We start from the raw sequence: 557,040 nt of genomic DNA, 5'->3' as shown, positions 1-557,040 counted from the left end.
GCTTGCAATCAATGCTCCTGAGAAAAAACAACATGTCATGGAAAAATCATTGCAGGAGACCCTGGGAGAATTCCACTAACTCCTCCCCGTAGCTGGCAGCTGGAGGTGAGCTCAAGGGAGGAGAGTGCAGCACTGAGTGGGATCTGAGTGGGATCCCTTTTGCTGGATGCCCAGACCATTCAGAAATGGCTACAGGGAGAGGCCAAACCATGTGCTTGGTGGGCACTTAACGCAGACATGGCTGTTGGAGTGAGACTTCTCATGGATGCCTTTGATAGGCACCAGGAAGATATCTGCCTGCCATAGAGGCTGAGCCAAAGAGTCAGCCCTCAGTGCACAACTTCTCCTAACACAAGGAAAACTTGCAGGAATGGGCAATCCAGTTCCCGGGTCTCACTGCTCTCAGGCTGCTGGCTTACCAACTGGCACTGCAAGTTGATATTAACCAGGCCTCTTCCTAAAACCAATACCAGGTAGTGTAGTGGAGGTCTCTGTGCCAATCACAGAAGACCAGCCACATCTGCTTGTTGTCGGTAGGTGCACAAGTCTTAGCACCTGCATGGTCCCTGCTGGTGGATGTCACCACATAGGTCATCTGCAGCCAGTTCACCTAGGTCAGTGATGGCGAATCTTTTGAGCTCGGCGTGTCAGCATTTTGAAAAACCCTAACTTAACTCTGGTGCCGTGTCACATATAGAAATTTTTTGATATTTGCAACCATAGTAAAACAAATACTTATATTTTTGATATTTATTTTATATATTTAATGCCATTTAACAAAGAAAAATCAACCCAAAAAATGAGTTCACGTGTCACCTCTGACACGCGTGTCATAGGTTCGCCATCACTAACCTAGGCATTTCTAATGTTTTCCTGGGCAGAGATTTAGGGCCTATGCTGACATAAGGATCTGTCTAGATTCCACATGGGGAGCAGAGGAGAAATTTCTTTGGATGAGACTCACTTTGGTGCTAAGATGACCCAGTTGCTGACAGGTCATGGCGTCCCTATCAGTTGCAGGAAGACCCAAGAGGTCAAACCCCCTGCTCCAAGTCCTGCATCTGACCCAGAGACCTGTAGGTCAATCTGACCTCTTTTAGAAATTCTGACATTGGACACAATTTCAGTCTTCCCTTCCTTGTGCAGAAAAAGTGCTTTCAAATAGAAATTAAAAGATTTCATCTCATCTGTGACACCTTTTTAAACACATCATTATTTTAAGTCCCACTAAGGAAGAAAAATATCTGCCATTTAAACTAGGACAAAACATTCTATCACTTAGCATTTTTGCTGTATTGAGATACCTTTTAAGGATTATGTAGATATAGAATTTTAAATCATATACCATACTTGTACACATAAAAAAGGGAAAGAGAAGAAAAATAAATTTTATTCCACTTCTGAGTCCTGCTCTTCTATTGACCACTCAGAGTGAGTGTCTTCATTCCCCCACACGACAGGCCTTCAGTGCCACCGGGAATTCCAGGATACGGGTGTCTCTCATAGAGGGAAACCAATAGACACTATTTGATTATTGGAATTAATAATTTGGATAATTATTGACTTTGAAAAATAGCTTAAATGTGTCTTCTAATGGAATTTAAAAATTATGTGTAAATTCCAATACATAAAGAGCATACAAATAAGAAAGAAAAAAATCTAAAAAAGTCAGCAGAATGGCTATTATTAATAAATCAACAAACAACAAATGCTGGTGAGGATATAGAGAAAAGGGTACCCTTGTACACTCCTGGTAAGAATGCAAACTGGTACAACCACCATGGAAAACAGTGTGGAATTTCCTCAAAAAATTAAATATGGATCTGCCACTTGACCCAGTGGTACTTCTAGGAATATAGCCTAAGAATCCTGAAACACCAATCAGAAAGAATATATGCACTCCCGTGTTCATAGCAGTGTTATTTATAAGTAGAGGCTAGTGCACGGATTCATGCACAGGTGGGGTCCCTCGGCTTGGCCTGCAAAGATTGGGCCAAAACTCGCTCTCTGACATCCCCTGAGGGGTCCCAGATTGTGAGAGGGTGGTTCTTGGGTGACAAACCCCGGAATCAGGCTCCCTCCTCTCTGGTTCCAGGTGCATCACCCGAGAACCGCAGCTGCCAAATTACTACAGCTCAGCAGCTCCTGCATTGAATGTCTGCCCCCTGGTGGTCATTGCGCATCATAGCTACCGGCCAGTCGGCAGGTCAGTCGGTCACTTAGGCTTTTATATATATAGATAGCCAAGACCTGGAAACAGCCCAAGGGAACATCAGTAGATGAATGGATAAAAAAGTTATGGGACATTAACACAACGAAATACTATGCAGCTATAAAAAAGAAGGGTCTCTTACCATTTGAGACAGTATAAAGGGACCTAGAGAGTATTATGCTAAGTGAAATAAGCCAGACAAAGACAAGTATCTCATGATCTAACTTATATGTGGAAGCTAATGAACAAAACCAACTGATGAACAAAATAGAACCAGAGACATTGAAGCATGCAACAGGCTGATGTATTTCAGAGAGAAGGAGGGAGGGGGGTGGTTCAAGAAGAGATTAACCAAAGAACTTATATGCATACTAGAGGCCCTCAGCCTGGCCTGCGGGATCTGGCCAAAACCAGCTCTCTGACATCCCCCAAGGGGTCCCAGATTGCGAGAGGGCAGAAACCAGGCCAGGGGACCCCACTGGTGCACAATCAAGGCCGGGGAGGGACTTGGGAGGTTGGCCAGCCAGGAAGGGACTGCGGGAGGGCTCCAGGGCATATCCGGCCTGTCTCACTCAGTCCCGATTGGCCAGACCCCAGCTGCAAGCTAACCTACCAGTGCACATCATAGCGACTGATCGACTGGTCAACTGTCTGCCCCCTGGTGGTCAGTGCATGTCATAGCGAGCAGTTGGGTGGCCTTAGCATATCATTAGCATATTATGCTTTGATTGGTTGAACCGGACACTTAGCATATTAGGCTTTTATCATATAAGATATGCATAACCCATGGAAACAGACAATAGGGAGGTGAAAGCCTTGTGAGGGGGCACAAGCAGCGTGGAGGGAGTCAATATGGGAAAAAGGGAGGACATCTGTAATACTTTCAATAATAAATATAAATTAAAAAAATAAAAGAAATAATTATCATTTAAAAGAGAGTAATTATACAATAGTAGAGGCCCAATGCATGAAGATTTGTGCAAGAATAGGCCTTCCTTCCCCTGGCTACCAGCACCACCTTCGCTCTGGCCCAGAGCCAAGGCTTCCACCTTTGTGCACTGCCCAGAGGCCTGGAGCGGCCAGGTCAGGGCAGAACACCTGTGTCATCACCATGGCAACGATTCAAGCGTCCCAGCCCGGCTGCCGCCATCTTTGTTACGTCAATTTGCATATTCCCTCCTTATTGGCTGTGGGCACCGCCATCTTTGTTGAGAAGTGATGGTCAATTTGCATATTCCGTCTTTATTAGATAGGATAATAGGATGATACAGTAGAATAGAAAAGATCACACATACAAGAAATAAGCAAAAAAATAAATATGTTTATCTTTCTTAAAGACTCTCAAATTTAATACAAATAAATAAAATCCAACTATCAGCTTCATATCCTAAATGATATATCAAAAAGGCTAAAAACAGCCCTAACCGGTTTGGCTCAGTGGATAGAGCGTCGGCCTGTGGACTGAAGGGTCCCAGGTTCGATTCTGGTCAAGGGCATGTACCTTAGTTGCAGGCACATACCCAGTGGGGAGTGTGCAGGAGGCAGCTGAATCGATGTTTCTCTCTCATCGATGTTTCTAACTCTATCCCTCTCCCTTCCCTCTCTGTAAAAAATCAATAAAATATATTTAAAAGAAAAAGGCTAAACACAAAACAATAAACAAAAATATATAGAAATATTCAAACAAAAGAATAGAGTTGGCAATATTATTCAAAGTATCAGACTAAAAGAATTAGGAAGGATGGGAGAATATCATTTCACATTTATAAAATATATATAGGCACAATATAACTATAATAATAATAGAGCTTTATGTAACCAAATAGCATGGTATTGACATAAATAATACAAGCATTGTTTGAAATATAAGGAGTGAGTCACAGAAAGTCAATTTTCTTAGGAAACAGCTCACCTATATCACCATCTTTGACAGATTAAATATAGTAGAATCAGACTACATAACAAAATGGATTTAATAGGCACAATAGTGCTCGCCCATAGAGAATACAGCCTGTTTTAAAAATCCATAGTTTATAAAAACAAGTTATATATTAGATAACTCAGTAAATTATTAAATGTAGAAATATAAATATCACATTTATATTATAATATAATAAAACTAACATTATTTACAAAGATAGGGTGTCCCACAAAAAATGTATACACCCTTTGAATAATTATTCATTCCAATGGGTTAAATCTGAAAAGAAAGAAACATCAAGTGAGCTATCAGAAAAAAGTGTATATACATTTTTTTGGTACACCTTGTATATAAACAATAACATCAAAAACCTTACTCATGGAAAAGACAATTCTTCTAAATAAAGCAGGTCAAAATAAAAAATGAAATTGTAAACTCTAACAAAAGAGACATTGAGAATTCAACATAAAATGTATTTTATGCCGATCAAGCAGTATTCAGAGGTAGGTTTATACCTATAAATAGATTTATTAATAAGTAAGAAAAATGAAAGTTTACATTCTACTCAAGAAGTTAGAAACTGCCAAAATAACTAAAGGAAAGCATAAAGAAGAAATTAACAAAGAAAAGCAGGGAAGTAAATAACAGCTGAGGCACTAGAGTCAGAGAGAAAGGAGCTGAATCTCAGTTTCTCCACTTACTAGTGGAGGGATCATTACCAAGCCTCCTGAAGAATCTACTTTCTCAATATGTAACATGAAGATTATTAAAGGAATCTACTCCTGAGGGTTGTAGCAAGGAAATAAGATCCTGTGTATTAATAGCTAAGCACAGTAACTGGCTGAGCACTTTTTGGTAAACACTTAATCAAGTGTTAGACATAATTTTGGGAGAAGAGAAAAACAGGTCAGCTGATAAACTCAAGTGCTGTTTGTTGCTATTGTTAAAAAGAAAAAATGTCAAAGGATAAAATATACACAAATGTATAATGAGCAAGAGACCTATGGGTACAACTTTGGAGAAGAATGCTCTTTAAAACTAGACTAGTAAGTTATTAAATTCCAATGAAATGTATCAATTTCTAGTAAAACATAAATTACTAAAATTAAGACAAGAAATGGAACACCTGATAAACTCTAATACTTCAGAATAAAACACAAAGATTGTCAAAGAATTAGCTCCAAAGGGGCATCAACTGAAAGAATTTTTTTCTAGGTGGCTTCTTTTAAACTTTCAAAGAAAAGATAACCATTGTATTTAAGCTATGGCTGAACAGAGCAAAATAAAACACTTTCTTTCCCCTCCTCAGTTATTCTGTGAAACTAGCATAAACTCAACAGGAAAATATGACAGACTATAAAAATTGGAAAGTACAAATCACTTTCTTGTATTAAAAAATATGTTAAAAATCCAAAATAAAGTACTTTATTTATTTTATCAATACAGTCAACTTTATCAATATCTATAATAATAAAAGGGTAATATGCTCATTAGACCGTATGTCTTCTGGATGTCATTCCGGACGTCCTTCCTGACAAAGCCGAGGCCGGAGGGAAGCCAGCCTGGGTCCTGGGTGCCGGAGGGAAGCCGGTGCCAGCAGCCGAGGGAAGGAAGGCCTATTCTTGCATGAATTTTCATGCATTGGGCCTCTAGTAGTCAAATAATAATCCACCAGGAAATATAATTAATAACATTGAGTGGTAATTAATAATTAATAATTACTCATAATTGTTTGAATATTTGTAATTGTACAGAATACTTGTTGAAGAATACATAAGAAACTGATAAGACTTGACACTGGAGAGAAAAATGAGATTAATAAAGGACAAGTATGTGAGAGATTTACTTTTTACCATATATCAGTAATAATTACTCAAAAACAATATTTTAAAAATTAAATAAATTAAAAAACTGCTTGCCTGCTAGACTATTTAATTACTAACTCATGTTTGAAGTGACATTTATTGTGAAGGTCATCCTATATAATAAAAGCGTAATATGCAAATTGACCAAATGGCTGAACAGCAGAACAACTGACCATCTAGATGACCATCTGTACAATTATCCAGGACCACGCTATGACACCCACTGGCACCAGGCCAGCCAAGGCGGGTGCGATGCAATTGGTCAGGGGCGCGGCCATTGCCCCATGATCACCCCACAGACGGAGGCCCAGGCCACTGACCAGCGGGCTGGGGCGGTGGGCAGGGCCTCCCTCTGCAAGGGAAGCCCAGGTTCTGGGTGCCAGAGGGAAACTGGTGCCGACAGCTGGGGGAAGGAAGGCCTACTCTTGCATGAATTTTGTGCATTGGGCCTCTAGTATGTAATAAACTTTAAAAAGTTTTATAAAACACTCAAAACTAAGCAAATGAAATATCACTATTAAAAAAAAAAGTTGAACCCATCACACACCTACTGATAAGTTTAGTTTTATTTCATTTTGGTTATTTAAAAAACATGAGCTTTTTTTTTAAACTTATGATTCCTGGGTGAAAGAAAGTGATAAAGAAGAGAAATGTTGGGTTGGATTCACCACTAGAGCCCTGCATATTTATTTTCTGAAACTCTGGAATGACAATTCTAACCTTAATAGGTTCTGGGTGTGTTTTTTTCCTGGGCTGAATAAAACTCAGAATTGATATTATGCATAGTAGGATGGGTTAATTATAATAATGAATTAAGTTAGTGTGAACCCATGCATTCATTACAAGTGCAGTATGTTTTTTTGCCCCTTTAAACACAAAATCCAAATAGGATGTTGTAGTAATTTTCCATTAGTGCATAATAAATTATCACAAACTTGTCAGCTTAAAACAATACAACTTATCTCAGTTTCCATGAGTTGAGAATATAGACATAGCTTATCTGGGTTCTTTGCTCAGGGTTTCATAACATTGCAGTCACGATAAGACTGCGACTGTGGTCTCACCTGAGGCTCAGGGTCCTCTTCTAAGCTCATGTGATTTTGGTAAAATTCATTTCCCTGCAACTTGGTAGCTTGCTTCTTCAAGGCCAGCAGGAGAGAAAACCTCTTACCTCTAGACCAGTGGTTCTCAACCTTGGCTGCACATTAGAATCACCTGGAAATCTTTTTAAAATCCTGATTTCTGGGCCTCATCCTCCAGAAATTCTGTTTCTTTTTTTTCTAATGTTGTGGCCCCATCCTTAACAGAGTGACAACACGACCTACAGGAAGCAGAGAGCTACAGGAGAGGGCAGGGAACAATTTGTTATGGGGTGAGGCCACAAAATTAGTAACAAAGAAACAGAATTTCCAGAGGATGAGGCCCAGAAATCAGGATTTTAAAAAGATTCCCAGGTGATTCTAATGTGCAGCCAAGGTTGAGAACCACTGCTCTAGATGCTCTTTTAAAGGGCTTGCCTGATTAAATCCGGCCCACCTGGGTTGGTCTCCCTTTTCATTGGCTTAATGTCAACTGATTAGAGACTTTAATTACATATTCAAAATCCTTTCACTTCTGCCAAACATATAAGGCAGTGGTTCTGAACCTTCTGGCCCTTTAAAACAGTTCCTCATCTTGTGACCCCCAACCATAAAATTATTTTCGTTGCTACTTCATAACTGTAATTTTGCTACTGTTATGAATCGTAATGTACATATCTGATATGCAGGATGGTCTTAGGAAACCCCTGTGAAAGGGTTGTTCGACCGCCAAGGGGGTTGCGACCCACAGGTTGAGAACCGCTGATATAAGGTAACCAGCCTAATCACTATAGTGGCATCCTATCATACTCAATAGGCCCTTCCCAGACTCAGGGGAGGAGGTTATGCAAAGTATGAACAGGATGGGGGCAGGAAGCATGGGGACCATCTTAGAATTCGGCCTCCCACAAATGCTATCTAACATTTCTGAAGATCATATCTCAGCTACTTAAGTCAAGCTGGGACTCAGATAGTAAGTTACAAATGGCTTGTGAAGTACCCAAGTAAATGCTCCACTTGTATGCGCAATGTATCATGCCCATTTTTTTCTGGAAATCTACAACCATAAAAATAAGCTGAAAAGGACCTCAAAGATCCTCTACTACTAAAGCAGGGTCTTCCAACAGAATATTTATACACAATTCTGTTCACATGGTTTCCCAGTTATTATTTTCCAGCATGTTAAATGAGCAGTAACCAGCAATAAATGACAGCAGGGATGATGCAGCAAAACATCACAAAAAAACATTTTTAAAAAGCAAATACAAGCTTCAAAAACATGTTAGTCTGCAGTCATAAGTGTCGGAGGCACAGACCCTACATATCTCACTAGAGCCTGAGGACATCATCACTTTGTAAGAGGACAGCCTACTGGCATAAAAGTTCAATTTTGTTCCATCACTCTAGTTAAGAAAGCAAGAATATGTGCAGTTCATCGTCAGAAAGTCTCACTCATTTGGTTGACATCGCAGGATGGCCAAGCTTCAGTTATCTGGAAAATTAATTTACATGGAAGGACTGCGGGGAAGCAGCCTGTATGGCACTCTTGCATAACACTTAACTAATGTATTTTCAGCTTGTGTAGTTCAAGATGAGGAATGCGGAAGAACTCAAAGTTTGAGGTCAAGATCCGGGTAATTAATGTCCTTGCTTCAGAGAGGGTGATAAGCAATGACATCTGGAGCAAGGAAACTGCCTTCTTTATCAGACTGGACTATCTCTCAGCAGAAGGTGGTTGGGGCCAAAGCTAAGCAGTCAACTTTTTAGAGAACAACATGAGTAACTACCAAGCTGTGGACTCAGCTGCAGAGCTGTGGGGCCAGAGCACAGGCCTCTGTTCTGATGGAGCTCTTTCTCCAAAGTTGGAGGCTCACCTGAGCTTCTGAATGCAGTTCATCTGCTTTTAGATGACCAAGAGATGAGGAAACAGATATTTCACATACAGACTTCTCAGTTTTTCTTCCAAATCAATTATGTACTTGCATTTTCTAATATCCCTTTTGTACTTCTTCAACAAAGAAGTGGTAGAAATATTCTCAGGAAGGTGAGGTCAGAGAAGCAAGCAATATCAAAGATGTTAAACTACTCCAGTTGCTAATGCAACCAGCACATTGCTGATATGATCAGCAGTTCTATTATTTCCTAATGCTCACAGGTACATTTATAATATGAATTCTATTTTATTTATTTTTTATTGATTTTTAGAGAGAAGGAGAGAGAGAGAAACATCGGTCTGAGAGGGAAACATGGATCAGCCGCTTTCAGAACGCCCTTCACCGGGGATGGAACTTGAAACCAGGCATGTAGGTGCCCTGATCAGGAATAGAACCTGCAACTTTGGTGCATGGGATGATGTCCAACCAACTCAGCCATATCAGCCAGGGTGAATTCTATTTTAAAAAACATATTTCTGTGGACTTTGGACTTTATGTGTCCAAAACTGAGCTCTCGATTTTCTTTCCCACAGCAGCTTTTCTAAAGCTCAGTAAATGGCAACCCCATCCTTGCCTTAAATCTTGGAATCATCTTTGACTCCTTTCCCTCACCTCACATCTGACCCATCAGCAAATCCTATTGGCTGGAGAATATATCCAGAATCTAATCACATTTCACCATCTCCACTGCTACCTCCCTGATCTGTGCTACGACCATCATTTCTCACCTGGATCACTGCCTTCTGTCTCATTTCAGCATTCTTTTAAATGAAGTAAAATCTATTTAAATGAAATAGAGTGAGTGTGTTCTTCCTCTTATTAAAATCTTCCAATGGCTTCCCATCTCACTCAGGGGAAAAGCTGCTGCCCTTACAAAAAGTTTACAAGGCCCTACAACTGCAACCTGCTCATGCTCTGCATCTGTGACCTCATCTCCTACAATTGGGGCCCCCCCCCTCCCCGCCCCCCCCCCCCAATCACTCTGATTAGGCCACATCAGACTTCTTACAGGTTTGTGCCTCAGGACCTGAGTGCTTGCTGTGCCCTCTGCCTGGGATGCCTTTCCCCCAGATATCACTCCCTTCAAGTTTGGTTAAACACCTCCTGCTCTCCCATTACACTCGGCAGATAGCGTATTCTCACTGAGGCCTTCCCTCGGCCACTCTCTGTAAATCACAAGCTTACATTCCATGTCTCACTCTTCTGTTTTGCTTTTTCCTTAACATTCAGCACTATTTTCATAACTTCTATTTACTGTCAGACTTATTTTTGTCTGGTCTTTTCCCTGCTATGTCCCCAAAGTCTAGACAGGAGTCCAGCACATGGAATGCATTCAACAAATATGTGTTAAAAGGATGGATAACTCAGGACACTGGGGGAATAAGAGGTATAAAGATAACCTTCTCTGAGGCAGGTCTCTGACTCTCTGTGGCGCTTCACCCAACCAGCTCAGCCCACATTCCACACACACCTCTATGTGTCTCTGAACATGTGAGTCCTCCTGTCTGGGATTTTTTACTCTTTCCTGTTTATCTCACTGTAATTTTTACTCTCATTTATTTCGTTACCAATGAGGTAATTACTAGACAATTTCTCAAGAGTTTATTTGGCATCTGGTATTGCCTCTTTTGTCAATTCAATAAAAATGTGCCAGGCTCTAAAGATATGATACATTGTTCTAAGCTCTCAAGATATTAATTAGACAACCATGTTCCCTGCCCTCAAAAAGTTTATTCTCTAGCACTAGCTGGTTTGGCTCAGTAGATAGAATGTCGGCTTGCGGTCTGAAGGGTCCTGAGTTCCATTCCAGTCAAGGGCACATGCCTGGGCAGCGGGCTGGATCCCCAGTAGGGGGCCTGCAGGAGGCAGCCGGTCAATGATTCTCTCTCATCATTGATATTTCTATCTCTTTCTCCCTCTCTGAAATCAATAAAAAATACGTATTTTTTAAAAAGTTTATGCTCTAGACCAGTGGTTCTCAACCTTCTGGCCCTTTAAATACAGTTTCTCATGTTGTGATCCAACCATAAAATTATTTTCGTTGCTACTTCATAACTGTAATGTTGCTACTGTTATGAATCATAATGTAAATATCTGATATGCAGGATGGTCTTAGGCAACCACTGCGAAAGGGTCGTTTGACCACCAAAGGGCTCACGACCCACAGGTTGAGAACCGCTGCTCTAGACTGATGAGCAAACAAGTACACAAAATAATGATGGATTATGAAAAATACTGTAAAGGAAATAAAGAGGAAACAATGACAGAGAGTAATGGAAAGGGAAGTATTTAGGGTATTCAGGGACGGTATCTATGAAAAGATATTTGATAAGAAGATCCTGTCAATCATGCACCTTAATTGAGCTCTATGTTCTTAGAAAAGAGTGATAGTCAGGAAATCTCACCAGCCTTTCTTTTTCCCCCCAACTCCCCACCCTTTTGTGTTCTAGAAAACAGCTAATTGCAATGACCACCATTCCCCACATGGCTTACATAAGAGCTGCTGTCCACTCTTTCTCATGATTCCATGTCTACCTGTGACAAAAACCAAACCCAGACGGGTTCCTTCTGGCCTGAATCTGTTGCCTCATGAATTATTAACAGAGAATTGAATTATTTGTTCCCTGAAACTAGCTAGACACAGAAACAAACATTTCCTGTTTCACTGAAACTTCTTTCCATTGAAAAATGATCCTGACTGTAAATAACCTCACCTATAACTTGCCTACTCCTGCCTATAATAACCTAAGGCAAATCCACCCTGCTGAGGTACCCAGTAGTAGACTGAATAAAGGTCCCTAAAAGATTTTCAGGCCCTAATCCCTGGAATTTATGAATGTTACTGTATATGGAAAAGGGGCTTTTGGAAATGAGATTGAAAAGCTTGAGATGTAATTATCCTGGATTATCTGGGTGGACTCCAAATATAATTATAATTATCCTTGTAAGGGGGAAGCAGAAGGAGACTTGACTACAGAGAGAAGGCAGCCATGGAATGGAAGCAGAGCCAGAGAGAAGACGCTATACCATGGGTTCTGAAGGTGGAGGAAGGGATCATAAGACAAGGAATTCAACTCTAGATGTGGGAAAAAGCAAAAAACACAGATTGTCCCATAGACCCTCCAGAGGCAGTGCAACCCATTACAACTTGTTTTGGACTCCAGAACTATAAGATAATAATTTTCCATTGTTTAAACCACTCATTTTGTGGTTATTTGTTACAGCAACCATAGAAAACGGAACTATACTCTAATCTTGAGGTCTGGGGTGCTTTTCCTATTGCAACAGCCTGAATAAAATCGATCTCCTTACCCATTTGGTTTTGTCTTTGACAGTGTCCACCAAGTGAAGAGCAGGGAGAAATGTCAGACAGAGTGAACACCATGGATAAAGGCCCTCAGGCAAGAGAGACCTTGGTGTGTGCTAGAACCTAGGAGATGAGTATGCCTAAAGATGATGAAGTGGAATGGTAAGAGCCTGATCATATAGGGCAGTGATGGCGAACCTATGACACCCGTGTCAGAGGTGACACACGAACTCATTTTTTTGGTTGATTTTTCTTTGTTAAATGGCATTTAAGTATATAAAATCAATACCAAAAATATAAGTCTCTGTTTTACTATGGTTGCAAATATCAAAAAATTTCTATGTGACACGGCACCAGAGTTAAGTTAGGGTTTTTCAAAATGCTGACACGCCGAGCTCAAAAGGTTTGCCATCACTGATATAGGGCCTTGGGCCATTGTAGGGAATTTGAATCTTATTATAATTATTATGAGTAATCTTTAGGAGATTTTAAGCCATAAAGAGTAGAAGCAAGGAGATCACTTGTTAGTCCTGGTATGATGTGGCCCCAGAATGTGGGAAGAATTTAGATACAGGACTAAATGAATCAGATTGTGTTTCTGGAAGGGTTGTAATATGAAACAACAACACAGTCCAATTAGGATAACTGGAGGAAGGTTTACTAAAGAGAGTCTTTATACAGGGGTGGACAAAGTTTGGGAAGCCAAAGAGAGTGCACTACTCTGAAGCTTAGAGCAGTGCTAGGCCTGAAGGGAAAGGGGAGAAAGTAGTGTCCAGGGCCTGGAAGAAAGGCCACATTGACAAGAGCAGCGGTATTCAGCAGAGGGGCGTGGCTATGCAGAGGGGGCCCTGACCTTTCCCTCCCGTCTCCCTCTGACCTCCTGCTGGGGCTCTCTACTGTCAAACCCAAATGCAAACCAGAGGACAAAAGCAATCATTGGTGAGGTCCACACAGGTCAGCCTCCTTGGCAGAGAGCAGGGTAGACAGGGACAGAGTGGGCCTGGAAGGAGAAAAGAAAGATATGTTGTAAAGATGTTCCAGTTAATCCAATTTATTAAAAGGAAATGTAGTGACTCGAATTTTCTACATTAGTTCCTTAACTCAATTTCATTTAGCCAGAACCTACAGGCACAGAAACACTGGCCTTTCACCTTCCTGACTTTTCTTTGAACATTTATAACTGCTCTTTTGTCCTAAAGGCAGTCAAAAAAGACACTGATTAAAACATTATAAGGACTAATAATGCTATCTTCAAAGTTCAGTGAAAAACCTCTCTTGTTAAAAAGGTAAAATTTGAAGAAATGTTGCTACATGAAAAATGGATAATATCTACTTTAGACCGAAGAGGACTGAGTTTGTGCAGCCTAGTAAGTAAGGGGTATCTGACAGAGGCAGAATATTGAATCACAATCAGCCACAGCAAGCCTAATTAATACATCTCTCTGCATGGGTACCCATATTTTACCAGTTTCGGTTTCCATTTTTTCTTTTGTTTTGTGTTTTGTCATTACTCTGGAAGATAATTCAGTCAGCATCGTGCATCTCCTCATGGAAATTTTGAATCTTATGAATATGAAAATCATGAACGTGGCCCAATTTGATTTTAATTAGTTTTTCTGTTTCCTAATGCAGGATTAACTTCCCAGTATATATGCAGAGATTTAGTAGCAACAGCAACAATGTGCACATTAAAATATGGCGAGTTTCGGCAGCAATTTGAGTTATGTTAATTACTGCGTTTGTTTACGCAGACATAGATGAAAAGCATAACCTTTTAGTTCCTGGTTTGTTTTTTCCCCTTAATTTGGAAAAATTGTGTGCTACCAACAGTAAAACCATACAACAGTTGTTCAATGTCGTGGAGAAAATCGGGTGCAACCAAGGAGACTGAGAAACAAAGAGATCAAAACTGTCTGAGGTAGTATCTTCAAGCATCCTTTCTCCTGGCGCCTTCCTTGATGATACTGAAAGACCCTCGTGCTCATATTTTGCTCGGAATGACTGCCACCACGTCCATTTCACTCTTAACTATCCAGCGGGTCTCCGCTCACATATAGATTCCAGTGTGGCCCCACATCTCCTTCTGTTTTCACAGTCATTCTCCATACCCTGCTCCCTGGTCCCATTTGCGCCATCCAGGAAGTGGGCCTGAGTAAGTGGGGGCCCATATGAGAAAAGAGGAGGAGAAAATGGCAGATGGTCCCAACAACGGGGAGCCAGCAGGAGAGGCACCGGTGCTCACAGGGAAGGTGAGAAAAGAGGCCCATCCCTGAAAACACGAACAGACCAGGCCTGCTTATTAAGGCTTGTTGATCCTAGATCTAGATGCATCACCAAGATATTTATTGTTTCGTGACTTCCAGGATTTTCCTCTTAAAGACAGCAGACAGACAGATCTTCACATGTCTTAGAATGGAAGAAATGGGTGAAATCACCCAAATTTCTAATGCTTGATTTCAATATCTTCTTCCACCTCTTTCACCCACATGAAAATACCAAATTGACTTAATGGCCATCAACCCAGCTATTGATTGCTTAAAATATCTGCTCTAGTAGTTTATGTTAGACATAGTAATGGCACCCAAGACATCATGGAACCTGCAAATATATTACCTTACAAAGCAAAAGGGACTTGCAGGTGTGATTAAGATTACTGACCTTGAGAGAGATGATCCTGGATTATCTGGGTGGACCCAACCTAATTACATGAGTCCTTAAAGGGGGAGAACCTTTCCCAACTGTGATCAGAGAACCAGAGAGATGGCAGCATAAGAAGGAAGGACTCAACTTGCTGTTGCTCTCTTTGAAGATGGAGGGTGGAGGTCACAAGCAGAGAATGTGGTCAGCCTCCAGAAGCTGCAAAAAGCAAGGAAATGGCTTTTCTCTTAGAGACTCTAGAAAGAATTGAAGTCTTGACAACACCTTGATATTAGCCCAGTGAGATCTGTGTCAGAGTTTTGACCCAAAGAACTGTAAGATAAATTTGTATTGTTTAAGCCACTAAGGTGATTTGATGTGATCGTATGTTACAGCAGCAATACAAAACTTAGTCTTCATCACCTCAAACTTGGATTAACACCATAGAAAATTTCCAATTTCTTCAGCCTCTCTAGTCTCTGGGTCATTTTAGAAATTCTTATTTCACACACTTTGTCAAATATTACTCTACTCATTTGACTTTTCTGTTCAAGAGCCTACAAATGGCATAGTTTTTTAAACTAAGGTCCTCTGAATATCAGAAGATCTGGGGTGCCTCCTCTGGACCTGCCAAAGTTCAGGCTGGAAGGTTAGTGAATACTGCTGAAAGTGACCTGAAAAGATTCCTGGGAGAGATAGGCCAACAGAATTTTCCAAGAGTTTCATAGCCAAATATGTTTAACAATAGGCATATACTGGACAGTTTACAAAGACTCACAGTGTTTGCTAGTTACACTGCCCTACAGATAAAAAACAGTCAGCGTGCTGAAGTAAAACCAGTTCTGCCACTCTGTCCAAAGTTGGTCATACAATTAACCTCTGAACTAGGGACTAGCCAGTATAATGGTTACATTAAAACACATTATATGGCTAATTTTCCAGTCCAACCAGATGCTTTTCAAAGATGGAAGAAAGAGACATGATTTTAAGGAGATCATATAAGCCCAAAGAGACAGCAGAATTCTAGCTCTTAGTTCCTGAACAGCTTTTGTTTTAGATTTCAGACACTTATGAGTTAAGCATGAATGTTTTAATTTATCTAAATTAACAACAGAATCAGAGAGTAAAACTTCTAAATCAGTATAGGAAAAAATAGTTCAAGTAAAATTAATAATAAAAGGCAAGAATGGGTTAAAAAACACACACATAGAACATCTGAAAAGAACCCAAGTTTTAAGCTAGTTTAAGTCCATCACAGAGCTTACATGCTAGTGGAGGAAACATACAACTAACAGGTGAAATAAATAAATGTCATTTAGATACATGCTATGAATAAAAATAAAATAGGGTAAAGCATTAGGAGGAGACTTTTTTTAGATAAGGGAAGATCTGAGAGAAAGGGGGAGAAGAAGCAAGACTTCCAGACTCTTTATCTTAGGCAGGAAGAGAGGTTGAGAAGAGAAGCCATAAAGGAGACTGAGAAGAGGCAGCCAGTGAGGCAGGCAGAGGTGTGTGGCCCAGTGAGGAACTGTTTCAAAAAGAAGGGCATGATCAACTGTGAAACTGAGAATGCCTGGTTACTTAACTACACATCTTTCCCAGACTTGAGGAACACAGCCAACAGCAGGCTTAGCATTGATAAGAGTAATCACAGAGTGCATAAACAACACAGCCAGCTGCTAACTGCATGAACTTTGAACCCAGACTACATGAAATTGAATCCTGGATCCAAGGGGGGGGGGGGGGGGGGGGAATCCTCTCTGTGCTTCAGTTTCCCATCCATGAAATGGGGATAATAATAGCACTTGTTTCTTCTAGTTGTGATTAAATGAGTTAATATTTATACAACACTTAGAATAAAACTGGCATAAGTTGTCATCATGCAAGTCTTTGTTAAAAAATAGAGAAAAATCCCATATAGTTGTTCTCCCTTATCAGAGGAGGATATGTTCCAAGACCCCAGTGGACACTTACAGTAAACCACAGATAGTTCTGAACCCTATATATACTATGTTCCTTTCCTATTCATATATATATATATATATATATATATATATATATATATATAAATAATGTTATAATTTAGGTACAATAAGAGGTGAACAATAACATATAAAACAGAATAATTATAACAATATACAGTAATAAAATCATGAGAATGTGGTCTCTCTCAATATCTTACCCTACTCACCCTTCTTGTGATGGATGTAATGGTGGAATCATTCCATAAATAAGGTGGCTGCCACCCATGCTTTCTCGTTATGTTGCCAGAACACAGGCAGATAATTTTTGTTTCTGAGAGTGTGTTCTTTGCTCTATTCACTATGCCTGGCTTTATCATATGCCCCGCAGCATTGCCACAAAGTACCAGAGTTAATCTGTCCTTCCATGTTTTATGCCCTGATGCCTCCTTTGCACTTTTATGAATGTAGGTTCTATTGGGCATCTTCTTCCAGAAGAGTCTGGTTTTCATTGCAATTAAAAACTTGCTTTGGATGAAATCTTTTCCCCGTCAACTCTGCTGGGAATGTGGCTGTAGCTCCTTCATCGGCAGATGCCACCTCTCCAGTCATTTTTATATTATTCAGTCCAAACCTACTCCTGAATCTGTAAAACCATCCCTTATTTTGCAGCACATGGCTCGGTATCACTAGTTTCAGGGGCTCCCTAGCTGAAGTTTTCCTACAGGCTCAATGCTTTTTGATGCAACATGCTGACGTCAACTGGAACATGTTTTCTGTTCATGTCTTCCGCTCACAAATTTAATGCCTTCTCCATCTTAGCTAAGCCCTTATCACTGTGGCGGTAACTTTTGCAGTTTGAGGTGCAACAGAAAAACTTGCACGAATTTTTCTTCTTCACAGTTTCATGATAGCAGATTCATTCTTACTGTAGAGCTTAGCAACCTCAGCATAAGCTTTTTTTTTCATTCTTTAGTAAGTAAAAAACTTTCACCTTTCACTTAGCAGTGGTTCTCGACCTTCTGGCCCTTTAAATACAGTTCCTTATGTTGTGACCCAACCATAAAATTATTTTCATTGCTACTTCATAACTGTAATGTTGCTACTGTTATGAATCATAATGTAAATATCTGATATGCAGTATGGTCTTAGGCGACCCCTGTGAAAGGGTCGTTCGACCGCCAAAGGGGTCGCGCCCCACAGGTTGAGAACCTCTGACTTAAAGGAAGCACTTTACAGCTTCTCTTTGGCATATCCCTACTCTTGGGCTTTGGAGCCATCAGTAAGTAAAATAAAGATTACTTGTGCTCGGCTAGTGTTGCTCAGTGGTTGAGCATCGACCTATGAACTAAGAGGTCATAGTTCGATTCCCGGTCAGGGCACATGCCTGGGTTGTGGGCTCGATCCCCAGGAGGTAGTTGATCGATGATTCTCTCTCATCATTGCTGTTTCTATCCCTCTCTTCCTCTCCCTTCCTCTCTGAAATCAATAAAAATATATATTTTTTAAAAAGATTACTTGAACACAAGCATTGTGATACCACAACAATCTCTCTGATAACCAAGATGGCTACTAAGTGACTACCAGGCAGTGAGCATATACAGCATGGATACACTGGACAAGGGGATGATTCAAGACAGGGGCAGGACGGTGCATAACAGCATGAGATAGCATCATGCTACTTAGAATGGTGTCTAATTCCAAACTTATGAATTGTTTATCTCTGGAATTTTCCATTTAATATTTTCAGACCACGTTGACATGGGTAACTGAAATAGCTGAAGGCTAAATCACAGATAAGACAGGACTAACTATAATGGCAGAGGTAGGAAGAACAACTTTGTAATGATGTGCATTCTCAACAGGTTCCAGTTGACACTAGACTTATGTAATTGAATTAATTAACATGACTGATAGAATAAGTATATTCTGATTAAAAGAAAGCATGAAATTGACAATGGGTAGGATATAGTTAGTTCTTATTTGTCATAAGGAATGTCTTATTAAATACTGACTGATTCAGAACTCTATCCTGTTACTCCTTTCCCGTTGTATTAAGCTCTTTTCAATTTAAAATAATCTCAAATGAAAAGTAACAATAAGTAAACACTTTCTGTATCCATATTTTCTGTAACGGAAGAAATAGCTGAATATTTTCTTGGTGCTAGGTATCATAAGGAGCCAAACAAATAAATTTTATGTAATACACTGAAGTAGGTGCTTTGAAGAGTTCATAAAACTGTATGATATTAATGTGAAAGATAAAGTTCATATACATGGGACAATTACACAAGTATGAGTATATTGGTAATGAATTTTATAGTGTTATAAGAGATAAGATAATGCAGAGTTCACTACTGGCTGTAAAGATATTTCATGAATGAAGTGTGATTTTTATCTGTATCTGGGTAATATTACAATCATTGTAAGATATACAAGGACTCAAATGATTTCTCTCACTTGTGAACTTCCTTAGAAAGATCCTAGAGAAAGTACTTCAGCAAAATGGCACGTAAACTAAGAGCAAGATAACTAGATCCATAAAACCAGGGCTCCAATACAAATGTGGGGCAAGACCCAGGAAGTCTCAGGATGACAGCTATTCAACAGGACTACAGGGTCACCTCCACACATTAGAGCAACAAAATAGAGGAGTACGAGAAGAGAAATAGAACTAATGAGGATTTTATGTATTTAGTTTCATTTGCTGTGATATATATTTAAGGTATTGGATCCACTGAAGCATTTGATAAAAACATGCAACAGATGAATTAAACACAGCACCACTAACAAAGACAAATAGAAAACAAAATAATTAACTTGAGGGGAACAGGTGAAAAAAATATAATCACATCACATTATTTGTCTCAGCAGTGCATGATACAGTGGGGCCTTGACTTACGAGTGTCCTAACTAACGAGTTTTTTGAGATACCAGCTGTCTCTCAGCCGATTTTTTGCATTGAGTTGATATAGTAATTTGAGTTAACGAGCTCCTTAATGAGCTCGGTCTCGGAACGAATTAAACTCATAAGTCAAGGCCCCCCTGTACTTACATAGTCTCCATAAAGTAAATACTAACTGCTGACTTATTCAAAAATTGCTTCAAAACTATTGGAAGAATGGGGTGGAGAAGGGGGCGATAGACTGAATCTCAACAACCCTAATTCAGAAGATAATTTCTATGCCATTAAACTTTGCAGGCTAGAAGCGAGTAGCAAGAAATATTCAGTGATAAAAAGCAAGGACCTACAACCTAGATTACTCTACCCAGCAAAGCTATCATTTAGAATTGAAGGTCAGATAAAGAGCTTCACAGATAAAAGCTAAAGGAGTTCATCACCATCAAATCAGTATTATATGAAATGTTAAAGGGTCTTCTTTAAGAAGAAGAAGGAGGGGGGGGGAGATTAAAAATATGAATGAAATGGCAATAAATTCATATCTATCAACAATTGAATCTAATAATCAGAAGAAAGGAACAAGGAAACTAATGAACTGATGAATAAAATGGAACCAGAGGCATGGAAACATGAAACAGATTGACAATCTCAGAGGGAAGGTGGAAGGGGAGGCAGGAAGAGATTAACCAAAGAACTTTTAGGCATATATGTATTACCTATATGCACAGACAAGAGGATGGCAAAGACCTGGTGTGGTGTGGAAACTGGATGGAGAGGGGCAATGGGGGGAGATATCTCAACAATAAAGATTTCTAAAAACCCCAAAAAAACAAACAACAAAAAAAGAGATAGCAAAATATAAATTATAAATAGGGAGGTAAATTCCAGTAGAAAGCCCCCAAAAGTTGAAGGGTTGCCTCTGAAAAGTGAGATTGAGGGAGGGTATTTGTGGAGAGGGGCGGCAGGAATGGATGGTTTTCATCATAGGCCTTTGTAAAAGCATTATATGGAAAAAAATCCTTGGACTAAAAATTAAAGGAGTAAATAGGAACATCAAAAGACTTTGAGAAGTGATCATATACAGGAGCCCAATGGAATAAACAATGAGATCTCTGTCATTCATTCATACAACAAATATTTATCCAGCACCGTCCTCCTGAGTTAGGCACTAAGCTAGGCCTACAATGGTGAAGACATGTGTGGTCCCAGCACTCATAAAGCTTATGTCTACTACAGCAAATAGTAAACAGGAAAATCCTATATAATAAAAGGCTAGTATGCAAATAGACCGAATGGTGGAACAACTGAACACTATGACATGCGTTGACCACCAGGGGGCATGCGTGGGACATGGCGGGCATCAGCTGTGGTGGGATGGTGGAGCAGGTGAGTGGGGGGTGGGGGGGGGCACACCAAGGTGGGGCACTGGCCACTGTCATCGGGGGAAGCCTCTGGTGGTTACTGAAAATTCTTTTTTTTTTTTAATATATTTTATTGATTTTTTACAGAGAGGAAGGGAGAGAGAGAGTTAGAAACATCGATGAGAGAGAAACAACGATCAGCTGCCTCCTGCACATCTCCTACTGGGGATGTGCCCGCAACCCCAGGTACATGCCCTTTACCGGAATCGAACCTGGGACCCTTCAGTCCGCAGGCCGACGCTCTATCCGCTGAGCCAAACCGGTTTTGGCCTGAAAATTCTTTGTTCCAGTGCATCCCGGTCCCACCCAGTGCTCTCACCTGCTGCCAGCACCAGCCCCACTTGTATCTGCTGCTGGCACTGGAGCCACAACTTGCACCTGCTACCGGTGCCGGGCGCCTGGCGCTGGCCCCAATTGCTCCTCAGGGCTTCTCTACCTCCCCCTGCCAGCGCCAGAGTCACTGCTCACACTCACTGCCAGCATCCGGTGCCAGTCCCTATCACTCAGCACCATGAGTGGGTGCGAGTGGTGGCTCCCGGCCCCAATTGCCCAAGGGCTTCTCCACCTTCCCCTGCTCCTGAGGGGCGATCGGGGCAGCAGCTGCAGCTTGCACCTGCTGCTGGCGCTGGCCCCAGTCATTCTGCGCCATCAGTGGGTGTGAGTGTGGCCAGCACCTTCAAGGTGTGGGAGCAGGGGTGTCGGGAGTGGGGCTGCCGGCAGACAGGGGACTGGAGCCACGGTGGCAGGGCCCACTCGGGGGTGCAGAGGCTGGGCCGAGACCTGCCCCTGTGCCTACCGCAGCCACCTCGAGGCCCACAGTTCAAGGTACATGAATTCATGCACTGGGCCCCTAGTAAATATGTAAAATAAGTACAGATTGCAGTAAAAAGAGGTATGTTTAGAACAAAAAACTAATTACTGTGATAGAAAACGGTGATATGGAGAAGAATGGGCAGCTATTCCAGTTGGTAAGTTTGTCAGGGAAGGCCTTTTTGAGATGATTTGAGACTTGAGACCCATGAAGCTCAGACTATGGATGGATGCATATGGATTCCCAAGCAGGAAAGTCTGGTGCATCTAGAAACTGTTCAAAAGCCAGGTGGCCTGAGCACCACCACAGGTGAGCGGGATGATGGCTTTGGATGAGGCCGAAGCAGCATGGCCCAGGTCATATTGCTGCAGGTATACATCTGGGGAGTCCGCAGGGTAGAGGCAATATTTAAAGCCACGTGAAGAGAGAGCACACAGTCACTCTAACCCATAACCTCACCCAGAGGAATTCCAACGTTTAGGAGGAGCCTGAAAAGGTGGGGACCACCATTAAGGAAAGGCACACCAAGGAAATCTCAAACCCTCCCCAACAAGGCTCTAACACTGTTGCCATTTTTCTAAAATTGCTCCTGCCGGGTCACTATAATTTGTGTTTATTTTGACGAAGTGCATTATAATTAGGTATTCAGATTTCTGCGCTGGTTCCGGAGATAACTGGAGATATCTGTAACCGAGAAAAATCAATTTACTATTACATAGAAAGCGATCTGCTCATTCCCACTGTAAGTTACCCCAGGTGGCCCAGATCTCTGGATCACAGCCACGGGTTGGGGGCTGGGGGAGGGCCCTCCACGCAGCTGTGGGCTCATCAGGACGGTGCGAGGATTCCAACCGACTTGTCCTTGCGGCGATCCTGGAGCCTCTGCCCCGACCCCCTCTAAAGAGTAACAATACCCCCGCGCACTCGGTACAGTGAGGGAATCGAACACCCTCCTTTCCGCACGGCCTGGGGCGCGGTACTGAGCGCAGAGGCTCGCACCCGCCACGTGAGGCGGTTCCGCGGCTTTCGCGGCCCCTGGGAAGTCATGGCCTCGGGCGGCGCCGCCCCAGGTGAGTCAACAGCCGGGCAGGGGACTCCAGGATAGTCTCAGAAAAAGGGGGCCGGGAAAAACCCCACACAAAACAAACAAACAAACCAAACAAAAGAAAAAAAAAATGAGACTAGGAGGGAGGCGGAGGCAGCCGGATTCCGGACACAGTGAGCGCCACGTTCCCAAGGCCCAGGCCGGGCCGATTGCGGCGACGCACCACCTCCGTGCGCCCCTCGCCGTTACTGCTTCCGAGTCACTTCCCCGACGGCCCTGAGGGTGCGGGCCCGGCGGCGCCGCGGGAGCGGAAGAGCCAACCAGCGCCTGTGCCTGGGCCAATGACTCCCCTCCGCCCGCGCCCCAGGCTCGGCTACAATTTCCTTCACTCTTTGCTCCGCTCCGCGTTTAAAGACGCGCACAGCCCACGGCCGAGCGCCGAGACGGCGGGACTCCGCGGGCCCAGCCGGCCCCTCCGCCCCGCCCCGGCGAGCGCCGCGCCGCCCGGGACCTCCGGGTCGCTGTCCAGCTCTCGCAGGCTGAGCCGAGGATGTCGCGGCGCCAGTAATGTCGGGGCCGGGCTTCCTAAGGCGTGGGGAGGAGGGGGCCCCGCCCCGGAGCCTGGGTGGAGGGCGGCGAGCGGAGCCGGGGAAGTTCCGGGACTTGGCGCGTTCCGGCAGGGCGCGCAGCCCCCGGGCGCGGGAGCGAGGCCATTCGGGCCACCCCGGGGGTGGCGTGGTTCCAAGTGTGTGCGGGGGAGGCCACCGAAGCTGCCCCCTGCACTGGACACGTGTGCTACGTTCGGAAAGTTTAAAAATGATCAGTAGTTTGCGATCCCAAATCTGTTTTCGGAGAAGCGTTCCCAGCCCCTCCCTGCTCCCCTCTCAGCCCCTTGGTGCGCTCGTCCAGGAGGAGGGGGGTGTGGCGGGGCGTTTCGGGCGGGAAATTTCAGAATTTGGGCGGGTGGCCGGGCTCATTCTCTCACTCTTGTTCCCCTGCGCCGCCGCCCGCCGTCTACCCCGCTATGCCGTGCTCCGAAGACACGCTCGCCGTCTCCCCCAGCAAGCGGCCCCGGCCCGCGGAGGAGGGCGGCCTGCGGCTCCGCTTCGTGCGGCTCTCGGAGCACGCCACCGCCCCCACCAAGGGGTCCGCGCGCGCCGCGGGCTACGACCTGCACAGGTGAGCGCCGGCCGCCAGGGCGGAGGGCCCGGGGAGGCCGCCTTCCGTCCCCTCCATCCCTGCCCCCGACAGAGAAGGCCGATTCCCGAACTTTAAATGTATTTCTTTATTGGTTTCAGAGAGGAAGGGAGAAGGAGAGAGAGAGAGAAACATCAATGATGAGAGAGAATGATTGATCGGCTGCCTCCTACACACCCCCCACTGGGGATCGAGCCCGCAACCCAGGCTTGTGCCCTTGGCCGGAATCGAACCTGGGACCCTTCAGTCTGCAGGCTGACGCTCTATCCACTGAGCCAAGCCCGCCAGGACTAATTCCCGAACTTGAGAGCTTTTTGTCGCGTTAGCTTACCTTCTGCTGCCACGGCTTGAAACTTCCATTTAAAAGATTACAGAGGCAGACGTTTTTTGCATATATGTACAGTTTCCGCCTTTTTTTTTATATATTGGAAAATTTTAGCTTTCCTCTTTAACCTGAATTTAACAGCCATTTGGGCAAAGAGTGTAGAATAGCAAACAAATATTCATAACTGTGCCTTGAAGCGTTATTTTGCAACATGGAATGTTCTCTGCGGCCTTGTTCTGCAACATTGATTGCATCCTCTCCGCGTGGAAGGTAGAGATGCTTAAGGCAAGCCTTGAGCATGGCGCTGTGCATAATAGAAGGAAAAGCCAGGGTGGAGCCTAGGTGCTTAGTGTGAAGGTACCTAGGCAGGATTAATGAAGGCTGCTTTTGTTTAAAGTGTGAATAAAATTTCTCCGTAGGTTCATGTTTAAGTTTGCCGCAAGGACTGGAAATTTCACAAAGGGCTTGAATAGGAAAAGCAGAAATGTTAGTAATACTCCCCCCCTTTTCACTTCTATACTTTTCACCTATACTAAAAACTTTAATGTATATATTTTTAAATCCTCACAACAGTCTGAATAGGTGAGTGTTACCTTTTACAGGTGAGGGGTTTGTAAGGAGCTGAATTGATTAATCCAAAGGCTTGAATGTAGGAGAATTTTTGACCCTGAATTAAGTGCCTTTTTTCACTGGACTCCTGTGCCCACTTCTTAGGGCCGTTAAGGTAAGTGAAAAGCGATATTGGAGATAGGGAGTGGTCTGAGCCTTAGGATGTATTTTAAAGCATTCCAGGTAATTCTAACCTGAGAACTATGGTCTAAGTCATAAGTGAGTACAGGAGAAGAGGAGAAAGAACTGTGATGATAGTAAGGGAGAAGAGAAAGAAAAAGAGAAGTGAGGTATAGACTGTTGTAGCTGAAAGGGACTATAGTTCAGCCCCTTAGTTTCATAAGTAGAAATAGTATAACACGTAGTTTGACTGTACCATGTCTGGGCACTGTTCTGATCTAAGAAGAGATGGATTTAAGGTACTTTCAGCATCTTTATATACTGAAATAGACATGGATCTCTTTAATAAATTAGTGTGTAACTATTTGAAGAGAGCAAATTTCATTGAAGAAAGATACACTACCGCTTTACCAGTCTTAATGAAGGTCTTCCAAGTGACTTCCACTTCTGCTTATTTTTAAATTTCTATCAAAGAGGGGGCGACAGTAAAAACAGCAGCAGCAGCACTAGCTGGGTGGACCTTGGAGCATCAGTTCCTCAGCAGTGTGCATCTCCAGGGCTGGTCACAGTGGTCCGCTCTCCCCGCAGCCCGTGTGAAAGGTCATGGCCGCAGCTGGGTGTGCTTGCCAATCCACCAACACCAGCAGAACAGATGCAACCCAGCTGTCCCCAGTTAGGTGGCCCACCTATTGTCCCCTTTCCTTCTCTGCATGTTTTTCATGATCCCTTGCAGTGGTTCTCAACTTTCCTAATGCCGTGACCCTTTAATACAGTTTCTCATGTTGTGGTGACTCCCAACCATAAAATTATTTTCATTGCTACTTAATAACTGTAATTTTGCTACTGTTTTGAATCGTAATGTAAATATCTGATATGCAGGACGTATTTTCATCGTTCGTGACCCACAGGTTGAGAACCGCTGCTTTAGAGGATTGTTGTGAGACTAACATGAGTTATAAAAACAGAACTGTGCCTGGGGCATAGTAAGGGCTTTATAAATGTTAGCTATTATTTACCCTCCTTCCTTGGTTCTCTCTTTATCTTCCTCTTTTCATACCACGTTAGAGAAGCACATGCTTTTTAAAAGTTCATCTTTTCTGTCCCCTCCTGCTAAATTATTACCTCAGTTTCCCAACCAAATTTTGTTCAGGGGAGAAAGCATTTATATATTGTCACCTCTTTCACCACAAAAAAGTCACTACATCTAAATGCCAGTGTTTTGTTTTTTCAATATCTTTCCAGTGCCTATGATTACACAATACCACCCATGGAGAAAACCCTTGTGAAAACCGACATTCAGATAGCTCTTCCTTCTGGGTGCTATGGAAGAGTAGGTAAGTGATTCAAGATGTTTTTGTGATACGTTTCTTCATCTTAGTTTTATCTGGGGTATAAAAGAGGGAAGGGATATTTCTTGGCCTGAGTCCTAAAATAAGGAAGTGCCAACTGTGATGGCAAATGGAGCCATTTGAAAACTTTTATTTACATAATTATACTTTGGAGATATTCCAGTTCCATTTCAAAGCACTGCAATGAAGTAAATATCGCAATAAAGCAAGTCACGTGATTTTTGGGGTTTTCTAGTTCATATAAAAGTTAATGTTTACACTCTTGTAGTCTATTAAGTATACAATAGCATTATGTCTAAAAATGTACATATCTTAATTTAAAAATATTTTAGTGCTTAAAAAATGCTAATCATCTAAGCCTTCAGCAAGTTGTAATCTCTCTGCTAATGGTAGGTCTTCAATTTGTAAAAAATGTATTATCTGCGAAGCACAATAAACAAGGTATGCCTATATCTGCTTTTGCCTCTTATCTCTGCTATTTTTCCGGTTCCTTACTTTAGCTCTTAGAAGGCTCACATTGGCTCAAGAGGTTCTCGCTGTGAGAAAAACTGAAAATATAGGTGACTTTTAACTGTCACTTTTTCCAGTGTTACCACCAACTTGCCCTTCAAAAACCAGACTGCATATGAAGTCAAGATTTCTTTGTGAAGATGGTGATGAGAATGGCTAATATTTGTTATTTAAGAAAATAGAGGCCTGCTCAGGATAATGACACATGGCATTTTATATCACGAGAGTGAAACTTCTAAAACCTGTTAGTCCCAGAGTATATCCGGCCACGCAGCCTTTTCCCTTTTGGGTTTGCCCCCTTGAAGTGTGTTAGGGAAACACCTCACAGTGCAGGAGCTGAGACAAAATGGAGTGTAAGTTCTCAGATTCGACTTTCCTAGAGTGATGCAGTTGTCCCTGGAGAGAGAGTTTAAAACTTCTTTTCAAGAGCATAATTACTTCCTGACTACCTTCAAAGTAAACCTAAGGAGCAAGTGGAACTGTGACCCACCCTCCTGTCCCAGGGTTGGGTGGGAGGTGATAGGTGAGTATCATTATCTTGTTGGCCATGAGAGCTGCTGATGCCCCACTCCAGGCACTTACCACCTTATTGTCTGTGTCCATGGGTTATGCATACATGCATACAAGTTCTTTGGTTGATCTCTTCCCACCCACCCCTGCTTTTTATATTTTCTTTTTAAGAATGAAAGGCATAATAAGAATAAAAAGCATAGTAAATTGAGTTTCTAAGGTTTAGTTTTTGGCATTTTTTTTCAACTGACATTAAGCCTTTTACTCTGGTTCACTTGTTACATACAGACATGTCTTTTGACATCTGTATCATGAGTTGGAGCCCCAAGTTCTAGACTGGGCTCTGCTACTCTTTGATAAGGTTTATGACTCTTCTCCCCCTCTCCCTCTCTCCCTCTCCCTCTCCCATATCCCCTTCTTCCCGTCTACATTACAACATGTTCAGAACTCTCATTTTAAAACAAAGTCCTTTTCCTCAGTTCTGTGCCCCTGCCAGCTACAGTCCTCCCATTGTGGCCCTGCTTCACAGAGTTGTCTACGGTTGTCCCACTTGCTCACCTTTCAGTTCATTCTAGTAGTCCATGGCTACACCACCCTAGTCTTCCACTGACTGAACTTGGATGGACTGGCTTAAGTTGGCTTCAAATTAAACCTTGTCAGATTTTTCTAAACTATTCTTTTCTACTTTAGTAATACAGAGTAGTAAGTAAAGTGAAGATGAAGATATCAATGATAGGAAATAAGAGTAATAACATGCTTAAATTGTGTCAGTTATATCAAGTAATTGCCCTTCCCCCTTAAAATAGCCAATTTCTCCTTTTTTTTTTTAGCTCCACGTTCCGGCTTGGCTGCAAAACATTTTATAGATGTAGGAGGTATTGTATTTACATTCTTATTCTGTAAATATTTCTAAGTATTTACTTTGTATTTGCTTATTAAGAGGAAGTAATCTAATGCCAAATTTTATTCTTATTTTATTTCAAGAAAAGGAAATGGTTTCTGTTGTGTCTTGCCTTTTAGAAATTTCAGTCTCTGAATAACAGAGAATCATGATAGTTATAAATGCTTATTTGAATATGTTTAATTTTTAAATGACCATTATGTGAAATGTATGTTATTTTACTACTAGGCTAACTAGACACTATAGGGTTTTTGCCTTGGTTTAGTGTTAATCTGCATTTAGTCCAAACATGACTCCATTTATAGAAGAAATTTTATTATTATAAGAGAAGGAAGAGCTTTTATGTCACTTAAGCAAAAGGTTCTAGAAAATGCAGGTGTATATTATAGTAAGATTTTTCTTACCTTCTTAAGAGAGGTATCCATGTTTGTCAAAAGATAAAAGGAGAATCTTTCCCTAAAGTCAAGAGAGAAGACACTGTCCTTTCCTGTCTCGATTTCTTTTTTTTTTTAAAAATAATATATTTTTATTGATTTCACAGAGGGAGAGAGATAGAAACATCAGTGATGAGAGAGAATCATTGATCGGCTGCCTCCTTCATGCCCCACACTGGGGGTCGAGCCCACAGCCCAGGCATGTGCCCTGGCAGGGAATCAAACCCTGACCTTCTGGTTCATAGGTTGATGCTCAACCACTGAGTCACACCAGCTGGGCCTGTTTCAATTTCTTGCTGAGCAAGTCTTCCATGGCTCCTATTCCCTTATAACAAAGCCTTACTTAGTGTCTCCCAAAGTCAACAACTTCCTCACCAGGCCCCTTTCATGAGGGAACCTTAGTCACCTCTGCTGGCCATCCTTGTACGACCTTACTGAACGGAAATTCTCACCTTCCTGATATGCCTCCCTTACTTGGATCTCATTATTGGTGACAGACCCCATTGACAAGGTTATGTCCTGACCCTTCCTTATCCCCATTGATAATGGCGAGTGCTTCACTAACATGCTGTAGCTACTTTGGACAGATGAGAAAACTGGCTCAAAGATGAGTCCAAATAGACAATTAAAAGCCTGGAACCTCATCCGTATGATTTCACTCCACTTGTTCTTTCCACCACCATTTAATGCTGTTGATCCCCCTGCCCACCCACCACCAGCCATAGTCTGTCCTGAGTTAGCTCATTGTCACATGCACTGCATAGGTTGTAAGCACGATTGAGACCTGTCCTTGAACTATCTCCTGCCTGCCCCTTAGTCTCCCCATGGTGTCACTAGGTGGTGCTGTGGGACCAGACAAGAGCCCAAAAGCAGTTCCTAAGAGAAGCTGAGTTTGACACAACAGGGATGGACCACCCCCTGGGATTGAAGATTAATTACCTGGGCTCAGTTATGTGTGATCTTCAAAAATACTTGTATACAAGGTCAAGTATGGTAATTTAGGACTGTAATTTAAGGATATAAAAAATTGTGTATATTTAAAAAAATTTCAAAGGGCTGGGAAAAGCACATGGGCTTTGGAGAAACAACAATGAAAATTAGTGTGCACTCCTGTGAAGGGTTGGAGGATTAAATGCTGATGTATGTAACTCTAATACTATTTAACTCATATTAAATCCTGGAAGTTCTATTTCCTGTGCCCTAGGGACTTCACAGACTTTTTTTTTTTTTTTTAATGTGGAAACTTTATTACTAATTTTTGCTCTGTTGAAGCAAACCCTCTGAAAAAAATTCATGTAAAGGAAATGGAAAGTTAGTTTGCCTGGTGATTGGTTTGGTATTTATAAAATCACATTGTGGTGTGTTCTTGGATGCAGAGTATCTTAAAAATGTCTCTTAGGCACAGGTCTATCACAGTTGGCCACCGTTTTTATTTCAGAGGAAAGATGTTGTTAGAAATCCTGGGCTGTAAATAAGGGTCAAAGGGAAAAGTTGAGTATGCAGGATTCTGTTCAGAACTCACATCTGGTAGGTGTGGATAGTTTTCACTAAAGGTTTCCAACAAACGACATGCCAAAGTCTTGACAGAGTAAAACATTGCCTGAAGTCAGTTAATCACTCTGCCAGTTCCAATGCATGATTTTTCCAGTGATAACTTCAAAACACTTGCTGCTTTCTCATGAAGAGAAATATCCCTGGTGTAACTTATGTCCCTTACTATGTGGGTTTTTCTTGAAGGTCACGTTGCCTTTGAGTGATAAGTGAACTTGGAACTGTTTTTGTTTTGTTTTGTTTTGTTTTTTTTTTTTTTTTTTTTTTTAAATATACTTTATTGATCCTTCACAGAGAGGAAGGGAGAGGGACAGAGAGCCAGAAACATCGATGAGAGAGAAACATCGATCAGCTGCCTCCCGCACACCCCCCACTGGGGATGTGCCCGCAACCCAGGCACATGCCCTTGACCGGAATCGAACCCGGGACTCCCCAGTCCGCAGGCCGACGCTCCATCCACTGAGCCAAACCGGTCAGGGCTGTTTTGTTTTTTTAATACTTTTGGCATACATGCTAAAAAGTAAATTTAATTGAGAGCTTTTTTTCCCTGCCAAACAACTTCATTTCTTTTAGTTAGTTGAAGGTTTTCCCATGTCTGTGTGCTGCGCATAAAATCTTGGTGGATCACCTGGCATTGCAGAATTCAAAATTCAAAACCCAACCATTTGAGTTTGATAAAACAACTTTATAGATAGATAGTAAAGGCCTTTACACAAAGGGAGTGTTTTTGTATCTTAGGAGATAGCATAGACTAAAAAAATAAATACTTAAGTCATATGCAAAAGAGTTAAATACCCAAAGAGATTAGAAAAAAATCTGAACAAAATATAGAAGAGAACATGCAAGTACGCAGCAATCATATGGAGGAGGAAAAGTCCAGCCTCCCTAGTCACCAGGGAAATGCAAAGTAATGCAATGAAATACCATTTCATTACTTTGGCTGGAATTAAAAAGATTGCTACCTCTGGTATTGCAAAGACTTTGGAAATGGGCCTTCTTAAATACCGTTGATGGAAGTTTGAAGTGCTACACCTTTTTTTGCAAATTGTCCACTAAAATTTAAAATGTACACACCCTTTGACCCAGAAAAGTGCTTTTTGGAAACTATTTGATGAGGATAAAAAGCAGTAATACACAAAGACATATGTACAGGGCTGCTCTGTGTGTTATAGCAAAGTGTGAAAATAACTTGAATGTGTGATAATATTTAAGAAATACATACAATAATGGTCCTGTATATCTTAGATTTAAAAAGAATGACTAAGACATGCATATTAGTCTCAAAGAATGTCTATGTGGCAAAAAAGAAAGTAATGTATAAAATATACTAGAGGCCTGGTACACGAATTCGTGCACAGGTGGTGTCCCTCAGCCTGGCCAGCAATCAGGGCCTATCAGAGCGGGCCAGCCAGGGGCAGAGACTGTGGGAGGTTGGCTGTGGGAGTGTAGTAACCACCAGGGGGCAGCTCCTGCGTTGAGCATCTGCCACCTGGTGGTCAGTGTGTTGTCATAGTAACTGGTGGAGACCAGTGGTAATGGTTGCTTAGGCTTTTATATTATACTAGTGGCCCGGTGCACGAAACTCGTGCACGGCGGGGGGTGGGGGTGTGTCCCTCAGCCTGGCCTGCACCCTCTCCCATCTGGGACCCCTCGAAGGATGTCCTACTGCCGGTTTACAGGGATTAGGCCTAAACTGGCAGTCAGACATCCCTCTCACAATCCAGGACTGCTGGCTCCTAACCACTCACCTGCCTGCCTGACTGCCTGCCTGATTGCCCCTGTGCCAGTGTGCTCGCCCTCAACTGCCCCCCCTGCTGGCCTGCTCACCCCACTTTCCCTCCCCACTGGCCTGCTCGTCCCCAACTGCCCCCCTGCTGGCCTGCTCACTCCAAATTGCCCCCCCTCACTGTCCTAAACACCTCCAACTGACTCCCACTGATGGCCTGCTCACCCCCAACTGGCCCCCCTGCTGGTCTGCTTACCCCCAACAGCCCCACCCCCAATCAGCCTGATCACCCACAACTGTTGTCCCATCTTGGCCTGATCACCCACAACTGCCCTCCCCTCTTGGCCTCTAACTGCCTCTACCTTGGCCCCGCCACCATGGCTTTGTCCAGAAGAATGTCCGGAAGGTCTCCCAGTCTAATTAGCATATTACCCTTTTATTAGTGTAGATAGAAGCCTGGTGCACGGGTGGGGCCCAGCTGGTTTGCCCTGAAGGGTGTCCCGGATCAGGGTGGGGGTCCCGCTGGGGTGCCTGGCCAGCCTGGATGAGGGGCTGAGGGCCGTTTTCAGGCTGACCACACCCCCTTCAGGGTGGGGGTCCCCACTGGGGTGCGTGGCCAGCCTGGGTGAGGGGCTGATGACCTTTTGCAGGCTGGCCACGCCCCCTGGTGACCCAACCTCCCAGCCTCTCTTTTTTTTTCAGAGCCTCCTTGAGTGGAGGCCATGGTGGGCTGGAAGCAGGTATATGGGATTTATTTATCTTCTATAATTAAAACTTTGTAGCCTTGAGCGGAGCCCAAGCTTGGCTTCCTCCATCACCAGGGGCAACCCAAGCCTCCTGCTCGCTCCAGCTCCATGGCCACGGCCATTTTAGTTGGGTTTATTTGCATACTCGCTCCTGATTGGCTGGTGGGTGTAGCAGAGTGATGGTTAATTTGCATGTTTCTCTTTTATTAGTGTAGATAGATTACTGTAATATTGGCTGCCTGAGGGATGGTAGGGGAACATTATTAGCTTTTACTTTATATGTATCTGTACTATTTGGGTAATCTAAAAATGTTCTGGTAAAATAGAAACAAAAGAATTTAGAAGTCAATCCACATTGTCTTATCTCACACATTCTAGATAAATGAGTCCTAGTCTGTACTCCAAGCCTTGCAGTATGGGATTCCATTGCCTTCAGTGGTCATCTGTGCAGGCCATGGATAGCATGTCCTCCTGAGGGCTTTCTGCATTAAATCTCATCTACATTATTCCTGCAGCCAAAATTCTCTGCACATAGATCTAAAGGAAAGAGTTGGTCCCATCTTTGTCTTAATTGTATCAATAAATATTAAGGACAAATTTAATGGTCAGCTGGTAATGGGGAAAGAAATCAGGCTTCAGTATTCTTTGAATTGGTCATTGCTTTTTAAGGAGAAAGGAAGACTGTTTTAAGAAATACTTAAATTCAATTTCACATCCCTAGTAATTCGTTCATAAAGCACAGGGGTTAAATTAAACTTCTCCTGGGATCTGCTGGAAAAATCTAAAATGTTGATTTTTCTGAGTTTTGTTTTTTTTCCTATGGTGGAACTTTTTTTTTTTTTTAATTTACTTTCTCCCCTTCCCCCTATATGAGAAAATTGAAAGGAAATGCTTACCCTTGTTCTAAAAAAAAAAAAAAAAAAGGTGTTTTCAGTTGACCTTTAAATAATGAAGCCTGCCAACCGCATTGGTACCCATGGAACTAAGTTCCTGATTACTTTTATTTCCTTTTTTCCTTTGATAAGAGGGTGTTTTTTTTTTGTTTTAGCTTTGTGTTTTGTTTTGTTTTTGTTTTGTTTTTTTTAGAAGGTAGGTGTTACTAGATAGACATTACATGGACCTGCATTGAATTAGGTTTGTATGAATTCTATCCAGCATTTTACAAAACAAGGGAAAAGAATTAGCAGGTATAAAGGAAATTGGTAGGAGTGGAGGGGAGATTGGAGAGTGACTGCTAGTAGATAGGGGGTTTCTTTTGGGCTAATGAAAATATTCTGAAATTGATTATGGCGATGGTTGTACAATTCTGAATACACTAAAAATTGTTGAATTGTAAATTAAGTTTCAATGTTAAAAAAACGGAAATGAAAAGGCCTTGGTGCCACCTATATTATCTGTGCTTGTATTTATGGAAACATTTAAATTCCTGGCTCAAAGATAAGTGCTAACAAGTCTGGTAAATGTACTTCTCTGGGCCAAAGCTGGGCTCTGGCTTACATTTCTCTTGCTCTTGTGTTTATAGTCTCAAACAGGTACTGATTATACAGGATTCTAAGTAAAAGTGTGCTCATTATTAAGCTAATGTGTTAATGTCTTCTAAGAGATCACTGTCTAAGAAAAGGTGGTGGCTTAAATTAAAAGGTTCAGCTCCATTTTTATTATAGAAATGAAATGTGCTGATATTTGGTAGATGGCTGCTTAACGATGTCAGCGTTGACTTACTCCACTGCCGATCTTCAGGCTTTCAGACATTTTTATTTATGACTCAATCATATTTCAATGTGGAGATTAGTAGGAAGCTGCCACCAGGAAAAGCCTTTAAAAATCCAAATCATAATTTTCTCCTGGTCTTTTTTGGCAGGTGTGCAGTGGATAGACAGTGAGTTTGGAGAGCAATTCAGGACCACCTGTCTGAGTTGCGAAGTGCCTGCTCACAGTTTAGAGTAGGAAACTGTCACCATTTATAAGGGTAACCGGTTGGAAAATAAGGACTACCTTCTAAATTCTTATTTGCATATTAGTAAGATTTCTTAGTTTTGATGCTTTACGTAGTTACCAGATGCTTACTCAGTTGTATAAAAATCGCAGAGTCATGCCCAGCTGGTAAGGCCCAGCTGGTCAAGCGTTGACCCATGCATCAAGAGAGGTCGCTGGTTCGATTTGCAGTCAGGGTAAAAGCCCAGGCTGCAGGCTCAATACCCCACCAGGGGGCTGTGCAGGAACAACTGATCAATATTTCCATCTCATCAATGTTTCTTATCTCCCTCTCCCTATCTCTCTAAATATTAATTTTTAAAAATCTCAGAGCCACATAAGAGTGATTTTTGAGGTAATTGCACACTCTTAGTGTTTTGGTAGCATAAAACAAATTAACATTATTTTTCTTTTCTCCAGCTGGTGTTATAGATGAAGATTATAGAGGAAATCTTGGTGTTGTACTGTTTAATTTTGGCAAAGAAAAATTTGAAGGTATGTTAAATACATATGGTCACATAGATGCAGCGAGTCTTCCAAGTTATGTACTTCTAAATGGCACATGCTATAGTTCTCGTTGTATAAGGCAGAGAGTACAGAGAATGCATTAATAAAAGATCAGTAACACACTTTTGTGGTTTTTTTTCTCTTTGAAGTAAAAAAGGGTGACCGAATTGCACAGCTCATTTGTGAAAGGATTTTTTATCCAGAAATAGAGGAAGTTCAAGTAAGTATCATAAAAACTGAGTAGGAAATGAATGATCAGTGAAGGAAATTAAAATTGTGAGATTTAATATGCTATCTGTAACTAAATAGCATATATGACTAGTCCCATTTTTAAGCAAAATTAAAATCTTAGCTGTAGAATTTCTTGATGATTTTCATGGCTATCATATAGCATTATAATGGGTAATAAATCATTTAAATGTACTGTGAAATTCTATTTCCTTAGCTTTTTTGAAAATTATTCAATATTTAAATTTATGGAACTAAAATTTAGTTTTGTTTTCTGTAATCTTTTTTAAAGATGGATTAGCAGGAATGAAAGTCTTATTAATGAGGAGCTGGGGGGAACTGAGAGGATCTGAAATTAACCAGATGGCTTACCACCTTTTATCTTTTCAGGCTTTGGATGACACTGAAAGGGGCTCAGGAGGTTTTGGTTCTACTGGAAAAAATTAAAATTTATGCCAAGAATAGAAAATGAGAAATAAAGAGTTTTTGTTCGGTGTTGTGCACTTCTGTAAACTTAACAGCTTTAGATTCTAAAAATATTTGGTTCTCTTATGATCGAGGAAAAAGGTAATCTATTGGGATCACATTGAACTTTTTTGTGTTTTTCTACATTTGTTGTTGTATAAATATTCATGGTAACCTAATTGTTTGTTTTTTTTTGTTTTTTTCAATCAAATGTACTTACATCAGTTATAGATCCCCAGAACTGTATTATTTAACTCACTAAATGCCACTCATTCAACAACTTATTCTTTGGTTTGTTTTATAGATCATAAGCAAAGCCTTTTATTCAATAAATTTGAATTCTTTCACAGATACAAATTACTATGTAAACTGAACAAACAGGTGATATATAAAAAAAGTTATTCCTTGTTCTCTTTATTGGTATAAAAACTGTGTGTGTGTGTGTGTGTGTGTGTGTGTGTGTGTGTGTGTGTGTGTAGAGAGAGAGAGAGAGGTGGGGTTAGAGTCTAAACTTTTAAGCTTAGGATTTCTTGGTGATAGTGGGAAGAAGGGAATCATCAGTTTATTTTTCTATTTTAAGTGTTTTTTTTTAATCTTCCTTTGGTAGACCCCAGATTGACTGGGTAGAGTATGTTTGTGAAAGGAAATATAACTTGGAAATTTCCAGTTGGTTTATTTCTCCAGATTTTGTTTCATTAAGTAAATTGTACGAGTTGTAGTTAGTATATTGGTTTCCCTCACTGCAATAGCAATAATAGGCTGTATCCAAGGAAATACTGAATTTAATCAGGATAAACTAAATATAATGATGTATGCTTAGTCCACTGAGTTTGTCCAACCCATGTACTTTTGCTTAAATATGTTTAAGCAGCATTTCATTTCTGTGGATTTGTTTGATTAACATCGGCAAACTTCTAGGTGTGCTTTCTATACTCATTTCCCAGACCCCTTTGCACCAGGCTGTCAGTCAGATACACTAGTGTGGGACTCAAACGCATCATTTTTGTATGTGGGGTCACACAGCAGACTGCCGGAGCTGGCTGCCCAGGTTCTAGAAGCACAGGCTAGAGTTTGTTGCTGCCCATTCAGTGGTTCTCTAGGCCGTTTAATACCCTACAATGTAGTGGGTTGCTATTCATTAGTGAGTCATGACAGCACAGTGGGTCATAACTAGCATTTAAAGAAACTGAATAGAAAAACAGAGAATGACACTTGTCAGGTGGGTAAATACTATGAAGATTGAATTACATATTTATGTGTGTACTGAGTCGTGGTATAAATTATTTCTGCTAAACTAGCCAGAGTAGGTTCTGTTCTCAACATAGTAACAGTTGAGTAAGAACAAATAGTATGACTACTAAGAGATATGATCTTATACTGTTAAATTAGTTACTCCTTACTGAAGTCTACTATATTAAGCACTTACAAACTCTTATAGCATACCTGTGGGAGAGTAGATAAAACACTCTTTATAGATGACAAAAACAGGCTCAGAGCGCCCTGGCCAGTGTGGCCCAGTTGTTTGGAGCATCATCCTGTGCACCAAAAGGTTATGGGTTCAGTTTCTGTTCAGGGCACGTACCTAGGTTATGGGTTTGATCCCTAGCTGGTGAATGTACAGGAAGCAACAGATTGATGTCTCTCCTCTGAACTTCCTCTCTCTAATATCTTTTTTTTTTTTTTTTTTTTAAAGTCCCAGAGGTATTTAATAACTTGCTTAACATTTCAGCCAATATGACCACTAATAAAATTTGGGCCCTATGTTTCAAAGCCCAAGTTCTTTATAGTACTTTAACCTTTCAGGTGGTAGAATATAGAATGGAAGAGGTAGTTAATGAAAGCCCTTATCTGTTTCATACCTGGAATATTTTTCCATCTAGGCACCATACTTAAAGGAAGATGCTCAGATCTATAGCTACTCTGAAAGAGACAACCATATCCATGGGGGATAGATGAAAGACTTGGCTCTTTGGAGAAGTGTGTGTGCTGTGAATGGGGGCAGGGGAAATAGTTGGTGAACTTATAGAGGTGCTGGGAGAATGGTGTGTTCAGACAGGGCATGGAGGCTCCATCCCCATCCTACATACCTTGCCCTGTGTTTCTCTTTCATCTGGGTTTTCATCTGTGTCCTTTATCACACCTTTTAGTAAACAGCATAAGTGTTTCCTCAGGTTGTGTGAGCCGCTCTAGGAAATTAAACCCAAGGAGGGTGGGTCTTTGGAACCTCTAATCCAGTGGTCGCTAACCTTTTAGACCTCATGGGCCACCAATAGTCAGTTGGCGACCGCTGCTAGTCAGTTGGTCAGAAGCAGAGGTGCTAACCTGGGCTTGTGACCAGCTTCTGAAGTGTGTGTGGGAGGTGGGTGAGGGGAGGAGACATTCTTGTGGGACTGAGTGCTTGGCCTGTGGCCTCTGACACTGTCTTCATGTCGACAGTGTCAGAACTGAATTAAATTGTAGGACACCCAGCTGGTGTCATAGAGAACTGTTTGGTGTAGAGCAGTGGTTCTCAACCTTCCTAATGCCGCGACTCTTTAATACAGTGCTTCATGTTGTGGTGACCCCCAATTTCATTGTTAAAAATTGAACAAAGCATAGTGATTAATCACAAAAACAATATATGTGTGTGTGTGTGTGTTTTCGGATGGTTTTAGGCGACCCCTGTGAAAGGGTCGTTCAACCCCCAAAGGGGTTGCGACCCACAGGTTGGGAACCGCTGGTCTAGAGGAAAGCCTCTAAGCTTCTGGTGACCAGAAGTGAAATGCATGTGAGTAGTAAAGGACACTCACAGGGAGAAATGACAGAGTCGAGAAGAACTGGATTTTAACAGTTTGGTAACTTCCCAGCCAGAACCAGGCATTTTTCCTCATCCTTCACAGTTCTGTCTCACTAATGACCCCTTGTCCACTCCTGTCCTTGGTACTGTAACATCAGAAGAGGAACAACCAGGGTGACTCCTACAGACTAATCTGATGCTCCAGTTCACCTTGGTGGCTACGCAGTGGGAGCCACGTACCAGTACTTCAGCAGTTGGCCTGGGTGGATGGGGGGCCGAGGCCCAGAGCACCTTCTCTGCACAGAACTTCCTGCCACATGACTATCTTTACCCCACCTGGGAGGAGCTATCAAATGATTATTTCCTCAGATTCATTTTTCATCTCATCAGTGGAAGAATGGTGGAAGGCTACAGGGCTGGGATACACAGGCACCTGGAGTTTTATGACATGAAGGTATCAGAGTTTGGGATTAATGGGCCTCAGAAACATTGACAATTTAATTACATAAGTATTGAGTCCAAGTTGTCATACAGACCATTCTTAGCAGGGCTTCTACCCTAATCCTCTTGCTTGACTATTCCCAAATCACCCTAAGTCCTCTCTCATCTGCCTTCCTCTTCCCCCACATCTTTAACTCCGACAGTGGTCCCCATTAAGAGAGTACTAATAGTTGGCACTTATCTCTGCCCTTCCCCCCCCCCCCCCAAACTTCTTTTCCTCCTGCTCACCTCTACAGCATACCCATAAGGCAAAGGTGATAGACTGTTAAGAACAGCAGATACAGAGGATAGAAATCACATGCGCCAAAATTTCCTAATAGTGGTAGTAATATTTATAGATTCAGAGAGCATCCCTGTATAGAGAAAAAGCTTGACAGAGCCCACCATAAGAGGCATGTAATCATTCTAGTAAAGACAATGTGATTGACCTTTGTCAGGCATTTAAAGACAACTTATCATACACTCATTAGTGTAAAATATACTATTTTATGTAACTGACCTGGTCCTTTCAGCTGAGAAATATGCTCTGGTATTGTATCATCATCCTAAGAAGACAGGTGAGGTGGGAAGAAATAACATTTCAAAAGTGAAAAAGAAATGCCTTTTGCAAAAAAGCTACATCTCTACTTGGAGATGGATTGGGTACACAGGGTTTTGACATTCCTCTTTCCCTTACTGAAAAGAAAATGAAGAAGAAGGAAAATATAAATGAAACTGAAATTTTTCCCGAGAATCTTCTCAAGAAGTATATGAAGAAGAAAATAGTACATTAAAAATGGTCTCCCCTTATTAGTAAACATGGTTAAATTGGGAGAATTGTAAAAGATCCAGAAGTCCAGCCGGTGTGGCTCAGTGGCTGAGCACCAAGCCATGAACCAGAAGGTCACTGTCTCAATTTCCTGTCAGAGCACATGCCCAGGTTGTGAGCTTGATCCCCAGTAGGGATGTGCAGGAGGTAGCCAATTGATGATTCTCTCTCATCATTGATGTTTCTATCTCTCCCTTTCCCACCCTCTCTCTGAAATCAATAAAAACATATTTAAAAAATAAAATAAAAAGATCCAGGTGGTTCCCTAAAGAAAATGTCTATTTATAAAAGTAAGATTATAGAGAAAATTTAAGATTAATTTGATTAACAAGTTATTACATTATGTCTTGGTTTGTATCTAATTTTTAAAATATGAGTAAAGAAAAATGTCTAATCTATATATACTAGTGGCCCAGTGCACGAAATTCGTGCATGGGGGCGGGGGTGTGGGAGTGGGGGGGGGCTGGTGTCCCTCAGCCTGGCCTGCACCCTCTCCAATCTGGGACCCCTCAGTGAATGTCCCTACAGGGATCGGGCCTAAACCGGCAGTCAGACATCCCTCTTGCAATCCAGGACCACTGGCTCCTAACTGCTCACCTGCCTGCTTGATCGCCCCAACCACTCTGCCTGCCAGCCTGCTCGTTCCCAACTGCCCCCCACTGCCAGCCTGCTCACCCACAACTGCCTCCGCCCCCGCTGGTCTGATCACCCACAACTGCCCTCCCCTCCTGGCCTGATCGCCCCTAACCTCCTCTGCCTCAGCCCCGCCACCATGCTTTGTCTGGAAGGATGTCCAGAAGGTCTCCCAGTCTAATTAGCATATTGCCCTTTTATTAGTATAGACTAGAGGCCCGGTGCACAAAAATTTGTGCACTCGGGGGGAGGGGGGGCCCCTCAGCCTGGCCTGTGCCCTCTCGCTGTCTGGGACCCCCCAGGAGATAACGACCTGCTGGCTTAGGCCTGCTCCCAGGTGGCAGAGGGCAGGCCCAATCCCTAGGTGCAGCCCCTGGTCAGGCTCAGAGCAGGGCTGATTGGGGAGTTGGGGCGCCGCCCCGTCATGCACAGAGCAGGGCGGATCGGGAGGTTGCAATGCCACCCTCAGTCACGCTCAGGATAGACTGATTGGGGGGTTGGGGCACCGCCCCCTGTTACACTCAAGGCAGGGTCAATGGGGAGGTTGCGGCGCCACCCCCTGTCACGCACAAAGCAGGGCCAATCAGGGGGTTGGGGATGCCCCCTGTCACTAACAGAGCAGGATCCATCAGGGGGGTTGGGGCGCTGCCCCCTGTCACGCACAGAGCAGGGCCCATCAGGGGGTTGAGGAGCTCCCCGCTGTCACTCACAGAGTAGGGCTGATAGGGGAGCTGGGACACCGCCCCCTGTCACACACAGAGCAGGACCGATCAAGGGGTTGGGGTGCTGCACCCTGTCACACTCAGGGCAGGGCCAATGGGGAGGTTATGGCTCTACCCTGTCACACACAGAGCAAGGCCCATGGAGGGGGATTGGGGCGCCACCCTCTATTACCCACAGAACAGGGCCGATCAGGGGGTTGGGGTGCCACCACTGTCACACTCAGGGCAGGGCCGATGGAGAGGTTATGGTTCTACCCTGTCACACACAGAGCAGGGCCCGTGGGGGCGGGGGGTTGGGGCGCCTCACCCTGTCACACACAGAGCCGCAGGGCAATCGGGGAATTGGGGAGCTCCCCCCCTATCAGGCACAGAGCAGGGCTGATCAGGAGGTTTGGGCGCTGCCCCCTGTCACGCTGATCCCGGTGCTGGGAGGCATATTACCCTTTTACTATATAGGATAGAGGCCTGGTGCATGGGTGGGGGCCGACTGGTTTGCCCTGAAGGGTGTCCTGGATCAGGATGGGGGTCTCCACTGGGGTGCCTGGCCAGGCTGGCTGAGGGGCTGAGGGCTGTTTTCCCCGCTGGCAGTTGACTAAAAGCTCCCAATCGCTCCTTGTTTTCTTTCTTTTTTTTTTTTTTATTCTGGGCCAGCTTTAGCTCTGAGGCTTCGCTGCTGAAAACATGGATACAATGTTGCAGTCCGGGGCTGACTGAAAGCCGGTTTTGTTTAGCTTCTTATTTGCAACATAGTAATAGTTGCTTAGAGTTGCAGTTGAGAGGCCGGCAAGTGAGGCAGGGAACGTTGGAGTCTGCAGTTCCTGGAGGAAGCGAGCAGCTTCAGTGCATGGCTGCCGGCCGCCATCTTGGCTGACAGTTAATTTGCATAAGGATACGCTGATTAGCCAATGGGAAGGGTAGCGGTCGTATGCCAATTACCATGTTTCTCTTTTATTAGTGTAGATAGAGGCCTGGTGCATGGGTGGGGGCCGGCTGGTCTGCCCTGAAAGGGGTCCCGGATCAAGGGTGGGTGTCCTCGCTGGGGGATGTGGCCGGCCTGGGCAAGGGGCTGAGAGCCATTTATAGGCTGGCCATGCCCCCATCAGGGTGAGGGTCCCTGCTGGGGGGCGTGGCCGGCCTGGGTGAGGGGCTGAGGGCCGTTTGGGGGCAGTTTGCAGGCCGGCCAAGCCCCCAGCTTTGCCTGGAAGGATGTCCAGAAGGTCTCCTAGTCTAATCAGCATATTACTCTTTTATTAGTATAGATAAAAGCCCAGCGACTGAAGGGTGGAACAACCAGAATGACTGGTCAACCAGTCACTATGATGTGCACTGACCATCAGGGGGCAGACGCTCAACACAGGAGTTGCCTCCTGGTGGTCAGTGCGCTCCCACAGGGGGAGCAGCCACTCAGAGGGTGGGTCCACAGCTGCTCGACTGACCAGAGTGAGCGGCGCTCCCACAGCAGGCTGATCCCTGCAGGCCATGCCCACCACCAGTGCATGAATCTGGGTACCAGGCCTCTAGTTTTAAAATGAAAATTATGTCCAATTTTTTAAAATGGCTTTTACAGATGAGTAAAAAAAGCCTTTGGGAAAATATATACCCAATAATAATTATCTCTAGTTGTTGGAAATGTAATTTTTTCCTTTTTTGCATTATCTATATTTTAACATGTTTTTTTTACACAAAAGCCACATTACTTGTTTTGAAATGCTTAGATTTTTATAATAAATTTTTTGTTTAATTTTGATCACATTTGCTATTTTAATGAATATTTTAATATTGAAAATATGGGGAAGTTATAACTATAAATTGTAAGTTTTGAAGAAAAAAAAATATACAAGTGTGTATAATGAAGAAATACTAGCTTTGGGAGTTTTAGGCCCACGTTTAAGTTTTGCTCTTTGACTAACTAAAAGATCTGAATAATTTGAATAGCCTTACAGATTCTCAGTGTTCTTATCATAAAATAAGGAGAGTGCATCAAATAATTTCCCCTGACCTTTCCTGCTCTCCTATTCCGTTTTTTTTGTAAATCTTGAGACCAGACTTTATGGCTGTAGCGAACCACTGCCACCTGGTGGCAGTTATCTAAAGTGACGGGGCTGCATTTAAGGTATAAAAACATCATTTTACATTCATTCATGTTTAAATTTGCCCAGCTACATTTGCTGGGCAAGTGCCAGCATCATGAGTCATTCACTTTAGTGTTTTTATGTTTTTTAAATTTTTTTTAGTTAGAGTTGACATTAAATATTAGTATATAGTAGCTTCAAATGTACAGCATAGTGGTTAGACATTTATATAATTTCCAAAGTGATCCCCCATAAGTCCAGTACCCACCTAGCACTGTGCATAGGTATTACAATATTATTGACTACTATTCCATTTAGTGTTCTTCTAGATGATACAGGTCAAACAACTAAGATGTGAGTGGTCACATGCTTGCTGTGTTGCTTGAGGACATCATTTAACCACTTTTGAGTCTATGACTTCCCATCTGAATAATACAGATAATACTATCCACCTAACATTATTAGAAAATCTAGAGATGATGAATGTAAAATGTCTCACACAGTCCATGGGAAAAAATATTTGGTCAATAAATGCTAGCAACTATCCTTGGAAAAGTTATTATCTAGAAGGTCGCCATCTAAATTCTAGACAAATATAGAAATCTGTGTAGTATGTGATATGCCTTGAAAATACAAAGAAGGCACATTCAGAAACTGTCAAAACCAAAGTTCAAATAGACTAGAGTATAACGGATGTGTAGGAAATTGCTAACTATTTGGAATGGTACATTGCAAGTCCACTTTGGAGTTAAACACCAGGGAAGCAATGGCCAGCCATAGAATAACTTGGAGCAAAAAGTAAGATTAGCCCAGCTGGTGTGGCACAGTGGTTGAGTGTCGACCTATGAACCAGAAGGTCATGGTCAGGGCACATGCCTGGGTGGTGGGCTCAATCCCCAGTGTGGGGCATGCAGGAGGCAGCTGATCAATGACTCTCTCATCATTGATGTTTCTATCTCTCCTCTTTTTTCCTCTCTGAAAAACAAAACAAAACATCCGAGCTGAGTTTTGACAAGATTGCTATTAAACTAAATGTCGCCCTAGCTGGTTTGGCTCAGTGGATAGAGCATTAGCCTGTGGACTGAAGGGTCCCAGGTTCGATTCCAGCCAAGGGCACATGCCTGGGTTGCGGGCTTTATCCCCAGTGGGGGATGTGCAGGAGGCAGCCAATCAATGATTCTCTCTCATCATTGATGTTTCTATCTCTCTTTCCCTCTCCCTTCCTCTCTGAAATCAATAAAGATATATATATATTTAAAAAACAAACAAACAAACAAAAAAACTAAATGTCTGTGACAAAGAAGTTCAAGAAGCCATTGTCAAAACACCAGGTAGTGAGCACAGAGGATGGCAAAGGAAAGATGGATGGAAATGACAGCAAGAAAATGCAATGGTGAAGTTGTAAATAATCTTTCTAGGGTGATTTAAGACATTGTAAGACTACCTGGGACAAAGGGAGGCTAAGATGTGCTTGATGTCATGGGAACTACTAAACTACAGCAGTTGTAGGACTAGACTCCAGAGTTCCTGATTTGGGTCTAATACCCCTTTTCCACCCAGGAAAGATATTAACCCACTTCCCCCTCAGGGATGAACACTGAACCAAACATGAGGTCAGCCTTCTCATACACCGCACAAGTATGTAGGAAAGAAACACATTTTTTTTGTGACGATTTTCTAATGGGCCAGGGGCTGTGGGGACATATTATGACAGTGTACTCATCTACAAGTCCATTGACTTAGTATTAGGAAGGGCATTATTCTTAGGGGAAAATAAAATCCCAAGTGTGCCCCGTTTTGTAACCCCAGTGGGATTTATAATGGCTTAACTTGTATTTGACATGAAATATATTTTTCTGGCATCTTAGAGAAGCAGGCAATTTCAGAGGTGATGTTTTGATAAATAGTAGCATAGATCAGGACAAATGACAGGAAGCTCCCATAAAATACTTTGACTAGAGCAAAGGCAAATAATGATATAATCCCCTGCAGCTGTATGTTTGGAATGGAGACGTTTTATTGTGGGGGATGATAGGAAAAATAATATTAGAAAGAGACTAATGCTGAATGGCAGTCCTGGGAGATGGGGACTGTGGGATAATTCTATTATATGTGGAATAATATGGCTCAGAAAAAAAGGCTACCGTTAACTGAGACTATTTGATTATCATAGAAGAGATGAAACACTTTTTCATCGTCAGAAAAAAATCAATATACAGCCACAGAAGAGAAGCCGTTTGATGATAAGGCAATAAAAGCTTCAAAGAGCAACTTGAAAATGTTTCCTAATTCATTTCAGCCTAAACTTATCCCGTGCCTTCTCTCGCCGCCCGCCAGCGCTGTCACGGGAACATGTTGTTAGCCAGTCTCCTTGGAATCATTACCGGGTCTCCTTGGAATGGAAACTGTGTCAGACTCCGGGGGTGAGTGGGAGGAAGAATGGTCCTGGCAGAAAGAGAGGAAGTGTTTTTGCAATTTAGAGCCAGAAGTAAGTGCTGACATTGTCTCACATGTGCTTGGGGACAATGGCACATGCCAACCGTAACACGTCCACTTTTCCCAGTCCCTTGATCGGAGGCGTTTGGCAAGTGGCTGCAGAAGCCACAGCTCCCGCTCCCTCCCTCCCCGAAAAGCTCAGTCCCCGTCCTCCCTCCAGGAAATGTTGAAGGGGACAGCCTGCTGCGTGGCTCAGCGGTTGAGCATCGACCTATGAACCAGGAGGTCATGGTTAGGGCACGTGCCTGGGTTGTGGGCTGATCCCCAGTGGGAGGCGTGCAGGAGGCAGCCAATCGATGATTCTCTCTCATCACTGATGTTTCTCTCTCTCCCTCTCCCTTCCTCTCTGAATCAATAAAAATATATTTAAAAAAGGGGGGGAATAGCAGACACAAGTCCCACCTTTACATTATTAGTGTAATCCAGAGTGACTCTCCCCGTCTGCCCCCGCATGTGTTTGAAGTGAAACACTGTTTTCCGTACATAACTTCTCTGCCTCTCTTTAAGAAGCACACCTTTGGGGTGGCGGAGGGGGTGGTGGTGAACATTCACCTCAGCTGAATTGAGGGCTGCAAAGCTTGCATTTTTTTAGGCCAAAGTAGACAAAGTTAAGTTAAAGGAGCAGCTGCCAGTTGATGCTAAGATAGGAGAAAGGTTGGTTAATCGGGCTGGGCCGCCTGCCCTTGGGCCTCTCTCCCGTCTCACGGAAATGCATGGGGGTTCAGGGCACCTCGGATGGGCTGGCTGTGCTAGCTGCCTGCCGCTGGGCTACTGCAGTAGAGATGAGTAGCTGAGGGAAAGTTATATGGTTTATTTTAAGATAGCTTTATTTATGTATGACACAATGTCTTTTTTTAAATAAATGTTTTCATTGATTTTAGAGAGAGTGGAAGGGAGAGACAGAGAAGAAAACATCGATCAGTTGCCTCCCGTAAGGACCCCAACCACGGTCCAAACCTGCACCCCTGCATGTGCCCTGACCTGGAATCAAGCAGGCCACCATTCTGAGCAAGGGCTGCTCACACCAGGCAGGGCTGCCTTGCATATCTTTTATTTAGAATGCAAAATAACCACCTATTTGCCACATCTGACTTGTGCTTTCTCCCCAAGACTAACCTACTTGGTCCTGTTATAATTCCCTGAGTCAACTCTTGTTAGACAATTATCAGTTAGAATACAAATAGGAGAAGGAAGAGAACTAACCTGAAATGCTGTCTATGCTAGCGTGTTGCTTTTACCTGAATGGGGTGTTTTGTAAAGCTGGGGCAGAATTCCTTTTAGGGTGAAAACTGATTTCTTTATTTTTAGGGAGTCAGCACACCATTCTCATGGGTTACCCAGGTATTAAAGTGGGTCCCAGAGCCCAGGGCAGCCTGGGAAGGAGGAGAGGCAGGGAGAGGTCCCCAAATGCGGTAGGAGGCTAATGGGAGAAGGGGTGGGAGCCAGTGGGAAAGCTCCTGCATCACGGATCACCAGGGAACTTATTCTTTTAAATATTTATTATGCAAATTTCAATCAGGTACAAAAGTAGAATGCATAGTACGGTGAACCCCATGCATTCAGCACTCACTTTCAGCAATTAGCAACTCACCACTGATTTTATTTATTCCACATCCCTACGTACTCCCTCATTCCCAACCCCCAATAAATTATTTTTTTAATGTTGAAATTAAATTTATTGAGGTAACATTGGTTAATGACATTATATACATTTCAGGTACACAGCATTATCACTCAGAATATCTGTATACTCTATTGCATGCTTACCACCCAAAGTCTAGTTTTCTTCTGTCTTTACCCAATTTGCCCTTCCACTCACCTCCCCCTTTGGTAACCGCCATTGTGTTATCTGAAATCTGAGTTAGCTTTTGTTTGTTTTGTTAGTTAGAGAAATCATTTTTTTGTCCTTTTCCTTCTGCCTTACTTCATTTAGCATAACACCGTCAAGATCCACCCATGTTGGTGCAAATGGCTATATTTCATCTTTTTTTTTATGGCTGAGTAGTATTCCCACAATGAATTGTTCTGAAACAAATCCAAGACGTTGTATCACTGCATGGATTGCGCTTTAATCTGTTTGCTGAGCCATGATGTCTCTTCCCTCCTATTACCCAAACTTCAATAAAGATGGCCCCGTACACTGCTCTAGTGCCAGCGGTCTTCGGAGGAGGAGGAGGGCTTAGGGCAACCATGCCCGCATTCCAGCTAAAGTGGGCAGAGAGCAAGACGGTCCTACGAAGCTTGATGCAGAGCTGAGACTAAGAACGAGCAGAGCTTCCGTGAATTCTTGGGAAGGAGGGGATGCTAGTTTCTATAGGAAATTAGAGGAGGGCTGCATGCAGGGCCGTGTGTGTGTGTGTGTGTGTGTGTGTGTGTGTGTGTGTGTGTGTGAGATTACTGAAATGAAGACTAACTCTAAAAGACTGGAAGACTTGGGGACAGCCAGACAGCTGACATCTGGGTTACATATTCCAAGTTTCCTTTCCTTGAAAGAAAATACTAAATTTAAACACCATCTTTCAATTTTTCACTCAACAATTTCCCTTTCTGTCTCTTCCGCAAATGCAGTCTCTAGACATCAACGCAAGGCATTTATTCTCCACAAAGCCTTCCAGGCACATGCAGTTGCCGGAGAGGAATTGTTAAACAGTCCCAACCCCAATTAAGTTTTCAGCTGCTTTCTGTAACCCTGGGTAAGTTACTTTTCTTTAATAACTTGTGGTGAACCAGCAAACATTACCAGAAGTTATGGAAAGTGGACCTAGATACTCACATAATTCTCCCCAGCATTCTCAAGGGGGAAATGACAACTAAAACAAACAACAATGGAAAATGGGGACAAGAGTTGGATTAAAGATAGATTTGCCAGATTAGTAATTATCTTTAACTTTATAAACAGAGAAACTTGGTACTTGATATTTCATTATCTAAGAACCGTCTACATAGTTGATAATGGCCCAAATGTGTCCCATGTTGAATACACCTTTTTTGCACACTTGTAGCATGTGTTACAGGTGAGTTATTTCCAGAATATTTTATCTTGAGACTTGTTATTCATATGCTAATGGAAGAGAATATTTTTTTTCTTCCACCAAAGAAAATGACATCTTTTCTATCTGATAATCTGCCTTTCTGTTTTAGGAAAAGACAGAGACTCCGAGAAACAAAAATTATAAGCAATATTAAGACAATCTATTGCTGAGAATATTGCTAGAGGCTTTAGAAAATAATAGAGACATCCACTAGATGTCACTTGATGTTTGCTTCTTTGTCAATATGGTACATAAAGTCCTTTTTTAAAAAAACAAACAGTTTTATCTGCAATTATGAGTCCATGGCTCCCAGAGGGTCCAGACTGGCAGAAAACAAGCTGCAGTCACATTTGAGTGAAAGCAGGCAGCAGCCATTACAGGAGAACAATGATTATAACTTTAAGGAAAACCGGGGTGGTTGTGGGGCTTTGCACAATCCCTCCTGGCATCTGGGAGGACGAAGAGAAGCCAGCAGCTTTGCCCTCCTGCTGTGTTTAAACAAAAAAAATGGAAAATTGTAATGAACCGCTACATTTTTCCTATCTTCCATTTTCTTTTTTCTTTCTCCCCATTTTTAGGAGAATGTACCGTTTGAAAGTCTTGCCCTGTCCTGAAATTATTTTGTAGCACTTTTAAGGCCAATTTTTGTTTGGGTTCATATTTCTACTCACGAAATTAAAACTGTTTTAATCCACATTATCTCAGGGAAAGGCATGTGACAGAAGTAAATGGGGAAGATGGCTAGGAATTCTGTGAGGGCTCCCTGGGGTTATCCACTTCCTGTATTTGCTCAAAATCTAATAATCAGCTCCAGTAGAGACCATGTATCCTGGGGTTTTGTTTTGTGTAACAGCTATTTGTTTATTTTTTTTAACTGTCATTGTATTTTGGCTTCAGGATGGTTAAATAAGTCTCAGTATTAAGTAAACTTCGCTGACCCTGCCTATTTCCTGTCTTGTCAAACCTTTCCTTGTAAGAATAACAGTGTTCTTTTATTTGGTAGTGTGTGCTGTGATGTTTTTGGCATGCTCACCATTTTTGACTTGCAAAAATTTGTGACCTCAAGTGTGAGAGAGTGAATGCTTGCTTTAGTACCTCATAGGGTCCCAAGCCTAAAACCGGGCCTGCTGCATGCATGCGAGAGTTGCGAAAGAATTATCAGCACATTCATTCCCCAAACATCACAAATAAGAAACAGGGATAGATTTTTTAACCGACTTACTAAAATTATTAAACCGATGAATGCTTGAACGTCTTGCTGCTACTAAACTTACATAATTCCTCAACTTGACCTAGCTGAGCAAAGACATTTTATTTACTGTGTTCTAACACATTCACATTTTTAAAAAGCTATTTTCAAACCAACATACATTATGTGGCAATACTAACTGTTAGAAGAGAAGAAATATCTTTCTGGCTCAATCTTTACATCGAAATTTTGGTCAAATGGATTCTATAATGTAAAAACCACCAAAATCAAAAGTCTCAACCAAGGGTCCCCCCCCCCCCCCCCCCCCCGCCCCGCCACCTTTTTGGAAGTGTGGCTATTTGATAGCATTCGCTCTGTCTTTTGACTTGTCTTCCATTTTATCACAGTGTAGACATTATGAGCCTAAAAACCATGTTGAACTTCTCTTACTTTTAAAGATTGACAACTGCTAAATATTTATCTTGAAATGTTGAGAACTAAAGGGAACATGAAGAAAGCAGATTGGGTTGATTTGAGGATGATTTTCTGAAAATTTCAGCTAACAATTTCTTTCTAAATATCTGAAGCAGGTAGAAATTGATAAAAAAAATATCACCAGGTCTCTGTTTTTTCTTTTTAGTCTAGAAATAGTGTTGTAATAAAGAGCCTATCATAGGTAGTAACAAGTAAAAAATCGAGGACTGAAAAGACCCGTTTATCATTCTGGTCTGAAGTGCTTTTCCTCTAAAGGTCTGACACACAGACTATAAACTCAATTTAATATTGTTTTAAACTTGCCATCACACTTCCCTCTATTGTTCATTGTCATAAAGTATGTCTTCTTTTTCAGAGCTGCACTGAGAATTAAATATTATCAAGATTTATTCCATTTATACCACATACCTATGCTTTCCTATTCTATAGTACAAAACACTATTTTATTATCTTCCTTTTATAGAAATAAAAATGAAGTACTGTAATACTAGAAATTAATTTATCGCCTTTTTTACTTTTCAATGTAAAGCTAGAATATGACATAATCGAAATGAAAAGTATTTTAAAAATTAAAAACCAGAATGTTTTTTAAAAAAAACCCTTCAAATAAAGAATATGAAAACCCAGAATAAAACCCATGAGTTACTGGCAGTCTTAGCTCCACTGTGGAGTCATTGTGGGTATGGGCCTTGAATTCAGACTGCCTGGGTTCAAACCTTACCTCCGCCACTTACAAACTGTGGATTTGACCAAGTTAATTCTCCTCTTTGTGTTTCAGTATCCCCTTCTGGTAAAGTAGGGGAAATCATATTTTTCAAACCCTATTTTTTAAAATGTCTAGCACAGGGCTTAGTCCTGGTAAGAGTTCAGTAGAATCTATTATCATTATCTTTATTATGAAGCCAGACAATTATGTCCTAACTGACTTTGGCCATTTTTATAATATCTGCCCTGTTTGCCTGATGAAAACTTTGCGAAGAGTTGAGTGTTTGGGGTCAAAGTTGTGTCACTAAAGCATGTGAAGTACATTTTGAATTTGGTTTGTGATTAATTCTACCACCTTAATACAAACACAAAAATAAAATTGTTATAAATTATTCATGTTTGTAATAAATAGAAAAATATTTCAAAAAAGTTTGTTACATATATACAATAAAATATTAGTTGGCCATATAAAAGAATGAAATCTTACCAGCTGTGACAGCATGGGTGGACCTGGACGGTATTATGCTGAGTGAAATAAGTCAGTCGGAGGAAAACAAATACCATATGATTTCACTTATATGTAGAATCTACAGAACAAAATAAATGAACAAAATATAAACAGACTCAGGCACAGAGAGTAAAGTGGTTGTTGCCAGAGGGAGGGGGACTGGAGGACTAGGTGAAGGGATTAAGAAGCACAAATTGGTAGTTACAAAATAGTCATGGGGATGTAAAGTACAGAATAGGGAATGTAGCCAATAATCTATATATATTAAACCCTAATATGCACATAGACTGAACAGTAGAACAACAGAATAACCAAACAACCGGTCACTAGGATGTGCGCTGACCACCAGGGGGTGCGCGTGGAACATGGCGGGTGTCGGCAGCAGGTGGCAAAGCATGGAACATGGCAGGCATTGGTCATGGTGGGATGGTGAAGCAGGTTAGCAGGGGCACCAGACCAAGGCAGGGCACCAGTCGCTGTCATCAGGGAGAGCCACTGGTGGTTACTAAAAATTCTTTGCTCCCGTGCGTCGTGGTCCTGCCCGGCGCTCACACCTGCTGCTGGCGTCAGAGCTGCCACTCACGCCCACAACTGGTGCCCAGCGCTGGCCCCGATCGTTAGGCACCATCAGCGGATGCGAGCAGCGCCTGCCAGCCCCCATCACCCCTCAGGGCTTCTCCACCTCCCTCTGCTCCTGAGGGGCGATCGGGGTGGCAGCCTCCTCTTGCATCTGCTGCCCTCAACGGTCCTGCTCGCACCCACAGCCAGCGCCAGCCCTGCTCCCACCCGCTGCTGGAGCCGGTCCTATTCACTCTGCACCATTAACAGGTGTGAGTGGGGCTGGTGCCATCAGTGCATGGGAATGGCATTGGCAGGAGCGGAGCTGCCGGCAGACAGGTGACCAGGGGCTGCAGCTGGAGAAGCCGGGTGGGGGCATGGAGGATGGGCCGAGACCCATCCCTGTGCCCACCGCAGCCTCGCAGCCCACAGTTCCTTTCAAGGTGCACGAATTTGTGCACTGGGCCCCTAGTAATAACTGTATGGTCAGGTGGGTTCTGGAAATATTGGAGGGAACACTTTGTAAAGTATATGATTGTCTAACTACTATGCTGTACACATGAAACTGATATACATAACATTGAATGTAAAGTGCTGTTGAAAAGTAGAAAAAAATTGCTTTAGAATATCTATTAATCTAGAGATATTTTGCAAAACTATTGTTAAATATTTGCCCATTTTAGAGAGAGTGAAGTGAGATAGTGGGCAAAGTAAATTATATCCACTTGCCATTCATTCTTTCTTTTTTCAAAATTAGTCTAGCCCAGTGGTTGGCAAACTGCAGCCCCTTGAGGTGGGTCTTCCACAAAATACCACGTGTGGGCATGCACATACAGTGTGATTGAAACTTTGTGGCCACACTCAAGGGGCCAAAGAGCCGCATGTGGCTCGTGAGCCGCAGTTTGCCAACCACTGGTTTAGACCGGCTGGAGTGGTTCAGTGATTGAATATCGACCTATGAACCAGGAGATCATGGTTCATTTCCTGGTCAGGGCACATGCCTGGGGTTTTGGGCTTGATCCCCAGTAGGGGGAGTGCAGGAGGCAGCCGATCAGTGATTCTCTTTCACCATTGATGTTTCTATTTCTCTCTCCCTCTCTCTCCCTCTCTGAAATCAATAAAAATACATGTTAAAAATCAGTCTAAAATATCACCCGTATTTGTAAATCATTGACTTGTGATAAACACAAAAATATTCCCATAACAGTCTTACTACCATATGTAAGATTGTTTAGCAATCTTAATGCCAATGAATTAAAAGGTCATATGATTAGATAAATCATCTGATTAAGAGTAGAGCAAATTAAGTACTATGGTTCTACTGGCAGCAGTTTGGTCTAAACAAGAGGGCTCATGAAATATGCAGCTGCAGTATTTACAGCAAACATATTGAGCAAACTAATACAAATGGAATACAAATGATGAAATTCAGACATCTTAAAGTGATCACTCAGTCTGTCTTCAATCCAGATGCACACCAGAATATATTTTTTTAAGTTTGTTGAGATTATGGAATTCCTCTGTGTTTTTCTTTCACTATGTGACATTTTCCACCACCATTTGATTTGAGTTTGCAAGGCCAGCATCAGAGATGTGCTTTCTTTCCTCCTGGGACCAGGGTTGCAAGTCCAGTGGACCTCCGGTAGATGCAATGGTGCCCCTTGAAATCACATGTCCGTGTCCACACAGGCAGGCGGCCTCAGGAGTGATAAAAAGAGTCAAAGGTTGTATAATTTTTCCCTCAATTACACAATTTTATATGTTAAGTGCCTTATACTTAGAGATAAGTGCAACATTTATCAGACTTCCTACTATCTCAGAATAGAAAAAGATCTTAAATTTTGAACTTAGGCAGCCTTTTCAATCTTCCACAGTTATTCATATTCTCCTCATACTTACTCCTCATACATATGTAGTTAAAAAAATAATCTGTTTTGATTCTTATGACCATTAAGTGAGATGGAACATTATTTTCCCCTTTTTAATATAAATGACTTAAACTAGGACTCTCAGGGGAATCCTACATCTTTTGACCTTTTAAACAAATTCTTTTGATTCTACCATCACCATGCTTACAGTGTGATACCCTATGATGTGCCCCCAGGGTTAATTTGATTTAGGGACTTTCTTAGGGTTTGCCTATCTTTAGATCAAATAAAAAACAAAAAGCCTTTGTTTCACCAAAGCATTACATTATCCTAGTCTTCATTCCATTAGGAGAGACATGCTATTTCCTACATAGAGCTTATCATGGCAAAGGCCCTATTTGCACTTCCAAAAATACCACTCTTTTTGACTTTTTCAAGTTTCGACAGGAATTTTAAAAAATGAGAATTTTGAGGTAGCAATAGCATGACAATCTTAAGATGGTGCATTTGCAAATACCAGCATATTCAGAGCTTCTTCCCTTTTTAAGTACCTTTGGGGACATTTATAATTGTTTCTCCATCTGTCTCCCTGCCTCCTCTCCCAACAGCTCTTACTTCCCATTTAGGCATCAGTGTGGATCTAGGAAGGTTGTGTCCACTAGGGGTTCTAGTGCATTCCTCTTCTGGCCAATGATTGGTTCAATAGTAGGCATGTGACCTAAGCCTGTCCAATGGGAAAAATTTGGGACTTTTGCTGGGCATCATCAGTCACAAATGCCCACTCTTTCCCAATGGACTTGAATGAGGAAAGATTAGCCCCAACAGACAGTACCAGCATCTTAACATGAAGAGAGGTGCCAGCTGCAGGATGGAGCCAACACTGTGGTGTGTGAAGCAGAAAGCAACAGAAGGGCTTGGATACTTGGTGACCTCTTTGATGCAGTCTTGTCTGGAATCTCTCTACCTCTAAGCATTTCAGAGGAAAGAAATACATTCTCTTTTTTATTCTTTAAGCCACACTGAGTTGAGGTTTTTGATTCCCTACAATTTTTGCATCTTAACAAGTATAATACCTATTTTTTTCCACATTATGGCTCTACTAAGCCTGCAGAAATTGCAGGACTAGCCTCTTCTAGGTACAGGGTGCCTCGTTTTAATGGGACCATGCTCCTTTTAATGGAACCTAATTTTTTAAAGGCACATTTAAATTGCACAATCAGGACTTAAAATCATGACAAAAAGTGATTACATCTAAAATATTCTAAACCCTGGTACAATATCATCATGCTATTAGCTGTGATGGAGCTGAGAATCAAAATGTGCTTTGGAATGAGTTATTTTATTTTATTTTAAACTGGAGGCACAGTGCACAAAATTTGTGCATGGGTAGGGTCCCTGGGCCTGGCCGGCGATCAGGGCCAATCTATGGGGTGACCGGTGGGGCGATCAAGGGGGGCTGGCCCTGCTGGCACCCGCCTTGGCTGGCCTGGGGCCTGCGGGCTGGGGGAAGTTCCTGTATCGAGCGTCTGCCCCCTCGTGGTCAGTGCGTCATAGTGACTGGTCGTTCCACCTGTCATTCTGCCATTGGGTCGATTTGCATATTAGGCTTTTATTATATAGAATGTCTTGCAGTTTTCTGAGACATGTTTTAATTGCTTCAGCAAGGTGCTGAAATACTTTATGTGTGTAGTTTTAGAAGCCAATAAAGAATAGCAGTCCTCTGTCTTCTTCATTTTGAGTCACAACACTTTCAACTGTTTATTTTCTTTGCTTTCTGTTTCTAAATCATTTGCATGTGCAGCTATTTCCTTATCTTTTTTTAAATGTAGGCACTCTACAGCTGTTCTTCTGCAGCTGATGATAATTCAGATTTCTTACCATACATACCCCTTTGCCACACACTTGCCCACTCTACCTTCCTACTTCCTGTCCTCCCAATATAATTGTATAACAAGATTTTGGCTAAATGTAAGCTCAGCCATATAGTATACTATGGTAATGTGTTTATGTAACTTTTTTTCATTAATGATAGCCTCTTTTTTTTGGTTGTTGTTTAGTTTTTCATGTGTTTATCATTAATTCCTCCCCAAATTCTTCTATTGAATGCTGATGTTCTCTCAAATAGAGTCGAACACTGAGATAATCTATCAGTTTCTTTTTCCTTTCCCTTTTTTCTAGATGCTTCTCTCTCTGATCTCTGCCTTTGCCTCCCACCATGACTGACTGCAACCCAACCTGCTGTACAGCTGCCATCCTGGGAATCGCCACCCGCCATTGTCTTAGAAATCTCCTTTATCTCTGACCCTCGGGGGATTGCCTGTCACCTGGATCCCATGCATTCCTGCTTTTGGCTTTATGCCCTCATTTTGGTGGACCCAGTCTCTTCTATTTTCTTTAAGAAATTATTTTAGATGAGGTACAACAAACATAGTAAAGTGTAATAAATGTAAGTGTCCAGTCCAATAACTATTTTGTAATTATTCTTGTAACTACCATCCAGATCAAGAGATTGAGTATCTCCAGCACTCTATGGGGATTTCCCCTGTCACTTCCCAATAATACCTACACCACCACCCCCAACAAGGCCATCGCTAGTCTGACTTCTATCACCATCAGTAGTTTGCCTGTTCTTGAACTTCATATAAAAGAATCATAAGGTATGTAGTCTTATATCTGGCTTTCTTTTACTCTTCATTAAGTTTAGAGAGTCATCCATGGTGTTGCATGTACCAGTAATTTATTCTTTTGTTTGCTTTTTACTATGGTATATAGTATAAATGTAAAGTGTTTGGATATTATGGTATATAACTAGTGGCCTGGTGCATGAAATTTGTGCGGAAGGGGGTTGTCCCTCAGCCCGGCCTGCACCCTTTCCAATTTGGGACCCCTTGAGGGATGTCCGACTGCCGGTTTAGGCCCGATCCTAAACCGGCAGTCGGACATCTCTCTCACAATCTGGGACCCCTGGCTCTTAACCGCTCACCTACCTGCCTGTATGATTGCCCCTAACTACTCTGCCTGCTGGCCTGCTCACCCCCAACTCCCCTCCCCTCCTGGCCTGATCACCCCTAACTGCCTCTGCCTCTGCCCTGCCACCATGGCTTTGTTTAGAAGGATATCCGGAAGGTCTCCTGGGAGGTCTCCTGGTCTAATTAGCATATTACTCTTTTATTAGTATAGATTACAGCTGCTACAAATAGTCTAGTACCCGTCTTTTGTTGAACACATGTGCTCATTTCTTTTGGGTGTATCACCTAGGAGTGGAATTGCTGGGTCACAGGGTAGCCACTAACTTTTTGAGAAATGATGCAGTTAGAATTATTTTTGGTAGGTTATGTATTGGTTAGGCCAGACTATGCTACAAATAAGCATCACAACTTATGGTGTCATTTCTCAAGTCTCTTCCGACTCAGACAAGTCTGCTGGAGGTCAGGTAACCCTGCAGGGCAGCTGTCTCTCCTCTGGCCTTCCAGTGATCCAAATTGCTTCCATCCTCTGGCTCTACCATCTCAACATGAGGCCTCTTCAGAAAGCGTGGCACTCACATCTCTCTCTTTAATGCTTTGGCCAGCTTGTGGCACACGTCACTTCTGCTCACAGAACACGTGGCCTCGCCTAACTGGGAAGTGCAGCCTTCTGGGTTCCAGGAAGGAAAAGGGAAACAAATATTGGTGTGAGTAGTGTCTGCCACACTTCACATACCTGGCAATACCTCTGTTCTAATGTCATATAGAAATGAAAGTTTGTCCAGGTGCTAAATGCTAGGTAGAAAATAATTACTTTCTTTGGAGTCATTTCTCCATTGTCTTTTAGTTTCCAGTACTACTTTTAAGAAATCCACCACCCCTGTGATTCTTTATGTTTTTCTCTTTGGAAGTATTTAGGGTTTCCTCTATCCCTCATATTTGGACATTTCACAATGATATGCCTTGGTGGGGATATTTTACGTTTTTATTTTTTATTATTGTATTTTTGTACTACTTTCTGGAAGATTTTCTCAATTTTACCTCTCAATTATTTTATATTAATTTAAAAAATTGTTTCTACTTATATATTTGTAATTTGCATATTTTTCTTGTTTACTTACTATTCTCTTTTTATTGCATCCTATTGTTTAATGCATGCAATAACTGTTAATTAATGAAAGTTTCTTTAAAGTTTTCTTTTCTTGCATTGCTTCTTTTTTCTCCATGGTTTATTCTTTCCCCACCCCCCACTTTTATTTGTAGTTGCTTTTGATTTTTAAATCTTTTCTATTAGAGGATTTTCTTATACACCTGGAGATATTTGGCTGTCTGTTTACATCTAGGTGTCCAGGACTAAAAAGTTGACTGGAAGCCCTTTGTACTTGGGAAGGACTTACCATCTAGTGAGGTTCTCTGTTGAGTGATGAGGTGGGACCCAGGCATTCTTTGGGTGACTTCCATGTATTGGTAGGGACTGTACCTAATTGTATTGTCAGTATTGGTAGTTTTTTTTCTATTGGGGCGGGTCACTTTCTTCAAAGAAGAACTTGCCAGTCTCCTCCATGGGGAGTATAAGCTTAGAGTACATTCATGGAGCTAAGGGAAAGTTTCTAACTCTCACCCTTCAGAATGTGGCTGTCATTGAATCCCATTTCTTTTAGCTCCCTGGTGTCACTGAGTCCAGAACCCTGCTGGTTCAGCATCTCCAGAGAGCGACCATCTTGTTTTCTCCAAGGACAGGGGAGAGATACTCACCTGGCTGTGGGGCAAAGGGAAGGGTCCATAACTTATGCAGGCTTTTGACGAATTCTTTGTTTTCTTGCTCCACCCATTCCTTCATCTTCGTAAGCACCAGGGACCATAAATTCCTGACCTTCCCAAAGCTCTTTAGAGCAACTAATCTTGTTTCTTCTTGGCTTCCTCTTTTTAGGTTTTATTAGGCTTTTAGGTTTTATTAGCTTTCTCTGTTCTGCTCATTCAGCTATTCCTCTTCTCTCAGCTTCCCATCTTCCAAAATATAGCTTATAGTTCTTGTCTAATGTCTCCGCTCCCATACTTTTTATCATTGGAGTTTATACCTTTATTAATTTCCTCACTGTCATTTCCACTAAGTTGTAGAGAAATTTTACATAAATGCTTTCTAAAAAATTTTCCATGTATAATTTGAATCAATTATTTTCTAAAGCTAAAATATAATCATATCACTCCTCTTTTTAAAATCTGTTCATCTGCAACATTAATTCTAGCCTTATGTTAGCACACAAAATTTTTTATGATGTGACTCTTAGTCACTTTTCTAATCTTAACCCCACAATCCAGCATACAGGATTATTAGCTATTTTTCAAACATGTCTGCCCTTTCTTATTTTCAAAGCCATGCGTAGACTGTCCCTATCACTTGGAATCTACTTTTCTTCTTCCCATGAACATCTACTGATACTTCACCTCCCCTCTGAGGCATACTTTGACTCCTCCAGACCAAAGTCATTCTTTTCCTATGTGTTCACATAACAGTGAATCTATGTGTATAAAATCAGCTCTATTTTCCCAATCTACCATGGAGAATTTAGATGTAGTATTTCCCAGGCTCACAGAGGAGGATTGCTGCACATATCAGCCATCAAGGACTAAAATTGTTGCTTCTTTGAAATTTTTAGCATTTGGTAAAGTGCCTTTGATATCTCATACATATATGTCTATATATCTATATATCTATCCTATATAATAAAACTCTAACACGCAAATCGACCTAACAGGGGAATGACCGGTCACTATGACATGCATTGACCACCACGGGGCAGACACTCAATGCAGGAGCTGCCCCCTGATGGTCAGTGTGCTCCCACAGAGGGAGCGCCACTCAGCCAGAAGCTGGGCTCACAGTTGGTGAGCACAGCAGTGGAGGCGGTAGCCTCTCCCACCTCAGCGTCACCACTAAGGACCCCTCGGGGGATGTCCACCTGCAGGGAGTGGGCCTAAGCCAGCAGGCGGACATCCCCCAAGGGGTCCCGGACTGTGAGAGGGCACAGGCCGGGCTGAGGGACCACCCCCCCTCAGTGCATGAATGTCACGTACTCGGCCTCTAGTATATCTATATCTATATCTATATCTATATCTATATTTATATCTATATCTATTTCTACTAGTATATCTCTATCTCTATCTCTATCTCTATCTCTATATTTATCTATACCTATATCTATTTATATCTATTTGTAACCAATGAATGAAAAAGGAAAAGATGGTACAAGACCCCTTGGGTGTTGTAAACAAGGGCACCAAAATGCAAACCCCTCACCTGGGAAGTTGGACTTTCAGGTCCCAATTTTTGCCTGCCTTGGGGTGCAGTAAATACTCTGGCATAACTCACTCTTGTCTTCCTGCTCTCAGTGTGCTCCCTTGCCAAAGAGGGAGAGGGATACCTCACAGAATGCCATCATATTTTGGAGAGGGATTAAAAAACTGCTTTGCGCTTCCAAACCTTTCGGGCCAGCTGTGTTTCAAACTCTGCACCTGAATTGTTTTTGTTATTGTGCCAGATAAGTCCTTCCTTACCAATGCCTGGACAGCACCATTGGGGAATGTCCTGCCTCCAGGCATTGTAAGCTACCCACCACTGAGGCTGTGCTGTTCACATTGGCAGCCACATCCTTTGGTAAATATCACCAAGGCTTTTTACAAGATGTGCCTGATCTCGTTTGCTCAATACTGACCTCAGATGAGGCTACATGCAAGTTCCACCCCACAGCTGTCTCACTTGGTAACCATGTCTCAGGCCAGGCTTTGTTTTGTAAAAGAGCCAGCTGTATGGAAAGTCCCAACAACTGCAAACACTCAATAGAGTAGAATCCTCAGTTTTTGTTGCTGAGGCGTTCAGGTGGGAAAGCCTGCTGGAGATCGCTCCCTCTCAGGGCTCCCATCTCAAGGCCCACGAGCCTTTTCTGACAGCTGCCTGACTGGAGACTTCACACCCATTGTTCCTTCAGAGTGTTCCTGCCCAGCATCATTTTGCAGCCAGTCAGACATGGCATTTTGTTCTCTTTTGCTTTCCCACTTTGGCAGGTTATTTCCCTGTTTTAGTTTGCGCTCCTATAAAATAGGGCTGGTTGTGAGAATCCAACAAGATAATGTGTATAAAGCAGCTGGCATATAGAAGGCATCCTCTTCTGGCATTTCTCTTCTCAGAAAAAGCACTGAAGTTCTCCCTAGGATTTATTTATTTATTTATTTATTTATTTTATTTATTTATTTTTTTACCATTTGTTCTTTTAAAAAATTTCAGTCTTTTCCTATTCTGTTCACTGTGTTGTCCTCTTTTAATCTTCCTTTTGTCAGGGTGTACATTTTTTAGTTTAAATTGTTACTTTAAGAGCTTAGATTTAACAAATTTAGTTGAATTTTTTTAAAAGTTTTTTTTTATTGATTTCAGAGAGGAAGGGAGAGGTAGAGAGAGATAGAAACATCAATGATGAGAGAGAATCACTGATCGGCTGCCTCCTGCATGCTCCCTACTGGGGATCAAGCCCAAAATCCAGGCATGTGCCCTGACCAGGAACCAAACCATGATCTCCTGGTTCATTGGTTGATGCTCAACCACTGAGCCACACTGGCCAGGCAAATTTAGTTACATTTTGATCAGATCTTTTATATTTAGTTTGTTATTATTTCCTTGTTTTTCGTTTTTCTTTTTTAAAAATCCTCACCTGAGGATTTTTTCCCCCATTGATTTCCAGAGTGAAAGGGAGATACGAGGAGGGGAGAGAGAGAGAAACATTGATGTGAGAGACATACATCGACTAGTTGCCTCCCACAAGCACTCTTACAGGGAACTGGGAGCGAACCCACAACCAAGGTACATGCCCTTGACCAGAAATTGAACCCATGACCCTTGGGTGGTGGATGATGCTCTAACCATTGACCAAAACGAGCCAGGGCTATTTCCTTGTTTTTTACTTATATTTTCTGTCTTCTTTTTGGCACTTTTATTTCTCTTTGTTTGGCAGCTTTAAAGATAGTCCCAAATAGTGAGAAAGATTTTTTTTTCAGGCATTATCTTCATGGCTAGAAGGATTAGAGCGCCAGGCAAGCCCAGATGTGGAGGTGCTGGTATTTTGGAAGGGGAGTTTTTGGGAGTGGTGGCAGGGAGGTGTAATGGCTGGGAATCAGAGTCACAGGAATTTAAAGACAAGAAATAAAGTACAGTGGGGCTTTGACTTACGAGTGTCCCGACTAACGAGTTTTTTGAGATACCAGCTGTCTCTCGGCAGATTTTTTGCATTGAGTTGATAGAGTAATTTGAGTTAACGAGCTCCTTAATGAGCTCTTTAATGAGCTCTGTCTCGAAACGAATTAAACTCGTAAGTCAAGGCCCCACTGTACCATATGGACTCTTGAAGCCTGAAATATTCCAGAAACCAAAACTACTCTCTAGGGCAGCGGTTCTCAACCTGTGGGTCGCGACCCCTTTGGCGGTAGAACGACCCTTTCACAGGTGTCGCCTAAGACCATCCTGCATGTTAGATATTTACATTACAATTCATAACAGTAGCAACATTACAGTTATGAAGTAGCAACGAAAATAATTTTATGGTTGGGTCACAACATGAGGAACTGCATTTAAAGGGCCAGAAGGTTGAGAACCACTGCTCTAGGGTACTTTCCTCAGCTCCCTTTTCGCTGCTCTTCCTCTTCTCTGGATCTGTTCTGTTCTCTTCCCATTTCGAACCCATTCCATGGTGGCCACCCCAGCCCCCAGTCCACATGCTCTTTTTACAGCTAAAAAGCCAATCTCTCAGTTTCCAAGTCCAAAAATGTCAAGAAAGGAATCTAATTGGACCGATTCCGCTCTTCTCACCAGGCCACAGGTCACTGGCCTGCTGATGGTTGAGCTGCGGTTAACCAGAGTCCACTCAGGCCCAATGCGCCATTGTCAGGCAGCACACTGAGAGCTCCGTGGCTTCCTGGGCCCGCCCCTTCCAGCTGATGGTCAGCCCTTAGGACACAGTGGGGACAGAGTTACAGCTCCAAACATAGCAAGCAGTGCACTGGATTTGATAAAAAGACATAAAAATGTTGGGAGGCCGATTTTAAATGCGAAATTTCTAAAAATACAATGAATATATCAGAAAAAGACACTAGCCTATGATATAACTTGTTTTTGGAAATTTCCTCTAGTAAAAATTTGGATATCTGGGTTGAACACACTCCTTCCTTTAGAAACTTTTCTTTATGTGAAAACCGTTGGCAAATAATTCTGCAGTGATAGCTCCCCAGTTTTAAAAGCTTACCCGTGGAAGCTCCTAAGACACGGCGTCACAGGTCGCATCCCTAGCTCCCTGAGGAGGGAGAGGCCGAGGGGCTCAGGCCACAGCTGGGCCAGCTTACCCGTCCTTAGGGTCTGATGGGAAACAAGCCCTCAGCTGCGTCTCCTGCACACATCCCACACGGAGGCCCCACGTGCTTGACACAAACATTAAACGTTACCTGTAATTCTCTTTTCTCAGATTGCATGTGTCAGGTTTCCAAGCGTGCCTCAAGTTCTCCCACATCTCTCTAGGGGAGATACAATCAAACCTTCTGAGCTTTTCTGAGTTCTTCCCCTCCTGTCCTAGTTTGCTTAGCTATTGTCTTTCCCTCCTAGTCTCCTCCCTTCTCTTCTCCTCTTCCCCAAGCTCTCACTTGCACCTGGTCATGGTAAATCGTGTTCTCCAACTCCCCCAACACAGCTTTAGAAGTAACTCTTGATCAGGGAGTCCAGCCCCATATATCATCAGAATCCTCACGGAGAACGTGGGACTATGGCTCCGAAGGCCCAAACTGACAATGCTGCTGCCACTGGATGTGACATCTAATTTTTCCTTTTTCTTTTCTTCCTACGTATCTACAACAAGTCCCTCAGGTTGAATAATAAAGATGTTCTACTCGGCTTCTTCTCTTTTATTTCTATTTTCTCAAAGCCTGCTGTTGTAAAGGGGGGATGACAAGGCACAAGGAATTTACTTCTTAATACAACCCTGAAAACCGGGAGTTAAATCCTCATTACTTTTCCCCACTCATTTTCATTAATTAAATCTGAAATGTTACACATTGACGTCCTATTCAGTTTAGTGGGTTCTTTAAGAAACAAGCGTTTAAGGTACCTCCATCGACAATAAAAAATTATTTCACTACATTTTAATTTATAAAAAAATGTAACTGACCCAAAAGAACAGTATTTCAACAAACTAGGTGACAAATGTCAGACCAAGAAAGGAATTATTTATTGCTTTTAGCAAATTTTCTTCTTTTTGGCAAGAATCCTTTGAAAGAAATGGGTCAGTTTCATGCTATTATTGAAAATAAATTCCAAGGACGGAGTGAGTTAGTGCTTTAGGCTGTTTTTTTACGTAGCGAGTGTTTCATGAAAGACACACCCGAACAGCACAAGGCCAGGGCTTGGGGACCTCAGTCTGTTCCAGAAAACAGAGTTCCCACAAAACAGCATAATGTGCTGCTATCAGGTTACGGGACTTGCCGCAATTGCCTAATATAACAGTGAGTTTGGGGCGCTGCTGTGGGGACACGGAGTCACCAGGGTGATGGCTTAGGCTGAGTGGTTATAGCAACCCAGGGCACAGCTCACCGACAGGCCAGAGCTCCACCTCTATGTTCAACCCAGGCCAAGGATACCCAGCAGTAAGCTGTCCAAGGCCTTGCCTCCTCTCCGAGGTAATCTTGTATATCAGCTGCTGCTTCTTTGATGCCAGGGTCAGGGAAAGGAGAGCATTTAATGACGCTGCTGTTCTTGAGTTCATGCCTCTGGTCGCCTTTTCTTCAGAATCACAAAATGATTTCTGACAAGGTCTCTGATTTTTTTTTCCCCTATACAGGGGAAAAAAAATGGTTTGTTGACTTTCTACAGCAGGTTCAGGATGGTGATGATGGTGGCTTAGGATTAAATTTAGTTATTTTATATCAAGTTTCAATCGGTATCCATTCTTGTTCCTAATTCTTGACCCAGTCCAGATCCTGACCTGAAAGGAGCCAGGCTTACTAGTAGAATTTATGGAGTTCAGTGATTACAGCCAGATGACAGGGTTGAATGCTGATTTCACACATTTATGAAAGTGACAGAATGCTTAGAAGACAAGACCCACTTCTCTTCAATGTGGTTGGTGGTGTTTTCAGCTGAACTTAGCTCGTGAAGGTTCCTGGGCGTGAAGCCCAGCCTGGATCACTGGAAACTAGGAGAACTCTGGTGTAAGTGTGAGAAAAACCTGGAATTTGATCTATACATTCATTTCTCAGTTCCTGTTCATCCACACCTTCCCTGAAGTGTCCTGCTCAGCGCAGAGTTCCTGCCATCACAGTGGGCCCCTCCTCTGACCCCAGGTGACCATGTCCCTGTGGCTTCTAATCCTGTGTCTTAAGCCTGATTATTACTCTAGCTCCAAGCTCCTTCTGAGTCACTTTACTAGTAGGTCATGGTTCACCTCTTTCAGGGGCAACCATGGCTGAAAATTACCCAGCTGTCCAAGAGAACTATATGGGCAGGAGGTTAAATAGTCCTATATAATGATGATTATTTTTTTTCTTGTTTTATTTTTATTTCTTCCATTTATTTTATTTTATTTTTCCCTATCACCACTTAATCCCCTCTATACCCTCTTCCACCTCTCTCCCCCTTACCTCCCCACCCCGCAATTACCACACTGTTAAGTAGCAGAATGTTTTTTCTTAAAATTAAATTGTATACAGTTGCTCAATATCTAAAGCTGATGAATGTGGCACTGTGAAGGTGTTCTGCCACAGTGTCCTGTTAACCCTGAGGAATCTCCACAAACTCAAAGGCTCCTCAGGACATGGTTTGGAAACCACTAACATACAGGATTCTGAAAGGGAAGAGGAAGCCAAAACGTTTGCGGCTCATTTCAACAGCTGTTTCACTCAGTAATTATAGCTTTATTCCTATGACCTGCCTCTGAACCCCAGCTCCCTGGATCCTATTCAGAGCAAGGGATGGAGGTGACCTAGAGTAAAGCTAGCTGCCCATCCCCTTACTCAATTTCTTGTCCAAGTTTTTCACCAACTTCCTGCTCTTGTAAATTCCGTGGGCCTCCTGTCAAACAATCTAGATTCCAGCTCCAGTTCTGCTTCTTTCCAGCTGTGTGTGAAGATCATTTGAATTCCCTAAGACTGGATTTCTTCCTGGGTTGATAGAAATAATAATACCTACTTTAGTTGTGAGGATGAAAATAAAATTAAGTGAATTGCATAAATGAATTGTGTAAACTATGCATTCTGTATACCTTTTAAGTAATTATGAATACATACACTAGTGTGCTAGAGACATGAGACCTATAACCAAAGATGTTTGGTTAGACTGCAATCATCATTTGAAAGCCTTTACTGGCTCTGGAGGCACACATAAGAGGGTACAAATTTCGGAAGAAAATTATCTGCTTTTTTGTTTTCAGCATCCTCCCAGTGCTATGGATGTAGAGTTGGCCTTTAACCTATGGTCATGAATCTCAGCTTGTGCCAGAAGGAAATTTAAGGAAGATGGACATCTCCAATGGTAATGTGCCAAAGAGCAGAAGATAGTCACCGAACACAGGTCATTAGAAGCACTGGGAAAACAGTGAATTTCTGAACAACCAGTCCAGCATGTTTAACCAAGCACCTATGTGAGGTTTCAGACAGAGCAAGGCAAGTTTCATCATTCCTCCTGGGTCAACAATGTGGAAGTTGTCATAGAGTCCATGACTGGATCAGTGCATTTAAGCAGGAGCTCGTAAGACCCTGGAGAGAAGGATGATGAACACAGGAAGTGGCAAAAGGGACACCTGCTAGGACAGTGACTTAAGGCAGATCACTGCCAGAATCACTGATATGTTATTCGAGTATTCAAAGAAAACAAAAGAATTGAGAGATTACTTGGTGCAGAAGTCAGAAACCATGGCCTCTATGCTGCCTCTGACCTTTCTCAAGATTATAGCAGACACCAACAATCGGGACTCTCTTTGATTATCCTTATCTATAAAATGGGATAACAATGAGATAATCCATGTAAATCACTTAGAACAGTGACTTTCACAGAATACTCAAAAAATGCCTTTGTTCCCACTGAGCCCTATTAGCACTTTCTCACTTAGCCATGATACAGTCTCAGAATTTCTTTCACCACAGCATTACAGGGAAATATTTCCAAGATGTGAGAAGAAATTCATGAACCATTTCTGACCCAATTCAACCCCCACTCCCATTCTTGCCTCACCATCATTCTGGGACTGAGGAGACTGAAACGGAGGGAGGAGAGGCTGCCTGCCCTGTACTGTGCTGCCTCTGAAGACTCATCACCACAGGGAACAGTGGTCATAATATCTGCTTCTGCGCAGTTATGGATGCTATTTCACTGCCCTTTTATATAGTCACTCAATGGCAGAGATAATGCCTCCTAAGATTTTGCTAAACTTACTCCTAATGCTAACATCACTGACCACTTAGTCAAATTACTGTGAGGTGGGGTGAAGGGAGGCTCTGGTTCCACAAAGAGCAACATCAAGAAAAGGCAACCAGAGGGATTTGGAGGTGAAGAAAAGCAGAAAGGCTCAACAGACCCTGTGAGTAGTCAACGACAAGATGGACTCGGGAAAGCTGAGCAGTGACTATTATAACATTAATCATTTAAATTGGCAACAATAGCTGGCTCTGTCCTTAATATTGTTCACTTCTTAATTTGCTAAGCTTCTTGATGATTCCAAGTAGTGGTACAGCCCTGGGACCTCAGCAAGTCTCCTGCATGCGAGATCATGAGTCAATGCTCAGAGGTTCCCTGTGTGAGGCTACCTGGACTTGGGCCATCCTTGCTTCTCTCCCAACCTCTCTCCTCTTCCCAACCACTAACCCCCAGATGGGTTGTTAATTCCTTTTGCTGGGTCTCCTCCCTGCCTGTCTCCACTCCTGTGATTGCTTCATCTTCCCCAGGCTGCCATTATCAGCCTGGACTCGCCCTTTGGGCATCTCCTCCCCTCCCCACCCAAGCAAGTCTTTCTACTCATGAGCCTCTTTCTTCCTCGCAGTCCCACTTCCCTCCTCCTAATCCCTTTCTTTCCATTCTCTTTGTTCATTTCCTGAATTCTACCCTTCCTTATTCATCCCAGTTTTCATCTTTTATATTTATTCCTCTATCCACTCTTCTCTTTTTCAATACCACCATGCTGAGATTTACACCCAAAGCAAAGTGTCTTTTTTCCCTATTGAGAGAATCTTCTCAAGGGTTGGCATTTCTCTTCATGCTCTACATTCAAACGACTCATTCTCTCATCCACTGTTAGCCTTTCTTCAATATCATGTGGCTATGAAGTCCAATCTATTTTTTTCTCTGATTGACTGGAAGGGGGCAGGAGGATGGAAGGGCAAAGAGCACGTGAATCTAGGAAGTGCTCCACTGGATGATCTCCTATCCCCATAGCTTTGCAGTTCTGGAAGCTGCGTTTGGCATCATCATTTGAGTGCACAGCTCTGTAGTATTTCTAAGAATATCCTCATTCCTTTACACCAGAAAACCTGGTTGGGAGTAGGGAGAGACTGGTTTCCCTAACAAAAATGTCAGGCAAATTACTTTTTGTTTATTAAATGGAAGGAAGTAAAGGGATAGGGGTTGAAGGGATTGGAATAGCCTCTCCCCCAGCCCCGCACTTCTCCTATTTCTCCTGTCAATCTGCAAAACGAGGAGTTGGAAGCTGAACCATGGGAGTTGGACCAGCTTAATCTGGTTTTCAAAATTGAGTCACATTGGGCCTCTTGGTGGCATACTGCTCTTACCAGGGAGGGCCCTTCAAAATTTCTGAAGTGGCAGTTAGTTTTCTCTTTCTTTTTTTTTTTTTTTTAAATATATATTTTATTGATTTTTTTACAGAGAAGAAGGGAGAGGGATAGAGAGTTAGAAACATCGATGAGAGAGATCGATCAGCTGTCTCCTGCACGCCCCCTACTGGGGATGTGCCCACAACCAAGGTACATGCCCTTGACCGGAATCGAACCTGGGACCCTTCAGTCCGCAGGCCGACGCTCTATCCACTGAGCCAAACCGGTTGGGCAGTTTTCTCTTTCTTATCAGCTTGACTTCATAGGTCTCCCTGGGTGCAGGCACAGAGCTGGGCTAATTGTGATGGTTCATATTTCAAGGACCTGTGCCCGTGGACACGAAGGGGGACCTCAGCCTCCCCTGGGTATTTCAGGCATCTCCGGGCCACCTTACATGTGCTCACACTTAGTTCTAATGGTAGTCCATTCCAGCCCCCTCACAGGTAGTATTTGCCACTGAAACAGGTACCTTGCCACATCCCCAGTCCCTGTGAGAATCCCTCCGTGAGCACCGGTTCCCTCTGCTCTGTGGAGTGCTGTTTCCTGGGCTCCCAAAGCTAGAACCTGAAGGTGCTGATATGACAGCAGGTTCCTCGGGGTCCCGGCTGCACGGGGGCACTCTGTGTTCCCTGAAGCTGAGTAGAAGCCTCTGGTATGTATCCGGTCTGTCATCCAGGCTGGAGCCTCTCCGTTTGTGTATGGCCTGCTCTGTGGGGCACAGAGGAACAGAAGTACTCCAGCTTCTCAATCCCCTTGCCTGCTCCGAGTCACCCTCATACAAACAGGGCTCTGCTGAGCCCTCCCCCCCTCTCACTGAATCCTCCTTCTGAAAACCAGCATGTTCATGGCCTTGACGTTGGTCATGGTTTCATGGGTGTATATTTACCCCCAAACTCATTGTACTTTAAATATGTACAGCTTGTACGTGTCACTCATATGTCAATAAATTGATTTTTAAAATATTAGCCCAATTAACTAACAGATAGGCCACAGCTGCTTTCCTTCTGAATCCTATATAATAAAAGGGTAATATGCAAATCAACCAAACTGCGGCACGACCGGTTGTTATGATGTGCACTGACCACCAGGGGGCACACACTCAACACAGGAGCTGCCCCCTGGTGGTCAGTGCACTCTCAGAGCAGGCCTAAGCTGTCAGTCGGACATTCCCCAAGGGCTCCCAGACTGCAAGAGGGCACAGGTCAGGCTGAGGGACCCCTCCCTGCTGAGTGTATGAATTTTGTGCACTAGGCCTCTAATATTGTTATAATTCTCTCTGAATAGTGACTTTAATGTGTTATTTAAATTTGTAAAAGTAGCTAATAGAAGAACTGAAAGAATTAATTAACTATTATGTTATACTAATAGGAGAATAGCCCTATTGTTATAATCCTGTACGATAAGAAGAATAAGGGGGAGGGAAAACACATTCCTCCTGTATATTCCTCTCTTCCTCCCGGGCTCTTCTCACACTCCCAGGGCCACCTCTCTGTCTCTGGCCCTCACCAGCTTAATCTTGTTTTCAAAATTGGCTCCTTTTCCTTGCTTCCCTTCTTCTCTCCCATCCCAGTCAAAATGCTCAATCAAGTGTTTGCTGGAAACACCTGTGCATCCCAAGACAACACAATGGTTTTGAGGTTGGTCACTACCCTTAGGCCCGCAGACCAAAAAGAGCTTGTTAGATGAAGCAGGCTTCTGTGATCTTGGAGAGATCTGTTTCCATGAATGGTCAGGGGCAGAAGTCAGAATTGTGAGGAGAGGAGGGGTTTTTTTTTAATTGCATCTTTTCATTTGTGATGAAACTTTGGGGAAATATGCTTATGAAAGTGTACGCATAACTCTATGAAAATAGTTTTGAGGCTGAATATGAGGTTGGGGATTTTGAATCTTGAATTCAGACAAACTATCCAGTAAGTGTGAGGTCAAAATCAAGATCTTGCTTGACACTATTTAAGAATGCGTTTTAGGTGGAAAAATGAAAAAGAAAACTAAGGAAAGGAGACACGGGATTTGGGAAACAGAGGCCTCACCCCACGAGTGCAGTAAAAGGGGATCTTGGATGTGCGCCGTGAAACCAGAGGATGAACAGCTTGGAGAGGCAGCCTTGCAGTCAACGGCATGACTGAGGGATAAAAAAAGAAGAAGAAAACAAACTTTAAGAAGTCATAAAAGCACGTTATTCTTTTGCCAATAAAAAAGGCAAAGGCCATTAGAAATTCCAGAAAAAAAATCCACATAAGGAAGTCTTGCCCAAACATGATGAGAATAATACAAAGTTATGATTTTAAGCAATTGATAATGTGTAAGGAAAGAGAATCCTTTTGGCTTTGAATGCTGCAAGAATTTCCCCCTACATAGCCCAGATGACTTGTTGAGGAGAAAACGCATGCCTAGTACACCACTTAGATCAGCGGTGCATGATACTCACTCATGTATGCTGTGTATTCACGTTTATCTTTTAAAATTAAGCAATAGACAAAGCACAGGCACCTGGCACCAGAGGCATAAATAAATGCAAACCGCTTTGGTAATGCAAAGATTGCATCGATAGTTGTAGCTTATTCTAAGAGAAAAGCATTGAAATGTTGACTAAAGGATGAAATAGTGATATAAATGTGGTATATAATGTCCCAAAGGATGCCAGTGGGAGAACTGAAAAGAGTAATCGAATTATTAAAGATCAGGAGGATAAAGCGGAGGGAAGCTGAAAGATAATATAAAAGAGCTAAATTGTCATTGTAAGAGCAAATTGGTATCATTTAGAGTTGATAGATCAAGAAATAGCAATGTATACTTATTACCCAGGATGATGGCTGTTGGAGTGGTTGCCTCCAGGACATGGCATAGGGTAGGGTTTAGGTTGGAAAAAGTGTAGAGAAAGATTGCTTTATTTATTTTTTAAAAATATATTTTTATTGATTTCAGAGAGAAAGGGAGAGGGAGAGAGAGATAGAAACATCAATGATAAGAGAGAATCATTGATTGGCTGCCTCCTGCATGCCCCATGCTGGGGATTGAGCTCACAACACGGGCATGTGCCCCTGGCCAGAATTGAACCTGGGACCCCTCAGTCCACAGGCTGATGTTGTATACACTGAGCCAAACCGGCTAGGTTGAGAAAGATTGCTTTAAAACACTTCTCTATTTAAAACAGAACAAATGAAACAAAACATTCTTATTCCTATTTTAATTAAATATGAAATTACTCCACTTTATGTATTTGTGCCTATTCAGGACAGAGAACTCAGCAGCCACCAGCGATTAGCAGTTTTGTGTACATCTACCACATACTGCACGTTCATTTTTTCTCTTTTGCCACCATTTCTCTCATAATGAAATGGCTGAGGTAGTGACTATTGGCACTAGAATTTCATTCCTTAGAATATAAGCGTGACCATTTCCAAGCTGGGATGCTATGACCAGCTAGCAGCGCAATGCATTTACTGTGCCCAGTGCGTCCAGAGTTGGACACGAGGACCGGGAAGCATCCTCCCAAAGCCCACAGGCCTCCGTTTTGTTTTCTTGGGTGATGACAATGAGGATGTTGTTTTCACAGGTGGCCTTCTTGCTGAAATGTGGAAGGAAAACTGTAAGTAGCAATTGCAACAGTCCCCCGTGTTTTCCTGTGCCACAGCCTTGCGACAGCTCCGTCCACCTGGAGGAGGATACAGGAGCCAACGGTGATGGCTTCCCTCTTCTCACTCCCAAGGACCCTCTTGGAAGGGTGTGAGGTTAGACTCTCACCCTGGCTAGTGAGTGCCCGCCTCAGTTCAGGTGCCCAGAGACCACCAAGGAGCATCAGAGAACCTGGCAGCCCTCCCAGGCTACTGAAGTTCATATAGGACCACAATGGGTAACAACCCCCCGTTGGTATGTCCACAACCCATGTGCTGACAGCCATCTAGTCCATTCAGTCAACGCAGTAAGGTGAACTGTGGGCACAGACACAGCCTTTGGAAGCCAAAGGATGGGAAGAGGGCAGACAGTTCCTTCCCAAAACTCTGAAATAAAGATTTAGTCATTAATACCTTGTAGCTCTACAGTGTTAACATTGCTTCCACAAGTCCTTAATTTCCCTTAAAGGAATCATTTCTCTACTTCGCTCAATATTTCACAAACCACAGAATGAGAAATGCAGGGTTAAGTAAACTGATTTTATATCCTTTCAAGCTACCACAAACTTCTGGGTCACCTCTTGTTGACGTACACCTGTTGACCAAAGAACTTAGAACACCTTAGACTGCATTTTATAACAAATGATGTCAGGTCTTTATAGTTAAACCCATTCTTAGAGGAGAGGAGAAATGAGAAACAACATATTTAAAAGACTGGATTAAAACAAATTGAGGAAAACAACTACAGAGTCATAGACACAAGTAGGAATCCAGTTTCTGAAAATTAAATAGAATTGGAGCCAAAAATAAAATAGTATGTGATTGTGGACCTCCTAGGGGCAGGGGGAAATGTCATCCATCTCCTGCGGGTCCAGACCCACTGGGAGAAAAGCAGCCGGGGCTGGAGCGTGGGCAGAGAGCAGGGCATGCCTGCACAGCGAGAGGTGGGGGCAACTCTGCTGTCCCTGCTCCTCCTCAGCCAGGGGGCAGTCTGGCCAAGACACTGGAGTCCTCCCAATTTAGTTTGCAAGTGTAATTTATGTTTCCCTGGAGAATGCACTCTAGGGTACCACGGGGCACTCTACGATGTATTTAGATTCCAGAAAAGACCCCCCCCCCCCCCCCCCCCCCCCCGCCAGCATTTCTGGGAAATGTCTTGAACGGCTCCCACTAAGTGACAAGATTCTCTCCTTGTCACTGACTACATGTCAGGGCCTGTCCTCCAGCCGTGTCCCATCACCACGGAGCCTGTGGTGCCCCTGCACCCCCAGGATCTCCGTGTCTCGGGTTATGAGCTTTGTTATTGAAACCCACAGAGGCTGCTTTCTCTGCCACCACCAGTGTGGGAGCTGGCCTTGTGTTTTAATCCTTTTGGCTGCAATAACAGAATACCATAGACTGGGTGGTTTACAAGCAACAAACATTTGTTTCTCACAGCTCTGGAGGCTGGGAAGTTCAGGATCAAGGCACTGGCAGATTCATTGTCTGGTGGGGGCCAGCTGCCTAGTCCTAGATGTCCATCGGTTTGCTGTGTCCTCACATGGGCAAAGGGGCAAGGCAGCTCTCTGAGGTCTCCTTTATAAAGTCACTAATCCATTCATGAGGGCTCTGTTCTCATGACCCAATTACCCCAAATGTCCACCTCCACATACCATCACATTGGGGATTAGGTTTTCACACATGAATTTGGGTGGGGAGGGACACAAACATTCAGCTATAGGATCTTGAATGTGACTACTTCCCCTTGTCATTCTGTGGCTGCACTGTGATAAGATACACTGTCCTAGACTTGCCCCCTTACAGTGCTGTCTGCTGTTCCAAGCATTTCATAGGTACTTTATGCTTAGATTCCCCTGGTCTCTGTTGACTAAGGCAGAACTGTGTGCATGGCTCTGTCCTCTTTTCTCACGGTTCTTTCCTGGAAGATTCCTCCTGCCAGGCTTCCATCCAGCAGCGAACCTGACTTAGGTTCCAATGAAAACCACCTTGAGGATTTTGTTAATTATGGGCTGGTGTGCGCCCAGAACAGTACCTGGTTCTGTGGCAGAAAATTAGTGGGTTACCTTGCTATTGGCCTTGAGAAGCTTAAGAACATTGGGAAAATAAGATATGCACATAAAATAGCTAAGTAAAAAAGCCAAGCAAGATAGAGGTAAATGCTCAATGAGCAATATAGAAATTAGAAGAATAAAAGATTATGAATTGTCATATTATGTATTATGTCATACTAGAGGCCCGGTGCACGGATTTGTGCACCAGTGGGTTCCCTCAGCCTTGCCTGTGGGGATCTGGCAAAAACTGACTCTCCAACATCCCCAAGGGGTCCTGGATTGTGAGAGGGTGGTTCTCAGGTGATGGACCCCGGAATAGGGCTCCCTCTTCTCTGGTTCCGGGTGCATCACCCAAGAACCACAGCTGCCAAGTCACTGCAGCTCAGCAGCTCCTGCATTGAGTATCTGCCCCCTGGTGGCCATTACATGTCCTAGCTACTGGTTGGATGGTCGAACGGTCAGATGGTCACTTAGGCTTTTATATATATTATGTTGGGAAAGCTTATAGAGAAAACATGTGAGCTTGATCCTAACTAATGTTGCATTAGTCAGATGTCCTAGTTGTAAGTGACAAAAACCCAGTTAAAATTCCCTTAAAGAAGGAACTGCACATCCAGAGATCACCTATTTCTGGGCATAGCTAGATGCAGTCATCAGAATTTAGTCTTCACTTTTGTTTTATGTTTAGAGGGAAGCAAACTAGTGAAGGTTTCCATTTACATGACCCAGGCAGCGTGTTAGTACATTTTCCTTGTGGACAGGATATTGAATAACAATGACTATGATTTATTTAGCCTTTTCTAGGTGTCAGGCACATTCATTTTATAGATGAAGACACTGAGCTAGCAAGTGGCAGGATTGATAGTGAAACCTAATACTATAGTTGTCTAACTCCTGAGCCCATGCCCATAACAATTGTGCTCTTTTGAGCAAATTCACTGTTGTGTCTTGTCTGTCTATATAGTCTCACAATGCCAGGAATGACCATCTGAGAGCTACATAACTACTGATTGGACCCCTGATTGCCCTACCCTGTTCTGAGACTCTCCAAACAGATAGCTCAGAGAGCCTCTGCGGCATGTGAACTGGTCAATAAAAACCTGTATTGCTGTTGTACGCCATCTTCCTCCATCAGGCACCAGAGTAGCACATCCCACGTAGCAACAACCCAGTGACAGCACCAGTGGAATGCAGAAAGGGCAGCATTGTTCCTTTGCTGTGAATGGATGGAGACTAATGTGCATTGCACCATGGTTACTACCTACCACCCAATTTCTTGGATTCTCTGAATGTCAGAGTCCAGGGATAAAAGACCATGTGATACAAAGCAGATGACATGTTGAGCCCAGAATGGAAGTGATATGGTCTTGAATTGGAGGAATAACGGGAAAATGAACCTATCTAACATGGTTCTTATAGTGCCCCACAAAGTAGGTTCTTATACCTGTAAGACAGCATTTCTCATTGTTCCTCCTCCTTTACTACTACTCTAACTACTATTCTTCTCCTACTATCACTACTGCTTCTGCTGCTACTAATAAAGTTACTACTGCTACTACTAGTCCACAATACTGTAATACAAGAAATATATGATATGATATGACCTAGTTCTTCCCAGCCAGGCTATCTGTGTTTGTTTTTGTCTTCATGTGTATCCTCTAATGGTGAGAGATGACTGAGGCAGCTCTCAGCATTATAGTCTCACTTGTGCATATTTACAGCTGCTGGAGAGAACCCTCCTTCCCCATGTCCCTTTGTAAGTGTGAGAACAAATTCCCCCGAAACTTCTCTTCAGCCTTCATCTTTATATCGTAGTGGCCAGAATTGTATTACATGACCCTTCCCAAACCAAGGACTGGCAAAGGAAAATATAATTCAGATAACTGGTCCTGGGGATGGGACCTATACTTCCTAAAGCTCATTTATTGCTGATACCTGAACAAAGGCAGGATTTGGTTAACATGAAAGAAACTGGGGATTGACCATCGAGTGCACAGCCAGCAGTGTCAGCCCCAGTGATATTTCTGGAGCTGTCTCTCCATGCAAGCAAGCTGATTTCAGCCTAAATTTTTCATAAGTCTATGCTTCAGACACCTTGCGAATAGTAGTCGAGTGTTATGTATCATTACATTCCTCTAAGAGCGCTCAAAATGGAATGATTTTGTAGCTGAATAAAGTGAGGTAATCATGTTTTCCCATTGTTATGTCTTGTTTTAATTAGAGGAACTGAGATTTCATTGAGCTAATGAAAACAAGATCTCCAGCAGTTACAGGTCCCCCAGTGATTGTTTTTCTACTTCTACACTGAGGCTGGAACTATCTTTATTACTTCATTAGGGTTAAATATTACTATGAGAATAGAAGATGGGGAACTAAGAAAAGTATGTCATTACAAATGTCTCCTTTCCAGTCTTTAAATACAGGGGATGGAGGGAAAGAGGGGGAAAGTAGGTTTACAGTTGTGAGTACGCAAAACAGAGTTTATCCCTAGCCAGTGTGACTCAGTGATTAGAGCATTGCCCGTGAACTCTTGAAGGGGTGTGGGTTTGATTCCTGGTCAAAGGCACATACCTGGGTTGCAGGTTTGATTCCTAACCCGGTCAGGTGCGTGCAGAAGGCAACAAATTGATGTGTCTGTCTCACATCCATGTTTTTTTCTCTCTCTCTTTCTCCCTTCTGCTCTCTCAAAAAATCAATGGAAAAAATATCCTTGGGTGAAGATTTTTAAAATTATTTTAAAAATATTTTTAAAAACAGTTTATTCTTATATTATTATTCATTAATTTTTGTATTATTTTTCATATTTATTAAATTTTGTAAAACTACTTTTGCCTCACCTTGTATATTCTTATCAATATTTCAAGTATAAAGGAGGAGGTAGGAAGAGTGAATATGTACCTTTGATGGAACAAAATCCAAAAAAAAAGTTTTTAATTCAACTGGCCATTGAATTAAAATGATTAAAACTAAGTATCATGAGAAAAAATGAAAAAACACATAAGTTCCTAACTCACACTCCAAAACCAATTATTATAGTATAAAAAGATGGTGTAAGGGGATGTGTGGAGTGGTAAATCTAATTCTACTTATGCAAAAGACTTATAAATTAAGTCAGAACGTTTAGTCTATATTGCAATAACAAACCACCCCAAAATCTTGTCATAATGCAACAAAAGTTTATTTTATCCCTCAAGCAAATTGTGCTGTATGTCTAGGCAATCTGCCAGGGCATCTGTCCTCTGTGTGTTGGTTCAGCATCGCAGCTTGATTCAATCCATGACACTTCCTAATCAACACATGTGTTGACAATTGCTGTAATGGGGGAAAAATGGGCTGGAAAGCTGAGAATGAGTACTAAAATGTCTCAAGCCTGAATTGACATATGAGACCTTTGACCATTGGCCAAAACTGGTCACATAACCACAACTAACTTCAAGGGGTGGGGACATGTACACCGCCCATGTGCTTGGGGAGTAGAGCAGAATTGGTCATTGATGACCAGAAGCATCATTAATTTGCCTAACACACAAATTTAAGTGAAGTAAATTAATTGTAAATATCAAAATGCATTAGGCTGTTAGAAACATGTAAATATGAGGCAATATTAACGGAAGTAAAATCTCAGAATGATAGAGCTATTAGTGATTCTACTTCCCTCCCCTGGACAGAATATTCTTTGAGTGTTGTGAGCATACTTCAAGAGGGTATTGTTAAAGCAAGGGACCATACTTTAAGATCTCTTCAAAGGAAAAGAGCCAAATGAAGAATGATCAAGAACTCTTTATGTTTAGATTGGAGAAGCCTGAGGACAAAATAGCCATTTATTCTCAAATCTATGAATATTTGACTTGCTTTAAGGAGCTGTGAGTGGTAATTTATAGGGAGAAAGATTTCTTTAGCAGTTAAAGCTATATGGATTGCCCCAAAGTGAGGGGAGTTCCTTCTCGAGGGTGAGGTCTGAGCATGGGCTGAACTACCTCTTCAGCACAAAGGTTGGGGAAAAAGGGGAATTTAAGCCTCATATGACTCATTGGATTCAATGACCCTTAAAGATGCTTTCAGTCCCACATTTGATAACTGGATAGTTCCCAAGTTGCCCATAACTCCCATCTGAGTCATTGCCCCAGGACCTCCAAAACCACTGCCCTTGCTTGGACTTCCTTCCAGGGCCCTGGAGCCATCCATTCCTGAGACCTGGCTACACAAATAAGAAACAGATGACTTACTAGTATATCCCAAAGGTGAAGAGCATGGGGTGTGGTTCTGAGCCCTGGCTTGCTGTACTTTATCCAGAATTGTGTTCACACGGCGGCTCCAAGTCATTCCAGAGCTAACTGTGGAAATACACGAGAAGTCACACACCCCATTGTCTTCCTGTAATGAATCTATGCTGAACTAATGCAAACCAAATTTGATTTACCCCCACCCCCAACCCCACCCCCCAGAAAAAGTCAAGAAATTCTTGTAAGGCAGAGCCTTTTTATATCGTTTTATCCTTGAGTGAATTTCTTTTCAGCTGAGTTAGATACTCTATCAAATAGGAATTAGAATATTGCCAATTCCTTATGTGCATCTTAGCCAGGGTGTGTACAAGGCCAATCCAGAGCTGCCCTGCTTAACTTCTAGGGGTTAACTGCATTCTTCACTCAGTAACCATTTTCTGATATCCGCCTGGTCTCTCTCTCTCTCTCTCTCTCTCTCTCTCTCTCTCATTTCTTCTTCTTTTTTTTTCAATTCATGAATTGCACTTTCTTGGTTACTATGGCTGCACATTGTTGATACTGGATTCATAGTCAGGTTTTTATTCCTTTTTGTCATTTTTTCCCATGAACTAATAAGCCACAGTGGAGTTAAAAGTGTGAGTAAATGTGAACCCTACACAAAGCATTTTTATATTCTATTGCCACCCCCTTCCTACCCTTAATCATTTAGAGTTGTTAACATAAGAAAATGAAAATGCTCAGCCTCCTCCTCTGCCCCCCTCCCCTTCCCTCTCATTTGCCAAGCTTCAGAGGGGAGGGACCATCAGCCATTTCCCATCAGGACTGTTTGCAGAGAAACACATGTCCTCAATTACTGGGATGAGAAACTGAAGACACCTTTTGGGTTGGTGATGGATGACTGGTTGGCCCCTGATTTTTGTTGGCTATGCACCATGGATGCCACGGTGGGAATGGTTTAGCAGAGTAACATTTTTCTCTCCTCTGATTCAGGCGGCTTTTGTTCTGGGCCATAGACCCAGTGAATGTGGGCCCAGTCTCAGTTGGTGTGTGAGCCATTCCACAGGAGGATCCAAGTTCACAGCTCATCTCATGAGGAAAAGGTCTCAAACTGAATCAAGAGGAGAAGTGCATAAAGAGTAACCCTTTATATGGCAAGAGAGTAGGCTCTAGGCCAGTGATGGAGAACCTATGACACGCGTGTCAGAGGTGACACGAGAACTCATTTTTTTGGTTGATTTTTCTTTGTTAAATGGCATTTAAATATATAAAATAAATATCAAAAATATAAATCTTTGTTTTACTCTGGTTTCAAATATCAAAAAATTTCTATATGTGACACGGCACCAGAGTTAAGTTAGGGTTTTTCAAAATGCTGACACGCTGAGCTCAAAAGGTTCGCCATCACTGCTCTAGGCAGTGGTTCTCAACCTTCCTAATGCCACGACCCTTTAATACAGTTCCTCATGTTGTGGTGACCCCCAACCATAAAATTATTTTCGTTTCTACTTCATAACTGTAATTTTGCTACTGTTATGAATCGTAATGTAAATATCTGATATGTAGGATGTATTTTCATTGTTCGCGACTCACAGATTGAGAACTGCTGCTAGAGTAAGACTGCCTGGGTGTGAAATTTGCATTTGTTACTTACCAGTTGCATGGCTTCTTTCCAAACCATGTAACATCTCTCAGACTCCCATTTTTCATCTGCGAAAAAATATTTAGAAAAAGAGTCCTGTCTCATGGAACTGTCATGGAGAAGGACTTAGCTCACTGTATGGCACTGAGTAAGGGCTCAATAAGAGTTAGCAATTGTACTAGTCAAGAACCTTTTGGTAGCAATGGGCCAAAAAACAGCTCAAAACAACTTAAGTACAGAAAGGCATTTATTGATTCATATAAGACATAGATGTTCCAGGGGCTCAAGCAGTATCAGTAAGACTCATCCCCCACCTCCTTCTCTTGATTCTGCTGTTGTGCTAGCCAATCTCTCAGATGGCTCCTAGTGATTCCTGCCTTCTGGTCATATATCCTTGTATCTTCCTCTCACACTGTACTGGAGTTGGTTTGTGTGACCAGTAGAATATGGCAGAAGAGATAGTAAATTGGTTCTAAGTTTAGGTTATAGAAGACACTGTGGCTTCCCTCTTAGCCTCTCTCTCTCTCTCTCTCCTCCCACCCCCACCCTGCCTTCCTCCCATCACTCACTCTGGGGGAATCCAGCTACTATGAGTGGACAGCACTAGGGAGATGCCCACACTGTAATGAATTGAAGTCTCCAGACAATAACTGCATGAGTGCACCATTTTGGAAGTGAAGCCTCCAGCCCTCGTCCAGCCTTCAGACGACTGTAGCCCCCGATGACAATTTGAGTGCAACTTCACGAGAGATCCTGAGCCAACACTACCCATCTATGCCACCCCCAGATGCCTAGCCCTCAGAAACTGGTGTGAAATAATACTTGTGTTAAGTTGCTAAGGTTGGGGGTAGTTTTTTTATGTGGCAATAGAGTCATAATGTAACTGTCACTTTGATAGCTTCACTTGTAGGAGCTCTTCCCACAATGCAATAGCCTTGTTCACGGCACAGGTGGATCCTTGTGAGAGCTCTTGATGTCTCTGTGAGCCTCTATCAGGACCATCTCTGTCATCGAGATGCTTTCATTCTGCTGCACTCCACAGGGTCTCAGTGGTTCTGAGGCTGGAGTGTAACACAACCTTCTCCCTGGAGAATGCCGACTCTGCTTGACAGATATTCCAGTGTTACAGCGAAACATCAAGGATGACCTGTCCCAGGGTGACTTTCTGCATCTCCCAGGCACAAAACTGGTGGCAGCTTTTCTTGTTAAAGATGTGTTCAGGTTAGGCTTTACTGGACGTTTTGCTAGAGAAACATCTTGCTAGGTTCTCAGGGTATCAGAACCTTCAGTAGACTCTCAGATGAAGCCAGTTTTTCAGCCCCAACAAGATCAATTTAATTAGAGAAGTGGAGAGAGAGGCAGTTCCCCAAAGAGAGGGAGGGCATTGCTATCCCAGAAAAAGAGAGAGAGCTGCTGGGCAGACAGATGAAAGGTGACCAAAAGTGTGTCTGTGATTGATTGGTTCTGAGCTTGCAAGACAGGGAAAAAAAAATCATCTTTTCAACTCAATTGGTCCTGTTTTCACTATAGAAAATTAGCTATTGCCCACCATGGATGACATTTTTATAGAAAAGTTAATTTTGAGCCAAATAAAATTTGAGACAACTACATAGATTCAGAGTTAGGAGGAAGATAGGGAGTTACTAAGCAAATTGGTGTCATTGACTCAAGATCTAAAAACTCTCAAATACTCAGTCTCTACACTGAATTTCATTGGGAATAGAGGGCGTCAGTTCCATTGGTTAAGAATATGTAGGTAATTTACATCACTGGCAGTGTCATCTCAGAAGTAAGAGGGCATCAAATGAAGCTCCAAGAAATGCCAAAAACTTGGGATGGCCAGAGCTGAAAGGAAAGAACTCACCGCCTCTTCTGTCCTCTTTGCCCTCCCCACTTCCCTTCTTTGAGTAAACAAGTTGCTAAGGATTAAGAATGTTTGGCAAAAGCATTTCCCTTTGGAGGAAGAGGAAATTAATTTGGGGCTGGGATGAGGGGATTGTGGGACTCGTGAGCATGAAGCCAGGTGTTGATGATTTCCCGGCAAATATGAGAATTTATAATTAAAAACTGGCAGCTGCACTAAACAGCTTGCACCCTGTGGGAAAGCAAGGATGGAAGGTTGGGTGGGATGAGAAGGCCTGATGTAACCACATTCTTTTGAATGAAAACCCTTTCCTGTAGGTGAATATCGTCCTGGGATACGGTGTTCCGTTCCTAATAAATTCCAACAAGCAAAGGCACACACATATCACCCAGAGAAGGTCTTCAGATGACAGTTGTTCCTGCAAGTCAGGAAATAGAGCTGATTTTCAATTCAAGTAGGTCTGTCTGTTCAGCAGGGTTCCCAGGTCCCTGTCATGGGGAAGTTATTTGCTGATTCATCTAGAAATTGGAGACTTTTCAATTTTCCATTGTACAGAGTTCTGCCTCTTTCTTGAGGAGTCTTTTTTTTTTTTTTTTTAAATTCTGACCTATGTTTCACTGCTTTAAAATCTAACAAGAAATGTTACTTGTTCCTAATTCCAATAAAGGGGGATGTTTTACCCTCTCAAATCAGAATGTAGAAAAGCACAAGCCATAGACAGGTTTAGTGGCCTAGTTTTTTGAGACGGACTCCTAAAACAGGCATCCTTTTTAAAAGCCTTGCCAAATTTTAGTAATACTTCTTAGTTTTACACTTTGAAAGTGTAGATTCTGTTTTTGCCACTCCCTCAAAGCTCACTTACCTGTGCACTTTTTTTTTCACATTTTTCAACATTTCTCCCCTTTTTTTTGGTAAGAAAGAAAATAGCTTCTAATACTCTTCAGTTACTTTTAAACAATTTCTTTCTGTTCATACATGGGGTTCCACTCTTCCAGTCCTGAGTCCTGGCTCTGGCCAGGTAACAAATGCCAGGATTTGGGGAGTGGAGAGGACCTTAGACACCGCTAGTCCAAATCACAACTGGTGAAGGAATTCCTTCCACACCCTTGTCCCTCCCATTTGGTCCTCTGCTTAGACACCCAGTGGTGTTTCTGTTTTGTAATAGAGATGAGCAGGATAGAATAGATAGAGTCATCTGTTCATTCGTGCACTCACTCATCCATTTGAGAGTTTTATTTAGCATCTTATTCGTGCCAGGCAGGCTTTGGGTTGACTCTGAGGATAGAGTTCCGCAGAGTAGATATGGTCTCTGCCCTCATGGAGCTCCCAGTATGAGAGAGAGACAAGTAAGTGCATGGAAACTTTAACTTTTCATTTTTTAAAGGATGGGTTAGATGGTACATACTCTATACTAGTATAATGAAATATTACTTGATCATAAAATACTAAAATCTTTTTGTTGTTGTTGTTAATCCTCACCTGAGGATATATTTCCATTGCTTTTCAGAGCGAATGGAAGAGAGAAAAGGGAAGAGAGAGAGAGAAACACCAATGTGAGAGAGAGACACATCAACCCATTACCTCTTGTATGCATCCAAACTGGGGGTGGGGAGGAAAACCCCAACCCAGGTACCTGCCCTTGACCGGGAATCAAACCTGGGACCCTTCAGTGTGCAGACTGATGCTTTAACTACTGAACAACACAGGCCAGGGCAAAAGAGTCAAATCTTGCCATCTGCAACAACATGGATGGACCTAGACCAGTGATGGCGAACCTATGACACGCGTGTCAGAGGTGACACGCGAACTCATTTTTTTGGTTGATTTTTCTTTGTTAAATGGCATTTAAATATCCTATCTAGCCGAAACCGGTTTAGCTCAGTGGATAGAGCATCGGCCTGCGGACTGAAAGGTCCCAGGTTCGATTCTGGTCAAGGGCAGGTACCTGGGTTGCAGGCACATCCCCAGTAGGAGATGTGCAGGAGGCAGCTGATTGATGTTTCTCTCTCATCGATGTTTCTAACTCTCTATCCCTCTCCCTTCCTCTCTGTAAAAAATCAATAAAATATATTTTTAAAAATCCTATCTAATAAAAGAGAAGCATGGTAATTAGCCATACATCCGCTACCCTTCCCATTGGCTAATCAGGGTGATATGCAAATTAACTGCCAACCAAGATGGCGGCTGGCAGCCAAGCACTGAAGCGACCAGGAAGGCTTGCTTGCTTCAGTGACTGCGGACTCCAACATTCCCCGCCTGACTTGCTGGCCTCACAGCTGCAACTCTAAGCAACTATGTTGCAAATATAGAAGCTAAACAAAACCCCAGAAACCTGCGTTAGTCAGCGGGGCTTCAGCCAGCGGACCGCAACATTGTATCAAATACAGAAGGTAAACAAAGGCCAGAAATCTGCTTTCAGCAGCCGAGGCCTCAGAGCTAAAGCTGGCCCAGAATAAAAAAGAAAAAAGCAAAAAAGGAGCGGTTGGGAGCTTCAGTCACCCGCCATCCTGAAAATGGTCCTCAGCCCCTCAGCGAGACTGGCCAGGCACCCCAGTGGGGACCCCCACCCTGATCTAGGACACCCTTCAGGGAAAACCAGCCAGCCCCCACCCGTGCACCAGGCCTCTATTCTATATAGTAAAAGGGTAATATGCCTCCCAGCACCGGGATCAGCATGACAGGGGGCAGTGCCCAAACCCCCTGATCGCCATGCGGCTCTGTGTGTGACAGGGGGCGGGGCCACAACCTCCCTATCCACCATGTTCTGTTCATGATAGGGGAAGGTGCCCCAACCCCCTGATCAGCCCTGCTCTGTGCCTGATAGGGGGGAGCTCCCCAACCCCCTGATCACCCTGCAGCTCTGTGTGTGACAGGGTGCAGTGCCCCAACCTCCCCCCCCCACGGGCCCTGCTCTGTGTGTGACGGGGTAGAGCCATAACCTCCCCATCGGCCCTGCCCTGAGTGTGACAGTGGCGGCACCCCAACCCCCTGATCAGCCCTGCTCTGTGGGTGATAGAGGGTGGCACCCCAACCCCCTGATCCACCCTGCTCTGTGTGTGACAGGGGCGGTGCCCCAACTCCCCTATCGGCCCTACTCTGTGAGTGACAGGGAGGAGCTCCTCAACCCCCTGATGGGCCCTGCTCTGTGCATGACAGGGGGGAGCTCCTCAACCCCCCTGATGGGCCCTGCTCTGTGCGTGACAGGGGGTGACGCCACAACTTCCCTATCGACCCTGCCTTGAGTGTGACAGGGGGCGGTGCCCCAACCCCCCAATCGGCTGTACCCTGAGCGTGACTAGGGGTGGCATCACAACCTCCCGATCTGCCTTGCTCTGTGCATGACAGGGGGCAGCACCCCAACTCCCCAATCTGCCCTGCTCTGAACCCGACCAGGGGCTGCACCTAGGGATTGGGCCTGCCCTCTGCCACCCGGGAGCAGGCCTAAGCCAGCAGGTATTATCTCCTGAGGGGTCCCAGACTGCGAGAGGGCACAGGATGGGCTGAGGGACCCCCCTCCCCCCCGAGTGCACAAATTTTTGTGCACCGGGCCTCTAGTATAAAATAAATATCAAAAATATAAGTCTTTGTTTTACTATGGTTGCAAATATCAAAAAATTTCTATATGTGACATGGCACCAGAGTTAAGTTAAGGTTTTTCAAAATGCTGACAGGCCGAGCTCAAAAGGTTCGCCATCACTGACCTAGACAGTATTATGCTAAATGAAATAAGTCAGACAGAGAAAGACAAATATCATATGATTTCACTTCTATGTGGAATTTAAAGAACAAAATAAATGAACAAACAAACAGAAATAGACTCATAAATACAGAGAACATACTGATGGTTGCCAGATGGGAGTTGGGTTGGGGGATGGGTGAAAGAGGTGAAGGGATGAAAAAGTACAAATTGGAAGTTATAAAATAGTCAAGGGGATCTAAAGTACAGTATAGGGAAAATAGTCAATAATATTGCAATAAGTATGTATGGTGCCAGGTGAGTACTGGAAATATCAGGGGGAACACTTTGTAAAGTATATGACTGCCTAACCACTATGTTATAAACCTTAAACTAATATAAAGTAATATTGAATGTAAACTAATACAAAATAATCCTATATAATAAAAGAGAAACATGTACATTGACCGTCCCTCTGCTAAGCTCACCAACCAATTAGGAGTGAGTATGCAAATTAACCAGACAAAGATGGCGGGTTAATTTGCATACACAGGCGCCAGGCATAGAGCAGAGTGGGAGAGCTGGCAGCTTGGGGGGACGTGGCTCCCTTGGTTGCTCCCAGTGTGGGGAGCACCAGGAATTCTATGAATAGTAGTTCTGGTGGCAGCCCCAGGACTGGAAGCAGAATCCCAGAGCGCAGGGAGCACCAGGAATGCTGGGAATGATAGTTCTGGTGGCAGTGGATCTCCTAGACACTAGAGCAAAGTGAACCTGGAGCAAGTTACTGTTGTGATGGGCGATGGAGGGAAAGCAAAGGTGAGAGACATAAGTAAAATCAGAGTGTCTAGGACAGGGGTGGGCAAACTTTTTGACTCGAGGGCCACAATGGGTTCTTAAACTGGACCGGAGGGCCGGAACAAAAGCATGGATGGAGTGTTTGTGTGAACTAATATAAATTCAAAGTAAACATCATTACATAAAAGGGTACGGTCTTTTTATTTTATTTCAATAGTTTTATTCATTTCAAACATTTTAACAAGAATGTAAACACTAATTATTATAATTTGAAACTTCAAAAAATGGAGGAATCATAGCACAATAACATACCTTATATTGAAGATGGCAAAGGCAAAATAAAATTGCCTAACAAAGGAAAGGTACAAAAGCCTTTCAAATTAAACTTAAATATAATAAAATAATTTAAAACTAAAACAAATAGAAAAGAACAAAATGTGTAAACAGTAAATTAAACATTTTCTTTAGTGCAACTTCCAAATTATGCCCGGGACGTAGATGTAGATGGCAATGTAGACTGGGTTGAAAGGTTTTTGGTCTTTAAAACATCAACTTCAGTGGGAACAGTGTTGTTGGTCTCCTTTTTTAGCTAATGCATCAGAGTCTGGAGTTAGTTTTGTTGTGGCTATTCTCAGGATAGATCTGAGGTGTTCGTCAGTTAAGCTGGATCTGTGAGGGGCTTTGTTGATGTTCACGATGCTAAATGTCTGCTCACAAACATAGGTTGGCCCAAGCAGCACCAGTATCTTCTGTGCCATCCTCCGGATGTTTGGAAAAGTGGCTTCATTAAGTGAAGCATAAAAGTCTCTTAGTTCAGGAGAGCTGAATTTCTCCTTTAGGACAAAGTCAGACTGAAGATCGATGAGTTCCAGTTGCACCTCTTCTGGTGCTGTTTCAGGGTTTTGTGACAAAGGATAGGCCACCAGTTGAAGTGACTGGTCAATTTTTTCAACATCAGAAAACCGACGACAGAATTCTGCATGCAGGTCATGCAGTGATTTGCTGTATTTCTTCACGTTTTGGATGGTCTCCTTCTGTGTGGCTAGTGTGGCAAAATGAGTGAAGACTTTGTCTGAAATTTGTCTGGAAAAGAAAATCAGCTTCGATTTAAAGGCTTTCACATTAGTGTACATGTCATGTACATACTGATCTTTTCCCTGTAGCTTCACATTTAGCTCATTCAAATGTGAAAATATATCTACAGCAAATGCAAAGTCACACAGTCAATTCTTGTCACTCAGCTCAGTAAATTCGTCAGACTTCCCCTTTAATTTAAAAAATGCACCAATCTCTTCTTTGAGCTCCCACACTCGTTGGAAAACTTTGCCCAAACTCAACCACCGGACACGAGAGTGGGAAAGTAAGTCGTGGTGATCCGCATCAGTTTCCTCCAGAAACTTAATAAACTGACGGTGCTGAAGTCCCTTTGCTCGAATGAAATTAACAAGCTTTACAACTGGATTAACAACATGATTAAGTTGTAATATAGACTTGTACAATGATTCCTGGTGAATAATACAGTGAAGAAAAATAACATCTTGGTTAGGGTTCTCCTCTTTCACTTTATCCTGAATTCTTTTTAGCAGTCCAATATTTTTTCCAGTTAAATTTGGAGATCCATCTGTTGTGACATTAGCAAGTTTACTCCATGGTAGCTTCATTTTCTCTATGACAGTAGACACCCGGTCATACAAGTCCTCTCCCCATGTTTTTCCTTTCAGTGGCTCCATGGCTAAAAACTCTTCCGTAATTTCAAAATTGTCACTAATCTCTCGGATAAAAATTAAAAGCTGAGCAGTGTCCTTTACGTCATTACTTTCATCCAATGCTAGTGAATAAAACTTAAAGAACTCTGCCTTACTATTTAACTTGCTGGCCAAGTCTTCATCAATCAGTTCCACTCGACAAGTCACTGTCCTGCGCGATAAGCTGAGTTTTTCAAACTTGCCTTTGCTCTCTGGACACAAGAGACCTGCTGTCTCTATCATACATTCTTTCAAAAACTCGCCTTCAGAGAGAGGTTTGCTAGCTTTTGCTAATTTGAATGATAGCATAAAACTTGCTTTGGTAGTTGTCTCTTGAATTGCAGTTTGTCTGTGAAAGACATTTTGCTGAGCCTGTAATTTAGCCATCAACCTCTGTGCAGTAGCCTCCCGTTCTTGAGGTGACTGCTTGCAAGCATAGTTGCCATGCTTTGTGGCAAAGTGACAGCTGAGATTGTACTCTTTGAAGACTGCAAGTGTTTCCTGGCATATCAGACATACCGGCATTGATCGGACTTCGGTGAAAAAATATTTTGTTGTCCACTCCCTCTTAAACACTCGGCATTCACTGTCCACTTTCCTTTTCTTTGGTCCACTCATGTTTAATATTGGGCTAAAACCAACAGTACAGTTCTCTTATTAAATTCTTTACTAAAATAAGACAATAAAGTATAAAAACAAGTGATTAAATTTGTTCTACTATAACATCTTTGGTCTTCTAAAAAATATATATATAACAAAATCATCTGAAAAAGTTAAGACATGGGACAGAGGCACACCCTGACCATAGAGAACAACCCCTTTCCTCCATAGGAAACCTGTGTGTCTTTCACACAGGCCCTTTGTTTATGGTAACACACATAGCTGCACATTGCTGTGTCTTCCAGACACACTTGTATGGGAGGTGCTAGGGCAGTGCAAAACATGGGTAACCAGTAGTTACCACTAGCACTTCCGTTACTGGCAAAAAACAGCCGCAGTGCACATAGTGTGAAAGAGCCCATTATCAATGTCAGATTGCATCCACTGGACTCTATAAAAACAACCAAGTGCCACTTTTAAATGCCCATTGCAACAGTTTTTCTTATTAAAAGCTGGAAATGGCAGAATATTTATATATATACCCCTACTATGACAGCCTGGCAGAGCATTACAAAGGAGAAAACCCAGCATCTGGTGATGTCCATAAGTACAAGACTTCAGGCTGTCATTACCAGGAAAGGGTTTCATCCAAGTATTAGATATGAACATTTGATTTTCAGTTTTTCATTTGTCCAATGACTTCTGAAACCCTGAAATTAAGCGATTTTGTAATGAAATCTTTAGTTCATCACATTTCTATACAATCTTTTTGTTCAACCCACTGAATTAGGGTTCGTTCACACTAGCCGTGCTGCCGTTGCAGTGTGGTGCAGTACTGCAATGCAGCGCAGCTAGGGTTAATGCAGGGTACACAGGTTTCCATCATGTTTGTGTTGATGCTAATGTGCAGTGGTGCATGTTAACACAAATGCCCTGTAGCACGCATTTTTACAGGCGCAAGGGGGAGAAGCAAACGCAGTGCAAAATGCATTTGTTTTGCCGCTAACACATGCGGTTAGTGGCCACGGTAGCGTTACTGATACTGCATCTGTATCAGCAAAAAAATGCAGCCGCAGCATGGCTAGTGTGACATGTCCTCTGTGTGTCTTTTTCCCTGCTGCGCGTGTCCGCAGTGGGAAAAAAACTGCAGTGGATACAAGCCCTAAAAGCTGAAAGTCTTTGTTGTTTTATTAACAAGTCATTGTGATGTACAGAATGTGGAAACAGGAAAAAATTGTGTTTGAGTAGAGCTCTTAATCTTACCTCAGAAAGGCTCTGATACTGTGCTCTCCAGGGGCGTGTCTCCCTACATCACCATGATAACGTGTCTACGCATTCCCAGGGTGATGTCCGGAGATGCGTCCTCGGGCATTACAAGGAGCCTCTGGAAGATTGAGAGGTTGTTCCTTCTACTGAATGGGCCGATATAAATCTGCCCACTCAGAAGAAGGAGCTGCAGCCGTGTTTCCCAACGTTGCCATGTTAACACTGCGGCTGGTGAAGGAGCGGAGGGGAGAGCAAGAGAACCCTCGGCTCTTTCGGCTCCGCGGGCCGATAGAACAGCCGAAGGGGCCGGATCTGGCCCGAGGGCTGTAGTTTGCCCACCCGAATACCCAGCACCTGCTTTGGGAGGCGCCTATTGAGACCGCATCTCGCACCACCTTCCCCTCTCCTCCACCTCCGTGGCTCCCTCTGGATGAGGAGGGAGCGCACAGCACAGGGAGACCACTGAGGGCCGGCTTATCTGCTCCTGTTTGGTGGCTGATGCGGTGGCCCAGGAGGTTGGCCGATACCAGCCTGAGCTAGTCAGGCTCAGCCAGGGCGATCCTAGGGGCGCCATCTCAGCACCCGGGCCCCTCCCCGCCCAGGCTGGCGTCCCTCTCCTCTGAGCAGGGTCCTCTGGGCGGCCTGCCAGGCCTTGAAGACGCTGGAGCCTTCGTGTGGCCCCAACCTCTGCCCCTGTGCTCATAACAACGCAGACACAGGCCCTTGGTCTCCTCACAGGTGACCTCGCCCAGGGCGCAGGATGCCTCCATTGGCTGAAGCCGGTTGCTGAGGGTTGGAAATACACAGACATTTTTAATGGAAGCAAAATGGGGGAAAGGGCGTCACCGCCATCCGGGATTGAGCTCAGGTAAGGCAGGGAAGCCACAGCAGCCTGGAGGCAGGGGAAGGCCTGGCCATGGGGGGCCTGGGAGGAGCCCAGGCTGCCAGCTTCATCCCTGGGCAGGAGCACAGGCTCTGGCCCAGCTGGTTCTGCAAACACCCCAAGGGTGGGCACCTAGCAGCTCCCACAGCCTCCTCAGCTTACTTACTTAATCACACACCACGAGTACTCAATCTATGCAATAACCCCGGCAGTATTTAACCAAGCCCGGCCCGGGGAGCTGGGCGACCCGGGGAGGCTTGGGGGCGGTGTGGGGAGGCGTGGGGAGGCTTGGGGGTGGCGTGGGGAGGCTTGGGGGCGGCGTGGGGAGGCTGAGATAGGGAGAGAGAAAGAAGAAGGAGGAGGAGGAGAAGAAGAAGAAAAGAGAAAGCCAGTTTTAAAATATTTCAAACACCTTAGCATAGACCTAACCAAAGAAAATATACACTTGGCAAATAACACATGGAAAGACGCTCCACATCATGTGTCATCAGGGAACTGCAAATTTAAACAACAAAGAATTACCTCCACGCACCTGATAGAATGGCCATAAACCAGAACACGGACACCAAGTGCTATCGAGGCTGTGGGGAACAGGATCGCTTGCTCATTGCTGGTGGGAATGCAAAATGGCACAGCCACTCTGGAACACAGTTTGGTGGTTTCTTACAAAACTAGACACGCTCTTAACAAATGATCTAGCAATCATGTTCCTCGGTATTTACCCAAAGGTGTTGAAAATCATGTCCACACAAAAGCCTGCACAAGGATGTTTGTAGCAGCTTTAGTCACAATTGCCAAAATTTGGAAGCAACCAAAATGTCCTTCAGTGGGTGAGTGGAAAAACTGTGGTACATCTGGGCCATGGAATAACTCAATGCTAAAAAAAGAAGTGAGCTATCGGGCCATAAAAAGACATGGAGAAATCTTCAGTGCATGTGAGTAAGTAAAAGAAGTTGTTCTCAAGAGTCTACCTACTGCATGATTGCAACTATATGACCTGGAAAAGGTAAAAGTATGGAGACAGTAAAAAGACCAAAGGTTGCCAGGGATTGGGGGAAGAGAGGGGATTTGTGGGTAGGCAGAGCAAAGAGGATTTTTAGGCAGTGAAACTACTATCTGATGTTATAATGGTGGGTTCATCTTTTTTTTTTTTTAAATATATTTTATTGATTTTTTTACAGAGAGGAAGGGAGAGAGAGATAGAAAGCTAGAAACATCGATGAGAGAGAAACATCGACCAGCTGCCTCCTGCACATCTCCCACTGGGGATGTGCCCGCAACCCAGGTACATGCCCTTGACCGGAATCGAACCTGGGACCCTTCAGTCCGCAGGCCGACGCTCTATCCACTGAGCCAAACCGGTTTCGGCATGGTGGGTTCATCTTAGTATAAATGTGTCCAGACTCCTAGAAATTACAGCACCAAGAGTGAACCCTAGTGTAAACTCTGACCTCTGGGTGATGTGTTTTTAGTGTAGGTTCATCAATTGTAGCAAATGTAACAGCACTGTGGTGAGGAATGTTAATAATGGGGGAGTTTATGTATGTGTGAGAGTCAGGGAGCATATAGGAAATACATATTATATATGTATTTATTATACACACACACACTTTTGACTAGTGCGTGAATGTGTGTGTGTGTGTGTGTGTGTGTGTATAATAAACACATACATAAATATGTAATACAGACTATATCCGCATCCTATCTAATAAAAGAGAAGCATGGTAATTAGCCATACAGTCTCTACCCTTCCCACTGGCTAATCACTGAGATATGCAAATTAACTGCCAACCAAGATGGCGGCCAGCAGCCAGGCAGCTGACGCGAACAGGGAGGCTTGCTTGCTCCAGTGACGGAGGAAGCCAGGTTCCCCGCCTGCCTTGCTGGCCTCTTAGCTGCTCTCTAAGAAACATTGTAACAAATATAGAAGCTAAACAAAACCCCAGAAACCTGCTTTCAGTCAGCCAGGCTTCAGCCAGCAGGACCACAACATTGTTTCAAATACAGAAGGTAAACAAAGGCCAGAAACCTGCTTTAAGCAGTCAAGGCCTCAGAGCTGGAGCCAAGCCTCAGAGCTAAAGCTGGCCCAGAATAAAAAAAAAAAAGGAAAAAAAGGACAAGTTGGGAGCTTCAGTCACCCGCCACCCTGAAAATGGCCCTCAGCCCCTCACCCAGACTGGCCAGGCATCCCAGTGGGGACCCCCACCCTGAAGGGGGTGTGACCAGATGCAAACAGCCATCATCCCCTCATCCAGGCTGGCCAGTCACCCGAGTGGGGACCCCCACCCTGATCCAGGACACCCTTCAGGGCAAACCAGCCGGCCCCCACCTGTGCACCAGGTCTCTATCCTATATAGTAAAAGGGTAATATGCCTCCCAGCACCGGGATCAGTGGAGCCTCGAGGCCTCCCCGCACTGGGATCAGCATGACAGGGGGCAGTGACAAAACCCCCTGATCGCCCTGCAGCTCTGTGTGTGACAGGGGGTGGGGCCACAACCTCCCTATCCGCCCTGCTCTGTTCATGACAGGGGAAGGTGCCCCAACCCCCTGATCAGCCCTGCTCTGTGCCTGATAGGGGGGAGCTCCCCAACCCCCTGATTGCCCCGCGGCTCTGTGTGTGACAGGGTACGGCACCCCCCCTCCCACGGGCCCTGCTCTGTGTGTGACGGGGTAGAGCCATAACCTCCCCATTGGCCTTGCCCTGAGTGTGAAAGTGGCGGTGCCCCAACCCCCTGATCGGCCCTGCTCTGTGGGTGATAGAGGGCGGCACCCCAACCCCCTGATCTGACCTGCTCTGTGTGTGACAGGGTAGAGCCATAACCTCCCCATCAGCCCTGCCCTGAGTGTGAAAGTGGCGGCGCCCCAACCCCCTGATCCGCCCTGCTCTGTGGGTGATAGAGGGTGGCGCCCCAACCCCCTGATCTGCCCTGCTTTGTGTGTGACAGGGGGCGGTGCCCCAACCCCCTATCGGCCCTGCTCTGTGAGTGACAGGAGGGAGCTCCTCAACCCCCTGATCGGCCCTGCGGCTGTGTGTGACAGGGTGCGGCACCCCAACCCCCCCCCCATTGGCCCTGCCCTGAGTGTCACAGTGGCGGCGCCCCAACCCCCTGATCCGCCCTGCTCTGTGGGTGATAGAGGGCAGTGCCCTAACTCCCCTATCGGCCCTGCTCTGTGCATGACAGGGGGCAGCGCCCCAACCCCCTGATCGGCCCTACCCTGAGCGTGACTAGGAGTGGCATCGCAACCTCCCGATCCACCCTGCTCTGTGCATTACGGGGGCAGCACCCCAACTCCCCAATCGGCCCTGCTCTGAGCCTGACCAGGGGCTGTACCTAGGGATTGGGCCTGCCCTCTGCCACCCGGAAGCGTGCCTAAGCCAGCAGGTCGTTATCTCCTGAGGGGTCCCAGACTGCGAGAGGGCACAGGCCGGGCTGAGAGACCCCCCCTCCTCCCCCCCCCCCCCCCCGGAGTGCACAAATTTTTGTGCACTGGGCCTCTAGTCTCTTATAAAAGCATAATAGGTTTCAAAATTTTTATTTACCTCATTCCTCACCTGTAAAGTGAAGCTAATAATAGCAAGTACCTCAAAGGATTGCAGGAAGGATTGAATGAGTTAAGTTTGGAGGACAGTGCCTGCCACGTGAAAAGTGCCACATAAGTGTTAGCTCCTGTAATTAATGAATGATAGTTATACTTTGTGCTGTTGAAAAAGTAAGCTCAAGCACCAAATTGGTAATAGGACTGATGTAAATTTGTAATTACTATGGAAAGTTATATCACTGCACAAATAAAATGCAAAACCAAAATTATGCCTTTAGCTGCTATAATTGGGTAGTAGCTGCAACATCAGCGTTTGTATGTTGAAACGCCCACTGGAAGGTTGTGCAAGTTAGTTTAAACTAAGCAGTAAAATAATGTTTTGGAATCATTTTATACAAAAATAGTACAATACTTTTCCAATAAAGTTCTAGATTTCACTGCAAAAAAAAATAATAATAATAAGAGCAAGCTAATAGAGATTAAATCCAAACAAATTCTAAGAAAAACTCTGTGCTGAGAGAAGATGATACCACCTGCTTCTGGGTAGACACTCACAGGCCCCGGAATCCTCTGACCATGAACAGTCTGCTTGGATAACAAGATTGTCACCGTGACCTCGTCTTGGCTCAAAGCCTCTTGTTTATTTCTGGTTTTCAGTCTTGCTCTCTGCATAGCTCAAATGCTCAAGAACGTGGATCATCGCTGTTCATGTTTCCAAAGAGGATGGGATTTTCTGTTCCCAGCCATGACATGGGAGCATGGCCCGAGGACACCTGCTGTCCTTCCCAGGCGAGGGAGGGGTGGCTAATGCGATCAGGGAAGGCCTGGCATTCCTTGGGCCAGGCTTTGCTAGAAGATAGGATTGTGTGTCTCAGGCTCCAGGTCGCCGGTGCCTCTCTTGGGCCTGCTGGCCATCAGACAGCCACCACCTCCCTTTCACTTCCTGTCCCCAGTGCATAAAGTACTCCTCATCCCTCCTTTCTCCTCTCCCTTCGGGGAATTGGGAAGATGGGCCAGCCTGAGGTTCGCTGTGGCTGCTCTGTATGTGCGTAGAGTGGGCTGCAAATGTCTGGATCTCAGGAGGGAGCAGAAGACCCCGACAGACTGCAGCACCAAGCTTCATTCTCAAACATGGTTTCCTGGAAACCCTGCTCAGCCATTCATCAATATAAAACCATTCACTCCATGCCCGGTATGGCTCAGTGGTTGAGCACCGACCTATGAACCAGGAGCTCACGATTTGATTCCCAGTCGGGGCACATGCCCAGGTTGCAGGTTCGATCCCCAGTGTGGGGCATGCAGGAGGCAACCAATCAATGATTCTCTCTCATCACTGATGTTTCTCTCTCTCGCTCCCTCTCCCTTCTTCTCTGAGATCAATAAAAATATATTTAAGATCATTCACTCCATATTAAACCGTTAATATAAACGTTATGCTCGGATCCACATCTGACTGTCTTATATCAAGCCTTTCTATTTGTGAAGGCCCTAGAGCAGTGGTCGGCAAACTCATTAGTCAAAAGAGCCAAATATCAACATTACACGATTGAAATTTCTTTTGAGAGCCAAATTTTTTAAAATTAAACTATATAGGTAGGTACATTGTTATTGACCTACCTATATAGTTTAAGTATTGTTGATATTTGGCACCTCCCCCGCACTGTGTATCCCGCGGCCCCCCTGCGCCGTGTCTCCTGTCGCCCGACCAACCGACACCCCCCACTTCTTCTAACGCCACTTCTTCAAAATAGACTCGCCCAGGCCGAAAACCAACTTCTGCGCATGGGCCACGAAGTTTCAATCGCACTGTACGTGCACGCCCGCATGTGGTATTTTGTGGAAGAGCCACACTCAAGGGGCCAAAGAGCCGCATGTGGCTGGCGAGCCGCTTGCCGACCACTGTCCTAGAGGGAAAGAGGAATGAATAGTAAGAGTTCAAAGCCAACTGCTCCACGTGTCTAACACTTCATTTGAGTAAACCTTATGGAACACATTTGTAGAACAAGCCTAAGCACCTAGGTAGCTACACACACACACACACAACACAAATTGTTTTCATCTGTTAGTTTCATATATGAATTAGTAATGTGATTATAAATTTTCTCACAATATTCCCAGGATGACAGGCTGATGTGGAAGTATGGAGGCAGCCCCAGATCCTAATTCTGTTTGCCACCTATTAGGTATATGACCTCAGGCAAGTTACCAGTCATCTTAGGCCTCAGTTCCTTGATCTAACAGAGGTATGAAATCTTACATATGTCATCAGGTTCAATGAACCAATATGTAAGGGATCTAGTGGCAGATATGGCAAAGAAGGGCGCCCAAGCATTCAATTCATGTCCACAGCTCCCTTCCAGGTGCAGGCAGTGGTTCTACAGGCAATGCCCGCTCGGAGAATTCTGTGCCACTACCTAGTACTTCAGACGCTCTGTCTGCTCTATAGTAACCTTAATTCAATTTTGTGTCTCCAGGCTAATCAAAGATCAATCCGTTGACATTGTGGGCTCACTATTTTGTAGGAAGACTGGGGACCTGCCCTATTTAGAAAGTCTTTGAGATAGTGATGACCTCTTAGTAAAATGGTTATAGCTTTATAACTACACTCCATCACCTCTGACAAGATCTGCCACTGCTGAGACCTGGCCTGGTGTATGTATTAGATTACATGCCAAGAAAACTACCTAAACACTGGCCCATGAATCTGTCAGTAAAGACCCCAGGAATATCTCAAAACAGGAGACAGGAATCCATATGACTAGGTTGGCCCAGCAGACTGACTTCAAAGGCAGCCAATCTATACATCTATTTCAAATTGGGTGAAAGCATGAAAGCTACGTGAGGCCATAATCTTCTCAAATTAAATAATAAAGTAGACCTCTTATGTCAGCCAAATCACAATTAACAGCTATTATTTACTGTCAGAGTAGGATAATGTTGCACATGTAAATCTTGTATTAAGAATGCATGAACAGCCCTGGCCAGTTTGGCTCAGTGGATGGAGCATTGGCCTGTGGACTGAAGAGTCCTGGACACATGCCCAGGTTGCGGGCTCGATCCCCAGTGTGGGGTGTGCAGGAGGCAGCCAATCAATTATTCTCTCTCATCACTGATGTTTCTATTTCTCTCTCCCTCTCCCTTTCTCTCTGAAAAAAAAAAATGCATGAAAATAACAGAGTTGTCCTATGATGGCTTAGAGTACCTTTGAGATTTCATTCTGTTATTCAGGTTCTCTGGGACAATGCTATCTTAGAATTCCATTCATAGGGAATTAGTTTTAAAGGAGCTAGTTTATCTCTGCTGATGAGCAAAGTGAGGTCACTAGGAGCTGTCAACACTGAAAAGGGGGCCCCAACACAAGAGCTGCTAAGATTCAGGGATCAGGGAGAGTGTAGACACGAGGCCAAAACCTGGCCTGAAATGCAAGCAAGTTGGAGATAGACTGGGTCAGAAACAATACCTTTTAGGACTTATTTTAATGGCCAAATATATTTTTTTAAATATATTTTTATTGATTTCAGAGAGGAACGGAGAGGGAGGGAGAAATAGAAACATCAATGACAAGAGTGAATCATTGACCAGCTGCTTCCTGTATACCCCACACTGGGGATGAAGCCCACAACCCAGGCTTGTGCTCTGACCGGGAATCAAACAGTAACCTCCGGATTCATAGGTTGACCAAATGGCCATACATTTTAACACCATGCTGCTCACCAGTAGATAATTTTTTCCTTAATGGTTTCTACATCCATAGTGAGCTACCACTAGCATCTGCTTAGAACATTTTTCCAGACCACAACTATTTCTGCCTTATTTTAGAAACTCAGGATCTCAGGTGACACGTACAGTATGTAAGTACTAAGGTGGACCCAAAGCTGCTCCTGAGAAAAATCTCTGTCTGTGTGCCCACCCGCTTTGCGAATGTGGGATAACCTTCTGTTCTTCTGGCAGAAACACAGTCGGCTCCACAACCGTCCTGATTGAATATCATCTTCACAATGTCCTCTGTTGCTTTCCTAAAGGAAGCGACTGGAATCAGAAATAGAAGACCAGTGCCTCAGCCCGTGCCAGGCAGCAAATAATTAAACTGTTTGCCACCCAACTCTAACAAAGAGCCTTGCAGAGGGGAGTAATTGGGAGATGTCATAAGGACGAAGTATTTAGAATTTGGCAATTCGAGGCTCTCTAAATTCTACCTTCATGCAAGTGAGTCCACTGAACCCCATCTCTTGGACCCCAATCACTCAGTGCTTAATGCTAGACTCATCTCCACTGAGTTATACTTAAATGGGTAGCATTCACATTTTACTGAAGAGGGCTATAAGAACCTCTCATATAAAATCTGGTTTTACACTTGTTGCAAAAAAAAGAAAATCCTGTTGAGGACATTATTCATTTCAGTGCTATCTCATCATACATGATTTTAATTTACATGAAGCAACCATTTATGCTTGGGAAGTAGGTAGGACAAGGGAAATTATTTAAATGATGTAATTTAAAATAAGTAAAAACTTTCCTTTTGCATATGTTCTACTTATTACATATCTCAGGGTTCTACATATGCTGTATACAAGGTGGGGCAAAGTAGGTTTACAGTTGTTCGTATGGAAAAATAGCACTATAATTAATAATAATACAAGAATAAACTCTGTAATTTGTGTACTCAGAACTGTAAACCTACTTTTGCCCCACCCTGTATATGTACTTTATTTTATGGACAATATAAGGAATTTTACAAGAGTAATTTTGATGAAATGTAATTTTTTCTTATACCCTAATCTGGAACCTAACTCATGTGAAAGACAAGTCACCGTGGACACCATCACTTAGGGTGCCCTCTCTGACATGGGGGAGCTCCTGTCAGGCCAGACCCTGGATTCTGTGAGCTGAAAAGCTCACCTTACTGAAAGGTACATTTTCCTGCCCCCATCCAACCAGCTCGGCATTTCCCACTCAACGGTCAGACAATGCTCACATCTACAGCCCTTGACTCTGCCCACCTGTCAGAGAGCCAGCCTCTCAGGAGCAGGCTCTCTCTTCCTCTCTCTTCCACCAGCACTTTGCAGAGTTTCTGGCACTTGGCAAATGGCAAATACATATTTGTTGTACAGAACTTACCTCTGTTTGTTTATCATCACTCCTGTTACTGCATTTCTGAGAGCAGAGCCCCTGATGACAACCTTCCGCTCAGCAAACATCTCAGTCTGTGCCCAGCCTTGCTAGCACCTGAGGAGGAAGCCTGGGCAGACCACTTATGAAAAACAATCTGTAGTGTCTAGTGATAGAAAACTATTTCTCCTAAGGAATAGTACACGTTCACTCTTCTAATAGCAGCCATATAAATGATTCTCTCTCTCTCTCTCTCTCTCTCTCTCTCTCTCTCTCTCTCTCTCTCCAAGAATTGCTCAAAACCTCAAAATAAATTTAGGCAATGTTAGAGACATTGCATTGACCCTTTCAGGAACCATTTTTATAGGTTTTCTTCTCTTTGATCCTGATTTTCAGTTTTGGGATTCTATTGAAAATTTTCTCAAAGTGTGATCTGGGAACCACCTGCATCAGAATCACTGGAGGTGTCTATTAAAAATGCTGATACCTGGCTGGTGTGGCTCAGTAGTTGAGCATCAACCTATAACAGGAGGTCATGGTTTGATTCCCAGTCAGGGCAGATGCCTGGGTTTCAGGCTCAATCCCCAATAGGGGGCTTGCAGGAGGCAGCCAATCAACGATTCTCTCTCATCATTGATGTTTCTATCTCTCTCCTTCCCTTCCTCTCTGAAATCAATAAAGATATTTTTTTTAATGCTGATTCCTGGACACCTCTGCAGACCTGTTAATCAGAATCTGTAGAAGTGAGACTCAAGAATTTGCATTTTACCAAACACCGTAGGTATTCTAATGCTCAATTAAGTTTGAGAATTCCTTGTCCATTTTTATATGTTACTTATTATAAAATACCCCATATGCTTCTTGAAAAAAGGGAATTTATAATCTATCTATATATCAAGAGGTAATATGCAAATTAACCAGGATGCCATAACAGTCACGACCGGCTCAAGAGGAGGTTGCACAAGCAGATGGGCGGGAGGGGACTGGTTGCACTGTGAGGCAAGCCACAGATGGCACAGCCCCTGAGCGGAGGTAGGGGGCCGTGCCCAAGCTGCCACCACCCGGCCCCAGCAAGCCCGCCTCTGCACCTGAGCTGCAGAGGAAACACCTTTTCTGACCGCTCATTGACTAAGCTTGTGGTATGCCACTCACAGTGTTCTTGATAACTTGGGTAATAAGAATCCAAGAAGGTGATCTAGGGTTTTTCCACCTCACTCCTGGAGGAAAAACAAAGGCCCGCTGCTGAAGGGGCTAAGAAATGTCATATCCTGCCCTAGCCAGTTTGGCTCAGTGGATAGAGCCTCAGCCTGCAGACCGCAGGGTCCGGGTTTGATTCTGATCAAAGGCATGTACCTGGGTTGTAGGCTCCTCCCTGGCCGGGGCCCAGATGAGGGCTCATCCAGGAGGCAACCAATTGAAGTGTCCCTCTCACAGTGACGTTTCTCTCTGTCTTTCCCTTCTCTTCCATGGTCTCTAAAAATCAATGGAAAAATATCCTCAGGTGAGGATAAAAAAAAAAGAAAGAACTGTCATATCCTATGAAAGAGACATCTTGAAAATGCCTAAAGAAAGTTGTCATTTTTTCATGGTGAAGGGACTGGAGTCCATGTTGATGAAAACACCTTGGCGGCTGGCAGTGGCAGCAGCAGAGGGGTGATGGGGGTGGCACCTTCCCCTGATCAGCCTGGTCACCTCCTGCAGAGGGAGGCCAGACTGCGGCTTAGGCCCGCTCCTCTTGGGGAACAGGCCTAAGCCATCAGTAGGACATCCCCTGAGGGCTCCCAGACTGTGAGAGGGGGCAGGCTGGGCTGAGGGATTCCCCCCCTCCCCCAAGTGCATGAATTTCATGCACCGGGCCTCTAGTATAATACAATACAATATAATATAATATCCTACATAATATGATGATAATAGCCTTAGGTAATGCTAACAGCATTACTTAAAAATAATTAATGTATAATCATTATTATTTGACCTTTGTACAATGTATGAAAATCATTCTCTATCAATATTTATGTTCATAATGTTCTACAATAAATACCTATTACTTTCTCTTTAGGAATTAAGATAGTATTAAGTGGCGTGTTAAGCAGTGCCTAAGAGCTGGAAATAAACTGAATAATATATTCATTCAACTAAATATTTACTGAGGGCTCCAGGAAGTGTGCTTTGTCTGGGAGACACTCTAATGAAGAAGACTCAGTTCTAGCTCTCAGCCACATAGAGCCCAGAAAATCACACAAAAGCAAATCTGGACTCTTCCCAGGGAAATGGGTCCCTTTCAGTCCACACAGGAGGGCTCTCAAAGAACCCCATGAGTCTCTGGGCTTCTGTGTCCTCTCTTCTCCGCACTTCAACATACTTTCCTCCCCCCAGCCTTCCCAGGGTCCTGGCTCCTTGCAAGAGAAGGGGCCTGCCTGCTCCTTCCTGCCTTTTGCAGAGATTGGATTTCTTTCCCAGCCGAGCATCTGAAAGACCAGCAAACTGCCCTCCCAGGATCAGATGACTCACACGAAGTCTCTGCTTTAGCTAAGTCCCCCCTCTGCACCGTGCCCCGGGATGATGCGGACTGAGGGGAGAGCCAGGAAAGTGCACCCCACCCTGCCATCCAGGCAACATCAGTACCGCAAGCCAAGGATCTGGCTTCTGCAGCCAGCAGCCCAGGGGGCTAGAGGGGGGGAGGAGGAATGAGTGTTCAGCGTGGAGGGGACCACACATGCAAATACCTGAAGACAAAAGAGCACTGAGTAGTGAGGGAACTTCAAGCCACTCTAAATCCCTGGAGAAGTAATTTTAAATCCTACTCATATTTCAAGGTTCCATTTCAATCACAACTTATCTCTGATGTTTTGGGATTATACTGCTCTCATTCATCTCCCTCTTTTCTAAGCATCTAGTATCTGTCATCATATTGCATGACTTGACATGTCATTCTATGTGACTTCTGTTGTTCATTTGTTTCACATGGCAAAACTGGTTTCCTTCACTAGACCATAAACTACAGTAGGGCAGGGACCTTTTTTATAGTTCTGTTTTTTTAATAACAGATGTATTGAGATATAATTCACATACCATACAATTCACCTATTTAAAGTGTACAATTTATTAGTTTTTGTATATCTGTAGTTGAACAACCACCATCACAATCAATTTTAGCATCCCATCATCCCCAAAAGACATGCTATACCCATCAGCAGTCACTCCCCTTTTCTGCATGCTGTGGGTTGACTTATGTCCCCCAAGATATGTTCAAGTCCTAACACCAGAACCTGTGAATGTGACCTAAAATGGAAACAGATATTTTTGCAGGTGTATTCAAGTGAAAATGAGATCATTCTTAATTAGAGTGGGCCCAAACCCAATATGACTGACATCCTTATGAGAAGAGAGAAATTTGGACACAGATACACACACAGAGAGAAGACTGAGACCGAGACTGAGACCGAGATTGGAATGATGCTCCTACAAGCCAAGGAAAGCAGACACCAGAAGCTAGAAATGAGGAAGGATTCTTCCCTAGGTCCCTAGAACCTTCTTCCTAGGTCTTTCAGCACTCATTTAAACTTCTAGCTTCCAGAACTGTGAGAGAATACATTTCTGTTCTAAGTCACCAAATTTGTGATTGTTATGGCAGCCTAGGAAATTAATTCACTGCGCAACAACCCCCTCAATCCCACCATAGGCAATCGCTAATCTACTTTTTTTTTTAAAATGAATTGCTTTTGTCTGATTTGTATACTGTTTCCTGTCCATTTCTTCTTCTTCTTTTTTTTTGAATTATTTTTTTTATTGCTTAAAGTATTACAAAGAGTATTACATATGTCTCCTTTTTTTCCCCCCGCCCTTGACAATCCCCTGGCCTCCCCTACCCCCCAGTGTCTTATGTCCATTGGTTATGCTTATATGCATGCATACAAGTCCTTCGGTTGATCTCTTTGACCCCCCCCCCCCACGTCCTGCCCCCCAACCGTCCCCGGCCTTTTTGCTGTAGTTTGGCAGTCTGTTTGAGGCAGCTCTGCCTCTGTATCTATTTTTGTTCATAAGTTTATAATGGTCTTTATTATCCAGAAATGAGTGAGATCATGTGGTATTTTTCCTTCATTGACTGGCTTATTTCACTTAGCATAATGCTCTCCAGTTCCATCCATGCTGTTGCAAATGGTAAGAGTTCCTTCTTTTTTACAGCAGCATAGTATTCCATCGTGTAGATGTACCACAGTTTTCGAATCCATTCATCTACTGATGGGCACTTAGGCTGTTTCCAGATATTAGCTATGGTGAATTGTGCTGCTATGAACATACGGGTGCATATATCCTTTCTGATTGGTGTTTCTGGTTTCTTGGGATATATTCCTAGAAGTGGGATCACAGGGTCAAATGGGAGTTCCATTCTTAGTTTTTTGAGGAAACTCCATACTGTCATCCATAGTGGCTGCACCAGTCTGCATTCCCACCAGCAGTGCCGAATGTTCCCTTTTCTCCACATCCTCTCCAGCACTTGTCGTTTGTTGATTTGTTGATGATAGCCATTCAGACAGGTGTGAGATGGTACCTCATTGTTGTTTTGATTTGCATCTCTTGGATGATTAGTGACTTTGAGGATGTTTTCATATGTCTCTTGGCTTTCTGAATGTCCTCTTTTGAAAGGTGTCTATTTAGGTCCTTTGCCCATTTTTTGATTGGATTGTTTATCTTCCTTTTGTTGAGTTGTATGAGTTCCCTATAAATGTTGGAGATTAAACCCTTATCAGTGATAACATTGGCAAATATGTTCTCCCATGTAGTGGGCTTTCTTGTTGTTTTGTTGATGGTTTCTTTTGCTGTGCAGAAGCTTTTTATTTTGATGTAGTCCCATTTGTTTATTTTCTCTTTAGTTTCCAGTGCCCTAGGATCTGTATCGGTGAAGAAGTTGCTTCGGCATATGTCTGAGATTTTGTTGCCTTTGGATTCTTCTAGTATTTTTATGGTTTCCCGTCATATATTTAAGTCCTTTATCCATTTTGAGTTTATTTTTTTGTATGGTGTAAGTTGGTGGTCTAGTTTCATTTTCTTGCATGTATCTGTCCAATTTTCCCAACACCATTTATTGAAGAGACTATCTTGACTCCATTGTATGTTCTTGCCTCCTTTGTCAAATATTCATTGAGCGTATTGGTTCGGGCCAATTTCTGGGCTCTCTATTCTATTCCATTGATCTATATGTCTGTTCTTGTGCCAGTACCAGGCAGTTTTGAGAACAGTGGCTTTGTAATACAGCTTGATATCTGGTATTGAGATCCAACCTACTTTGTTCTTTCTCAGGATCACTGCAGTTATTCGGAGTCTTTTTTTATTCCAGATGAATTTTTGGAGAGTTCGTTCTAGGTCTGTGAAATATGCCGTTGGTATTTTAATGGGAAGTGCGTTAAATTTATAGATTGCTTTGGGTAGTATGGACATTTTAATGATGTTGATTCTACCAATCCAAGAACATGGTATGTTCTTCCATCTCTTTATGTCTTCCTCTATCTCTTTTTCCAACGTCCTGTAGTTTTCTGAGTAGAGGTCTTTTACCTCTTTAGTTAAGTTTATTCCTAGGTAGCTTAATTTTTTTGGTGCGATGGTAAATGGGATTGTTTTTATAATCTCTCTTTCTGCAAGTTCACTATTGGTGTATAGAAATGCCATAGATTTCTTGGTATTAATTTTGTATCCTGCTACATTGCCGAATTCTTTTATTAAGTCTAAAAGTTTTTTGATGGAGTCTTTAGGGTATTCTATGTACAGTATCATGTCATCTGTGAATAAGGACAGTTTTACTTCTTCTTTTCCAATTTGTATGCCTTTTATTTCTTCTTCTTGTCTAATTGCAATGGCTAATACTTCCAATACTATGTCGAACAGGAGTGGTGAGAGTGGGCATCCCTGTCTTGTTCCTGTTCTTAGGGGAAATGGTGTTAGTTTTTGTCCATTGAGTATGATGTTGGCTGTCGGTTTGTCATATATGGCTTTTATTATGTTGAGGTATGATCCTTCTATTCCCACCTTGCTGAGAGTTTTTATCAAAAATGGGTGTTGAATTTTGTCAAATGCTTTTTGTGCATGAATTGATATGACTATGTGGTTTTTTTCTTTCAATTTGTTTATGTGATGTATCACGTTTATTGATTTTCAAATATTGTACCATTTTTGCATCCCTGGGATAAATCCTACTTGGTCATGGTGTATGATCTGTCTGATGTACTTCTGGATCTGATTTGCTAAGATTTTGTTGAGGATTTTGGCATCTATGTTCATGAGGGATATTGGCCTGTAATTCTCTTTCATTGTGTTGTCTTTACCTGGTTTTGGTATTAGGGTGATGCTGGCTTCATAGAATGAGCTTGGGAGCATTCCATCCTCTTGGATTTTTTGTAGTAGTCTGAGGAGGATAGGTTTTAAGTCTTCCTTGAATGTTTGATAAAACTCCCCTGTGAATCCATCTGGTTCTGGGCTTTTGTTTGCTGGAAGCTTTTTGATGACTGCTTCAATTTCTTCCATAGTTATTGGCCTGTTGAGATTTTTAGATTCTTCCTGACTAAGTTTTGGAATGTTGTATTTTTCTAGGAATTTGTCCATTTCCTCCAGGTTGTCTAGTTTGTTGGAGTAGAGCTGTCCATAGTATTTTTTAACAATCATTTGTATTTCTGTGGGATCTGTTGTTGTTTCACCTCTATCATTTCTGATTTTGTTTATTTGGGTCCTCTCTCTTTGCTTCTTGGTGAGCCTGGCTAGAGGTTCATCAATCTTGTTTACGCTTTCAAAGAACCAGCTCTTGATTTCATTGATTTTCTGTATTGTTTTTTTGGTCTCTATGTCATTTATTTCTGCTCTAATCTTTATTATCTCCTTCCTTCTGCTCACTCTGGGCTTTTCTTGTTGCTCTCTTTCTAATTCTTTCAGATGTAGATTTAGATGATTTACTACCATTTTTTCTTGTTCGTTGAGATAGGCCTGTAGAGCTATAAACTTCCCTCTCAGGACTGCTTTCATTGTGTCCCAAAGGTTTTGGATTGTTGTGTTTTCATTGTCATTAGTTTCCAGGATGTTTTTAATTTCTTCTTTGATGTCATTGGTAACCCAATCAATATTTAATAACATGCTATTCAGCTTCCAAGTGTTTGAGTATTTTGAGTTGTTTTTTTTTTTTTTTTTTTTTTACTTTGAAATGGTCCTTTATTTATGTTTTTTTTTTTAATTTTTCGCTTAAAGTATTACAAAGGGTATTACATAAGTGTCCTTTTTTCCCCCCCACCCTTGACAAACCCCTACCCTCCCTTACCCCCCAGTGTCTTATGTCCATTAGTTATGCTTATATGCATGCATACAAGTCCTTCGGTTGATCTCTTACTCCCCTCCCTCCTGCCCCCCAACTCTCTCTGGCCTTCCCACTGCAGTTTGACAATCAGTTTGAGGCAGCTCTGCCTCTGTATCTATTATTGTTCAAAAGTTTGTAATGGTCTTTATTATCCATGAATGAGTGAGATCATGTGGTATTTTTCCTTCATTGACTGGCTTGTTTCACTTAGCATAATGCTCTCCAGTTCCATCCATAATGTTGCAAATGGTAGGAGTTCCTTCTTTTTAACAGCAGCATAGTATTCCATCGTGTAGATGTACCACAGTTTTCGAATCCATTCATCTACTGATGGGCACTTAGGCTGTTTCCAGATCTTAGCTATGGTGAATTGTGCTGCTATGAACATCTGGGTGCATATATCCTTTCTGATTGGTGTTTCTGGTTTCTTGGGATATATTCCTAGAAGTGGGATCACAGGGTCAAATGGGAGTTCCATTTCCAATTTTTTGAGGAACCTCCATACTGCCTTCCATAGTGGCTGCACCAGTCTGCATTCCCACCAGCAGTGCACAAGTGTTCCTTTTTCTCCACATCCTCTCCAGCACTTGTCGTTTGTTGATTTGTTGATGATAGCCATTCTGACAGGTGTGAGATGGTACCTCATTGTTGTTTTGATTTGCATCTCTCGGATGATTAGTGACTTTGAGCATGTTTTCATATGTCTCTTGGCTTTCTGAATGTCCTCTTTTGAAAGGTGTCTATTTAGATCCTTTGCCCATTTTTTGATTGGATTGTTTATCTTCTTTTTGTTAAGTTGTATGAGTTCCCTATAAATTTTGGAGATTAAGCCCTTATCAGATATGACGTTGGCAAATATGTTTTCCCACGAGGTGGGCTTTCTTGTTGTTTTGTTGATGGTTTCTTTTGCTGTGCAGAAGCTTTTTATTTTGATGTAGTCCCATTTGTTCATTTTCTCTTTAGTTTCAACTGCCCTAGGAGCTGTATCAGTGAAGAAATTGTTTTGGCATATGTCTGAGATTTTGTTGCCTTTGTATTCTTCTAGAGTTTTTATGGTTTCCTGTCGTACATTTAAGTCCTTTATCCATTTTGAGTTTATTCTTGTGTATGGTGTAAGTTGGTGCTCTAGTTTCATTTTCTTGCATATGTCTGTCCAATTTTCCCAACACCATTTATTGAAGAGACTATCTTGGCTCCATTGTATGTTCATGCCTCCTTTGTCAAAAATTAATTGAGCATATTGGTTCGGGCTAATTTCTGGACTCTCTATTCTATTCCACTGATCTATATGTCTGTTCTTGTGCCAGTACCAGGCAGTTTTGAGAACAGTGGCTTTGTAATACAGCTTGATATCTGGCATTGAGATCCCACCTACTTTGTTCTTTCTCAGGATCGTTGCAGCTATTCGGGGTCTTTTTTTATTCCAGATGAATTTTTGGAGAGTTCGTTCTAGATCTTTGAAGAAGGCCATTGGTATTTTAATGGGAAGTGCGTTGAATGTATAGATTGCTTTGGGTAGTATGGACATTTTAATGATGTTGATTCTACCAATCCAAGAACATGGTATGTTCTTCCATCTGTTTATGTCTTCCTCTATCTCTTTTTTCAACGTCCTGTAGTTTTCTGAGTAGAGGTCTTTAACCTCTTTAGTTAAGTTTATTCCTAGGTATCTTAATTTTTTTGGTGCGATGGTAAATGGGATTGTTTTTCTGATCTCCCTTTCTGAAAGTTCACTATTGGTGTATAGAAATGCCTCAGATTTCTTGGGGTTAATTTTGTATCCTGCTACATTGCCAAATTCATGTATTAAGTCTAGTAGCTTTTTGATGGAGTCTCTAGGGTTTTGTATGTATAATATCATGTCATCTGCAAATAAGGACAGTTTTACTTCCTCTTTTCCAATTTGGATGCCTTTTATTTCTTCTTCTTGCCTAATTGCAATGGCTAATACTTCCAGTACTATGTTGAACAGGAGTGGTGAGAGTGGGCATCCCTGTCTTGTTCCTGTTCTTAGGGGAAATGGTGTTAGTTTTTGTCCATTGAGTATGATGTTGGCTGTCGGTTTGTCATATATGGCTTTTATTATGTTGAGGTATGATCCTTCTATTCCCACCTTTCTGAGAGTTTTTATCAAAAATGGGTGTTGGATTTTGTCGAATGCTTTTTCTGCATCAATTGATATGACCATGTGGTTTTTTTCTTTCAATTTGTTTATGTGATGTATCACATTTATTGATTTACGGATGTTGTACCATCCTTGCATCTCTGGGATGAATCCTACTTGGTCATGGTGTATGATCCTTCTGATGTACTGCTGGATCCGATTTGCTAAGATTTTGTTGAGGATTTTGGCATCTATGTTCATGAGGGATATTGGCCTGTAATTCTCTTTCATTGTGATGTCTTTACCTGGTTTTGGTATTAGGGTGATGCTGGCTTCATAGAATGAGCTTGGAAGTGTTCCTTCCTCTTGAATTTTTTGTAGTAGTCTGAGGAGGGTAGGTTTTAGTTCTTCCTTGAATGTTTGGTAGAACTCCCCTGTGAAGCCGTCTGGCCCTGGGCTTTTGTTTGCTGGAAGCTTTCTGATGACTGCTTCAATTTCTTCCATAGTTATTGGCCTATTGAGGTTTTTAGATTCTTCCTGATTGAGTTTTGGAATGTTGTATTTTTCTAGGAATTTGTCCATTTCCTCCAGGTTGTCTAGTTTGTTGGAGTAGAGTTGCCCATAGTATTGTTTAACAATCATTTGTATTTCTGTGGGGTCTGTTGTTATTTTGCCTCTATCATTTCTGATTTGGTTTATTTGGGACCTCTCTCTTTGCTTCTTGGTGAGCCTGGCTAGGGGTTTGTCAATTTTGTTTATCCTTTCAAAGAACCAGCTCTTGGTTTCATTGATTTTCTGTATTGTTTTTTTTGGTCTCTATTTCATTGATTTGTGCTCTAATCTTTATTATCTCCTTCCTTCTACTCACTCTGGGGTTTTCTTGTTGCTCTCTTTCTAATTCTTTGAGTTGTAGAGTTAGATGATTAACTACCATTTTTTCTTGTTTTTTGAGATAGGCCTGTAGAGCTATAAACTTTCCTCTCAGGACTGCTTTCATTGTGTCCCAGAGGTTTTGGATTGTTGTGTTTTCATTGTCATTAGTGTCCAGGATGTTTTTAATTTCTTCTTTGATGTCATCGGTAACCCAATGAATATTTAATAACATGCTATTCAGCTTCCAAGTGTTTGAGTATTTTGGGTTGTTTTTATTGTAGTTTATTTCTAACATTATGCCATCGTGGTCTGTGAAGAAGCTTTTTATGATTTCAATCTTCTTGAATTTGTGGAGACTTTGCTTGTGACCCAATATGTGGTCTATTTTTGAATATGTCCCATGAGCCCCTGAGAGGAATGTAATTCCTCAGCTGTGGGGTGAAGTGTTCTGAAGATGTCAATTAAGTCCATCTGATCTAGTGAGTCATTTAGGATTGCTGTTTCTTTGCTGAGTTTTTGTCTAGCGGATTTATCCAGTGATGTCAGTGGTGTATTAAAGTCCCCTAATATGATTGTATTGTTGTCGATCTCTCCCCTGATATCTTCCAGAAGTTTTCTTATGTATGTGGGTGCTCCTGCATTGGGTGCATATATGTTTACCAGGGTTATATCTTCTTGTTGTATTGATCCCTTTAGTATTATGAAGTGGCCTTCCTTATCTCTGGTTATGGCCTTCACTTTGAGATGTATTTTGTCAGATATAAGTATTGCTACCCCAGCTTTCTTTTCCTTTCCATTTGCGTGAAAGATATTTTTCCATCCCTTCACTTTCAGTCTGTGTGAGTCCCTTCTAATGAGGTGGGTCTCTTGTAGACGGCAGATGTATGGGTCATGTTTTTTTATCCATTCAGCCACTCGATGTCTTTTGGTTGGAGCATTTAGTCCATTTACATTTAAAGTTATTATTGAAAGGTACTTGTTTGTAGCCATTTCTTTTTGTGTGTGTGTGTGTGGCTGTTTTCTTTCTGAGCTTGATATTTCTTCTTTTTACACCAGTCCCTTTAGCATTTCTTGCATGGCTGGCTTGGTGGTGATAAACTCCCTTAGCCCTTTTTTGTCTGTGAAGCTTCTTATTTCCCCTTCAATTTTGAATGATAGCCTTGCTGGATAGAGTATTCTTGGATTCAGTCCTTTGCTTTGCATCACTTTGTAGATTTCCGTCCATTCTTTTCTGGCCTGATGTGTTTCTGTTGAGAAATCATTTGATAATCTAATGGGAGATCCCTTGTATGTTACTTTCCGTCTCTCTCTTGCAGCCTGTAAGATTCTCTCTTTATCCTGAACATTTGCCATGGTAATTATGATGTGTCTTGGTGTGGGTCTTTTCGGGTTCACCTTGTTTGGGACTCTCTGGGCTTGTGTGACTTTTTTCTTCCCCACCTCAGGGAAGTTTTCTGATATTATTTCTTCGAATAGGTTTTCTAATCCATGTTCATCTTTCTGTTGTTCTGGCACCCCTATTATTCGTATGTTGTTTCGTTTCATGTTGTCCCAAAGCTCCCTTAGGCTCTCCTCCTGTCTTTTAAGTTTTTTCTCCATTTGCCGTACAGTTTGAGTGTGTTTTGCTTCCTTGTCTTCTAATTCACTAATTCGGTCCTCCACTTCTCCCAGTCTACTGTTGATACTTTCAATGGAGTTTTTTATTGAAGCTATGTCACTCTTCATTTCTTCTTGGGACTTACTTAAGTTGTTGATTTTTTCATCTGTTTCTTCTAGCTTCTTGCATAAGTAGTTGAGTTTTTCATCTGTTTCTTCTTGCTTCTTGAACATGTGGTGCATGTACTCTAGGAACCTTATTCTGAATTCTTTTTCCGTCATGTTGCATATCTCTGTCTCACTTAGCTGCTTTTCTGGCGAGTCCTCCTTTTCTTTCCTTTGGGGGTTTCTTTGCCTACCCATGTTTGATCTCGCTGACATATGTAGATGTTGAGATGTTCAGTGGCTGCTCCCTGGGTGGCTGGGGCTCCTTGGGTTGTGGTTGCTGCTCAGACGGTTGCGGTAGCAGCTGCTTTCCAGTTGGCAGCAGCTCCTCTGGTGGGTGTTGTTCACAGCTGTGTTGGCTCTTCTGGCTGGTGGGGGGAGGCTTCACGTACAGCTGCTGTTCCACAGACAGAGGGTGTGGTGATCAGGAGGCTGTGGTGATCAGGAGGCTGCGGTGATCAGGGGGCTGCTGTTGCTTGGATCTGCTGCGTTGATTTAAAGGCACAAAATACAACAGAGCAAGGCACAACGTACCAGGCACTGAACACAAGTATATTCACAATATTAATAACCCCAAATAAAGGTGACCACCCGAATTAAGAGAATTAGGGGATAAGGGAGAAAGAAGAGAAGAAGATAAAAGAGAGAACAGAAAAGAAAAATAAGAAAAAAACAAACAAAAAAGGAGTGCAAAAATAGAATTGGGAAAAAAGAGGGGGGAAAAAAAGAGAGCGAAAAAAGAGAATGAAGTAGAAGCGGGGAAGAGACTATTGGTATGAGGAGCAAACTCCAATAGAACTCTTGAGTTGTTTTTATTGTAGTTTATTTCTAATATTATGCCCTTGTGGTCTGAGAAGATGCTTGGTATGATTTCAATCTTCTTGAATTTGGGGAGACTTTGTTTGTGACCAAATATGTGGTCTATTTTTTAATATGTCCCATGAGCACTTGAGAAGAACGTATATTTTGTGGCTTTGGGGTGAAGTGTTTTGAAGATGTCAATTAAGTCCATCTGATCTAGTGAGTCATTTAGGATTGCTGTTTCTTTGCTGATTTTTTGTCTAGAGGATTTATCCAGTAATGTCAGTGGTGTATTAAAGTCCCCTACTATGACTGTATTGTTGTCGATCACTCCCTTGATATCTTCCAGGAGTTCTCTTATGTATTTGGGTGCTCCTGCATTGGGTGCATATATGTTTATCAGGGTTATATCCTCTTGTTGTATTGATCCCTTTAGTATTATGAAGTGGCCTTCCTTATCTCTTGTTATGGCCTTCACTTTGAGGTCTATTTTGTCTGATATAAGTATTGCTACCCCACCTTTTTTTTCATTTCCATTTGCCTGAAATATATTTTTCCATCCCTTCACTTTCAGTCTGTGTGAGTCCCTTCTTCTGAGTTGGGTCTCTTGTAGACAGCAAATGTATGGGTCATGTTTTTTTATCCATTCAGCCACTTGATGTCTTTTGATTGGACCATTTAGTCCATTTACGTTTAAAGTTATTATTGAAAGGTACTTGTTTGTAGCCATTTCTATTTTTTGTGGCTGTTTTCTTACTGAGCTTTTTATTTCTTCTTTTTACACCAGTCCCTTTAGCATTTCTTGCATTGCTGGCTTGGTGGTGATAAACTCCCTTAGCCTTTTTTTGTCTGTGAAGCTTCTTATTTCCCCTTCAATTTTGAATGATAGCCTTGCTGGATAGAGTATTCTTGGATTCAGTCCTTTGCTTTGCATCACTTTGTAAATTTCTGTCCATTCTTTTCTGGCCTGATGTGTTTCTGTTGAGAAATCATTTGATAATCTGATGGGGGATCCTTTGTAGGTAACTCTCTGTTCCTCTCTTGCAGCCCTTAAGATTCTCTCTTTGTCTTGTACATTTGCCATCGTTATTATGACGTGTCTTGGTGTGGGTCTTTGGGGGTTCATCTTGCTTGGGACTCTCTGTACTTGTGTAACTTTTTTCTTCCCCATATCTGGGAAGTTTTCTGTCATTATTTCTTCAAATAGATTTTCTAATCCTTGCTGCTCTTCTTGTCCTTCTTGCAACCCTATTATGCATATGTTACTTCGTTTCATGCTGTCCCAAAGTTCCCTTAGACTCTCCTCCTGCTTTTTAATTTTTTTCTCCAGTTGCTGTTCAGATTGAGCTTGTTTCTCTGCCTTATCTTCTAACTCACTAATTCGGTCTTCTGCTTCTTTTAGTCTTATGTTGAAACTTTCCCTGGTGTTTTTGATTGTAGCTATATCACTTTTCATTTCTTCCTGACTCTTGCATAAGTTGTTGATTTTCTCATCCATCCGGTGAATGAATTGTATAACCATTATTCTGAATTCTTTTTCTGTCATGTTGCATGCTTCAACTTCATTAATTTCCTTTCTTGGCGACTCCTCATTGTCTTTCCTCTGGGTGTTGTGTCGTCTCTTCATTCTGATTATCTCCCGATGGTTCAAACGTCAAGTTGCATGGGCCTGGGCCGTGTGCAGTGGGAGCCTCCCACCACCCTAGTGTCACTGAAGAGCTCTGACACTAAGATGTGTGGTTGTCGTGGGTTGGTGGGAACCAGGCTTGCTCAGAGTCAGTGTTGCCAGCGCTCAATGTGGTCTCGTGCGAGCCCTTAGAATCAGGGACCCTGCCTGCACTGGGCAGAAACAGAGACCCCCCTGGAGCGTGTTGATAGTCAGCGCCCCCTAGCATGCGCCAGGAGTCAGAGTTCCCCAAGAATCCAGTATCAGAGTCTCTGTTGCTTCGGGAGACCTTGCCTCTAGAATCAGGGTCCCTGTGTGTCCTTGCACCAGGAATTGGAACCACTGGCTCTTAGTATGAATGCACTGGGAATCAGGATCTCAGGCGCATGTGATAAGAAACACAGTCAAGTCACTGGTGCTTGGTGCTGCCTCCTGCCCAGAGAATCAGGGTCCCTGAGCCTGGGCTATGCAGGATAAATTCCCGATGTTCACGCGATTGCTCCCAGCCCAGGGCTCTGCAGCCAGCAGTGCGCATAGGATCAGTTCCCGGTGTTCGCAGGCGTTTGCTCCCAGCCAAGGACTCCTGAACCTGGCCCTAAGCGGGACCAGGTCCCAGGTGCTCCCGCACTTCCAGGCTAAAGTTCCTGTGGCAGCACTGAGGCCCCGGCAAGGGGTGGGTCTATTAGTTACTAAGGCGCTGCAGCGAGCCTGCTGGAAGGGGGGATGGGCTCTGTTACTCACGGATCTGCCGCGGGGATTTCTGAACTTTTGGTGTCCTCAGGTCTGATGCTGTGGTCACAGGTCTCTGTCCCCAGTGGCTGCAGGGTCCTGGTATGCGTCTGAGATCAGACTGGGTGGTGCTGAGGCCAGGATCCTAGTCTCAAGCAGCTCTGTTTCCCAAGATGGCGTGGTCGCTGTGCCTGTGCTGGCCGCCCAGGAGTGTCCGTGCAGGGAGCGGGCCTCCGCCGCCTAAGACTGCCCGGTTTAGCAGCCCCTTAGAAGACCTGCAGAATCTAACTGTCCCTAACTTATACACACACACACCACACATGTCCACACACTCCTCACTCACTTCCTTGCACTCTCATACTCTCTCCCTCCCTACCTTCCTGCCGGTCGCCATCTTCTCAACCTCCCCATTTTTTCTTCCTTAAAAAATATTTTTAAAATTGATTTTAGTGAGGAGGGGAGAGGGAGAGAGAGATAGAAACATCAATGATGAGAAAGAATCATTGGTTGGCTGCCTCCTGCATGCCCCACACTGGGGATTGAGTCCACAACCCGGGTATGTGCCCTGATTGGGAATCAAACCTTTGATAGGTTGATGCTCAACCACTGAGCTATACCGGCTGGGTACCACTAACCTACTTTCAGTCTCTACATGTTAATGTATTCTGGGCATTTTATGTAATGGAATTATACAATATGTAATCTTTCTTTCACTTAGCATGTTTCACTTAGGATAAGTTTCATCCATGTGGTAGCATGTATTAGTACTTCATTCCTTTATATTGCTAAATAATATTCCATTGTATGAGTATACCACTTTTGGGTTGCTTCCACTTTGGATTATTATGAATAATGCTGCTATGAAGATTCATGTCGAGTTTTTATGTGGACATGTTTTTCATTCTCTTGAGTATACAGCTAGGAGTGGGACTGCTATGTCATGTGGTAACTCTATAATTTACATTTTGAGGAAATGTCATACTGTTTTACAAAGCAGCTGTGCCACATAACACTCCTATTGGCAGTATGAAGGGTACCAGTGTATCCACATCCTTTCCAACACTTACCTTTTAAAAAAACTAGCCAATCTAGTGGATGTGAAGTAGTAGCTCACTGTGATTTTGGTTTGCATTTCCCTGGTGAACAGTGAAGCCTCATGTGGTTGTTGGCCATCTTCTTTGGGGGAAAAAAAGTATATTCAAATCTTTAGACCCCTTTTTAAATTGGGTTGTTTGTCTTTTCATTGTTGAGTTGTGATAATTCTTTACATACTCTTGATAATTCAGCTGTTTTTCGCTTATTGAATGGTGCTATTTACATATTTCATAGTTTGAAAATATTCCTCAGTGCACCTAACAGTACTGAGCACATGATGGGGACTGTTTGTGCTCCTGTGTGTTTCTGGTGTTCAAAAAGGACCATTTGGTTTTCACTTTATATTTAGCGAATAGGCTGGAATAACATTTTCCAGAGCTGTTGGGTCAAACTTTGGGGCAAAGAAGGGAAACTACTATTTACTGACTGCCCACCATAGGCCAGGTGTTGTTACTGGGAGCCTCTCAAAACCACCTAAGGAGATTGCATGTTTGTCCTCAATAAGCAGGTGGGCACAAAGAAATTACTTACCAGACATCACACAGTTAATAAGCAGTAGAACTACTTTTGTCTCTAAAGTCAGTGCTTTCATTAATCTTCACCCGAGGATATTTTTTCCATTAATTTTCAGACAGAGTGGAAGGGAGGAGGAGAGACAGAAAGAATTATTGATGTGTGAGAAATACATCGATTGGTTGTCTTCCACAGGCAACCAGGGCCAGGGATTGAGCCCACAACCAAGGTATGTGCCTTTGACCAGAATCTAACCCGGGACCTTTTAGTCCTCGGACCAATGCTCCATCCAGTGATGGAGCCAAGCCAGTCAGCGCTAAAGCCAGTGCTTTGTAAACATCCTGCCCCTTCCCTTCACCCCTTCATTAGGTGGTAAAACAAAGAGATATCAAAACCAAAGGACCCGCTCCTCAGTCCTCTGATGCAGGTAAAATGTCACTTCTGGACTTCATGTGTCACCCATAAACAGTTCATTTGGTTTTCCAGCTCATAAATTGATAAAACCCATGTACCTGTTTCTCTTGCAGTGAAGTGTAGGAATATCAGTATGGTGCCAATTCTTCTGCTAAAAAACAAAGCGCAGAAATGGGAAAATGCCTTACATTCACGGAGTAGGAAAAGAAAGGACATGTGGTGCTGAAGTTCAAGTGGAAAGGACACGAGCCTGCAGAGGTGACCTGTGTGTGCATGCTTCCCACCCCCCGCTCTTTTGGCTCCGCGGGCCGGATAGAACAGTTGAACGGGCCGGATCTGGCCCGCGGGCCGTAGTTTGCCCACGGCTGGTCTAGGAAAAATTAAAGGGAAGATATCCTAAAACTTCCAGGAAATCTCCACCAATGAAGCAAAGAAAAAAAAATGCCTCTGTTATTCTGTGAGCAACAATCCAAACTGGGTTGGGGCGTCTCAGACAATTGCAAAGACAGACAGAAACTCCCGATTGGAGAGGGCTCCCCTGAGGGCTCCCAGATTGGAGAGGGTGCAGGTTGGGCTGAGGGAACCCCCCACCCCCCTACCCACTACCCCCACCTCCCTTATCCTCCACCCCCACCCCTCACCCCACCCCCTACCCCCATTCACGAATCTTTGGGCACCAGGCCCCTAGTATTGAATATAATTGAAAAAGAAAATTTAAATTGAAAAAGAAGAAAGTATGGGTTAAACTTTTTAAAAATAACTACTCATTAAAAGAGGAAAGAAGTGTCATAAAGGTGAAAGTATTTTTACAACCTAGATGTTTCCAGTAGGGAATAGTCAAGTACTTATAATATATACTATTTGGCAATATGATATAGCCTTAAAACTAACTTGGAAAGGGTTTTTATTGATTTCAGAAAACCTTTATTTCTAAGGTTAAATAAAAAAGTTGCAAATGCAGAAATGATGTTGAATACACACTCACTCTATATATGCATATGTCTAGAAAACATGTGAAAATTATATTAAAATGTTTTTATACTTTTATTAGATATATTATAAATATGCAGATAAAATATACTTTTAGTATCTATAATAATAAAAGCATAATATTCTAATTAGACCAGACAGCCGAACAACCTTCCAGACGTCAAAAGGACAAGGATGAAGCCGCCATGGCAGGAGTCGAGGCAGAGTGGTTAGGGGCGATCAGGCAGGCAGGCAGGCAGAGTGGTTAGGGGTGGTGAGGTAGGCAGGTGAGTGGTTAGGGGCAATGAAGCAGGCAGGTGAGTGATTAGGGGTGATGAGGCAGGCAGGCAGAGTGGTTAGAGGCGATCAGGCAGGTGAGCTGTTAGGAGCCAGTGGTCCCAGATTGTGAGAGGGGTAGGCTGGGCTGAGGGACACCCCCTCCTATGCAGGAATTTCATGCACTGGGCCTCTAATAATGTATATAAAGCCAACATCTGTGTAATCACAGCCACATCAAGGAGTAGAACACTTCCCAAATGCCCACTCCCTTACCCCTTCCCTTATACAGCATGTACCATAATCTGCTTTCTCTCTTCCTCAGAGGGAAGCACTATCCTGCTTTTTATGATCATCATTTTGTTGTTATTTTTTAATATATAGTTTTATCACTGTATGTATTGCTAAGCAATTTAAGTTAGTTATGCCCAACTTTGAACTTTATATATGTGGAATCATATGTTCCCTGTTTCTTTTGCTTAGCATATGTTTCTGGAATTTATCCTTGCCATTTTGTCCAGTTGTATGAATTCGTTTCATTGCTTTAGTGTTCCTTTATATGAATGACTACAGCACAACTTATTTCTTCACTCTATGATGGGTGGGTGTTTGAGTAGTCTCTGGTTTGGGTCTATTAGAGAGAATGAGGCCACCACTAGTCTTGCACACATACCTTGAATATGGTGTATTGAGCTTGTTTATTGTGTAAACCTCTGAGTGCACTTACTAGGTCATGGGAGATACTGGCTTTTTCTACCCTCCCAGTCCATTCTTCATTTTTCTCTGCCTTGCTCTGTATTCCTTTATGAACGATAGCACCAACCTGCTTTGCCTCCAGATGTAGTTAAGTTTGGCAAAGCAGGGGCGGGGGTGGGGGCGCACAGCATAAGCTTGGAGGCTGGGCAAGGATAGTATCTGGAGTATGAAACCCCTCACGTCCTCGCTGCTGCCCACAGTGCTGGCTGCAGGGGCACTGCATTTCTTCTCAGCTCTCACAGTGTCTGGTAGGACTCTTCCTTCCTCTGGTTGCTTCAGGCTTTGCAGTGAGAAAAGTCTCCATGGTTAGTTAGTCCCCAGTGGTTTACCATTTCTCTCGTTCTTTTAATGCTGCCCACGCCTTTGTAAACAATCCCTTTATTAAACTCTCTTCACTCACGCTCTTTTGAACATGCCATGTCTTTTTAAGGTATACAATTCAATGACTTCTAATATACTCACAAAGGTGGGCATCCATTGCCACAACCAATTTTAGAACATGTTCATTACCCCATAAGAAACCCTGTAGCACTTAGCTATCACCCCTAATTACCCAACACTCCCCCAGATGTAGCCAATCACAAATCTCCTTTCTATCTATAGATTTTCCTATTCTGTATATTTCATACAAAAGGAATCATACAATATGTGGTTCTTTGCCACTGGCTTCTTTCACTTAGCATAATGTTTTTATGGTTCATCCATACTATAGCCTGTTTTAGTATTTCATGTCCTTTTATTGTCAAATAATATTTCTTTATGTGGACATATCACATTTTATTAATCCATTCATCAGTCAATGGACATTTGGGTTGTTTTCACTTTTTGTGAAAAGTGAAATACTGCAATCAACAATGATGTACACAGTTTTATGTGGACCTAAATGTTCCTTTCTTCTGTCTTTCTTTTTCTTATTGGTTCATAGTTATTTATATATTCTGGTTATTAGTTCTTTGTCTGTCATATATGTTGCACATTTTCTCTGACCATTGGCTTATCTTTTTAGCCTCTATACATTGTCTTTTCAAAAACATATATTCCTGAGAAACCAAGATGGCCGCATAGGTTAATGCCGGAGTTTGCTGCCTCAAACAACCACTTCAAAAATACAACTAAGAGACGGAACGGACATCATCCAGAACCACAGGAAGGCTGGCTGAGTGGAAGTTCTACAACTAGGAGGAACCGAGAATCAGAGGAGGCGCAGTGCTGAAGTAAAATACTAAGGTGTGGAGTGCGCGAGGTGCGGGCTGGTGGCTGAGGGCGCAGTTGTCTGTTTCAATCTGGAGAGAGCCTCAGACTCTGTGCTCCAGATCTGGGCGAGTCTCTAGGGACCCAGACTCAAACGGGAGAAGCGGGGCTGTCTGGCTTCAGTTGGAACTTGAAGGCAGCTTTCTCTTCGAGATTTGCAGCAGTTACGGGGACTCTGAGAGGCAGAGCCCCTGGGGACGGACTGAGAGAAGCCATAATTGCTCCCTCCATCTGCCCTGTTGATCCCTTGGGACCCGCCCCTCCCAAGCCCTGCACAGAGCCATTTGCCGGATAGCCTCAGGCAAAGGCTAGATTAGCACCTCCCTAGAGGACAGAAGTTCTCCCACTGCAGACACAGCTGATTCTCACAGCCAGTTGGCCTGGAGGTCAAGTAGTAATTACCTACAACAATCAAGGCTTAACTACAACAAGATTGCGCACAAAGACCACAAGGGGGTGCACCAAGAGTGTCTACCTCAGGTAATTGGGACACTTAACACAGAAAGCCACTCTATCGACACAGTGAAGCATAAAAAAATGCCGAGACAAAGAAACAGGCCACAAAGGACAGAACCGGATGAAAGCAGGCTGCTGGATATAGAATTCAAAACCACACTTTTGAGGTCTCTCAAGAGGCTTCTCGAGTCTGTCGATAAACTTGATGAGATGTACAAGAATTCTAATGAGACCCTCAATGGTGTGATAAAGGACCAACTGGAAAGTAAGCATACACTAACTGAAATAAAGAATATTATACAGACTCCCAACAGCAGACCAGAGGAGCGCAAGAATCAAGTCAAAGATTTGAAATTCGAAGAAGCAAAAAACACCCAACTGGAAAAGCAAAATGAAAAAAGAATCCGAAAATACGAAGATAGTGTAAGGAGCCTCTGGGACAGCTTCAAGCGTACCAACATCAGAATTATAGGGGTGCCAGAAGATGAGAGAGAGCAAGATATTGAAAACCTATTTGAAGAAATAATGACAGAAAACTTCCCCTACCTGGTGAAAGAAATAGACTTACAAGTCCAGGAAGCACAGAGAACCCCAAACAAAAGGAATCCAAAGAGGACCACACCAGACACATCATAATTAAAATGCCAAGAGCAAAAGACAAAGAGAGAATCTTAAAAGCAGCAAGACAAAGAAAGTCAGTTACCTACAAGGGGGTACCCATACGACTGTCAGCGATTTCTCAACAGAAACTTTGCAGGCCAGAAGGGAGTGGCAAGAAATATTCAAAGTGATGAATGCCAAGAACCTACAACCAAGATTACTTTATCCAGCAAAGCTATCATTCAGAATTGAAGGTCAGATAAAGAGCTTCACAGATAAGGAAAAGCTAAAGGAGTTCATCACCACCAAACCAGTATTATATGAAATGCTGAAAGGTATCCTTTAAGAAGAGGAAGAAGAAGAAAAAGGTAAAGATACAAATTATGAACAACAAATACACATCTATCAACAAGTGAATCTAAGAATCAAGTGAATAAACAATCTTATGAACAGAATGAACTGGTGATTATAACAGAATCAGGGACATAGAAAGGGAATGGACTGACTATTCTTGGGGGGGAAAAGGGGTGTGGGAGATGCGGGAAGAGACTGGACAAAAATTGTGCACCTATGAATGAGGACAGTGGGTGGGGAGTGAGGGCGGAGGGTGGGGTGGGAACTGGGAGGAGGGGAGTTATGGGGGGAAAAAGAGGAACCAATGTAATAATCTGAACAATAAAGATTTAATAAAAAAAAAACATATATTCCTTATTGATTTCAGAGAGGAAGGGAGAGGTAGAGAGAGATGGAAATATCAGTGATGAGAGAATCATTGATTGGCTGCCTCCTGCACACCCCACACTGGGGATTGAGCCTGAAACCCAGGCATGTGCCCCGAATGGGAATCAAACTGTAACCTCCTGGTTCATGGGTTGACACTCATCCACTGAGCAAAACCGGCCAGGCTATATTGTCTTTTGATGAATATAATTTCTTAACTATAAAGTAGTTGAATTTGTCAATCTTTTTCATCCTAATTAATGTTTTTGGTGCCTATTTAAGAAATTTTTCCTACTCCAAGCAAATCAAGATATTCTTCTACATGTTTTCTATAAGTTATGTAGCTTACATTTAGATTTTTAGCCCACTTAGATTTTTTATGATGATGGTGATGAATAATAGAGTTGTTCCAAAAGAAAAGCTTACATTTCTTTTGCCAAATTGACATCTAATTATACCATCATCAATTTATTGAAAAACTTGCATTTCCTCATTGATCTATAGTGTAACTTTTATTATACTAGTAAGACTACTTTGCATGGGGCTAATATAACAGAATACTGTTATGCATGGGTCTAATAGAATACTAAGTTGATCCCTGAGTGATTGTCATTTTCTACTTTATACCTTTCTGCATTTTCCAACTTTTCCACAGTAAAGATATAACACCTATACAACTGGGAAAAATGTTTCTAGAAACAAGTTAGAAGTTGAAGATCAGAGACAACAAAGGACACTTAGAGATCTTTAGACTCTTGACAAAGATTCATCTTCTGCTGCTTTTCCTACCTTTGTCCTATTATTCCCATTACCAGTGTCAAGTAGCCAAGAACCTCCTTGTGTATGTATCTACAGCATAGAGCAGAGACAGCCTCCTGCCCAGTCCTTATCTGAATTCTCATAGCCGGTTTCTCTAGGTTCAGGCTGAGGTTACCTCTCCTGTCCATAAGAGTTGCATTTCTTTCTGAACTTTGCTGTAATTCAGGTCCAAATGTATGGCTCTAGGGGAAAATTAGCCTCTTTCTGAAATGGATTATTCTCTCTCAGTGTCCAGATTCTATTGACCATTTAATAATCCCTCAGGTGCTCTATTTTCCCTTCCATTTCCCTTCCTCCCATATTCTGCTTCTCATACACATGGTCCAGTTTCTGCTATAGTTGTTCTTCATTCTCTCTAGTGATATTGGGCTCTAGATAGAGGCTCTAGATAGGCTCCAGGTGAGTAAAGGTCAGACTGTCTGGGCTCAAATCTTAGTCCTGTTATGTATTAGCTCTCTCCCCTTGGAGAAGTTACTTTACCACTCAATATCTTAATAAATTTCCTAGCCTGTGAAATGGTGATAGTTGTTATGATAAAATGAATTACTCCATTTAAATGTCTTAATAGTGCCTGGCATGTGTACATTCTCAATAAATGTGAGCTGTATTTATGGATATTATCTAACCTACACTAATAAAAGAGAAACATGGTAATTAGCGTACGACTGCTACCCTTTTCATTGGCTAATCAGTGAGTATATGCAAATTAACTGTCAGCCAAGATGGCGGCCGGCAGCCAGGGAGCTGGAAGCAAACATGAGGCTTGCTTGCTCCAGGGACTGCAGACTCCAACGTTCCCGCCTGACTTGCCGGCTTCTGAGCTGGCAGTTTGAAACATTCTAACAAATATAGAAGCTAAACAAAGTTATACATTGTTTTGTTTTGATTATAGAATGGCAAACAAACCAGATACGAAGCCTCAGAGCTAGAGCCAGAGCTAAAGCTGGCCCAGAATAAAATTTTAAAAAGAGGAAAAAAAAGGAGCGATTGGGAGCTTCAGTCAACAACTGCCAGCCTGAAAGCAGCCCTCAGCCCCTCACCCAGACTGGCCAGGCACCCCAGTGGGGACCCCCACCCTGAAGGGTGTGTGACCAGCTGCAAACAGCCATCATCCCCTCATCCAGGCTGGCCAGGCATCCCAGTGGGGACCCCCACCCTGATCCAGGACACCCTTCAGGGCAAACCAGCTGGCCCCCAGGCCTCTATCCTATATAGTAAAAGGGTAATATGCCTCCCAGCACCGGGATCAGCGGAGCCACGAGGCCTCCTGGCACCAGATCAGCATGACAGGGGGCAGCGCCCAAACCCCCTGATTGCCCTGCGGCTCTGTGTGTGACAGGGTGTGGCGTCCCAACCCCCTGATTGGCCCTGCTCTGTGTGTGACAGGGTGCGGCGCCCCAACCGCACCCCCCCCCCCACACACACACAGGCCCTGCTCTGTGTGTGATGGGGTAGAGCCATAACCTCCCCATCGGCCCTGCCCTGAGTGTGACAGTGGCGGCGCCCCAACCACCTGATCGGCCCTGCTCTGTGGGTGATAGAGGGCGGCGCCCCAACCCCCTGATCCGCCCTGCTCTGTGTGTGACAGGGGGGAGCTCCCCAACCCCCTGATGGGCCCTGCTCTGTGCATGACAGGGGGGAGCTCCCCAACCCCCTGATGGGCCCTGCTCTGTGCATGACAGGGGGGAGCTCCCCAACCCCCTGATGGGCCCTGCTCTGTGTGTGACAGGGGTGGTGCTGCAACCTCCCTATTGACCCTGCCTTGAGTGTGACAGGGGGCAGTGCCCCAACTCCCCAATCGGCCCCACCCTGAGCGTGACTGAGGGTGGCATCGCAACCTCCCGATCTGCCCTGTTCTGTGCATGACAGGGGGCAGCGCCCCAACTCCCCAATCAGCCCTGCTCTGAGCCCGACCAGGGGCTGCACCTAGGGATTGGGCCTGCCCTCTGCCACCCGGGAGCAGGCCTAAGCCAGCAGGTCGTTATCTCCTGAGGGGTCCCAGACTGCGAGAGGGCACAGGCCGGGCTGAGGGACCCCCCCTCCACCCCCTCAAGTGCACAAATTTTTGTGCACCGGGCCTCTAGTCCTATATAATAAAACTCTAATATGCAAATCTACCTAATGGTGGAATGACCGGTCACTATGATGTGCACTGACCACCAGGGGGCAGACGTTCAATGCAGGAGCTGCCTTCTGGTGGTTAGTGCACTCCCACAGGGGGAGCGCCATTCAGCCAGAAGCCGGGTTCACAGCTGGCAAGTGCATCAGCAGTGGCGGGAGCCTCTCCTGCCTCTGCGGCAGCACTAAGGACCCCTTGACTGCCGTGGGGAGTGGGCTTAAGCTGGCAGGTGGACATTCCCTGAGGGGTTCCTGACTGTGAGAGGGTGCAGGCCGGGCTGAGGGACTCCCCCTCTCCCCCAGTGCACAAATGTCATGCACCAGGCCTCTAGTGCTTATATAAAAACCCACGTGCCTACTCTCAGGAAGCAGATATCATATATTTGAGCACATGTAGTAGCAAAGTATTCACCCTTTGAAAAAGTTCAAAGCAAGCAGATGTAATAAGGTAGAACATTGCCATCTGTATCAATTGCTTTACATCACCATGAGGAATCTTCTGCTCCAGCTCCCCTTAAGCTAAACTCCTTCAAAGGCTACTTTAGAAGGCAGTAGGGCAGAGGTGTTTAGAAATTTGAGGGAGAGCACTGTGTTTGATATGTGGGTCAATATGGCACACAACAGGCACAACATGCTGGAAAGTAGAAGCTTAAGTGGCAGAGGAGATGGTGATAATATAAACCTTCAGGATTTCAAAGAAATCCTAGGGACAGCATTTAATTTCAATCTAGGGTTGGGGATGGAGATAGGATTTGAGCCTCTTGTACCCAGATCTAAGGGGCAGAAACACCCCATCTGAGTTACTCAAGAGGTAGAGCCCAGAATGCCCTGCTGGCGCCACCTCAGCCAGTTGTTGGCTGCTAAGCAAGGTGCCGTGAATCTTCCATTCTCTACTCCCTGCTGTGCTCTCTCTTGGCAATGTTCCTTATGGATAGACCATATGGGCAGCTTTGGATCTTGTATTTGCTTTGGCTTGGTGGTTCCCAGCTTACTTCCTGCTAACATTCCTCTGCCGTCACCCCAGAATATGAGTCTCCCTCAGAGCCACCTGCTCCTTCTCTTCTCTGTACCCATAGCCTCTGCTCTCTGATTTCTCCATCAGCTACTTGGCTCTTGCCTGAGACTCAAGTCTAACTTCTGTTCAAATATTTTCCACCTGAACTTCTTTGGAGCAGATAGTGTTTCATCAAGGTGGGCCTTTGTTGGGATAGAAGGAGATTCAGGATGGTACTGGAAAAGTCAAGTTCATTTAACCAAATGACTTTTAAGTGAGACCAGATACAATCTTTATTCCCATGTGTTTCTGTTCAAAAAGTATCAGACCCAGAGTAGAGACAATTATGGCCAAGGTGACTAGTGCTGAGTTTGAGGCAAAAAGAAAACATCAACAACAACAAAACCAAACCAGCTTAGGAATGGACACAGGCTCATAGCTGGCACACAAGCCTTTAGATTCTCTCACATTTACCCTCTGGGTATTCTTAACTCAGACTATTGGCCTAGCAAGAGAGTCAGGCCAGGCCACAGTCCAACACCAGCACATGTGCAAAACTGCCACACCCTACATGTGGTATGACATGCCCTAGCTACTCACCAACTACTCGCTGTTCATCTCCTCCAATGCAGCTTAGGTGGGGGCTTTCAGCTTCACTGGCTCCCCATGTTTTTCCTCATTTTACCCAGGTCTAGGGCTCCACAAAGAAACACATTTACCTACTTAAGGAGCCTCTTCCCTGGACTTTATCTTCGATGGACACCCCAACCACAAATGCTTTAGTGAGATGGAGATGTGGGTTTAAATCCCAGTCCTACCATTTATTTGCTGTGTGATCTTGAGTGATGCCTTTTATATCATTTAACTATTTTCTCAATTGTGAAATGAAGCTAATAATACAAAGGGGTGTGAGAATTTAAAAAGATAACCCACAAATAAGGTGGGTGATTCCCTGAAAAGCATGCTTGGTCATACTGAGACAGGAAATGGAATTGTTGTTATGTATGGAGAGATGGTCCCTTCTACACCATTGTCAGGCATAGGAAGCATGGTGGTTAGCTGAACTGGGAAAAATAACTGTGTGAACTCAGAGCGCTGTGTAATAAGAGCCGAGCCCTAACCCTTGGTGTTTGTCTAAGGGCCCTTGCCTTTGGTGACATGGACAGAGGACAGTGGAGCATAGCAGGTGCACTTCTGACATCCACAGTGCTTTGGACTTGTTGCCATGGCTGGAAATGCCTGTTTGGAAGGGTCTAGTTCCTGGAATGGGCAGAGGCCACCGCAGACACCAGGTCATTGATTTCATCGAGGGACTGTCTCTAGGCAGGTTTTGGGGAATCCCAACAGTGACCACTGACAGTGGCGACCACAGCCAAAAAGGATGAGGCTCCTTGGCTGACTAGGTGACGTTTGGGTTTTATGCCTTAAGGCTGTACTCACCTAAACTGACCCTTTGGACAGACGAAGCCTTCCCGGGGCCTTGGGGCTCTTACATAGACATAACACGATGCACAGGCATTTACTGTTCATTTGCTCGAATGTGAGCTCATTTCACATCCTGAGCTGGTGAATCGGATACATTTGCAAAGTGGTTAGCACGCTGCCTGGCACATTCCAAGGGCCCCATAAACAATGCTCATTACTATGGAGCACACGTGCCACAGCAGCCAGAGGGCAGAGCAGCGCTCCTTGGCAGCTGACGCTCCCTATGGGGAGGGCGGTGGCTTAGGAGCTGGGAAAGGAGAGTGGAATCTTTTAGCAGCTGACACATACCCAGTCACTCCAAGGAATCTCCCATCCCAGCAAAGAAGTCTGACCCAATTTGCTTGGCCCTTCTCCTGAGACTCTGGTTCCAGCCTCGGATCCGAGCTGGGAGCATCTCTCCTCTGAGCTGGCTGTGGTCGGGAGGCAGAGGAGGTGGCCTGGGGCTTGCCCAGACTTGGGAGCCTTGAGCACTAGCTCATCTTCTCCAGCACTCCCTGGGGGTCTGGTGGTTGTGAGAAAGGGAGGGATACAGGGTGTGGGGCACCTCGAGTGGTCAGGGAGGCCTCCCCTCCCTTGGAACATGCAGCAGCCAGACCTGGGGCTCATCGGGTTGTTTATCGCCTTCACTGGAGGGGAGAACATGCCCACGTAACAACACTTTGCAAGCTGGAAAGATCTTTCCAAATGTGCAAGACCTCGGCCTGGGATTTAGCTGTAGGACTTCTTGAATCTTAGAGCACAGAGTCCTTCGTCAGTTCTCTCAAAAAGGGATTCACATTGGGGTGGAGATGCCCCATTAGCAAACCTTGGGTTCCATATTTTTACCAGGAGCCTTTCTGTGTCCCTTAAAGAAACCAGAAGAATGGAGAGTGACGTGGGGTGGGCCATCTAAGTCATTGATTCCCATGGAATCTGATGGCTGGAAGCACAGGGGATGGGCTCGGAGGAGGGAGAAGGGGGGCAGGTGGACGTGGGAGGTCACCCAGGGCAGCTTTGAGGCAGAACCTTACCACTTCCTTTCCCAGCTGTGCCAGCTGAAGCACAGAAGCCTCACCAACTTGCCCAGATCCACCGCCCTTCCTGACGCCGCCTTTGGTCCTGGTGGTCTTTTATAAGCTTAAAAGATGTTACTTTTCTTCTATGTTATTATTCTCAGCCACCAAGGCAAAACTGCATTGTATAATTGCTAATTTCACACTCACCCAATTCATTCAGCTGTTTATTTTTACTTCTCCCACCTTCCCACAGGGTCCTGCATCCCACGGCCACTGAGGCCTTAAGACGTCACCCATCCCAGGGACTTTGAGTCCCAGTCACACTTGCTTCACCTTTCCCTCCTTTCCCCAAGGTCTTACACAGGTCCTCTTCCTGTTCGTCTTCCCAAACTTCTATAACCCTGTCTTCTCAGTGTCCATACACAGCAGACCGCGTAAAGGTGGGAAATGGAGCTGAGGAGAGAGGAGACTTTCCTTAGATCACTCAGCAGAACTGCAGGGAACAGGACGCTCCCCTCACTGTGTCTTGAATCCACTCCCTCCCTCCCCCTGGCTGAGGCCTGGCACCTGCACTCCCGCAGGAGCTCATTCTTTCAACAAGTGCCTGAGACAGAAGCTTCTGGCGCAAATGCCCATGGAGATCAGGGGCCTTGGCCAAATGGCCAAGTAGTAGTAAACGAGGACGGAAAAGGGCCTGATCTGTCCCACCACCTGAGACAATCCTGTGCACTCCTGCTGGGTTAGCACTCCGCAAACAGCCCTTGTATTCAAACTGGTCTGGGCAGGTATTTAGCCCCTCTGTGACCACAGCCTCATGACCCTGCTCCTCACTTTCCAAGCCGTACCTGCCATCTGGCCCTACTGCCCACTCTGTGCTTGCCCACGTCGGTGCCCTTAATAAGTTATTCTCTCTATAAAACAGCCCAGCATGGCTGTCACAGCTCCAAGAAGCTTTCACCCGCGTCCCTGACGGAAATGCTTTCACTACCTCCGCTATATACGCCCTTCCCAAGTTTTAGGCTTCTTTTGTGGAAAAGATACAAGTTACAAGAGTCAAGGACTTTATAAAAGCCCCATGGTTGACAATGAAACTGGAAGGCCTTGGATACCCCCCTCTTGGTGCATTTTTCAAAAGCCCACCCTTGTCCATAGAACATACACAACTCATCATTTCTGAGCCATTGCTAAGTTCTGGGTGCTGAATAGCAAAACACAGCATGCAAAACATGGTCCCTGGCCTGTGTGAGTTTACATTTTGAGCAGTCCCTGGGAAGCATACAGCCTGCATCAGCTAAAAAGTAATTACGAGCCCTACTTTTTTTTTTTATTGATTTAAAAGGAGAGTAAGAGAGATATCAATTTGTTGTTCCACTTATTTATGCATTCATTGGTTGATTCTTGTACGTGCTCTGATCGGTGATAGAACCCGCAACCTTGGTGTATTAGGACACCATTGTAACCAACTGAGCTTATAGGGCTTACTGCCAGGGCAACTATAAGCTCTACTTTTCTCAGAGCTGCCCTCCCCTGGCAGCTTAGATGCCACTGCATGTGGTTCACCTTGTAGCTAGGTCCCGTAGCATGGCCGTGATGCATCCTTACCTTCCCAGCTTTGCATGTTTGCTCTGGTTCTTCTCAGCCAGAATGTCTTCCTCACCCACTTTCAGCACCTACTCAGGTTCCCTTCCTTCCGCTCCAAACCTCCAAACGTCTGCCCTCCCACTCCTCTGAACTTTTTTCAGAAACTGTAATGTAGCGCCACATAATTTAGCTCTCCCTCATATGGCCCAGAAGTGTGACACTTAGTGGCTTTGGGGTTTGTGGCAGGGAGAGAGATAGGTGGCAGCCAAAGGTATTTTCTCTCCTTCCACCAGGGCAGGTTGTTTCTGGGACACAGCTACCCAGTCACTCCATTTCCCAAGAAAACTATGGTCCATGAAGGGAAAGTGATCTGTAATGCGCCTGGAGGGGGTTGTTACAGTATCTCCCGTGCCATCATCACTCACCTCCCTCTTCATCCACAAGCTTGGAAGCCAGGCATTGGGATAGCACAGCTTCAGGGGGAAGGGGCCTTGATTCCCGAGTTTTCACCTGGACAATAACCTCCCGGGAGAGCCAACCAGGAACACCTGTAGACTTCAGGCAGGAAATAAACTTTTATTAGACTGAACTACTGAGATCTTCCCTGATGAAAACAGAGTTAGATAATTTAGGACTGAATCCATCTCTGCCACTTGTTAGCTGTGCGATGTTGGGATGATCACACCCTCCCTGGGCCTCCGACTCTCCATTGATGAGAAGGGGTTAACAGTACCTAACTCTGCAGAATGGTTATGAGACATAAGATACGTCTGAAGTTCGTGGGACATTGTAGAAACCACGTTTTCTCTGTAGTGTGTGTGTGTGTGTGTGTGTGTGTGTGTGTGTACAAGCACTCTCATGCAGTGGCTTCATGTGTGTTCATCTTGTCACTAGATTTTAAATCCCTTGCATAGTGCTTTAATGTCGCAGACCCCTTCTGCATTTGCCATAAAGCTTAGCACAGTGCAAAACACAGAGAAGGTCTCAATAAATACTTACTAAAAGCCTAACTATCTTGGTTTAAAACAAGCAAAACTAACTTCCTTTGCCACCTGTTTGATGATTTCCCCTCTTGGGCCACCACCACCCACCCCATCACACAGCTCCCTTCATTCTCTTCCTCCAAGACCCTCTCCTGCTGGTCCAGTTTCCTCTGCTTCCCACCCCCCTACCTTGTAAAATGTATTTTTGTGTAAACTTGTTACTCAGTCAGTGAGTAAATGGGCGTATCTATTTGGATCAAAGTCCTTTTGTGGTTTGTAACCAATGGAGCAGAAGCCAGACAGGGAAGGGAGGGGCGGGTTATTGAGGTCTTTGGGAACAGACTGTGAGGGAACCATGCTGGAGGTGGCCTTGCTTCATATTTTATAAACAAGCTATAGACACGAGGTGTATGATGAAATCTCTAAGTTGGGAGGTGTTGCTAAAGCATTTCGGCCCAGGATAAAATATTAAGTTGATGAGGATCAACCATCTCATCAGGTTGGTATGTTGAGTCTTTGGGAATTATGTCAATGTGTTTTTAAAAAGTGGACACATTTTTAAAGTATAAGAGCAACGAAGGAATAATGGATTATCTCAAGTCAGTTTAGCTTATTTAAAAAATATCACACAGAATCTGTTCTCCACTATTGAAGAGGCAGTTGAAGTTCCTTTCAAGTCTGATAGTGTTTGACATGCTTTTTACATATAAATGTAATTCCTAACCTCTTCTGACAAATATTCTGATGATATTAGATAAAGAATAAATACCCATTAGGAGGCAAACATTTTTTGAGGCCCCATTTGATTGAAATGGATGTCTTTCTTTATATTTCGCATAGGATATTTATTACATACATTGAATGTAATAAAACACTAAACTTATTTGGAATTGGAATTATTTTTTTATGTCACATCCTTTTTGTCCTCTGTAATCAGATAGTCCTTCACACATGAAGTACGTGGAAATGCAGTTGAGCATGCTTATTCAAAATATATTTTAAAGTTCCTTTTTCTGACTCTCATATTGGCAACAACATCCCACTTTTCTGTAGTTCTTGTTTCAACTTCAGCTTTTCTTTTGTGGTTTTCTGAACAACAACAAAAAAACTCCTTGGAAGGCATATTAGAGGCTTAAATTTTAGGTAACAGAGCGCAGCGCCATTCCTGGCAAATGCACTATATCATTCCAGTGTCACAAGGCCCAGTGACAGAACCTGGAGTCAGGTTAGGGGCTGGGTGGTGGCCTGGACCCGTATCCCACCGTATTAACTTGCACACTCTTAGCAGAAACTGATACTTTCTGGAAAAGTTAATTTCCATTTTTACTCCGGAGAACTATCACTTCAGAAGAACGAATTTACCTTTTCCAGTTTTGTAAGGTTGTATGGGGAAATTTGAGTTAACTGGACCATAGTTCTGTTTTAGATATTTTTAGGGGGCTTCCACAATGTTTTCCTATAAACAGACTTCACATTAGAGATGTTGGTTCCCTGAGACTGAGAACTACCCAATCTGGAGGCAAAAATTACAGTCTTGACGAAAGGCTAGCATGCATGACAGTGATAGGGTAGGTCAATGAATCTAGGCAACCACCTGGCGACATCCACACCTCACTGCAGCTTGATTGCTCCCTACTGATGCTGCACCCCATACCCCAATGAAAAGACACAGTTTGCAGAGTCAGAAAATGTCAAGGTTCATGTGATAATCCAATAACATATAGACCAGCAGTGTTAGCAGCGGTGGAATGCATCTCAGAACTATGGGGTGAATTTCCCCAAGCGGCTGTTCACAACAGGCCTGAGACTAAGAGCAGGGGTTTCAGCCTTGGCTGCAAACTGGAGTCCCCTGGAGAGCTCTCAACACCAACCGTGGCTGGGCCTCAACTCCAGAGATTCTAAATCAATGAGTCAGAGGAGCAGCCCAGACACCAGGGTTTTCAAAAGTTCCCTGAGTCATTCTAATGTGGTGCTAAGGTTCATGTGAAGTCTTTGTAGTGAAAAAAGTGGCTCTATATAAACTACCCTAATACAATGACTCTAGACAGCCTGGACAAATATGCGTATGTATAAATCCTATCTAATAGAAGAGTAATATGCAAATTAACCATCACTTCAGGATAAAGATGGAGGTGCCCACAGCCAATAAGGAGGGAATATGCAAATTGATGTGACAAGGTGAGAGGCGGAAGGCGGCTCTAGGCAGAGCCAAGGCGGTGCTGGCAGACAGGGGAAGGAAGACCTATTCTTACACAAATCTTCATGCATCAGGCCTCTAGTATACATATAAATGTATAAATATAACAGATATATAACAAATAATTTTAAAATATCAGTGGCTAATGCAATAATGTTTATTCCTTGTGAGTGTGGATGATTGACTTGAGAGAGAGAGACAGAGAAACATTGATTTGTTGGCCCATCCATTTATGCATTCATGGTTGATTTCTACATGCGCCCTGACTGGGGATCAAACAGGAAACCTTGGCATATGGGGGCAACACTCTATCCAGCTGAGCTACCTGGCCAGGGCAATGTATTTTTTTGCTAGACCTGGAAATGGCGTATAGCACTTCTCCTGACATATCAATGGTTAGAATCCATTACCAGACCACAGCCTAACTGCAGAGGAAGTTAGGGAATGTCCTTTTATGGACCTGAGAGTGAAAAGTAGGGTCAGTGAGCATCTAGTCAGTTTCTGCCTTATGTTAATACTATGAAAATATTTATAACTTCATCATTTGGCATGTGTTTATAACACCCTTATTTAAGAACCATGGGCTTAGGGTTTGTGTCAACATTTAAAATTAACTTTATACATTATATTTGTCTTACATTTGTAGAATCAATGAAACTCTAAAGGACCTTTCAGTTGTAATTTCAATAAAAATTGTTTCGGAGGCAGTGAGTAGAGACCCCAGGCTCTCCAGCTCTGCTTTAACCCAAGCAGCTCTGCTTATAGTTTATATGTTAGATTTAATTAGGGTAAGTTTCATTTAAACACAGGAATCTAACTCTAAAAGTGCATTCACCACTGAAAATTGCCATGTTTCAGCACTATGTGCGGTAGAAGGCTGATTCTAATTTTGATGACTCATAAAGATCTAGACATGGGTCTTTTAGATGTCAAAGGTGAATCTACTCCAGAGCCATATCTTGCCCCTGTCTCCTAGGATGGTGGGATGTGAGGACACCTACCCTGCCTTCTCCTTCAGAAGCCTGCCAAGTCTAATCATGTTCCCACCAAACATACAACTGGGAGAGACTGCTCGGCACCCCCTTGTTTTAAAGTTCCTGTAGGGTAGAAACCTGGCTTCTTTCACCTTTGTCCTTAGTGCTTCATGCAGGTGGCACAAGGAAAGTGCGCAAAAAATATTTGTTGAGGAAAACAAAGAAACGGGAGGAGAGGAAGAGGTCACACAACAGAGAGAAGAAATGACTTGCTCTTCTGTATGGGTTTTTCCTATTTTCACTTGTATTTTTACTTCTTCCAATCTCAATCGTAGATCCATTCAACACATAGTCAGTGCCAACTGTGTGCCAGGCCCTGAGCAGGGCAATGGAGCTATGAGGACAAAGCAGATTCTTGTCACCTGAGCTCTCAAATGACACCGAGGAGGCAGCAGTGACAAGCATTTACTGGGGGAAGAAAGGGGCTGAGCAAGGTGCGACCCAATTCTTTCCTTCGTGTTCATTCTGTAGCTGGAAGAGCAGAGAGGAGCCTGGATCTTAACTCACAAGTGTAATTGTAGCTTTACAGGTCCTTTTCCCTCTCTCATATATTGTATCTTATTTGTTCTTTGGACATGCACAGTGAAATGAGTAAGTGCTATGTCATCAGAAGTTCTGGGGCTTTTAGTCTCAGTCATACCTCTTTAAGGAGAGAGACCTTTGGCAAGACACCTGCACTCATGCACAATGCAGATTATAATTACCGAGGATTGAGGTGAGATTCAGAAGAACACTGTTCACAGTGCTTTTTAAACTAGAGGTGTTAGATGTTTAAATATCTATGTATCTACCATCTACCTATCGCAGGCAATACTGATCCCTGGGAGCATCTAGGGAAGGTGCTATCATTAACCCTAAAATACTGATGAGGAAAACAAGACTCAGAAACATCCAGTTGCCCTGGCTGAATAATTTAGGGAATACGCCCTGGACAGAGCTATCTGACCTCAGATTCCCTGCAGAGTCGGGACTCTGGACCAAGAGCGCCTGGGGACCTCAGGACCCGACTGAACTCTCAGAAAACCTTCTTCTAAGACAAGAAGTCAAAATTCTGTGAACCAGGAATCGCAGACCCTGAGGAAATAAAAACTTGAGACAGAGAGCATCAGCCTTTAAGAATGGTGGCCCCACTTCCATGCCCTTTTCCAGGGGATGTGGGGCCAGTATGGGTGGGGTTGGACCCACTGGGCACGATTGGGAGCCATGTGCTCCTGGGAAGCTGGCTCTGCAGTGGACGGACTCTTGGGTTCACTGATGACTGTGAAGGACCCACAGGTGAGCCTGCTGTGGTCAATCTACAAACGTGCAGGAAGCAGCGGGCCCTGGAGGAGCTTGTTCCCCTACCTGGGATCACTGGAGTTGGATCACAGGACTGGCCCGGAGAGGTTCAGTGAACATGCTGAAGGGATTAAATGAGGAGCAACTGAAGACAGAAAGGCTGAACAACACATGACCGTGATTTCATGCAGCAATAAAAATACAGAGACACCAACCCAATCCAGCCTGCCAGGCTTTGAAATCCTGACATGTGAGGGTCCCATTAATCTTTCGGGACAGGTCTGGCCTTTTACCTGGCAGAGCTGTTGGGAGCACCCAGAGCGGGCTTACCACGCAGACACAACAACACAGGCCTGTGCCCTCTTTCTCTCAATAGCTGGTGGGCTCCCCGGGATCAGTGATTACCATCAGGATGTTTTCAAATGTCTCTATTTCCAGGAGAGGCAAAAGCGGAATCATTTAGGTTTGATTTCAGTCTTCCCCCAGAGAGAATTTTAAAAAGGAACCAGACCTATTCTGATTTCTACAACTCGCCGCGCAGCTGCAAAGCCCGCATCAGGTGGGGTATGGACATGACTCAGAACCTGCTGAACAGAGCAGCTGCTTTCTGCTAACCTTTTCTATCTCGGTGCTGCTTAACTTCGAACCTGAGCTAGGATTTCAGAAATACGCTAGCTGACACTATACCCAACCCTTAAGAGGCCAAAGGGAGCAGAGAGAGGTTACTGCTGCATTTATTCATGAAATAGGAAAAGTCACGGGGATCAAAAATAACAATGAGTATTACTTTACATGGAACGAAAATGACAATGGACAGAGAGCATGGAGTTGAGCTGCACTGAGTTCCCTCAGTTAAAAAGGATGCACCTTCCACTGTCCAAGGGTAAAAATGAAACTGACATCCATTTGCAGAGGTCATAATTCAGGCTTAAATCAAGGATGCAAAACAGCCCGTGTCCTAAAAGGAGGTTTCTGATTTTGTTTGCCAAAAAAGCCATTTTGGAATCATTAGCAGTTAGTTGAAATAACAGATTCTGTGATATTGCCAGGACCTGCCAAATGTATGTCGGATGTCAAATGCACAAGACCCTCATGTTTACACAGACATTTGTGAGAACGTCAGAACCTTTCATTGAGACCCAACCCTGTAAGTGAACCCAGTCATGGATACACGGAAATTTGCAAAATCAAATTCACAGCCTTCTTGTTTCTAATTCTCAGAAGAATACTGAGAATCCTTTCTTAACAATACATAGTTAGGCTCACATTGGGTCTCACAAGTTTAATGAAGTAAATTAGTCACCCCGTCCCCCCTTTTTAAAAACAAAGCATTATTTAAAATTGGCAAGCATTGATCAGACCATCAAACCTCGGAGGGAAGGTAGGGGAGGGTGGGGGTAAGGGGGAGAGATCAACCAAAGGACTTGTATGCATGCATATAAGCCTAACCAATGGACACAGACAACGGGGGGGTGGGGGGGGTGGGAGGGGAGGAGGAGGGCACGAGTGGGGGGGGCAATGGGAGGATAAGGACACATATGTAATACCTTAATCAATAAAAAAAAATTGGCAAGAGGGAAATAACTGTCATCAGCTATGTATGTGAAAACAAATCTCTCTCCCAGTAATAATCTGCTAGCATTTAAAAACAATGTCCTTAAACAATTTAATAATCACATTTCTAATATATCTCTAAGAATTATAGCTAAATCAGAAAAAAGTACATTCTATGGACAAAGCTGAGGGTGATTTTAAAATCTCTAAGAGTTTATAGGTATATGACTTTTAAGTATATAATATGGTATCAACTTAATTGTCCTTTATTTTGGCTCATCTAATTTACAAACATGATTTCTGAAGGGTAACAGTATTTGTAATGGCAATGTCCAAAGCAATTTTGGCTGAGTAAAGTGCTATTTGTTGAATAAAAATGTAGTTGTTTGTGCAAGTTTAACATTTCACAAGGCCAGCTGAGTTCACTTCAACCCTACTTACAAAGTAATTATTGGCAAATGAAATGGGCTGGGGGTAGAGAAAAGACGTTTTCAAGCTTCTGAGCGATTTACAAAACCAAGTTCTTCAATCATTGAAAGTAAAATTGAAAGGTCACAAACAATTAAAAGGTACAGGTTTAAGTCTCGGGATTAAGATGGTTCCAACAAGAGGAATATTTACAATGGAACAATGAGGAAAATGTTTTGTTACAGTCAGAAACATGGAAAATATGCCGTTGAAAATTGTTGGCTCTGAAATAAATAAAATCCAGACTGAGACTATTAAAAATATCAAAGTGATCTACTATGTGCCAACTCTATTTTCTTCTGTTGTTTGTTAGAAAGAAAATCCGTTATTGAATATAATGCAGTTCTGGTTAAATTACCAAAGACATTTTCCGTATATGCAAACTGTCGTTTACCATATGCTATATATTCTTCCCTAATAATTTTAGCACACTTCCATCACAGAGCCATAGGCGCAGAGTTAGAAGGAAATTTTGAGTCATAAATTTAACTTCCTAACCAAGATACAAGTCCTTTTCAAAATAGTTATTCAACTCATCTCTATTGAGCACCTATTCTGAGCAAGGATTTTTGGATGGCAAAATAAGAGATATGAAAAATACTTTAAAATGTTCAGGTAGCCCTAGATAGTTTGGCTCAGTAGATAGAGCATTGGCCTGTGGACTAAAGGGTCCCAGGTTCGATTCTGGTGGGGCATGCAGGAGGCAGCCGGTCAATGATTCTCTCATCATTGATGCTTCTATCTCTCTCCCTCTCCCTTCCTCTTTGAAATCAATAAAAATATATTAAAAAAATAAATATATATTTTAAAAAATGTTCAGATAGAAGAAAGCATTCTCGTCCATTGGCCAACATTATGCCTAGACTGAAACCATCCAGCTAGTGACAGGGATGTCACCACATTGCAAGGAAACCCATTGTCTGAGGGAAGCTCCAGAACAAGGCAGGTAAGTGCTAAACTGAATGGCACTCCCAGTGATCCTGGTTTTGTCTCCTGAGACATGCCTGTTTCATCTTCTTTAGCTGTCCACAGATTTTGAGAGGATTTGTTTGAGTCCTGTTCGGTTTCTCCTCCCTTCTTGTGGCAAGCTCATTCACCTTATTCTCACTACCATTCACCTTCCTGGTATTTTAAAAATCATTTCATATCATTTGAATGAGCTTAATTGTCAACGATTCCATATTGCACTTAAAACAAAACTTCGTTTTCAAATTATGACATTCAGAAAACAAGATTAATAGCCTTCAATTGGATTCAATTTGGAATTATCCCTTTGTAATTAGACTAGTACTAACAACAGATGTTTAGGGGGAAAAGAGTGATGGAACACCTAAGGTTTGCCAATACTGTGTATATATTTGAGGAAAGGGGGCATGATAAATCTTTTGTAATGAAATGCATGTGCTCTAAGACAATGACTAAACTTGAGATTTTTAAAGCACTTAAATCTAGTAGTTTAAGTCACTGGAGTAATTAGGTCATGCTTTAGAAATGATGCTCCCATCTAAATCTCTCACTGGTGAGAAATAACGCTGCTGTCTTTAATGAATTATGAAACAAGAGACTGACTCAAATATGTTAAGTATGCTCATAGTGGTTATACATTTGGCACCTTTAGAAGCTGTAAGTAACAGACCCAGGATAATTCAAATTCAGGAGACTTTATTTAGCCTCCAGAATGGCCCCTCCAATCCCACATCCATGCAAGAACACAAAATCAAGGGGTACACTAAAAAAAAGAAGAGACTGTTTTATTGTGACATTTATGACATGGACCCCTTGTGGACATGAATGACCAAGGGTCATCTTGGCAGACGGCACAGGTGTGATGAAGGATGCACTGGTGATGTTCTGGCTGCTGAGGCTGTTTCTTGGTCCTCCTAGACCTCCATGCACGTGCGGGCCAGTCACAGAAATTTCAATACCACTTGGTGTACACATTTAACAAGTCTTTGGTCTTAATAAGCACCATTACAAACCCTCACGTTAAGGGTATTATTATTCTAGTTTATAAATGTTTCAATGATAAAAATAGCACGATTACAGTATACACACACTTAATTTACATGTAATGTATTATACTCATAACTGAGAGAAGCTACTGAACTAACTTTGGTTGATTGAAATTAATGAAGTATTTGAGCTGAATAGTTGGAATTTGGTTTCTAAGTTGTGTAAATATTACAGTGCATTTATGAATCTAGTCTGAGAATTTACTAGCACCAAGTAGATATTAGAAATGGCCAACCTAGTACTTTTATTTGGAGAAGCAAAGTTTTAAAGTCTGAAAAAAAACAGAAGTCCAACAATTGAAAGCACATTCCCGTATGTCTGCTGGAAGGATGGCACGTGAGCGTGGATGGCCAGCCCCCAGTGGAAATACACATCTCAGTTTTCAAGAATCAACACATATGTCAGGGTAGCTTCGCTACACACATGAGAAGCCTGAGAAAGTGGTTGTTTTGAACTAGGGTAGTCTCCTGTACCTTGCTTTGGTAATACAAGAATAGTGCTTATTTATAGAAATTGATGTGGTGAAAGATTGTACCTATGATATAAAATTCTGATTGGGGGGAAAATTCAGTTCTACCTATCTATCTTTGGTTTTTAATTATTGGGTCTCTGGATGGTGAATTAATGAAGCAAAATCTGAATTTTCATCTTCAGATTATCACCCAGTTCACCACTGAGGTAGTCTTTGTCATATTTGTCTTCTAGCTGGTTCAGTTCTTTCTTCTTATAAAGTGGAGTGCTGCTGATTTGTAATGAATAGGTTCCAGCCACTGGCTTCTTCTTTGCGAAGTGGAGGTAGCTGATCCCTTCCTTTTGGTTGATTTTAAAGAAACCGTTTTCATTCCCAGATTCAATCAAGTATCTGTTGTGATTCGTTAGCGTTGTAAGAGCCGGAAGGAGTTCTAGGATTCGGACCTTGTTGCTGATATGGGAAATATTGAAAGTAAACATGGCTATCTTCTCAGCGTCCCAACTTGCAAGACTCACATTGGCTTCTTTCTCTGGCTGATCCTGAAAAGACACATGCAGTGTGTTAAATAAACTGTAGAAAGGCACTTGTTTCCCATTATAAAGGAAAATTGATGTGATTCTCACACTGATACAACTTTCTTCTCAGATTGTATAAACTATATTGAAAAAGCATATTCATAAAGCACATTTTTAAAACCACAGGTGTTAAGTTGGCACATATTTATAATATTAAAAATATTACACTTAGGTCAAGAAGAAGGTCAGGTTGAAATCACTTGTATTTGTAGGTCTTTTAAGGGGGTGGGCCTCCAAGTGTGGGCCCTGGACCAGCAGCCTCAGCATTACCTGGGAATCTGTTAGGAAGGCAAATTCTTGGTGCCACCCCAGGGGGACGGAATCAGAAGCCCCGGGGGGTGTCTCCCAGAAATCCATTTTAACAAGCCTTCAAGATAATTCAGATGCACACTCAAATCTGAGAACCACTGTTTTAATAGAGTATTTTCTTTCTAAAGATTATCTCATTTCCTAAACCACAGCGGATGCATTACAGCACTGATGCTTAAGAAAGAACCAGTCTATTTCAATTTTGTTCACGGATGCAAAACCGTTCCCTCCGAAGGACACACCTATGAACCTACTTCCTGACTCTGATGATCTGCTAATATTCAATGCTTTGCACCTGGCTTCTTGCTTGCCTCTCTGGGACCAGATGTGCTAGATTCTCAGGGCCGGGAGCCAGAGGTCTGGGTGAATATCTGTGCATTTCTGAGTTGACTGAAAGGCTGCGGCAGCCGTAGGCAAAGAAAACCAGGATGCCTGAGCTCCATGTTGTTCTTGTCTAGAATCCAAGTTCCCTCACACTCCACATGGCTCTTTTCAGGAGAGCAGCCTCTAGCTTCAGAACTTGGCGTCCCTGTGTAGGAAGCACTATGTCACTTCACTATTCTGCCCACTGGCTGTCCTGGTTCAGACCTTGTCCTTTCAGCAGACTCTGGGTGGGTGTTTGACTTTCTTTTTGGCGAGACAGAGGAAATGAGCAAGTATGTGAAAACCTTCGAATGGCCACTCCCTAAAGGCAGCAAGAAAGCCCAGAGAGCCCCACAGACTCTTGTAAAATGCAGCCTAGAGCTCGGGGAATGTCTGGATTTTTTCCCTGGGGAGCCTTTGCTCACTGTGGAGCATCCTTAGAGGAAACCACAGGAACCTGGAAGGCCCTTCTGCACTAGGAGACATCAGGAGCCACCACTCTGTACCCACCTCGATGTGGGAGGCATCTGTTTCATTGGCGCTTCTCCGTTTCCTGCCCCGTTTCGGGTAACCGTTGATCTTACACTCATAACAAGCCTCTGGGGAGAGGGAATTGTCATCCATTTCTCCGCTGGCAGGTGGCTCTGGGCCTCCTCGGCCCATGCCCATTCCAGATACACAGTGCCTGTGGGAGAACGCAAAGGGAGCACAGACATTTGTTATTAGAAGTGGGTCACAGGGAGGTGATATGAGAATTCTGGTGAAACCTGGAGACATTCAGCCCTTGACTATATGTCCATTGGGTGATTGGACGGTTCTGAGAATCATATTGAAGTCCTCTGTGGTTGCCCTCTTACTCCCAGCTGCTTGGTTTATTGATTTTTCTCCATTCTCTTAGGGCTCTATTTTGAATATTGATTTGCCCCTTTGTTCCCTAAGCCTAATGTGGCAGGCGATTTGCTGTACTTACATGGGGAAGGGACATGGAGTGTTGTTTTCCTCCTGTCTTGGAAAGACCATGCGATTTGGGAGGTTAAATAAAAGTCTTGTTTTTATGAAAGTGGTTCCACGGGAGTGAGACAAGTATAAGACATCACTGTTCAGTTCCTTGCCCTCTTCCCAACTAATGCATGCCATCACTGCCACCTCCACTTCCATCACCACCACCATCCACCCTTCATAGCTCCAGCTTTTTAGCAATCTCTCCTATTATTTGACCTCTGACTTTGGCTGAAGCTACTGAAAATAGGAAGAAAGCTCTTAGGTGATACTTGAGGTTGACTTTGGAATAAATTGGGAAGATATGCAACGTATAAAACACATGTATCAGAGCTTGCTCAACTGTGGGAAATTGTTTCAAGTCATTCAAAACCACTAGGGCCATTGGCTCTGACTCATGTGAGGCTGGACAAACAAACCCATTGCCCAAGAGAGAACTAGTTCAGCTGTTTTTCTTTGCCTTTTAGTTATCAAAGCCAGATTATGATCGGAGGCTTGCATGTTTCACAAGTACCTTGTTTTCTTATTCTGCTATTTCATAGGCCACTTGGAATGTACTTAGTGGGCTCCCCTTTCAAAATGTGTTGAAATATCTGAATGACTCAAACAGAATCTTTATTTTGGGGGCCTGGTCTTATCCCTCTAGTGATTCATAGAGAAGCCAAAACTGTATATAAATGGGCACAATGGGTCAAAATGCAGACCATATATTATTTATCTCTTTTTCTGTATTAGCTGGCCTACTCCTTATAACCCATCTTCCTTTATGCCGTTAAGATTCAATATAGGCCTTGGCCAGGCAGCTCAGTTGGTTAGAGTATCATCCCGATACCCTAATGTTGCAGGTTCAATCCCTAGTCAGGGCACATACAAGAATCAACCAGTGAATGCAAAAATAAGTGGAACAACAAATCAATGTTTCTCTCTCTTGCTCTCAATCAATAAAAGAAGATTCAATATACAGATTCCTACCATTTTTTGCAATGCTGCCAGAGCCCTTTTCTTCTTTCTTTATCTTGCAAACATGAAATGTGTAGAAATAATAATAATGAATGAAATGATAAATGCTCATCGTGTGTATGTGTGTGTGTGTGTGTGTGTGTACATTCACACAATGATTCCATTATTGACAGGCAAACCCCAAATTTGCAGGCTTTGGTTCCTTTCTCAGGACTCTTTCCCAGGATTTTCATATCCCTGCAACACCACTTACAAGAAGTGTGACTATGAAACCCCAGTGGCCAGAAGCCAGTGTGGAGTGTCACAATTTTTTGCTAGGAAAATGGCTCTGGCATTAAACTTAAAAAGAATGAGTTTCCTGAGAGCCGACACAGACATGTGGGAATTTGTGTCCTGTGGCTGGCATTCTGTGTGCTTCCCGTCAAGCATTCTTTTGCCATTTGTGTCAAGAAATCAAAGGCCACTAAGTTAATAACTTGACAAATACATGTATGTGTATGTTGGGAAATATGTAACTAACTTTGTGTGGGGGGTGTATATGTGTGTGTGCAGGGGCATATGTGTGTTTGCACATTTAATGTCTGTGTGTTCCCAATTAAAAAATTAAAGCTTGAGATCCTTCACAGGATAGCCAAAAACTTGACAGACATCCAAGGCTAGATGAACTCGGCAGGGAAAAAGACCTAAACTTTGAAAACTTGCCACCCAATTTAAAACACTGAGTAAAATAAAAAGAGGTCCTCCCTGTCCCAACTCACATACATTCAATGCAGTGAAATATTTTACCTGGAAAATGTAATAACTATTTCAGCTCTCATTTTAATACTCATTTTGGTCATTTTAATGTAAATTTAAGTCTAAAATGTGAAATATACTTTAAAACCACACAAAAGGTGTCTTTTGGATTTATCCTACTGGGCGTTGGGCAAGATGGCATTTTAAGTTAAGACAGAATACTACTTGCCCAAGAAGAGAGGGAATCAACAATGTGCTACGTGAGCCCAGCTTTGTCACGGGTCAGCCCCCGTATTTCCTGAGAAATGAATCACTTTCCAACAAGATGTGTAGATCAAGCTGGAGAATGAGATAGACTATTTTGTTTGACTTCTATAAATTTTCAGAACTATAGATGCCCCCTTTCAAATAAAATAACCTACAGCCTCTATGGAGCTAACTGGAATTAACTCAAGGGTTATAAAATGTATAACTCTGCTCTCTGAGAACAGTTAAATATGCTGGATTACACTATAAATAAGAGAGCTTCCAACCAGGACTGCAAGTAGCAGTAATTACCCTTGGCCGATCCGGAAGTAACCTGGTGGACAGCCACACAGGTAGCCGCCCTCAGTGTTGGAACAGCCATAGCTGCAGGGAGCCTGGGAAGAGCCACATTCGTTGATGTCCTGGCATCCTCCGCTGAACTGCTCGTACTGGAAGCCGGTGGGACACATGCACTTGTAGCTCCCCAGGGTGTTGTGACAGGAGGCGCCTCCGCAGATGTGAGCGCTCAGGCATTCGTTTTCATCTGCAGGAAGAACCAGAAGACAAGGCATATGTGACATCGGCCAGAGGCTTCTATCAAAAAGTCTGGGTCAAGTCACTGGTGCTGGCCAGCTGGCCCTCAGCCAGACTCTCAGGAAGCTGAAGCAGGTAGAGGTGTCTGGGATGAGAAAAGGAAAACAAGAGAAAGATATGGAAATGGATGTGGGCTTTTGCCATGTGGTGAACAAATGTGTTCGACAAGGTCAAATGCACCAGGTGGAGGGCAATAGAGCACGGCATTCTGAGGACCGACAGACTCTAATTTCCACTGGAAGCCTACAGTAGTATGTGCAGCCCCATGAAGATCGTGGGGCTGGTTTATAGCTAAGGTTCAGGGTTGAGGGTGAGAGGGAAGGAATCATGCAGTTCTCTGTGCAACAGTATGACTGTCTCTAAAGCAAAGACCGAGCACATTCCTGGAGGTTGCTTTTCCATCTCCTTTTTTCAGGATGTACAGGGCTGGCAAGGGCTGATACCTGCAAAAACTGTCTTCCCCCCTTGGCCTTCCTTTTCAAAAATCTGCATTGGCCCCCCCCAGCATTTGTGCTGGGGATGAATAGTACCTTTTGGTATGTCCACTCCCATCTCTGAATGGGTTCCCCCTTATCCAAACCAGACTCCCCCCCGAGAGTCTGGGCCGTGTTAACGCTAAGTATGGCTGGAAGAGATGCGTGCAAACTTCTTGAGAAATAATTCTGGAAAACCCACAAGAGAGACAGATGGTGCAGACCGGCTGCCCACAGGGACCTGCCAAGTCTGATAGTAATAAGCAGAGGGAAAATCTAACTTAAGTCAACAGGAAGGGAGAAAACCTTGAATTTCTCATTATTTCTAATTTATATTTTTTGAAACCTCCAGTATATTTTTGTAGACCTGCTTCTGTAGGACAGGTTGGAAGCTTTCTGGCAAGACAGTTGTTAATTGCTACAGCTCATGTTTAGATGGATGCTCATCTCAATGCAGGTAGACCGGCCTTCTCCTCACTTAGCAAACACTTCCAATAAAAGGGAGGAGGGAGAAGGTAATTGGCATTTATTAGATGCCTGCTGCATGACATATGGGAGACTAGGTGCTTCACATTCATTTACTTCACCTTCCTAACAATCATGGGAGGGAGGTATTATCATCCCTGTTGATGAAGAGAGTGAGGCTCACAAAGCCCCCTGTGATCCCCACAGCCGCGGTGGGCGGAGCTAGCACCCAGGTCTGTCTGACTGCAGCAACCACGTGCTTTCCTTTATGCCACAATGTTTCTCCAGAGACTCACCTCCATCTAAACTCATACTTCCTTTCTTCTTTAATTACTTTTGCTTTATTTGGATCATGTAGAAAACTTAATTCTTAGAAATGTCTTTTCACTCATTTTTAAAGAACAATATTGTTTCTAAGAAAATATCTGTTCTTCAATTTAGGAAAATAGATGGGTAAAAATACTGGGGGCAACATGTTTGCATACATACATAATACTCATATTTCTGTCCTCCCTTCCTTCTTTCCTACCGCCCTCTCTCCTTACCTCCCTCCTTTCTTTTCCTCTCTTTCTCTTCTCTGTCTCTCCTTTGTGTGATTGCAGGGAGAGGGAGTCAATACATAATAAGAAAGCCAGGCACTGAGCTGCCTGTGATGACTCAGTGCCTAGCTCTGAGTCTGTTTGAGGGTCTTTAGTATCCAAGGACTCTCAAGCACCCATCTAAGGTCACTTAAGCTCCAAGATTCCTAGAACAGAAATAATAAAGTATGCCATTGTCGGTGTTCTTCCCCCCATATTTTAAATTAGAGATGAGGTGTGGAGACCAATAGAGACCAATGGAGACCCTGGGCACCAAAGAGTGAATGAAGAACCGAGGGTGTTTACTTTGATGGAGAGAATATTCCTGGACTGGATGTCTTCTTGCCCCTCCACGTCTGTCTGCAGACTTCCCACCTGCTCTCGGTCCCAGGAGGCTCACCTGTATAGATTATCAACAGGCTCCTCTCCCTTGCCCTGTGCTTTTGGTTGGGCTCAGCCATTTGTTTCCTGCTGGGACCATCTATATATCCTATCTAATAAAAGACAAAAAGAGTAATTAACTGTACCTCCGCTACGCTTCCCATTGGCAAATCAGCGAGATATGCAAATTAACTGCCAACAAAGATGGCGGCCAGCAGCCATGCAGCTGAAGCGAGCAGGAGGCTTGCTTGCTCCAGTGGTGGAGGAAGCCAAGGTTCCCCGCCTGCCGCGGCCCAGCTCTAAGCTCCGAAAGCAACAGCTCCAAAAGCAACAAAGTTTCAATTATAGAAGCTAAACAAACCCCAGATACCTGCTTTCAGCCAGCCGCGGCCTCAGAGCTGGGAGCGCCAGTGACGGCAACAGAGTTTCAATTATAAAAGGTAAATAAATCCCAGAATAAAAAAAAAAAGGAGAGGCTGGGAGCTTCAGTCACAGGCCAGCCTGAAAATGACGCTCAGCTCCTCACCCAGACTGACTAGGCGCCCCAGTGGGGACCCCCACCCTGAAGGGGGTGTGGCCAGCCTGAAAACAGCCATAAGCCCCTCATCCAGGTTGGCCAGGCACCCCAGTGGGGACCCCACCCTGAAGGGGGTGTGACCAGCTGCAAACAGCCATCAGCCCCTTACCTAGGCTGGCCAGGCACCCCAGCGGGAACCCCACCCTGATCCGGGACACCCTTCAGGGCAAACCAGCCGGCCCCCACCCATGCACCATGCCTCTATCCTATATAGTAAAAGGGTAATATACAAACTGACCCTAACAGCAGAAAGACTGGGAATGACTGGTCACTAGGACACACACTGACCACCAGGGGGAAGATGCTCAATGCAGGAGCTGCTCTCTGGTGGTCAATGAGCTCCCACATGGGGGAGCTCTGCTCAGCCACAAGCCAGGCTGATGGCTGCCAGCACAGCGGTGGTGGCGGGAGCCTCTCCTGCCTCCTCAGCAGCGCTAAGGATGTCTGACTGCAGCTTAGGTCTGCTCCCTGCTGGCAAATGGACATCCCCCGAGGGCTGCCAGGCTGCCAGAGGGATGTCTGATTGCCAGCTTAGGCCCAATCCCCCGGGGAGCAGGCCTAAGCCAGCAGGTGGTCATCCCCTGAGGGGTCCCAGACTGCAAGAGGGCACAGGCTGGGCTGAGGGACACCCCCTGCCCCCGTGCACAAATTTTTGTGCACCGGGCCTCTAGTATATATATAAAAGCCTAAGCGACTGTCTGACCATTCAACCGTCCAACTGGTAGCTGTGACGTGCAATGACCACCAGGGGGCAGATGCTCAACACAGGACCTGGCAAGCTGCAGTGACTTGGCAGCTGCGGTTCTCAGGTGACCCACCAGAATTAGAGAGGAGGGAGTCTGATTCCGGGGTGCCTCTTGCAATCTGGGACCCCTCAGGGGATGTCAGAGACCTGGTTTCGGCCCAATCCCTGCAGGCCAGGCTGAGGGACCCCACTGGTGCACGAATCTGTGCACCGGGCCTCTAGTGACTGATAAAATCCCTAAGGCATAGGTATATGTGGGAAAAGACCTGTCATGGTGTGTTTTTCCCTAAGATACAGAAATAGGAGCAATGGTTAGAAGTTAGAGGGAGGAAAAGTTCATTCTCTATGAAAAAGACATTTCTAAGAATTAATGTTTTCTATATAGAGATTGGCCTATGTTGGGAGAAAGTGCCCTTCAAGGTGGCATTTATATCAAACGTGGATGACCAGGGAGGTAGGAATAGGGTTTGTATATTAGGAGTAAGGTCAGACTAGATAACCTCTAAAGTCCTTTTGCACTTTGAGCATCAATTTAGTTGAACTCCCCGCCACTTTCATATCCTTTCCTATTTATTTTATATTTTTTCCGTCCCAGAGAATCTAGTAAAGTTTAAATTAAACTTGTTTATCGGGGTTGGAGAGGTGGGGTAGAGTGGAGCACAAATTAAGATAAGAAGTTGGCAAATGTTCAGTATTTACAGCTTGACAATACTCAGTGCACTCACCCTTTTTTATCAATATACAAACACCACAATTTGTTTAACATGCTTTGCACTTTTCCTGACCTTTTCGCCTTGTGCACCTGGAGCAAAGGGCTCCACAAGGAATTTTTCTACACTCTCAAATCTTTGTTTTATTCTTTCTGTTGGTTCTTAAATTGGTGAGGGTTTTGTTCTTTTTATTAAAAAAGGACAATTCTAATTTTATTGAAACAGCCTTAGGGTCTCCAAAAAAATACTTTAAGCAGATTGAGACCTACCCACCCTGTCCTCGAAAATAAAAGTTGTCAGCCTTTGGTGTGCATAGTGTTAGCTGTGGCATGAAGAACCACTGGGAGAATTCCAAAATGTAGGATGGGCTTTCTTTTACTCATTTTCTCTAGGTCAAAATGGGCCAACTCCAATCGCAAGCTGTAAGTTTGATATTTCTTAGAAAACAATGAAATCCAGTGGCTTCTGGTCCCAAACCCATCCATCCTCTGAGAGTGATCTTCAGGCTGGGCTGGTCTAAGAGATCTGCTCTGGTCTGCATGGCGCTGGGGAAGCCATTCTGACCCAAGGCAACCCTCACTCTGGATAACTATAATTCTCAAGAATTATGAGCTACGTTTGGACTGGTATCTTTTGGGCATCAAAAACTCCCAAACCTATTTTTGCTTCTTTTTAAAAAAATATGTTTTTTTAAAATTGATTTTAGAGAGAGAGGGGAAGGGACACACAGGGAGAGAAACATCAATGTGAGAGAGGAACATCAATTGGTTGCCTACTGCACACACCCTGACTGGGATCAACCCCAGGTATGCACCTTGGCCAGGAATCAAACTGGCAACCTTTTGGTGCATGGGACAATGTTCAACCAACTGCCACACTGACAAGGGCTCTTCTTGCTTCTTAATCAATGTATTTATCTATAACTTCAGCCAGGAGATGATCTTCATGGGGCCAAGGTTGAATCCCCAGACAACTAGGGCACGACCTGGACATCTCTACTATCCCTGGACTGAAGGGAGGGAGAGGAGGGAGGGAAAGAAGGGCAAAAGCTCAACCGTGGTGGATCTCACCTCTCTTATCCTCCCTGCCCACCCACCCGCCCCCCACCCCCCGCACCCAGGTCTAATTTAATTCAAGGAACCTACATAACGAGGACAACTCACTCTGAAAGTCTGTGGAAAGTGTCAGAATTTGGTAACTAAAATCCAAGACCTTCCTGAGCCCATAACAGTGAAGGCATTTTTATTAAAACCAGACAGCTGGTCAGCAACACGTGCGGTCCCAACTCCTCTAGCACTGGGGTCATTTTAGCCAATCCTACGCACTTCTGCAAAACTGTCTTGTAATAAATCAAACCAGATGAGAGAGACACAATTTTGACAAATGAAAACACTGAATGACGTGTCTGTTTGGAGTAAAGTGAAGCAAGGCAATGTGGAGCAGCCGCTCCCACTTCCCTAACAAAAGACAAGGAATTCTCTTCCCTTTGCTAAGGAGGGCTCCCCTACAGTGTGGCAGCTGGGACAAGTCACAGATGCTTCTGGAGTGAAAACAGGAGTGATGCTTAAAGTTAAGAGCCTTGGGCTCTACCTCTAGACATATCACAAGAGAACCCGGGTAAAGACAACTTCCCTCTCCTCCTTGAGCTTCCAGGTCCTCAACAGGAAATCAAAGAGCTCAGGCTGCTAGGTGGATCAGGGGTCCCTCTAAACTCACCATGTTTGAATTCTCTGATGTGCATTAAGAATTAGCCCTGGCCGATGTGCTTAGTGGTTAGAGCAGTGGTCGGCAAACTGTGACTCGAGAGCCACATGTGGCTCTTTGGCCCCTTGAGTGTGGCTCTTTCACAAAATACCGACTTCTGCGCATGGGCCACAAAGTTTCAATTGCACTGTACGTGTGCGCCCACACGTGGTATTTTGTGGAAGAGCCACACTCAAGGGGCCAAAGAGCCGCATGTGGCTCATGAGCCGAAGTTTGCTGACCACTGGGTTAGAGTGCCGCCTGTGGACCAAGGGAATTCGGGTTCGATTCCTGATCAAGTGCCTTATAGGTTTAATCCCCAGCGTGTGGGAGGCAGCCAGTAGCTGTGTCTCTCTCTCACATCTATGTTTCTCTCCCCGCCACCTCCCTTCCGGTGACCTGTCCTAGCTTCCACTTTCTCTAAAAATCAATGGGAAAAATATCCTCGGGTGAAGATTAACAACAACAACAAAGAGTTATTTTCCCATGACATTGTGCAATCAAAAATGACATAATTTCAATTTAATGAGAGAGCCTGTGGGTCTCCTTAATTTTCAAAAGAATTAAGCAATTCTGAAAAAAAAATCGCTGTGTCTGCTACTTGCTCTCTGCCCCAAAGATGTGCAGAGCTGAATGGAACCACTTTTGCATCTTCAGACCAACAGTTGCTCATAATGGCCTCTAGCTGGCTGACATTTTTTAGTCAGAAGTAGGATTTTGTCAGCTCCTAATGTTTACAGAAGTCAAGTGTGGGCCAAGTAGACTAGCAAGGCAACAGAAGGGCAGGGGGATATTGGGAGTCCATAAACTGACTTAAACTTTTTCATTTCAAATGCTTTGAAGTGTCCTCTATCATTTTTTTTCTTAGTTTGCTATTTTGTGAAGGCTGTATCTTCCCTCTGGTTTCAACTAAGTTAGGGAAGTTTTATTTTATTTTATTTTATTACTAGAGGCCCGGTGCAAGACATTCGTGCCCTGGGGGGACGGTCCCCTCAGCCTGGGCCTGCGCCCTCTCGCAGTTCAGGACCCCTCAGGGGTTGTCTGCCTGCCGTGGGGAGTAGGCCTAAGCCGACAGGCGGACAACCCCCAAGGGGTCCTTAGCGCTGCCACAGAGGTGGGAGAGGCTCCTGCCACCATCCCTGCACCCACCAGCCATGAGCCTGGCTTCTGGCTGAGCAGCACTCCCTCATGGGAGCGCACTGACCACCAGGGGGAAGTGCGTCTCATAACAACGAGTTGTTCCACTCTTAGGTCGATTTGCTTATTAGGCTTTTATTATATCAGATTTATTTATCTACTTATACTTATTTATTGTTAATCATCACCTGAGGATATTTGTCCATCCATTTTTAGAGAGAGAATGGGAGGGAAAGTGAGAAAGATAGAGAGAACTATTGATGTGAGAAAGACACCTCAAGTGGTTGCTTCCAACATGCATTCTGACCAGGACCAGGGAGTGAACCTGCAACCCAGGTACAGGCACTTGACCAGGCATCAAACCCGCTAAACACTGAGCCACACTGGCCATGGCTTAGGGCAGTTTTAAATGAGTATTTGTTGCTTCCGTGACAAGAGTAAGTTTCCAGAGAGAAAGCAGCATTTTGACTCTAAGGAGCTTAGAGCAATTCCTCTTGCTCAGAAGGAAAAGTACTTGCCAACACACTGGTTCCACTGGTAGTGCTGGAGGTAGCCCTGCGGGCAGCTGCACCGGTAGCCCCCGATGATGTTCTGGCAGCCGTGCTGGCAGCGGTGGTTTCCTTCACACTCGTCCACGTCTGAAAAAAGGAGGTGCAGTCGCCTTTAAGCCACATTCCTACTTGTCTCAGAGGCATTCTCTGAAGCAACATTTATATGTGTGCTAAAGTGAAAGCCATTTTCAAAGGAAATCTGACCCTGAAAAAAATTATTCCACGGTTGTTGATTTTTGTTTGTTTGTTTTCTGAGCTAGATTTTTTAAAATGTAGTTTTCCATTACAGTTGACATACAATATTACATATTGTACAACACAGTGATTAGACACTTATATAACTCATGAAGTGATCACTCTGATTAGTACCCATTGTAGTTATCACTATATTATTGACTATATTCCCTATGCTGTACTTTACATCCCATAACTGTTTTTATTTTTAAAAATTATTTCACCATCCAAACCTTTAAGAATATCTACTCTGGAGGTTTATTAAGTTTAAGGAGAAAAATATTCAGATATCCCTGGTAAAATCTAAAAATAAAAAATGATGAAGAAATTAATGCAAAGCACACAGGCACTTTATGGGTTAGCTGTGTAAATTATTTATATTTGCTTACTTGTACCAGAATTAGAAACCAAAAAATGTCAATACAAAGGTAAATTGCTAAAAAAAAAATGGTTTAAACTTTTAATTATACATTATCAGAAGGGCTTTCCTCATATGTTTAATCCACATTGGGGGAATCCTTTCATGACTCTGAATCCAATGACCAGAAAATTAATGAATAAAATTTGGGAATCTAGTTATTTTTCTTGACTCTTCTTATTCAATTAAATAAATAACTGGGCAGAAATACCTAGGAAAGGCATGGCTATCGACACAATCAAGCATGAGAACAAAAGACGGGATTGCTAAGGTATGGGACCTGTGCAAATCAGGTAAACCTTTCCTGTCTTCAGGTGCTCAGGTGTGATATCATATAGAGGACGATGATGAAGGTGTTGACAGTCACACAGGCCCCCCAGAGGGACCTACCAGCTGGATGGAGCTGAGGGCCCTACCCACCTTCACAGCTGGCGCCACTCTGATCCAGTGAGAATCCCCGCTGGCATTCACAGGTGAAGCTCCCAGGAGTATTCTGGCAAATGCCCTTGGACCCACACAGGTTGATGTCTGAGGTGCACTCATTGTTATCTGTAAGAGAGAGGGTAGGTAAAGGCAGGGGGGAAAAATTCCCCGAAGCTCTCTTTCTGTTATTTAAAAGGAAGAGAGATGGATGATTCACTTAGAAAAGACCCCAAAAGGCCTGTAACTGCTCACATGTACTTGTTCACAAGCACATACACACATATATGTACCCCCGTATTTTCCCGAGTTTTTATCTTCTTACTCCAACAACAAAAGAACTTAAAGGAATAGTTATCTCCCACAGAGGGACCTTTCCTCCCCACTTACCAATGCAGGCAGTGTGGTGCTGGGTAAAGCCAGGAGGACATTTACAAGCGAAGCTGCCAATGGTGTTAACACACAGGAACTGACAGTTGTGCTGCTTAGTTGCACACTCATCAAGATCTACAAGAAAGTGCAAGACGGGCATTGGAGTAGAGCTGACAGCAAGCGTACCTAGAAGCTGCCTTAGGAGGAAGCTCTGAGTTTTCATCTCTCTGACTCAAGTGTGCCTGGCCAGAACAGAGCCAAGCAAATGGCTGGGAGCACCCAGGAGAGAAGAGTTTGAAAGATAAAACGTGGTCTCTATTTAGGTTAAAAATGTAGCTCTTTGGGGGAATCCAAGGAAAACCCAATTCTCTTTAGTTAGGGGAAAGTGGGAATCCCTCAAGAAAGAAATTTCAGGTCAGTTATAAAATTTTAAATAAACTTTAAATGAGGTAAGAGACTAGGGATTCTCAAAAGATTTCCAGAATGTTGAAAAGATCTATTTAAGCTGAAACGTAAAAAAAATGTTGAGGCTGAAAATTTGTTCACTTCATTCTTTGCTGTTTTTTATTCTGCTCAAAGGAGTTGGTCAACCAAACCAAACCAAACAAAACAAAACTTTTTGTTTAGAGATCCTCCTTGGGATAAAAAAAAATTGAGCAATCAGGAAGGGAAAAAAGGAAAGAAAAATACTCATTCCGATAAAACTGCCTACAGATTATTCCTCACGTCTCAATAAAATCCTCCGCTTTGACCAGGCTTCTTTCCTCACTGCCAGAAAGTTAAGGTTCATTCTCAACTCCATTGCTATAAATAACATCGGGAAATACCAAGTGGGTTCCAAATTTAAGTAGAATTTCAATTTTAAAAAAATCACTGCAAATGCAGGACCCTTCCTCTCTTCTTCCCTCCTTCTCTCCCTCCTTCCCTCTGCTCCCCACTTCCACTCCATCCCACCATTTAACTTCTTTATTTCCCTCTTTCTCCTTCAAGACTTCATGGCAGAATACGCTAACTCTCGTTCTGCCATCTGGTCTACCTTCTCCAAATCCCTCATTTTCCAAATTATCCTTAAGCATGACTCACTAGTGCATTCACTCAATATATGGAGTCCTTAATGTTGAGGAAGTTGTTCACAGGAGTATGTTTACACCAACAGAATTTTGCAAAAATCCTGGGTCGATAAGGGATTTTTGTTGAAGCTTTGGCTGCTTCTTAATTCATTGTGACATTTATGTCTCAGATAAGCTCCTGCAGGGCAGGACCTTGTAGAACTGGTCCTGCTGCCTCTGAGAGGCTCAGGGAAGGCCCCTATGGATGCCCAAGGGGCACACAGTAAGGATAGTTGCTGCCACTGGTCCTCTGCCATCTCCCTTCCCTCCCGCATAGGGAGCCTCCATCCAGGCTCTAACACCAGGGGAGCACCTCTTGTGTGTAGAGAGGGTCTTTCGGCAACCTTGTGCCCTTGAGGCAGGTGAGTGGGTGAAGGCACATTTTACTTTACCTTTGCAGCTCCTTCCATCATCCTGCAGAATGTAACCTTTCGGGCAGGAACACTGGTAACTCCCTTCTGTGTTTTTGCAGATAAAATTGCAGGGTTTGGGAGCCTGGTTGCATTCGTTTAGGTCTATGATCAAAGAGATACAGTGTGACTACCTATCTGAAAAGATGCATAAATATCAATACCCACAAGGTCGAACAAAGAATTTTTGTTTTGAGAAAAAGTAAACTCTGTGAAGTGTTTGATCCTTGTCTTATGTTTTCTTATGAATTTACACAGGCTTTTTAGATTTTTTTAGTTTGAGGATTTTTTTTGCCATAATCTACTATTTTATCTAGAGTTAATAAACCAGAAGAAACAGAATACTTACCTACGCAGGAAGTCCCAGTGATGTCGGGAGTGTAGCCGGTTTTACAAATGCAGTGATATGATCCTCTGTCATTGACACATTCCCCATTTTTGCAAACGTCATGGATAACCCTGCACTCATCAATATCTGTAATTTAATAAACAGAAATTAAAAAAAAGAAAGGCATTAAAGTGGACAACAATAATATGTAAGGATCACTTCAGTGTAAGTACTAATGAACTATGATACTAAATTATGGACCTAAGAAATTAAACCAAAGGAATGACAGCATACATTTCACATGTAATGCTAACTATTTTGAAAGGCAAAGAATAACTTTATCAGACTGTAGTGGTAAACTAATCAGGCTAGGAGAAAAATTTAAAAATAATTTCTTTCTAAATTTATACTGTTTTCCTCCCATGGGTCATAGAACATCTACCTCATCTAGACATATTTAGCTCCTTGCGCCATCTCACGCCATCAAGCTCGCCTCAGGCTGATGTTCCATACGTGAATCGCAGCAGTGGATCCTTCTGACAAGGAAATCCCACTTTTTACTAATATTGCATGTCCAAAATAAGGAGAAAGGTTTTCTTCTATTCTTTTTGTTGTGTTTAAAGTTAATCCTAAAGAATATCAAATCACATAGTTGGGGGAAATTGGACTAAACTTCACTTCTTTGGTGAGGGAGGCCCAGGGCTCTGGGGTGGATTCCTGGGCTGCGCCTTTGTGGCCTGCTAAGGAAGAGAGAACCCCACTCACAGCTCCACCAAAGAAGATTTGCTCAATATGCACTGCTGAGCATTAAAGCCACTGTCTACCCCATCTTGACCCACCTATCCACTTACTGCTCGGTGGGGGCCAATACCAGCGATTTCTTCACCTTGGATTGCCAAATAACCATTTTGTACCAACAGCTAATATTTTTCCTGAAATTTTTCAAGTTTACTCTGAAATGCACTTTAGCCTACCCTCATTGGTCTCAAGAAATGAGTGTTTTCCACCATTTCAATTTTTCCTCCAAAAAATCATAAATTTGTTTTGGTCACCCCATCCAATCTACCCAGTTCTGTTATTCTACCATTAATCACATCTTTCTAACATGAACATAAATCCAGCATACTTTTATACAGTATATTTCAGTCAATTTCAAGAGTTGAAATACATATTGGTGCACTACTTTAGGAATTTAATGTACATTTATTTTAAGATTTATCTAAAAATTATATTCTGAGTAACCAATAACACTTATAACAAACTTTTCTTTAAAAAGTTGAAGACTCCTGCCCTGTCCAGGTAGCTCAGCTGATTGGACGAGCATCATCATCCCACACATCAAAAGGTTGTGGGTTCAATCCCCAGTCAGGGTGCATGTGGGAGGCAACCAATCAATATTTCTAATCTCTCTCTCTCTCTCTCTCTTTCTCCCTCTCCCTCTCTTGCTAAAAATCAATAAAAACATATCCTCGGGTGAGGATTTATAAATAAATAAATAAATAATAAATAGTTGAAGACTCCTTATAAAGCAGAGGCAGGAACCCTAGCACACACAACTTATTCAGGACACTTTGGCAACATGGCCTTGAATATCTAAAATATTGTAATGAAAATTTTTTGTCAACCTCCACTATGTAACTCAGCCTAGGTTCATATCGCAGATTCCATATCCTCTGTTTCTCATAGAACAAATAAACAAATTCCCTGAAAGTATTTTTGGACCAAATGAATTACCTGCTCCATTGGTAATAAACCAGAACAAAGGGAAGTACCTGTTCCATTGGTCATGAATCCTCGGCCATGGGGGCAGAGTTTTTTGAAAGCCACAGTCCCCTGGAAAGGGCAGATCTCGCACTGGGGACCCCAGCCTCTCCCTCCGTCACAGCAGCACTCCGACTTGGTGACCGGGTTCCTGTTGCTCGAGCCAATCTGGCACATGTTCTGGAGCACCTCGGTGAAGCAGTACCCTTCCCGCTTGTCTGGAAGGGACATTATATTAAAAGGAAGATTTTAGGAAATGTTCTAAGCACAGCAAGCTATCAAAAATTTGGTCAGATATGAAACCCACAAGAGATATAACACTTTACCCTGGTGAGAAGGAGCGAGAAGGGAAAGCTGGAAACTGCAGTGAGAGAGAAAGGATGACATCTGAGGAGACAAATAAGAAATTCAGTAAGCAGGCAGAAAAGCATTGGTCTGGACAAGGTTGTGACTCTATCTGCTCCCAGAACTATAGTCATGCTATGGAAGCAGAGAAACATATGGGAGCATCCCGAGCACCAAGGGTTTAAAAAGGCAGAAGGAAATTTCAAACAAGTGATTCAGTGATACAATTAGTAAAGGAAGAACTGAGCTGCAGGGTGGTGCTAAGTCCAATGGACAATCAGTCACTGACTCCTTTCCCAAATATGAACATTTTTAACCTTTCCTGAAATTCTGACAGTCTCTATTATTTCAAAGAAGAGATCTGGGTTCTAAGCACCCCAGTGTGGAGTCCAGGTTACAAAGGCATCCCGCTGCACGTACTCACCGAGGCACTCATCCTGGGCGGGGCTGGCTGTGAAGCCGTCATTGCACTCGCAGGTGTAGCTCCCCCGGGTGTTGAGGCAGCGCCCGTTCTCACAGATGCCTGGCTTGGTCTGGCATTCATTCTCATCTGTGCGGTTTCATTGAAGGACCGAAAACAAGAGGAGTCATCTGACCACTTTGTACAAGAATGGCCTCTTTCTTTCTTTTTTTAAATTTAGTTTGTGAATATTAGGTAAGCTATTCACATGGTCCCAAATACAAAAAGTATAAGAACATAATTCAGCCAAATTTCCCCTTTCTCCCTATCTCCCAGCCACCAAATTCCCCTCCAAGGAGTCACTGCGTTACTAACGTGCCTTCCCCCAGATGAATTGCACACATACAAGCAAATACATACATCTGTGTGTGTACCTCCACCCTTTAAAAAAACATAATTGATGGCATTTTCATATACTTAAAACATAGATGATAGTATTTTATGTACACTTCCAGTTTTTCACTTCATAAAATTTAAAATTTTCCATATCTGTACATAAAGGGGATTCTCAAAGGATCATTTCAAATGAAGGGAAAAAAATTTAATTTTAAAATCAACATATTATAGAAATATTGCAATACTTCAGTAGAATAATATCTGCAATAGTCAGCTACAACCTAAGGAAGTTATCTAGACTAACCTTCCAGTTCAATATAGATTATGTTTATTATAATACTTCAACAATGTTCTTAAGAAAGAATAGATCATAGTTCAATCTCCCAGGTTCAGAGAAAAGCATTCAAATAGCTTGAGATTCTTAGAAGTGTCTGATGAAATAATTTGACTAGGTGCATCCCATTTGAAAGAATAGTTCCAAACCCCCGAGGCACAGATCTCAAAAAGAGAGGCAGAGAGTTGGAAGGTGACACCTAGAGAGGGCTCGAACAGGTTAAAGACCCCAGTGGCAGACCCAGTGATTCAGAATCTCTGGCGTGGAACCCAAGCTCTGATGTGTTGCTGAGAGTCAGCAGCACAGATCCCAGAAGACCCAGAATGGGATCATCAGTCCACACCCTTTTCCTGTGCTTTTAAAGTCTGCTCTTTAATGACTATTTAATTCTGTTTCTTACAGAGGAAGAGGGTGGTGAGGTCCTTAAGATTCTTGATTGACAACATAAAATATGTTTTCTAATGTCACTGATTATTAAAAAGGAAAGGGATGCATGTGGGAGTTTTCTAGTAATTTTCTCCTGTATTTCTTGTCTAAAGCAGTGGTCAGCAAACTTTCTGTAGGTAATACTAATACTACAGTATGACTATAAATATATAGTAAATTTTAGGCTTTGCAGGCCATATAGTCTCTGTTGCAAGTGCTCTACTCTGCTCTGCCATTGTGGCAGGAAAGCAAGCATGGACAATAAGTAAATGATTAGAGCTATATTCCCATACAACTCCATTTAAATAAACAGGTGGTGGGCTGGCAGGCTGGATTTGAACCTCACACTTTGGTGTGCCAACCCCTAGTCTAAAGCTGTGGTTTTTAATGCTGGATCCACATGAAAGGAACTTGGGGGAGCCTTAAAATACCATTGCCTGGGACCCACTCTGCACAATACCATTCTCTGGAGGTGGATCCCACTGGTTTAGTGATGGTTTAGTGATGCTCCTTGTTCAGGACCTGGCATCAGAACTCAATGTCAGGGTACTGGTAGCAAAGTTGGGTCAACAGGGAGACATTCCAATGCAGTAAGTGGAACTGACCCCAAAACAAAGGAGTACAAAAATGTGAAGGAAGGAAATAGAGGAAACACCCAATATTCCAATCCTGGAAGCAAAATGGGCTGAGAAAGTAGGCAAAGGCCAGCTCAGAGGGAGAAAATCACAGAGCTCATGGGATTCACAGATCATCAAGAGACAAGGGGGCCTCCACTGGAAGTTACGGCATAAGAGGGGCAAAATGGCTCTGGCCAAGAAGAACATAGCACCCATAAGGATTCAGCCCAAGTCCCTTTTGTCCTTTGTCACTTCTGACTCAGAGCTCCTGCAGGGATTCTCTTACCTACGCAGGCTTCCCCGTCAGGTGTGCGCTGATACCCAGGTCCGCAGATGCATATATACGTGCCGATGAGGTTCTTGCATTCCATTTGCTTTTCAGCACAGTCATGCTTCAACTCTTCACACTCATCCAGGTCTGGAAAGAATGCGCAACCACAAATTTATAAGAGAAGCTGCATTAATTTCTTGCCTTTCACACATAAAACAGTATTAAGTAACCTATTTCCTTTTGCATTGTTGCACTCTGTGGCCTCCCAAGAATGAGAAGAGGTCTTCTAACCACTTATGAACTTGAAGAAATTGCTCCCTAACTAACTGGTGACCTCTTCAAAAAGCAGGAAGCATTTTTTTAATACTTTTTGATTAACTGAATATCTCCTTCTCAACCTCTTCATATAGAACTTCCTGAATGTGGGGAAATGTCTTTTCTTTCTGTCTTCACATTTGTGGCATGGCTGGCATGCAACGCAGAGTGAACTAAAAGGGATCTGCAGTGCAGCCCTCGACTCAGCTTGAAGCCTCAAGCAACAATTTACTAGGAAAGGTAGCAGTGACAACCCTCATAATGTCCATGAGCTACAGCAGTGTTCCCTAATTCCCAGCCCTCTATGATTGGAAGCTTTGGAGGGACATCTCCCATCATCGTGTTAGAGCTCTCTGGCTTGGATAACCTTGAACATGAATGTCTCACCTTTGCACATCCTCCTGTCTTCTCTTAGGACATAGCCAGCAGGACATTTGCATTCATACGACCCATAAGTGTTTACACATCGGAAAGCACAGAGCAGAGGATTCTGGGCACACTCGTTTACATCTGCAGCAAAAGTAGTAAGTAAATAATGGGTCATGGACATCAACCAAAAGAAAAAAGGAATCTACTTTTACCAAAAGCTGAAATGCTTCATTGTTATAAACATGAGTGGACCAAGCAGTCTGGTTTTCAGGGAGTTATAAAATGATCTGGTTATTTTATAATTGGTATCAGTAGGGTGGCCATGCATCCTGATGCTCCCAGCACAGTCAAGTTTATGGTTGTTACTCCTGTGTAATTATGAATTGTTATTTAGATGGATGAGGTCACCTGTATAGAGGGAGCTGTTCTAAAATTCTTGCTTTGAAGCCTCAAGATGATCACTTGCCACCCCCAAAGTCACATGGAGTGGCGATCAGTTTTAACCCATTCAGCCCAAACAAGTGCCAAGTCAATTGCTGTCAGGACAGAAGCAGACCCCTCCATGACTGCTAAACACCTCCCTTTCCCCATATAGAAGAGGCTTCTGTTAAATAACAGTATTCCTTATACCCAAGCAAATAGTATTCCGAATTATTATACACTTACAGAGATACCTAGTTCCCACTGATGCCCAGGTTAGAGCCTTCAATAGGTGGGAATGACTTTACTGTTAGTGAGTCAAAGTGATTTCTGTAGATTTCATAATTTGAAAACATCAGAATGTGTTTTGGAAAATCAGGGTTAAAACAGACCATCTTGATGATCATGTTTCTCCCTAAGGCCACTGATGCCAACTGAGATCATCAGTGAGACCCCAGATGAAGACTAGTTACAGCCTTGGAAGATCCACTCACAACTTCAACAATGGGTACCGATGGGCCATATTTCTCATACAGAGCTCATTTTAATACCAACTTTACTCCTTGCCTTCATTTCCCCTTCATGCTTTTCTTAGACCAGAGATTCTCAACTAGAGAACACATCAGAATCACCTGGAGGGCTGATTCAGGAGGTCTGGGATGAGGCCTAAAAATTTGAAGCCCTAAAAAGTTCACAGGTGATGCTGATGTAGCTGGTCCAGGGACCATCCGTTGAGAACCACTCCTCTAGACACTCTCTCTCTTTGCTTTCTTTCCATACAGTCTTCCAGCCACACTGGCAGACACGTATACCATATAGGCAATCTTTTTTGCTGTGACGGCTGTTGGTGGTTACCTCAATGGGTAGATGTTTCTATGAATAGAAAAGAAAAAGCAGAGAAGAAAAAGAAAGGGAGCATGGAAGATGAAAATAAAGACAGAAGGGGAATATGGAAAGTACGAAAGAAGGTAATAAACAAAACCGGAGTTGTATACAAATATCAGTAGCAGGGAGACACCACCAAGAACTCTGCATGATCTGCAGCATAACTTGTGCAATGAGCCATCTGTATCTTTTTCAGATACTCCCTACAGAGAGGAGGCCACACAGAGAAGAAAAGATGGAATGGCCCATCCGGCCCAGATATTTTTTATTCTATACATCCTGAGTGGTATTTCATATTAAGAATTATAATTAACCAACTGTTGCTTCCAAGATGAGAACATGTAACCAACTATTATGAACTTAAGAGTCTTACCTTCACAAGTCATCATTGGACCAGGCTCAAATCCTTCCTCACAGGTGCATTCAAACCCTCCAATCACATTCTTGCAAGTTCCGTTTCCACAAGGATTGCCCACAGAACATTCATCAATATCTGTAGGTGACCAGGAGAATATTCGAAACGCAATGAATTGAGAGAAAACGGGCTTGGACTCAGATAATACCTTTCATTCTATCAGAATACTTTGATCTGTAATGTCTTATTTTATTCTCATTCTGTCCTTGCAGAGAAGGAATGCACATGTCCTATTGCCACAGGTTTGTAACTGTGAAATCCAACTTGCTAAGTGGCAGTGGCAGTGACAATGACAGTGACAGTAGCTGGGATTCTAGCTCTCATAGTGCTCTGTGAGTTTCTCCAGCCTCCCACACTATAAAGAAGTATATCTTCTAGTGGGAATAGATGTTCAAAGGGTTAAAGCAATGCTTCTCTCACAAGTCAAAAGTTTTCACTTACTTAAAGCTAGAAATACATCTCCAGCTTGGTCTTACATTACATCACTCTCCAAGAAGCCTTAAACATGATGGAGCTTTGCCAGATATAAAATACAAGACTAAACTGACGCAAAATAAGAGACCAGAGGTTAAGCAAAATTAATACACTGGATAAAATCAAGACCCAAGTAGATTTTGTTGATTCTGTTGAAGCCAGATGGTTTACATTAGGCAGAAGAAAGTCTAGAAAGAAATATATTTAGGGTCCGATCTCTCTAAATAACTATAGAGAACAAGTTTTACCAAGGAGGTCCAAAAAATAGACACGCCTCCAAACATCCATCTAGAATCCTCATTCTAAAACGTCTTCCTTTGGGGGGGCGGGAGAATGAAAAATAACATTGTATTTTAGCTATGTAGGGCACAGAAAAGTAGTAGACTAGCATCAAGCGTTCTGTCTTCTGTTGGGCCCTGAATTCAGCAAGTGAAGACAAGAGACTGCGGTAGAGAGACTCTGGGTGAGGAGGCTCATGTCTCACATCCATAGTAGCACTAACTAAAGATGCCAGAGACTTTGCTTTCGTTCTGCTATGAACTTCCATTTCACTGTAAGGAATGTCATATCTCCTTCAAGTTAATAATCACAATATCATTGATTTTTAGAGTTATAAGGTAATTAGAAATAACTTGATCCATCTGCATAATATTACATTCTAAGGCCTAAAGAACTTGCTTCAGATCCCAGAGGTATCACTGCAGCTGAAATCCTCACACCCCGATTCCCAGTGTGGAAAGAACACTTTCTAATGTACACAGACTCTTAGCATTTATTCCATTATTAATTCAGGTTTGGATTTCTTAGATAAATAGACATAATAGTTGGATTCCATGTGGAGTTAGTGTGAATTAAGAGGTCAAAGGTCAGCCATAGAAGCCATTCTTTGAAATTTTAATAAGAAGGTTAAAACAAGGGAAAATACACTGGGTACATAGCATTTCATATTACTATGTGCAATAAAATCTGGGCAAATTTTGTATTTTATATTTTGAGAGTAAAATTATGACCATTAATATATTTTTTTTAATTTCAGAAAGACTTTCATTATAATATTGTTCTTTCCACTATGTTTTCAAATGTGTCCAGCATCTGTCTTTCCCATTAGATTTAAGGTCTATGCAAGGAAGGACAATGTTGTCTTGATTCACTGCTGTAGTCATAGAGCCAAACAAAGTGCCTGGCACATAGTAGGGCCTTAGCAAGTATTGCTAGATGAATGATACATAAACGAATAAACAAAATTTATTTCTGTTCCATCTTGGTACTTGTACTTCCTGGTGTGAATGCTGTAGAGCAAGCATGTCAAACTTGCGGCCCAGCCAATATAATGCTTTGTAAGAAATGTTTTAATAAAAATTTTGTAACTTAATTTTTACAATATCCTGTTATACATAATTATGAATAAGGAACTACAACATTCCCTAATGACTGATTACTATAATCGTGTTGCATTCATTTCCCTTACGTGCCTCAGGCACACCATTTCTTTCCACTAATACTAGCAGCGAATATTTTAGCAGCCAATTACCACGCCATTAGTGTTGAACTTAGTTGTTTGGTGTGTGCAACAGGAAATATTTGCTTTCGAAGAATAAGAAAAATAGGTTTATTTGAGTTATGCTTATTAATTTGTGCAGTTATTCAGTGTCTGGTAAGTTAATGTTCAAGAAAAAATATTAATTTTTATTAAAATATTCTATTTTGTTATGTTAACGATTACTCATTTCAGCCCTTTGTATTCAGCATGTCTCTATTGAAATAAATGTACGTTTCTATGAAAATTGAAGCTTTTGTTTTTTTGTGGCTCATGTAAGCTTAAACCTTGTTTATTTGGCCCGTGCTAGCCTTTGAGTTTGATATGCTTGCTGTAGAACTTAATTTTTAACTTGCAAAACTCCAGTGGAAGAAACCGATTTATCACTCACCTACACACTCATTCCCTTCCAGAATGTAACCAAAGGGACACTCGCAGCGGTAGGAGCCATCCGTGTTGATGCACTGCCCGTGTTTACAGACATCAGGTTCTTTGCATTCATCCATATCTTAAGCACAGGAGAGGGAAAAAGTAAATGACAAGGTATGTTTTTTAATCACAGAGGTAAATTATAATCATTTCAGTGTTTAATCCATGGAATAGTTATTACAATACAATATCGCAAACACAATACAAAATACAATGGCTACCTAAATGAGAAGACAAAGAAATAGAGCTTAATTTTTGAGAACAGATGGGAATAAGAACAACTGCAAATGAGCAAGGAAGAGGCTAGTTGATACTAGAAATGCTGAGAATCTAGCACAGGCCACTCACCAACTGCTGAATCATCAGGTCCAACAATGATCCCACTTCCATAGGGACAGATCTGGCGGAAGGCCTCTGTGGTGGAGACATACTCGTTAATAGATAGACCAGTGGCACCAGCCACAGGCTCCTCCCCAAGCATTATGTGGCGGCCAAACTGCCACATGCTGCACATATTGGGAAATAATGAATGGGACAAGCCCAGAAACCAGAGACAGTTAACGAGGTCCCAGAGCTGCCGTGCCTACTACTTGGGCAGCTCCAATTCATAACATAGTTTAGAAGAAAAGAACTACCTAGCTCCTGAGGAAAAATAATTTTAAAGAATATTTTAGTTAGACTTACAATTAAATTAAGGTCTTGCTTATTTTGTGGCCAGTGTGCACCCTGAATAGGCCAAAGAGAAACACAGAAGTAAACGTACCATCGGGCTCAGTGGGACACAGCTCACAGGGGTCTCCCCAGCCTTCTCCCTTCAAGGCGCAACAGCATTCCTGCTTGGAGTGGTTCCTGGATTTGGGTGATGAACACTTTCCTCCTTCAAACTTCGCATAACAGTAGCTCATTCGCAAATCTGCAGCATAAATTCAAGAGGCCCTTCAGTTGCTTTCTTACTAAATCGCTAAATCGTTAATGTACAATAGTGAATAAGAAATAAGCCATCCCTGCCCTCACTGATGTTGCTCAGTGGTCAGAGCATCGGCCTTGTGTATTGAAGGGTTGAGGCCTCAATTCTGGTCAGGGGCAGGTACCTGGGTTGCAAGCTCAATCCCCGGCCCTGGTTGGGGCGCATGCGGGAGGCAACCAATTGATGTGTCTCTCTTAAGTAGATGTTTCTCTCTCTCTCTCTTCTCTCTCTCTCTCTCTCTGCCCCCTTCTATCCTTTCCTTCCACTCTCTCTAAAAATCAATGGAAAAAATATCCTCAGGTGAAGATTATATATATAAAAAGAAAGAAACAAGCCATCCTGTTAAATGCGTTCTCTTCTCATAACTATAGTAACACCCCTCAAGTGATTATAATAATAACTGAGCTGAGTCTTCATAGTCATAGGTAACTTTTGTATTGAGATATGGACAAATCTATGTGACTTTCACCATATTATTTCTCATTTTTGCCAGTTTTCCCAAATAACCTGATGTAAATAATAAAAATGTAGATTGTCACATTTCAAACCTAATATCATCAGTGACTTCAGGATGGGGACATCCAGAGATAGAATCATTCATGAGTACCTTTCACTGGGAGCTCTGCTTACAGATGTTTGGGATAACACTTAGCAAGCACACTAGGTGAAGGGAGACCTCCCAGTTCTAGTACTTACTGTGGCAACACACTTTGCTGTTTATTCTGTGTCCCCTAGCCCTGGAGCCAAAATAAAATCCCAGATTCCAGGCATAGAGCAGATAAAAACATGGCAATTTTGTGGACTGGGAAGAACACAATACAATGGTCATCTGCTGCAGCAGCTACTCATGCAGTTGCTGTCTGCAAAGTAGATGCGGAGCTTTCTGCAGATTTTACACATGAACATGCACATAAACATGCACACCAACAGAAGCTTGTTTAGCTTAACAGGGGAGAGGGAAGGTAAAGAGGAGGGCAGGGAGAGGGGAGACTGAGAGGGAGAATACTCTCTCTTTCAAAGAATATATTTCTTTAATATTGATTATTTCTTAGTGACTCCAACATGGAATATGGGATCTAGTTCCTACAAAATTCTCCAACATAGTGCGACATAATTTTGGCAACTGACTTTTCCATTTCTTACAGTGCAAATTGAGTGACTCTAAAAAGTGAGCTCATCCAAGAGCCGGGAGTGTGTTTTCCCTCAAACTTGACTTCCAGAACCTTGCAAACTCCTCTCAAGTTACACAGAGGCAAAATCTGCAGGTTTTAACGAAATGCTTTCATATCCATTCTGCACAATTCCCTTTTATATTTTTGATCAGGTCTGCTCTCTCCTGTTAGTTTTCCAATCTCGGGTAGCATACTATTATAGTCACCTATGCATTTCTGTTAAGACATTTTTTCTTGCTTTTATTTCATGACCAATGAGACAATGTAAGAATAACTGAGTTGTCAAAGATCATATCAGAAAAATTTTCATGAATTAAAGTAAAAATATCTGTCTGCCTGTTTATCTGATTTATGAGGCTCTGTTAAGTCAAATTCTATTGGCATCCCCTATGAACTTGTTCAACTTTTTCAACCAACTTTTCCAGATAAACTATCTCCCTAGTTTCTACTTCACTTCCATATTTGCTATAGACAGGACCTCATAGGCACCCTTCAGTCAACTACTCTTCGAAAGGTTAAGAGCAATTAAAAGGCAGTCCTCATCCTATAGCATGTCTGCCAACCAAATGTTTGCTTTGCTGCTGGGAAGCTTCAAGATTTAACAAATGATAGTTCCCTGAATGACACATTTAAATCTATATATTGGTTGAGAGAGAGAAAGAGAGAGAGAAACAGAGATTAGTTGCCAGGGATTGAACCCAACATCTGGGTATGTGTCCTGACAGGGAATTGAACATGCCACCTTTTGGTGTACAGAATGATGCTCCAACCAGCTGAGCCACACAGCCATGGCAAGGACATCTTTTGACTTGCTTTACTCTTCAAGTTCATTGTCACTTTCTCAAAGTTTTGAGTTTATCGGCCCTGTTTTTATAATTTATGCCTACAAATGTCTTAAGATATCCTTTAGCGACTACTCGCCAATATGTCTCAACAAATACATTAAAGATTAATTCCTTCCTTTGTCTTCCAGCTTGTAATGTTTCTTTGAAACCTAGACACGTGCATGTTCTATTACTAGTCTGTTAACATTTTCATTCTCGCTTCCTTTTATCATTGACCCTGTTCCTCAGCCCAGTCTCCCCAACCCTACTCAATCACCCCACCCACCCTGGAAAAAAAAATCCAGGCTTTACACAGAGGCTCAAACACAGGACATTTAGGGTGAGCCTAAATGACAAATTATCTTCACTGAACTTTGCAAGTGGGAGTGGCTCATTTACATCTGTGACCTCCAGGTGCCAGGATCCATCACATTTGTTCCTTCATAGCATTATCAGTAGTTCTGTGGCTTTTCCTCATTTCATGGGCAATAGAAGCCTGACTCCTAATCTTATAAGAAAAACCTGGGTCTTTGCTCCCTGGCTCCAGTGAAATCTGTGCTCTGTGGGAGATTTCCATTTGCTTGTGGTGATTCTCTAGAATTGGTTTATTAATCAAAGGTGCCTTGCATTGGGAAAGAGAACTGTGGCTTGCCCACACACTTGAACTAGGGCTCCCTGGGATGCCTGTTCACCAGTCCATCTGCAAAGAGCCCTTAATGACCTTTGAAATTGCATCAGAACTACAATAGTCGCTTTCCCTGCTTGCATTCCTCAATTCTGGTGCTGCCTCTTGGAGCTGAGAGTGTGGCAGGGCTGCTCACAAGCTGGGCTGATTCTTCCTGCAGCTTTAGCTTGCTCTGTGACGGGCCAGTGCAAATTGAATTAATAGCCTCTGAGTTTCCTCTGGCTTGCCACAAAGGCAGATTCACACCTGGTTTCTCACTACTTTCTTTCCAAACTCAGGCCAACCCAAAGGCACACAAAAACCAGGGAGAAGTTAGAATTTATCGGGCTGGTCTATACCATCCAGACCAAGTATCTGCTTGAATCAAGCACCACCCAACCCACAACCTCAAAATCAACCCACAGCCTCCAGTAACTACCTGTAAGACCAAACCAACCAGAGAATTCTCAACTCTTCCCTTTCTCACTTTTACATACTAGGTAGCTAAGTGACCAGCTGTACAGTAAAAAGTGAATAGATTAGAATAACAAGAATACGGTGGGGCCTTGACTTACCAGTTTAATCTGTTCTGAGACCGAGCTCGTTAAGGAGCTCATTAACTCAAATTACTCTATCAACTCAATGCAAAAAATCGGCCGAGAGACAGCTGGTATCTCAAAAAACTCGTTAGTCGGGACACTCGTAAGTCAAGGCCCCACTATATATGTAGGACTCAGAAAGTAAAAAAGCTCTGTCACATGTTCAATAAGATTGGTTGGGCAGGTATTATTGTTGTTCAAAATGAGAAAATGGAGGTTACAAATGATTAAATACCTTGCCATAGGCGAAACATGGCCGCGCTGAGACTTTAAACACAATTTTTAGAATCTTATGTGATATCCATTGCCTCTCATTTGGTAATATGAAAGGAAAACAAACACATATACACACAAAACCACACAACAAACACACACACACAAAACAAACAAAAAAAAAACGCACAAGAAAAAACAGAACAACAAAAAAAACAAAAAGGCACTGGAGCAGGGCCAGGGTGTGGGGGAGGAGAATTATGTGTGTTTGCGGTTTTTTTTTCTTCTTGAATTCATTAAACTAATTTGTGAAAATAGACAGACTCACACCATTGCATTGGTAAGTAAAATGTAAACAGTTTTCTGGGACACAATACACTGTGTTATGCTTAAGTTCAGGCTCCCTTTTGATTTTTTAAAAAAGTGCACATGTATTATTCCTGCAAACAGACTATGGCCTAGCAAGAATCTTGGTCGGTTCAAATTTATTTTTCTGTTTTCTTAGAAAACTTGTGATGTAAGGGATGGGCACTATATCCTGGGGACATGTGGGTTAATCACATTTTTCTGTCTGAAAGCCTAGGTTTTGGCCCATATTTATCTAGGTTACCTCTTCAGGGCCAGAGACTGTGTGGCTGATGGCTGATGGTGCCAGGCTTTGCCACATTCAGTGGCTATTGGCTGATCCCACTCACAGGCCTACCAGCATCTGTGTTCTTAGGGGAGTCTGGGTCTCAGTGCCAGGACAGTTGTTGCACAAGCAACCATAACTTGATGGATGAGTGTTTAACCTTGAAAGTAAAAATGAACTTTCTGACATATGGTAGTCATTAGACCTCTGGGTGAATAAAAACTCTCCATCTTCTTTTTCACAAAGAATCAAAGCTTTGCCATGTTTTAAAAATAAAACCACAACAAATAAACACAGGGTAATGAAAGCCTAAGGCCTTCAAAGGCACTTACCTTGGCACCTCCTTCCAGTAGAGGACAAAGAGAACCCGTCTGGGCACAGGCATCTGAAGCTGCCTTCAGTGTTACTGCATGTGCCCAAGGCACAGATTTCTGGCTCTTCAACGCACTCATCAATATCTAAAAGAAGTACACATGTCAAACAAAGTCAAACCATCAGGTACCAGATGCACAGTGTGGAAATATGAAGTGTGACTGACTTTCAAAATTCTCCCAGTCATGAGGATACTTTCCTATATCATGTGCTATGGGTAGACGTATAGGCTGTGATGACTTTAAAAATTAGCCTTTGACAGTTCTTGCAAAAATGGAATCGGCAAGTACCCTCTAAGGGACTCAACCAGAAACATCTCTTATCCAGACTGCGTTGCTTGGTTAGTTAGAAAAGTTGGAGTAATTCCAACCTCCGTTAAGCTAGGAAAGATGCAACACACCCCAGTCTGGCTTCACCACTGCACACTGAACAGAAGCCCTGAAATTTTAAGTGAGCTGACAATGAGTTACTCAGTGAGAGATCTAGCTTTGAACCAAATTTATTTCCTCCCACTCACCCACATCACTTTTCTCAGTACCTCATGCTATAGCCCTAACTGGGAATTTCACAAAGATACTAACACTCATGGAAATAACCCTATGCAGGACAAACTAATGATATCACAGAGGATGAGGCTCTGAACTCTCACTTGCAGGTTAATTTTTCTGAAAACGCAAAATATCTTCCTGTAATAATTCTCTCATCTTCCAGATAATAAGAATCTGATATACTTATAATTGTATCATGTTTCCTTCTGCATCTTAGTTATTCTGAAGGAGTGATTAAGGCTGGTCCAAGGTAAAGTTTGAATGGCTTGGGTAACCATAGTCCTAGATTCCCTAAGAGAGTCCCAGCCCATGCCTGTTGGCCTGGCCTCGTTATTAATGGTGCTCATCCTAAAATTGTGTTGGTTTGGTCATAAAAATTACATGACCATCCTACTTATGGAAAATGTATAGCCACTCTTTCCAACAGATTTGCCCATTGTTTCCCCTTTCAGCAGACATTTGTCGTGAAAAAGAGGTCACTCTTGATTCTGAGCTATAATATTTTTATGGAAATACCTTTCTCCCCTTTAAAACACATATCTCTTGGATCTTGGGGCTCTTTATTGTGATGTTTGTACAAAGAGTTCTACCCACACCAAAATTTATTTGCCTCACACAGCTTTATTCCCACAAGGTCCAACTAAAGGGAAACTAGAAACTTAACTTCTTTATCTTGACTTAACATTATAAATACCACACGAAAAATGTGGTATTTAGTAATGTGCACTGTGAAGTGATTATCTTCCTGTAAAATTCAAAGCCAGCCTCTTCACCACTCCATTTTATTACATGGCATTTATAATTGCATCACGTTTCCTGTGGTTTATTAACAAATCTGAACTGCTGCTGCTGATTTACTCCATTCCCACACTCCCTCCACCGCAACATCCAACCTTTTCTTAAGAGAAAAGCCAACTTTTGTAAAAATGTAAAACATTTCTTTTTGGTTACTGTTTTCGTCACTGTTGTTATGATTTGTTCTCTTATAGTAGAAATTAACCTGTAAATGTTGACTTCCTAAGAGGGGGGACAAAGACTTTGGAATGGGCACATATATTGACTATTCAGGAAGTTGTTTTTCTTTCTATACATTTCTATTCTGTTCATTCTAGAGGAAGTTTGCAGTAACCATGGGGTGAAAAAAGCCGGTCTTTAAGAGTAAAATAACATGTTTAATAATTTGCATTTTGGCCTAATTTTGATTATATGTTTCCATGTGTAATATTTGCACTTGATTGCAATTTAAATTGGATATATAATAAAATTGCTCATTGATGATACTTAAAGTAGAGACATTTCTTCCTCATTATGGATTAGATGCAGTTCTGCTCAAAGCAGGAGCATGGGCTAGGTGACTTCTTAAGAATCCTTTCAACCCTAGTTATTTATGAAGTTCTGGCAACTAATGTCTTTCATTTAATGCAATGGCGTATGTACTGAGGAAGGCAGTACTATAAAATTTGCAGAGAATTTATTTGTAGTAACACATTTCCACCTCTCTATAGGTCAAAACAACATAGACAAATTACATAGCCACGTGCATCCAACCTTGAATGCGGTCACAAATATTTTAACTGGAATCAGGAAGCTAATTTTAGTTGCAAACTATTGGCACTTAAAAACAGGTAATTTAAGATATTTTATAAGCTGCATAAAAGCACACTGGAAAAGAGTCAGGGTCATATGACCACCCTTATGTACAGAGCAAATAACTTCATCAGGGATTAGCATGAGAATTAGATGTCCTTGTCTCACCATCTGAGGCCAAAAGTCACACTCTCTGCTCTTGGATTTGTTTTTGCTAAAGCATTCCAAAATGAAGACACCGTCACACCATCAGAAAAGCTTTGACTTTGATAATGCCAGTGCAGTAACCAATACTACTTATTTCCAAATGCCCTCCTACCTTCACACTTGTCATTTTGTAGACTGTATCCAGGTGGACAAATACACCTGTAGGACCCATCTAAGTTCTGACAGGTGCCTGGTGCACATTTTCCGGGTTCTAGAACACATTCATTGATATCTGCAAAGGAAAGAGAAAAAGAAGGAAGAGGTTTCAACTGGCATGCTTTCCAACAAGCAATTAAAACTCAAAGAAACTGGGATCAAATCAAAGAAACACACATAAAACTAAATAAAATTAGTCCATGAAACTACCATGGAAAAAAATTAATGACTCAATAAAAATAAGCTTTAACAGCTTTCAGAAGTGTGCAATATGGCAACCGCATTTTATTTAACCTACTATAAATGAAGTATTTCCAGAAAAGTGTAGCATGTAAAAAGTCAATGGATATGAAGATTTTGAGACCAGCCAAAAAATTCATATAAGAATTTACTACAAAGTTATTTTGAAGAAAATAAATATAAGAAAGGGAATTACAATTGTTTTTAGAATGATTTAATTGTCTAATTCTCTACCAGGTTAACCATTACCTGTGAGTATAATTTAATTTTAAAAGATGAGGGGGGAAAGTGGTATATGTGTTCGTGTGTGTGTGTGTGTGTGTGTAGAATTACTGTCATTCTACTCTGCTTTTTTTCCCTGTGAGCTTCCAGAAGGATGCATGGTGGTAGAGCCGGCATGATTCTTTGGTCTCTGGGATGTTCTTTGGAGGGTCTCGCTGAGAATGGACTCACCCACACAAGTTCTGCCATCTGGAGCCACCTCGTAGCCTTCGTTACACTCACACTGGAAGGACCCCACAGTATTGATGCACTGGCCATTTCTGCAAAGGTTCCCGTTTCCAGTTGCACATTCATCAACATCTGCCAAAAAAATATCCTTTGATATATTCCAAAGAAAATGTCATAATCCCAGCAATGAACAAAACCTTTAAAGGGAAAAATACTTGTTCTGAATTTCAGTGGCCTTTGCTGGCTCAGCCAAACATAAGAAATTCCAATGAAAATCTAGACCTGGCTATAAGTACCTATCAAAACCTAAAAAGATTACACCATTCTATTAATTAGTGATTGATCATTTATATTATAATCTTATATGAGTTTATCTTAATCTCCCTTTAGGTTTAATTTTAAAGGCTAAAACTGAGTTACTAATACAAAACACCACGGAGGGTATTATTAAGTATTCCCATAATTGGAATTATATTAAATTCACCTCAAGAACAATATATAGTTGGTTCATTACACTCACTTATGAATAATGGTGCATGTTTTATGAGGAGGTTTTAATAGATTCAATAATTTACTTCTTTCAAAACAGGCTAGAGGGAAACATGTAGACAAACAGGTCCACATTATTCATAAATTATGTAATTTTTATACAGAGCATCACTTGCATATGTTTTAAAATGTAAGCATTTCAATTATTTTAAAATTTATTCAATTCACAGCATAGCAGGCATAAAAATATTGTTGCTAATAAGCATTTTAATAAAAGTAATGGATGTTATTACATATGACATTTAATTATCATATTCTACTTGACAAATCTTTTAAACAATTGCCATGCATATGACAGCGTATGTTAAAAAAAAAGACAGCTGGCACACTGGGAATGATGCTAATTCCAAAGAGCACATATGAACTTGACCCCTTGGTGACGGTTTTGCACACGCACCTATGCAGTCATTGTTGTGAGAGAGGATGAAACCGTGATTGCAGCGGCAGTTGAAGGAGCCAATTGTATTTCTGCAAGTTCCGTTTCCACAGGCGTCTCTTTCACACTCATTTATGTCTAGTAGGAACGAAGAACATAGAAAACATGATTATTAACAGAAGGGGAGGTTGCATGGTTACCTGGGGGTAAAGGGCATTTTAGAGTTCATAAAGTGCCATCCGGGGGGCTGAGAAGTCCTTGGTGTTGGTACGGGTTCCAGCAGTGGCAGCTCCCTGTAAGAACCCAGCAAAAGGCGGGGTTCTAACGCTGGGGAGTAAATCATTTCCTTGGTCGGCCTGTGAAAGGAGGCAAGCTAAGGACATGAGAACTGGACAAGAATTATTTTATTCTATTTACTTCTAGAATCCTCCACCCTTGCCACTTTTTTCAATTTCTTTTTCACTTGCAAATGGAAAACTGTGTGAGCATCTGGGTCTTGATTTGCTGCCACCTTTGGCAAACGTCAGCCTGTAAGATTCTCACTCCAGTTTCCCAAAAAGCAGTGAGTCACCCGATATTACCCTGCAATCAGCAACAACATAAATTAGCTTTCCAACTCACCTGACATTTTAGACATTGTTTCCCCCTTTCCCCCAGTCCGCCCCTAAAACCCTCCACTACTCCCACCGAGAGTGACTTATCTCTCCCTCCTAAACGATCTCAAGGTGGTGTTGGCACTTAGCTCCTCTCACACACTCATGCGTTATTGTTTGTCTTTTCCTTGGCCTATGACTTTTCTCTTGGACTATTTTGAAAAGCTATCTGGACATCTTATAATATATCTCACCTCAGCAGCTGACATCTTTCTTATGAAGAGCAGGTGCACATTAAGGGGGAAATAAGACATTTCCATGAAAGAAAGCTGATACTGCTGGTTTGCAAGAGTGGGGCAGAAAGAGGAAGAGAAGGACAAAGAGAGGGAGAGGGACTGAGAGGCAACACCTCAGGTTGGCAAAGTGTGGTGTCAGGATTAGGGTTTCCTGTCCTTTCCAATTTTGCACATGAAGATACATAATCTGTGATCCTAAAGCAAGAAGCTATTGCTGACTCCAGGGTGACTCCAACGAGTGTGTGTGTGTGTGTTTGCAGATGGCATCCAGGTAAGTCACCCTGCCAGCAAGCAAGAGCTTCTGCTGAGAGTGATTAGTGTTTAGCCGGGCTTTGGTAGGGTAGGTTCTTTGGTAGCGGGTTACAGATAATTCAGATGAAAGAGACAGAAAGGAATCTGGGCAGGGTCCCATTAATATGCAGAGGTTAGCTCCCCAGTGATGAGCAGGGCTGGTTATACTCCTTTCATTTAAAACGTATCTGCTCTGAAGAAGACAAAACTCTATGAGAATGTTTCCTAACAGGTGACTTCAATCATAGCCAAAGGCAAGCACTTTAAACATTACTATATTGATTGTTTTTTTTCCAGCTGTGAAACTGATTCATGTTCATGAAGTCCCCACAAGACCTAATGGATGTTGCTTTAAAGTAGATAAAGAAAGGAGATAAAGAGAGAAAATGATTACATATTTGAAGTTTATTCTAAATCAAGATCCTGATTCAGTACTAATACCTGGGAAGAGATTTAAAATCTTGAGCTCTTTTCTCCTCAGAAAAGGTTTCTTTACTTTTTATGCCTTTGTAGCATCTGTAAATTTGTTTTTGAGGATCTGGTAAAAACTATAAACTCATCTTAAAGAATGTTCATATTCAAACACTCAAAAGTTGCACTCTGTTCCAATCAGCCAAACCCCCATAAATATTATAAAAGAATAATAACAGGCTATTAACATTAATAAGAGGTAATTTTTATCTAAATATCTTTCTAAATTTATACCTTAGTCAGAAGTTTTTTAAACTAACAAACAGCCAAATGAATATCAAGGGAGAAGTTTATGATGTTCAGATGGCCAGAGATTCAATACCAAAGGATGTTAATGCCACACACCTGCTTGTGCTTTTATTTTATAAATAGCAAGACAACTGCTGAAAAGTTTAGTATTGACTATTATATATATTCAGATGCAAATGAATTTTTCAATAGGATATGAAGGAAGAATGAAATAATAATCACATACTCACCCAAACACATGGTCTGATCAGCATTTGTTTTAAAACCAGTGTGACAAAGGCAATAAAAGCTTCCGACTGTGTCAATACACTGTCCATGGCTGCATATGTTGGGGATTTCTTGACATTCATTGCGATCTGTAGGTAAAAGGCATCTTTAGCATCTTACATAGAAACTTCAAAATCAAATTGAATAACTTACTTCTAGGTATTGCTTCCATGGTTGATTTATAAACTTAGACAGTAAAACAGGCACAGGCATTATGTTTCTTTTTGCCTCAATACTGGTTAAAACTTATTTCCACTTATTGGGCACATTCAGAGTATGTTAATAATACATGAAAAAAAAAGAAAACAAAGGCAATATTCAAAAAAATGTTCTGAAAGATGAGAGAACTTAAAAGTAGAATGGGGAAGAAGAATCCAAGCTGGGAGATAACTCATTTGATTATTTTCCTAAAACATCATCACAGGCTGTGGAATTAATTGAAGTATTTTGTCTAGTCAAGAATTGGGGCCTCAAATCATTTGACCCTTCACAGCTTCCTTTGGAAATTTATACCAAAGTCAAACAAATCCCTTTGCTAGGATAGGTTTTCATGATGGACAACCTGCCTTGTCCCTTGTTCAAGTTTCACCTCATTGTTTTGTCTTATTCCTATAACCTTTAGTTCCATTTTAACCAAGTCTTCATGTCTACACATGGCTCTTTTCAACACTTGACAATCCTAATGATATTTCTTTCTTTTTATTCACATTTCATTCAAAGGAAAGCTCTGTCATCTTGCTCAGTCTTTAAGCTCTAAGCTGTATTTTTCATCAACTGAGTCTTGGTTGCTCTCCTGAAATCTCATCATCTGCAGGGCAGAATTGACTGCACAAATCCACATGTGACATAATTACATGCTTACTTATGTCTCTAATTTAATTTTTTAAAGCTTCTAGGACATGTTTAGGTCAAATATAATTTTAAGAGCACCGATTCATCCTGATTTTCCCATTATCACAGAAGAAAGCAAAAAGCAGACCGCCCCCTTGGGTGTAGATGCTGTGGGGCACAGCAGCACCTTGCTCTCAGCCAAATAATCCACACTTGCTCCTTTTCTGCCCTGCCTCCTGAGCAGACAGCAGCTGGGAATGGGCACTTTCCACCACACAGAGCAGTGGTGCCCAGAAGAGATGGTATCCCCTCCATTACATGGGCTCCTGCTGCCATTTTTACAAGCACTTCCTTCCAATACACAGAACATGTAGAGTTGTGATCAATCACCATACTGTTTAAAAGTAGGGTTGAATATTTCATTAAGAGAGGAAATTGGTATAGAGCAGCTCAGGAGCTACCACTAGCCTATGCAGAAATGCTAGTTAACAAATTATGTATGATTCTTCCCACTGGAGAAAATGGATTTAAAATGAGCAAACTGTTCTCTGGGATAGACAGAGGAAACTGATTTCCATTGCCAAGCTCTGGGAAGGAAGCTGATTTGAGGGTGTGTCTTTGGGCCTACCATAGTTGACCCAAACCTTGAGTGCCCTCAAGGTAGTGCCAGACCTGGAAGTGTGCAGGGGACTAGGTCTGTCTTATCTCTGGAGTCCCCAGGAAATATAGAACATTAAGGGTCTTCTTAGAAATGGCTCCCCAATCAGGAATTTTCTTCCCTACCTTGCCTATCTCATGATGATTTAAAAAAATGAAACATAGAGTACTTTGAGAGTCTACTGGTGAAATGGAAAGTTACAATCCTATAGAACTTAATGGTGCAGTTCACTTTGTTTTGAGACTAGAAAACAAGGTTTCTCAAGCATCAGGATGCGAACTCCCAGGAGATTATGTCTGAGGTTGAGATAAGAGGTTTAAACGTGGTATTTGGGGGAGAAAAACTCACATAGTCAGTGGAAAGAGGAGAGACCATGAGACAGTGGTTGGGAAGAACCTGCCTCTTGTCTTTAGCTGGGGGAGAGATTGCAGAAGGGGGCTACATTTGTGTAACTATACGACTCCTTAAGTCCCGCCAGCATCCTGGTCTTAGGTAACTAATTATTCTCTCAGATCTCTCAGCAACTATGTGGGCACTATGGCCACCAGCTATGATTTTGCTTTGAAATTATGTACTGTACTGATGAATTCAAATGAAAATCTCATGATGGAAAGAAAATTTTAGTTCTTTTCATTTGAAACACAGGAAAAGAGCAGGATTTTGCATTATGCCTAAAAAATTCCATATATAGGACAGCATTGAAAGACATTAAAAATATTTTTAAAGTAAGATGTATATGAAGTCATTACCAGAATGAAGTCTTCAACCCTGAAGACTGAATAATTCCAAAATGTATGTACATTCCCTTTCTTCTGAGGATTTCAATGAAGGAGGGAAATAGAGCTTTGGCTACAAACAACACTCTCACAGCCCTCATGGTTGGTTAATGCCTGGAGAGTTTTATTTATGTCAACTCTATGAGAAAACATGACAGGGCTTGAGCCCAGCAGGCCTGGCTGGACATGCTATCTTAATGTATAAAGAACTTCTTGCCTGAGCGCGAAATGGTGTGAAAGGGCACATTCTATATTATCAGCAACTCTTTATTTGGATTGGAATTATTTCATTCAGTTTCAAAGAAATATAAATTAAGAGCAAAATGCAGGGAAGTGGTCTCAATGCCAAGTTTCACAAGGGCATTGTGGCTCATATCAGAGACGTCCTCACTTTTCCTGTCATTTTTAAAAAATACATGGATAACAACAGCTCTGTTGACAAAATGTTAAACACTTGCACATGCTCCTCTAAACTCAACAAAGCAAGTCTTGATTCTCAAATTGAGTTTCTGTTCTGCTATTACACCCTCTTCCCACCGAGCTCTCATGAAACAATGCAAAATACCCTGAGAGCCGTGTACTTCCTACCACTTACTCACTGGTGGGCAAGGAAATCCAAGGGGAATCTGACCATGTTCCCTTGTGTTGTTTCATTCACAAATGCATAAAATATCCAGGCAACTCCCTGTGAAATGAACCATAAGCAAAATAGCACACTCTCCCTGGCCTTTTTGCTAAATATATAATGATTTATAATTACTCTAAAACTTATCTGAAAATCATTATGAAGTATTATTTTGCTTCTGGGCTGAAATACCAGTGGTTTAATTTGATACCACTGTCTACAAGGTACCATCAGATACTTTAATACCTTTACCATCAATTTAAGTTGGCAACACACTCATTCTCCGTACTTCTACCACATCCCTGATACAAGTGAACAACCAAAAAACTAACCTCTGGGAGATAGTTTCTCATTTTACTATAGGTGACTCACAGCTAATAAAAGGCTGTTAATGTTTGCTGCCCTCAGTGAGTGATCTTACATCTGTACAATGTTTAGGAGGAAGAGATATACTGGGTTCTTTTTTGTTCATTTTTTGCAGGTTAATGTGCAGCTCAGGAGAGCTTCGCTGTCTAGATTTGGGGAGTGTGGCTGAGATGGTGACAACCTCAACTCTCCAAGGGGGATTATGTGGAATTAAAAAGATAAGTATTTGGCCCTGAATACTGGTTAGGGAAGTGTGTGTGTGTGTGTGTGTGTGTGTGTGTGTGTGTGTGTGTGTCTATGTGTATGTATTTTGGGTGTGGCTGTTTGTGGCAGGGTAGCAGATGGGTAAATATGAAATCTATGCATGTACATGATTTATTTATTGTTTTGAAAACATCTCATCTATAACGAGGGGAAAAAAGGTAAGTGTTTAGACATTGCAACAGTTTTGCCTTTTCCGGTTTAGTTGCTAGAACTCAGCAGTCTAAATGAAGATAATCTCCTGGCCAGCGTGGCTCAGTGGTCACAGTTCAATTCCCTGGGTTGTGGGTTAGAACCCCAGTGTGGGGCATGCAGGAGGCAACCAATCAATGATTTTCTCTCATCATTGCTGTTTCTATCTCTCCCTCTCCCTTCCTCTCTGAAATAAAAATATTTCTATATATACATAAATGGAGACAACCCCCTGGGAAGGCACGTCCAGCTAACGGGGCACACTTACCGTTGCACTGCCCCGTGGAAGTGAAGCGGTAGCCGGGCTTGCACTCGCAGCGGTAACTGCCGGCAGTGTTAATGCACTCGGCATTGCGCTGGCACACCGGGCCGTTCTGACACTCATCGATATCTGCAGGCAGAAGAGAAGTTAATTAGGAGGAGAACGGAATCTGGTACCCAGTCAAGGAAGCCTCGCACACAAAACAAATTTATATTTTCTCATTTTGATCAGTTTTATGAAACAGACAATGGAGGACTGAAAACGATTTTCTAATTTTCCCACCTTACTAGTATTTTTCATAAATGTTAGTATTTGATTTAGGACACATGTGGACTCTAATGTTACTCATGTCTTTTTAAAAAGACATGAAACTCAACTGCTACAGTCAGGACTTTATGTGAGTCCAGACAATGACCCCAGGGAATCTTGTATTTGCTTAAAGCCCCAGGGTTTTATGATTCAATCTGGTTTCTCTTGTCTGAAGATCTGGCGGGCAGAACATCTCAAACCTCAGGGTACATATGAATTGCATGGAATCTGGAAAGGCAGATTCTGACCAGCATGTCTGGGGGTGGCCTGGGAGTCTGCATTTCCCATAAGCTCCCGGGAGAAGCTGGTGCTCCTGGTCCACAGATGCACTTGGAGGGCAGGGCTGCAGAGGCTGCTGCTCAAATTACTGCCACATGGCAGTCAAGCCAAGGAAGCTGAACATGTTGCACATAAAACTACTGCAAACAACCCAATTCACATTATCAAAGAAAAGAATAAAATGGATGTTGTGTAATTCAAAGCTTTGACTATGCTCAGGGGGTTGTTTGCATATAGATGTATAGATATAGATATATTTAAACAGTTTAAAGTCACTTACATGTAATTATGTACTTCAAATTATGTAGTAAATGGAATTAAAATGTAGTTCAAATTCATGGCATCGCAAAAGTTACTGCACATTCCCGTCTATTCCATGCGGCAAAATACGTGTTCCCTGCCCCTGCTCCAATGAAATAATCTAATTCAGGCCTAAGACCACTAAAGGAAGAGCCTGTACCGCAGGTGGGAGTCAGCCCTCAGCCCTAGCACTGCGGTTTCACACAGAGTAGGCTCAGCTGAAGTTCCCACAAGGGGGCGGCAAATACATCAAACGGTGCCTCTCAGGCCTGTGCTTTGTGGCGGGAAAATGTCAGGACTGCTGTCAGTGGGAGTTTCTGTCCTGTGTGTGTGTGTGGGGGGGGGGGGGGGCGGTGGCGGGGGGGGGGGGAGGAAGGGGGAAGGGGGGAGGCCGGTGGGGATGCTTCTTTGTGCAGTAGATACAGGAGCAGAAGTCTGTTTGCCAGCACCACCTCACCCACCATGTGTGCACTGCTCTTAGTAAGGGTGTTCAGAAACACCGAGGGTAGCTTGTATCCTTGGAGAATTGTATCCTTGGAGAAGCCAAACGGTGTCACAGACAAGCATTTCTGTGGTGCATTAGACCCCTAACATCTGATTGTGTGCATACTTGGGAAGAGCAGATGCATAGTAGCTCCCTCTAAATCACTTCTGGAATTCATTCCAACTTCAGCGTTGCTGAGGCATGTACTAAATCAACCTTCATTTTCTGATTCTGAGAGCTAGGATCGTGCTGGGAAGCGGCTGACCCTGGATTAAACACTCACCCTGCAGATGGATATCCTATGAAAGGGAACCCAAAAGTTGGAGCACTTCGTAATCTCAATATCCACTGAATGCTGCCCTGACAGCTAAGTGGCTTACACACTGGCACAGCTGTGGGTTTCTGATCTCATGTGGGTATCAACCTCTAGGTTGACTTGGTGGTCATGGGTGTCCTTCCCTGCGGGTTCTGGCCAAGGGCTGCTGTTTCAGCAAATATGAATAGGAAAGAGGCATCTGGATAAAGGAACCATCTAAGGGATCTCTGAATGAAAGCAGAGGGGAGATGCCACAAGGAGGCGGCAGCCATCTGAGGCCTGTATGGAGGGGAGAAGACTGTAGTTTTGAAGAAGGTCAACCCTAGCACTGTATGATCATCCGCGGTGGGCTTCCTCTCTCCCCAGCATCACGCCTCCCCCTCAGACACCTGTTCCTGGATTGCCTCCAAATACAGGGCCGGCCCAGGTCTGAAATGACTATCTCCTTAGCAAGGCTCTGAGTGGCTATCACCCCACTCCCACTCTCTCACCCAGCAGGCAGAGGAAAGGCCATGTGCCGACTTGGCCGTAGTAACTAAAAGCCGGGTGAGGATAAAGTAACAAACATGTGCTTAGAGCTATAACATGGTCTATAATTGTCCCCAGTTTAGGAGAAAAGTATTTTTTTAACATTAAAATGTTGACATATGTGCTCTAATCCATGCTCTAAGGGATACTAACACTTTCTAACATGAACAAAAACGCTGCTAGGGGCTCCAAGTTTACATATTAAATAGAAACTTATTCCAGCTATCCCAGGGCACACGGTATATTTAATAACCAGTAACGTTGTCCCTTTTACTAAAATGTAAAGGGACACTATCTTCCCCAGACGTAGGAAAAAGATGAAGTGCTGCAAGGAATGTGCAGAATCACAGCACATACACATGGCAAGGGAAGGTCATTTGAAAATGAAAAAAGTACCATTTTCATGCATGCCAACATTCTTCCTATAAAATTGAATTTGCCGTTCCTGTCATTTGGAATTCTCTCATGCATTTGGAATATTTGCATTAGCCTTGTTTTCACTTGGGAGTAGCAAAGGCTCCATTTGGAAGAGAACGCTGATTTTGAGATTCAATTCAAGATGACTGCCCACCACTCACGCTCACTTTCGAGCAATGAGAAACAAAAGCAATCTATCGGACACACCCAGGAACTCAAGGCTCTTTCATATCAGCTGGGAAATCTAATACATTGTGTGTGTAGGGGGAGGGGGCTGGGGAACGTACGTCCTGCTTTTTCCACTGGGAGTTAGTGAATGTTTTTTGCATGAGGTTTCATGCTGCTCCCCACGGTGCCCTTCTCTGTGCTAGAGCTTGACGAATTTATGAAATTCCGATGTTGTGAAATTGGCCAAGTGTGTGGGTAAGTAGCTCACCAGTTAGCTCACTTCTGGACACGACAGAGTGACATCATCACTTACCTTCACAAACCAGCAGCTTGTCATTATAGAAGAAGCCCACTGGGCATTCACATCGGAAGCTGCCAACCATGTTGATGCACACTCCATTTTCACAGACCCCCGGGATCTCCCGGCATTCATCAATATCTAGAAACAGAGCAGCCAGGCATGAGTGACAGCACAGAACATGGCCCCTGGGCAGGCTCGATCGGGAGGGAAAGTCACTCGATGTTCAACGAAAGTCTAAAACCAAAGAAGAGAAAGTGCGTACGCACGTGTGCGGCCATGTGCATGTGTGTACATGTGTGTGGGTGTATGTTGGGGTGCTGCGGTTGATGGAAGGGGGAGGGAACATCAATGAATGGCAAACTGAAATAACTAAACCACTTTCCAGACAATCATGTATCTATCTGGATTTAGTGTCTGTCTTTTTTATGTTGTTTCAGAACATCCACACTGTCCAGCTGGAAGCCATCTTTGCATCCCCTGGACACTGGGCAGAGGAGAAGGAAAAAGTGACTGCTGAGAGTAGACAGCCTCTCTACCCAACGTGTGTGGCAATGTTTGGCTAGAATGGGAAAGGGGAGCTGGTAAAGAAAAGAGGAGGAGCCTAAGGTCAAAGCCAATTCTGGCGTTTCAAATTCAACCTCAGTGCCCCTCCTCTTTCACTATGTTTTTGGTCAGGTCTGGGGGTACTCTGGGCCCCAGCTGATGGCGAAGATGGAGTCAGCACTAAGGAAGGATTGTCAGAATTTGGAATAGACTGTGGCTTCCTAAGCCCATGGCTGGGCCTAGCTGCTACACCACTGTTACAGGCCCCTAGCATGCTGTCTGACAAATATTAAGTGTCAATTAAAATTTGTTAAACTAAGAACCAGTATTTGGAAGTGGAGTTGGTGAGCATTTGAACAGGACACAGGCTGGCCAGTTGGTGAGGGAACCTTGTAGGCAGGTCACTCTCCACCAGCCTGGTTGGTCCACTCTCTGTCTAACCTGCTCCGATCTCCCATTCATTCAGTTCCCTCTAGGATAATAATGTTAATAATGTCTATATACCAAGTTTGTCATGCAGTCAACCTGGATTTACTCACTGAATCATCAGTCTCCCTACGAGGTGGTCTCTATGTGGGTGATGGAACTGAGGCCAAGTCAGGGGATGGAACTTGCCAAAGACCACACAGCCAATAAGAAGCAGAGTCCGATTTGATACCAGGGATCCTCTAACCAGCTGTCCTGCCTCCCTTGTATTTTTTCACATCACAGTCATACAAATTTCAGAAAACCTTTATCAAAGCACTTGTTATTCTCAGGGCCCCTCCATCAGCCCCTTGGTAGTTTCACGAAACACTCCAGAAGCTGGGAGGGGATATAAAGCTTTGGTCTACCTACATCACACGTCTTTCCAAATCTCCAGGTTTCTATGACTGTTGTTGAGATCCTTTCATTTACTAGTGTAGTCCGGAGGCTCTGCAAGGCGTTTTGCCTAAGTTGTAAGAAGTTGGCCATAGACGTAAGTGGAGCCAACAAAAGATGCTATAATTTCAGAAGACTCACCTCTGAAACCAGCCTGTTTTAAAGGAGAAATTTGACAGGCTATCCATTTATTTTAGACTATTTTCTAAAGGGCTTGATTTTGTGTGAAGGCAAATGGATCTTTTTAAAAATTTCAAAAGTTTTATTGCTATTTTGAATACAGGTAATTATGTTTTTAGATTTTTCACACATTTATCATTCATGTTGTTAAAAGCTTATGCAAATAAGACTACAGCTGTGTCTGATCATCAAACAAAAAACAACAACCCTATCCAACAATAGGATGGGTTAAAACATGAAATAGCATATTTATTTGTTTTAAATATAAGTGATATATTATCATGTTTAACAATAATAGACTGGGTCAAATTTCTAGCCATTGTTCGGCATAAAACAGCCAAAGGATATAATAAAAATTTATATTTTCTTTTCCTGTCTGGATTTCATTTGAACTTCAACATGGAAAAGTTTATATTTTAAGACAAGATTAATAAACTTGCTATAGTTTTAACCCCATACGAATGGGCTCTATATGCCAACAATCTTAGGGCCTTTCAGAAGAAGAGTATAAAGCTTAAATAAAACAAAGTTTCCCAGTCATCTAAATATTTTGTCATGGTGGAATTTGGTACAGTAAGTATACTTACTGCTCACTATCACATTTCCAGTTTTCAAGAGCTAGAGTCAAAGCAAGCTGTGAGTCAGGACTGGGTTCTGGTCCTAGCTCTGTTATTAATTAGCTAGGTGACCTCGGCCTAGTCCCTTCCCTTCTCTGGGACTCTGTCCCCTATACTGCAAAGCAAGGCATTTGGACTAGATGCTGTCTGGGACCTTTCCAGCTCGACTAGTGGGTGGTGCTAATGCTGTTTCAAGTCTGACTACTGCCAGCCTTACAGGGAAGGCCTTTCTGGGTGCACTCCTGGTCCTACCATGGAGACTCATCACTACTAAAGACCACTTATCTTCGGATCAGAGATTCTAGGGAGATGAAAAGATCTGTTTTGGGAAGGGGAAAAGCAAAGCAGCTGGGGCCAGGTGTTTTATGCCAGTGTCATTTAGCAGTTTCCTTTTCCAAACCATGAAGTTTCTTTGGACGTTGACTAGACTGTGGAGCCATATGGATTTGGCACTAAGGGAGCCGGGCTGATTGCTGGACCAGACCCTTGTTTTCTTAAACACGGTCATTGGAAAGGCTGATGTGGATTTCAGCTTACTTATTAGGAATAAGGTGGAACAAAGCAAGTGGTGATGTTTGCTACTCCACTCGATCGCTCAGACTGAGGAGGGGCATCTAAGGATGCATATAAATCACACAGGGGAGAAGCTCTGAGACTGCAATAGCTTTCTACTTTTATGTTATTTGGTTTTAAACCACAGCAGCATTGCCTCGTTGGCTGACCGCTGTGCAATACTTCTGACTCTTGCACAAGCATCTCTAGCACTATAATGGTCTCTGCTTCAGTTACCAGATTGGAAGGATTTTTTTTTTTTAAATTTCATATCTGAAATTCCCAAAGCAGATAACCTGGGGAGATTCCATGAAAGACAAAATTGATCCACAAGAAGGAATTTAGGTGAACAACCCACACGTGAGGATTGGTATGAAAGGTCATATTAAACACATGTCTTAGTCAGAAGGCAGGATTGGGAATTACAGTCAAATCAAACGTCAACTGGCCCTGCTCCCAGAATCTCTCTCTTTGTTGATGCTTAGGGTTGGTTTAACTAAGCTTGATTGTAATTTTGTGAAAAGCCTTCCAGTCCCCTTAATCATGAGCAACAAATGCTGCTGCCAATTAGGTGGAGCTACCCGGGGTGTTTGCACAGTTCGTTTCAAACTAAGAATCAGTGTTTCAATAAATTGAAATGACACTGTTTAATGAATTTTCCTTCTAAGAAAAAAAAAAAGCAAATTGAGAAAATAACGTGTAACCCTGTTCTTAACACAAAGGCAAAAGCAGAAAGTTCCAACAATGGCATCATAACTCACCAACAGGTAAGCCGGTGTAAATGTCAATGACGAAGCCTGGCCTTTGACTTCCACAGAGTGTAGCAAATTCGTCTGCAGTGATTAGACAAAGGTGGGGTGAGGGGCATAGGAACAGGGGTCAGTAAAGAGCAATGATTGGGCTGAAAGAATTTACTTTGTAAACATTCTGGAAACATATTTATCTATATTTTGAAGTATTTAAAATAAAAAATAAATTTGAAATTCCTACAGATATTATAATCTTGCCCTTAAGATGAATGTTGCAGGAAGTGACCTCATGTTGACACCATGAGGGACAAGCAGTGGTCTTCCCACCATCTGACACTCATTTGTATGAACTTGCCTGTAGGGATTTGGGCTTTTATAAGGGTATTGTTCACCTCTGAACCCAAGGACTGGCAGGAGTGTCTCTTTCCGCTCTGCATTAAGGGGAATGCCTACAAAAGCCATTTCCTCAGTAGATTGGGGAAGACCATAGTAAGTCTAGCCAAGTTCTTGACATCAGGTCTATTAATCACTAATTCCTGCCAAACCACCAACTTATACCATTACTTCAATTTTTGGAGCTGGATTTCTTTTGGTGCTGCACTCTTGCTTTTTCTCTCTCTCCTGACCCTCTATCTTTCTCTCATGCCTGAATTCAGCAAAGTTGATAATAAAGAATGAACTAAATGTCATCTGCTGTCCCTTCTAACTGATATTTTGTCATTCCAGATCATGACTGTAACTATTACGGCATGATATAAATTTAAGTTCAAGGTGGCCATTGCCTTATTGGTCAAACCCACTGAAAATTAGTCAACAGTTTCTAGAAGTAAATGTAGCATGTTCTTCTTGTAGTGATTTATGTCTTACTCTATGAGTGTCCACTTCCAATAAGTGTCATGCCAACAGACACTGGTCATCCAGGTAAATTTCAGGGACTCCTCAAATGTGTGTAGATTGTATAGGTAATGAAAAACCATGATTGGATTTGGTCAATATTCAATATGAAGAAGACATCTTACATTTTAGTAAGAGTATGCAGATGCCTAAACCTCAGACAGACAGTTCTGAAAGCAAATGATAATCTTTATCAGGGGTCTCCAAGGGAATATACAAATATCCATTAAGATAAAAAAAAAATACTAGAACTTCTATATAGCTTTGAAAAATCTAATTTAAAAATATTTTTGTGTAAATTTTATAATAGAACATTTTATAAAAATAAATTTATTTTCCAAAATAATTAAAAACAAATATATAGAGACATATACACATATACTTTTATATGTGAATACACACACCAAGTGAGTGTAACCCACAGGTATTTTTTTGAAAGGTATGTATCATCAAAGACAATCAGACAAAGGGTCAGCAATTTTTTTTCTTAAAGGGGTAAAGAGTAAATATTTTAGGTTTTTCAGGCTGTGCAGTCTCAACTATCTCATTAAAGCAGCCATAGACAATGTAAAGAAATTACTGTGGCTGTGTTCTAACAAAATTTTATTTATAGACACCAAAATTTGAAGTTCATATCATTTTCAGGTCATGAAATATTATTTTAAAAAGTCTGTTCTTCCCTGGCAGGGTGGCTCGGTTAGTTAGAGCATCATTCCATGCTTCAGAAGGTCGCAGGTTCAATTCCCTGTCAGGGCACATACCTAGGTTGTGGCTTCAATCCCCAGTTGGAACATTTATAGGAGGTAACTAATCGATGTTTCTTTCTCTCTCCCTCTCTCTCTCTCCCCCTCCCTCCCTTCCTCCTCCTCCTCCTCCTCCTCCTCCTCCTCCACCTCCTCCTCCTCCTCCTCCTCCTTCTCCTCCCCCTCCTCCTTCTCATCCCCCTTCTTCTTCTCTCTCAAATTGATAATAATAAAAAACACACCCACATCCTTGGGCGAGGATTAAAAAAATTATTTTTGGTGATTTAAAAAATTAACAATTTTTTTCAGCCATTTAAAAATGTAAAATTCATTCTTAGCTTGTGGTCCATACACAGATAGGTGGTGGGTTAGATTTTGCCCAGGGGCTATATGTAGTTTATCAAACCTGGTTTGGCGTTATCTTGCCGAGTAAGGTAATTTACAATTCTAAGTGACAGATACTACATTATTTCTGCAGTAAACAATGGATGCAATGGTATATTTTACTCAAATAAAATGTTTCATGTGTTGTCAGGTAGCACTAGACATAGATTTGCTGTATTACGGGTCACTGGAGAATGGAGTAGGTTCTATAGGATACACAATAGTTCACTCAATCTAAATCATCACATTAGTAAGTGATGTCATCATGGCATACATGAAATATATCATCTAGCATATGCTATAATAACAGCGCACCAAAGTTCTCAGTACATTTGCTCCAAGGATATAAATTATCCTTTTTACAAAACAGGTAACATTATATAGATCTTTCTCTATGAGGATAGAAAAAGGAATTTCTCTCAGGTCTCAATATCAAAAAGAGTTGAGCTTCCCTTTAGTGCTGAGTTTGCTCCATGGTCATTGAGATTCTTAGACTTGCTCATGTCTCCCTTTTTCATGTGAGCTGCTGGGAAGTTTGGAGCCAAAGTTACTGCTCATCTCTGGCGAGTGTTTGGAAATTCCTGGCTGGAATTCTGTGGATTAGCCTCGCTAACTTGCTCCAAGTTTCTTGCCCTTGTTTGCCATTTGCCTTAGGCCATCTTGTTTTACATTTGATTCTTTGTGGGCTGCCTTAAATTCTATTTTGGAACAGGACTAGTTATAAATAAGTTAAAATAATGGGAATATGGTTTGCTTATTTGTCATATTGCTTTGCATGATGTTTCCAGTCCCTTAGTTAGACTGATAACAGTATGTATATCTGTGATATGCTGAGTCTGTAAGTCTGGTAAATGAACTAATATAAAAATTAGAAAGCATATTCTGTAACTTAAATTTTCAGCTGGAAGGACCAGGATCAACTGCAAATTTAAATATTTGCCTTTGTGAGCTCATTTTGTTCTAATGAAGATTAACGATGCACCCATCCCTTCCCTGGCTGAGACTCATTTCCCCATCAATCTATGAGGAATTGATTTACCTGTAGTTTTGGTGATGGTGAAGCTAAAACTCACCTGTGCTGGGGATGGGACACTGTTCACAGGGCTTATTCCAGGCTCGGCCAATATTGTAGGAACAGCAGCACATCTTCTTGGTCATATTGAACAACAGTTCTCCGTCACAGGTCTGGTTGTCAGCATAATAGTTTCTGTAGCACAAACTCCTTCTCATATCTAGAAAAAAGGAAGAAGGAAGGGATTGGCGATGCCATGGGGATTTCTAAGGGGATATTTAAGCAGTGAGCTTCTTTTGAACGGACTTTGATAAGAGCAAAGCCTGTTTGTACACAACTTTCCATCTACCTATAGTGCCATAAGAAAAACAACAACTGAGAAATATAGTCCCTGATACTTGGTGCCACAAAACTAGGTCATTATGCAGCTGTAGCATTAATAAACTTTACATGACTCTCCACCCCGTCTCCTAGTAACAACTCTCCACTGCTATTTGGCAGTAATTTTCTCATTTCCGACTCATGATGTTTTAATACTGCCGGTCAGTGCTGTAAATATAATTGTATAAAGATACACCCAAAGTCAAACAAAAGAAGTACTATTAAACCATTGTTTGGGATTTTCCAACATTACAGTTTAAAGAAAACTCCCAACCACCCACACGAGGTGGTGGTGAGAAAAGGCCAAGCTCATGGTTTAAAGGGGAGGTGGTTCTCACAAAGACAGTGAAAGGAGCAAATAACATAAGGACTAATTGCTGGACCTGTAAGCTCTTTTTCTCTTTGCAGATGAGGACCAACCATGCACTATTAACAAAAGCTTGGACTTACCCATGCAATTATTGCCCCCATTCACTTGCATGTAGTCTGGAGGGCAAATGCAGGTGTAGTTGCCAACGGTGTTGTAACATGTCCCTGGACCACAGATTCCTGGAGTTTCACATTCATTCACATCTGTAATCCAAAGAGAAAGTGGTGTGGGAAGATGGACACTTCACTCTTGGGAATAGCCTGGTACTCAGAATCACTATAAATGTTGACAAGGAAGGAGAAAGACTACAGAGCACTTTGAAATCCAGACAAGAGAAACAGATGTTTAGTTCACCAGTGTCCTTTATCTGTGCTAATGTGGATGTGCATTTTCCAAAAAGGAGGTTTTAGCAAGGGAAGTTTTGCTTTCTGGTATGAGTTCCTAATAACTGAGTCCATAACATCCTCGAAGGCACGCAGAGATGGAAATGTGGAGAAAATATAATTCTCAAGCATCCTTCAGAAAGACAACTGTGTATAGTACTTCGTATGTTCACAAAATCCATGGAACGATATGATGTATCCTGAAGCTATCGACAGCTGGATTCATGAATCCGCGTTGATAAGGGAGCATGGAAACAGGTATTTCACACCTCCTTCCCTATTTTCAAGCACAGGAGTTGATTCCAACTTTTGTTAACTCCATGGATCTTAGAGCTGTGTTGTACACACTGGATGCTCAACTAACACTCAACAAGGTTGTCACTGAGTCACCCAATAAGCCTCTTGGATAACCAGAGGGCTACTTTTCCTCCAGGAGGCAAGGAAGTCTCTTCTCTAACTAGTCCTGTGACTCCTGCATGTAAATGAAATCCATCTCTCTCAGCCTGGTCTGTAGCCCAAGTCCTACAGCTAAAAGTGGTGAATATTCTCCATCTTTCCAGGATGAACAGGTGTCATCACATCAGGAAACCAAAGGGGCCACCTTTAAGAGAAGCTAATTTAAATGCATTGGTACCCATGCTAAGTGGTGAAGGGCAGGAAGAAGAGCCCAGAACTGCCCAGCATATAGAAGTCACTGAAATGGGACCTGTGCTGCTCTAATAAAAAATGGCTTTTCTGAAAAGCATGGAAAACTCTTGTATGCATAAGTGTAAGATAATAAAACTATACTTCCCACAGGAAAAAAGGGAGTTTTGTGGCAATTTGGCATTATGACAATGACATTATATCAGTCATGTTAGTGCACACTGCCACCTGTCATTATACCTGACTATGTTCCTATTTAGACCATTGTGTTATTTTGCTAAATTTCAGCTTTCCTGGCCTTTGAGGTCAGTTCTCAATATTGGAAAGAACTTATCAACCTGTTGGGGCCACTTACCATCACACACTCGGGTATCTTCATTCAGGAAGTAGCCCGTGGGACAGCGGCACTGGAAACTACCGAAGGTGTTGATGCATTTGCCGCCTTGGCACAGCCCTGGAAGCTCCTGGCACTCGTCAATGTCTGTCAAAATGAAGACAGCAGTGTTTCTTCAGCATTGTCAGTAAACCCAAGGAAGTTCAAAATGTATGCTCTTTCTGAGAAAGGAAACAGAATTACCTTCCAGTATAACAGTGATGGGGTTGGGTCGAAAACCTTCTCCTCCAGGACAAAGAATTTTGTACTCAGCTATGGAAACAAAAAAATCAAATTGAGTTCTTTTGAGGATAAAATTTCTAGCAATGGTATCCTCGAGAGAAATACTGACATATCCAACTACACATATTCCTTTGCAGGAATCTCTAACAGTGACCCCCACCCATCTGAAGCAAGTTAATATCTCTATCTATGCTCATCATTTTCAAAAGGCTTTTACTATGGCCACTGTCCTCAGTCTCTGAACCCTGTACACACTCCCCTGGCCTTAGGTTCTTGTGAACTATTTTATTCCCTCATCTCCATCCTTCTTTCTTTTTAAAGATTTTCTTTTCTTTTTTATTTTCTCACAGGCTCCTCCATTATTATGTTTGGTTCAGACTTACTTCCTGGAAATCACAGCTTCCATAATAATGTTAATCAGCCTGTTTCCAAAACCCTTTCCAGACAGCGCCCTAGGAAGAGCTGCTCTTTCTTGGTTCCCACCCCACTTCTCTCCATAATGACGAGAGATCTTTCTTGCCCTCTGTTTAACTGACAGTAATACTGATGCCTCTGACCAAGTTTTTACAGTGTTCTTTGATTTCCCCCATTAATTCTCTGATCCAACTACTTCATTCAAAAACATTTATTTCAGTTCCATGCACCAGCAGTGTGATACATACAGGAACACATGAATAAGAATGACCCTAACCTGCTGGAAAGCCCTGGTGAGTATCTATATGAAGCAATTCTTTCATGTCCTTCATGTTCTTCCCTAATTTGATAATCCCTTTCTTGGATTTCTGAAATGTTATATGTATATATATAACTTTAAATATGTATATATTCCAGTTTTAGCTCCAATCTAGTTTGGTGTAAGGTGGACTTTTATTTGCTAATCATTATTAATCAACAGAGCTGACTCCCCCACTTAAACATCTTGGTTGGATTCTTTCAATATCAATGAAATTAACTACCCTCCTCTTCCTCTTTTACTTTTTTCTCTCCTCCTATTTCTGCTGTCCACTACTCCTTTTAAGTCTTTACTTTCACATCACACCCTCCCTTCAAGGCCCAGTTAAAAAATGCACAGTCATGCTCTGGCCAGTGTGGCTCAGATGGTTGGGCATCATCCCATGCACTAAAAGATTGCCGGTTTCATTCCTGGTCAGGACATTTGCCTGGGTTGCAGCATGCAGGAGGCAGTTGATAGATGTCTGGCTCTCACATCAGTGTTTCTCTCTCTCTCTTTCTCTCTCCCCCTATCTCTATCTTTATCCCTATCCCTATCCCTATCCCTATCCCTATCCCTATCCCTATCCCTATCTCTATCTCTATCTCCCTCCCTCTCCCTCTAAAAAAATAAATCTTTTTTTTAAAAAGCAGTCATCACCACTGTATGCCAGACTGACTTCCCTTTCTGAAGAGAAGGGAGAAGGAGATGCATGCTGAACATTCATCCCTGTGCCGAGTGCTTTACTCAAGTCATTTCATTTAATCCTATGAGGCATTTTATGAATGAGGAAACTCAGGCTTGCTAAGCAACTTGCCCAAAGTTCCATGAGTGGCATGAGATGGAGTCCTAATTAGAACCAGGTGGGCTGCTCCTCTCACTCATGTCACAGTCTGCCCTTTTTCTCCCTTATTGAGGCCTACATTGAATTATTGCCTATATGCTTGGGCCTTATTATATTAGACAGTATACTCTCGGAGGGCAGAATCTAGTGAAATTCATCTTTGCACACTCAAGGTACATACTTTAGGTGCTCTAAGTACTTTTAGAAAAACTGAATAAATGGCCTTTTATCAAGGAAAGAATCAATGCCTGTCCCAATATACCGCATAAGTAGATACCATTGACCTTTGCCAAAGAAACTACATCTGACTCTGAATCATCCTGGGGACACACTTAGAAAAATGGGAAGCCTTTTATTCTTTTTGGGATATATTATTTATGGCCTTAAAATCATCCTAGAACTTTCTTTAAAGTCACACCATAAGAATGGAATAATCTACCAATAGACACAGACAACAGGGGGGTGACGGCATGAGTGGGGGGGATGCGAAGGTAATGTGGGTATAAGGACACATATGTAATAACTTAATCAATAAAGAAATTTTAAAAAAGAATGGAATAATTTCCCATTTCATGTTTGCTTAACTAATTGCTTCTTTTTCGAAAGCTCAGGGACACTCAAATCTGTCCTAGAGCTTCTGAAACAAGTCAATAAATGACAAAGGAAAGACCAATCAATGTGTCCCTGGAAAGGAAGCACTATAAGTGACTTAGCCTGGAAGGTGTTCTTTAACATAATGGGATCTGCTTATCACGCAGGTAGAAGGGAACTGTAACCTGCTCCATCTGACCTCTTAGTGCAAGCCAACTGGTGACACATTCTGACCACCAAATTGGGAGCAGGGTCCCCTCAACAAAGCAGAGAGAATTGATCTCCTTTCCTGATGGAAGAGTAGAGACTGGTGGCAGCTCCCTCCCACTGGGGCTTCTATTCTGTGTATCTAGCGAGGAGAATTGGCCTAAGCTGGAATAATGATAATAAATAAAAGGATGTCCACTTACAGGTGTTCACAGCAGGGCACAGCTCACAAGGAGTACCCCAGGCTTTCCCCAGAGAACAGCAGCAGGAAGCTTTGGAAACACCAACTCCAATTTCATTGCTACAGGCAGTATCTCCATTGTCTCCTCGAGGTCGAACATCCAAATAGCAATTTCCAGAGCGGGTATCTATTTACCATACACAAACAAAAAAGTATCAGGCAGATTCTTTCTACGTGGAGGCTGAAAATTTAAATCCATTTCAGAAACTGTTTCAGAAACTATTTAAAAACACAAAATTTATTTTTACAGAGAAACTAAATGGGGAATTTTCTACAGAAAAGGAATCTGAAAGTATTTCACAAATTTAGGAAATGTTTACATTTTCATATTATTACTTTTTTTTTAAAAAAATTGAGAATGTAATGTTCAATGCTGCTTTAAAAATAACAAACAGTATGCTTCTCTGAAAAGTTTTAAGATCTTACCGACACAGCCAACTCGAGTCGGATTCAGCTCAAAATCAGGTGGACAATCACAGGTATAGCTGCCTGGAGTGTTGATACAGTTCCCACTGATACACGTGGTTGGATCCAGACATTCATTAACATCTAAAATCAAACAGCAAGGGGCAGAGTTGTCACAAGAGCCAATGTGGGGAAGACATTACCATTAAATAGTAGCACCCAAATCTAGGGCTCCCAGTGAGAATTTTCTAAGAATTACTCATTATAATTACACCTAGAAATACAGTCTTCTACTTGTGAAATACAACCCCTCAGGAAGGAAATCTGTCATAGTTTTTGGTCTTTTTTCCTCTGGAACACATTTAGCATTCAAATTTGTCATCAGGAGAAAATATGACTTTGGAACTCGGAAAAATATTCCAGTCAAGGTAACGGAAAGCAAAACACGACTGTGACCTCGGTCAACCAGAAATTCAGACACAGGTTTTAAGAAAATGTATGTAATATGGGTGGCTTGTTATTTCATCAAATTAGAGTAAGATGTCCCAGGGAACCCTCAGGAGCAGGCACTTCTGCTGCTTCCTCCACTGGCTGTGCTTGCCTCGATGCAGCCCAGAGTGAGCACGCTCATGCACGAGGCTCAGCGTTTCCGAAGGCTGCTAAGAGTCTCTCTCCTGTCACTGATGCTGGTTTGAGGATTTCCCTTTCAGTTTCTAGTCTGAAAATATGTACAAAATTCCAGATACTTAGGACATGGGTTTTGGCAAATTCCAACTTTGTATAATTCTTTAGTTTGTGTTGAACACTCACAAAATACTCAAGATCAGATAAACAGGGATTCAGAGAGGAGAGGTTGAAGAATGAGGATGGTCCCTTCTCCTTGGGACCTCCCCCTTGGACCTGGAACCTGTAGCAGAAAATGATTTTGCTCAAATTTCATGGGAACTTGGAGGGCCTGGGCAGACTAACAGAAATGAGGTTGGACAGAATGATGCTGATGGCGATTTGGGGCACTGAGGAGAGGCTACGGTATGTGGAGAGGCAACTTCCTGTGTTATGCTAGAAGCTCAGCTCGGTGTCCTAACTGTCTTTAGGAAAACCAAGAGAAGAATGTGCCTAGTGCAGAGCAATCTGGGGACGAGCCAAGGGTGGATATGCAGTTTATGGTCATAATATGGAGAGCCACTGAGTCATGACTTGTGAAGGTTGCTGGGAAAATCTCTTTCTTCCTGATATCCTGAGCCCATACAGAATGGGACTGTTTCCTCAATATCCGTGAACAAAGGGTAGACTAGGATGGAGAAGTGCAAATGGCTTTCAAAGTCCTAACTCAGTGCCAAAGCGAACAGAGTAACAGTCTACAGGCGTGCTCATAGCTTTTCTCATGTATTTCATGTGTTCCCAGAGAGTCCTTTGCTTTACATGAAGATGATCGACACACTACAAATGGGTGGCTGAGTACCACATTCTCTGGTGACCACTGGCAGGCCAGGGCCGAGAAGGAGTGAGCAGGGCTTTGGAAAAGACAAGGAGAAAACCCATGATCCCGTGGCCTTCAGAAGGAAACTCTGAAACTGCACCCAAGGAGAAAAGGAATGGCTGGGAAGCCTTACAGCTGGAGCACCCCTGGCACATTCTCTGTATCACAGCTTGATTCTGAGGTTATAAACTCTGCTCCTTCAGCTGCCTTCAACTCTCTCTTCTGGATCCTCATGTCCAATCAGTTCTAAGTCTCAGAAAATATGTGATCCCTAATGTTTCATGCCAGCTTTTTGTTTGTGACTCTGAATATCCTTGTGGAATCCCAGCAGGGCCCCAACAGCCAAGTCCCCTGGCACCCCTGGAAGCAAATTTTGCTGCCAATGGACACCTTACCTGTGCAGTTCCCGCCACTTCTGTCCAGTTCATAGCCAATCTCACACTCACAACGGAACAGGCCAGGAAGATTGTGACAAGTTCCAAAAACACAGATGTTTGGAAGGGAGCACTCATCAATATCTTGGAAAAAGGTAAAAAAAAATTAATTAAATTAATTTTTTACTAAAGAAACTGCCTACTATAATTCATCAACTAATGTTCTTAGGAAAATCAGGACTATCAGACATAAATGTAGGCACTTCTATTGACTTTTAGATGACTTGCTATGAGTAGGGATGTCTTTTAGGTGAGAACTTACTTTTTCTCAGCCTCTATTACATGCCAAGTAGTGCGCTAAGCATTTTACATATATTATCTCACTTATGGTGTTTCACACAGGTCCACTTAACTTTTGTAAAGAGCCAAAAAGACCACATTAGCCTAAATTATTATTATTTTTAATCTATTCATTTACAGTTTTCATTGTAGGTTAAAATTTTGAGAATCACAAAGGCTTCGTGGTAACTTTGATAATCAGTTTTCTAACCCTCTGTATCCCCATGTCGTGTGTTTGTTATTGTTGATGGAGATCTAAAAACTGCAGACGCTTCTTCTAGGCCTCTGCCCCGGCCTCAGATTAACATTCTGCTGGTGTAATTGACACACGGGCACATTTTCAGCCTTGAGACTGGTTTTAAATAGCCATGACCACTCTGCTAGGGATGATTTATATTAAGAACAAACAAACAAACAAAACCTTCCCTTGTAGCATTAAGAGAAGCAAAACTTTGAATGCAACTATTTATGTTACCAGAGGTGGCACAGTACCTGTTTTCCTTGGATGTTTGGAATAACAAAACTAAACAAGGCATTAGGCACATAACCAAGAGCATAATCTAGTTTCTTGACTCAGAGGAATTTTATATCAAACTTTGCATATTAATATAAACTGTATAAAGAACACCCAATGATTCCATAACAAATTATTTATAGAACTATATGAGGGAATTAGTATACATGTCATAGCTCAAGATTGATTTTGAGTTAATGTCCTATTAACAAGCAACAACTATTAGTTAAGAACATTAGTCAGGGTCTTGTTTAAATTTCTATTGTCAATCGTTATCATTTGTTTATTTCTCTTGAAATCTTTTTAGTTCACTGTAGCGACTAATTCTTCTCAATAAGGGACAATGCGCTTAAATTTCACATGTGTAGGCAAAGAGAAGAATCCCGTGTCTCCTAGTGGGATCCATCCTTAGCCAACAGGCTCCCAGGGCTCTTCCTGTCTGACCAACACTTATCAGAAAGACAGAGCCTTGTGCTGAGACATATCATGACCTATGGCATTATCCCAAAGGGTCTCCTACTGGACAGATTTGCAAAAGACATTTAGAGACCATGTGAGACATATGTACCCAAGACATTATTCTATGTGGAAAAGACTATCTGCTCGCTGTTATTTTACAGCTTCTATTTCCAGAAACCAAACCATAGCAGAGACTCAAAACTGTGTTTCTATATCTAAAGAGAATCCTCCAATAGGCCATTCCCAGGGACCAGCACTTTGAGTTCTTTTCCCCAGCAATGGGGACAAATAGATTGCATTGAGTTAAACACACGTGGTGATCTCTTCTCACCTATGACCAACAAGTGTACTGTTGCAGACTATCTGGCCAAGGTTCTGGATATGAAGCTTATGGCCAGAGAAGATTTTCTCTGCATAAAGAAAAATGATCTGGCTGGAGACCTAATCCCTCCACAAACTGAGTTGATGAGGTTGAAGCCGAAACACATTTCAGCTAAAAAATAAAATCAGGAATGTGTAAATAACCTAATCTCATCAGGCCTGCAAGGCCCCCAGCAGCCTCCCCAGCAGTTACCTTCGCAGGCTTTCCCGTCAGCACTGGGCACAAAGCCCATGTCGCATTCACAGCGGTATCCTCCCGGGGCGTTCAGGCACTGGCCATTGCCGCACAAGTTCAGATTCTCAGAGCACTCATCCAGATCTGCAGCCAGAAAGAAACACAAGTTACTCTTTCTCCATTAGTTTTCCCACTCCTCAGGTTCGACAATTTTTATAATTGTCAGCTTCCTGAGTGTGGTGGTGTTTGGTCACACTTTGTCCTTGACACATTTAAACTCACTTTTGAATGCTGATATTGAATATTCTGTGAACCTGGTGTTCAGATGCTAAAGCATCACTAATGACGTAAAATGAGTAAGTTAAACAAATCATTCCAACCAAGGCTTTTTCTAGCAGAATCCTCCACATGAAGACACATCCATGGTAGGAAATAACAGCATGGTTTGTGCCTACAGTGGGGCCTTGACTTATGAGTGTCCCGACTAACGAGTTTTTTGAGATACCAGCTGTCTCTCGGCCGATTTTTTGCATTGAGTTGATAGAGTAATTTGAGTTAACGAGCTCCTTAACGAGCTCGGTCTCAGAACGAATTAAACTCATAAGTCAAGGCCCCACTGTATTTTTCAAATTTCAGGTTCAGCTCAGAGGGGAAGCAAACGAGCTAGAACAACGATAGAGGACACCAAAGATTCCCATCTGCTTAATGTTACCGGGTGTTGTTAATAATCATGGGCATTAAATATCAAACACAAGAATCATACGTGCCTAATACATGAAGCACTCAATATTTTCTAAAAAGTAATGAGAGGTTTATGCTGACAAAACTTCACCGGGTTAGGCAAAAACAATTTCAAGTATGATACAACTTGCAGAGAGTTACAAAGAGCTCAGGTAGATCACTTCCTGGGCCCTTGCCTCTTTTTTGTTTGAATGACTTCTTCTGAGAAAAGTGCTCAGGATAAATTAACACTTCAAGTCATGTGAGCAGCTATGCTACATAGTGGTCAATGAGAAATGGATCTCGGTATCTTATTTAATACCAAAGCCCTGACATAAAAAGTGTTACCTGTTTTTACATGTTCATGGAAGTATATGTATCATACAGGGTGAGCCCATATAGGTTTACAACTGGAGTACTTGGAACAGTTTACTCTTGTACTATTATTTATTAATTAATTCTTATATTATTTATTATTATTAACCTACTTTTGCCCACCACTATATTTACACAATCACATTTCTTATCATCTGTATTGAAAAAAATGTAGCAATTCATGTTAATTCCATGACTATTAATTATAACTGAAGAAAAATGTCATTGATATATTGTAAAACTGGAAGTGAATGAATTCCTTACAAAGCAGTTGGGAAATTCTTGCTTATACCAATGTGGGGTGATAATGATGACAGCCTGTGGGAGAAAAACATATACAGTGGGGCCTTGACTTACGAGTGTCCCTACTAACGAGTTTTTTGAGATACCAGCTGTCTCTTGGCTGATTTTTTGCATTGAATTGATAGAGTAATTTGAGTTAACGAGCTCCTTAACGAGCTCGGTCTCCGAACGAATTAAACTCGTAAGTCAAGGCCCCGCTGTACTGCCAACATGATCCAGAACATAGCTTCCTACAGCAAGCTCACTCTCAAGTATGGCATGAAAAACAAGTCAACAGGGAGAAATGGGCACAAAAATATAAAAACTAAGGTTGCCGAAACCGGTTTGGCTCAGTGGATAGAGCGTCGGCCTGCGGACTGAAGGGTCCCAGGTTCGATTCCGGTCGAGGGCATGTACCTGGGTTGCGGGCACATCCCCAGTGGGAGATGTGCAGGAGGCAGCTGATCGATGTCTCTCTCATCGATGTTTCTGACTCTCTATCTCTCTCCCTTCCTCTCTGTAAAAAATCAATAAAATATATTTTAAAAAAAACAAAAAACAAACAAACAAAAAAAACACTAAGGTTTATAAAAGGAAGTGTGACTTGTTTTAAATTAATGACATCATTAGATACAATGAGATATATAGAGCACTAATAACTATATACATATATAATGAGCTTCTGAGGTTTTCCTAACTGACCTAGCTCCAAATTTCCATCCCACAAGGATCTAGTTTCAAAGAACTAATCTTTTATGTTGAAGACATCCATAACCGACACAGCCTTCAGAAAAGAATTGGTCTGAAAGACCTTGCTTCTCTGACTGCTATTTATACAGTTGTTTCCATCGCAAACCTACCTGTGCAAGTGAAGCCATCGCCTGTGTACCCTTCCTTACAGAGGCAGCGGTAGGAGCCCATGGTATTCTTGCAGTCTGCATGCTGGCTGCACATGTGGGTTCCATTGGAGCATTCATCCAGATCTGAAGGAAACAGAACATTTCATTATGAAATAACGTGTGTCATTGAACATCAGTAATGCACACATTAGATTTTTCTTTACAGAATTCATATAATCTCTGCAGTTCATGGGAAAACGTCTGTTATTTTCCAACGCACCAGTGCACTTAATGCCATCTCCGATCCATCCGGGGCTGCAGCTGCATTTGAAGCTTCCTGCTGTGTTGGTACATACGGCGTGTCTGTCGCAATTGTGTGCTCCGATTTCACATTCATTGATGTCTGAAAAAAGAAGCAGCGGTTTAAAAAAAAGTTTATAGCACAGATGCCTTTTTGGCCTTTTAAGTTGTAGCGATAGGAACTTAGTAACATCAAAAGTGGACTTACTTTCACACTTCCCACAGTAAAATATATATTGGTTTAACATCCACCTAAATACTCTACAAAGATTGAACAACTTTAAATTTCAATTTATAAAAAAACAACACGATACTACTTGCTATTATTGACTCTAATTATTTTCCATTATACTATGTAAGTGTCTAGTCACTGCAAAACAAAAGGAAACATTTCCCAGTTGACCTTAAAAAGTAAGTTGCCTCATGTTCTGTAATATTAACACTTATGGTCAGGCGTTTCTATATCCAATATTTTTATTAAGTCAATCATACAGACAAAGGAATGCAATGTGTTGGCATATTGGAAATATTCTATATATTGAACATATTTTCTATATTCATATTCTATGTTTTCTATATTCATATTCTATATATTGAATATATTTTATTCTTAAATGTAAAACACTATTAGTTAATTATGCTTTATTTTTATAACAGTTTTACTTGAGGTATTGCTAATTTAAGCATTTGCAGAGAATTTTCCTTAAGGCTGTGTGTGAACCTTCTTTTCTCTAGCTTCTCAGAGTCCTAGCACGTTGGAGACCCAAGTCTTCTTGCATGGTTCATGTAAAACTCAAATCAATCCAATGGAGATGTCTCTGAAAAAGGAGTACCAGATTAGGGTCACTTTACTAAGACTCCCAATTCTTGAAAGTTCTCCATTCTCCAAATTTTCCTTTCCAAATTTCCTGTGAAATTTTAATTTATTGTAAGATTTATACATTTGGTCTTTGTCTCCATTTCTGCCACAGAGCTCCTACCTTGGAATTTCCTAAGTGATGAGAGTGAGGAAGGTGTCTTTTATTATGGATAATGAGGTGACTGTAGGCAGGAGGGCTGGTTGGAAGGAGAACCATCCCTCTGATTAGAGGCTTAGAACTTTCAGTCCCACTCCCCTGACTTTAGGACAAGGTATGGGGACAGGGGTTGGAGGGTGAATCAATCCAAGGCCACTCATGCCTATGGAAAGAAGCCTCCATAAAATTCCAAAAGAACAGGATTCGAAGAACTTCCCGGTTCGTGAACACTTGGAGATTCAGCAAGAGCGTGCCCTCTGGGACAGAGTTCCACATCCCTTCCCCATGTCTTGCCCTATGCACCTCTTCCGTCTGGCTGTTCCCGAGTTACATCCTCGTATAACAAACTGGTAATCTAGAGAATAAACTGGTTTCCTGAGTTCTGTGAGCTTCTCTGGGAAACTAATCAAACCCAAGGAAGAGGTGTGGGAACCTCTGATTTACAGGATTTGTAGCCAATCTGTCAGAAGCACAGGTAACAAACCTAGACTTGCGATTGGCACTTGAATTGGGACAGTCTTGTGGTACTGAGCCCTTAACTTGTGGACTCTGACACTATCTACCTGAAGCCAGTGTCCGAATTTCATTGAATTATAGGACACCTTGTTAATGACGAGAGTTGGAATTGGTACCATAATCTTACTTCCTAAAATTAATCCATTAGATAAGGAAAGCCAGGCATCTAACCTCATAATCAACTTTTTTATTAACTAAGAACAAGAGCTCATAGGTATGGATGACTCTATAGAGAAACCAGTGCCTAACACAAAATTTGGGTCAAGGAGGATAATTTTGGCCTACAAAATGTTGCAAGAATTTTCAGTGCTCGCTTGAATAGTGGCATGAATAGGAAACTGGGCAAGCAACTTATGTGTACCCTTTTGTTTACTTAAGAAGCCCAATTAAATTATTTGAAAGTGTTTGCAAACCCGCTGTTTGCCAAATATTTCATCTGAAACTCTGACATGGTCCTAGGCTCTTTGGCTTCTTCAGAACTTCTAGAAGAAACACAAAATAAAATAATAAAATTTCCCTACCAAGTTATTTTGCAGTGTCACTAATCATCATAAGGTGAAAACACACCTGAAAGTTCTTACAATTACAACGTATTCCATAGGTGACTTTAATGTAACCTTGGCAACCACATGAACCTATTGAGTTATTAACAGGTCAAGGGAGGCACATACCAGGCAGCTTTAGACATGTGATTGGGAGCTTTAACCAACTGGATAAGTGAGCCGGGCACATTCCAAGGCCTGCCCAGGTATAATAGTGCTAAGTAGGCACAGGAATTCAAGAAAGTAAGCCTGACCTAAAGGGCCCCCAACCAGAGCCATGGACATGTCTCTCTTCCTCAGATAATCACGCCCCTCAGAGGAGTTAATGATGCAAACCAGCGCTTCTTGCAGAGTCCTCATAATTTCCCTCCTTTATTTGTCATGATCTCTGAATTAGGTAGAAACAATGAGCTTCAATTGCCTAAGTATTGAAGCCTCCAAATGTTACAAAATCAAGAGATTTTCTAAGTGGAAAGAATTTAGAATTCTACTTTCCTTATCCTCAGTTTCCAAGAGGAAGAGACAGAGGTCCCCAAAGGCATGGGGGCTTTTGAGGGTCTCACAGCCAGTGAGGGGCGGAGCCAGGACCACCAGGAACTCACTTTCCCGTCCACTGCTTAGTGCTCTACCCCTTAGGCCCCGGCTGCCTAATTGGGCTGATTTCTTTAGGTACACCCCGACTTTATTCTAAGTCCTGCTTTATGGAGTTTTCAAAATCTTGGTGAGTTTAACACGTTCACAGAAGTCTTCACTAATCTTTTCTACTAAATGTAATTTTCAGAGATTATCATAGCCTGTCAATCTAGTCATTCTGTAATCCTTTTCTTTCCAGTTTTCTAATGACCAAAGTTACCTTTATTTTCATATGGATTATTTTTAACTTTCCATATTTAGTGTTGCAATTAAGAAAACGACAATTTCTTTTAAAATGAGAGGCGCCCTGGCTGGTGGGCTCAGTGGTTAGAGTATCGGCCCGCACATCAAAAGTTCTCGGGTTCAATTCCCAGTCAAAGGACAATACCTGGGTTGCAGGTTAGATCCCTGGCCTAGTGGGGGCGTGTGCAGGAGGCAGCAAATCAATGTGTGTCTCTCTCTTTCCCTCCCACTTCCTCTCTCTAGGAAGCAATGGAAAGAATACCCATGCATGAAGATTAACAACAACAAAATTAAAAATAAAAGGAGATTCTCCCTCCTTTTTAAATTATTAATAATATGCTAATATAAATTTCTAATTCAAGAAAAGATGTGCAATTTCACCACACATTTTCAAGGTGAAAAGAAATTATATTTGCAAGAAGCCATGTATCATGGGCTTTAGGATATGAGGAGAGAGTAACTCAGGAGCCAATATTCAATTCCCCATTTTGTGAATATCTGTATACCATCATTTCAATGTCTTATACTCTCAGTATGTGACACATGAATTAGAAAGACTTGGTCATAATATAAAGGCATCTCTGAATAAAAAGTTACTGCATGTATGTATGTGCACACATGTGCCATCTATTATTCCTTAATCGGTTTTGTGGCAGACTTGGGCCTAAGACTGCACCTCATTATAAAAACAAACAGAAGGGGAAACTGAGCCCTAAGAAAAACAAGCAAACAAAAATGCTGCATTCTAATTACAACACTCTAGTCTTCAGTAATGTGAAGGAAACATAGCACTCGTTTGCCAAGAACATCTCTTTCTGTACAAATGTTCTCTTTCCCCCACAAGTTTGCTCCAGACAGAAAATTCCTTTTTAAGATTAAGAATAAAGCATAAGCCAAGGAAAGCAAGGGAATTCAAACTTAGGGCTGACACTGCAGCCTCCGTAACCCCAGAGCTGCCTCACAGACTCAAAGGTCCTATTTGCAGGGCTCCCTGGAAGGGCAAGGGTGTGGCCTGAGCAGACCCCAGGCGCAGGCTTGGGTGTGTTCCACTGCCATTCGAACAAGGGCTGTGCTCTGAGCTGCTTGGCCGCCTCTGGCCCTCAGACAGGGAGAGGCTGTATCGCCCACACAAACACCTGCATTCCCACCATCTGGGCATCAGTCACGTGGAGCCTAATCCAGCAGAGCTGACACACTGTGGCATCTCCTTGATTAGGCATTGGGGAAGAGGACGTTTGAGTGAATGGAGAGGCCAAATGTGAAGGCTACTTGGATTTCTTCATTTGAATTCAAATTTGGAGCCAAGACAATTTAAGTGAACACCCACCAAGTTTCCACAGGCTGACAGCCAGTGGAGAACAATTAGCGGCGATAAGAAGCTGGAAGAAAGTGGGTGCAAATTGTCACTGAGTGCTGGTGGTTTTGAAGTATATGATTCTCTCTCATGGACCCACTAGCAACATTTCTCAGGTAAAAAGAAGCACACAGTTTGAGAAATGGCATTACCAAGAAATCCCGCTATTTTAACTCAAAACAACTGATGTTAATGGTATACCTTGCTAACTGATTGAGTAAGCACATGAGGGTAGAAGGTTCTTGCAAATTAGCTTGTGAAAGCCAGGACCCACGAAGGGTGGCACCTAGCAGCAACCTAGTTCCTCTCTTTCTGATTGGTTGTCTAATGATAATTAGGCAAAATGAGCAGCAGAAGCCTTGCATGGGGCCACAGAAACACTAACCCAGCAAGCTCCCTCAAGCCAGGGACAGAGAGCTGTGTTCTAGATTCAAACAAATGTACTTTCTTCCTCCATTAAATCAAACATTCTCCTCAAACCAGGATTTGGACAACGCTTACGGAGAAAAAAGAAACCCTAACATCTGTGTAGGCTGGGAATGTAAGTCAGTGGGTGGATTCTGAACACTGCTGAAGTGATGGGGGGGGGGGGGGGGACATGTTTATTTGTTAAAATGGAAACAATCAGTAATGACAAGGGAGCTGAAATATTTAGACAAAGCTGTAATGGAACCCAGAGGACATTTTTCTCGTTCTCGTGAAACAAAGTTCCTCCCTATGAAACAGTACACATACTTTTATAATTCCTTTACAGGCTCTTATTTTAAAAATATATATTATGTATATTATACATATTATGCTTGTATAGAAATATATATAAGATATTCATCAAAAACATAGTTCCAGGTCTGCTCTTCATTGTTATTTGTTGTGTGGCTTGCTTATCCCATTAGGCGAGAACATATCTGTATTTATATTAGTTGCCTGGGACATTATAAACACTTGTGTTTAACATGGCTATCACCAAGGTAACCTGCTAGTATTCTAAGTTGGGAGTGACACTAATTTTAAACTAAAAGCAGGCTAAAAGAGCCCTAGTTACATGGGATTAAAAACTATTTTGGCTCAGATTTTTTAAAACTTGTTTTTAAGTATACCAGACGTGCTGCCAATTCCTGTTTGTGTAAGTCATTTTCAATCAGATGTGATACCCTTGGTTGTTAATAACAGTACTTACAGAGGCCCTCTTTTTCTTTCCCCCCGAATGCACCCCCTCCTTCCCTACTTCACTACAGGGTGTTCACCCAAGGGGAATGCTTATCTGATTTCTTCAAGCTCATGAACCAATGGGAGAACTAGGAATAAAATCCGGAGTTCTTCTGCCTCACAGGAGAAGAGCATAGGCCACACTGGTATGATATCAAAGGGGCCATGAGACTGGAGTCTTCTCCCTACAGTGCTATCTGGGTTTTACGAAATTAAAATTCATCTTAGGCTACAATTTAAAAGTAGATGGATGTTGACACTTGGGAAGAGAGAGAGTAATTTCTTGGACTTCAAATCTATGTTTCTGTTCACACAATTTACTGAAAGATTGCTGTTCGTACAGTAAAACTGGTGTCATCTTATCTCATATGATGTACACAGCTCTTCTCACCATAGTCTCAGTATCTGTGCAAACTCACTTAACAACAAGCCTTTTAATATAAAGGGGGAAGATTTTTCTTTCTTAAAACTGACTTCAAGTGTGTGTCAGTAAATAGTAGTAAAGAATTTTGCTAGACTACAAGTTATGTCTTCAATTAAATGGCTTCTAGACACTGTCTTCGTCTCATTTTACAATAACAACAGGAGCTACCATTTATTGACTGGCTACTGAATGTCAAGCACTGTGCCAAGGGCATTATATCTCACTTACCTAAAATAAAATTAACATCGCATGAAAATGTAAGCTGTCTCCATGGTGAAAGGCCTAAAATAATTGGCCTCTGCACATGGCCCTCTTAGCTGGAATTCGGAGCATACAATTCTCGAAATCTCTTTTTCTTATAGCTGAAGAACATCCCATTAGATTAACTTCCCCCTTCTTAAACATCCCTATTACCTGGGGTGAATTTCAGTGAGTTCAACTGAGCCAAACATTGTCATTAGCCTCTATTAAGTAAAATGCAATATGAAACTGTACTACCTTTCCCTTCATTACTGCCAGACCCCTCCCCGCTTATCCCAAATTCTGTATTTATATTGGAAACTAAAAATAAAGCTTACACCATAGATGTAGTGAGCTAAGCATCATTTGTACCCCAGAGACCACATGAGGAGTTGAGATTTTAAACACTGTGCTATTAGAATGGACCCCCTAGCCATGCTTCATATGAAGAGTAATATAGTGAGGATGAAAAGCATTCCAACTTCATGCTTATTTTTACAATTTGGCTAGAATCTGCCTTTTTTGAACCAATAGTAATATTATTGGTGTTATTTTGTATATCTATAACTTTGAAACTTGGTATTATTGCACAGCTTAAAATGATAATATATTTGGGGGTTTTCTTGGAAAATGTTGCTATAATTTAGAAAAGGATCTGTACACTTACCACGTTGCCAATCTGAAAATATTTTAATGTTCATTCTAAGTCACAGGGGCTTGCCAAACTGGCATTTGGAATTAAAGTCTGTTATTTGTAAAGAAATTATGCAGTTACCTAATTCAAGCTCACCATGGTCTCTATTATGTTTTAAATTATGTTATATGCCATAATCTATTATATAAATAATTACTGAAAAATGTTGCTCATTATTCTACATACTTAACACATCATTGTCTCAAGTTTGAAAATAACAACTAAATACTCCAAAACAAAATCACTCACAGAGAATTACCTCTTTCATTTGACATTTAATAGAATAATCTAGAAATACTGTGAAAAGATTTTCTTGGTTCCTGGGTCGATGCTCAACCACTGAGCAACCCTGGCTGGGTGTAGAAAGATTTTTCTTATTGGTATTATTGTGCTATTAGTATTAGACAACCAAAATTACAAAATGGCTTAATTAGCACTACATAAGATTTGTTAAGTCCCAGGAATAAAGACCTATGTGGGCTAATGCCACTTACTACATCAAAAGCACACTAATTTAAGGAACTAGAAGACTGATGAGAATTGATGAAATATTTGAATTATAGGATATGCTTCTTTAAAAAGTTATGACCTTAAATAAAAGGTTGGCAGTGGAGGTTATTGAGAAAGGCTTGCTTTAATACAATCACGTGCCAGTTAATGACGGGATATGTTCTGAGAAATGCATAGTCAGGCAACTTTGTTGTTGTGGGAACACCAGGGTGCACTTACACAAACCTAGGTGGTGCAGCCTCCTACTGTAACTGGATGTGCTGTACCGCTATGTGACTGGCTGTGCAGTAGATTTGTTCACACGAGCATCACCACAAGAACATTGAGCTATGACATTACCACAGCAACAGCATTTCTAGGTAATGGGAATTTTTCAGCTCCATTATCATCTTATGGGACCACTGTTGTACATGTGGTCTGGCGACCTAAACGTGATATGTGGTGCACAACTGTAAAGGGATATGACTGTCCGGTAACTAGCATGTTAATTACTTTGATATAAAATGTGATTTTAATTTCATAAAAATGCGATACTTATAGTATTAGTTATAGTGGTAATTTATCCAATATGCCTTGTTTAACAGGTAAAGAAAAAAACTTGCAGCTTAGATCCAATCTACAGTAAGACAAATTTCAAAGAAGTACAGGATAAGTTAATAAAAAATATTATACAAAATGCTTTGTAATGTAATTAAAATGTTAGTAGATCTAAAATTTGTATTAATGTATAATTATGGTAGCAGTCTCTTAACCACTTAATGTTTTATTGTCTGATTTAAAAAACATACCTGTACAGCCAGTTTTTCCTTTTTTGCCTGAATATCCCATGTCACAGTGGCAGATAAATGAGCCTTTCGTGTTTTCACAGGTCCCACTTAGACAGATATTTGGATTCAAGTCGCATTCATTAACATCTGTAAAACATAGATATCATTAATACATATAACCATTTATTTGATATCAGTGAGTACTTTTCCCCCTAGATAATGCAACTGTGCTAAATAAATCAGAAAGGGTGAAATACTTCCACTCAAAAAAATGCATCAGATCTGTGGAGCTCAATTCACATGTCCTTTCTACATTGCAGGCTAGCCAGCACACGGGCAATTTATCCGGGCCATAGGCAGGAGGTTAAGCAAGCAAAGAAACTGATTGACTCTAGGCTAAGTATAGGGCCTGTTTATGTGACAGTCTAGAAAACTTTTCAAAACAGCATATGATGTTGCAAGATGAAACTTTTAATTCAGTTTGCATGATGCCAACAAGTTAGTTAACATATTTTTAAAGGTAGGACAGATAAACTAGTAGTCTTAGTGTAGGTAGTTACAAACTTCACTTTTCCCCCAAATTTAAAGTTATTTACTTTGTTATGACATTCACTTTCACTTCTGGGACTTCACAAATATTCAGTAAGGGTTTTCTGAAGCTATAAATGTGATACAATTTAAATATGTTCAATTTTCAATTCCTGCTTCTGGCCAAGATGGAGTAACTGGCACAGAATTTACCTTCCCACCTGAAGCAACAAAAGGACAATAAAGGCAACAAAAGACAGTGATCTCAAAGAAAGAAAACAAACTAGATGAGTTCTATGAAGCCCCAGATTACTATGTAGTGAGCGTTTTAAGTCCCTGGCATAGAGAAGGGATGACAGCTGGAACCAGGTAGTGTCCCTGGGTCAAGGAGGTGAAGCTGGAAGTCCTGAAAGGCCCAGGTCACTAGAGTTCACAGGACAGGGCAAGGGACAGATGGAAACTGCACAGTAAGAAAGCATCCAAATACCTGCAAGGGGCCCAGTCAAGTATTCAGATGAGTACTGATCAATGGATTCATGAAAGGAAACTACTCAAAGCTGGGGGAAGTACCACCCACAGGAATTAGAGGAAACAATCATCAGCGTTCACGGAAGGCCTGGACTTGTGCCTCTTCCTACCAGTTTGGAATATCCCAGAATTCACAGGGGTTTAGGTAGAGAGTCCAGAAGGATCTTGCCACAGTAATGGAGCAAAATTAGCCCAAGACTAACTTTTCTTAAAAGCATAATAGCAAGATTTTGAAAGGATCAATCTGTTTCCACATAACTTAACGGAGTTACATAATAAAGCTCAAGAATATTTCTAGGAATTCAAAAATATCTAGCACCTAGTAAGTAAAAATTTATAATGTCTGGCATCCAATCAAAAATTACCAGGCATTCTGTGAAGTGGGAAAATATGAACCATAATAAAAAGTCAATTTACTGAAATGACTCAGAACTGACACAGATGACAGAATTAGTGGAACAGGACATTAAAACAGTTATTATAACTGTATCCCATATGTTCAAAAGCTAGAGGAATGACTGAACATATCGAATAGAGACACAGAAGTATGAAAAACACCTAAATAAAATTTTAGAGATGAAAATGATGTCTGAGATAAAAAAAATATACTGAACAGGATTAAAGGCAGGTTAGATATTGCAGAAAAGTTTAACAAATTTTAATACATAGCAATAGAAATTCTAAAACAAATGCAATCAATTCTGGAGTTATTGCATTTTGTCAGAAATAAATTTTGCTTGCTTTTAGTTAAACATTTTAAAAGCCTAAACTCTAATTATAGCAGGAGGGCTAAGTGGACAGAAATAATGCATAGACAAAATCAACTCTATCTGGAATTGACCAATGGTAGCTCATCCACATAGTGTATCTGACAAGAGCATCATATCACAGTCACAAGGAAGTTGCTTTTTGAAATGCCAGTTCTGGAATATTAGCATTATACCCATAAATATCCTTACTTTTCATATAGGATCTATAAGCTCCCCAAACTAATCTTTATGTAATTTAACAGTACTTGTGAATAATCAGAGAAAATGGAAAATTCTGTTTCTTTGCTTACCTACACAAGTCTTCATGTCTTCAGATGCCATGAATCCATCATAACACAAGCACCTGTACTCTCCAGGTATGTTGGTACACTGACCACCATCACAGATATTGGGGTTATCTTCACACTCATCAATGTCTGCAGAGAATAAAACCAACAATGACCTGTTGTTGATATTGGTTTTCTTAGTTCAGTGACCCAAGTTGAATGGACTCAGCCTGCTTGCATTAGAGAATTAGTTCTCAAATCCAAATGAAGCTTTCCACAGAACATGCTATCAGGAGAGAACCATTTTCAAGATTCCAACATACTATTCAAGGTCAAGGTTCACATCCACTTAAAAGTCCATCATTTAATTAGCAATTTTATCTCTGATATGAATTTGTCATTCAAAAATGATTATGAATCCTATTTTTTCATGAAATTTAAATGCCTAAAGTCTATCATCTTCTGTTTTATTGATATGTTTAAAGTGAAAACTAGTCAATAAGCATATCTATTCAGATGTAATTTTAGTAAAAACATTTCCAACATTTAATTTTTATAGCAAAATATATATATATTTAGGGCTTTTCAGAGAGTTTTTTGAGGTCAGATAAGATATTTTTGGTCTCTACACCTAAGTTATCTTCTTAACCCAAGCCAAAATCAGTTCCTATACTACCCACCTTATTTTCCACCTCTAGATGCCTACATGGCTCTTCTAGCCCAGGATGATACATCAAGAAGTGTAAATTAGACCAGCATTTCTCACATCCAAATCACTTGGAGAGCTTGTGAAAACAGATTACTGTGCTCCACCCCCAGGAGTTTCCGATTCAGTGGGTCTGGGGTGGGGCCCAAGATTTGTTATTTCTAAGACATGCTCAGGTGAGGCTGATGCTGCTGGTCCAGGCAACACACCCTGAAGAGCACTGAAGTCAGTCAAGAGATCAGATTCTTCAAAATTCTGATCAATGGAGACACTATTTTAGACTCCACTTGTTGAGCATGTGCCAGATACTACACTAAGTGCTGTATATACTCTTCCACATAGGCAATCTGAGCCCCATTTTATAGATGAGAAATCTTATGCTAAGGATCTTTATCAAGGACACACAGCGAAAATATGTAACAAACCAAAGATCTGGACTCAGAACTATTAATTCCACAGTCCAGGCACTGAACTACTCTACAAAGGGACATGTTATTTCCCAGGAGGCTAAAACCTACTTACCAGTACATGACCTCTGGTCGGGCATTAGTGCAAATCCCGGCTGACAGCTACATTCATAGCTACCTTCAGAGTTTGTACAGAAGGTCTCACAACCACCATTCATTATGCTGCATTCGTCAATGTCTAAAAACAATAAAAATAATATTACCTTTTTCTGTGTTTATGATCATGGCATGTATTTATAATTTCTAGGCATGGGTCAAGGAAAACAAACAAACAAACAAAAAAGAACATCCTAGGGCAACTGGAAGTCACCACATTGCTTGATTCCTTCAAAAAATATGAACTACACACCTACTATGTGCTAGAGATGTGAAACTAATGGTGAATGTGATAGACACAGGACCTACCCTCAAAATGCTGAACTGCAGCTGGAGAATTAGATGAACAATTAATTACACAATACACAGTGTGCCACCTGCAACGTAGGAGAAATGCTAGGGGCTATGAGAACATATATGACAATGACCACATGGGTGAAATTCTCTGGGTCACAGATTCAGTTATAAACTTGACATTCGGTTTGACTGGCTGAAGTTCTAAACCTTTCAAGAACTTGAGTTAGAGTTCTGAGGTTGTCCTGGGCCATATTTCAGGAGAATTTTTGGGCTGATTTATGACTTTGGGTAGAAACCATGTGAGACTTGGCAGTTCCACATGATGTACACCCCAAACCAGGCAAAAACTGGCAGTTTGCACAAAGTTTCACTTTGACTTTGGGCATAATAGAGCCACAGGGTTCTCTGAGCCACTCTCTCCAGCACGGCTAAGCCTACAGAGGGCCAGCCACAAAGCAGAAGGCTTGTCCCCCAAAGTCCCCTCTTTAAGGAGAGCCACACCTGGCCTTTTTCTGGGTAAGATATCATAGTCTTCTTTCGAATAATTATTCTTTGAAATCTCTCAGCTGATCTAAACCACCTAAGGGCAGAGATTACACCCTATGTTTTTTTGGCTTTTTCACAGCACTCACCATGCTTCATTATTTCAGGGGGTTAGTAATCATGTGCTGATTTGCCTGGTTATGCATCTGTGTAAACAGAGCATGTGCTACCATTCACCGTTAAAGCAGCATGGGTCAAACTATACTTGTTAGAGCTAAAACATCCCATAGCTCTCACTTAGTTGCTCTCAAAACACACAAGGAGCTGATATCTGAACATTGTGAGCCATAAGGAAAGAATTTTACTCACAGGGAAACAAGGAAGATTAAGTAAAGGTAGCTAGTGATGGGAGCAGAACTCCGAGAACATGGCTTGAGTGCTTTAGAAAGAGACTAATAAAATAAAATATAAAACAATATATTGTATAGGACTTACCCACACAAAACAGCCTGTCGGGAGTTGAATGATACCCAGGGTTGCAGGCACACTGATATTTCCCTATGAGGTTCACACACCGGCCATTAGGACAGAGGTTCGCACTCAGTTCACACTCGTTGATGTCTGTGCAGAAAATAGGAATAGCAAACATCCAGCCATCAGCTTCGGACTCTGGCAGAGACGTGGCTTGAATGACTGACCACCAGTAAGTGGTCTGAAGTCTTCCTCCTTACCAATACATGCTGAGATGTTGGGGGACAGCTGATGACCAGGAGGACATTCACAGCGGTAACTTCCCTCGGTGTTCAGGCAAGCGCCTCCTCGGCACAGGAGGGGATCTCGCAGACACTCGTCAATATCTGCAAAATGGAAACGACCCTGTTGAAGATGTTGGTGGTGTCCGGCCCAGGTCCCCATGTTCACACCAGTGTACTCATCACCCCGTTTCTAGGTGTCCTGGCCACTAATGGCTCACAGATTCCTTCTTGAAGAACTGCTGTGCATTTCATTCAGAAATATCTGGGAGGTGAGATATTGTATTTCCTTCCCATTTTGGGGGCCACACATGGCCAATAGTTGACTGAACAATGTGGAAACAGAACATCTTGGCCTCCTTGTCTCAAGGTAGGACAATTCTCCAATGCCATTCCCACTCCCGAGTCACCTGTGGAAGCCTGGTAAGGCTGAAGTCTGCTTCTCTTCTCCTTCCCTCACCTGCCTCCCTCACTTCTTTAGGCTCTTCCTGAGAGCACTCCATCAAAACAATCTCCATCTCAGGCTTGTTTCTAGGGGCCCTGATTTAATGCAACCAGCTTAATTAATCTCCTCTTCTAGGAATATCGGGCAGAGACACTATAATGTGATCTTGAATATAGCTTATATTTGAATTGTTCTCTCTTCCCTGGGGTGTCTATTCTAGGTTTTACACTCACTTGTCTGGGACCCATAACTGGTGTCTGAGGCCACCCACCACCCCACAGCATGAATTCCCTCAGCTCTCCCACATGTCAGTCTCCCGCTGCCACAGACTGATTCTGGACTCACTGGTCAGGAGAGCAGGGCACTGGGGGAACAGGAAGCCAGGCCATGGGCCATGAGTCCTCAAAGCTGCTGGGAATCCTTTCTTTCCTGTGCTGATCAAACGGGCACACACTTACCCATGCAGTTCTTCATCATCATGAATCCACTTTCATAGCCTTCGTCGCACTTGCATTCAAAGTCCCCTGGGGTGTTTATACACTGGCCACGGCCACAGAGGTCAGGAGATATGCGGCACTCATCAATGTCTGCACAGAAGCAGCAAGTGGCAGCAAGTGAGTCTCAGGATAGCCTTCATTCTTGTGGAATGAAGATGAAGAGGCTAAAGGGTGTCCCTCCAAGGTGAGTCCCCTCACTGACCTGTGCAGTTCCGTTCTTCAGAGTCAAGAGCAAAGCCACTGTCGCACCTGCACTTAAAACTGCCAATGGTGTTTCTGCACTTGCCGTGGGTGCAGAGGCTGGGAATCATCTTGCATTCATTGATATCTTCAAGAAAAATAAAATGTGTGAAAAGTTGTGAGTAACCAATAGGTCTCAATCCCACCGTGTTAAACCCGGGAGATTGGAGGGTCTTGATATAAGGTCTTGGCAATATTCATTTTAAGGACTGTGTGATGATCCATGAGAAATATGGCTATGTACACATTTCTAGTCTCTTAAACTTCTGTTTTAGAAAGCATTATCAGAGAAGTAAGGAGTGTGTTTATTTGGACCTCTAGAATCCAGCCTGAGATACACTGAACATTTAACTATTTGCTGAATGAATGGTCTAAACCACTAGTGTTTATACTTAAAGCATATAGAAGATTATTAGAATATATTGCCCCACAACAACCAATTGAGTGTATAGAGCAAAGATTTTCATCCTTTTTCATCTCATGGCATGTATAAAGTAATTATACTAAAATTCTATGGTAAACTGAAAAAATATATTACATTTTTGGCTGATCTGACTAAAAACAAATAGGTATAATTTTATAGGTATAATTTTGATTCATTCACACCAGATGGCTATTATTGTGCTGGCTCCTGTCATTTTTTAATTTGATAATCTCAGGGAAAATAGGTTAGTGCCCCTGACTTAGTAGTCAGATATTGTATATTTTAAGAATCCTTGAGGCACACTGGTTGAACATCACTGGTGTAGAGAAATAAGATATTCATTTATGCTTTTTGATGTGTTTTAGATATGCCCAACATACAAGAATTTCAAAGAAGACATCATTTCTACTTTAAATTATTTGGAAATAATGTATACTATTTAAAAATATTTTATCAATGTTATAGAGCCATAGAGTATCATTAATATAGGCAGAAGAGTTTTTTTTGTATACTAGGAGATGACTTCTGTAACGTGTAATCTGAGTTTACCCTTTTAGGAACCTTTCCAGAGTAAGACCTAAAGCTCAAGAAATACAAGTTAATTTTTGCGTAGTGTCATGAGAGACAGAACGGGCAGATTAAATCTCAAGAACATCAAGTCCTTCTGTGGCAATGGATTCCCACAGCCTTTGGAAGCAAATCACTCGAGTTCCTTTAAATTTACTTAAGAGACATTTAAGAGGGCCATCTAGAAACCGTCTTTCTAGACACAACAATTTTAAACCTCAGAGCCTCTTGGACAAAATGCTCAGTAGGAAAAAAAAAGTCTACACATTTTTCTATAAAGATAGTTAACTGATATTTATACACTCATTTCCCATCTGATTCAATTATGAAGCATAATAACTAGGACCAGACACAATGGGCAACCAACACAAAACTCTATACTGGGAACACAAGTTGAGCCTCCCTGAATAGTCGGAATTCTAAGTAACCAATTGTGATTTTTTCCATATGCTAAAGTAAACAAGCTCTGTTTCATTGTGTGTAAAAACTTAAATCAAATTGGAATTAGATTAAATCTGCGACTTCTTGTTTTTTTTTGCATGGATTTTAGATTATAGTATAATAAACTGAAATAATATTTGAAATATCCTGTCCCTGGAGTGTGTCTGCCACAGAAATGAGTTTCACTACATTTGGACAAAGAGGATCTGCTGCTGGGTTGCTCATGCCATTCACCCTCCATTATCTATACTCAGGTGGACTGCAGAGATATGGATGCTCAAATCAGCAGATAAAAGGTCTTCTCATATGGCTTTAGCAGATGGCATACAATTTTCCCATTTCCTTTCATTCATGTTTGGCTTCAGGCAGCATTAAAATCTACTTTAACACTTAATAATGGCTAGATGGGTGAGGCAAGCAACCTCAGGAAATCCTGAGATATAGAAAAAAAGAAAACCCATTACAGAGTGAACGTTTGGTTACAGATCATTCAGGAAGCAAAGAATGTATGCTGAGATGATCAAGGATGACCACTCATTGTAATCCCATTGGGAGAACTCTGGGCTCATGCAAATGCATCCTGTTGGTCTAAAGGGCAACCAACCACTGACACCATTGTACCTTTGAAGAAAGGTTTTCCGTTTGTAATTTCTTTTGTGGCAAATCCGGGTCCTCTGGGGCAGAGCTCCTCATATTCAGGCGTGTTTCTCATGGGACACTCCTCACATTCCTCCGTACCCCAGGCTGCCCCCACAGAGCAGCAGCAGGCGTCCATGCGGTGGCGGCCGGCAATGGGCAGCGTGCACTCCTCGTCATCGTACCTCAGGAAGCAGGTTTCCATGCGGATATCTGCCAGAGAACAGAGGGAGCCTGAGGAGAGCTACTCTGTGTTCCCTTTTTCTGATAATTCTATGAAAGGAGCAGTATTCTAAGAAATCCTGCAATGCGCTTGGGGGGTAAGGGGCGGGGGGAGATGTTTTCACAGACGTTCCAGTGACCAATGCATATTGGCCATGAGGTCTTGCCATCTCTTCTCAGGCTAAAATCAAACTATACTCTCTATCTTTGGAGAACATCTGAGCTGGCCCCAGCCCCTTTTCCTCTGATCCACTTCATTTTGGAGAGATGGAATGGTAAACTCCAAAATGAGGAAAAACAGCCAAGAAAAGCCATTCACTCCTCTTCTCAAGTACTCCTTTCACTTCAACATGTGTTCATGTACACATCCTTCTGGATACACGTGGGGTACATCTAGCTCCAACCCCAAATTCATGGGATTATGAGGAAGAATAGAAAGAGTAGCAGACCAGAGGTCAAAAGACCTGGAATTTGGTCCTATTCTGTGACTAAGAAGTTTGCTTGTCTTAGACAATGAGACAAATGAGATTATGCATCTGAAAATTGTAAAGTGTAATTAAAACATAAGGAATGATATTCCCTCTCTTTCCTGATACCCACAAGAGTTTCCTGCAAGCACTTGTCCTCCTGGCCAATAGGAGGACATGCCTGGCAGGTATGAGTTATAGTTTTTTAATTGAAAGTATTCTCTCCACCATTCATCTCATATCTTAGAGCCCATGACATATGGGGGTGGATTTAAGAGCTCTGGAATAATAACTATGGTGATAATGATTGAAGGAACAATTACATACAATTCACTTCACTAACACATTCTCTACTCTTTTTATAAAGAATAAACAAAGAGCTTCAGTAGGGAAGGCTCTTTTTCCAAAAAAACCACCATGGATCCTAACGGAAATGCTGAATTTGGGATGCGTGTATCTGTACTTGGAACCAAATATTCAGCTCTATCTTATTAACTGAAGTGTTAATAATCTTTAAGAAATGATCACCAGAAAAGTAATAAGTTCTGTGTTACCCAGGCAGATCCTCCCGGTGGAATCCAAACTCATCCCATTGGGACACTGGCACTTAAAGGATCCCCTGGTGTTCACACATTCGCCATTTTTGCAGACTCCTGGGAACACCTCACATTCATTGATATCTATGCAGGAAAAAAAGCATGAAGTTAATATATCTGTAACATCATTCTACCTTATTCCATTCATGAAGTCATAATTATTCTCATAAGAGAAAAGGCCATTTGAACTTGATAAGATCAGAAAATTATTTTGCTTCCAAAGAGTGTAGGTAGAATTTCTGGGGTGTCTGTATAGCAACAAATAGAGCTCACCTGCTGCTAAAGATATGAGTTTCTCCATTGGTCTCAGGAGTAATTTCTGAGTTGAAGAGACAGGGAGCTGGTGTGAGGTCTTGGAGACAGCTCTGGGTACTGTGACTATCTCAGGTAAGGCTCCCAGGAACCATATAATTAGCTTTATGAGACTAGATGTTTGGAAGTAAGTAGAGAAACAGAAACCTGGTCTTTCAAATTGGCAAAGAATAAAGAGCTTGTACGTGGGCATAGAAGAAAATCCTACTAAGGAATATGTGGAGCCGGTAAAAAGATTCCCTTTTGAGAAGTGCTGAGAAGTCCCCAGGAGTGTATTACTGGTTCTACCTTAGCTACGGTCTCACTGTTCTGTCAAACCCTTGGTGGTCCCAGTTTGAATTGGGGAGACTCAAAAGATGCTCGCGTTCATCCATTTATCATTCACTGACTCTCAAATGTGCCCTTCTGTCCCACTTTGCTTAATGCAAAGCAGTATGTTCTCTGCACTTAATTTGGAAAAATATTCACCACCAAATTAATCCAAAGAAAGGCACTTACTTGCCAATGTCGAAAACATGGAGCATTGGTTAAGAAATTCACACACAGTGTCTCTGTTTAGAAGAAATATTTCCCAAACTAGGGACGCTAAAAAAAAAAATGTTCCTGATCTCTCCTTGTAAGAGAGATAAATGGGAAGGGGGAAATTAACCTTTTTGGGTTCTTTTTTTTGTTGTTGTTCTGGCCACTTGTATACAAAAATGTGCTGCTGAGGTCAGAGAAGTTATTAACAGTGGGTCTGGACCAAAGAAAGGCCAAAGAATTCAGTCATTATTTGGAAAGCAAGACCTTGGGTGGGGGTTATAGTGTTCCTCTTTATTTCAGCAGGGAAGAAATTGCATTTCATCCCACATATGGGACTAATTGCTGTTTTTAAAATTGTTCAGCTGCTGTGTCATGTCAGGTTGTGTTAGTCACCCTGACCTATGTCTATCTGGAACTCCAGGAGAAAGAATCACGGCAAACTGGAGATTAATCTATGTATATTTTCAAAAATAATGCAGCTAAGTGTGTCTTTCTAAATCATCTGTGATGAAACAAACAAACAAACAACAAAAAATAGGACAAACCAAGAAAAAGGCAAATTTTACAGCCCTATTAAAAACCTGTTTTATCTTCTTGATAAACAGCATTTTGAAAGGGCAGTCAATTCAAAGTATGGTCAGCCTACATTTTCAGCCATCCTGTACTCTGGCCATACTAGTTTGAATCTGGCAAGAGCATATATATGCTTGTGAAATTAACATCTGTTGTGCTCTGCAGTTCTCATTATTTTATTTCTCTGCGGCATATTTCTCATTGTGAAGTTACATGACATCTTCATCCAGTCCAAGTTAACACAAGCATTCTTCAAGCACACAGAAATTTATGGTTTATAAATAATCATAAATACCTTCACATTGTGTTCCTTTTATTCTTGAATAGCCTTTACCACATATGGGATCTGTAAAAAAAAAAAACAAAAAACCACAAACAAACAAAAACAAAAAACAAATTTGAGATAACAATATCCAGACTTTGTAGCTATGACCTAGTATAAGAAACACGAAAGAGGACCGGGAACATGAATTACATTTTGTTTCTATAAATAAGTCTAAGATAACAAAGTGTTTTTGAAACTGCATAAGAGAAAAAGAATAATAATGAAATGTATCCTTAAATAAAGCTCAGTTCCTGTGAGATATCCAAAAAGACATCAAGGTGCCCTAAATATCATGCTATATTGATGACCAAGAAGGAAACTGACTAGATTTCTCTGTTGCTATTAGCCCTAAAATAGGAATCAAACTATAGGATTACTGTAACATGAATTTTAAAACCAAAGTCTAGAACTTGAATATCTCATGCCCTGTAGCATTCATACCATGTAAATTCATGCATTTATATACCCAAACATTGAATCAACAAAATCATCAGCAAGTCTCCCAGACCTTAGCTTTGCAACAGACTTAAAAATTTAGTCATGAATACTGATTTCTTTATGTTACTCAATTTTTTTGGAAGAAAATGTGCACCTATACAAGGCTCAGAACCCAGAGAGCCAATAGGAATTGCTGGTCTAGGAAAGCAACACCAGGTAACTGGTGATAGAAAACAATAAATTGACAAATTTATCTGAAATTATTGTCTTTGATACTTCTCTTAGTTTCCTATTCAGTAATATGTTTTATTGAAGTCATCAGAATTAAATCTTCTAAAATCCTCATGTGAGCCCAAATGCACAAAGTACTAGGCCTCCCCTTTCTAAGCAAAGTGACCAGTGAGATGGGCACAGGAGTCACAGCGCCCATTTTCACTTACCAACTTGGCATATGGTACAGGGGCTCCCCCAGGCAGCACCAAGGGAGGAACAGCACTCAGACTTTAAGGTGGCTCCATTGATGTTGATCTCACACCGCCCATCGATGACAGTCTGCCAGCAAGTGCCCTTGATGGTTTCTGTGGGGGGTAGGGAAGGATAATATTTAATAGGTATTTCAATACAGCAGCATTGGTAACCACCAGGAAATCATTCTCAGGAAGATAAATACCTATGCAGATGGTTTTTGTTGGATCCAAAGTACTTTCAGGAGAACATTCACAGATGAAAGAGCCTTGGCTGTTTTTGCAGACTCCATTAATGCAAGGATTGGATTCACATTCATCGATATCTGAAACAAAAACAGCTCTATATCACTGCTAAACACTAATCTTGAGCATGAATGGATATGGACACTTTGGCCTCAATGGCTATCATAAATTCTTCATTGGATAGTAAAGCTGGCCTAAACAGATTTTTTCTAGACTAGATGGAATGCCAAAAATAATAATTAAACAAGTATCTATAGTACAGAATATGGAGCAAATGTAAGTGTGATTTCTGAATAATGAACTCAAACAACATATATGTAATGTCTTCTGCATCTATTAAATGATAGCTAATAAAATTCTAATTGCAGGGAAATGCAAAATGAATGCTTTTAAAAGGTACTTAAACTAAGAATAAAGGACAAATAATATGCCAATTGCAGGTAAGTACCACCAATAGCTTGCAAAGTGTATACAAGTGCCATTTAGGACCACAGATTCTCAACTAAAGGGGCATAATTATCTAAAATAGAAGTGACTCTAATTTATTTCCATGGCTTTCTAGTGGCAATACAAAAGAAAGCAAAGTATGTAGTATAGGAACAAAAAAAATGTAGTTTACCTTCACAGGTTTTTAGATCAGGTTTGTATATAAATCCCTTGGGGCAGGTACAGACAAAACTTCCAGGAGTGTTCCTACATTGTCCATTGTCACAAAGTAGACTGTTCAATACACATTCATTAATATCTGGAAAACCAATGAAAATGAACTTTTAAAAGAGCCCATCCCTTTCATGCAACTTCTTTGCTCTTTTAGTTGGGTTTACAAAATCACAATGATATGATTAATTCAAAGAGGCAAAACTTCTGTCCCATTGGTCTTTGCCTAAACCACCCAATTTTAGGAAAATAGGGGCTTGACCTGATTATCTGTACTTGGTATGTAGGAAGTATAAAGTCACCACACACTGTTCATTCACTTCTCTCTTGAGCAGGAAGAAAATCTGGATTTATTGGCAATTACTAATCTTTATATAATTGTCTCATTGTACCAGAATTCAAAGGACTAATCTATTGATTTAAGAAACTAAATAAACATTTAGAAGGTATGGTCCATTTTTTATATGTGTTGGTTCCAGGATGAGTGTTTCTTCTTTAGAATAATTTAAAAGGTCTCTGGTTATGTTTATCAAGTCTGAGGCAATCTGCGGAGTTTATAATTGTCATGGGGAATTAGACTGGAGATTTAGAGAGCTGCAGAAAACTCCTTGCTTTCAGCTGAATAGTTGGCTTATCTGATGCAAATTCTAACTTTTGATATGTATGACTTAGATTAGGAAGTGTAGAAATCACATGGCTTTTTAAAGTATCCCTTTGGGCTATAACATCAGACAGCCCACAGAAAAAGCTACATATTCACAAGGAATTTTTTAGACATGGAGAGGTTCTGCTTAGATCATCATTTGACAAGCTAGTAACCCTGACATAAAGGATACAGAAATTCAGCACTGGAGAGCCGCATGGGTTCACAGCATTAAATACACAATTCAGCAACATATTTTTAAAGTTTTTAATATGGGAAAATCGAGTGTAAAGTCATGTTATCAGCTGAGTGAAGTAGCATACTGAGAATTCTGTCAAAATAATATATGGAATGCTAATACTTTCCAAAAGGGTCATATTGCAATTCTTAAACTTTGATGATGTCTGAAAACTTAAACTGAGGAATTGATGATAAACATTAAAAACTAGCCAGGCCCTGGAGTCCTGTGTGGTTAATGGCTCGAATGGACCTTTGAGTCCTAACTTCAAACTTCTGAACATAATCTGAAATCTGAAGATACTTCTGACTTGATAGTATATACAACTTTGAAGTATATACTAAAGCATTGAAGGAAGAATCCCTACAGCCTCTCAAACTCCCTCTTGCTTCCCATCGGGTGATTTCTGGATGGAGCTAAACATCCCTGTGTCTTTCTGGCCTGCCCAAATAAATAATGATTTTTCACGTCTGCCAATAAAGAGAGGCTCTCATAGAAAAACGAAATAGTGAAACTTGTTTTCAGTGGAATCTAGTTTAAAAGCACCATGTGTAGCCTACAAAAGGGCCGTACAATTAAGGGTGTGCGAGACAAAGAATTCATTTCTCCAAAGTCAATGTAGACCACAGAGAAGGAAGGGCCAAGTTTGGGCCAGCAATAAAAGAGAGGGAGGGAGAAAGAATCCTGTAGTTCAAAGAGGAGGTTTTGGTGTGTAGCCCCCCGTGACCTGCTTCCATCCTCCATGTTTTCTAGATACAGATTTTGCCTGAAACCCAGATGAAAGCTGATTTAAATGGGAGCAGATGCTTTGTTCTACTGTTAGCTCTTTTTCCACGTGTGCAGATGCCACATATTAAGAAGGCAAGCAGGTGAAAAATAAGTAAGATTTCAAAGTAAGATTTCTGCATTTCCCAAAATAACAAGTTTCTATCTTGGTCACAATGACAATCGTCAGCAGCCCTAACAACAGAGGGATCTATTAGGTACAGCACTCTGCTTCCACCTGCAAAATTGGACAACTGTACATTGTATGAGAGGGGCAGTAAGCACGCCCGCTATGTTCCATTCTGTAAGTAGTTAAATAGAAGATAAAGTAAAAATTACTCATGAAAAACAGTGAAAGTATAGGAAAGAAGAAGAGCATAGTAGAGGGTGTGAGGACAGGAGACCTACAAAAATAACTCAGAGATACAGAGAGAGTGGGAGGGGGCAAAGTGATTGAAGCTTGTTTTAGAGCACCTGCAGTTAGCGCTTTCTCCCCCCCCCCCCCCATTCCCTTTTCTTAATTTAGATAAGAGCTATAGAGTCCAGACCTTCATCATGTATTGCTGTGTAAAAGTACCCACATTGTTTTAATACTGATATCAATACTGTGTCAACATAAACACAGAATTTTGTAGGAGTAGGAGCTATGAAAAAAAGAAGAAATGGCCAACTATAAAAAAAGTCACATTTGAATGAAGGTCTTTGTAACAGATTAAAAGTGCTGTAGAGAACCAAAGTACCTTGGCACTAGGAGACAGAAATAACAATTAGGCTGAATGAGCTTTGGAAAAAATGTTTATAATAACAAGAGGTCAGGGGACAAGTTATGGATATTTCAGAGATGGTCAATATTAAAATAGTCCTATATAGCATCTATACTAAAAAAAGGATAATATGCTAATTAGACTGGACGTCTTCCGGACAGTCATAGTGGCGGGGGCCGAGGCAGAGATGGTTAGGGGTGATCAGGCCAGCAGGGAGGGCAGTTAGGGGCAACCAGGCCAGCAGGGGAGGGCAGGTAGGAGCGATCAGGCTGGCAGGGGAGGGCAGTTGGGGGCGATCAGGCCAGCATGGAGGGCAGTTAGGGGTAATCAGGCTGGCAGGGGAGCAGTTAGGGGGCGATCAGGCCAGCAGGGGAGTAATTAGGGGGCAATCAGGTCGGGAGGGGAGCAGTTAGGAGTGATCAGGCTGGCAGGGGAGCAGTTAGGGAGAAATCAGGTTGGCAGGGGAGCAGATAGGGAGCGATCAGGCCTGCTGGCAGAGGCGGTTAGGGGAGATCAGGCCAGCAGGCAGAGGTGGTTAGGGGCTATCAGGCAGGCAGTGGAGCATTTAGGGGCATCAGGCTGGCAAGTAGAGGTGGTTAGGGGCAATCAGACAGGCAGGCGAGCGGTTAGGAGCCAGTGGTCTCAGATTGTGAGAGGGATGTCTGACTGCCAGTTTAGGTGGGATTGGGTCTAAACCAGCAGTCGGACATCTCCTGAGGGGTCCCAGATTGGAGAGGGTGCAGGCTGGGCTGAGGGATCCCCCTGTGCATGAATTTCGTGCACCAGGTCTCTAGTCCTATATAATAAAAGGCTAATATGCAAATCCACTGAACTACAGAATCACCGGTTGCTATGACGTGCACTGACCACCAGGGGGCAGATGCTCAATGCTGGAGCTACCCCCTGGTGGCCAGTGTGTTCCCACAGGGGAGTGCTGCTCAGCCAGAAGCCGGGCTCACGGCTGGCAAGCGCAGCAGTGGTGGTGGGAGCCTCTCTTGCCTCTGTGGCAATGCTAAGGATGTCTGACTGATGGCTTAGACAGGGAGTGGGCCTAAGCTGACAGTTGGACCTCCTCTGAGGGCTCCCGGACTGCAAAAGGGTGCCTCTAGTAATAAATAAAAAAACTTAATTGGCATGACCATTGTTCCTTGTTCAAGGGAGTAAAGTTCTATGTGATATAATTTAATCCCATTCCTCTTATAAATTAAAGCACTATTTGTCTACTCAAAGGCAACAAGTTTCTTGGGAGGGGTCCCAGTATTTCATCAAGCTCTCCAACACCAGAGGACTCCAATGGTAAAGGGAGAAACATGACAAATAAAACAGCTGACACCCAAGGACACATGGGAGAAACTTTTTTTCCCTAGGGTCAGAACATATGGTGATTCCCTAATGGCTGGATGGGAGATAGTTGAGTCCGTTATTCAATAAGTAGTTGATACTTGCTAGATTGTGTGTTAAAAGAATGAACAGGACATTTGTTTATTTCAATCTGTAGCATCTCTGAATTATTACATTTCCAACAACTGACTGACCACCTTAGAACAGTACATTTCAAACCCTACCCCTAAAATACCACTAATAAACCTGGTTGGCTTAGTTGGTTGAAGTGTGGTCTCATACACCACAAGGTTGTGGGTCCCATCCTCCTTCATCAGGATGCACATGGGAGGCAACCATTAATCTCTCTCTCTGTCTCTTTCTCTAAAAATTAGTTTAAAAAATATCCTCAGGTGGGGATAAAAATACATACATACATACATACACACATAATCCTAAAGGCAGAAAAGAGTAAACACCTACTTCTAAGTCCCAAATGGCTTTCAGAAAGTAAAAAATATACTTTAGGTCTCCTGTTTATCTTAAAGACTACTAATCTTAGTCCCACTTCATGAAAGTATGTTTGCTTTGAGGTAAAATGTGTTTTGCTTCCAAATAAAAAAGGCTCACCATCTTACATTTGGGTTTGGGTATGCTTTGGCATATTTTCACAAGTCTGAATATTCTGGTTTTAGAAGTCGAACTTCAGGAAACCGGAGGCAGTATGTCACTACACTATGGAACGGACACTACACATTTCAGAAGATACTAGTCTAGGCAACTGGAGAAGCTGAAGAAGAAAACAATGGTGTCTCTGTCGACCATTTTCTTCTCAACCAAAGGATTTATTGAGTTACTGGCTGGAACCTTCATTAGGATTGTTAGAGCATAAAAATGACATTTGTTAAATTTAACAGAGAGCAGTTATTACTGAAAATAAGCTGGGTTTTCTCTGAGTAATCCTAAAATGTGGTTGGGAGAAGAGCTGCTTCATGATAAAAATTAGGGATGCCGTTGTAGCCATCCAAGAATGGTTCAGTGTTTGCATTTTATGTATCTAAGGAGCTCCTCTTTTATGGATTGAATCTGATACATGTTTATTCATAAATTATCAAGATTCAGCTACATACATTTTTGTCCACCAAGACATGGACGGGCCATGCTGTCACCCAAAGTGTAGAACATCCACCTGCTCAGTCCCTGAAGTCCTTCATGAGTGGTTTCCCCCAAAGCATCGAAAGGAGGAAAGCAATGTGCACGGAACATCTTAGAAAACAGGGGAAACTCCTCACCAACACAGTTTTTCCCAGTTGAATCCACTTCGTATCCTGAGTTGCAGATACATTTGTAGGTCCCACGGAGGTTTTCACAAATTCCATTCGGACAAATGTCAGGATCTAATGCACATTCGTTTATATCTGCACCACAAAAGAGTTCAAAATCAATAACATGCTAAATACCAAATTACTGTCAAAAGATAGCATTACAATAAACGTAATGACCTTAGGATCTTGTGAAGAGGAAAAAAAAAAGGTGACAGTTTGATTGAAAAAACCTTGATCCCTTTTTCTCAGTACAAGATATCCTGAGTCAAATCTTCCTTCCCTTAGTCTATGAGAGGAACTGGCTTCTGACCTGGACTTAAAAGATTTCCAATCCTTAATCAACTGAAGGAGACCTCCTGGCTTCTGATTCAAAAGCCAGATGAAAAAGTGAATCAAAAGCAGAGCCCAAGTCCCTACAACTGGTCTCTCTGCCACCTGCTGTCTGTCTCCCATCCACCTTCCACACTTCCACCAGACTTAACCTCAAAACTAGGTGACTGTGTCATTCTCATGGCTCAAACTCTTGTAATAATATCCTCAAGCTCAAATTAAAATACGAACCCTGCTTATTGACTTTAAGCTTTTCATTCTTCCATGAACATAAAACACCCTCTTCACTCTGTGTCCAGAAGGCTTGAGGCAGACCTGTGCTCCCGGCCAAAGCCCCCTCAGACAACACCTGTGCTGGGAGACCTCTGTGGCTCTGCCCAGAGGATGCTAGGTTCCCCTCTGCTGTGCCCTCCCAGACTGAGGAGAGCTCTAACAGTCAAAGGCGATGCAGAATGACAGTCAATGAATGACAGTCTCAAATCTTGGTGCCTGACTCTTCTATACATCAGAGCTGACCTTTTTGACTTCTGCAGGTCCCTAACACAACTTAGTTACTCCACACTAACTCCTTATTCATTATAAATTACCTAAATTCTCCTCTCCTGTCCTCCAAATATCCTCTCCCACCTTCATCCACTCAAAGTGATGAAATCAATCAAGTTGAGTGAACTGACAAACAATTCAGCCAGTCCACTTTTTTCAGAACTCCCCTGAATCAAATAGTTTCATTTTATGTTAACAAAATAATCCTTTCGGCTTTCTTATCACCCATCTTATACTTATTCCAACTCTCCCTTTTAATTGTAATTCCTTTTATAGCACTGATATTTCTCTAGTTCTTACTCATACACTTAAATAGTTCATTCTCATCCAACTGAGTTAATTGCTGTCATTGCCTGCTACAAAAGATGAAAAATATAAAATATAAGATGGCTCCCAATTGCCATCTTATAATGACCGAGCACTGGACAATTATGATATAACAATTCAATTGAGCCCATAGCCCTCAATTGTAGTTGATAATGGAAGATACAAAAGAAGGCCAGGCTGCCCCTTCTTGTAAATGAGCAACCACAGTCTTTGTATCTCACCCACCGTCCTCTAACCGCGCCCTCTAAGGAGGGCACCCAATTGTCATTTCCACGCCCCACACCCACACCCAGCAATCCCAGGACCCACTGTGCCCTGGTTGCCCTGCCACTGGGGGCTTCTCGGTGACCCAGGTACATCATGCAGTGATGGCCAACGAGGGAGTCAGACCAGACTGGTGTAAAGGGGCCAACTGGAAACCCACAGGAAGGCCTGACCCGCCTCTGCACATGCCCAAGGTAGTAAATTTCGAAACCAGTCCTTACCGCTGCCTGCTGAGGTCATTCCTGGCCCACTGCTGCAGAGTGCCTGATACTCCGCTGCAATAAATTAACAGACAGTAAATGATCCCTTTGTTTGCAGAACAGGTCGATCCTGCTTTTGGTTTTGCACACATCATTTCCTCCAAAGTGAGTGGAACTGAAATAAGTGGCAACGGAAAGGAGGCATCTCCCGGGGGCGTCACCATTACACGGAGCTCCCATTTAAAGGCTCCGCATCACTGAGGAAAACAAGTTTTAAGGCAACAGGCAAGTTCCAGCAATTCCCCGTGCAGAGCACTTTCGGAAAAGGTGTTTTTCCTATAACTTGATTTTGTTCACCAGGGAACAGTTTACACTTACAGTGAAATGTGCCTGTTAAAGTGTGGTTTCTTAACTGTTAATAAAACTTTCTCCCACCATCTTGGGAATAATTTCGTTTCTCGGTGCGAGCTGTTTTCTCAGTACCCAGTTCTTAACATTTTCTTATGTCTCTTTGCAAAGTCTCTAGCCTCCACTCACAAGAACAACAGGGTATCTGTGTTTGCATTAAAGTATATTTTTTAAAAAAGTGAATATTTTTCAGGGTGCTAGACTCATTTTTTGTAAGTCCATAGGAGAAGTATTGCATGATGTTAAAACTGTGAGATCTTATTGAAGAAATAGAAGTTTGTGGACTATGTTCTAAGATTGTGATGGATCAGATTTCTATTTCTTTTTTTAAAATTAAACTTATTGGGGTAATGTTGGTTAAAATCGATAGAATGTTTTGCATACAATTCCAACAATATTTGATGGACAGAAGAGTTTCATGGTTAAATGCAAATCATTTGCACTGAAGGGGCAGGATAACTGGATCCTAGAGATGAGCATCTTTACAGGGGCTCCTGCAGCTCACTGCTGAAGCCAACAGTCCTTACAGTCTTACTAGAAAATCGTGTTCCTGATGACAGTGAAGCCAATGAGTTAGGCCATACATAGAAAGAAAACTAAGGTTGGATCTCTCAGAACCTGTGCCTTCTAGCAAATGTAAATTTGAGAAAAGTAGGAAAATCCCCTAATTTTTAAATCACCTTAAAGGGGGGTGGGAAAGGGGAACAAATGAAAGGTGCCTGCCATTGTGTGTTTGAAAGACAGGAACTGGGAGCAAAAGGAAACACATCCTTTTTATTCTCTCACACTAGCAATTAATTGAGACATCTAACCAAAAGGTGGAGAAATACTCTATGTAATAAAAACAGGAAAAGCAAAACCTGACCAGTTTTGTAAAAAGTACTTTTAACATTAGTGCTAAAATTAGCTGATGCTTGGACTAAATGCGGGTAAATTATTGTTCTTTTCCATTTGGGCAAGCTCTGGTACTAAAGTATTTTCCTGTGGTGAATTCAGGTCCGCATGGGCTTGAATGCTGATGGCCATACTTATTGCTGGGGATCTTGGGAGCAAGGCTTTTCCCTCTGTTAGTTTCATCTTCTATAAATTGGAGACAATGATACCCAACTCACACTATAGTTCTATGGATTTAATGAGAGAACGTGGAATGGGCTCAGCATAACACCTGGAACAGCTCAAGCACTTAGATGACAGGTGTTGCTGAGCTAACTCAGTGTTGTGCCATGAAGGCTGCGGTATGGGGACAGATGAAAAAAATTCCTAATAATGACACTTCTGTGTATTTAACTGACTGATCTCTGTGAGAGGAAACGCTCAGCCAGTGCGAAATATCTTCACATACAGCCCACTTGACCTCCAGAGCACAAAGATGGGCTTTAGATGCTGTGTGGTTGGGGTTTCTCAGTAGATTAACTAAAGCTCTTCCTTCGGGATATTTTCAGTACCTTTGGAAATCCTTCTTCTCTCCGGAAATGAGGGATGCCTACATTCAGATCCTTCATAATTTGGCATTTTCATTTACCAAAGAGGTAGAGAAACACACTGAATGAAATCACTTCCACATGTGGGCCTCTGCTGTGCAAATCCATTCAAATATAAATAGAGGCTAGTCGAACTGGGCTTCAAATGTCACTCTAAGCTTTCTAAAGAAATCTGGTCTCCTTAGTCATCTTTTTATAAGCCCACTTATTTTCCTACAGCTCAAGTTCTTTGGAGATGTACTCAGTCCAGAGGAAAAAGGTGAGAACTATATGCACCAAGGGTCCTGGATTCTAAGTTTGGCTCTTCCACTCATTTACTATATGAACAAATCACCTATAGTCTCGTGCACCAGTTTTCAAGATACTTATCTATCTTCTAAATTCAAAGCATGCAACAAAAGTACTCTGAAAAGTTAAAGTAACATACAAAAGGCTGACAGTAATAATGTATGACTATAAAGTTATATGAAAGTATCTTTGTTGGATAAAATTATATTTGTACATTACATAATTGAAGTATTATAAACAAGTATTTAATGGATTGATAATCATATATAAAATGATAATTTGTATATTAGTCACTGGGTAACGTAACCAGACAGAATAAAGCTTTTCTTCTTTCATTGGATTCCCCATTTTCTAGAAGTCTCCATTTAACTTTCTCTAACTTCTTATATTTTAATTTCTAGGTCAGAAATGAACTAACGGAACCTATCAATGTGTACCAACCAATCAGAGCTACATGTTTTCAATATTAGATCTAACTCTAGAACATTAGAAGCCAATGGCCAAGCCACCTTAAAATTCTGTTCAAATGCGAACAGTCTATTGTTTTAATTTCAATACACTTTTTTTGTCTTACAAATAAACATAATTTACAAGTGGAGAGGCTCCTCTGGATTACCTAAAACAAGTCATTTTAGAGATGAGAAAACTAAGAATCCCTTTTCCGTATCATTCTAGTTTATAATTATGTTTACTAATGTAAGCCATCTCAAACCTTTTTGAAAATAGGTGAGAAAAATTCCTAAATAAACGAAAATCCACAAAAAACTAACTCCACTCCTTTCTCCCCATCTCCCACCCCCCAGTTGAGTACTTTGTCTGCCTGTGACCAGGGAGCAGAATTCTGACTTGCGGACCAGTTTTCTCTCCACTGTGCCATGTCGCTTCAAATAGTGGAAAGTACTTTTTCCCTAGGCTTGAATAAAATCATTTAGGAGTAGCACACTAAAATCAACACAATGGATTTGAACAAAATTCACAAGGCCTTTTGGAGAAAAGTTGGAAATATTCAGGTAACCTGAAAATTATTTACTCTTACGCTGGGTAAAATTCTGCTTTATCAGTCGTCCCTACAAAATGCAAATACCGTGAAACTACTTTAGAAAACAAAGTTACCTGTATCCCAAATAGCATGACTATATTGAGGTGGGGGAGTTCTGAGGGGAGGCACAAATGCGCTGCCTATTCCAAACGGTTGTTAGAATCGGGTGAGGAATGTGGATCAAGACTCCTGCCAAGACCCCAGGAACGTACGTGATGTACCTGGAGAGCATATGTAATCTTTCCCTAGGACTTGCATAAATGCAAGACTGCACATGGTGGCACAAGGGTAGCAGTGCAAGGAAGGCATCTGCGTGACAGCACATACCTGAGTTCTGTGCAGGACACGGCTGGCAAGGTTCCCCAAATGCATACTCGGTGTTGGCACAGCAGCATTCGGATTTAGTAACAGCACCAAACAAGGGCTTGACACACTGGCCTCTCTTGTATCCACCGTAGCATGTGCTCCGCATGTGTGTGTCTAAACGGGAAGACACATCTGTCATCACACCATTGCTTCAAACAGATGAGAGCCCCCAGGTCAAAGTTGAAGCTAGCTTTATTTATCCATCATCCCAGTTCTTACTCACAAATAATGCCTCTGGTGTTTGGTCTCAATAAAAAATAATAAAACAAAAAAAAACTGCATTCAGTTTCCAAGCACTGGAAACCAGTGGCCAGATTCCTTCAGTGTTCTAGGGACTATCCTGGTTTCCCTAACTGGGAGGCACTTAGGCACTGGAATTATACTTCATTCATTTCTGTCTGCCCCAGGCCTGTACAAAGCAGACACTTCATAATGAATGATGGCTGATGGTTGATTACAATCCCATGATAAATAAGATCTTTATGAATTGTGGCCTACCTCTAAATAGACATGTAATTATTGAATGTCTGAATTAGATGTACTTTCAAAAAAGGGAAGTTTGATCTGTCAAGATTCATTATATAAATCTGTAAAAGTTGGCCAATAAATAGTGTCATCTTTAGCATCAGGGAGGGGGTTTCCAGCTATGCCCAATCCCCTCCCAATTCAAAGGGTTCACTAACTATCTTTCTTAAAAATAATTTGAATAAAATTCATATCTATTTCTCAAGAAATCTCAAACTTCTTATAAAGCCACATAAAGCTATTATCATGTAAGTTTCTTGGTTATGCATATCCTCCTCCGCTGCATTCTATATTTCCCTTTGGACATTAGTACTCGATGAACATGTTGCCAAGAGATAATGAGCATACACAGGCCAATTTCAAAAACCATTATCAATCAAGGAGGATTGGAGAAAACTGAGGACAGCTATGTGATTAGGAAAGAAAAGGGGTAAGAAGAGAGGAGGATTCCCTTCCTTTTCATTTACTGCAGCTGATCTTTCTATCGCTTAAATTAATATCCAATTTATCCAAGAAGAGAACTGACTGTTGGTTTGTTGCTCCATAAATATTAATTATATCATATCTGCTGCAGTTGATTGCATTTGCTATTGGTGGGTTTTATTGATTGACAGAGCGTGGATCGCTATCCTATATCCAGTTATGGCTTAACCTACCAACACACACTCGCCCGTCCAGCCCCACGGCCAGTCCTGGAAAGCATTCGCATTTGTAGGAGCCATCCGTGTTGACACAACGCCCGTTCATGCAGATCCCCGGTGTTTCACACTCGTTAATATCTGGGGTGTAGAAAAGCACTTATTAAAAAAGAAGTAACTTTCATCTACAGCCATAACATGTTTATAGTTCTATTACAACATTTGGAAATGGGGAAGATGGGACATAATATGCAGGATCAGCAATCAAAGCTCAATAAAATGCATTTTCAGTGTCCTTTGAGAGAATAGCAAGACAAACCAAGAGAAATAACCTGGCTGAGTTTATTTCTTTTCCGTAGAAAGCTATTTTAATAACATTCTCCTGAGGTATGTATATGTGTGTGTGTATATAAATATATATATATATATATATTCCAAAATAAGAATCGCAAAGGCAAAAATAGAACTGGAAGCAGAAGAAAAGTGACGGCTAAAATACAAAGGATCTGGTGCAATGTTTCACACAGCAATTCTTCCGGGACTGCCAGGAATCTAGCTTGATAATAAACTGCACCTTTGACCTGGGCAGAAAGCTTTTCCTTTGGGCATCCAATACCTAGATGGGTATTCATTCTAGTATGCCCCAGGCCTTAGTTCTCTGGGACATTTAGCATGGCATTAAGAGACACAGAACTAAAGCCTCGATGACACACCATAGGACAGGAATAGAAAAAGAATGCAGATGATTTTGATGACCATTCCTGGCCAACAACAGCACTGTAAGTAATTGGAACCCAGCAAAGAAAAACATTTCACAGGCATAACAAACACTTTATAGTATCGTGTGTGCATACTTAGGTGAACCTGATAAATGTCTTTACTGGATACATACTGATAATAGTAGTGATTCCCGCCCCCCCTTAATATAGGGAAATAAAGATTATACCAAAATTGTGTTTTGGAAAACATATAATACTTAGAATCAAGTCATTTTATAACAACTCCTTTTATAATATACATCTGGTGTATGCAACTCTTTCCATTCTTTTGACCTTAAAAAGGCAAATTGAGACTGAAAACACCTCTGCCTTTTACTTAGCTTATGTTGTTTGGCACAAAATATATACAGATGGCCCAAGATTCTGTGTACAGATTTGTATGTAAAATGGCAGTTATATTTAAATACATGAACTCAAATTGGTTCAGTTATTTGAGTCACCTATTGTTCAAGATGAGACCTACAGTAAAACAGTGGCAACTGCAACATGAAAAGTAATATGAAGGTTTTTTTGTGTGTATTTTTTCCTGGGGACAAAGATATAATACTGATTGCTGAAAGTGAGCAGCCTCAGCTTTCAAAAAGTGACCAGGGAGCCTGGTCAGTGTTGCTCAGGGGTTGAGTGTTGACCCATGAATCAGGAGGTCACTGGTTTGATTCCTGGTCAGGGCACATGCCCAGGTTGCAGGCTTGATCCCCAGTTGGGGGCATTGCTGCAGGAGGCAGCTAGTCAATGTTTCTCTGTCATCATTGATATTTCTATCTCTCTCCCTTTCTTCCTCTATGAAATATATAAAATATATATATTTGTTTTTAAGTGACCAAGGAGGCCATGCTGCTCATCAGATCAGTTAACTACAGAGATTGAATTAGCACAGTTTATTTGGCTTTGAACAATCACATCTTTGTGGGCTCAGAACTAAGTGCTCAGCACTAAGAGAAAAACCTTGTCCTGTGATGGCAAGAGAAAAACCATGGAAAATAAGAAAATCTGCATATAAGGAATTTTCTTTTTCCTTTATTCTTATTACAGTGTGTGTTCCATGTTCTCTATGCACCAGAAAAAAAGAAGACTGGTAAGAATATGGAGCATTTTCCCTCTCTCATTCTCTCTCTCTAGTTTTGATTCTTAAACCAGATTGGTAAAGTCAAAACAAATCTTCCAAGTCATTAGGCACTTTCAGATGAATGGAACAACCTATCCTATATAATCCTATACAATAAAGAGCGGATATGCTAATTAGACCAAACAGCAGAACAACAGTCTGGACGACCTTCCTGGACGAAGCTGGGGCTGCAAGAGCCACGCCTGTTGCACGAATTTCATGCATCAGGCCTCTAGTTTATTGATAAGATACTATTTCACTGGTTGCAAATAGTTACAAAAACTAGTTTCATCTATGAGGTCATAGTGTTTTCTGAAATAGTTCCATCACCATTCTCTATTGGCATACTTAATGCTGAGAGGCTATGGGCTGGCTCACTAGCAGCCTAAAGGCACTGAAAGTGAATCTTAGTCTGCTCTGTGGGTAGCTAAGAGGAGTGTGTGTTCTTGCTAAAGGTCTGCTCACAAGGGAGCCTTCACATCTCTTCCCCTTTCTTTTTCACTTGTACAGCACTTGATCTGTACATTTTGGCACTCCGTTACGCTGTCTTACATTGCAGAATATTTCCATATGTTCATCTTGTCTTCCCAACTCTGAGTTTCTCCCTGTACAGGGCTCAAAAGTACAGAAGCCAATTTTCTACCTCAAATTTGAAAACTCAAATGTTTTCCCTTGCTATGAAGACAGATTTGCTCAACATTAAGTTAAGTCACTGCTGTGAAGGTCATAGAGAATGTAGGTAAACAACCAAGAACTAGAAGCTCTTTAAAGCCTAGAGAACATGCACATCTTGCCAAAGACTTGATATAAGGCTTTCTTCCATAACACCTTTACCAAAGCTGTCCACCAGCTGGACAAGGGGCACCATCGAACTTTATCCTGCTTCCACACTCGTGAAGAGCTCGATGCTCTGTGCTCCCGCATCTGAGCCTAGGAGCAAAAGGCTTTGTGTGCGGCACTTTAGCAGATTTCCGGGGCCTGTTTTGAGTGTGAGGTTTCTTAAGAAGTCTGGTTCCAACTCAGATCTTGAACCCAAGTGCAATAGCCTCTCACTCCTGACTAAATAAAGCAAGAGACTCTAAGCACAGATGGATTTCCTATGACTCTCCTTAGGACCCCAGATTTCAAGAGCACAAATGAAAATCTTCACTTTTGCTTCAATCCCTGGAGCAATGAGATTATTTCAAAAGCTACCAAGCTACACAGTGGCTCTTGGTTCATTTATCTGTTCTGCTTAATCCTGTTTCCCTTTTGTTTCTTGATAAAGCCTAAATAAATTGTCCATGAAGAATTTTCTGTTCCTTAAGGTATGTGGAGGGAATCATGAAAAGAGATCGCTGCAATGAGTCCACATTTTTTTGTCCAGGTGAAAATGGAAGAGGTGGCAAAGGGAAGCCATCAAGGAGGCTAACTGCCATTATTCCCCAATTGCAAGGAAGGGGCAGACCCAGCTTATCCAAAAGGCACTCTCATCTGTTGGTAGACCAATTGGGCTCCTTTAAGGAGACCCCAAACATCCTTTCTGTAATAAGGACAGCTTCCTGGGCACTCGTGGTAGCTCTTTGGATGGCTGGACTTAGGAAGTTGTGTAAGCCAGAATTAGGAGTAATTTAAATGGGGAGAATCAATAAGGAAAATGGTACCTCTAAGTAATATAGAGAGAAGGAAAAAGCAGAATATGATGTAGAGTTCTACAGCACAAACCTTTACAATAACGCCCATCTGATGCCAGCTGAAATCCAGGTTTGCAAATACATTTAAAACTGCCGTCTTCATTGATACACATTCCATTAAGGCACATGTTCCGTATGCTGCATTCATCCATATCTTAAAATACAAAAATACATTTTCTTAGGACCAGAAGAGTAAGCCTACAAAGGAAGCCAACCTAGATGGATATAATTGTTTCTTTACATTTCTTTCTTTTTTAAAATTATAGTCCAAGGCCGTGGTCGGCAAACTGCAGCTCGCGAGCCACATGCGGCTCTTTGGCCCCTTGAGTGTGGCTCTTCCTAAGCCTTAGGAGTACCCTAATGAAGTTAATAACAATGTACCTACCTATATAGTTTAAGTTTAAAAAATTTGGCTCTCAAAAGAAATTTCAATCGTTGTATTGTTGATATTTGGCTCTGTTGACTAATGAGTTTGCCAACCACTGGTCTAAGGCTAATTATCATCCAAATTACAGCACACAAACAGAGAGGGGCCATAGGAAATATGTATCTCAAGTTCTCAATTTTTGACATGTGCATGCAAACTATAAGGCTAAATTATTTTATGACATGTATATATAATACACATATATACATACATGTATACATACATATATAAGTTCATATATAATTTTATGTCATAAAAACATACATATACATATTATGAAATCTGACTCAATAGAAACTACTAGGAATCTTTTAAGGAATAGCAGTTTAAAAACTGAAAATGTGTTAGCAGCCTCATGGTTAAATTTACTTCACAGATCCATATTACTTCTCATATACCAAAAATAAAAAGTAAATAATGGAATTTTGAAATTTATTTAGGTGATTTCGTGATTCTTTAAAAAGTGGAAACCAGAGCCCTGGCCTCTGTGGCTCAAGTGGTTGAGCACTGTCCCATGCACTAAAAGGTTGCTGATTCCATTTCCGGGCAGGCCATATGCCCAGGTTGTGGGCTCCACCCATAGGGGGCATGCAGAAGGCAGCCTTCGCTGTTTCACATGGATGTTTCTCTCTCTCTCTCTCTCTCTCTCTCACTCTCCCACTTCCTCTCTCTAAAAATCAATCAATATATATAGTTTAAAAAGTGGAAACCAGAGAATCAGAGGACAGCTTGAAGTTTGAAGCAATTTCAAATAGGAGTAAGAAAAAATGTATTTTTAAAATGCAAGACTTGACTATGGATTACAGTCATTCCAGCTAACTTTTAAGGATCCTTTGACCATGAGGATATTTCTTTAAATTCATCAATATGTTATTTTATTTAATATTCAAGCTGTCTTGGGAGGCACTTGATCTAGACATGGTATGTTTTTACTTACCGGCATTAGTCAGATCAGTGTAATTTATGATTTTTTTTTTAAACAGGATTCTATCCCAACCGAGAATTTTGGCATTACGTCTTTGAATTGAATCACTGAGATAATATTCTGCCAAAAATGTTTCTAAGAACAATTTTGAAATTCTTTTAATGTATGAATAGATTCTTGGGATCTTTCCCAAAGACGTTGGGAAAGATGATAAGGGCCATTCTTCATTTTTCACTGAAAGTCTAAGAAGTGGAAACTCATCAATAATTGCCATAGTTTCAATTTAGGAAAAAATGACAAGGGAAAAAGACAAAATATTTGAAACAGCCCAATTCAAAAAAATGAGGTGATTAATTCTAGAGATAATATAAAATTATGGCTGGCTCTCTATAGTCAATTATTCTCTCAATCAAATTTTACATTTTCAGATACCCATTAGTAATATGTTATTACTAGGTAGACAGTTTAAACAAAAAAATCATATATGACTAAAGAATAAATGATGTGCCCTGCATTTTAAAAAATAATGTACAAGTTCTAATTATATAAAATTAGGAAGTAATGATTTATGCCACCTAAGTTTCATCATAACCAGGGATCTTTAAATGGCAAGCTCTCCTCCTATATTTAAAATGTATTTGACTCACAGAAATGTGAATTAAAGGCATGGATATTGTCGAAAATTATGCTTGCCTCCCAGATAACAATATGTGAAATATATTTGATATTTTGAACTTTCACTCAATGGTTGACTTGGTCTTGTTAAAGACATCTGATATTGACACTCACTGGAAGAAGGGAGATAATAGTATTATACTGTTATTGTTAGCATGCTGTCATTACCTTCACAGTTCTTCCCATCTCGTGTAACGTGAAAGCCCGCATTACACACACAATGGAAACTGCCGTCTGTGTTGATGCAACGTCCATTATTGCATATCCGGCCGTTCTGTAAACATTCATCAATGTCTAAAATCAAAGTTAAAGTAGAAGAGATAGCTTTAGTGAGGAGGTTAAAAATCATTTTATTTCTCCCTCCCTCCAACTCCAAACTCATAATCTTAATCTTGGGTCACAATTACTAAATAATATTCTTCAAACATAAAGTTGGTATCAAATATTGTAAGAAACAAGATTACTGATTAGAGTTTGAAAGACATATGATAAAAGAAAAATGTCAACATAAGAGTACTCCCTCTAACTCTAATTTCTAATAAGACTCTTTAAACCTCGATTTATAAATAAAATAGATTCTTCTTCACCATTTTCCTAGATGAGTTAATGAGCCAGTATACACCATTATTCATGTTGAACTTTGGCTGGCGTCCTTCAATACAGTTGCTTGTATGGAAAATAATACAATACTCAACAAAATATAATACAAGAATAAACTCTGTTTCATATATGAACAGCAGTAAACCTACTTTTGCCACATCCTGTATATGATAAAAAAGGCAGATCTGATAGCTATATCAGAATAATAAAACAGAAATGCCATTAAAAAAACCATTTAATTCTATCTGAAAACCATCAATCACAAGACTCTGAAATGTCTACCTTCCTGATGGCAGTTCTGGTCCAAGTACAATGTTATTGTTTATTTATTCCTAGTCACTTTTCTAACTTCATGAGTATTCTGGCTACCAAATAAAACATTGGTACTGTGGGCATTTCCTTCTTTTTTTCTATTGTATTCAATATTATGCCAAAGTAAACGGCAGAGCTTGATGTGAAAGTGTTAAAGATGACAATAACTGGAGTAAACGAATATCTGATCTCTCATTTAAAGATTGATAGTAAACCCAAACTGGACAAGACAGTGTCCTGGATTATCTGCTCCTCTCAGTTTCTAGGCTAGATACCTGGAGGAACATCAAAGAGGATGAACACAAACCGCCTTGTCCACATAGCACACAATCTTTGCCAGGGCTTATTCCCCAGAAGGCCGAGACCAGGGCTCTGTGTAGAACCGGATGAGAGCAGACCTACCTATTGGAGCCGAGACCACCTGTGCCTGATTATAAGTGCCCTCAACACCCTCCGGAGGACAAGAATGTGCACTCATGGCACATGGGTTGTTCTGACTGTCTACCCCGCGTCTGCATGGTGTCTTGTGGTTGACCCTCAGGCGCACTTTCTTTCTGGGCAGACCCGGCAGTGGTTTCCACACGAGTCCTTGGACTAGCTGAGGCAGTCTGGGCTTTTCTTCTGTCTGATCTTTGTGCCAACAACCTCCGATCTTTTTCTCTCTCATTTATTTCTTAATCCTTGCTAAAATCTGACTTGCTCCACACTCCAAAAAAAATAGGAAAACCCACATATTCTTGAGGATAGGATAAAGAGTTCAGCGTTTTCTCTCCTAACTAATTTCTGAACGCTCCAGGCTCCCTGCTGCTCTACAAGATGAATGAAAAGCTTGCCATTCAAAGTCTGTCTCTTCTGACCTCTATTCAGCCCATCATGTATTTCTCAATGAAGCACACAGCCTTTCTGATCATCTGTGGCAAGTATCTACCCCAAAATGTGAGCATGTTATCCATTTTCTATGTTTGTGATAAGCTTATTAGTACTAGCTATTAACGAAGACAGTGCTGGAGGCTTTTAGGTAATCCTCAGTCTCTCATAAATCAATCCTCACATTAATGACAACAACATTCATCTCCACTGCTGGCTGTGCCCTACGTGAGTGCTCCCGATAGTGTCTTCGAGTCATTTCCTTAATAGTGTGGACTTCCAACACATCGCTTTCCGTTTGTTTTCTACTATTGCAAAAATGCCTAGTACACTGTTTGTACATGCCAATTATAGTTAGATTATATATTCAATTTTAGAACCTTTTTAATATTTAAAAACTATTGTTTAAATATTAAGAAGGTTCTAATATCGAATAAATAATCTAACTATCCACATTTATAATTCAGTAAGTATGCTATTGATAGAAATATCAGCAGACTGAAATGCTACATACTCCAGTTCTTTTCTGCTCAAAACTTCCAATTGCAAGTAGTGAACTAAAATATACCGCTGGCAGGCAATCTCCAACTCAGGACAAAATATGAAGATTTTGAAATTAGTCACTGATACAAACACTTATAACTTCTGTATGTCTTCAACTCATAGCTTTTGCTAAAAGAGGCAATAAAATTAACTCTTATGAATGGCTTACAAATTTTTAAGTCAAACAAACCTCCCAACTTTCCTTGTATTTAATTTTAACAGGGAGTTTTCTTGCTTTTTTCTGGCTTTACTGGATCAGTGATACAGCTCATTCTGTGCCAAATATATAAAGATATAGATATATGAGTTCTCTGAGGGTGGGGAGTACCTCTTGGTACATCACAGTCAACCAATAAAAGGCATTTGGGGTGACTTGATACGTTCATGAAGAAACAAACCTGAAGGGAAATTTTCATGAGGAACCATTGATAACAGTGCTTCAAAAACCTTAATGTGAATGTGGATCCCTGAGGATCATGTTAAATTTAAATGTGATTCTTCCTTGGCAGATCTGGGGTGGGACCTGAGATTCTGCGTGTCCCATCAGCAAATGGGTGATGCAGCTGCTGACCACACTAGGAAGCAGCAAAGACTTACAGGCTACTTCCTTAGCCTTTAGACCAGGGGTGGGAACCTTTTTTCTGCCAAGGGCCATTTGGATGTTTATAACATCATTCTCAGGCCATACAAAAGTATCAACTTAAAAATTAGCCTGCAATATTTGGTCAAACATTTAATTAACACACCCCTAATGCCTTGGCTGGGCCAGACCAAATGATTTCTCAGGCCTCATACAGCCCACAGGCCGGACGTTCCCCAGCCCTGCTTTAGACCTTGCCATTAATAAATTAATTGCATCCACTTCCACCTGAGACTTTCCGAGCCAACAAAAGACAACGCCATTCCCTAACTCTCAGCTAAAAAATTAACAGGCGACAGTGATGAGGCAAAAAAAAAAAAAAAAAGTAGTGAAAATCAGGACATTCCTGCAGGCACAGAAGCTTCTTTTAAAATAATTTGAATGTCAGATTTTATGACAATGTCCTTTGAAGTAACAATTATCTGGAGTGAAGTGCAAAAATCAGTGTGACCATGTTAGCCGTTCCTGGTAAAGGTTAGTTAAACTCCACTGAAGTCCTTCGAAGCAAATCCCTCACTGAGCACACACGCCCCCCATCCCGGCGGGGACGTACCTCGGCACTCGGTCCGGGTGAGCGTGCTCTGGTAGCCGGTGCGGCACTGGCAGGTGTAGGAGCCCTGGTTATTAATGCACTCTCCACCGGCACACGGGTTTTTCTCACATTCATCCACATCTGAAAAACACAGTATATTTAAGTAAGAAATCTGATAGCATAACTCATAACTCCAGGCCATTTTATTGGTTTCCTTTTTATGTTAAAACACTTTCATTTTAAGAACTAAAGAGCATAGTCAAAGGATCTCTTTTCTTTCCACTGCAGAGCGCCGTGTCACCAGCCACTTGAAGACTGTGGAGCAGTTAAAGTGTATTCTTCTCTTGTGTCATTTTTCAGAGAAAAATGCTGAACACGTAGCAACTCAACACTCCAAGCTAATAAACATTTTATCTTCCCTGAGTCTTGCCCAAAAGAATCAAACAGAGTAACACTTCAGAAGCGGCTTCTGGACAGGATTCTGAGTATCTCTGGAAGCCTGATTTTTCCATAAAAAAGTGTGACGCCATCTAAGCATCCCCTGCTGAACTCCACTGGGAACACTAGAACAAAACATGACCCCCGCTGTCCTCTAAAGGGCCATTCTCACCCATCATGGAGCCCTCCACCTCCTCCACCGTGTCCCCAGACAGGATCCCACTAGTTTTACAGTCATGGCGAACTATCAGTAGACTTAGAGGTAAACTGGTTTACACTCCTCTATTGGAGTGGCTCTCAACCTTCTGGCCCTTTAAATACAGTTCCTCATGTTGTGACCCAACCATAAAATTGTTGTTGTTGCTACTTCATAACTGTAATGTTGCTAATGTTATGAATTGTAATGTAAATATCTGATATGCAGGATGGTCTTACGCGACCCCTGTGAAAGGGTCGTTCAACTGCCAAAGGGGTCGTGACCCACAGGTTGAGAACTGCTGCTCTATTGTAAAGGCGAGGAAGCTAAGGCTCACAGAGGATAAACTACCTGGCCAAGGTCACATGCTTCTTGTGGCAGGTGCAGGTCTGACCTCACACTCCCCAGCCCTGAGCTGGATGTTCCCTCTTCTGCCCAACTCAGGGTGACCTCTAGGGTTGAATGACTTTCCAATGGGCTGCTAGGGGGGCTTTCACATCACCAGGGAACTCCATAGCACAAGAAACCAAGAACGACTGATTTTTGCCTGATTCATAATTTCAGAATTGGAATTTGAAACAGAACTAAGGGAAGAATTTATTATATTTTTAAACATTAGATGGCAACTGGGTTTTCTTAACAATATAAGGTCCCTGTGGGACATTTCCTCCCTTCACTAGCTTGAAGGTCTTGTCAACCATTTAAAGTTTCTCTCTTCAGTTTTTAATAACTAGAGAGAGTTGGTAAGATGTCCATTTGAATTAGTAAAATGTGAAAAGATTTTATAATTTTGAGATACTTTTAATGCTCACGCATTTTAGTAAAATGAGTTAAGCTGAATGTATTTGAATGTATTTTACAATAAAAGTTAAAAGTCACTGTGTTAGGCAGAATGATGGCCCCCAAATATGTTCATGTCCTAACCCCCAGGACCTGTACATATGCTACCTGGCCAAGGGGAATGAGGTTGCAGGTAAAATCAATGCTGCTAATCAGCAGATCTGAGCTGGGGAGGGTCTCCCGGATCACACAGATCCCCCATGGTGATCACTAATGTCCTTGAGTGGAAGCGGGGCTTGGAAGAGGTAACCAGAGAGTTAGAGACTGATCTGAGGATGTTACCCTGTTGGCTTTGAAGATAGAGGGAGGACCCCTCAGACAAGGAATACAAAAGGCTCCAGAAACTGGAAAAGGCAAAGAAATGAATTTTCCTAAGAGCCTCCAAGGGGAGCACAGCACTGTAACACCTTGCTATCAGCCCCGTGAGACTGTGTTGGACTTCTAACCTACAGAACTATAAGATAATACATTTGTGTTGCCCCTTGCAATGCCACTAACATGTGATGCCACTAAGTTTGAGGTGACTTGTTACAGAGAATAGAAAACCTGTATAGTCAAGGAACAGAACACTGCAGTAACCTCTTGCTACCAACCTAGCGATCCTACATACCGATGCACTCCCCACGAAGGTCCAGCTGGAATCCTTTGTTGCACTCACACCGGTAGCTCCCAGGAGTTGGAATGCAGCGTCCGTTTTGACAGAGGTGACGAAACAACTGGCAGTAATCAGTGACGTTGACTGGCAGCACCCCTAAAGGAATCATATTAAATCCCATTAAAATGCTTTATAACTAGGGTATCTTTCATCAGCACTTAATCTGGTAATAATGGGCAAGATGCTGGATCATAAAGGAAGGAGACCCTGGGCAAACAAAGGTCATCTGGCTTCAATAAAGCATACTTCCATCCTGCCCACAGAGATCACATGTGCACTGCGGCACACCTGGCCAGGTATCACCTCTCTACTCCTCCCCACCCCTTTTTCCACCCCAATCTCAAGATTCCAGATTGGAGACATAAGGCAGTGAGTTATTGGCATTTACTTGCAAAACTGCTTTGTATGACTAATAACCCAAGGATAATTTTATACCTCCTCTATTAAATCATCCTGTAATCAGATTTAAATCTCTCCCAAATTTTTCCCACAGTTGACTGAAAACATCTATAACATAAAAGGACATTAATCTCTGGAGAATAGGAAACCTCCCATTTTTAATCTAAGAACTAGGTAAATTGAGAAAGTTTTATACAACACTATATAAACTCAAAGTTAATCCAAGATTTGGTAAAATTATTTAATGACTAAAGCAGCATAACCAACAACAAAAAAGTTAAGCTGACTAATGCAAGAAAAATTGCTAGATGACTTCTGAATTCTTACTTGGTGGTTCCCGAGATGGATACGGATAGTCCACTGGTGGTCGAGGGCCCAGAACGCCAGGTCCCGGAGGAAAGCCAGGAGGAACAGGGTGAACTGGAGGAATGGGGCCAATGGGTGGGGGAGGATATCCTGGTCTCTCAGGAATCACCATAGGGACAGAGCACAGCTTGTTGTAATCCTCTGGAAAAACACAAAAGAACACAACAGCTAAGCTGTAGCATCTGTCATTGGTCCATGGAAATCATCCTTACTTTTCAAAGAAATCTTTGAATAGCACTGATCTTCAAACTGCGTAGGTCAACTGAAGAAAAGGAAAAAAGCCAACTGACTTCATTCCCATTCAGAATACCTACATCAGCAGCCATACTGGTACAATAATTCAAAACCCAAAACAACCTTACTAGGGGTTGTACCAATGCCTCCCCCATACCCAGGAAGTCTTTAACTTATATCACAATTCACTTCAAAGGAGAAGAAATGCCACTTTCTCCATCTAGTCCCACCTGTGGATCCCAAAGGACTCTAAAGAGTACCCTTAAAAGCCCAGATTTTATTTCATGCGCAATGGAAAGCACTGGAGGTCTTCAGCAGGGTTAAGATGTGAGAAGATGAACATTTCCAGATCATTCTTGCTAACGTGGAAGATGTACTGGAGGGAGCCAAGAACCCGGGGCAAGACAATGATGACTGAACAAAGGTGGTAGTGATGGAATCAGACAGAAGTATATAAATTTAAAGCACATTTTAGAGAAAAATGGATAGTGCTTGGTGCAGGAGTAAATGTCAGAGTGGAGGGAAGAGGAAATTGAGAATGACTTCTAATTTCCTGGTTGTGCAATTGGGTAGATGCAGGCTCCGATCCCTGGGATGGGGAAAAGTGTGGTGGGGGTGGGTTTGGTGGGTGGAAGCTCTATGTTCCATCTGAACTGACAAGTTTTGAGATATCAGACATCCCAGTGCAGATGTCACACAGAATTTGTCTAAGAGGGTTTGAAGCCTAAAGAGAAGTCAGGCTGGGCATAAGTTTTGGAGTTATCAGTAGATGGGTGATATCTAAAGCCATAGAGATGGATGAGCTCATCTAAGGAAGGGAATGCGGGGACAGAACCCCCGAGGAACACCTAATTGTGAAAGACAGCAGAGTGATGGTGAAGGAGGGGCCCACAGGGCCCAGGGGGTGGTGGTCTGCTGCTAATGCTGCCTAATGACCCTCTGAACCAGTACACCCTGATTCAGGCCGATTCCTATTTCCCACAATGCCATATCTTTATTAGAAGAAATTGTCTTTTGATCTGTGACACTTTTTCCCCCCTGGGCTTCCAAACAGGTGTTTTTAAACAGTACCCAGGTTTCCAGAGATGTATTCACTTAACTAAACAGTTTCATATTTCCCACAAATAGCCATATTCTGTCCTAGTAACCTTCCTTGAGAAAACTGACCATGCAATTTTTAACATATTTTTACTCTCTTGCCAGAATATTGATAATTGTATTATCACTGTCACACAGACATTCTCCCATAGTTACTTTCCATATTAGTTTAGTCCATTAATAGAAATTAGGTCAATATTTTTCATTTCTTTGTGGACTAAAGTCTGGTTTCTTCTAAGACACAGTAAAATGTCTTACTGAGATACATTCATAGTTGAACCTCCCATGCTCAGCCTAGCCCTTAAATTGTGTCTTAAAATGCACATAAGAGGAATCTGTTAATGTGCTGGATTTAATTGAATGCCAATTATATTAAAGGACTCGTTTTGCTTCCAAGAATCAATCAGCCTTTCTTTCTTTTTTTTTTTTTAGTCTTTCAGCATTTGTATAAAAGAAGTTCCATAGCTTATCATAATTTCTGCTAATTAGGTGGGTATATTACTTTAAGCACACCATTAAATGCATCGTGTCCTCTCCAGGAGAATGTATCAGACTGGGTCCTGTACTTTCTTCAGCTTAATAACTATCCATTAAATGCCTTTACATTCAGGATTAGCAACCTGGGGCGAATTTTGTTCAGTTGATGTCCACCTTTCCTATCCCCATTTAACCCAGAGATGATACAGATTTTATTTTTTGAAGAGTAAAAAACTGACCTATCTAAAATATTCCTTCCTATGTCATCACTCTCTGTCAGAGGCCCAAGCTCTGTAGCACTGGTACTAGAACATTTGAGCAAACACACACCTACCCACAAATGTGTTTTCTCTATCAGTCTGCTTTGCCCTGGGCCTACTTCAGCCTGTGCATCTTTCCTGGTACACCTAGGACCCGAGGGAACCAGGCCTTCTGCCCCGTGTGTCCCAAAGTAGGTCTTCAGACACCTAAACCTGCTCCAGTTTTCTCTCTCCTCTACTCAAGCCTCAACACAGGAAGAAATCCAGATTGATGCTGCTGATTCCTAAGTTAACATATGTATTTAAAAAGCAATTTTCCTGGTACCCAAGCCATACGTCTTAGTAGGAAGTCACGTGTGTCTAAACAGCGACCCACTAAATGGTCTCCCTAATGAATGAAGGAGGGTGGGTTATATTTTTAGGTCAGAGACTGTAAGCAAATCAAACAAAATATATGACTTGGTATATGTTAAAAGATATTGAAAGATTTTATTGCTTCTTTAACTCACACATATAATTCTCAGCAATAAACAGAAATTTTATAGCAACATCTGTGAGCAATTCTATAACCCCCGATAATGGGCAATTCGCATTCTGTGAGTAGCATACTCTTAAGTATTTCATTAACTCTGCATTATCCACCCTCACCTTCCTTTTTTCTCCCAAATGTCCCTGATTTAAACACACTTTTCAGGAATCAGGTTGAGAAGGAGATATAACCCCAGTTATAACTTAGAACTGCTGGGAAAGATGTCACTTAATAAATTGTTCATTCTACTGATTGCCTCCTATAAGCAAGATTTTGCTAAGTACTGTGGAAGTGTTAAAAAAAAGCATAAGGAACATGGGGCTATAATGATGTAGGAGACGTCCTAATGAGATTTACCAACTAGTGAAAACACAATGTATGAACACACAGAGGCACCAGGCAGAGCTGGTGGGACGGGTGCCGCAGCAGGAGCACAAGCCTGGAGCACTGAGGACAAAGCAGCAATTCCAGCTCGTTGTCTAGGGAGAGTATATGGACCAGGTCACCTTTGAGCCAATCCTTAACAGACAAGAGGGAAGATAATGAGCAGGGTGGCAGGGATGAGGAAGAAGGAAGAAGGACCTGAACTGGGGAGAAGTGTTAAGAGAAAAGAACATTTGAGTTTAGAAATACTGTGACTGGGTTCAAGGAACACTGGATCACATTATGTAACTAGAAAATAAAGCTAGCCTGGCCAGCGTGGTTCAGTGGTTGGGCCATGAACGAGAAGGTCACGATTCGATTCCCAGTCAGGGTACATGTCCTGGTTGCGAGCTCGATCCCCAGCGTAGATCATGCAGGAGGCAGCCAATCAATGATTCTCTCTCAGTACTGATGTTTCTACCTCTCTCCCCCCCTCTTCCTTCCTCTCTGAAATCAATAAAATATATATTAAAAAAGAAAAGAAAGCTATTACAAAGAACAAGAGTTAAAAGATGAACAGGGAGCAGTTTTGGGGACTAAATATAAGGCTAAGTACTAAAATCTTATTTTCAAGAAATAAAGTGACTTAGACCAGTATATATGGCCTGACTTCGTCCTGGGAAAATTTTTCTGGACATCTTTCTCTACATTTCCCCCCAGACATCATTTTTTTAACTGAACTCCGGATGAGTTATGCTTTGGGAAATGTATGTGGCAGCTGTGGAGTTCACAGAGATCAGCCTGGAGGCTACTGCAATAGCCCAGACGCGGGAAAATGAACATTACGTGGAAATAAATATGACAGATGAAAGAGATATTGTAAAAAAAAAAAAAAAAGTCAACAGAACTTGGCAAGTAGGAAAAGGAAAGTGTCAGATGTTAGGGAAGGAGGAAATGTGTACCCAGAATAGCTCCCCTGAAAGGCTCTGGGAGAGCTGCGTTTTATTCGGAGCTGTGGAGGACTGCATGCGGCCAAAAGAAATAGATGCGAATAAGAGGGAGCAATTGCTTCCAGAAAAGGGTGCTGTTCAGCGGTCATAGGCAAGCGAAGTAAGAAGCTGTACCTGGAAGCAGTGTTATTGATATAGGCCTCTATTTTCCCAGTCCGTGACCTGGGGAAATTTTCCTGAATGTCATCTCTTATTTTTGGGAATCTTACTTACCTGGGTTTCCATGAAATCTGCCTCATGCACATTGCCACCAGGCCTGTGGGGGCCGAGTCGGGACAGTAAGCTGGGAGGGCTCTTACCAGTTGCTCTGATGGGACACATCTCAGGGGCGAGGGTGATCCCTGGAGACCAGCATCGGCCGATGTCACAGCAGCACTGCATTTTGGTTATGGACTGTGGCAGCTGGTTAGAACAGCGCCCGTTTGCCAGAGCCGTGTAACAGTATCCTGGGCGAACGTCTGAGAGAAGAAAGACACACACACACACATCACTGAGATCAAACTGGTCACAACACTCTGCTGCCCGCCACCTCTGCGTTTCCCATTTGGGCTCCGGCAGCAGGAACGGACACTCCTGCCCCTGGAAGGGAAGCTGCGAGCCCCGCTCAGGAACAATGCTCCGACAGAAACCCCGTCTTCGGCTCACACCTTGTGCCCCTGCGAGCTGGTGCACTTGGCCCAAGGCCCACATTCCAATCCCAAGGTGGGAACGAATGATTACAACCATATGTGCCATAGGAAAAGAGAGACTAAGAAAACCACGGCGGTGACAGTTAATTATTACAAAGACAGGTCTCTCTACTGAAGGGAGACTGTGTTGTCCTTGGTTTCAAACGATTTCATTCGAGCCCCTTTAGGCAAATATTGATATAAATCTATTTTAAAACAACATTAAGTCTGCACTATACTCTGCATTTCTAAAAGATCTTTCTTATTTTGCAGTCTGAAACTATGAGTCAGACTTGAGATTTTTTTTTTTTTTTAAGGAATGAGCCACTTTGCAGACAGATCCAATGCTTGCTAATCAAGATTTCCTTTTGTCCTGGGGCCCTAACGAATTTTATAAGGCACGAAATATTTACAAGTTCAAAATGTAGGCGATTCCAAGTTCTTAGTCCTATAGGAGACAATGGTTCTGGAAGCATTTATTTATTTATTTATTTTTGGCAGAAGGTATCATCCCAAAGCAACATGGGAAGACATATTTCTCTCTATAGATCACTTTTACTGGGTGACATCATGTCTGACTGTCATGACAACATTGACACACCGAAGTGCAACCCTGGGCTACCGAGAAGGAGCCAACTAAACACCTTGGTCTACCTGGCGCACGTTAATGGTGTGCTTCTCTTCAAGTAAAGCACATCTCTGCACAGATAATACAAAATAATGTTCTGAAATGTAAATAATGTTTTACATATGCCTGACATTTAAAAGAATATAAGTGGCAAATCCTTTTCTGAAGTGTGGAATTTTTTAATAGTAAAAAAATCTGCCCCTATGTTTCCTATAAGACTAAATATTAAACATTAAGTTTGCCCAAAGAGGCGGGTTCGTGGCCACTGCAGGACTGAGGCCTACTCCACTGCTTCTCAGTGCTATGGTCCCTGGGCCCAACCCCGACTGGGTCCCCTGGAGAGCCAAGTGCTCCAGCTCCATGAAAGATGCTGGACCAGGGAGCAGCCACTCAGAGGGCAGGTCCACAGTCACTCGGCTGACCAGGATGAGCGGTGCTCCCACAGCGGGTCAATCCCCGCAGGCCATCCCCCCACCAGGGCACAAATCCCGTGCACTGGGCCTCTAGTAAATGAATAAAGTGAAATAAAATTCAAAAAACAGGCTAACTTAGAAGCAGTTACATTGTTAACATCAAGTGGTAAAGGCTACAACAAGCCTAGACAAACTGTAAAATTATGGGTCCCCTTTAAAGGGTGCAAGATCATTTCTGAAAAGGACTTAAAACCACTAGCAAGAATGAATGTGCTTTCCAGAAATTTTTTGTGATCCCAGTTCCTGCAGCTCTGGTCAGACTAATATTCTCAGCAAAGAGGCAGGACAAGTGTTATTCCAGGCTGGTCCAGGGTAGAGGGCGGGAGAGGGGTGCAGACAAGGCATGTTCTGTGAAGCCAAGGGTGGCACCTCCTCCTGAAGAAGTTGGAGAGATAGGAGTTACATTCCAACTAGTTACATTCTAGTTGGCAATGCCTTAAAGCCACTAGTACTTTGTATATTCAGGGATTGGTAAATATTTGAAGATCAGAAACCAAAGGCTGTTAAGAATGGAAAGAGATGTTAAAAACTGGCTTATATCCCAGCTTCCAATGAATTCAGTGGTCCAAACCCAGTGTAAACACTTGACCAAAATTTGTCTAATAATTTTCAGCATGGGTTATCTTTCAGAGAAAAGCTGGGGACAGCAAACTCATAATGGGCTAATGCCTATTATTTTGCAAATTAACTATGACACTGTGTTACTGCTCCACTGGCTATCTTATGTGTTAAATCAATGAGACTGAGACTCCTGATCAAAATGGTGAATGTTGAAAAAATTGTCAGCCATGTTTCAGTTGCCACAGTCCTTGATTTACAAATGGCACCTGCACATGCAATACTCATTTTGCTTTTGCTTTATTTTTTCCAGAAGGACAGCCTTTGTTAAAAATGCACACATTTATACAACTCAACATTTTAAAGAAAACCTATGGGCTAATAGGTAAGAGAAGAGAAAATCTGCGAAAACCAGACTCTATTTGGAGGAACTGAGCCCTGGGCACACCAGCCTGAAGTTTCCTATGTCATCAGGTAGCAATGCCATAGCAAGTGGGGAGAAAACCATTCTGGTGCCAGATCACTTTGCATGGAGGGTCAGGGGTGGATTCAGGATAATATGAAGACCTACGGAAGCCAAGGGAGAAGAATGTCAGGATTTGAAGGAGATAAAGGGAGGCAGGGGGAGCCGCAGACACCGTCAGCTATTTTAAACCTGTCCTGGCCAAGACACCTAGCAGGAAAGGAACAGGAATTTTCTCCTTTCCCCCTCCCTCTCAGGACCCAGAAGCCACATCATAGCAGAACAAATATATTATAAATAGGTATTTGCAGGTCCTCCTAGCCTATCAACAGGCCTCTCCTATCCAATCACTAGCATCATTGTGTCCAGCCCAGAGTTAGGGGTAGTGAGGCCTAAACTAGGTACAGGACATCTTTAGGACTCCTGGAAGTTGATGTGACAGACACACTACTATGAAAATACAACCCTACACAAAGGGTCTTAGTGTGCCAACAAATGATCACAGAACAAAAAATAAAATAATCCTGCCAGAGCTTACAGAACACAGGGGGCACTGGGGCTGAGGAGGGCTGAGAGTCTCAGGATGTGGTGACAGAAGGTAACAGAATTGCATGCTTAGAAGAGATATATAAGGAAACACTGTAGACCACCATCTACATATGGGGTTTTTCTATTGGTTAGATTTACTGATTCCAAACAGCCAACTTACCAGCTAACCTTGGATTTGTATATAAGTTGGAGACTAAATCTATTTTCCTGCCAATAGGGATTATTTGAGGGGGGTGTCTCTGTGGTTTACCATGGCAGGAAATATTAGCATTAGCAAAGGCAGATATGTCCTCTGGATAATTTTATATAATAGATTGCTAACTGTGGGTACCAGAAAGTTCCAAAGAAGGAGAAACAGCGCTTGCCTGGAGGTATGGCAAGAAAGTTACTGCATGGGCTTCATCTGGGAGGAAGCAGTGGAAGGAGGCCAGACTGTGGACTGAGGCCCAGGCTGAAATCCAGCTCCCTCACTTACTAGTCACTTGAACAACTGGACCAACCTATTTACCTGGACTCTCTAAACCCCAGCTTCTTCCATCTATGGCACTGTCATGAACATTAAGTTAGGTAACTTCCACAAAGTACCTCATACCAAGTTGATCCATAAATCTTAGTTCCCTCCCTACCCTCTTCTTTTGTAAAAAATTAGCATAAATATATCTAGTAAAAAGAAAAAACTTTTAATGTAAGAAATCTGATAGATAAATGTGTTTTAACCATTTTAATGTCATTTGAGTCTCTCTTTGAAAGTTAAAAAAAAATCTACCTATTATCTGGCCAGGAAAGGACTTCTGATCTACCTCTGTGCTAAGCATATCCACTAGAGGTCATATGCTAATTGGGACTTTTTGGGGGGGAAAGGAACTATATATTGCACTTGCCATTCTTTCACTGCAGTTCCTATTCTATGGATAGATCCTGGAAAATCCAGCAATCTGGGCACTCCCATTGTTTCTAAGGAAAAGTCAGATATCCTTCCCTCACTAGTTGTAGTTATCCAAATGTCAACTGTAAGAGACTGCCCTCAGCTTTTATTATATGTGACTAAGTAAAAAGGAATTCAGAATTTCAAGTGCAATTTCGTTTTGGTCTGAAATCCATGGCCTGTGGTGAGGATGTGAAGCTGAGTGTCTCCAAAAATATGGGCCAAAAACAAACATCAAAAGATAGCCCTCACTTTTCTCCAAGGCCATTTGCCACGGGCTTCCTAGCATTGTCCCAACAGTAATGACTTACTCATCTTGATATTCAACAAATACTTACTGAGTGCCTACAACATAGGAGAAACTGTGCTGGGATATAAGGACAGCAGTTACTAGTCTTTAAGGGTAGCTTATGGCATAATTAGTGAGATAAAAACATGCAGATATAGAATTTCCCTATGAGGCCATTTGTGAGAAGCATGTCCCTGGGTAAGGGAGAAATAGCTTTCAGGTAAGCTGATCTGGAACACCCTCAAAGACAGAGGGCCTGAGAAGAATGTGAAAGGGAACTTGAGCTGGGAAGAAGGGTGTCTTGAGTGGTGGGTGCAACATGTATGATTACAGGCATGAAGGGATAAAAATGAATGGACTGTTTGAGGGTGAGAAGCAGGAGCTGTGCTGACAATTTAGCGAGGATGGGAGTGGGCAGAGAGCGAAGCTTCTTAGCTATCAGACTGCACACTCTTGAACTTGAACTTTAGTCTAAAATAATCAGTTTTGAAGGGAGTCTTAGCAGTTGTTAAATCCAGCAGTTGTCAAATCTATTTTTTTAAACAACAAAACCCCTTATTTAATTAATATTTTTCATGGAAGTTTAACATTCAACCAGATAAAAACAGAGCTGGAGGGTGTGGATGTAGGGATTGGGGGTGGAAGGCAACAGCCCTCTCCACTCAGCCTCCCCATGTTCACAGCCCCTCTCTAACTCCAGAAGCTCTGGGGGGCTTGCAGCACCTGAAGGATCCACTAATCTCCAAATCCTTTTTTTTTTTTTTTTAATATATTTTATTGATTTTTTACAGAGAGGAAGGATGAGGGATAGAGAGTTAGAAACATCGATGAGAGAGAAACATCGAACAGCTGCCTCCTGCACACTCCCTACTGGGGATGTGCCCGCAACCAAGGTACATGCCCTTGACCGGAATCGAACCTGGGACCCTTGAGTCCGCAGACCGACGCTCTATCCACTGAGCCAAACCGGTTAGGGCTAATCTCCAAATCCTAATGGAAAACTACCAGAGCAAGGTAGTTATTTAATCAGAGCACTACTTGAGGAAGATAAATCTGACAAGATAAATTGTAGAGAAGCCAGGGAGCAGGAAGACCAATGAAAAGATTATGGCAAAACTTCAGACCTGAATTAGTATAGGTCTCAGGAAATGACTGAATGTTGGGGGTCAAAAGAGAGAAGAGTCAAGCAGGGCTTCAAGGTTTGACACTTGCATAACTGCAGGTTAATTCATAGCCTGAGGATATCTGTAGAGTCTCCTGGATCACCCCTCTCTATGGGAGGCAAAAATCCCAAAACAGGACCACAGGGTGCCTCTGCTCTTTCCAAGGGTGTTGACTGTTTAATAGATTTCCATAAATGTACATTTTACATTAAGTGAGAAATTAAATGACCCCTTAACAGACAGAAACCATGCACGCTGTTTACAATTAGGCCTACCTATGCATCTGGTGCCGTCGGGAGAGGTGTAGAAACCGGGGGGACATTTGCAAAAGTAGCTGCTGACTGTGTTTGTACATTCGCCCCCGTCACAGATTCCAGGAATGGTGCTGCACTCATCAATATCTGGAACATAAAGAAGAGTTTCGGTACTCACAGAACACAATAGACAACTGTTTGTCACCCAAGGACTCAGATGTGACATCAGCAATCTTTACAGAATAAAAGCTGCACATAAAAAAGTCAATTCAAAGAGTGGGTGCTTCTCCTCTCAATACAGGTTTACCCAAGAAATTCACCAAATTCATTATAAAAGCAAAATAAAATAAATTTCCCCTTTAAGATCTAAAACTGTGTACTGCTATTTCACCAAGTAACTACAGCATGCTAACAGTCCAAATGTCACTTATTTTTAAATTCTGTTTTCTCCTTCTCTCTCCATGGTGTGCATTCAGTTAAGCTTCCTCTCTATTTACTTTATGATCTGCATGAGTTCTTGCATTGCGTTTCAATCTGATTTTCCACAAAGCAGATACCAAAATCCCACAGAGAAGACCGCGTGGTTTGAGTGATGACCAAACTTGGCCACAATGGAGCACTCTGACTGCCATTACGATGCTTCTCTGTGGGTTCAGGGGAGAGCAGGGGGGAACACTGGGATGCTCCACCCAGAACCCACAACAGTATTAAGAAGAAAGCACCTTTCTCAAAGTGTCCCTAAACGTTAATTTCTAAGTCATAAAATATCTATCAAAGATCCTGTGGGGAGATAGTGTCTATGGAGAGAAATCTTTTTCTACCTGTTACTATAAATGATTGCTACCATTCCTATTAAAAACACAATATATATCAATATCCAAAGAGGTTATTTATGTGATCGCATATATCAGAGAAAAGCCATTGTAAAACCAGAATTAATTTGGCCAGATGGCGAATCGTCTTTCACTTGCTGGCTAGGTCCGATTTGGACCCCTTACTGAAGATTATCGCAGCAACAATGAGAATGAGCGGACATGTGCTGGGTGCCGGGCATTGTCTAAACCAGTGATGGCGAACCTTTTGAGCTCGGCGTGTCAGCATTTTGAAAAACCCTAACTTAACTCTGGTGCCGTGTCACATATAGAAATTTTTTGATATTTGCAACCATAGTAAAAAAAGACTTATATTTTTGATATTTATTTTCTATATTTAAATGCCATTTAACAAAGAAAAATCAACCAAAAAAATGAGTTCGCGTGTCACCTCTGACACGCGTGTCATAGGTTCGCCATCACTGGTTTAAACGCTTTATGTGTGTCAACTCCTCCAATTATCCCTGTAATTCTGGTGCCCAGGAGGCCTCCAGAGAACTGGCATGAGTACTACCCAAAATAAGAGCGAAGAGGTTCATTCATAAAGTGATGTTAAACCCAAGTCTCCACTGCCAGGGGCTGGGGAGAGGGAGGAACAGAGTTTCCACTTATGTGAACACCCTCCAAGGTCAGCAGGTTAGAAAACTCACTGTAGTGCGAACCTCCCTAATTTTCACACAGATCAAGATAGAACTCCCAGGCCATACTGCTCAACGTGAGAAAGCTTCAATGGCTCTGAGTCCCCTTCAGTGCCCTCTCCTCAGTGACACAGTCCTTTCCTCCATGTGTCTAGGGCCTTTCTACTTCCCTGCATCCCCTCGCTTCCTCAGTCCTGTTGCTTCCCAGGGACGGAAGCAAGAGTTCTGATTTCATGACCAGGCTGTGAGGAGGTCTCGAGAGGAAAAGGCTAAATAAATAAAGCATTTGTGTCAGAATCACTCATACTCTGAAATTCATTCATACGAATTTATTATTTCTCCATGCTCTTATCACTCTGTGTTTACCTCCTACCAGGGACCCCGGGTAGGAGAGTCTGGGAACAGAGGCTTTCTCAGTTTCTGCAAGTCCATCTGTCTCAAATGCCAGCCACAAAAGTAAACCCTTTTCAGGGGCCCAGTGAGCAGTGAGGCTTGGCTGGGAAGAGGTGCTTCTGTGCTTGGGACACTTCCCCTGTTCCCCTGGGGCAGGCGAGAGAGGCAGAGCTGCTGGGGAGTAGCTATCCCTTGGGAGATGCCTGTGCCATGGTTGCCTTCTCTCTATGGACCTGCGAAGGGACACAAATGATAGGTCCTTTTCCTCTGGATTTGCTGCCCGGATCTTTGTTCTTGGTCTTCCTTCCCTTCTGTCTATCTCTCCCTGGGCATTCTTCTTGTCCCTCAGCCACTTCCCTATCCTGGGGCTCCTCTAGCAGAGGGAAGAAAGGAGGGGGCAACTGGAATGGAGGTTGGTCCAGGTATCATTGGGACACTCAGCTATTCAGGAACTCCATCCAGGATCATGGACATCTACCCTGAGTGAGAAACAGGGAAAACCAGTTAACCTGATCTGGACCATCTAGAATCTAGATTCTAGCTTATTCACTAGGAAGATATAAAACTAAAAATTGTGGCAGTTGTTTAAAAGCAACATGTGACACTACTAATTATGAATGTCACCAAGCTGGTGAGATGAATTTTGCTTTATTACACATACAAAATCCGGTGAAAAATGTGTGACTAAAAAGTAAACAGGCTGACTCTTCAAGTCACATGGAAAAAACCATCAGCCACGCTACTTGATAGTCACACTAGGTGTGCCAGCACGCATGGTTTCTTATTCACCCAGCACCAGCAGCCTGATCACAAAGGGACAAGAGTGAGAAATACGGCGATGGGGTCTGGATGGCAGGACTGGAAAGAACCCAGATACCATCTTGTTCAGCCTCCTCATTTGAAAACTGAAGTAACTCAGAGCTGGTAATCGACTTGTCCAAGATCACTCGGAAGATGAGGGACATTACCTGGACTGGGGCCAGGACTACTCTATTCCCAGTGCTCTTACATCTCTACCACAGAGATTTTGTTCAGCAACGGTACAGGGAGCCAGTGACCTTGAACAGTGAGGGCCAAGAGCCTGTGAGCAGCTGCAGAAGATGGAGCCCTTTCTATGTCTATGTGTTGAGTAACTCAGGAATTCTTGATGCCTGAGCTATAAGAATCCCTAAAGCAAGTAGCCATCAAACAAATATGCCATTATTTCAGAAAGGGAAGTCCTAGGTTTTTGGCTCACATAGTAGGGAGTGTACACACTTAAGAACTACATTTTTAAAAAGCCCTTTGCGTCGTGCAGCACTATTATAATTGCTAAAGGCTGGGCTGGTGATAATCTAAATCCCAAAATATTAGTGGTTCATAAGGAATCCAAGGGACTTCTTCCAGAAATAAAACTTAATCCTTTAATTACACTTTATTTCTTAACCCCACAATAGCCTAAGCAAATAGGGCTTGGTTTCCAAAAAGAAAATGCTCGTGTCCTTTTATTTTTTTTAATTCTTTATTAGTTAAGGTATTACAAATGTGTCCTTATCCCCCCCATTAACCCTCATCCTCCCCCCACCCCCACTCGCTTGTGTCCTTTTAGTGTGCACACTCCAGTCATCGAAAAATCCCAGCGAAGGAGGGCATGGACTGTGTCGTCTTTCTCCATTCACAGGATGACTCTCAATCTTCTTCTCCCATTTATGAAAAGTTAATAATTATTATTGAATCACTTCAGTTTGTTCATTTACACATCAAATGCACCTAAATTGTACATGACTTTCAAATGCACCTAAATTGTACATGACTTTTTTTTTAAGTTTTGAGAAAAGGGGAATATTTTAAGAAAGGAGAATTCTCCCAGAGGAAGATCTTCTGGAAAGCTGTTTCACCATCACAAAGAGAGTGAAGGTTAGCATCTTGTAAGTTTGCTAGAGCCAATTTTTGATTGAACTGGTGTGTGTTTTTAAATTACTTCGGGCTTCTAGTCAAGAGGAAGATACATTTAAAAAGCCACGAAAGTAATGACAACGATGCCAGAACAATTTCCACAAGGGCACAGAATCCCATGTGGCCCGACCACCTTCTAGGGGCTCATAGATGGTCTCTTCAGCCTTTCAGCCACGTGGGCCAGAGGGTCTGGAATTCCTCCTATTGAGCATCTGGAGATCATCCTCTGCCCAGAGCTATGCCCTCCCCATCGTGAGGCGCTGCAGCGGGAGAAGAGCGAAGATCCTGGCGGGGACCCAGCTCACCAAGCATCTGAGAGGGCTTTCTGATTACTTTCCTCAACCGGGGTGAGGAGGCAACCATCTCACAGCAGCCTTCAGGCCAGAGAACACGTACTATAAACAGGGTCTCTTCCAATATCAATTTTGCAAAGAAAAATAAAAAGGAAGAGAAAAAACCCACTATCTGAATATAATGTAACAGTAGATGGCAAAGAAAGAAAAAAAAGGTCTAGCCAAAAGTATTCTGTTTTTATCTTGCTACTGACTTCAATATGTAGCTTGGGGAATGGGGGTTAGGGTGGAATATTTGTGGAAAATAGTTAAGTAATTCTCAGACTGAATTTTTGGTCCATTAGATACATCACCATAATAGGTTTCTTAGCATTAATAAAAGGATTTTGAATCATTTTTCTTTCTGTCTGGATATTAAATCCGAGTGTCTTCTGTCTCGTTCACAACCACAGAAGGTGCTCAGTCCCAATTGATGCTAACTGATGGGTCTGGGTGAAAGATAAAGGACGTAGGAAAATGATTCTAGTTCAGACTGGAAGCAATAATAATTTCAGAAAACGAAACAGACTGTCCAAGTCCTACACCCCATATTCCCCTCTCTGAAAGCTGACTCTGTCTCTTGAAGATGAATATATTAATCTGAGACAGCCTAAGCCTATAAGCCACAGCCCACTCTGATGTGGATTTTGCATGCAATAAATCTTAATAGTGTACTAATGTCATAAAAATGTATGTATCATGATACCTAAGAAGATATACCATAATATTTTAAAATTTGGAAGTATAATTGTTAAAGTAGAGGTTGCCCTAGCTGGTTTGGCTCGATGGATGGAGCGTTGTCCTGCAGACTGAAGGGTCCCAGGTTCGATTCCGGTCAAAGGCACATGCCTGGGTTGTGGGCTTGATCCCCAGTGTGGGGCGTGCAGGAGGCAGCTAATCAATGATTCTCTCTCATCATTGATGTTTCTATTTCTCTCTCCCTCTCCATTCCTCTCTGAAATATATATATATATATATATATATATATATATATATATATATATATTTAAAGTAGAGGTAATGGTTTACATCTAGGAAAGAAGACAACATAAGTGCTAGAGTGTGAACCAAAAGATGAAAAATGTTTTCTCTGCTGATCAGAGATGTAGGCCTGAGAATGGTGGTACATTATTGTCAGATATTACATATAAGGTGCATGCACTCACCAAAGAAAAGAGGGTTCAATGCTGCCTACTTATTTCCTGGGTGTTTCCCTCTCATTAAAAAAAATAGTACTTATTACACTTAGAAGCCAGGCCTCAGTACTGGTGAATATGAACATATTTTCTGTACACATATTTTTAGAAGTTCAATCTATAAACTAAATGCAAATAAATCAATCTACCTCAAGTTATTTTTGTTTGATTAACATAAAAAGGTGTCCATTTAATAGGCAGAAAAGAAAATTCTAAACTTGACCTAACCCTAACCCTAACCCTAACCCTACTTGTACTTAAGAATAAATGAGTTCATAGGTCTCTTTAAAAAAAAAATCAAACGTACATTTTAACTAGGAAAACATTAGAAGATAAGGTATTTTAAATTATATGTAATGATCAAATTTAAATTTATATCTATAGAACTATGCAAAAACATGTGTCTTAAACATTGTAACCCAAATATTGGAAAAAGGGGGACATCTGTAGTATATCAACAACAGAAATAAAATTAAAATGTCACGTTTTAATATTTAATTTTTGGGTCTAAAAAAGTGGAAAAAGCTGCCAGTCTTTTCAAAGGCGCATTATTCCTGGTGAGAATGTTATATTTACACATTCATAGGAATGACAAAGACAGAAGGAATTAGGAACAATTTACAAAAAATTCCCACTGATTTGGATTTTACCTGCCCCTCCATTTTCAAACTGCAAAGCCTGATATTTCTTACCTTCACATTTTTGTGACACTTCATTAAATTTGTGTCCAGCAGGGCATTTGCACTCAAAAGATCCAACAGTATTGATGCAATTTCCTCCTTGACAGAGCCCAGGGATGGCCTGGCATTCATCCACATCTGTCAGATTTTAGGTCAGAGAGAGAAAAAGAGAGGCGAGAGAGAGAGAGAGAGAGATTAATTTACACAAAATTTACTAATTCATATAAAATATTCTTATAATGTTTTCTATATGAAGTTACAAGCATTCTTTATTTTTCCATCTTTCCTCATGTAGAGAAGAATTTATACTAACTTTTGGGGGTTTGATCATGCATGCATGCAATGGTACAATGACAAAAACGGTTGACATTAAAAACTAGAGTTATTCAAGAAACCCTTAAAATCAAAATGTAACACAAATCTATAGTAAAACTGTCTTTGAGTTGTACTGAATAATTCAGTTAAAACAGACTTCTCTTAAATAAGGTCACTCAGACTACACAAGAGAGCTAATGTTTTTATACAAATTCAATGCAACATGTTCACCTTGCATTCTGTAGAACTGTCTTGTGCAATAAAAATTAAAGAACACAGGAAGTTAGGTCAAGAAGTGAGAAATCCCAGATGAAGCACCTTGCTGGTAGAGTGGTGATGGGAGAGGACCTTTTAAAGTCAGATCATGTCCGCCTCAGCTCAAAACGTCAATCCACATTAAGCCCTAACCCCTCTACTCTCTGACCTCATGTCCTAACCTCCTCCCTCTCACACTCCTCTCCATGCACACTGGCATCCTTGCCTGGCCTCAAATACACCAAGGATGCACCTGCCATGGGCTTTGTGGTGGTGGCCCCTCTGCCTGGACCATTCTTCCTCCACACAGTTGCCTGGCTCTTGCCGTCCCATCCATCAGGTCTCTGCTCCTAAGGCACTTCAGAAGCAGACCCCTCCCTGACCAGTCTAATAGCAACACCCAGCCCTCCATCAGTCACCACCCTTCTTAGTTACTGGGCTTATTTTTCTCCATAGGATGAATCACCAAGTGACCCAATACGTAGGTTTGCTTTGTTTTGATTTCATAAATTGATTATCTTCCATACAGCAGGTTCTTTGTTCATTTCGCTCACTGCTGTATCACAGCACCCAAGGAAGAAACCTGTGGGTCTTACATGGAGCCTCAACTATGAACCTTCCAGGAACAAATGTAATCAATGAAGGCTCATTACATCCAGTTAGAAAGATGGTGAAAGTGCCGTCTTTCTCCATGTACTCTTTCTCCATCTCTTCATCCGCAACATGCAAAAGTCTGGTTTAGTGAAGAACCCCAGGGAAGCAGTCTAACGCTTCTTCCTCTGCTTCGGGTATTTTCTTAGAAATCTAGAAGCCTGGTATCCTCTTTAGTTTCACTCTTCATTGTGTGAAGTAAGAGAGTGATGATCAGTTGTAAGACCTCTAAGCAACCTGAGTTCTTGAGAAAAGTTGGCACAAAGGAAAAGGGGCAACAAAGGAACAACCATTTATTTTGGTGTAAAAGTGTTGCTTCCTGTATTAGATGGAATGTCCTGGCCCACAAATTAATGGCTGTATGTGAAATATAATTAACTTATGTTCTAGAGCTCATCTCAATTTTTTCTTAGGTCAGAATTTCCCAGTCACTTGGTAGGTTAAATATGTTTATTCACATGTTATTTAAAATTAAGATTGTACATAGAAGCAAAATTATATAGTCTTGTTGATTGTGATTTTTGGCCAAGAGGAAATATAGATGAGGGCACTTCTCTACTGGCCATACATTCTAAAAATGAAGACCCAATAAGCTCCTTGATAAACCCTTTTGCCCACAGCCCCTTACATCTGGCCCAAGGACTCACAACACTAGCAAGGAGACAGAGCCCCGAGCTGACAGCAGAATCCCTCAGGGTGGAGATGAAGAATTTCATTCACAACATGGCAATACAACTACCATTTTGATTCCATGGCTTTTCACAAATTTTCTTATAAAATGCTTTTTTTTCTTGGATGTTGAATAGCAGAGTCAGGGAGGGACAGAAAGAAAGTGCTGGAAAAGTCCAGACTGTATTAGATGAATAGCAAAGCTAAAGAGCAGTAGCTCTTTCTTCTCCCTCTTCATTCTCTTTTCCCCAAAATATCTTAGCACCTCAGCCTCTGACTCATGGATGGGCAGCTGGGGCACTCAAATTCTGGCTCCCTGGTCAGTCAGTGAGTTCATGGGCATCAGCTGACCTCAGAACACCAAGGCCAAGAATTTCTTCAAAATTCACTGGGACTTTCTAAGGATGAGAAAAGCGAAAGGCACCAAAGAAAAGGGGAACTAAATTTACCCTATCTCATAAAATCACACAATCAACTGCTTTGTAATTCTTGGGTTTCAAAGTGACTTCTTGCTGTTTCTGACATTGAGAAGGATACATCCAAAGGAGTCGTATGTTGTACACAGAAGCCAGAAGCCAGCCTCAACAGTGTTTCTCAGGAGATGAATTTATGGAAGTCTCATTTAATGGAGACCCATAGGACTGTGTGATTAAGCTCAAGTTCTGTTTTATTGCATATTACCCTTAGAATTAACATATAGAACAAAACCAAACTAGTCTCTATTTGCCTCAGAAAAGCATACCCTGAATTTTCTGCAAATATTGCAACTTGCTAAAAAAGCACCGAAGATGTTTAAAGGAAACAGAGACAGCCTGGGAGTTTTCAGGCCCATCAGTTTAGTGCACGGCTGCCTCCGTTCACTTCCTCCTGTTTCCTGCCAGACATCCAGACAATAAAAGAATTTGTACAGCTGGAAGAACAGGAGTAAAAGCCAAAAACAGAGTAAGGGCTTCTAGGGGAGGCAGGAGGAGAAGCAAGCAGGCAACATCTGGGGATATTTAAAACTGTGAACCAAAGCCTAATTTATTTCTGACTTGTAAAGAAAAAAAAGCATAATGTAGCCCATAAAATGGAGAGAGATGCAACAGTAAAATGGAGAGAGATGCCATTTTCTTCAGGTCAACTGAGTACAACCTAGGAGACAGGGAAACTCCAACGATTTTATATGAAGGGGGAAAAAATCAAGAAAAACAAACGACCTTGACCACAAATTTTGCTTTGTGTGCATCCACAGCATTGCTGTAATGCGCAGCACTGCTGGAACTAGAATCATAGCACCTCAGGGAAGCACCTCTGGGGTCCCAAGGAGAAACTGCTGGCAAGGAAAACCCAGGGAGAGCCACACTTCTAACGCCTAAGTTGGATGTCATGCCGTCAGCGAAATCGTGAAGTTATGTCTCTGACGCTGCTTTTCCGTTCTCTCCAACGTTGTTGGAGAATGGCCCTCCAGAGCAAACAAGATGAATCCATTAATAACTCCACCAGCCTGGGGTTTACCTTGACAAGCTCCTGTGCGGATATTGGGAATGAAGCCGCGGCGGCAGGGGTGGGGCTGGGCAGGGCACATCTCGCAGGGGTGGCCCCAGGCTCGGCCCACGGTGGCGCAGCAGAGGGTTTTTGTGCAGACAATCCCGCTGAGCTGTCCCTGGCACATCTGGTTGCTGACCACAGTGAAGCACGGGCCTGTCCTGTAATCTGAAAATAAAGAAGAAGGAAGCCATGAAAGTCCAGAAAACCAGAACCATCCTGCAGAGGAACCTTGTGCCCCATCTTGCTTAACTCCAAATCACTTGCTTAACTCATAAGATGCCTCGGGAAGTCCATTCTACCTCTGAACCCCATTTCCCTCTCCTACAAAATGGGGATAGACACATCCGTTCCTACCCATTTAGAAGATGCTGTTGTGAGGATCAGACGAGCTAACAGATACTACACCTGAGATGTGCTATACAAATATAACATGATGACATTATTACATGTCCGCTCACTCAGGAAAAGGTATCAGTGCCTACTAAGAATCAGCCCGATGTCTGGTTAGATGCTTCCGTGATTAGGAGACAAAGTCCTTGCCCTCACAGAGCTCACAGTCTATTATTATTCAGGCTGTGAAAACAAAGAATTTAAGAACCTTCAGCGAGGCAAATCATGACCCCTTCTTCTTGCGAGTCCCTTAAACGAAGAAATAGTTACCTGTTTCTCCTGAACTGAGCCTGTCTTATTTCAAATACAAAAACAAGTAAACAACCGAAAAAGGTTTTGTTTTTTTTAATTTAGTCACGTTAAAGACATGAAGTATTGGATATAAAGAGTACAGACAATGGTCTGAAATCATTATAATCCTTGGGCAAAAGGAACATCTTAAAGCAAACAGAAATAAGCTAAGGAAGGTCACAGGAGAATTTCCAAGGAGTCTCACCAAATACAAGATCTGCCCTTTTTTTGTATAAGGGAGAAAGTCCATCTGGATTCAGCAACCAAGAAGAAAGCAAGAAAGAGTAAGATATGGGGAACAGAGAAGACCAAAGCCAGGCTGTCCTCTGTCTCCTGTTGGAGAAATTGGGACGATAATGTCCCCTTCTGCTCTACAATGGCCTCAACTGATAAGGGAGGCTGGGCTGTGGCAAGTCTCATGGGCTCCCATCCGCTACCCAACACTGAAAGATTCCTTGTGTCATTTTTGGAAGTACACAGATACAGATAGAGTGTTTCCTGAGAGTCTTGGGATGGATTAGATGACCTCAGTAAGTTCCTTTCCCCACTGAATTCTATGGTTTTATGAACATCCCTGTGTGTGCCAATGAAACCCTGGGCTATGTTTTCATTTTTATTTTTTTCTTTCTTTCTCTAAGTAACTCATGGAACAGAGACATGCAATTTATTAAGGACAAGTCTTCATGACAGTACTGCAAGACTAACCTTAGACCTTTGTTCCCCTCAAGTCTCTATATGCTCGGGCCCCGCCCATCTTTCCCAGCCCACCTTCTTGACACTTCCTCAGTTTGTCTTTTTACTTTGTTTATGTATATTTCACCCACCTGATTATTTTTTACTTTTATATAGTCAAATTCTAGATATATTTTAATATTCTCCATAATGCCATATCTGTTGAAAATCTGCTATCTTCCTCCCTTGATACTGAATTCAAACAAGAATACAGAAATTAAATGCTTGAGCTGTTGAATAAAATCTCTGCCTTCATCTCATTCTGTCAGTAAAGAAAACGTCACTCAGCATCACGGCAGTTTGCTCTTAGATGCAGGAACTACATGGGACAAAGGGCAATGCTAAAGTCATCTTTCTTTCTTTGGCTCAATCCTTCTACATATTATCTATAGTCATTCAATGACTACTTCTCTGATATATAGTGTTTCTTTTTCTATTTTAATATTTTATCATGTATTTTTATTCAAAAATAATTATTTCAGACAATTAGCAAAAGCAGTAACATATAAATAAGACAATACTAAAAATCTAATTATTCACAATTATTCCGATAGCCCTTACATGTAATTACACATAAAGAAACCCTTGATACCATATTGGTTATATTATCTTATATACATACTTTTACATGTGTGTATTTTTAATCGGCAGTCTGACATCCCCTGAGGGATGTAGTAGTACACGAAGCAGCAGGTGGCTGGGGAGGAGCCTGCACCGCTCCGCTTATCCCAGACCACTGCGCCTGCCGCAACTGCTCGGTAAGCTCGCTGAGCGACGTCCCCACTGTGGGAGCTCACTGACCTCAAGGGGGCAGCTCCTACATTGAGCATCTGCCCCCTGGTGGTCAGTGTGCATCATAGCAACCAGTCTACCAGTTGTTCGGTCATTCGGTCGCTTTGGCTTTTATATATATATAGATAGTATTCCAAAATATGATTCTGATGGCATATTTCCAAGAAGTTACAGAATAATTTATTCAGTAATTTTGTTACTGTATGTCATTTAAATTGCTTCCAATTTTTCATTATTATACACAATATTCAGTGTATATTACTGATGAATTCCTTTAGCATGAAAAATGTTGTCTCATGCACAGCCATCAAGATTTTTATGACTATACAGATCTTAAATCTGAGGCTAGAAAGATCACAGCAACACAATCTTTTACTTAAAAAACAAATAAAACCTTCCATGTTAGGTAACAAGGAAGAAAATTTAGGCTTATTTCTTTTTTTCCCCTCTTAATGAATTGAGACAAGGGCAAATGCTTTAATCAAACAGATTCATGTTGGCATGCCAGTTTCAATCTTTAAAAAACATAATGAAACATGAAGTTTAATTAAAAACCCTCTCTTCAACACTGCTTGGATTTGTTTTCCCTCTTCATTTTGCCAAGACACCCTAAGGAATTATATATGCAAAGATTCAGGGTAGGTGAAAACCCTGTGTTTTGTGAGTGACACTAACAAAATCAGGGCACAAAACAAAAACGCTAGGAAAATCTGATTCAGTCCTGTCTAACACTGGTTCATGACTTCAGACATGAATTCCTTATTGGAAGGCCTTCACAAAAAAGAAAAATAACCCTTAAGACTTTTCCAGGGTCAACAACATCTTGCTCTCATTTCAATATGGAACACATGGAATAGAAACGGCACTTGTTAATTCTGACAATATTCATTAGTCATCTCTAGAGCCCATAGGGAGCAATCTTTATTAAATATTCTGGATATTTGGCAAATAGTTTGAGTGTGTATAACAAAATTTATGGACTTAACACATTGCCACTCTAGATCCTTATCACTGTGGACAAAGACCCAGCTCATTTGCCAGTGCAGATTAGTAAGTGGACATCAATGTATTTATAGAGCCATATTTTCAATAAAAATGGCTGATTGCAGAGGGAGAGGCATAATCTGGATGAAACAGAGTTGGCTCTGAAAATCTCTTGGAAGGTCAATGCTGTATCAAGGTGGTTTTCAAATGCCATTCCGATTTGGCAGCATGTGCTTTTTGTCCCATACTTCATTTAAATTGCCAAAGCCATGCTGCATTTAGTACAATACTCCAACCACACTTCCAATTCCTTCCTAATAATCCAATTATGTACAATTATTCCCATAGCACTTACATGATAACAGGCTAAATTTACATACTCTTTTTATTTTTTTCAGATAGTCCCAGATATACAGGGAATGTGCCTTATTCAAAGCTTGGTAACGTCTGACTCATTCCTTCAACGTAAATCATTATCCCTAATGCAACTAAAATATAGTACTAAAAAGACTGGCTGTTTGCAAATTGCTCTACAATCACTTCCATATAAGACCTCCGTGAACTAGGGCAACAGGCCAAGCCTTTCCAAAATTAAAATGCAATTTTACTTGTTTTTAACTGGCTTACCCTAGTATAGCTGGTTCATGGGAAATTCTGCCTCTAAATGTTCCCATTCTGAGTGGTTAGGCTCAAGGATTGTTCCTCAGTCCCAACAGATTTGGCCTCAGTGCTTGAGATCGAACCAACGTGTGTCTGCCTCGACCCTCAGCTCCTTCCCAGCTCTGCAGCTCAGAATGCTGTGATATACAGCATTATGTCACCTTCATTTGTATTCAGACTTCACTCTGAAGCAAATGCATCATTCACAAAGCATATTCTGTGGTCCAATGAATTCTTGTCACTCCTGCCCAGTCACGAAACCACAAACTGCAGGGAAGGCACAAGGATATAATTATGGGCACTAGGCTCCAATTATTTTAAATCCTTTTCATAAAAATTACAAACGAAAGGATGTGATATCAATTTATTCATGACAGAGAGGGTCACCGCCATGCTTCTTTCTTCCAGGTAGGTTGCCCTGGGGCGCACTGGTTTGCCTAAGTTCCTGGTATATGGAATTTTAATACATCCTTCCCAGGAAAGAGTTCAGAGAACTGTTAGTCTGAAGAAAATTAAGGCAAAGAAGTTCCATGATCATAATCAGTCTCATAACTGCTGTTTCTTCTTACTCCAATCATTCTTAACCTTAGGACATAACCAAATCCCCTGGGGAGGCTCTGCAAAATACTGATGCCTGGGCCTCCCCCATGGAATCCGACACAGAAGATGTGACCCTGGGAAAGGGCATCCATATTTTGCATAAGCCCCCAAAGTGATTTTGCCTTCTAGGGCTCTCAGTTGAATGTGTCTCTATTTCTTTTTTAAACTTTATTGAGAAGAACTTATGTTCCATTGTTAATTGGAGGTGTTTGCAAGGTAGCTGGCTGCTTACCTAAAAGTCTAACCCTAGAAATGGGATTCTAACCCTGGAATCACCGACACTCAATACAACCTAGTATCTCCCAACCAGGACCACCCTTCTAATCACAGCAAAACAGTGTTTATTTCCTTAGTGTTGACTGATTTTGAGACACTTTATTATGTTCTTTATTAGTTATACTCTCCACAAGCTCACTAACCAAACAACAAATCAAAATTTAAGAAAGCTAACACACACTACTCCATTGTCCTAATAGTCAACTGAATTCACAGTGTTAGAAAGCACATTTATATACATGGCATCACTCCACTACCATAAACCCCTACCTCCTGCTTCCCTGTCCAGTGCTGGAGCTACTACCTGGATGGAACTCCAGGGGCATTCTCCAACCAAGATCCTAACCGAATGATCAAACTTAGGTCCACAGGTCCTGATTTGATGAAATATACGTAAAGTATTAAGCATTATCTATGAAGTTTACTGGTATACCCAAAATAGTCAAACCTTAATCAAAGCAAGCGTCCAAACCTAAGTTCCAGCTGAGAGGGCACACAGGGATAGAGGAACAAGATAAACGACACCAGGAGGAAGGAATCAGAAAACTCAAAATCTGTGATTTTCAAAGGCAACTGTCCTGAACATTTCCAAAAGTAAATGACCCCCAGCTGTGAACAAGAAGAAGAGCAAGAGGAAGAGGAAGAAAAAGAAGGAAAGGGAGAAGGAGAAGGAGAAGGAGAAGGAGAAGGAGAAGGAGGAAGAGAAGAAGAAGGTGATAGAGGGATTATTTTAGATTTAAAAAACATAATAATCAAACCTTAATTGGATACTGTCTCAAAAAGAAATAAGGGGAAGATTTTATATGGGCTGCTACTACATGATATTTTAGAATTGTTGTTCCCTTAGATGTGATCATGATATTGTATTGTATACGGGAATGTCCTTATTGTTTAGAGATAAAGTGTTATGATGTATGCAACTTAATTTTCAAGTGATTCATCAAAACAATTTTATATATATACATATTTATAATTATATATATAAATAATAATAATGTACAGTATATATTTATATAAAACCCTAATATGCAAATAGACCGAAGGGCGGAACAACCGAACAACCAGTCTTTATGACGTGCGCTGACCACCGGGGGGGAGGGTGACAGCAGCAGGCAGCAGAGCGCGGAACATGGTGGGCGTCAGCCACAGTGGGATGGTGGAGCAGATGAGCTAAAGCACCAGACCAAGGTGGGGAACTGGGTGCTGTCATCCGGGCGAGCCTCTGGTGGTTACTAAAAATTCTTTGCTCCCATGCACCATGGTCCTGCCCAGCATTTGCACCCGCTGCCAGTGCCCAGCGCTGGCCTCCAATCGCTTAGCACGTCAGTGGGTGTGAGTGGTGGCTGCCAGCCCCAATCACCCCTCAGGGCTTCTCTACCTACTCCTGCTCCTGAGGGGCGATCGGGGCTGGCAGCTGACTCTCCCACTTGCTGCCGGCAACAGCCCCATTCGCAACCACAGCTGGCGCCTGGCACTGGTCCTGATTGCTCGGCACCATCAGCAGGTGCGAGCAGCGGCTGCCGGCCCTGATAGCCCCTGAGGGCTTCTCCACCTCCCCCTGCTCCTGAAGGGTGATTGGGGGCAGCAGCTGACACTGACACCCGCTGACAGTACCAAAATCCAATCATGTAGGTTTAATTAATCAACAAAAGAAGATTCCTGTTTGCACCCACTGCTAGTGCCAGCCCCAATCGCTCCACGTCGTCAGCAGGTGCAAGCGGTTCGGCGCCATCAGCGCATGGGAGCGGCAGAGGTGCGAGCAGGGCTGCGGCGGGAGGGGCCAGGTGGGAGTGCAGAGGATGGGCCGAGACTGGCCCCTGTGCCCACCACAGCCTCGTGGCCTACAGTTCCTTTCAAGGTGCATGAATTCGTGCACTGGGCCCCTAGTATACTAATAATCTACACTAATAAAAGAGAAATATGGTAATTAGCGTACAACCGCTACCCTTTTCATTGGCTAATCAGTGAGTATATGCAAATTAACTGTCAGCCAAGATGGCGGCCGGCAGCCAGGCAGCTGGAAGCGAACATGAGGCTTGCTTGCTTCAGTTACTGCAGACTCCAACGTTCCCCGCCTGCCTTGCCGGCCTCTGAGCCGGCAGTTTGAAACTTTGTAACAAATATAGAAGCTAAACAAACGGCCAGGATCTCAGAGCTGGAGTTATACATTGTTTTGATTATAGAACGCTCAGCAGCAAAAGCCTCAGAGCTAGAACCAGAGCTAAAGCTGGCCCAGAATAAATTTTAAAAAAGAGAAAAAAAAGGAGCGGTTAGGAGCTTCAGTCAACAACCACCAGCCTGAAAGCAGCCCTCAGCCCCTCACCCACACTGGCTAGGCACCCCAGTGGGGACCCCCACCCTGAAGGGTGTGTGACCAGCTGCAAACAGCCATCATCCCCTCACCCAGGCTGGCCAGGCACCCCAGTGGGGACCCCCACCCTGATCCAGGACACCCTTCAGGGCAAACCAGCTGGCCCCCAGGCCTCTATCTTATATAGTAAAAGGGTAATATGCCTCCCAGCACCGGGATCGGCAGAGCCGCAAGGCCTCCTGGCACTGGATCAGCGTGACAGGGGGCAGCGCCCAAACCCCCTGATCGCCCTGCGGCTCTGTGTGTGACAGGGGGCGGGGCCACAACCTCCCTATCCGCCCTGCTCTGTTCATGACAGGGGAAGGTGTCCCAACCCCCCAATCGGCCCTACCCTGAGCGTGACTGAGGGTGGCATCGCAACCTCCCGATCCGCCCTGCTCTGTGCATGATGGGGTGGCGCCCCAACTCCCCAATCGGCCCTGCTCTGAGCCTGACCAGGGGCTGCACCTAGGGATTGGGCCTGCCCTCTGCCACCCAGGAGCAGGCCTAAGCCAGCAGGTCGTTATCTCCTGAGGAGTCTCAGACTGCGAGAGGGCACAGGCCAGTCTTGGGGACCCGCCCCCCACCCCGAGTGCACAAATTTTTGTGCACCGGGCCTCTAGTACTATATAATAATGTATACATATACTACTACTGTACATACATATATTATATATAAATATACTTTATATTTATATAAATATACACATATACATATAAGTAGAAAGAGAGTATTGTCTGTATAAAAGTGGAAACGATTAACAAATATTTAATGTAGGTGGAAGGTATATAGGTTTATTTGTATTTCATCTTTAATGTAGGTTTGAAATTTTTCAGAATAAAAATTTGGGGGGAGTGGGAATGTCTTTTTGGGCTACTTTTACTAGGCAATATTGCCTCTCCCATTTCATTCAAGTTATGTGTTTCTTTTAATGACAATATACTTTCCAATCCAATATACTTTTCATACATTTCTATGAAATACTACATGAAAGATTACCTATTGAGCATGGTCTATGTGGTCTACACAATGTTATTTAAAGAATATGAACCTTTGTAAAACTTTACTATACTATAATATGCAAAATATTGATCTTTAAGCAACTGTATTTGAAGTACAGCTTAATTATAATGAATGGTTTTTTAAAGCACTTTAGAAATAAAGCATAAATAAAACAAACTATATGTTAGTATCTTACCTATTAACTTCTTTAATTCCTAAGTGAAAAGTATTACCATTATAAATGTTAACATAAATATTATTTAAAACAGCAAATGGAGGGGAAAAGGAGACATCTGTAATACTTTCAACAATAAAGATAAATTTAAAAAAATAAAAAATAAATTTTAAAAATGCATACTACATAATTTACCAAAACCCAGGCCACAGTTCTGTGGGACCCAATTATGTGTGGCAGCAATTCAACTCCAGAAAATTGTTACCACATTTTATTCTGTTGCATGCTGAAGAAAACAGTAAGCAATCTTGTCCAGGAAAGAGGATATCTCATTTCCGAATAATCATTTACCTGACATTATTTGTTCCCTCACTGGATATCCTTTAAGTCATTACTGATTTTCATTTCCCCCAAAAGTTATCTCTCAACTACCTTTACTAGGAGGAAAAATGGGTGGAAGGTGAACAGAAGTCAAATTCTGGTTTCAGTGATATGTTTACCGTCAAGATAATAAAATGATAGCGAGTGTCTTCGTTTTTAATGGTTTGCAAATTCCATGCTAAAGAACCAGCTGGCTCCTATTTATTCACTTTTTAAATGGCTTGTATGAGCGCCCCGTGAAACCAAACTACAGTTTCACTGAAGAGCATCAGCTATTGAACAGCAAGAAAAAAACAATAGTATCATGCAACCATTTGAGCTATTTGTTCCTTTATATTTTCTTCAATGCCACCAAGTATAGAAGATTCTCTACAATCCAAAAGCCAGATTAATGACAGAAGAGTAACGGGCCTTATGATCAATGATATTAGATCAACTTGTATATCTTAAAAGTGCCTTGTAATATGGTTTAATTTCCAAACATTAGTTCTTCCAAAAGTCAATTAAATTTCTGAAGTATCCTAGTAGAATATTTTATCAATAAAATTGGGAAATTATTCTTATAAATGAGATTTTTCTATATAGAGGGTAAAGGCCTATGTTAGAAAGGAGCAATAAAATAAATTGATTCAAAATATTCCACTAATATGAGGTACCTAGAATAGACAAATTCATAGAGACAAAAAGTGTAATTGTGGTTTCTAGGAGCTGGGGGAGGGAGAAATGAGGAGTTATTGTTTAATGGGTATAGAGTTTCACTTTGAGATGATAATAAAAAGTTCTGAAGATGAATGGTGGTGATTGTTGCATAACAGTGAGAATGTACTTACACCACATGGGTTCACAATGTGGTAGGGGAGATAGTCAATAGGTAAATATACTTAAAGAAATATTAGATTTGAGGATGTGATTTAGTCTGCAAATGAAATAAGCATATTAATGTGATACAGAGTAACTGGGGATACCTATCTTGGTAGAATTATCAGAGAAGATTTCTTGGAGGAGATGACATTTAACTATAGCCTAAAGGATGAGAGTAAGTCAGTTATGCAAAGTGACAGTAAGTGCTTTCCACGTTTAGGAGGCAGCAAGAACAGTGGCTCTGAGCTAGGAGACAGTCTGGCTTCTCTAGTAACAAGAGGAGGCCAATGTGACCAGAGTTCAGAGAGCAAAGGCTAAGGGGCACTCCAGGAGGTTGGAACGTTCGGCAGGGACTGGAATCCACAGCACATTCCAGGCTACAGTAGGAGTTTGGATTTGGCTCTAAGTTCAACAGGAAGCCACAGAAAACACGATGTGTTATTTTTAAAGAGTGCTGCTTGGAGGGTTCAAGGATGGAAATGGGAAAGCTTGCAAAGAGGCTACTGAAGGATCTGAGGTGAGAGATGGTGTTGACTAGGCGAAGGTGGTGGCATAAAAATGAAGAGCAGGTGGCAGGTGGGATGTCTTTGGTGGGTAGAACCAAGAGCACTTAAAGATGGATTGGATGTGAGTGAGGGAAACAAGAGACAGGAATGACTCCTGGGTGTCTGGCTTTGGTAGCTGGACATACGGCCAGCCACTCACTGAAATGGAGAACCTGTGGGAAGATGAGGCTCTACCTACCAATATTCAGTATGAAAGTTCTTCACACTTTTACAATCAAATACCTGGTATAGGACAAGTGATTTGAATTGATGAGTCTGGCCCTGCACAAAACAATATTAGCCTCTGTAAACATAGAGGCTACCAAAATAAAGCAGAACCTATGTGTAACGGAATAAACCTTAGTCTGTGTATTTTAGCTTTTTCACTACATTTCTTGCCCTTCCCTTCCTTTTTGTGAGCAAGCACTTAGTCATATCACAGTCAGATATTTATATATAAACTTCATGGTTGAAATTCTTACTTCAAACACATTTGGCCAATTCTCACAGAAACCTGAGTGCTAAGTACACATGGATCAGACCAACACTAGGTGATGGAGTCCTGGCGGGACTGGTGGGAGTTCTCCCAGAGCAGCTGCACTCTGCACCTCTGAACTGACAGGGCAAGGGAGCCCACAACCACTGGCATTCTACCTGCAAGCTAAGCTCATGCAACAGGATATAGGTACATACCATGTTCCAGTGATACTATCAATTGTCAGAGATCGGGTGGAAAACTTAAAGCAAGGACAAAGGTTTAGCCATTTAACCACAACTAAGCCATGCCTCCTATAAATATGGTCTTTTTGTAATATCAAGGCAGAAAAACAACAGTGAGAGCCTTCACATACATTGGTTGGGAAGTGTTATGTCTAGAATTGGCTTTTTAGCAAACTTTTATTTGCTTATGGGTATATGATAATAGGTTGCTTCTCTCTCTCTCTCTCTCTCTCTCTCTCTCTCTCTCTCTCATACACACACACACACACACACACACACGTACACAAAACTACAAAAGTACACACATACTCATGTACACATACAGATATACCACTGAACTAAGTACACACACATGCAAGTACACACACACAGACATGCACCACTGAACTATGCTAATATATCATCACACAGTTCTCAAGGCGACCCTCCCAGTCTCAGGATTTTTCTTTGGAAGAAAATATCTTGATGAATGAAAAATTCCTGAGACTGTTTCCAGCTCAGGGTTTGGCGCTGAACTCAACTGAAGACAGACAAGTAAGAAGAAAGTACAGCATTACTCAGAACACATGATTGAATCATGCAGAAGACAGACATGGACATAGGGGATGGGAGAGGCAGTGGTACCAAAATCCAATCATGTAGGTTTAATTAATCAACAAAAGAAGATTCCTGATTTTTAAAAAATCTGTGCACGCTCACATACCAAAATATGGCAGAAGGCTGATTTTCTCAGGCCAAAGACAAAGCTGCATTTAGAAACTCACAACTGCCTTTTTGTTGTTATCTTATGGTCAGGCTTTGGGACCAACCACGTGGACTGAGAACATGCCACTAACTGGATGAGCACCGTGGTTTCTCGGCAGCTCCCCTATACCATACAGGTTTTGATGTTCTGGGACATTATGTTTTTTAGGTGATTACTGTTATACAGCATAGAATAGCAATTTGATAGATATGTGCTATGCTCTTTAGAAGTAATAATTATGTCCCACACATCCCAGGTTAATGATCTGAAGAGCTAAATATCAACACCACACTATCCAGGCAGACAGGCCAATCTAGTTTCAATGAAGTGTTGCCTGGTGCAGCCAGTGGGAGAAGGGAGTACAGCTCAGAAATTTCCATTCTATAGGACTGGAAAAAAATCTGAAGTTGCTCCTGAGACGACGAGGTCTAACTATTAAATTGTGCACTGTCTGAACATTAGAGGCACTGTGCTACTCTGTTCCCTCTTACTACTTACTGAAGATTTACACCAGCTTGGCCAGACACTGGGGTTTCATCTGAGGCAGCTAATTAGATATGTGCGGAAAGTGCATATGGTTAGAAAATAATAAGAGACAGCATTAAAAGTGGTTTAACATGCCCCAAGAGGCAAGCCGAACACCACAATTTTCTCCAACTGTGGAAGAAAAACAACTCAAGCCAGATTCTGGCTCTCTGGATGTATGAACAGGTCTATATTGTATTCCCCTGGATATTTACGAGGCATGTTAACAATAATTAAAATTGAATTTCCAAACCTTTAAGGGTAAAAGTTAGGAATAAAATATCAACGACCTTGGAGAGAGTTATAATTCAATCTACATCATATTCACCATCCTGGGATTTCACTACCGATATTCAAACTTCACAACTCTGCACAGAGCAAGTGCTCATAGGCTCTGCGCTTGTGCAAATACCTTCTACTCAAACGTATGTTCCATTTTCTGCAAGTTTTATGCCTAAAAGGTAGTGCTGCTGGGCTATTAGCATTCAAATTTCTCTAGTCCAGGGTTCTTAACCTGAAGACCACAGTTGGGACTCGGGGCATCCAAAAGTGCCCTGACATTGTGCACGCGTCAGATGCACCCGTGTGACAGGTCTGGACACAGTCAAGGGGGCCTGGTGTCTGAGTGCTGGAGCCACGTGCAGCAATCGCATGCTCTCTTCCAGAAATTTGGAACTGGGATTGAAAAATACTGGTCTTAATCTGTCTGGAACCTCAGATGATGTTACCTCCAGAGCTGTGGGCCAGTATGTAGAAGAGGAAGCACATAGCAAGCCATTTACATGAAGTAGGAACAAGGTCGGCAGGGAGGACAGAGAGCCTGTGGCTCCAGGGAGAGACTGAGAGAGCACTTGGTTCCTGCCTCCAGCCCTCAATCAAGCCACAGTGCACCACTGCCCTGGGGTTCCTGGCACACCCCAGGTTCCTCACAATCAATCTCCCTTTCTGCAAAAGCTGGTTTCCTTATTTGTAACCAGCTGGACGGATCTGACCCAACATGGGTGTGCATTTGCGCCTTTTTGGAGGAAGAGAGTCCACAGCTTTCATCAGATTCTTAAAAGTATCCATTGCTCAAAAAAAGTACCAAGCCCCTGTACTGTTTAACAAGTCATTAAGAAGAATGTGGCACTACTTACATAATCGTCCATATTTATCAGAAAGAGTTTTATGAAATGTGTAATGTTTCATTCTCAAAGAAAAGTGAAAATATAAAATCCCTCCCAATTAGTAACACAATCCCAAACATAAAACCACTTCAGCAAGCTATCCTTTTAGTTGTAACTCAAGAGGGGGCCACCCAGAGACAGATAAATTTGCAGGAAAATGATCACAGACATATATAAGTCAGTGGCTGACTCTCAGTAACACACAAAGTTCTAGCTGATTTTCCCCCAACATCAGCAGGCATATACTGCTACATGCCTGCCCTATGTAGGTAGAATACACACACTGGTAGAACTGAAAGGCAGAAGGCCTAAAAAGTCAAGGAGGCTGCTTCCCAGTCTCAGCTAAGCAACTCATTTGCTGTGCATCTTGAGTCAGACACTCCCCCTGTCTGATGGACTTTAAGTGGCCGAACCATGAACCACTCAGGTGCCCTGGTGGCCTGAGCCAGAAAAGCAGCAGCCAGATTAGGGAGAAAGGGTTGTTTTCATCATCTAAGAAGGGTAGTGTATGTGCAGAAAGATGTCCGAGCTTTTTTCCTCCTGGACTGGCTCCTCCCACATCTCTTACTTTGTTGAAGGGCATCACCATAGTCCATATCAAGTCTACAAACTTGGTTGGGGGTATCACAGAAGCCCTCACACCCTATCTCCATCATCACTGCAAACTCTGTGAAATTTACCACCCCAACAGCTTCTTAATCTGCCCGTCCTCTGCAACCCAACTGTTGCTGCTTTATTGTAGAGCCCCATTTCCCCTGGCCCTGCAGGTGTGAACTTAAGTTAGAACCTAAGTTAGGACCACCCAGCTTCATCTTCTGAGTGCAGATTCTCTGTAGCAACACTGAGTGAACTGGATGTAGTTCCTCAACTCACAGAGCTGTTACCAATCTATATGCCCAGCAAATTCCTCTTCTGGAAGTCTTCCCTCACCACTTTCCTCTTCCTCTGTGTTAGTGGTTAAGCTCAACGGTAATCACTGATTTATTATATAATTATCTTTAATCACTGGGTTATATAATTGTCTTTCATCAAACTGTGAGTCTTAAGGATAAATATTTTATCTCATTAAACTTTGTATCATCAGGGTCTAGAATAGTCTGTGGGCCCATAATAAGCAAATAAGTATTTATGAATGAATGAATGATGAAAACAAGTTCGTCTAAATCTTCAAGTTAGTCTAAATCATCATCTTTTGCACTATTCGCTCACTTTGCCCAAGCCATAATTAACTGTTTGTGATTCCTTGAACCTATCATACTTTAATTGAATCCTCAAACTCTGATTATCAACAAGACAATGAACCGTTACCCTCTCTGAGTTAGTTTCCTCTACCTCCTAGGGTTGTATGAGTAGTAAACAAATCCATTTATTTTTTTAAAAATATACTTTATTGATTTTTTACAGAGAGGAAGGGAGAGGGATAGAGAGTTAGAAACATCGATGAGAGAGAAACATCGATCAGCTGCCTCCTGCACACCCCCCACTGGGGACATGCCTGCAACCAAGGTACATGTCCTTGACTGGAATCGAACCTGGGACCCTTTGGTCCACAGGCCGACGCTCTATCCACTGAGCCAAACCGGTCAGGGCAACAAATCCATTTATATGAAAGACCTAGCAGAGTCACTAGTTCTTCTATTTTCTCTTCCTCCCACACATACCATGGCTAAAGATAACTTATGTATTCTGCAATTCTTAAAAATAGATTATGTCATTGATCCACAGTCTACCGGACACACATCTTTTAATGTTTGTAGTGCTGATAGATTTGTTCAAGTCATCTCAACTCTGTTGCTTGTCCTGTCTTGTGAACAATAGTTGGGATTTTAAAAATAGAGCAAAAGTAAAGGTCAGCATGCAGATCAAGTCCAAGCCTGGATACATGAAGCCCTTGCTCTGAGCAAGTTCTATTATCTCCACAATCTCTTTCTTCTTAGCTACTCTCCAGCTAGGAGTGGACATGTACCTAGGTCTGGTCAATAAGATGCAAGTGGAGGCCTGCAGGATGGATAGTCAAGGAAAGCTTTTCATTTTCTGATATAATGGGACACACTCATCTGGATTACCCCTTGTCCTTCATCCCTTCTAGAAAATGTAATGCCTGGAAGTCCATCTTCCAAACTGCAATTGTGGGGACAAAAATTCATGCACTAAGGATGGTAAAGAAGAAAGAAAGAAGAGCCTTGATCCTTGATCACATTTTTGATATCTCCAAATTCACTTGTGACGTAAGAAAACTTAAGCCCTACTTGCTTACACCACTATGGTTGGGTTTCCCATTACTTCATCTAAACTGATTCCTAACTGAGACACCAAGTGCATGGATATTGTACTCATCTGACATATATGAATGAATGACCCAAGAATAAAATATTTCATTTTAGAAATTTTTATATAGCATGTACTTTAAAGATTGCAAGCAAAACGATTGAGCAAAACTGGTCAAGTGCATAAATAAACACCTAACTTCAAAAGAGAATTCCAGATACTATTCTTTTATGAACTCATATTCTAAAAATCAACCTCGTTTTCCTTCCTGGCAACTGGATAAAGTGTCTAATGTTGGGACATGAATAGACTCTGCTAATCTGCCTTAATACTCTGCTCTCTGATGTACACACATTTTAAAAATTAATCAGCATGGAAATGGCCAAATGCACCATAACCATCACAAGAGTTATGCCAGCTTTCATTTGTAAAATGCATTCCACTTTTTAAAATAAGCTCAGTGATACCTCTAAAGACCATGTTTCTCTATTCAATTTTCTAAACATTCGAGATATTTTTTAAATGGGATGTGCCCCATATACTACCCTTAACTGAAAAATAAAAGACCACTATCCCCTCCCCTAGATTCCCAAAGGTTATATGTATTTGATTTGTTACCATAACAATCATAAAATATAAACAAATACAGTGGACATCTGGTACTAATGGAATTTTGGAGTTATTCCCAAACAGTGGCAATTTCAAACTATACATCAATAAGAATGTACTGAGAAGAAATCAAAGAACTATGTAAATGCCAAGGAGGTTTATGGGTAGGGAGAGACTGGAAGGTCACTGAAAGGTAATTACTGCATTCAAATCGACATGGGGAACTATTCAATCTTTAAATATGGCAACAGTAGTGATATTTCATGCAAGCACAGATGGTCTACACAACCAATAAAAACAAAGTCTTAGCTTTATATTCTATTGTTTTGGCTCAGAAAAGGAGAAGGAAAAGGGTGGTAAATGAACTTTTATTACACTTTTCTTTCCACTCCTTTCCCCTCACTCTTGTGAGTATGAGAGGAACTGGTTTTTGTGTACTTTTTTAAAAATCCCAGATGCTGTTGTTAATTTGAAAAGATGCACCCAGACCTTGGAAAGTCCTCTGGTGACAAGTCTGATTTGAGAGAAATGCTTAGCCTGTTAATACAGGAAATTCCATAATTATGAGCTGGTGTGCTTCAAAAGTCTATGTATAAGATGAGCATTGGAATCTCTCATTTTGGAATTGGAAAGAAACTTATAGAAGAAGGAAAAGAAAATACATTGTACTGGTTACTTTTACATGGTTTCTCACCTAGTTCTCATAACAATTCTCTGAGGGGTATTTTCTCACTCCATTTTACAGAATGGGAAACTGAGGCTGAAAATAAAGTTAAGGCACTTGCCTAAGGCTATACAAAGGTTAAGTGGCACCATGCAAATTCTAATTTTGGTGTTTCTGATTCTAAAAATCAGTGCTTTTCCCGCTATACAACTTTGCCTTTCTCAAAGAGATCATACAATTTATGCAAGGGTAAGTTAAAACTCAGAGAAGCGAAGTAATTTTCTCAGTGTCACAAAACAAATTAATGGCAGATGGAATCTTGAACAGGCCCTGTCTGTTACTGCTTATCTTCTCTTAGTTCTCTGCTCTTCTTGTCCCCCAGGATTAGATCACAGCTCTCACGATTAAAGCGATGTTTGTATCAGTGTCAGAGTCCTACTTCTCAGACTCCTACATCTTGAGCTACCTTCAGACTATATCAATGCAATATTGAAAGGTTTGAATGAAATGCAAATTATCCTAATTTTGTTTTTATAAATATATTCATCCTAAACCATGATAACACAGAAGCAATGTTGGTGTCAGTTGAAAAATATATGCATTAAAATTTACAACAGAGGTAGCTACCTCTGTGGAATGAAGCAGGAAAGAGGATGGGGAAGCCTAGATAGATTTTGGCATTGTTCTAGTGCTTATGTTAGGCAGTGTATATACTTTTATTAGCATCATAAGTCATACATATGTGACATATATCCTTTATATGCCATATATTGCAATGAAAAAGTATTATGGATAGAAAGGGCTAAGCCACATCCATACATACACATTGTCTCTGCAAACTAAGATGCAGGTACCTTATACAACTATATGATCATGGGCAAATTATTTACTCTCTGGTCTCAGTTTTCTTAATTATAAAGGGGATAATAAGACAGGGTATTCATAAGAACAATATGAGGTAAAGTATGTAAAATGCTTAATCTTGTGTCTAATAGTAGCTCTTTTTATGCTATGAAAATGATACTGTGAATAGAGCTTTTCACATAAAATGCATCATTTGATTGGTTTCCTCTACATCAAATAGAACTGACCAACATTTATACACTATTCCAAGTACAAGGCCATGTGTAATGTATTGTTAATTTCATCTATACATATTTATGGTGTTTATTTTATTTTGCTTTCTCTGTTATTTCTTTCTTTTTATTTCTCTGTTAAAATCTTTATTGTTGAAAGTATTCCATATGTCCTCTTTCCCGCCCTCCATTGATACATTAATTTTTATGTAAATTTCACACACTGCTCCTTCACATCTTGTTCTTTTCCAGGCCTCTTTCCAGTGTCCTTTCTTTGATCCAAGACTAAAAAATTCTCCCTGCACTGCAAACCTGTGCCCAGTTAAAGGCTGTCAAACTAATCCCGGCGGCTCATTACTCAGAGGTGTGCACAACTCCTGCAGGCCCAGAATGAACTTCTAGGATTCTGATCCTCCTCTGCAGACTCACCCAGCCCACGTCTACACCAGGGCAGGGATCTGGGATAACTATTTGAAACTGTCTCTATTACCCGAGAACATGTCTGGTTGTCTCATCCCAGAATACCCTTCCCCCTTCAAAAACTTTCTCATCTTTCAAGCCCAAACTTAAACATCTCATTTTGGAGAAAGCCTGTCCAACTTCATCAACCAAAATAAACATCATCATCTTCTGAGTTCCCATGGTGCATTGCCTGTACTTTGCCTACTTGGCACTCAGACCATTTGGCTTTATGGTACATTTAAAAGTGTACATGTCACATAGCCTACTGAATGGTAAATTTCCAGTCTCTTGTTTTTCTCAGACCTCTCATCCCCTATCTCCAAATGCCAGGGACAGAAGACACTCTACATATATGTTCGTAGAACCAAACTATTAACTTGGAACAAAAACTGTTCTTGCTTCCCTTTGGGCCATGCACAACTACCAACAACTGTACACATTCCTTAGATGAACTCATGTAAAGTTAATTCATTCTCCAACTCAGCAGGTTATCAGAACTGAATGTACCCAACCCATCTACATGCTGAGATCATAAACAGGCTTTGCCTTCTGCATTTCAAATGGTGGTCTCTGAAGAAAACTCTCTATAGCTGTATAACTCAAGTATCTCCCAAATAGAATTCTAAGCTAACAGGTTTTTCCAAGGTACTAATACTATACCTAAGCTCCATAAACACCTTATCTCTGAAAGACAATTTTGCTCTATACCATTCCAAGGGAAAATGCTGCATCTATGAAGTTCATTTTCCCCCCTCATAGAACACATCCATACATGGGTCAAAAGCTTCATGAGGTAAGGTTGTAGGTGAGCACAGTAGACCTTGAAAGGTTAGTGGCTGTCTTTTTACATCAGCAGAATATTGGTGAATGTTGGGAGAGTCTTTAGGACTCACCTTCAATTTCCATCCACTCACAGGATGAAACCACCATGAAATAGTGGTTGGAAAGAAGGATTTAAAATCAAGCTTCAACCCTGGCAGACTGGAAATCTAGCCCATGCCAGTCAAATATGAGCTCAAGAGTGCTCGTGAGAAGAATCTAAAGTGTACAAAACAATCCTCTTTGATGAGTTAAGTACAAATGAATCAGAAACATATGGGTTAAATTCCCCTTGAAATACCCATGGATTTAAAATTAAGTGGAAAACCACTAGGCAAAGCATACATTCCAAGCATCTGAAATGCAGTTAGAAATTATTCTCTTTGAGACCTTAACAAGAGGGGTTCCCTGAGATCTCTTGCACAAAACACTAGGTTCTTCGTAGGTCGCTGGCAGGTTCTTCTCATAGCAAAGGGAGTGGTTGAGCTCAGGGTAGGGACAGATAACTTTGATTTGAATTTCAGCCTGTATCAGTTCTGTGCTCTGAATGACCTCAGAGAGACTCAATTCCCTCATGTATCAAATGGAGATGATATGTCCCTGATAGGCTTGTTAAGGTTTAGGTGAATATTATACAGGGGTGGTCAAAAGTAGATTTACAGTTGCTGGTATGGGAAATAATACAATAATAAATAATAATACAAAAAAAAAAAAAACCAACCAGTTTCGTGTACTCACAACTGTAAACCTACTTTTGCCCACCCCCGTATGTAAAATACCTGGAAGTGTCCCAAGTACATAGCTGTTATCGGTGATAATTTTGAAATCATCACCCGAAGGGGGCTGATAACAGAGTGATTTAACTTAAGAAAAAGCTTCTTAAAATAAAGTAAAATATTCAAGAGAGACAAATTAATACGCAGAATAGCCTTCCCCAACCAACCAACTTTTTGAATGGCCTTCTTTGTAGCAGAAAGTAGGGCTTTGCGGGGTCACGTGAATTCCTGATGTTCAGGATCAGAAAGGGCCTGGCTTTTCTTTACAGATGAAAACACTGAGGCCAGGGCAGGGAAATGATTTGCCCAAGGTCACACGGCTACTGCAAAGCACAGCCAGCACTAGAACTCGAGTTTCCTGCCTCCTGCTCCAGCACTAAATCATGTTACTGCTCTGGACGCGGGCCTGATTAGCTCTGGTGCCAAGTGGCAACTGGTTTCCCCTCTAGGGGAGCAATCAAAGGGGCAGCGGAGTCCTTTTTCACCTTGAAACATGCCAGCGATGATGTCAAGAAAGCCAGGTTTAAACCAGGTCAGCCAGAAGGATTTGTCTGAAGCACAGCTGAGCAAGCTCCATTCAAGCCAGGATTCCGTCAGTACGACGGGCGTGTCAGCGACAAAGTTGAGTGAACTAAGTTCAAGCCAAGTATTCATTGAAAAGGCTAGGCAAGATGGGTCCAGGTTGGGGAAGGGAGGAGAAAAGGATTAGGTGAAGGGTGAAGGAAAGGTACTAGCGGACCGGGTTTCCTTCTCAGCATTTTCCTCCACGGGGGCTACTCTCAGCCAACTTAGCTGTTTGTGGAGGGTCCCTGTGACATTGGCCTCCACTTGATACATTTGCATTTGCAAGATTCTCACTTTAAAAAAAAACCAAAAATTTAACACTCACTTTAAACACTATGACTGACATATAATGAAGCCGCCACCAGGAGATGACTTTGTCAGGGTGAAGACTTTGAGGTCTGAATAACTAGGCTTCTGTTTTAGTGGCTAAGTCAAAAGTTAGACTTTCCCTCCTGTACCCCAATCAAATATGTCTTCCTATGAAAAGAAGAACTCTTCGGCAAACTTGGCATAAATAATAATTAGCAGCCCAAGTCCTCTCAGTGAGGCCAACCTACCATCCAACCCCATATCCAGCCTCCCTATTTGAATTCTCTTTGCTTCATCTAAACTGCTCAATCTTTAATTCTGTAACACATTTTTCATATTTCTATGCATACACCCTTGTTTTTTTTAAACTGGTTCCCACTCCAGACTATCTTTCCCCAGTTTATCTCAATACTGTAACTTAGGATATAAAGAATCATAAATATTTGAATATAATTTTAAACATCATTTCCACATTATTACCATGAGGCTTAGTTTTTTTGCTATCTTGCTAATTCCAGGAGGGAGGGTTTAAATTATTAGACCTATTTCAAGCCAAGATGGAAACCCTTTCTAAGTAAGTACTCCCTCAAATATGGTGAAGGGAAGCATAAATTATCTAAGTCATCTTATAACCTAGTCAAGCAAAGCATCAAGCTATTTTGGCACATTGACAAGCCAGCTTTGGAAATTCTATACCTAAGAAATTGGGGAGAATTATGAAAAGTAGAAAAAAAAAGTCATATAGATTAGCCAAATATCTGGCTACAATATATCCTAATACAAAATCAGACATGCATGAATAGCAGGGGGATCAGATTTAGAGAGAAGATTATGTCGGAATAGATATGAAATGTGTTTTCAAGTTCAAAGCCTGTGGGGTGATATGGCCAGCTCTGTTTTTCTGACAGCTAATTTTTACAAAGCCACCGCAATCTTTGAAGGGAGTAGCTATACACACTCTAGAGCTCTAACTTTCTGCTCAGCGCCTCCTCAGTGAGCTGGGGAGCGCTGCATGGACACACATCCCTGGAGAAACCCCACTTAACCTGACTTCCCATAAGGAATGCTGTTTCAGAGCTCTTTGAATTCATACTGGGAACAGTGTTGATTGTGTTGATTATCTGAAGTTCAGACAAGGAGGCAGGTGAATGAAGAGGCCTGTCCTCATGAATAGGCCCCAAGAGTTTGGAAAATGGAAAGAGCAGACACCAAAGGTCTGCTTAGAAATGAGCTTTATGTGAAGTTACTGGAAATCCTGAAGGCAGAGCCCTAGGAAAGGGAGTAAGCGGACTGTGGACTGAGAATCATTTTCTCTATCTAAGGTATGTGTTCCTTTGACAATTTATTGGCTGGAACAGCCTGGTTCCTTTCTTAACAAATTGTAGCCACAAATATATTATGTGTAAGGAATTTTGAGACCCCCTTCGAAAGGGAGCTCCATCCAATCCTCAAGGCTCCTGGCCCTTTCGGCAGCAGCCGAGAGCTCTCCAGGAAGTCTGGCGGGTGGAGGCTGGGTTCCCCCCAGAATGAAACCCAAGAACGCTCTCATTAGAAGAGTCTGACTCGAGGAAAAGGCCTGCTGAGGACACAGACCAAGGGGAGGCAGGCAGACCTCTGCGAGGAGCCAGGGTCCTGAGCAAAGCAGTTTTTACAATCGTCAAAAACTGTCTGCCAATCCGGGCAAGCTAGGAACCTTGCTGTGTCCATGTGAACTAAGAAAAGGATGGAAATTCCCCTCACTTCCCAGAACGACTGGGTAAATGCTGACTCTGCACGGATCCACTCTGGCTACAGGCAAGGCGTTGAAAGAGATGACGGCATGTGACAGAGGGAAGTGGTCACATCTAGCCACAGAAAAAGAATAAACAAAACATGATGAAAAGAAAGAATGAAAGTACGTGGTCCACAAAACCCTCCTGTTGTGGAGACAAAGCCTGTCAAATTGGTTAGTACGCCCATCATTTGCTTTCGGTCAGCCATAATCTGTAAGATAAGTTGATCAATTTCTACTTCTTATACAGGAAGCAAAATGAGGTGATATATACTACACAGGAGAGGCCAGGCTCTCATGATAAAGAGTTTTGAGACAAGAATGTGGAACTCAGGTGCCCTTTTCTACTGGTGGTCACACTAAAGGTGACTTAAATTGTCGTCGTATGAAATCAAACGTGCCTGTGTGTTGACAGGGGTTGGTTAAGTTTTCTCTACAGCATATCCTTATCTGAAACCATCCGACATGCGTTCTCAAACATGAAGATGGCACAGGCATGAAGGGAGCTCACACACCTGAAACCAATAAAGGATCCTGGGTAGCGACCTGGCTTTGCCACCTATAATTTAAATCACTTGATCTCTAAGTCTTGGTTTCCTTATCTGTAAAAGCGAATAATATTTTTCTGAGGGTTGTGGTAAGGGTTAAATGAGATAATATATAACAAACACTTTCCTCAGGGAGTGCTCAGAGAGCAGTCCCCGTTTGTTACTATTACTAATGGAGAGGCTGAGAGTCAGTCAGACATTATCTCCTGGGAACTAGAATTCCCCACCCTCTTGGTGGTCAGGTGCACAGGCAGCGCTATGTGATAAGAGAAGTTGTATATGTGTAATTTGCACTTGGTATGCACTGGATTTGTAAATATTCCTTGGTCTTCTTCATGCAAGCTCCTAAAACTGAGGGCTCTTCATTGCAATTTCTTTTGGATTTCTCTGAAAGACTTCAACAAAAGTTACCTGAGTCCTGAATAGCTCATATTCTCAAAGACTTTAATGCTGGAAAGGGCCTTGGAAATTATCTAATTCATGGGACCTCATGTCACATTAAAAAAAAATCCAGTAGTTGAAGTTAGATGTCCCACCCTTGTGTGACCCTAAACCACCTAACCTCTCTGGGCCAAAATTTCCTCATCTGAACAATAGAGATGGTACTGTATTATCTGCCCCCAGAACTGCTTTTGAAGACTAACTAATGTTTTCAGAAACAGCAAATTTAAAAGCATTACGTTTTCATCATTATTATTACAGATTGGAAAATTAAGTCTCGAGAGGATTGAGTAATTTTCCCAAGGTCACCATAATTCCCAGTGCTGAGTGCGATCCTGGGTGGAGCTGTAAGACCGTGGGTATACGTGGACAATCATAGCAACTTATCTTTTCAAGCCAATTAGTGATTTCCTTAAAACTAGCTGAATCTGCAGTCTTTCTCTTCCTGGCCTTGACCTTCATAAATGTGAATTACCTTCTGCTACAGGGAGATCAAGATTCCAGAGTGTGTGTTCATGTCGCCTGGGCAGTCAGAGCTGTCACCTGCTAAGGTCCGATGGTGAATATCAACGCTTTAAACTTTTATATGATTATAACATTTGGAATAGGCAATACATTCACAGAGTTCAAAACTCAAGAGGCATAGAAAATATTTACTGTAAAATTTCATTCCCCCCTCATTTACTCTCTGCCCAGTTCCTCCCACAAAATAGGTAACCCCTTTATTAGTGCCCTCAACGTCCATCCAGAGAGTGTTTTATGATAACACAAACAGATGTGAATATATTAAATGTCAGCTCAAGTTCTATTAGACTCAATTCAAAATTTTAAAGAATCACATTTATCTATTTAGACTTGATCAACAATTCCCAATCAGTCCACTGATCCAACAACCTTCAAATGAAAATTTTACTACTGCTACACTATGGGAAAATAATCTCTCTCTAAATTAGGGGTTTTGCCATTTAAACTAGAGTGATGTTCTTAGATCACTGAAGCTCCTCTTTATATATACTAGAGGCCCGGTGCATGAAAATTCATGCACTGGAGGAGGGGGTCCCTCAGCCTGGCCTGCCCCCTCTCACAGTCCAGGAGCCCTCAGGGGTGGGAGGCAACCTGGCGATCAGGAGAAGCTGATGCCCCATCACACCTCTGCTATTGCCACTGCTTGCAGTGCAAGCCTTGGCCGGCCCTGGTTACCTGAGCCTCGGGTGGCCCTGGGCAGCTGGGCAGCCACCATCCAAGGCTTGCCTGCACCTCGGGCTGGCCCTGGGCGGCTGGGCAGCCACCATCTGAGGCTTGCCTGCGCCTGAGGCTGGCCCTGGGCAGCTGGGGGACTGAGGGGACTGGGGAACTCTGGAGGCAGGCACGCTGGTGGGGCTGAGGGGACTGGGTGCCACCATCTTGTGGCTGTGGGTGCCGCCATCTTTGAGGGCGGGGCAGTCAATTAACATATTCCCTCCTTATTGGCTGTGGGCACCGCCATCTTTGCAATGGTGTGAGGGTCAATTAGCATATTCCCTCCTTATTAGATAGCATATATATTTCAGAGAAGAAGGGAGAGGGAGAGAGAGAGATAGAAACATCAATGATGAAAGAGAACTATTGATCAACTGCTTCCTGCATGCCCCACACTTGGGATTGAACCCACAACCCAGGCATGTGCCTTGACAGGAATTGAACCATGACCTCCTGGTTCATAGGTCAATGCTTAACCACTGAGCCACCATGGCCCGGCTAAAGCTCGTCTTTAAATGGGATACAGTCAACTGACTCCTTGGAGTACAACAGGAAGGCAGGCCACTCTGTGCAAGCAGACTATTTAATGTAAGTTCAACTGAGGAGCTTATTAACTCACAAATTTCTGAGCTGAACTCCCAGCTATTCGAATTTCCTTGAGGACCAGAAATCACGTTTTACTGAGCAACCCTAGCAATTATGATGCAAGTGACAACAGACCACATTTGGGGAAACATTGGACTGGAAGTTAGAAAAATTATTTCATGTCTAAACTCCCATCAATTAACTGCATGACCCCCGATAAGGAACTTTGGCTCACTGGACCTTGATAGCATGCTCTACAAAAGGCAGAGACTGGGCAGGTCTTAAGGTGGTTCCCCTTCAGAGGTCTACTGTGACACTGTGACATCTTAGACAACTTTGATGGATAGTAGGCCACAAAGAGACTGCGGGTTGTTGCAATGCATCTACTTCAGAGAAACTACTTATTCTGAAAGAGCATGCAACACAGTAACCTATGGTCTTTCCTTGCTTTAGGAATATTTATTTGTTTATGCCAAATGGTGGTCAGGTTGTGTAGTACAAATGGAGAATTGAGACGCTAAAATGAAATAGCCCTTCATGCACAGGCATGAAATTTTTGTTTTCCATCAGCAAGGGGGAATGTGCATGCCTTTAAGTAAAGCCAAGCTTTGGATTCATTAGAAACAGAAACATATTTTTAAAACCAAAGCATTTTCATTTTCAAGGATAAAGATCTGCTGTTTTCAGAGATGGCACTGAGTTGGTGATGGCCCCCTGGTGGGTCACCCCTCAACCCTGGCATGCCCATGGTTTGGGGAAAGCATCTTCCCTGCCTAAGTCAGGCCAAGACAGCAGCCCACACAAGGCCTGTGCTCACAGTCTCCCTGATTACAACATTTAAGTTAGAAAGGAAATTTTTATATGTTAATAAAGATTTTGAAAGACTTTAAAATGTTTAATGAGACATTTTAAATCTAGTGTTCATTAACTTGTTCCTTAATGAATGGGTTGTACTACATTATAGTTAATGGGTTTTTATCTGTTTGTAAATTCTTTTAGAGCAGGTTTACCCCGTAACCAGCCCACAGTCCCTGGTACATGCCGGGTCCTCAATAAATGCTTGTGGAATGAATGAATGAACAAATTAATGAATGAACCAAGATCTTTTCCTCACAGTCCTAGCTAGAATTCCATCATTGATGCTTATTGAGAACCTGCTGTATGCCAGGCATTGTTTTGGGCCCTGAAGATACAGCAGAAAATGGGCAGGCAGCTTCTGCTCTCTTGAAGCTAACTTTCTTGAGGAAGAGATATTAATTTTAGGTTAGGCATTTTTAAAAATACAGTAATGTGATAAGGAGAAACTGGGAAACACAATTAAACAGGATGGTGAGAGAAAATAAAGGAGTTAGGAAGAATAAATGAATGAATCTCATCTGAAGAGAATTTCTTCTAAATCTCCTGTCCTCAGTGGAGTGTTTGGGGAGAGGAACAGCAACATCTATTAAATCTGTTTTGAACAAATTACCCATAGATCACCAGTTGAACCACTGCAAAGCTGCCATCATGTTTAAGTTCCAAATAGATCTTCACTTCCAAAACATGTACAAAAGGAAGCATTTTTAAAACTTCCAAGAAATTAGGCCTTAAACCATAATAAGTTATCTGTATGTAGCCAGTTCTCTTCTCCCATTTTGCAAATGCACGCTCCACATTGCCTGATACCCTTACCTGGTGGTTATCACTCTGTTGCATGATACCCTCCAGGTCCTTTCTGTCATTAGGGCTCAACGTGGGTGTGCAGCCTACAGTTTCTTTCTCTAAGGAATACAGGAGAGAAGTGCAAAGGCTGGACAGGCACAGAGACCCCGGAATCAAATACAATTTTAAAAATGTATATTTTTGTGATAAATTTAATCCTGATCTATTTCCCCCCCAAAAAAGCTCTGAAAAGAAGACTTTGAGATGGAATTTGCTCTCTCTAGTGAGCCAGCTATGAGAAAACAGTGCTCAAAATCTAGAAGGACAAAGGAGAAGCTATCACACGTGCTCGACACTTCACCCGTTCTCTTTCTGAGCATCTGGATCCTTTTATATACTATACTGTTACAGTGGGTGGTCTGGGAATTTCAGGGCAAGGCTGTAATGTTTGGTATGGGAGGCAGGCATTCGGAGAGCTCGAGAGTGCCGCTGCGGCTGCTTAACTGCAGAACAATAACTGTGTGATTAGCTAAACTTTCCCCTTCACTATCGTCGTCATCACGCAGACACCAACAGCACCCTCACTATTAAAGGATCCCCCAAGAAGGCTTTTTATTGTATAGGATTACTTGTTGGACAGCGCCCTTTGCAACCAGATCAATAAAGCAAGCTTATTAGAATCATCTGCTGGCACCGGGAGGCGTTTCTGTGATACAAAGCCAGTGGGGTTTTATGTGCTTTGTTGTGAGGTCAGAGAAAAGACATTTTGGAAGTTTCTGGACTCGATGTCTTCATCTGAATGGCTTTAGGTGACCCAGCATATATTTTTTCTAGTTTTATTTTTGTCTTCTCAAATGCTTGTTTTCTACTAATACTATAAAACATTCCCTTAATTAAAAAGCAAAAGCCCAAGGTGGCCCTTACATAGCTACAAAATAACTCTCTAGAGTTGCCCAAGCAGAAATGAAATCCTAGTTTCTCCCTATCCCTCATGAAACAGAGATGCATTCTCACGACAATCCCAACTGTAACTTGGCTTGGAAGGAACAGAGGTAACAGCTCCAACCGCCATCAGTCAGTGCTCAGCGGGAGGCCATGTGGAACAGCAACTGGGGGGTGGAGGGGGGCTCCTCAGAGCAGAGGTCACCTGGGTGCATCGTCTCCCTTTCCCTCAAGGACAGACCGAGCTGCCTCTTGAGGCAATGAGCTCCACATCAGCAGGAATGTGCCAAGCACAGCAATCATGACCAAACTTCCTATGTGCCAACTATCAGAGCAATCCTTCACTTACACAATCTCAATTAATCCCAGCAAAGAGGCATGGAATTATCTCCACTCTACAGGTGGTAATAATTTATTGGGGGTGCCAGTTATTGGCTCCCACTGACCACACTTTAGTGAGATGATGGACTAGAGCCTGAGCTCCTCCAGGCTGACAGCAGAGCCTCATCTGCCTGACTGCCCCAGACCGGGCAGCATGCCCCACATACAGCAGGCGCACCATCTAAGCTAAATAGTTACGTGAAACACTTAGTTTCTTTAGAGAGAAATAAATCTGGAAATGTTTTTGTTAATTGTTATATTTGTGGTCCTTCCTAATTAAAAATTAAAAACATGGATTTTGCAGAACATTTCAAAAAAGTTACAAAGAATTAGAAGGCAGAAAATAACATTCAACTATAATCTCACACCGCCCAGAAAGAACCACTGTAAAACTTCTTGATCCATGTCCTTCCTACCATTAATGGATGTGTCTTAGCACATAACACAATAAGGGTTAGTCAATTAAAAATAAAAAGGTCTGCATGGCTGACCCCATTATTACTAAATGAATAAAAGGAAATCCACCAAGTAAAATCTCTTGCAGACAAGCCAAGAATAATAGAAATACAGTAAGTGTATTATTGATGTGATGTGCACTGTGTTAAATGAAAAAAGGAAAGAAAAACTACAACTTTCCACTGATCTCTCAACAAGTGAAAACTCCTATGTATTTTGGAGACATCAAATCTCTTCACCAAGGGAAACATGCTCAATGGTGTAAAAAACTATAATAAAATTGTCTTAGAGTATGAGGTCACTGTACACTTAAATGCAACAAAATCAATACTCTTCTCTTCAAAATTCTAAACAACGATTTTAAGAAAATCCTGGGATAGGGAATCTGCTTTTGAATTGCACAGTGACACTGAATGCATGACCTGCATTTGAGACTAAGGGATTAAAATTTTAATAAAGCAGCTGAGGTTTTTTTGTTTGTTTTATTTTAAATATGGTGTTACTGGTTTGAGAGAGAGAGAAAAACATGGATGGGAGAGAGAAACATCAATTGGCTGCCTCCTGGGGATCGAATCCACAACCTGGATGTGCCCTGACGGGGAATCATCAAACCGGTGACCTTTCGATGCACTGGACAATGCCCAACCAACTGAACCACATCAGCCAGGGCTAGTGCTAAGTTTTTAAATCTTTTGGAAGAACTGAAAAGGGGATGTGAACTCTCTCACACCCCATAAACCATATATATATATTTTTTTTACCCAAAGAATATGTTATTCATATGCTCTGTACATTAGGTCAATTATTCGTCACTTTCTTTGGAGGCTGACCAAATGCCTCCACCCTTCATTGCAGAGTTTGCTGTAATCATCTGTATTAAGAATAGCAGAATCACACTAATATGTGCTGAAAACTGAGGATACCGCCTCTGGAGGTTCCGACAGCACATTTCTACCACTGATTTACCACACTTTGCATTTGCTTTTAAGCATGGGGTTGGGGGGCAGGGAAGACAAGAGAGGGTGGACTGTTTAAACTGTCTCAGTATATAAAATGAAACATAAAGAAAAATGAGATCATTTTAACTTGGCCGAGATTAAAGCCTTTCAGCTATTTTGTGTCAACTTGAATTTCATAATATAAACACCTATTTTACTTTTCTCTCCACAGTTTAAGCAAGTCAATTATTTTTTTATTGGATTTCCAACTATAAGGTTAAACAAGAACCCCGCCCATTTTTATTAAGACTTCAACATGAAAAAAAAATCCTTGAATGTTGATATTAATCTTTCTGGATCATCCAAAATTTCTCAAAGAATGTTTACTGTTATTTTTAAACATCACATAAGAACTGTTGTAAAATAAGACTATGAGTTCATTGTTTTATTGGGTTTACATAAAAAGAAAATGCAAATGCAGCCATAATTGTCCTTTGACGTGGATGCTTAAAACCACAGAATGTGAGATCACGAAGGGACTTCAGAAAGCTTCTAGTTCAACCCCCTCGATGTAGAGATGAGCAGTTGCAGGCCCAGAAAGGTGAGGCTAAGAAAAACAATGAATATCTAGGGAACCGTGACCATTGAGCAACAATCCAACAATCCTTGAAAAACCAAAATATCTCCCAAAGCAATTTATAATAGGGTTATTAAAGAGATCACATTTATCTTACTATCTGTATTATATTTCATAGACTTAGTACTCAAAGTGTGGTCTGTGGACCAACAGCATCAGCATGATCTGGTAGCTTGACAGAAATGCAGACCCTTGGGCCCTGTCCCAGACCTACTGAATCCGAATCTGCATTTTAACAGAATCCCCGGGTGATGTCTATGCACATTAAAGTCTGAGAAACATAAGCTAACTCAGAGTTAGTTTACAGATTGGTGAGAACTATGTGTGTCCAGTCTGTAAAGACACAAGTACAGAAATTAAGAATAAAAAGCCTTTAGAAATTCTAGTATCAATTTTAATAAAGCTTATAGAAGCTGAATTTATTTTTAGAAATGGAGCTTATATTTGTATATTTTGGATAATTTTCCTAGTAATTTATTTTTATTGTACTTTATAAAAAGCCCCATTCACACTAGATTAGAAATTACTTTTTAAATAGAATTTTACCATAAAGAAACACTGTTCTACACTATCCTCCTAATTAAGACTAGTTGAAAAAGACAAATAAACAAAAACATCAATTGGCTCACTTCTCAATTTATTCTGAGCCAAACAATATCACAAGAAAAGAAAACTACAGACCAATATCTCCTATTAACAGAGACACAAAAACCCTTAACACAATACTACCAAATATATAAAAAGATTATCCACCATGACCAACTGGGATTTATCCCAGGAATGCAAGGTTGGCTTAACATCTGATAATCAATATAACACATCATATCAATAGAATGAAGGGGAGGAAACACATGATCATCTCAATAGCTGCAGGAAATGCATTAGACAAAATCCAACAACCATTCATAGTAAAACTCTTAACAAAATAGAAATAGAAGTGAACAGCCTCAACCTATAGCTAACACAATAAATAATGAGAAATAATAAATATTTTATTTCTAAAATCAGGAAAAATGCAAGGACATCTGCTCTTGCCACCTCTATTAAACATTGAATTGGGGGTTCTAGCCAGTGCAGTAATGCAAAGAAAAGAAAAGTATACAATTTGGAAAGAAAGAAGTAGAAGTATCTTTATTCACAGACAACATAATCTTACATGTTGAAAATCCTAAAGAACCTACACAAAATTACTATAACTAATAAACAAGGCCATTGCATACAAAATCAACATACAAAGAACAACTACATTTGTGTATACTAACAATAAACAATCTTGAAGTGTTTAAATAAATGAAGAGACATCCCTTACTCATAGAATGGAAAATGTCTTAAAGCTGAATTGCAGTGATGGGTGCAAAGCTCTAAACTTATTAAAAAGGACTACACACTTAGAATGAGTGAATTTTATGATGTATAAATTATAACTCCATTGGGCTGTTTTAAAAATGGATTGGCTCATCAATTTTTTTATTTACCTAAAATATGCATATATTGTCAACTGAAAAAATCATATACTAAGCCCTATAAATCTGCAGTTAGACATCCTGGTTCTATCTTAGCTATATGGACTTACTGTCTTTTTTCTTCCTTTCTTTTTTTTTTTTTGTTTTTTTGTTTTTTTGTTTTTTTTACTTACTACATGAGTAAGCTTTGTATTATCACTGGGGGCAGATAACCAACCCATTTACAATAATATGTATCCTATGGTTTCGGAATGCTTTTTTTCATACTGACTCTATAACTTGAAAATTTGTTTTGAGACTCTACTACTATAAATTTTAGAACTTTGAGAGCGGGGAAAGGAGGTGAAAATGAGATGTCAGTATAACTTTAGACCCTTATAGTGAGAAAGTTATTGAGAAGGTTATCCTCATGAAATGTGTGACTCCCCGACACACCATTTGTTACAATGTTTTCCCATCTCTGTTGAACACTTTGGGTGATAAGGAGATCATTACATTTAAACTGGGTAGTTCCAAAATCTGTTCTGCCCACAAAGTTTATTTGAAAGTCAATCCTTGATCAGTTACTGAATCACTTACCCCATACTCATTCCTTAAGATATAAAAATAAAAAAACAATGTTGTTGCTATAAACAGAGTTTGTGTTTATTCTGAAGCAGTGGAGCTAGCAAAGAAAGCCTTTCATCCCCCTAAGGAGGCAGAACTGCCTGAATGCGCTGGCCAGGCCGGGCACACTGGCCTCTGCTGGCTGGGCTGCAGCAGGTGGGTGAGCAGGTCCTGGGGGAGAGGTGATGGGAAGGAAGCCTGCCTGTAGAAGAATGACCCTGTGTTTTACACCTCCCAGAACCCAAGCAAAATGGCTTCGTTGACTAATGCTGTGTGAATTATCTGCTGGAAGGCAGAGCTTACAAGTCCAAGAGAAAGGCCAAAGACCTAGTGTGAACTAGCTGGAGAACAATCAGGAAACAAGGACACCCGGCAAGGACAGACGCCAGCTTGCCACTGAGCCACAGAGGAGCAGCACGGCTATTGGGAAGTCCAGGGTTAGCCCAACATTTTAGTAACACCCACCAGCATGATTTAAATAACACTTCTAATAGGAATCAGGTGCAACCAGTGTGAGATGCATCCTCCCCACCACTGCATTCCTCACGGTCTCTACCAGGCATGGCAGGACAATGGTACTTCAGTAGCCTCTGTCTTCAGCCACAAAGAATCCTCAAACTGAACTACAGCATCAAATACATTTAAAAATCAAACCATTAAGAAAAACTGGAAAAACATAAATCAAACTATGTATCCAATCTTTGCAAGCTAGAGGACTACTTACTCTCAAACGCTATAGATAGAATCACAAGGAAAATATCCATATGTGATATTAAATATAAAATATCTGTACACTAATAAACAATAAATATATCTGGGAAAATATTTAAAACAAATAAGATAATCAAAGAAATAAGAATTTAATTCTATAAAGAGCTGATGCCTGCCCTAGCTGGTTTGGCTCAGTGAATAGTGTCGGCCTGTGGACTGAAGGCTCCCTGGTAAGATTCTGGTCAAGAGCACATACCCGGGTTGCGAGGCAGCCGATCAATGATTCTCTCTCATCACTGATGTTTCTATCTCTCTCTCCCTCTCCCTTCCTCTCTGAAATCAATAAATTTTTTTTAAAAAAAAGAGCTGATGCCTATTGATAGGAATGAGCAAAGATTTGTTTTCTTTTTGATTATTTTAAACACACACACACACCATATGTTGGCAAGAATGAGGAGAAGCAAGGACCCAGACACTCAGAGGCACACAACCAGATTGGGAATATGTATCTAGAGCTTTAATTTCACTTTATTCTAAGTGCAGAAAAAGCTCCAGGTACAAAGATGTTACACATGGTGATATAACAGAAAAAATAAAAATAAAAACTAAAGGTAGAGCCCAAATGGTCAACAAAATGGAAGCACGGGTTTATATAATATTTTTAAATACTTATGTGTGGATAAATATATAATGTAAGCTGCATTGATATCCTGATTATGATGTAAATGGCTATGTAAAGAAATATGAAAACTAAAAGGAAATAAAGTCAAGCAAATATACACTGTGATTATATTAGCATAGCATGGTAGGTCATTTTTTCCTTACCTCCCTTCACTTTCTAAATTTTCTTAAATGAGCATATTAAACATTAACAGTAGCTTCCCAAGGACCTATATAGGCATTTTTCCAACTGCTTTTCACTTTTCTGACTTTTAAAAAACACGTTTCACACTGCCTACATGAACATGTATTACTTTGATATCAAGATATTTTTAAAGTAAAGAATTAAAAATTTTAAGTCTTTAAGAAAAATTGTGAACATTACAAATAAAATTTCTCACTGCTAAAACTGCCAGGTTAATGAAAAGGTAATATGATTTCTGTAAAAAGAAATGATGTATAATTAATAACTATATCTGAAGGGGGAGGGGATTAGAAGAACGGCCAACCAACCTTCCAATAAAATGGAGAATCACATTTAAAATTTACAAGACTTTGAAAAAAAAAAAATCTCTGAAGAAGCTCCGGGCCAGAAATTTTAGAAAACTTAAAAAAAAAAAAAAGCAACAACTGAATTGTTTAAAAGACGAACAGTAGAAAACAAAGAACCCTCAAACCACAGGAAACAAGGAGCTCCCAGAGGGGAGCCCTGGGATTCTCTAAATTAGCATCCTCTTAGAAATAGGGCAGGGAACTTGCACAGCAAAATCTATGCAGTCACAAGCGGCCATGGGCTCTTCTGTACAGTAATGTGTTGAGATGAAAAACTACAGACATATTCATGATGGCAGTGGCCTCTCGAAAAAGGAATGGCAAAGGAACCAGGAAGGAAAGAAAAAGACATCAGCTTTATCTGAGATGTTATGGTTTGTCTATTTCATTTAGAGGCAAAATTCATGAAATGCTGACATTAGTTAATCCTAGGTGGAGAGTTTACATATGGTTGTCGTATTATGCTCTGTACTTTTCTACATTTCATAAATTGAAAAAATAAATAAAGACGAGGCAAAGGGCAAGGAAAGTTGAGGATGCTGACCAGTGTTGGAAAAATCTGTGGGAAGTGGGACAAAGGGAGGAAGTGGGCGTGGTTCCTGAGTCAAGTGAAGGGTACCTGCTGGCAGGGAGCAGTGGCAAGGGGAGGGGGAGGTAGGCAAGGACCAGATCAGGAGGGGCCTTGTCTGCTGCGCTAAGGAGTTTGAACACTACCTGCAAACTGGAAGCTAATAAAGCATTTCAACCAAGAAAGGAATCTTTCTTTGGCATGTCTTGGGGCTCGTCTCAAATTACTTTGGAAAGCTTGTATTTTGCATATATATTTATATCACCATAGTCTGAGTTATGTCACAGTTATGACCCAGAATACACAACACACTTCCAATTACACGTTGGAACTGCCTATCTGAAGCTCGTGCAAAGAACATTCATCTCCTATGGCACAACAAATGACATCTAATCACGTTTCTGTACTCAACACCACCATTACTCATTATACCCTAGCAGAGTCTAATAAATCATAAACTCGACAACGTGGCTTATTGTGTAATAACAATAAAAGCACCATGCCTGCTATTATAAAACAGAAAGCTTTTACAAGGCTCAGTGGATGAGCAGTTAAGTATTAAATAAGCTTCAGCAAACATAAAGTCATAGCTCTGAGAAAAATAATCACTATTACACCCCTTAGACATGGCTCTCAATTATGATTGTGGCCCAACAAGGAGATTTCGGATTCGCGATAGTCCCTTAAAGTCTGTCATTCTCCCTTTAACCAGATGCCTGGCAAACAGGTAAAGAAACCCTGAGAACTAAACTGCAGGCTTCTGATGGATCCTGATCTCTTGAGAAAGGCTTTCCTGGTGAGGAAACAAGGGCAGCACCATTCAAGGACTCCTCCAAAAAAAAGGCCAGTGAGCAGTCAGGCCAGGACCACAAGGCCTTCTCGAAGCTAGCAATGGTCTCTCCTCCTACAAGTGCCCAGGCTCTGGGTTAGGCCTCTTCAGCCCGCTAACCCCGTCTGCTTGTCCCGACTGCGAAGCTCCTATCCTCGTGGTGTGGAGCAGGCCCCATAGCAACTGGGTGACTCTCAAGCCTTGGCGCTGGCCTAATAACCCCATCGGTTCATTCAAAACACATTCCTGAGTCCTTGAAATGATCAGAGGCACAACATTAAGCCACAGAGACACAAAGGCAAACAAGACCGTGCCTCTGTCTTGGGTGTACGAGCTAGACAAGGAGCTAAGCACAGAAGGTGAAATGGCGCAATGGGAGTTATGTTTCAGAAATAGTGAGGAAGTTATTCTTCTGCAGTAGGACTAGGGGCAGCTTTCCCATCTGGTGGATCAGTAAGAATCTGTCAGACAGAAGGGACAGAACAAATAAAGGCACAGAGCTAGGAACATGCATTGCAGAACATGAATTATTGTGCGTGACAGCAAGAAATAAGGCCCCAAAGATCTACCAGTCTCAGACTGTAAAAGGCCTGGTGCTTCTTGCAAAGAAGTCTGGACTTTTCCTTAAAGACAGTGAGAAACTGCTAATGATCAGATGTATGTTTTAAAAATCTCTCTTATTCATCCAGTCAACGAATATGTACTAAGTTTCTACTTTGTGCAGGCACTATTTTCAGATACATCTATTTATCATTATAAAACAAGACCAATATAAATGCAACAAGCTAGAAAATATTCCAAGAAATGTTAATAAAATGTTTAAGAACATGGGAAGGTTGAGAGTATGCATGATTTCTACACAACATCAGATCAGGACAATTAGGAGTCTCCTATTTGCAAATTCAAGTAAGACACAAAATAGCATCCAATTTTATGAAAATCACTGCTTTGTTCATTTAATTTTAAATATCAATTTAAATGAACAACTACGGATGGCAAATTCATCACATATAAAGATACTAACACTAAAACTAATGAAATTTGAAGATTATATCAGATCAGATTAACACAGAACTACCACTTTAATCGACAGCCAGGCATGCCTAGAAGCTAAATATAAAAACAGGTTCCAGAAGAGAGAAGTTGCAAAATAGAGATCGGAAATAATTCATGTGTATTCATCCTTTCATTCATTCAACCTCATTCATTCATTCATTTATTCATTCAGGGAAGAGTATTCTCTCAGAGATAACCCCTGCCCACAATCACAAATAACAAAATTAGTCTGAAAGGGCCATTGTCCTAACAGACTTTACGGCCTTGCAACCAGTTATTATAAGCTAAAACAAAAGTCTTCACATTCCAAATACCGTGCTGGCAGCAAAGTGGCAATTCTACTTTAGAGCTCTAAGCCTGGGATATCAAGATCGGAAGGGGCAAATAGGAAAGTAGGAAATAAAAAGGTAAGATGACCAAAGACAGTGATCTCACCTATTTGTCTGAAGTATTATGAAGTCTCAGTATAACGGACTCACCCAATGAAAACACCAACACCTCATAAAGTCAATGATTTTTAAATTACTGTCCATTTTGCTTACTTCCAAACCTCTGTATGCTCTGGTGTTATCACTATTCACAAGCTTACTCCAGTTTCTCTGAAAATGCTATTTTGTTCCTCCAGGCCTGTGCTTTCATCCAAGTCTTTTTCTTCATCAACTCACAAATGCTTCTAGGTTCTATAAATCCTTCATTTTCCATTCCTCCAAAAACCCTTTCCTTGGCCTCTCAATCTGATTTAAATGTGTGTGCCTTCTCTATATTCTCACTGCACATCATGTTATGTCTATCACAGCATTATCAACCTGAACTGGACCCCCTCATTTACTCCCCTTTTTACACAGTGGGATTTATCCCAATAGACTGCAAACTCCGGGAGTGCAGGAATCTTGTTTTGATTGGTCTTTGGGCCCTAGCACATCCTATAGGTAACTGCCGAAGGAAGGCAGGGAAGGAGGGGGAGAAAAGGGGATGAAGGAAAGACAGACTAAAACAAAGTTGTGGCTTAAAGCCACAAGATTCATTAATTCAACAAATTTTTATTGAGAGCCTACTATGTCCCAGACACAACTCTGGTAGCTGAAGATGAACTAAGTAGCTGCAGGAGGTTGGAGCCAAAAAAGCAATCCCTCTTCTCACAATGTAGTCAAAGAACTAGATCCTAAACAAGCTCTACAATGTGTTAGGAGGAAGAAGTGGCGTGGAGAACTGTGAAGCAGCGAAAGTGGACAGGGGTCTTGGAGGAGAGGGTTGCCGTGAAAAACAAACTACCTCGCTTCCCATTCAATGCCTCACCATCAATCTTTATTATTTTTATTTCCCTTCTTATAAGGAATTCGTGCTTTCCTTCTTCAGCATCCCTTCCAATGGCAATTGTTTTGAAGTTCATAATTCTCGAGTCATTCTTTTAACCTCAGTCTTTTTTTCTGATGCCCAACATCCATTGGGCTATAAATCTGTCACATACTACTACAAGATAGCCTTCTCCAAGTTATAACCCTGTGGTCCAGCCAAGATACAGAGATTCACAAAAATGCTTTCATCACGTCCCAGCTGGAATCTCTTAATTCGTTATTTGCAGGTCTAGCCAGTACCTCCTGTGAGCACTTGCAGTACAGGCATAACTAGGTTGCAATCGTGTGCTCGAGATTTGGACCTCTAATTACAAGTTTCCCATGATAAAGGCATCGGTGCACAAGTTTATGTGAACCGAGGTTTTTCCTTTCTCAAGCCAACTCATATTTTCTCCTGTGTAACTTGAATCAAAAACTCATTTCTCGAGATTTTAAAAGAAAGTATTTTAAGTTTATGAACCACTGATTAATTCCAAAGAAACATTCAAACATCTACCACCACTCTTTCCTGGCCCGTGTAAGTTAATCTTTTATTTTTTTTCCCTCATTTTATCCATTGTAATACATTCTGGCGTTCTCACAATAATAATGCAATCAGGAAACAGACGAACTAGCCTCTTAAGTAAACAGAGCCTGTTCTTTCTTGAATTAAGTGGCCTAAAGAATGCTCATTGCCCTCCCTTCCCTGGAGATTAGTCAACAGCTTGCAATTACTCAACGGTGTCATTTTTACTTTTATATTTCATGTGTTGGTGATTCTCCATAATGCATGCATTAGATAATGAAACTTAGGGAGCGAGTTGGCTAATACAGCATGAGCATCTAATTTGCAACCCCTGCCCTAAGGGCTAAGGCGGCGTACATCATTAAGATTCGTTTATTTATGACACATATCTTCTTGTAAAAGCAATCTTCAGTTGGCAAAAAATGATTGACTTGTGTGTCTGAACAATTCAATTCAAAAGAAATTAAGCTGCTAGTATGGACTTATTACTAAAATAATATTGCTCTTTATATCAACAAACAATCTTGGAACACTCTGTCTACAAAAAAGAATTTGAAGATTAGAATGTGTACTTTTGGCCAGGAATAGGATTGGGGAATCAGAAGTGATTCTATTGGTTCAAGTATTTGAGAAGAAAAAAAATATTTTAAAATCAAATCCTCTAAGATCGGCACATGGTTCAAATTCATTTTCAGTTCCTTCATTCAAAGGGGAAAGTAAGGAAGAACATTCAAATCTCCAAGGAGACTATCACTGGGTTCCTAACCTCCAAATGTGTGCTCAAAAAGTTCTCAGGGCCATGACGGGAAGTTATGGACAAGACAATACTTTTGCTGGTCATGTTATTTATTTTTCAGGCTTGTGTGGAAATACTTTGAATTGGACGGACTGGAAGTATTTGCGGTTTGACGTACCCTCTGTTAATGTTCCATTCCTAGACCTGTGCTCTCCAAAGTGCATCCTGTGATTTATTTTTAAGTAAAAATGTCAGCTGCAAAAATGCAACTCCAACTTGTTGAAGCTTGTAGATACTTTCAGTGACCATGTACCCAAGTGGTGAACACAGTTTTGAAAGGAGGGCGGGCAAGGGCCAAAGCAGTGTGAGGACCAGAGATCTCACCCGGAGCACTGCCAAGTCTTGTTGGGTGTGATGATGCATGTCTGAATGCAGCAATTATAGCAGAGAATGATAAGGAGCTATTCTTTACATATTTGTGATGGATACTTTCTTGGCAAAAATCCATTCTTAAAAATACCATGTTAATTGAATTTAGGAATAATTGCATGTATTAAGCAAAAACAGTTAGAGGGTTACTGCTAGGTCTGTTGCTTAATGTTAATAATGGCCCTTCTTTTTTTTCCTTTTTTTTTTTTGTACTTTAAACTACAATACAGTTGCACATATAATTCTATCACCCTCTCAAAAGAGCAGGGAAGGAAGAGATGGGTATTTTAATATTTTAATAGGCTATAAAATCTCCATTTCCCAGAAGCCGGCTTTCTGAAACCTGTGGATGTCAGGAACAGCTCCCGTCCCTGAAGAACAATGAGGGGAATATTTGGCGCCATCTTCTGCCTCAGGTGTGAGTTCTTTGAGGACTGTATTCTCTGAGTCTTTTTCAGCCCATGTCAACCCACAGAAGAGCACTTCGTGTTCTATCCCTTCACGAAGGACCGAGGGAAAGTAAGTTCTATATCAGGCTCTTTCGGGCATCGATGTCCTCGGAAGTGCTCCTACTCAATAAACACCCCTTCCAGACCTCATCAAACCTGCGCACACTTACACTCAATCCACCTAAAGTGTCTCAGCATGGCAGGGTGCAGGTCTTTTTTAGCAACCCCGAGGACTAAGAGAGTTATTATTAGTATTAGCATCCCGAAGTCAAAACAAGGAGCCCATGAAAAAAAGCTTATTTATTCTAAACTCAGTTAGTTCTATATTAAAACCAATGTTATTTTCTTATAAGATGGAACGAATTCGTGAAAGATAACAGGGTAAAAAGAGTCCAAATAATACGAATCTAAGGAGACATTTGTGATGGAGAAAGGAGCAAGTTCTTCCTTGCTTCCCAAGGCAGCAACTTGACCTGCTCTTTAACTTCTTTGAAATATTTTGGATGAGATCTTTCAAAATCTCATCCAAAATGAGACTGCTGTGATAACATACTTTCACATGAGCATTTTGTACTTAGTGAAGAGGAAGTTCGTGAAGTATGTTTAATATTGTACAATTAGAATTTGAAGAAGAAACAAAAGTCAATGAGTGGGTAGCTATAAAAAGTAAAATTAAAAAGATAGATTATTCTGTTTATCTTTTTTTTTTTTTTTACAGTGACTGACGTTACAAAAAGAAAGCCTGAAACATCCACCCTTGGTATTTCTCAATCCAACATCTTATTTTAATTTTCTTTTCTTCCTCTCCAGTTTTCTCATTTGCTTTTCAGCCAGCAGCTCCTCCTACCTACCCACACCGTGACGCTGTCAGAGAACATACGGCCACTACGCACGCATCATGGCTAAAAGAGAACACGGAACCTTTTGGGCCATTCGTTCTTGAAAACCTAACAAATGGGACATTTGTACTTCTTGAGGCACATGAAAAGCATCTGTTAAAAGCCTGCAGGCTCCCTGCACCATGAACCATGAAATATATCCCCTGCCCTTTGGAGATCAATCAACCAATCAGTCTCCTTCTCTCTCAGCCTCTCCTTGGAAATTCCACACTGTGGCCCCTCGGAATTTAGCTTTCCAGGCTTCCTGAGGTGCTTCACAGAGCGACACATCCTGCCCCACGTACACTCCACACACTGGCTCCTCCATGGCACTTGGCAAGCTAATGCTCAGCCCGTGGAAGACGGATAACTCTACAGTCAAGGACTGCATGGAGCCTTGGTGAGCAAGCATGGGAAGGCATGGGAAAAAAGAAACAAAAGCTACTTAGACCATTCCAATGAGACCAGACTATGCCAAAAAGCCTCACCCCCAAATTTAAATTTCTTCTGAAAGCCAGATCTCTTTGTGACCAAATGTTTCTCAGGGGAAGAAAATTGATAGCATATTAATTAATCAATGTCACTCCACGCTACCCAGAGCAGTCCCTTTTAATTCTTTTCATTCTTCTGGCCTATTTTCAGCCACAGATAAGCTACAGTCACTATTCTATTCTGTGGAGTTGAGCTGAAGCCAATTATAATTTCATAATCGAGTAGAGCCTATCAGAGGGGCAGGTCACCACCCACTGAGACAGTGAAGAGAGCTGCATGCACAGTGTGGCAGAACAGAGTTGAATGCCAGCTCCAAGTCGGCTGGAGCTTCTGGTCATTAAGTAACTGAGGCAGATTGAGCTCGGAGCCTCGTTACAGCGACGACGCACCAGCAAATCACGGGGTCCACTCTGAACCCAGTCCTGTTGCTAAAAGCGACGGGCTAGATCTGTTGTTAGATCCAGTCTTTTATTCAACAAATATTTATTGAGCATCTACTATGTGTCAGGTATAATGCTAGGCACCTTGACACAACAGGCAAAAGCCCCTGTTCTCACAGAGTTCATGCTCTAGAGAAGACCATTCTCCTACCTAAATCCCCAGGCATTTTTATAAGAGTGAAACTGCACATCTCCTGACATGTACATTTAAAAAAAAAAGACAAAAGAAAACCAATTTTAGCCCTTCCCTAAACAGGCGCTCCAGTGCACCTGTCTAACTTCGCCCTCACAGAAACTGCACCAGAAGGTGTCCAAGGCAGAGCAACCTGGCAGCAGGACATTCATTCAGACATCCAGATTCTTGGTGCCAGCGTGTTCTCTCAGGCTCCTTCAGCACCACATTCTCTTCCAATTCTATTTACAGCTCAATTTCAGCTAAGCTCCCGCATCCATCCGTATATTCACAGTCTGGGGAAAAGCGTTTTATCATACAGCATCTACTTATGATTAAAGACAAGCTATTCAATCAAACAATTTTGCTTAGTCACCTGAAATGTAGAATTTTAAGACTTGATCTAGAGACCGAAAGACATCAAGAATGGCAACAGCCAAGAATTAGCAACCCAACTGAGAACCAAAGGAGAGGAGGAGAGAACAAAATTAGAAATTTAAAAAAATATATAATTAATAATAGCTAAAAGTAATGCTAAAGATGGTTTTAGCCCTAAAGGCCGGGCAAATATTTGTTGGAGAATATGGATACACCACAGTCTGGGCTGAGTTAGAAAACACAGATCTCATTCCTAGACACCTGCCTTAGAAGAGACAAGAGGGTCTTTCCAAGCTCGGTTTCCTTAGCTTGGAAATATATTCCCTCAAGTTGTCTCCAAGGACCAGCTGAGACAGTGTGTATGTCTATAACGTATGGCATAAATGGAAGAGATCATACAGCGTTGGCTTCTCTGGGGTATCAAACTGCACGGAATTCATTGGTGAACAATAACAATATTTGAAGCTGTTCACTGTTTTAAAGGGTCAAGAGGAAAGCTATTCATTCAAAGTAGAGATGGCAGATCACTCATTTCTCATTCGTTATGAGAAACACAAGGAATAAACTGTGCCTAGAAACTATTCATTTATTCATTCATCTACTGAACACATACTACTGAGCTACTATGTGCCCTCTACATGGGAGATAAAAATGGGAGCAAGAAGGATCAGTCCCTTCCCTCATGGAGCAGAGAAGTACTTACAAACTAGCAAAAAACACACACACACAAAAACCCAACACTGATGTGTCATTCTTATATAAAGCCACACCAAGCAGCATGACTTCATGTATTGTGCACAGTGGGCCTCCAACAATATTGGCTGTTTAATTTTCAAAATATATTACAGGCAGTAAGAATTTATCCTTCCAAAGCCCACAAAACCACATGTGCTATTCTAAAACTGACATGCCCAAACACTATGTTGCTAGGTGGTTGTTATTATTGTTCATAAAAACCATTACAAATGTATCTAGTGACTGAGGTGGTGGCCATGGCTTGTCCAAATAGTAAATGATTTATTGATACCAGAATTGCTATTATGACATCCAAAGGCATTCCCGGGAGACAAGTCTGCATGCGTCCACTTGAAAGCATGCATTATCTCAAAATGTTTAATGCCTGAACAAACCATTTTTAGGGTGTACTTGTTTTATGTATTTTAAGGGCAGCTTAGTCACTTCCTTGGAGAAAAGGTAGGGGTCGAAGTCCCTATAGAAACACGAGAGAAAAAGCAGTGTTGATCAACTTAAAACTCAAGATCCCCCTGGTTTTGAAGGGCATTGGAAACCTACAAGAACTCTCCCACCTTAACTGGGTCAGGACTTGGTAGCTCTTTACAGAAGATTCTCATGGACAACCTGAGCTAACAGGTTTCTAATGTGCTGTAAAAAAAAAAGTCTACAGCGTCCTATCACCCCCAGCATGGGTGCCACACACCACTGCCCTCGTCTTGAAGTGCTGCGTGCAGAGCTCCCCACACGCCCTCCTGACCGCTTCTGCAGCCTCAGGTCGCATCACTCTCCCTCATGGTCTGAACTGTCTCGAGTACTTGGATCATCTTAGAACCTTTACACATATTCTTCCTTCTACCTAGACAACTTCCTCTCACTCTTCACACAGCTGGCGACTTCTCTGAGAGAGGCCCCCTGACCAGGGGTGCCCATGTGTCATTAGTCTCTGCCCTCATGCCCTCCACATCCCTTCATTTCCAGCCCACACTGGTACTTGAGTGTTTCTGTGTTTACATGTTTGCTCTCTGCTCCCCCCACTAGCATGTAACTGCAGAAGGTAGGGTAAGTGTGCTCCTATAGCACCGTGCCTGGGAAAGAACAGATGCACAGGGACACACTTACATCTCTTCTTCTCAGAATGATTTCTTTTCAGCCTAACAGCATACCTTTCTTACAGGTGCATCTAATAAAACCCTAATGAGTGAGGTTGGAAATGTCAATATTTTGGCTTTTCTAGCTGTAGTCTTCTATGACCAGCACTTTCAGTCCTTTCTTAGATGTTGCCTCAAGAGTGGCATGTGATTTTCACTTATATGTGGAATCTATAAACCAAAATTAACAAACAGACAAAATTGAACCAGACTCATAGATACAGACTGATGGTTGTCAGAAGGATGAGGGGTTGGGGGACTGTGTGAAAAAGGTGACGGGAGTGAGAAGTACAGCCAGTTGATGTGTTTCTCTCACGTTAATATTTCTCTATGTCTTTCCCTCTCTCTTCCACTCTCTCTAAAAATCAATGGAAAAATATCCTCAGGTGAGGATTAAAATAATAATAAAAATAAAGTACAGCACAGAGAATAGAGTCAATAATATCGTAATAACTGTATGGTGCCAGGTGGGTACTGGAAATATTAGGGGAAACACTTTGTAAAGTATATGATTGTCTAACCACTATTCTGCACACCTGAAACTAATACAAAATAATATTGGATGTAAACTAATTGAAAAATAACATTAAGAAAAAGAAAAGATGAGCCCAGCTGGAGTGGCTCAGTTGGTTGAGCATAGTCCTGTGCACTGAAAGGTTGCTAGTTCGATTGCCAGTCAGGGCACATGCCTGGATTGCAGATTCAATCCCAGGTCTGGGCACATATGAAAGGCAACTTGCAACTGACCAATGTTTCTCTCTCTCTCTCTCTCTCTCTCTCTCTCTCTCTCTCTCCCTAAGCATGAACTCAGGTGAGGATTTTTTAAAAGGATGATAGATAGATATATACATAGATACATAGATAGAAACAGAAAAAAAGAATGTCATGTGGATTCGATAAGTAAAAGCACCTCCCACACACCCATAAACTGCTTGATGCCATCTTTGTAGACTCAAGTTCTCATACCAACCTGGAAGGCTGAATATATACTTTACATAGGTGTTCATTTTATTTTGCCGATTGGTAAGTTTCTGTGATCTCTCAATGATTTTAGAACGCCGCCTTTCTAAAATAGCTGAGTACTTTCTACATTTCACTGCTGGCCTTTTCCGAAGAAACGAGTTCACTACCCCTTCTGTATCTGAATACGTCAGTATATGGAAACAAAAACCGTTTAGTAATCTTTGGCTAGCTGTTGTGACAACCAATGCTTTCCTGGGCTACAGTCACCATGACATTTTATGGAACTGGTTGTCATTCACTCCTTCACTTTCTCCTTTTATTACTATTTGCACCATTGGAGTTTCAGCCTTCATTACAATTGCGACAACTGGGTGTGTCTGAAAGAAAAGCACATGGTTGATATGATGTCCGAAAGGGAATGTTGCACTTAATCTGAATAGGCAGCCCAAAAACTATGTTGTTCCAGTAAAATGACAAGTCCTCTGAGTGGAAAACATAGTCACAATGGGGCCTCTAAGTTTAGGTCTAGTATTGGTGATAGTTGATAGTTTGATAATATTGTTTATGAAATAACACTTCCAACCAAGATTTCTCTCACTTTAATGAGAATGCAAATGTTAATAGCAAGTGTTTATTAAACATGTATTATGTCTGTGCTAGGCCTCATACTAAGTACTTTGTATACTATCTCATGTAATATCCCAACAGTCTCACTAGGTAGGTTTTAGTACCCCCTTGTACAGATAAGGCAACCAATCAGGAACTTCCGAAAGCCCCACAGCCAACATGTGGCAGGACTTTCTTCAGGGTCAAAGTTCTTAACCCGTTTTCTGGGAATTAACAAGCAATTTTAAAAACACAATGTCTCTTAACTAAGAATTTTAATTAAAATGTTCAAATTATTGTCATGTAATACTGACAAATTGGAAGGAGGGACTCTTTTGGTATAAAACTTAGTCTTGAAGATCATTTCCCTATCATTTCCTCTCATTCATAAAAAAACAAAGAATAACAACCTAGGAAATGGGGGAGCCCCGTGCACACTTCAGGTTGGCTCAGTAAAAGGCTGTAATGACTGCTCAGAACCTTGCCTTTTGTTTGGTTTTATGATAGCTATTCGGTTTGGCAGTGTGAAAAAGCATTGCCGAAAGAAATGAAGCCTAAATAAGGTCTGAAAAGAAATGGAACAGACTGACGAGCCTCAGAGGGAAGGGGGGGTGAAGAGTGGGTGGGGAGTGGGTGGGGAGCGGGTAGAGAGAGATGAACCTGGGAACTTATATGCATACTAGAGGCCCGGTGCACAAAAATTTGTGCACTTGGGAGGGATCCCTCAGCCCGGCCTATGCCCTCTTGCAGCCTGGGACCCCTCGGACGATGTCCACCTGCTAGCTTAGGCCCGTTCCCTGGGGGATCGGGCCCAAGCTGGCAGTCAGACATTCCTCTGGCAGCCCGGCAGCCCTCGGGGGATGTCCACTTACCAGCAGGGAACAGACCTAACCTGCAGTTGGACATCCTTAGTGCTGCTGAGGAGGTAGGAGAGGCTCCTGCCACCACCGCTGTGCTGGCAGCCATCAGCCTGGCTTGTGGCTGAGCAGAGCTCCCGCTGTGGGAGCACATTGACCACCAGGGGACAGCTTCTGCATTGAGAATCTGCCCCCTGGTGGTCAGTGTGTGTCATAGTGACCAGTCATTCCCAGTCGTTCTGCTGTTAGGGTCAATTTGCATATTACCCTTTTATTATATAGGATAGAGGCCTGGTGCACGGGTGTGGGCCGGCTGGTTTGCCCTGAAGTGTGTCCCGGATCAGGGTGGGGGTCCTGCTGGTGTGCCTGGCCAACCTGGGTGAGGGGCTGATGGGTGTTTGCAGGCTGGTCACACCCCCTTCAGGGTGGGGGCTCCCACTGGGGTGCCTGGCCAGCCTCGGTGAGGGGCTGATTGCTGTTTGCAGGCTGGTCAAGCACCCCCCCAGTGGGGACCCTCACCCCATGGAGGTTTGGCCAGTCTGAGTGAGGGGCTGAGGGCCATTTTCAGGCTGGCCAAGCCCCTCAGCGACGGAAGCTCCCAGCCTCTCCTTTTTTTATTTATTTTTTATTCTGGGATTTATTTACCTTCTATAATTAAAACTTTGTAGCCTTGAGTGGAGCTCAGAGCCGGCCAGGGTGGGAGGGAAGCTTGGCTTCCTCCATCGCCAGGGGCAACCCAAGCCTCCTGCTCGCTCCAGCTCCATCTGGGGTTTATTTATCTTCTATAATTGAACCTTTGTTGCCTTAAGTGGAGCTCAGAGCTGGCTGTGGCAGGCAGGAAGCTTGGCTTCCTCCATCACTGGGGCAACCAAGCCTCCTGCTTGCTCCAGCCGCGTGGCTGCCGGCCGCCATCTTGGTTGGGTTAATTTGCATATAGTCACTCTGATTGGCTGGTGGGTGTGGCTTAAGGTGTAGCGAAGGTATGGTCAATTTGCATGTTTGTCTTTTATTAGTGTAGATATGCATAGCCCATGGACACAGAGTAGTGTGGTGAAGGCCTGGGAGGGGTAGGGGTGGGGTGAAGGGGGTCAGTGGGGAAAAAAGGAGTGACATTTGTAATACTTTCAACAATAAAGTTAAGTTTTAAAAAAGAAATAGCTCTAATTCCAAATCACACTATTTTTTTAAAAATTAGAGAGTTTTCTATGGTGTTTAAGGGTTATTTCCCTCAAAGAGGGCAATTTAACATACTGCTTTGCAAAACGAGTTTTATGTTATTCAGATAGATAGATAGATAGATAGATAGATAGATAGCTATAGATAGATAGATATAGTTTTATATGCCTCTGCTTTTTATTTTTCCCCTAGTACAAGAAGAAAGTTCTAAAATATTCCCAGCTTTTCAAATTATGCTTGCAAATCATTATACAAAGAATGAATCAAAATTTACACTTGGAGGACCATGGCTTTACCTTTGTTTTTTAAAGTTCACTAGCTTTTAAAGACTATATCACTGGAATCCCTAACAAAATATGAGCTTTTTTTATTGAGATTTTAGGGAAGAAACGATCCCTAAGAGCTAATACATATTTATTATAATTTTTTTTCAATCTGGGTAAAATTTGCCCCCAAACCTGAAAGTCTTCTCTTTCAGTTGAGTGTCCTACATCAGTGAAGATCAGCAGTGTCTCCTACGAAAAGGCAGGCAAGAGGACAAAGGCTCTCCAGGGACAGAAAGAAATGGTCTATTTTATGAATTGCACTATTACAACATTCTTTATTTCCTGAGGAAATAAATGTCCCAACCCATTGTTTACTTATAAAACTCTTCTGAAACAGTTCAGAGAGAAGGGATTGCTGCTGAGGGAATAGGAGAGGAAAGTTGGAGAACATTTCCTTTCATGTGTTCCACAGACTTCACTTCCCACACATTTCAGTTATCAATGTCCACACTCACGTTTCTATATGAAATACAGATGTATGGGTAGGTACTGTTGTTCAGAGCACCTTTTCAGAAAAGATTGTATCAAACAAATATACTAGGTATACTAGTATTTACCATTGAAATACTATCAGCAACCTCAAGATCCCACAGTTAAATTAAGTAAGTCAACAGAGATTTAATAAACAACTCTTCACAGCACTGGGATTGGTATTCAATGCCATAGGAAGGAGCATCATAGTTTTGTTCTTTGGTCTATGAGAAGCACCATAGCCTGGCTGGAGATGTATATATAAATCAGTGCTTTATTAGCCCCCAAACTAGAACTAGATTAGCCACATTTATAATGCCCATATGATGGAGTCTGACAGGCCAAATTTACTTTGCAGAGAAAATACAGAAAAAATATATTCACATGTATCCTACATGATAAAACCCTAATATGCAAATCAACCGAACAGCGGAACGACCAGTCACTATGATGCGCACTGACCACCAGGGGGCAGACGCTCAACACAGGAACTGCCCCCTGGTGGTCAGTGTGCTCCCACAGGGGGAGCACCACTCAGCCATAAGCTCAGCTCATGGCTGGGGAGTGCAGCGGTGGTGGCTGGAGCCTCTCTCGCCTCTACTGTAGCACTAAGGACCCCTCACAGGATTGTCGACTGCTGTCAAGGGGTCCCGGACTACAAGAGGGCACAGGCCGGGCTGAGGAACACCCCCCCCCCCCCCCCAGTGCATGAATGCTGTGCACTGGGCCTCTAGTTTACATATATATTCATATTTGTGTATATATTCATATTTATGTAAATATATATACATATATATGTTTTAAAATTAAGAGGTCATTTGTATTTCATTTGATGAAGAAAATATTTTTTAAGAAAGGTTAAAGTATTATAACTTGCTTATAAGGCTTCCCAAAAGACATGAAAAAGGATTCTACATCATTTTATTAGGATATAAGTATATCAACAAATGTACATTAAGAACATTTTTTGACAAGGTGAATGTGCTCATTCCTTACCTCTTAGGTAACATAATTAAAAACCATTATCCTACCCTAGTTGGTTTGGCTCAGTGGATAGCCAAGTTAGATTCTGGTCAAGGGCACATGCCTGGGTTGAAGGCTTGATCCCCAGTAAGGGGTGTGCAAGAGGCAGCCAATCAGATTCTCTCTCATCATTGATGTTTCTATCTCTCCCTTTCCCTTCCTCTCTGAAATCAATAAAAATATTTTTTTTATAAAAGACTACATTCTTAAAAAAACAACACACAAATAAAACCTTCATCCCCAAAGACAGGGACTGTGTCATCCAATTATCTTAGAATATAATAAAATGCAAGAAAACAAGAAGTCATTAGAGGAATGAAAATACTAAAATGGCTGATGTAATCCTTAAAGTAAATGACAAAGACCAAAATTTGAATAGATGCATTGACCATCAAATAGAAATGTGGGTGGGGTCCAGGCGGCCAGAGGTGGTGATGTCAGTGAAGTTGCATGGAAATTGATGGGCTTTCATGGTGGAGTCCCCTTTGGTCAGGAAAGAACTGAGGAAGGATAAAACTTTAAACCTGACCTTGAAAGTAAAGTAACCAATCTAGAAAAGGGGGCTCTAGCTCTGAGAATATCCAATACTCCTAGTTTTTAATAAGTAGTACCCCCAAAGGGCTGATAAGAATCAGATGGCATACATGCCAACCACATTAAACCACTCAGACTAGGAATTTATCACTACTTAATGAGATAATTCAGCTTACCTTGTTAATACTTTAGAATATTGAAGAACCAAACCCAAGAGAATGGGTGTTACCTACTGCCCTAATTTATGGTCCCATGCATCCTCTTAGGAACACAAAAGGTGAGTGACTACATGATGATCTTCCTCCAAACCCTAGACATTTTGATAAATACTCATCTACAGGTGAGGATCATATATGGATTTAAAATACCTATCTAGAATATGAAGATGTTGTCATGGAGATGTCAAATGACTTTCAAAATGATTGTCAAGATCAGAATCCAGATCTTTAGAATAAGAATGTTAAAGGTGTTGAGGGATAAAGGGAAGGAGGGTAAAATTAATGGATTTGAAAGCGCTGGGTTAAGCTAAGAGAAAACACTTACCTTCCTGCAGGACTCCCGGGAGCTAGTCTGCGAATACACCAGTGCCTCTCCAAGATGAGGACATGGAATAGCGTTTCCAAAATGCTACGGCCATGGAAACTTCATTGCATGGAACCCCCATAGGAGTAATGTTTTACAAAAAGTACTTTGGCACATCATCTGGACCACAAAGTCCCATATATATGTTCAATATACATTCCTAAACCAAAAGCAGCAGACTCTCTAGAGGCCATAACTCCTAGGGAACATAAACACTAAGCATCCTCACGGACTCGCAATCGAGCATGTAAAATCAGGAAGGGTCTCCAGACTGCTATCCACAGGGTAAGCTGAAACAGTTTCAGAAGCAGGCCAGTCCACAATTTATACTTACAAAAGAGAATTTTCCAAATCTCAAAACGCTGCATCATACAGATATTGTGCTGAAGCACCGTTCAGTAGAATAGAGGGGCACTACAGAGAGATCTGAAATTCACCCTCCCTTCTTTGCAGTAAAGCAAGTTGGCATCATGCCCCCTCTTTCTCATAAAAGGTCTCCGACACGCAGAAAGCTGGCAGAGCAGGGACCTCCTGAGGGTGACTGTGTGCTCCCTTTTCCCAGCCAGTTCCAGCCTCTGCACCTTTGCACGCTCTTTTCCCTTCACCTGTACTTCCCCTCACCTATGCTGCCTCACTAAACCTTTGCCATGCTTGGTTACTTAATTATTTCATATATCCATTTCTATCTTTCCAAAAAAAATTATTTCAAGAACCTGATGACAAAAATTACACACTTCTTTTTGTTTCCATGCTAGTGCCTAGCTTAGGGCCCAGCTTTTATGAAATACTTGCTATAATTGTTATATCTAAATAACATGACTACAAGAGATTTTGCTTATCACTTATATTTGAACAAAATTCTATTTCTATGTCCTGAGAAATTAGACTCTCATCTGAGGCCCCTGATTCTGTTTTATTATTATTATTATTATTATTATTATTGGTTTACTTTTAAATAACAATACAGGTTCTGTCTCTAAGACGCTGCTTTCTTAAAAGTTGAAGAAGCTGCAGGAAGAAGGGAAATTGGAGACTTAACTGAGACTTTAGGAGAAGTGCTGATGTTACTAGAAATAAGGTTCCAGAGTGTGCTGTCCAATAGCCACATGTGGCTATTAGCTGGCCCAAATTCATATGTGGCGCAATATATGCAATGGAGTTCAAAGACTTACTATAAAAAAGAATGCAAAACATCTCAATAATTTTCAATACTGAGGATCGATTAAAAAAAGCTTTTGGATATGCTGGATTAAACAAAATATACTATCAAAGTCCATTTTACCTGTTTCTTTTGATGTGTTCATGTGACTACTAGAAAAGTTAAAATTACTTATGTGGCTCACAATACATTTCTACTGAGTGTTGCTCCAGGGTTTTGAGCACCCAAAACTAAAACATGGTCCAGGAAAAAAGAATGGTCCAAATATTAAATGTGGCCACTAACTTATAAAAAAAAACTTTCTTTTTTTTAAAGATCAGGGTGCTAAAAAACAAACAAACAATAAAGTTGAAAACAAACTGTCTTTGAAGATGAAACCATGATACTAAATCTTTGATCAAATTCAATAGCTGCACTCCATTATTGGCTTTGAGAATAGAAGAGGATGTGAAAACGGACATTTCCACCAAGACCACAGATATCACATTCCAAATCAAGTGTGACGCTGCGATCAGAATTTGCAAAGGGGGTGATGACAATCTGATCACAAGGCTCTTAAATCTCATGCACACCAAGAGTATCAAAGTGTCTGAGGTTGCAAAAGATGGGTAGGGGGTACTTGGGCGAGAGCTGAGCTACCACTAGCTCTCTCTCTGAGAAAAGGGGGGGAAGATCACATTATGATGACAAGTCATGAGGGCAGCTTCCAGGAGGCTGCTCAGAACACATGATATATAACCCTGAAGTCTGCAGGACACTGGGGACTGTCTCATGATGGAAACTGGCTGCCCTGCCCACCTGACATGGCTCAGTGGTTGAGCATCGACCTATGAACTAGAAGGTCGTGGTTCGATTCCCAGTCAGGGCACATGCCTGGATTGTGGGCTCGATCCCCAGTGTGGGGTGTGCAGGAGGCAGCTGATCAATGATTCTCATTCTCTCTCTCTCTCTCTCTCTCTCTCTCCCCCCCCTTCCTCTCTAAAATTAATTTTAAAAATATTTTTTTTTTAAAGAAAGAAACTGACTGCCCTGATGCTGACATGGTTCTAGGGAGAGGCTACTACTGTCAAAGTTGGTTTGTACTCCAGAAATTTATTGTGGCAAAAAATGCAAGAGTGTTTTCTGCCAGCTAGTGGTGGCCACTGCAAGGGAAAGCTGGTGTGAACTTAGATCCTTTCTCAGAGGACCGCCTGGAGCAGCAAAGAGGCTTCAAATGGCCAGAGGTACCACTGGACGAAAGAAACTGTAAACAACCAAGAACTTAGATATATTTGCTCACATTAACCCACAGGGAAGAAATTCTGAAAGGGACAAAAAAATTTCATCTACCAACAGAGGAAAAACGAGCCCACGAGAGGGACAGAGTGGGGACAGTGCAACTGCTTTATCACAGCATCCCACCAGTCCTGCGTCTTCATGCCAGGCATGTGCAGCCTCGAGAGGCATGGTAGCGTATGTTCCCTGTGTGCATACAGTGACTCAACTGCGAAAACTGAACGTCTATGTCAACAGATGTGGTTTCTGCAGCTATTCTAGGACAATCAAGTTTATTCAGTGATCCACCACCTGCCGAGTGCTGCCATACCACTTCAGGGGCATGGTAACATTTAGGGCATTCTGCCTTTGCTCTCTGCACACTGGTATTTAGTTTCCATTTAGACTAAACACCAAAAGTGAGGCTCACAGAGGGCTCCAATATACTTTAAGAACAACAGTGTATATTGCTGGTTACCTTTAAGGGAAACAAGATGCCTAGCTCACAGAGCCCTGCCTTCCAAAAGCACTCTGAGAACAGAAGATGGCCTGCGGCATTTACACTAGGAACTTTGGTAACAGCCACCTAAAATTTAACATTATGTAAAATTAGTGTCAGGAATGCAGCTCTATAAAACTCAATGAGAGAGAGAGAGAGAGAGACGCATTTCATTCATTAATTCATTCCAGAAAAAAGCTCCAGGGAAAAAAGCATGAGAAAACCAGGCCCTGATTCTATGAAGCACCCTAGACAGGCCTCTGTGAGAAGGTCACGTTTCTAGCTCCTTTTTATGAGGCAAATGTATCTGAAATGCACGACCTGGTTATGTATTGGGAACATTATATGTTAGTCCTTTCCATTCATTAGATACGATACAATGCAGCTTTTCTGGATTCACAAAATAAATGCTTATCAATTGTTTAAGGATTGTTTTTTTTGATAATTGTTCAATGGAATCATTTAAAAAGGTATCTGTGCAAAATTACCAGTTTTTTATCATCAGGGAAACTAAATTATGATAAAGACAGTTTCTTATATACCAACTGCACATACGAGGATGTAGATTTAAAAAACAACAACAACAACAAAACACACATCTTTTCCACCTCCATTAACACTGCAATTCCAAAAAGGAGGCAAGTATAAGGAAGGAAGGCTTAGTTCCCCTTCCACTGTCTGCTTCTCTGACAGAGACAGAATTATGGCAATACTTTCATTTTTATTCTACTCCACATTTGCCCCATTGTTCTTTTTCTTAAAGCGGTCATTTCAACAATGCTTTCCCTTAGGCTTTAGCCACGGAGAGCCCGCAGAACAGCCAACAGACATTCTTGATTTGGCAACGACCCAATGATTGTCTTCACAGTTTAGACTTGGGTAGGAATTTAACACTGAACGAATGCATCGGAATTTAGAAGGCTCCGTGTCCATGCTTACACTCAGCAGCATGCGTGAGGACTGCCAGATGGAGGAATCAGAGAAAACGTTTTGTTATGCGCATTCATGCTTCCAAAAGGCTTCCTCCTCAGGTTCACAGAAAGTTTGCCATGAAACATTAATCCACTTCCACGTGCTGCAAGAGCCATGCAAGACAATCCTTTTCGCTGCTTTTTAATGAGTCAGTTTTTGACCCCAAACAACTAACGTGCTTGACTATACACTGATGTCATTAGAGCTGACACTATTTTGTTTCTAAAACTCAAATGCCTCCCAGAAAGAGAAAAGGAAAAATGGTCATGTGCTCATTTTAATGTATTGCTGACTCTATAAAGGTAATTCCCCAAAAAGTGGCTCAAAATATGGTTTGAATAGTCCTATATAATAAAAGGCTAATATGCAAATCGACCAAATGCACTGACCACCAGGGGGCAGATGCTCAATGCAGGAGCTGCCCCCTGGTGGTCAGTACTCTCCCACAGGGGGAGCACTGCTCAGCCAGAAGCTGGGCTCACAGCTGGTAAGCGCAGCAGTGGTAGCAGGAGCCTCTCCAGCCTCCGCAGCAGTCGGACATCCCCTGAGGGTTCCTGGACTGAGAGAGAGCACAGGCCAGGCTGAGAGACCCCCTCTCCCTCCAGTGCACCAATTTTGTGCACCGGGCCTCTAGTTGTAATATAACAATAGAACCTTCCATGGTACCTACACTGAATGGCAATATTCATTTTGTATGTCTACATTTAGGAATGTTGGTTCAGTCCTTCAGAGTCCATTTATTTATATACTGTGAACAGACAGGAATCACCCTCTTTCCATGAGTGGATTATCTTTAAAATATCAAAATCAGCTTGGCCGGCTTGACTCAGTGGTTGATTGTTGACCTATGAACCAAGAAGTAACAGTTTGATTCCAAGTCAGGGCACGTGCCTGGGTTGCGGGCTCGATCCCCAGCGTGAAGCCTGTAGGAGGCAGCCCATCAATAATTCTCCCTCATCACTGATGTTTCTATCACTCTCTCCCTCTCTTTTCCTCTCTGAAATCAATAAAAATATATATTTTAAATATATAAAAATCAATAAAATAGAAAAATATTCCAAAACCCTGCATTAGATGCACTTGAGCAATATTCAAGACCCCCCCCCTTTCCTTCGGCTTTAAACTTATTTATCAACAACTTAGTTCAACTCTCTACCCAACTAGCCAAATTTCTTGAAGGGTTTTTAAAAACATATGACTTCCACTTAAAAACTCATCATTCTACATTTCTTCCTCTGTTCCTCAGAAAATTCTCTGCATTACTGATGGCACCTTCCCAGTGAAATCCAACTGTAGCACAGTGATCCCATGCACAGGCTTATGAGCCAAACTGGCTGGGTTCAGCTTTTGATTGCACCACTTACAAGCTGTCTGACCTTGGGCAAGCTATTTGACCTCTGTCTGTCTCTGTTTACACCTCTATAAAATGGGACTCATTATAGGACTTTTCTCATAAAGTTGCTTCAAATCCCCAAAGTACAGCATTCAGCACACTCCCTGGCACACTCTAAGTACCCAGTACGCATCACCTACTATATCAAGGGCCTCTGTGATCTTCATTCTTTCTTGACCCTTTGACGAGTGGAACAATTGCCAAGCGATTTCTTGAACTCCTTCTTGCCTCAAGTTTCTTTAACTTAGTGCCCTCCTGGGTCTCTTGCTTCTCTTTGTGTTTTCTCAGTGTCTTTCTTTTATTATCTTCTTCCTCAAGCTTATTCATCATTATCCCTCCCCACTTCCAAGTTCAGGTCTATCACCCCATCATTCTCCCTTTATTCATTACCTTGAGAAGTTTCATACACTACATGATTCACTGTGTTTAATATAAGAGAATTTAACGAGATTTTAAATGGCTTGCATTCTGAGGCAAGATGGCAAGAGAAAGTGTGATTCCACACAGTCTGTTGACAGTAGCTATGGCAATAAACAACTAGCTCGTTTTATCACTGCCAAAACAGACACTGACTTCATTTCAATACTAATAACAACCGCTGACATACTGTACCACAGAGCTTAAGAAATGGTCAGTTTTACTGGTTACTCAAGACCCAAGCAGAAAGAAGGTAAAAATGGTGGGGGAGGGAGGAAAGAGCAATCAGGAAAACCATACATTTACAGAAAATGTAAATTTACAGAAAATAATTATAAGATGAAGAACAATGAAAGAAACTTAGGATATAAAAGAAGATAAAAGAGATTCTATCTTCGATAGAGAATATAGCAGGGAGTGGGAAATACAAGTGCTCACAAGGGCTAAGAAGCAAGCTAAATAAATGAAGTGGGCAGGATGATAATAGGGAGTGGTGGAGGTTGTGGTAAACCGAAGAATGTAACTAAAGGTATTCACATTCAGAAAAGTAAACATTGCAAGCCAAACAAGTCACAGGCCTTTATTTTTCTTCCTCTAGTGCAGTGATAGGAATTAGTGTCATTGTTACCAGCCCAACGAGGCTGACTAGCCAAGAAATGTTTTAAAAAACATATTTATTTTATTGGCTAAAAGCTGCAAGTAAGACAAATTTACTTTATAATCTGATTGCATTTGCTGAGTGAATTGTTATGATTCATAATTCAAGCGTGCATCCACTGCTCCTTTCCATCACAGACCAAACCACTATGTCCGTGAATTAAGATTCACTTATTGGCTTAAAGTGAGCCAAATCCTTCCCAAGTCATCCCCAAAGGGTACTCCACACTTGTATCGGCTCCCTAAGGCACTTAGAGGTACATAAAAGTTCCAAGATTTCCCAGGGACAAAGCTGCTTATTCTAAGAAGGACTTGTAACTGACATTTTAAGTGTTCCTTTCATGTGCATTACATCAGGACAGGAAGTTGTTTATTTGTTCGTTTATTTGTGTATTGCCACTTGCTTTGGACCAAAACACACCTCCTTTTTCTGCATCCTTGTCAATTGAAAAATAACAGTCTTGTGACCCTAAAAATATCACACTTGTGAAAGATGGGGCTGAATTCAATTAGCCATCAACAGTGTAAACTGTGCTTACAATAAACCCAATGAAAAATACCCAGAATTATCCCAGTGAGCAAACAGCAATTACTTCCAGGAGATACTTATTCGGGTCTGATAATCATATCTCCAGGTTTCCTGGTGCTTTAAAATAAGTCCCGTTCAACATGTATTGGCCGTGTGCCATGCATTACTAGGAATTAAAAAGATGAAACCATAGTTGCTGCTGAAGAGTTTACTCTCTAGTGGGGGAGGTGGACAGGGAAACCCACTTGGGTACCATGGTGATGTCCCTACAAGAGGCATGGAGAGAGAGCTAAGGAAGGATGCAGAAGGAGCACCAGCCCCCGGGAAGGAAGAGAGGAGATTAGTAAAGCCTTCCTGAACGTTCATTTTTAAAAATAAAAAGTCACATCCCAATTAAAACATAATACAACTAGCCTAGGCAGTTTAAACTAGCCTAGGTAATAAATGAGGTCATCAGGACACCACCCAACACAGAAGTCACACAGACACTTCCCTACACTTCCAGATGTATTTGTCCTGACTCTGTCCTACATATTCAGTAATGATTCCTGAAATCACAAATGTACATTTGAGTAAAAAGGATGTATTGCCTCTAATTTTTGTAAAGAGGTAAGCAGATGAGTTTCCCATGAGCAGAAAACAGTGAAAATTCTATTCAGGGAAATACAATTCTAGAATCCAAAAGACCCCCCTCTCCTGTGCACTGAAGGAAATTATACCCATGTATCGCCTCTCCCGTTGAAGGTCTGGGACTGCGCATTCAGGGGTGGAACAGGCAAAAGTAATGATTAAAAAGCCCACCTTCTATCCCCCCATCTCAACTACTGCAAATGCCTGAAAGTCTGCCATTTAGGGATTAATTTTATTTCGATACTGCGAAGACCCCACACCTCAGTGCAAATTTCAGGGGAGGTGACCGAAATGCTCTCCAAAAGTTGGAGAAACCCCTGAGTAATATGCCAGTTTTAATTAGTAGTTTAGTAACGTAACCCATTCATTTCATTTCTTAATCTTGGTAGAAAATCAAGTCTTTAAAGACATAACTGTGGGATGGTTAAACACCACATCCTCTTTATTTTAGATTGGGTTATTATCAATACCAGAACTATGGGCATCAATATCCTTTGCTACAAATTATTAATCACTTTCTTAGATGTAAAATAGCCTACAATTTCATTATGTTAGTGATTTTTTTCTAAAACAAATTGAACCTAGTGTTACCATTGCAGAATTATTTTCACATACCACTTTCTCAATTTACACGTTAACAATTTTAATCTCAACAATTTAAATCCTACAACATCTTCATTGAGTAAATAAGGAGGCCATAGTGATACTACCTAATCAAAATATTTATCTTCATTACTCTGGATACCATTAGACAAATATTAGCTCCAAATCAATAAAAATACATCTGTGCAAGTTGTAAAAAGAAAGGGTTTTAAGAAGGGCTTCCAACATGGTACCAAATGCAACATAAAGGCCAAGAGACCACGATGCATCCATCACACATCAATACCACACAACGGTTTATAAATAGAGATACAATATTTATCCAGTAATCATAGTAATTGACCTAGAGTTACTTGCTAAAATATGTATTGTTGCTTTATCAACAAATAACTCAATTTAAATAAACTCGTAAAAATAGAAACGGAGAACAATTTCTCACATACCACTCTCTGCTCTTTGTTTTAAAATAACATATATTCAATATCTACTACTGAATCTTTACTTTCCATCTTCGAATAAAAAGATCTTTAACAACATTGGATACAAGTGATGATGCAGTTTAAAAGGTTTATGAGTATTTTCCAATGAATACTTTTCATGAGTACAGTATTTTTGTAGTTTTGTATGAAATAAACCCTCTAAACCAGAAGTGGGGAACCTTTTTTCTGCCAAGGGCCATTTGGATATTTATAACATCATTTGTGGGCCATATAGAATTATCAACTTAAAAATTAGCCTGCTGTATTTGGTCTAACATTTAATTAACTCAACCCCTAATGCCATGGCAGAGCCAGACCAGATGATTTCTCAGGCCTTATATGACCCACATGTTCCCCACCTCTGGTCTAAACCTTCACTATAAAACTGGGAACGATAAGAAAATGGCTATGAATGTGGAGACAAAATGATCAAAAATGCCATAGTTCCGAGGATGGGAAGGAGACTCAAGCACATTACACATCTCCACACAGCTGCATTTATAGGCAAAACATTTGTTTTTATTAGGAGCAGGAGTAAGCATTAGGCTTGAACACAGAAAATTCACATTCAAATTAAAGCTTATTATTATGTATGCAACCTTCTCAGATGCCAAAGTGAGGATGGTGACACCCTTCAGCAGGTGCAGAGAGCTGGAAAGCCGCACACTGCCGCGGCGGACGCGCGATATTTCTACAGTGGATTCTGAATGTTGAGCACCTGTGCCACTACAGCCTCTAACAGGTCCTAATAGATCTTTAGGTGTGTTTTTCTTCGTCCTAAATTTTCCCCTTTCTATACAGATGTTCTGTTTAGAACCATTTCTCTACTTTACTAGGATAATAATGAGCTCAATATGGGAAATTCTCCTTCTTTCTACCTTGATGCCAACTGGAACTTATGCTCACTCTGGAGTCCTGAGTCCATTGGAAAGAATAACTGAATGACATAAACAGATTTAGGACCACTGTCTTATCATCCTAGGATCCTTCCCAGTGACAATTTGGAAAGCCCCTCAACATTCGGCCAACGTCATGAAGCAGCAGCACAAATCCAATGTGTATATAAATCAATAACAGCTGTAGCCACCAGAACATCTGTATACCAATTCATTTTTTACAAATTACCTCTTTCACACTGGGGTCCAGTAAAGCCGTAAGTGCACGCACATCGGTTTGGGGCCACACACCTGCCTCCGTTGAGACAGCCACTTTCACAGACAGCTGGAAAACAAGGAGAGAGGAGCTGAGAGGTCTTCTAATGCTAATGAAATAACAATTTCTGCCCCCTGAAAGGACAACAATAAAAAGAAATCTAAATAATCACTGTGGTATGTGTTACTCTACAGTTCTAGCTCCACCATGTCCCTCTGTCAACTCTTAGATAAAACTGCCTGGGTAGGTAAGTTTGTACCTGTGTTAACTCTGGCAGTTTCATTCCAGGAAGCATAGGAGCAATGCTTTCAGTTCTGCATCTAAAATGGTGCTTTATAAAAGGCATCACTGAACTCAAAGATACACAGAACATTTTGAGGGTTGCCAGAAGGGAGGGGGATTTAGGGGGTGGGCTAAAAGGGGGAAGGGATTAAGACATACAAATCGCCAATTATAAAAACAGCCATGGGGATGTAAAGTACAGCAGAGGGAACACAATGAATAACATTGTAATAAGTAGGTATGGTGTCAAATGGGTACTAGACTTATCGGGGGATTCACTTCATAGGTTATATAAATGTCTAATCACTGCTGTACTTGAAACTCAAAGGAAGCCAGAGCTATTGTTATAGTAAATGAGTTAACACATGCAGAATCTGAAATGTGCCTAGCACAGAGTAAGTAACTCAACAGATGAATGATGTTGTTCTGGTTGTTCGTTGTTATCTCACTCCCCTTCCTGGCTCTATTTTGGGCAAAAACATGGTATGCATAAAGATCCTCAAAACCTGGCCCATGACTTCCATTCCATGCAATATCTCCATTCCTATAACTCCCCTTAGCACAGAAGCTCTAGCAACACCAAAGCACCCGCCATGTTCAACAGCCCATGCTCTGTCATGCTCCAGTACTGTGGCCCATGCTGGCCATCTGCCTAGAAGGCCCATCTCCCATCATCTGACAACTGAACTCCTAGCTGACCCTCAAGACTCAGCTGAAGGGTGTCCCACACTGGGGAGGCTGTCCCCCTTTTCTCTCGCCAATTGGAAACAACATGAATAAAAGCTCATCCTTAAGAATTCATCCATGTAATTCATCCATGTAATGAAATTCAGCCATTAAATATATTTTTAAATGTTTAATAACATGGAATATACTTATAATAAAATATTTAGGGAAAAAGTAGTATGAAAAAGTATGCATAGGATAAGATCTCATGTACCAAATATGCATTAAAAGACTAAGGGGATATCTGAAATGATGGGTTATGGATAATTTTATTTTTTATATTTTTGAACTGTTCAAAATTTTTGCAGGATATATATCTTTATCTCGGTGTAATAAAAAAACAAGTTTTTGAAAAGGAATTTTTTTCTTCTAAAAAGCACAAGGACTAATAAAGGAGCAAACACACAATGAACTGTTCGTGAATGAACCAACAAACTGAACGCCATGTGATACCTATTAGAGTAGCAGAATCTAGACTAGGAAATTAAACAGATGCAAATACCATTGATCAAGATAAAGGACACATTTGAGGAGAAATATGAGATTGATTTCTTTATTTGAAATGCTTCTTGAAAATTCAGGTGGACAGGGTCAGTGATCAAATGGAAGGTATACAGCTGGAATAAATAACAATTCTGCACCTGTGGTGGTGACTGTAAACCAAAGGGATAAGGAAAAGTGGGCTGGTGAAGACAAATGAGAGGAAAATGAATCAAACTACCCATTCCCAAGGTTCCTATCAGAAATTTGGTGCTTAGTGTGCTGGGTAAATGACCTGTTCACCAATAAGCCACTGGACGTCTATGAAAATGTCATGTCCCAGGTAATCAAAGAAAATCCATCGGTGCTTATCTCTTTATTCTTTTGGCCTATATATCTGCCTACATGTCCGTCTACATGGATTAACATCTAGAATACTTACAGCTATGGTTTACTTACGTTGTCCACAGTGAGTCCCTATGTATCCTTTCTGGCATATACAGTGATCATCGCTACAGCTACCTCCATTCATACAGCGAATATTACAGTGTTGGACTTGAAAAGGAAAAAGAAAAGAAGAATGCTTTAGTTTAACAATCTAAGTACATAGATTGCAACAGTTCACAGAAGTTGATTTGCAGTGATTTAAAGAGAAAATAAAATGATTTATCAAGATTCATATATATATTCAGAAGTAACCTAATTGGCAATGATAAACATGTTATCGTTTGTATGTATAAAATAATTTACAATGCAATGTAATTGTTTCTTTGATATTTAATCATGCTAAACGACTTCCCTAATTTAGCAGAACTTACCGCTCAATATCACTTCTGTAATTTGTACCAAGAAAGTAGTGTTTTGAGTAACCATATGAGGCAAGATTACCAGGGCAATATTTTTTATTTTAAAAGATGTAGAATTCCAGCGAGGTGCCCAGGAAAACAGTCAGAGTGAGAAAGTCCAAGGAACTTTGTTAAAAGAAGTTTTGGCAACAACAAGAAAGAAGGGGAAAACCCTACAACAGCATTGAGTCACAAGACTCCTGACAATGGAGACCTGCTGGACTCGGCTCAGAAAGAGCTGCTTGCTTCAACTGTAACCTTAAACCAAATAAGACCTGCAGTGTTTGAAATTCATTCTTCATCACATTGTCACCTACAGGAGTGGGGGCTTCAGGGCCCAGGACAGAAAGACCACAGGCAGGCAAGCAGACCTGAGAGAAAGCTGGAGTAAAAGACGCCTATGAGCGTGATGGCAAGTCGTGGGCTCTCGTTTCTCTAGAGTTTAGGCTGTCTCTGTTGCAATCATGCGGGCATGCTAAGAACTCTTTCAAAATCCAAGGCTGTTCCTTAGGCCTCCAGAACAGTAACTACTCTACTTGGAAAAGACTGAGGCTTGCTTGAATCCATCATCCATCCTCGGTGACACATCCCTATACAAGGAGGCCAGGCCAGGCATGGGAAGTCTGCCTTACTCTGCCCTGTCCTCCAAGTGGTGGGAGTAAATTTCTAGAGAAAAAGGCTCAACAGTTTTACATCGATAAACCTCAGAGGGAAGGTAGGGGAGGGTGGGGGTAAGGGGGAGAGATCAACCAAAGGACTTATATGCATGCATATAAGCATAACCAATGGATACAGACACCAGGGGGGTGAAGGCATGAGTGGGGGTTGGGGGAGCCAAAGGGGGATAAGGACACATATGTAATACCTTAATCAATAAAGAAAATTTTAAAAAATCATTACATTAAAGAATTTTAACAAGGGAGGCGGGAAAGAAGAGAATCCTTCTTCTGTGCAAGAGCAGACATCAGGGACTATGCACCTTCTTCTGCTCAGTCTTCCTGGAGCATGGAAGCCAAATCTCCTCCCAGGAGCAGAGAGAAGGCTCCAGTAGCCTTGTGAGGATTAAAACGCAGCTGCTGACTCCAGGAGAAAGGACCATTTCATCAGGAGCTACACAAATCTCAGCATGACAACAGGGAAAGGAAGGGGCCAGAACTCAACACTTCCTATGCCCTCACAGAGCACCAAAGAGTGAAGTCACATTGAAAGTGACGCACCCTTGCAAGAACATGTCACACACTGACTGAAACACCATCAAAGGCTCACTCTCTCTACTGTATGAAGAACAACCTCCATCTCTCAACATCAAAGCCCTCCTCAGGAAGGCCCCATGCGCCTTTCAGGCTCCTTTGCAAACTCCTAATATGTCCTATGACTCAGTCCCCAATCTCCACATCAGTCATTCATTCACTCAACAAATATTCCCGAGTGCCTACTATATACCGCACAAAATGCCAGGCACTTTGTCTGCACTGGTCTCTTCATGGACTCTCCTCTTTAACCTGTCTCTCTGTCTCTTGAGCCTAACTTTCCACCCCCAAACAGAAAGCATACACAGTTCTCACAAAATCTGAAATCCCACCTATCTCCAATACCCACTGCAAACATCTCTTTTCTCCTATGACATTTCCTCATTTCTATTCTCTCCTCCCTCCCCTTCTTTCCCTCTGACTCCAGAGTACCTTATACTTGTCTTTTGAAATGTATATTATGTCACCAAACCTATTTTTTTTAAAATTATTTCTCCCATCCTCAGCCCATTTGTCTGAGAGCTTCTTGAAAGTGGGAAGCATCATGATCATTAATTATATCCTTGTAAGTGCTCAGAGTAGCCCTAGCCTATTTGTAGATGCTGTAAAAACTTTATTAAAACTGCCCAGCCGGTGTGGCTCAGTGGTTGAGCATCAACCTATGAAATAGGAGGTCACAGTTTGATTCCCGGGCAGGGCACATGCCAGGGTTGTGGGCTCAATCCCCAGTAGGGGACATGCAGCAGGCAGCCAATCAATGATTCTCTCTCATTGATGTTTCAATCTCCCTCTCCCTGTCCCTTCTTCTCTGAAATCAATAAAAACATATATTTTTTAAAAAAAACTTTACTAAATTAACACCTATTTACGTAAATCGTGCTACCTGATAATGATATCAAGAGCTATGCTAAAAAGCTGAGACTGGGAATTTGCCCATTGTGTCCTAAGCACTTATACAGCCCCAAGTACTTTGCTGTTAAAAATATTTTTATCTTCATTTCCCCGTGTGTAAAAGCAGAAATAACTCCTTTGTTGAAGAATCATTATAGAAGTCAAGCAACCCAGGAAACTGATTAAAACAAACTGTTATTTTAGGCTCCTATATTTCCATTAAAACGTCTCAGCCAAAATGCTTTTAACTAAAAAAACTATCTGCAAGTACACAAAGGAAATGATTCGGTGAAAAATTTGGATAGTATTCTAAGTAGGTCAGGAAAAGGTGTATAGTTGCTTTAAAATTTGAAGTTAAACTTAGCTCCATCCTATCTTAGCAAAACAGCGAGGACTGGGAAAGGCACAGGAAATGATGTCATCTGTCAAGCAGCAGAGGAACTCAACCCACAAACTGATTTCAATTAAAGTGGCTCATGCCAAAAGCTAATTTCCATTCCCACATGAGCAGCAAAGCCATTTAGCTACTTTGAGATAAAAAGGCTAACAGCAGATTAAATAGTGACTTTACATTATTTGTTCAAATTAGAAACTAGAATTAATTCTTCTTTTGAGGAAGAATGAGAAGTTTATATTTAAATATAACAAATATAATAAAAACCTCTCTCATATGCTTTTATGTATTTTCTGCCCTGTCTTTCAAGTGAACTTTTTCCAGCATGAAATGTTCTTTCTCCTTTAAAATATAAAAGAACTTGGTCAGACTTGTGAAACACTAAAGTATGGTGAGTCCATTGGTCCAAATAAACCAATGAGCCATGAGTCCTTGGCCCAGAGGAGCAAGCTCATCAACAGAGAGTAGATCTTAATCACACCTGCTTTGCGACAAATATGTTTACCAAAGAAACTGCATTCTTTTTTAAATATATTTGTATTAATTTCAGAGAGGAAGGAAGAGGGAGCGAGAGATAGAAACATCAATGATGAGAGAGAATCATCGATTGGCCTCCACCTGCACACTCCCCACCGGGGACCAAGCCCACAACCTAGGCATGTGCCTTTGACCAGAACTGAACTGGAACCCTTCAGTCCACAGGTCGACGCTCTATCCACTGAGCCAAACGGGACAGGGCAGAAACTGCATTCTATGTGCATCTCAGATCTCGAGGGGAGAGCAGGCACCCAGGACCTCACTGCACAACAGGAACAGTTTAGGGAGTATATGCACACCAATTGGTTGTATTTTTTATTGAGTTCTGCCATTGATGCATATTCTAAATTTACTCTGATGTGAACAAGAATTCCAGATGTCTGGCAATTTGGAGACCAAGTTCTGTGTCTCTACAAAAGGCAACTAAAAAATAATAGCTCTACTTAAAACCATAAAGATGCTCTAAATTTATCGGATGCTCTAAGTACCAAGTTTTGGTGTGCAGGCTGCCATCTGAGGTTCATGAGGCCCAGTGAGGATTTCCCCTTGAAGATGGAATTAACCTGTATCCATGTAGCATCCCAATGAATTTTATGTTTGTTCCAGATTTCAGTCATCCCACACTTATTGAATGCCTTCCATTTGACAGGCATCAGGAGGAGTAGAAGAAACTTTCTTTAGATCATGTCCAGCACAAATTAATTCTTAAAATAACCAATCAAAAGAGAACAATGTGAGCACACTACTGGAACAAGATATGCCGGGCTGGCACTAAGGTCTAAATACCCAGGTAACGATTTTCTTTGGGATGCATTAGGTTGGAAATGATTCCAAAGCCTGCCATTATCTTGGCAGGCACAGGGGCAGACAGAACACTGGGAGCAATTTGCAAATAAGTATGTGCATGGGCAAGCAGGTGATTTTAATTTAGGAACTAGGAAAAGCACAAGACAGACAAATCAAACAATTGGACGGACTTCTTGACTCTCTGCCTGAGACAACAGTCCATAAGGGCAACCAGAATCACTGAAGGACAAAAAAGATTTTCACAGGGAGAGATAACAGCAATAACATTTTCCTTACGTGCATAAATATCCCGTGTTGCCTAAAGACATACCACTCAGAAGAGCAACTTCACTAAAATATCTAAAAAAAAAACACAAAAAAAACAAAAAAAACAATAAACCAACAAACTCTCCCTGGCTGTGTTGCTCAGAGGTTAGACCACCAGCCCACTCACCAAAGGGTGGCAGGTTTGACTCCTGGTTAAGGACATGTGCCTGGGTTACAAATTTGATCCCCAGCCCCAGTCGGGGTGCATGCAGGAGGCAACCAATCAATGTGTCTCTCTCACTTCAATGTTTCTCTCTCTCTATTCCATCTATCTCCCCCTCCCTCCCTCCTTTCCATTCTCTCTGAAAAGCAATGGAAAATATACCCTCAAGTGAGTATTAACAAAACAAAACACACAAAAAAACCCAACAACCTAGCAGAGCTGGAAAAGGGCCAGAGAAAGGCAAGTTATATGACAACAATGATAAGGGCACTTCCACAAAGGATAGACTAAAAAGCAAAGAACTGAATTGTTTCTATGGACCAGTCTAAGTAGATTCTACCCACTCCTTTCCTCCCTGATCATATAAATCCCACACTTCCCTGTAAAAATGTTCAAAGGGTCACTTCTTCCAGATTAGCTACAGCACCTTCCTGTGCTTGGGGAGTCATTGCAGTTTCACTATGTGGTTGCACCACATTCACTCAGACCCGATAACATGCTGCTCTGGAATTGTTGCCCGGGCCTTATCCTTCTTATACCCTTAGAGGCTGGATTCCTGTTGGGAGTACAAGCACACCAAATTCTCACTGAATCTGAAGCGAATTGAAAATGATAAAATTTAACAAAGTATAAAGATGCCAATACTTCCCAAACTGACATATAGGCTTAATACAATTCCTACCAAATCTTAGAAATATTTTTTGTAGATACAGACAGGATTAATCTAAAATATATATGAAATGGCAAAGGAACTGGAATAGCTAAAATAAATTTTAAAAAGAAGAAAAAAGTGAAAAGAATTCATCTATTCAATTTTCAAGACATCATAAGGCTATGGTAATTAAGACTGTATGGTATTGGAGAAGGGACAGTGGATCAATTAAATAAAACAGTGAACCCAGAAATAGACCTACATAAATATGGCCAACTAATTTTTGACAAAAGTGTAAAAGTAATTCGATAGACAAATTCATGGATCAGTCAACCGTGACAGATCTTTGTGAAAATTAGGATTACTCAGAATCCATCTAGCCTCAGATACTCAGAGTAGAGAAGGGTCCTAAGAGAGCTGGAATTAAAGTCTAAAAAATCTATTGTTATAACCTTGTTTAGCCAACCTTCTCTTTTTACCCTGATGTCTCAATGACTGGTGGGAAGACTCCCAATAGATTAAGGGAAGCCATGTCCTTAGTATCTAAAGGAATTGTGGACTGGCACTTTGGACCTTCTGGAAATGCAGTTTCTCATTCAGACCACTAAGGAGTCATTTCCAATTTTCAGATTCACAGGACACTCAAGTCAAAAACAACCTAGAAGAACTGCCTTCCTTTCATTCTTTAAATTTTCCAGTGAGAAAACAAAGGCCTCAGAGGTCCTACAACTCGCTTACACCTCTTTGACACCTGTCACAAACCAAGCATAAAACTTCTAATAGGAAAAATTGGTGAGATTATTTAAATTTGCCCCATTTTCATAGAACCGCACGTAGTGAGTGCAAACATTTCACTGAGCTGGGTTATCCTCTACTAGCAAGAGAGTTAGCAAAGTGATCCATCCACATTTATTGTCTACCACACCATGGCCAGGAAGTTCTATGGGAAGGTATAGCTCTTCCCTAGAACATCACTTCAAAAGATCAGAAAGGGGTTCTGATCATCCCCAGTTACCTTAATGAAAAACATTCTGCCATCTTTAATTTTGCAAGCTATTTAGAAAATATTAGTTCATGTAAAGTCCAAACCAACAATATTAAAGGCTCCAAATGCCTCAAAGATTCTTATGATCCAAATTCTCCTCCTCACACTATTCTGATCCACAAACTACTTTGTCCAGTGTCCAAGCACCACAGATGAACCCAAACCTCTTTAGAGAACATCACCCAGAAGTCTTAAACTTCAATCTCTAGCCTAAATCTGGGCACAAGACTTTACCATCCCTCCCACTTCATTGCTAGCATGAGGTCTACTAGGACCACAGTTTTCCCTTCTGGTCTTATTAACAGCTGTCTCCACATCTCATGACAGAGATGTCATTACTTGACAGAAATCATTAGCAGCTCACACTATCACTGAAGACCTTTCCAGCTGGCTACTCAGTTTTGTCATCTGACTTTATTTTCTTCCCCCAGAGTAGTACGGTGTTGTTGGTTGGTTCAAGGACCTATTTGAGAGATGGTTCTATTCCAAGCTTGATATGTAGATTGTTTCCCCAACCCTGAGGCTCTCACTCCTCAGCAGCAGCCTGAGGGCCATCCTGATGAGGCTAGAGACATCCAACATGGTCCTGTGCTGCCAGCTGACCTCTCTGCCTCTTTCTATTTCTCCCACTCAGGTGCCTTTGATATGGCAAATGAATCTTCTGTTGCTTGGAAGACATACATTCAAAACCAGGCTGAGATAAAATAAGAATAATCTATACTCAGTGCAATAAGCAAATGAGTCCCAGCTCAAGGTGGGGATTCTATCCCAATCTGTCTGTGTGTAGTTCTAGGTTTCCATCAGAAACAAATTCTGAGACAATTATTTCAATGTGAGTAGTTTTATTTTAGAAGTAATTTTAGGAAACACTGATAAGAGAGTGGGAAAGTGAGACAAGGAAGAGAAGGAAGCTAATAAAGTACATTATCAAGCCTATTCCTCCTGTGTTCAAGTGGGGAACTTCAGGAGACACTGCAGAATACACCTCATAGTGATGCAAACTGAGAGGCAAGGAAGCGAGGGCACTAACACTCTCCTGTCATTGGTTAAAAGTTGCTTCTGGGGCCATTAACTGTCCCCATTCCCACCCCCAGCCTTTCCATCTTGCCCTGCACGCAGACCTGGCATGCTCCCGAGCCAGGAAAATTTTACAGATGTCTCAGGCACAGTCAACCCATGAAAGCCAAGGTACGTGAGTGGGCACCGAGAGGGTCGACTACCCAGCACTAGTTGCCTTATCCTGTTAACTGGCTTATATGGGTCACACTTAAATGTCAGAACTCTGAGTGGATGATGAACCTTGACTCTGCTGAAGTCTCTAATTGCAGTAAACCAAAGAGAATGAACTTATTTCCACAATACATTCCCTTAAAACCTTGTCAAAAACAGAACACACTGTAAGGGGAGTGTCAAGGTGTTGAGGAACATGAACTTCAACTTGTTAACAACCAATAATGACTCACCTGCTTCCCAACTCCCCGCCCCCCATTTCCCCTAATTCACTGCTGAGGACCCCACACTTAAAGAACAAGCAAGCAAAGTTCTGAGGAATGAACTGCAAATATTTGTTTGGCTCACAGAATGAACAAAGTGATAAAATTCTGAAAGGGAAAATATGTTTGTGCTTTAAGATAAATCATCCCCAGAAACTGCCATAATGGCTTCTTGCATTTTCTTCTTGCAAAGGCAGGGGTCTTGAGTTTTTTAAAAAAGTGTTTAATGAGATTCATATTTCAGTACCACAAGGAAGAATGCCTAGGTTGAGCCAAAATGTTCATTAAACAACCATTTCATTGAGCATCTTTTATGGTGTTTACATTGGAGATACAAAGATAAATAAGGCAATGGCTACACAGAAGAAGGTCATAATCTTTATATGACTCATAGTAACTATGCCCCATATAGCAATTTCCCTATAAAGAGTAAAGAAGGGAAATGAGAGGCCAGATTAAGCAAAGTCATTCCAAGTACTTTGGGCAAAACAGAGAAGGCAGATGTTCTAGTGAAAAATGTATTGCAGGCAAGAGAAAAGCCAAATGCAAATTTAGGAGAAAATAGGGCATAACCACATAAAATAATATTATATATAATAACATGTTATACTCACTGGATCTGGAGCCACAGGAAGGAGCTATCTGACCAGATGGGCAAGTGCACATATTCGGCCTAGAACAAAATCCATCCCCACAGGAATGCCGGCAGATGGCTGTGAATAAAACCAGAGGGCGGTTAGCACACAGTTTCAGTGCACAGTGCCTGACGAGGACCCAGGCCTCAAATGAGAAACCTGGGATCTCCGGCTCCTCCTTAACTCTATCATCGTGACTTATGGGACCTTAGGCCTCGGGTTTATTCATTTGCAAAACAAATCATTTGGACCAAATAAATTCTGGCTATAAAAATTGGTAACTCCCTTATCCATGTCAGTGGTTCACAGCCTCTCTTGGCGTATTCCACAGCACTCAGTCTATCCAGGGGCCCCAGACATCCTATGAAGGGAAAACAAAAACACAAATCCTGCAGCTAAACATATTTAAATACCTACAAGCATTCTGTTTTTATATCAACATTAAGATTTAATGATACAAAAATTACCACAGTATTCTTGGAAGTCTAGTTTATCCTAGATGCTTAATCTTTAAAAATTTTATAAAAATACTGAGGCCCACTGAGCCTCCTTCTCTAGATCAGATCCTGCTCATTGAGAACATACGATCTATGGAGCAGCTCTGATCCTGCCTTCAATCCAATTGTGAGTCATGTCCACAGTCTGAGAGCAGACGTCTGAAATCCACTGCAACAGTCCTGCCTCCACAGCCAGGAAGCTGTTTAAACTAATATCTTACTGGTACCAAATGCTTTGCCAGTGGCCAAAACAGTAAGTCTAAATGGCAAATGATTTCTATTTATCACCAAACTAAGACTTGGTGACTATTTTTAATAGTCATAGGCATGATCCTTTCCTCAAACTCCTACACAGCCTTGCAAGAGGCAAATGAGATGGCAAGGCTAAATACAATACTCTTGACAGAAAATGCATTGAAACATCAAAACATCCACGGATGGAGACTAAAAACTATTAAGAAAAAAACTGTCAAAGGATCCTATAAACATTTATTTAAATATCTGGATAGCATTTCTCAGAGATTCTACAGAACACCAGGTAAAGGGTTCTGTTGTTAAGTTCATTTAGAAAACTCCAAATATCATTTATATCCCTGTTTTACTGACTCAACTTTGGTTTTGAAATACATGGCAATGTGTTAAATGAATAAGTTGCTTTTGGTCAGAATCAAAAATTGGGAAAAGGACCCTGGCCTGGTAATTCAGTTGAGTAGAGCATCATCTCAATATGCTAAGGTTGCGGGTTCAATTCCCCGGCAGGACACATACAAGAATCAAGCAATGAATGCATAAATAAGCAGAACAATGAATCTCTCTCTCCCTCCTTCCCTCTCTTCCTTCCCCTTCTTCCCTCTCTTTTTCTCTCTCTCCTTTCTTCTCGCCCTCCCTCTCTCTCTGCCTAAAATCACTTTGGGAAAAAAGAGAATTGGGGAAAAGGATTAATTTTTTCAGCTCACCAAGTGAATATTTATTGAAAGAGTCTATTCTTATCCACATACCACTGTTAGCCAAGTGAGAAGGTAGATTGAGTGATTCCTTAGTGTCCTTTCAGCTGTAAATTCTCCCATTATACTAATGGAATTTTCTGAAAACTGAAAATTATTTCATAGGTATGATGACTGTAAAAGTTCATGGAGAACAGATGCCATAACTAATTTTTCATATCTCCATTAAATAACATCTGGCCTGGTATGTGGTGTACCACTCAACATTTGTGGGCTATTCTGAGAACCTGGAGGTTTGCCACAGCAGCACAGATTCCAGAGGAATCTCTGGTCCCACTTGAGTTCTTCTCTAATATTTTCCCTGGTCTTCATCTGATGCTCTATCTGCCTCCTTTCCCCTTTGTCTAACAGGAAGGTCTTCCTGTGGCCTTGACCACACAAACTCAGCGTACAACGTTTGGGTAGGCTTGTGGGTGGCCAACGAAGAAGTTAAAAATAAGGAAAACAGCAATGGTAACCTTCTTTCACAATCCCTTCGAAGTGATCATGCAATCTATGCAGCCAGGCACAGCATATGTGATGACATGCAACACTGACCAGAGTGTCCCAGTACCCTAAGGTCTATTCCTGTATCTCAGAAATACTCTAAAAGAAGTCACTGAGTTAAAGGATAATAATGGTCTGACCCCATTAGTGTATTTCCCATCTGGATTCAGAGAAAGTAGGGAAATCTTAGAGCTGGAAGGTACTGCAACATATTACTGGTATGCAGTTACAAAGGACCAAACATTAAAAATCACCATTCAACCAAACCACAAAGGAAGAACATGAAGAATGACAGATTATCTATTTACTTACGAACGATACACTGATTTCCACCAGGTAAGGTTTTCCATCCTGGGCAACAGTAAGCGTTATAACGTGATCCACAGACATTGGGTCTGAAACAAAAACAAAAGCAAAATTCAATGATAAGAAACCCATAATTTTTAAAAAAAGAACTATAACCAAAAAAAAAGCAAAAAATTCCTGAGTTATAAGAACAGGATGGCCCTGGCCAGGTGTCTTAGTTGGTTGGAGCAACATCCCATCCACCAAAAGGTTGCAGGTTCAATTCCCTGTCACACATACCCAAGTTTCAGGTTCAATCCCTAGTTGGGGTGTATACCTGAGGCAACCAATTAATGTTTCTCTTTCTCCCTCTCTATCTAAAACAGCAATTTAAAAACATATCCTCGGGTAAGGATTACAAAACTTCTTTAAAGAACAGGATGAATCTTTGCAGACAGAGAAAAGTAAACTCATGGGACTCAATGCTGGCTTTTTAGTTTGAGACACTTTAACATAATGATATCAATATGGAAATCCCTTAATATCACCTGCGCATATAGTACATCAAAGAAATAAAACACAGAAATGCAAAATACAGTGCCTTCTATCCCAAAACACAAATATAAATGTTTGTAGAGCTATAGAGGAGTCTAATTTAAACAATAAACTTCCGCCCAACTGGCATGGCTCAGCGGTTGAGCATGGACCTATGAACCAGGAGGTCACGGTTCAATTCCAGGTCAGGGCCTGGGTTGTGAACTCAATCCCCAGTGTGGGGTGTGCAGGAGGCAGCCAATCAATGATTCTCCCTCATCATTGCTATTTCTATCTCTCTCCCTCCGCTTGCTCTCTGAAATCAATAACAATATGTTTTTTTAAAAAAACAGTATGAAATTTCTAAATAAACATTAAAAAAAACAATAAACTTCCTACCAATCTAGTTAAGAAAGGGCATCATAAAATATATTGCATGCAAGACTTTAAATTTCTATTCATTGAAGCTGTTTACATTTTTTTCTATGGCCCAGTTCACCTCTAAAAAGGAAGAGTGACCGCATTCTTCTCTTCACCAGAATTACAAGAATGCGAATCCTGACATTACTCAGAATAAATAAAAGCTGAAACACATAAATATTTCTTTAGCCAAAGTTTGGAAACACAGTTGATAGCCACAGTTACAGGAAAATAAAGTCAACGTCACTCTGGGCTTCTTGTTTACAGACAACTCATCACACATCTTAGAGCAAAGCCTCCATTCAAAATCCAGATGATCCACATTTAAAATTTTAAGGAGCAACTGGGTAAGGATCCAGCTAGTTCCACAATGGCTGCAGATACTTGGCCTAAACATTCATGCTAGTTCCTCGAGTTCAGGGACTAATGAGGAAGGTCAAATGTTTTGCAATCAATTTCACAAACCAAGAGCTATTCCAAAGCTTTCTGGAATACTGTAGCCCCATAAGCACAAGCCTTTAAAAACAAATGCACAGCTAAAGTGTATTTCCGGTTGGTGCGAACTCACACATTCTCCCTATGTATGCAGAGCATCTTCCTCTGAAGTCACTACTTGAACCACATGCAGGATTGAGAACGCAGGTAAGGTCTTTGCCCTGTCCTGTACACCTTTGACAGCCTAAGAGAACCTGGAACACTACAGGATAAAAATGCATACTTCAGGATTGCTGATGCTAAGGTCAGAAAGAGAATTAGAAAGAAAGATGGAGGGACCAGGCTAAGGGCCCTAAATCCATACCCAAGAGCCAGGGCTTCTCCAAGCGAAACAGAAAATGATTGAATAGAGACTTCATATGTACATTATATGACTTTAGGGCCTTTCTGATCCTTAGTTTATTTCTCTATACATTAGGATAATGAAATATGTGTGTCAGTTGAAATAATGGATATGAAAGCTCCGTGTATGAAAAAGACAATGAAAATGCAATGTATTTCAGGATGGAATCATCTTCTAACCTAAATTACCTACTCAGCCAAAGGAACCATAGAAGAGAAAGAAAGAAAGGAAGGAAGGAAGGAAGGAAGGAAGGAAGGAAGGAAGGAAGGAAGGAAGGAAGGAAGGAAGGAAGGAAGGGGAAAGAAAGAAAGAGAGAGAGAGAGAAAGAAAGAAAGAAAGAAAGAAAGAAAGAAAGAAAGAAAGAAAGAAAGAAAGAAAGATAGATCTTGTAAAAATTCTTAGCCAACAGCCATCAATCCTTTGCCCCTCCTGTGAAACAGTGCCAAAAACTTTAGTTCAGTTGCCCCAGAATTTCCTAAGGCAACTCAAAATCTTGGAAAGGATGATCAAAGGAGAAGATAGGGAAGGGGGCTAGGTGGGGAGGGAGGGAGGTGGGGGGGGCACTCAACCCTCTAAACTTCATAAATGTCCTCTCCATCTAAAATGACAATCCAGGCTAAAGCCAACCACCTCAAACTTTCCCCCACCAATAGCCCATTTACAACAACCCCACTGGATCCAGTCCAACCCCAAACCAAATCCTGGAATGTCTTCAGAGGGCCCCTGAGCCTTTGCAGGGTGTCCTGTGTTTGGAGAAACGATGTTTTTCAAACAAAAATCAAGACATATTGTCTGACAAGAATGAGTATATTTATGGAGTAACAACACACATAATGGTGAAAAGTTAAGAAAAAAAGAATCAGTAATTTCAGTCCTACAAAGCAAGATATTCAAAAAATTTTCCAAGGTATTTGAAAAATCACAGAAATAGAGTAATTCTTTATTGGTATTTTTAGTGTTTAGAATCAACCTACAGAGGAAACATGTTAGATGTTATATCTACGTGAGCTATGTCCCCATCTTTCATGGCAAGGAGCCAGTGGGTACTGTTTAAATCTAAGCAGATAGGTACAAGCAAAATAGTTGGTGCTATTCAGATAAATATGAGAAAAATTAAAAACAGAAATGGTTAAAACTTGTTGCCTAAGAGCTGAGGATCTGGGGAAGTGGAAGGAGAATTCTTTTGCTTTCTCAATTTTAAAATTTTTTATCTTTATTGTTGAAAGTATTACAGATGTCCCATTTGTTTGTGTTTATTTATTTGTTTGTTTTTCCCATTGACCCCCCTCTGCCCCTCCCAGGCCTTCGCCACTCTATTGTCTGTGTCCCTGGGCTTGCTTTCTCACTTTAATCCCATCCAAAACTGTTTATTTTTAAAATATACACTGTTATACTTTGATCATCTTTTTAAAAAAGATTTTTAAAATTGATTTTTAGAGAGAGAACAAGGGAGAGGGAAAGAGAGAAAAACATGAATGTGGGAGTGTAACATCAATTGGCTGCCTCCTGCATGCATCCCACCAGGGATCAAGCCTGCAACCCAGGTATGTGCCTGACCGGGAATCAAACCAGCAACCGTTTTGTGCATGGGATGATGCCACACTGGCCAGGGTCATAAATTTTTATTTAAAGCAACAAGTTACTTTAAAAGCATAAACATCTAATCTCAAACAAGTCACTTTCTGCTTTATTAGTTACCACAGTCCCTTTTTTAGTTATCACATTTGCCTTTCACTGCATTTCTTAAGATGCTAGATAATGTTGAATTGTGACTTATTTAGTTTGCATGTTCTGACTTTTTATTGTGTTTCATAACTTTACCCTTTATAAGTAAGATGTCATTTCATTTCCGTTGTTTCAACCAACATCTTCACCTGATGATTGTTTTAATCTCATTCATCCTTTAACAACACTAAATACTACTATGTTATATGACTAAATGCAAAGAATTACAAAGATGTTAAGATTTCGCCTCTGCTGACTTTGGTCTTGAGAATGGCAAACTAACAACTCATTCAAGCAAGCTGGGTGGCACCTGCTCTACGTATGCACATAAAAGAACAGCTCCAATTCTAGAAATAAATGAGTGTCTTATTTAAGTTGGAAAGCACTAACACATGTAAAGTCTAAAGTAGACATGTTGAATTATTTCCATTATGAAAGACTTTAAGGTTTCAGCACAAGTATTAACAAAGAAGATACGTCTTTAATGAAGCTACGTTTGTGTGTAAATGGAAGTGTAGTGTTCATATACCTCTTTCTCTTCCTTTTCACTTCATCAACCAGACCCACTAGCCCACCACCAAAAAAAAAAAGTCAGAGTTAAAGCCCCATGAAAGTGGCAGTAGCATTCAGCAAATTAAAGGTAAAAGTTAAAGGGTAAAGAACTTCATGCTAAATGCTAAAGATACATTACTTTATCCCATCCTCATAGCAGCCCTTTGAGGGGAGTTCTATTCCTGTTGTTTTTAACACTGAGGAAACCATGGAGTTGGAAGGTTACACAAACTGCCAAGGTCCCATAGCTTGGAAGTAGAGAACGGGGATTTGAACTCGGGAAACCTTACTCAGAAATACACTCTTAAGCCCAATGTTAAGGCAGAGATGTATTTAGGAAACAAGATGACATTTCATGGTGGCATGAGTAACAAAAATCACAAAATGTCCATTAATAGACCAAAGATAAAGCATAAATTACGTATAGTTGTATTCTACTAGTTCATGGGAGGAAAGAGGAAATACATTTACATTCCACGTCACTGCTATATATTACTTTTTTTTTTAATTGCTAAGTCTTTATCTGTAACTTCTCTCACAAATTGCTGTGAATATTGCGCTCTGCAACAACCCACTTCCAATCAGTCTGGGGGATGGGTGAGCCTCGGCAGGCTGGATATTTGGATCCAGTTCAGACACAGCACTCAGAGATTGTGTGGGCTAGCGAGAGCCCCTCTCAATGGAGCAAACAGCTGGGCTCTACCAAGTCTGACCACATTATTGCAAGAATTGGCCTCTGTGCAAAATGTCTGCAGTGTGTCCAGATTCCTTAGCCAAAACCCACTTCTGCGAGTCTGGCCTCTCTTATAGCAAGATAGCCTTTCTGCCTCCTGTCCCGAGTGCAAACTGCTTTTCAGACAAGACTGGGGTAATAGAAACAAGTTCAGGCGCTCTTATTGCATCCTTGTGCATTTCTTAGGCTGCGACGTGATTAAGTCCTTAGGCAAGGAGAATACTAAATATTAGATAAAGGTGAATGAGGTGGACACTGCCCCATGAGTTGCCTGCTTTCTTGAACTTTGGGGTAAAAATTATGATTTATTCCCCTTGAGTATAATCGTGGAGGGATATCAAAAGGCATATGCCCTACATAATGAAGAAGGCCCAGCTGCCCATGTAACATGCCTCAAGGCAAGATCTTAATATTCCCCTGTTCCAGAGTTTTACAAAAATTTAATTTTTAAGGTAAAAAATATGATAGATGAAAAAGTTATAATACACAAATGAACTACATGTACTGTGAACCACACATCTTGACTGTATTAGTTCTTTGACAAAAATTTTTATCAAGATAAAAAAGAAAAGAAAAATCATCTATACTATCTGATAAAGGGACCCCACTACTACTCCAATAAACTTTGCAAATGCTCTCTCTTCTTTTAGTGCCGTATTCTGGCCCCCCTCACTGAAGACAGAGGTCAGATCTCCCAGAAGTGATCTGAATACCACATGTGACTGTTCCAACCCATCTGCCAGTCACAACAACCTGAGTAATGAAACTTCAAACGCTGGTCATGAAAACAGCTCCCATGGCCTCCTCAAGCCTCAGCCGGGCTCTCCAGACCCGAGGATTCATTTCTGGGTTGTCTGGGTCAACAATGGCTGGGATGGGACAACCCCGGTTTCCTTCTTTGAAGAAGCCAGCCAGCCAACCTCTCTAAGCCACTGTATGCCGTTAAAAAGAACAGAAAGGTGAACAATTTCGTATTCTGGTTTGCAAAACCTGAACTACTAGCTTCAGATCTCTACCAGGCAGGTCTACCTACCTGCGGCTTTCTTCTTCACCTGTACCCTCACTTTCCCCTTCCTGCTCTGCTCCTCTTCGCTGTTGCAGCCCTCATTAATGCACATGCCCCCACACCCATGACATGCACATGCTAAATCCAAACTCTTCTCCCATCTTTCCCGTTTAATGTGTCAGTCTACCTCTCCCCATACTGTTAATCCCTACTCCTGGATTAATCCCACCCACCTTGCAATCTATTAACACAATTCCAAACATACCTCTCAAAGACCAACATATGCTATACTGTAATTATATATTTTAAATAATTATATGTCTAGAGTCTCATCCCTGCCCCCACCCACTCTGATTTCAGACTAATAGTTCTTCAAGCAGTGAAACAATGTCTGTTATGCCTAGAATATCCTAGAGTCTCTTTAAAAGCACACAGAACTAAATAAACGCCTTAGTAAGTACAAAATACAATTAACAAAGATGAACATCATCCCTTTGGTGTCATAAATAGGCCAGCTGTAAATGTCACCAACATGGAAGTCTGTCTAATAGTGAGAACTATTTCTTATCAGTTAATCTATTTAAAGGGAGCATATTTCATGCCTATTTGAAAGGTATAGGCAGTTAAATAGTGATGTATAATGGTTTCATGCCTTGGTTACTTGCTGACATGCTGATCATTAATTTACTAGAAGCCCGCTGCACAAATTCATGCACCAGTGGGGTCCCTCGGCCTGGCCTGCGGGATCGTGCCAAAACTGGCTCTCCGACATCCCCCAAGGGGTCCTGGATTGCAAGAGGGCGCAAGCCAGTCCGAGGGACCCCACCAGTGCACAATTTGGGTGGGGGAGGAACAAGGGAAGGCTCCAGGGCATGTCCGGCTCCGTCTCACTCAGCCCTGATCGGCTGGACCCCAGCAGCAAGCTAACCTACCAGTCAGAGAGTCTGACCCCTGGTGGTCAGTGCACATCATAGCAAGTGGTTGAGCGGCCTTAGCATATCATTAGCATATTATGCTTTGATTGGTTGAACGGCCAACCGGTCGGCCGGACACTTAGCATATTAGGCTTTTACTATATAGGATTCTCTTTTTTAATATCTTCATTGATTTTTAGAGAGAGAGGAAAGGAGAGGGTGAGAGCGAAAGAAACATCGATGTGAGAGTGGAACATCAATCAGCTGCCTCCTGCACGCCCCCACCGGGAATCAAGCCCGCAATCTGGGCATGTGTTCTGACTGGGAATAGAACAAGCAACCTTCTGGTGCATGGGATGATGCCCAATCAACTGAGCCACACCGGCCAGGGCTCATTAATTTATTCTGACCAGTGAAGTTATCAGTGTTTACAACCCAGGGATCAATATGTTTCCTTTGAGAAAAAACAAAATCAATGTAGACAAAATCATATCTGAATTTCTGATTCTACTTATTTCTTTAGCAAAAGGGCACATGCCCTGGTGGTGGGCTCAATCACCCTTGGGGGGCGGCATGCAGGAGGCAGCTGATCAAAATCCCAAAAGCAATGAAACAAAAGTTCTCAGTTCACAAATTGATGCATATTTTCTTTTGGCAGATTGGTGCAACTGACCAAGGCCACAGATGAAGCCACCATGTACGGCCAATTCCTAAAGACAACATCCCACAGTTCACTGGGTGGCCTGGAAAGGCCTGCCTGCAGGTGCTGTTTGGACAAAGGCTTTTCCCACCACTGAGTAGGGAACTCACAGCACAGAGAGGGTAGGGTGTTGCATCAACAGTTTTTTGCTGTCTGCCCTAAACTGTGCTTGGGGGGGGGGGGGGGGTTGTGTTGATCAAAAGCAATAGCCCAAGGACTTAAGAACCAAAGAATTTAGGTCGCTGTATCAAGGACGGACACACACACACACACCCTAAGAAGCTGAAAGAATGGAAAGCAGCAAAGGCAGTTCCCCAAATCTGGGAGGTCATTTTAGACTGGCGGCCAACTTTTGGAATCTTTTATGGGTGACTGAAACATGTGTGTATATGTAATTTACTTTGGAAAAAAAGATGGGAAGAATTTAAAGCCCCGAAGCAGTGTGACGGGAAAGAACCGTGAAGACCAGAAGCCCGAGGCCGTGTGCAGCATGTCCGGATCCTGCTGAAGTCTGGGCACTTCCTACTTCTGGTGCTCTGCAAGGAGCAACACTGAGAGCACCAAGGCTGCACACACTGCTAAACACCCAGAGGCCGCCGACTTCTAAAGGCGATGCTCTGGCTAACTTGCCACCATAGTCTGCACTGGACCCGCTTCTCTCTAAAGGGAGGGGCCTGTGTCTGGCCTGCCGGCATCACACTCATGGTTGGTTGCATAAAAGATGCTCTTATCTATTGATAGAGTTTGGACTTTACTCTTTGATTCTATAAGGATGAGGAAGGGTTTACTCAATACAGGAAAACTGGCACATCTCAGATTTGTGTCTCTCCAGCATCCTAGAGGATCTGGTCAATGACACCATGGAAACACACAGCTTCTGTAGAATGGCTTCCCAGAGCCCTGCAACTCTTTGGCCTTCCCCACAAGTTCAAGGACTGGCAGCACAGTTTCCTTTACTAGCGTATTTGCTCCATTTACTCAAACGGAAGCCATACTGTACTTTCCCAAAGACTGGCAAAAGTATAGAAATTATTAAAACACAAACACATAAACTCAGCAAGTGGTGCAAAACCTGCACAGTGAGAGGCAGCCCAGGACTAGGTCTGTGGAATTCACTGCCCCATTAGCCCTAATTTCCTCTTCCCTCCTCTTCATCACTCACAGAAGAAGTGGGGGCCAGAAATCATGGTTCCCACCCCTTCCCAGAAATTCTCAAACCAAGAGCTCTGTCCAGGGCGATAATACCGTCTGAATGTATTGGCAGCCCCAGGAAAAGACAAGAATACCAGTCAGTGGGGTCAGGCTGAGGGGAATGAATGGGGTTCTTCAGGAACTGGGAGTGCAGAGTGATGCGATATTCCGGTCTGAGTACTGGCAGCTCCCAATTGACCAACAGGAAGGACTCCAAATGTCATTTCTATATTGGTATTTAGAACTCGGGATGGCTCTTCCAATAGAAACAATGTTAATAGGTGGTGGTTTGGTCCCCAAGCTAGTCAAATAGCTGTCTCTGGACTACATTATCAGCTAAATAGGTTATTATAGGCTGGTCTGGGAACCTGACCACAACTTAAAATGTTGTTTCTATGGGAAAACACATTCCACGGCAGGCAAGCCGAGGGAAACTTGGCCACTCAGGCCCGTGGTCCCTGCAGCTACAGTAAGCTGCCCAGGGAACTATGAGAACTCAACACCTTCAACTCAAACCACTCCACACAGTCCTAAGAGGGCGGCCAGAATAAGCCTTCTTGGCCCCAGGCCCAGTGCCACCCTCACTCCTAGCCCAAGACCATTGGGGCCAATGCGGGATATCCATAAGTCCATAAAGTAGGAACTTAAACACTGGCAAGGAATTGGATATTCTCATCCTCAATGTACCTGGTTTCTGGTAGAGACCAGAAGATCCCACCCCACCCGCAACTCCAATATGAAATCAGTCCCCAGGATGGGTTCACAGAACCAGAGTTCAGTGAGCCATTTCCAGAAAGAGTAGCTTCCAGATGAAACAAGGAGGCAGGTCAGATTTGAACTCCATTTGGCAGCTTTACCTTGTACTCAAGTTATCCAAGCATTTCAGATCCACTGGAACCAAAAAAATTGTCCTCTCTTTTGCAATGTGAGTTCCTTAAAGATAGAAAGTTCAGATTGATCTTTGCCACCCAGCACCTCGCACAATTCCTGAATCCTAAATGGTAAATGAAGGCTCAGGTGTCAAAGTACATCCAACTAAGACAACACAAGGGGACCGAATTCAGTCAGAGTTAATTTATTGCCAAGGTCCATCTGTTTAGAATAAAACCAATAATAAAGGAATAAAAGAGATCATGAGTCCTAAGAAATCAATATCATCTCATTCACACTTCTAAATTTGAAGAAATTAAAATGAAAAATCAAAAACATAAAAGATACCCATATGTAGAGTTCGTGGGGTATGAGAGTAAAGTTTTTCCATGTGTCAGGTGCATTATTTAGAAACATTTTATAGCTACGAAAGCTTTGGGGGTCTTGTATCTCTACCTCTATTTCATGGGCGTCAACAGGCAGTGGGTCTTTTAAAACATTTCTTTCCCAAGCCCTTTCATGAGAACAGAGACAACACTGTTCCTAAGGAACAACAACAAAAAGTCATTGATAGCGTTTAAGTTTTTAAAAAGTCAGAGGAAGTTAGCTGAAAGAAAGTTGTTGAGAGTATGTCATAGAATTAACAATTCACAATATTAGGGGTCAAGAACTTAACAAGTCTTTTTTTTTCTAACTTTGCAATGGAAGCAAAGGTGTAAGCATTTATTTCTAAACATTTATGAAAACTTCTAATGAAACAGTCTAATTTAAATTTGAGGGAATATGACTAAATTAGGAATGTATCTAGTCCATGGAAAGTCACATTGTAGAACAAATATCATTAGCAAATTTTAGAGAGCTTTATAATTTACAAAATAATCATGTGACTCTTCCCCCAGATTCTATTAAGAAAATGTATTATTGTGCTCCTTTTTAGATGAGGAAACTGAAATTCAGAGACGTGAAGTAATTGTTCAGAGGTTACACAATAGAAGCATGTCATAGTTCACTAATTAAAAACCAAAAGAATTTACTCCTAAAATATCCCAAGGTTAGTACTAAAGATTTCTAGATTCAAGATTAGAAAGCTGTTTCCATAAATATCCCAGAAAGAATGTGTTCCCTCATAAAAACTAATGTGTGCATCATTTTTTGTGCTCTGGTTTTCTTTTCTTGGGTGTGCAAACCAAAAATTTGAAGATCGATCTTACAAAGTAGATTGGAAAGGGAAAGCGATGATAAATACATTTGGGGAGCACTCACTCCTACAGATTGGCACTTCCCTTTCTGAAATAGCTTCTCCATGGTGAGTATCCTGTCCTGTTCCCTCTGGTGAAATAGCAGCCAGCTCTTAACATGTTCAGTGTTGAGGGGAGCGGGTGGGTGGGGAGCAATGCGGAGATTCAAAATGTGGACAATTCTAAACCTACTCACAGCCCCGCTGGAATGTGTTTTGCACATACACTTGAACATGGGTGTGTCTCATCTTTAGAAAAGCAGCTTCAAGCAAAAGCATCAGATCACCCAGGTAACTATCCGACCGGGTGCACAAAAGCCAGGCGAGCAGGACGATGTTCTAAAACACCCTCCAGCATCACAGCTCTCTGACTTAATGCAGAGGCTGCTGGCACTCGGTCCAATGTACGGAGAGACTGGCGATTCATCCCAACCATCAGCACAGCTCTCCCCTGAAATCCAACCCAAAAGGTTTCTCTCTGGGCCTTCATGATGCCGGTGCTGTCCTCTCAACACCTCTGGAGTGCCGGGGAGGGTGTGGCAGCATTCATGTTTCAAGCTATAATTGTGCAGAGGCGGTGATAATGTCAGCACAAAACTTCAACATAGTGACAACTTCAGAGGAGACGATGCTGCCAGAACAGGGAAACGTGTCCACCTTTCTACCTCCTAACATACCTAAAAGGTTTCCAATCTCTGTAGCAGCTCCTAAGACAAAGCCTTGGTCTAAAAACCTGCAAGTACCTGGAAGTTGGACATTAGGTAGAAATACATCTGTTCTCAAAGAACTGTATACATCTTTTTCACTGATATGAAACACAGGAAATGTGACTTACACACACACACACACACACACACACACACACACACACACTATTCCCCACAAACATTTAGCATGAATCTACTGGAGCAGCTCTTGTCCCTGCATTCCTTTCCCAAGGGGATCTCGATATATCAGTGTTTTTCAAAATCTTTCACTTGAGTCATTAAAGCTGTACTATTTCTTTTTGTTTGTTTGTTTTTCCAGTTTTATTGATATAACTGACTTGCAGCACTGTGTAAGTTTAAGTTAAACAGATTCATAATGATCTGACTTAACTATTATGAAATGGTTACCACAATAAAGTTTATTTAAAAGTTACTATTTCTTAAGTTAAAAAGAGCATTCCTGAGAAAGCAATGCTGAAATGAGAAGACAACATTCACTCCTGAATGTTAAAATATCTGCAAGCATCTTCTTTCCACCCCTAGTCCAAAACCTTACCAACTTTTCATAAGACCCTGGTCTGAAACTCTTACTGTGAAATAAAAATAACACACTGAGCTTCTCCATCTTGACTTTCACGCAAAATCATTGGATAAGGGGAGAGCCATAGACACCTGCATAATTATATCCTTCTTTTTTGCCCCCTCAAGTGCCAGGCTCCTCTGCACAAATTTCCCAAAATGTTATGCCTCATCCTTGCTAATACTTAGTATTAGCTATTAAGTCATTTTCCACAACTCTCAAAGCCATGGGTCAGTCCGGAGAAGTGCAGAAGAAGCACACTTTGGCAGCATCGTAGACATTGCTGGCTGTGGAGCAATGAGCATAAGTTCAAATCTACGTATAAAACTTCACAGTATTAATAAATAGGAAGTGACAAAATTCAAATATGCCCATTCTGCTACCTTCATAAGTTAATGGATGTAGACAATCATCATCAATTTGGGCTGTTCGAATCACAAAAAGATATACCAGCAGGCATGACGGGCCTCTTAATAGGAGTACGCCTAACAAAGTCTTCTCGCCAAAAAGTTGATTCTGATTTGGATCCGCCTCTAGGGCAGTGCATACAGGAGACAGAGGAGAAGGACAAGTACCACCAGCACTGGATGCAGTCACCACTAGACTGAGAAACTGGACAGCAGCGTGCTGAGGTGTGGTCCCAGGACTCGCAGTGCTGGTCTGCATGCTACATAGTACTCATTTGAATTGAGATAAGGAGCTGACGGTGGGACAAATCGCCTCCCTGTCTCCTTCATGAAGAAATTCTTGCCATGAAAAAAAAAAAAAATCAGCTGAGCTAAATAGTGTGCTTAGTGATTGGATTTACAATCTGGCACATGCTTCTCATCTCATTAGAAACTGGTAATAAGCTGTTTATGGACTGGCATTTTAAGTAGCTCTACTCCACAGGACATGCACCAATTTCTTCCTTTCCAGCTTTGCTGAGATATAATTGACATGTAGCAGTGTGTAACTTTAAGGTGTACAGTGTGTTGATTTGATACAACATGGTTACCACCCTAACATGTGCTAACACCTCCACCCCATCACATAGTTCCTATTTCTTGTGGTGAGAACATTTCAGATCTATTCTTAGCAATTTTCAAGTATATAACACAGTATTATTAGCTATAAACACCATGCTGTACATTAGGTCCCCAGAACTACTGTATCTTATAACCAGAAATTTATACCCTTTGACCACTATCTCCTCCTTTCTCCCACCTGGCACCCCCTGGTAACCACCCCTCCACTCTCTGTTTCTCTGAGTTTGTCAAGCTTTTTAGATTCCACATACAAGTGATATCATAGAGCATAAACAAATTTCTTCAATAAATAAATTACAAGGTAGAAAATGACAAAGGGGACAATCTATATATCTAAACATATTTAAGAAGCATATCGATAATTACAAAATATGAACTTTACTTGAATCCTGATTTGACAAACTTAAAAAATAAATAAAATTTATGACCTAATCGGGAAAATTTAAATCCTGGGTGTTTGATGATATTTTAATGTTATTTTTAAATGTAATAGTGTATTATGGTTATGCTTCTTAAAGATCCCTTATCTTGTAGAAATGCATATTGATATATTCACTAAATTATTTTTAGGGATTTACTTCAAAAAATATCTGCGATGGGGGAGTGAAATGGATAAAATAAGATTGACCATTACTTGATAACTGCAGAAGCTGGAGCTTTTATATTGTTCTCTCTGGTCTTGTATATATTAAATTCTCCTTATTAAAAAACTTAAAACAACAACTTTGCAGTAGCATTGGCCTAGTTCATCCTCATAGGCATATTCTCCTGCACACCATCACCACACCACTTCAGGAACGACTTTTATCTGTTATTTATCTCAACATTCTTAAGAGGGATGGGAATTCCCATATAGAGATAACAGTCCAATCCCAACATGTTTACCATCTTAAACAAGTGGCAAAAACTAACCAACGTGTTTCTACAAATTTGAAGTGTGTGGCAACTAAATAAGGCTGCTGTTCATTAGACAAGGACTCCAAGAGCAATGACTTCACTACACTTGTGCAAAGAATTAAGCATGTCAGCCCAAGGGGTGGGCTTCCCTGGGTACTACAACTACTTTTTGATATGACTCATTTTCATAAGGATACTTTATCTTTTTTAATAAGAAAATAAACCCATCAGTTAACAAAAAAAATACATTTGAGGGGATTGATTTGTATCAGGTCTATTAAAAGGCTGAATTTTGGCTTTTCTATTCATAAATGAGAGAGTGCTTACAGTCACGGGAAATATGAGACGAGAGGAGGAAATCATTTAGCAAGAAATCGTGCTATGTTTTCTGATTCTTCAATATGTGAGAATCTGTGTTGACCCATTTTCAAGGGAGAGACCAAATGCAAATGAGCAGACAACTCAATCCAAGGTTAAAGGAAACTCTGTTGTCTCAAATTCTGTCAAATAGTCAACAATATCCTTAATATTAAGTCAGAATTGCTTACCAAAGAAAAAGAAGAAGGAAAAAAAATGGCTCGCATATTCTTGTAAAATTCCTGAAAAGTCTTCAAAACTTTGAAAAGTTTGTTTTCTTATTTGAGACTAGAGGCCCGGTGCACGAAATTCATGCACGGGTAGGGTCCCTAGGCCTGGTTGGCAATCAGGGACGATTGGGGCCTTCCTTCCCCCAGCTGCCAGCTGCCAGCCAGTCTCTTCCTTCATTCCATGCCACCCCCTGGTGGTCAGCTCATGTCATAGCGAGCGGTCAAACTCCCGAGGGGACAATTTGCATATTAGCATTTATTATATAGAATTTCTTTCTTTCTTGAGAAGTTAGCAGAGCATAAAAAAGTACCTGGTATTTGTTGCTTTGTTTTTATATTTTTGCTTTTTCATAAACCTTGATTGTATTGGTGGTTGTGTGATTTACCCTAAGGGGATGAGAAAAATTAGGTAATTTGAACATTTTTAATGACAATTAGAAAAATTACTATCTGTGGAAACCATTTCTTATTTAAAGCACTCTTACTTTTATGGGCTGAGAATGAATATGAAGCAACCACAACTTCAGAAAGTTTACAGCCATTAATTCACCAGAGGCTGAAATGTAAGGGTGCAGGGCACAGGGGTTCTACTACAGCTTTGCCTCAATTAAGATAATGTATATTTTGTTCCACTTTCCTGGATGTTCAATGGTTTAAGATTTCTTGAAAATCAAAATGGGAATCATTATAAGAAAAGAAAAATAATAAAACTATTTTCAATTTCTCAAGAGAAATAGGGCACAGAAGAAAAACAACAAATAAGAACCCTTTTGTACTGAATGTGCATTATGCTGCTGCAAAGCATGAAGCCAAAGGAAGGGGATGGTCAGTCGGAAGGTGAAGGCCATGGCTCTTCTCAGGGGTGGCCAATCTGTGTCAGCCTGGCCCCAAATCAGGCAAGTGAGGCCCGCCCACAAAGCGCCCAGGGAAAACGGTAATAACAGTGAGTTGAAGAAGTCCTGGGTCTATGGAAAAGGGAGCTTTTGAAAACCTGGGGGAAGGGGGATACGGAGAGGGGGCATATAAATGGGAGACATATGTAATACCATCAACAGTAAAGAATATTTTTTAAAGAAAAGAAAGAAAAATGGAGCTTTCTTTGTTTGGGTACATATGTGCTGTTTACCCACTCTGCTTCCCTTCCTCTTCTTTGCTGGCCAAACTCCTCTTTCCTAAGAGGAACCCATTCCACATGGCTCAGGCCTGGCCAGCCCCAGTGCCCCATTTCCTTGGCCACAGTGGTGGGCACATGAACAGCAGCAGAGCCAGACTTCTCCATGAGATCTGATGTATGGAAGCTGGGAAAGGGTGTCTCTCGTCACCTCTGAGATCATGAGCTGAAAGGTAGTGTGGCTTGTCGTCCACTCGATCATAACCAAAGAAAGCACGTTTCAACAAACAGCCAACCACCTCACCACAAAGCAGCACTATCTTTCAGGATCCTCTTTGCACTAATGCCAAAGAAAATGGTTTGGGGCCAGTCCATCCATTTCCTAAAGTACAAATCCTTTCACAAAGCTCTTGGGGGGAAAAGTGTCCTTCAGGAAAGAGACGAGGCTTATTTGCCACATCTGCCAATACAACAATGCAAACTTCTTTGGAGGAGTTGAGGGGAGCATATTAATAAGGAATAGTGCTTAGTAAGTTTATTTGCTAACGAAGGCAACACAATTTAGATGAAGGGAGCATTTAAAAATAAAAGCCTTACCTTCACATTGCCTTTACGTATAGCCAGAGCTCCACAGACAAAGTAAGTTTCCATTAAAATTATATTTTTTAAAGATTTTAAAGTTCAAGTTTGCTTCCTTTGTTTCTGAAAACAACCAGTTCCAAGGAGAGAAAGTGGAGACTGTGGTCTCCAGATACAATAATTATCTAAGTTTTTGCTTTAGCCATAAAAATCCTGCCTCTTTGTATGACTCCTTCCCTCATTTTCCTTATCTGTATCAGAATTAGAATCATCCTCATTGCCATAGCTAAGCACATCAGGCACTGTAGTAGGAATGGGAAATGTACTATCTCATTAAACCTCCGGGCAACCCAGAAAGGTATTATAATCTCATTTATAAGTGAAGAAACTGAGGCTCAGACTGGTCAAGCCACTTGTCTGAGGTTCCTTCCTAACAGACCCTACGCCCACACTTCCAAGCCTCCCTGTAAACATGGCCAATGGTTATTAGTCTTCATTGAAAATGACTCCTCAGACCTTTAAAATACAGTCAGTCCCACAAGCAATACCACTCTACCCAGCTACCCACGACCAGGCTCAAATAGGAAACAGTGTGAGGTCATTATAACATATACCCCAGCCACTAGCTCTGGGTTTTTATGACTGAACTGCCAAATTGCTCCTCGCCAACTCTTCAGGAAATGTTCAGACACTTTCTCAGATTCCAGCTAAAACATCAACTATGTGGCCCTGGGGAGTACAGAGCTCACAGGGTGGTAATGGGATATAAAATTTGCAAACTTGAGGTCAGTGGCCTAAACTCTGGGGTGTGAAGCAGCAGCAGTCCATGAAAAATTAAAAAACGTTCTGTCCACTTGAAGGTTGCATATCAAGTGCTTCCTTGGAGAGCACATGTCCACATCATCTCGGACATTAACCCCATCAGCAAAGAGAGAGAAAGATATTCCAAATGTAGTTCTGCCTAGAATCATTGGACAGAAGATGATAATATCAACTGGCTTGAGACAGGCTGTTCATTCTGAGAATTAAGCATTAGATCCCCGATTCAAAAACGGCTAATGCTCAATACATAGTTGTCACTTAGATTAAGCAGATGTTCTGGGATAGATGATACGGAAAACAAGAGTTTTTTCATTACTGACATGCTTATTACATGGAATCTAAATGTATAAATTAATAGTTTGGATAACCGAGTCAGCACGTTGCAACAAGAGTCCAAGTTTACAGACCTAGAATTGCGGTGGCCCATCCCAGGACATTGAACATTCTAACTGCTCATTAGCAGTGTGACTGTCAGGTGGCGGGGGGGGGGAGTTACCCTTCAGACTCCCAGAGAAGATTCCCAGTGCTCCTTCTCCCACCCCCTCACTGCTACCCTCACCGGAAACCACCTTCCATTAAAAGCCCCATCCCATTTGACCCCACCTAAGCCAGAGACTTCCACTGATTGAAGGGAGTCCTGAGGAGCTAAAGCCTCCCATCTGGGTTGACCACTGAGAGGCTGATCGCACTTCCTAAGCCAAATAAAGAGAGAACAAGAAAAGTGCCTGTGCCCTGTGCCCTGTGCCCTGTGCCCTTATTGGCAGCCCAGCTAAGGACCCTCGGGTACCACTCACCCTCTCCAGGGTATGAACACAAAGGGAGGCATAATCTCCTGCGCAATGACACACGTCTAATGAAATCGGCTCCTGGCGCTGTGGGACTCAGCTTCCACATCTCCCTACTTCATAGAGAAGTAAATAAGCATCTTGAGCACTTTTTAATAAACTCTCTCTGGGCCTCGGTTTCTGCATCTATAAATTTTTAACGTCTGCCCCACTATCACTCTAACTTGTAATGTTTTTATAAAGATGGATGATCTGACTATAGAGGAAGACCTGAGTCATGATTCCATATGCCAAAAAATCAAAACCAAGAAGAGTCTTTAAAAGTTATTCATCAAAGGCACCTATTAATTTACTCAATCTAAATTAGCATCAAATGAGTAGGGGAAATGGCAGACAATAAACCATCATTCGTGAGGAGAGTGAGAGAGCACCAAACCTTACATAGTACCATATACATAGGTGCATAATAAATGCTGGCTTGACCTGATTTTTCCACAAAATTTCACTAATTGTTTTACAAGAATCTTTTCTGACATCCAAGTGTCTATCTTTCTCGGTCCCCTGAGCAGTCCAGTCAGGCCATAGGTCACCTGGTAGCAAGGCTGCCATGAGTGAGGGACCTGCTCTGTCCAATGCAGGTAACTGGTTGACTGGACTCTTCATCCACAACCTGTTCCTGACTCCCTTCCACTGCCTCCTTCAGTCTTTCTCCTTCCCTCCCCTAACAAAATCTTATCTCTGTTTTCTTCTTGAACACCCCAAGACCCTCAGGTAAAAATGTAACGTTTTACTCATAATTTAATTTTCTTAATGTTTTAACCCTTATTTGATATTCCTATTATCCCTATTTTATGTGAAGCTCAGCTCATGAAGTTACTTATAAGAAGAAAAAAGCCCTAACCGGTTTGGCTCAGTGGATAGAGCGTCGGCCTGCAGACTGAAAGGTCCCAGGTTCGATTCCGGCCAAGGGCATGTACCTTGGTTGCGGGCACATCCCCGGTGGGGGGTGTGCAGGAGGCAGCTGATCGATGTTTCTCTCTCATCGATATTTCTAACTCTCTGTCCCTCTCCTTTCCTCTCTGTGAAAAATCAATAAAATATATTTTTTTTAAAAAAAAGAAGAAAAAAAAAGATGAGATGATGAAGAAGAAGAAGAAGAGTAATAAGGAGAAGAATATTGATGACATGGAAGAAGGAAAACAGGTAGAGGGAAAAGGAGAAGAAACAGAAAAACAAATACCTGTCTCTAGAATACTTCTCTTTATTAACAGAGATATCACACCAGTTTAGTTCAAAACTACGAAACTAAGAGCTTAACAGCAGACATAATGTGTCCATAGGGCCGACATAAATCCTGTCTCCCAGCACCCACGTTGTAAAGTGGTTGTACTATATTTGGACTTCGATGTGTTTGGATACTTATATTTGAATGTAAGTATGACTGATGGTCTAGGAATTCATAAGCCTTCAGAACACTGAACCAAATAACTTGTCTAATGGAGCAGTTCTCCCGCTCTGGCCTGCCTGATGTCTGGAATACATCTCCGGCTGGGAATGGCGGAGATAGGGGATTGTCCCCTCTCCCTTCCGCTCCGAGGGGCTGAATAAATAGACTCTGTGATAACTTCAACACAAAAGCCACTTGAGAAAGTGGGAAAGTCACAAGGACTTAAAACCAGACTTTGATAGTAGAGTATTGGATCTACAATCAAAACTTGACTGCATTCCTAATCCAGTTTTGTTCTATTAACAATGTGGCTGTTCCATTTATGACAAAATTAATAGCATTTGGCTCATTACAACTCTAATTGTATTGGCAACTGTACATCTTTTTTATTTATTAATTATACTCCTTGATTCTAAAAACAACTTTTGAGGCAAATTATACCAACAGATATGCAAAAAATTGGCTATTAATAGAAATTGAAAATAAAATCCCATATAGAAGGAGGCAAAACATATCAGGTACCTAAGATAATAAATTAAAGTGTGCATTAAATTTGTCCAGGTTTCTTAGAAGCTAAAAAGAAAGCAGGAAAGTTAGGAGTTTCATAATTCTTCTATTTCAATAAAACAAAATTGGCCAGTTTATTAGAACTATAACATTATTCCTAGGGTTTGTGGAACTGTGGACAGGCTAAGAACAGTGCCTTAACATTAACCTAACAGAACATGGAGACATGTTGTTCATTTTTCATTATGCAGTCACAGTAGCAAAACACCATGATGCATCTTCAGTGGGGAACTAAGCCAATCAGACTCAATCAAGTTAGATTAAAACATAAACATCTGCCCTGGCCAGGCAACCAATCAGTGTGTCACTCTCACATCAATGTTTCTCTCTCTCTCTCTCTCTCTCTCTCTCTCTCCCCTTCCTTCCACTCTCTCTAAACATCAATGGAAAAAAATATCCTCAGGTGAGGATTAACAATAACAACAACAACAAAAATCTTAAACATCTAATTATCCTTCCCAAAAACCCATTCCTTCACTTTGATAGCTAGTGTCCAAAAATGTCCTCCCCAATTCCTCCCTTTCCTGCAGACACATGCTGCTCCTCACATAAAGAACTACAACAACAGTGCGGTGATTTCGGGGGAGGGGAGTGGAGGTAGATGAGGGCATAGAGTAGATATATAGTGATGGAAAAAATAAAGAACCTGGGGCGGGGGGAACTATGGCTTTTTTTTCTTTATTGATCAAGGTATTAGATATGTCCTTATCCTCCCCATTGGCCCCCCCGCCCCAGCCCCCGACTCATTCCCTCACCGTCCTGGTGTCTGTGTCCATTGGTTAAGCTTATATGCATGCATACAAGTCCCCCTTACCCCCACCCTCCCCTACCTTCCCTCTGAGGTTTGACGGTCTGATTGATGCTTCTCTGTCTCTGGATCTGTTTTTGTTCATCAGTTTATGTTGTTCATTATATTCCACAAATGAGTGAGATCATGTGATATTTATCTTTCTCTGACTGGCTTATTTCGCTTAGCATAATGCTCTCCAGTTCCATCCATGCTAAAACTATGGCTTTTTGTTCATGCCCTTGAACTTAGACAAGGCCTGTGACTTGCATGGAATTCCAGGCCATGCAAGCCCAGGCTAAGTTTGAAGGAAGTCTGGTAGCTTCCACTTTTGTACTCTTGGAATCCTCAGCTTCCATGTAAAAGGTCTGGCTACACTGCTGGAGAATCTGCCACAAGGCCATGTGAAAGGGGGCTAATCTGAGACGACATGAAGCTGTGAGGAACGCAGCCAACGATCCAAACACATGAGCCCATCCAGCCCTTCCAGCCAGCTTTCAGCCATTCAAGTCAGTTCTGCAGTCAACATATGGGGTGAAAGCATGTGACCCAGGTCAAGAAGCTCTTGTTCAAGATCGAGCTACAACAGACACTTGTCCTGAGCGAGGCCTGGTCGCTGCACCTGGGGCTCAGTTTCCCCATTTGAAAAAACACACTACGTGGCTCCATCCCCAGGGGCAGGCCCAGGCAGGAGATCACATCGGAGAGAGCTTTAAAACCTGGAAGTCCCCCAAAAGAGCCAGACAAGTGACTCTTTGCTTCCTTTATTCCCCTCCTCTATCTGTCCATTTAGTTAAGCCACACCAAAGTAAACAGGGCTGCAGGCGCCAGTCCACAATCACAGAACCAGAAACACACGTGAAGAAGTCCTCTTGCTCATTCCAGCCCCAGTGACACTGCAGGGAGCAGAGACAAGGTTCCCCACTGTGCCCTGTCCAAATTCCTGGCCTGCAGAATCATAAGAAATAATAAAATTGTTGTTCTTTTAAGCCACTCAGTTTGGGGGTAATTGGTTACATAGCAATAAGATAACCAAAACACAGATGAAAATAGCTTGTTTCCTTGTAGTACAGGGACTTGGAATGATTTCATTTCTCATTAATGGTGCTATAATGTTTTCATGTGTAATAAGTTTTAATAATACATGGAGGTGGGAACATCCTAAGTGCCTCGAACACTTTGCTTCACACAACTTAGTGGTTGAGTACTGGCCAGGTTACTTCTGGAACACCTTGAGCCTCTTCTAACCCCTCCACTGCCATTGCTTAGGCCATCGTCCATGCTCACCCTGATTCCATGTTAGCCCCCCAAATCTCCCTGCCTCTAGTCTCTCTATTCTCTAAACCATGCGCCTCCCACACTTCTGCCAAGTGGCAAAGATCTGATCGTGTTCCTATCCTAAAATCCTTTACTAACTCACCATCTTCACCTTTCCCACGATCAGGTAGTGATGGTATGTGTCCTCTAGTTCCTCTCCCAGCCTGACAATGTCACTCTATGGACAGGCTCACAAGATTGCATATTATCCAACTCCAAAGGCACTACTCTCACAGGCTACACTGTGAGCTGGGCCCCTGGGAGCCAGGCAATGCAAGCCCTGCCCATGAGCGTAAACACTTTATCTTCTTTTCACTTTGTGCCTTTTCCACTCAAATTTTTCTTCATTTCTCTCATATACGTCCTTCGAGCTCTAATTTATATAATTTACTTTATCCTGTCAACCTGTCCATCAAAATGGCCAGGCATTCAAAAATTAAATATTGAACACCTACCATATGCCCAGCTCCTAATTATTCCCAGTAATAAATAAAACAAAAAAGGAAACCGCCTTTAAGAAGTTCTCAGTCCTGACAGTCACTTATTTGTCACATAGAACAAAAGTCAGCAAACTTTTTCTGTAAAGACAAAGAGCAAATAATTCGTTTTTTTCCAGGCCATACAATCTTTGTCTCAACTATTCCACTCTATCCCTGTAGTGTGAAAGCAGACATAGATCATATGTAAACAATGGGCATGGATTTGATTCAATAAAACTTTATTTATAAAAAACAGGAAGCTTGGTCCACAGTTGGCTGAGCCCTGGTAGACTTTCACTTTGAAGTCTTTTCTGATTAATCCAATTTCCACAATGACGCTTCCTTTGTCATGTGACTGCATCTGCCTTCAATAAATGTTGAGTCTTTCCCCGAAGCAATGGTAGGAGAAGATTTGGGGGAAATGAAAGATTCAAGACTATGGAAAAAAGAATAAACTTACCATGTATCAGATTTATTACACTGGAGAAGCAGTGCAACACATTGGTAAGAGCACAGACTATGAAGACAGATTTCCCAACTCTACCTCTTACTAATTTATATCTCTGGAATAATTACTAGAACTCTGCATTCCTCCATCTCTTCATCTGTTTAATGGGCAAGTAGGTATAATCTCCCTCTTCAAGAAGGTATGTGTTAAATGAATAAACATATGTAAAGGGCAATCATGAGGGATATATCAGAACCTGCTATTCTTTACCATTATTCCTGCAATTTAATGTAAAAATTATATATTGCAGGCAACCAAGGTAAAAAAGGAAAGAATTCAGTAACTCGTCATATTGTGTCTTAAGAATTTAAGACACATAGCAGCCTCTCCTGGAAAGAGAAGTCTCTCTTGCAACTTGATTCTGAGAAAAATCTCTCACATGGCACATGAGCGCAAGAGATTCTGAATGACATCATGAGCAATGTCTCTAGCTCAGAACCTTGGGTGATGCAGGAGAGCGCCTGTGATGGTTACCTACCACTCTCAATAAAAGTCAAGCTATAATGCTAAAATATAAGATATGTGCCATCCAAAGACCCCACCAGATCTAACATTTTTTAATTCCTTCTGTTCTATTATGTTATTGCAGAAATGTTAAAGAAATTTTCTTGTTTGACAAAATATTATCATGTTATTAACTATGCCTGGGATCGGGCACAAAGAAATATTAGGAATTTTAAGGGGAATTTTACAATGTTTTAGCGCCACATTTTTGTCCAGTGGAATGAAAAACCAAAACCAGGACTAAAATAATGAAGAAAAAAATATTAAAAATGTGTCTTTAAAACTTAACCGTTGTGTGCTTCAGATCTTATAGCTGTAAAAGGAAGCTAATGAAAGGACTCATTTCATAGAAATGCTGTGGGCATCAAATAAGGTCCCATCTGTAAAACACTGAAAGCAGTGCCTGGTACATAAATGTCATCTAAATGTCACCTGCCACTGCAACAATTGTTCTCATTATTTGTTTTTACTTAATCCTAGATCCCATGTCCTCTACTATCTTTCTGTTGACTCTTGGTTCCTGTAATGCATCTGACTGTGCTCGCAAATATTAAGCCCCTCGGGGCCATGGCTGTATGTCTCTGGCATTCCACGCACCTAAATTCAGGATGGCTTTCAATCAAGGCTTCCTGAGTTAATGAACTCTCTGGAATCCCATCTAACAATAACGCAATGTTAAAATGCTTATGATTGCTTTCTTGCCTTTGATGATTTTACAACCTAATGGGAAAATCAAGCTTAACACTCTTGAAACATTAAACTCTCATATGCCTGCCATATAACTCAGGCCTGATACATTATTGATTTCAGCTTTCTAAAAACAAAATTATGGGAAAAAGTTCTAAGTTGCTCGAATGGGCCCCATTTATTGGGTTAGTTTCTAGAAACAGAAAAAAAATGTTAGTAGAGCTCAAGAAAACATATTTAAAACCTTATTTTCACACTGAAAATTAAGGCTCATATTCCCAAATTATTTAGATTGGTTGCCTGGCTTATTGTAGGATAAAGCAAACAAACTAGTGTGTAAAGAGCCTAATAATTTGTTCAGTATTTTGCTTGCTTAGAGTCACTGGCAAAATACTATAACCTTGTTAAGTATCTGCTACACAAGACAAGAAAGAAACATTTCACTAATCTTTATAATTCCAAATAAATTTGGACAGATATCTGTAATTCTGTTTCCATCAGCCCTAACCCCATCTCAAGGAGACTGGTGCATGTTTTAATTTATTTGTAATATCAACAACTTATGCATTTTTGTCAACAACCACTATGTCTTAAATGTTATGAAATGAGTCACATAAATAAATATTGTGTCTCCATCTTCTTGTTTAAAATGTGGAATTACTGAAGCCTTCTACTTAAGAATATCTTTTTTAATGGTGCCTCAATATTTTAGCTTAATCTTTTCAATAAATGCAAGGACAAACCATACCACTGCAGGAGTCTTTTAGCCATATTTAATGATTAGCCTATCTGACTTCAGGTGAAGCCTTAAAGTCCCCTTTGTAAAGTAAAATGGGCGTTATAAAGTCTACAGAACTTTTTCTGTGTTCCCTGTTAACGTTCTTTATTTTAATAACAGACTTCTGTGTAATTAATCCCTAGGAGTTTGCCGTCACATAATCTACCCTGTGTATGAACTGTTCCATGTGTATTTTTCTGGGAACAAGACCTCTGGAAAAAAATAAACAAATAAACAAAGACCAAAAGGAGTCACGCACAAGGGGACAAATTGTGTGAAACACAACCAGTCTCATACACTCACAAACCAGGCAACAAGGATAAAACTTCTCAATTCATCTTATCAGAGATTTAGAGGCAGGGGTTCCACTCTAAAGATTTCTTTTTCCCCTTTGACAGGAAACTGTAATATTTCCTTATTTGGGAGCTAAAGCAATAAGGCAATCATAAATAAATAGCGCATAACTACTCCTTCTCAAGTAAAGTTGTGCATTTGGTTTGTTTTTTTTTATTGGATTGTCCCCCACACTTTTTGCCTAATCACACAAGTTAAGAATTTGGCTGAGAAAAAAATGTGATGGACTGAAGTTTCAACAACAAAGCTAGAATTTTATTATTTCTCATAAACTCATTTCACACAAATTAACAATGCCCAAACAAAAGAAAACTACTATACACTTATTATTTGAAAACGCTTTTGAAACTTGCAAAATTCTCATTTCAAAATCGAGAAAAATGTACTTTTTGCAGAGTAATTGCAGACCACACTCACTCCATTTAAAAATATTCCTGTAAAGACAGAAATTGGCGATTTACTCTAAGAAAACACAGCAAAAACTGGGAAGGAACTTGAGGATGCTTAAATTTCCACTGTGGAACAACTGCTGCTGCCCAGTGGGAAGAAAAAAAAAACACCTGCAACAGGATGGGAGGAGAAGAAGACAAGCTAAGACTATACACCCAGATGGTAAAGCTAGGCAGTCCCTAGCCTGTGAAGTGAGGCAGCTGACAGGATACGAATACGTATACGTACCAAGAACATGAAGGCGAATCCTGTAGCCACCTGTCACCTCAGGGAAAGACAAGAAGGCAGTATTTGTAAGAGAGATTAGGCCAGCGCACACCGACACTGATGAGCTTAAAGTGCCTTTTAACTAGAGGAAATATTAGTGAGGTGCTGAAAGTTGCTGCCACCAACTGGGCATCAGGCAGACTCCGGGGTTACAAATCACTTTCACTTCATAAATGGTGCATTTCCATTAAAATGGTAAACAGGTTTTACTTTAGTCAAAGAGGTTAGTTTTAAAGCTGGTACTATTTTAACTAGCAAAAATAGAATTTTAAGCAATAACTGGAAAAATGTAACACACAACTGCTTTACCTGATGACTTATGCAGCAGGGCATGGTTCAAAGACTTATTCATGGGAGACTGTAATAGCAATGAGCAGAGAGAATACATTTAAATGCTATTCAAATTTAACATCAGAACTGGCATTTGTTTAAAATGAACCAGAAATTCTATTTTTATTCATTTACACCACATATAAATTTGCACACGTACACACGTAGGTATGTAGAAGAATGTTGGTAATTGCACACAAAAATGATATAGTCTAAAGAGCTATCATTAGGGAACTGTACCAGCCACATTATGGAATTCTATATGCCAAGAGAATGCATGAGGTAGATACATATAATTTTATTGATGGATGCACTAACAATATATGAAAGTGAGCAAGGTTCAATACAGTATGTATGTAAAAATACAGCATGAATTAAAAAGAACACATACCAATGGGGGGAAAAGGAGACATATTGTAATACTTTCAACAATAAAGAACTTTTTTTTTTAAAAAAAGGACACACCTATATGTGTGTATATATACATATATATTCATGTGTACATGTATTTGTATATGTATATGTATATGCCTATAATTTTTTTAAATGCCCAAGAAAATGGTCTCTGAGTACTAAGTAAAACAATACTTTTAATTGTATATCTTTTTAAATTATCATTTTTACCTCCCCAAATAGATAACATGAGAATAACAATAAAACCTCTTATATTATAAAGGTTCATTATTATATTATATCATATCATACAAACATATAATATTTATACTATAAAGGTTAATTTTAATTATTTTTAAAACATGTTTATATGTAAAACCTTAAAGGTAACATGAGAATTAGGAATAGTCAGAATTGCTGTTCTATTTAATATCATGTTTATAGGAAGGCTTTATAAATAGTAGGGTAACATCTGTGTTAGGGAGCAAATCCTACGAGGAACAGAGAGGGTTGTCTCTCTATAGTCATAAACACGTAAATCCCAACAGAAGGAAGCGCTGGTGTGAGGGAAAGTGTGGACATCCTGTTAAGCAGCAGAGCTTAGTTTCTGTTTCCACACTGAGTCTGTGCCTCCCAAGGAAACACCCTGGTTGGTGACAGCACATAGAGATGAGACAAATGACTGTCTGGTCGGGCCTAATGTCTTCCTGCAGACTTTTATCCATTGAATTAAACCCCCACTTCCTCTCTCTCTCTCTAGGAACCATGGCATCAAGCTTAGATATCAAGATAAGATTACATAGCAGAAATATTTTTTGAAGGAAAAATGCTGGAAAAATTAGGTCTTTTTGAAAACATATGAAAAGTCAGAGTTTGGGTCCATCTATTGAACTTGCAATGGGCCTCACACACAGAGCAATCAGTGCCTGCTGCCTGATGAGGATCCAGCTTCACGTGGTAGGCAAACTGTCTTTCCAACACTGGCGGAATCCCACACAGACCAAGATGGAACTAAATTAATCGTAACTATTTCCTGGGGTCAGGAAACCACACATATTTTACCACAGTCTAAGTGCGTGGCTCTGACAGTCATCGTGTCCCCAGTCCAGATCAGGATTCAAAAACCCATCTGTCAGTTTAGTGCACTTTTTATTCCCTACCTGGGCCACACAAACGCAAATGTCACTACAGATACAATTAAAACAGCCCATAACAAGAAATAATAAGTGAACTGTTCAGCCACATATCCCAGAGACAACATCACTTGGTCACTCAGGGCCCTATAATCAAGCTACAGAACTATTCAAAAAAAAGAGCAACAATGAGAATCATAAGCACTTCATGGAAAGCCTCTGAGTATTTCCCGTCTGGGTTCACTTAATAGGCTCCTCCCAGGAGATAAAATGGGTCCTTTACAGTCCATCCTGCTGCTCCTATGGAGGCTTGAAGTTAACCGCAGAAAGGAATTTCTTTCTCAATCTGAACAATTTTAAAAGAAGTGTATTCCCTATACAGTCGAGCTGCCTAATTTAAATAGTTCCTGCTGAAACAGTTTCTGTAACAGGAGCATAGGAAGCTGGTGAAGTGCCCAGCTGCATGCACCCAACACATACACCACCGGTTTAAAACACCCTTTAAGGCTGGGCCACAGCAGCGTTAGTGCCCCGGTGAAATGAGAACTCCTTACAACCCAGAAACAAGCTCTCAGAAACTCTTGCCCTGCTGTGCTTCCAGCGTAGACCTCTGAAGAGCACTGCTGCTCAGAAAACTCACTCCCTAATTTTAATAGCACGACTTAGAGGACGCTGACCACTCACTGTGTGTCTTCTCCTCCTGTCCCTGGAATCCCTCCCTGCCCGTGCTCCCTTACAAATGGAGCATCTGCAAAGATGCCCACAGGAAAGTCCTTTCCCCTAAACCCAAGCGGATTGGTATGAAGGGAAAGGAATGGACTTCTCTACTCTCAGTCGCAGCTCCTCCCCTTCTTCCTCAAAGAACCCTTCTGGCCTCCCAAAATCGGCCTCGACAATGGCCCAGGATTCCTTTTAACCATGACCTCGCCTCTGGGGCAGGAATCCTTAGAGTGGTTTATCCTCGAATGCGTAGAGGACCGGGTAACCCTTGCACTTCTAAGGTGCCCCCAGGAGGTCTTGTGAGGGACACTTCCCGGGTCGGGAGTCCATCCCCTCAGTTTCTCTGGAGGAGAGGGAGGGGAGACCCACCCCAGAGGAGCTGCCCCGTTGCCTTACCCTTTCAGCGCGTCGTGTCCGCCGCCGCCTCTTCTCTTGGCCCGGCTGGCTCGGGTTTCCTTCGCGTTCCCAGCTGCCACATTGGTGTCCGCCCCGTGGCTCGTGTAGGACGCCAAGAGCACGGTAAATCCCAGGGCGACCTCCAGCAGCCCCCCTCGCCGCATGGTGTCGAGCGGCCGCCGGCTCCCGCCGCCTCTCGCCGCGCCCGGGGCTGCTCTGCGGCCGCCGCTGCGCCCTCACGCGTGCCGCGCCGCCGGGGTCCCGCTCTCCCGCCGCCCGTTCCGCGGGCCGGGCTCCTCCCGCCTTCTCCAGGCGCTGCTCCCACTTTGGGCGGCCCGTGCCAGCTGCAACAGACAAATCGCCCGGGCGGGGAGTCATTCAGGGCATCGGGATGCTGCAGCTTCGCGGTCCCCATTCCCCAGCCCAGCCCGCGCGCCGCCTGCGCGTGGCGCACTTATTTTGGGTAAGTGAGGACCGTTTGGTCCACAGCTGGCTGAAAAGCCCAGGCCCCCGGCAGGAGTGGCTCCAGCCAACCCCACGGCCTCCCGGGCGCCGCCTGGAAAGCGCGCCGCAAAGTACCCAGGTCCGGAGAGGTCCCTGCGCCCGGGGGCCAGTTCGCTGGGTTTCTTTTTTCGTGGCACGGATTGCGCGCGTCGCGCGCTCGGAACGCCCAGCTCCCCAGCCTGTCCCCTCCGCCAAGCCGCGGGGCTAGAAGCCCGCCGCGCCGTCCGAGGCCGGCTGCGGGCGCTGCCACCGCCCCCCAAGCATCTGACTCGGAGCCGGGCACCGGGAGACCCGGGCCAGGAAGCTGTCAGGCAGAAGGGGGCCAGCACCAGCTGTGGATGTTCTGGGACAGCCCCTCACCCCCATCCCCGTCCTCGCCCCGGCGCCAACACAAGAGCCTCGGTGGCTGGAGCTCCAGCCCCGGTGGCCGCCCCTCCAGCCCCGGTAGCCGCCCGACCCCTGCCGGGACCCCGGCTGCACCCACTGGGAAAACGGCGGCTCCGGCTCCCGAGGAGGCGGCGGCTGTCCCTCGGTCCTGGCCGCAGCAGCCGCTGCCCCGCTCCGCCCGCAGCTGTTCCAGCTGTGGCCGCCTGTCCGCCCGTGGCACCCACAGTCTCTGCCGCGGCTCCCGCGCCCCCTCCTTTCCCCACCTCTTCAAGTATCGTCTGCGCAGCGGTTTCTCGCGAGAGACTTTTTTTAAAAAAAGAAAGAAAAAGAAAATGACACCCCCTCCTACATCCCCCTCATCACCACCCCACCCCTCGGCCCCATCCATCCTCCCTTTCCACTCCCCTTTGCCAGCCACCGCCTCGGCGCAGGGGCCTCCCTCGCTCGCGGGATTAGTGCAGTGAGAGGAGGCAGAGGTGATCGGGTCCTGCCCGGCCTGGGATTGTTCGTTTAAGGCTGAGAAGTTGAAGGAATGGGAAGAAGTGGAGCAGCGGTGGAGCCCGCTCTGCGGCTGGGAGGTGAAGACTGAAGATTAGTCTCTCTCGTGATCTGGGAACCTCGGCCCGCGCGGAGAGCTGTGCCACCTGCACCAAGAACGCGCGCTGGAGACAGCGGCCCTGGAGGCCTTGGCGGCCCCGGCGCGAGATGAGACCTGTCCTCGCTGCCTGTGCCTCTTTACAGCGCCTCTTGGGCAGGGAACGGAGCCGGAGCGGCGCCTGCGCTGAGGCCAGGAGCCCGAAGGGTCGTGGGCCTTGGCAGGGACTGATGTGCAGGCGGGGGTCGGTGGCGGAGGTGGGGGGGGGGGGGGCGCCACTACCACTTGCCGCCTGGGGAGTCAAGAGCCTGCTCCAGGCACAGCTCTTCTGAGGCTTGGTTCAAGCCAGCCAGTCTGGATCCAGGATACTCGAGTAGCCTCAGTGTGATTCTGCCCCATAGGCCTGTGCATGTTGAAACCTGGGATTTGGGGTAGGGGCTGTGATGAGATGGTCCTCTTGCCCAGCCCAAAGCTAAGACTGGGCTTCTCCTGGATGACCCTATTTCACCTGCCCCAAACCACGAGAGCACACACACACACACACACACACACACTCACGCACACACTCAGCTGCCTGTCCAGGACAAGCAAAGCACTGTGACTTTGGAGAATATAGTATTTATGGCAATGGCATCTTTATATGTTTAAGGCCTGGTGTTCTCTGCACCCTATAACGATTTAGGAGGTCAGAACATCGCACCCTGGGCCTTGGCCGCTGGAACTGGAGACCCCCAAAAAATCCCCATATATCAGCCGCCACCAGCTGCCAAGCCAGAAATCACAGCTCAGCACAAACAGGAAGCCCGTTGAAGGGGTTTTTTCCTCATTTGCAATAGTTTGTGCCTAGATAATAGGGTATAGGCACCTGGGCAAGTTATTTAACATTTTTCCAATTGCAAGATGAGAATAATAATAATAATGATAATAATGTTGACCACACAGGTTGTAATGGTGATGATGAATGAGCCTGCTGATCTGTTGTGACACATGAAGGTGGAAAAGAAACCAAATTGCAAAACCATGAGCCCATTTCAAACCATAGTTCTATAAGTACATGGGGTCTAGTTTAAGGTTTAAAATGCTCTTAGCAGAGTCATAAATTGGAGCCTTGATCACCACCCTTGGCTGAGTCAAGGCTGATCATTCATTCAAGAAGTTATTTGCTGAGCACTGTGTAGCAGTTGGTGCATGGTTGAAACAGGCTCCTTGCAGAGCAAGGCAGAATGTTTCTCTCCAGGCAGTCTACTTGAAATAAATAATGGCCCAATTGTTAAATGCCAAGAGGGAGAAGTACTGGGCATTTGCTTGAAGGACATATAAAAAGGGGATTTGACTTATGTTGGGGGCTATCAGGGAAAGCTTCCATGAGGAAGTGATGTTTAACTTAACTTCAACACATGATTAGACTAGACAACTACCCAGTGGTTCTCAGCCATGGCTATACAGTAGAATGACCGACGAGCTTTAAAAAATCTGACACCAGGACCCAACTCCTGATGGTTCTGATTTCTGGAGTGGAACCTTCACTGGGGCATTTTTAAAAGCTCCCTGGGCAGGGAGAGGTAAGGGGGTTGTTCAGACTGGGAAAGGGGTCTGAGCAGAGGGACCGTGGCTCAGGAGAAGCAGGACTGATGGAACTCTGCCTGCTTTCCCTACACTCCACTAACATGAGAGACACTCTCTACTCTCTCTGAGGAACTCCCACTCAGTGTCATGTTGGACAGCAGCAACTGAACACAACTTTTCCCAGGCTTTTCCCACTAAGCAAACAGCATATCTTAGTGCCTTGCAAGACCCCCATTCCAGCATTTCTGGATATTTCTATGATTCCTACCTCAACCCTAAACTACCTTCCAGGATTTCACTCTAAGGGGGAAATTTAGATTAAACATTTGCTTCTGCTCTTTGTCCCCATCTTCTCCTCTTTTCTCCTTGGCCCCTTCCTCTAGTAGAGGAAAGACTTTCTGCATCTTCTTTATATGGCATGGGAGCTCTAGCTCAGCAGTTGCCAACCAGTGGTCCGCAGACCAGTGGTGGTCCGTGAGGTCCAAAAGGTTGGCAACCACTGCTCTAGCCCATATCCTCCTTTCTTTGGGCAATAAGTCTCATGACTTCCGCCATTAATTATAATGATAAAAAAATCTGCAGGGGAAGGGTGCAAAAACCTGATTACTGAAAGGGAAATGCATTGTTAAATACATAAGAAATAGTCCCATCATCTAGGCAATCAACATATATTAGAGCAGTGTGCTTCCAGTAACAAAGTTCAGTAACAAATAAAGAAAATCCATGTCTTTGCAATAAGATTTTCTTATTCCAGATGATTCAGAAGCCACCTCTCTTCATACTTATCACAGTTTATAACTCTGTTTGCAAAATAAGTTAATAGGCTAGAATGCCTTTATCCTTCCTCTCCATTTCAAAGAATTTGATCCATTCTAAGAGCATCTGCTCAAATTCTTCCTTTTTCATGAGGAATTTTAGCTCATATGCTCTCTCTCTTATTCAGACCTTATTGCACTAATTAACTGAATCACTCATTTAACAGTGTATTAGTTGTAATATGTAATTACTAGAGGCCCAGTGCACGAAATTCGTGCATGGGGTGTGTGTGTGTGTGTGTGTGTGTGTGTGTGTGTGTGTCCCAGCCTGACCTGCACCCTCTCCAATCCGGGAGCCTTCAGGGGATGTCCTACTGACATCTTAGGCCTGCTCCCCGTGGTTCTCTGCTCTCTGCAGGGCCTGCCTGCTCCACACTGCAGTGACTGCCAAGCAGGCCATGCTGGGTGCTGCCTGCAGCCGCACTTGCCTGCTCCCTGGTCTCCGAGGCGATGGCCAAGCAGGCCGTGCTGGGAGCTGCCTGTGGGCAGCGCTTGCCTGCTCCCTGGTCACTGTGGTGACTGCCAAGCAGGCCATGCAGTGCTGGGAGCTGCCTCCTACCTGCTGTCAGTCTCCACAGAGGCAATAAGGTTAATTTTCAAACTCACTCCTGATTGGCTGGTGGGCATCGTGAAGGTATGGTCAATTTGCATCTTTCTCTTTTATTAGTGTAGATAGTATGCTTCCTATGTGCCAAGCACTGTTAGGTAGTGACAATTGGGATATTTATTATATTGTTATAGTGAAATATATATTTTTTTCTGTAGTCATTGTACTTATTCTCCCCTAGCTGGATTATGGATCCTTAAGGACAGGGTTACATTTCTTATTCAAGGAAACTTGTACAGTGTCCTAAAAACTGTTATATAAAACATAACTAGTTAAACTGTTGTTGTTTGATCAACTGGAATCTTCTGACATTTTAGCTTCCAGACCATTCTCATCACTTTATATCTCCTGAATAGATGTCTCTGTCAGCAAGGGTTCTGTCTACAAGCAAGAAAACTAAGTCTGGACAATTTAAGTCTTTAAAAATTGCTTAAAGTATTATCAGGTCATAAGATGGCTCATTGAACCTGACTTTGTAACAAATGGAGAGTAGCTCAGTTCTGAGTAGAAGCAGCAGAAACAAATGGAGAATCTCTTCAGTGTGGTACTGTTTGAGTGAATACATTCCAACCATTTTGGTCCTTCTGCCACACTTCTCAGGGTTCAGAGTCAAAGGCTAGGGTCCAATTGGCCCACAGTTCTGGCCAGGGGAAGATGGAGAAGCCTGATGGATGTCCCAACAAGGAAGCATGCTAGAGGAAAGGAGTTGCTCCATAAAGGACGACCAAAACACTGTTGCCAAAAATTGGGGAATAGATGCTTGTCAGATACACACACAAAAAATGTCCAGATGTCCACTACACCATCTCAAGATTCAAGCATTGCCCTGTAAACCCACAGAATAAATATATTATGGTAATTTTAAGCCATTTAATCATTAGGGTAGTCTGTTGTACATGAATAGATAACTAATACAAACTTACGAAGGAAAATACTTCTGCCTCAATTTTATAGATGAATAAACGCACATTCAGAAAAGTTAAGAAACTTGCTCCAATTCGTAAAACTAGTACTAGAGGCAGGGCTGGATTCAAAACCATGCCTTTGATACAAGTCAAGGGCACTCTTCATTTCATCACAGCTACCTCATCCATCTGCCACAAAAATCTCAGGCAAGATTGGGTTGATATAGATTGGACCCACTCCCAGTATCTATAGCACTTCTCTGGTGTGTTCTTGGAAGCTACAAATTCATCTCTTGAGCTTCCTTGCTATGTGAAACTACACCACATCCTATCTGCGAGCTCCATGTATTCTGTGAGACCGTCACAAAGTCTCACTGGGAAATGAAGGGATCATGACAGCTGCTGAGGTCAACGTCGCTGCCTCTCTGCCTCGGTTTTCCAGTCACATCCCCATCTAGTCTGTGTCCATATTGCGCATCTCACATAGTCTAACCTAGGTGTGTGCATAGTTTTGCGCTCTGCTGAGGGAGAATTTGCTCAACATTTCAGTGTTTACCCTTCACATTTTGCAGATGGGGTTCCTGAGTGAGGTTCGCCTAGCCATTCTTCTGGCAGAAAGCATGCACAACCGTTGAATTATGTTATTGAAATAACTTTCATTACCTCAATCCCCAAAAGCAAACAGATCCTCCCCACCCAAAACAAAAGTTCTGGTTCCCAGACTTTATTTCATTTGTGTTTTCCATGAGTTCTGGGACCCACCCTGGTATTCCCTGTCATTTTTTTTTTTCTACCAGACATAACAGATACCAGCCCAGCAGCAGAAGGGAATAAAGAGAAGGCCTGGACAGCAAGAAAGGACATAACATTGTATCCATCACAAATTAAAAACAAATTTTCTCTCAGCTCCATTCAACAGCATTCAACAAACACCAGCTCTGTGCTCCAGACTCTGGTAGACCCTGCAGAAGCTATCAGAATGTGTCAGCACTGTGTCCTCACGGAGGGAGAAAGCAAGTGTGTATAGCAGAGGTCAGCAAACTTTCTATAAAATGACAACTAATCAATATTTTTGGCTTTGTGGGGCCAGAAGCCAAAGAAAGAAAATTTCCACAAGTGTTTTATTGACAAAATAAAACTTTATCTATGGATGTTGAATTGAAATTTCATATAATTTTCACATGTAACAAATGCTGTTCTTCTTTTGAGGGTTTTTTTCCCCCAACAATTTAAAAATGTAATAACCATTCTTAGCCTGCAGGCCATATAAAAACCGGCAGTGGGGTCAGATTAGCCACATGGATCATACTTTGTTAACCCCTGATGAGTAAGACAAAGGAAAGGATGGAAAATGGCTGGGAGTTAGTCCCCCAAATGGGTGGCACCATGACAGGAGTCCAGAGAGGAGAGAGGTGGGGTGAGCTGGGCCAGTTAGGAAGACTTAATGGAAGAGAAGGGATTTGAGCCTTGAAGGGAGGGTAGGATTTGGCTGCACAGAACAGTCTGGGGAGAACATTCCAGGCTAAAGCGATGAGCACAAAGCAAAGCACAGTGGGAGGAAAGATCATGGACCAGTGGTGACTGTGACATACTTCTCGCTCTCCAAGGTTTCTGTGACACACCCTGGGCCTGGTGTTTATGAAGGGGATGAGTATTGTGGGCCCATGGGAACAGGCCTTTAAATGACTACAATCAATCATATTGTATGAATATTTTTAATATCCATCACCCAAAACTTGTTGGAAACACTGAGAGATCCACCAGATCCGCAATTCAAAACTGATGGAGGACAAATTAGACTTCATTTTTCTTCATCAGGAGATGTTCCAGGTTTCAATTAGTCACTTCTTTTAAGGAATTTTTGTGGAGAATGAGCTTGTTCTCAGAATCTTAATAATATTCCCATCATACCAGAAGATGCCATGTGCACTAACCCAAATTTTCATGGTCAATCTGAAAGTCTTAAGTTAGGAGTAACAAATGGCTTTGGTTAGTATATTTTTGTTTGTGTTTTAATATCAATATGAAGTTTCTCTAGAAGTTAGTAATTAGTGGATAACTTTTTAAAATGTTCTTTCTGGCTGACTCTATCTGTTCCCATGATTTCATCTCCTACTCATAAAGGGCTAACTCCCAGATCTGTATCTCCAGTAGATATCTCCCTAAAGCTTCAAATGCAGATGTCCAAATTCCTGCCGAGTGTCCCCACCTAGTCCTCCCACAGTTGGCAGCCTCCAAGATGGCCTGCAATGATCACTGGTCCCCACCTCTTGGTACTCACACCCTTGAGTTATCCCTTCCCTTTGGGTGTGGGCTGGGCCTAGTGACTCACTCCTAGCAGACAGAGTATAGCAGAGGTGATGGGGTATCACTCCTGATATCAAGTTACAAAAAGTCTAGATTCCATCTTGCTTGCCCTTTCTTACTCTCCTCTTGCTCACACTGCTGGAAGCCAGCTGCCATATTCTGAGCTGCCCCAATGGAGAGATCCTGTGGCTAGGAACTGAGGGAGGTTTCAGGCCAACAGCCAGTGAGGACCTAAGGCTCTCAGTCCAACAGCCCTGGGAGAACTACGTTCTGCTAACAACCACAGGAGTGAGCTTGCAAGTCTTCAGCTGGGACTGCAACACCTTGATTACATCTGTAAGAATGCTGAGCCTAAGGCACCTTGCTGAGCAAGGCCTGATTGGTGATCCACAGACACTAGGAGGTAATAAATATGTCATGGTTGAAACTGCTAAATTTTGAGGTAATTTATTCCACAAAAAGTTAACTAATGAATCAGCAAATTCCCTAAACCTGTTTCTTCCCCTAAGTTCTCTATTTGCTAGGGCCACCAGGCATCCACTCACCTAAGCTGGCAATAGGATGTTAGCAGTCCTTCATTTGATTTTCTTACATCTACAAAAGCTCAAAAGCTTTTGTATTTTTCAATCGACATGACTTAGTAAGCTGAAATATTGCCCCCTGTGAGTTCCATCTGGAAATTAAGCCACTTATGCAGCATCACATGGCGTAGCTTGAACTTTCTCAATTTCTGCATGATTGTGCAGGCAACAATATGACATCATCCTGGATGTCTTTCCGCAGATAATAAACCCCTGGGAAGTGTCCAGCGTGACAGACTGGAAGAAGGGAGAGTCTGGGAAACTTGAAAATGATGCCCGTAGCTTGAAAAGCAAGCACATTATACGGGGGATAGAACAAGCATGGGATTCAAAGGCTGAGATGTGGGTCCTGGTTGAGGCTTTGCTACTAATTGGCTGTGTCCTTGGCAAGTCATTTATTTCTTTAAGAGTCACTTTCCTCTTCAGCAAAATGAGTGGGTTAGATGTCAGTGGACAGCAGACCTATGGGTGCATTGCTTCAGGGTGAACTGGGAGCTTGTTAAACTTCAGAGTCCTGTCCCTACTTTACCCCATGCTGATTCAGCAGGTCTAAGGGGGGGCTTAGAAATCTGTATTTCTAAAGTGACTAGCCCTAGCTGGTTTGTCTCATTGGATAGAGCATCAGCCCATGGACTGAAGGGTCCCAGGTTTGATTCTGGTCAAGGGGGAATGCTGGGGTTGCAGGCCCAATCTCCAGTAGAGGGCATGGAGGAGGCAGCTGATCAATGATTCTTTCTTATCATTGATGTTTCTATCTCTCCCTCTCCCCTAATCTCTGAAATCAATAAAAATATATTTTAAAAAATAAAGTGACCACCTCTTTGAAGTTTATCTAGGAAATACTGAACTAGACCCTCTCAAAGGATATCTAAATTCTAATACTGTAATTGCCAAGTAGTTCTTACTATATGCCAATTCTACTTTGCATGTACATTATAAAACAAACAAAAAATATAAAGAATGGATTTGTGTGTGTGCATATGTGTATGTGCACATGTGTGTGGGTGTTGTTGTTGTTGTTGTTGTTCCATTTTATTCTCTTCCCAAGCCCCAATGGATGTCGTTGCATAGTCACTGGGACACATGGCCCTCACTGGGAGACCCGCTGGAGGCCATGACTGGTATACTGGAATTGGGTGAAGAGGGACACAAAGGTTCAGGAATACCAAAGACAAACAGTCAGGGTAGGAGGTGGGCTCCTTATAGTCACAGTACTGCTTGGCATTGCATGGATACTGAGAAGTAAAAGTTATTATTCCAAAAGAACTTACAAACTATATGATAATACGTGTGTGTGTGTGTGTGTGTGTGTGTACAGAGTTAGGCCTCCTTGTCCCCATCTGACAGCCTATCACAATACAATGTCACATTATATTGGTCTGTTCATGTTACCATAACAAAATACCAGACACTGGGTGGCTTAGACAACAGATATTTATTTCTCACAGTTCTAGAGACTGGGAAGTCCCAAGATCAAAGTGCTGGCTGATTCAGTTCCTTGGGAAAGGCCATTTTCCTGGTGTATAAACAGTGGTTTTCTCACTGTTTCCTCATGTGGAAGAGAACCGGCGATCTCTGGCTTTTCCTCTTCTTATAAAACCACTAATGCCATGGGCACCCCACCCTCATAACTTCAGCTAAGCGTAATTACTTCCCAAGGACTCCATCTCCAAATACCATCACTCTTAAGCTTTAGGGCTTCAACATATGGATTTGGAGGGGACACGAACAATCAGTACACAGTACATAAAAAAAAAAAAAAACAGAATCTAACTTAATAAGAAAACATCTGTTAAACAATGCAAGTCTCCACTGAAGCCCTCGTGAAGAGGTGGAAGGAGAACTTGTTGCCCCATTGCGCACAGCAAGATTTACTCTGTTGTAAAAACTCTCCCTCAGACACTTTTTTCCCTCTCTCCAAATGTCTCAGATCAACCACTTCACCTGCCCTCACTCTGGTTCTCTTGCATCCCTCCCTTCCCCTTTCTTCTAGACCAGTGGTCTGCAAACTCATTAGTCAACAGAGTCAAATATCAACAGTACAACGACTGAAATTTCTTTGGAGAGCCAAATTTTTTAAACTTAAACTATATAGGTAGGTACATTGTTATTAACTTCATTAGGATACTCCTAAGCTGGCCTTTGCTAAAAACGTCCTCAATCTGATTGAGGTACGTTCGCTGAGGTCGACCCCTTCCAACTCTCCCATCCACACTTGTCTTATATACTTGTTTCGTCTATCTTTTGTCACCCGCGCGTGATTTGCGGGCACGACTAGCACTAACCACTGCACAATGAGATGGTTGGCTGACTGGCTCACTCAACTCCTGCATGAATCGCGCGGCCCCCTGCGCTGCGTATCCCGGGCCCGGCCCGCCTGTGCCACGTCTCCCGTTGCCCGACCCACCGACACCCCCGACTTCTTCTAACACCACTTCTTCAAAATAGACTCGCCCAGGCCGAAAACCGACTTCTGCGCATGGGCCATGAAGTTTCAGTCGCACTGTACGTGCGCGCCTGCACGTGGTATTTTATGGAAGAGCCACACTCAAGGAGCCAAAGAACCGCATTTGGCTCGCGAGTCACGGTATGCCAACCGCTGTCCTAGACTTTTCAGCCTACCCTGCTGGCCCACAAGCCCTTTGTTAGGTAGAGCTTTCCCCCCTTCTCTCAGCTTCTGTTGTGTTTTCCACAGAAGAAAAGCCTGGGATCCACTTTCAGTTGAAGGGTCATAGCTACGTCTAACATAATACTTTTAACCCTGTACACAAAGAAAATGAAACCAGTACGTTAAGGCAGTACATGCTTAAATACTAACTAGAGAGAACATTGGACTTCTAGATGCTTAGAGGAGAAAAAGATTATCTCTATTCCAGAGAAGTCATAGAGAAGAGATAATCTAAAGGTTGAAAACGGGGAAATGTTTTACAAGTGAAGAGTGGAGCCCTCCTCTCCAATGGAATGAGGAGCTATTGTAAAAGGAAGGCCAAAGACAGGCAATTCTACCACCTGTTTAGCAGGTAGACAAAACCAGTGGGCTGTATAGAGGGAAAGAAGATAAGACAAGATTGGAAAGTGGGTTGGGGCCAGAACATTGAGGACTGTATGGAAATATACCTCATTAAAGAATTTAGAGCATGGGAATGGCATGATTTTGAAAATTAATGTTTTGTCACCATGCTTCAGGGACAAAGGAACAAAATCCTTTAAGAAAGGAGGTCAGGAAGCTTGTTTAGCCTCTGGATCTTGGTGATGGGCGTGTGCTCCGGGGATGTGGCATGAAACAGAATAGAAAAATTACTGCATGAGGTCATGGTAGGACAATCATGGCTGGGGGAAGCCAAAGATGACAAGGAGATGTGAAACTAGTTGGATGGGGTATGAGCAGAAATGAGGAATGAAGGAGGAAATTGGGATGTGGGAGGGAGAAGATGTCAAGTTGATGCTTATTCTATGTGGCAATTCTGAAGGCAGCTCAGCCAAGGGGAGTAGCCAGTAGGCAAAGGAGATGCAGAGGGCTGCTTTGGGAAAGTTGGGATTTAGATTTGTCAGCATCTGTAAGATATTATATTCACCAACTAATTAAAATTGCATTTTTCTCATAGTTTAGAGTTTTGATTCCTAATAAAAGTTCAAATCAAACTGGAAGAGATGGATAACCCTTTTGTTAACCAGCATTTGTTCTTTTTTCAGATATATTCTTGGGAAGAGATTCTGAAGGCAAGCAGGGTAGGAATTTTGAATAATTAAAGAGACAAGGAGGGACACCTTATAAATACCAGAAGTGGACTCTGTTCCCAGCAAACACCAGGAGAAAGAAAGACCTGCACATCTCCAGTGGGAATGGTGGTTGGAATTCTGCGGGATGATTAAGACATTACATTCATGGATCTCATTCACTTCTGGATGATCTGTGAATGATAAAAACAATTGCATGTGCATAATCAATTTAAAAAGCTATGAAAATGTTTGTATTCTTTTAAGAGAGAAGGCTTTGCTTCAAACTTGTCTACAGTACACAATAACAAATTTACATTGCCAGAGTTAAATTTGAAACTCTGGACTTAAGATTTAAGAATAAATTATAATTACTTTCTCAGTCAGGAACCTAGAGGTATATTCCTAGTGCTGATTTTAAACCAAAATTCTTTCACCTGAGGCTCCAGGCCAGTAGCTTCCAACTTTTTACCACTAAAGGCTTCCTTTATTAATTTTCACCAGAGACTTGTGCTTTAAAATACTTTATTCTATATTTATTAAGTAAATTGAGTATCCATTTCCATTAGTCTAGGTGCTCATCAGCATGAGATAATTAGAATGTAAAGTACATATAGTTAGTTGGGCAGGCATCACTGTTTCTAGGATTACATTATGGCTTTCCTAGGCCCCTAGAAACTAAGGGAAGCCAAATTGTGGGTACTATTTAGGGACCTTTCTCTGCCCCTGGTCCTCACCAAGCCAAATTCCATATTACCTCTGCTGATCTCCTGCTATTCAACACCCTGCTTTTGCTCAAATTTTATCTCACACTCAAGATGTGTTTTTTCTTCCAAAGTGGATAATGCCATTCCCTGCTAAGATCTCCTCTTCTAGGCTCATGTACCCATCCACCAGTTGCTGGTAATGTTAACTGCTAACAGCTATGTCCCTAAGTGAACATTGCCCTTGACCAAAGGGAGCAGCCTAATCCACAGTGACACCATCTCCTGGGGCATGGTATAATATTTTTTACATTCCTAAAAGCCTGCTATGGATAACACAAGTTCTACACTGCTCAAGATAAAAGTAGAGGAAGCTCAAATCACCAATATCAGGAATAAAAGAGTGAACCTTATTAAAAACCCTATAGACATTAAAAGGTTAAGAAAATATTATGAATAAATTTATCCCCCTTAGATTTGGCAATGTAAATTAAATGGAAGCTTTTCTTGAAATGCATAAATTACCAAACTGATATAAAAATAATAGAAAAGTTGAAGAGACTTTATAGCAATTAAAGAAATTAAATTCATAATTTAAAATATTTCCACAAAGAAAACACCAAGTACAAATAGCTTCACAGATATATTTTATCAAACATTTATAAAATAAATATTAACAACCCTGTAAAAACTCATTCAGAAAGTAGAAGAGAAACAAACAATTCCCTATTCATTTCATGAGCTCATCATCCTCCTGATACAAAACCAGACAAAGACATTAAAAGAAAAGAAAAGGGCCCTACCCGGTTTGGCTCAGTGGATAGAGCGTCAGCCTGCAGACTGAAGGGTCCCAGGTTGGATTCCGGTCAAGGGCATGTACCTTGGTTGAGGGCACATAACCAGCAGGGGGTGTGCAGGAGGCAGCTGATCGATGTTTCTCTCTCACTGATGTTTCTAACTTTCTATTCCTCTCCCTTCCTCTCTGTAAAAAATCAATAAAATATATTTTTAAAAAAGGAAAGAAGAGAAAAGGCAGGTCCATATCCTTTAAAAATATGGGGGCAATAATCTTAAACAAAATTTTAGCAAATTAAACCAAGAAATATATAGAAAGAAAAATGAATCATGAACAAATGGAATTTATTCCAGAATATAAGGTTGGTTTAACATTTAAAAGTCAATGTAACTCACCATATTATCACGTTAAAAGAGAATCCCCATATGATCATCTCAAAAGATGCAGAAAAACCATTTGGCAAAATTTAACCCCAAATTATCCTATCTAATAAAAAGGGAATATGCTAATTGACCCTCACACTGTCGCAAAGATGGCGGTGCCCACAACCAATAAGGAGGGAATATGCTAATTGACTGCCACACCCTCAAAGATGGTGGCACCCACAGCCACAAGATGGCCAGCAGGGGAGGGCAGTTGGGGGCAACCAGGCCTGTAGGGGAGGGCAGTTAGGGGCAACCAGGCCTGCAGGGGAGGGCAGTTAGGGGCAACTAGGCTGGCAGGGGAGGGCAGTTAGGGGCAACCAGGTTGGCAGGGGAGGGCAGTTAGGTATGACTGGGCCGGCAGGGGAGGGTAGTTGGGGGGGACCAGGACAGCAGGGGAGGGCAGTTGGGGGTGATCACTGTGTACTAGAGGAATTAATTTATTTTATTGATAAGTAACCCTTGAAACAGGGCTGGTCCTGCAGACAATACATTTACACAAATTTGAAATCTGAAACTTCCAAGAGCAATAACATCCTGAAGTTCTAAGGAATATATAACAGAAATCCCTAGGGGTAACCTCCATCCCAGAGGCCACATATTCCATTCCTTGATCCATCTGTATAAGCTGTTAGTGGTAAGATATATGGCATACCGCAGCTGAAAACGGACAAGAAATAAACTGTGTATCTTGGGATATGCATACTTCATGGATACCAGAACATATTCTTTTCATATCACCTCAACTTTGTTGGCTGCTGCTCAGGAACCAGGAAGTAAATGAACATGAAAAAAAAAAAACCCCACTATTTTTCATATGTAGAAGCATGAGCCTCAAGAGAATGAAAAGACAAGCCACAGACTGGTAGAATATATTTGCAAAAGATATCTGATAAATGATTACTATCCAAAATATAAAAAAAACTCTCAAACTTATATAGTAAGAAAAGGTATATGTCCAATTTAAAAAATGGACAACAAAAGTCTTGAACAGATATCTCACCAAAGAAAATATACTGATGGTTAATAATCATATAAAAAGATGCTCTGCATCATATGTTATTAGGGAGTTGCAAGGTAAAACCTTAAATGTTCTTACCAAGTGAGAGTAACCAGTCTGAAAAGGTTACATACTATATGATTCCAATTATATGACATTCTGGAAAAGACAAAACTATGGAGACAGTTAAAATATGACTGATTGGTTCTTTTTTCTGTCCCTGGTGTGGGGGTCTGTGACAGTGTTCAGTGGGGCCTGGTCCTTATCCGGAACCCCCAAGTTTTCCGTCCCTGCCTCCAGGCAATGGCATCAACTAAAGTCAGAATCTCCAAAAGCTCCCAGTAATTGCTGCCGAGAGATAACTACAAAGAAGGTGGGAAAGAATACAGCAGTGCTTCCTCTATCTCATTCAGAAAACTTATTTCCTACTGAGTCTGCAAATAGGAGACCAGAGACAGGAGCTTCTGGCCTGACCCATGGAAATTCAGGCTGATCATGCATCTCAGGAACCTCAGTCCCTGCTTGAGAGTGGTCTTCCTTCCTCAAAGTTCCCACATTTTCCAACAAGGACAGACTGGGGGTTGAGATGCTGGTAGCTGCACTCCTAAAGGCCAAGTCTCAGGAGTTGGTGACATTTGAGGATGTGGCTGTGTACTTTATCTGGAAGGAGTGGAGCGTTTGGAGCCTGCTCAAAGGGATCTCTATAGAGATGTATGCTGGAGAATTATGGGATGTATTCTCATTGGATGGTGAGACCAGAACTGAGCATGACCAAGAAATTTCTGAAGATACAGAATTAAATGGGGTGCTATTGGGAAGATTCCAAAAGGATATTTCTCAGGGTCTTAAGTTTGGAGAAGCCTATGAAAAAGTAGTCAGTCTCAAGAGGCAGCTGGGGAACTCTTTTGGAGAAAAACTGCATAGGAAGATACAAGATTTTGGTCAAGTGACAGTTGAAGAAAAGCTAACCCCCATGATAGAGAGAAGTGAGAAATATAATGATTTGGGGAACAGCTTTACTGTGAGTTCCAACCTTATTTCACATCAGAGATTTCCTGTGGGAGACAGACCCCATAAGTGTGATGAATGTAGCAAGGGCTTTAATCAAACTTCAGACCTTATTCAACATCAGAGAATTCACACTGGGGGGAAACCCTGTGAATGTAGGGAATGTGGGAAGGCTTTCAGCCAGAGCTCACATCTGATTCAGCATCAGAGAACACACTGGAGAGAAACCTTATGAATGTAATGATTGTGGGAAGACCTTCAGTTGTAGCTCTGCTCTCATTCTACATAGAAGGATCCACACTGGAAAGAAACCTTATGAATGTAACGAGTATGGGGAAACCTTTAGCTGGAGCTCCACCCTTACTCATCATCTGAGAATCCACACTGGAGAAAAACCGTATGCTTGTAATGAATGTGGGAAAGCCTTCAGTAGAAGCTCTACCCTCATTCATCACCAGAGAAACCACACTGGAGAGAAGCCCTATGAATGTATGGAATGCAGAGGAAAGTTTACCTATAGTTCAGGCCTTAATGAGTGTGGGAAAGCCTTTAGGTGTAGTTCAGCTCTTGTCCACCATCAGAGAATTCACACTGGAGAGAAGCCTTTGAATGTAATGGGAATGAGCAAAAGATCTCTCTGAGTTACTGCTGAATTAAATATCAGAGAGTCTACATGAAAGAGAGCCACACACCTGTTTTTCTCACTTCCTCTGAGTCTGAAGACCCCCTGTCTAACTATAAAAGTATGAACAACTTAGGATGTGTCCCTTCTGATGCAAATCTTTCACTTTAGAGAATGGGGATAATTGGGCAAATCATCCTGGCACAGTGATTAGCAACCTGGTCAGTTTCCCTAGGAACAATACCAGCCTTAAAAAATTAGGAGGCAAGCAGCAGATTAAGTGCTGGAAATAGAGGGAAGCTCTGGGACCAATCACCTTCCATTATGGAAGGGAGTTTGCACTAGACCAGAGTTCTCATACCAAGGGAGCCTTTTTTACCAAGGTGAGGGTGGAAGCACAGAAGGAGTAAAATTCTAAGGATTCCTCTAGTTGGAGTCAGTATAGTCAGCACAGGTGGCAGTGGAAAGAATGTTCTGGGTCCTGTTACTTGCTAAGAAAGGGAAAAGGAATTTCAAATGTGTTGAAGTAACTACAAGCTGTTACAAAAAGAAAGAAAGAAAGAAAAGAAAGGGGAAACGATGCTGTATGTGGAAGCCACTGTTCCTACTTCAGCTTTAAGTTTTGATAAGGAAATAGTGTGATGAGGGATTTGTTATTTGATTTGGGGTGAGGAGTTTCTGAAAGCATTCTGGCAATTTTGGTGGAGAACCCAGGACTAATTGGGAAATACAACTAATCAGTGAGTCTAACATGAGGAAATGGATCAAAAGCATTTAGAATTAGTTTTTGTTTTCTTTCCTCTTCTCTCCCTCTTCCTCTCACCACTCCTGTGATAAAAAGTTGTTTAATTCAAACCCTAGTGACTAAGGATGCTTTTAAGGAACTTGCCCTGCCCTCTGTCACCTATGACCTGTGACATTTGGCCCCAGAAGCCAGACTTCTCCTGACCCCACCTCTGACTTCAACAGCAGAGTATGAATGCAAACAAAGTGCAAAGCCCAGAGAAGGAAGGCTCTGGCCTGTGCCTGGTGGCAGGGCTCCTTGCCGGGGTAAGTTGGAGCTCCTGAATTTACCAGCTGAAGGGATGACCTCATTATGTTTTCCCAACTTATCCTGCTCATCCTGTAGCATAAATGAAGTGCACTATTAAACAGAATAGTTTTTCATAAAAAAAGATGACTGATTGCCAAGGATTCAAAGGAGGGGGAATGAATAGGTTAAGCTCAAAGGATTTTTAGGGCAATAAAACTATTCTGTGTGCTATCATAATGAAGGTTACATGTCATTACAAATTTGTCCAAATGTACAGAATGCACAACACCAAGAGTGAATCCAAATAAAAACTATGAACTTCAGGTGCTTATGATGTGTCAGTGCAGGCTCAATTGTAACAAATATCCCATTCTGGTGCAGGATGTTCATAGCAAGGGAGGTTGTGCATGGGGACAGTTAGGTGATACGTCGAAACTTTCAATAATTTCCCTTCATTTTTGCTGTGAACTTAAAACTGCTCTAAAGAATAGTCTATTTAAAAAATATATGTAAGCCTGAGCAAGTAGAATAACTATTCCTGATGCACTCTTCCTGGCACACCCTGCTAGCCACTGCAAGGCACATTCCACCAACAGGACACATAAGTAGAACCTTCATCTGTTCCAGGAGTTCCAGGAGTCAAGGAAATAAATTTTTTCCAAACTCCTTTCTCCACTCTTCACCTTGCTTTTCCAATCAAGTCTATCCCAGTTTTTGTAGTCCCCAAGTTCCACAATTAGAAATTCATTTATGCATCATTTTAGGGAGAAGAAATACCTTAAACATTAATAAATGTTCTCTGTATGCGGGTATAGATTCAGCTCCTTTGCTTAGACCAGGTTTTGATAGGAGATACTTGGTTGAAACATCATAGATATGCAGGCATTGGAAAAAAAGAGCGGGGGAGGAATCACAGAAATATAAGACTGGACATACTGAAGATAAATTCTAAGGACTTCACCAAAAGTCGGCTTGAATTTTAAAACTTTCAAATATATTTGATTTCAAAACAGTGTAATTGTCCAAATGAATAGTTTCTGCATCTTCGAGAATGTTATAAAGTTTTTTGCCATTCCCTTCAATTTCTCATCTTGGATAAGGTTCTTAACTTCCCTGTGAACCAGTTTATTCCCACTTGCTTACTTCTGGGAGAGGGTGAAACCTGGAAAAAAATCAGAGTACTGTGGTCCCACCCTAAATATTCTGGCATAAATGAAACCTAATTCAAATGAATAGTGAGTGTAGCTTTGAAGGAGACAATAAATCACAGAAAGGCAACCTAGCTGTAGGGGAACAAATAGGTGGTTGGTATTGTCCAGTTGGCACTTACGGTGAAATCTCATGGGAAACACCGGCTAGCCATAATACAGTTGTGCTTGATATTAGAGCAAGCTAACAGCACCCCCTTCACTCCCTCACATTGTCCTTAAGTCACCGGGTCCTCAATTGATTTGCCCTTCTCCTGAGTTCCCCAGGCTGAAAACTCCAGAATTGAAGAGTTTATTAAGGAAACTTACGGACAGAAGTAGAGTCTTAGCCAACAGTAAGATGGTAGATCTCCACACGGGAAAGGGGATGGGGGCTTGATATATATAGCCTCCAGGCTTGTAGCCAAGTGCCATGTGCTTGATAAACACTGTATATTTCAAAGCAGTGAACAATTTAATGGGCCTACTTTTCTATGTAAGAACATTCTTTTCAGATGATACGAACCTACCTCTCCCGGGGTGAACTGGCGGTCACTGAGAGCAATGTGCTTCTTAAGATAGCATTGGGTACATCAAGCATTAGAAACATTTTGCCTAACAATCCACGAGGAATTGACTCCTTTATTCTTCCAAGCATGGGCTTGGAGTGGGCTTTCCTGCGAAGTAGGTGTGTGCAGGAGGTGAGAGGCCATGAAGTAGCCATGGGCCCACTGCACCGGCATGAAGTTAAAGGGAGTCTGCATAGAGTTGGTTGCCATACAGACTGTGGATACAGAGATATTGTATGTGATGCTTCAAAGCTGTCTGACATAGTCTGAAGTGTAAATATTGAAGTAATAGAAACTGAGTCTTCTAATTTAAGGAGTCAGCACAGTCAAATTTCCACAGACCACTATAAATCATCACATCTCAGTCCGCTTACATTTTCCATAACAAGAGTGGCTTCAATAACCACAGGACAGACAAGGTATAAATCTACATATTGTATTTAGTAATTAGGTAAGCATCACCATCATTCACTTAATCAAAATCTTCTTGACCTTAGCCTTATATTTATTGTGTCTTCAAAAGCAATAAACTGTTCAATTTTTACCTGGAAATTTGAATTACATCAAGAAATATCAGTCTGGCTGGTGTGTCTCAGTGGCTGAGCGCTGACCTGTGAACAGGAGGTCATGGTTCAATTCCCAGTCAGAGTACATGCCTGGATTGCAAGCTCCATCCCCAGTGTAGCATGTGCAGGAGGCAGCTGATCAATGATTCTCTCATCATTTATGTTTTTATCTCTCTCTCTCTCTCCCTTCCTCTCTAAAATCAATAAAAATATGATTTTTAAAAAAGAAATATCATAGACTTTAAGAATTTATTAACTAGAAGAAACTTTAGGAAGTTACTTAATTTACCTGTCTCCAGGCAAAACTATTTGAATATATATATATATATATATATATATATATATATATATATATATAATTTTAAAGACCTCCAGATATGCAAATTTTAGATATTACTTAGTTACTGATTTTAGCAATATATTTCCATCTCTTTGTTTTTATAATCTAGATATATATAATTATAAATATTCTTCCATCTCTCTCCTTGTTGTTGCACCTAGAATGACCTCTTTAAAACAGGTTGGACACATTTTGCAATCCTTTACAAAAAAAAAGAATATGCTTAACAAAAATTTGAAGAATTAGACAAGGTCAATTTATTATGAGTTTTAGAGGAAATAGTTTTTAAACCATTATTAGAAATATTAAATCTTTACATTAAGATAAGTAGGCAAGGGTAGGAGCAGGGAAACCAAGTAGGAGATTATTGAAATGGTCCAGGAAAGAGATGATTGTGGCCTGGACTAGAGTGGCACCCATGGACACAGTCAAGGTATTTTCTGGAGATAAAAGCAGTGGAACGTGCTGATGGATTATCTGTGTGGAACCAGGGAAAGAAGGCAAAGATGAGTTCTAGGATGGAATGGCCAGATGACTTGGATCTACTTCAAAATATCCTGGGTGAGGGGGAAGGGGGTGGTGGAGGAGAAACAAGTTGCTCCTAAGTTGATCACTATTGAAGCTGAGTGATAGGTACATAGGTTTCACCTTCCTATTCTGCCACTTTTCTTTAATACACTTTATAAGGAAAATATACCTTCACCCAGTGATTTCAATTCCAAAAATCAACCCTAAAGAAACACTTAGAATGAAAAACATTTTATATAAGGATGGCCACAGCATCCTTATTTCAATATTTTATTATTAGAAATAACCTTGTTGACTAACAAAAGGGCAAAAGCATGAATATTATATGATATGCCTATTAAAAATCATGCCAGTAATAATTTGGGAAAAGGCTGGTAATATAATAGAAAATTAAAAAACAGAAAATAATGTGGAAATAATTCATATTTCAGATTAGTTTTTAAAAAGAGAGACAAAATGGAAAGAGCACAAAGAAATTTGGTGTTTAGAGAGCTCAGAGCAACTTTCTAGAAAAATAATGTGTTAAATTTGGGAGAACTCAAGTTCAATATCATTAATAACAATTCCCCACCCATTTCCTCTATTTCCAATATGGTCTCAAACCCACAGAAAAAAATACTTCCTATGTCCCACTTCAATGAATTCTAACTTTATGATGAAAACTAGGAAATTTATCATTCAATGACAGCTGCTACAAAAATGTGTCAGCATTACTTGCAAACCCTGGGAGGCAGAGATATATGCTTTTCTGGGAAAAATTGGGAAAATTAATAAACATTACAGGAATTTGTCATAAAAGTACTGAAACTACAATCCAAGCTGGCAGGATTTCTTAAGAGTTCCCCTAGCCTTTGCGGTCTTCTGGGAAGGCTCGGGGCTTCCTCCAGCCTGGGATTGGACATCTCTCTAGCAGGCCCAACCAGGATGACTATGAAGACAGCCAGCTACCTCGGCCAAATGGTCAGTGAACCCTGAGACACAGCCACTGCTTCCTGGATGGCAACAGGTGTCTCGGTGAAATTCTGGACTTCCGACTGCTTAAGTCCACAAGCTTTAACCCTTGGACTGAGGGTTTTGTGCCAAGAAGCACCTGTCCTGCTTTTTAAACCAGAAATGGATGATGACCTCCAAGGATACTTTGTATCCTTATTTCTTTTTGCTTGAAATAAGCAAAAAGTTTTCTTGAGAGGAAAATTTTTATTTTTCCCAAGGCAAGAAAGGAACACATAACTGTTATTGACACAGAGTCTCCCCAACATGCCAGGCCCATGCTGCCCTATGTTGCTCCGACCCTAATGCAACTGGGAAAAGCAGAGGGTACGGAAGGCATGCGTCAGAGAGGATTGCATGTGGTGTGGAGGAATGTGTTTACAAGGCGGTGCAGTGCCCTGGTGAGTAAGAGACATGCACAAAGTCATGGGTCTGAGCTCTGTGGATACAATCACCCTGCACTGAAAGATAATTGAGGCCAAGCCACGCCATGTGCTTTTCTTCTGTCCTCCAAGTTCAGGGTAGTATCTCCCTCTTAGGTAGTGCAGATCCCAAATGGCTAGAAACCTCAATATGTCCATGAGACTTGTAAAGAAAATCAGCTCTATTCTCTCCTGCAGATTTCTCTACCACCTATGGACTCCCCTGAACGAAAGGAGTGTGACTTTTGCTCTGCAGTAAAGCATGATAGAGTCTTTTGACTCTAGAAAAACCTATAGTGGATTAAAATGATGACTGAGCCACATGCAATAATTCACAGTTCATGAGCCTATTCAATATGAAATGGAGTTCCTATTTGTATCATTTTTTAATTACTCCAAAGTGACATTAAAAAAAACAAAAAGTGCACTTGAAAGAAATCCAGATAGCCAAAGAATAGCAAACGAAGACATTATGATTTACTACAATAGGGTATTCAAACATTTAGACTGACTTCTGATTTCTGATGTTTGTATGTTCTAGAGACAAGAACTAGAAACAGTCTGTAAAATAAGTTAATTAGACTTGGATGGCTTTGATACCTAGTGGGACATTCATGATGTATTTTATGTATCTTGCATGTGACACATGATGATTACAGCATATGAGGTAATGTTATACAATACATGGGGTGCATGAATTGAGAGAAATATGCAGCAACATAATCATTTGGTACACAGATTCTTGACAGTCAATTTATATTCGGAAAGGAACAGATTTTTAGCTTATTGAGTTTGAAGTTGCATATATTGCCAAAAAATAAACAACCATATTCCCGTTTCTTCCAGACAAATTATTTTTCATGTTGACAGGCATAAAGTGACTGTTCTATGTAAATGATTCTAAAATCTTAGCTCCTTGACAGGAAATTATTTCTTTCTTTGAGGTAAGATGACTAGGGGATGAAAAAAAAAGAGTGAGAAATTTAATTAACTAATTTAAAATACTCTCAAATCAATATAAAAATTATGACCAAGAACACCAGAATAAACCCTTTGCCTGAAAATGTATCATGTATTCGTGTGCATAAATAAGGATTATCAAAGATGGGATAAACATGGCTAGTTATGTATAATAAAAAAAATTGGGAAAATGTGGGGTAGGGTAGAGTCTACTTAAATACAATCAACCAAAAAGCTTAAGCTCAAAAGCTTAGACATAAACTTGTATCAGACTATATCATAGTGTAGTACAGTGTGGTACAGTGGAGTAAAATAGAGTATATATTTTACAATATAGTCTGTAGTTCCTGGTCAAGGGACTTTGATTTATTTGGGGAGATGGGATTAATATGTGAAACAATGAACAAACCATTAATGACTAGTGTAAATGATTGCTAAACACTTCAGACAAATGTAGACCTGAGGAAGTTCACAGGAAGGGGGTTCTGAGCTAGTCAGTGAAGACTATGTGGAGGAGGCGACACTATACTCTAAGTGATAGATACATGATCTACTTAGGCACGAGGAAGAATAGGCTGCCAGGCTGAGGAGGAAAAGCATGAACATACATGGAATGAGCTCTGTGCGTTTGAGGGACATTAAGAGACTTACCTGACTAAGAGCAGAGAGTATGTGTAGAGGAAAATGGAAAAAGCTGTTGGTAATGTAGAGGGAAGTCAGACCATGGAGGGCCTTGAAAACCTGGCAAAGGATTTATGTTTGATAGGAGGGAGTGGTAAGATGAAAGCAACGTGTAAGGAACATTCATCTGGTGTCCACGTGCAGGGTAGATTAGAGCAGGGGAAGCTGAAGTCAGGGAGGTTCCTTGGGAAGTTGATGTACTGATCCAAGAATGAGCTGGAAAGGAGCTGGGGGTGGGGGTGCAGGGCAGTTACAACAGGAAGACAGAAACAGACATAAGGAATAAGATGAAAGAAGTCAGATAGCTGACTGAGGATCAGAGATATCAGAAGTGACTAAAGACAAGTTTTCAAGTGTAAAAAATTAGAGGAAAATTATGTTGATAACAGAGATATCAAAACCAGGATGGATAGATGGTTGTGGAGAAACCAGTTCATTTATGAAGATCCCAATTGTTCATGTGGACATCCAAGAAGTATTATTAAACTATATATAAATCAGGGTGTTAAAACACCTACCTTTGGCATTCAGAGGTCAAGGGTGAAAGTTGAGGCTATGATAGTCAAGCATGGAGATTCTCCAATGGTTATAAGATTGGAGGAAGACAAAGAGCCATAGAATCCCGGAAATCATATTTTTGTTCTTTGCAGTCATGGTAGGTGTGAGAAGAAAAGTGAGTGGTTGCATTTGACTCTTAGTATCCCTTAAAATGCCATCAAAGAGACTGTCAGGCAACTAAGAAGATATTCACAAAACTTTAGATCCTTTTATGATCCATACAGACTAGCCATCTATTGCATAAATGGAACATGTGAGCACAAGATATTTTTTCTTGATCTGTTCATTCATGTATCCTAAGCACTAGAATAATGTCAGTACACAGTAGACCCTCAATAAATATTTGTTGATAAATGAGTAAATGAATAAATTAAGAGGTCAGGAAGATGATATATGATAGAACTGATGTTTTGTCGCTTGGACCACACAGGCCCTTTGACAGAGCAAACCATGGAAATCACATTTCCACTGCATAGAAACAAGAGGTAAATCCTTCCTGCATCCGAGGCCAGTGTCCTGTGGGCAGGGGGCCAGCAGGGCTTGAGAAAGAGCTTCATTCTGCAGGGCAGGGGAAAGGCTTCCAGAGATATTTAAAATCATTGCTTTTTCTAACTCCCCTGTTATAGATAACAGGCTGTGTGAAGAAAGCCCAGCACAGCCGGGGTGATCTCATACTTAGTAAAATTCCCTAAAGCATGCATAGTCATTGTTTCATTCGAGGCCAATATCTGCAGCCAACATCGCTCCTCCCAGCACTAAGCTTCAGATTGGATCCACTGGGACGCCGCCATCCCAGAAAACACGGGGTTGCAGCTTTCTGCATGTGTGTTGCAGGGGTCTCCCTGAAAGGGTGAAATTTAGCTTCAAGGGGGCTTTCATTTCAAAGCCTAAAGAGGTTAGCCCTCTTGATCTTGCTGGGTGGCTGTCTACGAGTTAAATTTAATAAGCTGAGGCTGTCTTTAGTCAGACTTTGGCCTCTCTGGGTTAAGATGACTAAACTTTTGTAATTTTTCACTCCTCTCTGATTTGATGGGTGGTATTTCTGCCAGAAAGAAACAAAGTCAGTCCAAAGGATTCTCTTTTCCCATCAGAAATCCTGTCTGCTGTCTAAAGTGTAAGGGGAGAAGAATCGGGATCAGACCAGGTTAGGAGGGATCTTAGAGATCATGTGGTCCAGGGTCTTAAATGCATGAAAACAAGGGGCAGGCAGATGACAGAAAATAGCGAAAGGGAGTCAAAGGGTATGTGTCAAACTGGAGATGTGATAACCCACCCCAAGGACTCACACTGAAGGACTTACAACCCCATGCTGGCCAGACCAAGCACATCTATGTACTGGTTAGGCCCCAGACCTAACTCAATCCCTTGTTTTACAGGTGAGGTTCCTAAGGCCCAGAGAGGGAGCAAGAACATTTTGTGATAGAAACACTGACCCGGGAATCATGAGACCTGAGGTTCTAGACCTGACGGCACATACCAAATGACCTTGAGTTAAGGTTGACCTCTTGGAATCTCATTTTCTTATCTATAAAATGAAGAATTTCCCTATGATCTTGTGCTCTAAAATTCTAGACGTCCCCAAGGGTACCCGATTAGTTAGTGCTCATGGCTTGTGCAGGTTGTGAAAACCAAGAGGGAGGGGAGACCCAGAACACCTTGGAGCCACGTGCGGCTTCTCATGCCTACTGAAACATCTTTGAGTGTCCACCTGTCCCAAGCAGGCCTTCTGAAGATGGGGTCTGAGAAGATCTGAGTGTATCTGTTCCTTCTCATTGAATGTGGTTCAGCCAAGACCAAAAGGATGGATCCAACTGGGAAGAGACATGCATCTCCTTTTTTTGTTTCAGTTTGAGAGAATTTCCTACCCTGTTGGGAGGTGGAGAAGCAAAGAACTATTTGTGAGCCTCTGCTAAAGCCCAAGGCAAATCCTCTCTCACTTCCACTGTCTGTTCTTATCCCTTTTATTTTTCTATGTAAGGAGGTCCTTATTAGGAGAAATTATCTTATTTATCTGTCTATTTTTGTTAGCACCCTTTTAAATGTGAGTTTGATGAGAACAGGGACTCTGTCTACCTTGTTTGCCATCATATTCTCAGTGCACCTAACAGTGCCTGGTCCATAGTGAGCTAGAATAAATATGTGATGGATAAATAAATGAATGCTCCAGTTTTCATAGCTAATTAGTGGAGGAGTCAGGTTTTGTACCAAAGTCACCCAATTTTCAGTTCTTTTCCCTAAACTACTGGGCTTCAGAGAAGTAAGTTTGTCAGTGAATTATCTGTGAAAGGGGGATTAGATCTGGGCACCAGGATAGCATGAGAGAAGGATGAGCCAGTTTACCCAAATTCTAGTCCAAGCTCTGCCACCAGTCATACAATATTAACTTTAGGTAAGATCTTAGAGATCACCTAATCCAAAGACTTCAAACACAGTTAAGGCATCAGAAACCTTTTTTCAAACACAACCTTACACAGAACCCCAATACATAAATCAGATAAATCTGGTGAAAGAAGAGGAGGGTCCAGGCCTCTACTTAACCCCATTCAGGTCACCTCTGAAGCAACTCTATAAAACACAATTTGAAAGCCACTGAGTTAGCCCGGCCAGTGTGGCTCAGTGGTTGAGCGTTGACCTATGAACTAGGAGGTCAAAGTTCAACTCCCAATCAGGGCACATACCCAGGCTCAATCTTTAGTGAGGTGTATGCAAGAGGCAGCTGATCAATGGTTCTCTCTCATTGATGTTCCTATCTCTTTCTCTCTTCTTTCCTCTCTGAAATCAATATATATATATTTTAAATCACCAAGTTAGTCCAGTTGCCTACCCAGTTCAAGAGTCCTTAGAATCAGGGCATTCACTTCATCAGCAAAGCCCATTCTATCATTTCAACAGTTATGAGGAAGTCCAACCTCTTATTGGCCCAAAATATCCATTTAACAAAAACAAAAGCTACCCCTGTCCAGTTCTATCTCAGCTCTCAAAAGACAAAGACAGTAGATATAGTCTCTGTCTTGAATGAGACACACCTGAGTTTGAAGAACAGCTACAAGCTACTTATCTTCTCTAGCCTTCAAGTACCTCTTTTGTAGATTAGGGGATGATATTTATCCCATGGTAAAGACTGTGGTAAACATTAAGGACAGTGATGTGAAGGACTTAGTACAATGTCTGATACAGGTAAGAACTCAATAAATTTTAGCTCTTGTTGTCTGGATCGTTATCTTTGTCATTATCTATGACCACCTTACCCCTTGTGACCACCACCACCACTATTACTTCTCAGGAACATACAGGCTGCTTGAGGAGATGGCTCAGTATCAAGTAAGATACAGTTCATCACGGTCAGTTCTATTATGGAGGTCTGCACCAAAATTTTTTTTAACTATTAACCTATAGCATCAAGGATACTAACTCAGCAAACATAATGCCCACTTATTTTCCACTATGCCTTGAAACAGTCTCATTTTTTCCTGACTACACTATTTGGAATCATTCATGCCCTATAAGATCTCACCACACATCGCAGCATCAGTATCATCTGGAAACTCGTTAGAAATGCTAAAGTTCAGGCTCCACTCTGAACCTATCATAGCAGAATCTGCATGTCAATGAAAGCTCCAGTTGTTTTATAGGTACATTAAAATTTGAGAGGTACCACAGGTTCAATTTCTTTATCTGTGAGATGGAGAGACAACTATTTGCTCTGCCTACCTCACTAGGGCTCATGAAAGAACTGAATGGGATGCATAAAAACGCCTTAGAACAAATCAACTGTGAATTCCTAGAGCCTACCAGATTCCCTTACATATAGAACTTGTCCAACACTAATTGACTTATGGAAGGACTATCTCAGCAGGCCATTCTATTTGACCTCTACATCAATTATTAAATATCTGAACCTTCATACTATTTTTATCTTGTAAACTACATATGTTCTCTGTGAACCTCAGGAAATTCCATTAAAATGATTTCTGTCTCAGACTATATCCATGTTCTTGAGCCTTCCTGGTCCCTGTGTGGTCATCTTTCAGAATTCAATTTGACCTACAGTTATTACTCCCACTCTATTTTATGGAACACTTTCAGCCAGCGACATGATTTAATGGTTTTAAACACATCATTATTGCCATTATTTCATAGCTCACATGCCTAAAATAATACATGACACATTTTTAAATGCATCTGAAGACATTTTAAAATTTTATTATCTAGGAATTAATCAAATCTACTTATTAAATTTTGCCACCCAGGATTTCTAAGTCTTGGTTCTAGTTGGCAATTGGGTGGTCAAAAAAAATTCAAGGGGGATTTATTCTGAGGTATCATGAGAAGACTTGAAGCCAGACTCCACGGGGGAAAGCGAAAACTTAGACATCAGTATAGCCAATGCCCTCTTAGGTGGCCCAGCATAAAAACAAATGATTCAACAGTGCAAAGCCCCCAACTGATTTCACAGAAGTGACCAATGAAGACATTTAGTATAAAATGTTCCTCAAATTCTCTAGAGGTCCAATTATGAGTCGTATATTAATAGGGAAATATGAGGAAGTGGGAAGGATCCAAGGCAAAGTCTCATAAAGTCAGAGTAAGAGGCCATCCCTGCAGGCACTTAGACTGGCTCTCCCCACCCCATCCAGCCTTCCCCTCATTATAAAGTGCTGCAGAAATAAAAGCAATTACATAAATACCAGAAAACCATGGGGAAATGTGCCATGTTAGGGTCACCACAAAGATCATCTTCCCATGGTCTAGGGATCCTCTGATCTATTATAACATACCCCACTGCCTCTGATCACTTCCTAGGATGGATCATTCCACCCTATTGGAGGCATGGTGGGGTTGTTGTCAGTAGTGGATTATCTCTGTGGAGACACTGTGAATATTCTGGCTCTGTTGTGACCAGAGTGGTGCCTAGCTCTCTGTGGCCTGGTACTCAGGAGATGGAAAGCAAAACTTGGACTGAGGAGCTGCTGGCCTAGAGTCTCCTCCTCTTGAGCTGTTCTATCTATTATCTTACTTTTGATGTGTTGGTCTTTTATATCCCAAATTTTTTTATTAGTATGTTATATTTTTAAGAAAGATTTTTATTGATTTCAGAGAGAAAGAGAGAGGGAGGGATAGAAACATCAATGATGAGAGAGAATCATTGATCAGCTGCCTCCTGCACTCCTCTCACTAGGGATCAAGCCCGCAACCGAGGCAAGCGCTCTGACCAGAAATCAAACCTTAACCTCCTGGTTCATAGGTCTATGCTCAACCACTGAGCTACACCAGCCAGGCTAGTATGCTATATTTTTAAATATCAATCAAATTCGAGCCCAAGTTTGATTGCCAATCAATGGACTTACCTAAGAAAAGGAGGTGGTTAGCCCTGCCTACAGCTCTTCTGGCAGGGTGCTGAGAAGGGTGCAGACACGAAGAAGGTCCATAAAGCCCATCAGGTCACCTGCTGCTGTGCTGCCATCTCACTGGTCCCTGTATTGGGCCCAGGCTCCAGCAGCAGGCTGCTGCCACAGGTGTTCCCTCCTGGGCCCTGGCTGACTCACGCTCCTAAATGAAATTTCCCTCAGAGGATAAGGACCTGGGCCATGTTGGGTGGAATCTTCCAGAACCAAAAACCATTCCTAAAAGAGAATTGTGGTGGGGATGAGGGACACTAGGAGTGAGTACTGGGATTCTGATCCAGGAGAATGAGCCTAGGCTTGTTGTGGAAAATGGTTCAGACCACACCCCTTCCCAAACACACACACACACACACAACTATTTCTCTCTTCCCTGAAGAAAACTTCACCATGGTTTGAAGTTGGGTGGCAGACGCCCATTTGGCTTTCTCAGACCTTTCTAGTTGTTATTACCTTCATAAAGTCAGGGTCAGGAAGCCTAGATTATGTCCCCCGACTTTTGTGAAAACCAGAGATGTAGTATGGCCTTTAGGCAAGTCACCTTTCTTCTAGGTCACTAACTCCTCTTCCACATGTACATGGTGCAGCAGCCGAGTCAGAGCTGACAGCAGGAAGTCAGGCAGCACCATCTCTTAGAGTCCTCTGTGTGCAGCATGAAATGTTTGGGAAGATTCTTATATGAAATTTGGGGCATGCTTCTTTTTATTTTTAACTTTTTATTTTGAAATAGTTTTAAACATTAAACAATGTAAGAATAGTAACAAAAATCCCCTATACATTAGCTCTAACAATTATTAACATTTTGACCAATTTGCTTTATCATTTTCTCCCCATCCCCCCTCCAATATAGAAGAGTCCTATCAAAAAAGAGTCAGGAGAAAACCCAGAGATAATGAAAACTTTATGTAAAGGTAGGATGACTATGACCACTCACAACCTGTATATCAGCCCCTCCCCTGTCCTTCCTCTCCCAGTTCAGTTAGAATGGCTCTAAACTCAGCAAACAGCCAGACAGGTAGGTTATAACCCATTAGAAGAACATGATAGCGGAAGGTAGGGTTGTCCTCCTCTGTGTTGAATTTAAAATATTTAACTTAGAATTTTTGAGGTTTGGCCAGACCATAAGCTATGTGTAATATCAGCTTTCAAGGAAGAAGAAAGAGGTTGCAGACTTGACTAGGACAAATATTTATATATGTTGAGGGAAATTGTGTTTCTGCATTGTATTTTCAAGTTAATGTGCTTTAGCCACTTTTATATGGAAGGTAAATTTTGTAAGAAGGAAAGCCCTTTAGATTAGGGGTATAGTCCTTTTATACCAGTGGAGTTAATTTATACAGTAAGCCAGTCAAAGCATGAAATTAGCCTCATAAGACATGGCTATCATTTTAACTGAACAATTTTCCACATATACATTTTAACAAATGTGCCTTCCTATAACAAGCATTCATAGTCACAGTTCAACAGTCCAAGAGCATTACTTTTGCAAACAGATTTAAATAGAAATTCGACCTTATGATAACAAGATGTAGATTTAAATTAAATTTTAAGGTAATTAATATATAAATATTTGCTATCTTTTCTCTTTAAAAAAACCTAATGACTAACCTAGTGCTTTGATTATTTTTTTATTACAACTTTTTTAAAGAGAAGTTTTAGGTTCACAGTGAATTGAGGAAAAAGTAAAGAGATTTCCCAATACCCCTGCTGGCTCATGCATAGCCTCCCCACTATTAGCCAACCCCTCCGCCCCCCATGGTACATTTATTTTTATATCACAGTTCACTCTTGGTGTTGTATGTTCTGTGGGTTTGAACAAATGTATACTGAATATATAGCTATTATTATGATGTCATACAAAATATTTTCACTGCCCTAAAAACCCTCTGTGCTCCACTTATTTGTCACCTGTCCCACTGTCAACCACCAACCTTTTAACTGTCTCCATAGTTTCCCTTTTCCCAGAATGTCATTCTTTGAGTTTTTTAAACATGTTGCTTCTTAGTCTTAAAGTTTCTTCCTTGAAATAATTTATGGGCCTCGCTTTAATTTTAATCAAAGCTGAATTGAAGATATTTGGAGCTTTTTTTTTTTTTAATTTTTCGCTAAAAGTATTACAAAGGGTATTACATAAGTGTCCTTCCCCCCCGCCCCCGCCCTTGACAAACCCCTTCCCTCCCTTACCCCCCAGTGTCTTATGTCCATTAGTTATGCTTATAAGGATATTTGGAGCTTTTAAAAATGTATTTATGTAAGAGGTTTCTATATGCAAAATTCTAATCTAGACATCTTATATATTCTGAAGATGCATCCCTGCATTCACCAGATAAACAGTCCATGAGTCCTAAGGCAGTGTGATCAGTGTGATTTGTTCCACACGAACCTGCAGAAGTGTACAACAGCAACTTGGGTTGCCGTAGTCAGCTTGTTTTGGAGGCATACTCCAAGAGAAATGTATTCTTCTGCGGTAACCACTTGTGGGCTCTCTCTGGCCACCTCCATTCTTCTCAGCAAGGAGTCTGCATCAACTGCCAAGGATGTGTCTCTTCCTCTTGAGGCTAAGATAATAGGATCCCATAAACTGCCAATACCTAGGAAGACACCTTAATAGTTTGGAGCAAGAGTGGCTGCTACTGCTTCATTTCTGGATGTTCTTTTTACAGACCCAGCTTCTCTGATCTGTATACAGTGATGTCATTTCTTTTCTTCCTTTCACATCCCCTTGACGGATTTCCAACTTTCAAGTTCTTCATCAAGAATCTCCATCTCCTCCTGCCCCCAGCTTCCTACTCTGAGTATTTGATCTCTCCTAAGAATCTCTTCATCTCTTCTAATAAGCCAGAATATTGGTTGTATCCTAAAACTTACCATGTTATCTTCTAGTTCAATCCCTACATAATTAGTAGTTGGCTCAGGCACAAAAACAAACACAACACAAATGGATTACTAAGGAAGTGTTTTGTGTGTGTCCAGACTTCTTGAATTGTAATGTATCATCATGGCTTCCCTTGAAAATGTCTACTAAAAACTAACAATAAAACTGCCTGTTTACTGCTAAATTAACCATGCAGGGACTTGTAGGGAGTGTCCTATTAAACACTGCCCAAGTATTTAACAACACTTTCTATAAATTTATTATAAATATTAGTAGTCATACTCTTTTAAAGTTATCTTAATACAATTTCTCAAAAATATTTTTGTAAGAAATTTTGTGGCAAACTATTAATATCCATGGGACATCAATTTAGGAAATGTTACTCTAATTGTATGAAAGCATCTCAGTACATTAAAATGTGGGAAATATTTTAAATGTCCTCCTGGGAATTTGAAGTTATCATATTTTACAGTGATAATTTACAAGGATAAACATGTGATGGACCTTTGAAGGCAAATGAACTAACCAGTATTTGTTGAGTGGAAGATAAAGGCAGATCCTATTTTTTTGCCTAACAGGCATTCTTGGAATCCCTAGGAAAATTTGAACAGTGTAAACTGGAACTTCTGTCACTCAGGAATGTTGTAACCCTAAGCAATCATCTCTCAGTACTAGAAAGCACAGTTACTGTGATCAAGTTAAATGCTAATTCTATATAGGGCATGCACAATGGATCTAATTTGGTGACAAATAAATCTGAGAGTGCATCACGTGCATATTTTTAATGTGACAAAATAAGCATATGTTAATTTTACAGTGAAAGTTGATTGAGAATTTTAATAGAAAAAGATGGGGTGAAAAGGCATATATGCCCATATATCAGGGAGCATATATGCCTGATGAGAAAAAGCATGGAGATCTTTCTGAAGGTGAGAGTCCCTTTACTTCCTCTATATGAATCCCATTACATCAATTGACTGTGTTTATCCAATGACTACTTATTAGATCGATATCGGCTCTTAAAGCTTTATCGTATGTGCCTTATAGCAAAACTTAGATTTGATCAATGCACCTGGAAATTAGACTATTCCAATGAGGAAGGCAGGGAGCCAGAAGTCGCTTATTATTCTCATGAGTTAATGGTGTCATGGAATTCCAGAATATAAATCATTTCCCCAAGGGTCTATTGTCATTGCCACATATATTAGCTTCTCAGATAATTGAGTGAGACATCTTTCCTGAGGGCCCTGTGAGGAAAAGGCAGGAGCAGAAGAGTCAGCACAGGCTTCTTCTGGCAGAAAAAACTCTTCCCCAAAATTGGTCCAAGGTTTTCCTCTAGTCTAACATGCCATGGCTTCCTTTCAAGTCAATTGTACAAAGAAGGCAAAGGAGAAAGAGGCCCATGAATAGGCAAAAGAACCCAAACTGAGGGCACTATCTCTTCACATGTCCTACAAATGCAGCAGGTGCCCTCACACCTGACCTGTTGGATTTGAGAGCTGGATGGTAATAAAAAAAACTCTGTTAAAACACGCAATGGCAAGTCCTAAACATTTTACTTTAAACAAAGATATAGAATATAAACTTAGCATGTTTAAACTGTTTTCTATTTATTGTATTTGTTCTTTGTTTCTTCTTTCTCCTTTTTCCTGTCTTCTCTGGTATTCACTGAACATTTTGTGTAATTCCATTTTATCTCTTCTCGTTATATATCAACTAGGGGCCCAATGCATGAATTCGTGCACCTTGAAAGGAACTGTGGGCCGTGATGCTGCACTGGGGCAGGTCTCGGCCCATCCTCCGTGCCCCTGCCTGCTGTGGCCCCTGGTCCCCTGTCTGCTGGCAGCCCTGCTCCCGCCACCACGGCTTCCACATACTGATGGCCCCGGCCCTACTCGCACCCGCTTACAGCGAAGAGCAATTGGGACTGGCGGCAGCAGTGGGTACAAGTGGGGCCGGTGCCATCAGTGGGTGCGAGCAGCAGCCGCGGCTGCCCCGATCACCCCTCAGGAGCAGTGGGAGGTGGAGAAGCCCTCAGGGGCGATCGGGGCTGGCAGCCAGTGCTCACACCCACTGACAGCACCGAGCGATCAGGACCAGCACCAGGTGCTGGCAGCAGGTGCAAGTGAGACCGGCGCCTGCAGCAGGTATGAGTGCCAGGTGGGACTGTGGTGCGTGGGAGAATTTTCAGTAACCACCAGAGGCTTGCCCTGATGACAGTGACCGGCGCCCCGCCTTGGTCTGGCACCCCCACTCACCTGCTCCACCATCCCACCACAGCTGATGCCACCATGTTCTACGCTCTGCCACTTGCTGCTGATGCCCGCCATGTTCCATGCACGCCCCATGGTGGTCAGCACACATCATAGCGACTGGTTGTTCAGTTGTTCAGTTGTTTCGTCGTTCAGTCTATTTGCATATTAGGGTTTTATATAGAGAGATTATATTTCTTTCAAAAGAAATTTATTCCTTCTCTGATGCTTTTCCTTTCTTTATATAGATCTAAGTTTCTGACAATATCAATTTCCTCTCCCTAAAGAACTTCCTTTGGCCCTAACTGTTTGGCTCAGTGAATAGAGCATTGGCCTGCAGACTGAAGGGTCCTGCATTTGATTCCGGTCGAGGGCACATGCCTGGGTTGCAGGCTCGATCCCCAGTAGGGGGCGTGCAGGAGGCAGCCAATCAATGATCCTCTCTCATTATTGATGTTTCTATCTCTCCCTCTCCCTCTTCCTTCCTCTCTGAAATCAATAAAGAATATTTTTTTAAAAAAGAACTTCCTTTGCATTTTTTACAGGTCAGATCTGTTGGGAATGAATTCCATCAGTTTTGTATTCTTGAGAAAGCCTTATTTCTCCTTCACTTTATAAGGATATAGAATTTAGATTGGTGGGGATTTTTTTCTTTCTATCATCTTGCATGTTTGCTATAGCTATAGGTGCCAAGGGCTTCAAATTTGTTTAGTGTCTTTGCTTATGTCTGCTCTGGGTTTGCCAAATAACTTCCATTCAGATAGACTCTGAATCTTAAAGCTCTCTCAGCTATAATCCATGGAGCCCCATGGGTGTGGTGGCCCGGGGATTAAATCTGTCATTTACCAGGCCCATGTCTTTGGACTAGAACCTTCTCCTTCTCCAGGTTCTATCTCCCCCATCTTGCTTAGGTGATACAGGGAGGATAGCAGGGGCTATCCTTGAAGAAATGCCCTTCCTCCAGAAGTCTTAGGACTCTGGCAGTATTCCCTCCTCTGGAGAGTAGGCTTTTGAGATGGATATTTCTTGGTTGTTTTTCACAATAGCTGCTCTTTCCTTTTCCCTGTCAGAACTATAAGGAGATCTTTCTTGGCTCTTCACCATGAGAAATGGTAAGGTTCCATGAAACGTAGAGACTTCCCTCCTAAGATTATACCCCCAGGAGGTTTTAACTCTCAAGTTAGACCACATCAGCCTCCATCTAATAAATCAAAATGACCACTTAAGCGTGTTATATCCGTCTATCATCCCAGGAGTTCCCCAAGTAAGCAGATCTCAGCTATGATTCTCTGGATTTGCCTCTCCTAAGATTTTAAGGTGGTGATTTGTCCTACAGCCTCAGTTTTCTGAGGGGGGTCCAAAAAATGATGCTAATTTTCAGTTCCTTCAGCTTTTCTTTGTTGTAAAGGCAGGAGTGACAACTTCTAAGCCCTTTACATTCACAGCTAAAACTGGAAGTGGAAGCTGCATTTTGACAGGTACATCAGGCAGCCAAAAGATACCATTTGAAGAAATACCAGGCTTTTTCAAGCATCTTCCTCACTTTGAGACCAATTAACAAACACTTGAGAAGTCGATTATAAATAACTTACCTTGGTTAGTCTGTAAAACAAAATCCCTGAAGAGCATTTCTAAGCAGGCTTGATTCAATGTCTCTGAAACAAGTTTGGGTTTTTTATCCTCACCTTTTTAGAGAGGAAGAGAGAGAGAGAGAGAGAGAGAGAGAGAGAGAGAGAGAGAAGAAGAAGAAGAAGAAGAAGAAGAAGAAGAAGAAGAAGAAGAAAAGAGAGAGAAACATGAAAAACATCAATGTGTGAGAGAAACATCGATCTCTTGCCCCTGCCCATGTCCGACCTGGGATTGAACCCACAACCTTTTGGTGTATGGGATGACACTCCAACCAACTGAGCCACACTGGCCAGGGCACAAGTTTCTTAAATATTCTGCAATTTAAACATTTTACTCTTTCAGAATTGTCTTTTCCACCATTTGTTTTCACTTAGTGATGACAGTGCAGATTTAATTGGAAAGATGTATGTGTCTGCTAACATTTGCCTGGACAAATATTCTAAGGGAATTCAGAGAAATGAAACATTTAGTGCTTTAGCTATTCTTTTTATAGTTCAAAGAAATGTGTACAGATGGTAGTAGAAATCACACCAAAAAAAAATTCAAGAGTTAGATGTCAAGCAAAATGAAAGAATTATTAATCTAACACTATCTTCATAAAACATTCAGTTCTAACTGTAGATAGCCCTGTAATGGTGTTATGCAAACTTGATTTCATTATTTGTCCATTAAGCTATTGATGGAAAGAAAAATCTGCCATTTCAACCTTGCTTATATTAGGAAAGACCTCAAACCAAACCACAAAGACAGTAAAAATTTTTACATCATATTTAAACCTAGAAGTGTACAAGGGTAAGAGGAAGTTCAGTTTGGAAACCCCAACATTAGAATAAGGGGGGACTCAGAAGAACTATTCAAGAAAGTATCTGCCCTTCAACCGAAGGACTTGTATGCATGCATATAAGCATAACTAATGGACATAAGACACTGGGGGGTAAGGGAGGGTAGTGGTTTGTCAAGGGTGGGGGGGGGGAAAAAGGATACTTATGTAATACCCTTTGTAATACTTTAAGAGGAAAATAAAAAAAATAAAAAATAAAAAAAAATAAAAAAAAAAAAAAAGAAAGTATCTGCCTTAAATTGTACAAGAAAGTAGCATTCTCACACTGAAAAATGAAAGTAGATGTTCAAATGAAGAAGACTCAATGGGGGAGGCACAGTCTTTCAGTGGATTGGACACACATTTCCCATTTCCTGGGTGTAGAGAATGCAGCTGAATCTTGAAAACATGTACTTGGCTCTATGCCCCAGTAGATTAAGCAGCAGATAAATCAGAAACCTACCATGCCATTAACAAAAACCAGTGGATCCTATGCCAACCCAATAAGGTTGTTGAAAAATTGCTAGATTTCTAAACAACTTCATTGGTTTTCAATTAAATATGGCTTTTAAATGCTTTGTTTCAAAAAAAAAAAAAAAAAGAAACAATGGGATGGATCTCCTAAAGGAGCCCTGTTTGAAATGATCTGGAAACTTGCAATCAGTGTAGTCAAGGATGCCAGTAGTCACATTTAGGAAATCAGTAAGTAAACACTGACCAGCTAAATATCTGATCCTAGAAATAAGAAGGCTTTTCTTTTATAAAGAAAAACACCTTTTTATGACCAGAAAAGGAACAAGAGGATTTCTTTCTTTAGATATATCTTTAAATTTTACTTGAAATCTATATTGCCTCATTATTTGTTCAGACTACATGAGAAGTGATAGCTGGAAATAGATATGATTAGAAGAGTGAAAAAGTTTATGGCCATGAAAAATCTCTCAGGTGAAACACAAGTTGAATAACTGACCTAAGAATGTAAAGTTTAGCTACAGATTAGCCTAGGAACCCTACTCTAACTAAGGATAATTTGGGGGGGAAATTTCTGTTCAAGCTTAAGGAAAGAACCAAATTATAAATGGGCCATAATTGTTAACAGATATAGGTACTACAAAGGTAGAATTTTTAAAATAGCAACTATTGTTTGTTTTAGCTTCTACTTTCAAGAGTAGTACATGCTCAATTAAAAACCTTGAAAATCAGAGACAACCTCTTTCACAAAGAGGAAAAATATATCTTCTATAATGCCATCAATCACTGCTATATTTCTGTCCAGTATTTTTTTATGCAACTAGACCTATGTTGTTTACCAAAATTCTCATAATATACCTACTGATTTTCTCTTAGTAATGTGTGGTAAATATATCCCATGCCAAAAATATATTTTTCCATATAGTATTTTAATGTCTGTAAAATATTCCATTGTATAAATATTCCATCATACTGTATATATATTTTTTTTACAGTTTTTTATTGATTTGAGAGAGAGAGGAAGAGAGAGGGAGAGAGAGTGAAACATAGATGTGAGAGAGAAACATCAATCAGTTGCCTCCTGAACGTACCCCAACCTAGAATTGAACTCACAACCTAGGCATGAGCCCTGACAGGGAATCGAACCTGTGACTCTTTGGTTCATGAGATGAAGCTCAACTAACTGAGCCACACCAGCCAGGGCCATAATACTGTATAGTTAATCAATATATGGGATTAGTTATTTTATTTATTTTTATATTTTTTGGAGTATTCTGTAGATGTCAGTTAATTTATGTTGGTTGATATTGTTTCTCTGAACTATATAATTGCTGATTTTCTGTCTTTGTTTTAGCAATTATTGAGACAACTCTAACTAATGTTGTCTGTTTCTCCCTTTATTTCTGTCCGTTTTTGCTTCATCTGTTTTAGAACACTTATTAGATACATGCATATTTATAACATATCTTCTTACTTAAGTTAACATTTTAACAATATAAAACGTCTATTTTTTCCATAGTAACTTTATTTCTCTTGAAACCTGTTTTGATGGATATTGATATAGCTATTCTACTTCTCTTTTCTTTTCTTTATTGTTAAAGTATTACATATGTCCCTTTTTCCCTCCATTGATCTCTCCCAGCCCTATCCCGCCCCCTAGCACAGGCCTTCACCCCACCCATCCCCCGCTATTGTCTGTGTCCATTGGTTATGCTTACATGCATGCATACAAGTCCTTTGGTTGATCTCTTATCCACCCCTCCTCCCACTCTCCTGCCTTCCCTCTGAGGTTTGACAGTCTGTTTGATGGGGATTGGCTATTCTTAAAGTCCAATAGGCTTTCCCAAATTTTCTTATTTTAATTAATTATGTGGTAAGCAGTATGAACATACATCTTAGTATACATCTCTAATTATCTTAAATATAGAATTCCTGGGTCCAAAGGAAGTCCTCATATTTTTAAATTATTTTAATAAAAATTCTTTTTGAAAAAAAGACTCACTAATACAATCATATTATGTTCATGCTCTTTTAACATATTATTTTTACTAATATAATATTTTATAAAATAACAGTTTTAATAATCAAATAGTAGGTTATCTTCAGCCAAGGAATGCCTGACTACTTCCCACATTATGGGCCATTGTTCAAGAACCACCAGATTGCAATTTAGACAAGTATGAACCATTACCAATAATTGGGTCATTTTATAATCTAAGTCTCCAGCATTCTATACTCTGACCACCACATTCCCATATCTCCTGCTGCCTCTCTTTAGAACCTCAATTCTGCTAGTTCTTTGACACCACCAGGACATCCAACTTACTGACCCCGTCACCAATTTACTGTCCATCACTCCTGTTGACTTATTTCCTTCTTACCTAGCTTAGACACCATGAAAAATTACTATTACTACACTCTCACATTCACCCAACTCCCTTCCCCTTTGGTCCGTCTGTAAGTTCTCTGCCTAGAACACTTTTTTGTGCTTGCCTGACTAACCACAATCCTGGCAAATCCAACTCTTCACCTATTCTCCCAGGCCAGCACCCAAGCAGCTGAGTATAAGTGGAGAAAATCACACCACTATATTGACTTGTCTTAGTTTGAGTTGATGGGCCCTCTATACTGCCTGGAACTCCTACATTTTCCTGTTCAGTTCAATTCCCCCACTGTCTCCTCTTTCCTCAAACCTGCTATGCTTTCCCTCCTCCTTAACTCTTTTTTGCTAACCTTGCTTATTATCTTACTAAGAAAATAAAAGCTATGCCCCCTCCACTATCATTTACCTGCATTTATGACCATGGACATTGCCTTCCCTCCCATTTCAAAGGTGGACAAACCAACTCTTATATCTAAGGCTAACTTCTCTCTGCTGGATCATTCCTATCAACAAACAGGCATGCTGTCATTTCTTCTATCATTAAAAACCAAACTTAAACATTGCTTTATCAATATCCTTCTCCAGCCCACTTTTCTGCAAAACTTCAAGAAAGAGCTACCTCTACCTGCTATTTCCAGGACTTCTTTTTTCATTCATTCAATGCCACCACTCCCCTAAACAGCTCTTACCAAAAGTGTCAACATTTTCAAAAGCGTCAAATCTATTGGTTAATCCTCAGTCATCCAACCCATCCTGTTCAATCTCTAGCAGTATTTGATGTAGTTGACCTCTCATTCCTTTCTGAAACACTTTCTTCACTCGGCTCTGGCCAAGACGCCACACTTTTTGGTTTTTCTGGTCCATCACTGTTCACTCCTTCTCAGCTGTTTTGGCTGGCTCCACTTCACCTCCACAAACTGTAATCATTGTGGTGTCCCAGTGTTCAACTCTAGGGCCTCTGCTACCCTCTATCTACATTCCCTCTTCAGACATCTCATTCAGTCCCAGCTCTATGTGACAACTCCCCTTAAATATCTCCAGTTCTGTCCACTCACCTGAGCTCTACAGCCGTTAGACTTATCTTCACACTATGTCCAGGATCCCACCTCTTTTCTCCAGATCCACCATCACATGCTAATCCAATCCATATCACACCGAGTGTACTGCCATAGCCTCCTCTTTGGTCTGGCTTCCATGTTTGTTCCCTTTATTATAGCCTTCATCCAGCAACTGGAGTCATCCTTCTAAAAAGTAAAGCAGCCCTAGCCAGTTTGGCTCAGTGGATAGAGCATCGGCCTGCAGACCGAAGGGTCCCAGGTTCAATTCAGGTTAAGGGCGTGTACCTCGGTTGCAGGCTCCTCCCTGTCCTGGGCCCTGGATGGGTCACATGCAGGAGGCAACCAATCCATGTGTTTCTCTCATATCGATATTTCTCTCTGTCTTTCCCTCTCTCTTCCACTCTCTCTAAAAATCAATGGGAAAATATCCTCAGATGGGGATTTAAAATAATAAATAATAAATAAACTTTATAAAAATAAAAAGTAAATCAGATCATATAACTCCTTTGATAAGTGCTCTATAATGTCTCACTTTGAATAAAGGTTAAGTCCTTAACAGAGCCTATAAGGCCCTGTAGCTTCTTGCCCTTCTCTTTACCATTTTCCCCTCACTCACTTTATTTCACATACATGGAACTCCTTACTGTTTCTCAAAGAAGCCAAGTGCACTTCTACTTCAGAGCCTTTACACCTGCTGGTCGTCAACCTGAAAACTGCTACCCCGCATTCCCATAGGACTCTCTCTCTCTTATTTTTATGTCCTTGCTCAAATGTCATCCTATCATAAAAGTTTTTCCTGACCACCCTAGAGAAAATAAGTTACACACTCACATACATATGCAGCTGTCACTATCTCCCATTATCACTTTTATTATTGTACTTACTTCCACTTTTCATATTATATATGTCAAATATAAATTGAATTGTTTATCTCCTCTAATGAGAAGGGACTTGGTTAATGCTCCCAATGTCTAGAATTCTGTGTGATACATAGCAAGTACTAAACAATTTTTAAAATAAATGAACAAGCAGACTAACGAGGAATACTTATGCATTCCAGCCATAAATGAGAGCTTAGGGAATAAGGCAAATGTTTCCAAGCAATTGCAATCTGAAGGGGAAGTTTTTCTTGGCCATCCACATAGGGTTTTTGCAATTATGGTATATGAACATAGACCATCAACCACAGGAAAAACTGAAATAAAGCTCAGGCCACAAAGAAGCAGAAAGCAATAATTAAGGGCAAGGGGAAGGATTAGACAATTAGTCACCACTTGCCTTGCCAGGGTGGTTAAGAGCCTGGGCTCAGGAGTGAGACAGATCTGGGTTTGATTCCACACTAGCTCTACCACCTTGAGCAAGATAGTTACTCTCTCTGAGTCTGACTTTTCTGATCTATAAAATGCAGTTAAAACTTTGCAGAGTTGTTGTAAGAATTATATGACATAATGTTCTTAGCCCAGTCCCTGCTACATAAGAACCATTTAATATATGCCAGCTTTATTCATTTATTTTATTTTTTAATCTATCTTTATTGGTGAAAGTATTACAGATGTCCCCTTTTCTCTCCATTGACTACCCTCTACCCCGTACCTGCCACAACCTTACTATTGTCTGTTCCCATGGATTATGCATATATGCATATAAGTTCATTGGTTAATCTCTTCCCAGCAATCCCCCACCCACCTTCCCTCAGAGATTCGTCAGCCTATTCCATGCGTCTATGTCTCTGGATCTATTATGTTCATCAGTTTACCTTGTTCACTAGATTCCACATATTAGAGAGATCATGTGATGCTTGTCTTTCTCTGACTGGTTCATTTCTCTTAGCCTAATATTCTCCAGGTCGCTCCATGCTGTCTCAAAGGGTAAGAGAGCCTTTTTTTTTTTACAGCTGCATAGTATTCCATGGTATAAATGTGCCACAGCTTTTTTAAAATATATTTTTATTGATTTCAGAGAGGAAGGAGGAGAGAGAGAGAGAGAGAGAGAGAGACAGAGACAGAGAGAATGAGAGAGAATCATTGATCAGCTGCCTCCTGCACACTCCCCACCAGGGTGATTGAGCCCACAACCCGGGCATGTGCCCTTGACCAGAATCAAACCTGGAACCCTTCAGTCCACAGGCCGATGCTCCATCCACTAAGCCAAACCAGCCAGGACTACCACAGCTTTTTTATCCACTCATCTTTTGATGCCCACTTGGGCTGTTTCCAGATCTTACCTATTGTAAATAGCACTGCTATGAACAAAGGGGTGCATACATTTTTTTCTGATTGGTATTTTGGGATTCTTAGGATATATTCCTACAAGTGGGATCACTGGGTCAAATGGCAGTTCCAATCTTCATTTTTTTAGGAAACTCCAGACTGTTTTCCATAGTGGCTGCACTGTTCTGCATTCCCACCAGCATTGTACTAGGCTTCCCTTTTCTCTGCATCCTCACCAGCACTTGTCATTTGTAGATTTGTTGATGGATAGCCATTTTGACAGGTGTGAGATGGTACCTTATTGTCATTTTAATTAGCATCTCTCTGGTGATTAGTTACTTGGAGCACTTTTTCATATGTCTCTTGGCCATCTGTATGTCCTCTTTGGAGAAGTGTCTATTTAGTCCTCTGCCCATTTTTTAGTTGGTTTGTGTTCCTTGTGTTGAGTTGTACAGGTACTTTATATATTTTGGAAGTTAACCCCTTACCAGATGTATCATTGGCAAATATGTTCTCCCATAACAGTGGGCTCCCTTTTCATTTTGATGCTAGTTTCTTTTGCTGTTTGGAAGCTTTTTAATTTGATGTAGCCCCATTTGTTTATTTTTTCCTTTGTTTCTCTTGCCCTAGGGAATGGATCAGTGAAAATTTGGCTTTGTGAGATGTCTGATATTTTGCTGCCTACATTTTCTTCCAGGATTTTTATGGTTTCACAACTTACATTTTAAGTATTTTATCCATTTTTAGTTTATTTTTGTGTATGGTGTAAATTGGTGGTCTAGTTTCATTTTTTTGCGTGTACTTGTCCAATTTTCCCAACACCATTTATTGAATAGACTGTTTTTATTCCACTCTATACTCTTGCCTAATTTTTCAAATATCAATTGAGCATCATGGCTTAGGTCGATTTCTGGGGTCTCTGTTCTGTCCATTGATCTATATGTCTGTTCTTGTGCCAGTACCAGGCTGTTTTGATTACAGTGGCTTTATAGTATAACTTGATATCCAGTATCGTGATCCCTCCAACTTTGTTCTCCTTTCTCAAGATTAACGCAGCTATTCGGGATTTTTTTTTTTTTTTTTTTTTGGTTTCATATACATTTTTGGAGTATTTGTTCTAGATCTGCAAAATATACCGTTGGTATTTTAATAGGGATTGCATGGGGTCTGTAGATTGTTTTGGGTAGTATGGACATTTTAATAATGTTAATTCTACCAATCTATAAACACGGTATATTCTTCCATTTGTTTATATCTTCTTCTATCTCTTTTTCAACATCCTGTAGTTTTCTGAGTACAAGTCTTTTACCTCCTTGGTTAAGTTTATTCCTAAGTATCTTAATTTTTTGTTGCAATGGTAAATTAGATGTTTTTTGTAGTTTCTCTTTCTGAGAGTTCATTATTGATGTATAAAAGTGCCATCGATTCCTGCTAATTTTGTATTAATTTTGTATCCTGCTACGCTGCTGAATTCATTTATGAAATCTAGTAGTTTTTTGGTGGAGTCTTTAGAGTTTTTATATACAATATCATGTCATCTGTGAATATGACAGTTTTACTTCCTCCTTTCAATTTGGCTGCTTTTTTATTTTTCTTCTTGTCTAATTGCTGCAACTAGGACTTCCAGTACTTTGTTGGATAAGAGTGGTGAAAGTGGACATCCACTTGTTCCCATTCTGAGGGGAAATGGTTTTAGTTTTTGCCCATTGAGTGTGATGTTGGCTATAGGTTTGTCATACATGGCCTTTATTATGTTGAGATATGATTCCTCTATTCCCACTTTGCTGAGAGTTTCTATAAAAAATGGGCATTAGATTTTGTCTAATGCTTTTCTGCATCTATTGATATGATCATGCAATTTTGAGCTTTCAATTTGTTTATGTGATTAACACATTTATTGATTTGTGTGTATTGTACCAGCCTTGCATCCCTGGAATGAATCGCACTTGGTCATGGTGTATGATTTTTTTAATGTACTAGTGGCCCAGTGCATGAAATTTGTGCATATTAAAAGGGAATTAATTAGAGGAAATATTTTAATATTGCTATTTGCCCTTTCTCTATAATAGAAGTGTCGGAGATGAAAGAAAATTAGTAAAATGCATATGAAGATCTCCCTCCTGTCAGAGTCTGGGGCACACTGTGGAACCCAGAGTCAAGTCCCCGTCCACCCGCGTGTGCCTCGAAATCGCACAAGACCCAGACCCGACCGGCCCCACCCCCATCAAGCCCTGCTGTGTGGGGGGTGCAGCCTCAGGTCCCCTGGCCTGGCACCAGGTGGGGGGTGCAGCCTGTGGTCCCCCGGCCTGGCCTCAGGTCCCCGTCAAGCCCCACCAGGCATGGGGTGCAGCCTCAGTTCCCCTGGCCCAGCTTCAGGTCCCCCAGCCACAGAGCTGGGGTGGGGAGCGTGGCCTCAGGTCCCCTGGCCATTTGCATATTAGTTCTTTATTACATAGGACTAGAGGCCCAGTGCACAAAATTCGAGTACTGGGGGGAGGGGGGGCCCTGAGCCCAGCCTGCACCCTCTCCAACCTGGAATCCCTCTCACAATCCAGGACTGCTTGCTCCTAACTGCTTGCCTGCCTGCCTGCCTGATTGCCCCTAACTGCTTCTGCCTACCAGCCTGATTGCCCCCTAAACACTCCCCTGCAGGCTGGTCATCCCTAACTGCCCTCCCGTGCCAGCCTGATCGCCCCCAACTGCCCTCCCTTGCTGGCCATCTTGTGGTGGCCATCTTGTGACCACATGGGAGTGGCCATTTTTGTGCGAGGGTGTGATGATCAATTTGCATATTGCCTCTTTATTATATAGGATTGCTGGATCAAATTTGCTAATATTTTCTTGAGGATTTTAGCATCTAGTTCATCAGAGATATTGGCCTGAAATTCTCTTTCTTTGTAATGTCTTTATCTGATTTTAGATTTAGGATAATGCTGGTCTTGTAAACAAATCTCGGAAGTGTTCCTTCCTCTTGGGTTTTTGGAAAAGTTTGAGAAGGAGAGGTGTTAGTTCTTCTTTAAGTGTTTGGTAAAACTCCCCTGTGAAGCCATCCAGATCAGGGCTTTTGTTTGCTGGGAGTTTTTTTTATTACTGCTTCAATTTCATCGTTATTGTTGGCTTATTCAGGTTTTCCAATTCTTCCCAATTCAGTTTTGGATGATTGTATGCTTCTAGGAATTTATCCATTTTGTCCAGATTGTCCAATTTGTTGGCATATAGTTGTTCGTTATATTTTCTTAAAATTCTATGTACTTTTTGGTGTCTATTGTTACTTCTCCTCATTCATTTCTGATTTTATTTATTTGGGACCTCTGTCTTTATTTCTTCATGAGTCTGGTTAAAGGTTTGTCAGTCTTTTTATGTTTCCAAAGAATCAGCTGTTAGTTTCATTGATCTTTTTTATTCTTTTAAACTCTATCTTGTTTATTTCTGCTCTGATCTTTATTACTTCCTTTCTTCTACCCACTTTGGGCTTTGTTTGTTTTTCTTTTCCAAGTCCCTCTAAGTGGAAAGTTAGATTGTTTATTTGAGATTTTTCTTGTTTCTTGAGGTAGCCTGTAATGAATTTCCCTCTTAGGACTGTGTTCGCTGTGTCACTTAGGTTTTAGACTGTTGTGCTCTCATTTTCACTTGTTTCAAGGTAACTTTTGATTTCTTCCTTGATCTCATTGTTAACTTATTCATCGTTTCATAACATGTTATTTAGCCACTATGTCTTTGTGTGTTTTTCAGGTTTTTTTCTCATGACTGACTGATTTCTAGTTTTATACCATCATGGTCAGAAAAGATGCTTGATATGATTTCAATCTTCTTAAATTTATTGAGACTTGTTCTGTGTCCTAACATGTGGTCCTAGAAAATGTTCCATGTGTACTTGAAAAGAATGTATATTTTTTCACTTTGGGGTAAAATGCTCTGAAGATATCAATGAAATTTATCTAATCCAGTGTGTCATTTAAAGCCACTGTTTCTGTCTGGTATCCATTGATACCAATGGGGTGTTAAAATCCCCTACAATTCCAACTTTCTAATGATGATACTGCAGCTAACTTGCATAACCTATTTCAAATGTAAAAGCTCAGCTATAAGGAAGTTTGGGAAATGTAGTTTTTACTTTCTGATCTTGGCAGAACAGGAAGGCACCCAAAAGCTATTTGCAAATAGATCATAAGCACAACAGAAGAGTGAGAAGAATGAATTAACATGCATTCATTCCAGGACTCTGTGCATTGTGTTTTGGAATATGTGTCTGTTACTCTTAGTTCCTACTCTAGTAGGCATTTACCAGCAAAGAAAACAACGTATAAAAAAATAAAATAGAAAAATAAATGTTTTATGAAATATATGTTTTGATTTTGTATGTGTATGTATGTTGTGTTGTACTCTAAATTGTATTTCTTAGTGTGGGTCATAGTAAAAATGGTTGGAAAATGTTTCCTTACATGTAACTCCCTCAATTCCCTGGTATTTTAAGTCTGGCTGTGGTACGTCTGTGTATTGCAGAGAACTCTGTAATTCACTCCCTATAGTTCCATTTGCATACGCGTGAGCACGCGCACACATACACGCGCACGCACGCACGTCCAATATCTATGCTCCTCGTTAGACTCTGGCTCCCAGAGAAGAGGTCAGATACTGTGTTGGTCTTGCTTTCTGTTACCTTGTCATGAGGTCTGTCACGTAGTAGCTTTTTTTTCACATTTGCTGAATGATTAAAGGAGAAAGGGTTTGTTATGAACTTTTGTGTCACTGAGCTATTCCTAGGACTAATGAGTAGACTAGAGACTTTGAAAAAGTGCATAAACTCAAAATAAGATTTGCAGCAGGAGAAAGTGAAGCAAAGAAAAGATATCCTAGCACAATCAACCACAAGAGAACAAGAGCATCATGGAACCGGAAGAGAAACTTTGACCAGATCAGCATAGAGATTCCTCCCTTGGCCTTGGTGCAAAGACTTGTCACCAGCTCCTTAGTGCAGCAGAATAGGAAGCATATAAGAAACACATTCCAAGTAAACATGTGTAGTTCATTGAAATGAGATATCTTCTAAGTGTGGGTTCAGTTATTTTACATGTTCCTCAGTAAGTGTGAATTAAGAACCTCTTAATTGCATTGTATGTAGATTTCTGTGCTGGGTGTACCTACATAATCATAGAGTGACGAATCTTGTGAGTAAAGCTAAACTGTCCCTTACTCCTAGGAATAAATTTAACCAAGGATATAAAAGACCTGTACTCAGAAAATCATAAGACAGTGCAGGAATAAACTGAAGAAGATGCAAATAAGTGGAAGCATATACCATGTTCATAGATAGAAAGAATTAACATCATTAAAATGTCCATACTACCCAAAGAAATTTATAGATTTAATGCAAGTCCTATCAAGATACCAATGGCATATTTCACATAACTAGAACAAATGTTTCAAAAATGTATATGGGATCACAAAAAAAAACCAAATAGCCACAACAATCTTGAGAAAGAAGAACAAAGTTGGAGAAATCATACTAACTCATATTAAACTATATTATAAGGCCATAGTAATCAAAACTGCATAGTACTGGCATAAAACCTGACATTTAGATTAGTGGAACCGAATAGAGAGGCCAGAAATAAACTCATGCCTTTATGGTCAATTAATATTTGACAAAATGAGACAAAAACATACAATAAGGTAAAGATAGTCTATTCAATAAATGGTATTTGGAAAGTAGGACATATACATTCAAAAAATGAAACTAGACCACCTTTTATACTATGTACAAGAATAAACTCAAAATGGATTAAAGGCTTAGATTGTTATACTTGAAACCATAAAAATACTAGAAGAAAACATAGGCAGTAAAATATTGGACATTTCTTATAGCAATATTTATTTCTGACATATCTCCTCAGGCAAGGGAAACAAAAGAAAAAATAAACAAATGGGACTACATCAAACTAAAAATGCTTTTGCACAGCCAAAGAAACCATCAACAAAATGAAAAGACAACCCTTTGATTGGGAGAACATATTCACCAATGTTACATCTGATAAAGGGTTAACATGTAAAATTTATAAAGAATTTACAAAACTCAACACCAAAAAAAAACCCACAAAACAATCTAATTAAAAAGTGGGCAAAGGATCTGAACAGACACTTCTCCAAAGAAGGTATACAGATGCTCAATACCACTAATCATCAGAGAAATGCAAATTAAAACCACAATGAGATATTGCCTTACACCTGTCAGAATGGTTACCATCAATAAATCAACAAACAACAAGTGCTGGGGAGGATGTGAAGAAAAGGGAACCCTCCTGCACTGTTGGTGGGAACGCAGATTAGTGCAGCCACCGTGGGGAGCAGTTGGAGGTTCCTCAAAAAATTAAAAATGGAGCTTCCATTTGATCCAGCAATTCTAGTTATGGAAATATATCCAAAGAAACCCAAAACATTAGTTCAAAATAATATATGCACCCCTATGCTCATTGCACTGTTATTTACAATAACCAAATGTCCATCAGTGGTACATTTACACAATGGAATAATACTTGGCCTTTAAAAAGAAGAAAATTCTTACCTTCTGTGACAACACGGGGTGGACCTGGTGAGCATTATGCTAAATGAAATAAGCCAGTCAGAGAAAGACAAGTACCATGTGATTTCACTCATATGTGGAATCTAATGAACAAAATAAGCTAACAAACAAAATAGACATAGACTCATATGAACAGAGAACAGACTGATAGCTGTCAGAGGGTAGAAGTGATGGGGAACTGGGTGGAAAAGGTGAAAGGATTAAGGAAAAAAACTCATAGACACAGACAACAGTGTGTGATTACCACGGGGAAAGGGGAGCTGTGGGAGGTAGAAGAGAGCAAAGGGGGGATAAATGGTTTTGGAATGAGACTTGACTTGGGTGGTGAACACATACAATACAATATACAGATGGTGTATTACAGAACTATACACCTGAACCTATATACTTTTATTAACCAATATCACCCCAATAAATTTAATAAAAATTATAATAAAGAAATTGGAATTGAGTCAGATACCACTTGCTCCAGATTTTGGAAGGGCCCAGCTAGAAGCAAGGTCTTAAACACACGTGTCTCCCTGATATTGGCCAGGCATGGTGTGCTGCTGTCTAGCCACCAGCTTTGACTGTGGAGAGGCAGTTGTGCTCCTGGGATTGTGACTGTGGCAGTACATCCTTAAACTCAATTATAGCCTCTGATTCCTGCTTCCTTTCAGTAATTCTGAAAGCACCTGGTTCCCTGTGTTAAATCCATTTCTTCTTAAAATACTCAGCGATGCCTTGAGTCATATTTACCTGAAGCAGACCCTAATATGAGGATTTACGTGCAAGTGACTTATTAAGGACGTGGTTCCCAGAGAAACCATGAAGGGGGTGATGGAAGTGGAACTGGGAAAAGGAAGAAGTCAAGTGAGGGTACAATTTTAGTCATAGTTCCAGCCCCATCCAGATCCCACAGAAGTGCTTACCCCAGGAAATATTAAATTACCCCAGGAAGCTAGTTACACCAGAGAGGTTGACCTAGGTTGAGACAAGAGAGCTGGGCCTTCAAAACCTCACACCATCTTCCACTAGCTATAGGCCACACCTTCAGGGTATGGGGATCTGCTGTGCTCACAGACAAAGTGGCTCAGAAATCCCAGGGCAGTTTTCTGGAGAGAAGCAGGTGATTAAAAGCAAAAGCCTATACAAACTTGGGGGAGGGCACACAGAAATATTAAAAGAGATCCTCAAAGGAACAAGGAGGACTGGGTCCTCTACAGGGTGATGTAACTTATGCCAAATCCTGACAGATATGACCAGCAACAAAGTTCACAATGTGCTAGTTGCTCACTGGTGGGTAGTTGTAATTATCCACACTAACAATGCTATTCAAGTTGAACCTGCAACTAAAATGGGTTTCCAGAATTGCCATCATATATGTAACTGTTATTAACCATAGGCCTAGATTCAGCCCTTTAGACTTCAGGTTTTCTACTTCAGATATAGAACTTTTTTGAAATGGATTGGCTTTTTTTCTCTCATTTTCATAGACATTTAGCAAGGAAAAAAAAGAAAGAAAGTGGCATCTGCAGTTGAACGGGACCTTGGCATCCCACCACGTGGTGGAAGGAATGCAGCCATATTAACCTCAACTCCAATTACCTAGCCTGCACACCACGAGGTCCCCTGGTGGCTTCCTCCATGAATGTGCAAAGAACTAATTCTCAGAGAGAGGTGGAGGGGGGAGGAATAAGAAGAAGGAGAGGGAGAGGAAGAGGGAGAGGGAGAGGAGAAGAGGGGGGAGGGAGGGAGGGAGGGAGAGAGAGATCTGAATAATTTTACTTTCTGTTCATCTATTTCAGGGTCTAGTGAAGATTTATTTACTGTTCCACAATACTTATTTCTCTCAAAGCACTTTTCCTTCTTCAAATCATCAACTTGAAAAGCATGGTTTGCCACAGGCCATTAATAAGCCATTACTAATTCCCTTTCCTTCTCCAAACCTTTCATTTTAAAACCCAGAAATATTGGATAAAGTGTGTTTTGAAATATCAGTGGTAACACAAAGAAAGTAATTGTATTATTGATAGTGAGAAGGACTGAAGTTCTTTTTTATTTTCTGATAAAAATTTCACATCCGGTCTTTAGCTGACAAAGATGTGACTAGCAGCAAAAATATCAACTGGGACCATAGCAGCATACATCAAGAATGTAACTTGAGTGCTAGCTTCGGCAGCACATATACTAAAACTGGAACGATGCAGAGAAGATAAGCATGGCCCCTGCACAAGGATGACACGCAAATTTGTGAAGCATTCCATATTTTTAAATTTACAAAGTGATGCAAAGCAAGGGACTGAATCCAAGAATACTCTATCCAGCAAGGCTATCATTCAAAATTGAAGGGGAAATAAGGAGCTTCACAGACAAAAAAAAAAAAAAAAGGCTAAGGGAGTTTATCACTACCAAGCCAGCAATGCAAGAAATGCTAAAGGGACTGGTGTAAAAAGAAGAAATAAAAAGGGAATAAGGAACACAGACACAAAAAAATAAAAATGGCTACAAACAAGTACCTTTCAATAATAACTTCAAATGTAAATGGACTAAATGCTCCAATCAAAAGACATCAAGTGGCTGAATGGATAAAAAAACATGACCCATATATATGCTGTCTACAAGAGACCCACCTCAGAACAAGGAATCACACAGACTGAAAGTGAAGGGATGGAAAAATATCTTTCAGGCAAATGGAAATGAAAAAAGAGCTGGGGTAGCAATACATATATCTGACAAAATAGACCTCAAAGTGAAGGCCATAACAAGAGATAAGGAAGGCCACTTCATAATACTAAAGGGATCAATACAACAAGAGGATATAACCCTGATAAACATATATGCACCCAATGCAGGAGCACCCAAATACATTAAAAAACTCCTGGAAGATATCAAGAAGAGATCGACAACAATACAATCATAGTAGGGGACTTTAATACACCACTGACATCACTGGACAAATCCTCTAGACAAAAAATCAGCAAAGAAACAGAAATCCTAAATGTCTCACTAGATCAGATGGACTTAATTGACATCTTCAGAACATTTCACCCCAAAGCCACAAAATATACGTTCTTCTCAAGTGCACATGGGACATTTTCAAAATAGACCACATATTGGGTCACAAGCAAAGTCTCTCCAAATTCAAGAAGATTGAAATCATATCAAGCATCTTCTCAAACCACAATAGCATAATATTAGAAATAAAGTACAATAAAAACAATCAAAAAATTCAAAAATTTGGAAGCTGAATAGCATGCTATTAAACAATGATTGGGTTACCAAAGAAATCAAAGAAGAAATTAAAAACATCCTGGAAATGAATGAAAATGAAAACACACCAATCCAAAATCTATGGGACACAATGAAAGCAGTCCTGAGAGGGACGTTTATAGCTCTATAGGCCTACCTCAAAAAAAAAAAAAAGAAAAGAAAAGAAAAAGAAAAAACGGTAGTAAATCATCTAACTCTACAACTTAAAGAATTAGAAAGAGAGCAACAAGAAAAGCCCAGAGTGCACAGAAGGAAGGAGATAATAAAGATCAGAGCAGAAATAAACGACATAGAGAACAGAAAAACAATACAAAAGATCAATGAAACCAAGAGCTGGTTCTTTGAAAGTATAAACAAGATTGATGAACCTCTATCCAGGCTCACCAAGAAGCAAAGAGAAAGGACCCAAATAAACAAAATCAGAAATGAAAGAGGTGAAATAGCAACAGACCCCATAGAAATACAAAGGAATGTAAAAAAATACTATGAACAACTCTATTCCAACAAACTAGACAACCTGGAGGAAATGGACATATTCCTAGAAAAATGCAACCTTCCAAAACTCAATCAGGAAGAATCTAAAAATCTCAATAGGCTGATAACTGTGGAAGAAATTGAAGCAGTCATCAAAAAGCTTCCAACAAACCAAAGCCCGGGGCCAGTCCACTTTACAGGGGAGTTTTACAAAACATTCAAGGAAGAACTAAAACCTATCCTCCTCAGACTATTCCAAAAAATTCAAGAGGAAGGAACACTTCCAAGCTCATTTTATGATGCCAGCATTACCCTAATACCAAAACCAGATAAAGACAGCACAATGAAAGAGAATTACAGGCCAATATCCCTCATGAACATAGATGTCAAAATCCTCAACAAAATTCTAGCAAATTGGACCCAGCATTACATCAGAAAGATCATACACCATGACCAAGTAGGATTTATCCAGGGGATGCAAGGATGGTACAATATCCACGAATCAATAAATGTGATACATCTCATAAACAAATTGAGAGATAAAAGTCACATAGTCATATCAATTGATGCAGAAAAAGCATTCGACAAAATTCAACACCCTTTCTTGATAAAAACTCTCAACAAAGTGGGAATAGAAGGATCATACCTCAACATAATAAAAGCCTTACATGACAAACCCACAGCCAACATCTTACTCAATGGGAAAAATCTAAAACCATTTCCCCTAAGAACAGGAACAAGACAGGGATGCCCACTCTCACCACTCCTGTTCGACATAGTACTGGAAGTACTAGCCATTGCAATCAGACAAGAAGAAATAAAATGCATCAAAATTGGAAAAGAAGTAAAACTGTCCTTACTCACAGATGACATGATACTGTACATAGAATACCCTAAAGACTACATCAAAAAATTAATAGACTTAATAAATGAATTTGGCAATATAGCAGGATACAAAATTAACACCAAGAAATATATGGCATTTCTATACACCAATAGTGAACTTACAGAAAGAGAGACTAAAAAAGCAATCCCATTTACCATTGCACCAAAAAAATTAAGATACCTAGGAATAAAATTAATTAAGGACGTAAAAGACCTGTCCTCGGAAAACTACAGGACATTGAAAAAAGAGATAGAGAAAGACATAAACAAATGGAAGAACATACCATGTTCATGGATTGGTAGAATCAACATCATTAAAATGTCCATACTACCCAAAGCAATCTATAGATTCAATGCACTCCCCATTAAAATACCAATGGCATATTTCACAGACCTAGAATGAACTCTCCAAAAATTCATCTGGAATAAAAAAAAAAAGACCCCAAATAGCTGCAACAATCCTGAGAAAGAAGAACAAAGTAGGTGGGATCTCAATACCAGATATCACGCTGTATTACAAAGCCACAGTTCTCAAAACTGCCTGGTACTGGCGCAAGAACAGACATATAGATCAATGGGATAGAATAGAGAACCCAGAAATCGACCCAAACCATTATGCTCAATTAATATTTGACAAAGGAGGCAAGAACATACAATGGAGTCAAGACAGTCTCTTCAATAAATGGTGTTGGGAAGATTGGACAGATACATGCAAAAAATTGAAACTAGATCACCAACTTACACCATACACAAAAATAAACTCAAATTTGCAACAGCATGGATGGAATTGGAGAGCATTATGCTGAGCGAAATAAACCAGTCAGAGAAAGATAAATATCACATGATCTCACTCATTTATGGAATATAATCAACAACATAAACTGATGAACAAAAACAGATCCATAGATAGAGAAGCATTGATTAGACCAGGGGTCCTCAAACTACAGCCCGCGGGCCACATGCAAATACAAATATTGTATTTGTTCCCGTTTTGTTTTTTTTTACTTCAAAATAAGATATGTGCAGTGTGCATAGGAATTTGTTCATAGTTTTTTTTTAAACTATAGTCCTGCCCTCCAACGGTCTGAGGGACAGTGAACTGGCCCACTGTTTAAAAAGTTTGAGGACCTCTGGATTAGACCATCAAACCTCAGAGGGAAGGTAGGGGAGGGTAAAAGGAAGGGGGAGAGATCAACCAAAGGACTTGTATGCATGCATATAAGCCTAACCAATAGACACAGACAACAGGGGGGTGAGGGCATGATTGGGGGGCCAAGGGGGCAATGGGGCAATAAGGACATATGTGTAATACCTTAATCAATAAAGAGAAAAAATTAAAGAAAGAAAGAATGTAACTTGAATATAATGCAGTAGTTTGAATTTAGGCATGGGTATCTTATTTACTATTGGTTATATCATTAGAAAAGGTTTTGGGGTTTTTTGTACCCAGGCATCTCATGAGAAACCATGACTTCCCAGTTAGCCATTTAATAGGGGAACTGCTTAGCTTTCTCCCCAGCACAGCCTCGGTGATAGAACATAGGCAGGTCCACACATGACTGTTATACCTATTGATACCTGATGGTAAAATTGCTGTCTTTCCCCTAGTGATAAATATTATATTCCTTATATTCCCATGGACTAGGGATGAAGGGATGAGTAGGGCTGGGGACTGGCACAACATTCAAGGTGTCTTTTGGTTTATACAATTCTGAGTCTTTGTTCTCTGTGTAAAAGCCCATTCAGAAAGAAAAAAAAAAAAGAACCTGCTCTGCTCTCTTCTTTAACTAAACCAAAACATTAAGGCAACATTATCAACCAAGGTTGAGGCTCCCCCGGCCTTCTTTTCCCTTTCTGCGTATCCTGGCAATTCCATCAGCATTTCTTGAACTGATTTCCCATTATCCCTTTCTAGTTTTATAATTCTCTTCTATAATATTATATTAAGTACTCAAAGTATTACTGAAACCCAACCTATAAAAATTCTCACATTTTACTAATCCAGAAGGCTAATATGCTTTTGATGGAAAGTCAAGGGGTTTATTTTCAGAAAGTAATACTATCCCAGGCCACAAAAAATAAAAATCTCAAGTTCTCAAAGTTGTAAAGACCATATTCTCTAACCACAGTGCCATAAAATTGGAAGTTTATAACTAAAGGACAAGTGGAAAAAGTCAAAGACACTTAAAAACTAAGAATTCATTTTGCCCTGACCAGTGTACTCAGTGGTTAGAGGGTTGACTCAAGCACTGAAGAATCACAGATTTGATTCCCAGTCAAGGGCAGGTACTGGGTTGCAGGTTTGAGCCCCAGCCCTTGTTGAAGCCCGCGCTAGAGACAACCAATTGATATGTCTCTCTCATATTGATGTCTCTCTCTCTCTCTCTCTCTCTCTCTCTCTTTTTCTCCCTCACTCCCTCCTTTCCATTCTCTCTAAAAATCAATGGAAAAATCCTCAAGTGAGGATTAACCAAAAAAATTAAAAATTAAAATAAAAACTAAGAATTCATTTTTATGTAAAGTTTAATGAAAAAAGAAAGAAAAGTGGCTAAAACTACCAAGATGCAACAAAATGACAATGTTATACCTTATAATGTGAGTCTCTGGCAAAGCTGAACCAAGGGTAAAGGTAAAATCTTAACGCATTTTTTAAAATATGTTTTATTGATTTTTTACAGAGAGGAAGGGAGAGGAATAGAGAGTCAGAAACATCGATGAGAGAGAAACACCGATCAGCTGCCTCCTGCACACCTCCTACTAGGGATGTGCCCGCAACCAAGGTACATGCCCTTGACCAGAATCGAACCTGGGACCCTTCAGTCAGTAGGCCGAAGCTCTATCCACTGGGCCAAACCAGTTAGGGCTTAACGCATTTTTTAAAATGTTTTTTATTTATTTGAGAGAGAGAGAGAGAGAGAGAGAGAGAGAGAGAGAGAGGAGATAGAAATATCGATGAGAGAGAAACATTGATTGGCTGCCTCCTGCACACTGCCTACTGGGGATTGAGCCGGCAACCCGGGCATGTGCCCAGATTGGGAATCGAACTGGTGACTTCTTAGCGCATGGGTCAATGCTTAACCACTAAGCCACACCAGCCAGGCTTAATACATTTTTTATTAAATTAAAAAATAACACAAATAAAAAAGAAGGAAATATATATTTTAATATAAATTTATATATATGTAAAGTATTTAGGAGGGGATTATTTGAAAGTACCAATAAAAGAGACAAAACTAACTAAAACACACACTCATACATAAGGCAACAAGTAAACACCTTAAAATTAATAAAGGAGGGCCAAAGCCGGTTTGGCTCAGTGGATAGAGCGTCGGCCTGCGGACTGAGGGGTCCCGGGTTCGATTCTGGTCAAGGGCATGTGCCTGGGTTGCGGGCACGTCCCCTGTGGGAGATGTGCAGGAGGTGGCTGGTCGATGTTTCTCTCCCATCGATGTTTCTGACTATCTATCTCTCTTCCTTCCTCTCTGTAAAAAATCAATAAAATATATTTTTAAAAAAAAATTAATAAAGGAGGTAATGCTACAGATAAGAAGAAAACAGAAAATTCATGAGAGAATATCATATAAAACTATCGCAATAAATTTTAAAATCTCCCTATAAAGGATGATTTTCTAAAGAAATACAACTGCATTAGTTACTATTGCTATACAGCAAACCCAGAAGTTTAAAACAGTAGCACTTATTACTGTTCATGAGTCTGCATCAGTTGGGTGTTTCTTCTGGTCTTGCTGGGCTCGCTCATAAGTTTGCAGTCAGCTGCAGGTTAATTGGACAGCTCATCTTGTCTTGGCTAATCTTGTCTCAGATCTTGCACATTTTAGGAGATGACTGGCTATACACTGGTCTAGGATGGTCTTGGTTGGGACACTGTGGTTTCCTCCATGTGCTCTCTCATTCTCCAGCAGGCTAACTTTAGCCTATTCACAGGGTTCCAAGAGTAAGGGCAGACTGCACAAGGCCCTGTGAGGCACAAGCTAGGAAATGACACACCGTCACTTCCATCAGAAGCTATTGGCCAAAGCAAGTTATAAGGTCAGCCCAGATTCAAGATGCAAAGAAAGAGAATCCACACCTTGATGGGAAGCGTTGCAAAGCCACTGGAAAGCACATGGATACAAGGTGGGCATTAATTGGATTCATCCATGCAATCAACCCACCGCAAAAACTAAGAGAAAATCTGTATATACCATGTATATACCATGAATGGCACTGGAAGGGCTGTCAGAGAACTACTCCCAAAATATGTGTCAGACCCAATGTGTTCAAACCATTACTAATTCCCAGAAAGTTATTTCAAATACTTGAGGAACAGAGAATTTCTGTGCTGTAAGACTGGTCCAGGGCATAGAGAAAGTAGGAAAGACTTGAATTCATTCCGTGAATCTGGCATAATGCTGATACTGACATATCAAAGAAAACTAGAGGTCAATATCATTTGTGACTATATATCTAAATATTATATAAAATATTAGCAAATAAGATACAGAAGAATATAAAAGATATGAAACCCAATGGTCATGGAATGGTTTCTTTTAGAAATTCAAAGACAGTTTAATATATTTTTTAAAAAAACTATTAGTATTATTTATCATATATATATATATATAACTTAAGAAATCATATATATATATATCATCTTAAATACTAAAAAAATATATTTGGCAAGATTTATCATTTAATTACTAGCGATACAGGAATCAAAGGAACTTATGTAAAGTGGTCTTAAAAATTGTTTCAAGTCGCCCAGCCAGGTGTGGCTCAGCGGTTGAGCGTCGACCCAGGAACCAAGAGGTCGCCGGTTCGATTCCTGGTCAAGGGCACATGCCCAGGTTGCGGGCTCGATCCCCAGTGGGGGGCATGCAGGAGGCAGCCAATCAATGATTCTCTCTCATCATTGATGTTTCTATCTCTCTTTCCCTCTCCCTTCCTCTCTGACATCAATAAAAATGTATTTTTTTAAAAAATTGCTTCAAGTCAACATCTTACAGCATGCTTGAACATGTAGAGCACTGGTTGAGTAAGATTATAGTTACTGTGTTAAAAAAAGAGAAGGGACAATGAATTATTAATTAAAAATGGTAAGCATATTTAAAGAATTTAAACAAGTGCATTTACAACAGATATTTGAAGGCCTTTAATATATTAATATAAGGTTTCAAAACATACTTGACTACTGTACTCTTTTTAAAGGATATAAAAGGGGACTTTGAAAAACACTGCTACAAAGACACTCTCTTTTCAATCAGATATAAGGCAAAAATGAGTCTAGAATGATTTAAGATCATTCTAGAAGTGCTAGTCAGTACAATATGAGAAGATAACAAAACAAGGAATAAATACTGTGAAATGAAAAAGGCAAAATCATTATCACTTACTGCTGATGATTGCCTAGCTGAAATACCAAGAAAAACAACTGGAACACTATAAAACTAATAAGAAATCAATCTTTTACTGATTAGTACACAAACTCAATAGGTTCCTTATATTCCAATATTAGTCCATTAGAAATTACAATATAGAACAACAAAAACTATAAAATATCTAGGAAAAACTTAAGAAATATATAAGAGCTACATAAAGAAAACAGAAGCAATACAAGAAATTTTTTCTGAAAAACATTAAAAATTAAAAGGGTAGAAATGGTATATCTCAAATTTAAAAATTAAACACCATAAAAATGTCAATTTTACCTAAACTAATCATAAATACTAAAGAATTCCAGTGCCATCTAAAATTTAACCAAATAATTACAATTTTTATCTGAGAAAATGTGAACTATTTCTGTGGAAACCATAAAAGAAAAGAACATGTTTATATGTCAAAAAAGAAAAGCCACCATAAATGTTAAAAAGGTACACAACACATTCAGGAAAATATTTGCAATATTTATGACACAAGAATAATACCTGAGAAATTTTTTTAAAATACAAATAAAATAATTCAAACCTGCATCTTAGGTAATTTTAAGAAATCCAATCTCCTATTTGATATTTCTTGAAATTTTTAGAAAACACTTTCTCCTACCAACTCCACTCCAAACTCTCACTTGTGTTTTTCTCCTAGATGACATCTTCCATTTCAGAACAACCATCTGATGTCCTCAAGTTTACAGAAAATTCTATTTCTCCTTTCTCAGCCCCACCCCAGCCCAGGATAATAACCTTTAGGCCTCAATAATCTCCAGAAGTACTTTCACCCTACACGGAACAGTTAGGGAAAACAGTACAACATGGGTATCATTGTTTTAAATCGCATCTCCTCCGGAGTTTTACACCAGTGTGAGTTGAAGATATGCTTCTTCCTCCTCATTCTTCCTGATGCCTCAAGTCTCAACTCTCACAGAGACATATACAATTGGCAAATCTACACTAATAAAAGAGAAACATGCAAATTGGTGCCACTCCGCTACGCCCACCAGCCAATCAGAGTGGGTATGCAAATTAACCCAGCAAAGATGGTGGTTAATTTGCATATGCAGGCATGGAGCAGAGCAGTGAAGAAGGGAGGGAGCAGAGGCAGCGGACAAGGGAGTGGAGCCAAGTCAGCAGAGAAGGGAGTGAAGCTCCCTTCTTCGCTGCTTCGCTCCAGCTGCAGGAAGCCCTATTCTTGCAGGAATCTTTCTGCAACAGGCCTCTAGTATTAATATAATGCCCAGAATTAGGAAGGATGCCCTCATACAATAATAGAGGGAATGTTAAACAGTTCTATTCTAGAGGGTCAGTAGGCATTAGGCATCAAAATGCATGAAAATATGAATGCCCTTTGGCTCAGGAAATTTATTTTTAGAGCCTGGCCATTGTTGCTCAGTTGGTTGAGCATTGTCCCATGCACCAGGAGGTCACCGGTTTGATTGCACATCTGGGCACATGCTCAGGTTGTGGGCTCTATCCCCAGTAGGGGGCGTGCAGGAGGCAGCGAATCAATGTTTCTCTCTCATCATTTATGTTTCTCTCCCTCTCCCTTCTTCTCTCTGAAATCAAAAACATATTTTAAAATTTTTTATTTTTAGAAATTTATTCCAAATAAATAGTAGGAAAAGTATCTATGGATCAAGAATGTCTCTTACAATATTGTTTACTATTGGCCTGGTGCACAAAATTCATGCACGGAGGGGGGGTTCCCTCAGCCCTGCCTGCACCCTTCCCAATCGGGGACCCCTTGGGAGATTTCAGACTCCCGGTTTAGGCCCAATCAGGCAGGCAACCCAGTGCTGACTACAGGACTGACTTCCGATTGATGGAACCTCGGTAGTTACTGGTCCTTCAACCCAGGGTTTATATATATCAGGATAATAGCAATAACATGCATACACCTATCATGGACTATTATACAGCCATTAAACATCAGGATGTAGCTCTACATTAACCGGCTGCACATCAGAAACATCAGGGGAGGCTTCCAAAAATATGCATCTTGGACTTATTTCTTGAGAGTCCTACTGATTCAATAAGTCTGGTGTGTGCCTAGGAATCAGAACTTTTCAAAACTTTCTAGGTCATTCTGACACAGAGTTCCCCTATTAGATACAAAAGTTTATTTTGAAGTTACCTAAAGTATAATAGTGCATGATATTGGTACCAGAACTATAGACACTAATGGAACAGAATAAACTGTCCTGAAACACATTTAAGAAATTACTCTGGGAATTGGGTAGGGTTTTATACCTTTGGAAAAATGATGGTTTATTCAATATAAACCATTATGACCACTGCCTGACTACTTGGAAATATTTCCAAGGACCAAAAATTAAATGTGAAAATAAAACCTTATGAGTGCTAAAAGGACACACACACACACACACACACAAGAAAATAGTTACATACATTTGGAGGAAGATCACTGCTTAGGACCTCTTCCTAATGAAAAAAAATCATCCTATGCACATCTGAATTCTCAGAGAATGTATATTCATAATTTTTAAACTATAAAATAATGTATTTACAATATTATACAGTTTCATCATCTGTTCAAAATGTATTTTTGAGTCAAAATGCAAGTGAGCAAACTTCCTTGGGTTAGAGGGTTGGAAAGGCCTCCTTTTTCCAACTTAAAATATTCAACCTGAAAGACTACCATAGTAGATAATAATTTATAACTTACTTTCCTTGTACCTTCTGAGGGCAAGAAAGCTGATTAATTCCAAATAAGCCTGTCTGTTCAACATACATTTTGCATTTCTTCACAACCATTCAAAAGAAGCAGAAAATACCTGAAATAAACACTGTTTAATAGTAAAAATGTAAAGATGGCTTTAAACAGTGCTCTGATGACAGAATACCTTCCAGGTTCTCAGAATAAAAACATCTCTTTATGCTCGGAATAAATGGTCTTTTATCCAAAGAATGGAACTCTCAGATATAGGTAAAACAAAAGCAACCAGTGTAGTCACCTTTATCCTTCTGAGGCTAGTGGTAAAGAAAAAAGGGGAAATGTAAGCCAAATGCGGGCCCAGTGGGTCCCAGTTCCTAGCACTTCGTACAGAGGGGGGCATGTGCTGTGGGATGTAGAGGTGGAGTTGGTTGATAGTCTGTGGGTCCTCAAGGAAACCAACTCCCTCCAAGATGGTCAATGGCATGAAATTGGTTTAAAAATGTAAAGTACTTACAATGTTCCTGACACATCCATAGAAACCACTAGGCACATGAGAGGAAGTATCATGTGCCAGATTCATGTCTTGTGGCTTCCTCTATCTAATGGACCAGCTGGGTACAACCTTGGCCCTTCTCAAGAGTAGCCAGGATTTTACAATATTTACAGATGAAATACTATGCTGCTATGTCAGGAATTTGCTTTAAAATGCTTCAGAAAGTAAAGGTGTGTATTGGGGAGGGAAAACAGATAAAACAACATACTAGTATATAGTTACACACTAATCATACTTTAACATTTCAAACATACTCAAAGTCAAACTAGCGTTTTACAATCAAGTTGCATCAGCCAGCTTTCTAGTCACAAACCGAAGGCCTCATTTAGTGGACGGGGAGATTACTAATTCCTCCTGGTGAAATCCCAAAAGGAGTTGTCTGGGGGTCCCCACCAAAATGTATCTTAGAACTTGTAGGTTAGCTTTGTCACTTTATTCCAGCCTCAATTTAGGATTTTCCATAGAGTGGGACGTCTTTCCAGATGTACAGCCCGCTAACGATCCCCCAAAACTCTGATCTTATTCCCCTTGAGCCCATTTAGAGTACCTTTCCATCCCAGTGAGTAAGCAATCCCTCTCAGAGAGGCAAATCCGATCACTACAGCCTGTTTTCTATCAGCCAAGACAACAATAAGAGTATTTTAAACTGGGGGGGGGGGGGGGGGGGGGGGATCTCAGTTTTCTTCACATGGCATATTTCCCAATATTGCTAACCAACAAGTGGTGAGCCCACCTAACGGGGTTCTCGAGATTATTAAGGCCAAGTCATTACTATTCTGAGAATTCCATGAGTTTCATTTTCTAGGACAGTGGCTACTAGGTGGAAAATATGCTAAGACCCAAATTACTATCTTTATTTCCCCTTCACTCTAATTTTAACCGGAGGTCATTCTCATTAAAAAGCCTCTGGGGTCTTTGATAAATGTAAGTTGTACACTCGCTGAGAGCTCCTTGGCCCCTTCCTGTGGCTGCAGGCATGCCAGTCATCCAGCTGCTCCCAATTAACATTCCATCTGCTTCCCTGTCAGTGCGGGTTAGGCCTGATTGAGTCACAGGTACGGTCTGCTTGGCAGCATTTTTATCTCACGGCGTGTTTACCCTACGCGCGTTAGAATCCTTATTGAAGTTGCACTCAAAAACAAAAACATTTATTGAGCACTCATTATATGAAAGGCACTATAAGTTTGACCTCATTCCAATGACATAGACTCCTTGTTCTAATCAGTGTTGGCTAAACTAATTTTTATAAAAGTGATTACTAAACAATTGTTCTAGTTGAGACCAAGAATAATCTTTTGGCCCTTGTTGGGAAAGCACATGAATGAGAGAAAGAAAAGGGGGAGGAAAGGAACGGAGGGGAAAGAAATAAAACAAAGAAAGAAAAGAAACATAACAATAAAGAGGCAAGAATGTAAAAAGAAATAAAAAAGCCAAGGACAAGTGAAAAAAATAGAATGACAAAAAATGGAATAGTGAAAATGAATAAAAACAAGAAAGTCAACAGAGTAGACAGAGAGGGACAGAGAGGGGAAAAGTAAAAAGAAAAAAATCAATAATGAAAGGAAGCAAACTATTTCTATTTCTTTCAATATGCTGAATTAAATAGCCAGCAATTTTCTCCTAGTACAGTCCACTTCAAAATATCAGATAAAAGGCATATGTTATGTATGTTTTATATACAGTAGGAGGTCTTTACAGATGTACAGCCAACTAATGACCCACAAAAACTCTGATCTTATTCCCTCAAACCCAGTTAGAGTATCTTTCAATTCCAGTGAGTAAGCAATCCCTCGAGTCATTAAATAAATAGTTTATGTGGCAAGAAAGTTAGGAAAATCCTCAGAGGCCCGAAATCACAAGAAAGCATGAATTGAGAGGGTGAGCCAGCACTGAAGTCAAAGGTTGCAGTAAAAATATTTGTCAATCCCTGGCGGCCTATGGGAAAAAGGGGCACAGGAGAAGCAGCACAGCGCCCACGCAGGGAGAGTCAGGTCAGATCCCCCACATAAAGCAAGACCCCTGCAGGGTAACACTCTTAGTGGGCAAAATGGAAAACAAAGAAACAAAAGCCCCATTGAAAGAAATTTGCCTATCTCAGACTTGCCTCAGAGAGAGGAAATAAAATTTCTCTCCTGAAATTTCTAAAATCATAGCATGGAGTTAAATTTCTATTGGGTTCAAAAAACTTTTCTTTTTTCTTTTTTGGTTAATCCTCACCCGAAGATATTTTCCCACTGATTTTTAGAGAGAGTGAAAAGGAGAGGAAGAGACGGAGAGAAACATCCATGTGACAGAGACACATTGACTGGTTGCCTCCTACACAGCACCCTGACCAGGCTCATGCCCTTGACCCAATTAAACCCAGAACCCTTCAATCCATGGGTTGACGCTCTATCCACTGAGCCAAATTGGCTAAGGCCAAAATCTTTTTTTTTTATTCATTTGAAGGATTCTCAGGTTGTAAAGGCCCTATACATGCTGCAGAAGCAAACACAGTTCTTTGCTGGTAGCACACTTTAATTAAACCAGGATTCAGTGAATTTCAAGAATAAAGTTTCAAAGCACTTGAGTTCCCCTTAAAAAAATGTCACCAAACTTGACGAAAGAATATAATTTAGAATTATACCTACAAAAACTGGATATGTTAGAATAATTTTTAAAAATAAATATAAAGTGTCTTTGCTTAAAATTCGTTAAAACTATCAAAAATATGTCAAGGAATGAGAGTTTATCAAAAATAGCAAGAAGTCATTTATTGAAAAGCACATAAAATGTTTAGAAATTAAAATTAGAAATTCAATGACAGATGAAACAGCAGATCAGATGCAGCTGAAAAGAGACTTTGCAAAGTGAATAATAGGGCTAAAGAAATAACTACAATGCAAGTCAATAGATACAGACATAAAAATTGTGAAATAGAACATGGATTGAGAAGTTTGAACTACAGTTAATCAGAGTCCTAGTGAAGGAGGTAATAGGGAGAGGCAATATTTTGAAGAGATTATAGCTGAGATTTTTCCAGAATCTATTAAACTCATGAATCTTAAGATCCAGGAACTATAGTGAACCCCAAGCAAAATAGATACAAACAAATCTTCACTAGACATATTGTAATGAGACAGTAAAACATCAAGTTAAAAAGATGATGATCTTAAAAGTACACTACACTTCCCTACAAGCACCCCCCTAAAAAGAGCAGCCAAGGAGTAAACCAACAGATTATTTTCAAGGAAACATCAATTAGACAAAAGCTGATTTATCACCAACAAGAAAAGCATGACAATGGGATAATGTCTCAAAGCACTGAATGAAATCGTCAATTTATAAATCTGTACCAGCAATGTTGTCTATTAACATTGAAGTAAAAAATAAATTTTTAAAAAATTTTAAGACAAACTAAAAGAATTACTTCCAATATTTACCACAGGAACTTCTACAGCAAAAAAGAAAATAGTCTCAAAAGGAAAGTCTGAAATAAGAGGAAATACTAGTGAGAAAAATAATAAGAATTTGGATAAATCTCAACAAACAATAACTGCATAAAACAAAAATGATATATAACTTGTGGGATTGCTTTTTAAGTGAACTAAAATTCTGCACAACAAAAGCATAAAATATAAATGCTGAAAGTAGAAGGATAAAAATGATATACCAGTCAAATACTAATGAAAAAAAATCTGGTATTGTTATATTAACTTTAAATGGAAGGTGAACACTTTACCAAAGATAATGAAGGCCCCTAGGTAGATTTTTTTTTAAGTTTTAGTAAACCAAGAAGGAACATTAATTCTAAATGCATGTGAACATAAGACAGCTTCAAAAATATATAAAGAAATTTTGAGACCACCACGAGGACATACTGATGAATTCACTGTCTTTGTGAGAGAGTTCACATACCTCTTAAAATAACTGACAGATTGAGTGAACAAAAAATTGTAAGGACATAGAAAATTTAAACAAACACATTTGTCAAGCTTAATCAAATGACCACATATGAAACAGGGGCCTCCAAAATAGATAACATCATTATTTTAAAACACACAAGGAACATTTGAAAGGAAATGGGAAGATACTGAGTATAACTCAACGCTGACAGAAAAAGTAAAGAAATCATTGACTCCTCTTCCTGGGTCCTAATCCTTACTTAAATAGTAACCTGTAGCCATTCTAAGAAAGAATGAAACTCCTTCATAGAATCTCAGGGTGGAGGCACTTCAGAGTTGCGTACTCTAACCCTATGCCTAGTTGAAAAGTCTCGACATCCTTCCCTAAAGCCTTCTGTTTAAATGTATCCATGATGCACAGCCAGCATGGCTCAGTGGCTGAGAGTCAACTGACCTATAACCAGGAGGTCAAGGTTTAATTCTCAGTCAGGGCACATGCCTGGGTTGCAGGCTCAATCCTCAGTGTGGGGTGTGCAGGAGGCAGCCGATCAATGATTCTCTCTCATCATTGATGTTTCTGTCTATCTCTCCCCTCTTCCTTCCTCTCTGAAATCAATAAAAAAAATATTTAAAAAATAAAATAAAATGAATAAATAAATGTATCCATGATGGGGAACTGTGGTGTGCCTGCCTTTACCCAGTTACCATGCCTGCAAGCAGTTCATTTTCCACAGCAGCAATTCAACTATACCTCTGAGATAACTAGTAATTATCTTAGAGTCTGTCATAGGATGAGTCTGGTAATGTTGTAAAAAATTCTACCCAGAATCCAAATGTTATACCTAGGTGACAGGGCTTACTGAAAGCAGTTTTATAACGAGGCAAGGCAATTATGTGGAGTGTCAGCACAATGTGGTTAGGCTTTGTAAGCCCCATTCAGAGCTTCCTACAACCTGGACTAGCAAAATACATACACATCTCCCATTAAGAGTTTTAAAATTTGTAATAAAAAATATATATAATAAAATCCTGCTCCATCTTTCCCTACTTCCAATTCTTGTCCTCCAGAGGCAATAACTTTCAATTTCTTTGTCTGTGTTTTCTAGAATTTATTTCAAAATTCTTAATAATGTGTTATGTTAATTTTTCTTAAATTTTTTAATTTTATGTTTTATTTCCACTACCTATATATAGAAAAGCCTAAGCGACTGAACGACCGGTGGACCGGTCACTATGACGTGCACTGACCACCAGGGAGCAGATGCACAATGCAGAAGCTGCCCCCTGGTGGTCAGTGTGCTCCCTCAGCCATACTCCTGCAGCCAGCCAACCTCCTGCAGCTGTCCAACCTCCCATGGTCCCTCCCCATCTGGCCAGCCCCAATCGGCCTGGCCGAGGGACCCCAACGTGCACAAATTCATTAATCTCAATATAGCTTTTTACTCTTTTTGCTTAAATCAGTATAAAGTGCTTACATTATTATAATAAAATTAATATTATTAAGGAATGAGCCTATAGTATAAAATGATAAGGTTTCTTTCCAGGTGCAACTTTTTTTTTCTAGAGGAAATACTGCCTTTTTATTTCCTCAACTTTTTATATACTTATCTCTTATTATTTCATCCACAATTCTTCAACTGAACTAAAAATATTCTCTCAAGTTCAAACTCTATAAGGTATTCTATAAGTTTCCTTTTTCTTTAAGAACTCACTCTCTTGGGTATCTCCATCCTTCTGATTGCACTGTAGATCTGTTGTACTGTTAGGACTTCTCTTCACAGTCATCCTGGGAATTTCCTTCCTTTTCCACTGTGTTCCATTGGATCCTTGTTCCCTGGATCCTATGTCTTCCACATTTCTTTGTTTGTCACCTTGTTTTGGCAATGCACATCCCATAATTGTCTCCTAAAAAATGAGTAAATTTTAAAAGATATTGCAATGTACATCTTATTGACAGGGTGAGTTTTGAATTATGAACTGAAAATCTTTCCCATCAGAATTTTAAGGGCATTGACTTCTAATTTTGCCAATTGCCATAAAGAAGTCTCATGCTCTCTGATTATTGATTCTTATTCTGTGACCTCTTTTTCAAAATATGTTTTTATTGTTTTTTAGACAGAGAGGAAGGGAGAGGCAGAGAGAGAGAAACTTTGATTGGCTGCCTCATGCATACCCACCACTGGGATTGAGCCCACAACCTGGGCATGTGTCCTGACTGGGAATTAAATAGGGGACCTCTTGGTCTATGGGACGGTGCTCAATCTACTGAGCCACACGGGCCAGGTTCTATGACCTCTTTTTATGTGAGCATTTATGTGAAAATTCAAAAACAATGTATGTCAAATAATAGATGTTATTAATTTTTTTATCTTCATATAATTTAGCCATTAGAAATTATATTTTAGAAAACTATTTAATGTCTTAATAAAATAACCAAAATAGAAAAGATAACATATTAATGTTTTAAAATACTGAAAGATAACTCACCAAAGTATTAAAAGTGGCACCGCTGTATGATACAATTTTGAGTTCCCTTTTTTAGTAACTTCTTATTATAGACTAATGTATGGTTGGGTCCCTTGACCCCGAATTCAAAATTGAAGCCCTAAGCTCACAATGTGATTATATTTGTAGCTGAGGTCTTGGGAGGTAATTAAGTATAGATGAGGTCTTGGAGGTGCAGCTCCCATGATGGACTTAGTGTCCTTAGAAGAAGAGGTAAAGACACTAGAGCACTCTTTCTCTCTCAAGGCCATGAGAACATGAGAGAAGGCAGCTGTCTGCAAACCAGGAAAAGGATTCTCACCAGGATCCAAATATGCCAGCACCTTAATCTTGACTTCCCAGTCTCCAGAACTGTGAGAAATAAATGTCTCTTGTTTAAGCCACCTTGATATAGCAACTGAAGCTGACTAAGACACTTCTATACTACGTAAGTGTATGGGACCTGTTTTTTTAATATATATATAGTTGGGTTTATAAAAGTGTCCTAATGCCATGTTAAAAATCCTCTTTCAACCAGTAATAAATATCATTATTACTCTGGAAAAATCAATAAAGGAGCATATTAATATAAATATTTACAATTATAATTTTAATCTATTTCCAACATCTTATAATAAACATTTTCAACACATAGCAAAGTTGAAAAAAATTGTCAGTAAACAACTGTATTCCTACTGCCTGGATTATAGCAATAACATTTTGCTATATGTGTTTTATCACATATCTATCCATCTATCCATTCCTCTAGCCATACATTAATCTCTCTTTCTTTTTATGTATTTCAAAATGAATGTTTCAGTATGCATATTATTAACTCGAGTTCAATATTATTTGTAGTAATTTTCTTTAGAGGTAATTTTTATATAAAGTAAAATGTACAAATATGAAATATAAATTCACAGAGTTTTGGTAAATGCATATATCTGTGTAACTCAAACTGCTATCAAGATATATAACTGTATGACTCCATGTAAAATGTAAAACCCTTTCAACCATATAGGTCCACTTATCAGCCACCTCCAGCCTTAATGCTATAATTGTCATATGTATTACATCAATATACATTATAAACTCATGAGACAATGTTACAAGTGTTCCTTTAAACTGTCACATATTTTAAAGAAATTAAGAGAAAAGTAATATTTTATTTTTACTAGTTCAGATGCTCTTTCTTCCTTTTTCCCTACTTCTCTCCCCCCCACCCCCCAACCCCCACCCCCACCCCTCTTCCTTCTTTCTGAAGAACCAGGTTTCCATCTGGCCTCATTTTCTATCAGCCTGAACTTCATTTAACATATCTTTAGTGTAGTTCTGTTTAAAACAAGTTCTCTGAATTTTGTTATCTGAAAATATCTTTATTTGCCTTCATTTCTTAAACAATATTTTTGTTGATATAAAAATTTTAATATAGTTTTGGGCAAACAGGTTTTTTTCTCTCTTTCTTATAGTTCTTTAAAGATGTTGGGTAGCTGTCTTCTCTCTTCATTGTTTCTGAGAATTTTTAATACCAAAGTATTAAAAGTGGCATTGCTGTATAAAATTTGAACTCATTCAAATTATTGTACCCTTATATGTAATGCATTGTGTTTTTTTCCTGGCTGCTATCTAGATTTACTCTTTATTCTTAATTTTAAGCAGTTTTACTATACTCTGATTTTGGGTTTGCTAAGCTTTTATAAACTGTAAACTTATAATTTACACAAAATTGGGGTATTTTGGCCATTATTTCTTAAAATGTTTCTTTGTGTTGCATTTGCTTTTTCTGAGCCTCCAATTATACATATGTTAAGTGTTTTGATATTGTACCACAAATCCATGAGGTACTATTTCTTTATTTTTAAAGTGTTTTTGCTCACTGTACTTTGGATTAGATAATTCTGTTGATTTATCTTCAAGTAAAGTGGTACTTTCTCTGTCATCTCCTTTCGGCTCTTAAATGGTTCTTTCCTCTGTCTCCTCCTTTCTGTTGTTAAATTTTATATTTCATGTAATTTAAGTTTTAGTTCAAGAATTTGTTTGGTTCTTTTCATGGTTTATTTTCTTGCTGAGATTTCCTGTCTTTTCATTTATTTTAAGCACATTTTCCTTTACATAATGGTGCATAGTTATAATAACTCCTTAAATAAATGAATGATAATTACAAAAGCTGGGTCATACCAGGTTTCATCTTTTTTGATTGTCATTCTTCTCAAGAATAGATCATATTTTTTGTTTCTATTATGTTAAATCAATTTGGATTGTATCCTTGATATTGTGAACCTTATCTAGGGAGACTCTGGAATACATTACATTCCTCTGAAGAATATTACTTTTTGTTTTGTTTTTTGTTGTTGTTTTGGTTTGGTTTAGCAGATAAGTAATTTAGCTGAATTTAAAATGCAAGTTTTTGTCTCTTGGGCACTAGCCCAAATCTGTTATTTTATCCTGAGCTAAGCTACTTAAAATTTGACCCACCCATAAGGAGTTCAGGGATCAGTACAAGTTTTAGCAAAAATTTGTACACAGAATTTTTGGGTCCTCTCTTAGGATTTGTCATTGCCAGAATTCCTCCCTCACTTCCCAGGGGCCATTATTGCCTTAAGCTCTGCTCTCTGATCCTTCAGGCCAGAAAGACTATTGGTTTTCTACAGGTATTTTAGCTGCCCCATGTAGTCAACTGTAAAAAAATAAATAAATAAATAAAACTCACCCTTAACCATTTCCCTCTTCCAAACCAATCCTCTCCATAATCTGTTTAACTTTATTCAGCCTCCATTGCTTCCAGGAAATCTTTGTTTGTTCGTTTTCCTGTTGTTTATAGTTGTTATCTCTGGGAGGACCATTCTAAAAGTAATCAGAGTTACTTTTATAATTAAGAAAATTATTTTTTATTATATTAATATCCTATATAATAAAACCCTATTATGCAAATTGACCAAATGATGGAATGACCAGCTGAACAACCAGTCACTATGACATGCACTGACCACCAAGGTGCAGATGCTCAATGTAGGAGCTTCTCCCTGGTGGTCAGTGTGCTCCCACAGGGGGAGCACCGCTCAGCCAGAAGCTGGGCTCACAGCTGGCGAGCACAGTGGCAGTAAGGAGCAAGGGGTTCTGGACTGAGAGAGCACCAACTGCAAGAGGGATGTCTGACTGCCGGCCTAGGCCCAATACCCCTGGGGGGGATCGGGCCTAAGCCAGCAGACGGACATTCCCCAAGGGGTCCCCAACTGCGAGAAGGTGCAGGCCGGGCTGAGAGACCTCCCCAGTCCTCGATTTTCATGCACCAGGCCTCTAGTTGTATCATAAGCAAAAACTTTCCGTTCCAAAAAAAAGGAAAAAACTTTACATTTTTATAGAGAGCGATGGGAAGTAGACTTTGGAGAATGATAGTAAAAGTTTTAGGAGAATGAAACAGAGCTAAAAATTACCCAGCAATAATTCAGATTGTAAAATAGGAAAGTCTCTAAGACAAAGGACACCTCTGAGCAGGTATTGCACCCATCAACATTAGCAAGGAGAAAGGCAAACCAGAGCTTACCTGGTCAGCATTTTCATCTCTAGGTATTCTTGTTAACAGTTACTCTTCCCTTCCTGGTGTAAGCCCCTCTCATCCCAGAATACCCATAATCCATAATACACTTACTGAGTTTGATTTCCAACTTCCTCCAAAGCATAAGTCTCTCCTCAGTTGATGAGCATCTGAATGGACATCTGTAAGCTTCCTAGTTCCATGGAAACCATAAATTTATATGGACAATATCATCATTTGTGATGAGAAGATCTGATTGAAACCAACTCTGTGATATTGAGTAAGTCATTTCCCCTCTCTGCCTTAATTTCTTCACTTACAAAATGAGCAGTAAACTAACAGAACTTCAAGTTCAATTTTTTTATCTTTAAATTCTACAGAATTAGACAGAAGTTCTGTAAAACATAAATATGCTTTAAATATATTTTAAAATTATTTTTTCCTCTAAAACCTGCTATCCTATATAAAAAGCCACTAGAGGGGAGTAAAACATTAGATGAGGACATACCACAATTCAACTTGGGTAATTTGTATAAACTGTATTTTCAACTGTTGCCTAATGTGTGTTGTTTCAAATCAATCATATTTGATTGCTTTAAAATACAAAGATGTGAGGGCATCACCATTTCCGTGTGGAAATCTTCTGCTTTGTGGAATACAGCCTTCAGCCTTATACTCTTTAAAGTCACTGGCTAATGGAACAAGATCAGTTCCTTATAACAAGCATGCCCATCCCATTTCTAGTTTTCTATTTATTTACAACTGAGTTACAGCAACCAAAAAGATTCTCTAATCCTTAGTTCAGAAGAGATGTTTCGTCCTGACAACTAATTCTTACTGAAAGGCAGGAGCAATGCCAGTATTCCCAGCCCTTGAGTAGTTAGTTCCATGTTGAAAGAGACCTCAGAACCTTGTCTGCGTTCCAAATTCTTTGTACCCAAAGGCTGAAAGAAAGATTCCTTAGGTGGGATTTCTCTCACATTAAGATGATTAGAAACCCCTGGCCCAGTAGTTTAATACTTTTACTTTGAAGAAATACAATCTTAATATAATTTTCTCATCTTCTTCTCTTTCAAAGTTAGGTTTTAAAAGGAGGTCTGAGCTTCTGGTCCTTATTCACAGGGAACCAGCCTCAGAGGAAAGGAAGGAAGAACAGAAGCAGAAACAGCAAAATGGTGCCCTAGTGGGGCTCCACTGGAAAATCAGGCAGAGGACCAGGGATTTCCATTCTTCTTCTTTGAATTCTACTTCAGGGGTGGGAGGTGTCTTATTTTCTTAGTTTCCCAGTAGTTGTAGAGAGAGCATTAATTTTGGAGTCAGTTGGACAGATCCTAGGTTGATGAACTGACATCTGTGTGACCTGGAGCTATTTACATAACCTTTTCTGCACAATATGTGAAGCAGGATTCTTGGTTACAATGAACATTAATCAAATTCAAATTAGGCTTTCTATATAGACAATGTCATCAGGTCTGTCTCTCTCTCTCCCTCTCTCTCTCTCTCTCTCCCCCATTCTTTCTCTCTCCCTCTGTTTTTCTCTATATTTTGATTCTTGAGTCCCTGAATTTCATTCTAATAGCATACTGCCTACTTTATTTGGCCAATGGAAGAGGATCTAAAAAAATGACATCCACCCCTGAAAGAGTCTTTCTTTTGACAGCTATATATACAATCCTAGAGACAGGCTGATTGCCTAGCTTGAGTCTTGTGCCCATCTCTGTGCTAACTCATGTCCCTAAGATTAATCAATACATTAATCATGTAGCCACTAAGATTAATGACTAGGGTTGCCAGATAAAATAAAGGATTCCTTACTAAATCTGAATATTAGATGAACAAATAATTTTTTTAACATAAGTCCCATGTAATTTCAGACATCCTATCTAATAAAGATGAATATGCTAATTGACCCTCACACCATTGCAAAGATGGCGGTGCCCATAGCCAATAAGGAGGGAATGTGCTAATTGACTGTCCTGCCCTCAAAGATGGTGGCGCCCATAGCCAATAAGGAGGGGATATACTAATTGACTACCACGCCCTCAAAGAGGGCAGCGCCCTCAGCCACAAGATGGCCAGCAGGGGAAGGCAGTTGTGGGTGACCAGGCCAGCAGGGGAGAGCAGCTGGGGGCAGCCAGGCTGGCAGGGGAGGGCAGTTGGGGGTGATCAGGCTGGCAGGGAAGTGGTTAGGGGGTGATCAGGCAGGCAGGCAAGCGGTTGGGAGCCAGCAGTCCCGGATTATGAGAGGGATGTCCCCCAAGGGGTCCCAGATTGGAGAAGGTGCAGGTTGGGCTGAGGGACAACCCCTCAGCAGTGCACAAATTTCATGCACTGGGCCTCTAATACTTATACTAAAGGGGTATTTGTTGTTTACCAGAAATTCACATTTAAATTCTAATAGTCCCATGTGTTATTTAGGGCATTCTTATCTGACCTGCATGTGAGCTAATGTAGGACTGTTTAGGAGTTCACATGTCAAATAAGTTTCTGCTTGACATTCTGTTGCCTACATGGTTTGTACCCCATCCACAGAACACCGCCAACATCCTGGGACCTACACTTCCTTTGCATATTGTTCGAGAGAGCAGTTGAGTGTGCTATCTTGTACTGCTGATGCTTGAAGAGGCTTCTGTGAACCAGTTTTCAGTGATTACATATAACTGCACAGTCCCCACTAGAAGGTCACCCCACACTTGTTATAAATATCTGTAGAGGACCACCCCATGCTTATAAGTGACTGATCTTTTTTATCCAGTTTTCACTATTTTCAGGTTCTCATTATTTTGTAGCATTAGAAAAGTATGACAATCTGTTGTTCATATGCTTGCTTTAATTTGTTTATGTAACAGCAAGGTACAAAACAGTAGGTATAACCAGCTACCACTTAGAATAGAGGCTATTTACATACACATCCCTGTGAACATAGACTCGGAGTAATCGATTCTGCTTCAAAGATGGAGAACGAGGGGCCTGGGAATCAATCTTGCAATGTTAAACTTAACATCTACAAGTCTAGCTTACCATTCATGTTTAACTTACCACTAATAATTTTTAAAACAATACAAACTCAGTTATGAACAATTTTCACGTATAGATCGATCATTCTGTCTACTGCACCTACAACACAACTCTGCACAGAGCAGCCAGCCACTGCTGTCCTCATCTCCTTCCTAAGCCTCTCCAGAGCCCAGCCAGCTGGGACCTCAGCGAGCACGTGACTGTGCCCGTTAACTGCATGGGCTCTAGTGACCACACTCACCATTGGTACAACCACCTATGCATTGTGGGAAAAGGAGAAAACCCAATAAAACATAGAACCAACATTTCCCAACTAACATTAATGAAAACTCCAGAGCCAAACGAATACATTTGGACCCATTTATATGCTTAAGATGTGAATCTTGATTAAGAAAACAAAACCACACCCACCATGAGGAGGCAGTACATATGAGATACAGCATGGAGGGGGCTCTCTTTCTTTTTTCACCAATAGAAACTCACATATATGTTTGGCCTTAAACAATGATCTGTAGTCTCTAGAATTGTGGCAATAGAGGGGAACCCACATCCACATCAACTTAGTGTTTTAAAAAACCCACAGCAAAGCTTTGTGTGATGACAAAGCCACGAATACAAATGAGAGATTTGCCAGCTGGAGCCACGGGGACAGGGCTCCTCGTGGTGAAGCTACTACGTGCCTTGAGAAAACAACCAGCATGTGTTGCAGGCCCAGTGGAATGTGTTTAATAAGTTGCACATTTGTCATTGTAGGTCAGTTCTTTGGATGCCAGAAGACATAACTTCTCGTTATATAATCAAATATCTGTCCCTGCTGGAAAATGAGCACTCAAGAACGTCCATCACTCGGCCATTTCCAAAAGCCTTTCTCTGGCCAGTTGGATGTTCCGCGTTCCGCATGGAGCCCATCATAGGGGAGGTTTTGAAAGCTATGTCTGGCCTTGGGCTTTGGCTCCTCTGCCACTCATCTTTGCACCTACTTGGGGAGACTGGCCTGGCCTCTCTATATAGGCTGATGGGAAGGGGGAGGAGAGCAGCAAGGTGGAAAGTCAGAGGATTCCAGATTTTCAACTTGCAGGTTTGGCCATAGATTTTGTCAGCTACGGCAACATCTTAATTACTCTGAAGGACTTAGGATTCAAAAAATCTCATTTTTGAGATCTTTTTTCATCTTATAGTGCCCATACCCATATGTGTTTGGCTTTAAAATCTTTGAACCCTGGCCAGTAGCTCAGTTGGATAGAATGTATCCCCCATATGCCAAGATTGCGAGTCCGATCTCCGGTAAGGGTACATACAAGAAACAATCAATGAATGCATAAATAAGTGGAACAACAAATCAATGTTTCTCTTACTCTCTCTAAAAATTCAATTAAAAAATAAATAGCATAAAATGTTTGAAGAATTCTTCCCAGAACAACAAGACTTTTCATTTCTCCTAAGGAAACCTCTGGTTAATCTTACATATCTTGATTTTGAGCCAGTTCAGAATATCTTCTTTTGTCTGTTTTTGCTTCCGTTTGGGCAAATACATGTAAATAATTAGATTTGCTCCAGAGAAAAGACCTTTGCGAGTAAACTTCCTACAGTATTTTTTCAGGTGACTTGAAGAAGATAACTTGCTTCCAATAGGTAAGACATCAAGGAAGTGGGTCTCACCACCAATCTAGAAGTTACACATTTGTCATTATAGGTCAGTTCTCCTTCCCAGCGAGGAAGGACACACAGTTAGGAAGGAACATTTTCCAGAAGCCCTCCAGCCCTTCCCTTCTATCAGTGTCCCACAAAACTGAGTCCTATGCTCACCCCTAAACCAATCCCAGCAGCTGGAATTGGGGCCGGGACACTGTGATTAGCTCATGCCAACCGGGAGTCAGCTCGGGAGGTGGGACTGAGTCATGAGGGAAGGAACAGACACCCCACCTCCTTGCTCTGCCAACAAGAAGTAGGTAATCATGTTAGGTACACAACCAACAATGTCAGTCACATATCCCCAACCTTTCAGTTGTGGGGTCTAGGTTCACTGGTAAGTGATGGAATAAAAATCTGAACCTTATTTGATTCCAAAGTTCTGATCCTAATCACTATCTCAGTGTCTAACTGGAGAAAAGCCTGCTTTGTACTAACTGGATATGAGCTATGCAGCACACACCTAATTTAATTTTAGGAAGGTTTTTTGTTTTTGATTTTTAAGGACAGTGCAGCAACTCTTAACAGTCTTTAGTATGAAGACTTCTTATTAATGACACATATATTGTTCTTGAGGGGGAAGCAATATCAATGCTAGAAATGTATGGCTTTGGTTTAAAGACAATGTTTGCTGAGCATATGGGCTGATATGCACCTTCACATTTATGGCCACTGTAGTTACCTGCTCAGCCACAGAGAATCCCTGTGCAAGCACCTTCACCTTTCAAGCCTTCCTCATCGGTCAAATGAGGATAAGAAGACGCAATTTGAAAGGCTGTTGAGCCCTAACTGGTTTGGCTCAGTGGATAGAGCGTCGGCCTGTGGACTCAAGGGTCCCAGGTTTGATTCCGGCCAAGGGTATGTACCTTGGTTGCAGACACATACCCAGTGGGGAGTGTGCAGGAGGCAGCTGATCGATGTTTCTCTCTCATTGATGTTTCTAACTCTCTATCCCTCTCTCTTCCTCTCTGTAAAAAAAATCAATAATATATATATATTGCCGAAACCGGTTTGGCTCAGTGGATAGAGCGTCGACCTGCGGACTGAAAGGTCCCAGGTTCGATTCCGGTCAAGGGCATGTACCTGGGTTGCGGGCACATCCTCGGTAGGAGATGTGCAGGAGGCAGCTGATCGATGTCTCTCTCATCGATGTTTCTAACTCTCTATCTCTCTCCCTTCCTCTCTGTAAAAAATCAATAAAAAAATATATTTAAAAAAAAATAATAATAATAATAATATATATATATTTTTTAAAAGGCTGTTGAAAGGATTAGGACAAAGTGTATGTATGAAGCTTAATATGATGACTGCTCCATTACAGGTATCCAAAAGCATACATTATTATTTGTGTTTATACCTAGGCCAAACCTTAAGAAACCAAACAGGTAAGAATTTTGGTTTGGGTGGTGGGCACATGGTGCAATGTACAGATCTTGTAACATAGAAAGCCACACCTGAAACCTATATGTTCATGTTGACCAACGTCATCCCAATAAATTTAATTTTAAAAAATTTTTTGGAAAATTTTTAACTAATTAAAACAGAAACCTGAATTCATGGGAAAGTCAGAAACAACTTAGAATCACAGAATCAAAGTAACTAACAATAATCTAAGTCTTGTAGACTTTGCAGAGTAAATTGTGAAACTGAGCCATTAATACCTATAGGGCCATTGTGATCACACATAAAGTGGGTTCACTCTGTCCTTATACAAATGAACTCCGACTCTAGGGCGCATGAGGTCGGGAAGCACCAGGAGGAGAATCTGGTCAGTATACTACGTACACAACATGATTAATAAAATTGTGAAATCAACAGCCAGTTGGCCTGGAGGTCAAATCCCTCTAGTATTAACTACAACAATCAAGGCTTAACTACAACAAGACTGCGCACAAAGACCACTAGGGGGTGTACCAAGAAAGCGTAAAAAATGCGGAGACAAAGAAACAGGACAAAACTATCAAGGGAGGATATTGAGTTCAGAACCACACTTTTGAGATCTCTCAAGAGGCTTCTAGAGTCTGTCGATAAACTTGATGAGATGTACAGGAAATCTAATGAGACCCTCGATGGTGTGATAAAGGACCATCTAGAAAGTAAGCATACACTGACTGAAATAAAGAATATTATACAGACTCCCAACAGCAGACCAGAGGAGCGCAAGAATCAAGTCAAAGATTTGAAATGCGAAGAAGCGAGAAACACCCAACCGGAAAAGCAAAATGAAAAAAGAACCCAAAAATACGAAGATAGTGTAAGGAGCCTCTGGGACAACTTCAAACGTACCAACATCAGAATTATAGGGGTGCCAGAAGATGAGAGACAGCAAGATATTGAAAACCTATTTGGCCAGAACCGGTTTGGCTCAGTGGATAGAGCGTCAGCCTGTGGACTGAAAGGTCCCGGGTTCGATTCCGGTCAAGGGCATGTACCTGGGTTGCGGGCACCTCCCCAGTAGGAGATGTGCAGGAGGCAGCTGGTCGAAGTTTCTCTCTCATCGATGTTTCTAACTCTCTATCTCTCTCCCTTCCTCTCTGTAAAAAAATCAATAAAATATATTTAAAAAAAAAAAAAAAAAGAAAGAAAACCTATTTGAAGAAATAATGACAGAAAACTTCCCCCACCTGGTGAAAGAAATAGACTTACAGGTCCAGGAAGCGCAAAGAACCCCAAACAAAAGGAATCCAAAAGGACCACACCAAGACACATCATAATTAAAATGCCAAGAGCAAAAGACAAAGAGAGAATCTTAAAAGCAGCAAGAGAAAGAGACTCAATTACCTACAAGGGAATACCCATAAGACTGTCAGCTGATTTCTCAACAGAAACTTTGCAGGCCAGAAGGGAATGGCAAGAAATATTCAAAGTGCTGAATACCAAGAACCTACAACCAAGATTACTTTATCCAGCAAAGCTATCATTCAGAATTGAAGGTCAGATAAAGAGCTTCACAGATAAGGAAAAGCTAAAGGAGTTCATCACCACCAAACCAGTATTATATGAAATGCTGAAAGGTATCCTTTAAGAAGAGGAAGAAGAAAAAGGTAAAGATACAAATTATCAACAACAAACATGCATCTATCAACAAGTGAATCTAAGAATCAAGTGAATAAATAATCTGATGTACAGAATGAACTGGTGATTATAATAGAATCAGGGACATAGAAAGGGAATGGACTGACTATTCTTGGGGGGGAAAGGGGTGTGGGAGATGCGGGAAGAGACTGGACAAAAATTGTGCACCTATGGATGAGGACAGTGGGTGGGGAGTGAGGGCGGAGGGTGGGGTGGGAGCTGGAAGGAGGGGAGTTATGGGGGGAAAAAAAGAGGAACAAATGTAATAATCTGAACAATAAAGATTTAATAAAAAAGAAAAAAAAAAGAACAGAGAAAGCTAAAAAAAAAAAAAAAGAAAGAAAAAAAAATTGTGAAATCAAACTTCTTGTGAGAAAACAAAATCTTTCCGACAAGGTCTGTGCCTAAACCCAAACAAGATAATTTTAAAAACCACATTTTTTTTGTTGGTTCTATTCAATTTACTCATCAGACATTTCTAAGAGCACAAGATTTAACTCAGTCTCTGAGTTTTCATATTATTGTTGAATTTTATGAAAGAAGTCTTTCAGTTTATGTTACTTTTGTAAATAAAGTTTCTCTTTAATGCTATTACTATTTTGATTTCCAATTAATTTCCTGTTCCGGTCCTTAAGGAAAAATGTTGTCATAATAATATCAAGAAGCTTCAGAATGACTTATTTACTGCTAGGAAATTTCTAAATGTCCTCTATTTTTTATTTTTAGATGAACTATTATTGGTTGAATTTTAAAATTACAAAAGATGACTCTATTGTGTTATAGATTTTCCAATTGTGTTGGTAAATTCTGAGTTGCAACACAACCTCCACATGTCATATTCCATAAATCTCCACTAAAGAGTAAGACCTTCCCCCCCCTCCCCCCCATATTCTACCAAGAAAGCAAGTTAAAAGGATTTCACATGTGGAAAAGCCTGCTGAACTCATTTTCCTTCTCAGGAGCACAGAGGAGAAGTGGAAGGAGAGGAAAAAGGAAAGAACTCCCCTTTTAAAGTGAATTCCAGCTCACCTATAAGCCAAGCCAAATAGACAGGATAGGGATTAAGACTATGGGCTCTGGAGGAAAAAGAAAAAAAGACGTTGGTGAAATTGGTTCTTTATAGTAGTTGTGGCAAATACATCATAGTGATGTAAGATGCTAACAATAGGGGAGTCTGGGTGAGATGCATTTGGAGACTCTCTGTAATATCTTTCTAACTTTTTTTGTAAACCTAAAACTATTTTAAGTGAAAAGTTTATTTAAAAAAAAAAAAAAAGACCTGGGTGTGATTTCTGGCTCTGCCCATGTGTTAGCTGTGTTAGCTTTGAGCAAATTATTTAACCCCTCTAAGCCTCAGTTTCATTCATCTAAAAAGTGTCATATGGAGCCTACTTCAAAGACTGTTGTGAGGATTTAATGAGCTAATGAGCTACTTGGCACAATGCTCTGCGTGCAGTTAAGTGTCTGTAAATTAGTTTTAACATTAGTGTGTGGCCACCAGAGCACAGGCGTTGTAGTATTGAAGGGAAGGTACGTCCAGTTCAATTCACCATGTCCCGTTTTCTTCCTGATTTCCCACTACCTGTTGATGAACAGCACAATGATCTTCACAATCATTCCAGCTCTAATCCTCTTTTGGTGCTTCTTTTGCGCTTGACCTTGTATTCAGTCAGGCAGCAGGTCCTGTTCAGCCCAGTGCTGAGATATTCTCCTTCTTTTCTACCATTTCTACCCTGGCTCTGGCCTTGTTCCTGCCTAACTGTACCAGGACACTGTCTTCCTGGCTTCCCTGCCTGCTTCCTCTGATCAGCATGGAAAGCCCCCCTACAGCATGGTCTCACTTGAAAGGAGAAATAGACACTTTAACAATTATTGCTGGAAATTACAATATCACATTTTTTATAATTAACAGAATAGGCACAAATAAGCAAGGCTATCACAGACTTGAGCACTACTATCAACCAATGACTTGATCTTTTTTTTTTTTTAATCCTCACCCAAGGATATTTTTCCATTGATTTTTAGAGAGAGTGGAAGAGAAAGGGAAAGACAGAGAGAAACATCGATGTGAGAGAACCACATCGATTGGTTGCCTCCTGCACAGGCCCAGGCCAGGGCCTGGGGCAGGGAGGAGTTTGCAACCAAGGTACATGCCCTTGACCAGAATCAAACCTGGGGCCCTTCAGTCTGCAGGTGGATGCTCTATCCACTGAGCCAAACCAGCTAGGGCCTAACTGACAGTTTTTAATACTCCATCAAACAGGAGAATACTGTACACATTTTTTTCAGGTGTAACCATTCTCCAGCATAAACTATACACCAGGCCATAAAACAAGTCTCAAGAAATTTAAAGGAATTTAAATCATTCAAAGTATATTCTCCAATGACAAAAAACTAAAAATAAACAACAACAAGAAATTTGGAAAATCCTTAATACTTAGAAATGAAGTTACATATTTCTATATAACCTATGGGTCAAAAAAAATCACAAGGGAAATTAGAAAATATTTTGAACTACCTGGTAAATAAAAAAAAAGCACAACATCTCAACATTTACAAGAGATGACTTAAATAGTACTTAGAGGTTTAAATAGTACTTAGAGGTTTCTACTATAGGTATAGTAGAAAAGGTTTCACATCAATAATCTAAGCTTCCACTTTAAGAACAGACAAATAAGAGTGAATTAAACCTAAAGCAAGTATTAGAAAGAAAATAAAGATCGGAGGGGAGAAAAATCAATTTAATAGGAAACAGAAAAATAGGGGGGAGGGGGTCAAAGAAACCAAAATTTCACATAGTGACCTATCCAGTATTTAAATAATAATACCAATTCTATACACATTCTTCCAGAAAACAGAGGCAGGGAACCACTTTCCAACCAACCCATTCTATGAGACCAGTATCACCTTTTTATCACAGCAAGACAAAGTTATCCCAAGAAAGCTAGAGACTGACATCCTTTGTGAGCATACACATGAAAGTCCCTAACACAATATTAGCAAACAGAACCCAGCAGCACCTAAAAAAGATTAAAGACCATGATGAAGTTAAATTTATGTGACCGTATTGTCCGTGGAGCTCCCGCTTCCATTCTGTTCTGACATCATCCTTCAGATGCAAATCACTGTGCTGGTTTGGCTGTGCAATCCCTTCGTTTGCACAGTTGTCTGTGTATACCTTCCTTGGTGGTTGTGTGTAAGGTGTTTGAAATAAGGTAACTTAATCCTATTGAATAGAATGAAATATGGATATAAAAAAATTAGGTTGAAATTATGATATCAAAAGAGATTAGAGACACCCTAAGAGGAGCAGAAAGCATGATCTCCAATGTCGACCTTGATGCTGAGGATGTCAATATCTGACAAGGTTTTAAAACAAACAAAAGATGAAAAGGTAGGTGAGCAATGAGCTAGAGTCTGAGTTCAGTTACACCCAGAGCTTCAACAGATCAATCACCAACCAGACCCATAAATTCAGCTGGTTTAGGAGTTTTCCTAGAGTCAAAAATTCCAGCCAAACTATTAGACAAGGGGCACTGATCCTCGGGAACAGAAGTGAGACTTTGAAGAGATGCCATGTTCCTTTCCCTAACTGCATGTCAACTCAAGCACTGAAATCCGGGCTAGTTTTCAGGCTTCTCTCTCTACATCCGGTCACCAGATGAGGTGACATAGCTTTCCAAGCTCCAGAAGGTTTTGTTCCAGGTTCTTGCTTTTAGAGATGATTCACAGCAGGAGGAGGATGCATTTGCCACCCATCCCACCAACACCCATGTTAGCCTGGTTCTGGGTGGAAACTATATTGAATCAAACCACATATACTGTCCATACATGGTTTGAGAGAAGCACCTGCATACACCAACACTTTCATACGCACCTCTTAGAATCTGTAAAAGATTCCTCTAAAAACAACAGTATTCAGCTGGTCATTCATTTCTACATGGTTTAAAGTTATGACCTTTGGCACACAGCATTAATAACTTAGCCAATTTCTATCATATAAATGAACATAAAAATCTAACAGCTAAAAATTATTTGCTACGTGATAGGGCCTATCGTTTCCATTTTTTAAAAAGTGGTATTTTAACTAAAAGAAAGACTATGAAACCATAAAGGAGACAAAGAAAGTCTTTCTCTGGATGTCCTAGAAGAGATGACATAATGCAAATGCCAACTAAAAAATGTATACTATTATTCTAAACAATACAACCAGGACACCGCTACATATTTTGTGGCAATCCTTACAAAACCTCTTTTCTACAGATTGAAAGCAAGAATAAAAATTTTGAGAAGATACTTCCAGGAAAGATATGTGTAGGTGAGTATATAGCCTCATTAAATATTGCCAATTTAAAAAATTAAATTTGGCTGATCATATACACAAATCATCAAAGTTTACATTTTTTTCTGGATGAATTTCAAACATAATGTCAGTATAACATTTCAATATCATGAGTTACAAAATAATTCGTGACAACTCTATAGACCATATGCAAGTTTATTTAAATAATTTAACAGTGCACAGAGAGCTAATTTGTAAGTATAAAAAAATAGATGGTTTAGCAACCAAATATAAACACCACACGGAAACAGATTACACAGACACTATCAGGCCTTTGGGAGATTAAGGCGACATGAATATCTCAAGTAGTTTTATGGGAATACTTTACTCATAGAATAGATGTTACTAAAACATCTCAAAACATTTTTCAGTATGAAGTCTTCCCTTCCAGTTTTCTTGCCAATATATTCTTCTTAAATACTGTACAACGATTAGTCAAGATTGACAAAGGGGCTGTCGAAGCCGCTGTCCTGCTGGCTGGACAGAGGGGCCATCGGCCTTCTCGAAGGTTGCCGATGCGCTGAAGACGGCTCTGCACTGCTCAGCTGTTTGAAATCTGCCGCCAATATATCCGCCTTAGGATGAGCTGGGTGTCCAGGGGTCATGCTGGTCTTCCCCGGCTGGGCATACATGGCTTCTTCGGACAGGTCTGGAGTGCGACCAGTCCGGCACTGCATCGGTGGAGAATTCTTATGATTTTTCTCTTTCTCTGAAAGGCAACCGGCTGCTAAAAACTGTTTGAAATGACCAGCCCCAGCGAGCACCTCCAGAGTGTCTCGGAGAAAGGATGCCTCGGGGCTGCTGCAGGGCAAGGTGGCGCTGCTGGAATGCCAGCCCAGCGAGGCGCCGGGGTCCCCGCTGTCCTTGACCGGAGCTTCCTCGACACCCAGACCCTCACTTTTGTCCGATTCCCTTTCAGTGGGTGGAACACACTTGTAGACTGTGAAGCCGAGTCTTTCATTAGGACTCCGACAAGTTATGTGTGCGGATCCCGACTCGGAAAGAGCGGGGCCGTTTCTCGGCGAGGACTTGCTTCCGAAGGGTCCGAGGAAGGGGTATTCGGCTGCCGGCAGACACGAGCCCGAGCTGGCGTCACTGAGGAGGTCTTTCTTCCTGTGCAAACCATAGCCCCCTTCGCCTTCCCAAGGGACAAACTCGGGAGAGGCAGCTCCTGGCGACGCGTGCAGATGTTTGTGACTGCAGTCCCCACCCTGAAAGTCTGCACGCGACCCTTTGGGACTCACGTGCTTTGGGTCCCCAAGCTCCGCCGCCTCCAGCCGCCTCCGAAGGTCGCAAGCAGACCGCCTCTTGGGAACCTGGTCGCACGTACTTTTGGGGAGAGTTTTCATACTGTTTGATTTGCTTTCAGTGTGACCCGGTAGAGTCCGGTCCACGTCATTACTTTTTGATTTTTCAACACCAATTATCTCTGAAGTCAGGGTCAGTACTACAATATACAAGGAACACAAAATTAGGGGAGCGTAAAACTAGCAGAAAGTTAACGTTGAAAGAGGACAAAAACTACATTTTTATGTATTCCCAAAGAAGGCATATTTATTTGAATCACTCTCAGAAATACATCAATGTCAACATGTTAAAATCCTCTTTTACATATATCCATTAGAACAAGGTAGGTAATTTTGTTATTGAAATCTGATACAGTATTATTGCTATCCATCGGGTCTATTATTTTCTGCAACAGATGTTATAGCATTTTAAGAGCCAACTGCGACGTTTCCAGTCCTGTTCTGATATGGAGTTTCTGATGAAGAAAGTTGACTGGAAGAACCCCACTGCCCACACACACAGCACAAACTAATCGGAGTTTCTCATTTAATCAGCTAAGGCAGTGGTCGGCAAACTCATTAGTCAACAGAGCCAAATATCAACAGTACAACGATTGAAATTTCTTTTGAGAGTCAAATTTTTTAAACGTAAACTATATAGGCAGGTATTGTTATTAACTTAATTAGGGTACTCCTAAGGCTTAGGAAGAGCCACACTCAAGGGGCCAAAGAGCCGCATGTGGCTCGTGAGCCGCAGTTTGCCGACCACGGAGCTAAGGCATCAAATCTGACCAGAGGCACAGTAGCCACACGGCACAGAATCAGAGGCAACTGCCTCAGAAGAGTACAGCTTGTCCCCACAGTCCCTGAAAAGGGCTTCGACTGGGAACATTATTTGCACCCTACTGCTCCAAATCCAGAAAAACCTTTTTCTTATTATATGCGACTGCCCTTTTCTACCCAAGGTTCACATTACCATTCCAAAATTTACACAAATAATCACATTTACCAATATCAGACTCAGTTTCCTGAACAATTTCTGCCTGGAGCTTCCCAGAGTCCAAATCCCACCCCGCCCCCACCCATGTGGAATTTACCAATGCTTTCATGTATTTTCACCAGCTGTTGCTTTACATATTCTAAAGCTTTTTTTTTTTTTTTTTTTTTTTGGTAGAAAAAGAAATCATTTACATAGCTTCTTGGGAGGCAATTCCTTTATCATGAACTTTGGTCCCTTTTAATGCTAAAACTCTGTAATTTTCCTAATATTGCATTTAACTCTATAATTTTTCTATTATCAGCACTGCCTTTACTAGGTATGTCACCCTCCATCCTTTTATTTTGAATTTTAAATGTTCTTCCTGTGGAAGTAACATATGTCTGGATTTTTAAAAAACCGTTTGCAAGTTGTGGTCTCTTAATAAGTGAGTTTAAGCTATTCACATTTGATGTGAATGTTGATATTTCAACCAATCATTGTTTCCTACTTACCCATGCTTTCTAGTTGTATTTTTCCTCTTTCTTGATTTTGTTAGATTAAAAACATCATCTTCCAAGTTTTTCCCCTACCAATTTGAAGGTTACATACTCTATTTCTATTTCCCTATTGGTTATCCTTAAATTTCAATACACATACTTAAACCTATATTTTTCTAGCAATGGCTAGAATTACCAGTATCTATATCCTCTCCTTGAAAATAATAAAAATCTTAGCATATTGTTAATTTCCACTACAATATTCTCTTACATTTTTCTGAGCATACTATACTTTTCTAACATTCTCAGGTCCTGCTGTTTGTTCTACGAGTTCTATTTCCTTAGGTATAAGTTCTGTTTATTTGTTTTGTTTTGTTTTATTTTGAGTTTGGTGCCTTTTTTCATGGTACTGGCTTTCTATAAACATGTGATGATTCTTGGTTGAATGCTTACCTTTCAAATGTCCTAAATGAGCTGTTTTGCTGTTGGTTTAAAGGAGTTGGGAATGGAATGGGAAGAAATGAGCTGCAGGGTAGAAAGACCTAAAACCTGGTACTCTGGCCCTGGCCAGGTGGCTCAGTTGGTTGAAGCATTGTTCCATACACCAAAAGGTTGCGGATTTGATTCCCAGTCAGGGCACATACCTAGGTCATGGGTTTGATCCCCAATAGGAGTGCATTTGGGAGGCAACTGATCGATGTTTCTCTCTCACATCAACGTTTCTCTCTTTCTCTATCAAATCAATAAACATATCCGCAGGTGAGGATAAAAAACATTAAATTAAAAAATACAAAAGCTGGTCCTCTGAGCATGTGGGCTCCCACTCCGCGCCAACTTGATGTGGCTGGCCACCCAGAGCACTGCCCTGCTTCTAGGCCCTTCTTCCTGTTGCTCTGACCTAGCCCAATATTGGGGTTGGGGAAGGGCGAGGAGGAGAAATGAAGAGGGTGACCCCATTTGGATCCTGCTGTTCTAGAACCCCAACTAGTTTTCCTGGTGGGATGGCCCAGGCTTACTTCTCCTGCAACATCACCACCTTCTTCTGTGGGACAGTTCTGACATTGCTCCTGCTGTGGCTATCATCTCTGGCAGTTCTGAACTGAGGCTCCCCTCCTCAATCTTCGACTGTCTTCTTTCTTTCAGGATTTCTCATGGCTTCTGGCCCACCAACCACACTTTTCTAAGCCCAGTTGTAATTTCTTCGTTTATAGTTGTTGTTTACCATCTTTTCTACCATTTCTAGGGTTGGAAGCAGCAAAAGGAAGCTGATGGGTTTGCTGAGTCTGCCTACTTGAGCTGGAAACAACATTGTTTTGCACATTTCCAGTTTAAGTAAAAAACACACAGAAGTTAATAAATTACTTCTCACTCCTTACATTTCCTGTGGGTTTTTTTTTTTTTCATTTGAAAAATATTAAGTATCAAAAAGAGAGAGAGAGAAAACCCCTCAAGTGACTCATGTTGACATACCTGACGCTGTAGTTTTGCTCTGGGATCTGTTTGCAATAGGTGTTTCCAGCAGCTTTGCCATTGTAGCAAGTTTGCTAGCAGCATTCATAATCTTTTTCTCAGCTCTGTGGGAATTCCAGAACATTAAATTAATATAGTTTAAGGGGAAAAATGAGTTTCCTTCACCCCAGAACTTGTGTTTTCCTATTAGCTCTGCCAACATTAGGGCAGCACAGCCTTTGAGCCTCTCTTAACCCCAAGGGCTGATCACGCAGAAACAGTTAATAGCATGATTAAGCAAAATGCTTAAAAAACAACATGCGTCATGGTACTCTAAGGACATGATGCTTGTTTAAGCTTACCCCTCCTGTTTCCCATTATCCTGCAAGATCTGTTGGAGGCAGGTCAAATAGTACGTGCGCATCTTACGGATGGTTTCTTGACGTTCTCGCAACACCTCTGCCTTGACCATTTCTGCAGCTCTCTCCTTACTCTCCCGAATGTACCGCAGCATGTCACCTGCGGGGGGGGGGGGGGGGGGGGCGGGCAGAGAAATCCCCACAGAGGCACGTTTGTTACCAGTTCTTTAAAAACAAGAGACGCAGACTTCAGACCAATTTTCTAAGAGATGAACTGATTACAGGTATAATTTAAACACTGCACTTTTCCACAGTCATTAAAAGGGAATATTTCTGATCACTATTTTGGTAGACTCAAAGGCAAAGGAATCTAAAAGTTTTCCCAGAATGATGACTGCCACATATGGTAAGGACACACAGCACATTCCCCAGGGAGATTTTGTCCTCTTCTAAAACACTGAGATAAGAAAAAGACCATAAACACAGGGTGGAGCAAAAGTAGGCTTACAGTTGTTCATATGGAAAATACAATAATTCAGAAATAATGACACAAGGATAAACTGTAAACCTACTTTTGCCCCACCCTGTATGCATTTTACTTGTCTATTAGGTCTGATTAAAAGAGAAAAAGAGAAAGGGGAGCCAGAAAGGAGGAGATAGCAGACACAGAAGGAGGCAAAAGGAGCTGAAGAGACACAGAGTCTTCTGTTTCCTTGTGCTCTGAAAATCCATATTTCTTCATGTATTCAATCCTTTCAGCACCGGTGAGCATCCAACTACATGGAATCTCACCATCCACGAGAGAGAGGTACACAGTGCTACTGCAGGGAAAGGAATGGGACTCACGTTGCCTTCTGAATTCACATTTAAAATAGTCCACAAGCTTTCGAAACCTCTTTTTATCGGTAACTCGACATGCTTTGATTGGGAGTACCTTTAGCTAAGGTTGACTTTTGTTACCAAGCCCAGGCCCTCATCCTCCATCTAGAATATCAACACCCCTGTTACATTAAAGATTCCAATTTACAGAGGACAGTAAGCTTGTCCTGAAAAATCACATGTTCTCTGCAAAAATACTTATAGACTACTTTTCACTATCTGAAGTGGAAAAAATGAAAACAAAGTACATGTCAACACAAAATTTTCAACCAACTTCTAAAATGTAAACACACACACACACACACACACACACGTTATATTAGGGTAGAAAAATACTTAAAATTTCACTTCCCAATTAATATGATTGGTAACAAAAATTGCCTTGTTTGTAGTAATAGAGCCTCTATCAATATAAGCGGCAACTGAGAAGCAAATCCTCTTAAACTGATACTAAATGGGCTTTGCAAACATCTACACATGATTCTCATGACCTACCAATTATATTCGGAACTTGAGACCTGCTCCACTCCTTTTGTTAAAAATGAATGCAGTATTAGGATGTAAGTATACATTTCTTCTATATAAGTGTTGGTTATTGTTCTGGGACACACACATTCTATGCAATAATTATTGTAATTAAAAACCAGGAGGTATCCGTGCTACTAGGAAAACATAACTGAAGAAACGCTCTGCACGGTGTGCTGCACCACCTAGGACTGTAAAGGATTTGGCAAACAAATACATCTACAACTTAGTGCATTGTCAAAATAATGAGAAACAAGAGAACGACTCCTAACTAGATCCATTTTCCCTGGTCCTTAAAAGTTGATGGTAGTAAAAAATAATTTAACACTCAGGTGACAGTTTCGTTGCTACCAGTTAAGTTATAAGATTATAACATTTTTAGTTTAATATCAGTGTCCAAAAAAGAAACAGAATAATCAACAATATAAAACGACTCTATCCTCTATGTCACTTCCAAAAGAAATTACTTGGGCAAAATGATCCATTACTGTTTAATTAAGAAAGGTATTGCCCTAACCGGTTTGGCTCAGTGGATAGAGCGTCAGCCTGCGGACTCAAGGGTCCCAGATTCGATTTTGGTCAAGGGCATGTACCTTGGTTGCAGGCACATCCCCAGTGGGGAGTGTGCAGGAGGCAGCTGATCAATGTTTCTCTCTCATCAATGTTTCTAACTCTCTATCCCTCTCCCTTCCTCTCTGTAAAAAATCAATAAAATATATTTTTTTTAAAAAAAGAAAGGTATCAATGTTCTCTTATGCAAGCTGGTAAGAGTCTAGGACAAAGTAGCTTGAAAAATTCCCCAAAATTACTTTTGTCAGTAACAAAAAGGCCCAAACCACTTGAAAATCATGGGACTCTCTCTAGGGACTTACGCTTGATTTTTTTCACTGCTTTAATGTACTGCTCACGAAGCTCTTCCAAGGCCCCCTGATTGCACGGCAGGCAAGCATGTTCAATGGCCCCTTCTGACAATGACCTAAACACAAACAGCACAGGATGTAAGTGAAAAACTTCTATCTATAAATTCCAATAAGATAAACTGAAATGTGCTTAAAAGTTCACATAGGAGAATCTTTATAATATAGAGATTTAAAATAGGAGAAAAATAAAAACAATTGAAATGTTATGGTTACTTAAGTAAAGTTGTGGTAAAATCCACATGATGAAAATCAATGCAGCATATTATAGAGTATATAATGAGGTGGGAAATGTTAATAAAGATTACAAAATAGCTTTTACAATGTTCTCAATTTTTAGAACATGTGCACATGGTATGTGTATATGAAAGAGCCCAAATGATATAAAACAATAGGTTAAATGAGGGTATCCTAGGGATAGGATTTTGGAAGATTTTCCTCTTTTTTATACTTTGTGCCACACAGTTATGCACCACTTAATGATCAGGGTATGTTCTGGAAAATGTGTCATTAGGCAATTTTATCATTGTGCAAGCATCACAGAGTGCCCTTCCACAAACCTAGATGGCATAGCCTACTATACACCTAACTCAGGGGTGGACAAACTTTTTGACTCGAGGGCCACAATGGGTTCTTAAACTGGACCGGAGGGCCGGAACAAAAGCATGGATGGAGTGTTTGTGTGAACTAATATAAATTCAAAGTAAACATCATTACATAACAGGGTACGGTCTTTTTTTTTTTTTAGTTTTATTCATTTCAAACGGGCCGGATCCGGCCCGCGGGCCGTAGTTTGCCCACAGCTGACCTAGCCTATATGGTGTAGCCTATTGCTCCTAGGCTACAAGCCTGTACACCTGTCACTGTACGAAACAGCATGAGATTAAATCAAGCACAAGAAATAATGATGCAACCAAGAAACATAATAAACGTAAACCAGTAACATAGTTATTACCATTACCAAGTATTATGCACTGTACATAATTGTATGTATTATATGTTTGTATGACTCAGCAGGTTTGTTTACACCAGCATATCCACAAACATGTGAATAAAGTGTTGCATTTCAACAGCTATGAGGTCACTAGGAAGAGGAATTTTTCAGCTCCATTATAATCTAACTAGAGGCCTGGTGCACAAAATTCGTGCCGGGGGGGGGGGGGGTTCCCTCAGCCCAGCCTGCAACCTGGGACCCCTCAGGGGATGTCTGACTGCCGGTTTAGGCCCGATCCCCAGCAGTCAGACATCCCTCTCACAATCTGGTACTGCTGGCTCCTAACTGCTCACCCGCCTGCCTACCTGATTGCCCCTAACTGCCCCCCTGGCAGCCTGATCACCCCTAATTGCCTCTGCCTGCTGGCCTGATCGCCCCTAACTGCTCCCCTGCTGGCCTGGTCACCCCAACTGCCCCCCCCCACCTGCCTGGTCACCCCTAACTACCCCCTCCACTACCAGCCTGGTTGCTCCTTACTGCCCCCCACCCCCGCCAGCTTGGTTGCCCCACACAGCCTGCTGTTCAGTCATTTGGTCATCCCTCATTAAGCCCCCTGCCGGCCTTGTCGCCCCACACAGCCTGCTGTTCTGTTTGGTCGTTACTGTTACTGTGAGGAAATCTCGGACAATTTGCATATTCCTCTATTAGTATAGACTAGAGGCCTGGTGCACAAAAATTTGTGCACTCGGGGGGATCCCTCAGCCCGGTCTGTGCCCTCTCCCAGTCCAGGACCCCTAGGGAGATGTCCACCTGCTCGCTTAGGCCCGCTCCCCGGTGGGATTGGGCCTAAGCTGGCAGTCAGACATCCCTCTGGCAGCCCGGGAGCCCTCAGGGGATGTCCACATGCCAGCAGGGAGCAGGCCTAAGCTGCAGTCGGACATCCTTAGCACTGCTGAGGAGGCAGGAGAGGCTCGCACCACCATCGCTGTGCTGGCAGCCGTCAGCCTGGCTTGTGGCTGAGCAGAGCTCCCTCTATGGGAGCGCACTGACCACTAGGGGGCATCTCCTGCATTGAGCATCTGCCCCTTGGTGGTCAGTGTGTGTCATAGTGACCAGTCATTCCCAGTTGTTCTGCTGTTAGGGTCAATTTGCATATTACCCTTTTATTATATAGCAGTGGTTCTCAACCTTCTGGCCCTTTAAATACAGTTCCTCATGCTATGACCCAACCATAAAATTATTTTCGTTGCTACTTCATAACTATAATGTTGCTACTGTTATGAATCATAATGTAAATATCTGATATGCAGGATGGTCTTAGGTGACCCCTGTGAAAGGGTCGTTCAACCGCCAAAGGGGTCGAGACCCACAGGTTGACAACCACTGTTATATAGGATAGAGGCCTGGTGCATGGGTGGGGGCCGGCTGGTTTGCCCTGAAGGGTGTCCCGGATCACGGTGGGGGTCCCACTAGGGTGCCTGGTCAGCCTGGGTGAGGAGCTGATGGCTGTTTTCAGGCTGGTCAAGCCCCCCAGTGGGGACCCTCACCCCATGGGGGTGTGGCCAGCCTGGGTGAGGGGCTGAGAGCTGTTTTCAGGCTGGCCACACCCCCTTAAGGGTGGGGGCCCTACTAGGATGCCTGGCCAGTCTGGGTGAGGGGCTGATGGCTGTTTGCAGGCTAGCCACAGCCCCTTCAGGGTTTGGGGGCCCTACTGGGGTGCCTGGCCAGCCTGGGTGAGGGGCTTATGGCCGTGTTCAGGCTGGCCACGGCCGTGGGCTGGAAGCAGGTATCTGGGATTTGTTTAACTTCTATAATTGAAACTTTGTAGCCTTGGTCCCGCTCGAAGCCTGGGTTGCCCCTGGCAACCAATGTTCCCAGCCCCTCCTTGAGCAGAGGCTACAGCAGCTGGAAGCAGGTATCTGGGATTTATTTATCTTCTATAATTGAAATTTTGTAGCCTTGAGCGGAGCTCAGGGCTGGCCAGGGCAGGAGGGAAGCTTGGCTTCCTCCATTGCCAGGGGCAACCTAAGCCTCCTGCTCACTCCAGCTCCGTGGCCACCGCCATCTTTGTGACGGACTGGCGGAGTGATGGAGTGATGGTTAATTTGCACATTACTCTTTTATTAGATAGGATGGGACTACTGTCATATATGAAGTCCATCATTAAGCAAAATGTTGTTACATGGCATAGGACTATATAACAATGACAATAATTGATTTTCCTGGTATATTATCGACACATTTGATATAATTTAAAGATACTTAGAAATAAGCAATTTCTTTAAAATAGTAAAAGTATACCTTGGTGGTAAGTTACAAAGTGTTCTCAGTTCTTCCAATTTACTCTTCATGTCATTGTTTTCTTCTATTAATTCTTCAACAACTTTACTATTCTCTTCTAAAAAAGAAGTTTAAAGAATATTGATCAATTAATCTCTTTTTTTCTCAGCCTCCTGTTCCCTTATGTTCACAACCCAAATGTTTATGGAGGAAACTACAGGATTTCCAGTTGCTCCCTGTGCCATTCATTCCCTGATGAGCCCTAACCTGACCACTCCTGTTCTGTTTTCTTAGCACTTAAAATCTGTGCTGCTTGTTCATCTTGCTTCGGGTTACACACTGCTCTGCAAGGGTTTCCAATTGTTTCAGAGGCATCTCTTTTGTTTTCCAGCTAGACTGAAGCTCTGCAGAAACTATTAGGTTTTCTAATTCCCAGTTCCCATGGATCCTGGTGTACAGTCTATGGTCATATCAATGATCACTGAACAACCACCTCAAAACAACATTTTTAAAAAATCAAGCTTAAGAAGCTGCTGTTTTCAGAATGAAGGTCAGATTTTTTAATTCCTTGAACTTTAAAAAAGATGAGGAGTCTGATGGAGTCCATGAATTTCAGTCAGTGACACGGGTTTAAATACTAACTCTACTTCTTACCAGTTGGATGAGCTTAGGCAAATTTCTTAAACTATCTGAACCTGAGTTTTTTCATTGGAAAAATGGGGATAGTATTACCTACTTTGAAGATTATAACAGAGATAAAACAATAAATGCACAGCACTTTACATGGGCCTGGCAATACCACTGTTCAGGAAGTACAAACTTGGCACCTCATGTCTCCTACTCTTAACCCTCTCATTACACCCCATATATTGAGGAATGATTCACTCTATTCCCCCTAGTGATTGATGTTAACTTGTATATTTTTAAACCGTTCATTATTACTCTATCACTTTCCAATAAATGCTACCAAGACAGTGGAAAGAGAATTTAAGAAACAAAAAGGAAGCAACTACAATAGCAAAAACATTATCAACAGATTTACATTAAGACAAACACTAAAATGAAACTATTGAATGACTTAAATTCTGACCCTGACCCCTTTTTTCAGCCATTGTTTTGAGCTAATCACCAACTTCCTTGGATTATTTCTAAGTACACAAATTACAGAAGAGATCTACTTCAAAAAGCACTGGGTAGCCCTAGCTGGTTTGGCTGAGTGGATAGAGTGTCCACCTGTGGACTGAAGGGTCCTGAGTTCCATTCCAGTCAAGGGCACATACCCAGGTTGCAGGCTCAATCTCTAGTAAGGGGGTGTGCAGGAAGCAGCCAATCAATGACTCTCTCTCATCATTGATGTTTCTCTCTCTCCCTCTCCCTTCCTCTGTGAAATCAATAAAAATATATATATTTTTAAAAAGCACTATGTAGAATAATGATTTTATGATCACAATGAATGGTGCTAAATATTATTTATAAATAATAATCACACCCAACTGCCCCTGTCATTTTACTCTATAAAACAGATATTGCTGGTTTTCACCTAATTTTATAGTAGCTACATTGTATCTACATCTACAGTTGAACAATTAAACTAAATAAGTAAGCAATCACTATATAGGAGTTATAACTGTTAAAGTTTTTTTCTCAAAATTCTTAAAATGCTTTTTGCCTTAGAGTAATTATTATCTACTAGAGGCCCAGTGCACGAATTCGTGCATAGGTAGGATCTCTCAGCCTGACCAGCCCAGCAGGGTGGGCTAGGGGTAGGGACCAAGGGAGGTTCACCAGCCGGCCCCACCCCCGTTCGGGGACCATCAGGGCCAGGCCAGTTGGGGGAGGGACCCCAGGAGGTTGGTTGGCCTGGGGAGGGACCGCGGGAGGCTGGCTGAGGGGGGAGGGACCACAGGAGATTGGCTGGCCAGGGGGAGGGACTATGGTTGGTTGGCTGTGGGAGCGCACTGACCACCAGGGGGCTCCTGCATTGAGCGTTTGCCCCCTGGTGGTCAGTGCACATCATAGCGACCAGTCATTTGGTCATTTAGTCGTAACGGTCGCTTGGGCTTTTATATATATAGATCTTTAACAGACTTAGCAAGCAGTAGGAGGATGCAGATGGCTTCTCTTAGGCAATGGTGTTCACCGAGTGTGCCGATGCCAGACACTGTGCTAAGTGCTGGTCCAGGACTTGGTCCTTGTCACCATGAAGTCTCTACTCCTTTGGAGAATATAAACGTCCAATAACTCCAAGGATGATGACTGTTATAAAAATCACAGGTGGTGGGGGGACGTCTATCAGAAGAACCTAATCAAGTCTGGTGGCTGGGATTACCTCCCTGAGGAAGGCACGCACTGAGAGAGAGATGGGGAGGAGCTAGCCAGGCAATATGGTCAGGATGGTAGGACAGATGTTCTGGTAAAAGGAGGGAATGCAAAGAGGTCCCGAGGAAAGAGACAATGAAATCCATGCTACGGCTCTATGAATGGGTACGTGGGCTGGGGAAAGAGGAAGCCGGAGGGGCTAGCAGATGCTGGGTCATGAAGGGCTTTTTAGACTCTTCAATTAAGTATTTGTATGTCTCACTGAGGACCACATCCAGCCCCTCCTGGGCTTTAAGAGTGTGGTGACCCAATTTACTTTGTAAAAGGTCGCTCTAGCCCAGTGACGGCGCACCTATGACACGCGGGCCAGAGGTGGCACGCGAACTCATTTTTTTGGTTGATTTTTCTCTGTTAAATGGCATTTAAATATATAAGATAAATATCAAAAATGTAAGTCTTTGTTTTACTATGGTTGCAAAGGTCAAAAAATTTCTACATGTGACACGGCACCAGAGTTAAGTTAGGGTTTTTCAAGATGCTGACACGCCGAGCTCAAAAGGTTCGCCATCACTGCTCTAGCTACCTGAAGGAGAACAGATGAGAGGGGCAAGAGTGGAAGCAGAAAGACTCAGGAAGTGACTGAGGTTGCCCAGGCAAGCAAGAGGTGAATGTAGAAAAAACAAAGTAAATCTATCCACCTGGTCTTTTATGGATGATGCAATTATTTGGAGTCCATGGATTCAGGCTTTCATTCATTCAGACATTTACTATTGTCTGGTATGTAGTGGGCACCATGACAACAAGGGTGAATAAGACAAAACATTCCTTATCCTCAGGGTACTTACAGGAGTAAAAGAAAATTCCTGACCAGTTCAAGAATCTTAACTATTTCAAATGTAAAGAATATACAGAGCACAGAATATAAGTGAAGAGTGAAAGGTAAGAGGGTGCACCCTCATAAGCTCAATAGCTTCCTTTCTTATAAGGGCAATGGAAAATGGCAGAAATGCCCGTTTAAATAATTTCCCTGAAAACACTGTGAAAAATGAACTGGAAGGCAACCAGGTCAGACCCAGGCACCTTTGTTCATGCCTTTGCCCTCTGCCTAGAATGCTGTTCTCTTTGGCAAAGACCTTCACCTTTCACGGCTTAGTCAAGCCTCCCTTAACTCTAAACAGGAGGAAGAGTTCATTAACATCTTTTCTTCCAAGTTTACACGAACATACTGCCAGTAGCACTCAATGCTGCAATTATTGATTAACTTGTTTTCAATTCTCCTCACTTGATAAGAAGCTTCTTGAAGGAAAAGAACAGTCTTGCATATCTCCATCTAAACTGGAATTCTGCCTGATGCATTTACTGCGATATCGCCAGTGCCTACAATACTGCCTGACACATAATGGGCACTCTATGTCTCTTCAATCAAAAAAGGAAGAAAGGAATGTGACCTTTTCATCAGAGCTCCAATTTTCCTCTTTTGAGTTCAGTAATAATTTGGTTAGTAAAAATAAGGTCCAAATTAGTTTACATTAACTCCCAAAGAGAATCAGTGCCTGTTAAGTAAAAATTCACATTTGAACATTTCAACAAGGATCAAAGAGATTTCTACTGGTAGCAATGCCACCTTAAATGCTAACCTCCGATTTTTTCCACTACGGCTTTGTGCTTCCTTTCTAAATGCTGAAGATGCCTACAGCATTTCTCCAGTTTTCTTTTCAGATCTTGACATTCCTGCTTTGCCTTTTCAAGTTCTTGGAAGCTGTGTCCACAGCATGAACCTTTAATCTCAGGGATCTTTTTCTTATCTGCAAAAATTAAATGATAGCAAACCTTTATATCGATTTAGACTAAGAACTACAAGGAAGAGAAGGAGGGAGGGTACGAGGGCAGGAGGGAGAGAGGGATGGAAGGAGGGAAAAAGGAGACCAAATGATATAACTAAAGGCTACAGTATAACTGGAAAAAGTATGATGCTTAAGAGAAAGACTTGGGTTTAAATCCTGTTTCCACTCTTTACTGGGTGTGTGACTCGGAGAATATTACTTAACCTCTCTGAGACTTAGTATTTTAATGTGCAAAACTGAATAAAACCATCTATTTTAAATTGCTATGAAAAATAATGCTGACTTTAGTATTGAATACCATTCCCCACTAAAAAAAGGACCTCAAGTCTTCAAGAAATGACTGACTCTAGTACCGGGAAAGGGTATATACAAGATGAGGCTAGAGTATTTTGCTATACCAGAAAATAAGAAATTACTCAAATATATAGCATGTCCCAAGGACACGGGAGCCAGTTTGAAGAGGCTCCACTAGCTAAATCTGGGACAATTTGAACATTTAGTATAGTAATGAATTATAAAACATATTTTAGTCTGGCTGGTGTGGTTCAGCGGTTGAGCATCGACCCAGGAACCAAGAAGGCACCAGGCTCATGCCCGGGTGTGGGTCCATCCCTAGTAGGGAGCGTGCAGGAGGCAGCTGATCGATGATGGTCCTCTCTCATCAATATTTCTCTCTCTCTCCCTTCCTCTCTCTCTAAAAAGTCAATAAAACGTATATTTAAAATATGTTTTTTTTAAAAATATGAATTCATGGTTCATACCAATAATCCTACCAAAAATGGGATAGATGGATAGATGGATGGATGGATGGATGGATAGATGAATATGTAGGCAAGTTGGTAAGTAAATAAGCAGATGGATGGGTGGACAAACAGATAAATAAATAACTATGCAAACTGGAGGGGAGCAGTCTTTAACAGTATTGGTAATGTTCTATTTCTTTCTTTTTTTTTTTTTTAAATATATTTTATTGATTTTTCACAGAGAGGAAGGGAGAGAGATAGAGAGAGTTAGAAACATCGATGAGAGAGAAACATCGATCAGCTGCCTCTTGCACATCCCCCACCGGGGATGTGCCCGCAACCCAGGTACATGCCCTTGACCGGAATCGAACCCGGGACCCCTCAGTCTGCAGGCCGACGCTCTATCCACTGAGCCAAACCGGTTTCGGCAATGTTCTATTTCTTAAGTCTTAAAGTGGGTTCCTGGTCGTCAGCCCTCGTAACTTATGCGATCATTACATGTATTTTTTGTATGTGTCAAGTATTTAATAATTAATGTTTAAATTACTTTTAAAAATAATGAGATATTAGAAGACTATAACCAAATAGTCAACAGTGGCACTCTGGGAGTAAGATTGTAAAGGACTTTATCTCTTACTATATGTTTTGGATTATTTAATCCTTTCTAATGAATTTGTTAATGTGTTGTTTTTAGGGGAAAAGACTGAAGAAAAATAAATTTGTTTATAGTCTGATTTGACTTAGTCCAATTTCTTTCATATTGACAGTATTTCCCAAAGCCAAACTACTCATTTCACACACACAAATATGATTCTCAGGCCATTCCAAATATGATAACAGACATAAAATGACACTGAAAAGTAAGAAGCAAGATATAAATTAAGGTGGTATTACCAACCACCTAATGAGCAATTAGATATTCTCAACCACCTAGAACCTAGAAGTAAGGGAAAAAGATCTATGAACAATGAGAAAAATACTGTTGACTGATTTCTCAGGCAAGGCAGGGGTTCTCTAAGGATCCTGGTAATACTGCCTACTGAATTAGAAACATGTGAAAACTAAGGTTATTGGTTTAGTACATATGATTTGCTCTGGCAATTCTTAGTTCTTTTCAGGTTACAAAGAGAGAGTGTGCATGTGTTGGTATGTGGGGGGAAGAAGCAGGCTGCAAGGGGCCAATCCCCTATTAGGGATGAAAACTACTAAAAGACATGCCAAGCCTAGCTCAAAAGCTCAGTGAATAGAAGCCCTATAGTCCTCTGTGACCTCTGAAAACTTCAAGGGGCTGCAGTACAGCACACCAACTCTTCTTCATAATGACAATTCTAAGTCTTAAGGAAAAGTTAAACTGTCAATTCATCAAATACTCAAGGACCGCAAATTCTGTGTCATTCACTCTGCCATGTGTTAGGGAGGAAGAGATAAAAACACTGCCCCTGCCCACAAGAAACTCACAAATAAATCAGAAAATACCTAATACACTTCAGGAACATTTCCATTAAAAAAATGGTTGAGCCCTAGCTGGTTTGGCTCAGTGGATAGAGTGTTGGCCTGTGGACTGAAGGGTCCCGGGGTCGATTCCAGTCAAGGGCAACATGCCTGGGTTGCGGGCTCGATCCCCAATGGGGGGCCTGCAGAAGGGAGCCAATCAGTGATTCTCTCTCATCACTGATGTCTCTACCTCTCCCTCTCTCTTCCTCTCTGAAATCAATAAAAATATATTTTAAAAAAAATAAAAAAATGGTTGAAATAAACCAGTAATGAAAAAGTGTCTGCTATTTGTCAATTTTCTTATGTGAAGCCCTTGATTTCTCAATAAAGCCAGGGAACAAAAATATGACTGTGCCATTAAAATTCTCATTATTCTCCTTCTAAACAGAATCACTTCCGAATGGAGGGAAGGCCATGAAAAATAGACGTAAGAGGGCCTAGGGCAACTTTGTCTTCTAAATGCAAAATGAAATCTAGGGGGAGGACACACATCAAGTAGGAGTAACATTACACCTTTTTTCACTCAAAAACTATATACATCTTTGCTCTCCTTTTATTTTCAAAGCAACCCTCTGGAACTGTGGTTATGGATGTTACAAAGATCAGCAGGAATCAAACCCCATTACCAGCTTCTGCTTCTGTTTGTTTTGAGGCCGAGGTCTGAGCATGGTGTCCCGACGTGGGTGTAGGAAGGATGACCAGGGTTCCAGGGTCTCCTCGGCCGGTGACACCCATGTTTCTCTGAAACAAATTAGCTTTATAGTTATTGCCTATTAAAGTCTTCACACAATTCTCTATTTAACATGCTAATATTAAACACACACACACACACACGCAAACACAAAAAACCATCACCCTGAAACAAATCTTGCCTAAACTATCACCAATATTTTTCTATGGTGTTAATGTGAATACTGTCATTACTACGAACTAGTCTCTCTAATTTTCCAAATTAGAACATTATCTGGCAGAGGACTGGCAGCCAACTATGAGACAGGAAATACATATGAATTTGAAGTATTTTAATAGTTTCTGTGATCAAACCATTGGACTAGGTGAAATCAAAATTGCTCTTGAAAATCCAGAACATTTTCACTGCAGCAGGAATCAAATTCATTAGAAATTGCAATACCAATCTTTTGCCTTCCATGAATTGAAAGTAAAATAACAGTAAAAAAATTTTTTTTAACTTAGATAAGTATGCTATATGTTTCTAAATATTTTAACATATGCTACCATTTTGAAAGGAAGGCCAGTTGAATTCCAATGTTAAAAAGAGAAACTGAGGCCGAAACTGGTTTGGCTCAGTGGATAGAGCATCGGCCTGCGGACTCAAGGGTCCCTGGTTTGATTCCGGTCAGGGGCATGTACCTGGGTTGTGGGCACATCCCCAGTAGGAGATGTGCAGGAGGCAGCTGATCGATGTTTCTCTCTCATCGATGTTTCTAACTCTCTATCTCTCTCCCTTCCTCTCTGTAAAAAATCAATAAAATATATTTAAAAAAAAAAAAAAGAGAAACTGAGGCTCACCTAAATGAAGCACCTTGCACAAGACCATTTCTTCACTAACACGTATTGAACACTTTCTGCATTCTAGTCCTGTTACAGGCAATCCAGCCACTATCCTAATTTGTGGTGAGACATTCTTTTCAAGTAGTATTTTCAGATTTTGGACAACTACTAAATCCCAAAGAATGATCTTGAGAGGGCTGTCTTGTTTAATTACTTAAAACACATTATATATGCTTGATTCTAGAAGCCTTTATTTTGATTATGAGAAACTCATTTAACTGTCAGGAAACCTACCTACAATGCCTACCACAAGCAGAGATTAGCAAGTAAAGAGAAGAGGCAAAATCTGAGCATTCAAGAGGACACAGATGGGGTTGAGCCAAAAGGAGTAACAAAGGTGGAGCCCCCAAACAGTCAATGTTTCCAGTTTCTACTCAAAACTGGAGAAAAGCTAAGATAACACAAAAAAATTAGCAAGCACTTTTTGGTCTTAGCTTTGACTTGACTGTGGTGGTAAGAAAAGACAGAATGCGCATCCTGTAGTCTGTTTGAAATTTCTATTCCAATTGATATTTCTCTTTTATTTTATCAACTATGAAATGTTGTGTTAATATATTTTGATAAGGCATTCATTTCCTTGGACACTTGATTTTTAATTCATTTCATCCTTTCCATCTTATTTATTTATTTTAAATATTCTTATTGATTTCAGAGAGGAAGGGAGATGGAGGAGAGATAGAAACATCAATAAGAATCACTGATCGGCTGCCTTCTGCATGCCCCTTACTGGGGATCAAGCCTGCAACCTGGGCATTTGCCCCTGATTGGAATCGAACCTGGGACCCTTCAGTCTGCAGGCCGATGCTCTATCCACTGATCCCAACCAGCAAGGGCCATCCTTTCCATTTAAAAAAAACCCTTTGATCATCTAAATTACTTTAACGAGACTTATTTTATATGTACCTGTAGATCAGTGTTCCTGTTTTAATTTTCATGAACAGCTCTAAAAACTATAAATTTAATAAATCATCAATCACAGCTCTTCACATTTATGGCACCTATATTGCAAATTTATAATCACTGCTTTACCTCAAAGTTCTGAAATGAGTTAGCTTTAAAAGAGCAAAATTCAAGTATTACTCTGTGACAAATGCCAGATTAGGCATTTCAAAGCCACCCTTTTTCAGGAATGGAATCTGATCCCACCCAACTAAAGCCGCAAAAGTCTAAGTTCTTAGCCAAATTACGTGATTCTGTCTCCAGAGACATGTAAGCCACATTGAGTCATACAAATGATCTTACACTGCTTGCACAATTATAAGTCCTATAAAAAGACCCCGGGTTTGATTACATATTAATGGTAGAAGAAAGGTGTTACACTTTCTTGATTTTTTATAGCAGAAATTGCCTTTTCAGGAAAGTAAACTTGAAAGCATACATAATATGTAATATTATGTATAAGCATAATATTATGTAAAAGCATAATATATAATATTATGTATAAGCATACATAATATGTAATACATCACTTATCATTAAAACCTCCTATGGATAATTCTTCTTATTTTAATTATCTATTTTTTCCCAAAATTCTCAATAGAATATTATAAGCATTATTCATGGGAAGGAGTCTCACCCAATTATTCTTAAATTGAAAGCAACTAGTAAGTAATAACATCTTTTGAAATCAATAATTTAAAATATCAGATTTGAGCTGTAGAGAAGATGGCGGCATAGGTAAACGTGGTACTCGCCACCTCCCACAACCCATCAAAATTACAACTAAAATACAGAACAACCATCATTCAGAACCACTTAAAATCTAACTGAATAAAAGCCCTCCAACTAGGAAATTTAAAGAAACCACATTGAGACTGGTAGGTGGGGCAGAGGCGCAGAATGGGCTGGTCCAATACGTGTTTTCAATTGGGATGGATATCTTGGCTGAGAAGGCCTCCTCTGAGGAGCAAGGGTCCCAGCTCCACATCAAAACTGTCAGCCCAGGGTTCCAGTGCTGGGAAGAGAAGTCCCCTTAACTTTGGGCTGGAAAAACCAGCAGGAATTGTGGCTAAGTGACACAGAGGCTGCCTGAGACCCAGGCAGTTCCTCTTAAAGGGCCCTTGCACAGACTTACTCCCTCTGAGCTCCAGTGCTGGTCAGCAGCTTGAAAGGATCCAGGAACATATGGGGAGGAACTAAATTGTCTAGCATCAGGGCAAGAACTTGGGGGGCAGCTATCTCCTAAACAAAAGTGCTGGCAGAGGTCATTGTTTCCCTGCTGAGATCTCCCCCGACACAGAGCCGACTGGCAGGTGCTCCATTATTCTGGCCAACATTGTTCACCTTGGTGATTCCCTGAGATCCCACCCCACCCAATTTGCAGCCCCACTCAACCTGTTTGCAGTGGCTTTTTTATATTAATGGTCTGTTCTGGCTCAGGCTTCAGATTTTCCTAAAATCTCTCAAATAAGCAGCAGCTGGACTTGGTGTGCCCCATACCTCTCAATAAGTGGCCCCAGGCCTGGCACTAGCAGCAACTTGCCAAGGTTCACAGCTTGGCCTATCCCGGACACCTCCTAGCACAACACAAGTAGCTGCCATCTGCAGATTGCTCTGTAGTTCATGCCAGGTGGCCCTAGGCAAGGGACAAGCAGTGGCTGACTTTGTACCTCCCGGGAGGCCCCAGAGCCATTGCACCTGGGGGAAAGCTTCAGACCACACCAAATTACAACTCTACCACATCTAAAGTGACACATTCAAAGGGCGGACTCAGGGAGCACCAAAGTCCCACTGAAGCAAGTCCTGCTCCATAGGGGTGTCTCCTGCACAGCAGCTCTTCCACTGTAGTCACAGCTAGTCCTCACAGCCAATTGGCTTGGGGGTCAATTCCTCCCAGTGATTCCAACAGTAATCAAGGCTCAACTACAACAGGACACAGCCCACACAGGAGCACACCTAGAGTGCCCAGCTCAGGTGACTGGGGAGGCTGAGCCACTGGCCCTACAGGACACCTACTACACAAGGCCACGCTACCAATTCCAGGAGACATAGCAGCTCTACCTAATACATAGAAACAAACACAGGGAAGCAGCCAAAATGCGGAGACAAAGAAACATGTCACAAATGAAAGAACAGGAGAAATCTCCAGAAAAAAGAACTAAATGAAAAGGAAGCAAGCAAACTACTAGATCAGCGGTTCTCAACCTGTGGGTTGCGACCCCTCTGGCGGTCGAACAACCCTTTCACAGGGGTCGCCTAAGACCATCTTGCATCTCAGATATTTACATTATGATTCATAACAGTAGCAACATTACAGTTATGAAGTAGCAACGAAAATAATTTTATGGTTGAGTCACAACATGAGGAATTGTATTTAAAGGGCCGGAAGGTTGAGAACCACTCCAATAGAGTTCAAAACAATGGTTATAAGGATGCTCAAGGAACTTAGTGAGAATTCCAAGGAAATTAGTGAGAACATCAATAACTAAAAAAGGACCAGTCAGAAATGAAGGATACACTAACTCAGCAGTTCTCAACCTGTGGGTCGCGACCCCGGGGGTCGAACGACCCTTTCACAGGGGTCGCCTAAGACCATTGGAAAACACATATATAATTACATATTGTTTTTGTGATTAATCACTGTGCTTTAATTATGTTCAATTTGTAACAATGAAATTGGGGGTCACCACAACATGAGGAACTGTATTAAAGGGTCGCGGCATTAGGAAGGTTGAGAACCACTGCACTAACTGAAATGAAGATTTACAGGGAATTAACAGTAGAGTAGAGGATGCCAAGAATCAAATCAGCAACTTGAAATATAAGGAAGCAAAAAACATCCAATCAGAAAAGCAAAAGGAGAAAAGAACCCCAAATTATGAAGACAGCATAAAGAGCTTCTGGGACAATTTCAAGTGTACCATAATTTGCATCCTATGGGTGCCAGAAGGCGAAGAGAGCGTGCAAGAAATTAAAAACCTATTTGAAGCAATAATGACAGAAAACTTCCCCTACCTGGTAAAAGAAATAGACTTACTAGTCCAGGAAGCACAGAAAGTCCCAAACAAGAGACCCACACCAAGATACATCATAATTAAAATACCAAAGGTTAAAGACAAACAGAGAATCTCAAAAGTAGCAAGAGAAAAGCAGTTAGTTACATATAAGAGAGCTCCCATAAGACTGTTTGCAGGCCTGAAGGGAGTGGCAAGAAATATTCAGTGATGAAAAGCAAGGACCTAAAACCAAGATTACCCAGCAAAGCTATCATTCAGAATTGAAGGTCAGATAAAGAGCTTCACAGAGAAGAAAAGGCTAGAGTTCATCGCCACCAAACCAGTATTACATGAAATGTTGAAGGATCTTTTTTAAGAAGAAAAAATAATAGTAATATGAACATTAAAATGGCAATAAATACATACCTATCAACTCTATTATGAAGAAGTAATGTTATTTTGGCAAAAAAAAAAGTGCAATGCTTTGGATTTGTTACAAAAAGTTTTTTAAACCACTGGTTAAAAAACACACAAGTATTACTGTAAAATGAAAGGAAAAAATACTGTATGCAACGTCTACAATCACTCTTGATGTTTAACAGCTCTTTTCACTTCCTGGGCACATACCTTTTCCCATTCTGAGTTGGTGTTTTCCGTAAGTAGGGAGAGTGCTTGAAGTGCTTTCTGAATGCAGGCCTTTAGTTTTTCAAAATATCGCACAGACGCCCACTTTGAAGAACATGTCGACATGAGTTCTGAGAGTTGCCTGTTTTCTGAACCAGGGGCTTGCTCCTTCGGGGTATCCTTTAGGAGAAGTTCAAGGACAGTCAGAATGTCCTCCTCGTACTGACAGATTTCCAGTTGGACCCGCCTGGCTTCCTGCACAGTCCACTCCCTGCGACTCTGGTCTAGACAGGTTTGCAATTCTGTCTCCTTCTGGAGGAGCAGTTCAGCTTTCTGTTTCAGAAAGTCTTCTTTAGCCGCTGCAAGCACCTCATTAATTTTATTTCTATGATCATCTAAAAACTGTCTGTAATCTTGCTCATTTTGTTCTTGAATTCTGTGGATTTCTTCTTGCTTTTCTTTGTTCCATTCACTCCGGGCCTTTGCCAACTCGGCCCTGACAACCACAGGGACTTCCTCGTCCTTCAGTTCCAGCTCTCTCTGAAGAGAATGAATCTTCTCCTCCAATTTTTCCAGGTGTTGCATGTTTCCAGGTGTTGCATTTTTCTTCGTATTTTCAAGCTCGCTTTTCCATTTCTCTTTAGCTTCAGAAACAGCAAACAATATCTAAAGGACATAATGAACATTTTAAAATCTTTAAGATTCTCTCATTAATAAAAAAAAAATTAAAGTAATTATTTGGGTTAACCTCTGAACTTAGTAAGAGATTTAGAATCAGAATTAAGGGGAAACAGTGAATTTAGATATTATTCCTAAAATATTCTTACACTATACTTAAGGATCTTTTCCTTCATTTTAAGTCACCTAACATTTTATCTTACGTTATTTAAAAAACAAAGTATCTGCCTGGCTAGCATGGCTCAGAGGTTAGATTCCTGGTCTAGAGCATGAAACTGGGTTTCAGGTTCGGTTTCTGGCCCTGGTCTGGGTGCTTGCAGGAGGCAGCCAATTGATGTGTCTCTCTTATATCATGTTTCTCTCTCTCTCTCCCTCTCCTCCCTTACCTATCACGCTCTCTAAATAATCAATGGAGATCTCCTCCCCCTCTCCTACCCCTCTCCTAAAATAAATAAATAAATAATCAATGGAGCCCAGTGGTTGAGTTCAGTGGTTGAGCATCACTATGAACCAGGAGGTCATGGTTCAATTCCCAGTCGGGGCACAAGCCCCAGAATTACGGGCTCAACCCCAGTGTGGGGCATGCAGGAGGAGGCCAATCAATGATTCTCTCTCATCATTGATGTTTCTATCTCTCCCTCTCCCTTCTTCTCTGAAATCAATGTTATATATATATATATATATATATATATATATATATATAAAATAATCAATGGAAAAAGTGTCTTCCGTTGAAGATTGACACAAAACAAAACACGTTTTCTTGATGAAGAATTAGAACTTTAAACTGACCAAAAATATGTATTTGTGATTATTTACTCAAAACTAATTTTAGGAAAAATTCCATATCACTTGTTTTATACAGATGCAGTCTCAAATTTTATCTAAACCCCCCAAACAAATTAAGCATCATTTACATAAAGCAAAAGCAGCCTCATTAGGAAATCTTATTGTTACTTAGGAATATAACGCATACCTGCATAATTACTTGCTGACAAACATAATTGTATTTTAATGCAATTTTAGTGGTAATGCAGTTCATGAAATGACAATAGCAAACAGAAAAGGTTATTGTTTTCCCCTTATGGTTAATTTTCTTTTATAACAGAACAGAAATAGTAGATCATAGAAAATAAGAGTATGTAACCAAAAAGTAACAGGGAATCAAAACACCTGGGCTCTAGCTCTAATCCTGCCTAGTGCAGTCCAGTGCTTATCAGAGGGGGCTCTGGAGACCAACCGCTGTGGGATCTCAGGAATTAGCTTTGGGGCCTCAGGCCCATTCCTCAACTTCTTGGAGCCTCAGTTTCCTCAGCAATAAAATCGGGATAGCCTTGGCCGGGTTGCTCAGTTGGTTGGAGTGTTGTCCCATATACCAAACGGTTGTGGCTTCGATTCCCAGTCAGGGCATATATGGGAGGCAACCAATCGATGTTTCTTGAGTGAGGATTACAAAATAAATAAATCAATAAACAAACAAATAAAATGGGGATAATTACATGCCTACATGAAAGTTATTTTAGGATTAAATGACAGAGATAATCCATTTGAAGCACTTAACCCAGAGTGTGGCAAATAATAAGGACTCGATGTTATGTAGTTATTGTTGCTTTTGGCTTCTTGAACTTGGAAAAGTCAATCTCTTTAGCATTTGGTGTCTTCATCTATATAATGAGCAAACTGGATATTGACCTTGAATCCCTTTTACTTCTAATATCCCCTGAGTGATTCCAAACCTTCATTAGAATACAAAGTGTTAAAAGAATTGGGCATCTCCAAAGGCTTGGCCTAGATTAATTAATACTACATTTTTGCTCTGAATGCTGAGATAGGCTATCTGCTTACTAAATTTTCTATTATGTAATTATAGCAAACATCTTCACCTATACAGATTTATACACACATGTCCTATACCTTTATTCAGTTGCATGTGCTCTTAAATAGTTGCATATAGTAATTTAAAAATTTGAAGTAATTGCATTTGAATTACTTTACTAAAGGAACCCACTAAGAATTCACAGTAAAATTCTTTTGCTACCAGCAGAATGGCTCAGTTGTGCATGAAACATGTTTAAAGAATGCTTTAGAGAAAACAGGTCATGTCGCAATGGATGCCTGGAAATCACTGCCAGGTGGCAGGCGGAGGTAGTGGAGCCTACGGAATGTGGCTAGCCGGCCCAAGCTCACTAAAAGCACACATCCTCTCACATGAAGTTTTACAAGGAGCATCAGACAGCATTTGTTGACTCAGTGGTTCCCAACTTTGCTGCATATTTGAACCACCTGAGCACCTTCTAAAAATCCCGATGCCCAAGCCACACCCCATACCAAGTAGAACATAAAGTGTGGGAGTGGGAGCCAGGCACCAATATATTTTTTTTTTTTTTAAATCCTCAAGGGTTTCCACTGTGCAGCAAAGTGTGGGGACCGCCAAACCAATCTGACTACTTCTCGACTCCGGGAAATGGCTTTAAGTTTCCACACACTTGATGAGCACTCTAATCCTGCAAGAACTTGCCTCTCTAGCCAGTGCTAGGAAACTGGACCTTGCCCGCCTCCTGTGGTTTGAGGATGGATGCCCAACATGTTAACATTGTTCTGTGGCTGAATAATTATCTCAATTGTGCCAACTCCCACCCACGTGTGGTCCAGAGACCAGCAGTGTCATGTCAGCGGGAAGCCTGACTGAAATGCAAATTCTCAGGACTCACTCGAGACCCTCCAAATCAGATTTCCAGGAGAAGAGCCCAGGAATCTGCTTTAACAAACCCTTCTGGTGACTCCTGTGCCTGCTCAAGTTTTAGAAGCAACACACTGTCCTCTCGTCTCTATATTTCTCCATTCACATATGTGCAGGGCTCTGTGTTCTTTTTTTTTTAAATTAAATCTTTATTGTTCAGATTATTACAGTTGTTCCTCTTTTTCCCCCCCATAGCTCCCCTCCACCCGGTTCCCACCCCACCCTCTGCCCTTACTGCCCCCTCCCCGCCCCCACTGTCCTCATCCATAGGTGTACGATTTTTGTTCAGTCTCTTCCCCCACCCCCCACACACCTTCCCCCGCCCCGAGAGTAGTCAGTCCACTCCCTTTCTATGCCCCTGATTCTATTATATTCAACAGTTTATTCTGTTCATCACATTATTTATTCACTTGATTTTTAGATTCACTTGTTGATAGATGCATATTTGTTGTTCATAATTTGTATCTTTACCTTTTTCTTCTTCTTCCTCTTCTTAAAGGATACCTTTCAGCATTTCATATAATACTGGTTTGGTGGTGATGAACTCCTTTAGCTTTTTCTTATCTGTGAAGCTCTTTATCTGACCTTCAATTCTGAATGATAGCTTTGCTGGGTAAAGTAATCTTGGTTGTAGGTTCTTGGCATTCATCACTTTGAATATTTCTTGCCACTCCCTTCTGGTCTGCATAGTTTCTGTTGAGAAATCAGCTGACAGTCGTATGGGTACTCCCTTGTAGGTAACTGATTGTTTTTCTCTTGCTGCTTTTAAGATTCTCTTTGCCTTTTGCTCTTGGCATTTTAATTATGATGTGTCTTGGTGTGGTCCTCTTTGGATTCCTTTTGTTTGGGGTTCTCTGCGCTTCCTGGACTTGTAAGGCTATTTCTTTCGCCAGGTAGGGGAAGTTTTCTGTCATTATTTCTTCAAGTAAGTTTTCAATATCTTGCTCTCTCTCTTCTTCTGGCACCCACATAATTCGGATGTTGGTATGCTTAACGCTGTCCCAGAGGCCCCTTACACTATCTTCGTATTTTTGGATTCATTTTTCTTTTTGCTTTTCCGGTTGGGTGTTTTTTGCTTCTTCGTATTTCAAATCTTTGACTTGACTCTTGCAATCCTCTAGTCTGCTGTTGGAACTCTGCATAATATCCTTTATTTCAGTCAGTGTATGCTTAATTTCTAGTTGGTCCTTTTTCATAACCTTGAGGGTCTCACTAGATTTCTTGAGGGTCTCACTACATTTATCGGCGGTCTCACCAGACTTTTTGAGGGTCTTACTAAATTTATCGGTGGTTTCTATAAAGTTCTTGAAAAACCTTAAAAGTGTGGTTTTGAACTCTATATCCAGTAGTTTGCTTTCCTCCATTTCTGTCATTTGTGTCCTGTTTATTTGTCTCTGCATTTTTTATGCTTCCCTGTGTTGATAGAGTGGCTTTCTGTGCTAGGTGTCCTATAGGGCCCAGTGGCTCAGCCTCCCCAATTACCTGAGGTGGACACTCTTGGTGCACCCCTTTGTGGGCTGTGTGCACAGTCTTGTTGTAGTTAAGCCTTGATTGTTACAGGTATCACCGGGAGGAATTGACCTCCAGGCCAATTGGCTGTGAGAGTCAGCTGTGTCTACAGTGGGAGAACTTCTGTGCTGGAGACACCCTTTTGGGGCAAGACTTGCTTCAGTGGGGCTTTGGTGCTCACTGAGACTGCCCCCTGAGTGTGTCCCTTATGGATCTGAGGAGTTGTAATCTGGATGGTCCCACTCTGACCACTGGGTACACTGGCTCTTGGATCTCTAAGGAGGTGCTAATTTAGCCTCTGCCTGATGCTACCCAGCAAGAGCTATGGAGAGATCTTCAGATTCCTCTTCTTTGTTTGGGGTTTGGAAGTGCCCAGATGAGGCCCAGCTGTGAAGCAATGCAAGCTGCTGTGGGGCCTTGGGCCTTCTTTTGGAAGTTCTGGGTCTCTCTGACCCAGCTGCAGTTTGTTAGGTAATTTTCAGATTGCAAAGGAACAGGCCTTTCATATGCAAAAGCCTCTGTGCACAGCTTGGGTGGGGCGGGGTCTCAGGGGATCAACAGGGCGCAAGCAGCTATGGCTGCTCCTCAGTCCTGCCCTAAGAGGTCCTGCTTCTCAGTGTCCCAGTAATCACTGCAAGCACCTCTGAGAGAAAGCCGCCCTCAAGTTCTGACCGATGCCAGATAGTCCAGTTTCTCACCGTATGGGTCTGGGTCCCCAGAGACTCGCCCGGAACTGGAGTTCAGAGATGTCGGGAGCTTGTGTCTCCCCCTGACTGAAAAAGACAGCCGCGTCCTCAGTTGCCAGCCCTTTCCACGTGCGCCTCCGTACCTCTGCACTTTACTTCCGCACCTCCTCTGAGTCTCCGTGTGCTTTTCTCTTTCCTTTTAGTTGTAGAATTTCCACTCAGCCAGCCGTCCTGTGGTTCTGGATGATGTCCGTTCCGTCTTTTAGTTCTATTTTTGAAGTGGTTGTGCGAGGCAGCAATTTCCGGTGTTTACCTATGCCGCCATCTTGGTTTCTCTCTCCAGGGCTCCATGTTCTTAAGGAATGATCTCTTTTCTATTTTCTATATTCTACCCAACTTTATTACACTTCAGCTCTGAGATACATATGCATAACACCTATTATTTCCTCTTTCTCTCTCCCTCCTAAATTTCCTTTTGAACTATTTCAACAAACTAAAAAGTATAGAGAATAATGTAATAAACACCCAGGTACTGCCACATGACTTAAAACTAGATTAAAACACTTTTACTTAAGTTGGATTATTTCCCTAAGTAATTTGTGGAATAAGATTATGAATACAATGTGTGAATCATTTATAATGTCTGTCATGCACATTATTATCCAAAGTGGCTGTGACATTGGGACAGTAGCGCATGCTTGATGTTATAATCCATGATGTTTTGTGTATTACAGCTAAGAAGAGAGGATCTATACATTTGGCACAAAATGGCACCTGAAGTTTGGCTTAGTTTGCATGTCTCCAATCTGGTAGGTATGAACATTTTTCCATTTGTTTTTGCTGTTTGGAATTCTCATGAGGATTATTTGTTCATGTCTTTGGCATACTTATTCATGGATGCTTGTTTTGTTAACATATACTAGTAATAATGCTCTTCCTGTTTGATTAATTTATTTTCCTTATTTTTACCATCTTCTTTTGTTATTTTTTATTACAAGTAAAAATGTTTTAAATGTTTGTACATATTTTATCCTATTTGTCTTTGCTACTGAGTCTGTTGCCTCAAATTTTATTATGATACATATCTGAAATATCTGATTTAATGTAAAAAAATAACTCCTTACCCCTGGCTGATGTTCAATGGTTAGAGTGTTGGCCCGAAAACCAAAGAGTCACAGGTTCCATTCCCAGTAAAGGGGACGTACCTGGGTTGTAGGTTTCATACCTGCTCCCAGTTGGGGTGTGTGTAGGAAGCAACCAATCTATGTGTCTCTCTTACATGGATGTTCCTTTCTCTTTTTCTCTCTCTCCTCTCTCTCTCTCTCCCTCTCGTCTACTCTCTCTAAAAATCCATGGAAGGCCTGGGGGGTAACAGGTGCAGAGTGGAGGGGTCAATGGGGAAAATATGAGACATCTATAATACTTGCAACAATAAATATAAAATTTTAAAAATCAATGGAAAATAAAAAAATAAAATTCTTTAATCAACCTAGATTTTATGGCAATGCTGGGTGTGGGTGAACAATATTTCCCAAGTGTTATCTGGCTGTCAGAAGAGTGTTTATTATAATATTATTTATTATTCTGTTGTTTTGAAATGATTTACTGATGTTTTATTCACAGTTGGGCCTAACTCTGAAGTCTGTATTTTACTGAATAAAAAAGAATGTTATATTCATGACTCTATACTATCGGAATTATTGCTTTTCCAATAATTCTGTGTTGGGGTTGGACTACTACTTCTTTTCTAGAACATTAAAAAAAAAATCTCTAGTCCTTTTAGTTTTCCAATAAATTTTAAAATCATAGGGTCAAATTTTAAGACTATGTTCAGTTTGATGGCATTTTCATTAGAATTGACTTACACTAGCAAACTAAGCCGGGAGAATACAAATGATTACAGTGAAGGAACATAAGATCTCTGGAAAGGAGAGTTGGATTGATTATTTACCAAGGAGAATCCTATATAATAAAAGGGTAATATGAACATCGACCGAATGGCAGAATGACCATTCACTATGATGTGCACTGACCATTCGCTATGATGTGCACTGACCATTCGCTATGATGTGCACTGACCACCAGGAGGTAGATGCTCAACGCAGGAGCTGCCCTCTGGTGGTCAGTGCGCTCCCACCCACAAGCCGGACTGGTGGCTGGGAAGCGCAGCGGCAGTGCTAAGGATGTCTGACTGCAGCTTAGGCCCACTCCCCGCGGTATTAAGGTATTAAACCTTCAATTGGACATCCCCCGAGGGCTCTCAGACCACAAGAGGGTGCAGGCCAGGCTGAGGGACCCCCGCCTCCCCCAGGGCATGAATCTCGTGTAACAAGCCTCTAGTATGTTATAAGAAGACTACTGACACAGAACAAAAAAACAATCTTTAAGCAGGTGAAAGGACACTGAATAGCTAGTAAACTGATAAACACCTGTCCTCAATTTCTCCTAAAGATCTGGCAAGACAGAGTGCAACTGAGTTTCACAGGTAAGGTTATCTTCCTGATTCTGTGAGTTTCAAGATTTCCTAAATACATTCTCTCTCCCTGAGCAACTTGATGACAATGAGAACAGGGACCACCGGCCAGGCGCTGAGCTAATACTTAACATGCATCATCACATTTAACCCTCCAACAACCCTGTGAGTCGGCACCAATTCCCAGACTGAGATGAGAGAAGAGGGCAGGAGAGGCCCTTCCCAGGAGAGTTCTTACCCGTTTGGCCACAAAGACCTCTTGCTGTTCTTCCCACCTCTTCTGTTCCGCTCTGACATGTGCTTTATACTCTGCAAGCTCAGGCAGTTCTTCCAGCCATCGATGGCGAGCATTTTGCACAGCTGTTTCTACCTGCAGGATATTGCGAGAGAAAGAGGTAAAGGGAGGTATAAAATTTCAAAAGGTTCCCATTTGCAAATGGCAACTATGATGGCATGTGTATGTTACACTGCACTGTACTACATCACAGTTATAACTGACTTCAAGTACCGCCCCTTACCCCAAACAGAGGAGTCTAATCCATCTGTTCTAAACTTCCCATACTGACCCATGCAAATGCCACAATAGGAAGTGAGGGCCTATAAATGTTTGACGGCCAGTACTATTTTAGAAAGCTCTATACAAAGTACCAATTGCCATTTCCCTATGTATCTTGGGAAAAGGAGAAGGCAGGCAGGAGGGTTGCTTGGTGCCAGCTGCTGTCCAATCAGTACACCTAACCCCTCTCAGTCCTCACGCCCTACACACACACACACACACACACACACACACATGCATTCACACACATGTACGCAAGCACCAATACAGTTTAGAGCCTTATACCTGGCAAATTTTCCTGCAGTCAAGAATGAGTTTGTGACTAAAGAATAAGGGTAATGCATCAATTCAGGCAAAAATCTAAGACTTGATGAATTATAAGGCTAATCTACACTAATAAAAGAGAAACATGGTAATTGGCGTACGACTGCTACCTTTCCCATTGGCTAATCAGCATATCCTTATGCAAATTAACTGTCAGCCAAGATGGCAGCCGGCAGCCACGCAGCTGGAAGCGAACATGAGGCTTGCTTGCTCCAGTGACTGCAGACTCCAACGTTCCCCGCCTGACTCGCCGGCCTCTGAGCTGCAACTCTAAGAAACTTTGTAACAAATATAGAAGCTAAACAAAACCCCAGAAACCAGCTTTCAGCCAGCCGGAATCTCAGAGCTGGAGTTATACATTGTTTCGATTATAGAACGCAATCAGCAGCGGAAGCCTCAGAGCTAGAGCCAAAGCTAAAGCTGGCCCAGAATAAAAAAAAAAGAAAGAAAAAAAGTAGCAGTTGGGAGCTTCAGTCAACAACCGCCAGCCTGAAAGCAGCCCTCAGCCCCTCACCCAGACTGGCCAGGCACCCCAGTGGGGACCCCCACCCTGATCCAGGACACCCTTCAGGGCAAACCAGCCAGCCCCCAGACCTCTATCCTATATAGTAAAAGGGTAATATGCCTCCCAGCACCGGGATCAGCGGAGCCACGAGGCCTCCTGGCACCAGATCAGCGTGACGGGGCAGCGCCCAAACCCCCTGATTGCCCTGCGGCTCTGTGTGTGACAGGGTGCGGTGTCCCAACCCACTGATCGGCCCTGCTCTGTGTCTGACAGGGTGGAGCCATAACCTCCCCATCGGCCCTGCCCTGAGTGTGACAGTGGCGGAGCCCCAACCCCCTGATCGGCCCTGCTCTGTGAGTGACAGGGGGCAGCGCCCCAACCCCCCGATTGGCCCTGCTCTGTGCGTGACAGGGGGCAGCGCCCCAACCCCCTGATTGGCCCTGCTCTGTGCATGACAGGGGGTGGCGCCCCAACCCCCCAATCGGCCCTACCCTGAGCATGACTGAGGGTGGCATCGCAACCTCCCAATCCACCCTACTCTGTTCATGACAGGGGCCGGCCCCTAAACTCCCCAATCGGCCCTGCTCTGAGCCCAACCAGGGACTGCACCTAGGGATTGGGCCTGCCCTCTGCCACCCAGGAGCAGGCCTAAGCCAGCAGGTCATTATCTCCTGAGGGGTCCCAGACTGCGAGAGGGCACAAGCCGGGCTGAGGGACCCCCCTTCCCCCCGCCGAGTGCACAAATTTTTGTGCACCGGACCTCTAGTCTGCTTATAAATCTATTACAAGATCATTTATTAAATAATCATTCCTTATTCTCTTGTTTTGAAATACACAGATACACACATACATACTATATCCACACATACACACCAAAGTGCAGCTGATATAAGAGGCTGTATTCCTCACTAAAATGTCAAATACAGTTACAGGTAAATTCCAAAGAGTTAAAAATATGGGGAAAAGATCAAGTACTTGTAGAAATTTATAATCCTTACAAAGTTAGTATGAACAATTCCCTTGCTACTATACTATGCTATTTGCTTTTCATCACAAGAGCTATACTTGAGCTTGATCTATCACTGAACCCTTAAACATGTCTCTTTGTTGACAGAATATTTTCTTGCTCTGTTCAAGTCTTACGGCAAACATTTCAGAAAATTATTTTAACTGATGGAAGATATACTTGATACCATTACATACATTTTCCTATGTTTCCAGACTTTAAGGATGCCCTGCAACATCATGTAGAACAATTTAACAAGTAGGCAGAATTTTCAAGTGTTTAGCAAAAGCTGAGTATATTTTTCAAAATGTTACTTCAGGTTATTATCTTAAGACTTTTAATAATAGTTTTAAATAATAAATACACAATAAATAATATTATATAAAGGTTCCAGGAACTTCTAAGGTCTAGAAACCCTATCATATGGTACGTGAGGTCAAAGCCATTTTCAAAACAATTGAATTCAGACATTCTCCATCTTTTTTACTCTTGTTCTCTCGCGTTGAAACAGTATCTATCGTTCTCCGGGCAACACGCTATGTGGTGGTGTCGCTGCTCTCACGGCCGATGGAATACGTGCTAGAGTAGATGTTTTTGAAAAATTTCTTATGTAAAGGTAGCCCGTGACCAAAAAATTCAAGAAGTGCTGTTATTGATAAAACAAACAGCTCATCTTTATTCTGTGCACACAGAGCTGTACTTTTCTCGGTGGGACAGTTCTTGGAAATGAAGGGACAAGCCATTAAAAGTGAAACAGCTTTCTGAGTGTGTCCCGGGGGAGGTAAGGGCACCACTTTGGGGCAGAAGATGGGATTTACAGACCACGTCTCTGCTTATTCAACTCCACAAGTCTCAACACAAACACTGTCGCTTTAAGTTTGCTTATCTACAGCTATATTGGTGGAATGTTTTCTATACAGGTAGATAGGAAAGGTTCGTAATTAAATTGTGTTTAATTCAGCTGCAAAACCACCGTCTTTAACCTCAGCTATCTGAATGCTCAGAGTAACCCCAGAGGAGCAAACATTTTTTCAATGGAAAGAATATACAGAAACATTGACAGGTAACAGTTTTATAACAGAAACATAATGAAGATAATTTTAGGAATCGCATAAGAGTCCTCTACCCTAGAATGCACAAACATTTTAAAGTATAAAGTTCTAGCCCTGGCTGGTTTGGCTCAGTGGATAGAGCATCGGCCTGCGGACTGAAGGGTCCCGGGTTCGATTCCGGCCAGGGGCATGTGCCTTGGTTGCGGGCACATCCCCAGTGGTAGGTGTGCAGGAAGCAGCTGATCGAAGTTTCTCTCTCATCGATGTTTCTAACTCTCTATCCATCTCCTTTCCTCTCTGTGAAAAATCAATAAAATATATTTTTTAAAAATATATAAATAAATAAATAAATAAAGTATAAAGTTCTGAACCAGTGCAATGATAGCATTTTATTGGCTTTTGCTAATAGTCAAGCAGTTCCAATAATTTACCTGTTTGGCAATGTTTTCACAATATTTGAGTTCCAATTCAACCTCGAGTTTCTTCAAGGCTGCCTTGATAGCTCTTTCCTTTTCCTGCTCTAGATCCTGCTGGGCCCCCTGCTCCTGTCCTTCTGCCACCATTGCCATCTCTTTCTGGGAAACAGCATCTTTGGCGGGTACCTGGTCCGTCTGGCTGTAACAGTCAGAAGTTGTCTTTTTCATTGCCTTTGCCGTTTGAGCCAGCTTAGCCTGCCACTCCTTTTCAATCTGTTGAAAAAGTTCTTCTTTCATCTGTTTTCAAAAGAAAAATCGTATGAGAAGGAAAATATTCAAATCATTATTAGTGAAAACTAGGATAGCCAAAAAGACAGCCACAGCTGTGTTTGAAAACCATCTAGACATTGTTGTGATAATTACATGAGGTTTGGAAATAAAGTCTGTGGAAATATGTTCTCAAGTAATTCCTGAAAATTACTCTTTGACCTTATCTACGTGACATAAATCACATGGAAAATTTAAGTATGTCGTGTAAGGTCAGGCTTTCTTGCTCTCAAGATGCAACCTGCTGGAGGCTTCGGCATTGCCGATACCAAGATGACCTGATAGGAAGAAAGGAACGGGGCGGGGGGAGAAATGGAGAGAGGGAGAGGGAGAGAAGGAGAGAGGAAGAGATGGAGAGAGGGAGGGAGAAGGGGAGGAGATGGGATGGGGGAGAAGGGAGGGAAGGAGAGGGAAGGAGAAAGGAAGGGAAAAACTGTTGCTACTAATATGTGTTTCCCATAAACATAAGGCTTTCCACAAAGCAGGCATTCTAATTAATGAATCTAATTTCAGTCAGTTGAACGGTGTCCACCTGGCCAGCAGCCACAAGGACCAGAGCAGCACAGGCTCAGGTGCCTTGTCCTTGACAGCCTACAAGTCTCACCAGACTGTTTGTCCTTGGCCTGCACGCAAGCTGTTCCAAGCATGGCACCCGCCCCCTCTCCTCTCTAGGTAAGCCCCTGCCTAACCCTGGCCGAGGCGGGAAACATTCCTGCTGTGGGGTCTTCTCCATGTGTAAGTAATAAAGGCTACATCCTTCCTCTCTGGTCCCCCGTGTGGTTTTTTTGGACTATCAAAGGACGGTGTGGCACTCCTGGGATTGGAGCTCTTCTGTCACACTGGTTGTCTGGGTCTTTTCTGGTTCACAGCTGACCTAGACTAGTTCTGTCTTAAATGCCATCTGATTCCTCCCCACCACTGGCGCATGCCGACTAGATGATCTCTATGTCTGTTCAGTGCTCTGTGATTTTGGAAAATCTCCAGCGACCAAGGGACCCATTTCTTCACAATCAGGTCATGGGGACTTGCAGCTGCACCACATAGATGAGAAAGTTGTCTGGTGCTGCATCACATAACACTGGTATTATTTTTTGTCTGATTAATTTTTGTTTGACTATAGAAGAAATCCTCAAATTTTCCTCTCTGTGTATGTCTATCCCTCAGGAGATTTTCCCATTTGCACCTGCATTTCCTTTTGAACCACAGCAGAAAATTGCTACCAATTTTCTCTGTTTGTGGGTATATAAGTTAACTTTGCTACCTCATAAACCAGCTAAAATTTAGTGATTTAAAACAACAAACCTCTCTTATTTTTCATGATTCTGTGGGTCAGCCAGGGTTTGATTCTGATCTAAGCCAATACAGCTGGTCTCTGCAGGCGACTGGGGTTACACGGTCTAAGCTGACCTCACATGTCTGGTAGTTAGTGTGATGTCTGCAAGGGCAATGGCGATGACTTGATCACATGTGTCATCATCCAACAGGTTATCCCCGATCATTCACATGGTGGTGGCCACAGGGTTTCTAAGAGCACCAAGCTTCCAAAAGCCTCAATGCATCAATGCTTCCCCATGGCCAAAGTCAGTCATGTGGCCAACGTCAAATTCAAGGATGAGAAAGAGTCTCTGCCTCTGATTGAGAAGAGCCACAATATCACGCTGCAAGGGGGCATGCATTCAGGGGTAGGAAGAAGGTCTGGCCATTTCTGCAATTCACCACAGTGAGGAAAACCTTGTTCCCTCTCTTCATAGAGGAAAAATAGATTTATTGGGCATAGGGATCCGCCACCTGAAGATATTACAGAAATATCTATTCCGAAAGTTGTACCACTAAAGGGAAAGAAATATTTGGATAGTTTTAAAGCACTTAAACTTGTTTTGCATGGCTCAAACTGCAAAAGTCTCTCTAAATTGTAAGGAATGACTTAACATGTATTATAACTAAACTAGAGGCCCAGCGCGCGATTGAAATTGCACGAAGAGGTGCCCCCCCCTTCCCGCTGTGCGAGGAGGCACCCCGCGGGTGGCCGGGACACGAGCCTGACTTCTGCCCCAGGCCCCAAAGCCCTCCTGCCTGTGTCCGCTCAGGGCCACCGGAGCCGCCACCCTGGCTTGGGCAGGCCCCGCTGTCTCTGTCTCCATCTCGGTCTCTGCTCCGGGCCTCACCTGCACACGCAAACTCCTCCTGTCCAGTGTGACCCGTTACGGCGTCCCGGCCTAATTTGCATATTACCTCTTTATAGATATAGATAGATTAGATAGATAAAGATATAGATATAGGTATAGATATAGATTTAGATATACGAGCCTTAATGTGTACAGGTATGGCATTATGAATGGGACTACTGAGCATCTCTGCCTTGTCTATGAGTCTGAAGGGTTCTGTGTGCATGACTTTTTTCCCCTTTCTCTGAACAAGCCAGGTTAACATGAGGAAAGTTCTGTGTCAATGAAAGCTTTAGAACTTGGAATTCAGCTCCTACTTAACCCCCAGCTGGACTCAATAACTGTTTCAGAACACAGCACATATGAAACTTTGGACTACTGGTTTTGACTATCTTATAAATTCTGTATCCAGACTAAGTCCCTGACCTGAAGCTCAGCCATAAGAAATATGGCTTATGCCCAGCAGAGAAGGGCTACCCAAAAAGTTACTTACTTTTTTCCAGAGTCTAATATCATTCTTCCATTGTATGAGTGTGAAATATATCATAGGCCCTAGTTGGTTTGGCTCAGTGGATAGAGTGTCAGCCCATGGACTGAATGGTCCCAGGTTCAATTCCAGTCAAGGGCACATGCCCGAGTTGTGGGCTCAATCCCCAGTAGGGGGCGTGCAGGAGGCAGCCGATCAATGATTCTCTTTCATCATTGATGTTTCTATCTCTCTCTCCCTCTCCCTTCCTCTCTGAAATCAATAAAAATATATTAAAGTATAAGTATATACACACACATATATGTATGTATATGTATATATATAATAGAAAAACAGTTTGGCATATCTTTACCTACCTCTGGAGGATACGAAATAATTAAAGTCTCTTAAATTTAAAGAAATGCTGTTCTGACTGGCTTAGAAAGACTCCTAAGCCATATAAAGGGTAGATATATAGAGAGAGAAGGAAAGAATTAAACTTTTCATGCTCTAAGTACAATGGCCTTTTAAGTGTGTGTGGGGGTGTAACTACAAAGGGACAGATAGCACAGGGACTTTTTTAGGATGATGAAACTGCTCTGTATCCTGATCAATCTACATGTGTTAAAATGTGTAGAACGGTATACCAAATTTAAAAATGAGTCAATTTTACTGTAGGACAATTTTTCAATTTTAAAGATAAAAAATTAACCTGTAAGTATCTTCAGAAGGGCCAAATAACAGTTTTGACTTTTCTTCCTGCCCCAGTGCAAGCACTCAAGAGCCAAAGTACCAATCTGCAGCAGCTATAAATTGCAACTGGCCAATTATATGAGGTCCAATTTTACAGCCAAATTGATTCCTTTTTTTTTAAATCCTCACCTGAGGGTATGTCTTCATTGATTTTAGAGAGGAAAGGAGAAAGAGAGAGAGAGAAAGAGAGAGAGAGAGAGAGAGAGAGAGAGAGAGAGAGAGAGAGAAAGATCAATTAGTTGCCTCCTGCACTCACCCTGACTGGGGTTCGAACCTGCAACCTAAACATGTGCCCTGACCAGGGATGGAACCCGCAACCTTTTGTTGTATGGAACAACACTCCAACCAACTGAGCCACCTGGCCAGGGCCAAATTGATTCTTTTTAAAGTACCAGAAAATATATTCCTGAAAAGAATTACTTCTTTGAGAGAATTGATCTTATGCTCTTGCCATTGATCATATATATATATATATGTATATATATATATGTGTGTGTGTGTGTGTGTGTGTGTATTTGATCTTATGCCATTGCCATTGATCATATATATATATTTTTTTTTTCAAGAAAGAATAAAAAAAGAATCACACTAGAGATCTATTTTAATTTTTATAACATTACTAAAAGCTAAGTTTTTAACTTCTAGGTAATTTAAGATCCCTTCTAACTTTTATACTTCCAGTACTAACTTAAACAGCTCCCTTTAGAATTATACATGACCTGTTTTTTATGTTTTTATTAATCTACTCAAAAGTAATCAAAATATTTGAGTTCCTCACCTGCTCTTTACTATTCTTTTTAAGTCTGTGGTAGCAAGGCCTTGCTTTAATGTGACTTATTCAAAAGCTTCTGTTTAGAACATTTACTCAGGCCTTTAAAAATATTTTCTAATCTAGACGCAGGTGGCTTTCAAACTGTGGTCTGTACCTGGTCCAAAGTGGGAGTGAGAATTGTGTCTGGATGAGACCCTGAGGACAGTGAAGAAAAGAAGAGGTGCCCCTCTTTCCACGCGATCGGACTCTGGACACCCAGCAATGGCCGCTTGGAAGAGCCAGGGAGGAGCAGAGCACACGGTAGCCCCTCCCATTTCCCTGCGAGGCCACACTGACACTGACCTTTCTCTCCACAGCCTCCATGCCACCCCCTTCCCTGTCATGAAACCCAAATTCAAGTGACCACTGTGCCCCCTCCAGAAGGCAACAATGCTCCGACACTGGCGGAGAAATGGGCCGGAGCAAAATGCCCCTGAAGGAATACTCTGTACCGGGCTCAGAGGACTGGGTAGGGTCACCTGAGCAGCCCACAAGCAAATGCAAAATGAGGATCCCGGGTTTCAGACTCAAAGTGACTCAGGTCCACTCCTGTTTTCAGAAACTGTTTTTGCCTCTTAGGAAAAGATCGATAGAGAAGAATGACTTTCTCCTATATGTAGGCCAGTTTCTACTAAGGTCTTAATAATCATCTCAACACTTAAAAGTATGATGTGACCTATATTAGTGTGAAATCGCCAAAAGAGACGTCTATGTATGCCTTCCCCCCTGCACAGGAGAAGAAGTGTGCTGGTTTCAACGGAACAGTGAGGCCGGGGAAATCAACTGAAGGAAACATGGTATTAACTTGTGCTGTACCTTCTCCTGCATCTGCTGCTCCTTTTCGATGGTCTTCCTGAGAGTTGATTCTAGGTCACCCTTCTCTCTGCACACTTCCAGGTAACACTCCTGCACAGCGGCCATCTCCTTATTCATCTTATCCAGTTCAGACCTTGGATACACAAAACCAGCAGCTAAATGACCACCAAAAAAATATAAGGGCTGCAGCACAATGTTCTCTAAAATAGGAAATAGGAGAGTGTTGTCTTCCAGCTTCGAAGGCAGCTAAACTGTTTTATTCTCACCTAAGTTGCAAGCGAGTCCCCTCATAGACCTCAAAGAGCTGCTGCTTCTCCACAGCATGCTTCGCTAACAGGCTCTCGCGAATCTGGGCTTTCACGGCTTCATGGTGCTGCTGGTAAGTCCTCTCACACCTGCGAACAAGGCAGCCAGCGGAACCTAAGGCAGTGCCCAGCTTCACAAGAAACCCCAAGTCCACTGATTTCCCTTCCTCCCTTTCCCCGACTCTTCTCTAATGCACATGATAATTAAGGTCAGATTGGTTGTCCCCAACCAAAAATGGTAATGATTAATTTTCACTGTATCATAAGAATCTTCAAATTTTTCTTTCCTCAAATGTTTCTAGAAAAAGAATTAGAAACTTGGATTGAGGATGTCCTTCACACAGAGAGAACAGTCTGTGTTGAGGACTTGTTTATAAAAAATGAATTGAAATAACTGAGTATGTGTGGTTCCTAAATTGCAATTCATCTACATTAAACACAAATACTTAGTAGTACCAAACTCACAAGTAAGTTATGTTCCAAAAGTCCGTTTCCAAGTTTATGATTTGGTATTTGGAAGACATACCCTTTCACAGATCTCTTCCTTATATAAAGTAGCCTTTAAAACATCATTACGCTATCCCATTTCAATGAACCCCCATTTGACGGTGCTATAGAACCCAACACACCACCTAACATCACTTCTATGGAAAATGGGTTCCAAATTCTAATTTGAGAAGCCAGGGACTCGTCTTCTCCAAGCTAAGGTCTCAATAGGAAGGGGTCACTCCATCATTTCTCTCGAATCTTTTTTTTTTGGCGGGGGGGGGGGGGGGGGGGGGGAAGGGGGGTGTGGGAGGGGAGGAAGATGAGGGGAAAGCAAATGGGGAGGGTGTCCAGGAGGCAGGCATTATATAGACTTTATAGACTTTACCTATCAATAGTTTCTTGTTTATCACGGTCAAAATCTTGTACCATTTGTCTCATTTGATTACATAACTCCTGATTTGTATTTCTTAGTTTTTCTTCCATTTCTTTTAGTGCCTACATATAAAAGAATAAAGTGTTTGTTGGAAATAAACATCATTTTCAATGATTAATCTCATTTTTAAACATCCTCTGTATTTTATCTCTACCCTGTAACATTATCTGACATAGCATTTTCATAATCCCACAAAAGTCTCTTCATGCTTTGATAAGAGTACAGAATCATTTCTTTGACAAGGAGCTTTCTCTAAAGAGTAAAAATTTAAATTTTGTATTTTATTTGAAATATATGAAATGAAAACACTTAGCCAGAGAAGTATTGGCTAATTGATGCCTTAAAATAAGTCTTAAAATTAACAGTCTTCAGTAGCCTTTTAAATACAAGGGCTGGCTAAGGAGGAAAGAACACCTCTATTAGCCAAGCTACTGTACAGACAGAAAACTGGATTTACACTAACTTACTTTCTAATGAAACTACTACCCTGTGACCAACACTAATGGGAAATAACTGGAATCCTCAATCACCTACTAATATCCTTGTCTACTAACTCACGTTGCCTCCGTATTTTTGCATTTAATGAGGAAAATTCTCACAAAATATTTTTAAAATTTTTAATTACCTGATTTTGTTGTTGCAAAACTTGAATTTCATTTTCAAGTCGCAGAATATCATCTTTGACAATCAATTCAGAAGTAGAAGAGGCATCTGTTTTAGTCTAAATGTTTAAAAAAAGTCAAACGTTTTTCAGGTTCTTAAAAAAGTCTAAGTACTTATCTACCTATATAAAAAGCTAATATGCAAAGTGTCCCCTCAGGAGTTCAACCGGGATACTGGGAGTTTGATCGCTTGCTATGATGTGTGCTGACCACCAGGGGGGCAATGCGGAACATGGCAGGCAACCAGCGGCAGGGCGCTGAGGGAGCAAGGGAAGGAAGAGGCAGGGAGGTGGGAGGCGGGGAACCTGATCAGCCCTGACCGCTGGCCAGGCCTAGGAACCCTACCCATGCACAAATTTCGTGCACCGGGTCTCTAGTTTTGAAATAATGTCATACAAAGAAATTGCAGAAACAGTACAAATGATTTCCATATACCTTTTACCATGTCCCCAAATATAACCACAGTACAATGATCAAAACCAGGACATTGACTAGGGCACAATACTATTAACTAATCTACAAAATTTTCTGATTTTCCTCTAATGTCCTTTTCTGGCTCAGGATCCAATCTATGATCCCCCACTGCACTTACGTAGTTGTCACAGCTCATCGGTCTCCTCCAGTCTAAGACAGCTCCTCAGTCTCTGACCTTCAAACTCCTGATATTTTTGAGTACTAACCAATTATTTTGTAGCATGGCCCTCCATTTTTGTTTTTTTCTGATGTTACTTCATTAGTAAATTCAGGTTATGCATTTTTGGCATGAATGCCACAGCAATGATGCACATGCTTTTCAGGGGAGACACGATACCAATACGTTTCGTCACTGGTGATGATCAATTGATGAAGGGAGTGTCTGCAAGTACCTTCACTGAAAAGTTACTATTTTTCCACTTACAATTAATAATTACCTTATAAGGAGATACTTCAAGACTATGCAAATATTTTATTTTTCATCATACTTTCATCCATTAAATTTAGCATTTATTTATTTATATAACCAGTATTAACTCATAGGTACATATTTTACTCAACAAGTACAATTTTTAAGGCTTATGATAGGCTCTGGCAATTTTTTTCCAGAAAGTCTGTACAAATGTATACTCTCATGACTTTGTCCAACTCTCTTTACCTCCAATGGCAGTGACTATCTTTAAATAATGGTTGTATTTGATGGGGGAAAGGGTATCTAACAATGGCTTCCATTGGCATTCCTTGTATTGCCACCAGAGTGGAACCTCTTACATTCCTTCATTGTTCATTTGTTTTACACCTTCCCAAGTTTGTCTCTTTACATGACTGCATGTTTTCCTCTCACCATCTAAATGTCTTCCGTATTTATTTTTATGAGTTTTCAGAAAAGAAGGGAGAGGGAGAGACAGAAACATCGATGAGAAAGAAACATCAATTGGTTGCCTCCTGCACTGGCAATCGAGCCTGCAACCCAGGCGTGTGCCCTGACTGGGAATGGAATTGGCGACCTCCTGGTGCAGGGAATGACCAACTGAGCCACACCAGCCAGGCTATTTATGACTTTTTTATTCACTGAGGGGTATAAAGGTTGAAAAAAAAATAAAACCTACATTATTAGGCTTGTTGGTTTATGTATTTACCTGAACTCTGAGCTTTTTTACACAATGCTTAAAAAAATATCACGTACCAAGGTTCATTCTACTCATTGGGGAGGGGAAGGTATGTATATCTCATTCCCAGGTGGGGTGACAAAACACCAAGGCTTTGGCTCAGTCTTCCAATTCACAGAGCCTTCACTTTCAGAGGGAAGCTGCTCCAGTTGCTGACTTTCCCCTTTGCACTTGCCATCATTTCCCAGAAGCCATTTCTCTACCCCAGTTAGCTCTACAAACTCTACGAACCTCGACCGTGATGCTTTCTACATCCTTCTGCCCTTGCTGTAGGTCTTCGATTTTCTTCCGACAGCCTTTGAGGTCACTCTGCAGCTGAGACACCAGGCGGCGCTTCACGGAGTTGCTGCCCAGCAAACGCTGCACTTCTGCTTTCAGCCTCAGGATCACCTCATCGTTGGAAAGCTCTTTACCTGGGTCTTCTTGCTGGACCATGCTAATGAAGAAATTGGCATATTTAAAATTGAATCAAGTAACAGATCAAGCATGGTTATTCCTTAAAAGCTACAAACTGAACGGGAACCCTGAAATACTTTCTAAATAAAGTATCAATTATTTGACTATTCTGATGACTAGATGGTTGTTATATTAAATTTTTTTTTAAAAAGCTACAAACTGCAATGGTGGCCATGTGTTGTGACCTATGCAATCCTATGCCAGTATTTCAAAAGCAATTTTAACCTTTGTCAGACACAAGGACACTTTGGCTACGTCCCCATATACAGGAATACATTGATTCCTAGGAGGACCATTCCTAAGCTTAGTCCTGCTGCCCCATTGCAAGGTCAGCCACAGGAACTTCAATATGGCACGTGCTTTTGTTTTTGATAAGCTGCACACGGTATATGCATATATGTGTGTCCTTTAGGACTTCGGGAGAAATACAACAAAACAAAGGAGGAAAAAACAGTAAACACAAGTCATCCTAATCTACAATTTCTGTATCCCTTTTACTAAAACACAAGCCTAAGTGGATATCTGAACAATTGGAAAAAAAATAAGAAAACTAAAAGCCATTTAATCCCAATTTTAGTTTCAATAAATTTCAAAACTGCAATGAGGATTTGTGCTCCTTCTCGTAACGGGTTAAAAGAACCAGATTTGTCTTCCCACCTTAAAAAACTGGAAAACCAAATAAAATATATGAAGCAATGATTTTCGGTTGTTAGGCAATGGCAGCATAGCACGGTGATCCCTGAGAAAAGAAGAGCAAAACAGGGGAGCCCTCGGCTGCCACCGCTTCCTGCCTGCATTCTCCAGGGTGGAACACAGGGAGAGGAAACCCAAACAGGACCCAGCAATCTCACTGAGTTGCAAAGACCTCAGTTTGGGGAGGACAAAATGGCTAGAATTTGAGGAGGGAAAGAAAGCCACATGGAAAGAGAACTCTAGAGCTCTATGTCAGGAAGTTACCTCAAGACCAGGAAAAGCACAGAGGGGAAGTATTTCCATTCCAATGAGCTATAGTGGGAAGACCTCCGAATTCAGAGCATCAAATAGTCCCTGAGTAATGGGGCCAAATAAGCCCCAGATTAAAGGCTGCTCTAAACCTAATCTCACAAAACCTATAAAATAGCCTCAAAAGGATAAAGTGAATTCCAGGTAACTTAACTGTGTCACAGGAAAAAAATGACAGTATTTAAAATATACAGTAAAATCCAACTTCTAAAATACAAAATTTTAAGTGTCCAGCATCCAATCAAACTTTACCAGGCACGCAGATAAGCGGGAAAGAAAATAACCAGGAGATAAATTAATCAATAGAAAATGAACCAGAAATGACACAGGCAATAGAATTAATTAAATACACCATATGTTTAAGAACGTAGAAAAAAATCAAATATGATGAGGATAGAAATGAAAGACATAAAAAGATCCAAACTGGACTTACAGAGACAAAAAAAAATGATAATATGGTTGCCTAGAGCTGTGTGGACAGGAAGGGCTAATGGAGAATAAGTGGTAATGGGTATAGGGCAGTGATGGCGAACCTTTTGAGCTCGGCGTGTCAGCATTTTGAAAAACCCTAACTTAACTCTGGTGCCGTGTCACATATAGAAATTTTTTGATATTTGCAACCATAGTAAAACAAAGACTTACATTTTTGATATTTATTTTATATATTTAAATGCCATTTAACAAAGAAAAATCAACCAAATAAATGAGTTCGCGTGTCACCTCTGACACGCGTGTCATAGGTTCGCCATCACTGGTATAGGGTTTTAGGTGGGGGGGGGGATATTAAAATGTTCTAAAATTCGGTTATGGTGATGGTTGCACAACTCTGTGACTATACTAAAAAACACTGACTGTACTCTTAAAATTGGTAAATTTTATGGTTTGTGAAATATATAAACAAAACTGTAGAAGAAAACAAACAAGCACAAACACTATATGAGTTCCATTCGTATGAAAGCAAACCCAATCTATAGTGTTTAGGTATAAATATTAGGTCTTGAAAGGAAAACAACAATAAACAAAAACAGAAAATGATTGCCATAAGAGTCAAAATAGCAGTTACTCTCCAGGCTGTGACTGGAAAGAGGACTATGGGCAGTTTCTAGACCTGGGCAGTGGTTCCATGGGTATTCACTTTAAAATCATTCATTAAGTTTATGCTTCACGCCCTTTTCTTTATGTGTTGTACTTCACGATTTTAAAAGGTTTAAAAAGTAAACTAAACTATAAAAACACTAGAAAAATACCACCAACAAAATTTTAAACAGGAAAAATGACAACTTTCAACACTAGCTAGGTACATAGAAATAGGTACTGTCAGGATGTGGGAAACAATGCAAACTACAGGGCTACTTGGCAATATGTATCAAAGGCCTCACATAATGTGCAAATCCTTTAGCAAGAATATTCCTCCACATGTTAAGGAAATACTCCAAGATGTGAATAAAGACTTGGCTACAAGGATGCTTATAATAATAATGTATTATTTACAATTTCAAATTTTTTAAACAGCGTGTCACTAACTAAAATATATTACACTCATCCACATATCCATTAGTAAATATCCCAGATAATAAAAGCCTAATATGCAAATCGACCAAACAGCAGAATGACCGGGGGAACAACCAGTCACTATGAAGTGCACTGACCACCAGCGGGACAGACGCTCAATGCAGGAGCTGCCTCCAGCCCTCAGCCAAGGCAGGTGCCAGTGGGGGCCCCCCCGATCACCCCGCAGAGGGAGTCGACCGGCAGCGGTGGCAGGGGGCAGGGCCAGGGAGCAGGCAGCACCAGGCCGGCCAAGGTGGGTGCCAGTGGGGGCCCCCCAATCACCCCACCGGTCGCCCCACAGATCGGCCCTGATTGCTGGCCAGGCCTAGGGACTCTACCCGTGCACGAATTTCGTGCACCAGGCCTCTAGTATATAACAATATCTACTGACTAAAGATTTCAGAATGTATTAAGGCACATTATAAAACTATATTCTACATTATTTTATCTCTTAGAAACATCAAAACCGATGTGGAAATTATATACCAAAATGTGCCTTGGCCAGTGTGGCTCAGTTGGTTGAGCATCATCCCAGGCACTAAAAGGTCACCAGTTGGATTCTCGGTCAGGGCACATGCCCAGGTTTCAGGTTTGATCCCAAGTTGGAGTGCATGTGGGAGGCAACCAATCTAGGTTTCTCTTTCACATCAATGTTTCTCTCTCCCTCTCCCTTCCTGTCATTCTCTAAAATCAATAAAAACAGATTTTTTAAAAAGACATTATAAACTAAAATGTTAATAAAGGTTTTCTTCATGGGAGTTGAAGTAAGATTATAAGTGCTTTTAATTTTCTTGTTTTCTCACTCTGTATTTTCTTTTTTTTTTCCATAATAAAGGAGAAAGGTACTTTAAAAAATAAATATTGATAGCATGTACCCTTAAAATGATGTTAAGAAAATGGAACCTCATTGCTGTGGTCTTCCTCCACAAAACCCAAAGGGAAAACATAATTGTGAGATAAACAGCAAATTCCAATACAGGGGCTTCCTAGAAAATAGCTGACCAGTATTTCTCAGAACTGTCACGGTCATTGAAAAGAAGGAAATTCAATAACCAATGGACACAAGACACTGGGGGGTAGGGGAGGCCGGGGGTAGGTCAAGAGGGGAGGGGGAGGGTAGAGACATATGTAATACTCTTTGTAATACTTTAAGCAATAAAACAAAATTAAAAAAAAAAAAACCACTAAGTTTACTCTGAGCATCTTAGAACTGAAAAAAAAATGTAATGGCTCCCTATTTAGATAATAAAGTTTTTCCCATGAAAATTTAAAAAAAAAGAAGGAAATTCAAGAGGAACCTAAGGAAATATGACTCCTAAATATAACATGGTACCCTCTCATGTGATCCTGGGACAGAAAAGGGACATCAAGTAAAAACAAAGACCATCTAAATCAGCAATAGCGAACCTTTTGAGCTCGGCGTGTCAGCATTTTGAAAAACCCTAACTTAACTTTGGTGCTGTGTCACATATAGAAATTTTTTGATATTTGCAACCATAGTAAAACAAAGACTTCTATTTTTGATATTTATTTTATATATTTAAATGCCATTTAACAAAGAAAAATCAACCAAAAAAGTGAGTTCGCGTGTCACCTCTGACACGAGTGTCATAGGTTCGCCATCACTGATCTAAATTAACCATGGATATATCAGTCAATGATGCTATATCAATATTATTTCATTAACTGTAACAAAGTACTGTGCTGATGTAGGATGTTAATAGGGGGAAATGGGTGTAAATGGGTATACAAAAACTGTTTGTATTATTCTAATTTTGTTTAAATCTAAAACTGTTCTAAAATACATCTATTTCTTAAAAAATAAATAAATAGTATCTGAGTTAAAATTTTTACTGTTTTCAGCTTCAAATGATTCCAAACAAAACATTAGTGTATATGCTACATGTACACATATGCATACAGAGAGAGAATTAAGAACATATATAGTTTTAACATAATAAAAGGAGCTCCATCCAATATGCTACATACTTATTGATATACTGTTCACATATGTGATATACAGTATCACAGTGTATATATAGATCTCAGTGTATGTAAATATATGCCTGCATATATATAATCTCACCTATTTTAACCACTTCCATCTATATAGAAACAGAATATGTAAATATAACAGAAATAGACTTATATAAGAAATAGAATATAAAACATATTGAATGCATCTGCCCATGCTGTGAGACATGGTGAACTGACTTTAAGGAGAACACTTACTTTGCTCAGTTAACAAATTATGCATCCCTCATTTCTTTCCTTACTGACTGCTGACCACTGAAACAGCACATCGTGTACTCCTGGAGGGAGCCAAGTCAGAGAGCAGAGAAAGTACTTGCTAAAATAATTTTCTCTTCTTTTCCAAAAGGGAAAAGTCAACGGGGGTGACCAGCCCTGCATAAGGCTCACTACTGAGCCCTGTGGAAGTTGGTTCCCCTGAATCCAAATAAACTGTAGTCCCTTGTGAAGCCTGCTGAGAAGACCAAAGGGAAAAGGCATTCCACTTGTTAAATGTTTATTATTTGAGCTTCGCAGCCAACTATAATAAGGGAGAGGAGAAGCTGTCTGCAAGCCACATGCAGATTTAGTTACTCAAATTCCACGAATGTGAAACAGAACACTGAGACTAAGCCCTTCACATTTACCAGGCGGTAGCTTGAGGGATGTAGTAGCTGGGGATAAAAGCTTGGAGCCGCTAATAATTGGGGCTGTGATTTGAAAGCAGCTCAAGTCAACAAAGAACTAAAATTCTCGACAATGGGAAAACCGTTGCTTCCTCTTGTTCTAAGAATCACAGGCCAGCAGAGGAAAGGTACAAATCTTCTCTCCTATTACAACCCCCACGTTGATCTAAGAAAGAATATTTCTACTTCCTCCTCTAAACTGAATTCTTATCTATCAGACTGCGGGCAGGTGGGATGACTGTAGCTGAACCTTTCTTCAGATGTCCCGTGTTTCATTTAATTCTTCTCAATGACTGAGCCTCAGTGACTACCCACTATGTGTTAAGTTACTCTCCACTTTCTCAGTTGTACACGGCTGGTATTCCTTTTCCCACGACAGAGATGTGATGTCTCAGATTTATTATCTATAGGAATAGGCTTTAGATTACTATAAGATTTTAGCTATGAGTATTACACTTAAGTAGAAAGAGCAAAAGTAGAATACATTTTAGTAGACATTATGATGAAGTCAGTCTACTTGAAAATATATATATTATATACACATATATAATATATATATATACACATATATATATTATTTACCCAATTTCCAAGCTAATTATGGCATAAATTAAAGCAATAACATACTGGAAAAAAAGCTTTCCTGGCATGAACTAAATATTTAAAATAAAAGACATAAAGAATGACGTTTAAGGCCAAATGGTTTGCCTGTCATGTAAACACAGAACAACAGGTTTACGTGACAGTGAAGTTTGGGGTTCAAGTACTGGCTCTGCTGATAATGGTCCACTTTCTTGGGAAGAAGAGTTTAGCTCTTTGAGCTCTGATTTTCCCAATTCTAATGTGATGACTGATAACGGATCTGACACTTTTCTCAAGGCTGAGATGTGGATCAAGGACCTTTTATAAAGAATGTGTTGAGTAAGAAGTGGATTGATATAAGATCTGATCAATGGTGTATTTTAACCAATCACCTATTAAATAATAATAGTAACACCTACCGTTGATGAAGTGCCTCACATGCTGGAACATATTACATAAGGTCCTTTTTATTCATTATCTGTTTTAATCCTCACTTGAACCCCCAAGATGTATCCTATAATCCACTTATAGAAAAAGCCTGATAAGAAAACAGGCTTGGAAAAGTTAAGAAACTTGCCCAAGGTCATAAAGCTACTAATAAATGGCAAAACTATTATTCAAAACAAAATCTGAATCATCTGGCATCAACAGGAAATGAGGCATTCACAACAGTAAATTTTCCAGATGACATTTTTAACTTTAAATTTTTATGTAAATCTGTCTAAAAAATGTAACACATACATCCTCTTGCACTTTAATTAACTAACCATGCTCACAGCTTTCTTGGACAACCTGGGATCATGTGGATCAGCAGCTCCATCCAACCCATTGTGCTCCCATAGACCTCTCCTTGCTGCGCTGTCTGGCTAACCCATGGCAGTACCTCTCCCAACCTCTAGCCCCAGCTACTCTTCCATCAGATAACTCATGGGTACAAACAAATCCAAGTCCGTAATGGCCCTAGGCTAGGAGCCTGACGATGACTCCAACGAAATACACCACATGATTTAGTTCTATGATTTTCTTCTTTGCTTTCTCGCGGATTGTAGCTGTGGTCTTTGGAGATGACAGTCGCTAAAGGCTGACCTCCAGGTAAACGGGGCCTTACTAAACTAAACAACATCTTGTTTCACAGTATTTCCTGATCACTTGAGATTTCAATTTAATGAATCTCACCTTACAGGTCTAAAAACAAAAGCCGGTACTAAAATATATAAGTTCTACAAGCTATTGCAGAGCAAACCCTTCGGGATACTTATATACTTGTATTTAGCTGCCTGATGCCTGAAACCAACAGGTAATGGACACTCCCACTAAACAATAATGATAGTAAACTCTGTCTTGAACTGGAAACCGGATGGTGCTGGTGTGGGCCAATGCATTCAAGGCTTTCCTTAGCCTGAACACAGTCTCTTCCAGACAGGCACCTCTCATCTTATCCCAGCTCACCAGAGGGAAGGAGAAATAGCGCTTTGTACACTAAGCATGTAGCACTTGGCTGCTTACAAGTATGCCTCCCCCTCCCCACCAGACAGAAGGTGAACCCCTGTGGGAAGGGACTGTCTATAGCTCATCTTCTGTACTCCACTCCCAGAGCCTTCATCACACCTTCCAGAAAGCAAGTGCTTCACAAATATGCATCCTCTCCTCCATTCATCTTTTAAGTGTTTAATGATTCCTAAATATACTCCCTCCTCTAACACCACCATGTCCTCCACCATCAGTCCCAGGGAGGGACGATAAAACAGTCCCTTCCACAGGACTGCTAAAATAGCTGTGTTAAAAATCCCTATTTTAAGACGAAATCCCTATTTTAAAAGTAAGGCCACAGTAAGATTCCTAGGGAAAATTAATGCTTATTTTCTCATATACTACTGAGAAATGCCAGACGCCTGCCTTCAACAGTGTTAATATAATAAAAATAATATGCTTCGCCTTAATAGTAAAACAGATCCATAACCTCAATTGTAGAATTTACTTTGTATATTTTAGCTAGATTAGTCATTTTTTTACCTTACTAAAACTGACGTGCCTATTGGTGCTGAAGACAGCGCAATATCAGTTCTTGAGGTTTCTGTTCATTTTGATATCAGACGTTTGCACTTCATCAGATATTACTAAAACATACGGGGACCCCTGGTCAGCTCATCATCTCCTGCCTGGTGCCGCTTGTTTACCAAGCCTCATCAGCATTAATAATGCAGACTCTTCTACAGCAAACTATTTTCTCCATACCTCTTAACTTCGGATTTCTTCCAGTTGGCTTTTTTAATACCCAAATCCACGTATGATTCCATGAGTTCTGCGTTTAATTCTCCTTCTGAGTCACTTGGAAGTATTCCTAGTCTTGCAGCAGATTCATAGAGAGAAATTTCATCTTTTAGTTCTGCTAATTCTTCCTACAACACAAAATTATTAAAAGTTATTTTCATGGTTTTCCTATAAGAAGGAATCAGGCATTTTGTCTATGCTTCAGATTCATTTTAATGGTCAAGAGAAGGCAGAAACGCTTCTTCAAATACATGTTAGCACACGTTAACTAGAACTTTACGAAGGCCAGCGCGGATCAGGTTTTACTGAACGGAGGAACGAATACATGAGGAAGAACATGCAAGTCGGTTCTCTCACACCTCCCTCACATTCTGTTCTCTTCCATGAAAAGTGCCCCTGGAGCTGAGGTACCGGTGGCAGCACTTTTGGCTCGCTAGAGCGGGAGACAGAATAAACCGGTTTCCCAGCAACAGCTGTCCTTCATGGTCTGCCAGCAGCGAAAAGGCAAACCACCTCTCTCCGGTGGAGGGTCCCTTGGACCACTGCCTCCAGCAGGAAATGTCAGCGGCGCCGGAGGAGGAGGTGATAGCACCCCAGCTGCGCTGTAGGTTTTCACGCCTGTAGACAACCTTTTCTCTGGGGCACACACACAGACAGGCCCCTGGGCTTGACTCCCCAGCCATAGGGGCGAGCCTGTGAACAACTCTGACGGGCTGCTTTGGAGATGGTCCACTGCCTTTTTGATGTAGAGAAATCCAAGGTTCAGAAAGGTGATGTAATCTAGCCACCCACCGTCTCTTCCAAGGGGCCACGCTCACCTGCAAAGCCCTGTTCATGCTTTCACACATAGCATGTGCCTTCTGAGCTTGCTGCAGCTGGAGCCGGAGCTGAGCCACCTCCTGGACTGAGCCTAGCGGGGAAGGGTCACAGAATACACCAAACGTAAATGGCCAAAGCACCTATGGGGTACAGAAGACATGAATCCACTGAGGCTACAGAAGGTGGGATTCTGCTTTATTACGTTTTAATATCTATTCAGGTGCACATGAGAATAGTCAGGGCACCCAGAAGGCACAGGTCCAAGATTTCATATGGCTCCTCATATGTCTTTGGGAAGTTAAAAACATGGGCTACTGTGACCTTGCTGTGAATCAAATCACGTCTCCAGACCTGAACACTCTAGAAGTCCTTTAATAGGAGCATAACATTCCAACTCATAGAAAGCCAAAGTGAAAATTCTTTGGAACCCATTTCTATCCTCTAATAAGAAAACTACATCTGGTTGCCTTTAGCTTCTTTCTAAATGTTTTTATTTCCGCCACCCTGACCTCCACAAAGAAGCCTATTAGAATTATGCCTCTGAAACTTTAGTAACCTAGTATTATAAATGTAACAAGGGAGGTTCCCATTTAATTTTTTTCTTGTTTCTTTTATTCTTTTTTTAATATTTTTATTAATTTGAGAGAGAGAGAGGGAGGGAGAGGGATAGAGAGATAGACGCATTGATGAGAGAGAGACATCAACCCGCACACACCCCCACCGGGAATCGAGCACACAACCCAGACACATGCCCTGACCGGGAATGGAACCCAGACCCCCTGGTTCAACCACTGAGCCACACCCACATGGGAGTCAAATGAGGTGGGGGGAGGGGAGAGGATTCCATTTACAAGGGACTTTATTGGGTTTCCACAAAAGAAAATGAGCATCTGGGAAATGTTTAAGCAAAGTAATGATGACATATTATGCAACTAAGAAAATCATATTTTCAAATCCTTTAATGGCAAGGAAAAAGGCTCATAGTTTATGACATGGGAAACAAAAGGACACTAAACTAAACCATGAGGGGAGACCTAAATAGAGCATGGTCCAAATTTTGATCAAAACACACACATTTAGACAATCTTTGACATTAGTACTTTTGACTTGTTTTGTTTTGTTTTTTAGAGAGTGGGAAAGGGAGAGAAAAACATCGATGTGAGAGCAAAACATCAATCGGTTGCCCTTGCACGTGCCCCAAATAGGGCTGGGGATAGAACCTGTAACCTCACTTTTTGGTGTGTTTTTTTATAAGAGAAAGCTTCTTTACAAAGTTACAGAGGTAGATGATGTGAGCTTTAGAAGAACTGGGCTCAGGAAACAAGGCAGAGAAGCAAAAGAAGGGCCCTTGAAAATCAAGAGAAAGAAAGCAAAGTACACTTAAAAAAAGACTCCAGTGGGCGTGCTCTAGGGAGCAAAAGAATGAGCTAGGTGCTCTGTCTTGAGGGTTTTAAAGGTGGAGATCTGAGGGGAGGTCTAGCGACAGATCTCAATAGAATATTCATCAGCTTTCCAGGTGTGTCCTTTCAGGGCTGTGGTCTCCACTGATTGGTGGGCGCCAGGGCAGGGGACCATTAATCCTTGCAGCTGGTCCTGATGTCAGCCCTGGCATGCAACTGAGGCCTAGACATTATCGCTAAGGAGTTAGTGCTTAAGGGAGTGGTCGTGCAAGGCCCTAAATGGGAGTAGAATGAGGCCACTCTTCAGCCCTTTGTCCCTCCTCTAAGGGGGTCTATCACATGACTAGAGGCATGCCAGGGGAGGAAAGGTCAGGGGAGGGTCCGAACCACATGAGCATCAGTGTGAAGGGTCAGGGAGTCTAAACCCATGAGCAGAGACACTCCAAGGGAGGAAAGGTCACCCTGAGGCAGGTCCTTGTTTTCCTAGTTTTGTCCATTGCCAGGTACCTGGGGATTTCTGCCCAGGGGAACTTCTATACCTAGCCCATCATCCTTGCTCTGCTCATGTCTACCACATTCCCCACTCCAGGGTCAGGGCTCTAATCGACTTTTGAATAACCCACTCATACACATTGTACCAATAGTCAGAATTGACTTAACATGCCAAAGTGTAACTTCCATATATATGTTAATTAATAACCCCTGAGCTATTTCCACAGCATGGAAAATAAAAATTTGATTATTTTATTGCCTTTTACTCTAATATCTACACAAAAAAAGACAAACATGCAAATTGACCATACCTTCGCTACACCTTAAGCCATGCTCACCTGCCAATCAGAGCGACTATATGCAAATTAACCCAACCAAGATGACAGCCGGCAGCCATGGAGCTGGAGCGAGCAGGAGGCTTTTTGCCCAGTGTAGGAGGAAGGCAAGCTTCTCGCCGGCTGCGGCCAGCTCTGAGCTCCACTCAAGGCAACAAAGTTTCAATTATAGAAGATAAATAAACCCCAGATACCTGCTTTCAGCTAGCCGTGGCCACGGAGCTGGAGCAAGCAGGAGGCTTGGGTTGCCCCTGGCGATGGAGGAAGCCAAGCTTCCCGCCCGCCCTGGCTGGCTCTGAGCTCCACTAGAGGCTACAAAGTTTCAATTATAGAAGGTAAATAAATCCCAGAATAAAAAAATTTAAAAAAAGGAGAGGCTGGGAGCTTCCGTCGCCGGGGGGCTTGGCCAGCCTGAAAATGGCCCTCAGCCCCTCACCCAGACTGGCCAGGCACCCCAGTGGGGACCCCCTACCCTAAAGGGGGTGTGGCCAGTCTGCAAACAGCCATCAGCCCCTCACCCAGGCTGGCCAAACCTCCATGGGGTGAGGGTCCCCACTGGGGGGGGCTTGACCAGCCTGCAAACAGCCATCAGCCCCTCACCCAAGCTGGCCAGGCACCCTAGTGGAGACTCCCAGCTTGAAGGGGGTGTGACCAGCCTGCAAAGAGCCATCAGCCCCTCACCCAGGCTGGCCAGGCACCCCAGTGGGGACCCCCACCCTGAAGGGGGTGTGACCAGCCTGCAAACACCCATCAGCCCCTCACCCAGGCTGGCCAGGCACCCAAGCAGGACCCCACCCTGATCCGGGACACCCTTCAGGGCAAACCAGCTGGCCCCCACCTGTGCACCAGGCCTCTATCCTATATAATAAAAGGATAATATGCAAATTGACCCTAACAGCAGAAGGACTGGGAATGACTGGTCACTATGACACACACTGACCACCAGGGGGCAGATGCTTAATGCAGGAGCTGTCCCCTGGTGGTCAGTGCGCTCCCACAAGGGGAGCTCTGCTCAGCCACAAGCCAGGCTGATGGCTGCCAGCACAGAGGTGGTGGTGGGAGCCTCTCCCACCTCCTCAGCAGCACTAAGGATGTCCAACTGCAGCTTAGGTCTGCTCCCTGCTTATCAGTGGACATCCCCCGAGGGCTGCCGGGCTGCCAGAGGGATGTCTGACTGCCAGCTTGGGCCTGATCCCCCAGGGAGCGGGCCTACGCCAACAGGTAGACATCCTCTGAGAGGTCCCAGACTGCAAGAGGGCATAGGCCGGGCTGAGGGACCCCCCGAGTGCACAAATTTTTGTACACTGGGCCTCTAGTCATTTTATAAAAATGAATAGGAAATCAAAACACTGCTGAAACTAATGATAGGAAGCATATTCTCAAACTTAATACCATGGAGACCATAGGAGAAATCTTAAGAATGACAGCCCTGGATGGTGTGCTCAGTGGCTATAGTGTCTGCCCCTGGACCAAAGGGACATGACTTTGAAATCGGATCAAGGGCACATAATGGGTTGCAGGTTCGATCCCCGGTCTCCCTCCTAGCTCCCCCCTCCCCCACCGCCTCCAAGAGCGTGCAGAAGGCAACCATCAATGTCTCTCTCTCACATCAATGTTTCTCTCTCTCTCTCTTTCTCTCGCTCCCCCCCCCCCCCCTTCCCTTCCACTCTCTATAAAAATCAATGGAGCCTGCCTGGTGTGGTTCAGTGGTTGAGCATTGACCTATAAACTAGGAGGTCACTGTTCAATTCCTGGTCAGGGCACATGCCCAGGTTATGGGCTCGATCCCCAGTGTGGGGCATGCAGGAGGCTTCTCACCAGGGCCCAGGCCAGAGGCAACCAATCAATGTGTTTCTCTCACATCGATGTTTCTCTCTATCTTTCCCTCTCTCTTCCACTCTCTCTAAAAAACAATGGAAAAATATCCTTCGGTGAGGATTGATTTTTTAAAAAATTATAAAAACTATAACTCACTGGCTTCAATTAATTAGGTAAGTGGCTATATTCCATTGTGAGAGGGAAAATAATTAAAGAAGTTACACAAAATGACAGAACTACATGATCAGTGATCAATTCTAAACAGCAAAATATAACAGGATTTCATATCGTTTTTAGCTTTCAGAGACAGACTCTACATTATAATATGTAATTTATTATTCAATTTTTGAACATTCAGCTTTGGTACATTTTCAAAAGCAGGTTATTATGTATGCGTGTGGCCTTCATTTCACTTGAAGGAAATACGTTCAAATGTCTACTGCAGTTACCTCTGTGCAGTAGAATTATTGGTTATTGTTATTTTCTACCTTATATTGTCTGTGTTTTCCAAATTATCTAATAAATATGGACTAGCTCTGACACATGTATAGTAACGATGTTTAAAAAATTGTTACCAATGATCTTGATTGTCTTTTCTAGGTCTTTATAATTCAAGGCTCCTGTGTTCTCTCTGCATAGTATACTAGCCTTCTGGGAGACCACAGAGCCTCAGACACCCACCTGAGTGCAGCAAGTTGGCACACTGCTTTTGACTCTCCTCTAGGCTTCTGGACAATCTGTTAATCATCTCCGTCTTTTCTAATTTGGTTGCTTCTTGATTCCTTTCCAGTTGTTTCACCTTGTCTTTCAAATGACAGCAAATGTCTTCCTAAATAGAAAAAGTGTTCAAGAAGTCATTTTTATGATCCGTTATTAAGTATTAAACTATCAATTATCATTCATGATTGGGTTTTAAGTCAACTATAAAATCAGCACATGGCAACATCACCTCCTCTACAAGGAAAAGTGCACGGGACTGGGAGTCAGGCGAACCAAGTCATGCAATCTTGGTGAGTCATCAACTTCTCAGTCTGTTTTTTCTTTTGGAATTACACTAACAAAGGTTGAATTCCATGATTTCTAAAGTGCCTTCTGCTCTACATTCACAAGACACTGCTGTTCTAGAACTAGGTCCTATTCAGGCCAAAGGAAAGGCAGTACATTCCTACTAGTATTTGCACTTTACACTGCCAGTGAAGTGTGTGTAGACACATTCAGGCATGCCACTCTGACTCTGAAGCATGGAGTTTCTATCCCAGGACAGCAAGGACACAGACAAACACACGGAGCCTCCCTCGACTCTGAGCATCCAAAAGCTCATTCAGTTCTGAGCAGCCAAAAATAATCTTTCCCTCTTCTGAACTCCTTGTAAACTTGATTTGTTTCTCTCGTGTTTTTCCTTCTACCTTTTAATGTCTTATGTGTCTTCATAGTTTCCTTGCAGGTGCCTATGCAGTGCCTTACACATAGTATGTACTACAAAAAACAAAACAAAACAAAACAAAAAAAACTTAAAAATAAATGACAAAGAACAACAAATAGAATGAATGTGTGCACACATGTATGTGTGTAACTGTATGGGGATGTATAAATACAGAGCATGTATACAATGTATTCAAGTTTCTTAAAAAAAAAAAAATGCGTTTGTGTGTTTGGGAGCAGTGAGTCACAGGAGTGCTGAGCCCCTGTAGGAGAAATCATCACCTCTCATTCAAAAAGGACTTCACAGGCTGAATTCCAGGCCAAAGGAGCATGAGAAAGGCAGAGAGGTAAATTGGCTAAAGTTCCCTGGAAAAAACCTGAAGAAATTAATAGAAAGAGGAAAATCAAGAAAGGGCTTTAAAGCAGAAAGCATTAGGGGCCTGATCCATAGGAAAACCTCAAGCCTAATAACGCCCTAAGGATACCACCCCAAAGCACACCTCATAAGGATACGGACAGTGCCCCTGAGCAGAGGAAAGGACTCTGAAGTCTCCTGTTTTGGCTTAACAATTCATGTGAACTTTGTGTTCTAGTGCATGATGTAGTCATGTTTGCTTTAAATTTTTTCTTCTGAATTTGTGGGCAAAATGGAGCTCCTGGAAACTGCCCGTGTTTATCCAACCCTGCCAGCCTCTTGGCCACGCTGCTGATCCCCAGGCCAGCTCGGAAAGCAGGGCTCTCACGCACCGGAGTACCACGCAAGCACAGCGAGTGCCCTAAAGTCAATGACAGCGTGAACGTGTGTGCAAGAAGGGGTGGGGAGACAACTAACGCTTATGAGCTGGGGAAGTCATAGAGATTTTACAAGAGACTGCAAACTGGTTTAAAAAAAAAAAGTAGATATGAAAAACACTGTAAACAAAAGGCAGACTGTGGCGATGATTTACCTACATGCATTAATCAATTAAATCATGCAGTTTCCTGTTGACAAGTTCAGGAAAACAGAATACACTCATACACTGTGCAACTTAAACACCAAAAACAAACAAAACAAAATGAATGGCTCCATCTTTTCCATGATTAGCATGAGTGATGAGAACACTCAATTCAAGACAAAGACAGACATCTTTTTAAGACTGAATGAGACAAGTGGGGTCATAAAAAGAGTAATAATAGCTGAGTCCATGGAAGCAAATAAAATTGAACAGATTTCTATGGCACAGCCAAAATGAAGATTAGGACACACACACACACACACACACACACACACGTCTGTGAGAGTCCCTCAGCCAATAGAATGAGTTTAAATTAAATATAACATTAAAGAAAGGTAGGAAAGGGATCACGTGAAAATCATGACACTGAAAGCTGAAGATTTCAAGACCAGAATGAAAAAAGGTTTTAGACCCTCAAGGAGATAGAGATCCCCCCATGACACTTCCATGCATTAGAGATACAGAGGCAGGGTAGAGGAGAGAATCTGGGAGACAGTTGGCCAGGAGTGAGTTCTGTCGCTGAAGAACACTCCGAGCTCTGAGCAGCTCGTCCGCTCTCATCTTCTCTGTCACACAGGGGGACCTAGAGAAACTCAGCCAAAGTAACGAGAACTGTTACAATGTGTTGTGAGTGTGTACAATCCTTCCTACCCAGAAAAGCTGGTGGCTAAAAGACAACACTAAAGTAATATTATAATTTCACAAGCCATATATTTCTCAAAATATACTAGTTACAGAGACATTTTTAAAAAGCCCAGCTGTACCATGGATAGCTAAGTTAGGCAATCGCCGTGTTGAATTTTGTCTTTCAAAATATACTTAAATATACATCAAGCTAGTTTACATCCTGATGTTTAGCTGTTGTTCAATAAAGGTTTGCTGAACAGGTGAAATAATGCAATTAATCTACAACTGCAGTCGCTTCCCAGCAAGAATGTGTTTTTCATAAAGCGGTGATTTTCCACCTTTCAATATGAAGAAGCTCCCTGGTCTTCTAAAAAAAACACTGCATATGCTCACACCCAAAGAAAACTCCTCCGCTGTTTCAGAGGATCCATCCGTCTCCTGGGGCCCACTCCCGACTGCCTTAGAGGAGGCCAGGGTAAGAATCGCTTTAACCAGGAGCACTTACTCCGCGTGAGCATCTGCTCTGTCAACACTGTGCACATCAAACACACAGTACATGGGCACACAGTCACAACTATATGAGAGCCGCTCAGAACCAGACACCGGCGAACGTATTCATTTACTGAATTACCCAGTTATTTGTTCCTTGCTACTTACTTTCTAAGACTTGTTTTACTTTTCTTTGCAATCTGCTGAACAGAGTGTAGCAGGTAAGTGTTCCCCCAAAAGGGAAATAACATGCAGCTCCCTCTGTAATAGCCCTTATGACGAAAAAGCGGGCAAGGGGTAAAATGCAGTATGTACATATGGCTACCGGTTATGTAAGAAAATCTACATCGACCCTCTCCGTGTGGAAGAGACTCAATGCATTTTCAGATGACAGGCGGGCATCTCCCTCGCTCTGGTGGATTTTTACAGCACCTCTACAGTCAGGAGTCTCAATTTCGATTCTGAAATTATATAGACTGACCTTTCATTAAAAACACTACTGAAGCAACTGACAGCAAATGGAGAGCACAAAAGGGCACCATAATGAAACACTCCCAGAAAGAAACAACGATAAGCACTTTGGCATCGGCACTTTGCAAAGCAGTTGTGCAATTATACAGAGGCCTATATCCGTGCTGTGCTATGCGATGCTATTTAAGAACAACAACAAAACAGTCACAGAATGTAATGGCAGAAAAAAGACCTTAATCAGCACCTTCAGTGTCTGGTTCAGGGATCCGAAACCCATTCAGCACAGAGTCAAGACTTTGTTCTCTGCTCCAGACGGGGGCAGAGAATCGAGAATGGACTGGGCTCAGGAGCTGAACACACAGGAGTTCTCCCAGCCCTCCCCGTAACTGTCTAAGGCAGCAGAGAATGGAGACATCCTCAAGTAACCCAGGATGCAAAAGCCGCCAGACTCCACTCCTCTCTCATCATCCAAGGAGGACCATTCTCCACATCTAACTTTAATGCTATTCCCCACACACAACCAAAGTTAATAAAACTGTATTTCAAATTCCATTTGTCTATATATTATATAAAGTAAATACTCAATAATTTTACCTAACCTTTGTCTTTCCCCACCCCTATATATGCTCCACACTGGTCAAATTCATAATAAGTTTCTCTATAAAAAGAATAAAAACATATTTAGGAAAATGAACATAAATAAAAACTCATATAAATGTACATTAAAATAAAATAAAATGGTATACAAACAATTATTATTGCCAATAATGCATCTTATATAGCTCTATCTAAATAATGGAAAATTTTAGATTCAGCTGTATAAATAAGAAATAAGAACCCTTGCCCTAACCAGTTTGGCTCAGTGGATAGAGCGTCGGCCTGCGGACTGAAAGGTCCCAGGTTCGATTCCAATCAAGGGCATGTACCTTGGTTGCAGGCACATCCCCAGCAGGAGGTGTGCAGGAGGCAGCTGATCGATGTTTCTCTCTCATCGATGTTTCTAACTCTCTATCCCTCTCCTTTCCTCTCTGTAAAAAATCAATAAAATATATTAAAAAAAAAAAAAAAAGAAATAAGAACCCAAATCAGAATAAATTTTAAGTGTAGTGGAATTTTCCATACACTCACATCTTAATTTTCTTCTTCTCTTCCTTCGGGTTAAATTAGTTCTGAAACTGCATTAAGGAAAATGCGCTTTGAAATTTTATTCACTGAAACGATTACCTGGAGTTTTGGAGCACAAGCAAACCCCCACCTGACTCACCATCAGCTTACAATATCCTATTCCCTTTGGGGCAAAAATAATAAAAACTGTGAAATGTGCTCAAGTCTCAAACCTCAATAATTTTAGATCAGACTACCTTCCCTCGTTTACTATGCTAGTCTCAAAATGAACTCTTCTCTCAAGAACCATTTCTAGACAGTCTTAATGATGGGCTTCTTACCAAACGCTGGGAGACCCAAGAAAGGTGTTCTAGTGGTTAAGCTCCCAGGACCAGCCCTCAAGCCATCTCCCAAAACACTCATTCTTTCCAGTCTGGATTTATTCCAGGACAATATGTATAAACTAAAGGCCCGGTGTACGAATTCGTGCACCAGTGGGGTCCCTCAGCCTGGCCTGCAGGATTGGGCCGAAACTGGCTCTACGACATCCCCCGAGGGGTCCCAGATTGTGAGACGGCACAGGCCAGGCTGAGGGACCCCACTGGTGCACAATCAGGGCCGGGGAGGGACGCCGGAGGTTGGCTAGCCAGGGAGGGACTGTGGGAGGGCTCCAGGGTGTGTCTGGCTCAGTCCCGATCAGCCGGACCCCAGCAGCAAGCTAACCTACCAGTCAGAGCATCTGCCCCCTGGTGGTCGGTGAACATCATAGCAAGTGGTTGAGCAACCTTAGCATATCATTAGTATATTACACTTTGATTGCTTGAATGGCCAACCTGACAACCAGACAATTAGCATATTAGGCTTTTATTATGTAGAATACCCTACAAGTAAATGACTAGCACTGTGAGAATCCATCCTACCACAGGAAGGATTTCCAAAATCATGCCTGCCTTAGGGAGTAGGCATAAATAAAAAATCTTTGTCTTTAAATTTTTACTTACAATAAAAAACCTACCGCAAACATCCAAAATTTCTATAAGAAGAACCACAAAATGTCAGTTACAAGACAGAACGGCTTTGCTTATTGATAACAGTGGCTCATTTGAAATCATCCCAACCTGTTCCTTAAGGGCAGCCACCGTAGCATCCAACTTGTTTTGTAAGGACAGCACTTGCTCCTCGTACTTGTTGGTGAGGCCTGCCACGACGCTCTCGTGCTGCTCCCGGGCGCGCTGCAGGGACTCGGAGTGATGCAGGTCCAGCAGCTGCTGCTTCAGGCTTTCCAGGGCCATTTCCGTCGTCCTGGACTTCTTAATCATCTAGCAGACACACGACAGCCCCGTTTATGGTATATGACTCTGTGCTCTCTTTATAAACATTAACTCCCAAAATCAATCATGCTTTAATGACAGTAGAGAAAGGTCTCCCCATGGTGGCTCTGGTTCTTTAAGGCTTCCCTGTCTAGGACCCACCAGGCCCATAGGGGCTGCAAACATTATTCACTGAGAAGAAAAAAAAAAACTGGAATTACCCGAGATGACAATGTGGGTACCAGACAAGGAACCTGTGGCAACTATACGGTCCCAGTGCTGTTTGCAATGCTCTGTGAGCCAAGTGTGGGGGGCAATCCAATTGTCAGGTCACAGAAAAATGACAACTGTTTCTTGAAAGACTGATGAAACTTGTCAATGGTCACTTACTAAAAACACGGTTTTGAAAGCTATAATTGTACAGTTACAAAATACTGGTGTAGTTAGCTTACTACACCAGTATTTTGTAACTGTACAATTATAGCTTTCAATACTGGCTCCCAAAATATGTCCATGTCCTAATTCCTGAAACTTGTGAATACCTTATGTTACATGGCAAGAGAAAATTGAGGTTGCGGACTGAACTGAAGTTGTTAAACTGATGACTTTAAAATAAGGAGGTTATCCCTGATTATCTGGGTGGGCCTAATGTATCCACAATGGTCCTTAAATGAGGAAAACTGCGGCAGAAAGGTCAGAACCAGTGACCTCTGGCTCTGAGGATGGAAATGGGCCATACACCCTTTGCATGCAGCCTCTCAAGGCTAGAAACGCAGGAAAATTGATTATCCCACTAATACTGTTTTAATTAGTTAGTTATTAAGAATCCCAAAGAAGGAAAAGGGAGGCCAGAACATTATAGGCATGTTACTTGGGCAGCTTCACCAGGAAGCTGCAACTTCACACTCCCCAGGGAGCTGCTGGCCCATTCCCTGCAGATTACTAGGGGAAGGGACTGAACAAAGGAAAGATGGGCACATGGGCAGTGAAGTTGGGGTGACCTAGGGAAGGTGCCCATCAGTCAAACCTGGGAACAGAAATCACTGGACAAAGGAGGCAGGGCTACTGCAAGCCCGAAAAAATTTGGGAATACATAATCCCCTAGACTAGTGGTCGGCAAACTGCGGCTCAGCAAACCGCGGCTCGTGAGCCACATGCGGCTCTTTGGCCCCTTCAGTGTGGCTCTTCCACAAAATACCGACTTCTGCACATGGGCCACGAAGTTTCAATGGCACTTTACGCATGCGCTCGCACGTGATATTTTGTGGAAGAGCCACACTGAAGGGGCCAAAGAGCCTCATGTGGCTCGCAAGCCACGGTTTGCCGACCACGGCCCTAGACAAAGGCGCTCTCTCTCTCGGCTCTTGGCTCTCTGGTCCCTTTGGCTTTGCTCCTGCCCATGTTCCCTCCATAGCCATGTGGCCCTCAGGACCCCACATGCAGTGGACTGCTGGACTGCAGCTGGGAACACAAACTAAGCTGGTTTAACACTGGACTGGACACTGCTCCAACAGGGGATGAAAACTCTGGGCAACGGCTTTCATTCTAGCCCTGCTGACGTCACAGCTACACTTCTTCTGTGACGGGACAGAGGGAAATGGGACCTTGGAAACTCAGGGGGGTAACCCCACAGAAATAAAGCTTTCTACAACGTCTCAGCTTCCCATGGAGACCTCCGGAAATTCTTATTCCAGTGGCACCCCAAGAAGCCCACTTCCCCCAGCAACTGGTGGGGATGAGGGGATCTCCCTACCGCTAACACCATAGAGCTTCCAAAAAGCAACACAGCCCTATTCACACCTTAATTTTAGCCCAGTGAGACCCATGCCAGACGTCGGACCTCTGGAACTCTAAGATAATAATTTGTGTTGTTTTAAACCACTAAGTTTTTGGTATTCTGTTATAGCAGCAATAGGAAACCAAAACACTTGGTGATTCTGTTAGGGTCTTTTTATTTTATTTTATTCTTTTATTTATGCTACTTTATTTCTGATAAATGCAATTTCTAATTCAGAAGATTACAAAGTTATAACCTTTTACTACATAAAAAGCTGTAATTGTAGTTACAACTAATAACTTTATCAGTTTTCAAAACTTTTTAAATAATCTACTGCAATATTGTGATTTCTAAGAAATACGTATTTGGTCATTCAAATGACCAATGTATTCGGTCCTCATCTGCAATTCCTGGCTCACAGCTCCCAAAACCTTGGCATTTCCTAAGTGTTGAGAGTGATAAAATGTCTCTTGTTGCGTGAATGAGGTTAACTTTTCACCTGAGGATGGGGGCTGGTTGTGTTGGAACTTTCAGTCCCATCCCCTGACCTCCAAAGTGGAGAGAGGGGCTAGAGGTTGAATTAATCGTAGGTGTCTGATTTTAATCAACCACACGAGGCAATGAAGTCTCCATAAAAACCCAATCAGACAGGGTTCTCAGAGCTTCTGAGGTGGTGGGCATGTGGAGATGCAGGGAGAGGGTATACTCAAGAGGCACGAAAGCTCCACATCCTTTTCCCATAACCTGCTCCATGCCTCTCTTCCCCTGGCTGTTCCTGAGTTATATCCTTTTATAATAAACCAACTAGAGGCCCGATGCACAAAAATTCGTGCACTCGGGGGGTTGCGGGGGAGAGTCCCTCAGTTCGACCTGCACCCTCTCGCAGTCTGGGAGCCCTCGAGGGAGATCCAACCGATGGCTTAGGCCTGCTCCCTGAGCAGGCCTAAGCCACAGTCTGGCCTCCCTCTATGGGAAGCAACTGGCTGGCCGATTGGGCAGATGGCGAGCAGCCAGCCCCACCCCCCAATCGCCCCTCCACCCTCCAATCACCGTCCCCTCTCTCTGTCCGCTGGCAACTGCCTTGGCTGGTCTGGTACCACGGCTTGCTGGCCCCGCCTCCCACTGACCAGTCGTTCTGCAGTTCGGTCGATTTGTATATTAGGCTTTTATTATATAGGATGATCTAGTAAGTAAAATGTTTCTCTGAGTTCTGTGAGCCTCTCTAGAAAATTAATGGGACCCAACGAGGGGGGTCGAGGGAACCACTGATTTACAGCCAGTCAGTCAGAAGTACAGGTAACAACCTCGGATTACAACTGGTGTCTAAAGTTGGTGCAGACAGTGTCAGAATTGATGAATTCCTGGACACCCAGCTTGTGTCTGAGAATTGCTTGGTGTTGGTTTGGGGAAGAAAGCAGGGGAGACTTGGGAGAAGAACCTGTGAGCAGGGGCTTGGTAATCAAATAGCAGCGTGCCGTGGAAAGTTTTGTCCATGTACAAGTATCGAAAACAACAAACAGACTTGAGTGTGAGAGTAAGAGAAGAGACAGGCAAGGGATAGACATAATCAGAACTGTACTTTAGAAAGATTAACCAGATGGCCATAAGAGAGAATTCGGAGAAGGGATAAAAGAATAGAGACTAGTAAGAGACTTTTACAATAGATAAAATCCCAAATTCAGGACTTGTGAACATAAAATGTAGCAGATGAAGGGGAACAGAGAAGCTGGGGTTTCTTCCTGATGTCTGATGTACAGATGGCTGGGTAGATAGATGGGAGCACCATGCCTCCAAAGTAAGGAAAAGAATATAAAGCTTATGGTGGAAGAAAGTATGAACTTCCAAGTTCTTCTAAATTTAGTCCTACCATACTAAAAGTTAAGTAACTAAATTTTTCATAAATAGTTAAAATATTTTACCTGTTCTTCCTTGACTTTTAGTGCTTGTATTTGGGTCTCCAGCGCTTTGATTTGTGCTTCAAGCTGTATCTCTCTTTCTTTTCCATTCTGAAAGAGTTTCTGTGATTCTCGAAGGCTGAGGGCCAAACCATCCTTTTCATCTAGGACATTAAAAATGTTTATGGGAATAATATGTTACTGTAAAGGGACCCCCAATTGTCACAATCTCTATCAAATATCAGATCTATATCACATATAAAAGTTGTTGCATTCAATTTAATTCAGATAATGAACTTTAGCTGATTTAGAGAAAACCAGAAAAGTTCCAAAAATGAATGCCTGAGTGACACCAAAAAAATTTAGACAACCAGAACCTCTTCCTTCAAAAATCTGATTGTATCCCTTTGGGCACTAACTAAAAGATTTCCTAACAATGACTTCAGCGTCTATTTATTTGAGAAGCTACACAGATACGACAAAACCGTTAATCAGGAAAGAAATCTGAGGGCCCAGCCAGCATGGCTCAGTGGTTGAGCTTCGACCTATAAATCAGAAGGTCATGGTTTGATTCCCGGTCAGGTTTTGGGCTCGATCCCCAGTGTGGGGCATGCACAAGGCAGCCTATCAATGATTTTCTCTCATCACTGATATTTCTATCTCTCCCTCTCCCTTCCTCTCTGAAATTAATAAAAATGTATTTTTTTAAAAAAAGGAATCTAAAGACTAATTACGTTCTATACATACTTGCAATGAACTCTTAAATTCACCTAACCTTAAATTCTTCCCACATACTTTATATGATAGCCTACAAATTCTTCTCTCGAAATAAAATGTATGATCACTACAGAAAGATGCCTTTATCACTATCAATTAAGTTTGAAATGAGCTGGAGTGCAGTCACAAAATTATTCTATAAATGAAATGTTCAACATGGACCAAAACTACAGAAAGCACGAAGAGTAAGCAATTAGAATTCGAATCTGTATTTACTCTGTGTGCTTCTCCCAGGTGTGGCTCCATGTTCTCCTTGGCACACCTGCAGGAGTTCAGGGTCACTGTCTCTTCCTTGGATTAAAACAGTGGTTCTCAACCTTGGCTGCACATTAGAATCACCTGGGAATCTTTTTAAAATCCTAATTTCTGGGCCTCATCCTCCAGAAATTCTGTTTCTTTGTTATGAGGTGAGGCCACAACATTAGTAACAAAGAAACAGAATTTCCGGAGGATGAGGCCCAGAAATCAGGATTTTAAAAAGATTCCCAGGTGATTCTAATGTGCAGCCAAGGTTGAGAACCACTGGATTAAAACATGATGCTAATTTGTACGCTCAGAAAATATCTTGCAAACTAACCCCAAGTCTCACTGGGTATTGTAACACTTCATCCAAGATAAATTCCTCAACCAATTTTCCAGACAGGACGCCATCAGCATAGTTAAATAATGTTCACTTATTCTAACAGCCTAACAGAAAGAAGAGGAGGAAGAAGCGGGGGGAAATGAGGACCTCAAAGCAGTCTGCTCTGGAGAGAAGTCATCCAAAGAAAGGTGTCACAGGCCGGGGTTCTGTTTCCTTCGGACCGACTCACTATGATCCCTCTGACCAAATATGTCAGCTCGCTGAGCTTCATATTTAAAATGAGGACCTTCGAAACAAGACATCTAAGCTCCAGCACACCTCATAAGTGACAGCTGTCATCTTACCTGTGATTATCAGAAGCTGGTGATTCAGGTACCTGATCTGACGCTCACTTTCATTTAACTTTTCAACTAAATTGTCCAGTTGCCTCTCTTTTGCTTTGTTAAGAACCTGAAGTTGAATGATCTGCATATTTTCTGCAGAACCTGATTTGGAATGAAAGACAATTTATTAGATAAAAGCATACCAAAATATAAATCTGTGGTCATTTAGGGCAGTGTTTCCCCAAACTGTAGGTACTATTCATCAGAGTATCATGAAAACAATTCGGTGAACTGTGGCTAGCATTTCTTAATGAAACAAAAAACCCTATATAATAAAAGACTAATATGCAAACTGTCCCCTCCCCCCCCAGGGAGTTTGACCGCTTGCTATGATGTGTGCTGACCACCAGGGGGTTATGCGAAACAAAGGAAGTCCCCCGCCAGCAGCAGGAAGGCCCCAATTGGCCCTGATCACTGGCCAGGCCTAGGGACCCTACCTGTGCGTGAATTTCATGCACTGGGCCTCTTATAGACTATAATAGAACATATCAGAGTCCATCATGTAGTACAAATGAGTACTATTTTGTGATTTTGTGGAACGTATGTTTTAGTTACATACACTTATTTACCTAGATAAGTATTGTAGACCCCATCACAATGTACAAAATGTACTTCTTACTGTGCTCACTGCCAGGAAAGTTTGAAATGTCCCTAGTTTATAGAGTCTAACCCTTCATCACTACCCTTTTGGCTAATTAAAAATAAATATATACGAATGTGAACGAAAATGTGCCAGGCTATGCAATAAACCTGACAGGCTCAGGGGAACACATGGCAGGCTGACAAGCTCTGTGACCAAAAGTAACCACACAGATGATCTGGTCACATCCTAACTGGGCAGGTCACGGTGGGCAGTCATGTCCCAGGCCTATGGCATCATTGGTAGAGGTCAATCTTTACCTTAAGGAAACCCTGTCCATTGTTCTGATACATCCAGGACAACAAGGCTTTGAAATAACAAAGTAATTTTCTTTTCCTACCCCTCGAAGTACAACTGCAGGCACCAGAGCACAAGACCATAGAACCCTATTGCTAGCTTGTCCTCCATAGGCCATCTCTATGTGCTGCAAATTTAATTAACTACCCCGTACCCTCCAGGTAAAAGTATGTGTTTCTCCATTTTGCCTCTTATCCAATGCTAGAGTTTTTCCTGCTATGCTTTCTCCCAGCCCCTTAACCTCCCAGCATTGGATTTCATCCTCCTTCCTTATGTCTTCTCCTTTGATTCTAATGCATAAAATAAGCTGCAAAGCTGCCATTCTCAGAGCCTATGTTCCCTGGCAGTGCCATCAGTTGGCTCAAATAAACTCATAAAAATTTTCTACAGGTTTGGACATTTCTTACATTGACACCATTACAATGGAATAGAGTTCTATGACCTCATAAAATTGAAAAATAAGTACATTAGCTTCTATAAAACCATTTTTTAAAAGCATTTCTAGATATCCTCCTCAAAATATCTATTATAAGCAGGAGTGGGGATTACATAGTATTCATGTTTATGCTGGCACAACTGCTGAATTAATCAAGTAATGAATAGATTAATAAAGGATTTCGAGGACTTCTTTCACAAATAATTAAAGTCACATTAGGGAGCACTTTAAAATGATTGGGGGGATTCACAGGAAAATAATGCTTAAACTACATAATGACAAATGCATTTTCTACTAGACCACTGCTCCTACTTGCTAGCAAACGAAGCAGGCCTCTTTTTAAAGAGATATGGTTAAACCTCGCCCCCGCCCCCCCCCAAAAAAAAAACAACAAAAAACTGAAGACTGAAAACTTTGTTAGAAGTTAAATTTCTCTCCGGCCCTAGAGGAGGGCTAGCCCAGGGGTAAACACCAGTGTACAAGCCACACCTCTCTCCAAGGTCATCTTTTTAAACTACTGTTTCTAAGAAGCCGCAGTCACTAAACCTGGCACTGCCATTAAGTTACTCAGTTAACCTCCAAACGTCAAATTTAGGCACATGTGTAACTGATGTAAACAAAAAATAAATCAACTTGACAAAATGCAGATTAAGAAAATGATAAAAGGTTATATATGCAAAACGACCAACTGACCATGGGAACTGAAGGCGTCTACACCTCAGGCCCCTGTGGTGGTGCTAATGGACACATCCCCAAACCAGTTCTGCCACTCACTGTCCACTTCCGCATCTCTTCACGCCACGCCACGCCACGCCACAGTAGCATAAACAAAGAGGGGCCATCCCCATGTTTGCTTTGACTCCTCGAGAGCCTGTGAGTCTGGAGCCTGAGCCTATGTGGAGTTAGAGCCTGAAGGCTAGCTTCCACTTTGGCCGTAGCCCAGGAAACCTACAATATCCAATATGACTCCCTCCCCCTACCAGCCCATTTCTTAAATGTAAGACAAACAAACAAAAAACTTGCTGTCACACCCTAGAATCACTATGGTTCTTCAACATGCACAACAATTAGCTTTTTCACATGCCCGAGAGTAGACAATGCAAGTTGAATGTATGACAACACTAATTCAGGTCAGTCTAAGTAAACGTTTTTGATTTTTGGTTTTGGGTATTTTATCTCCTCAAAATGCTCTCACAGCTACTTTTCTCATTTTCATATTTATACATATACAATCCAAAAAAAAATGTTGGTAAGTGCCACAGGACTAAACCTGAGATAGGAGTCCAGTTTCAATTCTGAACATAAAAGTAATTTATATCAGAGTTGTCTAATTATTACATTAAAATTCTAAAAATCAAAAGGAAAAATTAAGATGATAATGGCTGATTTACTAAATTACATTTCTATATAACAAAAAATCTAGAATAAAGGGAAAACTATATTTCTTTTTCCAAATTAGACTTCAGTTAGGAAACTATAAAACTAATGAAAAATCTGAACCAATTACAATGACTCAAATGTAAAATTGAGAAAATTTTATTTTTGTTTTTATTATGGAAAATTTCAAATATATAAGAAGGTAGAAAAAAGAGCGCAAAGAATCCCATCACCATATTATTTGAAGTAAATCCTAGACTTCATATCAGTTTATTCATAAATACTTCAGCTATATCACCAACAATAAGGGTTCTTTTTAAAAACCAACCACAATTCAATCACCATATTTAAAAAAAGAAATAATTCTTGAACATGCATAACGTGTTTAACATTCTCCAATCATTAAAAAATATAAACCCGATACATACTTTCATTAGCTCCTAAGAATTGTTGTTGCAGGCCTTCAAATGTGTCACCTCCCGCTATCTCCTGGGCTGGCGAGTCACTGTGCTGAGCAGGAGACTGGTAAGGTTTATATACCACTGTATACGGTTCCAACACTTGACAACTGGGAGCTTGTGATGCACCGAATTGCTATTATAAGATGATAAATGAAACTGACAATTAGGATTTGGCCTTTTCCTCAAAAATTACCTGAATCACCTTAATTTTGTTACAAAACTTAATTGTGGTACAATTAAAATTTTATACAGACATCTTTGCTTTAAAATAACTTATTGTTATTTAACACTGAAAGTCTATGAAATATAATTTCTCACGTCTTAATTGGACTTTTGAGCTTATAATAGGCCAATCCCATAAATAACACAGGAGAATTCTAACAAGACTGCATAGAAATATTTAAGAATGATTTAGATGATGCCAACATCCTGGGAACACAAAAATACACATATCCAAGAACATGTAATACAATGCTTCATATGTAATAAATATTCAATAACTTTTGTGGAATGAATACTATTCTACAGAGACAGAAGAGAAAATGACACTTTAAAAGAAAAAAAAATCATCCTGTCATTGGGGGACACAGAATAGATACTGGCAAAATGAGGCATTCATTATCATTAAGAAAGTCTAAGAAATAGCTAACTATATCCTAAGGTCTTACTTCATTAAACTCTGACAGGGTTAAGTAAAAAAAAAAAAAATTAAAAAAAAATTTTCCTTAACATTCATCCCATCTACTGCCATTATTATCACAAAACAGGTATCAGCTTTGAAGTGTTTGACTGAAAATGTGTTATAAGATTGGTCACGATAATTAAATAAATAGATTTACTGCTTTAAAACTGTATCAGCTTTGGCCAGGTAGCTCAGTTGGTTAGCGCATCATCCCAATATCACAAAGTTGTGGGTTCAATCCCATGTCAGGGCACACACAAGAATCAACCAATAAATGCATAAATAAGTTGAATAACAAACTGATGTCTTTCTTTCTCCGTTCCTCTCTCTAAAATCAATATATTAAAAAAAATAAAAAGCTATATCAAGATATCTGAACATAGCTTCTCACAAAAGCATAGTGAAGTGGTAGAAGCCTGAAACAGCAGTAAATGAGGAATATTATTCTTTGACAAGCTTAATTCTTAATGTTTAATTAACTGTCTCCATAAAGCCTCTATGATATTTTAAAATTCTGACTTAAGATCATGATTTCGTTAGATTGTAAACAGAAACCAGCATGACTAATTCAGCATGAGCCTGAATAAATGCACTCTCAAAATTGTTTATACTTGTAAATCTTATCCTTGTACTTATATACATTCCTTAAACAGACACGTGTGTGGGCACATTTAAGCAAATTCTTAAAAGTCAAGTTCTTATAATACCTGAAAATGATTCCTTTGAGGATCTGAAAATTTAATTACATTGGCTGGCTGATTATTAAATTCCTGCTTCTGACCATTGGTAAATGGCCTAAAGTCTTCAGGAAGGTGATATAAATCAGTCTGTTCATATTTACTCGGAGGACTGTAACCCCTTCCGCCTTCATCTCCACCTTCTTCGGGATGGTACCCAGGATACTGCTCTTCACTCTTACTTGGATTCTCTTCCCAGCCATTGCCGATTTTCTCTCCCATATATATATCCCGAATCTCATTATAGTCCTATTAGATAACAAGAGTAAGACAAAAGCACTAAGATCTAGTCCCACCCTCATCAAAATCATTATCACACCAGATACTCACATTTGCACTTTTAGATTTAGGCAGCACCTGATGGTCATTCCAGTTTATCTCCAATTGCTCAGAAGGATGAGGTCTTGAGAAAAATCAACATTTTGGTTTAGAGCTTATCATTTATTTGGACGCAGCTATCACAAAGAACCCCAAGATTTTAACATGTTTTCCCTCCAACCTTTACCTACAAGCTTCAGAATTAGTCCACAATTTTATAATCACATACATTGTTATAACCTGGAGAGAATCAAAAGACGGACACTTACAGAATGCAATATACATATGAAGATGCTTCGCGCCCTTACCGTCCCTCTGTGTCGTCCTCACTGCAGTCCGAGGAGTGGAGCTCGGGGGAGGACAGGTCGTCATCCAGCATATCATGGGGCAGGTCTGTGAGTAACTGCTGCAACTGAGATGGGAGAGTCGGCGTCAATAGCACACTGACTTAGATCAAGATCCCAAACCAAAGCTGCCCTGGAACGAGTAATCAACTGCAGAAGTCAAAGAAGTTCCTAATTTCTACATTTAATAATGTCATCAATTCCTCACCAATTACTTTCACCATTTCACTTGGGGAAAGGGGAATAGATCAGTTCAGGATTTCTATTAGAAGGCTTTATTTTTTTCTACAAAGGTTTTGGATTTAAACACACATAACATTGCATTAGAACTTAAAAACTTCTTTCTGGAAACACAGCACGTGGTAATAAGGGTACAATCACTATTATGTTATCGCAGGGTAGATGTGAGTCTCAGAATCCTATTCTACCAGAAACCAGGCCGTGGGGACTTGATAACCAGACTTCCTGCAGGAAATCTGAACTGCCAGACTGGCTTTGCCCAGGTGGTGAGAACAGCAGAAAAAGAAGCAGGTGGCCTAGAAGCCCTTATTAGAAGCTCTAAAAATGTGACAAAAACCTCCTAAGGAGTGATTAATTAGTAGACAGCCATCTAATCCCAATGATGAAAAGATATGCAATATTCAGCTGTTGTAAAACATTTGAGTAAAAAGAGATGTAAGATTCAGATTTCTACAGGTTGCACTCTCAAAAGCATAACACGAAAACTAACAATAAAAGCATCTGACTTTGATCTCCAATTTTTTTTTCTAGAAAACTCTTATCTTTAGCATTCTCACTATAAAAACTAGATATAGAATAAATTCATTTAAGTTTCCAGATAAACTGTGATAAAGAGATGAATGGTCTAATCTGTTGAATTTTAATATCTATCAGTAAATGTTTTTCCTCAAATCCCAATACATTATCAAATCCCAAAGTAACTGTAACAGATTCAAATACTATATTACTAAATAGTGAAAAGACTGTTTATGATGCCTTCTCTTTCAAATTAAGCACCAGTTAAATAAATAAGTTGACTGAGGCCCTCCACAGTACATAAAACAATCCCATAAAATTATGCAATGAGTAAAATTTAAAGATATTAAATACTCTGTGTAAAACCCTGGAGGAAGAAAATGAAACATTTCTTAGCCTATGACAGATTTTCCCCACTTTATCATTATAATAAAAAGTAAAGTGTAGTTATAAAACATATCTGAGAATTACATTTATAATAAAAAAACTTTCATAAACTAAATACATACGGTAAAAGTTAAATAAAAATATTTTAAGAAAGGTCTGAAAGGTATGCTCCAATTGTTAAGTTCGTTTTGGTGAAATCAAACTTGGAAATGGAAAATAGGTGCGTGCGGTGGGAAGGGAGGTATATATATATTTCTAATATTCACTGGATAACTTTTTAAAAAAAAGATTTTCTCAATTCATTTGGTTCTTTACAAATATTCTTATATTAGAGAAAAATATTCTATTCAATGACAAGTTATCTTCATTTGAAAATTGATTTGACACTAATATAAATAAGGCAGGCCTTGACTGATTGGCCACCTGCCCATGCAAGGTTATTGAAAAATCATTTTGAGAGTCAGCCATCTCAGAGCTGATCCAAAGATATAAATAATAAGAAACACAAAAGAGACAATACTAAAAACCAAACAGAACATATCAAAATGTTAGTATATTACATGTGAGCCTCAAGTGAAAAATAAAGTGATTTTACAAACACAAAATTTACTAAGAAGAAAAAAAACATCTATGAAGTCTTTTTAAATAGTCTAACCTGTTATGTCGATAATTTTGTATCACTGCTTTAAGGAAAAAGACTATGCCCACACATTATACAGGGGAAAAATAACAAATAAATATTTTATACTTACATCAAGTAAGGACTCCTGTACAGAAAGAATACTGTCTTCTAAATCTTCAGTGAGGTTCAAGTACATAGCCTTATAATTCAGGGGAAGTTTGACAGGGACATCTGAACAGTACATTTTCCCCTCACAAAGATATAAAAAGCTATGCAATAATTAAGGAGCTCTTGTAACTTTCTTTGTGACACCACAGGTGTAACTGAAAAAGCATTAACAAAATTGGTATCTATGAAGAAAATTTAATTGAGTATAAAAAATAAGTTCTGAATGTTTCTGGGTCAGTAAGTAAACTTATCAATCAGCAAAATCATCCCTGTAGTATTTAATGCCTTATAAACTATTTTTTTTATATAAGCTAACATTTGAAATCGTTTCCTTCACCTTCAGAAACGTTCTCCATTAAAGTTTTTTGGCATAGCTGGGGCATATTCCCTTGACTTCCACAACTTTTAGGGCAGAGAGAAGCTAAATGAGGTGAGTCCTCATTCAGGTACAAAATCCCACCCCCAAGGCTTCCATTTTCCCAGGATCAAAGTGTACCCTTCTTCTTAACAGGTTGGCCCCAGGCCAGATACAGGCAGTGCCTGACCTTGGCTTGCATGAGAGCCCCACCCCAAGAGACCCCAGAACCAACACACCTGGTGGCCAGCTTCAGAGCACACCAGAGCACCACCCAATTAGTGCCACAGATGACATACACAAAGGGTGGACTCATTGGGCACCAGAACCCAACTAAAGCAAATCCACAACAGCTTGTCCACTACAATCACTGCCAGTCCTCACAGACAGACAGCCTAAGCATCAATCCTATTCACTGATGTGCCAACAGCAATCAAGGCTCAACTACAACAGGAGGGCACACACAACTGACTCAGGGAAAATCCTGGAGCACCAAGCTCAGGTAAATAGGGAGATTGCATCACTGCTATATAAGGCTACTCTGCCAAGACTGAGAGATGTAGTAGCTCTTCCTAATAAACATAAACCTAGAGAGACAGCCAAAATGAGACAAAAAGCATGTACCAAATAAAAGAACAGGACAAAACTAAAAAAAAAAAATAAGAATGGAAGCAAGCAATCTGCCAGATGCAGAGTTTAAAACACTGGTTATAAGGATGCTCAATGAGCTTAGGGGAAGAATAAATGATCTCAGTGAAAACTTTAACAAAGAGATAGGGAATAAAAAATAACCAGTCAGAAATGAAGGATAAAATAACTGAAATGAAGACTACATTACTTGGAGTCAACATCAAATTACATGAAGCAGAGGATCGATTCAGTGATTTGGAAGACTAGGTAGAAGAAAAGACTCAATCAAAACAAACAAAAAAAAAGGATTAAAAAAAAAAAGAGGACAGTTTAAGGAACCTCTTGGACATCAAGCATAACAACAATCACATCATAGGGGTACCAAAAGGAGAAGATATAGAGCTGGGGATTGAAAATCTATTTGCAGAAATAACAATGGAAAACTTCCCTAACCTGGCAAAGGAAATTGACACGCAAGTCCAGGAAGCAGAGAGAGTCACAAACAAGATGAACCTAAAGAGGCCCACACCCAGACACAGCATAATTTAAATCCCCAAGTTTAGAAACAAAGAAAGAATCTTAAAAGAGAAAAGTAGTTGTTACCTACAAGGAAGCTCCCCATAAAACTGATTTCTCAACAGAAACTTTGCAGGCTAGAAGGGATTAGCATGAAATATTCAACATGATGAAAAGCAAGGACTTACACCAAGATTACTCTACCCAGCAAGGTTATCATTTAGAGATAAAGAACTTCCCAGACAAGAAAAGCCTGAAGGAATTTATCACTGCCAAACCAGTATTACAAGAATTGTTAAAGAGACTTCTTTAAGAAGAGAAAGAAAACAAGAAAAAATATGAATAAGAAAATAATGTAGAAAAAAATTCTCACTGACCCTAATAAAAGCAGCAGATAAAAGCAGTGGATCAACCAACACTAAAGCTAGAACAAAGGTTAAAAGGCAAAAGTAGAAAGATCATGCATAATTACAACAGTAAATCAAGGGACATATATACACATATACACACCCACACAAAAGAAGTAAAAAATAATGACAAAAACATAAACATGGAGAGAGTGAAAAAAAATGGTAGTGATTATAGAATGTGTTCGAACTTGAGCAGACATCAACATAAAATAGACTGCTATATACATATAGCATGGTATATATGCAGCACATTGTAACCACAAACCAAAAATCTACAAAAGATATACAAGAAATAAAGAGAAAGGAATTCAAAAACAACACTACAGAAAGTTATCAACATATAAGAGAAAAGAACAAGAGATTAAGAAATGAGCCAAGAGCTATAAAACCAATCAAAAAACAATTAATAAAATGGCAATAACTATATATCTATCAATAATTACTTTAAATGCAAATGGATTAAATACTCCAATCAAAGGATGAATGGATAAAGACATGGTACATATATACAATGGAATATTACTCAACCATAAAAGATAATATAATCTTAACATTAGCCAAAACATGAGGGTATTATGCTACGTGAAGTAAGTCAGACAAAGACAAATACCATATGATTTCACTTATATGTGGAATCTAAAGAACAAAATAAGAAAACAAAACAAAAACAAACTTACAGATACAGAGAACAGGCTGATGGTTGCCAGAGGGGAGAATGGTTGGGGGACTGGGTGAAAAGGGTAAAGGAATTAAGAAGTACAAATTGGCCCAGTCAGCTTGGCTCAGTGATTAAGCGTTGACCTATGAACCAAGAGGTCATGGTTCCATTCCTGGTCAGGGCACATGCCTGGGTTTCGGGCTTGATCCCCAGTGTGGGGCATGCGGGAGGCAGCCGATCAATGATTCTCTCTCTCATTATTTTTTTTTTAAATATATTTTATTGATTTTTTACAGAGAGGAAGGGAGAGAGATAGAGAGTTAGAAACATCGATGAGAGAGACATCGATCAGCTGCCTCCTGCACATCTCCTACCGGGGATGTGCCCGCAACCCAGGTACATGCCCTTGACTGGAATCGAACCTGGGACCTTTCAGTCCGCAGGCCGACGCTCTATCCACTGAGCCAAACCGGTTTCGGCTCTCTCTCATTATTGATGTTTCTATCTCTCTCCTCCTCTCCCTTCCTCTCTGAAATCAATAAAAATATTTTTTTTAAAAAGTACAAATGAGAGAAACCAAGATGGCGGCATAGGTAAACACCAGAGTTTGCTGCCTCGCACAACCACTTCAAAAATACAATTAAAAGATGGAACGGACATCACCCAGAACCACAGGAAGGCTGGCTGAGTGGAAATTCTACAACTAGAAGGAAAGAGAAAAGCATACCAAGAGTCAGAGGAGGTGCGGTGCGGAAGTAAAATACTAAGGTACAGAGGCGCACGTGGAGTGGGCTGGCGGCTGAGGGCGTGGTTGTCTTTCTCAATCGGGAGGGAGTCTCAGGCTCTGAGCTCCAGTTCCAGACAAGTCTCTGGGGGCCCAGAATCATACGGGAGAAGCAGGACTGTCTGGCATCGGTCGGAACTCGAGGGCAGCTTTCTCTCGGAGATACTTGCAGCAATTGCTGGGACACTGAGAAGCGGGGCCTCTGAAGGCAGGACTGAGAGCAGCCATAACTGCTTGCTCCACCCGCCCTGTTGATCCCCTGGGACCGGCCCCGCCCAAGCCTTGCACGGAGGTGTTTGCTGAATAGCCTCAGGCAGAGGCTAGATTAGCACCTCCCTAGAGATCCAGGACAGAAGTTCTCCCACTGCAGACACAGCTGATTCTCACAGCCAATTGGCCTGGAGGTCAATCCCTCCCAGTTTTACCTACAACAATCAAGGCTTAACTACAACAAGACTGTGCACAAAGACCACAAGGGGGTGCACCAAGAGTGTCTTCCTCAGGTAATTGGGGAGGCTGAACCACTGGGGCCTAGAGGTCACTTAGCACAGAAAACCACTTTATCAACACAGGGAAGCATAAAAAAATGCGGAGACAAAGAAACAGGACACAAATGACAGAAATGGAGATAAGCAAACTGCTGGATATAGAGTTCAAAACCACACTTTTAAGGTGTTTCAAGAACTTGCTAAAAGCTGCCGATAAATTTAGTAAGACCCTCGAAAAGACTGGTGAGACCGCCGATAAATGTAGTGAGATCCTCAAGAAATCTAGTCAGACCCTTGAGGTTATGATAAAGGACCAACTGGAAATTAAGCATACAATGACTGAAATAAAGAATATTATACAGACTCCCAACAGCAGACTAGAGGATCGCAAGAATCAAGTCAACGATTTGAAATACGAAGAAGCAAAAAACATCCAACCAGAAGAGCAAAATGAAAAAAGAATCCAAAAATACAAAGATAGTGTAAGGAGCCTCTGGGACAGCTTCAAGCGTACCAACATCCGAATTATGTAGGTGCCAGAAGAAGAGAGAGAGCAAGATATTGAAAACCTATTTGAAGAAATAATGACAGAAAACTTCCCCTACCTGGTGAAAGAAATAGACTTCCAAGTCCAGGAAGCGCAGAGAACCCCAAACAAAAGGAATCCAAAGAGGACCACACCAAGACACATCATAATTAAAATGCCAAGAGCAAAAGACAAAGAGAGAATCTTAAAAGCAGCAAGAGAAAGAAAGTCAGTTACCTACAAGGGAATACCCATACGACTGTCAGCTGATTTCTCAACAGAAACCTTGCAACCCAGAAGGGAGTGGCAAGAAATATTCAAAGTGATGAATGCCAAGAACCTACAACCAAGATTACTTTACCCAGCAAAGCTATCATTCAGAATTGAAGGTCAGATAAAGAGCTTCACAGATAAGAAAAAGCTAAAGGAGTTCATCACCACTAAACCAGTATTATATGAAATGCTGAAAGGTATCCCTTAAGAAGAGGAAGAAGAAGAAAAAAGGTAAAGATACAAATTAGGAACAACAAATACACATCTATCAACAAGTGAATCTAAAAATCAAGTGAATAAATAATCTGATGAACAGGTGATTATAATACAATCAGGGTCATAGAAAGGGAATGGACTGACTATTCTTGGGGGGGAAAGGAGTGTGGGGGATGCGGGAAGAGACTGGACAAAAATCTCGCACCTATGGATGAGGACAGTGGGTGGGGAGTGAGGGCGGAGGGTGGGGTGGGAACTGGGTGGACGGGAGTTATGGGGGGAAAAAAGAGGAACAAATGTAATAATCTGAACAATAAAGATTTAATAATTAAAAAATAAATAAATAAAAAGTACAAATTTTTGGCAGTTACAAAATAGTCACGGGGATGTAAAGTACAGCGTGTGGAATATAGTCAATATTTACATATGCTGTCAGGTGGGTTTAAGACTTATTGGGGGGAATCATTTCATAAGTTATATAAATGTCTAATCACTAAGTTGTACAGCTGAAACCAATAAATAGTGAAAGTCAACTGTAATTGAAAAAACTGAAAAAAAAAACATTTTTTCAGGTGTGTTCTCCTCATATTCACTGTCAAATGGATTTTGCTTTTGGTCATGGCACCTTGTGCCATAAAACAAAGAATTACCAGATCAACTTATGCATGTTACCAAATTGAAAATTTTAGAAACTATAAAGTTTCCTCATTAAAGATCAACCCACTACCAAATAGATTCATGGGCAAAGATAACAATCCTTATAAATGACAAGATTTTTAATTCCACTCTACTTTCCCCAAATATGTCCAATTGCTTTTTGGCTGCAAATGCCATCTTCTTGGTGGGATATTACTGTGAATCAGCTGAGTTTAATAATTAAAGAGTTACCTTCCCTAGAAAAAAACGATAATTAGCTATTGTGAAGTCTTCTATTGAAGTGCATTTTAAACCATTCCACACACCTCTCTCCATTCACTACTTTATACTGGTCCTTCCTTTAAATGGGGGCATTTTACTCAAAGAACTTCAGGAAAATAAAAATAAAAAACTTTACAATCACCCAATGTAGAACACGCAACAAGCCTACGTGTAGGGTGAATGTAAAACAGAGAACACATAAACCTTTTGTTAGGATTTAGAACTTAAATTAACTAAACAGACAGTATTCAGAGCCTCTGATCCTCAATATTCATGAAAACAAGACTTCTCAGCTTACAAACTGTACAATACATCTTCTCCCCAGAGCAAAGCAGCAAATGGACTGCCAACACTCGTGTGCCTTGTGAACAGGTTACCTCATCAGTAGGCTGTAAGGATTCTGATCTTTTAGAAGATGAATTATTAAATAATACTTTTATGGATACGCACTAAGCAGAATCTCCATTCTAACCTAAGAGCCAAGTTAAAAACTTCTCTGAAAAGGCCCTCTATGGGCTTCATAACAAGCCAAATAACTTGGCAGCTAAAACTGTAGTGGACAAATTACATTCTGTGCAGGATACAAAAAACCAAAATCCATTCCATGAGTTAAAGTAAATTTTATAATGTTAGTGGGGAAGACTTTGTCTAGGTTGCCACATGTCTGAAAAAAGAAATATGGCAACATGCGACAAAGACCGGCTGCGCTACAGACGACACATAATAGAGAGAACTTTAGGCCTGAAAGGAGCACAGGAGCACTTCCAGGCTAAACCTCTCCTATAGGTCAGCCAACCAAGGCCCAGAGGAGGTCAGGGGCAGGCCCACGAAAAGAGAGAATTACAGCCCCAGAGCTCACTCCATTTCCTGAACCTCTCCATTCCCACACGTATTTTCTTCCACGGGACATTTAATCATCCCTGGGAGACACTTACTTCTACCTGTTTGTATACAAACTTCAGGCTGCCAGAGTCCAATGTGTTTGTTCCCATTGCAACAGTCCTTGAAAAATACCTGTATGTTATGGGAAACATTCAAAGGCCCAATCTAGATAAAGTATAAAAAGTTGCTAAAGAAATATATCAGAAAAATATGAATACTCAGCCATTTGTTTCTTTGATTTTCTTGGGTGATGACAAGAAATTTCCACTAAATAGGTCAAATAATATTAAAGGTAAACAAATAGTAGCTTTACAACTCCCTCTACTGGGGACAAAATATCAAAATGCTTCCATAATTATATCAAATCAGGCAGTAAAAAAAAATAATAAAGTGGAAGAAAGGCTATACCATGGAAACCTTATCTCTAAAATGCACAATGCCAAGCTTAACTGAGCTTGATTATCCGATTAGAGGAGTACCCATAGAAAAACCAAAAGGGCCTCAAATCGGAATTGCCAGTGCAAGGGTCTGTCTGCCATCTGCTATTTGAACCACCTGCCTTTCTACTCAAGATCATTTTCCAGGTTTCAAATATTTCATCACTAAATGAACCATCATCAGCAAATATTATCTGGATAGCATAGATTACTAAGTACTGCTGCCCCAAACCACCAGCTCCAAAATATGTACACACATACATCATTTTATTATCAAGAATCACGCAATGATCACAGAGCTGTTTCTGGTGACACTGCATAAAGTACCTGTATACTAGCAAACTGTCATTTGGGGAGAACCCAAATGACAATCTACCTGATTGTGTGCCTTGTGAACAGGTTACCTCATCAGTCGGCTGTAAAGATTCTGATCTTTTAGAAGATTAATTATTAAATAATACTTTTATGGATACGCACTAAGCAGAATCTCCATTCTAACCTAAGAGCCAAGTTTAAAACTTCTCTGAAAAGCTCGCACCCGGCCCACCTCCAGCTCGCAGGCTCACTCTAGCGTGCTATGGTTAAATACTCCTGGGTTGATTGATTACTCACGGGGTGTGATTAAGTAATTAAGCTGAGGAGCCACTCGGAGCCGCCAGGTGCCCACCCTTGAGGTTTTCGCAGAACCAGCTGGGCCAGAGCCTCTGCTCCTCCCCAGGGATGAAGCTGGCAGCCTGGGCTCCTCGCAAGCCCCCCATGGCCAGGACCCTCCACCCCCTGCTCCGTGCTGCCAGGTTGCTGTGGCTTCCTTGACCCGGGCACAGCACTGGCCCTGCCTTGCCTGAGTTCAATCCCTGTTGGCTGTGACGCCGTTGCCCCATTTTGCTTCCATTAAAAATGTCTGTGTATTTCCAGAAAAGAAAAAAAAAACATAAAGGGGAGGGAATAAAAGGGAAGTTATTGTATAAAATCAAAGTTGTAGTCAGTGTAAAATGGACTTTTATATCTAGATGAAGTTTTATATAAGCTCCAGTAACCACACAGCAAAAAACCTACAATAGATTCACAAGAGTGGAGAAGGAAGATGCAAGGAAGAAAGAATTCTACCCAGAGTCTCCGAGGGTGGTGGCCCTTCTGATACCTTGATATAGGACTTGAGGCAATAAATTTCTGTTCTCTTAAGCCACAAAGAAAAAAAAGAATGAGTTAATGGCCCGGGCTGGTTTGGCTCAGTGGATAGAGTGTTTGCCTGGGGACTGAAGGGAAACGGGTTCAATTCCAGTCAAAGGCACATGCCTGGGTTTCGGGCTCGATCCCCAGTGTGGGGTGTGCAGGAGGCAGCCAATCAATGATTCTCTCTCATCATTGATGTTTCTATCTCTCCCTCTCTCTTCCTCTCAGAAATCAATAAAAACATATTTTAAAAAAAAAAAAAGAATGAGTTAATGAAAGAACTTTTCAATTCCTCTTCTCTGGGCCAGCTTTTCCAGTAAAATTTCATCTAAAATGTTTTGGATGAGGTCTACTTAGTAGCAAGAAAGAGAACTATATCAGTAGTTCTCAAATGGTACAGCAAGAAAGCAATGAGCTCCAATAAGTTGTAAGGAATGTGAGTGATATGACTATTGACTGGCATAACACCATGTCTCCATGGTATCATCGCCCTCACTCCCCTGCACCCTAATCTGTTCTCTTTACTACGTAGGAGATGGAGTTTCTGGTGAAACACTGGGTGAGACTGTGGGTTATGCACTTATCTGCTATGCCTTGGCCCACAGTAGCCAAACGTTTACCAATATACCAGTTAGAATGTAACGATTTAGAAATGGTAATACTGCCTATTTTCTGCAAAATTCTTGGATCTTAAAAAAAAAAATGAGTCTATTCATGGTGGACTGTGACTTGAGATTCCACTGGTCTAAGTGTTCTCTGAATATTAAATCACTTTACTAAATCCTTTGCTTTTCTGAAGATTAAATGCATTTTCTCCATTTGCTCTTCAAAGCAAACAATGGAGGGAATAGAAATGGAAAAGGCTGTCCTGACCGGTTTGGCTCAGCGGCTAGAGCGTCGGCCTGCGGACTGAAGGGTCCCGGGTTCGATTCCAGTCAAGGGCATGTACCTGGGTTGCGAGCACATCCCCAGCAGGAGGCGTGCAGGAGGCAGCTGATCGATGTTTCTCTCTCATTGATGTTTCTAACTCTATCCCTCTCTCTTCCTCTCTGTAAAAAATCAATAAAATATATTTTTAAAAAAAAAGAAATGGAAAAGGCAAGGCAATGATCATAATGATCATAGAGCTGCTAATTAGAAGGGCATGGAGGATGGAATTTGACTCTGGTTTATTTAGGGACTTATGGGAAAGTGTGGACAAAATCCCAACTGACCCCAAAGCTCCAAAATTAAAACTCAACTTGGTAAAGCATCTTGTATTAGCAAATGACCAAAACCAGGATTATTCCGCCAAGAGAGGATCTCAAAAGCAAGGTGGGCTCTGGGTCAGACATGGCCTGCTTGGCCAGCCCTACAGCACATCCTCGCCGACACAGGCATTCCTCCCACATAAGTGAACTGAATACAAAGGGATTCACTAGGCAGAGAAAGCCATTTGCATTAGCCCGCTGCTAACACTCATAACCCAGCCAGCAATCCCACAACTACCCACCAGGCAGGCAAGAAAAGACCACAGCTAACATCTAACTGTCCTGCTACCACAGGGTCAGGGAGTGAGGAGATTTGAAAAGGCTTTGGGGTATGCAAGCAACTTAGGTCTGATCAGTCAACTTCTCCTTTTAACTAGCAGTGACAAAATATACATACAGCTGGATTTTTATGAATAATTCTGAATTTTGCTGCTGAAAATCTTAAAATCTCTATACAATGGAAACCTTTATCCATTGTTCGTCTTACCTTGAAGCAATTTTTTAAATAAAGGTAAAACCACTTTTTATTAACATGAAACACTTTTTATTAACACGGAGCATAATCATCATACCAGAGTCACATAATCAATATGTTATTTTCTTCCACTCTGCTAGAAATACTCATTCTCAGATACTTTACCTCGAAAGAGCTTCTTTGCCTCTGGAAATTCCCTACCCCAGCACATAATCTGTCAAGAAATGGTTCCGCCCTAGCAGGTGTGGCTCAGTTGGTTGTCATCGTCCCATGCACCAAAAGGTCACGGTTAGATTCCCAGTCAGGGCACATGCCCTGATTGTGGGCCCCATCCCCAGTAGGGGGCATGCAGGAGGCAGCCCATCAATGTTTCTCTTTCTCCCTCTCCCTTCCTCTCTCTAAAATCAATAAAGACATATTTTTTAAAAAAAAGAAGTTATCCTAATGGCTATTTTTGTCTATTATCTAGAACTAATTGATTCCTTAACTCATACCCCTTTAAAACTTTCACCACACAATACACTTGGCAGTAAGTTCTCTCCAATACCCTATCCATCTCTCTACTACTATCTTTTCCAATGAAAAATCACCTGTCAGTTCATTTTTTCCTCTTCTCTAAAGTCAACTATAGTAATTACTTAAACTGATCCTCTCAAGAATCCCAGTAGCTAAATCCCAGCAAACTATGCAAAGCCATTGGGGTCATGAAAACCTCATGCTGTGAGTTCACAAAGCAACAGAAAATCCTCATCCCTGTCCTTGCCACACTGCTGTGAAGGACCCTGTCAAAATCCAAACACCCTGACCAGGGTCACAAAGCCTAGTCCCTCAGAGACCTGGCAGAGGATTTATAAGAGCGAAGCTGGCAGGTCCAAGAGCGGAGCCCATGTCTGCGTGAGAGGTGGGGACCGCGGCCAGCGGGAAGGGAGAGCTACTGTTCAGCTCCGGCCCACGGGCGCATGGTGCAGACACAGGCCGCCTGTGGCCAGGGCTTAGGACGTCTCAAGACAAACCAGAAAATCTGAACTGTTATATGAAAATTTCCAATCTTGAAATATAGATTCAATATTTTAAAAATACCGTGCAACCAAATAATACATGTCGATGGACAAAACCCACTGAGCTGGCAGTTTTGTATCTCTGCCCTAACTGTACTGCCAACCCCAAGGACAACTGACCCTATTCCTTGCTTCCTGTCAACACTAATGGGCCACTTAGAAAACTGTCATATCAAGCATAGACTCAATGCAAAAGAAACCTGCTATCACAGTCAGTCAAGAAATCTGACTCAAACTAAAAACAATTCTAACAAGTAAACTGACTTGCACCAACTGCTACTATTACTATTGCCACCATTTACTACGTGCCAAGAATTCTATTAAACACTATATATATAAAATCTCCTCCACGTACTCCTTTTCTCCTTTAGTCTATTCACCACACAGCATTTACACAGATCATTCAAAAATATGGTCAGATATCACTTCCTTGCTTAAAATTCTCCACTGGCTTCCCATTGCTCCTAGAATAAACTACAAACGTCACACCATGACACACTGAGATCTGGCCCAGCCCACCTCTTCGCCCCATCGCCACCACTCAGCCCTTGCTCACATAATCCCAACAGCTATTCATTCGGTGGACACACACGGTCTCTTTCTGACTTCTGGGCTTTACACTCATTGATGTCTTGGCCTGGAATAGTCATCCTCAGGCTTCTGCAAGGCTGCTCCTTCTCATGAGTCAAGCCTCAGCTCAAACATTTCCTCCTCACCAGTTCCCTGCCAGTAGCTTTATATAACCCTATTTTGTTCCCCTATCGTTTATCAGTGCTAAATTATCACTCACTCAAATGACTTCATTCATTTGTTTACTTATATATGGTCTGCCTCCACGAAGAAGTAAGCGAAGAACCTTGCCACACTTGGTCAACGCAATGTTCCAAGCAGCTAAAGTCTAGGCCTCTACCTCCAAAACCAGCCACTACCTCCTAAATCAGTGGTTCTCAACCTTCCTAATACCGCGACCCTTTAATACAATTCCTCATGTTGTGGTGACCCCCAATGTCATTGTTACAAATTGAACATAATTAAAGCATAGTGATTAATCACAAAACAATATGTAATTATATAAGTGTTTTCCAATGGTCTTAGGCGACCCCTGTGAAAGGGTCGGTCGACCCCCAAAGGGGTCGCGACCCACAGGTTGAGAACCGCTGTCCTAAATGAAACAGCGTAGAGATTCGAGCCATTATCTAGTGGCATCACTCAAGGTTGTGTTCTATTCTCGTCTCAAAAAAGGAAGCATTCCACTCATCTACCTCTTAGAAGTCCAAGTACTGATCAAGTTTCATGGGGGATTATAAACTCCTTCAAAATGACACAAAAGGACATAATTTTGATGAGGAAATAAAATCGTTCAAGATTGGGTTTGGAGTCTTTTTTTCTGAGCAACTCACCTCTTTCTCCCTTTCATAATCTTCGTTGTCGTATTCTTCATCTTCGTTTTGTGTCTGCAGTGCCACACTGCCAAAGTCTAGTGACATGGTCCTCCTGCGGGACGAGAAAGATGTCTGGTTTCTAAATATCCCAAAACTCTCGCCAGACCAAACTATACAGAAGATGCCGCACACAAAGAAGACTCATGCGTGACAAATGGTTAGTATTCCAAATATAAAGGGAGTTCTTACAAATCAATTGTGATTCACAGAAAACAGCGGTATGATAGCAATTCACAGGGGAAAAAAAATGCAAAAATGTAATAAACTGATGACTAGACCTTCCCAGTGTTTTGAAAAATATAACTTAAAACAATAAGACTTCATAACCCATGGACACAGAGAATAGTGTGGTGAAGGCCTGGGCAGAGGGGTGGGTGCAGGCTAGAAGGGGTCAATGGGGATAAAAGAGGACTGTGCAATACTTTCAACAATGAAGATTTTTTTTTAAAAAAAAGTAAGACATTTGTTCACACACAAAAAAAATAAAATAATAATAAATTAGAAATGTTCCTAAACATAAAAATCTTAAGAACATGCTCAGATTTCCTAATTAGACGTATTCGGTGTGGCACAGGTAGTAGCCTCAGCAACTGGCTTCCTCCTTTGAATGCCACAAATCCAAAGTTCATGCTTTACAAAAAGTGAGCCATTAAATCCTGAGGAAATCATTGCAACCCAAAAATCATTTTCAATCTGGTGGACTCCATACTGCACACAATAAACTACAAGTGGTTCATGTCCTGCTCTTAAACCTGATAAAATCAGGTTCCAGGGGGAAAAAAATACTCCAGAAAAACAGAAGTGCAGCCTATGAAGTGGTACCACTGTGGAGTTCCCATTCCAAAGGCAACAGCCAGGGCTCCCTGGAGAACGGTAACGGCTGTGGCAGAAGCAGCAGCAGGAAATGGGTTTTCAAGTACTTACACTAAAAAAGCTGCCGATGATTTGAATTATGCTTTGGGATCCTGACGCTACACAGAAACGACCCGGATTTTCAAAGCTCCGAACAATCCTGACAGAAAAGGAGGCGGGCACCATCAATTACCCCCGCTACGGCCCTCCACGGGGGCCCTTCCGTGTGCCAGCGAAAGGCACTTTGATGTGAGCCTGAGCCACAGCTCATTCGCTCCACTGTTCAGGCTCTAAAATATCATTAAGCTGGAAGTGAAATAAGAAACAGGGACCCAGCCATCCAACAGCATTTTGCCATAAAGAACTCAACTCCTTCGTGTGAACAGTTGAGAACTATGATCACAAACTTTTATATAAGCCAACAGCTCCATAGGAAAAGATATTCCACTTCATCAGATCTGAGGCACCCTGGATGGGATGACACAGGTCCATTTGTACCACCAAGAAAAAGATGTGGCCAATTAAATTATGGCACATCATTAATCTTAAAAGGCAGCCTGACTTTGTAGATGTTAAAATGTGCACTTTAAAGTAGGAGAAACATGGGATTACGGGTCAACACAAACATGATTTTCAATGCTGAAATCCCCAGTTGTCCAGTTTTTGTTTTTCAAGGTCTGAATTATGTTTCTTGGCCAAACTCTAGTTTGCAGTCCACCTTATTTATCCCTCCCTCCTGGATCCCTACACCCTGCCCATCACTTTCAACTCTATAGACTCAAACTCCTTGCATCAGCTGTAAACCCGCCAAGCCTGCTTCCTAGGCCTGCCCTGCTCCTTGCTGCTCCTGTGCCAGGGCTAAAAGGAGGAGGGACATGTGTTCTCTTTTACTGAGAGGGAAAATATCTATGCCTGGGGAGTCTAACCCTGTCTATCCAACCCCCCCTCACCCCCCCCCACCCCCAGCAGCTACAACAGGGGTGGGGAATCTCTTTCCTGCCAAGCGCCATTTGGATATTTGTAACATCATTTGCAGGCCATCCAAAATTATCAACTTAAAAACTAATCTGCTACTTGGTCAAACATTTAATTAACTCACCCCTAATGCCTTGCCAGACCAAATGATTTCACGGGTCTTATACGGCCCGTGGGCCAGACATTCCCCACCCCTGAGCTACAAGTCTATAGTAGAGCTGAAATGGCGAGGGGAAGACATACAAGCTCGGGTCCATGGTTTTTTTTCACTACTGCTTGTGAACATCAAATCTACACAATCTATAGATAAAGAAAATACTAGGCCGTTTAAATCCCGGCTCCGTAAAAGAAATGAGATTAAGCTAGACCTTAAAGACTTCCCGAAAGTCTCCAGGCATAAATAATCTTTCCTGCTTTTGATTCTTATTCACCTCTTCCTGAATTTAATCATTAAAGCCAGGAGGTGGTATTTGGGTTAATTTCTTTATTAGATAAAAGAAGGGGAGGTGTTCTTTCACTAACATTCCAGTAATGTGTTGAACATTGGAAAAAAAAGATTTATAAGAGCCTACTTTTTTCTCAGATAGGGAATAATGAATTCTATAAGGTATTTTCATTTTTTTGTTATTTATTGAATTTAGAGAGAGAGGAAGGGGGAGAGGGAAGAGAAAGAAAGAGAGAGAAAATAAGAAAGAGAAACATCAATTTCTTGTTCCACTCATTTATGCATTCATTTGTTGCTTCTTGGATGTGCCCTGCCAGGCATTCAAACTGCGTAACCTTGGCCTATGGGGACGTCACTCTAGTCAACTGACCTACCCAGCCAGGGCTGTTATTTTCATTTTTAAGTGAAGACAATGTAAAAGATCAAAGCACATCTTTTTTTAAATTACATTTTAAATTCAAACCATCTCATTAAAGAAGAAATTTGAAAATATTTGAAAAGGCCAAAATCTCTCTCCATTGCAGGGGAAAAGATACAAACAAGTTTTCCTTCTAAAAAGTGCAGACTACCAGAGAACTATTATAGGCATAAAGGGGAATCTGATAAATTTACTGTGGTTCAGAAAAAAAGACTAAAAAGATCATTAGTATTTTACTTAAAATTTAAAATAAAAGCCAATGTTTTTCTTCAACTTATTAACCTCTACTAATTATCATTGCTATCAGGGACTTTACTATAATATTCAGAACAATAAAAGAGCCTGCTTTAGAAGAAAAATTAGCAAGATAATAAACCCAGAAGCCATAAAGGAAAAACTTGACAGAAATTAACCACACAAAAAGTTTTGTATATAGCTAAAGATAACATTAACAAGTTAAAAATTATGTAGGGGAAAATACATCACTAAAAATGTCAAAAGATAAAATAATAATAATAACGAGAAAAAATATTTGCAAAATACATGACAAAGTCCCAATATACAGTTCTTACACAAAAAAATGAGGGGAAAAAACAACAACCACAAAACAAAATAATTTTAAAATAGGCAACTGACATGACAATTCTTTTTTTTTTTTTTTTTTTTTGGTTAACCTTCACCTAAGGACATTTTTTCCACTAAAAGAGAGAGAAACATCTATGTGAGAAAGACACATCCAACGATTGGTTGCTTCCCGGGGGCAGAGAATGAACCTGCAACCCAAGTACACGCCCTTGACTGGGAATCAAACCTGAAACCCTTCAGTGTTCGGGCCTAAACTCTACCACTGAGCCACACCAGCCAGGGCTAGTAAATGTACTCTTGAATAAATTTGGCAATACTATGCCACTAATAAAAATTAAATATTTCTATATCTATTGCCTGATCACTTAAAAATCAAGAGGCAGAATGTGTCCAGTATGCTTTTTTAATAGCAAGCTAGTTAATACTTTCTTCCAGATAGATAGCTTTTCTGAACCTATTAACAAGATTATGGTGTGCCCTTTCGTACCCTCAGTACTCATTCTGTTGTCCCCGGTTATGTTGTCTTTGCTCTCCTTACAATGAGAAGGAAGACCAATGGGTGTTTCGTTAGACAAAATGTTAAGCTAAACTAAAACATTTTGGTTTTGCCTCATTTAAGAATCTACAAGCATTCTGAAGGCATTAATTAAATGTATCTACCCTATCCTTTGGACATGGTAGGCACACAACGAATACTGGTTGAATGAATATAACGCATTCATGTTACCCTATATGGATTCATTATTTCGATAAAACTTTACTGAACACCTACTGGGTGCCAGGTTATATCCTAGATATATCCAAGACATAGTACCAGATGTGAGAAGCTAACAGTTCCTTAGGGAAACAATGATATTAATTAATAGTTACAGTGATACATTGTCATAAATTTTATAATAGAGAAAAGTAAGAGCAAATATTAACTTTGAAAAGAAAAAAAGGCTGAGGGGAGTTTTACAGAAAGACTTCGAATTAGAAATAGATGTTCAAGGACACAATATGGCTGGAAGTGGTTAAGAATGAGGGCTCTCATTCAGACAACCCGGGCTCAAATCTGGCTCTTCTATTTACAAGCTGTCCAACTTTGAGCAAAGAGTTTCCATTTCTTAATTAGTAAAATGAGGACAAAAATAGTACCCACCTCCAAGATTGGTTATACGGCTTCACCAGATAATGCATATCAAGTGCTTAGCACTGTGTAGCAACCAATACATTTTAGTTATTATTATTATGACATTAATGCTGAATAAGAGTCAGCCAGCTACAAAAGAGGTTAAAGGAACAGAGAGCATTCAAAATATTTGAGAAAAGGTCAACGTTTAGCCTGTGGGAAACTTTTGCTACTAAATAACACAACCCCTTCTGAGATAAAAATGCCACCTCCTTCAAAATGCCCTCGCTATCTGGTTCCCCCATGGAATTAATCACTCTTTTTCCACTTTTGGTCTATATTTCTTATGCTTTTCTTATGACTTCAATTCCAGCCATAAGAAAATTCCAAGGCAATTAGTTGAATGCATTCACATATCTAGAAGTGCATATATATTGTCAGATCTGGTGAAAGGATACCACGAAATGCAGCTTAAACCACACTATAAGTTCATGATTATCAGATAGAAAACGTTAGGTGCCACAAAAGGGGTTTAGAAGAGCTCTGAAAGTTAGTAAATCCTATTTATTTGCTGACATGCCTGCTTCTCTTCTAGAATGTGAAAGAGCCGGAGCACACTAGCCTTGTTTTAGACTTGCAATATCAGGCTTAGGAGGTCTATGCATTCATTCAACTATTTACCAAGCACTGTTCGAGATTACAAAGCTTAGCAGGACTTGGTGGAAGAAAATAAACATAAAAACAAAGGATGACGATCATCTGTGATCAGTGCTAATGACAGCAGCTTAGACAAATCAAGTCCGGGACCCCAGAGGATGCAGCGAGTAAGCAAGCACCCACGGGCTGAACGAATGAATTAATCAAGGGCCTTACCCAGGAACTCCGCCTGGCGTCAGCTATGGCACAACGAGCAGGTTCCGCGAGACCGAAGCTGCACCGAGCCCAGGATGCCTGGGATGGCGGGCTTTGCCTGCCAGTGACACATGCACTCGGTCAACACACGTGTACAGAGCACCCACTGTGAGCCAGGCGGGCGCCAGGGTGACCACGCGGGGGTCCCCCGGGGAGGGTCTCAGGGTGACCCCAGCAGCCTAGAAGAGAAGAGGGCCTCCGGGAGTTCACAGCTAAGCAGAATGATACTTCAAAGTCAAAGGCTGAGCTCCCGCAGGGCAATGCACCTCCGCGGGATTTGGGGAGGGGGCGGGTCAGCCCTCCCGGAAGCCTCAGCCAGAATCCGGAGGATCCCGCACCTCCTCTAACTGCACCCCAAGCCCGGAGGCGAAGCGAAACTCACCGGAGGCCGCGGATGCTGTCACCGCGGGGAAACTCTAGCCCCAGCTGAAGTCCAGCTTCTAGCAAACCCCAAGACCCAGGCTCCAATCTGCTAGTTCCTTCCTAGTCACAACCGAACTCGGAGTCCTGACGTTATTGAGGAACAGCTGCTTCCTTCAATCGCCCACTAGCGACTCTCCTGGTGGGCGGGGCCATGCCGGGGTGGGCGGGACGTGGAGACGAAAGTCTCCGCCTTGCTCAAGGTTGGTTGAGAAGTCCGCCTGCAGTTGCAAAAGTAAGGCTGTTTAAAAGCGGGCGCCAGAGGTGGCGGGAAGCGCCTCCTGTGCGCCCATTGGTGGATTCGTGAGCCAATTACAAAAGAGTTGACTCTGGAGAGGGAAGGTTTATCGGTTGCCTAGAGACGCCCAAGCGCTTAGTAACTCCACCCTTGGGCTAAGATGAACTTGGTCATCCCTGAACCCCATGACCCGTCCGTCCCCTGGTGGGGTGACTGTGCCCCCTGCGCTTGCCATTCCTAAACCTCAGCACACAGAATCCCCCACTTGCCTATCAAACCCTTACCTTGCAGTTTGGCCTTCTGATTCTCCAAGGTGCCTGCCTCCCCATCAGCTAAACAGTTAAATGGTTTTTTGACTTTGTCTTCCTGATTACTAGGTTTGAATTTGTGTTTCTTTACTTACTAGTTAGGTGGCACATTTTCCCACGTGTTTATTCACTACTTGAATTTCCTCCCATGTGAAAGTTCTTGTCACTTACTGGTAGATGTTAACCTGTCCCTTAAGACAGCGCCGCCCAGTTTGCAGTAAAGCCCCTTACTTTATGTTCCTTCCATGGACGAAAGGGTTCCAGAGAATATCAAGGAGTTGGTAGCAGCAGGTTCACAGAGCCTTTTAACCCTTTGCCATATATGGAATAAAATGGTTGTTCAAGGCTCTTCATAATCTGGCTAGTTTTCCTTTGCTACTGTTACAGAACTTGCCGTTTGGGGTGTTCTATTCAAGAACTACAAAGGGTGAGGCAGGACCCCTACTCTCAAGGTACCTACACTCTTTTTGGAGTGCAAGATGCTTACATAAAACGACAACACAGAAACGTAGTTGACTACAGGTAATGTGAGTAGAATAGGCAATAATTCTAGGGGAAAGTGAACATCTCATGAAGGCTCTATCAGGAAAGGTTCCTAGAGGAAGAGCGTCAACAGGCAGGTTGACTAGCATGAATGATTGCAATGTGAAGGCCAGACAAGCAAAAATGAAGGATTCTTATATCCAGAGGTGAGATTGGAGAAGTAGGCAGACAGAAGGTAACCAATAGAAGAGTGTGGGGCCTGGAAGAATGGGAAAGGCATTCTACAGAGGTAAGAATGAACATGTCCAGAGATACACAGACAGAGGTATTCTGAGGTAATAAAGACAAATGATGGGGGAGAGAAAAGCTACAAAGACCTTGACTGCTGGACAAGAGATTATTTGGAATGTTGGGTTAAAGTTTATCCTGCATTTTTTAAACAGACACACCTGTGAGCTGGAAGGAGGCTACCTGTACCAGACTTGTCTATATTTCAAGTGTAAATGTCACATTGTTAATGAGATGTGGTTCTTCCCATTAAGAAACATTTATAAAGGTGGAGTTATGCTAACATTTCTCTTTTTTCCTACCTTCTCAGAGCTATCAGATCAATGCAATGCAATCATGAAATGAGCGCTATCCTCTGAGTTCAAGTTCCAGCTCTCCTACCTACCAGCTTTTGTCTGCACAATTTTTTAAAAATATTTTTTATTGATTTTTTTACAGAGAGGAAGGGAGAGAGAGATAGAGAGTTAGAAACATCAATGAGAGAGAAACATCGATCAGCTGCCTCCTGCACACCCCCCACTGGGGATGTGCCCGCAACCAAGGTACATGCCCTTGACCGGAATCGAACCTGGTACCCCTCAGTCCCCAGGCCGACACTCTATCCACCGAGCCAAACCAGCCAAGACTGTCTGCACAATTTTTCTTTGACCTCTCTGAGCCTCCAAATCCCCATCTGAAAATAGGAACGATACCTACTTCACAGGATTGTGCAAAGGATGATATAAGATTGTGTGAAAAAGCTTTTAAAATGTAGGAATACTATTTCTCAAGATTATTTATATTGTTTCCTGTAGTTATAGCTGGTTGAACTAGAGTACATACTGGAATCTGAGAGAGTAAAGAAAAATCAGGAAGTTATACTTGCCATAACCCAAATGCTACAGTGGCCTAAGAGTGGATGGTAGAGTAAAACACGTGTGACTGTGTGCAGAGGGCAGCAGGAGCTTATGGAATGGGGCAAAAGAGGAGTTTGTTCAAGAGAGATAGCTTTATGAGGACAAGACCAAAATGTGAAGTGCTGAGATGGAAAAGGAGTACTTGAAAGAACCAAGGAAGATCGGGCCATTATTTGTAATTTAGAATATTCAATCAATCATATTTTGGGAGCATCTACTTTGTGCCACGCACTGTTCCAGAGGCTCATTTAAGGCTGACACGTGGGTCAAAATGCCTGTCCTGACCAAGCTCCTTTTCACAGAATCTGCTCCTGCCCACAGCCACCATGACTCCACCATCAACACCTTGCCACCACCCTGAGACCTGATTGGATCAAAGGTGAGCATCAAGCCCAAGCTGGGCCAATCACATCCCCTTCCCAGATAACTGAAATAAGACTTCATGAAACTGAGGCAGGTGGGAACCATACAGAAGAGAAGCAGACTTTTATTACACTCGTCTGTATTTTATGGGAAATACGCTACCACCATAGCTGTGGCTTGTGTATGGTAGAACCTAGACTAAAGAGCATGAACTGCCGAAACCGGTCTGGCTCAGTGGATGGAGCGTCGGCCTGCAGACTGAGGGGTCCCGGGTTCGATTCCGGTCAAGGGCATGTACCAGGGTTGCGGGCACATCCCCAGTGGGGGATGTGCAGGAGGCAGCTGATCGATGTTTCTCTCTCATCGATGTTTCTAGCTCTCTATCTCTCTCCCTTCCTCTCTGTAGAAAATCAATAAAATATATTTTAAAAAAAAAAAAAAAGAGCATGAACTTCTGTCACTCAAAGCCATGGATCTATCTGGTTCCTGCACTTTGTGAAGCCTGACACTTCAGCTTTCCCTTGGGTCCTGTGATACCTGAGCCTTAAAACATCTTTTGACTTGAGCTGGCTTGGGTCATGTAGGGATTGAATAGTTCAATCTTTCATGTTCACTCAGAACCTTAGAATGTGACCTTACTTGCAAATAGGGTCTTTGCAAATGTAATTAATTAAGAGGTTATTCTGGATGAGGATGGATCCTAAATCTAATTTCTAATACTAGTGTCCCTAAAAGAAGAGGAAAGATACAGAGAGACACACAGGGAGAAGACAGCCACGTGGAGATGCAGGCAGAGATTGGAGTTCTAATGCCAGAAGCCAAGGAACACCTGGGCCCACCAGAAGCTAGGAGAGGCCAGGAAGGATTCCCCAGTAGAGCTTTCAGGGGGAGCATGGCCCTTGAAATCACGGTCAACACCTTTATTTCAGACTTCTGGTCTCCAGAACTGTGAGAAAATAAATGTCTCTTGTTTGAAGGCATCTGGTTTGTGTTACTTTGTTGCAGCAGCTCTGAGAAATTAATACAGGATGGTTTCCATTTCTTGCAAGCAAGCATTTATGACTAAGATGTATTCATGATGATAGATTATATTTGAAAAGTCTAGACCAGTGACTCTCCCAACATTGTTCCCCGTCCACTGTTGGAACTCAAGGATCTTCCTGATGGGCCATTAAATGATATCTACAAGCTCGTCATTTCTTCAGTTGCCATGAAAAAATAACTTGCAATTTTGTAGGTTTTTATTTTTACATATAAGTAAGGTTTCTCTATTAGAAATCTACCAAGTAAGATGTTAGGGATTTCTAATGTTTAGAATTCATAAATTAAAATTAGCACCTTATTCAAGTTTATCAAGAATGGCTGTTCATCATTTCTATGCACAACATTGCAAAGCTCCTGTCATATACACTTGAAGAGAATTGAAATTCCCACTTTGGGGAGAAGGATGCTAATTGTGATAAAATAAGTTTTTCAAAAAATTTATAAGGCCGTATTTTGGAATATATAATCATATTGATAAGATTATATTCTTCCCTTAAAAGTAAATAAACAACTCCTAGCATTCTTTCCAGTTCTTTATTGTCTCTGAGTTACTTTTCCTTACATGCACACAAAAAAAGGATGGGTTGCGGGGTGAAATGTATGTAGCACGGTAGGTCTTTTCTCAAAAGAGTGTGAGAACCACCCAGCTGGTGTGGCGCAGTGGTTAAGCGTCAACCCATAAACCAAGAGGTCATGGTTTGAATTCTGGTCAGGGCATAGGCACGGGTTGCAGGCTCGATCCCCAGTAGGGAGCGTGCAGGAGGCAGCCAATCGATGAAGTTTTCATCAATGTTTCTGTCTCTCTATCCCTCTCCCTTCCTCTATCTCTTAAAAAAATCAATAAAAACATATATATATGTTATAAATATATATATTAATATATATATTTTAAAGAGTGTGAGAACCAATTGCCTGGAGTTAATGTTTAGGATTTTCAATCATGACAAGGTCTTAAATCAGAAAACCAGTGAAAGCTACCAAAAACAGTGATAATGACCATTGATAAAGATCTGAAGCTACAAGGATTATATTTGAACTTGGAACGCAGACCCCCGCCCCCCAAAGGCCACTATGCTTTATGTTTCTTGAAACACTCAGTAGATTACAAAGGAAAGAAGGAAGTACCCAAATGAGATTTAAAATTGGTGTACATTTTAAATGCTTAGATGACACATTCAATGCATATTGACAAAAATACAACATAATGTAATCATAACATTCATAAAAATATCACAGGATTTATATAAAATGCTAATGGACTTGAATACTTAGGTGGTATACTCCAGGAATGAGACACATGTTTAAAGTGGCACCCTGACTGGTTTGGCTCAGTGGATAGAGCGTCAGCCTGCGGACTCAAGGGTCCCAGGTTCGATTCTGGTCAAGGGCATGTGCCTTGGTTGCGGGCACATCCCCAGGAGGGGGTGTGCAGAAGGCAGCTGATCGATGTTTCTCTCTCATTGATGTTTCTTGTGTGTGTGTGTGTGTGTGTGTGTGTGTGTGTGTGTGAAGTAAAATGAGTCCAGGAAAACCCCATGAGGCTCCCCAAGGTCTGCAATGATTTATTTTCTGCTGCCCACCCCACCCCCCACCAGTTGGGGAATGGGGAACTTTACTGTACTGAGGATTGCATCACTGGGGACAGCCTTTCCTCTTTCACTTCTCCACTGGGGTCCTTTCAGCACAGAATTTGCTTCAGCACCTCTCTGCCTAACAATCAAGGCAGTGAGAGCAGAACTTAGACCAAGTGCAAGTAGAAAAGCTATTTCACTGGGAAGAGGAGTTACATGTTGTAATTAAGAATTTGGGCTCCAGAGGCCCTGGCCAGGTAGCTCAGTTGGTTAGAGTGCCATTCCCATATGCCAAGGGTGCGGGTTTGATCCCAGCCAAGGCACATACAAAAGCAACCAATGAGTACATAAGTGGAACAACAGATCTCTCTCTCTCTCTCTCTCTCTCTCCAATAAATAAAAAATCTACACTAATAAAAGAGAAACATGGTAATTAGCGTATGACCGCTACCCTTCCCATTGGCTAATAAGCATATCTTTATTCAAATTAACTGCCAGCCAAGATGGCGGCCAGCAGCCATGCACTGAAGTGAACAGGGAGGCTTGCTTGCTCCAGTGATGGCAAACTCCAATGTTCCCCGCCTGACTTGCAGGCCTCTCAGCTGCAACTCTAAGCAACTATGTTGCAAATATAGAAGCTAAACAAAACCCCAGAAACCGGCTTTCAGTCAGCCGGGCTTCAGCCAGCCTGACCGCAACATTGTATCAAATACAGAACGTAAACAAAGGCCAGAAACCGGCTTTCAGCAGCCGAGGCCTCAGAGCTAAAGCTGGCCCAGAATAGAAAAAAAAAAAAAAGAAAAAAAGGAGCAGTTGGGAGCTTCAGTCACCCGACAGCCTGAAAACAGCCCTCAGCCCCTCACCCAGACTGGCCAGGCACCCCAGTGGGGACCCCCACCCTGATCCAGGACACCCTTCAGGGCAAACCAGCCGGCCCCCACCCATGCACCAGGCCTCTATCCTATATAGTAAAAGGGTAATATGCCTCCCGGCACCGGGATCAGCGGAGCAGTGAGGCTCCCGGCACTGGGATCAGCATGACAGGGGGCAGCACCCAAACCCCCTGATCGCCCTGTGGCTCTGTGAGTGACAGGGGCCGGGGCCACAACCTCCCTATCCGCCCTGCTCTGTTCGTGACAGGGGAAGGCGCCCCAACCCCCTGATCAGCCCTGCTCTGTGCCTGATAGGGGGGAGCTCCCCAATCCCCTGATCGCCCTGCGGCTCTGTGTGTGACAGGGGGGAGCTCCCCAACCCCCTGATCGCCCTGTGGCTCTGTGTGTGACAGGGGCCGGGGCCACAACCTCCCTATCTGCCCTGCTCTGTTCGTGACAGGGGAAGGCGCCCCAACCCCCTGATCAGCCCTGCTCTGTGCCTGATAGGGGGGAGCTCCCCAATCCCCTGATCGCCCTGCGGCTCTGTGTGTGACAGGGGGGAGCTCCCCAACCCCCTGATCGCCCTGTGGCTCTGTGTGTGACAGGGGGCTGGGCCACAACCTCCCTATCTGCCCTGCTCTGTTCCTGACAGGGGAAGGCACTCCAATCCCCTGATCAGCCCTGCTCTGTGCCTGATAGGGGGGAGCTCCCCAATCTCCTGATTGCCCTGCGGCTCTGTGTTTGACAGGGTGCGGCGCACCAACCCCCTGATCGGCCCTGCTCTGTGTGTGACAGTGGCGGTGCCCCAACCCCCTGATCGGCCCTGCTTTGTGTGTGACAGTGTGTGGCGCCCCAACCCCCCCCCCCCCCCCCACGGGCCCTGCTCTGTGTGTGACAGGGTAGAGCCATAACCTCTCCATCGGCCCTGCCCTGAGTGTGACAGTGGCCGTGTCCCAACCCCCTGATCGGCCCTGCTCTGTGGGTGATAGAGGGTGGCGCCCCAACCCCCCTCCACGGGCCTTGCTCTCTGTGTGACAGGGTAGAGCCATAACCTCCCCATTGGCCCTGCCCTGAGTGTGACAGGGTGCAGCACCCCAACCCCCTGATCCGCCCTGCTCTGTGTGTGACAGGGGGCAGCGCCTCAACCCCCTGATGGGCCCTGCTCTGTGTGTGACAGGGTACGGAGCCCAACCCCCCTGATGGGCCCTGCTCTGTGAGTGACAGGGGGCAGCACCCCAACCCCCTGATGGGCCCTGCTCTGTGAGTGACAGGGTCAGCGCCCCAACCCCCTGATCAGCCCTGCTCTGTGCGTGACAGGGGGTGGCGCCGCAACCTCCCCATTGACCCTGCCTTGAGTGTGACAGGGGGCGGTGCCCCAACCCCCCAATCGGCCCTATCCTGAGCATGGCTTCCATGACCAGGGCACAGCACCGGCCCTGCCTAGCCTGAGCTCAATCCCTGTTGGCTGTGACCTCATTGATGTTTCTAACTCTCTATCCCTCTCCCTTCCTCTCTATAAAAAATCAATAAAATATATTTTAAAAAATAAAAATTAAAAAAATAAAGTGGTTTGATGTTCTTTGTCTTAGATCAGGTTCTTAGAAGTGAACGTTAGGATGAAAATTTGAGCACAAATGATTAACCGAGAAAGGACTTCACAGAGAAAGCTGTCAGGGAGTGAGGCAGGTCAGGGAAAGGGAAGAGGCAGTGCAGGCTGTGCTTTGGGAGAAGTGCCACCCCAGCCCGATTCACAGGGAGCTCTGGAGTATAATTGGGAGGGGGCGGAGCTTTCCCACTTCTGCAGCAGTGATGGTGGCAGGGAAGGGGAGAAGGAAACACAGGTGCTTCTGGCTATTGGTGACTCAAAGCAACTCCCTAGCCTGAGGTAGTCCTCAGAATGAACAGTCACGGTGCAGGTAGTTAAGAGCAAAACACATAGAAGCCAGCAGTGTGAGCACACAGATACGATTCAAGGATCCAAGGGGGTCTGGGCGGAGCTGACGGTATCTCCTACATCTGTTTGCCATCCTTTGATCTTGTCTGCATATATTCCTTTTTATTGCTGTGTAGTACTCCATGGTATAGATGTACCGTTTATTTAGCCATTTACCTGGGAACATCTGGGCTGTTTCCAGTTGTATGTAGTTAAAAACAAGGCTACCATGAACATTCCTGTACAAGTGTTTCTGTGAGCACAGGTTTCCACTTCTCTGTGGTCAATGCCCAGGAATACAATTACTTTGTTGAATATTAGCTGCATGTTTAGTTTTGTAATAAACTACCAAATTGCTTTCCAGAGTGGCTGTACTATTTTACATTCTCACCAGGAATGTATTTGTGATCCACTTTCTTCTCATCCTAGCAACATCTAGTGTTGTTGCTATTTTTCGTTTTGCCCATTCTGATAGGTATGTGGTAATATCTCCTTGTAATTTTAATTTGCATTACCCTACTAGCTAATGGTGTTGAACCCATTTTCATGTGCTTACTTGCCATCTCTATATCATCAAGGATATGCCTGTGTTTTT

General features: G+C 41.5%; 3 protein-coding genes, 1 non-coding gene and 1 pseudogene across 7 annotated transcripts; 3 read left to right on the top strand and 2 right to left on the bottom strand.

The window, feature by feature from the left end:
- The first annotated feature begins 23,341 nt into the window (after window positions 1–23,341).
- Window positions 23,342–36,662, top strand: DUT (deoxyuridine triphosphatase). Of its 3 annotated transcripts, none has more exons than XM_070423369.1 (7): window positions 23,342–23,659; window positions 24,136–24,274; window positions 26,589–26,680; window positions 28,546–28,590; window positions 35,468–35,542; window positions 35,704–35,774; window positions 36,173–36,662. In XM_070423369.1, the coding sequence occupies exons 1-7, from the start codon at window positions 23,437–23,439 to the stop codon at window positions 36,227–36,229; spliced, it is 702 nt and encodes a 233-aa protein (XP_070279470.1). In that variant the 5' UTR covers window positions 23,342–23,436; the 3' UTR covers window positions 36,230–36,662. The 3 variants fall into 3 exon arrangements, with proteins under 3 accessions (XP_070279470.1, XP_070279478.1, XP_070279486.1); XM_070423377.1 differs by lacking the exon at window positions 23,342–23,659 and adding an exon at window positions 25,935–26,018 and having other exon boundaries at window positions 23,713–24,274; XM_070423385.1 differs by lacking the exon at window positions 23,342–23,659 and having other exon boundaries at window positions 23,720–24,274.
- A 103,318-nt stretch (window positions 36,663–139,980) lies between these two features.
- Window positions 139,981–370,056, bottom strand: FBN1 (fibrillin 1). Of its 2 annotated transcripts, XM_070423353.1 has the most exons (66): window positions 369,948–370,056; window positions 368,960–369,303; window positions 340,054–340,136; window positions 337,734–337,832; window positions 329,196–329,291; window positions 327,222–327,317; window positions 266,450–266,647; window positions 263,075–263,200; window positions 257,038–257,163; window positions 251,346–251,504; window positions 247,037–247,216; window positions 246,266–246,406; window positions 244,203–244,322; window positions 240,856–240,981; window positions 238,692–238,814; window positions 235,122–235,244; window positions 233,902–234,054; window positions 230,380–230,433; window positions 228,662–228,787; window positions 223,602–223,727; window positions 222,943–223,062; window positions 222,713–222,850; window positions 221,805–221,855; window positions 220,061–220,186; window positions 218,803–219,030; window positions 216,712–216,837; window positions 216,471–216,599; window positions 215,547–215,672; window positions 215,311–215,436; window positions 213,995–214,117; window positions 212,791–212,916; window positions 210,696–210,821; window positions 202,510–202,632; window positions 202,251–202,373; window positions 200,032–200,157; window positions 198,167–198,289; window positions 196,313–196,435; window positions 195,849–196,013; window positions 193,253–193,321; window positions 193,031–193,156; window positions 191,728–191,850; window positions 190,958–191,116; window positions 187,876–187,947; window positions 184,374–184,499; window positions 181,266–181,388; window positions 177,252–177,377; window positions 175,143–175,259; window positions 174,200–174,328; window positions 173,463–173,582; window positions 170,969–171,094; window positions 166,330–166,479; window positions 165,915–165,980; window positions 165,529–165,645; window positions 163,085–163,204; window positions 161,425–161,547; window positions 160,738–160,869; window positions 158,703–158,828; window positions 157,945–158,151; window positions 156,194–156,319; window positions 155,827–155,949; window positions 154,344–154,460; window positions 153,954–154,082; window positions 152,849–152,968; window positions 145,240–145,471; window positions 142,498–142,672; window positions 139,981–141,279 (listed from the first exon to the last, which is right to left on the bottom strand). In XM_070423353.1, the coding sequence occupies exons 2-66, from the start codon at window positions 369,121–369,123 to the stop codon at window positions 140,890–140,892; spliced, it is 8,616 nt and encodes a 2,871-aa protein (XP_070279454.1). In that variant the 5' UTR covers window positions 369,124–369,303; window positions 369,948–370,056; the 3' UTR covers window positions 139,981–140,889. The 2 variants fall into 2 exon arrangements, with proteins under 2 accessions (XP_070279454.1, XP_070279462.1); XM_070423361.1 differs by lacking the exons at window positions 139,981–141,279; window positions 142,498–142,672; window positions 145,240–145,471; ... (29 more) ...; window positions 202,251–202,373; window positions 202,510–202,632 and adding an exon at window positions 203,209–203,347.
- Window positions 370,057–384,341: 14,285 nt separating this feature from the next.
- On the top strand, window positions 384,342–385,550 carry LOC139003160 (zinc finger protein 3 pseudogene; annotated as a pseudogene).
- A 35,604-nt stretch (window positions 385,551–421,154) lies between these two features.
- Window positions 421,155–421,261, top strand: LOC138999764 (U6 spliceosomal RNA). Its single transcript, XR_011469447.1, has one exon. It is a non-coding gene; the product is annotated as a U6 spliceosomal RNA (small nuclear RNA).
- Window positions 421,262–454,492: 33,231 nt separating this feature from the next.
- Window positions 454,493–548,475, bottom strand: CEP152 (centrosomal protein 152). Its single transcript, XM_070404693.1, has 27 exons — window positions 548,412–548,475; window positions 542,690–542,783; window positions 528,272–528,375; window positions 527,976–528,048; window positions 527,616–527,894; window positions 526,194–526,359; window positions 522,977–523,117; window positions 521,297–521,436; window positions 517,409–517,609; window positions 511,864–512,011; window positions 507,137–507,228; window positions 506,283–506,446; window positions 497,992–498,196; window positions 496,081–496,176; window positions 495,408–495,517; window positions 494,495–494,623; window positions 494,229–494,361; window positions 488,906–489,187; window positions 485,270–485,401; window positions 476,949–477,611; window positions 471,441–471,555; window positions 468,371–468,538; window positions 464,436–464,532; window positions 461,156–461,259; window positions 458,883–459,039; window positions 458,542–458,645; window positions 454,493–455,756 (listed from the first exon to the last, which is right to left on the bottom strand). The coding sequence occupies exons 2-27, from the start codon at window positions 542,774–542,776 to the stop codon at window positions 454,741–454,743; spliced, it is 5,106 nt and encodes a 1,701-aa protein (XP_070260794.1). The 5' UTR covers window positions 542,777–542,783; window positions 548,412–548,475; the 3' UTR covers window positions 454,493–454,740.
- Between the last annotated feature and the right edge of the window lie 8,565 nt (window positions 548,476–557,040).

Source organism: Myotis yumanensis, unplaced genomic scaffold (assembly GCF_028538775.1).
Source record: "Myotis yumanensis isolate MYYU_CA2020_CCGP unplaced genomic scaffold, mMyoYum1.0.hap1 SCAF_1, whole genome shotgun sequence".
NCBI classification, from domain to species: domain Eukaryota; kingdom Metazoa; phylum Chordata; class Mammalia; order Chiroptera; family Vespertilionidae; genus Myotis; species Myotis yumanensis.
The sequence above is the reverse complement of the archived record's forward strand: the minus strand, read 5'-3'. Positions and strand labels throughout refer to the sequence as shown.

Excerpts from the sequence above, each read along its gene's own strand:
- CEP152 (XM_070404693.1), bottom strand. The coding sequence starts at position 542,776 with ATGTCACTAGACTTTGGCAGTGTGGCACTGCAGACACAAAACGAAGAT. Across the intron at positions 528,376-542,689 it reads ATTATGAAAGGGAGAAAGAG|TTGCAGCAGTTACTCACAGA; the intron begins GTGAGTTGCTCA and ends CTCCCATCTCAG. Across the intron at positions 506,447-507,136 it reads GCATGAACAGGGCTTTGCAG|GAAGAATTAGCAGAACTAAA; the intron begins GTGAGCGTGGCC and ends TTTGTGTTGTAG.
- DUT (XM_070423369.1), top strand. The coding sequence starts at position 23,437 with ATGACTCCCCTCCGCCCGCGCCCCAGGCTCGGCTACAATTTCCTTCAC. Across the intron at positions 24,275-26,588 it reads GCGGGCTACGACCTGCACAG|TGCCTATGATTACACAATAC; the intron begins GTGAGCGCCGGC and ends ATATCTTTCCAG. Across the intron at positions 35,775-36,172 it reads CAGAAATAGAGGAAGTTCAA|GCTTTGGATGACACTGAAAG; the intron begins GTAAGTATCATA and ends TTATCTTTTCAG.
- FBN1 (XM_070423353.1), bottom strand. The coding sequence starts at position 369,123 with ATGCGGCGAGGGGGGCTGCTGGAGGTCGCCCTGGGATTTACCGTGCTC. Across the intron at positions 220,187-221,804 it reads AAAAGGAACACAATGTGAAG|ATATCAATGAATGTGAGGTG; the intron begins GTATTTATGATT and ends TTTCCTGCATAG. Across the intron at positions 156,320-157,944 it reads ATTCATGACCAATGGAACAG|ATATTGATGAGTGCAGGGTT; the intron begins GTACTTCCCTTT and ends ATTAAATTACAG.